General features: G+C 36.7%; 3 protein-coding genes and 1 pseudogene across 15 annotated transcripts; 2 read left to right on the top strand and 2 right to left on the bottom strand.

Moving 5' to 3' along the window:
* Positions 1-66,048: 66,048 nt before the first annotated feature.
* Positions 66,049-66,796, top strand: LOC308658358 (translationally-controlled tumor protein-like; annotated as a pseudogene). Its single transcript has one exon. The product of its transcript is annotated as a translationally-controlled tumor protein-like (transcript).
* A 48,963-nt stretch (positions 66,797-115,759) lies between these two features.
* Positions 115,760-248,839, bottom strand: DERA (deoxyribose-phosphate aldolase). 3 transcript variants are annotated; one of them, XM_081311150.1, is made up of 10 exons: positions 248,686-248,839; positions 209,053-209,150; positions 207,792-207,939; positions 206,173-206,268; positions 203,420-203,554; positions 170,671-170,799; positions 135,215-135,262; positions 122,373-122,485; positions 116,608-116,757; positions 115,760-116,361 (listed from the first exon to the last, which is right to left on the bottom strand). In XM_081311150.1, the coding sequence occupies exons 1-10, from the start codon at positions 248,714-248,716 to the stop codon at positions 116,305-116,307; spliced, it is 1,005 nt and encodes a 334-aa protein (XP_081167276.1). In that variant the 5' UTR covers positions 248,717-248,839; the 3' UTR covers positions 115,760-116,304. The 3 variants fall into 3 exon arrangements, with proteins under 3 accessions (XP_081167276.1, XP_081167278.1, XP_081167277.1); XM_081311152.1 differs by lacking the exon at positions 209,053-209,150 and adding an exon at positions 229,871-229,934 and having other exon boundaries at positions 248,686-248,760; XM_081311151.1 differs by lacking the exon at positions 135,215-135,262.
* A 15,051-nt stretch (positions 248,840-263,890) lies between these two features.
* STRAP (serine/threonine kinase receptor associated protein) lies at positions 263,891-284,995 on the bottom strand. Its single transcript, XM_081311019.1, has 10 exons — positions 284,567-284,995; positions 283,741-283,876; positions 275,700-275,781; positions 274,979-275,051; positions 272,192-272,288; positions 271,384-271,521; positions 268,341-268,477; positions 266,305-266,454; positions 265,687-265,752; positions 263,891-264,468 (listed from the first exon to the last, which is right to left on the bottom strand). Exons 1-10 carry the CDS (start codon positions 284,676-284,678, stop codon positions 264,407-264,409), a joined length of 1,053 nt encoding a protein of 350 aa, XP_081167145.1. The 5' UTR covers positions 284,679-284,995; the 3' UTR covers positions 263,891-264,406.
* A 20,643-nt stretch (positions 284,996-305,638) lies between these two features.
* Positions 305,639-551,770, top strand: EPS8 (EGFR pathway substrate 8, signaling adaptor). 10 transcript variants are annotated; one of them, XM_081309610.1, is made up of 26 exons: positions 380,825-381,460; positions 420,564-420,745; positions 437,298-437,365; positions 441,855-441,919; positions 454,801-454,911; positions 455,042-455,295; positions 489,498-489,577; positions 491,046-491,122; positions 500,479-500,546; positions 501,803-501,964; positions 502,092-502,241; positions 505,701-505,783; positions 506,335-506,471; positions 509,229-509,302; positions 510,718-510,844; positions 512,540-512,628; positions 512,968-513,042; positions 518,019-518,167; positions 520,894-521,077; positions 524,495-524,628; positions 529,646-529,754; positions 530,614-530,757; positions 540,316-540,538; positions 548,055-548,235; positions 549,178-549,307; positions 550,589-551,770. In XM_081309610.1, the coding sequence occupies exons 7-26, from the start codon at positions 489,519-489,521 to the stop codon at positions 550,700-550,702; spliced, it is 2,469 nt and encodes an 822-aa protein (XP_081165736.1). In that variant the 5' UTR covers positions 380,825-381,460; positions 420,564-420,745; positions 437,298-437,365; positions 441,855-441,919; positions 454,801-454,911; positions 455,042-455,295; positions 489,498-489,518; the 3' UTR covers positions 550,703-551,770. The 10 variants fall into 10 exon arrangements, with proteins under 10 accessions (XP_081165731.1, XP_081165736.1, XP_081165737.1 ...); XM_081309611.1 differs by lacking the exon at positions 441,855-441,919 and having other exon boundaries at positions 380,827-381,460; XM_081309607.1 differs by lacking the exon at positions 420,564-420,745 and having other exon boundaries at positions 380,831-381,460; positions 455,042-455,291.
* Positions 551,771-566,261: the final 14,491 nt, after the last annotated feature.

Genomic DNA, 566,261 nt, shown 5'->3' with positions numbered 1-566,261 from the left:
GTTAGATAAGCAATCTCTTAAAAGGAGGTCAGCTCCCTAACATTTGGACACTATAAAGAATGTTTACTTGGGAATTGTAACCTTTTGGTCTTAACCCACTTTGTAAACTTTAAGAGGTTTACAAAGATGCAGCTAATCCTAAAACAATATTTTCATTCTTCTGGGATAACTAACAAAGTCTAGAAAACACCAGAAATACTCAGAAATGTCAAAATAGCATGTTTCAAAATAGTTCAACTATGAATGTGAATCATCATATAAAAAAATCACCATATAAAAAAATTACACTAACTACTTATCTGCATTGTGTGCCTGATATGCCAAGTACAGTACCTAATAACACAAAAGGATGAGGACAGAGCATCTCGTCTTGACAGGAATCCAGAAGTGGGTCTCATCTAACACCTCAAAGAAGAGTATCACTTAACCAAACAAGGTGGGGCACTTGGCAACAACTTCTTGGGTGATCATGCTTCCATAAGGTGTCCTTAGAGACTTGGAATTATTCTTGCAGAGTCTCTCAGAAGAGGTCTCATCTTCTTGTCCCCACTCTCATCCAGGAGTAGTTTGAAGGAGAGTGGAAAAGAGAAAAGAATGCTTGCATAATTTGGGGAATCCCCCAAAAAGAGAAAACATACACTCCACTTCTCTTCTGGAATTCTCGGAAACAGCATCTGATTCATTCAATCAGCCAATGGCTAAATCTTCATAGAAACCCTGCTGTGTGCCAGGTAGACCCTGACAGGGTTGAGTTTTTCTTCCTTACCACAACAGCAAGGCAGCAATAGAGCCAGATGACTTCATGAGATGTCATGTAACAGAGGACCCAAGACCCAGTCTCCAGCACCTCCATGTTCAGGACATGGAGGCTGTCTTGAAAGAGGGGAGACTGAGAGTAAGAGCAAAGACAAAGAACAAGTGTCCCTGTATGGGCCTTGTGGTCACAGTGGAGATCAGGGCAGTAGGAAGCAGCATGAGGACCAAAGGGAGAACAGTAAGCTCAGGAGAGAACAGGGCAGGCAGGTGAACATTAAGGATGGATTCTCTCTTCTCTTCATTACGGCGGTGACATGTGAAAACCTCACAGCTTAGATTAACTCCAGGAAAAAGGAGAAAAATTATGACTTGACGGAACTTAGCACAGAAAGAAAACTCAGAATTGACTTAGACTGTGTTGTTTATAGCCATGGAATAATAGTAGCTCTGAATGTACATTTAGTTGAACTATATAAAATAAAGTTATACTTTGTAACTAACCAAGATACTTGAAAATATCACAACCTGTATCCAAGCTGTGTGTTTTACAAGAATCTGAATGTACCTGGATGTAGCAGCCTCCAGAACAACCACCCATTATGATGTTTCCATTGTTGAAACTCTTTAGTCTTCAGCATCATTTTATAAACCATGTGAGAAAATCAATTCCATTAATTTATGTTGAGTCTCAATTTTTATTACAAATTGTGAAAAGAAGGGAGGAGAAAAAAAGAAGAGATAAAGGAAAGGAGGAGGGAAGGAAGAAGGAAGGGAGAGAGGGAAGAAGGGAGGGAAAACAGTGGGGGCTGCATGACCCAGTCTTGTGCCTTCAAGAAGTTGCTTTCTATTGATTACCTCGTACTTATTGTAACTGAAGTCACATCTACAAAGCTCTCAGTTTGGATGTAACATTTGTGAAGGAGGAAGAAAGGAAGGGAGGAGTGAATGGTAGGATTTACTTAAATCATGGCTTTATCCACCAAACTTGGCACTTGCTGACTTCTGGCAATTTCTGAAATTCAACAAATGTTCATTAGCTCTGAATCTATTAAAAGAATAAAGGCAATCTCCCAAAATGTTTTAAGTATTGGCTACTGTGTTATAACATGTGGATTGTCAAGGTGACTATTTTGAATGAAAACACCCATTTGGATGCATTAGTATATTTGTGGGAAACAGTAAACAACTCAAAAGACAGCCACATTACTTTGCAGTCATGTGTATTTAGGGCAGTGACAAACACCTCATCTCTAACTGAACAGTCGTTTCCCTGGGAGTCCCATGCTATCTATCACTGCCTCTGTCTCCTCAGTGCCTTATATTTCTCCACAGTTTGGAAAGAACCTTTTCCAAGGAGCCACAGCATTGGCCTGTCATGCAAGAAAAAAGGAGAGCTTAAGAGAGCCTGGGTCATGCAGCCCCCACTGTGTCTCCAGCAGGTATCTTTGCATTTTTACAAGCATTACTCTTAATCTCATTTTTCATTCCCATCTTACAACTTTATGCCTTTCTATTGATCTTAGTTCTGCTGCTTAGAGACACCAATGAGAAATGCTGAGAACATCCAATAAATAAAAAATATCCATCCACCCTGTACGTGATTCCTCTTTAGAAAATTGTGCAAGTAAAATAGTATTTCTGCTCCCTGTTAGTTCTTAAGACCAAAAGTCTATGCCCTGCATGTGGAATTAACTCCAGAGGATGGGTGGAGTGTATTCTAAATTTTAAATTTCAATTCTGATTCTGAGGCCCATTATTGTGTCAGAGAAGTTGCTTTCTATAATTATTATTTTATACATACTGCCATTAAAGTCACATCTGTAAAAATCTCAGCTTAGATTGTGGCATTTGCGATTTTTCCTGAATGAGAAATGCCTTTATTTGCATAACTTCTGTTTTTTAAAAGTTATTTTAATGAGGAAAAAAAACCCTCTGCAGTTCTTGTTTTGCTGGCTTGAACTTAGCCAGAGATTTTAATATATTGGTAAATATTTTATTCAGATGATCCTTTGTTTAAAAAATACACAAAGACAACCTGGGAAATGAGTTTTTATCAAACAAGTGAACTAACTCAGGGATCAAAATTCTGCCCTTCATCTCTACTATGGAAAATTGGGGTAAGTACCACCATGTAGAATGGAAAGAATTCTGACCCAGTCTTCATGGGACTGTGGGTTCTGGTATTTGATTCCTGAGCTATGTGGATTTAATTTGAATTCTCCAATTTTTCCCTCATTCTACTATCTGTGAAATGAAGGAGCTAATACTTTATCTTCACTAAAACCAGTATTTTCTGAGTTTCCTGAATGAAGTATAAAGATATATTTTCACAAGGATTTGTTTCCATTTCATGACAACTTTAGCTGTCTCTTTTCCCTCATTTCCAAGTTGCTAAAGAACAATATATATATATATATATATATTCTGACCATTGGTAGTAGAATACCGAGTAGATGCTGAGAGGTTGTACTGGGAAACTGTCTTCAAACCTTTCAAATTCAGATTGATTAAAATAAAAAGACTAACTTGATATAAAGAAAAAGGAAATTTATTGGATCATTCCATTGAAAAGTTTTATTATGGACTAAATTTTACCCACCCTCATGTATATAATATTCTCCCCTCTCCAGAGTTTTACTTTACATGGTTTCAGTTATCCACAGTCAACCATGTTCCAAAATAGTGAATGGAAAAATCACAGAAATAAACAATTCATAAGTTTTAAATCAGGTGCTGTATGAGCAGTGTGATAAAATTTTGGACCATCCCACTGTGTCCTTACCAGGACAGGATTCATCCTTTTGTCCGAAGTGTCCTCACTCTATATGCTACCTGTTTGTCGGTCACTAGCCTTACAGATGGACAGTTGTAATGTCTCCATGATTATCTTTAAATGCCTTTATTTTACTTAAAAATGGCTCAAAGCATAAAAGTATTGAAGCTGGCAATTATGATATATGAAAAGAACTCAGAGTTCTTTCTTTAGGCAAAAAGGTAGACGTTCTCAACTTGAACTTCTACCTTTTCACCTAAAGAAAGGAAACAAAAAGAAGTCATCTGCTAAGGTTACTAACAAAGTCTTCTGTCTGTAAAATGGTGAAGAAGGGAAAAAAATCTATGCTAGTTTTGTTGACTTACCTCCAACTGCAAAGAATAGTACATAATAAGTGCTTAATTAAGATTTCAAAAAGCTTTAAATTACAGGATTCAGTGTTATTCGTGGCTTCAGGGTTTCTGGAACCCTAGGGATAAGGTAAAACTACTCTATGTTGAATCCTTAACCCTCATTACCTAAGAACATGACTATATTGGAGTTGGGGCATTTAGAAAGACAAAGTTCAAGGAGTCCTAATCCAGTCTGACTGATATCCCTAAGAAGAGCAAATTTGGCCACACAAAGAGACATTGGGGTCCTGCATGCATAGAGGAAGGAGAAAGCAAGAGGTTGGCTACCTGCAAGCTGAGGAAAGAGGTCTCAGAGGAAACCAATCCTTGCCAGCACCTAGATCTTGGACTTCCAGCCTCTAAAACTGTGAAAATATTAATTTCCATTGTTTAAGCCATCTAGTCTGTGGTATGTTGTTATCCTAGCAAACTCTCAGAAATTCTTTGCAGAGCTGGCTACATAGTTCCAAAAACCATTAATGGTCCTAAAACATAAGTTTTCTTTCCCCAGTACTATGGTCTCTTTCTGATTTGTAATGGTGATTTTGTTTTTTTGTTTGTTTGTTTGTTTTGGTTTGATTTTGGTTTTGTGTCTGTTTCTGCTATTTAAGTGATTCTAAGTAAAGAAAAATTAAAATTTTAAATTACTAGCATGAATTTTACCATTCTTCTCTGTGTCACGTACTGCCAGTTTTTTTTTTAATTTTTTATTGATTATTTAAAGCATTACATAGCTCATGATATATCATCTTTCATACATTAGACTCAAATTGTGTTTTGAACTCCCATTTTCACCCCAAATATAGATTGCAGAATCACATCTGTTACATATTCACATTTTTACATAATGCCATATTAGTGTCTGTTGTATTCTGCTACCTTTCCTAACCCCTACTATCCCCCCTCCCCTCCCCTCCCCTCCCATCTTCCCTCTCTATCTCCCCTGCTGTTGTTCAATTCTCTCCCTTTTTTTTCCCTCCCCCTTGCCCCTCATAGCCTCTTATAATTTTATGTATCCTTGAAGGTCTCCTACCATTTCCATATGCTTTCCCTTCTCTCTCCGTTTCTCTCCCCCCATTCATCTTTGTTTACTGTAGTCTTTTCCACATGCTCTTCCTTCCTGTTCTGTTCTTAGTTGTTCTCTTTATATCAAAGCAGACATTTGGCATTTGTTTTTTAGGGCTTGGCTAGCTTCACTTAGCATAATCTGCTCTAATGCCATCCATTTCCCTGCAAATTCTATGATTTTGTCATTTCTTAGTGCTGCATAATATTCCATTGTGTATAGATGCCACATTTTTTTTATCCATTCATCTATTGAAGGGCATCTAGGTTGGTTCCACAGTCTAGCTATTGTGAATTGTGCCGCTGTAATCATTGATGCAGCCGTATCCCTATAGAGCGCTCTTTTAAGGTCCTCAGGGAATAGTCCGAGAAGTGCAATAGCTGGGTCAAATGGTGGTTCCATTCCCAGCTTTCCCAGGAATCTCCATACTGCTTTCCAAATTGGCCTCACCATTTTGCAGCCCCACCAGCAGTGTACAAGTGTACCTTTTTCCCCACATCCCCGCCAACACTTGTTGTTGTTTGACTTCATAATGGCTGCCAATCTTACTGGAGTGAGATGGTATCTTAGGGTGGTTTTGATTTGCATTTCTCTGATTGCTAGAGATGGTGAGCATTTTTTCATGAACTTGTTGATTGATTGTATGTCCTCCTCTGAGAAGTGTCTGTTGAGGTCCTTGGCCCATTTGTTAATTGGGTTATTTGTTATCTTATTGTTTAATTTTTTGAGTTCTTTGTACATTCTGGATATTAGGGCTCTATCGGAGGTGTGGGGGGTAAAGATTTGTTCCCAGGATGTAGGCTCTCTATTTACCTCTTTTATTGTTTCTCTTGCTGAGAAAAACTAGAACTCATGTTGACTGTTATTCCATTCTAAGGTAGATCCACCAGGCAATGTGGGTGGGTGTAGGGTTACACCTTAAGCTCCTAGGGTAGGTATAAAATTGCTGCTTCAAGATATTCCACTTGAATGCTTCTTGGGGCATTTCTCCTGCAGTCTAGCTACCATCATCCCAAATTTACCATCAAATTATCCTGTCGTACCCTCTAAATCATTTCTAACTTTTATATAGGAGTGGCTTCCAAACATTGCAGTACCCAGCACTGCAAGTGGTTTCTTTCTATTCTATTCAGACTTCCCAGGAGATTCCCCCTTTAACTGTGTAATTTTTAGGATACCATCTTGGCATCAGGAATAATTATCAGAAGGAGGTTGAAGGGAGCATTACAGGTGTGAGAACTGAAAACGGGGGTGGGGGGCCACATTTACATTATACAACATGTTGATCCAGTTCTTCCTTGGACCTTTTATTATGAGATTTTTTTTTCCCTACTCAGCTCTCACCCAGGATGCTTCACAATTTCTCACAGGGAAGCCTTCCTCATTCCTGATGGAGCACATCATTGTTGTGTTAGTTCCCTGCCCTCACCAACACATACACTTTCGAAAAAGCCACTCAAGAAGAACCCACTAGCACAGCTGCAGCAGGTACCTACAATGAGACCCTAAATCATAAGGATTCTGCTTCCCAGGTCTCCCAAAATCACTCAAGCACCATCATCACCAGATATCCTTGAAAGAGTTTGCTCATTATCTTGACTGTTCTAGTCATTGTTACTCTGCTAGAGCATTTTGGTGTTCTTTTGTTTTTGATTTGTTTTGTTTTGTATTCTGAAGCCCTCAGTTTGCTAATGCCACATTAGAGTTGCCTCATTCTGTGCTCCACTCTGCCACACCAATACCAAAGCAGAGTAGCCAAGAACTCTCAGGTCTTATGGAGGTATTAGTGTAAACAGGAAAGTAGAAAAAAATGGACACTACTATGTATTCAACTTTCTCTTAACCACCCACAGGTGGTTAAGAGAGGGCTGTGTCTATCCCTCTCTAAGAATTTCTTCCCTGGACAAATAATACATAGAGTTTGCAGGGCTCTTGTGTAAATAGTCTCCTGGTAGGTGACCTCACTGGCTTGGTTTTGCCAAAATAAGAAAGGCATTCAGTTGTCTGGGGTGACAGCAGCTTACACTCAAGCTTGGAACTCATAAGCAGTAATTAAGTGTGGTGATGAATTTGTCCAGGGTAAGATCTGAGCTTCAGATCTCATTCAGGATTGAGGAACTTCCAGGTTATAGATCACAGAAATGTCACTCTCCTTCTCACAGACACTTCTTTCATAGAATGTTGTTTTGGACCGAACTTAGTCCTCTTGAACATCACGGAGTTCAGAAACATCTTTGGGAACTTAAATGTTATCTAGTTCAATCTCTTCACTTTGGCATGTGGAGGATCTTTTCTTCCTTCTCTCTCTCTCTCTCTCTCTCTCTCTCTCTCTCTCTCTCTCTCTCTCTCTTTCTCTCTCTCTCTCTCTCCTCTCCTTTCTTTTTTCTAGTTCAAAGCTAGAACTAGAATCTAGATAATTCTTTTCTCTTCTTATGGAAAAATCCAAAGAACAAGCAAGAGTATAAAGATTACTGCCACTCTTATAGCTTGGCATCTGACACATTTTTCCTGGATTATTAAAAATTTACCCTCATATAACCCAAACCACTTTTTATTCTGTACTCTAAAAAAAAGAGATTAGAGAGAAGCTGTCAAAATCCAGTGAACTTTGAATGGCATCTATTCACTGGGTCTATACAACAAAGCCAGAGTCTTACCAATGCACATCTTATTTTCTATGGTAGGTATGATTTTCTCTCTCACTGCCACACTGTTTCACCCACAAGCTAGGATATAACTCTAGAAAGCTAATGAACTCCCATCTCTTTAAATTTCATAGTTCTCTCTGATGTTGGCCTCACCTCCAATGTAGTTCTCTAGAGGTATAGAAGGACTTTCACAGAAGAGAAAACAATAAAGGTTTAGGTCACTTTAATAATGGAGAAACGGAAGAAAAGTTAAGTGAGAGTCACACAAAGACACTCCAGGGACATGACTGGGATGCATGTGATCTTGTCCCCAGGCTACCAGACAGACCTATATATTATTCAAAGAATAATTTTGCTGGCCCTATGAGCTCTATTATTGTTAGGTAGAGATTAGATACTCCTTGAGGGAAGAGTGTGTGTGTGTGTGTGTGTGTGTGTGTGTGTGTGTGTGTTTGGCACGTGGCATTTAGCCCAAAGAAATATTTGGCTGATTATTTGTAACAAATAATAATGCTTTCTGTAAACTAACTTACTAATGTCATTAAATTCTCCTTCTTCATTTGTGTGACTAAATGAGGACCTGTGAGACTAGTCCCATAGGTCACCACCATGAGTGATTTAGTTATCAGCCTTTCTACTTAAGCTGCCTACCTGGATCTCAATTAGTGCTAATTATTATAGGGACTCCATTGCCCAAGTGAGAAAATGCCTCCCCTGATAGAGTCTATGCTACAGGAAAAGAAATTTTAAATTGGATGCTTTTAAATCAAGCATACAAATTTTAAGTGAACCTAATATCTGACCTACAAGGGGGATAAGTGGTATGACTCAACACGGTAGAAGGGTATCCCATGGAACCAAGTCATAAGACCCATAGAGAGTTTGGCAGGAGTGTCCTCTACACAAATCAACATTAGGAGCCTAAAGTCCACACAATTGCTAAAGAACAGCCCAGAAAGAAAAGAATGAATGCCCATCTCCCTTGGCCCCAGCTCTGCTACCTCTCCCCAGAAAGTTCCCAGCTTCCCTAGAACTCTACCTGGACTTCTGCTGTTGCAAACATCTAGACAACAAGGGGACATGGAAAAGAATTCTGGGTAGAGGAAGTTGAGCTTATGATTAGAACTAGAAAACTAATTTCAATGGCATTGTTTTTCTTCCCAGTGGGCAATATTATTTCCACTGGCAGTTATTGCTCTAAGGCAGGGTTTCTCGAATTCGACCCTGTTGACATTCAGACTTGATAATTCTTTGTTGTAGATGGCTGCCCTGTGCATTATGGAATGTTTTGTGGCATTCCTGACCTCTACCAGGTAAATGCCATTAGCACCACCTACTTGTGATCACCAAAAATATTTCAAGACATTGCCAACTTCTCCCACAGGAGGCTGGAACAAACTGCACTTGGCTGAACACTACTCATCTGAGGGGGTCACAGAAAATAGATTCAAGAGAAAGCCCCAAATAAGCTCAGAATTTCTAATCTTCTGGGGTCTCTGTACTCTTCCAGAATTTGGTGGGGAAAAATTTTCACCTGGGATCTGCTAATGTAACTTCAATATCTATAGGCAAATATTTACCTCAAAGATCCTCTGAAGCCAAAGAGTGAGTGCTGGGGGGCAGTGGTGGGGGAGCATTGGTTCTTTTACATAGATGCTAAAAAATTTCATACTGGCTTTCCAAATAACTAAAGGAAACACAAAACCTAAAACAAAATCTGAAAATGTAGAAGTTCAAATACAGACAAGTTTATAAGATAGAGATATCTTAAAATAATTGAGTCTATCTACAAAAATGGGCTGGCACAATTTAAGGGCTCACAAGCTCTACATTTTTTTTTTCTTCTACTCTGAGTGGCTCTATCCCAGTGTTTTGTATTCTAGTATCACCTGTGTCATCATCCTTCCCAAAAAGCACGGAACTAAAAATGAGAGTAGACATATCTCACCTTTATCTAGTACTAAAACAGGCACCATTCTGAGCACTTTTGCTTATAATCATTTATTTAATTTTTACAACATCACTAAGGAGTCAGACTTACAAAGTCCATATTATTGGTCCCTCTAACTTTCCAACCATGTGGTGATTCAAGGGCAAATGGACAATGGGTAGTCATTATCCAATGATGAAATAAAATGTTCATGTATTTCCCAAGATGTAGTATAGACTACAGGTATTTAGCTGACTTTGTTTCCTCCACACCTCCCTCTACCCTCAATTTTCCTGCCCTTTTTCACTTCTCCTCCTCAATGAGGAAGGTAAAGCTTTGTTTTTTCATAGCATCCTGATTGATTTCCTCTATGAATCAAAATGACTCCCATATCATTGACCAATATTTCTCAAAGTTTGGTCCAAGAATCATCTGAGTATGAATCACCAGTAATATCTGTAAAAATATAGATTTTATTCCAACTCAAAGAAATGATAAATATCTGAGGTGATAGTTACACCATTGCCCTGATCTAATCATTAAACCTTGTATACATATATTGAAATGGCACAACATAGATATGTGCCAGTACTACATGTCAATTAAAAATAAAAATGTTTTTAAAAATATAGATATTTGGGTCCTATTTTTTGATCCACTGATTCAAAATATCTAGGAGGGAGACCCAAATTTCTATGCTTTAAACAAACTTCTTGAGTGACTCCAGAACACACAAAAGTTTGAGTTCAGTTTAGACTTCTGTGATTGGTAACTCAGCTGTTTAGAACTAATTAGGTTTACAGTTCAGTTCTCAGACAGAAGGGCCAACTTCACTTGGCAGTTTCACTCCTACCCTTCTCCTTATTTGTTCGGTTATCTTCCAAACTAGGAACAGCGAGACAACATGGGGACATAGGGAGACAGTCTGGACAAATAAAGTCAGGCTTATTACCCAAATGGGAAAGTGAATTTCAACTGCATCATTTTTATTCCCAATAGGAATTTTTTCCCCCATTGACATTATTAAAAGTGCTTGACTTACAATCAATATATAGGACTGGTTTCCAAAAATGGGAAACATCTGTGAGACCTTACCCCAGTTCTTGATAAATTCAAATCGATGCCTTAGGTCCACAGATCTTAAAAGGCAGCAGAGACTATAATTTGCTACATACAGTCTCTTGCATGGTTGCACTGTGGGCATTCTTTTTACAAAATATGGTCAATAAAAGCTTTCATATACCAATTTACAAAGATTTATGCCCTGGCCATGGGCTCCAATTACATGACTTCTTCATCCACCCTACCCCTGAACTACCAAACCTCCAGCAGTTTAGAATCAACCAAGCCAATGCTAATATGAGCCTTTGAATCTTACTGATAGTCATTCTAAACAGACAGCATCTGACTTAACTTTTATTTAAGCTGCCAATGCCAGAAGTACCACTGGGTTTTTATTTATTTACTTACTTATGTAACAGAATATAGAGACATGGATGCTATTGTAAAGAATGCATAACCAAAAAGCGAAGTCAGCCTCTTCCTTTGAGAAATACTAATTAGTAGCCTGGTAGTTGGTGCTTAGGAGTAAGGAAGCACGCTCTCCCAGTAGATGAGCTCCAATACTGTTTTCCCAGCAGGAACTGTGTGCAGGGACTGCTCCTTAGTTACAAGCAAGTTTTATTGTTTTCCCTAAATGGAAATAAAATAGTCGAGTGGTAGAATGGAATTAGAGGGATGAGACTTCATTCAGGAGGCTGATCAGAACTATTCAGGAAGGGAAATCCTCAGTTTTCCATATTCTCTGAAGAACAAATGACAAAATCTACTGCACTGTGTCCTCTCAATTTGACTTCTGCCCTGAAATGTGATTGATGGCACAAAGGCTCTTTGCTTTGACTTTTCACGGTGCTCTGCGCTCATGCTTCTCACCAGTAAAGAAATTCACTTATTTGCGCTTCCTTTGTTTCTCTATAAATTCTAAGAATTAATTATCTAGAGTGGTTTTCTTTTGAGAAGACTCCACTTTCCTAAGCTTTGGGGCTCTCTTAGGTAAGGCATTTACTAGCTGTGTGTAATTCTCTCTTCTGGACATTTGAAAAGTGGAGGCTGATATAGTTAAACAATTTTTACTAACACTTAGTAGATAATGAAATACATTATAAGTAATACTAAATCCTTCCATTTAACTAGATCAAAAATCTTTTGAAGGGACTGCCGTTGTAGCAAAGTGGTAGAGCACTTGCCTACCATGTGTGGGGCACTGGGTTTGATCCTCAACACCACATAAAAATAAATAAAATAAAGGTATTGTGTCCATCTACAACTTGAAAAAAAATCTTTTGAAGAAATTGAAAATCCTTTCTAATTTTTTAGTTTCTCCCAAATTCTTAAAAAAATTGGCATGTTTTTTCTCTGTAACCACTAGGTCCTAGGCTTTTTCATATATAAAATAGCATATATATGCTTCTCAGCAAATCTGAGGAAAGTTGTGTTATGCCATTTTGCAGACAAGGGCTTGAGGTTCAGAGACACAAAGTATGCTTGTTCCATCATTACTTAATAGAAATAAGGCTTAAATCTTAGTTTCCTGACTCTAAGTCTATAAGTCCAACATTCTCTCCTGTGTTACAAAATTACTACCTTCTTAGGCATAACTGCTGAGAACAAATGAGTTGTCCAAATTCAGACCTTTTTTCATGCTAAAGAATGCCATATATTTTATATCCCATACTTCCATGAGGCAATTTTCCACGTATTTTACAAGGTTTCCCTTGTCATTTTCCCACATTCTCACCCTTCCCAATGCATACTTGTTTCATTCCAGTAATTCTAATAGCAATGTACTAAGACTTACTTCCTTCTTAGAGCACTTTAGAAAAACAGCGCTAGAGAGATTCATGAAAGTAAAGATGCAATGACACAGAGTGGCAGGACCCAAAGAATTCCTCCCACCAAACTCGGTCTCTTAAATCACCCATTTCTAATCCCTCCTGCTATTACCAGGGGCAGTGATGCTGCCACACGCACCCAGAACTCTTGTAGGATCTTTCCGAAGGTTCCCTGCAAATGCATTGTTTTTATAACTGCCAGTTAAGTGATACCTCAGCTGCATTTGAGGAAGAGTGGGGACATCCAGTGGCCACGTAGGTTGATAACAACTGAATTATCAATACAAAGATGTGCTAGGATTTTGATACAGACTTTTTTGTTGAAAAGGTCTTAAAAGGTTTCTGGTTCCAATTTTGTAAATTATTGCAACAGTGATCCTTTGGTAGCCAACATATTTGTGTCCTGTTGGCCAGTATATTTTCCCAAATAATTCTATTTGTAAACACCCGAGTCATGCATGGTCCACTGCTCAAAATGATGCACTGTATTAAAGCAAAGTACATAATAATTTTAACTTCCTCCCCACAAAAAAAAAATCTAAACATAACTAAAAAATAGACTGTTGGCTCAATCTTTTTTACATAGGTAACCTTCTACACCAATATTTAAAAGGAGTCATCCTGATAGCAGTATAAAGAAAAACAAAAATATTGAAAAGCCAAGAAGTCTCAATAACTGGCTAGTGCAATTTGGATTTGGAAATATTTGAGTAAAGAAAGAACACACATGTTTTTAAGCCTCCCTTGAATGAAATTATTGAAAGTTGTTTGGTAGTGCTGTGAAATGAGATGAAATAATATGCAAATGTTCTTCACCTGTACTTTGTTATGATTACAATTTTTCTTCCCATCACGTGGAAAATTTTTAGGGCAGATAAATGTAAAGGACAACCTAAACAGATTAAAGGCGAGGGGACTCCAAAAATAAAACCTTTGGAACACTCATTGGTGTATCTGCTCTCCAAGCCACTTAACCCGGGGGCAGCCACCTTCTAACAAGTGATAAATACATGCATCTGGCTTTGAAGCTTTCTCCCGAGAGGCCCATCCACTTGCTTTTCACAATCCTTTTTGCAGAACCTGTGGGCCCTTCTCCAACCTTCTTTAACCTTTCCACCAATCATCAAATCTTAACAGTAGTGTCCAATCCAGGACCTTGCTCCCAATGACTTGTTCTTAATCAGAAAGAAAATTGATGAGACTTCTGAAATTAAAGGGTAAAGGACAGATGCTGATTCAGTGTTACTGCTCCAGAGGAATTTTCCCCTAATAGATAACAACACCTTACCATGTAAAAATAACTTGCAATCTTGGAATTTCAGGCATAATGGCAGGTGTTCAAGCTGTTAGAGTTTTGCAAATCCCATCTCAGCTATAAATAAAACCAATCCCAATTCTTATCCATTAAATGTAATTAGAAGAAATAAAATCCCACATTCTGGCACCTACCTAAATCCCTAGATTTTTGCTTGAGAACAATATTTTGAGGTGCACATATCACATCCAACAGTGTTGTCATTACTCACCTTGAATAACACAAAGCTTACACAGACAGCTAATCAGCTAACAATTCTTATGGAATATATTTCTTTTTGGAGGTCTGCCAACTCTGTTTTGCAGTAACAAATGTTTTATTTTCATGTTGCTTTGCAAAGACTGAGGATCACTCTGACTCTCCCATTCACTGACCATCTGACCTCATGTTAGTCCATGCACATTTTGTGCTTGACTTTCTCATCTGGAAACAAGCCAATTACACCATCTATAAGGGCCTACCATTATAAATAGTCTCTTATCTCTTTTCCTTGTTTGCAATTGATCTATCTGAACAGCATATGACTGTATAAAAGTCATCTAATAAATTGAGATCTTCTTTCTTCCCCCCCCCCAAAAAAAAAAAACTCACGGAAGTTTCACTTGGGAAATTATATACCAATATTTAGGCTACGTATTTCTAGCACAGAAATACCTCAGGGCACATACCCCATAAAGTCCCCAAGTACCATATCATACCTGCTATTTTCTGTGACATACAGAGAAGGGGAGTATGAGAACCAGGAATCCTGCATCCTCGCTTCCTACTAAACACTAACTATAGTTATTTATGAAGAAAGTGGGAAAAGAAATGAGTGGTAATACTGTTCATGCCATAGTTTTCAATAGTTTGCCATAATAAGCATTTGAAAATCTGTCTTCTTCCTTTTCTACCAATCCAGGATGGGAGGCAGATCAGCAATGAGGAATATCACAAGAATCTGCTTTCCCTTTCTTAAGAAGAGCCATTCCATTTCTTGCCTGAAGTTTAACTTGATTATGCATTCATTAAAGAGGAGTGATGGCGATGATTAAACAAAAACATCTTTAAAATGCAGAGTTCATTTCAGCCCATTTGGTTTTGTTACACACAAATTGGATTTGCATTGCATCCTGCACAGCAGGTACTCCACTTGAAATCAAAGACAGATGCTTTTATGGGATTAAAAAGAAAACCTAGGGGGAGGGGGAAAGGGCTAGAGATTGAGATATTTTGCATTTCGGTAATAATGGCTCCAAAATGAAATAGTGATCATATTGCTGCTTTATCCATATAAGTGTTTGGGCTATAATTAAAAGGAAACAAGAACCCCCATCATAACTTGAATAATTGTCAAAGAAGAACATTTAATTTGCAGGGGGAAAAATGATTTTTCCCATAAATGTCTAATAATACCTTAGCATATTTGAAATTTAATCATAAGTGGCTTAGAATTAAACCGTTTGAATTATTACTGAAACATTTCAAGTGGTGACATTAAATGCTTTGTTTGAAATTAGCCATTAATTCAAAGTCTTCTCTAGAGCTGCTGTGAGAATTTAACTCCTTGTCTGTAAACAGAAGTCCCTGGTTCTCACACTATATAATTAATCTTCATACCTCTAGAACATTCATTTGGCTGGCTATTTTCTCTGCTACCTTTGGTTAAATTACTCTGGACACTATAGTTTTATAATTGATATCATCATCTATTTTAAAATTTTTTCACCTTTGTTAACTTATTGTATGTCTGCTGGGAACACTGCCTAAATGAAACAAATGGGTGAGAAGTGACAGAGGCCCATTTTGACTCCCCTTTTCATTATTTTCAAGAAGTTTATACACTGAATATGGTTCTTCTCTTACAGGGTCTTGCAGAGTCTGAGGAGGTTATATTAACATTTCTCATCTATTTGATGATTGCATCTTATGGTATATGGTAACACTGGTGGCCCCAGTTATTAGCCTCCCAGTATCTATGCTCTTCACAACAAGAGCCTGCAGGGCATCCCAGAAAGAAGTGGGAATTTAGGCTTGACTTGTGACTTGCTTTGGTCAGTGGAGTTTGGTGAAAAGGATGATGTGCAGATTTTAAGCCTAACCTCTAGAGGCCTTGTACATTCAACTCCTCTTGAATTTTTGACTGCAATGAGAACATGTCCAGGCTAGCCTGATGACAAATGAAGGTAGGTCGCCCAGTCACACCACAATCAATATCCTACCTTTCCACAGAAGCAAGGCTGTCCAGCCAAGGTGCCATGACCATAACTCAGTCCAGAAGAACTGCTTGGCTGATCCCAACACACACAAAAACCATTAATTTCGGAGGTGCTTTGTTACATGTGAGTGTATAATAATATATTCTTGGGCCAGATATTTTTTAAGTAGTACATGATTTGGACTTTAAATGAATATGATTTCCAGAGCTCAGCACAGTGCTATGTCATAATATATATTCAGTAAATACATATTGATGTAGTTTATTGGGTAGAGATTTATCTACCTATTTTAGACTATTATTCAATATTGCCTAATAAATTCCCAAAGAACATTACTGGGCCCTCAAACTTTAGTATAATTCTTAAAGAAAGAAAAAAAAAACAGAAAAGAACATTGTGTCCTACTCTTTTTCTCACTTCAAAAAGCATATCTCACATGAAAGGTGACCCAGGAACATGGATGAAGGACTTTTTGGAAAGAAAAGTCAGCTCATCTTCAATTCTTTTAACTGGCCTGAAAAATTCAGGTGAAATTATACCTAGATGACATTTACCGTTTCAAAATATGCATGGAAAATAATTCCACAATCAATACTCAATATCGCCTTCCAATGATTTCTAAGAAGTGTTTCTCAACATACTATAACATAAAAATGGATGAAGTTAGAGACTGTCTTGAACAACACCTCACTTCACACAGAAATCTCTACCTCAATGCCTCTGAAAGGTAAAAATTATAATAAGTAGCTAACACTGAATATACTCTTACTAATTCCTAGGTTGCTCTAGATATCATCTATACATTAGTTCTTCATAAAAAAAAAATGACCTTCAGGTAAATACCAATTCTAAAGATTTGGGAAATTAACTCACAGAGTTTAAGCAGCATATCCAAAGTCATGTAGCAAGAAAATGGCAGAGAGAGAATTCAAACTCTCCAGAATCTAACCTAACTATGGTATGATTTCTCATGATTAACCATTAAAGCCATTTATTGAAGAGTGAGCTACCCTTTGGTGAGGTGGGTTCTCTTCCTTCCTCAGAAATACTCCTGCAAAGGTGAGACATCTGAAAACCTATATGATTCAAGCCCAAAGATCTCACATTGTAATTTCTACCCAGTGGGTTTTTCTCCAGTCTTTAGAACTGCAAAGCAAAATTTTGTTCTGACTTAAACAGATAGAACTTCAAAACATTGACCTTTCCCTTTTCATCCATTCTTCATCTAACATGATCTTCTTGTTCTTCACTAACCTGAGGAGATTTCTACAGCCTCCTAGCTATTTATCTTACCATCCCAGTGCAGAGACTAGCCATCTTTTCAGTCGAAGCTAGCATCTGGTTTTTATGTGTGGCTAGCTGGTTGATTGATTAGATTATTTTAAATAAGAAAAAGTAAATCAGAAAACTTATATCAAACTTTGAATTAAAAAAATGACAAATCTTTTTCAAGCTACCCTATATACACAGTTTTATATTCATTTTCTTCACCTCAGTGTAAGGACCCAGTTCATGCCTGAGAGGCACATAAGTAAGCTTCATGACCAGATTCAAAGCATTTTTATATAAACCATCTCAATAAATGGTGCAAATCCTCATATTTCCAGAAGGGTTGTTTTTCATGTTGGTTCAGAATCTTCCAGGTGTCCAGCATTGTTTCTCATGATGACCCTTCCCAGGTCTACATCCTCAAGTCATGATACTTATACTGTTATATGCATATGACATCCCCCACCATAGTGCAGCTTTCTCCCAGATTCTTCATAAGGAGGCATCTGAAGGACCAGCAAGACTTTCTCTTACTAATATTGACCCATTTTCATTTGAGAAGCTTAAATAATTGTTATTCTAGCCAAATGTCTGCTTCTTCATTTGTGTTTTTTTTATTTTTTTGAACAACAACTTTGTCTACAAATTACTGTCAGTACTTAACAATCATGTTTACATGTCCATACTTAATTCATTTATATTTCATTTCATGTCTTATATTTTATTCTTATATTTCATATACACAATTTTAGATACTGATGATCTATCAAATGAGTCCAATATATTTTCAATTTTGTATTTTTTTAAAGTTGGAATTTAAGAGTTTTTTTGAATTTTAGGAAGTCTGACCAAAATTTAATTGCTGAGGCTACATACTTCCATATATCCTACCATTAAACTCAAAGTTTTCTGATGCCAAAAATAACAGTGCATAAAATGTACTGAACTTGTACTATGTGCAAGATACTTGACAAGGAATACATGCATGTATATTCCTAGCAAATATTTTGGAAAGATTTTTTACTTAGGTGGTAATTACATGATGTATTTGCTTTTCAAAACTCATCAAACTCTACACACGAGTACATTTTATCATTTAAAATTAGACCACAGGGCTGGAGTTATAGCTCAGTGGTAAAGCACTTGCCTAGCATTTGTGAGGCACTGGGTTCAATTCTCAGCACCGCATATAAATAAATAAAATAAAGGTCATTGACAACTAAAAAAACATTTTTTAAAATAAAATTAGACCTCAACATAGTTAACTGTTGCTATGAAAACTTCATATGCACATGCACACATGTGCATAATATGTACATATATTGCATTTTAGTTGCTCCACATCCTCCCCAGCTCTGGATATTGTCAGGTTTTTTTCATCTGAATTATTCTAATGAGTTTGAAATAGAATTTAATTTTTGTTAGAATTTGAATTTCCTGAATGACTAATGACGTTAAGAAACTTTTCATGTCTTTTCATGTGTTTATCAGCCTGTCTTCTTGTTTTTTAAGTATCTGTTCAAATCTTTTACTCACTTTGGGAGGTGGTTTGTCTTCTTATTCTTATTAAGTTATAGGATTTATTAATCTAGTTGTAGGATTCAGGTTCTTTATTAGATATCACAAATACATTTCATCAGTGTATTTATTTTTGTTTACTCAATGGTATCTGTAAAAAGGCAGAAGGTTTTAATTTTGATCCAGTTTAATTTATCAACTATTTCTTTTATGTTTAGTACTTTTATGTCCTAAAAACCTTTTTGTACACCAACGTTAAAATTTTTTCCCATCTTCTCTTCAGTTTTATAAGTTGCCTTTAGGTATATGATCCATCTCCAGCTTATTTTAATATATGTTGTATCATAGGGTTGAGATTAATATTTTTCCCATTCGATCAGGCCTTTCAATTCCATTTTTTAAAAGGACTATTCTTTCTCCCATTGAGTAATCTTTCCACCTTTGTCAAAAATCAAGGGAGAATTTATGTCTGGGGGATGTCTCTTCCATTCCTTCTACCTATATGTCTATCTTTATGGCAATATTACACTATATTGATTACTATGACAGTACATGTATTGATTACCATGGTAGCTGAGGTGGTTTAAGTTTTTTTTTCTTTTTTTATTGGTTGTTCTAAGCATTACAAAGCTCTTGACATATCATATTTCATACATTAGATTCAAGTGGGTTATGAACTCCCATTTTTACCCCAAATACAGATTGCACAATCACATCGGTTACACATCCACATTTTTACATAATGCCCTATTAGTAACTGTTGTATTCTGCTACCTTTCCTATCCTCTACTATCCTCCCTCCCCTCCCCTCCCATCTTCTCTCTCTACCCCATCTACTGTAATTCATTTCTCTCCTTGTTTATTTTCCCATTCCCCTCACAACCTCTTATATGTAATTTTGTATAACAATGAGGGTCTCCCTCCATTTCCATGCAATTTACCTTTTCTCTCCCTTTCCCTCCCACCTCATGTCTCTGTTTAATGTTAATCTTTTCTTCCTGCTCTTCCTCCCTGCTCTGTTCTTAGTTGCTCTCATTATATCAAAGAAGACATTTGGTATTTGTTTTTTAGGGATTGGCTCGTTTCACTAAGCATAATCTGCTCTAGTGCCATCCATTTCCCTGCAAATTCCATGATTTTGTCATTTTTTAGTGCTACGTAATACTCCATGGTGTATAAATGCCACATTTTTTTAATCCATTCATCTATTGAAGGGCATCTGGGTTGGTTCCACAGTCTAGCAATTGTGAATTGTGCTGCTATGAACATCGATGTGGCAGTATCCCTGTAGTACGCTCTTTTAAGGTCTTCAGGGAATATCACTATTTGCGGATGACATGATTCTATACCTAGAAGACCCAAAAGGGTCTACAAAAAAACTACTAGAACTAATAAATGAATTCAGCAAAGTGGCAGGATATAAAATCAACACGCATAAATCAAAGGCATTTCTGTATATAGGCGACAAAACTTCTGAAATGGAAATGAGGAAAAACACTCCATTCACAATATCCTCAAAAAAAATAATAAAATACTTGGGAATCAACCTAACAAAAGAGGTGAAAGATTTATACAATGAAAACTACAGAACCCTAAAAAGAGAAGTAGAAGAAGATCTTAGAAGATGGAAAAATATACCCTGTTCATGGATAGGCAGAACTAACATCATCAAAATGGCGATATTACCAAAAGCTCTCTATAGGTTTAATGCAATGCCAATCAAAATCCCAACGGCATTTCTTGTAGAAATAGATAAAGCAATCATGAAATTCATATGGAAAAATAAAAGACCCAGAATAGCAAAAGCAATTCTAAGCAGGAAGTGTGAATCAGGTGGTATAGCGATACCAGATTTCAAACTATACTACAGAGCAATAGTAACAAAAAAAGCAAGGTCCTGGTACCAAAACAGGCAGGTGGACCAATGGTACAGAATAGAGGACACAGAGACTAATCCACAAAGCTACAACTATCTTATATTTGATAAAGGAGCTAAAAGCATGCAATGGAGGAAGGATAGCATCTTCAACAAATGGTGTTGGGAAAACTGGAAATCCATATGCAACAAAATGAAACTGAATCCCTTTCTCTCGCCATGCACAAAAGTTAACTCAAAGTGGATCAAAGAGCTAGATATCAAATCAGAGACTCTGCGTCTGATAGAAGAAAAAGTTGGCTCCGATCTACATATTGTGGGGTCGGGCTCCAAATTCCTTAATAGGACACCCATAGCACAAGAGTTAATAACAAGAATCAACAAATGGGACTTACTTAAACTGAAAAGTTTTTTCTCAGCAAGAGAAACAATAAGAGAGGTAAATAGGGAGCCTACATCCTGGGAACAAATTTTTACTCCTCACACTTCAGATAGAGCCCTAATATCCAGAGTATACAAAGAACTCAAAAAATTAGACAATAAGACAACAAATAACCCAATCAACAAATGGGCCAAGGACCTGCTCAATCAATCAATAAGTACATGAAAAAATGCTCACCATCTCTAGCAGTCAGAGAAATGCAAATCAAAACCACCCTAAGATATCATCTCACTCCAGTAAGATTGGCAGCCATTCTGAAGTCAAACAACAACAAGTGCTGGCGAGGATGTGGGGAAAAGGGTACTCTTGTACATTGCTGGTGGGACTGCAAACGGGTGCAGCCAATTTGGAAAGCAGTATGGAGATTCCTGGGAAAGCTGGGAATGGAACCACCATTTGACCCAGCTATTACCCTTCTCGGACTATTCCCTGAGGACCTTAAAAGAGCGTACTACAGGGTTTAAGTTTTCTGTATGCATTTCTCTTTTTCAAAATTGTTTTTGTCTCTTCCAAATCCTTTGTGTCTCTCTTATAACTTTTAGAATCACCTTGTCATTTTCTATGAAAATCACACTTGCACTAAGATTTTCATTGACACTAGACTGTCTCCCTAAATCAACTTGTAAAGAGTACTTTTAACCATATCTAGTCTTCCAATTTATGAATATTATATGTTTTCCACAGACTTCCTTAAGTCTTCCTTAATTTCTTTTATCAATGCTTGTTAGTTTTCAATATATAAGACTTATGTATGTCAATAAGCTTATGTTTTTGTCTGTATTTGAGAAATTATTAACTACACTTTTCAAATGAGAAAACAACATTAGAAAAGTTACATAATTCTTCCAAAGGCATGAAGTCCACCAATGATAGGACCAGGATATGAATCCTTAAGTGACTGAATCCAAAAACCATGTTTTTAAAATGATTCAAACCATCAATTCTTAGAGCAAAGATACAGAGAACTGAACCAAGTAGGAAGTTTTTACAAATGGCACATGCACATTGTCCTTCTAGACATTCTGATACCTTACTGGAGGGAGAATGAGTGACTCAGATAGTTCCGAGAAATTCCCAAGGTATGTCTGTTATGTCCTGCTGGTTGAGAATTACTGGGTGGAGATTTTTTGTGGTCAAAGACCTTAACAGCATGATTGATTTCAGCTGGCCACTCTTAGAAGCTCTTGCTTGCTACTCTCTAAAGAGACCAGACAAGGAGAGAAAGAGTTTGGAGTGCCAAAGAGCGTCAGACAGATCTTACACTGCCAGGAGCAGCTTTCACTCATACTTTGGTCTCAACTATGCTTCCACCCTATGAATCAGCTTAGAGTCTAATTGTTGAAGATGAAACTTACGCTGATAAATTAAGAATATAAATCATGTTTTAAAGTTCAGCATACCCCTAGCCATACTAACGAAGAGAAGAAGAGAGAGAACTCAAATTACTAACATACGGGATGAAAAAGGCAATATTACAACAGACGCTTCAGAAATACAGAAAACAATTAGAAATTATTTTGAAAACCTATATTCCAATAAAATAGAAGATAGTGAAGACATGGATAAATTCCTTAAGTCATATGATTTGCCCAGACTGAGTCAGGAGGAAACTCACAACTTAAACAGACCAATATCAATAGATGAAATAGAAGAAGCAATCAAAAGACTTCCAACCAAGAAAAGCCCAGGACCGGATGGGTATACAGCGGAGTTCTACAAAACCTTTAAAGAAGAATTAATACCAATACTTTTCAAATTATTTCAGGAAATAGAAAAAGAGGGAGCTCTTCCAAATTCATTCTATGAGGCCAACATCACCCTGATTCCGAAACCAGACAAAGACACCTCAAAGAAAAAAAACTACAGACCAATATCTCTAATGAACCTAGATGCAAAAATCCTCAATAAAATTCTGGCGAATCGGATACAAAGGCACATCAAAAAAATTGTGCACCATGATCAAGTAGGATTCATCCCTGGGATGCAAGGATGGTTCAATATACGGAAATCAATAAATGTTATTCACCACATCAATAGACTTAAAGATAAGAACCATATGATCGTCTCGATAGATGCAGAAAAAGCATTTGACAAAGTACAGCATCCCTTTATGTTCAAAACATTAGAAAAACTAGGGATAACAGGAACTTACCTCGACATTGTAAAAGCTATCTATGCTAAGCCTCAGGCTAGCATCATTCTGAATGGAGAAAAATTGAAGGCATTCCCTCTAAAATCTGGAACAAGACAGGGATGCCCTCTATCACCACTTCTATTCAATATAATTCTCGAAACACTGGCCAGAGCAATTAGACAGACGAAAGAAATTAAAGGCATAAAAGTAGGAAAAGAAGAACTTAAATTATCACTATTTGCAGATGACATGATTCTATACCTAGAAGACCCAAAAGGGTCTACAAAAAAACTACTAGAACTAATAAATGAATTCAGCAAAGTGGCAGGATATAAAATCAACACACATAAATCAAAGGCATTTCTGTATATCAGTGACAAAACTTCTGAAATGGAAATGAGGAAAAACACTCCATTCACAATATCCTCAAAAAAAATAAAATACTTGGGAATCAACCTAACAAAAGAGGTGAAAGACCTATACAATGAAAACTACAGAACCCTAAAGAAAGAAATAGAAGAGGATCTTAGAAGATGGAAAAATATACCCTGTTCATGGATAGGCAGAACTAACATCATCAAAATGGCGATATTACCAAAAGTTCTCTATAGGTTCAATGCAATGCCAATCAAAATCCCAATGGCATTTCTTGTAGAAATAGATAAAGCAATCATGAAATTCATATGGAAAAATAAAAGACCCAGAATAGCAAAAGCAATTCTAAGCAGGAAGTGTGAATCAGGTGGTATAGCGATACCAGATTTCAAACTATACTACAGAGCAATAGTAACAAAAAAAGCAAGGTCCTGGTACCAAAACAGGCAGGTGGACCAATGGTACAGAATAGAGGACACAGAGACTAATCCACAAAGCTACAACTATCTTATATTTGATAAAGGAGCTAAAAACATGCAATGGAGAAAGGATAGCATCTTCAACTAATGGTGTTGGGAAAACTGGAAATCCATATGCAACAAAATGAAACTGAATCCCCTACTCTCACCATGTACAAAAGTCAACTCAAAGTGGATAAAGGAGCTAGATATCAAATCAGAGACTCTCCGTCTGATAGAAGAAAAAGTTGGCTCCAATCTACATATTGTGGGGACGGTCTCAAAATTCCTTAACAGGACACCCATAGCACAAGAGTTAATAACAAGAATCAACAAATGGGACTTTCTTAAACTGAAAAGTTTTTTCTCAGCAAGAGAAACAATAAGAGAGGTAAATAGGGAGCCCACATCATGGGAACAAATTTTTACTCCTCACACTTCAGATAGAGCCCTAATATCCAGAGTATACAAAGAACTCAAAAAATTAGACAATAAGAAAACAAACAACCCAATCAACAAATGGGCCAAGGACATGAACAAACACTTCACAGAGGAGGACATACAATCAATCAACAAGTACATGAAAAAATGCTCACCATCTCTAGCAGTCAAGGAAATGCAAATCAAAACCACCCTAAGATACCACCTCACCCCAGTAAGATTGGCAGCCATGAAGAAGTCAAACAACAACGAGTGCTGGCGAGGATGTGGGGAAAAGGGTACTCTTGTACACTGCTGGTGGGACTGCAAACGGGTGCGGCCAATTTGGAAAGCAGTATGGAGATTCCTGGGAAAGCTGGGAATGGAACCACCATTTGACCCAGCTATTGCCCTTCTCGGACTATTTCCTGAAAACCTTAAAAGAGCACACTACAGGGATACTGCCACATGGATGTTCATAGCAGCACAATTCACAATTGCTAGACTGTGGAATCAACCCAGATGCCCTTCAATAGATGAATGGATAAAAAAAAATGTGGCATTTATACACCATGGAGTATTACGCAGCACTAAAAAATGACAAAATCACGGAATTTGCAGGGAAATGGATGGCACTAGAGCAGATTATGCTTAGTGAAGCTAGCCAATCCCTAAAAAACAAATACCAAATGTCTTCTTTGATATAATGAGAGCAACTAAGAACAGAACAGGGAGGAAGAGCAGGAAGAAAAGTTTAACATTAAACAGAGACATGAGGTGGGAGGGAAAGGGAGAAAAAAAAGGAAATCACATGGAAATGGAGGGAGACCCTCATTGTTATACAAAATTATATATAAGAGGTTATGAGGGGAATGGGATAACAAACATGGAGGGAAATGAATTACAGTAGATGGGGTAGAGAGAGAAGATGGGAGGGGAGGGGAGGGGGGATAGTAGAGGATAGGAAAGGTAGCAGAATACAACAGTCACTAATATGGCAGTATGTAAAAATGTGATGTGTAACCGATGTGATTCTGCAATCTGTATTTGGGGTAAAAATGGGAGTTCATAACCCACTTGATTCTAATGTATGAAATATGATTGGTCAAGAGCTTTGTAATGTTGTGAACATCCAATAAATAAAAAAAATAAAAATAAAGTTCAGCATATATTTAGTTTTTTTTTCATTAATTCATTCCACTCCAACCTACTTTGTTCTCCCTTCTGTCACCCCTTCCTTCAATAAACTGAATCAAATATTGAAGTCTGGAGAATGAAGAAACAAACAAGAAGGGGGAAAAAATGAAGAAACATATTACAGATTGAAAGTGTCTCGGGGCTGGGAATGTGGCTCAGGCGGTAGCGCGCTTGCCTGGCATGCGTGCGACCCGGGTTCGATCCTCAGCACCACATACCAACAAAGATGTTGTGTCCGCAGAGAACTAAAAAATAAATCAGAGAACTAAAAAATAAATATTAAAAATTCTCTGTCTCTCTCTCCTCTCTCACTCTCTCTCTAAAAAAAAAAAAAAAAAACAAAAACAAAACAAAAAGAAAGTGTCTCATGCTACATTTAAAGGATCACAGTCCTACGAAACAGGTCCACAAGGGGGCATGCTCAGATATGCCCCTGCCTGCATAGGCCTGCCATGCTGTGCTTGTTGTGCTAGTTTTCTGGATATGGAAATAAGACAGGCTTAGCAGTGAAAGCTCTCTGTGTGTAACAATCTGTATAAGAGTGGGAAGGAGGGCTAACAGATCATGATAAAGATATTTGAATAGAAAGAAATTTTAATAGACATAACAATATTAATAATTGCTAAAATGTATTTATCCAGTCTACTTGATATATCTACAGCCATTTGAGCTGTCTAGAATGAAAAGGGAGAATAAGACTATATTTACTCCTTTTGAGTTTTCACTTCATAATGGAGAAAATATGCATATGTAAAAAAAATCCAAAGCATCCTATAAAAAAATACTGTTAGCTGCTGGGAACAATTTTTTCCCTTAGTCCATGCTGCATGACTCCCCAGCATCCTGGCTTTTAGAGGATAAAGAGGTAGGCATCTCACATGGAACAGCAGTGGATCTGAATTCACAAGAGCTGAGTCAATTGACTTAAAATATGGCCTTAGACAAGTCACCAGATGCATCTGAATATGTCCTTTTATTTGTAAAATGAAGTGAGAATAAGTGCTCTACAAGTTTTTCATGAGTTTTTACAGAGATAATGGATCATGTTTGCTAAACTGTCAACACATAGTTGTTCGTGGTGGTGGCAGCATGATATAACCCATGTCATTAGCCCACTGCTTATAAATCCCACCTCATTTCAATTATTTCTGTCTTCACATATTTTTAGCAGCATCCATGATACCCCTTATCATAAAAACCATCCAATTCTTAACTCCCACTCATGGAAGTTCTAAATGTCAGAATGCCAGAACCAGAATTCAGATGCTTGAGTGGTGACTGCTGGGACTATTAATTGCCCATGTTGCAAGCTTGCCTTGCTGCAGTCAGACTTAGAATGCTGGACCCTCAGTAACAACCTCACAGGATCTTAGCTACCTCCAAGTCAGAGCACTTCCAGTCCCCCCAAGTAGGTTTATCTATGGAGAGTCTTCTGTCTTGGCTTTTGATTCTTATCACTGAAGCAATTTCCTCCAAGGTAACTGGCATCCTGCCAAGACTAACATTCTTGATTTATCCGTTCTGGAACGAAGATACTGCTGTGCTACTAAACAGGCCACTTCCCTCTAAAACATGCTACTATATTGTAGAATATTGGAATCTTATTTGTAATAATGACTAACATGTAAGTAGTACTTTAGAAATCATTTTCACGTTCACCCTTACAACCACCTCATAAAGCAAATATTATTTTATCCTTGAGATAAGGAAAATGAGACTGGGAAAAAGTTAAGTGAATTTTCTAGTATCATACTAGTATACCCAAGCTAATACTTAAAACCAGGGTTTCTGATATCAGGACCTATGATCTTATCATGCCCGAGCTTCTATTTTGTGAAAGAATCCTTTATTTGACAATTTGATCAAAACATGAGTTTAAACATCCACTCAGGGGACAGACAGTGAGTATCTATATGCTACCAGGAACTTTGCCCTCAAAGATGTTCACAGACTAGCAAGAATACAGTACTATAAACATAGGAGCAATGTCATTTATCTTTGAATTTCCAACACTGAGAGTATCTGGCACAGAACATATTTGTTGAGTGAATGAATGTTAAATGAATGAATATATTAAAATCAAAATTACCTTTTAAGGCAATGCTAAAGCAATGAGAAATTACTCTGGAAAACACAAGGTGTTGCATATATTTTAAGCATTAAAACCGTACTTGATTTTAGGTGCAATTTTAATTTCAATTACAATACCACAGTAAGTTGTTGAATAATCTTAATAATGTCCTTTCTTTATCCTATTTCACATTATCTCCTTCCTAATCAACCTATCATCAGTAGGAATACTATTTTAAGTTCTTTCTTCAAAAGTTCTTTAATCCTCTAACCTGATCGCAATCACTTCAGCAAATTCACCAACACCCTGATTCTGTCATTGCCAAAATTCCCATATGGAAAGAGAAGAGCCTTTTTGGAAGACTTGGCACAAATCTCATTTTATTGCAATTATCCACTGACTTCTCTTTTTCCCTCCTCAAATCAATGCCAATTGATAATTTACCTACTAAAAGTTTTCAAGACCTCAAAACACAACTCACAATTTCCTCTCTAAAAGATAAACCCCAAATAAAGTTCCTAATTATATTTATCAAAATATTTAACGATGCTTTCACTGTTTGATTCTGTTTCCTTAATACATGTCTTTCACTGAAGTCCTAAATCAACACATAAAATCCTAAGATGAATACTTGGTTTTGGAAAACACTCACAAGCTAATTTGACAGAACAGTTTTGAATTAGAAGATCCTCTGCTTTTGGTTGATATCCAGGCTAATCCATTTCATTTTAAAAGGTCACTCTATTCAACCATTGCTGAATTGTTAGCTAAAAACTGTATTGTGAGGCTAAGAATTCCATGAAGCACTTTCAAATGAAAGTCATGGGCCTTCTACTGATTTTTTATATAACATGAAGTAGCTTCTTTTAGTTTAAGAAAACATCTAAAGATTACATAACATCACTCTTTTAATAACAGATGGTCATTGCCTCAACTTTATTTTTTTATGTATTGAATTTGCTTATCATTTTATGTGACATTTAGGTACACACATTTTGTTAGGATGTGGTCACCACCAATTCCTCAGAGAAGTAGCCATGTTTGGAAGCTTTATATCTGCCCCAAGGAGATATTAGAGTTTATGCTATGTATTAGCAGTGCTAGACAATTGAATTTGCCTCAAGTGTGAGGAGGACAAGACCAGAAACTGTATTTGATTCTCAAAATTAAGCTAAATAAGAGTAGGTGGCAGAGCTGGGGTCGTAGCTCAATGATATTGTGCTTGCCCGGTAGGTGTGAGGGTTTGATTCTCAACACCACATAAAAATAAATAAATAACATAAAGGTATTATGTACACTTATAACTAAAAATTTTTTAATTATGAAATGGTCAAGCATATTTTTAAGAAAAGAGTAGGTGGCAAATGTCAATTGACACTTAGAACTAAATATTATATAAATAGGATAGGAAGTAACATACATTATTTAATTATGTACTATATATGCACAAAATTAAATATTTCTTTAAACAAATTCTAAAGCTCATCTTTTCAATTTATTACCTCTAAAAGTCTTATTTTTTCCAAAAAGTAATTCCAGGCTTTGATGTTCAGAAAGTTAATTTTAACAGTAAATACAATCAAAGAGGAAAAGTTTCACAAACAAGTTAAGCAAAATTTAGAGGAAAAATGTTCTGTCAAAAGAAATCCAACCACATTGGCAATAGCTCTGTGACAGTGGTTACTCCCGATAGCCTACTAGTAGTCGAAGGCAGAGTTGCTGGAAAATGACTGACACATTTCATCAAAGCCTCGACTCAGCTTCCTTAGCCAACTGTCTCGGGTAAATGACTTAATCTTTGCTAAACTTTCATGCAAGAAAAGCAGAATAGTTGAAATGTACCCACAGATAGACCTGAAACTCTAATGAGATCATTTGACATTCTGATTGATATGAAATCTACATGGTGTTTTGACTTGCCTGCCACCATTGATATGGTGTATTCCCAGTTTGAAAGGTTCAAAAGTGATAATTATTTTACAATACACCCTAACTATAACTGAGAATGTAGAAATGTGGAAATGAATGAGTTAATTGCGAGTTATTTGTTACAAGGTAAATTTTTAATCACGTTTTTTGTACTTTTTTTTTTCCTTTAGGAAAGTAATTGGTTAAGAGGACAGAGGGACATAAATATTTTATGTGATCTCCTAAAAATAAGAGTCATGCGGGTTCTTTCATGAATGTATATTCATATGCCTTCAGTTGAGAGAATTTATTCATGAATGTGGAAATGCAAGATAACACCACTTACAACATCTGCCCAAGTCAATTGTGGAGAAGCCACTGCCACCCTCAGACACCCATAACTTTCTTACGAGGCTTTCAGACGGGTTGAATTTTATGGTAAACCACACTGCCCAAAAGTGTCAGTGTGGCTGTGATTTTTTTCTGCTTAACGCCCATCTTTTCTACAAGCCCCTATAGCCTTTGTGAACAGGAGTAGGAATCAGAATGAATTCAGGAGCTTCCACTGTGTTGTGCTGGTAAGTCAAGTAAATCCTGTAACATTTGCATATGAGGTGGGCAGAGAGTCCAGCATGTGCATTCATGTGCATTGCTCCATTTCCACCACAGCTTGAAAAACAGAGACAGCCATTACCAAGAGAACTAACAGTGAAATGTTTGGCCTCTGTCATCAACGCCTTCTTCACCAGGGAAAATCAGCCTAAGCTTGTTTGTCACCAAGGTGCTGAGGCTCTGTGATCAAAGGCAACAACTCCCAACCTGTACTCTGCCACTCATTGTTTTCCCTTTGTCCTCCCTTCCACCTCTTAAGAAGACATCAGTCCATCCAATCTGTTTATGATTCTTTACAATTAACTGTACACATTGGGTCATTAAATCTCTCTCTCTCTCTCTCTCTCTCTCTCTCTCTCTCTCTCTCTCTCTCTCATAGGCTTAAGAAATAATTTTCTTTTAACTAGGAAATTTTATCTTGCAGTAATCAGAGCTCAAATACAGACACGTACAAGTTTCAGTCAAAATTCTTAATATGTAGCATTTGAATTACTTCTAAATTTGGCAAAATGCCTTGCTTTCTCCAAATTCATAAGACAGATGAGACACAGAAGTGAGATAAATGATGGCATCCTGCTATTTCAAATGCCATATTGATATAGTCATTATTTGTGCCAATAAGGCTCACTGTCATCTAATTTTAATCTGTTTCTCTGTTAATTATGCTTAATATTTTTCTTTCCTCTCTTTTGATATCTCATGTTCTTCATTTTGTATAGCCTAAGTTTGTGAACTGACTCTTCCAAATAATCTACTGAGGACCTATAATGTGAAAAGCACTATACTGTTTCTCTTGGCTGGAGTTTGGGCAGCATAAAGATATAAACCAGGTATACCTGGTACATAATATGGGCTCAATAAAATGTGTGAAGGAAGAAAAGGAAGAATAAAAGACAGCAGCAGAAGAGGGAGGAAAGACAGAAGAGTCTAATGATTTCATTCCATGTAAGAAAATGCATATTTCTTCCCTCCTTTCTACTGCAATTTCTTCAAAGAAGATGTTATTAAATGATATTTACCTGTGTGTTTATTGTCTTTCTCCTTAGCTAAAATGAAAGGTAAAAATGTGTTCATCTTGCTTGTAACTGTAAAAAAAAAAAAAAAAAAGTGGTTTTGCCTGGGATCCAGGACACGTCAAATGTTTAATTACAAAGAAGTGCATGAGTGGATCGGGGAGGTGGGTAGGTGGGTGGACGGATGGATGAAGAGTAAATTCTCTAAACTCAAGGGTGAGAACACTTTTCCCCTATTCACACTGACCCCACCAGCTTCCTCTTAGAATCCTTCCTCTCTGTAATGGGGAGGGCACCCATTCTCAGGGTCCCTTGCTTACCCAGTCACCAACAGCCACGTGAAAAGAAATTGTATGCTGATCTTGTCCCTATTCCATAAGGAATTTCCCAGTAAAGTCAGGGCCAGAAGTGTTTGCTTTTGGTTGACCTTCCCTTGGTGGGTTAGATACATGATTCATATTCTACCTTCTTAACTGTGTTTCTCTATTTGTCCTTCAAGTCAATGTAGGTCTTTCTTTTATATTTAATTCTTCTCCACTTTGTTCCCTGAAGTTCTCTTACACCTTCCTGACTCAATGATTCCTCAGCTACTTTTCTGCAGTCCTCTCTCTCTCTTATTTACTACTTTATTATATGCCCTCTATTTTCCATACACATTTGACTTGCTGCAAACAGTAATCTATTTCCTCTGGGAAAAGTTTTGTTGCCTCAGAGAGCACACTGCTAAAATAATGGAAGGTTCATACTTGATTATTTGTATTTAATTATAGTTCAGATACTCATGAAAAATTCTTTACTGCTCTTTGCAATTAGGTGTAGTGATTAGGAAACCTTGTATATCACTCTCCAGTTATCCTTTAAAAGCCCTTCTCTATTTGATGGTGGTGTAATTGGCTCTTAATTTTATATTGCATAGGTAGATTAAAAAGAGGCAGCTTACCCTTGAGAGATCTGGATGAGTAGGTTAAAATGGTAAATTTTATGTTATGTCTATCTTACTGCAATAAAAAAAATAGTTTCAGGAAGAAAAAAAAGCAGATAAAGGAAGACCATCCTACCTGTTACCCCAGATGACTCTGGGGGTCTTCTACTGACTAGTAAATAAACAGCTCAAAACCAAACTTGTGCTAATTGCTTTAGCTATGTTGCTGACTCTGCAAATTCATTAATTACTGCCCTACTTGTAGTCCTATGGTGAAGAATCACTATTATTATTATTATTTATTTTTTCACTTAAATAAGATCCCATACCTTCCTGAAAACTGTCATTTTGTAAAAATGTTGCTGTAGGGCGGGCCCCTACTAAGAAATATAAGACGTGCAATTCACACATCCATGTGAAATGCAAGTGTCTGTGAACTCTGACAGGCTATAATTACTGGCAGGCAGAGCTGACAGTTACTAGTATGATTGTAGTGGGGTAAAACGCTTCCCGCCTGAGATATCTTCTTCCTGGCCTCCAGCTGATACCTAAAGTTCCCCTATTAGACAGTTATGTGTTTGAGTCAAAGGTTCTCAAGAGGGTGAGAGGAAGGAGAGATGGAGGCCATGAATATGAGTATCTTATGTAATTTGGAAAACATAGTTAATACATTGTTTTATCAAACAAATTAATGGAATTAAACCTCTTATTTCTGGAAAATAAAGTGGAGAAGCATGAAAGATGCTTGAGTTTCGTACTGCTTAATAATCATAGTTGGGCTGGGAGTGTAGTTCAGTGGTGGAGCACTCACCTAGTGCATGTGAAGCACTGGGTTCAATTCTAGCACTACATATAAATAAATAAAATAAAGGTCCATCAACAACTAAAATAATAATAATAACAATCATAGCTTAGGGGAAATTTTGCTTTCTCCATGGTTTTTATAATAAAAGAAAATGCCTTGATGAGAATTAGTTTGTTTGCTTCCTTTCTTCACCAGAATCAGTCTGGAAGACCTTTCTGATGATTTTTAACAGTGGCAGAGTAAATCAGATTTTTTCATGCCTGGAGCCCTCCAAACTTATCTTGGATCCCACTGGGTCCTTCAGTGGATTCCAGAGCGTTGACCAACAGGTGTGCAAGTCGTACTGCCACTACAGGGTGGCCCTGAATTCTACTTCTGTTAACTGCCTCTCACCTCCTTTTTCTCCCCCCACCCATTCTTATCCAGATTAGATTATAGTATTCCTTACTAAAAATCACTCTCTAGTTCCACTTTTCACGTGCCCTCTGCATACGTTGTGTTCTCTAGTTGTAGCAGATATTAAGTTTTTGTCTTTCAACTCCAAACACATCCTTCTACGTCCTGCTTTGAAATACTGGAGCTGTATTCCAGAGAAATTCCTCTAGGTCAGGTGTGCCCATAGAGAGGATTGGAGGATGACCACAAGGCTATAAGGAAAGGAAGAGACTTTCTTCTTTTGGTGTTCTACTTACAACTTTGCCCAGAGTGCCTTGGGATGTAGGCATGTAGCCTCTCTCTGCAGTTGCCACCTTTGTGTGAAGTTCTCTTTTACCATCTAGAGTAGCTAGCCATCTTTCATCTAGGTACTGTTGTTTATGTTAAATGTTCCCTGTCCTAGTTACCAGCCTGGTTCCTATCTTTGAATGAGTCACCTGGTTAACCTAAATGTGGGTTAAGCCAACACTGTCTTCTCTCCACCTCTTCAAAGCTAACGAGGCTGGATAAAATTGTTCAGTTCTGCATGCCTCACCCTAAACCCATTATCATGGATATCAAGCAACAACACCACATTTATTTACTACATTCACTCCCCCTTCTTCTAGACCACAATTCCACATCTTCTCATCTCTCCTCAACCCTCCAACAACCCTCTCCTGGTCCTCACTCTGAACTGAACTGATCACCCTGCATCCTACACCACTGATAAGCAGATGTCCTCAGAGGAGAATGCCCACTTGCTTCACTGTTGAGTCTGTCAACTATAAGACGAAGATCCACACTAAGCACTAGATCTCACCTCTAAGGGCATCTCTAACAACTCTTCCCCTTATAGAACATAATTTCCTCTCTACTGGATTTTTTCCCATAAATATAAGGCTTGTTTTCATATCTCACAGTAGAGACCCTCTCCAGTTCCCATAGTCTTCCTCAAGTCACTACTCATTCCTATACTCCTCTTTCTATGCAAATTATTCTAAAAAGTGTTCATGTTAGGTCTTTACTTCTTCATCTTCCATCATCTCTTCAATTCACTCCAGTTTAATAAAACCACTAGATCAAGGGCACCCTGGTCTCAGCATTGTTGCTTGGTTGTCAGTTTCAAGTACAATCGACATAATCTGCCATTTCATCCTTCCTAAAACATTCTTCTCTTTATATTCAGAGAAACTATCTCTCTGCTTTCCCTCTATATCCCTGGGCACCCCTTTTCAATCTTTTTTGTTGGTCTCTCCTCATCTCCTTGACCTCTAAGTACTGAAGTGCAGTAAGCCTCAACTCTTCTAGATAGTTCAACCAGATGTATGGCTTTAAATATCACCTATACACAGAACTCGACATCTATAATAATATTCTTGAACTTTAAATTCATATATTTATCTCCTTTTATGACCTGTTTACTTTACTTAGATGTCTAATCAACCCAACACTTGATTTTTCCAATCCTACTTTTCTTACAATCTTGCCATCTTAGTACCTGTCTCTACTCAGGTGCACCAGCCAAAAATCTTAGAGTTATCTTCTCTCATGGTCAAATCTAACCCATCAGCAAATTCCTCTTCTTAGCTTTCAAAATATTTCAAACTCCAGCTCCTTCTCAATATTTTTACTACAAAGATCTGATCATCGTCTTGATCATCACAGTAACCTCTTAGCAGGTCTCCCTAATTCTATCCTACCCCCCTACAACTCAGTCAGGAGGATTACAAGTTCAAGGCAAATTTCAGCAACTTAGTGAGATCCTGTCTCAAATTAAGAAAAAAAAACTACAGGATATGTAGTTCAGTGGTAAAGTGCCCATGAGTTTAATCCTCAATATTTAAAAAAAAGAAAAGAAAAATTAAGAGTTTACAAAAGCTTTGCCAGGGAATACTATCTAAAATCTTAGACGTGGATGGTCTCCTACAAAGAAAGCATGACAAGAAGACCACTAAAAGTCTTAAGAAACTCAAATGTTTACTAATGTTAGTGACAAATTAATGGTATTCATTGTGTCTGAAAATATCTTTATAGGAGCATCACATTTACTTAGATCCAACTCTGGCTCTGAAACCTTGATTAATTCCCTCCACAGACAACCTCCCAGTAAGCTGATATCAGATTGTTAACTTTTATGCTAGCTACAAAACAAAAAAGAAAGTCATGTTACAAGAAACAATCAAGTTTCACAGATGTATTTCTTTGTAGGTCAGAATGCAATTTCCCAGAGGTGAACTTTCTCTTCTCCAAGAGGATGGAAAGAGAGGTGACCGTCCTCCAGTTGCTTTCATGAGGCATAGAGCACAGGTCTTCCACTGAAAGCTCGGTGTGCTAATTCCTATTCCAACTGGATCTGTGTTTAGTCTTTGGAAGGAGTCTTCATGTTTGCTTAGTAAACCTACAGAATTATGGACCAGACTTTTTGTCTTTTGGCCATACACCATTGTGTTACCAGCTTTCTGCCATTGTGACAAGATAACTGAGACAATAAACTTGTAAGAAAGAAAGGTTTATTTTGGCTTATTGTTTCAGAGGTTTCAGTTGATGGTTTATTGGTCCCTTGCTTTGGGCCTTCAGTGAAGCAGTACACCATGGAGGAAACATGTGGCAGAGGAGTCCTGTTCCTCATGGTGGCCAGGAAGCAGAGAGGGAGACAAGAAGGAGTCAAGATCCCAATATCTCTGTCAGTGACATACCCCCAATAATCACACTTCCTTCTACTAGACCCCACCTCCTAAAGATTCTTCCCAATAGTGCCACTGGCTAGAACCAAGCTTTAAACACATGGGCCTTTGGGCGATATTTCCGGTCCAAACTATGGCAACCTTCCACTGCCATGGTATCAGGGCCTCTCTTATTTTCTTTGTTCACCCACCCTCCTCCACTCCTACCATGGAACTCTGGAGTAGTTGGATACCACCTCCAGCTCCAGAAATGAGCATATGACTCAGAGTTACATAAGAAGAAAATTTCATCCTTCTGGCCACAGTGATTCATTCACTATCACGTGACAATTAATCCCCCCAAACCATGCCTTAACAATTTAGGAGTGGTGTTCTATTTCCCTATAAGACACGAGCCTTAGAGAATGTGAGACTATGGCTACAAGCTCCCTACTTGCCTCCAAAAAGAGCAGTGAATGAAACCAGTGAAGGTGGCAGAGTGAAGAGATGAAGACAGAATTGGTCCTGGTTGCATCATTTTAACTTCTAGAACAAGACCCAGTGAAAGGTAGTTCTAGCTTGACATTTTGCAATTTCCCAAATTCATGAACTATTTTTTTTAATGCCAAAGCAATTAGAGTTGTGTTTCTGTCATTTGCCAAAGAGCCTAACTAATACAGAGAAGATTGTCTGAGTTGAGATAGTCTTAAGAAGAACATTCCAGAACACAAATGCCAATGAACTGTGGGAAGACAAAAACCCCTGCAACCTGTCCTCAGCTCCCTGTGTGTCATGGCTACCCAGGAACTCTGAATCTGGTTCTGTTTCTTTGGAGAAAGTTGGTAGACAAAGTTCATTTTATTGTTTTCAAGGGAAATTGGTACTTTTAAATCTTTTCCCATCTAGTAAAGGTAATATTTGTCTAGGTCTCACAATCCCAGGGTGTACATAATCAGGGTTTCCCTGGAGATTGCTATACTCTTTGAATCAGTTTGTCCAGTTCAGTCCTGCTCCTTAGAATAAGTTTTAGCTACAAGTAATGCCACTGCCATTCCAAGTCCTATGTTTATTTAAGTAAACCTAATAAACTTGTCCCCAAGGTTTCTGTTCTTCAGCTTGGGGGTCTGACTAGTGTCATAAACCAATTTGTCAATGACCTGGGGCTAAAGTACTCTAATCTCAATATTTTCCTCCTTCAGCCTCTTCCCATTTCAGCAGAATCTTAATGAAATATGTTGATCAAATAAGCCTTTAAAATAATTCTTTTTACGTGGGTTAGTGAATAGCCGGGTCAGCTGAAATTGTACACAGCAAACTACTATAAGAGTAACATTTTTGTTGATTATTTGTTTGGGGTTTTTTTGTTTTTGTTTTCTTTTTTTTTTTTTTTTTTTTTGAAGGAAGTAGGAGCTGGCACTGCCTACATAAACCTTGTTCTTTTCATCCTCTGACAAGGATTCCCAAAGGAAGATCCTGTGGGACACTATCTGTCCCAGCAGGAATATAAACAAAAGCCCATTCTGCTTTTGAAGTTTATCACTTTTAAAATATTGCTATTATGATGATAAGCCCTTTTGAGATTGGCCTTTTTTTAAGGATATTCTGATAGCGTTCAAATGGGAAACAAAACAAAGTCACCTTTGAATTTCTTTTTTTGTGAAGTGTACTCCACTGAAAACTGAACATCTCATTACCATGGAGAGAAGAGACCAACCTAGTGGGCTGGCACTTAGCTCCAAAGTCTGGTATGACTGGGCTGACTCCCATGAGCTTCCTGAAGCCACCTTCCACACTTCAGCATGATGTGAGCCACAGTCCTGGGATACTTCCTGTGCTTCCTCATCCACTTCTTCTCTCTAGAAAAAAAAAATAGATATTATAGCTCAGCCTGCAGAGAAAAATGTTCATTTTATCTCTTAACCCGTGTGGCCAGTTTGGAGCTAAGAGATAACACTGCTGGAGTGTGATGGTCCGTTTTAAGTGTGAATTTGACTGGATTAAGGAATACCTAGAGAACTGGTAAAGCCCTTTCTTATAGGTGTGTCTATGGGCATGCTTACAGAGAAGATTGGCAAGTGAGTTGGAGACTGAGTGGGGAAGATCGGCTCTCACCGTGGGTGGGCACCATCCAATCGGGTATGGGCCAGAAAGAATAAAAAAAGGAAAGAAAAATTCTCTCACTCTTTTTCTCCCTCTCCCCTACCCCACCCATCTCTCTTGGAGCTAGGACATTATTGTCCTCCTGATCTGGACATCAGAACCCCAGGTTCTCCGACCTTGGCATTTCAGGACCCCCAGCAGCCCCTTGGCTTCTCAGGTCTTTGGCCTTGTACTGAGAATTACCCCCATCAGTTTCCCTGGTTCTGAGACTTTGGGAATGGGACTAAGCCACATCCCAGAGTGTCCAGCTTTCAGATGGACTATTGTGAGACTTTCCAGCCTCCATAACCACATGAGTCAATTACCCTGATTAATTCCCTCCCATCTATCCATCTATTTATCTGCCCATCTAGCTCTTGACATATACTATTGGTTTGCTCTCTGGAGAATCCTAAAACATACAGTTGGTAGAGAAGGAATTTCATGTTGCTCTTGAAATATAAGTGAAATAATCCTAGATTTTTCCTAGAAAGAGAAATTCAGCAGAAACAAATAGTATTTTTACTCAAGAAATAATGTTGGAGACTTTCAGTGATAGAGGTATTCCTCAAGGAAGACCATCTAGAATTTCATTATTAACTGAATATTATTTGCCATTATAAAGGCTATTTAGATCTTGATGTAAAAGAAATTGTTTTGTCCCATTCTGTATAGCTCAGATACATCTTTTCATGTAAGTTATGGATGCCAGTCGCAAAAGATCTGAATAGTCAATTCACAGAAGAAAAATTGAACAAGCAAAAAAATTTAAAACCATATGAGAAAGATGTTCATCCTCATAACTAATTTAAAAATCCAACTTTAAATATCCGTGAAATATAACCTAATTTTGTCTTCACAGTGGAAAGTCTAAATCCTTCCTAATGCCTTTGGAGTTCTTCAGCATCACTCACAATTCTTTCTAAACCTTACTCCACTTTGGGTCCATGAGTTCAGCACATGGATGGAGCATCTTACCATTTCTTTTCACAAGCCATATGCCACAATGTAGAATACATCCTTTTCTTAGTATTCATAGATAAAACAGACTTACTCAAGGCTGAAGGTAACAAGAAGGTTTTGAGCTACTTTTTCCCCAAGTCCTATTTCCTTAGAGACTGGTCCTCCCTGTCATAATACCTCTCTCAGACATATCTTCACCACCACCATCTCCCCCCGAGTCTCCCACTTGTATCAAAACTCAACTCTGTCATTTGATGCTACAGTTTCTACCCCCTAAATGGCCAAAAGAATCCTGAGTCTCTGATATTTCCCCCTGAATAATACATCTCTATTCTGTGTTCCACCTCCAGAAAAACTGAACTGACAGAAACTGAAATTTCCTGTTCTGTTGTTGTATCAACTCCAAAAGTCCCCAAAATAAAAATAGAATAGATATTTGTTTTCTCATTATTTTAAATTATCCTACCTCCTTAAAAATCAAAGGCTGGTGCAATCATTTCTTTGTGTTAAGTAACATTTCTTCTCCTTTATACTGTTAGCTAAGAGTTTCACAATAATAATAATAATAATACTTATTGCTAGTAAGGGTATGAGACAGTCACATTCACACATTGCTACCAGGAGTGAAAACTGGTAAGAATCTGTTGGAAAGAAATATAAAAGTAGCATTAAAATCAAGATATTTTAAAGTACCTACACTTTGGGGCCTAGTAATTCCACTTTTACAAATTTTAAAGTAGGAATAGCAAGTTATGAATGAAGTTTTTCATGTGAGGATGTTCCTGTTACAATAAGGAATTAAAAGACCAATGATAAGAGAAAAATAGAACAAATCGTGGTCTATTCACACAACTTGCAACCATTAGAAATTATAAAAAATAAATTGTGGGCTGGGGATGTGGCTCAAGCGGTAGCGCACTCGCCTGGCATGCGTGCGGCCCGGGTTCGATCCACAGCACCACATACCAACCAAGATGTTGTGTCCGCCAAGAACTAAAAAATAAATATTAAAAATTCTCTCTCTCTCTCTCTCTCTCTCCCTCCTCTCTCACTCTCTCTTTAAAAAAAATAAAAATAAAAATAATAAAAAAAAAATAAAAAATAAAAAAAAATAAATTGTAAGGCATGCAAAAATGTGTTGCTTTAAGCTCTCTCAAGTCATGATTAACTAATGATGAATTTATATCTGAATTTCCCAAAGTTGTAGCATAATGCCTGCCATGTAATAAATATACAGTAAATAGGTGTGGAATGATGAATGTATGAATGATCTAAGAAGTGAAATTTTGGCTTTGGAGAATGAGTTCCCTTCTTTTTCCTGTAATATTCCATGGTTCTATATGATCTCTTTCAGAGTACACAATTTAGATGATAAGACAAGATAAACATGTATAGATAGCCTCCGTGAACAAAACAAGGCACTTAATAATGAACCACAGAGTGATGTTCATTCTATGGGAAGAGGAGAAACCTTAAATGTTCTGGTAAGAACTCATATACCCATCTCCACTGCTTGTATAAACAGACCCAAGGATTTTAGTTACTACAGGTCAGCAGTTATACAGTATAGTATTCATAATCAGAGGACAGCATGTCTTTCCAAAATGCCAATAAACATCTTCCACCCACATTCTCAGTCTCTCCAATAGTTTGAGGAAACTAACAGGTGAATAATCCATGAAGAATTAGGACTTACACCTGCAAGTCTACACTTATTGTTTTCTGTTTGGTTGGTTGGTTTTTGTTGTTCAGCTGTTCAACTTGAAATCAAGTTTCACAGAAAGCAAAATCTTTGTAAAATTTCCTGGTTAAATATCTTCAAAATAACACATTCAGTGAAGAAAAAAATTTCAGTAGTGAAAGCTGCCCATTACAAGGTGGAGATGAAGTAAAAGACAGATACTGTGTATCTATTTATGTACTATGGCCCATTGGAGGGTCATAAACCATAATGATATCTAACAATTTTGCACACACACCCTAAGAACAAATTTTTGCTCCCTTGGTGGCAATATTGTCCCTATTGAGAATGAATGGTCTACACTATTCTGCACAGGAGAGGAGACAATTTGAAGTAAAATGTTCTTAAAGTAGGGTTATCTTTGTACATACGATTCACAGCATATACAAAAGGCAGCACTGTGTTCTCTTAAGCATTTGATTCAAATTCTTCTCTAATTGTGCTTATTTCTTTGAATCTTTGGGGGTGGAGAGGAGAAATTAGAATATAAAATGAAACAAAACTTTGGTAACAGAAAAACAACAAATGATTAAATTAGAGATAAAATTCAACATTCAGTCTAGTACTCCTGCCATTCCTTTGATAGATGCTATTGGCAATTCTATACATAGTGGCTGGCATCTCTCTCTTGGCCCCCCTCCCCACTCTCTCTCAATCATTCATTCTGCATATAACATATACAGCCACATATCTATATCACTGAGAAAGGATCGATCATTTTTTTCCCTATGCTGCTGAGACATACAATATTTATCACAGGTTATAGAAAAGAAGAAAAGAAAATCTAAGCATATTCCCTTCAGCTGTATTTCTGTTGTGGAACCAGGAGCATCCCCGTCCTCCTCAGTTCTGCCTGGTTGTCAGCTCTGTCCTGCACAATTGGTGGAGCAACAAGGCTAATACAGTTAGGTACCCACTGGCCATTGTGAAGAAAAACAGACCTGGCTATTGGTGATCTTCCTCACTATATTAAACACAACTCCCATTAGGCAAACTCCCTTCCATTTCTTTAAACCTCTCCATACCTTGTAAATCAAATATTTATCAACTGAGAACCTCTTTCTAGCTGTCTGATGTTTCAGCTCTGACAAAGTTGGCCACTAGCCAGTGGTGAAGAAACCTGTGAAAGGAAATCAGCCACAAGAAAAAGAAAACTCTATTTCATTTTTATTTCACAGGAACAAACTGCCAACAAACCTTCTCCCCTTCCCACTCTCTCCTTTTTTTTTTTTTTAACTTGCCCTTGTGAAAAGAATTGCATGGAATGAGCAGGCCTGGTCACTGGTTTAATCAACAAATGGACAGTCATTGGTTGGGTCCATATGTCTGCAGGCCCTTGCAATCCATATTAAAAGTTGTTGAACTGCTTTTAAGAGCCGTTGTGACTAATGTGCGCCTCAGAGTAGGATGTGCGCAAAACACTGTGCTCTATAAAGGCGAACCGGGAGTAGCTGGACAAGCCTTGAGCTCAAGAAGAGCACATGGGGCTGTTTATGGAAACCTTGCTGAAGGGGACAAGCCTTGAACCCTGACTTCAAGCATGAGAAGTAATCCATATGGTGAGTGGGTGGAGGGAGGTGACAAATCTACAGGAAGGCTCAGCTGGCATATTTCCAGGAACACTGATGACTCCAACAGAATTTAAAACTATGTAGATAGACCACATTTAAAACAAGTTAGAACTATTTTCATAACTGTTCTGTAACCAAATATGCAGACAATAGCCTAAAGTAACACTAATGATTAGCTGTAAAATATCTTCAGTCAAGAAAATGAAGTATTACACATAATGTTGCAGCTTCTGTAGTAACTGGCTTATTGGTTTCTATTTAAAAAAAAAAAACAGTCAACACATAACACAAATTTGGTTACCCTGGACCTACCTCTACTTTGTTCTAATCTCTGACACACAACAGAACAACCAATGAGAATTTTGAAACATACACACACCCAGTTTTGGATTCAGTGGATCAGGTGGTAAATATAGGGCATCGGTGTTTTTCCAAAATGCTACAGGTGATCCTAACTTGTGCTACAGTTACAAACAGCACAGTGTCCTATTGCAGCCAAGTCCTCAAAATTACTGGCATCAGCTTATTACATAAGCGTGTCTAGCTAGTGTTTAGAAAAATGGTTCTTTAGCTCACCATGCATTTTCCATTTTCAGAAACTATATTTCCATTGTGGAAATTAAAAAAAAAAAAGACTAGTGACCACTCCACTTCCAGATCCTACAGCTAAATAATTTTTGCATGATATATTCGCCCCTTCCACATAACAGAAACCAAGAAATCTATGTGGATTCAGGGTGCAAAATTATTTGCAAAAGCCTAATAGCACCAGGTGCAGTGGCACATCCTTGTAATCCCAGCAACTCAGGAGGCTGAGGCAGGAGGATCCCGAGTTCAAAGCCAGCTTCAGCAAAAGTGAGGTGCTAAGCAACTCAGTGAGACCCTGTCTCTAAACAAAATACAAAATAGGGCTGGGGGTGTGGCTCAGTGGTCAAGCGCCCCTGAGTTCCATCCCCAGTAAAAACCCCACTTCCCAGGGGGGAAAAAAAACCTAATGGCAGTCACAAGATCAGGTATTGGGGCAAACAATGGTGCTGGTTTGTATTAGGGTTGTGTGTGTGTGTGTGTGTGTGTGCGCGCACGCGCGCGCAAAACAAAACAAGAAAACAGAGAAGTTGAAGTTGTGTTCCCAGTCCTCATATGAAGGGCCTGCACAGTATCAAGCATCTTGCTGAGCCACTGGGGACATAATGGAAAGCAGCATGACACCAACCTCGTCTTCATGAATCTCATAGTGTAGCAGAAAAAGCAGAAAGTGGACAAGTGATAATGCAACACACTGTGACTGGTGTGGTTAGTTCTGGGAAGAAAATTTTAAAAAAGCACAGTGATAGGGAAAGGACAAAGAGGCTTTCCAGAAAGGAAAGCAGAAGAGGTCTCTTTAGAGTCATGACATCTAACATTGAAGATTTCCGCTAAGACCTGAAAGGTAAGAGGTTGATGGCCACATAAAGAACAAGGAGAAAGACATTTCAAGCATGGGAGAAAACTCACCTGGAAAGAACCTAATGATCCTAGGCCATCTGTGAGATAGGAAATGAGGCTACATGGCTTCAAATTATACTTCCTGCTCTAAAATTCTACAAAGAACAAACCCAAGTAATAAGTGAGTAAGAAGGTAAATGAATAGCATTAAGCAGAGCATTTTATCCCAGTTTGATAGACATTCTAAAGTCAAAGATGGAAAAAAATACTGTTTGTCTAATTCCAGTTCTACCCAATTAGTTTAATGACCCAGAAATAAGGTAACTCCCCTCTTAGGTTAGTATAGCCTGCAACTTCTACTCAGAGTTCATCTATCTGGCATTTCTTAAAAACATCACTTTAAAGGGAAAAGCTTAATGGACAAAAATACATGAATAGGTAATGTAAAAAGAAGACAGGAATCAATTATTCTCATTAGTCAAGAACACAGAATAAGAACTAATGGCTTTTAAGCTGTATTCAGAAAAACTCAGGTTAAATAGAGCAGAACCTCACTAAGTCCCACTTCCGTCATTTCCAAACCCTATGATTTCCAGAAAGAAAACTGGCAGTCACAGTCAGGTTTAAATAAGCATTTTCTGGCACAAAGCAGGTGGGGAGCTCTTGTGAACTGGGTTCCAGTGCTCCTTGAGATAGGCTGCAAGGATGTTGGCTATGCCGAATTCCATAGAATAAAACAAGCCCAGCAAAAGAGTCCTTTGTCAAAATTAATCAGCAAGATTCAAATGTGGTTATGGCAGTCTTCATCTTCTGTTCTTATAGAACTTTCCCTTTCAATTGAGCTCTTACTCTCAAAAATCGATAAATCATCAGGGGAGGGGTGGTCTCCACATAGCAGTATGAATTAAACATCAGACATCAAAGTATCCCCTTTCCACCAGGAAGAATAAGGGTTGTTTCATAACACTTTCTATTATATTTATTTTAAACTGATGCATGTATCACACAGAAATATGAAAATTGTCCTACAATAGGATCTTTTCTATATGCAAAATACAAAGAAAAGCACTACTTAAACAAACAAAAAGCAAACAATGTCATTTCTGTTTTAACATTTAAGGGGCTGACCATTTGTCCTCTTGAGCTTAGAAAGCTGATGCTTGTCACTGGGCAGGAGTTATTCAACACTGAATTCATGAGTCTTAAACAGTCTACCACATATGGATGGACTGCAAACCCACCTAGTTACCTTAGCAATTTCTGGTCCAAGTGTGAAATGTACCTGTGTCAACGTGGAAGAACTGCTGTGTGATAGGCAGTGTCTTGTCAAAATAAAAAAAAAAAAATGCCAAAGAAAGAGTACAGCAATTTGCTGGATGAAAAAAAGGAAGTGCATAGTTATGATAACATAAAGTAGATAATGCCAAATAAATAGTCTAGTAACACTGGTCAGTGTTCACTGAGCACTCACTCTATGTTAGGCATTTTGGGAAGACATTATAACTTCTTTCAATCGTCACAACAAACCTCAAGGGAGGCATTGTTACTATTCCTGTTTTCAAAACCAGGAAACAGAGACTCACAAAGATTAAGTAACTTCTCCAATTTCAAACAGTGATGGAATTGGGATCTAACCCAGACAGTATCACCAGGAAGCCCAGTATTTTAACTAATACACTATAGCGAATTATATATGTTATATATTATATAACAATGTAATCCGGTTTATTAATGTGTAAGATAATTTCTTTGATACTAGTTTTTTTAGGATTATCTGCTTATTCCTAATTTATAAGCTTAAGATTCCCATATTGAAACCCATATGTATAGGATTCCAGTTCCTTGCAAACTGAAAAAGGCCTTCCCCTTCTTTCAGGATGATCTGGCAGGAAGGTTTGTCGTCCTGAGGTAGAAGGCTCATTTGACACGAAGAGGAAAAAAAAAAAAACACCTGTTTTGATCAGCTTTTTTGCTGCTGTGACTAAAAAACTGACTAGAACAATTTTAGGGAAGAAAAGTTTATTTGAGGGCTCATGTGGTTTCAAAGGTCCTAGTCCATGGAAGACCAGCTCCATTCCTTGGGGCTGGAAGTGAGGCAGAGCATCATGGCAAAAGAGTGTGGTGGAGGGAAGCAGCTCACATGATGATCAGGAAGCAGAGAAAGACTCCACTCACCAGATACAAACATATACCCCATAGCCACACCCCCAGTGAACCACTTCCTCCAGCTACACCACCCCTTCCTCCAGTTACCACTTAGGTTAAGGCTAAAACTCAACCATTTTTCCTCCAAACCTTCTTGCATTTTCTCACTCATGAGATGTGGGGGACACCACATCTAAACCATAACACCACCTCTTTCAGTCCGAGAGGTTGTGAAAAGAAGATGGGAGACAGAGGTAGAAAAAGAAGACAGACATCATAATCCTTCATTATTATTTTCTTCCCCTTCCCTCTTCTCAGGCCAACATGGAAATAGAGTTGGAAGCAGGAAAAGTTGTAGAAACCTATAGTCATAAGGAGAAGAGCCTAAAAGATGAGAGGTTTTCACTCTGCCTCCTATTTATGACTCTGGGATGGGGTAGTTTTATGCATCCTCTCTTATCTAGAAGAGGCTACAGTAATGTAATTTGACTGACTTATCACCTTCAGCAAAGGAAGCCAGATTTAGTTCTCCTGAAAGCCCTCAGTTCCTGACAGTAGGACAGAATTGAGAAATTTGAGTGGAATTTCCCACATGTTCCCAAAGGAATACTAGGCTATTCATTGAGAATTGACCAAGCAGAGAGGGAATGGACCATGGGTGAGGCAGCACATCAGCAGTGAACACTATTATAACAAAGGATGAGGGCAAGTTGCGCTTCAGCAATCAGTCTTAGGAACAACATAGAACAACCACCCCTCAGCAGAGACCAGCAGAAAGCAGTGACCCACGGTCAGGTAAGCCATACCCTCCCTCATATACCTTGATGCCATCTTTAACAAAACATAGTCACTCGTGGTTTGAATCATGTCCCCTCCCCCCAAAATATGTTGAAATCCTAGTCCACAGTGCCTCAGAATGTGACCTTAATCATAGACATAAGTAGTTAAGATGGCATCATGTTGGAGTAAAGTGGATTCCTTACCTATTGTGCCTGGTATTCTCATAAGAAGAAGATTGCATGAAGACACTGGAGGAATGCACACTGTGACAAAGGCATATTTTAGAATTATGCAGCTGCAAACCAAGGACCGCTAAAGACTACTAGCAAACCACCAAGTTCCTAGAAGCTAGGAAGAAGCAAGAAAGGACAGGACTCACTGGGCAAGGTGGCACATGCCTGTAATTCCAGCAACTCAGGAGGCTGAGGCAGGAGGATCTCGAGTTCAAAGCCCACCTCAGCAACAGCAAGGTGCTAAGCAACTCAATGAAACCCTGTCTCTAAATAAAATACAAAATAGGGCTGGTGATGTGGCTCAGTGGTCAAGTAGCCCTGAGTTCAATACCCAGTACCCCCCGCAAAAAAAAGGAAGGACTCACTGGAAGTTTCAAATGGATCAGGATCCTGCCAGAAACTTAATTTCAGACTTGTAGCCTCCAATACTGAGACAATGCATTTCTCTGTTTTAAGCCACTCAATTGTTAAAGAGGCCTTTAAAAACAAAGACAGTGAGCATGGGGTTAGAATTCCAGAAGACTGAACATTTTACTGGAGTCATCCACACAGATTCCAATTAACATAAAGAGACTATTTACACATTATAAACAAAACTATAGCTGCTTTTCCCCCTGCCACTATCCAGTAAGTAGAAACTTGCAAAAGTCAGTTTATCATTGAAAAACTTAAAATATACATTTTCCTTTCACAACTAACTATAGTTCGAGTTTACTGGGGACCTCATATTGTTGTGGTCGTAAAAATTATTGGAAATTTTCCCATAAAGAAATAAGAAGAGGGGCACAGTGGAACATGCCTATAATTCCAGTTACTCAGATGAGTCAGGAGGATCACAAGTTCAAGGCCAACTTGGGTCTTATCTGGTAAATCTGCATAGTGCCAGAGGAATCAGGAAGATTTCCTACCTATCAAGTCAGGGTACCTGGGGAGGCCTGAAAGGGCCATATGGGTGACAGAGTGGACTAGTTGCCTAGGTGTATTATAACAAAACACCACACCTAGATGGCTTAGACCAACAGAAACACATGTTCTCAGTTTAGAACAGAAGTCCAAAACCAAGGTGTTGGCAGAACCATGCTCCCTCTGAAGACTTGTGACCTTCTTTCCTGTGTCTTTTCTGTATCTTCTTCTTCTCTCTCTCTCTCCATATAAATTTAAGGCCCACTCTAATCTAATACAACCTCATCTTAACTTGGTTACATTTTCAAAGTCCCTATTTCAAAACAAGATTGCATTCACAGGCACCAGGATTAGGAGTTTAACTTTTTTTTTTTTTTTTTGCCAGGAGAGACACAATTTAACCTACAATGTAGGATAATGGATGAACAGAGCATTTTAACTTGAGAGACAACATCAAGGATCACATGTTCCCCTTCACAGACCTCCCTTGACCAAGCCCTAGCACCATGCAAGCTCCTTAAATCAACCTCTGGAAGAGGTTGACTGACATTTATTGTCAATAATATTGGGATAATGGTACCCCAAAATACAAACTGAGCCATAGCATAGTTATATATTATATAGTTATATAATTGTATGAGAAGGGCACACAAAGTATTTTGAAAGCACAACAAAGAGCAGATGTATCAGACTGAGGGGCCAGGAGGTATTTAACAGAAGTAGTAACCTTGAGCTAACTCTTTGAAGAAGGGGGAAAATTAAATGATTCAACTCTTTATATATGTGGAGTTCACATCTGTAGATCCAACAACTGCAGATGAAAAATATTCAGAAAAGAAATATATCTGTACTGAACATCTATAGACACATTTTCTTATTATTATTCCCTAAACAATACAGTGTATCAACCCTTTACATAACATTTACATTGTATTACATATTGTAAGTAATCTAGAGATGATTTAAAGTATACTGGAAAATGTGGGTAGGTTAGGTGCAAAGACTACATACACCAATGTATATAAGGGAACTGGTATCTATTAGGGGCCCTAGAACCACTCCCTCTCAGATCCCAGAAAGAACTGTACATAGCAACAAGGGATAAGAAAGATACAAAGGACTTCCATTCAGGCAGAGAGAAAAACATGGGTTTTGGAAGAAGTAAGAAGTCCAAGGCATAGAAATTCTTTTAGTATGACTTATGTAAGAGCAGTTGAGGGATGGTGGAAGGAGATTGGGCTAGTTGGTAGGCTCAAAAAGCAGATCTTGCATATTTCAGAGGATGGCTTCTGCAGCTAAGTGCAGGAGAGTGTGAGAAAGGCACTACTGAAAACTCAGCAGTTAAGAGGTTGGTGAAATAAATCTCACTGAGACACCGAAGACTTGAAGGAAGGCAACAGAGGACAAGCTGGAAATGAGACATATTTAACGAGAAGTAGAAAGCAAATGTCATCCCTGGTTTCTCAGCTAGATGACAGAGAGCAACATCTTCCAAAAAAATTTGACCATAATCAACACTAAGGAATATTTTACATGAAGATCCTATGTACACACATGCACACCCCACACAGATACACACGCACACGCCTATATGTAACTGAGATTAAAGTTTAATTAAAAAAAATTCAGCCTTACTACGTGCAACGCACTCTGATATTTTCTATTCTACTTTTGTTTTTAAATGGTGGTCACAGCCCATTACATTGGTTTTACAACTCATTAATGGGTCACAGTTTAGAAAGCACTTAGGAAGACACTTACTGAGGAGATGATGATGCTGTCCCAAGAGAATTAAATGCAGAAAGAGAAGTTGCAGGGAAAAAGGGACGATGAAGAATTGAGTTTTAAACACATTACTTCTCAATTGTGGTGCGACTAACACTTGTCCAGCTGCTTTTCTTCGGGCTATTCTGTGACCAAAACATCAAGGTTCTTGCTGTGGTTTACGCTTGAGTGTGAAACCCGAAGTCTCACACATGGGAAGCTCTGTCCCCTGCATGACAGTGTTGAAGTAATGGAAACTTTAAGAGGCCTCATAGTAGGTACCTGGGTCATGGGGACACCTCTTTGGAAGGGATTAATGCTGGTCACATGGAGTGAGTTCTCTGGAGAGCAGACTATTAGAAAGTGAGGCCACTGCTTGTGCTTAGCCTTTCTGCACATGGCCAGTTCCTTTTCTGCTTCTCCATGATGCTGTGATGCCACCAGGGGACCTGGCACCTGCTGTTTGGACCTATCAACAGCCATCAACACTGTGAGCCAAATTAACCTCTTTTAAAGCACCTAGCTTCCAGTACTTTGTTATAGGAACACGAACAGACAGTGGCAGTACCTCTTACTCCTAGAGCAACCTTCCTGAGGAGGTCTCTGAAGAGAGCCACGCTGGATTCAAGACAGGCCCCACCCTACTTCTCTTGAAGTTACCACTTTGCTCTGTGACTCTGTTGCCCAGCAAGAGGAGAAATCATTTTCCCTGAACCTATATCTGTTTAAATAGTGTTTGACACAGAAAGAAGACAACACATTTGCTGAACAAATTTAAAAATTAATAAATGAACTCAAGGAAGGCTAGGTTCCCTCACATCTTGGATTTTTTTTTTTTTTGCAATTTTAAATGCACATTGTCGACAGGAATGTTGGAAATAGAATCTTAAATTCCATACTAAAGTTTTTACGGGGTTGATGAAGCATGTACGGAAAAAAGTCAAGTAAATATTAGTTATTTCTGGAGTATATTTCTATTGTTTGTTTCATAAATTTCTGTTAAATACAAAGGGGTACTCTGAATATTCTGCAGCTCAAACTTTACACACACACACACACACACACACACACACACACACACACACCTTTCCCCTCATTTTAAGCATGAAATTTCTACCTCTCGCATTCTCCCACACACTGGTCCCCTATACAAACAAATCTTTGTGTAATCTTGCACTCTGAAAGATTCCCTGTTTTGTGCTCACCCACCACTAATTGGACCATCTATTTCAAAGTGCAATTTGTAAAGATGTTTCTCATCATGGTTTAGACTGCCAGAGGTTTCCTTTTCAACCTCAGTTGGGTAACATGTATCCTGGTGGTAATTTTCTTTTTCTGACTGTCTTTTGCTATCAATGCCACAGAGCTTGGTATCTGGTCAACACCCCTACCCAAAATTTATTTCCCACTGTATGCACCCCTGTCCCTGGGAATTTTTTTTAATAATACATCATTATGTCTAGATAAACCAAATCTCAACCTCCCGCCCATATCTCTCTTCTGAGTTTAAGGACAATCTCTAATTCTATCTGTTAGGTACCTCTGCTAATCGCTATCTAATAGTCAATATGTCCAAACAGAATTCATTGTTCATGGCCCTCCTTCAACTCATTCCTTACCTGACCCATTCCATCTTTTGCCTTCTTGATTTTAGTTAACAGAGAGCAGGGGCCTTTTAAAGTTAGAGAGTCAAAGTGATTACTGCTTCAGATTATACTCTTGAACAGAAGCTCTTCATCTTCATACAAGAAGAGGAGAGGTAGGAGATTTTAGTCTAGAGAGAGTGGGTCTTAGTAGATACTTTTAATAACAGACCAGGTGGATCAATATGCAAAGCACCACACCATGCTTATTGGAAAAATTTCTTTAGACCAACATATTCAGCTTGATCCCTCCTCATCTCTCCCTTATTTTTCCCCCTTGGTCTATGAATTCCAGCAGGCTAACAGAGTCAAGTTAAAGTCTGTCTCAGTTCTGGAAAAAACAAAGCAAAAAAAAAGAGTAAGATTTCACTGAACACTTCAAATCCCTTAGTCCAAAGACAGGATTCTTTAAAACAGGGCGGGGGGGAGGAAGGAAGGAAGGAAGGAAGGAAGGAAGGAAGGAAGGAAGGGAGGGAGGGAGGGAGGGAGGGAGGGAGGGAGGGAGGGAGGGAGGGAGGGAGGGAGGATTTTATCAACTCAGGAAAAATCAGATCTATAATCCCAATGTGTTCACCTAAAAAGCAGGTGCTTATTTTAAGTATCTGTGTTCTCCACAAAATTCCTTCTAGGCAGCCACTCAAGGAAAGCTTTTGTGAGAATGTCACAGTCTGATTAGATAAGGTACATCTAGCCTGTTAATTGGTCTCTAGGCTTTATTCATCTATCTCTTATCACTAAACTTGCTGCTCCTCAGGAAACACAGAAAAACCCTCAGCAGATGTGAGTAGCTTCATCAGGACTTTTAGCATACTGTCAGAGCCCAGGGGATCTGTAGAATACAAAACTCTTGTTTCTGAGTATGGGCTTATGCATGATGTATTTAGTAAGGAAAAGAGCCTTTCTCTTTCCCCATCCATAGATGCCACCTGGCTCAGGGAAATAGAAAGTAATTGTTAAGTTATTACTACTTGATCTGAAAACAGTAAGTGAATCTCACATACCCAGCAGCCTTTGGAATGAGTAAAGAGAGTACCAGATAAACGGTTTAACTTTTTAACATGTAAAATGCCTGATGCTGTGGTTGACACATTATAGGTGTTTAATGAAGGTCTTGTTCTTTCCCTCTGTCTTTCCCCTTCCTGCTCTCACCCTGTCCTTTACTTTTTCCATTTCTCCACTCCTACCTTCTCGGATGTGACTACAAGGCATAGCATAGGCAGAAGAGCATCTTAGGAGCATGATTACTTTACATTAGCTCAACAAGTGAGAGAGATGAAAAATCCCATTCAAGACACCATTACTTCCAACTTCTTTCAAAGGGGTGCTGGGAAGCTAAAGGGATGGACATGGTTTTCTGATTAAGTAGATTTTAGTGCATACTGTAGGATAAAATAGTTGTGGATCTCATGTTGGTGCCACTCTGAAAATCTGAACACTCCAAAATTTCTGTTTTTCTTTCAGTAAATGGTTAAGAGGAATGATGAAATGCTAAATGAAGACTGAGCAAAATTTGAAGGGAAAATATATATGTCACCTTTCAGCCTTCCTTGGATAGGGCCCCTTGCCTGATCTCTAGAATTTCACCCTACACTCTTTCCTCTTCACAAAATGACAACGACCCTTTCTTCATTCTTCTTGAAACTACTGGTGTTTGTCATCTTACACTGCCTTGTATCAGTGTGAAGTTTTGGTGATTCAACAGGGTTATAATTGGTCTTTACCACATTTGGGCCTTAGGAATATGGGAAGCAAATAAAGCAGTGCTGTCTCCATTTTATGAACAGATAAAATAAAGTTCAGTAATGTAAACTGTGGACTTCAGATAATAACAATGTGTCTAAGTTAGTACATCAATTGTAACAAATATCCCACTAATGCAAGATGTTAACAACAAGGGATATAGGGATAGGAGGATGTGGAAAATTTATTCTTTTGTTCAATTTTTCTGCCAACCTAAACTGCTCTGAATAATAAAACCTATTCACTAACTTAAAAAAAAGAAGTTCACTACTTTTCCGAGAAGATATGGCCCCAAAGTAAAAATAATGCAAGGCAGCCTTCCTATTGGCCTTCTTAAGCTGGCAACATGAGACAGGCTCTGGTAGGAAGTGTCTCTGTTGAACCACAGGGAATGAGCAAGACAATTCCAAGATGAATCTTCTTCTCTCTTGACATCTGGACCTTCCTACTAACATATGCAGCATTCTTACAGTGAACCTCAAAAATTAAATGAATACTCAAAGTAGGCTAGCCTTTGATTTGAGTTGGGTTCTTGGACTTGTTTCTCCAAAATGTCTTCTCAGCCTTTTCCTGAGGCTGCTCATGCTCAGACTCTACTACTTGAACACAGTAATAGACTAGATAAAATAATTTCAGCAGCTATTCAAAATGAAATAACTTACACATACCAATCACCATCATTTGGTGGTTGACCTCTAACAAACTCACAAATACTGATGCACAAATTTCTTTAATATGGAAGATTTTAAATTATTCAAAAATGATTACCAGTTGCTAAAATGCAGGTTGTTGCCATTTGAAACCTTGGAGCTAAGGGAACATGAGGAACCTCTATCCATACATAAATTGCATTCCCCACATGGCTTCCTACCTGGTGATAGCAGGCTGTCATTCACAGCATGTGTTATAAATTGAAAGAAAAGAAGGAAGGAAGGGGAAAAGAAGGAAAGAAAAAAGAAAGAGGGAAGGAAGGAAGGAAGGAAGGAAGGAAGGAAGGGCAGTAAGGAGGGAGGGAGGTATTTTTAGTTTTTATCTAAATACTCAGTATTGAATAAGTCATTTTGAGAACTAGACAGCAGAGTCAAATCGCCTTTTTGAGTCTTGAAGTAAATTATCAGCCCAGTACAGACCCAGGCTAAGACAGATATAGCATTTAACTTCATGGGTGACTATAATTTCTAGATTTGTGAAAGAGTGATTCCTGCTTAGTACATTCCAAAAAGGACATGAAGTTTCTTAAAGGCCCTATATAAATCAATTCATAATCATACTGAGGTAGTTTGACTGTGACTCCAAAATGTCTGAGTTTCATTTTCTCCCTGTTAAAGATGAAACCACTGACATTCATTTTTTATGGACATTTCCAGCTAAAGACTTTTTTTGGTAAGTTAAAATTTGAAGAGCATGAAAGAGAAATTATTCTGATTTATGATGACTTCCAATCAGGACCAATTAAGAGAAAATGAACCAGGGAAATTGGAGTGGGGAAGGGAAATAAGACCCTGCAAAGGGAGAGTATTTAAAGGGAAGTTTTCTTTCACTTGGGATCCCCAGGGTAGAATCAAGCAGAGGCAGCTGCCAGAGTAGGCCCCTGAGCCCAGGACTCACCCACATCCAGCTTCTTCACCTATGAACTTGCTCTAAGCACATACACTGCCCTTTACTGAAAGTTTATAGCCAATAGAAATGCTTGTCCTTTATTGCAGTATTCAAGTATAACTGTAAAGTGAATTCTAATATTAACATATGCTTCACTTATTCCTGACTTGATTCTCAGCTAAATACTTTTCTGGTTTCAAATTGAAAATCCAAGGCCTCAAGATTCACACAATTTTTTAAAATATTTATGTCATTATTGTCTGCACATCTGTGCACATGAGGCCTCTGTATTAGGTTGGTGCTGTAGCCATGGGGTTTATGTAGTGTGTGTGCGCGCGCACACACACACACACACACACACACACACTAAAGTCTACATGTACATTACATTTGTGCCTCGGTCCCTCAGGAACAGAGGTAGCAAAACACAACTGCAAACATCCACCCTCATGAGGAACACTGGGAAGACCCAGAGAAACACTCTCCAGGGCTTGTCCTATATCCCCCATACAACTTCACTTCATTGTAAAAGTTTGTGGGCTGTGCTGCTCCTGAATGGGCACTACTTTAGAGTAGGAAGATCTTGGGCAGAGGCATTTAAGAGATGAGACAAATTAATTAACTTGTCAAAACTTTCTTCAGAGATAACATGAACACAGTAGATTATTGCAAAGCCAAGTATTGCTTCCCAGTGATGCTGCATGTTTTCTTTCTTTTCCTTGTGTTTCAATTTGTGGTTCCAGAGGTACTCACAAATTAGTACAATATATGCAACCATGGCATATGGTAGCCGAAGATGGGATAATTCTTTGTTGGGGGTAACCTTGCAATCTTAAACTACTCATATAACACATCTATGTACGTGTGTGTGTGTGTGTGTGTCCTAAATTCTCAACTTTTACATTTAGAGGAGGACAATTCTTTATTGGGGGGAGTTTTGTCATGTGTATTATAAGATATGAAGCAGTATCCATTAGATGCTATAGAACCTCTCCCCTCATTTTCCTTTTTCCTACCACTTTTGACAACCAAAAATATCTCTAGACATATTCCCACTGGTCCACTGGTTGAGAACCATTAAACTAGACAACTAGGCATAACATTCACAAAGCAGCTTATTATTTCGTTGCACTCTCAACCTGATGGGTATTGAACACTAGAACTTTCAGCAATTTTATCTTTATAAAAATATTTAACAAGATTTAATTCAATATTTTAAAATAAATTTAAAATGTCAGCTCTATTTAAATAACATTTAAAATTTACATTCATTATAATTCGTATTTTGCCTTTTAATTTTGATAGATTATTTTTAATAGGAAGAAACAACTAGTTGCAAACACATACAAAAAGATTTACTTTTATTTTTTGCATTTACTACATCCCTCCATTAGCTAACAGATTCTTTTCACTTTATGATTTCCCTTCACTGGCACCAAGGCTAAAGTTGTTCTCACTGAAGCTTACTGTCAGCACTACCCAGACTTCCCAGGTGGTTTCACTGAGGGTGGGGAGCTGGACTCTGGAAGGCAGGGATATGAATGCAGTCACTAATGGGCAGGAATGTACCTCAGCCAGCACCATGGCCCAGGTACCAGGAGATTTCCCTAGCAAGAATGCACCGACCTTTCTCTGTCTTCCCCCAGGGTCTGGGCAGAGAAAACAACATCTGTACTACTTCTGGATACAACAGGCATCTTACCACTGAATAAATGATGCTATAGTCAAAAGTTAGAGGGGGAGCCATTTCAAGTCATTCATTTGTGCGCCATAAAACTAAACGCTTCTATGATCTCAACAGCCATCATAATAAAACTGCAAACTCAATGGTAGAGGAAAGGAGTGCATTATATTGTGCAAAAAAAAAAAAAAAAGTTCACCATCTTACAACCAATTAAACTCATTGCAGTTGAATATTCTAACAATACTCACCAATGCACCTTTGAAGTTACCACTTCAGTACAATTTGTTTACAATTACCATGGTTATAAATGACCTTCCAAATCAGTTCCTGGGGAAACCTGACAAAGTTTTCTGGCAAGCACATACTAACCCAGCAAGGCAATTTCCAGGCTTCCCCAGAACACCACATGAAGTCAATTTCTAAGTTACAACAAGTATCTGACCTATATATGTCTTTTATGTGAAATGTAAGCTGTCCTGGCCATACCAGACCACCTAATCTAAGGCTATTTACTGTAACTCTTGTCTCCCCCCCCCCCATTATCAATTCTTTTAAAAAGGCAATCATTGACTTTTGATAAATTTGGGGAAAATCTTCCCATTCTAAAACTAATAAACAAACCAAAAAATAAAAATCTGTTTCTAAAGGCTTGATACTACACAGAATGTATTTTCATGAAGTCTATAATCTTCCATCTACTTCCCCTAAGGCCCAATTCCTTTACTGTTTTGTTTATTTACTTGTTTAACAGCTATTCATATTTAGTGAATAATTATTATTTCTTTTTTATTGATTTTATTTTTTTAAATACACGACAGTGGAATGCATTACAATTCTTATTACACATATAGAGCACAATTTTTCACATCTTTGTATATAAAGTACGTTCACGCCAATTATTTCTAAGAACTTCCTCAAGCGCTTTGTTTCAAGTGATTTTTCCTGCTCAGAACAACCCTATGAAGTTATTCTCATTTTACAGATAAGGAAACTAAAACTTGAAGGTGCTAAATAATTTTCCCACAGAAATCCCAGAAAATACAAAGACCTAGTATTCAAATTCAGGTCTGTCTAAACAGAGATCTGACGTCTTCATGCACCTTAACAACTATGTGATAGTGCAGCTGTGTGATTTACTGCTTTAATTAAAGTACACATGCATATACACACACACAAACACACACATCCACATACTGTATTTTGGGTACACCATGGATTGAATAAATTTTGAAAACTAGCCAAAGTAACTTTTGGCCATCCTTTCATTTTTAAAATAAAATATATTGGTTATTTCATTTCAAAGTTAATATCTATTCATTAGAAAATTTTGAGAATGTGCACAAGAGAAAAGGAAAAAAACAAGCAAAGATGAAAATTTTCTAATATTTTCTTAACTAGAAATTACAACATTTTGGAAAGAAAACATTCTGTTGTAATATATATTTTGAAGAGCTGATTTAACCAATATTTTTGACATAAAGATTAGCAGATTTAGTGATCAATCAGACACAGGTACAAATTCTCTATCACTTAAAAAACTATTTGGCCTCTTGAACCCAAGATTGCTTCTGTGTAAAATAAGAATAATAATTATTACTATCCCCACTGAGATGTTATAAAAATTGAACAAGAAAAAAATATAGAGAGTGCCTAGCAAATTCTTTGTGCTCAAGAGAAGATGGTAGCAGTGGACATGGTATGTGTATAGACATTTACATTTATATCTATCTCTGTCTTGTAATCTCTATAGCAAACCAAAAACCTATGGCTGGCATTTACAGTTAAAGATTTTTTTTGTAAACCCAGAACATGAGCTGGTGAGAACAATCCACTAATAGCCCCAAGACCAGAGAGGTGTCTATGTCTGTGCGGGAGAAAATGGAGACAAAGCATCCTGAGCCAATTTGGGAGTAGACCCAAGATGAAAAGGGTTTTACCCAGTCCATGTGGACAAGTGCTAGGGGCTGGGGTGGGCCTGGAGGCACTGTAGAAATGGGGTTCTATGAGCTTTCTTCCAGAACAGGCCTCCCTTTCAGGAAAGGTCCCTGCCCTGAGGAGAAGCTACTGGAGTGGCATTGAGATCTATCAGCATATCCCAATAGAGACAAAGGAAAGAAAAGCTGGAATTCAGGTAAGAGTGGAGGTGAAGAACAGAACTAGGAAGGTTTGGGAAACAACAGAAGAGGGAATTCTCCAAAACGACTTCAAACCAGCTTCTGACATCTCAGAGAACTGACTTCACCTAAAAATGAGCAACAAGAAAGTATTGACGTCAAATGCTCTGCAAAGTTGTTAGAAGATAAAAGAGAAGAAAGAGCAGAGTAACTTCACTATAGATAATAAAGCATATCATAAAGAGACAGATCAAAACTGTAACTTATTTCAAAACGAGCTAAAAGACATTATGAAAATGATACAAAATGTAAAAGAACAGCATACATCAGAATTAGGAAAACTCATAAACCAGGTGACAGAACACAGGAAAGAATTATAAATAAATGAAAAAGTCACTTTGGAAAGGAAGAGTAAACTAGAAGGAACCCAAAAGCAAATAAGCCCAGAATATGTCTTAAGAGGATACAAGGTGAAATTGAGGAAACTTTTTAAAATCAAAAAAGAAATAAGAAGTATTAAAGAGAAACTGACAAAGAAAATTTGCACTACATAATATAAAGAATCCCCGAGGAAGAAGAAAATACAGAAAAGAGCAAATTCTAAAAACAACAAAGCGAAGATACTTTCCTGAATTTAAAAAGGAACTGAAACCATATACTAAAATATATCTGCGAAAATCAATTCAAAATGTCCAGCACCAAGGCATATGCTAACAAAAATTTTTGGAACATGTCAGAAACAAAAAGCAAATGACTTACAAAGGGAAAAAAATAGGTTACTATGAGACTTTACAGCAGCCCTGCTCTATGACAGAAGAAAATAGAGTAACCTAATTAATATACTCAAGGAAAGAAATGTCTAAAGGAAATATAAAGTTTTTTTATCCAGTAAAACTGACTTTTAGATACAAAGAGCATAAACAAACAGTTATCAACATGCAAGAACTCAAAGAACATGATTCCCATGTGCCCCTCCTAGGGAATATACTAAAAATGAGCTTCAGAGAAACAAAGTCACTAGAGAGATACAGACACAAGGACTGATGACAAGAGCTAAATATATACAACATGCAGTGATTATAGAATAGAGATCAAACAAGCATTAACAGGAGAAAGTATAATATTGGTGGCTATATGCTTAGAAAATGTATAGCAGCTATAAAAACAAATGGGAGAATGAGGGAAGTATATGCAAAAAATGTAGTTATTTTTCACGAATGAATTGCTGGTGGTGTTAGTGTTGTTTGAATATATAACATCGGAATTGGGTAAATAAGTAATTAGGTGGTGTTCTGATTCTATCACTATATCCTTGAGAACTAAGATTTTGGTATTCAAGAAAGGAAATACAGCTGCAACACAAAAGTTAAAAACCCTGCGTTCCCAAATTTAAATTAGAACTACCAGTATGATCTCATGAAGTAATTTTGTTACTCGATTCTATAATAACTGCACCAAAGACACCTAGGAACAATGATCATCTCCAGCATACAGATAGATGCTGTATTGAAACATCGGGGTGGGGGGGGGGACGGTTCTTCCCTCCAAAACTACCCAGGGATTCTTGGAGAAGTGACTATGACCACGTCTGAGGCAAGAAATATACAAGATGAGCCTGCAAACCCTGGTCATGCCAACTAATGAAAAGGTGATCAAAGGTGGTGTTAAAAGACCCAGAAGCCAACTTGAAGAGGTTCGCTAGCCAACTACAGGACAATCCGGGCTTTCACTGAGATGTCTGAAAGGGTGGGATGGGAATTGACATCCCTTCATCTTGCAAGAGGAAGCATACAGGAGTTTGGTTGACTGACTGGATCCAGTTGCCAATTTGTAGGGAATGCAGAAGTCAGAAAAAAAGTGTTAATGAACAATCCAGACCATGGGAAACTATGGGTCAAATCCCTTAAGTTCTTCAACAGATAATCTGTAAGGAAAAGAAAAGGAAGGAGGAAAATTGGAAGACTAAAAGAAATGTAAAAGATTTAAAATAGGCAAGACAAAATTACAGCCAGTAGGTATACACATTTTTTTATTTTACTATTTTTTTAGTTATACATGATAGTAGAGTCCATTTTGATACAATTGTACAAGCATGGAACATATCTTATTCTAATTAGGCCCCCAGTCTTGTGGCTGTACACCATGGTGGGATTCACTGTGGTGTATTCATATATGTACATAGGAAAGTTATGTAAGATTCATTCCCCTGTCTTTCCTTTTCCTATCCCCACTTTCTTCCCTTTATTGTCCTTTGTCTAGCCCACTGAACTTCTATTCTTCCCTTCCTCCCCTCTACTATCAGATAGTGTGATAGTCTCCAGAGCTATCCATGTACCGGCAAATATCATAAAGTCATTCTTCTTTGTGGCTGAGTAATACTCCATTGAGGATACCCATTTTTTTATGAAACTGTGAAAAAAAATTCCAGAAAGTGGTTATTATAAATTAGGATAGAGGTTGCTCCAAGGGAAGGAGTGTGAAGTTTGGGATGAAGTGCCAGGAGGAGCTTCTGCGATACTGAAAAAATTCTATTTCTTTCCAGGTAGTGATTACCACAAATGCTAGTTAATTAATCTACATGATTCTGTGTGATTGAGTGTATCTGCATTTTATTTTACAATAAAAGTATCAAATGAATAGATGCTAAATAAATATTAATCATACTTAAGAATTAAATTGAAAATATTTTCCAATATCACAACATCATAATAAGCAGTCATGGTAGAAAACAGATTCAAAATTAAGACATTCTAAGAAAATTTCAGGAAATACCTCCATTTGGCATTCATCTTGAGGACTGACTATAGTTGAAGATATAGAATGAAAAAGTTTTGATACTTTGTTTTGATACTTTCCTGGGTCCAAACAAACAGTTACCTATCCTATCAGAAATACAACTGTTCAAAGAAGGAAAGAATAAAATGTAAGTTCTATTGAAAAAAATATCAAAAGGAATAAACTTTGGAACACTGGGTAAAGAAAATCAAAACTCTAGCAAAGTATGTTTTGGTATTAAAAAGTATGGACATGTAGCACTCAGCAGACATTCAGTGTAAAGGAGATGCATCTCTGTGTAAGTAAACAAAGTTAAGTTTTATTTTAACTCTTGTAACCCAATCCAGTCATTTCTGATTTCTCTGATGATCATTTTTAAATTTTGGAGATACATGGTTGCCTAGCCTTGAGTTTAAACCAAGGCACTAAGCCCAAATCTCCCTGAGATATTTTAACTTTAGAGTGTCTCCTCTCTGTTTAGAAATCATAGGTACATGGAATGTCTTGCCAGACACCCTAGCAAGCCGCTCTGAAACAGACCTGCATGTGTGGCATTTTCTACAGAGTGCCTATGAGAACTAAGACCTGTGAGCAAGGGGAAGAAGACAGATCCTGTGGACAGAAGAATGGAACTCTGATGCAGGCAAAATATAGATCTCAAACAATCCCACGGAAGGCGCTGGAGCTGAGATAGTTTTTTCAAGTAGTTCCACCATGAGGCAAAGAGCATGGGACTCACTTATACACACTCCACCCTGCCCTTCACTAGCCAGTCACACGTTTGGCCTGCTCTAGGGGAAGCAGTGTAATCTCAAGCTAAGGAACTCTCCCTGAGGGCAATTCCCGGAGACCCATTCAGCTGAAAATTGTCAACTTCTGGCATTAACAGACATCATGGAATGAGGAGGGACTGCTCAGCTTGCCAAAGCATCCACTACTGAGAGCAATTCAACCATTCCACTTTTCAGTCAATCTATGCAGCAAGCTTACTTAGTCTCTGCAAGCTTGCATTTCACCTTGCCACTTCAGAGTCTTTTGAGTTCATGTTCTGAAGAAGAATTTTGCTTCAAAGTTTCAAAGATGTCTAGGAGTTTGGCCTTTAAAAGATTTTCTACATATATTGAAGTTCAATTTGAGTGAAAGCTTGCAACAGATTGCTAGTATCACAACATTCTTGTTCACTCATTCCACCAGTATTTACTAAATGCTTTCTAGGTCTGAACACTAGAACCAAAGCAGTGGAAACATGGTGTTGAACAGATAGAATCCCTTTCTGCCTAAAGTGTACTGTCTTCTCTTATCATTCAATGTTGTTCAATTCTGCATAATGACATTCTGCCCATGTTCAGAGTCATCCGTTCACCTCCATTCTGGTGATGAATGCCATAGGAGATAATTATGCCATCTTTGAAAAATCTATAACATATCAGCATTTTTCTGTGACATTTCTTCTCTGTGCTATGTGGCTTCATTAACTTGATATCTATTTGAGATTTTTGCCTAAAGAAGAATTAAGCAGGGACTTTAGATAGCAATTCAAGATACTGTTCAGGATGCCTTTGTAGTGTTTTGAGTTTCACACTCTGGGACAGTTGAAATATATAACACCTCCTGTTATGTTTTGGATGTGAGGTGTCCCCCAAAATCTCATGTGAGACAATGCATAAGGTGAAATGACTGGGATATGAGAGCCTTAACCCAATTAGTGAATTAATCCCATGATAGGGATTAACTGAGTGGTAACTGAAGGCAGGTAGGGTGTGGCTAGGGGAGGTAGGTCATTGGGGGTGTGTCTTTGGAGAATATATTTTGTATCTGATGAGAGTCAGTCTCTCTCTCTCTCTCTCTCCCTCCCTCCCTCCCTCCCTCCCTCCTTCTTGGTGGCCATGTCCTGACCTGCATTCCTCTACCACTCTACTGCCCTGATGCCCTGCCTCACATTGAACCCTGAGGAATGGAGCTGGCTGGCTGTGGACTGAGACCACTGAAATCATGAGCCCCCAAGTAAGCCCCCCTTTCATCACTTTTCCTCCTCTAAAATTGTTCTTGTCCGGTCTTTTAGTCAGAGTTGCCAAAAAGCTGACTGAAACACCACCTGTTTTTGTAATCATTTTGTGTCGTTTATTATTTTACATCAATAAATGGTCATGTGCTGGGGTTTGATTCTCCATGGGTTTTTCACATTTCTGCCTGTTTAGAGCCTAAACATGGCACTTGAACAAAGGAACATACTCCTCTCTTTAAAATGTTGCTTATTATCATTATTGCCATTCTCTAGCTCTCTTGTCATAATTTGCATGCTGGGACTCACAGGCTGTTAGGAATTCTTTCAGAGTAGCGTCCCACATGATATATACATTTTTGTTACCAGCCATAATGCAGTCCCTTGAACTTAGGAGAGACACAATCAATTAAGCATGCTAAACAAGTGTCTTAAGATTAATTAAACTTGAGGACATGAGCTGCTATATGATATGTGCATGAAATTAAAAAATTGCCCTCGTTAATATTAAAGTAGCTGTTTTGCATTTCTATCAAAATTGAGTAGAAGAAGTGAGTTCAAAATTTCAAAATTAAATTTCACTGGCTTCAAATAATTTTCCTGTAGTAACATCTAGTAATAATGAAAATGAGACCCGATATAAATTGTTTTCACCTTTCATGAGAGCAATCTGATAATATCTACAAAATTTGTATACACTTGAATACAAACATTCACATCTAAGAATTTATCCCTCCAAAAATTTTTAATGTTTCATTCTACTATTTTTCTATCTCCTTTTCCCTCCCCTCCCCTTTCATCACTTCCCTCTACCTAATCTAAGGTAATGCTATTCTTCCCTAGTGCCCCCCTCCTTATTGTGAATTATCATCAGCATATTAGAGAAAACATTCAGCCTTTGGTTTTGTAGGATTGGCTTATTTTGCTTAGCATGATATTCTCCAACTCCAACCATTTACAGGCAGATGCCATAATTTCTCTCTTCATTAAAGCTGAGTAATATTCCATTGAGTATTCATACCATATTTTCTTTATCCATTCATCAATTGAGGGACACCTACGTTGGTTCCATAGTCCAGCTATTGCAAATTGAGCTGCTATAAACATTGATGTGGCTGCACCACTATAGTATGCTGATTTTAAGTCCTTTGGGTATAAACCAAGGAGTGAGATAGCTGGATCAAATTGTGGTTCCATTCCAAATTTTCTAAGGAATCTCCATACAGCTTTCCACAGTGGTTTCACCAATTTTCAGTCCCACCAGCAATATATGAGTATACCTTTTTCACCACATCCTCACCAACATTTATTGTTGCCTATATTCTTGATGACTGCCATTCTGACAGGAGTGAGATCAAAACTACTCTAGTAGTTTTGATTTGCATTTATCTAATTGCTAGAGATGTTGAACACTTTTTCATAAATTAATTGGTCAATTGTATTTCTTCCTCTGTGAAGTGTCTGTTCAGTTCCTTAGCCCATTTATTGACTAGGTTATTTGGTTTTTTGGTGTTACGTTTTTTGTGTTCTTTACATATCCTAGAGATTAATGCTTTATCAGAGGTGCATGTGGTAAAGATTTTCTCCTAATCTGTAGGTTCTCTCCTCTCCTCACATTATTAATTGTTTCCTTTGCTGAGAAGAAGCTTTTTAATTTTAATCCATCCCATTTATTGATTCTGGATTTTACTTCTTGCACTTTCAGAGTCTTATCAAGGAAGTCAGATCCTAGGCTGATACAGTAAAGATTTGGGCCTATTTTTTCTTCTATTAAGTGCAGGATCTCTGTTATAGTGTCTAAGCCTTTGATCCACTTTGGATTGATTTTTGTGCAGAATGAGAGATAGAGGTATAATTTCATTTTGCTATACATGGATTTCCAGCTTTGCCAGCACCATTTGTTGAATAAGCTATCTTTTCTCCAGTGAATATTTTTGGCATCTTTGTCTAGTATGAGATAATCATATTTATGTGGGTTTGTCTCTGTATACTCTATTCTGTACATTTGTCTACAAGTCTATTTTGGTGCCAATATCATGCCATTTTTGTTACTATAACTCTGTAGTATAGTTTAGGTCTGGTATTGTGATGCCTCCTGCTTCACTTTTCTTGCTAAGGCTTGCTTCAGCTATTCTGGGTCTCTTATTTTTCCAAATAAATTTCATGATTGCTTTTTATATTTCTATGAAGAATGTCATTGGGATTTTAATAGGAATTGCATTAAATCTGTATAACACTTTTGGTAGTATGGCCATTTTGACAAATTTAATTCTGCCTACCCAGGAGCATGGGAGATCTTTCCATCTTCTGAGGTTTTCTTCAATTTCTAGAAACAAATGACCTACCTAAACTGAATGAGGAGGTCATACATGATTTAAACAGATCAATTTCAAGTAATGAAATAGAAAATGCCATCAAAATCCTACCAGCCAAGAAAAGCCCAAGACCAGATGGATTCTCAGCTGAGTTCTATAAGACTTTCAAAGAAAAATTAACACCAATACTCCTCAAAGTATTCTATGAAATAGAAAAGGAGGGAACCCTTCCAAACTTATATTCTATGAGGCTATGATACCTATGATACCAAAAACCAGACAAAGATACATCAAGGAAAGAAAACTTCAGACCAATATCCCTGATGAACATAGATGCAAAAATTCTCAATAAAATTCTGTCAAATCACATACAAAAACATATTAAAGCTTTTCCGCCTACTCCCCCTACCCCCAAGCACCATCATGCTCACTCCGAGCTCCAGTCGCCATCATGATTATCTACCAGGACCTTATCAGCCACAGTGAGATGTTCTCTGACATTTACAACATCCGGGAGATCACCGACGGGCTCTGCCTGGAGGTGGAGGGCAAGATGGTCAGCAGGACCTAGGACCGAGGGTAACATTGATGACTCGCTCATTGGTGAAAATGCCTCCACTGAAGGACAGGAGGGCGAAGATACTGAAAGCACCCTAATCACTGGTGTTGGTATTGTCATGAACCATCACTTGCAGGAAACCAGCTTCACAAAAGAAGCATACAAGAAGTACATCAAAGATTACATGAAATCAATTAAAGGCAAACTTGAAGAACAGAGACCAGAGAGAGTAAAACGTTTTATGACAGGCGCTGCAGAACAAATTGAGCACATCCTTGCTAATTTCAAAACTTACCAGTTCTTTATTGGTGAAAACATGAATCCAGATGGCATGGTTGCTCTCCTGGACTACCATGAGGATGGTGTGACCCCATATATGATTTTCTTTAAGGATGGTTTAGAAATGGAGAAATGTTAACAAACTTGGCAGTTACTTTGGACCTATCATCTGTCATCATAACTGGCTGCTGCTTGTCGTCCACACAATACCAGGACTTAAGACAAATGGAACTGATGTCATCCTGAGCACATTGATTTTGACTGTGATTTATTTGGAGTGGAGGCATTGTTTTTTAAGAAAACGTGTCATGTAGGTTGTCTAAAAATAAAGTGCATTTAAACTAAAAAAAAAAAAAAAACATATTAAAAAGATAGCAAACCACAATCAAGTGGGATTCACCCCAAGGATACAGGGTTGGTTCAACACATGGAAATCCATAAATGTAATTCATCATATTAATAGACTTAAAAACAAGAATAATATGATCATCTCAATAGATGCAGTAAAAGCATTTGACAAAATTCAGCCCCCCCGACATGTTCAAAACACTAGAAAAACTAGGGATAGTAGGAACACACCTTAACATTGTAAAAGCTATTTATGCTAAACCCAAGACCAACAGAATTCTGAATGGAGAAAAACTGAAAAAATTTCCTCTAAAAACTGGAACAAGACAAGGATGTCCTCTTTCACCTCATCCTTGAAACTTCAGCCAGAGCAATTAGACAAAAGAAAGAAATTAAAGGGATACAAATAGGAAAAGAAGAACTCAAACTATCACTATTTGCTGATGACATGATTCTATATCTAGAAGATCCAAAAACTTCCACCAGAAAGCTTCTAGAACTCTTAAATGAATTCAGCAAAGTAGAGAATATAAAATCAACACCCATAATCAAATGCATTCTTATACATCGGTGATGAATCCACACTGAAAGAGAAATTGGGGAAACTACTCCATTCACAAAAGCCTCAAAAAAAGAAATACGTGGGAATCAATCTAATGAAAGAGGTGAAAGACCTCCACAATGAAAACTACAGAACACAAAAGAAAGAAATTGAAGGGTTTTTCTTTTTATTTCTTCGATGCTTCCTGGAAACTTGGGCAGCCAGTATTATATTTAGTCAGTGTACTTCCTTTAGCTTAGGGAACACATTCTACAGAGGAAAACCGCTTCCAGGATCCCTAAATTTTCATTTTCAAAACTCAAGAAGAAACGAAATTTGACCCTTTAACAAAGATTGGAAATTTGTATGGCTTTTAGTGGTTATCAATGCATAGATATTTTAGGACTATGCCTAGATTTTTAGCAACTGCATAAATGAACACCTAAAGATGTAATTTTGACCTGTGATTTAATTTCCCACCCTAATTTCATCTTGTACCTGACATTTGTTCTCTTTAATAAGCAAGACAAATTTTATCAGATTTTGGAAGAAGTAATGAAATGCAAGAAGGCACAGACCAATGTTCTGTGATACTACTTTATCAGAGCAAGTTGACAGAAAAGTGAAGGTTAAGATCCCTCAGGGAGTTGCTGAGCACACATGGGGGAGAGAGTCTGATGATGGAGGAGAAGTGAACAAGCTGGGACCCCTGCTTACTGGACAAGGGGTGCAGTTGTGATTGTTTCAGCTCTTCCACCTGCAGTCTAACTGTAGAGAAGGGGAGTAGCAAAGATCTCCTAAGAGCTCCTAGAACAATCCTCCTTTTCCTGCTGGTGAATTACAGAGCTGTCTCTAAATATGTTTGAACTTAAGTTAGGCTAAACTGTGCATAAATCCCTATCTCCATGGCCATTTAACTCCAGGCCCAGTTGTACCAAGGATCACACTTACTCATATTTTGCACCCAGGCCCTATAGGTAAGGCCTGGCCACCATGGGAGGAAGGGTAGTATATAGTTTTGGAGACATCAGCAGCATACAGATTAAAAGGGATACACAAGAAGACCATCGTTAGTCTCATTTAATAATTGCAAAATGATCTAAATTTGAAAATAGCTTTCTGTTGCAGAGAAGTAAAATTCTCTAAAGGATTTATATTAGAGCAGTGCTAATTAACCCCCAGAGCTAGTTGAGAGTGTTGTTTCATGCTGTTCCTGAGAAAGAACCTCTCTCGGGGCACCAACATTTTCTTTCCAGTCTCTGAGATTCCAAAGTTCTCTGGAGGTGGCCTATGCAGTTACTCTCTGGTTGCCACCCCAGGACAAAGTCCATAGAAAATTTCTCTGTATTCCTCTCCAGCAGCTTAGCATACAGCTCTGAAATGAATAGAAAGCAAGTAGAAGCAGAACAAGATTCAGGGGAAACAGTTCAGGAATTTCACGACTTGATAAAACTAAAGAATTATATGGACTCTGAATGGATCAGTATACATGTATGCATAACTTCAATTTCCCTTTTTTCTTTATCCCACGGGATAAGGGGAGAAGTTTCAATAGTTACAGAAGGTACAAAATTTCAAAGCCATAGCCTTGGGGACAAGTACCTACATTTCCCTTGTGTTTCACAATATTGAAGTAGAGAAGGCTACATGTAACTGTAGAAATATTAAACTGCCCTTTGGCTGAGGGCCTTTTTTGGGAAGGAAAAAGAAGACAAAAAATCCATTAGCATAGCTGTTTGGGGAAAAGAGAAGATAATTTGATGGAGCCCCAGGAAGACAAAAGATCAATTTATGCAACCAATGTTATTTACAAGTGAGGAAAAGAGGAAGTAACTGTGGAGTTAAATTTAAAAAGGTGAATAGGTGCCCAAAAGAGAAAGGGCACTAGAGACATAAGAATAGGAAGAAAGAAGGCCAAAAGGGTAAATGAGCAAGCATAGGTCAGGAAAAACAGAGCGTGGATATTGGTGAATGGGAATAGTTAGATGAGAATGAGGCTGAAGAGAGGAAGCAGGGCCAGGTCTTGCAAGGCCTTTTTACCACACTGAAGACTTTTGACTTAATGTCTTAGGCAGGTAGAATCTAGGAACCACCACAACCATGTACTGAGATATAACTAGAAGTCACAGGAGTATAAAAGTACAGAAACACAATGTGCTGCCATCAAGCTAGAGCCAGCCATTTCCTTGCAAGGAAGTATCTGAAACAATCTTCACTGTCCCAAACCCAGCATGGAGCCCAGAGCTTCCAGTCTGAACACTGACATTTACTCCTTATGTGTGCAAGTTGTCTAATCGCCCTAAAACTCCCTATTATGGTTTGGGTATGAGGTGTCCCTCCAAACCTCCTGTGTTAATGCAGGAATATTCAGAAGTAAGAAGGATTAGATTGTGAGGGCTGTTAACTCAGTCAGTCCATCCAAGTTTAAATGGACTGACTGGGTGGTAACTATAGACAGGTGGTGCATGGCTAGAGGAAGTGGGTCACTGCAGGCATGTATTGGAAGGGTTCATCTGCTCTGTGGCCCCTTTCCCCACTTCTGTCTCTATTTCCTGACCCTACCATGAGCTGAGCAGATTTTCTCCACTGGGTCCTTCCGCCATGATGAGTTGCCTCCCCTTGGTCCCAGAGGAATGAGATCTCTGAAACTGTGAGACCCAAACAAACTTTTACTCCTCTAAATTGTTCTTGTCAGGTATTTTGGTGAGAGTGATGCAAAAACTGACTAAAACTTGGAGTGTTTTTATTTTTTTGTTGCTGTTGTTTTTATTTTTAAACAGGACCTCACATACACTAGGTAGGTCAGTACTCTACCACTGAGTGACATCCCCAGCACTTTGCTTATTTCTAATTTGAGACACATCTCACTAAGTTACTGAGGTTGGCCTCAAACTGTGGCCTTCCTACTTTAGTTTCCCATATGGTTGGAATTACAGGCATCCTCCGCTGTTCTTACCACGTTTGCATCCTCTAAAGTAGGAATATTTAGATCTATTTCAGAGGGTTGTTGTAACAATTAATGAATTGTTAATGTAGGTGAAAACGCGTAACCCATTGCCCAGAATATACATACTCAGTGAAAACTATTTTCTTTTCTCCCTTCTTCTATATTTTTATATATGACCATAATCCTACTGGAATGAAATTCTATCCCTTCCACCTATTCAAGTCTGACTTGATTTGTTTATTCACTTATTCATTAGTCCATTTAATCAGTGATGGTTACTAAGTGCATGTCACATACCAGGAAGTATGATAGGGGTTGAAGATGAATATGGCAGTGCCTATCCTACTGGAAAGGAGAAATAAATAAACACACAAAGGCAATGTAAAAATAATATGAAATCTTCCTTGACTGCTCCAGTTGTAAGTGATTAATCATCTCTCTGATTCTTTATGCTATTTTCATCACTTATGGCAAAATTACCTTGAAATGTAGTTAACTTTTCAAGTGGCTATGATTCATCTCCCGAACAGAATGTAAGTTCCATCAGGCTGGGTACCAGCTCTCATCATTTTTGCATTGTCCTCAGTGTCTTGATCATGTGAATTCAACAAATACCTGTTAAGGATTGTGACAAGATGGAGAAGCAGGACCTTATTTACTCACACAGTTAAACAGGCAAAGTCCTATCATTAATACACCAGTACTCTGCTTCCTCCCCACACCCATTGTAGCTTATTATGGAATTACTGCCAAAAGAAGCAAGGCACACATTGTAACACATTGTAAATTTGCATCCATAAAGCCCATGTGTCCTTTCCCTTTCCCTACTCCTAAACTTCAACCTCTCTCAATTCTACAGTCTCACCTGTACCCAACTTATATTCTGCAGATGGATGACCAAGCTTTTTTTTTTTTCTTTTTACAGGAAAGTAAAAGCATTGGAGAAACATTTCTCAGACTCTCTTTCTGAATGTCACTATACACTCATTTGTATGTCTATCTTTCTTCTTCCCCATATTTTTTTGAAGTGTGTAATTAATATTACTTCTATGGATCTGATTTTCTTCTCATTCAGATAAATCCTAATTTTTCACTTATTCTTCCCTATTCCAGGCCCAACACTCAGTATTTTAAACCCTTTGCTTTATCAGCTACTTCCTCGGAACAAATAAGTATGTTCAAGATTGTCTAAATAATTAAAGATAAAGAAAGATAATGAAGGAAGGGGAGGAAGAAGAAAAAAAATCTGTTATTGATTGAGTCTCCTCCACTAACTACCTTTTCTCTGCTTTCTATGCATAATGCAGCTTAGGCCTTTATTTTGTGTGTGTGTGTGTGTGTGTGTGTGTGTGTGTGTGGTGCTGGGGATTGAACCATGGCCTTGTGCATGCCAGGCAAGCACTCTTATAACTGAGCTAAATCCCCAGCCCAGCAGGTGGCCTTTCTAACCACTTTCTCTAAAATTAAAAAATGACTACAGTTTCCATGCAAAAGTCTTCGAAAACATGTTTCACAGGCATTTTTTATGTCGGAATTTTTCTTCATCATAATTTTAAAGGTGATTTTTTTTTCATCATAGAACTGAATCATCAATTACTTAATACCTTAAGTTGAACATTAAGGTTGTTTCCAATTTCTTTTAAATCATTTTTTTAAAAAATGCCATGTTGAGTACCTATATATGTACTCTTTTGTGCCTTTCTTTGATACTGTCTTTAATAACCAAAGCTATTCTTGACCAGAGACCTCATTGTGGATAGGCTTAATATATTCACAGCTAACCTGCTTTGGAAAAGTTCACTCAACATCTATACCTCTTTCCCTGACATTTACTCTTCAGCTCACTGAAGACTGGCTTCCATTCTCAAGGTGCTACTGAATAGATTTGCAGTGTCCTCCAGTGTCAGGTTTCTAGATTGGTCTCACCAATTCCTCTAAAACATGTGGCACCATCAACAATTCCTTCTTACCCCAATGACACTTTCTCTGCTTTTTTTTTCCTATCGTATTACCATCCCTTAGATTCATCCTGGTCTTTGTATGCCTCCACCTTCCAAATCGGTTTTTTCCACATTGCTTGTGCCTCTTGTACAAGTTTTTAAGCTATCCTTAACCTATTTTTCAGTGGATTTTATCTTTGGGTAATCTCATCAATGACATATTAAACACTTCAAAACAAATAACTCCTCTATCTGCCTCTAGTCTAAACATGATTTCCTTTGTCCAGGCCACTACATTAAAACACCAGTGGACATTGCCTTCAAACTCTTTATTTCCAAAACCAAATTCATTATCTTCTCCCAAAATTTGTTCTTTTCCCTGCATTTGATACCTCAGCTATGATGACTCTATGATAGTTCCTTGTTGTCCAGGCTAGAAATCTTAGTGCCATCTCTACTTCTAGTTATCCATCAAGTCCTACCCTTTTTTTCCTTAGAGTTCTTCTTCCCTCTGAGCTGTGAATGTCATAACTTGCACGATGTTAATTATGTAGCACTTTATGCTTTGAACTGTGATTGGCTTCTCATACTCTCATACTTTCTATTTCTTTCTATAACCTATGATCCTATGATCTTTTAGTCTATGTCATGTCCACAGTGGGAACTGGGTTTCTATTCCCAATCCATAACACAAAAATCCTATTTGATAAGATGAAAGAGATAAATTACTTAATTTGTTTATACATTATAAAAATTTGTTGAATTGAATAAATGATTGAATGAATGATGGCATCATACTCCTTGGCCAAATTCTGAAGTAGGAAGTATATCTTTGGTCTCCACCTTCCTTTTCCACATTTCTTCTATTATTCCTTCCTCCAAAATACTCAGATCTTTCATGTGGGCCCTTCTCTCTTGTGACATGAAGAAATGACCTAATTAAACACTTTCACTGTGAGATGGGTAACAGCTCTTCTAAAAATATTTTTTCTGTTGAGGAACCAATGGGAGAGCATAATTTAATCAAAACAAATGAGTGACAAGTGAAAGGCATTATGGGATTTATCAAAGGATTTTGCACCCATCTCATGTTGCCTGTGTATAGCAGAGATAGAATCCCTACCTGATATAACAATAACTAAACTTATTTTGGTTTGAAAAAAGACTAGGGTAAATTCCAACTCCATCATGGACTATAGGGAAACCATGGTGTTAGCTCATCCTCTGGTTTGCCCTCTCAGTAACATGGGCTGTGTGAGCTAATCAGTGGAAAGGTGGCCACTCCCTGAGAGGGGAAAACAAGACTGCATTCCCCTGGACTAAAATGGCCTTTCAGATTTGGGTATGTCAATAAGCCATATATCTCAACCTCAGAAACTCTCATGTCCTTTATTCAGTAGTTTAAAAGGAGAGGGAAAAGTTTCAGACACACCAAATCTACACACAGTTTTTGCATTAAGTCATTAAAATCCCTCTTCAAGGCTTTGCAGGTACTTAAGTGGATTTAAAAGAAAAGCGAAGGACAGTTTGTATTTCAAGAATTACATAATTCTCAGACAGCTTAGTGCATGTTTTTTCTTTTCAAATTCCCAGTGGCCCCTGGCTTTATGTGGAGAATAATGTGCTCACAGTAATGCTGGTAGGCACAGCAGTCTCCCATTTTTTCAGGCCGCAGGACTCCTCATTACACACAGCTAGGATAATGTTCTACATTGACACACTGGGCTCTCCCCAAATATCACTACATTCATGCAACACATTGTTTCACTGGTGAAGAAAGAAGAAATTTCAGAGTGGGATCAAGGCAGCAAGAGACTGGTCTTTTGAAGTGCTGTGACTTCATTTTATAAACTGGATATCTCAATCCAAAGATATTTTATACTGTAGATGCTGTATTTTTCATCCACTTTTTTAAAGAATCTGTTGAAATGTATTTTCTTTTATTTCTGTGAAGACATTAGCACGAAAAATTGAAGTGTTTCCATCCTGCCAAAGAGTAATGCTTCTTTTCCCTGGCATCTACACTTGCCACTGTGGCTTTGTAGAAAGAAGTACCTGGCCAATGGCATCTTGAAGACCCTCTTTCTGTCATCCAGTGAGATATGGTTTAAAGAGGGGCCATATGCAAACCTGCTTGATCTCCCCCTCTGCTTTTTCCTCTCAAAACTATCTCCTCCCAACATAGTACTTTGCTTATTAATCTGTGTAACTAACCTTTGTTATCCATTTCATCCAAAGAATTTAGATTTTTTCACCAGTATTCTTAACACTTTATTTCATAGAATTCTCTGTTAGGGCCTCACAAATGACAGAGACGTCCACTTCTAGCCAAAAAAAAAAAAAAAAAAAAAATTGAAACAAGATTTACCCCCTGGCTAAAACAAAACAAAATTTAAAAAAACAGAAAAACAAAACAATATATATGGGAAAAAATGGTTTTCAAGAATTTGAACACCAGAAAATTAAGAGCAATGTCACTGAAATTCAGGGGAAAAAAATTAGGTGAGCCTAATAAATGCCCCATCTTATTAACTGGAGAGAATTCCCAGTCTGTAGGACAGGAAAGGAAAAACTTAGAGATGTACTCCTATAGAGGAAGCAGAGTTGGAAATCTGACTAGATCAAGGCAGTTGGAATTCTGGGTGTACCAGAAAGAAGGCTTCAGAGAAAGCTCTGTGGGGCTCTTCATTGGATCTCCCTAGAATGTAAAGGAATCATATTCCATCATATAATTCTGCCCACACATGATGAAATTAGCAGTCAAGAACACTGAAAAGTTTTTAAGTTATAGTGGTTTTTAAAATGAAGACAAATGGCATAAAATAGAAACACTATGTGTCAGAGATTTTTTTTATGCAATCTACCGTAACAAAATTTTGAAAACTTTTAAAACTCAGAAAAGTTGAAGGAATAATGTAAAATAATTTGTGTATTTTTAAACCTAGATTTACGAAGATTTACCTAGATTGTATTGGTTTACACTTGCTTAATCTATGTCTTTCTTGACAGAGAGATGATACATGGCTGAATCATTAGAGAGTAAATTACAGATTTTTGATATGACATCCATTTTTAAATACTTCACCATCCATATCTTAAGAATAAAGCCATTTTGCTATATATCCATAATATTATCTATCATACCTAAGAAAATTAGCAATATATCTGTTATTTGAATATTCAATCCATATTCAATTTTCTTCAATTATGTCCCAAATGACTTTTATACACTTTTTTTTTCATACAATATTCAAACTCATTCAATTTAGGACATTAACCCTACTTCTTTTTTTCTTCATGACATTTTCTTTCTGGGAAATGCCAACCAACTTGTCTTTTAGTATCTTTCACACTTTGTATTTGTCCACCTCTTTATGGTGGTACTTTACTTTTGCCTCTGTCACCTGTATTTCCTCTCTAGGTGTTAGGTCCAGAGGTTTGGTGAATTTAAGTCAAATATTTGGAACAAGAATTACTTCATAGGACACTCTGTCTGTACATCTGATCAATAAACTTTCATACCCATTCTTTTCATAAAACTTATTCTCCATTCTCCATGAACATATCCAGCAGTGGTCCAGCAAGGGTTCCAGCAGGAACCCTTCAGTATGATTGAGAAGGTTGACAGGAAACGAGGAAGAAAAGATTGTCCAATGTATACCACATCAGTTGGCCACAGCACCATTTTCATTGAGGTCCCAGTTCTCTGAACCTCTTTTTTTTTTTTTTTGGTTGGCTGCTATGGTCTGAATGTTTGTGACTCTCAAATGTTATGTTCTAATCCTAAGCCCCAAGGGATGGTCCTGGAAAGTGATTTAGGTCATGAGAGTGAAGCCCTTAGGAATGGGATCAGTACCTTCATTAAAGAGATCCCAGAGAACCCCACACACACCCCTTCCATGTATCGGCTCACAGTGAGAAGTCATCTGTCTCTGAGAAAGTGGTCCCTCATAAACACTGACCCCCAGGGCCTTGATCTTGAACTTCCCAGGCTCCAGGACTGAGAAATAAATTTCTGTTTTTGATAAAACACCCAACAGAAGGTGTTTGGCTACAACAGTCAGAATGGACTACGACAATGACAACAGAATTTTAATTTTATGTAAGAAGGACAGTATACTTATTATTATTATTATTGAGAAAGAGATATCCAAGTCTGTTTTTACAGTCACCATTTATTAAACACAAGCATGTCCCAGTGTATTTCATGTCTATTGGCATTAAAAAAAAAAAAAACAGAAAAGAGAAGTGAAATGAAATTAGAGAATCAAATGAGAGTCAATAACTGTGTCAGAGAGGTGGCTTTCAAACTTTGTAGATTATAAATTATAACCAAGTGTACCCAAGTATATATAAAAAGAAATAAACATCTCATAAAACCATACTTGTCTTTACTATGTGTGAAGAAACTCAGATATTTTATATCCTAGTCTGTGTCATTTTTTTAAAAAAAGAAAAGAATCTGTGTTTTAAGCATAAAATTTTCATAACTTCCAAAGGTTCATTACCTGAAGCTAGGAGATAAAATGATTTGTCTAGCTAGGCTAAGAGTATAGCAAGGAAATGAGAAGGAAATAAAGTAATAGTAATAGCATTCCTCAGTAGAGAATTATCTACTATGTTTTAATTATTCAAACTGGTTTTTTCTTTCAGCTATAGCATCCTGTAAAGATCTGTTGGAATAAAAAGACTGGAGCCGAATTAGCACTTAACTACTTCCAGCTGGATGACCTTGGATGTGTCCTTTACACTCTTCAGGGATTGCATTCTTTCACTGTGGGGTAGGGATAATGCCAACAAGTTCACAGAGTTGTTGAGAGAACAGTTAGAAGAGAAAAGAAATGGGAGAGCCCTGGAAAAAGACAAGTGTTTTGTGGTTCCAGGCAGTGAGCTCTACAGTGTTGTACAATGGGCCCTACTTACTGCAAGAAATTGAGGTGTACCTAAGTGAGCTTTCTCAATCACTTCAGAGTGCACCATCACCCTGAAAAACCATTGCTTCTTGGAGAAGAGTTGGTTGGACAGTGAGACACAGTAGGCAAAAGAGACCACAGTCTGTATCAAAATCTCCTTGAGTAGCATCATCCTCAGTTATAGAAGCGGTGGGAATTGTACAAATGCCCATCTCAGTTTATATGAATTTCCTGCCAAGAAAATAGAAACTGAAGACCAGTAAAACGGCTTGAGCTTGTGCTGGTTTCTTCAACTACGTGGGTGCGTCTCGCTTATCATTTGTTTTAATTATTCCTGATGTGTTGCCTATCACATCACAAGCTTCTTCAAAGGGAAGGAATAAGCAGTTGTCATAACAACAAAGCTCTTCATTACCCTGGGAACCTTCGACAGCTTTATTTAAAATGAAGGAGAAAAAAGAACCCTAACCAATTAGTTTTATCAGTCTGATTCATGTTCTTCTTAAACTGATAACAGTGTTTCCTGAAGAACTTACAATTTGATGGGGAATGTGTCATGAATATTTATGCTAACATAAAACTCGGAGAAAAATTGGCAAGCTAATTATCACTTGGAAGGTGTTTCTGGTCAAATTCCTGCCCGGTGATCCATTTGATTTTTTAAAATGACTTTTATTAAGCAAATCAAAGAATTAGTGGGTCTATTGCCAACATCTATCCATCTATTGGTACAAGAATGGCAATGAGACTTATTTAGATTTAAACTTTAAAGCCAACACTTTACCCTTCTCCTTTGATTTTCCTCAACTTTTCATTTGGTTAAACCGGAAATGTTCTTGCCTGCCTTCCACCCTTCCTTCTCTATTCAGAGATACAGCGGAAGTCCCTAGACAGTTTTAATTCTGCCCTTCTCTGCAGAATTAAAAAAGCAGATGTTTTCTTCTGGCTGCAGGAGATAAGACTGAGAAGTAATTATTGTCTTGGTCCCAAATCCCACAGGTGTTTTCATTCCTGCCCTGTGACCACAGGAAAAATAAATAGTAAGCCTGAGAAGGTCTTGTTGGGGGCACTCTTCAAGTTCACACTTGCAGCCAAATGTTTGAATATTTCCTGTGAGTGAAAAACTGTGCCCAAGTCAGCAGACTCTAAAGAGCTAGATATTAAATATTTTTAATTTTTCAGGATATAAGCTCTCTGTTGAAACTACTTGACTCTTGATTGTCAAGTGAAGCAGCCATAGACAAGATGCAAACCAGTGGGCTTGGTCAGATTTGGCCTAGCCATATGTACGACACAAGGCAGAATTTGGTCTAGGAAAGGATTCAGTAATCCATAGATACAGCCATAGTTTGCTGACTCCAAAGGGTTCCCAAGAAACTAAACATCTCCCGCCAAGGAGAAAGTGCAAAAAGTTGTTTAAATAAACAATAGCACTAGAAAAGCATGTTCACAAAGGGCTTTCAAATATATTATTTCATTTAATCCGTAGATAGGGATTATTCTGAGATGTAGGCATTCTCATTTTCTGATCTTATACATAAGAAAATAAGACTTGAGGTGCTCAGGTGTGGGACAGACCCAAGATGACTAGATTTGGGCTCCCTCCCTGAGACTTCTGACCCGCTATGGTTTAGTATGTAGTCAAGGTCATAAATACCCTGATTCAGCATATATACTCAAGGTAATAAATATCTGCTTATGAGCATGAGCTCACTTATGTAACTTGTTGGCACCAGGTCTTCTTTGTTTGGTTTGCACATAGAAAAAAGCCTGTTGGAAAGACTCAGGCACCTGCTGCTGCTTCAAATAAAGCATGTCTGCAATCCCAACTGCACCTCACTACTTTTTCAGCTGCTCCAATTCCAAACATTTTTCCCATGGTCAACCCCTGCAGGACATCAGGTGACTACTTTGCTCTTCAAGGTCAAGCAGCTGGTTTCTTATTACAGTTTAAACATTCTTCCTACCACACACCCAGCTGGCATGTAAACAATACATTATTTATACAGATCAAACAGAAAGGGATGAATGATAATTTCTATAGAAGTAGTGAGTACTCAGTAGAGTGGGAGGAAAATCCATCAACACTCTCCAGCCCTATTAAAACCTCCATGGTATTAACTCAAGCATCAGTCCAAGCTGTGAATAACCCAAAAACAAACAAACAAAAAATTCTGTGTCCTGAATTCCAGGATCATTTTATAAATAAACCATATAGGCCTAGTTCACCACCTTCTCAAACTAAAACCAACAAGGACTTCAATAACTGTTTGAGATCAAAAAAGAAAATTCACCCAGAAACAGTTCACACTGAGCCAAATTCAAGAGTAGCTACACATCAAGCTTGGAACACACAGAGCTGACACATAGGAAAGTCTTCAGTTACCAAAGATTGTGCAGGCAGCTATTACTTAATTATGACAACTCTACACAGTCAGGATATTGCATTAAGGAAACAAATGCACCATCTGTTAAGGAACATGATTTAACAGATTTTTTTTCACTAGACTTTAGCCGTGTAAATATTAACTCTGTATGTTCAACTCAGATGAAAATCTCCATGAAAAAAATACTGCTGATGAGACATCTGTAAGTGATATCCTCCATATCCCATTCCATCCAATTCTACAAGCCTTCATTGAGTGACTCTTAAGTATCAGGTATAGTAAAACAATCTCTGCCTCCAGATAGTTTATATTTTTACAGTACAAATAAAACACCTAGAACAAATGAGTATGATACAGGCAGAATCTGGCTTAGAAAATGTATTCAATAAGCCATAGATACAGAAAATCAGATGTCTGTTTATGTTTATTTATTTACTTGTTTATTTTGTTCCTCTCCAGGCCTCTTTTATAAGTGCACTAATCCCATTCATGAGGGCCCCACTCTCTGGACCTAATTACCTCTGAAGGCCCCACCTCCCAATTCCATAACCTTGAGGTTTAGCATTTCAATATAGGAACTCAAGGGAAGACAAAAACATTTGGGCCACAGCAAAGAGATGAGAATTTTCAGAAAGAGTGAATTGACAGGAAAAAAGAAGAAAGACAGCTGTCCTGGCCCAGGAATTTGAATGTATTAGGAGAGCTGGGTAGAAAACTGAACTATAGCCCAAAGGTTTAATTGGTTTGTAGTTTGCCATAGAGATTAAAACTAGAAGTCCAAGGACAATATTGAGCCTAAAAACTTTATTTTCTTTTTTGGTTTACACAGTTTTTTGTTTTGTTTTGTTTTGATTTGTTTTGGTTTGGTATATTTAAATCATGGGCTGAGGATGTGGCTCCATGATAGAACACTTGCCTAGTATATGTGCAAAGCCCTGGATTCGACCCTCAGCACCTAAAAAAATTACAATAAATCAATTTCAATCAGTTGACAATGTCCAAAAGTTAGAAGATTAAAAATGAAAGTTACATATTTGACTTCTCTTAAAGAATTGGAAGAGCTAGCAACCAGAGGTGCCATTACTGCACATCAATTCTTAGGGCTGTATAGTGACTAACACATAAACAGAAGGTAAGGGCTCCCATTTATCTGGTCTCCTTCAGACCCACTGTACCCATTTTGTTACCTACGTGGCCTCCATAGGCTTTGAGTTTGCAATAATTCTCTCAAAAGAAACACATAAGACATCTTCTAAGATAATTTGAAAATTTGAAACAATTTCAATATGATTAGAAAAATACTTTAAATTATCTATACTGTTTGCTTCACAAATAAGTGACTGGCTGTTAGGTTTATAAAACCATGAATTAATGAAATAGGAAACGCAGATTGAATCACTTACAGTGTGGAGAAAATAATTGAGTTGCCTATAAGCTTTAAGTTGTGAATTTGAGTCAGTAAACAATAGCAGGCAATGGAAATTTTTTGTATGGAGGAGTGATGAACTGGAGTTAATTTGGCTTTTTCAAAAGATGTTAATTCTGACTAAAATAAATTTCAAATTTATATGCTTTGTTTCAGCAAGTAAACAGGTTATTTTATGAACTATGTTGGAACTAAATGTACTGTGAAGTACATTTATGCTTTGATTTATAACTTGGTTGACCTCAATTTGAATCATTTGTCTTATAATTTTTTTCAGTGCTCTTCATGAATTTCAAAATACTTCCCATAAACTCAAGCATAAATATATATGGAACCACAATCATTAAAATACTTTAGTTTTATAAGTTGTGTGTTTGCTATAACTTTTTTAATACCACTTATAGGCAATTATTTCCAAATGGAAAATAATTCATGCTGAATATATTCCAAAGTCCATTTTGCAATCATTTTTGAGACATATATATTCTAAAATTCTTTACATTTTCTGTTGAATCTTCTGAAGATCACTGTAAAATGCCAAAATGTCAATTGATCACAATAAAGAATTTAAAGTTATTTCTTTCATTGCATTTATAAATGCATAGTCAGCCTTTTTGAGCCAATAGTGTCTCTAACAAGGACTATTTTATCCTATACTTAAAACATTAATGTTTTCTTCATATATTCATTTAAGAATTTTAGTAATTTATGGCTTATAATAGTTATCATTTTTTAACATAAACAAGGTAATTTGAAGCACCTTCCTGATGAAAATTAAATTAGTTCAAACTCTCTCACTGTTTCTAAGGTGTCACTGAGTGGACACATTCCATCCTTTAGCCATTTAAAAACAATTTTTTTCATCTATTACCTTTCCTCTCCTGAAGTTGTCAGTCACCTCTCCCCTTACAATGTTAGCATAGTTATAAAATATAATTTCAAGCTCTGCACTTGGGCTATTGGCCAAAACACAAGTCCAGCAACAACTACTAGTTATCTTTTAGCTAAGGTTGTTTTTTAATTCTATTACCATTATATTGCCTCTAGAACCATCTGTTTATAGAACTATGGTCTCCTTAGTTTATTACAAATGAGCTTGAATTTCAGTGTCTGATAACTGCATCTAGTTTTATTTCCTGGTTAGAGACTGCCTGGTGACACATTTTTAAATTATTTCTGCAAGGCAAAGAATTGTACTTAAGCCAACAAAGACTTGTCCCTCACAATAGAGCTACAAAGAAAACTGTAATTATTTTGATAATCATTTGGTATCTGTGAGAGATATCCACGTATATGCACCTATTTAGGTGGTGGCTGTGCCATTCAGACCTCATAAATCAATCTGGCAGGTCCTTATAATCACTTGTGCTTTTCATGTCTGAATCTTCATTTCCATGTGTATTATTCCAAAAGTGTCTTCACTAAGGAGATAGATTCAGACTTGCCTATAGTTTGATTTCTAATGTGATTTCTTTGCTTAGTTTAAAGTCATGTTGCCTTTTTTTTTTCCTGCACCCACTACAGTTACATGCTCACGTTAATTTGCTACCAGTGATCACCCCAATTATTTTGGCTTTGCTACTTTCCAAGTTTTACCTTTTTTAAAAGTATCTGTGTTTCATATTATATTTTCCCCTCCTCCCTCAACCCTGATTCCCTAATTCTATTTTACTGGTCTCCCTTGTATTTGTTTTCTTAATTGGTAAATTATAATTATATATAAAAGTGGGGTTCATTATGATATATCCATACATACAAATTGCATAATTTCATTCCCCAGTACCTCCCCTGTACCACCTTCTTCCTTGCCCATTGCCTATGCTCACCCAATATGATTTGGTGATGATTTTCACGTTCCTCTAATAAATAATTGAGTCAAATTCCAAATATGTTATTGATAATGAGTACCCCTTGAATAGTCATTTGTATCTCTAACTTATTCTTGATTGAGGTAGTAAGTTCATCTAACAACTTGGAATTGGGTAATATTTACACTGCAATCTATAAAGTTATCTCTTTGTGAAAGAAAAAAACCCTACATTATTCACTGCAGAAGTTGATAGTGTGATATGCTAGGTTGGTAAGGAAAACCACTGATTGTATACCGTCAACTTTCATGTCTCACAACAGGGTCTTATGTTGTCATTCAACTATTATATTTAGGTTTTAATGCTTTGTCTACTAAGATTCTAAATGCTTGAGAATATGGATAAAGAGAGACAGAGACAGAGACTGTATGTGTTACACCTCTTGAGATTTCCACAACTTTTAGCACTATACAATAAACATACTAGGGTCTTTAAAATATTCAAAGAAGGAGAAAGGGGAGGGGAAATGGGGAAATTGGCAATAGGAATAAGATCCCTTAAGGAACACAAGATGGTAAAAGCAGAGATCCAGGGCTTTCTGATCACCTCACCAACTTATTGTCACTGAAGTTCCTGCAGCAAAGAGGAAGATAGTGGGAATGGTAATTCACTTATATACTGTTTATGCTTTTTGGAAGAAAAAACATCAGTGTTGAAAATTCTCATCTTTCAGAAACTGAGAATAAAGATGAAATATAAAGTACGGTTAGATAACTGTCATAGGATATTTAGCACATTTTTGACAGTCAGTACACAGCAGGAACTCAATACATGCTTGCAGGATCTGTTAATAGCAATATCTTACTATGTGCATGAACTTGATCATATGCCAGTCACAGTGTAAAGGGCTTTATATGGATTGCCCATTTTGAAAAACATTAAATTTATATAAATGGGTAATTGATTCATTTTTACATACATATTTACTTAATACATATGACTCACCTTCTCAAATTCTTGCTACAGCTCTATGTGATAAGTACTGGCCTAATCCTCATCTGTACCTTTGTACAAAGAAGAAACTTAGGCTAAAAATGACAAATAACTCAAACCAAAGTTTTTTCAATAGATATCTGAATGGCGAGGTAGAGTTCAAACCCGGGCACTCCAATCCCAAAGCCTATACTTAGGAACTACTGCAGAACTCCAGGGCCCCTGATGCTTACATAATATGCCTTATTAAGGCAAAATAATGCTCTTCTGTTTGCAGATTCTGACCAATGCTAGGCGCCATGGTGTTCACTCTAATAGTTGTGTCTTAAATATAACAATAGCCAGAAGAAGGATGTAGCTTTGAGATTTCCTTAAGAGGTTTCTGGAAAATTGAATTCCACACACAGAATGAGAGCAATATACATCATCTTCTCATCATTTGGGGGGTCCCTGGGACAAATTCTTGCTCTTTTCAACTACACATGTCCATGGTTGTCCTTAGGCACCTGACTTAAGAATTTCCCCTGGGACTTTTCCCGTCCAACATGTAGATGCTTGTTCTCCTCATGGAGTTCCCCTTGCCAATGACTGTCTCTTTAGCAGACAGAATCACAGTGTGGATTTTAGAGACCATACTCATTAGTGACAAGAGTGGCTTCACATTTGGAAAACGTGTTTCCCAGCATCTCGTGGCATAATGTCCTCTGTCAGTCTACATGTTCTGTTGGAAGCAGTTTCAGATTGTTTCATAGATAGTACTCACTGGGCTCCAAATCTACTTTGGGATCCACCGTTCACATCCTCGGATCCTTTTCCTGTGTTCCTGAGGATTTTACTACTGGCCTGTGTCCGTTTCTTTGTTCCTTTTCTAATCTCTTGAGATTTTTCAGTACATGGTCCTGGGCAAAAATCAAGCCTTCAGTAATCCCACATAGCAGGCTGAGGCACATCACACTGTCAATCTCTGATGTGAATAATTCAGGGACTCTGAAGCGATTCTGTTCCTTTCATTCACATTGAGATCATCTTTCATTAATCTCTTGGGCGTTACAAAAAACTTGAAGTACTCCCAAAGCTTTATTCTGAAATGGGAGTGAGAATATTTGTGATCTGAACTGTGTGGTTTTTTTTTTAAACAACTTTTATGTGCTAGAGAAATGTCAGTGAATGAGATAAGCAAAGGCTTTGCTCTCAAGGAATTTATATTCTATGACTTTGTCATTAGTTAATATTTATCGACTACATTTGATATGGAAAACATATGTTAGGTGTTCGGGAACAGCCAGTAAATAACATCACTCTGTCCCAATTGAATTCAGAACCAATTTAGAGATAGAAAAGATAGACAGATGGAGATCAAACCAACAGCTTTATTACTGCTAAAGCTGATTGGAGAATGTGGCTTTAGATCTGCCTTTATCGCTGAATTTAAAATACTTTTTTCCTTGTTCACGGGTGTAGTTTGACAGCTGCAGGCCATCCCCCCTAGAAACAAACCCCTTACCACATGGCAGAGGGCTGACAAGAATGCACGAATCCTGTGGACATGTTCACTCGGAGAAAGAAATGTCTAGGAAGGGCCTGAACATGTCCAGCTTGTGCAGTTTCTTCTCTTGAACAAATCAAATAGGTCACAGGAGGGGTTAGGAATCTTATTCTAGCAGAAATACCATCATATGGAAACCAAGACCAGAGTGATTATGCAAATAATAAATGAATCTCTGAAAACAAATATAGTTGAATCAGGGAAAATCTATTTGTCCTTGGAACACTAAAGATTTACTGCAACTTGTGAAAACTCTCTGGGAGTCATGGGTCTATGGGCTAATTAACAGGGATTTTGAGAGTTTGTAACTTGCAATGGTTTCCGAAATGGTCATAATGCTAATGGGGATTTTCATTATGGAAGCAAAAATTACAGGTGAGGCAAAGATAGGGAGATCAGGAGTTATAAGCTTTCCATTCACATATGAATTAAAATAAACAGCATTTTAAAATACAGTCTATTATAAAAGTGAAGAGTGATTATAGCAGTAATTGGGGAAAATATTTTTAATGAAACATTACATATAGAGACAAGTTGTTCGAATAAGTCTATCCTTGAAAATTCAGTATCACCTTCTTGCAGATTTGGATTTATTAAGCTATTTTCCAATATAATATGAAAGGAAACAAATGCTTTTCAATCATAACAACTAGAGTAATCACCAGTAAGACCTTAGTAACGTTGGATGATGACTCTCTCCCTCTGGAGATTGCTGCAAATGTAAGAATCAGTTCTATTCCAAAGCTGTTGCTTGTTCCTAAGAGATCAGGTCACACTGTTGAGTCCCCCAATTTATTTGAATCTGTTATTTTATTTCAAGTGCTAATTGTCTCTCACAACAAACAGAGACTCCTCTCAGCTGCAATTATTGGCATTACAATAGATAATCAACAGGAAAGCCTGAATGCAGAGCAGGAAGAGTTGCCTTGGTTACAAACCTGAGATGCTGCAGTATTTCAGTTTTAGCCATGTTTCTAAATTTCCTAAAATCCCCCAAGAGCAAAGTGTTGCGTTCTTTTATTTTCTTCTCTGTGGCCCATCCAAGTTAGTTTAAACCAACAGAGAGATCTGGTCTTATATGGATAGTTTTGTGAGGTCTTTTCAATAAATAAGCCTGCGAGAGAGGGCTTTCATTTAGAACACGTGTATGCACATGTTCATGGACTTTTAGAACAATGAGAATGAATCAGTTGTTGTTTTGTGCTAGAATAGCACATTATTATATTCGATTTACCTATAATCATAGGGTACAGCCATTACTCCATATTATACTCTCATCTCCCTTTTCTTAAAAGCAAATGGAAAAACCAGTCACCTTATGACCCATCTCTATTTCAGTCCCCAAAATGGTATTTTTTCCTTCTTGAGTGCAGATTGAGCAGGCTAATGGGGCAGGCCAAAAGGTACAGAGCGATGCTGGTAATGGTTTTTTGTCGTTATTGTTGTTGCTTCTTCATCGACTGAGTAAATTTGAGCTTTAAAAATTAAGATGATTATTCAGATAATGATTTATTAATATAAACAGTTTTGAAAGAAGATAAGAAAATCCATACTGTTCTTCACAGAACATCTTACTCTTTATCACGCTGAATTTGTGACCAATATGATCTCATCCTTCAGTTATTAATATTGGTTACAGATTTGCTTGTTTTACTCCCCAGACAACTGACATTTTGCCTAATTCAGTGAAGATAATCAGAATTTTAAATAGCTGTCATTAATTAAGGGCTTCATACATTAACAAACACTGTATTAGAACTTTCAACAAATATTGTATCATCTACAATGTAATAACTACAATATACAACAATCTTATGATGCAAGCATTATTATCCCTCCTAACAGATAAGGAAACTAAGGTTTATAATATGATTTGAAGGGATTTTTTTTAATCCAGATGTTTTTATGAACAATGTAGAGGGGAGTTTAAGAACCATAACATCTGAATTCAAATCCTAGCTCTGCCTCTTAGAACTGTGTGATTATTGGCAAGTTACTTAATGTCTCTCTGTCATAATCTCTACCTATAAAATGAGAGAAGTAGGATTTCAGATAACTGCATGGATTGAAATAGGTAAAACACTTAAAACAATGCCAGACCATAATCCAGTGTTAATTCTTTAAACACTTGGAATATTGCATAATTTCCCAAAGTAATTGTGTTTTAATGTTACAATTATATTGCTATAATTATTTCTTGTATCTATAAGTTTGATGTGTATTATGACTTTTTTATACTTACTCACAGTTTTTCAACTAGCTTTAGGTTTTCTTTGTTAACATTGTTATCTAGAGGCATCAAATAGCACAGTAAAAGTTAAAGCTCTGCAAACTAAGACAAGAATACCTTCCTATTCTATCCACTCTCAAAATTTCATTCACATGCTTCTCAGTTACATTAGAATTTATATCCCTAGGATTTTTTCTGTATCAAAAACAAGTTTTCAAGTTTTCCCATTAATAATAAGTGTGTTGATTAAGCTTTCAGATGGAGATCCATCCCTCTTTACTAATATTAGGGTGAAGATTTTGAAAAAAAAAAGTTCTTCTTGATCTGTTAGGTAAGAGCAACAGAAAGTAGAATATTAATTGTGTGGTAACTGTAGACAGATTAACTGTGTAGTAACTGCAGGCAGGTAGGGGGTGGTCACTGGAGTGTGACTTTGGGGTTTATATTTTGCTCCTGGTAAGTGAAATTCTCTCTGTGTTTCCTTATTGCCCGGTCCTGTGATGCTTTCCTCAGTCATACCCCTTTACTCTGATGTCTGCCTCACCTTGGGCCCAGAGCAATGGAGTTAGCCATCTATGCACTGAGATTTCTGAAACCCTGAGCCCCAAATAAGCTCTTCCTCTTCTGAAGTGTTTTTTTTTTTTAAATCAGGTCTTTGGGTGAAAGTGGTAAAAAATTGACTAATATAATCTCTCAGTTCATGCCAGCCGTGCCCCTCAAATGTGCTTAAGGAGAAGTGAAAAGAAGAAGGAAAAGTGAAGAAGGCAGGAGATGCCCTCTAAAGGCATTCCACTCTACTTCTAAGAGTTGGAAATTAACATAGCACCAAGTATACTGAACTCTTTGGCTGCCTTTTGAAATGCAAGTATTAAGAATCATGGATACTCATATCGTATAAAAATAAATGCTAACCTTTATGGCTTCACCTTGGGTGATTTATTCAGCCTTACATTATTATTTTGCACTGTATTTGCTCAGCACCATTCCTATCTCAAAACTCTGAGTCCTACAAGAGTGTGATCTGTAACTTCTTCCCCCTCCCTTTCCACATACTGATGTCTTGCTGGGAAACTTCTTCTGCTGCATTTGGCTTGTTGACTTGGACTTCCAGACTCACTTCCAACTCTCTCCGCTACAGAGAGCTTGCCTCCCTCCAACTTGTTCTAGGGGATCTACAGCAGCCCACTTTTACAATGGCCATGATTCTTGCCTCCTGATATTCACACTCTGAATAAACTATGGGAAACTGTCAAATGTGTGACTTTTGAGACTAGGCCATAAAAGGAAATTAGTCTACCTTGTTCTTTCTTTAACAACCTACTCTGGTGGGAACCACCTGCCATTTACCAGCCCTATGGAGAGGTCAATGAGGAGGCCTTCTGCCAACAACCAGCATCAACTTGCCTGCTGTGTAAGTGAACCAGCTTAGAAGCAAATTGTCCAGCTCCAGTTAAGCCTTCAGATGATAGCAGTCCTGGTTGACATCCTAACTAGAAGATTATGAGAGATCCCAAGCCAGATCACTCAGCTGAGCGGTTCCCGATTTTCTGACTCACAGAAACTGTGAAAGACAACAAATATTGTTGCAAGCTTGTATGTTGTGGAGTAATTTGGTAGGTAACAATAGATACAGGGTCTATTCTTCATTCTCCCTATTTCTTTCCATCAAAACTATTCCAATTGTCTACTTACTCATCTCCTCCACCAGCATGAGATAATCTTAAGATCAGAAACACAGCGACAAAACTTTGAGTTTACAGAGCTTCAGAGGTCTGGACAAGGACTATTCCTAATGGTTGGACATGATATGCACTTCTTCACAGGTGCCTGCCCAATGTGCTGGAGCAAATAGAGACGGAAGTCCAGTTGTCACCAAATAAGCCTTGGTGAGGGATGCTGCCTCTGGGAAAGAAAGGCCTTTTTTCCTTTGCACAAAGGCACTTTTATTCATTAAATCTTGTCAAAGGGCCACCTTTCTAATGCATTCATTGTGTCAGTCAGGGTTCATGCAGGAGGCAAAATCCACACATAATTTGAATAGGGAAAATGTAGTAGAAAAAATAGCTACAAGGAGAGATAGAGGTAGTCGAGGGTCACCCAGTAAGGGAGAGGGAACTCCAAACAAACAATACAAAGACATAGGAGAGAGCCACCACCCATAGGATGGAGGCAAAGTATCCAAATAAGAAGTAAGTCTATAAAAAGATCCCTGCTACCACGCTGAGGGACAGAACACAATGGGGTCCACTGAATGTCAGAGACAACATGCAGCAAGAGCATGACCTGCTGGGAAGCCTTTGTTTGCAGAGCTGGGGGAAGAGGCCAACTGAGTCTTCCCCATAACTGCCACAAATTTCAAAAGAGAATGCACGTTGCAATCACGAGGAAGAGCCCCTTCTCCTCCACTGTCCCTGCCAGCACCCCCTATTGACAAACCTGGCTTAGTGGCATTTGGCAAGGAAGAAGTATTCAGAAACAATTATCAGGGTCACAAAGTATTGATCTGTGGCAGAGAAGCAATTGTTTGATAGTTGCCACATCCAGCTAGAAAGTGGCCTTCTTCTCCTTTGTCCATCCAGAGGGACACCTTTCTCAGACTCACACAGAGGCATTCTATGGCCCTGGTGGTTGTTTAAAGAGCCATGAGATGGAGTATGGGGCACCTGGTGTTCAAAGCTTGTCTTGGTCTGGTTTGTTCTTGGCAGCTGCTCTGCTTAGATGGCTGCTTCTCAGAGATGGTTTGTGCAGGTGTCATCTCAGTTAGTTCCTTGACCATGTGGTCAATCTGAACTCATTAGCCAGTTGGCACTCCTTCTTGGCTCACATCTGAGTTCACGCACCGGCGACTCCTAGAGGCTTCCTTTCCCACAACGACACAGCAGCCTATATTTTCTGAGCACTGACATCCACAGAACACCTGGAAATCTTGTTATTACAAAGGTGGTCCTAGCAACATATGTTATGTATGCTCCCCCAATGCTGCATCTGATAACGACCCTGGACTTCTGTCATTTTTAGGATGAGTGGCTCATCCAAGCAGCTTGGTCTAATACCTGTCAGGGGTAACATTTTGTGATACAAAGTTACAACAGTATCTTCACTAAAAGGGATATAATAGTAATAGATACTTGCATAGAGATACACAGCATAAAACTACAGCTTCTCCTCTCTTCCTATATGTATTATTTTTCTATAAATGAAATGATAGTATTGCCGTAAACACCAAGCTGTTTATTCTGCCGCTCTGAAGAAATACACTAACTTATGATGGATGAAAACATTCTACTTCCAGTGTACTAAAGGCAGAATTAAAAATCAGTTAGTGGGCTGGGGATGTGGCTCAAGTGGTAGCGCGCTCACCTGGCATGCATGCGGCCCGGATTCGATCCTCAGCACCACATACAAACAAAAGATGTTGTGTCTGCCGAGAACTAAAAAATAAATATTAAAAATTCTCTCTCTCTCTCTCTCTCTCTCTCTCTCTCTCTCTCTCTCTCTTAAAAAAATCAGTTAGTTTAGTCGACATTGATTGAGAGTGAAGCTATAAGCAGAAGATATATCCTAAAGTAACTTACAACCTACTATTTTCTGTCATGGCTTCTTGTTTGATTCTCTGCACTAAACTCTTTCTTACACTATTTCCCTTATATTTTGATATTAAATAAAAGCATAAGACTGGAAGAGCTGCATCAAAATCCATGTTCTAGATTTTGTTGGTTATCACTACAAACCACCCTTGAGATGTACATCCTCAATTACTAAAGAACCATAGACAAAGGAAAGAGTTGGAAAGTACATTTAATTTGGTTCTGGTAAGACATCTCTGATCAGTAGTTTCTTATATCCTATTTTTTTAAAAAATAAAGAAGGAAAGAAGGGAAGGAGGGAGGAAGGGAGAGGTGGAGGGGAGGAGGGAGGGAGTGAGGGAGGGAAGGAAGGAAGGAAGGAAGGAAGGAAGGAACAATTTTTACATTCTATAAAACTATAACACAAACTAAAAATCTACAGAGAATCTTTGAGTGTTTTTCTATATTTCTTGGAGACATACTGAAAAAAAATAGATTCACAAGCAAATAAGATACAGAAAGCTAATGACCATTACTTTTAAGAAAGGAAAAACAGTTACTATAAATCAAATTTACTCATCATGTCTTGCACTGAATTTAAAGAACAATATTGGTTAGTACCAATCAAAAGAGTGTAGGAATGATGCAGTTGAAAAAGGAAAGAGACCAAAAGTGTAATGATGATACCAAAATGATAATTAATGCTAGTTAGCATTCTCCGAACTCTTTTGGTGACTCATGCACTCTTCTGAGCCTACAAAGTAGCTATAGCTATTATGGGCCAGCCTGACTACACTTTTAATGTACTGTGCCACTTACATGTCCCCAATTGAAAATAGAGACATCCACTTTAATGTGTGTTAACATATTTATGGAAGAACAGATTTCCAGAGGCATAACCTATAAATTATAAAACCCATACTTGCTATATTTTACTGAATAAATGGAATTGAGGAAAACAAACATTTTTAAAGAGACCAATATGTCTCTTTAAATGAAAGAGACATATAGTGGGTTACTTGACAAACTATATTGTTAAAACTCATTCATAGTCTTCATGACAATAAGAGGTACTTAGCATCTTTATTTTCATTCTGTCAGTCCTATCTTCTGATAACAGTATCAATACTGGGAAGAAGGGCATTTTTGAAGTCCATAAATGAATACCTGGTCTGGAGTTTATTCAGAGTGGTTGGAGTTAGATAGAACATAAGCTCCTCCAAGAAGAGTCATAATTTTCTTAAGAAACATGTTATAGTTTAGATAACCATAGGTATCTAAAAAGCTTCTATGCAAGAAAATATCAGAAGGCTTAGAGGAGAAATGATTGGGTCATGAGAGCTTTAACCCAATCAGTGAATTAATCCCCTGACAGAATTAATTGAGTGGTAACTGAAAACAGGTAGAGCTGGGCATGTTGGCACATGCCTATAATCCCAGAAGTTTGGGAGACCAAGAAAGGAGGATCACAAGTTCAAAGCCAGCCTCAGCAACAACAAGGTGCTAAGCAACTCAGTGAGACTCTGTCTCTAAATAAACTATAAAATAGGGCTGGGGATATGGCTCACTGGCCAAGTGCCCCTGAGTTCAATCCCCAGTACCGCCTCCTCACAAAAAAAAAAAAAAAAAAAAGACAGGTAGAGTGTGTCTGGAGGAGGTTAGGCACTGAGGCCTTTCTTTTGGGGTATATATTTTGTGTGTGGTAAAGGCAGTCTCTCTCTGCTTCCTGATCATTATATGAGTGGCTTTTCTCTGCCACACCCTTCTGCCATGATGTTCTGCCTTACCTTGAGCCCTGAGGAATAGAGCCAGCTATCTATGGACTGAGACCTCTGAAACTGTGAGCTCTCAAATAAACTTTTCCTCCTCTACAATTGTTCTGGTCAGATTTTTTAGTCACAGCAGTGAAAAACCTGACTATAACAAATCATTTGGATATATATATATATATATATATATATATATATATGTATATATATATATATACATATATATATATATATATATATATATATATATATATATATAAAACAAAAACTCACTCAAACATGGTTAATAAAAAATAAATAAAGGGTTTCAGCAGATCAGAGGGATTTACCACAAAACTCAATTGTAAGAAGTCCATCAAATCTGCAGCTAAGAATGGGGAGGAAAGCACCAACAACAGAGTTTGCTCTTTCCTTCTCTCCAAGGTTAACACGGTCCCTCATGCCCACTGCTCCCTACAGGGATTCTTGTTTGTGTCAGCCTGCTAGCCTCTTCTTCCTGCTCAGGTGCCTCTGTGCTACCCCAATCCCAAGATAAGTCCAGCAGCCTTGACAAAAAGAAATGATGGACCCAGTGCAGCCTATATATGATCTACTCTTAGATCCAATGACTTATATAGCCTGAGAAGAAAAGTCAGAATCATAAAACACAAATGTGGGTCTGTAATGACTCAGCGTAGGGCTGGTGAGTGTGTGGGAGTTTGGGGGGCCTGAAGGTTTTAAAGGAAAACTAATCAAATTTTCCTGTACATCAATACTACAGAGAAGTAAATGCTACACTACTTCCCAAGGAAACTTGAGTAGGATGCTTGGCCTCCCTGTCCTCAATTTCCTCATCTGTGAAATGGCGATAGTAAGTTTATGTGTGACTGTGAGGATTATGTGATATAATTCACATGTCATACTTAGAATGGAATGCATTTTATTTATTAATTGTTGTTATTATCTGAGATCTACTCCTAATACCTGAAGGTTTAAGAATACCTGAAGAGATTCAAGGCCAGTCAGCACACTTGCATAGTTTTCTAAAGATTCTGCATTTCCCACATGAAAAATCTAGGGTTCCATTAATTTGGGGGTAAAATTACTTTCAACTTTTAGAGAAATGTCATCATTTTAGGTCACTCACATCTCTTCTGTACCCTTTAGGCATAAATTAAAAACAAAACAAAACAAAACAAAACAAAACAAAAAAAACGTGTGTATGGTGGAAGACCAGTGGAAAGTTTTGGATTCCAAGGAGGAATACACAAGAAAACACGAGCCTTGGACAGTGTCCTGAGGACAGCTGGCAAACTACTGCAGTGGAACTGGCTGATCAATTAGTCCCAGCAACCAATTTCACTGGCTTTTCCATTTAATTGACTGGTTGCTTGACCACTGCAGAAGTGCTCTTGAAGGCAGGCATTATTGAACAAAACAAAGTGCCCCATTAAAATAGACGCAATGAAAGAAATGAGGCTCTGCTGGGAACTAGATTTAAATAAACTTCCCCAGCTTGAATGGCAAGAGGCTTTCTTTTCAAGTCTTCATTATTTGGAGTTGTTTTGTGATTTCAGGGAGAGATATAATTTTGTCACCATTCTCTACTGCTTGAAACGATGCTTTCCTCCTTTTTCTAAGCTTTTGTTAGGTTTTTTGACAATACCTCTAATTCTAGTCATTGCTTAAATCTTTATTCTTTCTCTGAAATCTGATATTAAACACTGTTTTAAGAATTTAGATGATTTCCTAGTTTGTCCTATAAAAGGAGAAACTGCTTCTTTTTCTCTTGCTAGATTAGTACTTCTACCCCTCCACCTCCCTGAATTAACTTATCATTCACTTTGTACTGCCTTCTCCTTGTCAAAAAAAAAAAAAAAAAGGGTAAAAAGCTATGTATTTTTTTTTTGTCCCTTCTCTCTGTACTGTCACTTCAGATTCACAGTTGCTAAGTATTCCAGGAGCCCACCAGAGGGACTTTCTCATGGTGTGATTTGCAAACTTTGAAATAACACCCACCAGCAGAAGCACCATATGCTCTGGAGTTACACAGTAAACTGACAGGAGCATTTCATTTGTCATCTGAAATTCAGAAAATGTCAGCAATTTTCATACCCAGTGATTGCCTAAATGCCTCTCTGGTTAGCAAGGAGTAACATTTACTCTAAATGCACATGAAAATATGAAACTTTATATTGTGATCATAGAGGAATAAAAATAGCAAAGCCAGTATTAAGATCTACACAACTCAGTGAGCATATGGACAGACAGATCAAGTTTCTAAACTTACTTATACCCTGTGTGTGCATATCTAGGTGAAAGGTTTTATGCATAAGGTTTATGGCATTTGGACTATTCACATTTTGTAACATTGATGATTCAAATGTACCTTTTTATGATAAAATATAATACCAACGAATATTTTAATTCATTAAAGGCAAATATAACATAAAACACAAGCTGTTTTCTTTGTGATTAAATTTCATCCAGCTGCACTAGCTACAACAGAGCCAAGAGAGAAAACTACTTGGCAATTCCTCCTAATTAAAGGATGTTAATTACTCCTAAATACTATACACTTTCTATGTTATAAAGGTTCATCTGAATCAATGTTATTGTGGTACTAAAAAAATTAATAATGATTTCAAATCTAATGAGTACAGCCAAACTACCCATTAGTTCATCCTTTAAAATGATTTCACAATGAAATCTCTCAACTAGTATTGCAGGAAGACTGGAATGTTCACAGCCCAGCACATTTTGCACATCTTTATGTATTAATCACAGTACCTGATGGTGTTTCTTCTTCAAAACCAAATGCTGATGACATGATAGAAGCAGAAGCAGAGACTGGGAGGATGAAGAATCAATGCAAGACCCTCGGAGCTTTCCTTCACCAAGTTCATGTCTGGCAGAGAGCTTCCCTACAGTAGAGGATGCTGAGCTCTCCACTGCGGGAATGACCTGTAGATCATGATCCACAGGACAGGGAAACTCACTGTTATGGGCCCCAGCTGTTTTCTCATCTGATGCAATAGTCCTTCAAGGTAAATACTAATGTTTCTTTTAGCATATGAAGACTTTGAGGCTCAGAAATGAAAGTAGCCAAGTTTTCCCAATGAAGGGGCAGAGCTGTACTTGGACCCAGTCTGAGACCTCAGCTCACAGATTCCTTCCACTAACCATGCTCTCTGTCACATAAAGGGAATTATATAAAAAACCTCATTTTGCTTTATGACCCAGTGTTCTTCCTTTCCTATCACTTGTGTACAAGTCCTACGGTATTTATTTTAGTTCCGACTCAAGAGGTGGTTTGTTGTCTAGTCTGTTTGTGCTGGATGTAGTTTGTTTCCCAAGGGTTCAGGTGCTGGAGGCTTGTTCTCCTGTGTTCTGATGCTGAGCTGGTAAAATGTGTAAAAGATGGGATGTAGTAGGAGATGGTTAGGTCTTGAGGGCACCATCCTCAGAGAGATTAATGATGGTCCCACAGGGCAAGTTCTCAGGAGAGTGGGCTATTTTAAAACGAGTTTACCCTACACACTTCAGCACACAATTGGTTCCCTTTCTGCTTCTCTATCATGTTGTGATGCAGCCACAAGGCCCGCACCAGAGTACGAACAGATGGAGCCACCTAATCTTGGACTTTCAACCTCATATAGTCTCTTAAATCAACACAAAATGGACTAATACATAGGACCATAACAAAATATTTAAAACTAGATAATTTATAAATAATGAAAATATATTTCTCACAGTTCTAGAGGCTGGGAAGTCCAAGATCAAGAAACTAGCAGATTTTGCATCTGGTAAGGGCTGGTTTTCTCTCCTTTAGAGAAAACTGCTCTGTTGCTGCATGCTACCTGGAGGAGTCACTTTCTGCCTCTGAGCCTCAATTTCTTCACCTACAAAATGAATAACAGCTTCTGGTTCTCTTAAGATTGTGTTGGTTACCAAATGAAATAATGTATTGGTAAAGTATTTATAAAAATATAAACTGCAATACAAGGCATGGTGCGTTAGTTAAATGCTACATGGAGAATGACTACAAAGGAAGAAAAATTTGAACTTTCTATAACTCACATTTTAATGCTTATTTTTAGATAACTAAAATCAATCAAAATTTAGACAATTGCATAACTGAGTTACTGTACTAAATAGTTATGGGTGTGAACTTTGGGTTCAGATAGACAGACCTAGGTTCAAATCCAGACTTTTGCAATTTCCATTTATTGGACTTAAGTTACCTGTTGAGAGCCACAGCCGAGTCAGAATAGCCCCTGGCATTTTGCCAGAAGTAATGTGAGAGGCGAGCCATTAAGATGATGCTGGATTGAAACAGGCTGTGTATTCAATTCTATATAGACCCCTGCTGTCTGCCTCGGGCGCCCGCTACTTTGGAGTTCTCGCGGGGATTCCTGGGGAGTTCACGTTGGTTGGTGAAGTTCCGGTGGAGGGAGTTCCGGTTGGTGTGTGGTGTGCCTGGAAGGGCCACGTGGGTGGCGTTCATGGGAGTTCGGAAATAAAGTTTGTTCCTGCTTGAGTGGCTCGTGATTTTTGCCCAGCCAGACTGTGGCAGTTACCAAGTCCATTTCTGAAAAATGAAAATTAAAGTAACTAATTCCTTTGTCGCCAGGTGGCTTCATGTACATGCAACCTGTGTGTAAGTCACATAAAGCTGTGTTCAGAGGGCCCTGCACTTGGCTGGATGCTCTGTTGTCACTTTCACAATAATTTTTTTTTGAACTTGTATTTTGTAAGTAAAGTCCAATGAGAGCCTGGAGCATGCACTGAGCAGAGGCAATAGCACAGGTAGCGAGTCTGCCTCAGTCCATTACCACTGCATTACTGCAGAGCACTAGAGATACCTCATGCCCACACAATTCCAGTGGACCTGACACAGATGGAAGGTCAGAGAGATTGAAAGCAAACACTAGGTGCATTACATCTATGACTAGTAGATGGGGCAAGGACTGACAGCCCAAGAGGCCACTCTTTCCCTTTGAACCAGAACTATTCAAAATAGAGAAAGAAGAGAATTGCATTCCAAGAAATATGAACAACTAAGGAAGCCTGTTAGATCCTCTCCTACTTTTCTGCTTCTTATGCTGAAAATGATGGCATTGAAGGAAAGGCAAAGACAGGGCAACACTTGGTTTCGCTTCTTTTCTATCCTTCTTTACTCATCAGTAATCCAAAAGTAGAGAGCATGAACAGAATATTCACATCTCACTAAGTCAAATGAAAACACTGAAGTTAGCTTTGCACAGCATTTGGAAAATGATGGCTACTGGGGTTCTAATTGTTCCTGAAGTTTTGTGCCATTAAGAATTTAAAACAGAGCCCACAGAAAAAAAGTTAAGAATGCAGGTTCTGGAGTCATCTGCCTATTTCTAGGTTAAAGTCCACTTTCTTGTTGTCACTGAACTATGCTGGGCTTCAGAAAATCACCGTAAAGTCATTTTAGGATTGTTGAAGAGAACTGGTGAGTCTGTGTACCTAGACTAAGGTCAAGAGAACATGTAGATGACCATCAAATTTTTATAACTATGAATTTTGCTATTAATTTTTGTTGTTGAGAGGGAGAAGACATTAATGATCTGGAGGAATCAAGGGAGGCTTTTTAGAGGAGGGCTTTACAATTGGGCTGCCCCTTCTGAACTTCACATTCATAAGTGAAGCAATTGGAAAGGGTCGGGGAGGGAGTCAGGCTTGAAGAGGCCTGCACCATTAACTGACCTTAATGACCAAGCCAAACTCATCAGAGCCAACTCCAAATTTTCAAACAACTTTTGTAGAACTATTTAGGCTAGTGTGTTATACTCTTTACATGTTGACTTATGCTCTTAGGAAGACCATAAGAAAAAATAAAACTCCTTAAAAACACATAGTTGTCAGAAACAATCCAAGATTCCCCCACTGGAAGACTGCATAAGGGAACCTCTTAGCAGAATAAGATTGCTCCTAATGGTGCAGGTGCACGCTGGAATCAATCAGCTCTGTGCAGCAGCTCTTGTCTGTTCATTTTATATAGTTGCCCAGTTTGACAAGAAATCCAGAGAAGGGCTGAGAAGTGTTGTCAGCATAAAGATGGGAGAGAGGTGATGTACTAGGCTAATAAAAGGACTCACAAAGGTCCCTGAAGTCATAAATCCTTCTTGCAGCTTTTAAAATCTGTTTCCTTTGTAGGATTGTATGATGAAGCATTGACAGAGCACCCTTTCTATCCTCTCCCTGCACGTCGGAAACCCCGAGCTAAAGGCATGGAGGGAAGACAAAATGAGATATAACTTCCTGCCTGCATGTGTCTCCTCTTCCCTCCATGAAGTTAGGTTCCAGCCTTCCCAGTGGAGAAAAGGGCCTTGCTGCCTGGGCCTCCCAATTCCTCCTGCCTGGCCTGACCTGCCCTCAGCGCCAATTCTGATGATTCCCTCCTTCCCACATGGGCTTGGAGAACTACCAGCTTCTCTTACTCATTCCTGTGAATCCTGGCACTAATCTTTAGCATTTTTATTCCATGAGTTTCTTTTGTTTTTAAATGAAATTCTTCAGGTAAATCCAACCTGAGCCTTGCAAATGATGCACCAGACTTTTTAACTTAAGCTGACACATAAACACTATCCAGAGATTCCACAAGTAGGTCATCTTCCAGCATGAGGGATGACCATAGCCAAATAGTCGGCTTGCCTATTTCTGTTTGGGGTAATCTATTTTCCCATGCTTGGGAAATATAAGTTAATTTTTATATTAACTCAGGCAAAATGCAATTAGGAAAATTAAATCGAAAATGCCAATATAAAAGTGCACTACCCCCAAAATAATACTAATGTATATTTATTATTGTCGTTTTTATTTAACCATACATTACTGATAAATGAATATTTCAAAGTTTTTGGAGACATATCAAACATGAGTGCTCTCCCCTAATAAAGATATATAAAACTAAACCAAAAACACTTTTAAAAACACCTTAATTAGCTTTCCCTTTAACCATCTATGCTTATTCCTAGTCTACCATCAGTATCCCCAAATGTTTGTGTGGTTCACTGTGTGTCATTTTCCCCTCTTGGGAGATGAGTCCCATTGGTATGGGATGCAGAATGAAGTCAGCAGGAAGCAGAGGCCAGCTGACCTGCAGGTAGTGAGAGCAAATATGAATCTTGGCTGCAGGTGGAAGCAGCATTCCCTTGTCCACAGCAAGTGATTCAATGCAGCACTTAGAGCCATAGGGTACTCCAGCCTCATGGCTTTGTAGCCACTATTTTATACTTTATTTTCCTTATAGAGTTCAAATCTTCATGCTATTCACCAGGTTTGGTACTAAATGTTTGGGCTGTTTTGAAAAATTATTATTGCTCTTGGATGATCATCAGACACCAGGTCACTAGCCACAGCTCATGGAGATGATGTGTGCAGTAGGTGTGTCCTAATATGTCTAGGGTGAGACCAGTTAAGAACTCTAGGTGTCAGGCTCAGGCTGCACCAAGATTTTTACCTAAAGTAGCCTATAGTACATTGGGCAGAAGAAAAATCAGGATTATGGTCAATAAAAGAAGTAAAAATTGTGGGGTTAATTATTGTCTGAATTATGAGATGTTAGCAGGACATTAAGTAATAGATTCAAAAAACAGGAAAATATGGGCTGGGGATGTACCTCAGCATGCGTGAGACCCTAGGAACAATTCCCAGTGCCAATGAAAAAAAAAGGTGGGGCAGGGGATCAGGAATGGATACCAAAACACAGGGAGGTAGAGTAAGTATTAGTGTTCTACAGCCAAGAAGGGTGACATAGTTTCAACAAGGTATCACATGTTTTATAAAAACTAGAAGAGTTTGAGGTTTTCCAAAACAATGAAAACTGTCTAAGCAGATGAAATGCAAATTATCCTGATTCTATCATTTACATGTTATATACATGTAACAAATGGTCACACTGTACCCCATAAATGTATGATTATTATGTGTCAATAAAAATTTTTAAACTGGGGATCAGAATCAATTGGGTGGAGCTCTAGAGTAAGAAGAAACCAAGAATAAGGAGCCTAAGACTTAAGGGAATAAAATTGTGAGAGAATATTTGAAGCATCTTTTTTATGGAACTACAGAATCCTGAAGATATTCACGTGTTCCTAAGGCTCTGAAGGCAATTCCAAAGCAGCAATTCCAAAAATGCTTTTATCAGTGACAAAGTGACATTGAAGTAGGTGTATAACATCCCCAGATGCCTCCTTTGAGGGAAAAAAAGTACCTATTTGGGTGTGTGGATTCTGACATGTTTGTTAAACATCAGACATATTACTTTTGAGTGAATCTTTAAATATGCAATATGTTCAGATACAGGAAAAGCAAACCTGGAACACTGGTGTGTTTTATTTCTTTGTTGCTAGAGGTCTTATGCCTGCCTTTGTTGTTTTTTTCCCTCAAAACCCAGACTCTTCTTATTTGAAAATATTTATGTGTGCATGAGAGGATAGATTTTGTGCATTGTTCTCTCAATCTTGCTTTTTGCATTACTGCATTCTCACACATCTTTTTCTGTGGGCAGAATGACTCTGGTTTTCTTTATAACCATCGTGAACAAATCCACAGGGACTCTGCGTGGCACAGATCATGAACACTTTCTTGTTCTGAAAGATTTGGGGGGAACTATATTAACTTCACATCAGCAGATGAAGCTTCTTGACTTTATTTGAAACTTTTATTGCCCTATAAGGAGAGGTAACTTGGTTTGCTAGGTTGGAGTCTGACACATCCAGTGACTGTGATACGAGTGACAGTCTGAATCTCGCTGGTTTACTCTGAGATGTGGGCTAAGTTGCTTCACCTTCTGGAATTTCAGTTTCTTCTCCCAGTGCTTCCTACCCACTTCACAAAGATGTTGTAAATATTAACTTCAAAGGGCTTAGAGCACTCCTGAAGAAAGACATGCTCCAAATACAAGGCATTAAGTAATCTGAAAGGCTCCACTTCATGATTATCATATAAATTATCAAGAGGATTTTACCTAGAAAGTAGTTACTTCACGTTAAATCCAACTAAATAATGGAACAAAAAAATGCATGGAAGAGATAGAAACTAACACAATGTCCTAAAGGTGTAGGTACAATTATACTTCAACCAGGTGGTAATAAAGTAAATCAATAAGCAAACTGTACCAAGTAGTTTCCACAGTTGATGTGGATTTTAAATTGTAACATCCCTATGTGATCATGGACATCAAGTTCAGCACAAAGGACTAGAAATGAGGGCAAATTGCTCAACATCCTGAGTCATCAAAGAAATGCAAATAAAATCAAAATGAGACAACTACATACCGAGTCAAATGGACAAAACTAAAAGATTGATATTCCCAGTCTCTTGGGGAAGAGATGAAGTAATCAGAACACAGAAAAACTGCTGGTGGGAACCTGAAGTAGCATATCTACCTTGGGAGCTTCTTTTGAAGCTTAACAGAGCCCACCCAATGACTCCACAATTCCATTTTCAGGTGCTTACCCAAGAAAAATTAAAAATGTGTTTTTGAAAAGGCTTATACAGGGAATTAGCTAGCCACTTTAGTCATAAAAATCCTGGACTGGAAGTAATCCAAATACGCATCCCCAAGTGAATGGATAAACCTCTTGATATACAATGCAATACTATTCAACAATAAAAGGAGCAAATTCTTGATACAGCAACCATATGGATACATCTCATAGACATTGTCTTAAATGAAAGAAACTCAAGATAATAAATAGGTCAAAAGAAAATTTTTAAATATATCTGTAATTGTTCAACCTAAAGATAACTGTTGCTGGTGAAACTTCAGAAAGTAATCTCCCAGAATTTTTTCTACACTGAAATACACAGGTAAGTATATTTTTTACTGATCAGGGCAAGGCTCATCATGTTATACCATGCCCATGCCTTTCTTCTAAGGCACTGTATCTTCATCCTCTTGTTGAGGAAAGTAGCTCCAAGTCCTTCCTTATAAGTAGGTCCCCATTCTCTACACCATGTAACTCTGCTTCCTTAAATGTGACTGATAGTGTTGGGTAAAGTAGCCAACCAGGCAACCCAGTCAAAGGCATGGTTCAAATGAAGAAAACAAATATTAACTTGCATGATCAGATCTTCTCTAAAGAATTTAAATTAGAAAGATAAAAAGAGAGCAATGCAGTTGGGAAAAGAACAAGTATTGGAAGATACAGAGCTAAGGCAGATGGCAAATACCAGGAAGGGCAGAAACTGAATTCTGCTAAGAGCACAAGAGGAATGACCAACACTGCAGCCATGATGGCTTGGAGAGGCTCCTTGAATCCCAGCAGAACCATAGTTCCTTGCTTTCCTGTGAAGCCTGATTGCATGGCTTTGGTTGCTCTTCTAGTCTTACCAGTTAGTAATAATAAAGTCCCACATTAGCCTGATTTCTGCTGTCTATAACCAGAAGAATACACTGTGATAGATTGATATAATCATTTTATAATCATACTATGTTATTATTATTATAAGAAATTTTCCTATATTGAACATATAATAAACTTCTTCCCACATCTTAAAAATCACCTCTATATCTTCATTCTTGAGGTTAGTAGAAGTTCATTTTACTCACACACCACTATTTTACCAATGCCCTGTTATTGTATTATTGTTAGGGACTCTTGGGGAAATTCCAAGAGGGCTTAAAAATTCTGGTCAACTAAGCAATTTTTTTCTTCTTTTGGGAAAAAATCTAATATTGTTGGGAAAAAATCTAATATTGTTAAGATTTACCATACTGTTAACACCTTGAGGAATCTAAACATTTGCACTATTGGAAATGAGTCACACCTGTGAATCTTTTGATTAGACCCTATTAGTTTATGAACCATGTTACTTTGTAATTTTCAATATGTCTTCGTAAGTTTTGTGAAAACCTCATTTTTTATATCCCAAATATGGTAATAGGAAGATATAATAGAGTTTTATTGTAGACAATTTTGTCTCAGGAAAGGTAGTCCAGTCAAATCTGCAGACTTCTGCATCCCTGCAGCCTCCTGGGTCCTTGAGAAAACAAAACCAACTCTAGAAATCTGAACCTTTTTAGACTTTAAATACTTTCACCTTGATGCAAATAGCCAGTGATAGAGTGGGTAAGTTTGGAGTATTATTTGGGTGCTGAATTTGATAAAGAATAAAGGGCACATGGATCTTTTGACCAGCCTGTTTCTTGAAATGCTGAATTCTCCATCTTATTATAATTAAAAATATCAAGTCACAGCCTGTCCCAGGCAGTGGAATGAATTCCACAATGAACAAAACTTAAAACATGGGCATTAAAGTTGTTTTCTAGTTTTAATTATTATAAGCACTATTATCATAATATTTATATATGATATTTGTATCTTTAACATCTGTCCAGCAATTTCCTTAGGATAATTCCTAAATGTGCAAATCTTTAAGTCAGAGTATGCACTTCCAGTGCCTTGGTCCACATTGCCAAAAGACCCTTCTTAAAGGCTGTTTCAATTCCTACTCCTGCAGTGGAACAGAGTAACACTCACTTTCCACACCACTGCCAACACCAGACACAGCCAGTCTCTCTGACTTTTGAAGAATTAAGTATCAATATGAATTTTGTTGATTCTATGAAGCCCCAAATGTCTCCCCACTGTCTGTGCTATCCATCCTCAAACTTTTTAGTATCAGGACCTCTTAACAAGAGCTTTTGTTCATGTGGGTTACATTTGCTAATATTTAATTTATGATATATTAATATTTTAATGTATGTTAATGTATACAATTCAAAGAAATCATTTATCTATTCTGTGTTAAGACAAATAACTTTTTTTAGAGAGAGAGAGAAAGATAATTTTTTTAATATTTTATTTTTTAGTTTTTGTTGGACACACATCCTTCTTTCTTTCTTTCTTTATTTATTTTTAATGTGGTGCTGAGGATCGAACCCAGCACCCGGTGCATGCCAGGCAAGTGCGCTACGGCTTGAGCCACATCCCAAGCTCAACAAATAATTTTTTTAATGAAAGATACCTATTCGAAGAAAAAAGAACTACTAGTGAGGCATGTGGCATTGCATTATACCTTTAGTAACAGGCTTAAAAGAAGACATTCTGTTATGAAAGAAGCTGAAAGGTCTTATCTACTTCTGCATTCAATCTCCTGTAATTGTGTAGCTTCTAGGCCCCCCCTCATATATTCATTAGAGCAAGAATAAATTAACAATAATAATATCTTGGTATTATTTGGATATAGTTTTGGCTTTATGAATCTCTTGGAAAGTTACTGTATCCCCTAGAGGTGTCTGGACTTTAGGAACAATAAAATCCAAGAGTGACATCTAATTCTTAGACATGTCATATATAAATTCCTTCATGATTCAACCCTAAATCTTCCTCAGTTATCCTCTCTGGCATATTTCTTCTTAAAGCCATTCTGAATTCTGATTCCTTCTGAAATACATTATGAATTTTCAGTTCTAGATGCTTTTACACATATTATTCTGTCTTCCAAAAATGCCTGCCCTATAGAGATTGGGTCTTTAGGGGTTACCCAATTAAAAAAACAAAAATAAAAACAACCTTCAACTTCTTAATAAACAGAGGCAGAACAAAAGAAACACACAGGGAGAGAACCCTGTATTACTCTAATTGCCTAAGAGTTGATTCTGAAGAATGGAGCTTACTGTATGGCAACAATGGGCTTCTTAATATTCTACCCCTAGATCTGCAGGCAGCACTAGACTTCCCAGATATAGTCGCCTACCCCACAATTACATTTTGATAATGGAGAAAGGGCTCATTCCTAAGGGGAGGAACAAGGAAAGACTGGAGCCACATACAAATACCCAGTTCCTCATCCTTCTCATCCCATATCCCAAACAAGGTAAAAACATTCCATCTTTCTGGACAGGGAGGATTGAGAGAAAAAAAGAAACCAGGAGTGGTACACTAAGGACTTCTCTTCATAGAAAACAGGGAAAGGGATAAAGTCTATCTTCCATTCAACAATCTCCCACAACCCAGCCCACATTCTCCACTGCAAAATCTCTACTCATTCTCAAGCATCACCTCCTGCGTGAAACTTCACTTAACTTCCTAATGTAGTCTCCCCTCTGCCACGTGGCATTGTTTTACATAAAACAAATTTCAGTGATATTAAGATATTTTATACAGGGTTCCAAGGATAAAAATACAAATAAGATGCTATATCCACCTTCAAAAAATAGGGGAAAAGATATCTGACAGCATCTCTGATACAGTTCCGAATTTTTATTCCTGACATTTTTTTCTTTCAACAAATTTAGAAGCACCATGCACACAGACATCCTTATTTCACTACATAATAACTTACACATGTCACTGCATCATTTGAAATCTGTCTGCATCATTTGACCCTCACAGATCTATCCAACTTTTACCCTCGCCCTGAAATCTTTACAAATTACCCTTATTTCCTATCTAGATCTAGCCAGACCAATGCTATATAATTATCCTCTAAACCTAAAAATGTGTGTTTTATTCTTCTTATTTTCCTCTTAGCTTATTCTTGGGTGGATGCCTTTGTGTGTTTCATATTTATAGCTATAATAACAGAAAACTGTAGTGTCACAGTTCATCGTTTAAGGATTTGGAAATAACATGGGCTGAATCCCAGAACTTAAGACCACTGGTAAATATAATAGAGCCTCATATAACATGTTTAACCTAATGGAGGGCACTGTTTTGTCCCTAAGCGGCTCATTACAGAGGTTCCACTGCACTGCTATTTCCCCCTATCTCTACAGCAGCCCACAAACTGCATGAGAACATGGTCACTGGCTAGATGGCTAGATTAAATGACTTTGGGGTGTATTCTTACCCACCTGAAATTCTTGAAAGGATAGCATGAAGGCATCATTTTCCCAGAGTGTCTAGCCCACAGTCTGTGATATTTATTAAAAGCACAGGCACTGGAGCCGGAGCAGTTAATTGGCCTCAAATCCTGGCTCTGTGTAGCCTTAAGACGAATCACTAATTTCTCCGTGACTTCATCTGTCAACACATCTGTAAAATGATGATAACAATCATACCTATTTCATAGGCTTGTTGTAAGATCAAACATTTAATATAGATTAGGCATATAGCACAGTGCCCACCACACACTAAATGTATAATAAATTATCAATTACTACTTACCTAACATGGGCACAAGGAATTCTGAATGCACCATAACTTGAGATACACCTTTAGTAGGCACACAAGAAACACTGGAGACTGTTCTTAGGTTTGAGTTTAACGGACCTTATCCAAACCTTTTTAACACAGACTCATCAAAACAAAAGGTTTTTCAAATTATAAAGGCAGTTAGTCTTTTTTGAAAACTAATTCCCAGCATAAATATTGAGTCTACCAACTGAAATCCTATTATAAGGCCATGTTTACATAATTCTATTCTATTATATCCAAAAATATTCATATGCACTTTTAAAGCTCAAATCAAGCATTCATACAACTATAATCTTTCTTCCTTTGCAAAACCTTGCTCCAGGTGTGCCAAATGTTTGAATCAGTCTACCAGATACAGTGACTGCAGTTTAAAGGACATAATATAATAACATATTAAGTAGTTCCATAGTTTGGAAAGTGAAACTGACTTTCAACCATGGAATGGCTTATACAGTAAGTAAATTTGGCACATTAGCTCTCAAGTCATTTTAAAAGCATTAAAACAGATTTCAAAGATTTCAAACATTCAATTATTTTTTGCTGCCACTCAAAACACGAAATAAACATCATTTAAAAAAGATATGTGCTTTTTTTGTCTATCAAAACAAACAGCTTAATGAATAAAAATTGTTTTCCCAAACCCTCTTTCATACATTTGCAACTTATCCAGCAAGTTTCAGCATCCAAAATTAGAAAAGTCAGTGGAAAATATACCATTTCCGTATCACAGCCCTAAAGTTAAAATATATCAAAGTTGAGCTGGTTATTTTATGAAAAATTACTATTGGAACTTAGGTCCCTAGCAATGCTGTATTTGCTCTATCTGTATTTTGGTCTGTATGCTTAACTTATGGACTGGTCTCATTTTATAAACATCTGTATTTATCTAAATCAATACTTATCTTGTAAATTAACAAGTAAAACTGGAGCATTCCTTCACTGTAAGGTGCTGCACAGGATATTATAATGGGCTCAGAGCTGGTTACAAGGTTACCCTTCAGAATTCCCACTCAAAGGACAAACCAAACATAAGACTGCCCCTATGCAAGTTCCAAGTATAGTGTGCTATTGTGATGAAGGAAGCAAACTCTGGCCAATCAGATCTCTGACCTAGACCATCCCTGTTTCACTTGTTTGCCACCGGCCCCCATGTCCTTAGTTTGCAATCTCCTAGTTTAAAGTCTGGATCCCTATATCCATCCCAGAATTATGTCTTTGCTGATGCACTGAGAGCCTTTTACTGACACATTTCTCTCCACTTGATTCTTTGAGTCCCAGACTTGCAAAGCTACAGGTTAGAGATCCTTCTACTAGCACTGCTTTGTAATGCTGACACTACATAGCATACCCCTCCCCACACTTTGCTTCCTCCTATTCCTGCAACCTGCCTGCCACAGAAAGAGACTCAGAAAAAGACAAAATGCAATAATTTTATTGTAAGAATGATGCACAGAAGAATAGAAACCAGTTGTTACGGTAAGTCAAAAAAGTGAGAAATGGCTTCTGATTTGAACCTTCTTTTCTGATGTTGCTTAGTGACGAATGAGCTTAAAGGGTGCCCAGTAGGTAGAACTGGAACAGAAAGCACATGTTCATGCATATAAAAAGATTAGACTTGTATTGCTCAAATAAGTCTATTTTTAAACGTCTGATTTTCCACCTTTTTTGTAGAAAAAAACTGGAATTTTAGCACAATTTCTACATGCCAGGCACTTCTCGGAATCAGTTTTATTTATTATTCCCCTCCACATTCCAGTGGGGAAGATGAATTTTATCTGAGGGTGAGATACTGAATAGTAACAGATGCCTCAGGCATTGCAGCTTCAGCCCCAATTTCTTAGCACTTTCGGTTTTAGAGTTGCTGTTGCTTCTACTATTTCAAAGTGAATTAGAATTTATATTCATTCCAAACATAACAATTCTTCCTATTCAAATGTAACACTTAATACAAATTCCAACTCCTTAGCTTCAGACCAAGGCAACAGATCAAAGTAGGTGGCACAAACCAGGAAGATGAACCTAGATCTCCTACGAATAGTTCATGGGCTGGCACCAGACATTGCTCACGACCCAGTCTGGCATCAAAGAGGAGGAGGAGAGGTAAAATTAAAAGAAAAATCATACAGCAAACTATATTTGCCAGAAGCATCCTGTTGTTGAGGAAGGGCCAAAGAAAAGAATAGCATAGTGAGTGGCCCTAAAACCTGTTGATCACTAGTGGCTAGGGAGAATGAAGACCCAAATAAAAAACAAATGCTCAAGTGTGGAGATTATGGTCACAGAACAGAACATAAGGAACTTAAGTGTCTGCAAATAACATGAATTTCCACTAAGCATGGGTATGACATATCTCCATACAACTTTTTGTCTGTAGCAGGCCCAGAAAAAACTGACTTCATTAAGAAATGAGCACCTATACAAAACTACTGTGAAAAAATAAGAAATAAATGAGAAAAAAATGGAAAAAAAAAAAAGATTACTCACCAGGAAAGACATTTCCATGGAATAGATAAAAATTTGAACCAAAGGTATTGCCATCAATTTAAAAACAAACAAAAACCTAAACAAAGCTACCTTATCTATAAAGCAAGAGTTTATATCAAATATACAAGGGCTCAGGGAAGATACTGCAAGACAATAGGAAATGAAACATGATTTGATAGAGCCCAGGACATAAACATTATATTGGCAGCAACCAGACTGTGGGGGGAAATATGGAAATAACAAGGATGACAGGAATGGAAAAGAGTGCAAAATGAAGTAGAAAAAAAATAATTCAAAAGAACTGGAGAAAATAATAGCTAGAAAGGACAGATAAAAAAGACTTTGTATTTAACAACCAGCATCCTGAAGAAGAGGTTAAAAAATCCTTAGAAAACAGGAAAAAGATCAAAGGTATACTTCAAAGTAACTTTTCAGAAATATAAGTCATGAATCTATAGACTTGAGAGGGCATGCTGAAACCCAGGAAAAATTGACACAAAACATTCAACTTTGATTCATGTTTTAGTAAAGTTACTGGAATTAAGAGAAAAATCAGTTATGAAATGAGGCACAAAGTTGAATGCTACTCTTCACAGCAAAGTTCAAAACTCAAAGACAATGGGATGAAATCCTTAGGGAAATAAAGGGTGTGATCTAAGAACTGTACAAAGCTAAATAGTCATTAAAGTGTAGGGACAAGAAACATTTTGAACTTGCAAAAACTGAGGGAGTGTAGTCCCGAAACCCTTCTTGAAGAAACCACTAGAGGCCAAACTCTGAAAATCAAAGAGATAAATGGGGAGAACAGGTCCTGAGTATTGACTCCACCTAACTTTAGGACTAAAAATAAACAAGTGTGGGGTTGGGGTTGTGGCTCAGTGGTAGAGTGCTTGCCTAGCATGTGTGATGCCCTGGGTTTGATTCTCAGCACCATGTACAAATAAATAAATAAATAAAATTCATCAACAACGAATAAAAATATTTTTAAAAAGAATAAACAAGTATGGAGATTATGGTCACAGAACAGAATTTAAATGTTATAATCTCCAACATTATAGAAATAACACAGAAAAGGTTTGGAGACAAAAAGGACAAGGTGTGGCTGGGTAGGCTGAATTTCTCATCTAGTAGAACAGAGAACAGAAAGATTATTAAAGCTAATAAACCATATGGTAGAGCTGTAAGTGTACTTCAAAGTCTAAAAGATATGTCATAAAAATTACATAATCATTGAGTCAGATGAGTTTAGGTGGAAGAGGAGGGAAAGAATTAGAAAAAAAAAGCAGTCATTACTCTTGGTAGAAAGTCAACAAACAGCTATCTAAACAGAACTTTTAAGTATTTAGTGGAAAGGCCACTAAATATTGCTGGTAGAGCATAAAGCTCCATAATACTTCTCTGCACCTATTTGTATGAGACCAAGAGGTGAGGGGAGACTTTGCAGAGGTCATCTTTGGAGACTAACTGAAAATGAAAATACAGCTAAAGGGCAGAGTCCTTTCCTACCAAAAAGTATAAGCCTTCTCTCCAGCTCCACTTTGTTATATTGTAGTTGACAACTGTCATGATTCCTTGACCATCCAGCATCTTTTGAATAATATATGCTCTACCCAAGGCAGACTTGTTTTCTTAGCTGACTCCAAGGCCCTACACTCAGACATACTGCCCAGGAATTTGATACCCAACAGAGCAATGTGAAGAATCCTCCTATCACTGCTGTGATAAATCCAGCTTTCAAGGGTGACAAAGGCTCCAGTAACAAATGAGTCTTCACTGCTTTGCACATGTCAGAGTTGGCTGCACCTGTGTCCAACTATCTGGTCTTTCCTGGTATCCTATAAAATACTCAACAAGCTTTGAAAAATAAGTATCTTTTCTGCTTATCCCAAAAAGAGTTATGTTGTCTACAACTAAGAACTGAGCTTAACTATGTATAATACTGGCAGAGTACATACTGAAAAGACAAAAGACAATTTCAAACATTTACAATGCTGAAAATGCCAAGGAAATAATATTTTCATTAGCTCTAGAGATTATCTACTCAGAACCTTCAGACTAAGAAGCCAAGTATCTGCAACATGTCTTTTCCTAGAACATCTGACCCATTCCAGATCAAAGTTAAACCTGATCAAAGTTAAACCCATTCCAGATCAAAGTAAAACTCTGTTAAACTAGGTCTTGATTTCAAGTACATTATTATACTTGAATCACCAAAAGTGGTAAAATCAAATACACTTGAATCTTACTATGTTGGTTAGCTGAAATCCTTTGGAGATTTTATGGATGATCTAAATTTGTCTAAGGCATTTATTCTAGGCTCCAATGCTTGCTTTTAAGCTCAAAGTGAAATCAAATTCATTGCCTACTGTGAAAGGATTATTAAGGGGTAATGTCATTTCCTTTACTCCTTTTCCTATTCTTGGTTAGGAAAAGCAGCAAAATATACATATTTATCCTGGAGTTTCATGGTAAAGAAGTACTACAGATGGTGGGTTTTACTGCTTAATGAATGCATTATTCTAGAAAGTAGAACTGAGTAAAAGGCTTTCATGTCAAGTGTGGCTCTTGTGGACAGCATTGATACTATTGGGGCACTTGGAAATAGATTCTCAGGCCCCAGCCAAACTACTGATTAGAAATTCTTCAGACGGGACCCAGAATGTTGTTTTATAAAGTTTTCCCTTAATTCTAATGTATATTGAAGTTTGAGGACCACTTTCTTTGACAGAAAATCAAAACTACTGCAAACAAAGAATCAACTTTGGAGAAGCTAACAGCAAGATATACCCTCTTAATAACGTATTTCAGAGCACTAAAGGAGTTTTTCCCTAAAATTAAACTTTGTGTGTGGCCTGACCTTATTTCTTCTACTAAGGAAATATGGGTCTCTTGCTCACTAAAATCCCAGGCATAACTTCCTGGGAGGGTGGGTCAGATATTAAGTAATTTCCAACCTCCTAAGGCTAAATAATCCGTTTCTTTTATCTTTAATCACCTTTTAAAACTCAACATCCTTATCTACTTCCAGAATAAAATATACTTATTTTTAAATAAACTGAAAACATTCCCTGTGATTAATGCCACAAAACCTAGGTTTCCAATATTCTCTCCATATTTTATAATACAAGTTGTACTTCTTAAATAAAAAACAAATTTTCCGTCTGTCCTTTCTAGATCTTCTGATTCCTTCTTCTCATTGCTGGTTTTTCTTCCCCCCCCCCACCTTAAAAAGTTTCAGTTCATTATAAGGTCACTGAGTATTTCACCATATATTGGATTGAACATTCTGATCCTCCTTTGCCCTATTAAATAAGAATTGACCAGATGGATATTCCTCTACTCTCTCTCCTGAGCAGGTTTTAGTTAATTAAAAATGATTATTTTTACTACATATTTTATATATCAGCCAGATGTTACCTGTGGTCATTTCTGGAAAGGATCACTTGGTGGTGGTTATAAAACACATATTTTCCTTTGGGAGATAAGACTCCTGAGCACCATCAGGAAAATAAATGTAGAAATTGATTTCACCTCATACACTTTTCCTAGTGCCAAAAATAGGCAAAATATTTCATACTCTTTAAGATCTATTTAAATTCTTCCTTATTCTTTACATCTCTGCACTCTGACCCTGTTGTTTTGTCAAAAAAAATTGTCAGGTTGATGCAAGAAAAATCAGTGTTGGCCTCCCTCTGCACAGTAAAAGTAAGCTGATTTTTCTAAAGAACCTGATTTGGTTTCTCTAAGGTATCTCTGTATAACACAGCAAAGTGTTCTGCTTGATAAGGACAGGGAACGTGCCATGCTACTGTGTGGACACACTGATATATGTGACAGTTCTCACTTTTGCATAGGTCTCCTTCGAAGCTGTTTCACATGTGCATTAGCTCATCTCATATTCTCATTCATGTTGAAATACTTCAGAATGAGAAAAGGAATATGTCATTTAAAAATTGTCCTGTGATTACACAAGTCATTTTTTCCCTGTGTATATACAAATGAGAATCCAAACGAGTCTCCCTTTTTTTCCCTCAACTAAAAACTCAACTTTAAAAAAAAATACAGAATGAGAGACCACCCCAAATTACAAAATTCTAATGGATGAAATCAACCACATTATAACTTGGGTAAGGGTGACACAATTGATCTTCTCATTCCTACAGGCAAAAGTAGGTCTCAGACTGAATTTCACATGCTAACGAAAGAATATATGGCATGTTATAAAAAAACAAGCAAGAAATTTTCAATTGCAAAGATCTGGCTATGTCTTGTAAAATATTTCAGCCTGTGGTGGGGATATGGGTTCTAGCCTCAGCTCTGAACTTCTATAGGACCTGATCTAAATGGCTTCTTGACTGAGTTTCTCTACCCATGTATGGCAGGGTTGAACTAGATATTCTCTACAGTCCATTTAAGGCCCCAAATTATGTGATTGATTTAAAAAATAACTTTAGGACCTAATATGTTTTATTGAACAATTCCATCAATGGGAAGGTTGCTTGCATTAACTTAGAATCTGTAAATACAGAACACAGCAATTTATTTTCTGATTGCATAAAGCATCTGCTACCAATGTTCTGAAGTACACAAATCTGCTTGCAGTAAATCACAGTCACCTCAAAAATGACCTCTTCCTCTTATGTTTTCATAGCAATCAACATTAAATATGGTGTTCCCATTAAAGTCATCTGTGCTACATCTGATTTCAAGAGCCAGGTAAGAAGGGGCAGACATTCCTGATGAAGAGCCCCACAGTCCTTGGAATAAATTGTCCCTCAAAATGTAACATTACTTACCATTACAGGCCACGCTCATCAGCCTCTAATAGGTTTGAGGGATTCACCAGTCTTAATTTCCTACGTGCATCTATAATTGTCCGCAGAGGTCAATTTCAGTGGATGCCTCATATAAATTAAAATTGAAGATAATGATGCCTGTTCACTTGATCAACTAAAATGACCAGCTGGGTTTAATGGGAGGAAAAGAGAAACCTCAGTGAAATTAGAACAGCTTCAAAGGTGATAGAATGTAATTATTTTTCTGTAATGTTTCTTCTCCAAAGGTGACTGGCCATTGCACTGGTGGGCACCTGGGCCAGCATATTATGAAGCTGGAGATGGCATTCAGAGCCACGGACCATGTCCAAAGGCACAAGTCAAGAGTCAGCATTCTGCTAAGGCACTGGAGGAAAGCAGGATTTCTTTTCCATTCTTATTTTAGTCATTTCCTTTCCAGTTAGAGAGGTGCTTTGAGGGACTTGCTTAATTGACTCCCAAGAGGCAAATTCTAATTTAGATTGGTACAAAGTGTTTTCTCTTTCTAGCCATAAAATGTTTTCTTGCATTTGTTCTAATTATCCTTGGGGTGGTATAATTTTAGGTCTGATATCACAGCCCTAAACCCTTGATTTTACAGATGAAGAAGCAGAGGTGAAGAGATGTGAACAGACTGGACCAAAGTCCCAAAGCAAGACAGGCAGGGGTTGTGCTGGAACCTGGCAGATGAGAGGAGACCAAAGCTGACTCCCAGTCTGGGATTTTTGCTTAAGAGTAACTGGAACACTATTCAGAGAAGGAAAAAGACTTGATGAAAAATCACCATTTAAGGAACTTGGGTTCTATAATGTGGTAGAGATGCTAGCAAGCAACAAAGCTGGAAATGGGAGGAAGGGAGAGACAGAGGGTAATGCAGCCAGTGCAGCGTGAGGCAGATCACCACTCTCTGGAGCTGATGGTGAGCTCAGTTCCTGTGCATCCAGCTGTACAATGGTCACACATGGAGGTGACTGCACAGACTAGCAGCCCGCATGCGTACCTGGGCTCGATATCTTGACTCTGCTAACTCTTAGCAACTTTCAGCAGGTTGCTTAAGTTCTGATCTCAGTCCCTTATCTGCCTAAAAGGATGATAACATCAGTACTTACTACTGAAAGGATTAAAAATTTTTGCTGTACTTACCTTAGCATTATGATTAAATGAGGATTAAATAAATTGATATAGGTAAAGAGCTTAGTACACAGTAGGTGCTATGTTAGCGTTTGCCGCTTTCTAAACCTCATTCACTATACCAGAAAATCTTAAGAGTTACATTCATTCACAATATACTAAGGTGCTTTATCTGATACATATACTCAAGGAATCTATTAGAGAGATTCAGAAAGTCATTGATGAAACCTCTTTATATGTTGAATGGATTAATTTTTCAATACATAGTGCTGTAATTTAAACTGGTTTAAAAAAAAAGAAACAACTACAGGGACTTTTTATTTTTAAAAATTCAATGATATTCATAATTCCATAAAACAGTATCAGAAATTTCATTAGTAAAACAGTTAATAAAAGAGCACATCCATTGCAAAAACTGAAGACGGGTTTTCGTGGCGGGAAGTTAGTGCTGAATCAGTAGTCACTCCTGGAGTCTTTACAGCAGCAACTCAGGGATGTTGCTTTTTTTTTCTTTTCTTTTTTCTGGAGCACATGTGGACAGTTTAACCCCCCCCTCCCCCTTAGAATTTGATGTTGTCCAAGCTATCATTAACATTTTACTCAGAGTTTTTACTGTAAAACACTCACAAAATTAATAGTGTAGATCATCTGGTAATTAAGACCATTTCAGACATGCCTGAAACGAGTACCACATGTGGATTAGTTTGCTTTTTCATTTGTCCTCTAAGATCAGTGGACATTTTAAGGGAAAAAAGTTAGTTACCTATTTCCCTGTTTTTCAATTACATAATTTTAGCAATTAGGCAGAATAAAAATTTAAACATTGTTGCAAATAACTTTTCTGGGTCAGGTCGCCAATTTAAGACATTGGGAGATCATGATATGCCGCATATCTGCCAGTCACATGATGGTAAATCTGTGAAGAAAATCAGAGTTCAGTTCATTAGTAATCATTATATAATTATAACTACGTAATAATTATACTATCACATAATGAATACGTTTCAGCAGACTCTGCCCAACCTACTTCAGATGGAGGTCTGCTTGGAGGAAGGTAGAGGTTTGGGTATGATGAGGTAAATCAGATAAGTATTCATCTCGAGTCCTCAGTTTCTCAAAAGCACTTGTCAATTCATCCCAAGGACAATGCATTACTGCTCACCTGTCTCTCAATGTCTGTAAGCAGGGAACTGGCACCTATGCGGAAGAGTTCTGGCTTCAGCCACTCATCCCCAAGCTCCTCCTTTATAAGAGAGAGCCAAGCAAGGGAGTCTTTGGCAGTGCGAATACCTCCTGCTGGCTTAAAGCCCACCTAAAAGGGAAGATGACTGTTGTTACTGGGTGGATTTAAAAGATGGTATTGGGTTTATAGAAATCTTGATATTCTCTCTCTCTCACTTTAGTTCTTTTTACTTCATCCAGAAAAACAAAACAAAACATGCATCACTTACTCACATCCACTCACCTACAAAGAAATTTCCAAAATTATATCAGGAGGAATGCCCAGCTTCTAAGGAGACACAAATAAGGGCTAATAACCCTCCTTAGCATTTCACTTCTTGGAAAGTCATAAACCTTAACCACCTAGATTATAACTGAGCTTGGAAGGGAAAAGAAAGGTGTCAATAAACAGGATAACCTACCACAAAAGCCCATTCATTCCATATTTCCTTTTTAAAATTTTTTCTTTTTAGACATACATGAAAGTAGAGTGTATTTTTACATATTTTACATACATGGGGTAAAACCTATTACAATTTTGATCCCATTCCTGTGGTTGACATGATGTGGAGTTACACTGGTCATGTATTCATATATGAGCATAGGAAAGTTACGTCTGATTCATTCTACTGCCTTTCTATTCCCATCCTCCCTCCCTTCCCTTCATTCCCTTTTGTCTAATCCAATGAATTTCTATTCTTCTCCTTCCAACCCTCCCTTGTTATGGGTTAGCATCCACATATCAGAGAGAACATTTGGCTTTTGTTTTTTTGGGGACTGGCTTATTTCACTTAGCATGATATTCTCCAGTTCTATCCATTTATTGGCAAATGCCATAATTTCATTCTTATTGTGGCTTAATAATATTCCAGTGTGTATATATACCACATGTTCTTTATCCATTCATCTGTTGAAGGGCATCTAGGTTGGTCCCATAGCTTAGCTATTGTGAATTGAGCTGCTATAAACATTGATGTGGCTGCAGCACTGCAGTATGCTGATTTTAGGTCCTCTGGGTATAGATCACGAGTGGGATAGATGGGTCAAATGGTGGTTCTATTCCAAAATTATATCAGGAGGAATGCCCCAGCTTCTAAGGACTCTCTATACTGCTTTCAAAAGTGGTTGCACCGATTTGCAGTCTCACCAGCAATGTAGGAGTGAAGCTTTTCCCCTACATCCTCACCAACATTTATTGTTATTTACCTGTATTCTTGATAACTGCCACTCTGACTGGAGTGAGATGAAATCTTAGAGTAGTTTTGATTTGCATTTCTCTAATTGCTAGAGATGTTGAACATTTTTTTCATATATTTGTTGACAGATCATATTTCTTGTTCTGTGAAGTGCCTGTTCAGTTCCTTTGCCCATTTATTGATTGGGTTATTTGAGGGTTTGTTTTATTTGTGGTGGTGGTGTTAAGTTTTTTTTTAGTTCATTTATATCCTGGAGATTAATGCTCTAACGTGCAGGTAGCAAAGATTTTCTCCCATTCTGTATTCTCTCTGTTCATTCCTTGTTTCCTTTGCTGTGAAAATGCTTTTTAATTTGATGCCATCTCATTTATTGATTCTTGATTGTGCAAAAGCCCAAGAAGACTCCTAAAGGAGTCTTACTAAGGAAATCTGTTCCTGAGCTGATATGATGGAGAGTTGGGCCTACTTTTGCTTCTAGGAGGCACAGGGTCTCTGGTCTAATACCAAGGTCCTTGTCCACTTTGAGTTTTGTATAGGATGAGATATAGGGGTTCAATTTTATGCAGATTTCTAATTTTCCCAAAACCATTTGTTGAAGAGGCTATCTTTTCTCCAATGTATGTTTATGGCACCTTTGTCTAGTATAACTATGTTTATGTGGGTATGTCTCTGTGTCTTCTATTATGTTCCATTGGTCTTCAATTCTATTTTTGTGCCAATATCATGCCATTTGTCACTACAGCTCTGTAGTATAATTTAAGACATAGTATAGTGATGCCTCCTGTATTACTTTTCTTGCTAATGATTGCTTTGGCTATTCTGGGCCTCTTATTTTTCCAAATGAATTTCATGACTGCTTTTTCTATTTCTATGAAGAAGGTCATTGGAATTTTAATGGGAATTGCATTAAATCTGTATAATGCATTTGGTAGTATGGCCATTTTGACAATGTTAATTCTGCCTATTCAATAACACGGGAGATCTTTCTACCGTCTAAGGTCTTCTTCAATTTCTTTCTTCCATGTGTTCTGTAGTCTTCATTGTAGAGGTTTTTTACCCCTTTTGTTAGATTGATTCCCAAGTACTTTTTTTTTTTTAGGCTGTTGTGAATGGGATAGTTTTCCTGATTTCTTTTTCAGCTGATTTGTTATTGGTATATAGGAATGCAATTGATTTATGGGTGTTAATTTAAACAAGACTTCACAAGGTTCAAAAGCAGATGTGTACTTAAAAAAAAAAAAAAGGACAGAATCAGTGAGGCCACATGGTCACCCTAACCAAATAGGCAGATTCCAAGGAGAAGAATTGACAGTTGTTTTAATCAACTTAATTGCAGGGACTTTTTCTCAGAAGTGGTAGGTACACAAAGTTCTATCATCCAGAAAGACCAATTACATAAGGACAAAAGAAAGGCAGTGTAGGGGATCTTCATATTTCATAAATTTTTAAGGACTGACTATAAAACAGCCCAATTCAACCCAAACTGTTGTTTATAAATAATGTTCCATATCCATTAGGAAATGAAAAATATGCTCCACATACAGTAAGAGCCTCATCATCTTGGTTTACTTTGTCCAGAAGCTTGAACATCCAGCAGAGTAGAGAATCTACAGATGGAATCAAACAATCAAACAATACCCCTGATAGCCTAGATATAAAATTCTTGCATTTTAACACTCAGAGGTGTTCTTTGAAAGGCAGCACCAGCAGGAAATAATTGCTAACAGAATGTTGAAGAAGAGAGACAATAAACAAATGGTCCTATCATCAACCCAAGCAGGAAACATGGTGAACCTGAACTCCATCCCTGACTAGGAAATATCTACTCAACAGACAAGTCCTGCCAATCCTACTTACATAACTTCTGGTCATGCACACCTTCCTCTATCCACATGTCTACATTTCAGACTAGACCCTCATCAGTCTTCATATGGAATATTAGTGAGTCTCTTCCCTGGTTTCCCTACCTCTGCCATACAACCTCAAACAGCAGCATTTCTAACCAAATTTGCTGTTACTCCCCTGCCCAAACCAGGACTTGGTAAGGCAGAGGGGTGGGGGCTGCAGGATGAGGTTATTTGTTGAGGAAAGAAGAAAAAAAATCAATTAGCTGATATTAGCATACATGTTTATCACAGAGGTCTTTCTGTCAATTAGGCAGTATTTCATACAGATTTTCTATATAGTTCAATTTGTGTCAGCAAGTCTGTTTGGCAATGTTTCCAAAGGAAGGTTCTTATATAAGTTAATCTTTTTTTTTTTTTTGAGGGAGAGAATATGGGAAACATAAATCTGTAATGAAATCAGTTATGAAATATTAAACCTCTGCTTCTCAGGAGTGACACTAATCATGGTCTGGAAGGCGGCTGATGACATTGTAAAACACCGCTTAAATCAATGAAGTAGAAACTTTACCATCTAAGGGCTGCTAGTGCAACTTGTCAGCAACCCAAAAGCTGTACCATGATTTGCAAACACATATACAGATCCTCCTTGTTTGAAGTCAAACATGATTAATGAGAATGGTTTGACTTGTACCTGTGTCCTTTTCTTAAAACCAGCTGGACTTAGTTTATTAAACTGAGGGGGAAATGCAATGCAATTAAGAGAGGACTGAAATAGCAAAATGTCCCCCTCTCTGAAACCTGGTCTAGAACACTGAGGACTTAAAAACTTTTCTTTGAAATATTCTGCATGTTGGCTAAGAGCTTTTCTGGGAAGAAACGTGTTCATTTTTGCATTCCAAGATAGGTTAACATGGCACACGGTTAACTACTCAATAGCTGCTCACTGAGAGCAAAACAGAATTGGGTTCTAAATGCCATGTTTAAACCCTGACAATGGAGTTTATGAAATGCATATGCCTGAAGAATACCCCAGAATATCCAGGGATGGCAGTCCAGGCATCAATATGCATAAAAAAAAATCTCACATTTGATTTTGTGTATGGTGGAGGGCGGAGGGGGGGGGTGAGCTGGGGATGGAACCCAGGGCCTTGTGCATGCGAGGCAAGCACTCTACTAACTGAGCTATATCCCCAGCTCTTCACATTTGATTTTGATGTTCTTTGGCTGAAACTGAGAACTACTGGTCTAATGAGTAGTGGTAGTTTCTACTGAGGGACCAAAGACAGATTTTTCATTTTTATAGCTTTCTTTCTTTACACATGTTTTTCTTTAACTTATTTGCAGATAACTTTAACTTATTTTCTTTAACTTATCATTGCAGAAAGACTTTCAAGTACAGGTTACTCAAATTGGAAGTGCTGTTATATGCAGGTCACAATAAATATTTCTTCTATTTGTACTTCAGATGTGAGGTTATTCTGAGGGAGAAAAGGGGGTTTATTTCCCCTTACAACCAGTATATTCCAAAAAAAAAAATCCAATTCCAAAATAATCTAGTCACATATACCCTCATAGTATCCAGTTGGTGAAGGATTAAAGGTCTTTTGGGGGGGTCCTACTTGGCAGAAATCAAGAGGCTGTTTTTAAAAGATGCCCCTCAGGAAGGGAAAGTCACATTAAACAAACACACACACACACACACACACATACACACACACTCACATACACACACATTCTCTCTTCATCTTTTTCTCCAATGATATAAAAAATCGTTTGAGATAATATGCAGCTAGACAAGTAATTTGAAGTGAAAAGGAAAATCCAAATTCATTTTTAAAAAACACCTCATACACATTTTCCCTTTTAACTTCATATGTTTCAAAAAATATGTATTATTTTTCGAAAAGCTGACAAAAGCTAGCATATACCCTCCTCAGCTTAACAGTCTTCCAAAGAGCACATCCAACTGCCATAAAACGCAAAAATGGATATTTAATTCAAGAGCTATATAACGTCTAGCTACCTTTTCCCTGCTGTTTCACAGCATTTCATTATTTTGTTTAATAAGTTCATCTCCTCGAGAATTTTCTCTTCACCTCATATTATTAAAAGTAATAAGTTTTTCTGGACCGGGGGTTTCCCAACAGAAAAACCAATTTATGTGTGTCCTTCAATAATGACAGGAAAAGATTATTTCCCATTATATTGCATACTTTTCATATCACCACCACAGCTTATCATTCAATAAATGTTACTCTGCAATTCTTTCCATTCCTCAAGGAAGTTTAATTTCTGCATTAACCTGTTTTCACTGGCCAACGCCTTGCCAGAAAGCTCTGTGTTGCAGCAGAATTAGTTCGTTAAAGAACCCATTTAGGAATCTCTTGTCAGTGATAAAATTGTCTTCGGTTAATAAAAGGACACGCAGCAAGTTTACATCTTGATCACACATACTTACTCCCACACTCACACTACTTTCGTTAATCGCACATTTTCCCCATAAATGTGTTCTTTCATAATGAAAGGTAAATTAAACATTTATCTTAATAAAGGTAACTCATTCACACCTTCTGCATAAAAAGACAGTTATCGTGGTAGCTGTAACAAGTATTATAAATAACATTATCTTTACTCTGAAGAAAGATTTGCTGGCAATAATATACCTTGTTTCCAGTTTTCCAGAAGAAATCTCTAATGGCCCGTAGCATTACTATAGCTACCGGGAAGGTGGCATTTACTGTTTCTTTTCCAGTAGAGGTCTTAATAAAATCTGATCCTAAAACAAAAGAAAAACTCCCATGTTAATTAAAAACTTATTTTTTATTTTAAGTCAGTGAAAGAAATGAATTGTGTAAATTTTTTCCCCTGAGGAACACAACTTTACTTTTCATTAATTATCTGAAAAACTATAACTAAAATCTACCTTTAAAATACTTTTGTCTGTATTTTTTTCCCTTCTTACCGTCAAATGAATTACTCTAGTTGCCAAATAAATTCTCAGGGACCTCTGGAACTCTTGCCTCCATATTTCTACACCACAATTAAAATTAGTATGGTCTGGGGCTGGGGATGTGGCTCAAGCGGTAGCGCGCTCGCCTAGCGTGCGTGCGGCCCGGGTTCGATCCTCAGCACCACATACAAACTAAGATGTTGTGTCTGCCGAGAACTAAAAATAAATAAATAAATAAATAAATAAACTTGATTTTTAAAAAAAATTAGTATGGTCTGTTTAATGTATGAGATGAATAAAAACAATTTATGCCCTGTGTTTAAGATCACATATCATGATCACATAAAGCTGAGGTACTTCACTTTCCCATGCTTGATATACACAGCACAGTTATGATAATAATCACCATGAGCTGATTTCTACTGCATTGTTCATTAATGAAAGCATGGTGTCTTCCAACCAGATTAGGATTTTCATTAATGAAACCATGCTATTGCATACTTTGCAAATATTTTAACAACTTCCTTCTTTCAAATATATCTTAAATCTATTTAAGATATATTTAATAGCACAAGGACAGAAGGAAATGATAACAATAGCTAAGATGCATTGAGTGCTGTATGCTATGCATTATAAATCTGGTACTTTACAATTATTAGCTCAGTCAATCCTTACAACCACTGTTGCTCACTAAGTACTAATATCATCTCCATCTTTTTTTCTATTTTTTTAAAATGTTTAAATTGGTGCATGACAACTATAAATAATAGTGGGATTCACTGTTATATATTCATACATGCACGCAATATAATTTGGTCAATTTCATTGCCCAGTATCTCACCTAGGAGCTCCATCTTTAAAGAGAAAAAGAAGGCACAGGAAAGTGAAGTAACTCACATGAGGTCACATAGTAAGAATATGTGCACATGTAGAATTTTAGATCCATACAATGTGTCTAAGAAACTTCCTCATTTATGAAGGTCACCCAAATAAATAATCCATCTTTCATATGGATACCTACCCCTGAAATACTCAAAATGTGAGTGATGTGCAGGCACCATGGGACCACTAGAGAAGTAGGGAAGAAGGGGACAGGGAAAGGTCAACAGACATTAAGTTAGAGAAATATGACCTGGTGTTCAACCAGGTGACTGTAGATCATGGAAGTATACTGTATATTAAACAAACAAACAAAGCTAATGGTTAGGTTTTTTAATGTTTTCACTACAAAGAAAAGATAAGTGTTTCAGGAGATAGACATGTTTATCTAGACTTGAACATTAACCAATGTATACATGTACTGAAAAAAAAATCACACAGTACCCCATAAATATGTATAATTTTATATGTAAATTTAAATCAACCAGACCAACTGATTCAGACTCTAACATAAAGAAGGTTCCCAAGTGATTCATGTACAAATTCACAGCCCTAGTCCACCAAATCTGTGAAACCACACTAAAACTAATATGAGAGTCTTTTTGAAGGTCCATGAAAGACAGAATCTACAGGAAAAAGCAGCCAAAACTTTCCCCTCTGGTTTCATTTGAACAAAATTACTTCCACAACAGTTCTGTGTACTAAAAGTCTCAGGCAGATACCCCTTTATAAAACATACTGTGAACAGGCACATGGAAAATATAAAACAAATAATTCAGGCTCTTTTCTTAAAATCATATTTTCAAGATACAGGTAGAGGAAAAACACAGATCAATCGGTGAGCTAGAAGTCACCTTGCAAATTCAATCTCCTTACCTTCCTCGTTTATAAAATAGATCTAAAAAATTCCTACTTGCTTCAGAGTATTATACAAGACTATCAAAAGATACAATCTGTATGAAAAAAACTGTCAAGTATTATACAAATATAAATGAAGCAAAGACCTGAGGTAGGTATGCAATCTGTGTAGATACCAGGGAAACTCTTGACATATCACAAGAGGTCACAGGAAGCCTTCTTTTCTTTGGGTCTGTAGGTTACTATGAAGAATGGAGACATGCCTACCATACAGTCAGTCATTCAACAAATACTTGCTGAGTGCTTATTAAGTGTTGAACTCATTCTAAATGCTTGGAATAGACCAAAAAAACAAACAAACAAAAAAAAAACAAAACAAAAAAACCTGTCCTTGTGAAGAGATGTTCTAGAAGAGAAAGGCAATAAACAAATATATAATAAATGTCAAATGGAAATAGTTGCTCTGTAGAAACGTAACACAATGCAATGAGTCAGAGTGATGAAGTTGAGGAGAGGCAGTTTTGTTTAAAGAGTCATCATGATAGCATCTCTGATCAATGGAACTCAAATAGATACTGAATGAAGGAAATCTAGGGAAAGAGCATGACAACCAGGGATAAAGAAAGTGCAAAGGCCTTGCAGTAGTCATGTGTTACTAGGATAGTTACCTCATGAGTTCATCGTATCTGTCCATTGATACATGAATGGGTGAGTGCCTAAAGCCTGGCCCTTAAAACATAAAAATAAGATAAGCAAAGGGAAGAACTAAAGCCAGGCACAGTGGTGCATACCTGTAACCTCAGCAACTCAAAAGGCTGAGATAGGAGAATCAGAAGTTCAAAGCTAGCCTCAACAACTTAGCAAGGCCCTAAGCAACTTAGCAAGATCCTATGTCTAAATAAAAAAAATAAAATGGGCTGGGCTGGGGGTGTAGCTCAGGGTTAAGCACCCAAAAAAAAAAAAAAAAAGAAAAAAGAAAGAAAAAGGAAGAGACTAAAGCCTCCATATAAGCAGTTAAGGGAAACATCCCAAAAGAATTCACAATGAGACCCAAATATATTTTCCTAATATTGACATCATCTTTTGATTTACTAGAAGCCATTGAAGTACAACACTGAATAGCATCAAAATACTAAGCATCCTAGAAGAGAGGTTTTTAAGATAAAAGACCAAGGCCATATTTGAAGGGCTATTTAAAAAGAGGGGTGGGACATGGTCATTAAAAAATCACACTACCCGGCAGTTTTTCAAAAGAGCCAACTTCCTTTGGCAGGGTAAGTTTGGAAAAACTCTTCCTAATTTATTGGGAGGGCCAAAGCATCTACTTAGGTAGCAACAGTTGCCCAGAATGGCAACAGTGGCTTCAAGTGTTTATTTGTCTGCTCCATTTTCTTGACTGTACTGTATGCAAGTCTGGTTCATATGCTACAACCTTCCTATACACTTCTATGTCCCAGAGGGTGGCGCACAGGAGGGACTCTAGATGGATGGACGGATGGCCAGCCACAGGGACCAATAAAAAGGAAACTACAATATTTTCTAACTTTAAATGATTAATGAGGAAGGAAAAACAATTTTGTGTTTCATTCCAGTCCCAGTAATAAAACTGGGCAGGGGGCTCAGAATAAAATATTATTTATTTATCTTTAAGTTTAGAACCCACTTAGGATTACAGAAAAATTACAGAGGTAATACAGAGTTTACCCCACATGCAGTTTCCCCTCTTACTACCTTCTTACATTAGTGTGGTAGATTTATTACAATTAAGGAATTATTATTACTTGAAGCCCATACTTTATTTAGATTTCTTTTGTTTTACTCACTATTCCATCCCATCCAGAATACTACATTTTTTATTTCTCTATAGATTCTTCTTGACTACGATAGTTCCTTAGATTTTCCTGATTCTGAAGATTTGGTCAGTTTTGAAAGTACTGGTCAGGTATTCTGTATAATGTCTCTTGACTGATGTTTGGTGTTTTTCTCATGACTAAAGTGGGGTTGATTTTTCTTCTTAAGCTTACTTTTTTTTTTCCTCTTAAGCTTATTGATATGGTGGATTAAACTATGTTGAACCAGAATTGCATACCTGGAGTAGATCACATTTGGTCATATTGTATAATTCTTTTTCATACATTGTCAGTCTCATTTTGCTAACATTTCGTAAATTATATGTATATTTATAAAAGATATTATTCAATAACTTTTTGTTCTTGTAGTGTCTTTTTTCAGGTTTTGGTATTAGAGTAATAATGGTCTCATAAAATAGGTATTCTCTCTTTTATTTTCTGAAAGAGATTGCAAAGAGGTACTATTTCTTAAATTTTAGCTGCATTCATCAGTTAAACTATATAGGTGCTTTCTCTGGGAAGCTTATAATTACTACTCTTTAATGAGGTTAAATTATTAATAATATGAAACCACTTTATATTTATTAACTAAACATTTTATAAAACATTTACATAAACACATGATGTTCACATGACTTATATAAACAACTTATATAATTCATATAAACATTCACATAAAATACATTATGTAAATATAAAATTAATAAATTTAAATAATTTCTTTAATAGATATAGGCCAACAAGACTCTTAGTCCTTGTGAGTTTTGGTTGCTTGTGTCTTTCAAGGAATTAATGCATTTCATCTACATTATCAAATTTGTGGGTGTAATGTTTTTCATATAATCGTTTTTATCCTTTAAATGTTCATGGGAACAGTAGTGATGGCCCCTCTTTCTTTTCTGGTATGGGTAATTTGTATTTTATCTCTTTTATTCTTGATCAGCCTAGCTAGAGAGTCACCAAACTTATTAACTTTTCAAAGCAGCAGCATTTAAGGGTTTTTTTGTTTTGTTTGCTTGTTTTTTTACTTTTTTCCTTCTATTGTTTTTGCTTTTCATTTCATTAATTCGTGTTCTAATTTCTATTTTTTTCTTCCATTTGCTTTAGGCTTAACTGCTCTTCTTTCTCTACTTAATGTAAAATAATGTAAAAGCTTACATTATTCATTTAAAACAATTTTCCTTTTCTAATATATGCATCCAATAAGTTTTCCTCTAAGCAATTGCTTTTGAGTCATCCCATAAATAATGATAATTCTCATTTTTATTTAGTCCGAATTTTTAAAAAATTTCAAGCTTCTTCTTTGACCCATTTGTTATTTAGAATTATGTTGTTTAATTTCCAAACACTTAAGTATTTTTCACCCATCTTTTGGCTATTGGTTTCTAAGTCCATTCCTTGTGCTCTTAGAAAACACTTATATGATTTGTATTCTTTAAGTTTGTCAGGGTATGGTCTATGGGCGTGAATATGGCCTGCCATAATTAATGTCCCATGTCAACTTGAATATGTATTCTGCTGATGTTGGACGGAGCTTTCTCTGAGTGTCAATTTGATCATGTTGAAGGACTTTCCCAAAATACTGGACACTAGACCAGTGGTCCTGGAAGCTCAGAGAATGTCAAGTAGGATATATATGCCTATATATTCTATAGGTATATATATCCTACTTTTTGCTCTTCAGGTCAAACATATCCTTGCTGTTATTCTGCCTGCTTGAGTTACCATTTACTGAAACAGGGGTTTTGAAGTCTCCAGCTATGATAGACTTATATATACTTTTTTTCAGTTGCATTGAATTTTGCCTCATATATTTTGATGCTCTTGCTAGGCACAGACAGACTTATGATTGTTCTGTTTTCTTGAAGAAATGACTTCTTTCTCAGCAAGTAATATCATTTTATTATACTTGATAATGTACCTTTTCTAAAGTCTTCTTTGTCTGAAACTAATTATAAGTTGGCTTGGTGTATCTTTCTCCAACCTTTACTTGTAATCTTCTACATTTAAGGTGAATTTCTTATGGACACCATATAGTAGCAGCTTGCTTTTTTAATAATCTCTTAATTGGCATATTTAGCCATTAATATCTACAGTGTCTATAACTTTTGCATTTTTTCTTGAACTTTTATACCTATTTTTTTTCTGCCTTCTCTGGCTTTGAGCATTTTATATGATTCCATTTCATCTACCCTCATCATATCAATTATACTTCTTTGGTAAATTTTTTAGTGATTGCCCTAGAGTTTTCAACTTATATTTCTAACTAATGTAGGTTCACCTTCAAATAATACCATACTATCACATGGGTACTGCATACATCTTTTAACAAAATATTCCTAATTTCATTCTCTTATATCTCATAATACTGATGTCATTCATTTCAGTTACTTATATGATAAATCACTCAACAGTTATATTATTACTTTAAATAGTTATCTTTAAAGTCAATTAAGAAAAATTAATTTTAATCTTCATTTTTTTCTTCCCTGATGTTCTTCTTCCCTTATTTTTTTTTAAAGAGAGAGAGAGAGAGAGAGAGAGAGAGAGAGAGAGAGAGAGAGAGAATTTTTTTTTAATATTTATTTTTCAGTTTTCGGCAGACACAACATCTTTGTTTGTATGTGGTGCTGAGGATCGAACCCAGGCCGCACGCATGCCAGGTGAGCGTGCTACCGCTTGAGCCACATCCCCAGCCCCCTTCTTCCCTTTTTTAATGGACCAGACTTTCTGATTTATATTGTTTTCTTCCTCCCTGAAGAACTTCTTTAAACATTTCTTACAGAAAGGTCTAGTAGGGAAGTCCCTTTGCTTTTGTTTGAGCTCAATTTTGAATGATAATTTCACTGGGTATAGAACTATAGGTTGTTATATTTTTGCTTTAAACACTGGTAGTGGGCTGGGGTTGTGGCTCAGTGGTAGAGCGCTTACTTAGCATGTGTGGGGCTCTTGGTTCATTCCCCAGCACCACATAAAATAAAGGTATTGTGTCCAACTACAACTAAAAAATAAATATTAAAAAAAATTGCATTCCACTCCTTGCTGACATGGTTTCTGATGAGAAGACTGTTAGAATTATTTTCTTTTTCTTCTATAAGTGTTTTCTTTCTGTAGCTTTTTTTCCCCAAGATTTTCTATTTGTCTTTGATTTTTTTTTTCAATTTAAGTATGATATTTCTAGATGCAGGTAGGTATAGGTGTAGGTGTTGTGTGTGTGTGTAGAGAGAGAGAAAGTTAGAATATATAGGCATATATATCCTACTTGACATTCTCTGAGCTTCTAAGACCACTGGTTTAGTGTCCAGTATTTTGGGAAAGTTCTTAACTATTATTACTTCCAGTATATTGTTGCTCTATTTATACTTTCTTCGTATTCCAATTATATATAACTTTCTAATTTATCCCAAAGATTTTGGATGTTTTATTTTTTGCTCACCCCACCCCCATCATTTTTTTTTTTTGCTTACATTTTAGTTTAGGAAGTTTCTATTGACTTATATTCATGAGCATTCATTCTTTTTCTCAGCTGTGTTCTGTCTACTAATGGGCCCATTAAAGAAATTCTTCATTTTTGTTCCAATATTTTTAACTTCTAGAATTTCCTTTTGATTCTTTCTTAGCATTTCCATCTTGATTATATTACCTGTATTTTTTCATGTTGTCTATTTTTCCAGTAAACCCATTACTAATAGTCAGTTATTTTAGATTCTTTATCATATAATTTCAACATCTATGTTATATCTAAATCTGTTCTGATACTTATTTTGTCTTGTTGAAAGCCACATATGATGTATTGGGTAAGAGGAACAAAACAGGCCTCTCTGTGAGATTTTATGTTAATCTAGCTAGGAGTTGGGCTATGTTTAATTTTGCTATAACTATAGATGCCACAGTATTCAAATTCCCATTTTTGGGAATTTGTTTTTGCCTCCCCTGTTTGCTTTGGGATTCCCTAAATCTCTTCCTCAGTTGTAGTGTATCAGCTCTAACAGGTGTAATTTGCCATTATTACACTGGGGTCATGTTGGTGTGGTGATAATAAAGAGGAAGGGCAAGTATTACTAAATCACATAAGAGATGGGCCTACATCTCTGTACTATGATTTCACACACCTTTTAAACTTCTCCCCCTACATTGGTGGGACAAGAGGACTACAAGGGATAAGGATCTCAAGTGGGAAAAGACTCTGGTAAAGTCTTTTTTTTTTAATTTTGTTAGACTGGCTTTTTTTTTTAATTCTAATTTGCTATACACAATGGCAGAATACAATTCATTTCATATTACACATACAGAGCACAATTTTTCAAATCACTGTACACAAAGAATTTTCATACCATTAGTGTCTTCATACGTGTACTTAGGGTAATGATGTCTAACTCATTGCACCATCATTCCTACCCCCTTGCACCCTCCCTCTCCTTTGCCCTATCTAAAGTTCCTCCATTCCTCCCATGCTCCCCTTCCATCACTATTATGAGTCAGCATCCTCATATCAAAGAAAACATTCCACCTTTGGTTTTTGGGGATTGGCTTGCTTCACTTAACATTATATTCTCCAACTCCTTCCATTTACCTGCAAATGCCATGATTTTATTCTCTTTTAATGCTGAGTAATGTTCCATTATGTATATATACCAAAGTTTCCTTATCCATTCATCTACTGAAGGGCATCTGGGCTGGTTCACAATTTAGCTATTGTTAAATTGTGCTGCTATAAACATTGATATGGCTGTGTCCCTATAGTATGCTGTTTTTAAGTCCTTTGGGTATAAGCCAAGGAGTGGGATAACTGGGTCAAATGGTGGTTCCATTCCAAGTTTTCCAAGGAATCTCCATACTGCTTCCAGATTAGCTGTACCAATTTGCATTCCCACCAGCAACTTATGAGTGTGCCTTTTTTCCCACATCCTCGCCAACACTTATTGTTGTTTGTATTCTTGATAGGTGCCATTCTGACTGGAGTGAGATGAAATCTCAGAGTAGTTTTGATTTGCATTTCTCTAATTGGTAGAGATGTTGACCATTTTTTCATATGTTTGTTGATTGATTGTATATCCTTTTCTGAATAGTGTCTTGAGTTCAGTTCCTTGGCCCATTTATTGATTGGGTCATTTGGTTTTTTGGTGTTAAGGTTTCTGAGTGCTTTAATTAGTGCTGTATCTGATGTGCTTGTGGTAAAGACTTGCTCCCATTCTGTAGGCTCTCTATTCACCTCACTGGTTGTTTCTTTTGCTGAGAAGAAGCTTTTTACTTTGAATCTATCCCATTTATTGATTTTTGGTTTATATATTCTTGCACTATAGTAATCTTTTTAAGAAAGTTGGGGCCTAATCTGATATGATGGAGATTTGGGCCTACTTTTTCTTCCATTAGGTGCAAGGTCTCTGGTTTAATTCCTAGATCCTTGATCCACTTTGAGTTAAATTTTGTACATGGTAAGAGTTAGAGGTTTAATTTCATTTTGTTACACGTGGACTTCCAGTTTTCCCAGCACCATTTGTTGGAGAGGCTATCTTTTCTCCAATGTACATTTTTGGTACCTTTGTCTAATATAAGATAACTGTGTAGTTATATGGATTAGTCTCTGTGTCCTCTATTCTGCACCATTAGTGTATAAGTCTATTTTGGTGCCAATACCATGCTGTTTTTGTTACTGTTGCTCTGTAGTATAGTTTAAGGTCTGAATAGTAATTCCACCAATGACATTCCTCATAGAAGTAGAAAGGCAATCATGAAATTCATCTGGAAAAATAAGAGACTCAAAATAGCCAAAGCAATCCTTGGCAAGAAGAGTTAATCTGGTAAAGTCTTTTCCCTGGAAAGTGGGCTTTGTTATGTGGAACACTCTGGTCATATCTCATAATAATTATCTTCCCCTTTCTCCTAACCCTAACCCTTTATCCTTCCATAGCCAAGAAAGGACCTTACTTAACTCTTCACTCGGAAAACTTGGTAGAATACCCAGAGGTAAACCACACAACAGTGTAAGGGCCACACTTAACCTCCAAAAACTGTCAAAATTGCCATTTCAGCTTTCCTACTAGTTTTTGGCTCTAGCAGCTTCCATTTCAGTTAAGCAGATTTACATTGTGACTCTCAGGATTCATGTGCCTCCACTGACGGAAAAGTGGTAGTTTACCTTGCAAACTTAATTCTTTGTGGCTTCTGAGAAAAGTGATTGATTTTCGGTTTATTTAGCTGTTTCTCCCTCTGAGAATAGGAGTAGAACTTCCAAGTTCTTCACACATCAAAGTTGGAATTAGAAGTCATTAAATACCAAGCCAAGCCTTAATCATCCAGAGATCAGATATGGGTTGAAATAAGAATACACATGGTGTGTATGGTATTTTGGACATACGCCAAGTATGATCAGTAAGACTAGAAAGGTTCAAAGAGATCCACATAAGCCAGAATAATACAAGAAGACTTCTGGAACAGGTAAGATTTGCCATAGACCTTGAAGAAAAGATAAATGTTAAAAATCAGAGGGGCACATGAAGAATCTCTCCCTTAGAAAAATTCCAAAGCACAAAAGAATAAGGAATATCCAAACAGTAAAGAATGTATACCCCTAAGGAATCTGTTGGGGGAGGCAATACATGAATGCATGTTTCATAATATGTTTACTATAAATGTCCCTTATGTAAAACATCATATAGAAGGCTCTGAACCTGCAAACATAAATTGCACTCTGTTCTTTAGGCAACATGAGGTCTTATAACATAAAACCCATATTTTGGAATGTTAACTTTACTGACTATATTGGATACATTGAGGAAAGACAATAAAGTCACACATAATTCAGGTATACACTCACTGGCTATTTCTTTAAATCCAGAAAAAAAAATCTAAGTTTAGAAAGTACACTGGTACTTCACCACTGTCAAAAGAACAATGATTTTCCAATGAGACCAAGTAGGCATGCTCTTTTGTTTCACTTCTCATTTTAATATTGCTGCCCTTGCCCCTCTGCTAAAATAAAATTACCTTAAAGAAATAAATGCTATCTTCTAAATTACCACTACCACAGAGCACTGAAGACCCTCCTCAGAGCTCATGCAAATCCAACATTAGCCAAGCCTACCTGTGCTCAGCTTGGGGGAAAAACTTTATGAGAAAATATCTCACAACTAAAACATGCTATCCATTCAAATGTTTTTTCATCATGCTCACAATCAACAAAATGACTAAACTAGGAGATGAGAATCCTTAAAAAAAAAAAAAACACTGAATAGACCAGAATTCAACTATGATTAGTTGAAATAAAATTAATAATAGTTATAATATTATATTAAATTGTACTTTTTATTTTCCTTATTTGAAATCTTTAGCTTAATACTGTTTTTTTGTGGTCTAAAGCTACTCAAAGCTTTTCTAAGGCCTATAATTACAAGTCTCCATGGTACAGTTTCATTAAAAACTTTCATTAAACAACAGCTGCCCTTGTATATGGTCTTCTAATCAATTTGGTCAAACAGAATGACTTCTAATCAGCTGTTGATAAAAATAGAAGATGAAATTTTAATTCTAATAGATTAACCACAAACTCAAGACAGTCTTCAAAATCCATCTAGCTCTATTCTCCAGTGGATTTAATGACTATTCAGCAACTCATTACTAAATAGAACAAGATGAACATTTTCCAGTTCATTAAAGAAATGTACTATGTATTTTTGCATTGTCCTCATGATTCGTTACAGGGAGTCTTAATTACAAGATAATGGATAATGGTTATTAAATGCAGACTGCAGTAATGAAGCTCTATTCATTTGCGAACCTCAGAGACTGCAAAGAGAGGAAAATAAAATTACTAGCTTCAAAAGATTAACGGATCAAATTATTATTCAATTTTGAAAATCTCATTCAGACTTCATAGAAACAAGAAGAGATTAAAAACTAGTATTAAGACCAAAGTAGTACATTTAAAAAAAATAATATCTTAAGGCTATTACTGCATAATAAGCTTCAGATGTGATTATTAGAAAAACATATAGCTAACAATGGGAAAACATACATTTTTATTTCCTGAACAAATCTTATTTATGACATAGGAAGTTACTAGTAAGATCTTAAAAAGAGTCTTGGTGAACATGGAAGATATGTGCTACTATGCTACAAAAGAACAGCACAATGGAAGGTATTATTAACATTTTATACTTTACTAATGAAAAATAGGATTTAAAATCAACTGCTGCTTGAGAAAGCTTGTCATTAGTGGAATTCATGCCAACCCTATAATAAGAGCTTCTGGGCACATTATTCATTAGCCCCATGTTTTCTAGCACTCCGTAAGAAATTACCGATCAAAGTTAGCAAGAGAGTTTTGTATGGTAATTCTGACACTAATTTATACTTGCAATCTGCAATGAGATGCTTTTTAGAGAAATAAACAACATATACAAGAATATGAAGCCCCAAATTAAAACATAGCCTTCAAGTATGTATTCTTTTGCTCAACATAGGTTTGAACATAATTTGGGGTAGTGTTGAGAGCCACAGCCAAAGGGGCCCCAGCAAACTTCCAGCTGCCAGCTGATGATTGGCTCACAGCGCCCCAGCAACATCTAGCTGATTGGCTCCTCCACCGGAGCTGCTCATTAGGGGACTTCTTTGGCTCCGCCCACGCGACCCAGCCAATCAGCCTCAAGAGCAGGAGGATTGTGGGAGGTGGTGAGGTTTGTGTGGGGGTGAGAGGCTTGGGGAAGCCGGTGGTGGCAGTTGGGCTCTGAGGGTTTTTTCCTGAGGAGCGGTTTTGTTTGGTGTTTGTAATTCTAAAAATAAAGTTAGTTTCTTTTGACAAGTGGCTCCTGAATTGTGCCCAGCCAGACTGCAGCAGGGTAGGATATAAAATCCAGTTTCATGACTGAAGAATTGACCAGAGTAAAGCAGGAAGCCAAAAGTTCCTATGGGGTCCCAATAGGGTACCATACTCAATCTGTAGACAATTACTCCACAAAGGTCCGCTTACCTGGTCCAGAGATAACAGCTACCCATGTGAGAAAGGGGGAAATATTTTCTAAGAGAAAGAAGAGAAGTATAAGTAGGAAAGAAAAATAAAAACCAATTGCTCTCTCCAGTTCTTTCCTTCAATCTGAATAGTGAGCTAAGGAAATACTTCTCTGTGGGTCCAGTCCATCATGTGAGCAGGGAAACACAGCATTATAATTAAGCAGTAAGGCATATTCAAGGAGACTGGCAATCAAAAAGCAATTGCAATTTCAGGGTGAGAAAACATCTCCAATACCCTAAGGGTAAGATTAGCTCATGATAACCACATTCCTTGCAGTTCCCTTCCCCTCAGTAAAAGTAAAGAGGTGACCATTTCAAAGAATGCAAACTAGTATGATTCAACTGGACTACAAGATTTATAATCCTTGGTAATTGATAGTAATGTTGCTGGAAGAACATTCTAAACAATAATGCTAACCATTCGAAGACGTGGTGAACTCTTGATACAAATAAGAGTCGTTGAGTTATGTCATATATGCCAGAAGTTTTATTTCACTTTTAAATTTTAGGTTATTGTTTGGTACTTAGAAGCTGCCAGAGAATGATTTGATTGGTCTAGGTTTCCTTCTGAACCAATGGGATCCTGAATAATTCATTGCATTACCTTGGTGTGGGAATGACAGATAGTCCTTAGAGTACAGAGGATAAAGATGTTTAGACCCTCATCCCTCTTCCTTTGATTTTGCATCTCAAAACAAAGTGAAATAAAATGAATAATAAAATTTAAAAATCAAAAAAGAAAATAAAATTTAGGTGACCAAACATGAATTTCAGAACTGTAGTAATTCTGGAAATGAGCTACTGATCAAATACAAATACCTTCAATTTTATAATGCATCTAAACGTAATTTGTAAACTCTAAGGGTGTTTTTTTCTTTAAATTTGGAAAAAAATATATTAATTCATGTGTTTATAAGGTTACTTGGTCAGCATTTTGGATCAACAATCAAACTGGGAAATATGAAGATATTTCCAAACTTCAGCTTTATACCTTCTGTAATTTTTAATACGTATTAGTTCTTCAGAAAATACTCGTAAAAATCTGTAAATGGTCAATTGTTCAAATATGGACTCTAAAAAAAGTTGCTATCTTCCCCACTGTCCTCTTCTGAGTACATTGTCAAAGGAGAATTAGGGGTAAGTGTGTCCTAGAAGATTTATAATAAAAACAAAGGGCCCTGGAACTAGATAGATGGCTGCAGGACTTTGTGAATACACTAAAACCCCTTGCAGTGAACACTTTAAAGGGTGAACTTTATTGTACGTGAATTATGTCTCAATATAAAAAAAAAAAAAACAGAAACAAAAAAAGAGGGAGTGAGCTCACAAGGGAGAAAGAAGACAAAGAAAAATTATCTAGTAAAATAAACTTTAAGTAAAATTATCCATTATCTGACAACGGCAAGCACACATAATCACCTGTACCTTTACCCTTTTCCTAAACATCAAGGTTCTTTCTAGTCTCCTCGGTAAGTAGTTTCCTCTTAGCTCCCATATTTGACATCCATAATCCAGGCCTCTTCTGATCATCCAAATGTAGCCCATCATTTATTTAAACAGATGTGGCTATCCACAAATGATGTTTTACTCAGTAGGTAAGTTTAGCCGAATGAATAGCATTCATATTCAAGCACTAAACTACTAAAGAATTATTTTTAAAGAAAAATACTTCAACAAACTTATATTTACTGTTCCTGACAAAAACTTTAACAAAGTAGTGTCAACATTAGGAACTTCCTGCTGGCCACTTTGGGTAAAGGGCTTTTCAGGAGTGGTACAGTGATGTCAGCTTGGAGTCCCTGACTCGTCTCTGTCATTGAAGGGCTACACTGTCTCATACAGTGGCCACACACCATTTAGGGCTACTTAAGCACGTGAAATGTGGTTGAGTCCAAGCTGAGGTGTGTTCTAAGTGTGAAATATGCACAGGACTTTGAATATTTAGTACAAAAAATACACTGTAAAATATCACAGTAATTTTTAAATCAATTACACTCTGAAATGATAGATTGTGGATTTATTAGGTTAAATAAAATATATTACTATAATTACTATTTCATCTGTTTCTTTTTAAGTGATTAATGTAACTACTAAAAAAATGAAATTGCATATCTCTATTAGACAGCACTGGTCTAGGGCTTCAGTGAGACAGCTAAACATGTAATCAATCTGCATAGGCTAATGATCTGACACCTTCTTAGGCCAATATTCTTTAAAAGTTGATTTAAAACATATTGAGGGAAAAAATAGACATAAAATAGAATAAGAAGATATCAGTTGACAGTCCCTGGCTATTCTCTCTTGTCCAAACAATTCGGCTCTGCCCCCAAATTTGAATACTTCACTTAGCAAACCAAAGCTCTGAACTACTCAATCCACCCTGCAAAGAAAGCAAAATCATCTGTTCAGGAAACAGGTGAGCATGTCCCTAGAATGCCACTGTCTAATCCCAATTCACAAATAGTAGAGGAATTCTAGTAAATACATTTTCTCTGCTTTGAACATTTTCAATGCCTATTATAGATTAGCACCCTAGAAAAGTGCTAATTGGCTGGCCCCTTAATCCTGTTCTGAAAAAGGTCTTCTTTGGTTTTCAGACCCATAGGGGTAACTCTAAAATTACACTTAAAGACTCAGGAGCAGGTATGACATGTGCTCACATCTCGGTGCCCACTCTTTCCCAATCCTTCAAAGTACATTTTAATATTTTCTGAGCACCTAGTATGTGCTTGTATTCTTCTAGAAACTGGAGACACAGAAATAGGAACACATGAGGCTGTTCTTTATGGAATTGTGCCCCATGAGGAGACATTAACTCAGTTATATAAATTATGTGTTTTCTCTTGGACTGACCACTTAAAATTAGGAAAAAATCTTTATCCATCTCTACCACATTGCTCCCTGTTTTTCAGAGAGCTGGTGTCATTGGCTGAAAAGGAAAAAAAATAATAATAAAATAAGATTCATGGCAATTAGATTAGTTCCCTAGGATCAAAAGAAAATGCCAAAAAGCCAGAAATACCCAGAGGCATTGTTATTCTACAGGTATAATATTCTGGATAAAACATTAAAGTGTTTCAGACTCACTATAAAGCAAAATCTATCTATAAATCAAATTATTGATACCAAATGCCTCAAAATCAAAAGCTTTTCCTTTTGGCCAGATCCTACAGCTGAACTAATTTACAGAGGGATTTATTACATTGTTAGGCAAATGTCCTCTATTGATATGCTAGTCTTAAAGTCACCCCATCTTAAAAATGACACAACCCTTTATAACACATTCTTGTTTCCTTCATTTTTGTGATGAGGGAAGAAGGAAATAGAACCTCAATGCAAGGTAAAATATGATTTGGTATCACTATACTTTGGCAAAGAAGAGTAAAATGAAGAAATATTTTAACAAAATAACAAGCAAGATATGCTTTAAACAACTGAATTTCATTTTGATTGTGCTTTCTATTGTCAGTAGCAAGTTTGGAATATATAGCATATATTAACATTAAAAGTCAGGTATGCTTGTGTGCAATCTATTAACTTGAGAGAAAATTACTCAAATTGAAGAAATAGCTGCTTAAAATGGATTTAGAAATACATTTTACTGAACAAAGCAAGCTAGAAAATTAGGCTACTTTATCAGGATTAGAAAGTGCTCTGAATTTTAAACACAAAGCTTTTAAAAACAATGCAGAACATATTTGAGATTATCATACCTCAATGTCATCATAAATCTTTTTTCCTCAACAACCAATGATAACCATGTAGAGTTACTTTTTACTGTGACCTGTCCTTTCATAAAAGGAGCTGTGTTAATTTTTCTGCAGGGAGTTTTATCTCGAGGCGATTGTTCTGCTGTACCTGGAGAACTCCTGTTTCCCATTAGCGGACCTACAGATGGGTGGACCTTGAAAGGCTCTGAGTGGAAAGCATTCATCACGAGGGGCTCTCCGGTTGGCCATCTGGGCTCCTGCAGCTCCCACTTACCAACCACTTACAGAGAACAATACTGCCTCATACCTTCTGTTCACAAACAATTTATGTTAAAATTCTATCCCTATTTTTCAACTAGTCACATCTTCATTTTTATCTTTCTTCATTTTCACTCAGTTACTACCAAGAGACCTTGATTCCTCAACAAAAGAGGTATCAGCTGGCTAAGGAGAGAGCTTCTTCCTGTATCTAATCCTATGGGGATTAGATACAGGAAGAAAAAAAGCCACCAACTCTTGCCAGGTCATGTTATGTATCACTGGAATGAAATCAGTCACAAACCCCTAAAGACACATGAGACAAGTTGAAAGAGGGAGAAAGAAGACAAGGAGAAAAAGGGGTAAGGACCAGGCAGGAAGAGAGGCCCTGACCTGATGCTACGGCAGTCGTGGGTTAATACTGAACAGGCCACAAGCTGGAGCTAATTTACAGGTTAACTAGAACTAACCAAGGATCTCCCTGGATGGCACCTGCTTTCCCCACCCCCACCCCCAAGGCACTGTCTTGCCCATGAATATATAGGCTCATTCTTATATTTCCCTCATAGCAGAAGGGCCATCAGTTTCTTTTCTAAAACTTAAATAGAAATGATACACGACCATATAGTAATCACATATATTTCAGGCAAATAACTTAAACCACATACTTAACATAGAGGTTTTTATCTGTCTCTCACAGAACTTTCTATTACAAAACTAATAGGTTTGATTAAAAGGCCATGTATTTTTAGGCAACTTGCTCCCAGCAGAAAACAGAGTATAGTTTCTTAACATGTATACTGTCAAGGTTTTTAATCGACCTTCCTTTGGAATCTGCATTTTAACTTTCTGATACATTTTTAATGTTTTGAATACTCCCTGTGTAACTCCTCTGAGTAGGCATTTATTCCTTGCCTTGAAGTACATGTTAGAGTCCTCTATGTCATAAGATGTAATTTCTCCATGCACTTCAGGAGTTATTAAATGTCAAAATCCGAAGTGAACGCATGGATAACTAAAAATATAAAACTTGGTGAAGAAAAAAATTCAGCTGTTAAGTTTATCACCAAAATGGGAAATGAGATTCATAGAGATAACCTATAAAGTGAAGAGGCATTTAGAAAACCGGGAGAGACAGCTGACAGTACCAGCATATACCAGAGGCCCACTGATCTGTGCTTCTATCACAAATATCTTAAGTTTACTCGAGAAGAAGGCTTTCTGGCCCAGCTTTTTATCCTAAATACATGGAAACTAAAAATTACAAAAATGTTTAAATATGAGGATCTGAAAAATTAAGAGTAAGATGGGCAGATGAGATTGACTGTGGCTTTTTCTTCACAAAGCTCTAGCTACTTAAAGAATAGGAACTAGGATTTCCCCCTACCCAGGATTTGAACTTAACCTAAGTTCTACTATTCTGTTCGGCTGCTCGTGAAAGCAAATTAGACTCTAGCTGTTCTGATGATGGCCATGACATGACACAATAGGTTAGTAGCAGCATGAGTAGTAGTGGTAGCCATAGAGTAAATCTCTTCTCTTTCTGAGATCACTCCATGCTTGGCTCCACCTACACACTTCACATATCTGCTCTCACTTCATCTTCGTCTTAACAGAACCTCAAAAGACAGGTACTCTCACTGTCCCCACTGAAGGCAACAAACAAGAAGAGGAAGAAATGAAGACACCAAGGCTCTTAGACATTAGGTAGCTCCTGTGAGACAACACCACATTGGTTTTATCAACAGAATTTGAATCCAGGTTTATTTAACTCACAAAGCCAAGGCTTTTAGTTGCTATGTATTCCATCTCCTAAACCAGCCTATTTATTGTTTTTGCAGAAATACCTTGTACCCTGCATCCTCTCTCTCCCTGTCAAAATCTTATCTGGCCCAATTCTACTGTTCTAGATTTTTGTTTTGTTTTTGTTTTTTATATGTATAAAATGGCATTGCCATTTCTTTCTTCCCACAAAATACAAATAGATTAAAAAAAAAAAAACACCAAAAGATCAAAAAGGGACCAATCCAAACACCATGAGGAACGAAAGGTAGTAGCTGCCTACATTTCCAGACTTCTTGTTATACGTGGGGAGAAAAAAATTCCTTATTTAGTTAATTTTGATATTTAATAACTCCTGAAGTGCATGGAGAAATTACATCTATGACACAGAGGACTCTCATGTACTTCAAGGCAAGGAATAAATGCCCTACTCAGAGCAGTTATACAGGGAGTATTCAAAACACTGTCAGGTCCAGTGCTATTTGCAGCTACACTCAAACCTAACTGACACACAGTCCCTGAACTGTTTACTTTAGCTTTGCTGACCTAGAAAGTCAGTACTACACTACATGTGTCCATTTCCAGTGATACTGCCCCCACAGTTAGCCATGCCCTAACTCCCCATTCCATTTACATGGGTAAATCAGATAGGAGTTGAATCCAGCTGCATGAAATGTAGAAGGAAAAAGCAGGAGAAAGCGGACTTGAGAAAACTGTTAAGACTTATTAGGAATAGCTGCAAGTTAGAAGCCAGCAGCAGATTTCTTACTGGAGAACCACCATCTGAAGAGACCAGAGATCCGTGTGAACAAGTTATTGAGGAAACAGGGACAAAGGAACTATGTTATCAAAGAAAGAAGAACATAAGGAGCTGTAGCAGTAGCAGCAAATGGAGGAAGAAACTACGTACTAGTCTAATTAGAAAAGCTAATTAGAAAGGATTGGGGCCTGAGTGACCTGAGCAATTTCTCTTTATGGCTGCCCCTGAACTCCCTAACCCCAGTAACTATAGTCTCTGAAGGCTGTGGCTGCCTAGGTCAAGATATTGGTAGCCTGTGGTAGTCACTTCACCCCAATTGGAGTAGGGGCAGAGCAGAGCCGCCGCCCGCACCCGGAACAGTCCCAGCGACCCGCCGGCGTGGTAGTCACATCACCCCAATTGGAGTAGGGGCAGAGCAGAGCCGCCGCCCGCGCCCGCAAGGTAGGCAGACCTACAACTGACTGGCGAAACAGGCCCAGCGGCCTTCCGGCAAGGTAGACACATCACCCCAATTGGAGTAGGGGCAGAGCAGAGCCGCCGCCCACGCCCGGAACAGGCCCAGGGGCCCGCCGGCATGGTAGTCACATCACCCCAATTGGAGGAGGGGCAGAGCAGAGCCGCCGCCCGCGCCCGCAAGGTAGGCAGACCTGCGACCTACCGGCGGAACAGGCCCAGCGGCCTGCCGGCAAGGTAGATACGTCACCCCAATTGGAGTAGGGGCAGAACAGGGCCGCCACCCGCGCCCGGAACAGGCCCAGCGGCCCGCCAGCGTGGTAGTCACGTCACCCCAATTGGAGTAGGGGCAGAGTAGAGCCGCCTCCTGCACCTGGAACAGGCCCAGCAACACGCTGGCGTGGTAGACACGTCCCCCCAATTGGAGGAGGGGCAGAGCAGAGCCGCCGCCCGCGCCTGCAAGGTAGGCAGACCTGCGACTGACCCGCAGAACAGGCCCAGTGGCCTGTCAGCGTGGTACACAGATCACCCCAATTGGAGGAGGAGCACAGCTGCCGCCCGCCCCTGCAAGGGAGACTTTGCAACTATACAAGAGCAATATAAATATATAGGGGGAAAATTCAATAACACAACAGTTTTACCAAGCAAAAAGAAACGCGAGCAGTATGAAAAGACAAGGAAAGAAAGGACCACAAGCAATGCAGGTCAACTCAACTTTAGAAGAGGTAATAGCTGCAGCAGATGGAATGTCAGATAAAGATTTCATGATATACACGCTTCAGATGATCTGGAGTCTCAAGGAAGACATGAGACAGCAAAATGAGACAATGAAAAATCACTTTGACAAGGAACTACATAAACAAATCCAGGAAGTAAAAGATCAATTACACAGGGAGATAGAGGTAATAAAAAACAAACAAATAGAAATCCTAGAAATGCAGGAAGCAATAAACCAACTTAAAAACTCAATTGAGAATACTACCAGCAGAGTAGATCACTTAGAAGATAGAACATCAGACAATGAAGACAAAGTATTTCAACTTGAAAAGAACATAGACAGCTCAGCAAGACTGCTAAGAAACCATGAGCAGAACATCCAAGAAATATGGGATAACATAAAGACACCAAACTTAAGAGTCATTGGGATACAGGAAGGTATAGAGGTCCAAACCAAAGGAATGAGCAATCTATTCAACGAAATAATACGAGAAAACTTCCCAGACTTCAAGAATGAGACAGAATCCCAAATCCTAAAACCCTACAGGACGCCAAATGTGCAAAATCATAAGAGATCCACACCTAGACACATTATAATGAAGATGCCCAATATACAGAATAAGGAGAGAATTTTAAAAGCTACAAGAGAAAGGAAGCAAATTACATTTAGGGGTAAACCAATCAGGACAACAGCTGATCTTTCAACACAGACTCTGAAAGCTAGAAGATCCTGGAATAACATATTTCAAACTCTGAAAGAAAATGGGTTACAACCAAGAATCGTGAATCCAGCGAAATTAAGCTTCAGGATGGAAGATAAAATTAAAACCTTCCACTATAAACAAAAGTTAAAAGAATTTGCAGCTAGAAAACCATCTCTTCAAAAAATCCTCGGCAAAATATTATAGGAAGAGGAAATGGAAAATATCAATGAAAACCAACAGCGGGAGGTAGTACAGTAAAGGGGGGAAAATAATCAAAGAGGAAAACAAACCATGCTTAGTAACATAAATAAACAAATATGGCTGGAAGAACAACCCATATCTCAATAATAACCCTAAATGTTAATGGCTTAAACTCACCAATTAAGAGACACAGGCTAGTAGAATGGATCACAAAACAAGACCCAACAATATGCTGCCTTCATGAGACGCATTTGATAGGAAAAGACATACATAGACTGAAGGTGAAAGGTTGGGAAAAATCATATCACTCATATGGACTTCGGAAACAAGCAGGAGTGTCCATACTCATATCAAATAAAATAGATTTCAAGACAAAGTTAATCAAAAGGGATAAAGAGGGACACTATAAACTGCTCAAGGGAACCATACACCAACAAGACATAACAATCATAAATATATATGCCCCAAACAACGGTGCAGCTATGTTCATCAAACAAACTCTTCTCAAGTTCAAGAGTCTAATAGACCACCATACAATAATCATGGGAGACTTCAACACACCTCTCTCACCACTGGACAGATCTTCCAAACAAAAGTTGAATAAGGAAACTATAGAACTCAATAACACAATTAATAACCTAGACTTAATTGACATTTATAGAATATACCACCCAACATCAAGCAGTTACACTTTTTTCTCAGCAGCACATGGATCCTTCTCAAAAATAGATCATATATTATGTCACAGGGCAACTCTTAGACAATATAAAGGAGTAGAGATAATACCACGCAACTTATCTGATCATAATGGAATGAAACTGAAAATCAAAGATAAAAGAAGGAAGGAAAAATCATGCATCACTTGGAGAATGAACAATAGGTTACTGAATGATCAATGGGTTATAGAAGACATCAAGGAGGAAATTAAAAAATTCTTAGAGATAAATGAAAACACAGACACAACATATCGGAATCTATGGGACACATTGAAAGCAGTTCTAAGAGGAAAATTCATTTCTTGGAGTTCATTCCTTAAAAAAAGAAAAAAACAACAAATAAATGATCTCATACTTCATCTCAAAATCCTAGAAAAAGAAGAGCAAAACAACAGCAAAAGAAGCAGAAGGCAAGAAATAATTAAAATCAGAGCTGAAATTAATGAAATAGAAACAAAAGAAACAATTAAAAAATTGACAAAACTAAAAGTTGGTTCTTTAAAAAAATAAATAAAATCGACAGACCCTTAGCCATGCTAACAAAGAGAAGAGAGAGAACTCAAATTACTAGCATACGGGATGAAAAAGGCAACATCACAACACACACTTCAGAAATACAGAAGATAATCAGAAATTATTTTGAATCCTTATACTCCAATAAAATAGAAGATAGTGAAGGCATCGATAAATTTCTTAAGACATATGATCTGCCCAGGTTGAGTCAGGAGGATATAGACAACCTAAATAGACCAATATCAATTGAGGAAATAGAAGAAACCATCAAAAGACAACCAACTAAGAAAAGCCCAGGACCGGATGGGTATACAGCAGAGTTTTACAAAACCTTTAAAGAGGAACTAATACCAATACTTTTCAAGCTATTTCAGGAAATAGAAAAAGGAGAACTTCTAAATTCATTCTACGAGGCCAACATCACCCTGATTCCTAAACCAGACAAAGACACTTCAAAGAAAGAAAACTACAGACCAATATCTCTAATGAACCTAGATGCAAAAATCCTCAATAAAATTCTGGCGAATCGGATAGAAAAACATATCAAAAAAATTGTGCACCATAATCAAGTAGGATTCATCCCTGGGATGCAAGGTTGGTTCAATATATGGAAATCAATAAATGTTATTCACCACATCAATAGACTTAAAAATAAGAACCATATGATCATCTTGATAGATGCAGAAAAAGCATTCAACAAAGTACAGCATCTCTTTATGTTCAAAACTCTAGAAAAACTAGGGATAACAGGAACATACCTCAATATTGTCAAAGCAATCTATGCTAAGCCTCAGGCTAGCATCATTCTGAATGGAGAAAAATTAAAGGCATTCCCTCTAAAATCTGGAACAAGACAGGAATGCCCTCTCTCACCACTTCTGTTCAACATAGTTCTCGAAACACTGGCCAGAGCAATTACACAGACGAAAGAAATTAAAGGCATAAAAATAGGAAAAGAACTCAAATTATCACTATTTGCAGATGACATGATTCTATACCTAGCAGACCCAAAAGGGTCTACAAAGAAACTATTAGAGCTAATAAATGAATTCAGCAAAGTGGCAGGATATAAAATCAACACGCATAAATCAAAGGCATTCTTGTATATCAGGGACAAATCCTCTGAAATGGAAATGAGGACAACCACTCCATTCACAATATCCTCAAAAAAAATAAAATACTTGGGAATCAACCTAACAAAAGAGGTGAAAGACTTATACAATGAAAACTACAGAACCCTAAAGAGAGAAATAGAAGAAGATCTTAGAAGATGGAAAAATATACCCTGTTCATGGATAGGCAGAACTAACATCATCAAAATGGCGATATTACCAAAAGTTCTCTATAGGTTTAATGCAATGCCAATCAAAATCCCAACGGCATTTCTTGTAGAAATAGAGAAAGCAATCATGAAATTCATATGGAAAAACAAAAGACCCAGAATAGCAAAAACAATGCTAAGCAGGAAGTGTGAATCAGGCGGGATAGCAATACCAGACTTCAAACTATACTACAGAGCAATAGTAACAAAAACAGCATGGTACTGGTACCAAAACAGGCAGGTGGACCAATGGTACAGAATAGAGGACACAGAAACCTTAATCCACAAAACTAAAACTATCTTATATTTGATAAAGGGGCTAAAAGCATGCAATGGAGGAAGGATAGCATCTTCAACAAATGGTGCTGGGAAAACTGGAAATCCATATGCAACAAAATGAAACTGAATTCCTTTCTCTCGCCATGCACAAAAGTTAACTCAAAATGGATCAAGGAGCTTGATATCAAATCAGAGACACGGCGTCTGATTGAAGAAAAAGTTGGCTACGATCTACATGCTGTGGGGTCGGGCTCCAAATTCCTCAATAGGACACCCATAGCACAAGAGTTAATAACTAGAATCAACAAATGGGACTTACTCAAACTAAAAAGTTTTTTCTCAGCAAAAGAAACAATAAGAGAGGTAAATAGGGAGCCTACATCCTGGGAACAAATCTTTACTCCTCACACTTCAGATAGAGCCCTAATATCCAGAGTATACAAAGAACTCAAGAAATTAGACAATAAGATAACAAATAACCCAATCAACAAATGGGCCAAGGACCTGAACAGACACTTCTCAGAGGAGGACATACAATCAATCAACAAGTACATGAAAAAATGCTCACCATCTCTAGCAGTCAGAGAAATGCAAATCAAAACCACCCTAAGATACCATCTCCCTCCAGTAAGATTGGCAGCCATTAGGAAGTCAAACAACAACAAGTGCTGGCGAGGATGTGGGGAAAAGGGTACACTTGTACATTGCTGGTGGGACTGCAAATTGGTGTGGCCAATTTGGAAAGCAGTATGGAGATTTCTTGGAAAGCTGGGAATGGAACCACCATTTGACCCAGCTATTCCCCTTCTCTGTCTATTCCCTAAAGACCTAAAAAGAGCATACTACAGGGACACTGCTACATCAATGTTCATAGCAGCACAATTCACAATAGCAAGACTGTGGAACCAACCTAGATGCCCTTCAGTAGACGAATGGATAAAAAAAAATGTGGCATTTATACACAATGGATTATTACTCTGCATTAAAAAATGACAAAATCATAGAATTTGCAGGGAAATGGATGGCATTACAGCAGATTATGCTAAGTGAAGCTAGCCAATCCATAAAAAACAAATGCCAAATGTCTTCTTTGATATAAGGAGAGTAACTAAGAACAGAGTAGGGAAGAAGAGCATGAGAAGAAGATTAACATTAAACAGGGATAAGAGGTGGGAGGGAAAGCGAGAGGGAAGGGAAATTGCATGGAAATGGAAGGAGACCCTCAGGGTTATACAAAATTACATACAAGAGGAAGTGAGGGGAAAGGGGAAAATAATACAAGGGGGAGAAATGAATTACAGTAGAGGGGGTAGAGAGAGAAGAGGGGAGAGGAGGGGAGGGGAGGGGGGATAGTAGAGGATAGGAAAGGCAGCAGAATACAACAGTTACTAATATGGCAATATTTAAATCAATGGATGTGTAACCCATGTGATTCTGCAATCTATATATGGGGTAAAAATGGGAGTTCATAACCCACTTGAATCAAAGTGTGAAATATGATATATCAAGAACTATGTAATGTTTTGAACAACCAACAATAAAAATTTAAAAAAAAAGATATTGGTAGCCAACACAGTGTCCTGTTGATCGTATAAACCTAACAAACACGTACAAAATACAAATGAATTCAGTACTAGGCAAGCTGTAATAAAGAGTAGTAGCTATAATGGATATTACTGTTTTTAATGATTTTATACATGCAACTGCCTATTACAAAAATTATTTTTATTTAATTATTCTTGTTAATACTTATACAGCACTTAGCAAGTGCCAGGCACTGTTTTAAGAGTTTTATAAATAACCTGATATATCTTGAAAAATAAAGTAGTCACATACACTTCAGAATCTGGCTGAAATCATCTTGCTGAGAAAGTGTGACGTACCACTGGAATATGACATATTTTAAAGCTAAAGTACCCAAGAAGGAATCTCCAGAACTCCTTGATGACATACAGGCTTATATACTTTCTGGCTCCCACATGTTTTCCTTGACCTCTTGGTCCTGTCCGAGACATTTGTAAAAACTACTACGTGTGCTTAGTAATGATAAATAAGCCTCTCTCCCTGACAAGACATACTCTATGTTGAATGGGGCAGAAAGATGGGCTAAGAGATGTGGACAAATTGTTGTACAGGATGGGGACAGTCAGGAGGCCCCATCAGAATGCCAAGACAGGCATGGAATCCACAGCACACGGATGAGGAAGGAAGGACAGATTTCTGACTTCAGATGGTGGAGCTGGAGGAGCAGAGTGTGGATGGACAAAGGCCAGTGTGGTTCCAGCACACTCTAAATTAGGCCTGCTAATGGGTAAAGTTCTGATTTTGTTTTCTCAATTTTAGTCCTACTTTCAGTCAGTTTAATTGAACAAATTTGTTTTAAATTTCTTCTGCTGTCTTTTATCTCAGCTACTTATTTAAAGCATGAATACAAAATATCTTCATTTGCAACAGTTTTCAGCCTGAAGAAAAATTTTCTCCCTCTCTCTCTTTTATTTTTTTTTTCATTTTTTCTTTCTTTTTTCTTTTTTGGTGTGTGTGCACACACGAAGTTTGTGGTTCTGGCTGCAAACTTCCTGACTTCTTTTTGTTGAGAGGAAGCAACTGTAACCTAGCCTCAACTCTTACTGGATTTTTTTTTTTAATTGACTATTTTCACAAAGTCCACATCTAGTTCTCTTCATCTATCAACTAATTTTCCACAAGTAATGTGGCAAATTTGCTGAACATATTACCTCCTCCAAATAGATTTAAATTTTAACAGACTTAAACTAAAGCATGAGGATCTAATAGTGGAATTTCAGACATTAGCCACAGGAATGAGGAGGGAGTAGTATTTTAAAAGGTTGTAAAGGAGGTTTTCTAAAATTGTCCATTTATGCTTGCATGCTTATGCTCCTTTAGTTATATGTTCATTATAATCCTTTTTGCTTAAAAATTTAAACTTCCACAGAGCATAATCTTCTGTGTCTACAGGACCTGCCAGAACCTAGTAAGTATTCACTTGCTCTGTTGTTTGGTTCAATACTAATGCATGAGAAAACTGTCAAACTTAAAATAAGTTTGATGTGATAGGCTTAAACTAAAGTATACAGATATCCTTTTTGTAAGCTTGCAAGTTCTTTTTTTTTAGCATGTATGTGCACAATGGCTTATAGGGGTATAACTTAGGGAAACAGTGTTCCCCTAAGTTTAAGTTAATGACTATGAGACCCCTTTGTCAAGGTGTTCACTGAAATATTGTTAAAAAAAGAAAAAACAACAATAGTCAGAAATCACAGTTTTAACTGAAAATAGTACCAAAATACAAAATCTTTCTTCACTTGGTTGGAGGCAAGTTGGTCTTCAGAGTAACCTTTTCAATTCTGACACTATTTGTCCTGTGCTACAGATCATCCCAGGGCATGTGCTGTTGAGCTCACTGGGATGACTAGCTAATGAAAATGTATTTGAAGTACACTGCATGAAAAGAAGGAAACCCTAATCTTTTAAACTTCTAAACTCTCTTTTAGCAAAATTCAATTTGAACTCTATAGGGCAAGAAACCAAATCCTCAGCTGCTATTTCTTCTTTATCTAGTTATTCACAGACTCTAATTTTTAAAGTAGGTTCATGAATCCCATTAAATTACCAAAAATTATTTAACCCCCTGCACTAAGAAAAACACATACACAGATGATTTTTATAAATCAGTGGTTCCTAACCTTGATTTTAGATACTCCCAAGATATCTCTTAACTATCTTTTTTTTTTAATTTTTTTAATATTTATTTTTAGTTTTCGGCGGACACAACATCTTTGTTTGTATGTGGTGCTGAGGATCGAACCCGGGCCGCACGCATGCCAGGCGAGCGCGCTACCGCTTGAGCCACATCCCCAGCCCCAACTATCTTAATTTACAGAATTTTCTTTAGTTCTTAAAAAAATGAATAAACATAATCCACCTTAATTTTTGAAATAAGAACATGAACAAAGGAACGGCCCACTGAGTCACTTGTCTTTGTAGGAAAGATGCATGTGCAAACACCTTATTTTTAAGAAGAGAGTATATCACTTCATAAAATGAGAATTGATAAAAATTTAGAAAGTTGGCAAGTCTCCCTTTTTAAATTTTTTTAAGTTATACATGAATACAATACTTTATTTTGTTTTATTTATCTTTTTATGTGGTGCTGAGGATCGAACCCTGTGCCTCACATGCATAAGGAAAGCGCTTTGCCACTGAGCCACAACCCCAGCCCGCAAGTCTCTTTTTATATCAGAAAATACTAGAAGGAGTTCCCCTTTTCCTCATCAACTTTCTTTCTTTTTTTTTTTATGGCATTCACAAAAATTGAGAGTTGCAGCATTTACAAGTAACCTTTTATTAAAGATTTCAAGAAACACAATTCTAGATTTATAAATTAAAATAAATACTAAATTGGGTAGGGGGCAAAGTTTAGACAGTGATAAAAGCTTCCATTATTCTGTTTTGTTTTCTACAGAGGCTTCCTTTGCCTTATGCAGAGACTCTGGGGGAATTATATGTGCTGTTTATTTTTTTATCTATTTGTATTTTGAATACTTGGTTTTAGACTCAGATTCAAATGATCTGCATATATTAAACTGCTAGTTGACTACTCAGATAAACCAATTATATTTCCCTACCTTTAATTATTAAATTGAAACGGTTTAATAATGCATTTCTCCAACCAAGAAATGAATTGTATTCCAAAAGTTTGTAAATCATGGTTGGCTGGAAATCAAAATGTATTTCTCCAGATTTCTCAAAGTAGGAAATCCCAGGCTGGGCCAGAAGAGCATATTTTACCCTTAGTGAACCTAATGTATAATCCTACTAGCCTTCCTAAGCACTCTGCATAACAATTTTTTCTTAGGACACAGGAAGGCCAGTGCACATGTGACTGACCATCTCTACAATCCATCACACCACTATCATCTACCAGGTTGAGAATGGGTTGCTCCAATCATTAAATATTGGTACCAAGGATTTAAAATTTGGATAAGGAATGTTAAGCCCCAGGAATGAGGAGGGAGTAGTATTTTAAAAGATTGTAAAGGAAGTTTTCTAAAATTGTCCACTTTTGTAAAATTGTACAAAAGCTGGGACTTCTTGGGTACAAATAACTAGAAACACTTCTCACTGTGAGTCAGGTCTTGTTACTATTGCTTTCTGGTATTTCCCCAAAAACCACACTCACCTGCTTTTCATTCATCAGTCCCATAGTCTACTTCCGGTTCCACGGCCGCTTTAAGGTTGTTTTTGATTGGTGTGAAGCCCACAATAATAGAGACATACAATTTTGAAGTTTCTTTCATTCCTAAGACAAGCCTCTTCCCTTAAGTATTGGAACAAAAGGTTCTGCCTAAATTCCTGATTTACTCTCCTCATTTTGAACTCATTTGTTCTGAATGAATGGTATCCAACCCAAATTAGGGCAAAGTCCTAAACGTCAGCCATGTATGAAGGTGACCTTATTTGAAAATAGAGTCACTGTTAGGTGTGGTGGCACACATTTATAATTCCAGCAGCTTGGGAGGCTGACGCAGGAGGATCACAAGTTCAAAACCAGACTCAGCAACTTATTGAGGCCTTAAGAAACTTATCAAGACCCGATCTCAAAAAAGAAAAGAAGGGACTGGGGGGTATGGCTCAATATTAAATTGTCCCTGGGTAAAGTCCCCAGTACCAAAATAAAAAAATAAAATTTTAAAAATTAAAAAAAAAAAGTTGGTGGAGTTCAGAATCCCACATGTCTAGAGTTACTAAAACACTGATCACTCTTAAAAATCATAAAACAGGAATGGAATCACTTTCTGGTGTCGGTCAGAGTTACACTTTTCTAATTACCTGTCTTGAATTAAAAAACTGAACTTTCCCCACTCCAGTCTTGAAGGAGCCTAATAAAAACAGTTAATGGAAAGGGGTAGGGTTAAAGAAAAAGTAAATTCAATTATAAGGAAGCACTCCACTTCATGGGAATCTGGATTTTAAAAAGCAAGGCAGGATGAAGCAGAATCAGCCATGCCTGGGTATGTGCTCACAGAGAAAAAATGAAATGAGAAATACAATTCAAAAATAATTCCAGAAGGAAAATATATTTAATAAGCACACAATTTAGGAAATATCAACTGTAAGGAAAATACCTCAAAGCAGTTATGAGGATTTTTATTTTATATTTTTGAAAGCATTATAATAGTGAGTACTGAAAAGTAAGAATGAAAAGAGAGGCAAAAGAACATCTTCTTTGGAATTTTCTAAATTACCTAATACACAATCCTGGTAAAAACCTCAACAGCTGATAGATGCAACTATAGGTACCACTGCAAACTCTGAGATAACTTATATGCTTTTTCTTTTTATTAAAAAATAAACAGGCTTATTTTAATTATTCACTAGAATGTTAATATCAAACCAGTGTGATAACAGCTAACACTCTACAAACAGCCTTTTGCTGGCTTTGTGTGACATGGGTGATCAAAATTCTTTCCAATTTCATTGACTATTCAGTGCCTCCTCTGTTGTCCCTGCCCAATTTAGCAGCTTCTTAACATAGGAAACTTACTTTCAATGCCCCAGTTGGTGATAAATTTTTTACAAAAAGCATACTAGTACACTTATTCTTGGGTCACCAGCAAGTAAAACATCATCCTGATAATTCAAGTAAAAGCATGAATTCCTTTTTCCTTCTAAATCACTGAAATGACTCTACTAGTTCTTCATTTTTATTTACATGCTTTGTCTTGCTAATGCTTTCTAAACAGAAAAATTGCCTCTTTTTCACCTTCATAGCCTTAATCAGATTTCCTTAAAAATGTTAATTTTTTCCTTGTTACAAGAAATAAAAGAAGAGGGAAATGGAGAGACTATGCTGCACTCTGCAATAAACCAGGAATAGAATGAACAGGTGAACGTCTTATAAAGGGAAGCAGAGGCTCTGATTCTTGGGCTGGTGGATGGGGTGTGGGGACTTTGCTTCTCTTAAATTCCCTATCCTGAGAAATGGTATCATTATGAGCTTGCAGCCTATTAGTTCCCCTGCTCAGCATGAGGTCATTCTCAAGTACTTTTTCCCTATTCTTTTTTTTGTGGGGGGAGGGGGTGCCCCAGATTGAACCTAGGGGTGCTCCACTACTCAGCTACATGCCCAGCTCTTTTGGAGACAGGTCTTACTAAATTTCACAGGTTGGCCTCAAACTTGCAATTCTCCTGCCTCAGCCTGCCTCAGCCTCCTGAGTAGCCAGGATTACAGGCATTACCATCATCTTGCCTGACCCAGGCAGTATCAGCTCTGTGGCTGTGCTCCCTAGCATGTCCCACAGCCACCCACACATCTCCCTCCCACTGTACTGCCTCATTCAGCTCTCTTCGTGGCCAGCAACATGGTTATCCCACAGGTTCCTCATGGGTTTCCCATTTCTAGCTGACACTCTGCCCAAAGATGAAAATCTAATCTTTGTTTCACTACTGCAAAGTGTCTGGAGAAAGGGTGACATAGCAATCTTTCTTCCTTGTTATGATGAAGATAGGAGGTGTCCCCCAAAAGCTCATGTATGAGATAATGCAAGAAATTTCAGAGGTGAAATGATAGGGCTATGAGCCTTAACCTTATCAGTGCTTCACTTCACTGATAGGGATTAACGACATGCTAACTATAGGTGGATAAGGTATGACTGAAGCAGGGGGTCATTGGAGGCAGGCCTTTGGGGTTTATATTTTGTCCTTGTGAGTGGACAAGTGACCCTGCTTCTTGGTGTGATGTCTTGAGCTGTTTTTCTCCATCACACCCTTCCACCATGATGTTTGCCTCATCTTAGGCCCAATGCAATGGAGTCAGCCATTTTTGGATTGAGAACTCTGAAACTGTAAGCCCCCAAACAAACTTTTCCTCCTCCGATTGTTCTTGTCAGGTTCTTTGGTCACAGCAGTGAAAAAGCTGACTAAATCACTGGTGTCTGACATGCAGCAAATATCCCATAAACAGTAATGAATGAATGAGTAAATGGATGGAGCAAATACTCATTCAGTCTATTTATTGCTCCTTCCTCAGGCTGAAAAGTTTTCATACTCCCAAACAAGAAAACGCATTCCTTAAGAGGGCACTATGCTCCAAATTACTTACCCGCTTCATCCCCCATCCTCTTAGGCCACTTCTGCATTTATTCTCCCAACCAGAGCAGTTTTCTCATCATGACATGTTCTTACACAATGCTGTGAAAAAGAACCAGTGATTTCTCCCAAAAGTTTTCTTTACATCTACACCTAGCATCTCTCTCATAAATCATTTGCTTCATGAATTCTTCTAATGTTCCTCCAGAGACAGTTACCTGTGTTTCTGTAGTGCTTGGAAAAGGTGTTCCTACAGTTCCTCTATTCACAACAGGGCAAATCATATAATCTGTTCTTTATATCCTCACAAGACTAAGTGATAATGTCACTTTTAAAATTTCAGGGGCTAGGGCTGGGGATGTGGCTCAAGCGGTAGCTCGCTCGCCTGGCATGCGTGCGGCCCGGGTTCGATCCTCAGCACCACATACCAACAAAGATGTTGTGTCCGCCGAGAACTAAAAAATAAATATTAAAAATTCTCTTCTCTCTCTCTCTCTCTCTCCTCTCTCACTCTCTCTTTAAAAAAAAAAAAATTTCAGGGGCTATGTTGTACTTATTTTTCTCTCTCATAATCCTTCTCCAATGCCTAGAATAACGTCCGATAAAGACAATATATTCATTAAATACTTGATGGATGAGCTATTGAAGGGAAAGAAATATTCCTAGAATTTGGATGGCAGAAACCCTATCCTTTTCTTCTTAACTAGCCTTCTTTCCTATCTCCCACTCTGCAATCTTCACGTCAGCCCTTCATCCCTCATTTCCTTCCACTCACCAATAAAACTTAGAATTGGGCAGTCTGAAGAGAGAAGGAGAAACCTTGGTGCTCTTTTAATGGCACTGAAGGATAATGTTCTTAGAGACCTAAATTAAAAATATAAATTCATGGGCTGTGTGGAGTGGCACACATCTGTAATCCCAGTGGCTCAGGAAACTGAGGAAAGAGGATCGTGAGTTTAAAGCCAGCCTCAGCAAAAAGTAAGGCACCAAGCAACTCAGTGACACCCTCTCTCTAAATAAAACACAAAATAGGACTGGGGATGTGGCTCAGTTGCCAAGTGCCCCTGAGTTCAATCCCCGGTACTCCCTCCACCCCCAAAAATATGTGTGTGTGTGTGTGTGTGTGTGTGTGTGTGTGTGTGTGTATAAAAATTCATGTGCTTACAAAAGTACTGTTAATTGTGTTGGCTAACACCTATAGAACAATTGATGCCCACCTGGCCTAGAGACCAAATTTTCATGTGTGTTCTTGTTTTTCCAGGAATACAGGTGCAGCACACTGAACAAGAAACTTGTAAAATAACTACTAGAACAATTGGCTTGCTAATTGTGGACTGCTTATGCTTAAGGATTCCCTCAGAATTTGAAGCAATTTTTCTAAATAATTTCTAAATTATAAATAGTATAAATAGAAAGACTTCTATTTTCTAAGACTACTATTTCCAGCTTTAAGCTGGATTCTACAGCAGAGGTTCTCATTCCTGCCCACATAACAGAAGTACCTGGAGAATTTTACAAAGTATTGTTTAGGAAATACTAATTCCCTGGGATCCATGAAAGACCATTTAAAATCAGAATTTCTGGTGGCTGAATCTTGGATCTTTCCAACAGCTCATTTAAGAAATCCTTGAGAAAACTCTAATGTGAAGTCCAGATAGAGAACCTTATTCTAGATTATGCTTTTGACTTCAGTTATTTGTTTTAGTTTGTGTTTATTTTAGTTCCTTATAAATTTAATCTTTCTGGATTTGGTTTTCTCATCTATAAAATGAATGATTTGAAGTTAATGAACTTTTTAAATACTTCATAACCCTTATAATTTTTCAAGCATTTTACCTTTTACAAGTTAACTTTTGAGTGTTTATTTGGTCTATTTTTTCTCCGAATTTTTATCAGTACACTATAACTGTACATAATGATAGGATGTGTTGTTACATATTCGTACGTGTACACAATATAACAATATAACTTGGCCAGCATCACTCCCAGCACTTCCCCCTTCCCTCTCTGCCTCCCACACTGTGATCCCTTTCCTCTACTGATCTCCCTTTGATTTTTATGACATCTGCCCCCACCTTTCTTTTCCTTTGTCCTCTCTAGCTTCCACATATGAGAGAAAATATACAGCCCTTGACCTCATGAGCTGACTTATTTCTCTTAACATAATGGTCTCTAGGTCCATCCATTTTCCTGCAAATAATATAATTTCATTTTCTTTACACCCAAATAAAACTCCATTGTGTATATATACCATATTTTCTTATCCATTCATCTGGTGGTGGGCACCTAGGCTGATTCCATAGTTTGGCTATCGTGAATTGTGCTGCTCTAAACATCGATACCTGCTATAATATGATGGCTTTTACTATTTAAAATAAATATCAAGGACTAATATAGCTGAATCATATGGTGGTTCCATGCCTAGTCTTTTGAGGGATGTCCTTACTCATTTCCATAGTGGTTGTGCTACTTTACTATCCCATATTTGGTCCACTTCTTTTGGCAAATAATGGGAAACATAGATGAATTTGTAAAGACCTTTTAGTGACTTAACAAAGTTGCAGGCTAAATTCCAATTTGAAAAGTATATTTCCCACATACTTAACCAGTTCCTAGGAAGAAAAAAAATTACACATACAATCACTGAATATTATGGATTTTTTAGAGCAATGTTAAAATTTAAAAAGGAAAGGAAAAAGTTCCAAGCTATATTTCACTCCCTCGAATATGTGGTTTCATCATTCCAACAATGGCTTTTTTGTATATGCTTCCATTAAAGTCATGACTACAGAAGAAGCTGATGATTTCAATAACGCCCCCTCACTTCGTAAGTCTTTTCACTGAATAGCTTTCTGAGCAATTTAACACACAGGACCCTTCATTTCTTTATTCTAGCAATGGCAATATAACCTTTGTCTTGTTTCAACCAATTTTTCCTTCAGTTAATATATCTTTCCAAATTTAAAAAAATATATTTTTTCATTTATTTGGTTTATAAAGTAAACCTAGAAAACTGCAAATATTTTTTAAAAAGAAAATAAAGAAATATTCACCCATGCAGAAGAAAAGAGAACACAAGAGAATTGCTTGCTCCATTTTATAATATTATGGTACATTGTGTAGTCTTGTGTCAGTATTTATTATCAGTCATTTACTTTATGATAGAGAATAACTTTTGATTACTGATGCTTGTAGTATTACTCACTCTGTCTTGGGCTGTTTGAAGATCTGTATTTTTATTACAAAGTTCAATAAAAATAAAGTGAAAAACCCATAGGTCCCAAAACTGATTCCTGGCTTGTGCTGTATGTCACTCCTTTCCAATCTAAAAAGTATTTCCTTCCACCGTTAGTCTCTGTCTCTTGCTCATAAGCAAATTTATCTCCTAATGCCTCATTCTTTATTTTAGCCATTAATCTCCCATTGAGAACCTTACCAAATGCTTTTTGCAGATAAAAATATTTAATATCTACTAGATTTCCCCAATCCACAAACCCATACAACATTGCTTAGAGGGAAAAATCAATCTTTTGTACCTGAATTCAAGTTTGCTGGTTTGACTCAAAATATTTTTTTTTTCTCTAACTTCTTTAGGTCTTTATAGAAAATAATAGAACCAGAGAGCAAGAAACCTATTTCTTCCAGCTATGGGTTGAATAGTGACCCACAAAGTATGTCAAAATCCCAACCTCCAATACTTCAGAAAGTGACTTATTTTAAAATAGGGTCACTGCAGATTCAATCAGTTAAGATGAGGTCACACTGAGTAAGATTGGCCATTATATTATTAGTATCCTTAGAAGAAGAAAAGAGAAGGAGGCCATGCAATGAGGGAAAAACTGGAGAAATGCATCTCCAGGCCAAGGGATGTCAAGTATTGCCAGAAAACACCAGAAGATAAAGAGATAAGGAAGGATCCTCCCTTACAACACTCTGTGTGGGTAGGGCCCTGACCATACTTGACTTTGGGTGGCTCCCCTCCAGAAACATGAAAATGAACTTCCCTTGTTCTAAGACACCCAGTTTGTGGTATCTTGATAGAGCATCCCCAGATATCTAATATACTTCCCTTCCCATTACACACATACTTTGGGGTCCAGATTACTGAACTATGATCTATGCTAAAATTTTACACACAGAGCTCACGTGTCTGTGTGTGTGTGTGTGTGTACACAAATGCTTTTCTCTTCTACAACAGAGGCTCACATTGACTCTGAAACCAAAGGTGTTTGTAGTGGTTGCTGTGTATTGTGTGTCTGACAGTAATTCCATCCTGTTGTCATCTAGCCAGTGCTTATAACATATCTTATCTCTTGATGGGGCCCATTCAATTTCTGGATGAATTGGACTTTCACAATTCTTTCTCATAACAACTAGGCCTAAGTCTATCTTTCCTTAACTTCTAAAAGCTGGTCCCAGTGCTATCTCCTTGGGGTAAGAGAGAAAAGACTTCCCTGAAAGAGGAAGATTTGTAAGTATTTGAACATAATACCATAACTGTGAGTTTTCTTTTCCTACACTAGACATCTACTTCCTTGTCAATGGCTCTTCATTGGAAGGTTTCTATTTCCCTCATCCTATACTATGATTTCCCTCTAAATGTATTCCTGTGTCATTTCCACTATCCCAGACTCTTCATCAGACCCACTCTTCCTTTAGTTTCACACTGCCAAGAGCTCTAACCATCTTTCCTGCACCTCATCAGGTGGAAATGAGAAAGGACCACTTGCACTGTCCCTCCCTAGCTGTACTCTCAGGACCCTGTTAAGGGAATCTGAAAATAAAGATGAACTTCAGTACAGAATTCAAGTGGCAATTTAGGCAGGACTCTGCTAATTTTCTAGGTGCATCATTACAGGGCCATCAATGGAGTAAGGTAAATACAAAAAAAAATTGAGTGATCCTTGCCCTCTGAGCCCCCTTTCTTTTTATTTCAATAGTATTTACTGTAGACTTATCAGCTATAGGGCCTGGGATGGGCTTACTTTCATTTTTTCTTTTCATGTTGACTTCATATCCACCACCCACTAAGCTTTTTCTCCAAATACTGTGCCTCTCTTGTCTCACGTCTTTTGTCTCAAGTAGAAGAGTACAGGGCAACACAGAATCTCATTCAGGGACTCTAGAAACAAGTCTGCATTCCAAAGGTTCAACAGAGTTTACAGGTAATATCCTTGTGCAGCAAGCAGGACTGTGAGATAGTAAACCATGAGTCCTTCAGGACTCTCCTACTTACTTACATTCCATTTGTGGCCTTGGTCTAGTCACCTAACTTCTGTGCTTCAGGTTTTCATCTACTCAAAGATAAGATACCTCTTTAACCTCCTTCTTGGGATTATTATGAAAAGAATGTGTAAAGTACCAATTTCACTTCGTTTAATTAATTAATTAATTCATTCATTCAACAAATTGTGTGTACTAATTATCTGCTTAATGTAATATACTGAGATCTATTCAAGGATTCTAATTTCCTAGCATTTTAAGTTTGTGAATAGATCTGCAACTACATGGCACAGTTAGGAAAGAATGAGTAACTAGAAACTTAAGTGTTAGGAATTACAGACATATAAATTTATAATAGAACCTCAGACACATAAGCAGGGTCCAACCATTGTATCATAACCAGAATTTCACTTAAAGAAGAAAATTTCTTCATATTTCTTTTAATAGGAAAATATCGCCTTATTAAAAATTGATTTTTATATGTTGTTTACAAATAACATCTGTCACTGCCCCTATACATATAGCTGGCACCTAACTCTATCAATAAGCTAGCCTTGGTGCCTGTAAATTCCTCTGGGAAAGTTAGGCTCAGAAGAGGCGGTGATGTGATTCTGGAATGAGTTGGGTTATATTTTTAAAGTTTCATACAGTAAAATTTTACACAAACAAGTATGCACCACACAAAAAAACTAAGCTTATGAGCTTTTGCTCTTCTCTCCCCCAACTCCAGCTACCAAGAAGCAAAGAAAACACTTTATGTTTAAATGTATGTCATATACTTAACCTTTCCATTAAAGTAATAATGCACACACCAAAATGCACCGTCAGTAGATGCTGCACTGCTGGGAGGCCAGAAAATTGATAACTTCTTTCCTTTCCACAGCTCTTTATTTTGCATTCAACAAAGGAAAGCAAAGGGACAAGTGGGGGTAAAATTTTTGCTTAGGGGCCTGATTTAAATTTCTTCCATGGATGAGATGGCAAGTTAATTAGTTTTCACCCTATAAATGGTTTAATTTCCAGGACTAGTTTAAGGAACTGTAAATAAAGTCATACTTTAAATCCTTTAACGCCTTATCTAATATACATCTCTATTCTTAAAATTTCTCCAAAGATGAACTTTCAATTATGGCACATCTTTTCACAAATTAAATACCTTTTTAAATCAAAGGCAAGATCTTATTAAAAAAAAAAAAACAGGCTGGAACACCACAGGGGTCTAGATATGCCATCTGGATCAATATTCCTTGAGTACACAAAGCTTTACAGCCTAAGACAAAGAACTCAGTGTGACTTGTGTCAAACTTTAGAAAAATAAATCTACAGTGACATTTACTATTTGGTTCACATTTACATTTTAAAACCTCAGTTATTAATTTGCTACTAATCACTATACATTTTTCGTGTTTCTGTTTCCCACAGTGGTAGCAAGTTTCTCACTATTTCCCCCCTTATTTTATCATTTAATGAATTTCCTTACATTTTCTCCTATTTCTCTGTTTCATCTCATTGTTTTTGCATTACTTTGATCTTATTGGATTGAATTTAGAATATTCCCTCCCCTGGTTCCTATTTTTGTTATTTTAATTTCCCATACATTGCAAAATTCTAGCCAAGTTCAAAACTCATTTTGCATTCCTTCAAGGTCTGCTTTTTTCAAGCCCCATATTTTTGTGTTAGTACTCTTTCCACAGATCTTCATCAGCAATTCAAACCTGATGACATTATGATTGCATCTTTAGTGCTTTTCTACTCCAACCTTATTTATCATGCCTGTATTATTTCCAAAGATAAGGTCTAGAATAACTTCAGAGCAGTGCTTGTTAGCTGTTGCGTATGTGTGAACAGTCCACCGCTACTGAAAGATAAACCCACTTTTCTTCTTTCTGGCATTATTCTTAATGTGTGCATTTGCTAGGCGGAAATTCCTTAGCAGTAGATTGGCCTGCTTTAGACTTCTCTTTTCTGTAAGCATGTTTCCCTATCTTGCTTCCTATCACCTTGTTTTTGGATTGCTTCATGGGGACAAAAAAAAAAAAAATAGGCTTTGGTTTTGCTCACCTGATTATATTCCCTTCAAACTGTTTACTCCTACCTTACCTCCTCCTCCTTTACTTGAATTTCTCTCACCGTTATTTCCACTAAAGTAAATAGAAGCTCCATTTTCCTTTAACTCAAAAGTCAAAGCAAAAAGTTCTTCCTAGATCTTCCTTGCCTCTAAAGCTTTTTCCTCAGAATTCTTACACACACTTAATATTGTCATGCCACTGCCTTGCATTGACAAAAATGCCTTGGAAATATAATCTCATTGTCAGAGGTATAAATTATCCAATTTTTTTGGTCCAATTAAAAAAAAGTTTATTCTCTAAAATAACATGTTCAAACCTTACAAGACTGTGGCATATCTGGAAAGATGCATTTAGATTTTCAAATTTCACTTTTCCTTATCTCTTTTTCCTCTCTCATTCATTCATTTGTATATTTGAAAATATTTTCCTAGGTTCTACTAGATGCCAGACATGATAGTAACCACAGAAGAATAAAGGTAAGTCCTTGGCCTCAGAGAAGTTCATAGTTTTGCAAACAATCTAACCAGGTAAAACAACTGATGGACATATTACTTGGGAAATGCTACTGGTATTTACAATGGTCCTAGAAGTATAACAGCATTGTCAGTTAATTAATTCTGCCTCTAGATAATCAAGGGAGGCTTGAGAGAATATGGTAGTTTTATTAAATATTTAAAAATGGTAAGGAAAGGGAATAAATTATAGACAAAAGAAATGATATAACAAAGACAGAAATACCTGGAAATTTCCAATTATCAACAATGACCATGTCCTACAGGAGCAAGAAGATTCTTTTAGCTGATTTTATTTTGTCATATAAGAGTTCCTACCTCATAAGGTAATTATGAAGATTAACTATAAATACGCACAAAGCCCTTAAAAGGGTCCCTGTTACATAATTAACATTCAAGAAATTTTTGCTATTACTCTTGTATTATAGATTATATCACATATTTTTCATCCATTGAAAATATTTTCATTTCTTTTTGGGTTCTTGACTTGGTTCTAGATATAATTTAACTGTATAGCAAGCAGCTAAAGCTATTTTATTTTGCTAAGTGTCTAAAGAGCTCATGTGGCTTTATAGATTCCAGAGTGCAAAAATTAGGAGTGATGCTGGGCACAGTGGTGCACACTTGTAATACCAGTGGCTCAGAAGGCTGAGGCAGGAGGATCAGGAGTTCAAAGTCAACCTCAGCAACTTAGTGGGGCCCTAAGCAATTCAGTGAGACTCAGTCTCTGCTGATGTAACTGAACACCACAGATTGGATAAATCACAGACAAGAAAAGTTAATTTGCCTCATAATTCTAGAGACTGGTAAATCCAAGAACGAGTTGTTGCCATGTGGTAAGAGTCTCCATACTGTATTATAATATGGCAGAAGGGTAAGCAAGAATACAAGAAGCAGAGAGAGAGGGAAAGAGGAAGCCAAATATATAACAAACCCACTCTCGCGATAACCAACCCACTCCTGCTATAATATCATTAATCCATTCATGAAGGTAGATCTAAGTAGACACCTCTTAAAAATACCATCTCTTTTTTTTTTAAAAGCTTTTTTTTTTTTAAAGAGAGAGTGAGAGAGGAGAGAGAGAGAGAGTGAATGAGAGAATTTTTTTAATATTTATTTTTTAGTTCTCGGCGGACACAACATCTTTGTTTGTATGTGGTGCTGAGGATCGAACCTGGGCCGCACGCATGCGAGGCGAGCGCGCTACCGCTTGAGCCACATCCCTAGCCCTCTTTTTTTTTTTTTTAATATTTATTTTTTAGTTTTCGGTGGACACAACATCTTTGTTTTGTATGTGGTGCTGAGGATCAAACCCGGGCCGCACACATGCCAGGCGAGCGCGCTACCGCTTGAGCCACATCCCCAGCCCAAAAAATACCATCTCTTGATACTATTTTACTGGTGGTTGTTTCAAAATGAGTTTGAGGGGATATTCAAACCATAGGATTGACCAAAAATGAAAATGCCTTAACTAAATAAGTTTTTACTTAAAATGATGTGTAATACCAGACTAACATAATTATATATCTCTACTCACTCTCTCCAGAATTTTTTTTTGCAATAATCAAAATGGCTACCAAAATTACAAAATATTTTATCATGAATGAAAAACCACATCTTTTTCTCCTTTTGAGACTCTGATTTTAAGTTAATGGAAAAACAAAAAGTGATGGATGTAGAATTCCAGACATTAAGAAAGTTTCCAGTCTTGCCCTCCAGGTATACCTAGATATACCTAGAGGTATATTTATAAAACCGAATGAAATATTTGCAGGTACTAGAAAATTGGTAGATCAAGATATGGACCATGAGAAAATTTAGATGTACAAAGAAGCAGAAAAGAAATTAAAATCATCTATTATAAATCTGCTCAGATTTATAGGAAAACATGATCTCAATGAGTGAAAAAATGGGGGCTCTCAGTAGAAAATGAAAAATTTTAAAAATCAAACAAAAAAAAAAAGCTAAAAACATACAGTATAAATTTCATTGTGTGGCCTTAAAGCACACTTCAGATACAAAATAAGATGAAGAAAGATTTGAAAAAAGGAGAGGGATTAAAACAAACAAGATTTTAGTAACCTATGGGACAATATCAAGCAGTCTAGCACAATATATTGGGGTCCTAGAAGGAAGACAGAATGAGCCAGAAAATATATTTGAAAAAAATAGTTTTGGTAATGTCTTAAATTGTTGGAAAACATTAACGAACAAATCCAATAAATTCAGCAAACTCCAAGCAGCTTAAATACTAAGAAAACCATATTTAGGCACATCATGCTGACATTAGTTAAAAAATAAAGACAAGGAGAAAATATTGTTTGACCATAGTCAGTGTAAGGCGTGACATTTATATAGAGAATGTAGTAACATATTTAAAGGTCAAAATAAGAATAAACCTTAACCCAGATTTCTATAACCAGCAAACTATCCTTGAAATATAGCAGTGAAATAAAGAGACCTCCATGAAGATGAACAAAAACTGAAAGATTTCATTACCAAAAACTTGCACTGCAAATTTCCCAGGCTGAATTATATGAGATGGAAACTTTAGGGTGGGGACAGGGGGATTTGCTGGGGATTGAACCCAGGGATTAATGCATACTCAGCTATCACTCTATCCCCAGTCACATCCCGAGTTCTACAAGATGGAAACTGACATTTACAAGAGAAAACAATGATGGAAGTAATATATGCATAGAAAATATGAAACAATAACTTAGTTCAGTTTTCTCTTCATTTAATTTCCTTAAAAAATGTAACTTAAAATTGCCTCATTATAATGTGGGGTTTATAATACATGTGTAAGAAAATAAAAATAATTCAAAGGACCAATGAAGATGGATACAAATGAAACTATAATAAAGTTCTTATATTTATGATGTAAGTGTACAGTAAAACAATGTTAATTCTAAGCAGACTAGGCTAAATTAAGAATGTAAATTCTAATTGCTAGAGCAACCATTTTAAAGATATAAAGAGACTGTAGATAAGAATAAAACAGAAGAAATGAAACTAGACAAGATGAACAAAAAGGAGATAGAAAATAAATTGCAAGATGACAGACAATCCTACCACATAAATAATTATACAGAATGTAAATGGACAAAACTCTTTGATTAAAAAGTACAGATTATCACAATAAATTTTTAAAAAGCTATCCACAAGAAATGTACTTTCATTTTTCTTTTTAAAATTAATTTTAACTGATACATAAAAGCATAAAAGTACAATACGTGTATACACTATATAATATTTAAATCTGGCTAAACATATCTAACATGAAAATTTTCAAACTTCTTGTAGCTCTTTGAAATGTATAGTACATTGCTGTTCATAGTTACTCTACTATGTAACAGAACAACAGAACTTCTTGTTCCTAGTTAACTATAACTTAGCAGCTATTGAGCAACCCTTTCCTACCTGTCCCTGGCCTCTAGAACCATCATTCCTCTCTCAGTGTCTACGAGATCAACACTTTTAAATCCAACCTGAGTGAGATCATGTGGTTCTTCTTGTCTTTCTGTGCCTGGCCAATTTCACTTAACATAATGATCTCCAGATCCATCCATGTTGTCAAAAATGATAGGATTTCCTTCTTTTAAGAGATATATACTTAAAATATATAACTATAGATGGGTTGAAAATAAAAGGATGGGGGAAAAGAGGTATGCAAATGGTAAATACAAGAAAACTGGTGTGGCTGGATTAATATTAGACAACATAGACATTTAAACAAGGACTAGTAATAGAGATAAAGACAGACATCTCATAATGAATTTGATGATTCAAAAGGTAAACATAACAACCCTAAAAGTATATATACCTAATAACAGAGCTCCAAAATACACAAAGGAAAAAATGACATTCTAAAGGAACATGAATATGGAGACATATCCACAATCATGTATGAGATTTTAAATAACCTCTTGGTAATAAATAGAATCAATAGACAAAAAACAAAACAAAAAAGATCTGAAAAAGCTATCAACCAACTTTATCTGACATTTGCACCAACATCTGCGAACACCAATTCTTTTAAGTGAATTGAACCATTTACCTAAAGATACCATAAAATAAACTATAAAATCAAAACCTCATTAATTTTAAAAAAACAAAAGGACTTACAACAGATACTCTAAAAAATTTTCAAATTATAAAATAACAATAAAACACCCAGAAAAGTACTAAATGTTTGGAAATTATACATCTCAATCAAAATAACATTCCACTCTATATGACAAGAGTAGTCACAAAGGGAATTAGAAAATACCTTAACATCATCAAAAAAACAAGGCTGTTTCTTAAGAAGGATTAATAAAATTGGAAAATTCCTTATAAGACTTGAAAAACAGAAGAGGAAGAAAGTAAAGAAGAAGAAGGGGAGGAGAAGAACAAAAGCAACAGGAAAAAAAACAAAAATAATCCATATCATGAATGAAGAATGAGATATAACTACAGATCCTACAGACACCAGACTGAGGGGAAAAATATTCAACTTTTTACCAATAATTTTAGAAATTTAGTGTATTTGTTCAGTTTAATACTTCTAAGTAAACTTCTTAGTATCTCAGCTATTATCTTGAGCAAGAGGAGCAAACAGACGCACTAAAAGAGTACATACATATTATATGATTATATAATATCCTAAAATTGAAAAAGCTGACACATGGTGATAAAATCAGATCAGGGAGTGCACCCCAGAACAGCAGGAGAGAAGTATGAAAATGACTATAAAGAGATGTGTAAGTGGGCTGGGGTTGTAGCTCAGTGGCAGAGTGATTGCCTAGCATGTGCGAGGCACTGAGTTCTATTCTCAGCACCCATAAAAATAAAGAAATAAAATAAAGGCATTCTGCCCATCAACAACTATAATTAAATAAATAGATAGATAGATAGATGGATGGATGTGTAAGTATTTCTGGGATGATATAAATATTCTACTTCTTGACTGGAGTAATGGCTATACATGTATACAAATTGTCAAAAATCCTCACACTATATATTTATCATCTGAATTAAAGAGAATGCAAGTTTACTGAAATAAAATTGATTTTTAAAAATAACTCAGTGAAAGAAAAAAAATAGTAGAAAACAATGTAAATTTAGTCAGTCTTAAATAGAGAGGATTATTTGGTGAGTTACATATAAAGTTAAAATAATATAAAAATTTTTAAATTTAGAAAGGTCTTCAAAAAACATTTAACTCTATTATATATCTCAACAGGATAAAACATGGACCAGGAAATGGGCTAGATGCTTTCATACATTATACCTCACAAAGACTGTATCTTTCATTCATGCCAAGCTCTAGCATGATAGTTTGGGAAACAGCTATGAAAGTGAAAAAAACAATAAATCTGGAGCAGGAGGACCTGGGTCAAATAAGAACTCTATAGAAGATGTATTAGCTTTGTGACCTTAAGTTACTTTTATCTCAAGTTTTTTCATCAACTCCAAGGCTGATGTGAAGATTAAGAAATATTATTTAGGGCTGGGGTCATGGCTCAGTGGTAGAGCACTTGCCTAGCATGTGTGAGGCACTGGGTTCAACTCTCAGCACCACATATAAATAAATAAAGGTCCATTGAAAACTAAAAAAAAAAAAATATATATATATATATATATATATATATATATATATATATATATATATATATAAAATTTAAAAGTATCTGGTAGGACTGGAGTGTAGCTCAGTGCTAGAGTGCTTGCCTGACATGCACAAAGCCCTGGGTTCACCCGGTACCACAGAAACAAGAAAAGGAAGGAGAAAGAAAATGTACCTGGTAAAGCATATAACAACTGGTCATTACTCATAGTGCATTAACAACAGACACTGGTTGAATGAAAAAAATTGAAGCGGATAAACAACATGGATAGTAAAATAAGCAGAAAGGGAGGTGGTGAGGGGGAGAGGGAGGGAGTGGGAGAGAGGGGGAGAGGGAGAGAGAGGGTGGGAAGGGAGAGTTTCTAATCAAATTTTCCCTATGGTTAGAAGGATACAGAGTGGAACAAAGGCTTCCAAAGCATGATGACCTAATACCATGTTCCTACTGTAAGTAGTATGTTCAGTGGGTAGAATAGACTTAGGATCACCTCTCAAAATGAATAAACTATATGAGGGTAACAGATGCTTCAAGAGTGCCTCAGATGTGACCTGTTGAGTATATCAGTCTCATGTATACACCAATAGTGAAGGCACCACAAAATGGGTAGTGCAAATGGATGGCTACTGTTGTTCATTTCTAAACTTTTGCTTTGTTGCCTGAGCTAACAATCCCTTGTGCTGGCACAGAGCATGAAAGGGAAACTATAAGTCTACCTAAGATTCTAAGGGATTTTTCCCAGGTTCCAAAGAATTGCAGCAGCCTTTCACTATGGACCGCTGAAATGTGAATGCCACTAAACAACCCACTGTTCAGTGTTCTGTTCTTTCTTATTCTTAGATTTTCAGAAATTTGCTCTAAATTGAACAGTAAGAGCAGATATTTTCTGGTCCAGTAGCAGTGATGAGGGCAATAGCACCGTTAATGCCTAGCAGGCTGGTTTTCATTAGTGTTCCAGAGATGATCTACCAGGTCTAACAAAACTTTCAAGAAATACAGAGTATAAAATTCAAAAGGGTAACTACAGTGTATGGCCCACATTTTTTTTTAAAGAGAGAGAGAGAGAGAGAGAGAGAGAGAGAGAGAGAGAGAGAGAGAGAGAGAATTTTTAATATTTATTTTTTAGTTCTCGGCGGACACAACATCTTTGTTTGTATGTGGTGCCGAGGATCGAACCTGGGCCGCATGCAAGCCAGGTGAGTGCGCTACCACTTGAGCCACATCCCCAGCCCTGGCCCACATTTAAGACCAGGGAAGCCAGGTATCTTCATCTAAATGTGAGGCCCCTAGTAGGGTTGACCCCTAGAATTTAGCCCTTAATCACAGTGCAGTATGATAAGCTAACATTAAGAAGTTTAAAGAGAATGATATGGGGGCACACAGGAGAAAATGGGCCAAGTGGTAGAGGAAGAAGTGGTTTCAGGAAAATATTCCTGAAAAGGGTGATGCCTGTGAATACAAAGACACCAAGGAGTTATTCAAGTCATTTTAGGCAGGTGCACAGCACATACAAAGATACAAAAGTTTGGATGGTATCAGCCATAGGACTATATATCATTCATATTACTAGAGCCTGTGGGGTGAAAGAAAAAGAATATGGTAGAGGGCTGGGGATATAGCTCCATTAGTAGACTGCTTGTGTTGCATGCACAAGACCTTGGGTTCAATCCCCAGCACCACAAAAAAAAAAAAAAAAAAAAAAAAAAAAAGATGATGATGATGGTAGAGACACGGGAAGGGTCTTCGGAAGGACTTTTTGGAAGTCTTAGGAAGGATGATTGAGGAATTGAAGAATTTATACTTTATCTGGAAGAAAAAGAGAAGCAACTAAAAGATTTTTAAGCAAGCAGCACCATAATCAAATTAACATTTTTAAAAGTTAGTTTTGCAACAATGTGGAGGACAGATACAGTAAAGAAAAGAACTCTCAAGACTGAAGGTAAGAAAAATCTCAAGCACAACTCTGAGGTTTCAAGCTTGCATGTCTAAATGGACAGATCTGCTATTTGTAAAAATAAAGAATAAGTCAATCTACATTTGAAAGTATGAAAAACAATACCACACTGATTTTTTTTTAATTGACACAAAAGCAGAAGCTGCCTTAAATAGTATGGGTACACATCTCTGAGAAAAATCCAAAGCTTAAATAAGTCAGAGAAATAAGTCCTGTCTAATATATGTTGATGAATGAATAATCAAATAACACAAAAGGCAATTCACTAACAAGAGAGCCATCTACTGCCTTATAAGAATAGTGCAACAATGAAACGCCACAGGAAATGTGGAAGAAAGCCAAGAGTTTTTGACTAGTTTGCACTGTACATGTATTCACAGAATATCTCACACCTCCCACAAAAAAAAAAAAAAAAAAAAATTAAGTGGTTAGAACTTCTAATAATAGACAAATGCTTTCATTTATTTATTCTTCCTAAATAACATCAATCTAATACAAAACATCATTTAAATATAAAACACTTACCTGCCATCATTGCTATCATACTGGCTTTATAGACATTAGTGAGAGAGCCGAGTTCTCCTGTTGCTAAGATAGTTTTGAGATGAGCCTCCCCACAGGCCTTGCGAAACTGACGGATCTCATCATACAGGGCTGGGGAAGAAAATAATTGAGGCAGTTACAAAGCAGGCAAGTGATAACATAACTTGGCAGCCGTTTAGAGCTGGTAGAACCCATTTCAGATTTAGGAAACATAAAACATTTGTCACTTTCTAAAAATCACCCCAATTTAATATTGCCTAGAGCATTCTGTTGCAGTTCACATCTTGTTACAAGGAATGCTTAGTTTGCCACTAGGAAACCATTTCTCAGCCCTGGCCCCAGGTCCAGAGTCATGGAGCTTTTTAAATATTGTTATAATGCCATGCAGATTATAAATAATTTCCACCTCTTCCATACGATAGTTGACTTATCAGAAAAAAAATTTAACATACATAAAGTTGTACACCAAACTGCAAACTAAAAATAAAACAAAACACAAGAATCCGTAAGTCTCTATTAATTCTTTCATTCACATATAATAGGTTCTTTTGTTGGAGTACAAAGCAGACCTTTCCTAAGAGTCCTGCTAATAATAACAAAGATAGAACCTTTTGATCCACTATCTACAAGGGTTTATATCTATATATCTGACTAAAAAGTGTTGAGCCTGAACATGTATTACTAGATGTATATGCATAAGATGTATATGCATATATATGCACAGAGGCATTCGATGATGCAGCCTTGAATCTATTTGTCTATTGCCACACCACATCTGGCTTTCTAAAGCTCCATATAGTACCCAGAAAGCATCTTGATTTTTAAAAATTATACACACACACACACACACACAAACACATACACACACACACCAAAAAACTATGTATATAACAAGATAAAACTGAATTAAAACAATTCATATTCAAAGTAACAGAATTTTAGTAAACAAATAAGATGTAATGAGTATTAAATTTTTGAAGAATTATTTTACAGGCTTTTGTCAATGACATCAGTGGATCTGGGCTTTTACCCTACATCAGTGAGCCACCTTCATTTATAGAACTTAGACTAATGTCACACTGTCAAGACTAAGATGGGCTTTTTCTTTCCCATATGTATGTGTATGTCATACATAGAAAGCAGTTTTGTAAGCTCATGGACTAAACTGAGCAAGAGAGAAACATTTCACAACAAGGGTTAGGATTAGTATTTTTAATGCCATGATGAGAATTCTATAATTTAGATATTTACCCTAATACAAAAGATTATATTTTAGCTTCAAATCACCAAATTCAGTCAAAACCATAAAAGTTAAAATAAAATAAACAAAACTTGCCTTCCCAATCCTAGAAAGCCTGAACTTAATTTGAAGCTTGAAAGTGAAAACTCAATTTTAAAAAAAAAGATATTTTATACAAGGAGATATTTTATACAAGGAGATATCTTATACAAGATGCTTGGTAAATTTAGAGATTTGTTACCAAGAGATGGTAACCATTCAGTCCTTTTCTTCAAATATTCAGTCCTTAAAAATGAGTAGTTTCAAGTCCTAGAGATGATCTGAGATGCCACATAGCCTGCCTGACCCTGTCAGTTTTCATCCTAACCCGAGAGAAAGTTGTGTGATCCACACATCCAGTATGACAACTTGTCCAGGAATGTTATAAACAGTAACGGCCTATGCAGCAATAACAATTTACATTATTTTAACTCAGAAAATGAATCTTGGATGGAATGGCATTTCTTGAGCCACTGACTCTAAAAAGAGAAAATTGTTCTCTAAGAACAAGTGACAAGGCAATCTCCTGATCTAAAAATTCAAGAGTGCTAATCCATAGAAGACTTGTGATTTAATGGTTTTCTTTCAAAATACAGTATTAACATTAAAAGTAGGCTTTAGAGTCAAATAAATGTGCACTTAAAACCCAGCTCCACCATTTCTTGCAGGACCTCAAGCAAGTTACTTCTCAGCCTCAGTTTCATCCTTACAGTATCAATAATAATAATATGTAGTTTAAAGGGTTACTATGAAAATGAAAAAAAGAAGATATATGTAAAGTACTTTATTGTCTGACATACTATAAGCAATCAAAACTTTAATCACTAAAAGTTCAGAATTCTAATAAAATTAGTTTCCATTAAGTGGTGTGTGATAAAAGTCATATCTTATTTCGTGGCCTGATCCAACTCATTGTACCAAACAGAAATTCTGTTGTATGGATTAGTACTTACAAATCAGTGAGTCATCAGATAAGGCTTGAAAATATTTTATTACAGCATTGGCTACAGTGAACTCTGGCCTGAATAACAAATTCTTAAAACACTGATAATAATCATATTTATGAACAAAACTATCATCCTTTTTCTAAAGAGTACTATCAATGAATTTCTTTACCTACTATTAATATTAGACAGAAAATCTAGATGTATTTATGATTTGTCCAGTTATTAGTCATTTGGAAGTTAGGCTATTTTATCTCTGACCCAGAGTGAACCAAAAAGTGGTCACTTAGAGCTTAACTGGATTTAACAAATAGACAACCAGTGCCCTCTCATTCTTTAGCTGCCAATTTCCCAGTGATTTTTCTCAAATCGATTTAGTGACTTATTTCACCCACATAACAAGATCAAGTTTCCCTCAGAAAATATCTTTTTTTTTTAAGATTCAACATTTGGAAAGTTATCATTTCCTTCTGTTACCATCCTGTCCAGACTATATGGGAAGAATTAAATCAAAACATCTACAAATCTGGCCTTTCTTAAATGTGATATTGTCTCCCTTGAGTGACTGCTTCTACCAGGGCCTTTGAATCTTACTAAAAGATGCAAAGATGAAAGAAGACATAGATTTCCTTTTTTACTACAGCATCAGCCTAGCAGCAGACCCATGGGTCCTGTGGCCCAGTGGCTGGCCACTAGCCAGCTCTCTGGAACAGTGCTGGCCATAGCAACAGCACCATCAGTGGTACTACAAACTTCCTATGGTACAGTTGAGCTGCATTCTCTGCCAACTGGTCTTCCATGGTCCTTTTTTCAATGCCTAGTTCTCCAGGCTTCTTGCTTATTCAGTGAGCCACTCCAGGACTTCCTAATAAATCTCTCTTCATCTTAACTTAATCAGAACGGGATCCAGTCATTTTCAACCCGTAATTCTAGTATGACAAATATTTACTGAGGAAAGATGGTATAATGGACAATAGTGTACATTTTATACCCCAGCTCTACCACAAATTTGTTGTTTGATTTGAGCAAGTTACTTAACTCTTAGGCTTTGTTCTAGGTTGTTCATCTATAAAATAGGGATAATCAAAATCTGTACCCTCATAGAGGTATTATGAGCACCAAAGAAGTTAAAACAGATAAAGAGGGAAGGAAAATCTCTAGTGTCACCCAGAGTTAATAGTAATCTAGGAAAGTCAGCTACTTGTGTTCCTATTGCTGGTAGTGAGTGTTACTGTTACCAGAACTACTGACCTTATTAAGTTTGAATAGCAAGGAACTTAGAAAAGCAGAGACCACCACCTAGGCTTCTTTAAGAATATATAATGCAACCTCTTTGCAACACTAGAAAAGCAATCTGGAAGAAGGTTACTATTTATGATAAATATTAATTAATTAATTAAACTCAGAGCCCATAGTCCTCTGATTGGCACAGACTCTCAGAATAACAGTTATTGCTACTTACTAGTTATGCAAGCAAGCAGCAAGAATTACTCCATTTCTCTATGCCTCTTTATTTAGGGGGCTTAGTTTACACACATATTTAAGAGAAGATTAAATAAAATAATACATGTGACTAGACAGAACTATGCATTTAGTAGGCTTCATTTCATCATACTAGTTGTCCATACTTTTCTTATATACCTCCAGAAATGCAAAAATTTCAAGAATGACACAAAGCAAATATTTATGAAATATTACAGTAATACTAAAACGTAAGAAAGCTCAATTGAATCTGCAGATCTTACATATAAGAAAAAAAGGACCCTTGGCTTCAAAACAAGCCAAGGAAGCCACTAAGAAGAATTATTAGTGTTGAGTACCTTGACTTTATGGACAGACACCTTGAAAAATACAAACGTGATATATGCAAACCAAAGTGACTTGAAACCCGAAATATAACACAACCCAGCTCAAATGATGTTCTTTACAACACTCAACTGGTACCTTCTTTTCAACCTTAAAGAGTGAAACAATGGATAAACTAATGGATAGATTAGCAGGAGAGGACAGCAATAGAGTGTGAATTTACTATAACTACTACTGGAATATACATATAAAGGAAATTACATTTCAAGTAATAAGTTCAAGAGATCCCCTTTCCAAACATTCTTCATGACAAATGATTACTCCAAAGAATAAAAAAGCCCCTAAGTTTTCAAAGCATCTTCCTTTAAAATTGCTCAAAGTGTTTTTTTTTTAACACATTTAAACATCTCTTTTGAGGTAATTGGCAGTTACCACCACACTTCAAATATGAAAAGTGAAATGTGGAAAGATGGATGACCTGCCCCAAATCTTAACACTAGTCTGTGGTAAGAGAGAGATCAGAATTCATGTCTTCAGGTGAGGAATAAAATTTTATTTCCTCAAACTTTTTTGCCTCAGTCCCTGTGTTCACACGCACGCGCACGCGCACACACACACACACACACAAACACACACATATACACATTCTCAAGAAATATGTTGAAGTACTTGGAATAATAGAGTAATAAAAGCCTAGAATCTAAAGGGATGTCAATTCTCATCTAGTTCAAACTATTCACTTTACCATTAGGTGTTATAATCCTAAACCATGGTTTTCACTCTTCTAAAGAAAAAAGGTGGGGGAAGATGGCGGCGAAGGGAGTGCATCACTCCCGTGTACCACGTCACTGTTCGGAAGAATGATGAGTTAGAACAGCTAAAAACTATCTTGTTTCTAGCAAAACTGGGGTGCTCCAAAACCTAGTGGAAGGATTTTCATCGCACGAGGATCAGCTACAGGGGCTCAAACGTGAGCAATTTGTCCTCATGGAGGGTCACGCCACTTATTCAGCAAATCGCCCCATGGCTAGAATCTGCGGCACGCGCTGGGAAGCAAGAGATAGCAACGCAAAGATACAGCGCTGTGGATTCTGTGGGCTCCTGCCAGCTGTGCAATCACGGTACACAGTGCTGAATTCTGGGTTTGAGACGGAGGAAGGAAGTGGTCCAGTTCGGTTCTCCACCGGTCAGACCACAGAGGAAGCCAGCGGCCACCATCTTGGAGAGTTGACGTCATCATCCCTGTTTTCGACTGATTCAGCTCATTCAACTATAGAACAGGTAATTTCAGGCTGCCATTCGCCTGCGTCTCGCAGACAAATTACTCAGGCGCAGTGCTAAAGAACCCGCGGAAACTGCTTCTTGGGGCCTGCTCCTATCAAAACATACACGGAGCCCGGGGCAGCCGAATTCTGGCTCCCGGAACTGCTCTGGCCCAGGGCTAAGGAGCCCACGGAGGCTGTTTCTTGGAGCCTGCTCCTATCAGAGCATGCACGGAGCCCAGAGCGGCCGGGTTCTGGCTCCCGGAACTGCTCTGGCACAGGGCTGAAGAACCCGCGGAAACTGCTTCTTGGGGCCTGCTCCTATCAGAACATACACGGAGCCCGGGGCGGCCGAATTCTGGCTCCCGGAGCTGCTCTGACCCAGGGCTGAGGAACCCGCGAAGACTGCTTCTCGGTCTGGATCCTGCTGAGTGCTGTGGGGGCCAGAGGGGCAGAGCAGAGCTGCAGCCCGCGTCCGGAACAGCCCCAGCGACCCACCAGCGTGGTATCACTTCACCCCAACTGCGGTGGGGGCCGAGCAGAGGTGCCGCCCGAGCCCGCAAGATAGGTAGACCACCGGCTGATCGGCAGAACGGGCCCAGCGGCCTGCCAGCGTGGTAGACACGTCACACCAATGGGAGTAAGGGCAGAGCAGGGCCGCCGCCCACGCCCGGAGTGGGCCTAGTGACCCGCCGGCGTGGTATCGCTTCACCCCAACTGCAGTGGGGGCCAAGCAGAGCTGCCGCCCGAGCCCGCAAGGTAGGCAGAACTGCGACCGACCAGCGGGACAGGCCCAGCGGCCTGCCGGCGTGGTAGACACGTCACACCAATTGGAGTAGGGGCAGAGCAGAGCTGCCGCCTGTGCCCGGAACAAGCCTAGTGACCCGCCGTCGTGGTATCACTTCACCCCAACTGCAGTAGGGTCCGAGCAGAGCCGCCGCCCGAGCCCGCAAGGTACGCAGACCTGCGACCGACCGGTGGGACAGGACCAGTGGCCTGCTGGCGTGGTAGACACGTCACACCAATTGGACTAGGGGCATAGCAGAGCTGCCGCCCAAGCCCGGAACAGGCCTAGTGACCCGCCGGCGTGGTATCACTTCACCCCAACTGCAGTAGGGGCCGAGCAGAGCCGCCGCCCAAGCCCGCAAGGTAGGCAGACCTGCGACCGACTGGCGGGACAGGCCCAGCGGCCTGCCGGCGTGGTAGACACGTCACACCAATTGGAGTAGGGGCAGAGCGGAGCCGCCGCCCGCATCCGGAACAGACCCAACGACCCGCGGGCGTGGTAGTCACGTCACCCCAATTGGAGAAGGGGCAGAGCAGAGCGGCCACCCGCGCCCGCAAGGTAGGAGGACCTGCGATCGACAGGCACAACAGGCCCAGCGGTCCGCAGGTGTCGTAGACAAGTCACACCAATTGGAGTAGGGGCAGAGAAGAGCCGCAGCCCGCACCCTGAACAGGCCCAGCGACCCCCCGGCGTGGTAGACACGTCACCCCAATTGGTGTAAGGGCAGAGCAGAGCCGCCGCCTGTGCCTGCGAGGTAGGCAGACCTGCGACCGACCGGCGGAACAGCCCCAGGGGTCCGCGGGCGTGGCAGACACGTCACACCAACTGGAGGAGGAGCACAGCTGCTGCCCGCCCTGCAAGGGAGACTTTTCAATTATACAAGAGCAATATAAATATATAGGGGGAAAGTTTCAAAAACACAACAGTTTCACCAAACAGAAAGAAACGCGAGCAGTATGAAATGACAAGGAAAGAAAGGACCACAAGCAATGCAGGTCAACTCAACTTTAGAAGAGGTAATAGCTGCAGCAGATGGAATGTCAGATAAAGAATTCAGGATATACACGCTTCAGATGATCTGGAGTCTCAAGGAAGACATTAGACAGCAAAATCAGTCAATGAAACATCACTTCGACAATGAATTACATAAACAAATCCAAGAAGCAAAAGATCAACTATACAGGAAGATAGAGGTAATAAAAAACAAACAAATAGAAATCCTAGAAAGACAGGAAACAATAAACCAACTTAAAAACTCAATTGAGAATACTACCAGCAGAGTAGAACACTTAGAAGATAGAACATCAGACAATGAAGACAAAGTATTTCAACTTGAAAAGAACATAGACAGCTCAGCAAGAATGTTAAGAAACCATGAGCAGAACATCAAAGAAATATGGGATAACATTAAAAGACCAAACTTAAGAGTCATTGGGATACAGGAAGGTATAGAGGTCCAAACCAAAGGAATGAGCAATCTATTCAATGAAATAATACAAGAAAATTTCCCAGACTTGAAAAATGAGACAGAATCCCAAATCCTAGAAGCCTACAGGACGCCAAATGTGCAAAATCATAAGAGATCCACACCTAGACACATTATAATGAAGATGCCCAGCATACAGAATAAGGAGAGAATTTTAAAAGCTACAAGAGAAAGGAAGCAGATTACATTTAGGGGTAAACCAATCAGGATAACAGATGATCTTTCAACACAGACTCTGAAAGCTAGAAGATCCTAGAATAACATATTTCAAACTCTGAAAGAAAATGGGTTACAACCAAGAATCGTGAATCCAGCGAAATTAAGCTTCAGGATGGAAGATAAAATTAAAACCTTCCACTATAAACAAAAGTTAAAAGAATTTGCAGCTAGAAAACCATCTCTTCAAAAAATCCTTGGCAAAACATTTCAGGAAGAGGAAATGGAAAACAACAATGAAAACCAACAGTGGGAGATAGGACAGTAAAGGGGGGAAAATAATCAAAGAGGAAAACAAACCATGCTTAGTAACATAAATAAACAAATATGGCTGGAAGAACAAACCATACCTCAATAATAACCCTAAATGTTAATGGCTTAAACTCACGAATTAAGAGACACAGGCTAGTAGAATGGATCACAAAACAAGACCCAACAATATGCTGCCTACAGGAGACGCACTTGATAGGAAAAGATATACATAGACTGAAGGTGAAAGGTTGGGAAAAATCATATCACTCATATGGACTTCGGAAACAAGCAGGAGTGTCCATACTCATATCAAATAAAATAGATTTCAAGCCAAAGTTAATCAAAAGGGATAAAGAGGGACACTACATACTGCTCAAGGGAACCATACACCAACAAGACATAACAATCATAAATATATATGCCCTAAACAATGGTGCAGCTATGTTCATCAAGCAAACTCTTCTCAAGTTCAAGAGTCTAACAGACCACCATACAATAATCATGGGAGACTTCAACACACCTCTCTCACCACTGGACAGATCTTCCAACAGAAGTTGAATAAGGAAACTATAGAACTCAATAACACAATTAATAACCTAGACTTAACTGACATATATAGAATATACCACCCAACATCAAGCAGTTACACTTTTTTCTCAGCAGCACATGGATCCTTCTCAAAAATAGATCGTATATTATGTCACAGGGCAACTCTTAGACAATATAAAGGAGTAGAGATAATACCACGCATCTTATCTGATCATAATGGAATGAAACTGAAAATCAAAGATAAAAGGAAGAAAAAATCATGCATCACTTGGAGAATGAACAATAGGTTACTGAATGATCAATGGGTTATAGAAGACATCAAGGAGGAAATTAAAAAATTCTTAGAGATAAATGAAAACACAGACACAACATATCGGAATCTATGGGACACATTGAAAGCAGTTCTAAGAGGAAAATTCATTTCTTGGAGTTCATTCCTTAAAAAAAAGAAAAAACCAACAAATAAATGATCTCATACTTCATCTCAAAATCCTAGAAAAAGAAGAGCAAAACAACAGCAAAATTAGTAGAAGGCAAGAAATAATTAAAATCAGAGCTGAAATTAATGAAATCGAAACAAAAGAAACAATTGAAAAAATTGACAAAACTAAAAGTTGGTTCTTTGAAATAATAAATAAAATCGACAGACGCTTGGCCATGCTAACAAAGAGAAGAAGAGAGAGAACTCAAATTACTAGCATACGGGATGAATAAGGCAATATCACAACACACACTTCAGAAATACAGAAGATAATCAGAAATTATTTTGAGTCCTTATACTCCAATAAAATAGAAGATAGTGAAGGCATCGATAAATTTCTTAAGACATATGATCTGCCCAGATTGAGTCAGGAGGATATAGACAACCTAAACAGACCAATATCAATTGAGGAAATAGAAGAAACCATCAAAAGACTACCAACTAAGAAAAGCCCAGGACCGGATGGGTATACAGCAGAGTTTTAGAAAACCTTTAAAGAGGAACTAATACCAATACTTTTCAAGCTATTTCTGGAAATAGAAAAAGAGGGAGAACTTCAAAATTCATTCTATGAGGCCAACATCACCCTGATTCCTAAACCAGACAAAGACACTTCAAAGAAAGAAAACTACAGACCAATATCTCTAATGAACCTAGATGCAAAAATCCTCAATAAAATTCTGGCGAATCGGATAGAAAAACATATCAAAAAAATTGTGCACCATAATCAAGTAGGATTCATCCCTGGGATGCAAGGTTGGTTCAATATACGGAAATCAATAAATGTTATTCACCACATCAATAGACTTAAAAATAAGAACCATATGATCATCTTGATAGATGCAGAAAAAGCATTCAACAAAGTACAGCATCCCTTTATGTTCAAAACTCTAGAAAAACTAGGGATAACAGGAACATACCTCAATATTGTCAAAGCAATCTATGCTAAGCCTCAGGCTAGCATCATTCTGAATGGAGAAAAATTAAAGGCATTACCTCTAAAATCTGGAACAAGACAGGAATGCCCTCTCTCACCACTTCTGTTCAACATAGTTCTCGAAACACTGGCCAGAGCAATTACACAGACGAAAGAAATTAAAGGCATAAAAATAGGAAAAGAACTCAAATTATCACTATTTGCAGATGACATGATTCTATACCTAGCAGACCCAAAAGGGTCTACAAAGAAACTATTAGAGCTAATAAATGAATTCAGCAAAGTGGCAGGATATAAAATCAACACGCATAAATCAAAGGCATTCCTGTATATCAGGGACAAATCCTCTGAAATGGAAATGAGGACAACCACTCCATTCACAATATCCTCAAAAAAAATAAAATACTTGGGAATCAACCTAACAAAAGAGGTGAAAGACTTATACAATGAAAACTACAGAACCCTAAAGAGAGAAATAGAAGATCTTAGAAGATGGAAAAATATACCCTGTTCATGGATAGGCAGAACTAACATCATCAAAATGGCGATATTACCAAAAGTTCTCTATAGGTTTAATGCAATGCCAATCAAAATCCCAACGGCATTTCTTGTAGAAATAGAGAAAGCAATCATGAAATTCATATGGAAAAACAAAAGACCCAGAATAGCAAAAACAATGCTAAGCAGGAAGTGTGAATCAGGCGGTATAGCAATACCAGACTTCAAACTATACTACAGAGCAATAGTAACAAAAACAGCATGGTACTGGTACCAAAACAGGCAGGTGGACCAATGGTACAGAATAGAGGACACAGAAACCAATCCACAAAACTACAACTATCTTATACTTGATAAAGGGGCTAAAAGCATACAATGGAGGAAGGATAGCATCTTCAACAAATGGTGCTGGGAAAACTGGAAATCCATATGCATCAAAATGAAACTGAATCCCTTTCCTCTCGCCATGCACAAAATTTAACTCAAAATGGATCAAGGAGCTTGATATCAAATCAGAGACACAGCGTCTGATAGAAGAAAAAGTTGGCTATGATCTACATGCTGTGGGGTCGGGCCCCAAATTCCTCAATAGGACACCCATAGCACAAGAGTTAATAACTAGAATCAACAAATGGGACTTACTCAAACTAAAAAGTTTTTTCTCAGCAAAAGAAACAATAAGAGAGGTAAATAGGGAGCCTACGTCCTGGGAACACATCTTTACTCCTCACACTTCAGATAGAGCCCTAATATCCAGAGTATACAAAGAACTCAAAAAGTTAGACAATAAGATAACAAATAACCCAATCGACAGATGGGCCAAGGACCTGAACAGACAATTCTCAGAGGAGGACATACTGTCAATCAACAAGCACATGAAAAAATGCTCACCATCGCTAGCAGTCAGAGAAATGCAAATCAAAACCACCCTAAGATACCATCTCACTCCAGTAAGATTGGCAGCCATTAGGAAGTCAAACAACAACAAGTGCTGGCGAGGATGTGGGGAAAAGGGTACACTTGCTCATTGTTGGTGGGACTGCAAATTGGTGCAGCCAATTTGGAAAGCAGTATGGAGATTTCTTGGAAAGCTTGGAATGCAACCACCATTTGACCCAGCTATTCCCCTTCTCGGTCTATTCCCTAAAGACCTAAAAAGAGCATGCTACAGGGACACTGCTACATTGATGTTCATAGCAGCACAATTCACAATAGCAAGACTGTGGAAGCAACCTAGATGCCCTTCAATAGATGAATGGATAAAAAAAATGTGGCATCTATACACAATGGAGTATTACTCTGCATTAAAAAATGACAAAATCATAGAATTTGGAGGGAAATGGATGGCATTAGAGCAGATTATGCTAAGTGAAGCCAGCCAATCCCTAAAAAACAAATGCCAAATGTCTTCTTTGATATAAGGAGAGTAACTAAGAACAGAGTAGGGAAGAAGAGCATGAGAAGATGACTAACATTAAACAGGGATGAGAGGTGGGAGGGACAGGGAGAGAGAAGGGAAATTGCTTGGAAATGGAAGGAGACCCTTAGGGTTATACAAAATTACATACAAGAGGAAGTGAGGGGAAAGGGAAAAATAATACAAGGGGGAGAAATGAATTACAGTAGAGGGGCTAGAGAGAGAAGAGGGGAAGGGAGGGGAGGGGAGGGGAGGGGGGATAGTAGAGGATAGGAAAGGCAGCAGAATACAACAGACACTAGTATGGCAATATGTAAATCAATGGAAGTGTAACTGATGTGATTCTGCAATCTGTATATGGGGTAAAAATGGGAGTTCATAACCCACTTGAATCAAAATGTGAAATATGATATGTCAAGAACTATGTAATGTTTTGAACAACCAACAATAAAAAAAAAAGAAAAAGAAAAAAAGTTGCATAGATTGAAAAGTTCCAAAGTTATTCAGCAACATAAAATAATTTTGCATAATTTAATTACTAACAACAATTTAAAATTGTTCTGTGAGCCTTCTGGATAAAAACAGGACCGGCATATCATGCTGCAATAGAGTTCACAGGTTTGATTCAGAATTTTCCAGTATTTTACTTGGCTCCTAATTAGATGTGTTCCTTGGGAAAGTTACTAAACTTCTCCAAGCTTCATTTTTCTCCTCAAGATTACACAAGGGCCTGGGGATGTGGCTCAACGGTAAAGTGCTCGTCTAGCACGTGGAAGGCCCTGGGTTCGAGCTTCAGCACCACCACATAAAAAAAATAAATAAAATAAAAAGGTTTAAAAAATTTAAAAAAGTAAAGTTAAACCTTAAAAAAAAAAAAAGATTACACAAAACAGCCCTACCTTTATAGCTCAAACACTTCTAAAATTCTAGGAATAAATGTAATTATTCAAATGATTATGAAGGTGATCAATAAATTATGTTTCCCACAGGTCCACCTTTATAATAAGTACATGTAAAATAAAGAGAAAGATTGATTTACTCTAAATACTTAGGCTGCATACCTAATACCAAACAGCCTCTAGTTACTGACTTAAAGACAATTCTGACAACTGTGGCAGCTTTCAGCTGGAGGGAGGCAGAAGTAATAAGTTCTTTATAGCTACTCACTGCTATAAAGGTTGAGGGAATGACATATCACTGGGGCCTAGGGAAACTCTTTGCTCATATGCTGCCCGATCAGGGGTTGGGGTAGGGCGAGGAAGAAGGTACAGTCCACTGTGTCAGAGAAAGTGAAGGACATCCTAACCAGTGAGGATTGGGAATTCTGGGATTAGGGAGGACTTGCTGAACACCACAACCCGTGCTGGGCCAGGGAGAGAGCCTGCAGGGTCTTGACATTGTCATATATAAGACAACTGATCAAATAGACAAATATTGACCAAATAGATGAATACATTGAGGTAAGAAAAGTAAAATTTCTCACTGGCAATAAAGAAGGGCATAAATACAGAAAAGGAAAAGGGAAGACTAATCCTTGTGATATTGGATTGTAATAGAGGTTGTCAGTAACGAGGTTATAGGTACTAATATAAACCCATAGGGAGAGAGACTGATAGATGAAAGAAGGATAGAAGGATGGATGGATGAATGGATAAATAGATAAATAGATGTATATATGTTTACATGTGTGTATATGTGTGTGTGTGTGTGTTGCATGTGGATTTCCTAGATCTATCCTCTAAGAAAATCTAGAAATAAGAACATCTCAATAACTTAGCATCCAGATCCTGGTTTTTAAATCCACTCTTCAATAAAAGGAAAAAGAGCTCCTTGGAGAAATGGCCAACTCCAAGACTGTTGTTTTAGTCAGCTTTTTCACAGCTCTGACTAAAGGACCCAATCAGCACAATTGTAGAGAAAGAATTATTTGAGAGCTCATGAATTCAGAGGTCTTAGTTCATAGAAGGCTGTCTCTATTCCTCAGGACTTGAGGTGAGGCTGAGCATCATGGTGGAAGAGTATGGCAGAGGGAAACAGCTTAGATGATGATCAGAAAGCAGAGGGAGACTCCGCTCTCCAGATACAAAATATATACCCCATGGCTACGACCCCAATATACCACTTCCTCCAGCCACACTTCACCTGCCTCCAGTTACCACTCACTTAATCCCAGCAGGGATTAATTCACTGATTAGGTTAAGGATATAACCAATCATTTCTCCTCCAAACCTTCTTGCATTGTCTCACGTATGGGCTTTTGGGGGACCCGACATCTAAACCATAACAGAGGTACAAAAAGACAAAGATAAGCCTGAAACATCTTTTACAATAAAGCAAGAAGGTTCTCAAAGAATGATGGAAACATCAAAAGCATACAGGAGCCAGTTTGAAGCAGCTCCTACTGGCCATATCTGGGACAATCTGAGTATCAAAATAAGTAACAATCATAAGAATTATAACCAATTAAGTAAAATAGAAATATGTGAATCCTTACAAATGGAAGGAAGAGAGGGAAGAAAAGAGGGAGTCAGGAAGACAGGGAGGACGGGAGGCAGGAAGGAAGAAGGAAAAAATGAAGAGAGACAAGGAAATGCCAACTAAGTATAGATGAAGTAATGAAATTCGAAAATCACCATATGGTAACTATCAAAGTAATAACTGAAGAATTATCAATGGATGATAAAATAGTGAATAAAAGCTAGGTGAGTAACAAGATAGTAACATAGTCTCAAAATATCTCCATTTATAATGTGTATTAACTATTTATTAAAATGCAAAATACTTATTAATTTTACATTTAAAAACTTGGCAAAAATCATCCTAGCCAAATAAAAAAGTAATATTATTAAGAACTGGAAAAATTAACATTTTGTGACTCTTGAAATAATGCACTGAGAAAAACAGAGCAAAACTTCTGTGTGATTCCTGTCAAAAATGTATAATTTGAATCTAATAATGAGAAAAACCCCAAACAAATCCAAACTGAGGTATATTTTACAAAATAACAGGCCTTTAATCTTCAATGACAAGGAAAGACAGAGAACTGTTTCAGACTGAAGAATAAAGAGACATTTAACAACTGATCCTAGACCTAATAAAGAACACCACAGGAACAATCTGCAAAATCTGAGCAAAGACTTTGTACTTAATGGTGTGCTGTGGCTTGGTACAAGTTCTTTTAGGAAATACAAGTATTTTAAGGGTAAGGGTCAACAGGTCTGAAACTAACAGTTCAGAAAAAACTGTGTGTGTATGTGTTTGCACATAAAGAGAAAAAGCAAAGGACAGAAATGGTAAATGAGGTTGATTTCTACAATAAAGGACTGCATAAAGAGCAAACTGGAGTCTCATATACAACTTTTGCATCTTTCCCGTAAGTTTAAAATTACTCAAAAATAAAAATTAAAAATACATGTTTGAAGCCGGGGGCAGTGGCACACACATGTAATCCCAGGAGGCTGAGATTAGGAGGATTGCAGGCTCAAAGCCAGCCTCAGCTACAGCGAGGTGCTAAGCAACTCAGCGATACCCTGTCTCTAAATTAAAAAAAAAAAAAAAAATAGGGCTGGGGATGTGGCTCAGTGGTGAGTGTCCCAGTACCCCCTGTCCCGCACCAAAATATACATGTTTGACATATTTATTATAATTTGTTTAGCATCTAAGCATTTTTTTTAAATGGAAAGGCTATTGAGACTATCAACCACTCTACAGTTTTTAAGGTTTCAAAGCATGTGATTATATATGGGAGATATTATTTTGTAACCTGTTTTTTTTTTCATTCACTATATCATAGGTACTTTCCATATTTATAAATATAGGTCTATAGCACAATTTTTATCAGTTATACAATCTGATATCACATTGACATAAAAATTAATTCAAGCATTTTCCTATTATTAAATACTTCAGATTCAAGATTTTTGCTATTATAAATAATACTTCAAGAAAGTCCTTTCAGTTAAGTCTTTGCATATATCATGGCCCTATTCCATAGAGTCTTTATTACTATTTTCTGCTCACATACTCATGTAATATATGTTCGTTGTTAAAAATTCAAACATTACAAAACTGAAAATTCTCCATTAAAAAAAAAAAAGAAAAGAAAGAACAATTCTTGCCACATACCAGAAAAATATTAATTTGGAATATAAAAGATGGCTGACAAATGAAAATGAAATTCAAATACCTCAACTGTAAATTAGTCAGAATAATGCAAAATTTAACAAAACATGTACACCAGAGAAGTGGCTGGCATAGTGATGTTATATTAAAAACCTGATAATAAATGTTTTGACTTATAAAGAGGTTTTCAGGAGTAGTGAAAAGTGGGTGTCCTAGAAATCCAGGATATATTACATTGCAGATGCTTAATCAATATCATGGCAAAACTTGCAGAGGCCTCGTCTCCTGCCTGTCCCCCCACATCCCTCCTACTACTGTCACACTGATGAGAAGTGGATGTCATTACATGACCTCTGTTCAGCATTCCCAGTTGAAAAAAAAGTAAGGCTGCCTTGGTGGAGCATTTGCTGACAGGAGTCAAGGGAACTTGGCCTCACTGGGAAAGGCCTGTGTGCATCAGAATATAGATCCAAGCAGTGGATAGGAGCAAAGGAGGTCATAGTGCATCTGTTTTGTTTCTTCAATTTAACTTTTAACTGATAAATAAAAACATAACAATTATACATATTAATGCTGTACCATGTGTTGTTTTGATACATTTTCAATACATTATACATTGAGTAGCTTTTAAATCAGGGTAAATGTATTTACTCAAACATTTGTCATTTCTTTATAGTGAAACATTTAAAAAGATGTACACACACACACACACACAAAGAGTTATAATCATCCTACTATGCAGTGAACACCAGAACTTTTTGCTGCTATCTAACTTAGCACCCACTGATAACCTTTCCCTCAGCTTCCACAATAGTTTAGCAACTGGCTCTAGCTTCTGCAACACTGCCCCCAGCTGCCAACAGGACCTATAGCATTTTACTTCCCTCTAAAATTACCCTGTTTCTCTCCATGTTCCATCTAAAAGGAAAGTCTATTCTTAATCTTGAAGTAGCTGAGAATACGTTAAGTTTTTTGGAAAAGCACTACTCCAGATGTAGACAACCTAGTAACCATAGTAAATAAAGCCTGCATGTGTAGAATGGCATATTATGCAAGAATCTCTATGCTTAGAAACCATGTATCCATCTAAAAGCCAGAAAGCGGAATTCTTTTTATATTTCATGCTATTCAAAAGCGGTTAAAAAAATAATTGCTAATGAACATATCTAAGCAATTATTTTTGAGTACCAGAAAGATGTTCAACACTGCACAAAAATGGCTTTAAAATAACTCTTAAGATAATTATATGTACAGTAAAACACTTAATATAAAATTGTACAGCCACCTTTAGTACTAAAAAAGTCACAAAATATTCAAGAACATAGCTTCATCCATCAAAGCAACTAATTAAACTTGTAAGATGAAAATAGAGATGGGCTAAAATACCAGGTAGTAAAAAAAACCTACAAGAAATAAAACACACACACTTTTATCAATAGTATTTGAAGTTTTGAAGAATCATAGCATAAAAACAAAAACCATAAAAGCACAGAGCTGCCATAAGTATCTACAGAATTTCTCTGTTATAAACAACCCTCAATACCAAGAAACCACAGATTATAGATTATGTGATTCCTCCCTAAAAAGTGTATTAGATTTAGAAATGCTTTTCTGATGAAATAATATAATTAACAGCTCTATAAAAGAAAGAAAATAATTTCTTTTCAGAGATGTTCTATCATTCTTCTTGTGTAAAAATAAGCAAATAAGAAAAATAGATTATTGATCAGATTCAACATTTTTAGGATCCACTTCAAGTAAGAAAATGAAAGACATCATAGCCTTGGCCATGAAATTTCATTCTCTCACCCTGAAACTCTTGAGAGCTGTGAGGTTTATACTCCACAAATCAAGTTTAAGAGAACAACTCAGGGAAGAGCAACTGAAAGAGACGAAAAGCACAGGAGGCTGTGGGTACAGGAGACAGACAATACTTTCAATTGCTACGCTAATTGTACTTTGGGGGAAAATATCACAGATGGTCTCACAGAAATTATTAACAAAGTTGGGAAATATAAATACTTAAATAGATTTCTTTCTAAAAGAGATTCTTAACAGAATTCACTAATTTTGGATGTATACATCTGTATCACAGATGGTCTTAAACAGGTCTGCTGGTGCTCCAGTGTGGAATGGGTATGCCAAATCGAGGTTAGGTCCTGAGCTCAAAGAACAAGATTCCTGAGTAAGGTCTGAATTAATAGCATTTCCATGTTATTGGTAAATATATTAGGTACATATATGCAGTACAGAAAGGTCATTTTAAAAAGTGGAAAACCACCTCTATGTATTTACACACTAGAGAATGTAGGTAATTTTCAAAACCTACTCAATAAGGTTTATGTGATGACAAATCTTTCTGGCAAATGCTCTCTTCAAAGAATGTTCGAGAAATGTAACATAGATGTCAACTTCAACATTACCATAAAGACACATGGTATTACACATACCAGTCATAGGAATAACACTCACTGAAATTAACAGTCAATGAAAGTGAGTAACATTCAATGAAAATGCCACAAATCAGTCTGCACAGTCTAGCCTGTTCCTCGCTCACATCCAACTCTTAATTCTGATTTTGCAGATGCACCCAGCAGTGGGAGAGATTCTGTGAGAGGAAGAGCTGGGTAAGTACTCAGAAAATGTTTGTCTAATGATTCTGAGAACCAACAATACACCCCACAGTGTATCCAGGTAAAATCACCGTCCAAATTATATGTGTACATGTCTACCTTCAGATGGAGAGAAGTGAGGGAAGTACTGTCAGAAAAGGAAGCATGTGACAGCAAGCTTAATATGACCCACCAGGAAAAAGCTGAATAGCAAATGACCAGACTAAAAGGACCAGAACAATATCAACTAAAAAGGTCTATATATCGAAAAACAGCAGATCTGGACTGTCAGCTGTGTGGCAAATCATCTCCGGGATTTCAGTAGTTCCTGAAAGCATCATTATAATCCCAGATAATATGAAAATTACTGACAAACTAATTCTAAATAATCAGAAAACTTTCAACTTTATTGAATAGAAATCATTAACAAAGTAGGGAGGGGCTGGGGAAGTGGCTCAAGCAGTAGTGCGCTTGCCTGGCATGCACGCGGCACTGGGTTCGATCCTCAGCACCACATACAAATAAAGATGTTGTGTCTGCCGAAAACTAAAAAATAAATATTAAAAAATTCTCTCTCTCTCTCTAAAAAAAAAAAAAAAAAAAAAAAAAAACAAAGTAGGGTAATATAAATACTGTTGAGAGCCACAGCCAAAGGGGCCCCAGCAAACTTCCAGCTGCCAGCTGATTGGCTCCTCTGTAGTGATGCTCATTGGGCTGTTTCCCCGCCCTTTCAGACCATGGAGCTGCTCACTGGGGGACTTTTTGGCTCTGCCCACATGACCCAGCCAATCGGCCTCAAGAGCAGGAGGAGTGGGGCAGGTTGAGAGGCTTGTGGGAAGTCAGTGGTGGCCGTTGGGCTCTGAAGGTTTTCCTCAAGAGCTGTGTGGTTTGGTGTGTGTGTGTTCTAAAAATAAAGTTTGTTTCTTTTGACAAGTGGCCAGCCAGACTGCGGCAAATACTTTAATAGATTTCTCTCTAAAAGAGATTCTTAACAGGATTCACTAATCTTGAATGTGTACATTTATAGCAACAATGGATGAAAAGCACCATGGTTTAGTGAAAAACTGGAATATGAGTTCGAAGTCAGACGGACCCAGATTCTAGTGCTCAGAGGTCTATCAGCCTTTGTTGTAGGGAACACAACTCAAATCAGCTTTCTAAGAGAGTGTGCAGAGTCTAAGAAGAGGTTGTGCTGGGACAGAACACTGCAGGGATGATAGAGGAAGTGGAGGAGCTTTCAACCCAGATACAAGAGTAGTGAGAAACATAAAGGAGAATCTCAGGAATGTAAAGTCACAAAGCCATGATAGTGTTTCCAGAAGGAAGAGAGAGTCCACTGTTGCAAAATGCTGAATAAAGCTAAGTCAACAACCAAGGAAAATTCACTGGGCACAGTTAAATGAAAGGTCATTATTATCTTGATTAGAAGTTGTCAAAACAAAGAAATAGGACTCGTTCAACAATTTCAGTCCTAAAGATTAGGCTGTAGCTCAGTGGTAGAGTGCTTGCCTAACAGGCACAGGCCCTGGGTTTGAGCCCAGCACCACAAAAAGAGAAAAGAAAAAAGATTTTCAGTTCTAAAGACAAGAAAATGAAAGTCAAGTTTAGCTGAGGATAAAGAGGATGTTGGCATGTGAAGGTTTTTGTTTGTTTGTTTTGTTTTGTTTTTTAAATGTGTAAGAAAACCTTAAGTGTGCTTAAATGTTTGAGAGAATGAGCTAGAATAGAAAGGTTAAAGATACAGAAAAGAAATGATGTATAATACATGGAGTAAGGCCTCTGCAGAAGGACACAAGAGCCACAGCACTGTGAAAGTACTGGCTTAGGAGGAAAGAGGAAAAAAGGAAGCAAAGGAAAGGAAACCAGAAGCAAGAGCCCTAAGAAGATGCTGTCTGAAGATGTCTGTGGCCTCGGAGAAGCAGCGGGGAGGTTGTATGCTAACAATGAAGAAGCTGCAAGGTCATAGAAGAGCAAAGTAGAGATGTTGAATGGTTGCCAAGCAGAATGCAAAAAGAGGAATACAAGCCCCTCTCCAGTCTCCTCTCTCAGCTCACATCCTCCACTGGAATGGGCCTAACCATGAGAAATGGTCAGGATGCACTCTGAATGGCTAGATCTAAAAAGTGGATTCTTTTTATTGCACTTTACAAAGTATCCTACAAATCTCAGTGCACCTAGATTTGAAAATATAATAGATAAGCATTTCCATCAGCACATTCCAAAACATTAACTCTAGTAAACATGTGATATTAAAACATGGCAGTAAAAAATATACTATGTAATCAAGTTGAGAATCAAAATTAAAACAAAATACAGAAGTAAAAAAAAGTCCTAAGTCACTGCAGGTTTCTATTTAGAAATAAATTTCTAGTACTAAATGTTTCTTTTCAATTTGTTTTGGGTCAAGAAGTTATTAGCACCATAAGAAAAAGTTAATAGAAAAGTATGGTCTAGGACACAGATGTGTTATTATATTTTGCCTGAATGTCTATTATTGGGAAATTATCAGTTCTTTAAAAACAACCACCCTAGTTCGTTAAGTAATAGCCAGTTAAATCAAAACCCATCTCCTATTGTATTTTTATATTCCAATTAGTAGTATTTGAGAGAGAACAGCACTAGTTATAATATAAGCTGTACATCTATATCTACACCTGCTGAAGAAAAAGACATAAAGGACATAGACGTTTTTATCCAACTAATTCATGTAGTTTATTTCCAGATTTGTTTTAAATATTACATGTACTCACTTTTTCCTCTTACTTAAGCCTTAAATCTTAACTGAAATCTGTGACTAAAAGCAGATAAGCAGAATTAATACGTAAGGACAGAAATATACTTAAAATTGATCTTTTCAGGATAATTACAATTGCCCAAAACGCACATGAACAATAATAAACAAAGGAACATGAGTTAAAAGAGCATAAAGTTATTTGTGAACTGTGGAAAATTTAAAGCTGGCAAGGGTTAAAATTGTTGACAAGGAGATTCCAACATGGCGGTGGGCGCGGAGAGATTAAGTCTCTGACCTCTTCAGCTGTGCGAGCATAGGGAGTCGAGAACAACCGAAATCTGTTTGCTCAGGATCACTAGGCAATGCTGAGCTGACGTGGATCTGGGGCGAACAGTCTGGGCCTCTCAGAACACACACTGAGCCCGGATCGGCTGAATTCAAGCTCCCGTTTGCCTGCTTCCCGCAGACAAACAGCTGTGACTCAGCACTAATCCATCCAGCTGAAACAACTGGTCAGCCCTTCTGTTCCTATGGAGGTAAATGCCTACCAAGCCTTCATAGGTAGTGGCCACAGGTTTGAAACGGGGCTTGGGAGAGACAGTAAGGACCCACCCGTTGCACTGGTCACCCAGCAAAGGGAAACGAACTGTCACCATTTGCAAGAGATACCACCATGGCAGAGAACTGACGTCAACAGACTGCAGCGGAGGAGATAACTTCATTAAAACCTGCGGCTACAAGTGTGTAATTCCCTAGCCTTCCCTCTCCACACATCGGGGAAACCTTAAGGGCCCCTCCCAGCTCTCCCGAGAGCGTGATAGCCAGCCCGAGGGAATCAGAGGTGGCGCGGGACCCGCGGCACGGAACTACGGCTCCCACCAGGGCTGACTGCTGACGCCTCTTGCACCAGCTACCGGGGGCGTGGCTACCGGAGGGCAAGTAAAATTCGCTGAAGATTCTCAGCCCCAAGCTCTACAAACTTAGGGTCTGAGGGAATGGCAAACTGGAAGAGTGTGCCCAGTCGTTCATGAAAACAGGGCTCCCGGGAGCAGCAGACCTGGCGTGTAGCCAGTATTGTGGTGAGCGGCACCCGTGAGAGGGGCCTGGCTAGAGGAAAAGTGGGAACTGACTAGACACAAGAGGAGGCCCTAGGCACTCAGGATTGGAGACTTGCCCAGTCTGGGAGGAGCTGCTGCACAGTGATTGGTTCCGGCGTATTGACAGGAGAAACTTGGCCTGGTGGGCACAGCGCCACCTACTGGAAGAGAAGTTAATCAAACTCTAAGACTGCATTTATTAGTTTTTTTTTCTTTTTTCTTTTCTCTCTCATTTTTGTTGGTTTGGGTTTTTCTTTCATTTTCATTTTTCTTTCTTGTTTTTCTAAATTTTTTTTACAATTTTTTTAATTTAATTTTTTTTCCTTCTAACTTTAATTTTAATTTTTTTATTTTTTTTAATTTTTTTTTATTTCCTATTTTTTTCTTCTTTTGTCTTTTCATTTCTCTTATCCACCCTTCCTTGAATTCTACCTGCTTACTCTCATTCTCTTTAGTGACTTCTTCCCTTCCCTTCTAATACCTTTCCTCCCAAGCATCAAATAAATTTATAGGAGTAAACAGTAACTCAGCAGTCAAACAGAACAAGAAGTAACATGAGCAGCTTCAAAAAGCAAGGAAGAAAAGGAGTACAAACAATGCAGGACAGCCTAAATATTCAGGAGGACCTAGAGTCATCAGAAAAATGGTCATATAAAGAACTCAAGGAACACCTTAAACAGATGGACTGGAACCTTGAAGAGGATACAAGACAGCAAATTCAAGCAGTGAAAGAACACATTGAGAATGAATTACATAAACAGATAAAAGAAGAAGTTAAGCATCTTTATCAGGAGATAGAGATTATAAAAAATAATCAAACAATAATTCTAGAAATGAAGGAAACGATAAACCAAATTAAAACCTCAATTGAGAGTATCACTAACAGAGTGGAGCAAGTAGAAGCCAGAACGTCGGATAATGAAGACAAAATATATCATCTTGAAAAGAGTCTAGCCAACTCAGAAAGGCTGGTAAAAAATCACGAGAAAAACATCCAAGAGTTGTGGGATAACATAAAAAAACCAAACTTACGAGTCATCGGGATAGAAGAAGATACAGAGATTCAAACCAAGGGAATGAGTAACCTGCTGAATGAAGTAATTACAGAAAACTTTCCAGAAATAAAAAAGGAAACAGATATACAAATTGAAGATGCATACAGGACACCGAGCACACAAAATCACAGTAGACCAACGCCAAGACACATTGTTATGAAGATATCCAATATACAGAACAAAGAGAAAATATTAAAAGCTACAAGAGAAAGGAGACAGATTACTTTCAGGGGTAAACCAATAAGGTTAACAATGGATTTTTCATCACAGACACTGAAAGCAAGAAGGTCATGGAACAATATATTTCAAACACTGAAAGACAATGGATGCCAACCAAGAATTCTGTATCCAGCAAAATTAAGCTTCAGGTATGACAACGAAATAAAAATCTTTCATGATAAACAAAAGTTAAAAGAATTTGCAGCCAGAAAACCAGCATTGCAAAGCATTTTGAGCAAAACACTACACGAGGAAGAAATGAAAAACAATAACCAAAACCATCAGTGGGAAGTGCCTCAGTAAAGGCAGAGGGCGAGGGGAAAGATAATCATGAAGAAACAAACTAAATTTTTTAAAAAAAGGATAAATAATCAAACATGGATTGAAGTATAAACCATATATCAATAGTAACTCTGAATGTTAATGGCTTAAACTCTCCAATAAAGCAACATAGGCTGGTATCATGGATTAAAAAAACAAATCCAACAATATGCTGCCTCCAGGAGACACATCTGATTGGAAAAGACATACACAGGCTGAAGGTGAAAGGATGGGAAAAAATATACCACGCACACGGTCCTCGTAAGCAAGCAGGGGTGGCCATCCTCATATCGAATAAAATCGACTTCAAGACTAAGTTAATCAAAAGGGATAAAGAAGGTCATTATATACTGTTAAAAGGAATCATTCACCAACAAGACATAACAATTATCAATATTTATGTACCAAATAATGGTGCTGCGACATTCATAAAACAAATTCTCCTCAAGTTCAAGAATCAAATAGACCACAACACAATAATTATAGGTGACTTCAACACACCTCTCTCACCATTGGACAGATCCTCCAAACAAAAGTTGAATAAAGAAACTATAGAACTCAATATCACAATCAATAACCTAGACTTAACTGACATATATAGAATATATTCAAATGGATATACTTTTTTCTCAGCAGCACATGGATCCTTCTCAAAAATAGACCATATATTATGCCATAGGGCAACCCTCAGTAAATATAAAGGGGAGGAGATAATACCATGCATTTTATCTGATCATAATGGAATGAAACTGGAAATCAATGATAAAAGAAGGAAGGAAAAATCCAACATCACATGGAAAATGAACAATATGTTACTGAATGACCAATGGGTTACAGAAGACATAAAGGAGGAAATCAAAAAATTCTTAGAGATAAATGAAAATACAGACACAACATATCGGAATCTATGGGACACAATGAAAACAGTTTTAAGAGGAAAATTCATCGCCTGGTGGTCATTCCTCAAAAACAGAAAAAACCAACAAATAAATGAGCTCACACTTCATCTCAAAGCCCTAGAAAAGGAAGAGCAAAACAACAGCAAATGTAGCAGAAGGCAAGAAATACTTAAAATCAGAGCGGAAATCAATGAAATCGAAACAAAAGAAACTATTGAAAAAATTAACAAAACTAAAAGTTGGTTCTTCAAAAAAATAAATAAGATCGACAGACCTTTAGCCATGCTAACGAAGAGAAGAAGAGAGAGAACTCAAATTACTAACATACGGGATGAAAAAGGCAATATCACAACAGATGCTACAGAAATACAGAAGACAATTAGAAATTATTTTGAAAACCTATATTCCAATAAAATAGAAGATAGTGAAGACATCGATAAATTCCTTAAGTCATATGATTTGCCCAGACTGAGTCAGGAGGATACACACAATTTGAACAGACCAATATCAATGGATGAAATTGAAGAAGCCATCAAAAGACTACCAACCAAGAAAAGCCCAGGACCGGATGGGTATACAGCAGAGTTTTACAAAACCTTTAAAGAAGAATTAATACCAATACTTTTCAAGTTATTTCAGGAAACAGAAAAAGAGGGAGCTCTTCCAAATTCATTCTATGAGGCCAACATCACCCTGATTCCAAAACCAGACAAAGACACCTCAAAGAAAGAAAACTACAGACCAATATCTCTAATGAACCTAGATGCAAAAATCCTCAATAAAATTCTGGCGAATCGAATACAAAAACACATCAAAAAATTGTGCACCATGATCAAGTAGGATTCATCCCTGGGATGCAAGGATGGTTCAATATACGGAAATCAATAAATGTTATTCACCACATTAATAGACTTAAAGATAAGAACCATATGATCATCTCGATAGATGCAGAGAAAGCATTCGACAAAGTACAGCATCCCTTTATGTTCAAAACATTAGAAAAACTAGGGATAACAGGAACTTACCTTGACATTGTAAAAGCTATCTATGCTAAGCCTCAGGCTAGCATCATTCTGAATGGACAAAAGTTAAAGGCATTCCCTCTAAAATCCGGAACAAGACAGGGATGCCCTCTATCACCACTTCTATTCAATATAGTTCTCGAAACACTGGCCAGAGCAATTAGACAGACGAAAGAAATTAAAGGCACAAAAATTGGAAAAAAAGAACTTAAATTATCACTATTTGCAGATGACATGATTCTATACCTAGAAGACCCAAAAGGGTCTACAAAGAAACTACTAGAACTAATAAATGAATTCAGCAAAGTGGCAGGATATAAAATCAACACGCATAAATCAAAGGCATTTCTGTATATCAGCGACAAAACTTCTGAAACGGAAATGAGGAAAAACACTCCATTCAAAATATCCTCAAAAAAAAATAAAATACTTGGGAATCAACCTAACAAAAGAGGTGAAAGATTTATACAATGAAAACTACAGAACCCTAAAGAGAGAAGTAGAAGAAGATCTTAGAAGATGGAAAAATACACCCTGTTCATGGATAGGCAGAACTAACATTATCAAAATGGCGATATTACCAAAAGTTCTCTATAGATTTAACACAATGCCAATCAAAATCCCAATGGCATTTCTTGTAGAAATAGATAAAGCAATCATGAAATTCATATGTTAAAATAAAAGACCCAGAATAGCAAAAGCAATTCTAAGCAGGAAGTGTGAATCAGGCGGTATAGCGATACCAGACTTCAAACTATACTACAGAGCAATAGTGACAAAAACAGCATGGTACTGGTACCAAAACAGGTGGGTGGACCAATGGTATAGAATAGAGGACACAGAGACTAATCCACAAAGTTACAACTACCTTATATTTGATAAAGGGGCTAAAAGCATGCAATGGAGGAAGGATAACATCTTCAACAAATGGTGTTGGGAAAACTGGAAATCCATATGCAACAAAATGAAACTGAATCCCTTTCTCTCGCCATGCACAAAAGTTAACTCAAAATGGATCAAGGAGCTTGATATCAAATCAGAGACTCTGCGTCTGATAGAAGAAAAAGTTGGCTCCGATCTACATATTGTGGGGTCGGGCTCCAAATTCCTTAATAGGACACCCATAGCACAAGAGTTAATAACAAGAATCAACAAATGGGACTTAATTAAACTTAAAAGTTTTTTCTCAGCTAGAGAAACAATAAGAGAGGTAAATAGGGAGCCTACATCCTGGGAACAAATTTTTACTCCTCACACTTCAGATAGAGCCCTAATATCCAGAGTATACAAAGAACTCAAAAAATTAGACAATAAGATAACAAATAACCCAATCAACAAATGGGCCAAGGACCTGAACAGACACTTCTCAGTTGAGGATATACAATCAATCAACAAGTACATGAAAAAATGCTCACCATCTCTAGCAGTCAGAGAAATGCAAATCAAAACCACCCTAAGATACCATCTCACTCCAGTAAGATTGGCAGCCACTATGAAGTCAAACAACAACAAGTGCTGGTGAGGATGTGGAGAAAAGGGTACACTTGTACATTGCTGGTGGGACTGCAAATTGGTGCAGCCAATTTGGAAAGCAGTTTGGAGATTCCTGGGAAAGCTGGGAATGGAACCACCATTTGACCCTGCTATTGCCCTTCTCGGACTATTCCCTGAAGACCTTAAAAGAGCATGCTACAGGGATACTGCCACATCGATGTTCATAGCAGCACAATTCATAATAGCTAGACTGTGGAACCAACCCAGATGCCCTTCAATAGATGAATGGATAAAAAAAATGTGGCATCTATACACAATGGATTACTATGCAGCAATAAAAAATGACAAAATCATAGAATTTGCAGGGAAATGGATGGCACTAGAACAGATTATGCTTAGTGAAGCTAGCCAATCCCTAAAAAACAAATACAAAACGTCTTCTTTGATATAATGAGAGCAACTATGAACAGAGCAGGGAGGAAGAGTAGGAAGAAAAGATTAACATTAAACAGAGACATGAGATGGGAGGGAAAGGGAGAGAAAAGGGAAATTGCATGGAAATGAAGGGAGACCCTCATTGCTATACAAAATTACATATAAGAGGTTGTGAGGGAAATGGGAAAATAAACAAGGAGAGAAATGAATTACAATAGATGGGGTAGAGAGAGAAGATGGGAGGGGAGGGGAGGGGGATAGTAGGGGATAGGAAAGGTAGCAGAATACAACAATTACTAATAGGGCATTATGTAAAATTGTGGATGTGTAACCGACGTGATTCTGCAATCTGCATTTGGGGTAAAATTGGGGGTTCATAACCCACTTCAATCTAATGTATGAAATATGATTGGTCAAGAGCTTTGTAATGTTGTGAACAATCAATAAAAAAAAGAATGAAAAAAAATCAGCATACTACAAAAAAAAATTGTTGACAAGTATAGATAGGGGAGAGGTAGGAAATGGAAATATATGGGATTGCTGCTAATAGTCCAAGCTAAAACCCCATCTCCCAGCTTCAACTGCAGACAATCATTGTGGCCACTTAACTCAGTTTCAAGCCAAGAGGATATAATAAGCAAGAGTTGTATAAGACTTTTAGAAGGAACAAGACTTCTTTCCTGCCATCTAAGAAGGGAGTGTAAATAACTTCAGAGACCATCTAAGACAATGAAGTGTCCTTGGTAAGACAGCAGACATCAGGTACTTTGGAACCAGAAGATGAAAGTAGCCTGGGTCTCCAAGAAATTTGTGTGGCTGCCACAACACCCTGGAACTACCTCCCCTCTGAACTTCATATAAGAGAATAAATACTTGAGCAATTAAACTTCTACCTAAATCTTTGCTGCATCCTAATCAAAAGCAATTCCTAATTGATAAAAGATGAAATTAGGCTTAACAGAAAGATAAAGAGTTTGAAGATAAATACTGTAGTCCCCCTTGGGTTAGTCAGCTTTTTCACAGCTGTGACTAAAGGATCTGACCAGCACAACTTTAGGGGAGGAAAAGTTTATTTGAGGACTTAAGGTTTCAGAGGTCTTAGTTCAGAAGAAGGCTAGCTCCATTCCTCAGGGCTCGAGGTGGGGAAGAAGATTGTGGTAGAATTGTGTGGCAAAGGGAAACATCGTGATCGTGAAACAGAGACTCCAGCTCCATATACAAAATATTGCCACACCCCCAATTAATCACTTCCTCCAGCCACACCCCACCTGCCTCCAGCTAACAATCCCATCAGGGATTAATTCACTGATTGGGTTAAGACTCTCACCATCCAATCATTTCTCCTCTGAACCTTGTTGCATTGTCTCACATGTGAGCTTTTGGGGGAATACCTCACATCCAAACTGTAATACTCTTCTAATCAGTTGTCTTATTTTCTTCAGTTTCTATTACCTGGAGTCAACTGTGGTACAAAAATACTAAAAGGAAAAGTCCAGAAAAAACAATTCTTAAGTTATAAATTGCACCCCATTCTGAGTAGGGTAATAAAATCTTATGCTGTCCCACGCTGTCCTGCCTGGAATGTGGATCATCCTTTTTTACAGCATATTCATACTATATATGCCACCTTCTCCTAGTCACTTAGCATTTCAGTCATCATTTCAGTTAACTCTTGCTATACTGAAGTACTTGTGTTCAGGGAGTCTTTAGCCCTAATACTACACTACAATGCCTACATCTTATCTCATCTCATGGGTGTATTTTCATCTCAAATCACCACAAAAAGAAGGGTGAATACAGCACAATGAGATATATTAAGAGAAAGACAACATTCACACAATTTTTATTGCAGTATATTGTTATAATTGTGCTATTTCATTATTACTGCTATTAATCTCTTACTGTGCATAATTTATAAATTAAAGGTAATCATAGTTGTGTATGTAGAGGAAAAAACATCATATGTATAGGGCTCAGTACCATCTGTGATTTCGGGCATCCACTGCAGGTCTTGGAAGATATACCCCATGAATAAAGGAGGCCTACTACAGAGCTGGAGAGAAAAAGTCACAAGAAGATATCCAAGAAATGCTGGCAAGTTCAATAAGTAGGTTAAGAAGATAAACATTATAGGTATCATTTAAACTTTTTTAAAGGGGTGGGGGTAGCACATGTGTTCATATAAAGAGAAAAAGGTGTTGAAAATCACACTGCAGTACTGTCAGGATGATTTCCAGGGAGTGAGAGTATGGACAACTTCCATGTCCTTTTCTACAATCTGGAATTTCTGTTCATTACAGTGAGTGGGTAGAACTTCCATAATTAGAACAAAACTTAGCTTTAACCTTACGTATACACATCTACACAAAAAATCTCTTCCTGGCTTTTGTGTATGTGTGCAGTACTGGGGATTAAAACCAGTGGTGCTCTGAGTTACATTACTAGTCCTTTTAATTTTTTAAAAGGAGAGACAGGTCTTGCTAAGTTGCCAAAGCTGGCCTTGAACTTGCAACACCTGTCTCAGCCTCCCAAGTCGCTGGGATAACAGGAATGTGCCACCATACCTGGCCTCATTCTGGCTTTAATTTGTGGTTTCATTAAAGGATTTTGGTTAAATTACTTGTTATGATGACTTTTTCAGGAAGAATTGTACTTTAGTTACTGATGTCTCCTTTTAGTATACAAATATATTTAAGATAGTTAAAATCTATTTGATTATTTAATGTCTAATTATAAAAATAGTATCTTGTTACTAAAATGGACAATGTCTTATTGCAATCTGAGAGTGAATCCTTAAAGATAAATATGAAACTATATTCATTCCATGTGTAAGAAGAATGAAATTATGGCATGTGCCAGGAAATGGATAGAACTGGAGACTATCATGCTAAGTGAAATATGCTAATCCCAAAAAACCAAAGGCCTAATGTTCTCTGTCATATGCAGATGCTAACACACAATAAATGGTAGGGGCGGGAAGAAAAGAAGTACTTTGGATTAGACCAGGCAAATGAAGGGAAGTGGGGGAATGGGAATAGGAAAGACAGTAGAATGAATTGGACATAACTTTCCTATGTTCATATATGAATATACCACCAGTGTAACTCCACATCATGTATAAAACCACAAGAATGAGAAGTTATGCTCTATGTATGTGTAATATATCAAAATACACTCTACTGTCATGTATAACTAAAAAGAACAAATTAAAAGTTTTTAAAAGGGCTGGGGAGGTGGCTCAAGTGGTAGCACGCTCACCTAGCGTGCGTGCGGCCCGGGTTCGATCCTCAGCACCACATACAAACAAAGATGTTGTGTCCGCCGATAAATAAAAAATAAATATTAAAATCTCTCTCTCTGTCTCTGTCTCTCTCTCTCTCTCTCTCTCTCTCTCTCTCTAAAAAAAAAAAAAAAATAAGTCCAGTTTAAAAAAAAAGTTTTTAAAAAACAGAATATTAGGAGTAAAAACAGATTTAGAACACTTATTCATAATCCCACATCCTCAAAGTCCACAAAGATTAGGATAAAAAATGAGATTTCCACCAACATATTAAATAAATTTTCATAAAAAACCTGCCTGAAGTGATTCATGTACTGAGCAACAAAACAGTACAGAATAGTAGTAACTACTCTTTCTACAAGAAAAACATATTAGTAAAATAAAATTTTTTAAAGTGCATTAATCTACTATGTGAAAATAACTATTAATCTAATTATAATATTCCAAACGAATATAAAAAGTTCATGCAGATTGGCATCTACCTAGATTTATAAATGACACAAGCACAAGCAATCTTAGCCATGTTTTCTCCTAAATTTACCCTCTAATCTAGTGACTTATAACTAAGAACAATGTTCTGCAAAACATGCTGTCTTACCAGATCCCTACCTTGTTTTTTCCCAAAGGGAAGAACTAGGACACCCCCTGCACTTTTTTTTTTTTTTATTGGTTGTTCAAAACATTACATAGTTCTTGATATATCATATTTCACACTTTGATTCAAGTGGGTTATGAACTCCCATTTTTACCCCGTATACAGATTGCAGAGTCACATCAGTTACACATCCATTGATTTACATATTGCCATACTAGTGTCTGTTGTATTCTGCTGCCTTTCCTATCCTCTACTATCCCCCCTCCCCTCCCCTCCCCTCCCCTCTTCTCTGTCTACCCCCTCTACTGTAATTCATTTCTCCCCCTTGTATTATTTTTCCCTTTCCCCTCACTTCCTCTTGTATGTAATTTTGTATAACCCTAAGGGTCTCCTTCCATTTCCAAGCAATTTCCCTTCTCTCTCCCTGTCCCTCCCACCTCTCATCCCTGTTTAATGTTAGTCATCTTCTCATGCTCTTCTTCCCTACTCTGTTCTTAGTTACTCTCCTTATATCAAAGAAGACATTTGGCATTTGTTTTTTAGGGATTGGCTGGCTTCACTTAGCATAATCTGCTCTAATGCCATCCATTTTCCTCCAAATTCTATAATTTTGTCATTTTTTAATGCAGAGTAATACTCCATTGTGTATAAATGCCACATTTTTTTTATCCATTCGTCTATTGAAGGGTTTTTTTTTTTTTTTGGTACTATGGATTGAACCCAGGAGTGCTTTACCTCTGAGCCACAATCCCAGCCCTTTGTATTTTTTATTTTGAGACAGGGTCTCACTAAGTTACTTAGGGCCTCACTAAGTTGTTGTGGTGGACCTCAAACTTGCAATCCTCCTGTCTCAGTCTCCCAAGTCACTGGGGTTACAGGCATGCACCAGCACACTGGTTTAGGACTCCTTTTAGGCAAGAACATACACCTACCTTCCCATTGGCCTGTCAGCACCAAACTCCTGTCAATTACCACATCAATTTCTGAAGCTCCATCTTCCACAGCTAATCGGATCTCTTCTAATCGTGTCTTTAAATGAGTCTGCCCAGCTGGAAAGCCAGTAGCCACTAATAATAATTAAAAATAAAGGAAGGAAAAAAGAGAGGGAAGAAAAACAATTTCAGTTGGTAAGAGGCTCAACAAAAAGTTTCATGTCCCCCCCCCAAAAATAATCAGCATTAAGAAAACAAAGTATAAATGACACTTAAGAACAACCTATATTATACATAAGGATGAAGAAATAACATTATTTCATGTTGTATTGGTGTCAGGACAAATATTAACATCATACTCTCTAACAGACCTAAAATTAAGCTGTTGCAGAGATGTGTATGAGGGTGCACACTAAGTAACAAGCAATTGAGAAAATATGTTATCATTGTGCACCAGGCATGGTACACAACTGAGAGTGAGTCCTTAAAAATAAATCCCAGCAACCCAGGCTGAGGCAGAAGGAACAAAAGTTCAAGGTCAGCCTAGCAACTTTGCAAGAAGACCCTCTCAAAGTAAAGGGCTGGTCCAGACATCATGGTGGATGTAAGCCCAGTGGCTCAGGAGACTGAGACAGGAGGATCGAGAGTTCAAAGCCAGCCTTAGAACTAAGCAACTCAGTGAGACCTTGTCTTAAAAAATGGGGATGTGGCTCAGTGGCTGAGTGCCCTTGAGTTCAATCCTAGTATCCCCACCAAAAAAAAGTAAAAGGGCTGGGACCAAGGCAATGACCCAGTGGTAAAACCCCCCTGAGTTTAACACTCAATACAAAAGGAAAGAAAGGAGAGAAGGAAAACATGTTATCACAGTGATCATCATAATATACTAGGTGTAGCCTTGTTTTAACCAACACTAGTTAATTCTGGATCCTACTCTGGATCAAGTTGTCTATCTCTATTTACTCTTGATTTACTCACTTACAAATGAACATCTTTAGCTGTAATAACCAGATTGTAACACAGGTTCCTCCCACTGAAAAGAAAAAGAGGCAGGGAGGGAGGGAGGAAATAGCCAAATGAGAAAAAAAGGAAAAGGGATACAGGAGAGAAAAATACCTAACCAGTCCACAGAATTGGGGCAGGACAGAGCTGGTGAGAGGAGGGTCAAGAATGAGTAAGAGGAAAATGAAAATACATCTATACTTTTGAAAACCTTTTTTATATGCTCATCATTTACTCCGTCCCTGTTTATAAAGATGACCTATTGTCTTCCCTTGGTGTTAATAAATTCCTTGGGTCAGCTACCTTACAGGGAAGCACATCTCCCTGTTGAATAAAGGAAAAAACTGGACTGAGATTGATGAAAAAATAAGGTATATAAAGGTATAGCTTCCAAATACTTTGGGAATCCTCATAAACACGTTGTACATAAATATAGTACAGTGTTTCTTTTGATGCTTTTCTCCTAAAATAAATTAATGATCTTTATAGACTGCTAGGTTTTTGTTTTTATTTTTTGGTACCAGAAACTGAACCCAGGGGTGCTTTACCATTGAGCTACATCCCCAGCCCTTTATATTTTTTATTCTGAGAGAAGGACTCCCTAAGTTGCTAAGGGTCTTGCTAAATTGCGAGACTAGCCTCTAACTTGCAGTTTATAGACTGCTTTTTTAAAGCACCAGGATATTTTTCTGATGTCTTTTAAAACTAGAATCTAATTTTATATCTTCCTATCCATCCATCCATCCCATGCAGTCAACTGTACAGACACACAGACACAGACATACAGACACACACACTTAACTGAAGCTTTTAAGAATTTCCTCTTCCTGGTACCTGCTTAATCCTGCTAAGTCTACTTTAAATCAGTTAATTGCTGCATGTGCCCTCTTTTCTGTATCCTCTGGGTTTCGGAAGGTTCTCATCCTCTCCCACATTGACTGTGGTGAGTCTCTCTAACTTCATTTTGGCCCTTTCTAGCTTACCCCTACCATCAGCTAACTCATTACACCATGAAGCTAATCATGCCACTCCTCTGCTTAAAACTTTTCATGGCCATCCCATCATCAGAGTGTAGCCGCAACAAGGTCCAATTTATAAGCCCAGTGCCATCTGACCCTGAATTGCTCCTACAGCTTCCACTTCCACAGCACCTTCTCTGTCCTACTTTTGGACCCAACATTGCAAACCCCTTTCAGTCCTCTGATGACGCTTTTGTGACTTTATAAATATGAGTTCTCTAAGAGCCATTCTCTACCTTATCAACACTGTTGTCTCCTCTGCACCCTTTGAGACCCAATGCAATTACATCACTGTGATGATGCATACAGCTGAGTGTCACTGACTTTCACAAAATAAATAATTCACTTCTCAGAGTTACAACAGTACCTTCTACACTTTTACTTCTATATTTTCCATATATATATATATATATATATATATATATATATATATATATATATCAGAATACATACACATACATTTGTATTTATAAAATTGTATTGCACATTATGATTTTTTTTTTACCTGACCACAACTTAGTTTTCTTAAGCGTGGTGATGTTGGTCCTTATTTGTAGACCTTAATGTCTGCTCTTTAATAAATAACTAAAAATACCAAAATCATGAATCAATATAATTAATTATATATATATGAAATTAATTTAAATTAAGATAATATATAATACTCCATGGTATCAACATTGTAGAAGTGGAAACATGTTGAAAAATAACAACAAAAGCCGCAATAAATCTTACCTGATGCCACAGGGATATCACAGCCTGCAGCCTTCAGTGCTTTTACAGCATCACATACCCGAGCAGGATAAACACAAATGGCAGCTGTAGTAATGCCTTTGAAGAAAGAAATCATAGCAGTCTTCTTTATATGAAGTTCAACTCACACAATATGCTAATATATTTATCCTACAACATTGGCAGAAAACAAAATGAGAAGAAAAACTATACTCCAATGATGCTGCAACAAACTTAAAAGATTTTTACTTTCTGCAGTCCCTTCTAGTTCTTGAAAACATGGATCATGTTCTGATTATAGTCATAGAAATAATTCTGATACACTGTTCTTTAAGGTTAACATAACATCATTTTTTAAATTCTTAAACAGTAGACTTGTTCATCATGACTCAGTTAAAATATTTTGTGTAGATAAAAAAATGCAGGTTTGCACAGCATTGAAACAGGAGAGTTAATGGAGAAAAGTATAAGTGAAATAAATACACAGAGTGGAACAGCAAAATGTCATTTAACTAAATTCACTCCTTCTTTTGCAAGAAATAATAAAATTTAAACCTGGAGACTTCATTTTAAGGTATAAGCTCTGAAATTTTAAAAATAAATAATTAAAATGATCAAATAGCCACTATTAAAACAAGCAGTGTCTATACCTCAAAGATGTTCCTTTTAAGTGCTATTAATAAGATGGAGTCTGGTGGGGTTGTTTGCTTTGTTTTGTTTTGGTACTGAGAACTGAAACTTCTGCATGCTAACCATGAGCTCTACCAAGAGCTCTCCCAGCCCCAGTGAAGTAGAATTTTTATTGTCAACTCAAGAGAAATATAATACTTTTTAAAAACTACAGAGATATTTAGGTCTATAAATTATTTGCACATTATCTGTGATATCTGCATTGGGCTATCTCTCTAGCACTGAGGCATGCCAAAGCCATAAAGGATACCCCACGAAGAGGAGAGCTGGCTCCTAAAACCAGCCCAGCAGGTAATAAGACATAGTATCTTGGAAATGCCTTAGATCCTTCCAGGTCTTAGTTTCTTCACTTAGAAAATAAGAGGACCAACTCTCAAGTCTCCTCCATTACTAAAATGTTAAAATTCTAAACTAACGGCAACTGCAGAAAGGTCTTTCTCTCATGTACACTAAAGAAGTGAGAATGACTTTTTCTGAAAGATCTAACCTAAAATACAAGCATGCAATATTCCCCATTTGCATTTTATTCTCAAAAGTATTTCACTGACTCACAGAAAATACTTTTATGTATGAGATGTCATTATTAAATAATGAGACTGACTTTTTCATATGTGGCTAGGGAATCAGAATTAGTATTTTAGAGTCACTAGATAGAAAATTTCTGAACTTAAGAATTGAGAAAAAATATAAGAAAACTTTCAACCAGAAATTTCAATCTGTGGACAGAAAGAAGTGACCTAAAAACAGGATTCAGATTGTCTTCTTGCCATTTTTAAAAGAACATTTCAATTATTTGTCCATACATATGATCAGAGCTTCCATCATGGATTTCACAACTACCATCTTGTTAGCAGGTGAATCTTAAGTCCTCTTAGATCTCATAATTGGTATCACAAGCAGGTAAACACCAGATATATTATATACAACATTACCTTTATCATGCATATTCAAAGCTTTTAAGAGATCTTCCCGGATTGGATATTTGGCTTTATAACAGAGCCTTTGAATGTTGGAAAACGTATCATCACCTGAAAGTGTAGTAAGATCTATAAAGGTAACAGCTTTCAGGAGCCAAGCAGCCTAGTAGAAAGAAAAGGCAAAGCAAATTAAAATTAATCTCCAATTTGTACTCATTCGACAAACACAGATACTAATACCTGAAGTCTACACTATTCTAAAGCATATGATGATACAAGTGTAAACGAGATTCACTGACAAGATGAACATTACTCAGAATAAAGTGAAAAGGAAGAAGAAGAACCTTAATATTTTTTCTCCTATTGATATCCCAAACAGAAACCCCCAGTAGACGAAGTCTCCACACTTCTAACTTTTCCATCTCATCCACAAAGAATCTTCGATGGCTACCCTGATGTAGGAGATCTCAGGAAGAAGGTTTCTATTTCAATTTTCCTTTCCACTCTAGGATTAGAAATGAGACACTGTTTCTTAAAATCTGTCAGTTCCATTTTGTTTTTCTCCAATTTAATCCAATTCCTTTTTAAAAACAATATTCCTGTTTCACAATTCATTCTGATGAACTTCTTTTTGTCTTTTCAATCAGAATATTTCCAAAGATGAGCAAAATGTGGAATATTACTCTAAAGGATTCAATCACAGTATTCCAAGTCCCTTGTGAAATGAACTCTGAATTCCTTTTAGAACTGCATAGCACGTCTTTGGTTGGTAAACACTGAAGAATATGCTGACCATAAGTACTCTGCAAAACATCACCTTTGGAATTTTGAAAAGTGATTTATGAAAAGTAATAGTAAGATAAGCATGATGGTCAAAGAAGGTCAACTCTTACCCCTCAGGGCCTCAACAGTGGACACACCAGGTTTAGACATTATGGTTTTAAAATTAAACCAGAAGACAACCAAAGAAGGCACATCTAAGAAACTGAATAAATTCGTTGAGAAAATATGCCATTTAATTCACTCATGAATAAAGATGCCTCAAATTCATTTGCGGTTTTGCCACTCAAGAGTGATAAGATTTTTAACTTGTTTGGATAAATGTGTTATCTTTCTCCAACCCATCATCATCATATATGAATTATTAAAATAAGTCTTGGACAGCTGCAATCTTTTAAGTTTAGATGCATCTTGAGCGAAATTCAATATTGTAGCCTTGAGGGAAGAGACCATGCATTGTGAAACACAGGGACAGAATGCTCAAGAAGAACCTTACTTGCCACTCCTTTTTCACGGTTCTTCGAGCCTGAATTTGTTGTGCCCGCCTCAGAACTGCTGGCTGATTCACCTGTACTTTGGAAATCCAGCTAAGGTCTAAAGGGGAGAGAACAACACTTTTGAAACTGAAAAGTTTTATTAATATAGTCACCTATAGACACAGGGCTCTGGAAAGGATACATTCACCATTTGATGCTTTTTTCCTTACAACAACAAATATATAACCTTGTTGAAGGAAGCTCAGCTATCACAAGGCATACTTCATGTAAAATCAAGTACATATGGAATTAAAGGAACTAGTATTGATTTACTGCATAGATCATAATGACCATGGTGGAGGGGGTGGGATTGTGTTCTGGGATTGTGTTCCCAGTCGTACATGCCTCACTTCTGACAGCAAAAACTTATTTGTAAGTGTCTAGTCCAAGGGAGCAAACAAGATTAATAAATGCTTAAGTGAATTAATGCTGGGGCTTAAAGCAATGCTTGGTTATACCCCCTTCCTGACAAGATTAATATCTACTAGATACTGATATGATACATCCCATCAAAGGAGAATTTTTCAAAATGTATCAGAGATAACAACAATGATATAACAGAAGTTTTAAAAGGGAAATTAAAAAAACTACTAAAAGTTCCAGAAGATATCTGTGTTGCTTCTGTTCTCAAGTGATTTCTCCTACTTTGATCTGCTCTCTTTGCTTCCAAATGGCTCATGTTTTAGCCCTGGGGAAGACATGGCTCTCTCAGACAAAGCTAACATTTAATTGTGCCTCTACCACAGAACTTGTATTTCATTCACCGAGAACCCATGGTGAAACTGCTTCTTGTACTTACTGTATTGTGAGTCATTACCTTATTTGCCTTTGAGAGTCTAACAACAGTGTCATGCATTGTATTTCAATGTCTTCCACTGATATTCATAACAGGTAGCCCCACAGTAAATTGGGCATGTGTCTGTTTACCTTCTGTAACTAACATCATTTCTATATCCCTGTAGGAACTCCATGTTTTTGAAGAATGATCCCAGAAGAAAATTCTTCTACTATGGAAAAGGTTATTCATTAGGAAACACATCTCAATTACACAGCTCTATAACATGACAAAGAAAACTGCCAATTGCATACTGTACTATGCAACAACACAAATAATAATAAAGTATTTGCATCTACCACAAAAGCTGGGTACAGTGGTGCATGCCTTTTATCCCAGCAATTCGGGAGGCTGAGACAGGAAGATTGCAATTTCAAGGCCAGCCTCAGCAATTTAGCAAGGCCCTAAGCAACTTAGTGAGATTCTGTTTTAAAATGAAAAACAAAAAGGGCCAGGGATATAACTCAGTGGTAAATCACCCCTGAGTTTATTTTTTAAAAAAACAGCAAAAAAAAAACCTTTACCACAAAGATTAGATCACCAGAAAACCAATATTTATAAAAGACTTCTCCCATTTCCATTTGCCTCTTCTTGAGTATCAATATTAATCATGCAAAAATTCTCAAAGATTAATGATATTCCACTTAAATATTACTACAGAAGGAACAGTTTGTGTGCTTTCCCTTTTTTTCCTAATTAAATTATTTTGTTAGCTGAAATCATTTAATAAAACAGATTTTTAACATTTCAATCCATCTGCTTCTGCTCCTCAAAGATACTGTACATCTTCCTGCTTGTTTCTTGAGCCAACTTCAGAGAGAAAGCAAAAGCTAGGGTCAGGCCACCTTCTGCCTCTTCTTTCCCACCAAAGACTGAGCTGGCTCTAGGCAGAGTCCAAGGGAATAAGACCGGACAGTCACACTGGGCTCATCCTAATTTACCTAAGGCCTAGAAGAACCTCCCTCTTCTCAAACACAGGGGAGGATCTCTTTTATTTATTTTTTAACACTAACAATGGTGATTAGGTTCTAGATAAAGATCATTCCAGGCAGAGAGTAACAGTGAAGCAAAGTTATGTGACCTACAAGACTCACTGCCAAATAACTACTGACAGTGGTCAAAAGAGGGAAGCGGATCACTCCTAGGCAGCTGGACTGGCTGTCCTTAATGAGTCCTGAAACACTTCCTCAAAGTTCTTCCCCTCCTCTACCCTACTCCCCACACCCTACTAAGGCCCCCACTGGAAGCTCTTCTGTAGAAAAGAAGTCTCAGGCAAACCCAGGACATGTGCTCATCTGGCTTGCTCCTTGTGGTCTCTTCTGCATCTGCCAGTATTGCTAAATGGCAAGCAATCTCCTGACACAGCAAGTCATGTTCCATCTCTGAACCCTGTGTTCAGTTTGTTCCTTTTAACCAGACTGCCCTTCCTTACTTTGCAGGCAGATTAACTCCTACTCATACACTGAGGTTCAGTTCAAAAGTCACCTGCTCTGAGTCTTCCCTAAACCGCACAGGTTCAATATTCCTTTGCTGCTTTGTACTTCCATGCAAATTTACAGTCTGCTTTTAGCCCAATGCCATCACTTGAAATGGTACTGATGTAAAAAAATTGTTTACATCCCCAAAAGATTTTTAAAACTCCAAGAGAATACATGACATGTGAATAGCATGGCATTCAATAAATAAGTAAGTTGAGTGGTTCCCCAAAATCATTTTTTTGGGGGGGGAGGAAGCACCTGTGGTACTGGGGATTGAACCCAGTAGTCTACCACAGAGCTATACCCCAGCCATTTTTATTTATTTATTTTTTTTTTTTTTGAGACAGGGTCTCATTAAATTGTTGCAGCTGGCCTCAAACTTGCAATCCCTTGACCTGAGATTCCAGAAATTTTCTTAATTCTGGGCAATGTCTTTCTCAATTGATCCTGATTGGAAAAGAGTTCTGGACCTCCGTAAGATGGGACAAAAGTATGAAGGGGTTGCTTGGGATCATTTGCTTTAAGACGGATTTTTTTGTTACAATTCCCACCTAAAGTTATAGCCCACAAGGCCTCTGCTCACATTTCTCAGACACCACCTGCCTGAGGTCTCTGCAAACCATCTATTGGGGAATGTAATAAGATCACTTCCTTCACAGTATCAGCCTTGACTGCTAAAAATATCATTAGTGGTTATAAAATTATTCAACTTCATATTAAATCTGGCCACAGAATTTGCCTCTGTGACCTCCCATGGCAATGAATTATATAAGTGACTATCTCATTTTATTAGCACTTAATTTGCTACTCTTTAATTTCATCAAATAACCCTTGTTCTCATCTTAGGGGGTCTAGGGAAAAGAAAAGACTGATTGGCCTTTGTTATGTCCTTCATAATTTTTAATATTTCATTCGAGTACCCTTTAGCATCTCCTTTCCAACAGAAGTGACTCTAATGCACACAATTTCATCAGAACCACAGAATCTTCTTTCAGAGCCAAGAGGGGTTTCAAGTACACCTGCCTTTGGGAAGAACAGACATGAAACCATAATTGGAAGTCAATAAATACTCTTAAAACTTTCTGATTAAAAAAAAAACTCCCACTGTTTCCCTTAGTGTGTCCATTGTGTTGACTTCCAGGCCCTTCGTCAGCTGTAAACTTGTTCTCAAATACTTGTTTCACAATTTTATCTTTTTTTTTTTTTTCCTGTTCAAGACTCAGTAGAAACAAAGATGATTTTCCCAGCAAATCTACTTTCTAGCCTTGCCATCTTTTCCATTTGTGTTTCTTCAGATGTGATTGTGTTCTTCAAAATACTCCTAAAACACACATCAAAAGGAGATGCATTTTGTATTTTGATTTTAACTCTGTTCCTTATATACAAAAATAAATTATGATATTTTATTAGACTTTTCTCCCAAAATGCATTGAGCAAATAAGGGAGATTAATTTTTCTACTTTCTCTTCTATATTTTTATATCCAACTGTACTACCCAAATCTTTTTCCCAGTGTTGTCTCTAAGCAGTCATTTCCAGGTATACACAAGTATACATTTTATTACCAGAAAATAATACTCAGTACCCTTCTTAATTGTATTCATTTGTCTATTATTTCTAAATTATATTTGTTTTCAATTCAAATTTGCATCCTCCCAGGAAACCGTTATATACCCTCCTATATATACAAATGCCTAGCACAAAACTAGTTGATCAATAAATTCTGTGCCCCTTCCATCATGGTAAACTTATTTTTTATATCAAATATTGAAACTAAAGAAAAAAATCACTCGATTATGTCTAATCTTTCACCCGTAGGCTGACAAAAAAAAAAAAATACCTAAATGTCACTGCATGTTTGATCCAATCAGGCTCATTAGATGTTCAATTTATACAGTAAATGAACAGACAGACTTGCCCAGTTTCTAACCCATAAATGCAGAGAACTAAAACTGTCCTGAGAGCCCCATTCCTACCAGCAGGTAGGGTCTACAAACAATCTTCTTCTCAAAATCCAGCATCCAATAAACCCTGGATGAGTGTTCTAGGACATCTATACACCTGCAGGGCATTCGCCAGCTCTCCTCACATTCTACTGATTAAGCCAGTCTGTGGAATCCAAACAGGTATCTATCTGTCTGTTCTAGAAACAAAGATACTGGCAACCTGACAGTACATACTGCCATAGCCCAGACGGCATTGCTATAATGCCACTTACCCCTAATCTCTAATTCCCATCTCACAGACTTTCACCTGCCCATTCTTTAGGGCATCAATCCAAGTCCAGGTTAATAATGAATTCAGCACCAAGCCAAAGACCAACTTGATCTCCCAATATCTCACCTCAGTACCAATGTTATCTGTTTTCTGCTTATACTTTTCTTCCATCTAGCTTTCATTTCCAGTGTGTCTTGCATCTACAAGCAAATGGGTTATAACACTTCATCACGTAACACTCCTTCATCACATTGGAAGATAGTTCAGGTTCACATTACCAGATATCCCCATTTTTGTACCCTGAATTACAGTAGAATCACATCATGATTACATGGTTTTACCACCTTCCTTTATCCTTCAAGTATCCTTGAGATATTAGCCAATTATCCTTGAGATATTAATCAATTCCAACTATTGATGCTCTTTAGTAATCAATTTCCCATTTCTGCAAATTATACTTCTCAACTCATCGACTACTGACAGTAGGTTAATCTTGTCCTTAAAAGAACCTAGTCACTTATTCTGGCATCTAAATTTTTTCTATTTAGCACAATCTTTGGGCTGAACCCAAGGTCTCAATTATTCCCAGGATGCTCAGGATAGCCCCCTAAGTTTCCAGCAGCAGTTGGTGGATAGTCATGGAGCTAGACAGCCAGAGCTCCTTAGCAAAATGAAGCAGATTAAATCCAAATGCCCATGTGCAAGTCCAACAACCTCTCCATTCAGCATTCTAGGATGCAAGCAACGTGCTAAATGATGTGAGAAAAGTTACAGCTCCCCCATGAAAAACCTTAAGGAGAAAACTGGGGAGAAAAGCCACAGACCTGGGAGTTGGAAAAATCAAAATAAAAAACAACATATAAGGGCAAAAATCAATGCTTGGAACCAGCAATTCCCAAATGGTTCCACAGGCTTTATTAGTTAGGAATCTTTCAGTTGAAAATAATGAAAACTGACTTGGGTGATTGGAACAAAAATGGAAGGATATTAAGGGCTCATAAATTGAGACAAGATTGGAAGACCAAGCTCAGAAAACAGATGGGAACCAAAGACAACAATGGAGAGCCAAAAACTAGAAGCACAATGCCAGCATTTAACAGGAATGGTCTGGCCAAGATGCCACAGCAGCTGTCACCTGACACCATCACTGCCATCTTCCTTCACTCACTCAGGGCCTCAAGTTCTGCATGAACAAATCTGATGCCTGAACCTAGGGAGTGTGCTATGCATGACTGTGGGGTCAGGAAGGAAGAACAACTTCTCCTTCCTCTGTCATGTCTCCAACTAACTCTGCAGACAAGAGGTTTTCCCAGCAATGATGGATTGGGATTTGGTTACTGAAGAACCAAAAAATCGTAAGTTTCTGTTACAAAGATCAATAAAACTTCCACCTTAAAAAAAAAAAAAGACTTGAAATTTCTTTAATCCACATTTCTCAAACTTTTCTGACTGAAAATAAACATTTTTCCATACTGGCTAGATAATAAGTCAGGTTCAGAAGAAAGACAGGTCACAGATGTAGACTTGTCCAGTTGGATATGAAAACCCTTCGTGGATAAATAAGAGATTTGAGACTGATCTTAAAGCCCCCGATCTCTGGAGACATTTCTGATTGTCACAGCTGGCAGTCTGAAGGGTCCTGGTTAATGGGTAGAGACCAAGGATGCTGCTAAACATTATAATGCATAATTCACTCTTCCTCAACAAAGAATTACCTCTTCCAAAAGTCAATAGTGCCAAGGTTGAAAAATCCCAACTGAAGTATGGTAGGATTCAGAAGAAACAAAGAGGAAGTGCTCCAGATTTGTGGAATATGGGGGTTTCAGGAGCAAGAGCAGATTGGCTGGCTTATTTGTACAGCAGCTTAAGAAATCTCAACCTGTGCTATTGCATCACTGGCCACTGGCCACATATGCCTGTATGAGCTTCTAAAGTATAAACAATTCAAACTAAGATGTGTTTAAAGTGTAAAACACATAGATTTCTAAAATTTAGTACCCCCAAAGAATGTAAAATATAAGAGCATAACATTTCTTATTGAGCAGAAAAAACAAACACACTTAACTCTGGCTAGTCAGCAGTGTGCACAACCGGTAAGAGGCAGACTACAGGAGATACCAGTCAGACAGCTTCACTATAGCCCAGGCAACAATAATGCCTCTCACCCAGGCATTTTCACATTTCATGACCCATACTCAGCCACTAAGCTCTGCCATGAAGCCAGCCCAGCCAAAATGACGACATCAGACTGTCCCTATTACTACTCCCAAAGGATGACCAAAATGTCAGCACTGCGGACCTGCAGACAGAACCCAATTTTTATATTGCTCCTATATGACACCAACACTACACCTGAATGAGAGCCTGCTATAGCCCACCCACAGCCCTGCTTTCCCCCATAGATAGAGAGCCTGTGGGGCTGGACCACATTTTCCTTCCAGTTCATATTCAAGGTACACACGACTCCAGCATTCTTAGACCTAATGACTCCAAGCTTGCTTACAGAGACTACAGGGATCTTTGCCCAAAGTCAACAGCTTAAATTTAAGACACAAGAAAGAAAAGGGAGAGAAAGCCTCCCGGGAAGTTAGATAAATGCAATCCTAACTATGAATTTCATTTATTCATTTAACTAATATAAAAAAGTACCCACATTGGTGCTGGGCATGGCTGCAGGCTCTAGGGATTGAGTGATGAATGAAAAAACAAAATCCTTACTCTCATAGAGCTTCTTCTAATAAAAGATTATAAACATCTAATGAATACATCATATACTATATATGGGCTACAGTGAAAAGTTACATAAGATAAGAGAATGGAGAATGCAGGGATGGTGAGGACAGGAAAAATCTGATAAAACCTTTGAGCAAAGGTCCAACTGAAATGGAAAGTGAGGAATAATATTGTCTAGGAAACCAGTCTTCTAGGCAGAGAGAAGTACAAAGTCCTTAAGGTCATATCTGAAGCAAAGTAGGGACACAGGTGTAGATGGAGGGCCTGAGCAAGGCCAGGTGAGGGGAGTGGTTCAGATACAGTCTAAGAGGAAGGCATGGATCAAATCATATGTAGTGTTTTCTACAAAATGAGGGTCATAACCCTGGAACATGTCATGAAATCAACTCTTCTAGTTGCGACCAGTATATTACAAGAAGAAACAAAGGAAAATAGAAAATATCAGGATGTGCTGCATGTGATACAGGTAAATCATCTACCATTATATGTGAGGAAGCAGGTACTCTGGGGCAATATAAAACACACCACATACTGTGAGGCATGGCCAACGGAGTTTGAAAGGCCCTTGGGAAGGACTTTTTCAGCATGGAAAGATCACTGGATGTAGACAGGAAGAACTGTGAGTAGAACACTGAAATGATCTAATTTATACTTCCAAAAAATCCCTCTGGCTGCTGTGGAAAGGCTAACAAGAGGCTCAGACAGGATAGGGAACAGATTGACCTGCAGCACTCCCTGTAGCAGTGGAGACAGGACAAAATCCTACCTGCCCGCTGCCTACAGCATTTCTCATATTTAAAATCTGTACCCAAACAAATAAGAAAGATGGGATAGGGACATGAACTGGGCAAATTTTGGGTGAACCAGGAGGGTGTCATTTCCCTTGTAAGGACCAAAAGCTCAGCAGATGGACTGTACTGGAAAGAGTTGTTGAATTTCACTCCAGTTTTCTCCTGGAGCATGGAAGTAAGCAGGCAGGCAGAGAGATTAGCCGTGACAGTCTAACCTGTGAACTCTTCCACATAGAGATTTACCTGAGGGTAGTTAATAAACTTCCACAGTCTAACAAAGTACAAACTATAGTGGTCAAACTTTAAATACTTTATATATATATAGAATAAGTAAAACACCTAATTTTCTTGAGAAAGCTGATATTGAATTAAAATACAGTAGTGCCTCTTATCCCTAGGGGATATTTTACGACCCCCCACAGTGGATGCCTGAAACCATGAACATTAAGAATTCCTGTATATACATGTTCTTTTCTATGATAGAGTTTAATATATAAATTATTCAAAGAGATTGTCAAAAATAACAATAAAATGGAACAATTATACAATACACTGTAATAAAAGTTATATGAATATGTTGCATTCTTTTGAGTCAAGACAAATAGAAATACTTTGGGACTACTATTGACTGCAGTTAATCGAAATTAAAGAAAGGAAACAACGAATTAAAGAGATCGCTGTAATTACTTCTTCATGGCAAGAACTCCATTTGCTGGTCATCACCACTGTCAAAAACATTTGATCTTTGAAGAGGAAGAAATATTTAGTCAGTGAATCTAAGCTGATCTACATAGGGCCTAATCTAGTGTCTAAAGACCTTTGAATGTTGGCTTTGTATTTTTTCAAAATCAGAAAAAACATTTTTTTAAGGCAGACAAGGGGTTATTTTATTCCATTTTTCTTCCCATACATCAAAATGTAATTATTTAGCACTCCACCAGTACAAATGTGTTAATCAAATTACACTGAAATTCACAGATATGTAAAAACTATATAATGAATATTAAAATATTGTATATATAACTTAATTACATTTATTTTTAAAATTACAGTAAAACTGGGACATATCATAGTAATAAATGCCCATGTTTGTAAATTCAACTCAATTTTTTGACAAAGCTAATAGTTTCAGCTTTTCTAAATATCTTTAATTTGATGTTCATCAACTGTTTTTCTAAACTTTCCTCCAAAGATTTTTGCTAGCATTGAAAATATTTTCTTGTCATAATAAAACTGCAGTCAACCAAGGACAGACTGTTCTACAGTGTAAATGGCAGCTTTTTACTTGTACTCATCTGTTTTTTCTTTTTGCTATTATTTAAATATGTTTGAATCTCTGAAAATAGCAGTATTCTTTTTATTCTATTGGCCTTTTCCTTTAAACTTTTAGGGGAAGCATTATCAAAGATTTTTTAGAAACTAAGTAAATTACTTCTACCAGGTTCCTAGTACGAAGCACTTTATTAAGTATTTCAAGGAACTAACCTGCCAGGTTGGGACTACTCAGCATCCACAAATCAAAGCTGCTCAAGAAATGTATATCTTGTCTTGAATCAAGGAGTCAAGGAAAGGAAGTTGAAAAATCAATAGGCAAAACATCATGTAGCACACCATATAGGTATAATATGCAGCTTTTATATGATAATAAACAAATAATAAGAGAATGAGGGCAAGTCCACCAAAAAAAAGTCTAAAAAAGAGGCACTTAAAATATCCAATAGTTTCCCACCTCTTCATTGTTACTTTGTTAGAGTTCCGAGTAAACTTACCTAAAACAGCACTCATTGTGACACATCCCTACCCACAGGCCATCTATCAAGACCTAGTACTGAACTGCCACAGGTGGAGATTCACAGGACCATGTGAGGCCCCAGCACCAGGTACACAGTGCTGACATGCAACAAAGATGTTCTAGGTTGGAGTACTGTGATGCGGGTCATCCGTGGAGCTGGAAGACATAGCAATCATTCGTGGAACACTGACTCTGACCAGGTACTATATTGGCTATCCAGCCACACTGTATCCTGAAATTGGTGATTTGGCACTACTGGTTTGATAACTTAACCACAGAGTTAGAAGGCCATCACTGACTAGGAGAAAAGAACCAGCCAACAGGTTTGAGGGTCATCCTTTAATTGATCTGGGCAATACTGCTAAAGTGATAGTGCAGAGCAAGGCAGGAGTTTGGGTTCTATCTCTAATTCTTACCACTATGACAAGCCTAGGCTGGCCAGAGAAGGTTCAACAAGCTGACCTGCTCTAACAGACAAAGAGAAATTAACTAGCAGTCAAGAAGAGGAAAGACACTTCAAACACTGAGTATAATCTGTGTGTGAAGACCAATTCAGAAACAATTATGGCCTATTTCCAGAACAATAACCATGGCAGAAAGTTATGTTTGGGAGTAAAGATAGGGTTTCACAGGTAAGTAGTATCAAGTCAGAATCCTGAAGTTCAGACAAAGGACTCTATATTTGAACTATTAGGGGAAGGGGGAGGAAGTAGCCACTAAGCAATCAATTTGACCAGATTAATGTATAAGGCAGGATAAAAAGAGGGAGAAACTATTGTAACATTTCTGCCAATTTTGTGTCATGAACATACACTTACTTGAAAATCTGGGAAGAAAAATTGTAAAGATTAACTGAAAATGGTTAAAAGAATAAGGTAAACAGGTGGAAAAAATAAGCCCAAATAGGAGTCTTTTGTCTGTGATATTAAATTATAATGTTAAATGAAGGTATAAATAAAATAGGAATATTCTGAAAGGATATTTAGAACCAGGCTAACTTAAAATAATTATATATATTCTTGAGGGTGGGACACAGACACTAACCCACAAAATTACAATTATCTTATATTAGACAAAGGTACCAAAAACATGCACTGGACAGAAGATAACATCTTCAACAAATGATGCTGGGAAAACTGGAAATCCATATGCAACCAAATGAAATTAAACCCCTATCTCTCACCATGCACAAAACTTAACTCAAAATGGATCAAGGACCTAGGAATTATAAACCAGAGACTCTGTGTCTAATAGAAGAAAAAATAGGCCCTAATCTTCATCATGTGGGATTAGGCCCCAACTTCCTTAATAAGACTCCTATAGCGCAAAGATTAAAACCAAGAATCAATAAATGGGATGGAATCAAACTAAAAAGTTTCTTCTCAGCAAAAGAAACAATCTGTGAGGTGAATAGAGAGCCCACATCCTGGGAACAAATTTTTACCCCTCACATATCAGATAGAGCACTAATCTCTAGAGTATATAAAGAACTCAAAAACCTAAGCACCAAAAAATAATAATAATAATAATAATCCAATCAACAAATGAAATATGAAAATATGTTCATCATCACTAGCAATTAGGGAAATACAAATCAAAACCACTCTTAAGTTTTCATCTCACTCCAGTCAGAATGGCAACTATTAAGAAGAAAAACAGGGCTGGGGATGTGGCTCAAGCGGTAGCGCGCTCGTCTGGCATGCGTGCGGCCCGGGTTCGATCCTCAGCACCACATACCAACAAAGATGTTGTGTCCGCCGAGAACTAAGAAATAAATATTAAAAAAAAATTCTCTCTCTCTCTCTCTCTCTCTCTCTCTCTCTCTCTCTCTCTCTCACTCTCTCTTTAAAAAAAAAAAAGAAGAAAAACAACAGTAAGTGTTGGTGAAGATGTGGGGGAAAGGCACACTCATACATTGTTGGTGGGACTGCAAATTGGTGCAGCCAATATGGAAAGCAGTATGGAGATTCCTTGGAAATCTGGGAATGGAACAACCATTTGACCCAGCTATCCTTCTCCCCGGACTATACCCAAAGGACTTAAAAACAGCAGACTACAGGGACACAGCCACATCAATGTTTATAGCAGCACAATTTATAAGAGCTAAACTGTGGAGCCAACCTAGATGCCCCTCAGTGGATGAATGGATAAAAAAAAATGTGGCATATATACACAATGGAATTTTACTCAGCAATAAAAGAGAATAAAATCATAACATTTGCAGGTATATGGATAACAATGGAGAAAATAATGCTAAGTGAGGTTAGCCAATCCCAAAAAAAAATGCAGAAATATTTGCTCCGATATAAGGAGGCTGACTCATAATGGAGTAGGGAGGGGAGCAGTATGGGAGGAATAGATGAATTCTAGATAGGGTGGAGGGGTGGGAGGGAAAGGGAGGGTGCAGGGGATTAGCAAGGATGGTGGAATGTGACAGACATCATTATCAAAAGTACATGTATGAAGACATGAACTGGGTGTCAACATACTTTATATACAACCAAAGATATGAAAAATTGTGGTATATATGTGTAATAAAAATTGTAATGCAAAAAAGTACACGTATGAAGACATGAATTAGTGTGAACATACTTTATATACAAAGATATGAAAAATTGTGCTCTATAAGTGTAATGAGAATTGTAATGCATTCCGATATCATGTATTTAAAAAATAAATAAAATCAAGAGTTGCTGAGAAAGAAGACCTCAGGATTTAGATTGAAAGGAAAAAAAAAAAACAGTATGGAGGTTCAAAAAAAAAAACAACTAAAAATAGAACTAATTCAATAATTCCACTACTGGGTATATATCCAAAGAAATGCAATCAGTATATTGAAAAGATATCTGCCCTCCTATGTTCAATGCAGCATTATTTATAAAAAGTCAAGATACAGAATCAACCTAATTATCATCCAATGGATAAAGAAAGTGGCATACACCTATAAAAAGAGCTACTTAGGAGGTTGAGGCAGAAAGAGTATAAGCTCAAAGCCAGCCTCTGCAATTTAATAAGACCCTGTCTCAAAATAAAAAATAAAAAGGACTGGGGATGTAGCTCAATAGGAAAGCACTCCTGGGTTCAATCCCCAGCACCACACACACAAAAAAAAAAAGGGAAATAAAGAAACAAAGAAAATGTGGTACATATAATGGAATATAATTCAGCCTCGGAAAAGAAAATCTTATCATTTGTGACAACAGGGATGCACCTGGATGACATTATGCTAAGAGAAATAAACAGGCACAGAACAGGAAGAACCTCACAATACTAACTCATATGTAGAATCTAAAACACTCAAAAGCAAAGAATAGAAGGCTAGTTACTAGGAGCTGAAGGGATTGGAGAGATGTTGGTTTAAGGATACAAAATTTCAGTTAGAGAGGAAGAATATGTTCAAGAGCTCTAGTGTACTACATGGTAACTACAGTTAATAATAATGTATTGTAGTCTTGGAAACCACTAAAAAAGTAGACTTTAAAGTGTTCTCACCAAGAAAAATATACACGTTAGGTAGTATATGTGTGAATTAGCTCAATTCAACCATTCTACAATGTACATACACTTCAAACATCATAATATACACTATAAATGTAATCTTAGCCAATTAAAAATAAATTATTTAAAAAGAAAAGCAGGGCTGGGTTGTGGCTCAGCGGTAGAGTGCTCGCCTAGCATGTGCGAGGCCCTGGATTCAATCCTCAGCACCACATAAAAATAAATAAATAAAATAAAGATGATATTGTGTCCAACTAAAAAAATATTTAAAAATAAATAAATAAAAAAGAAAAGAAAAAGTAAGAAATTAGATAAATCATTTAAGAAAAGAAACTTATGTTCCCAGAACTAAAGGACTATTAGGTTTACAAACTGAAAAAGTATAGGCAATTAGAAAAGGGAAACCAAGACAGCTCTGGTCAGATTTAGTTATATGTTCCTACCCAGCTACAGGGGAACCAGAAGCCCAATCCTTTCATATGTTTAGAAAGTAAAAAAATGAAAAAAAAAATAGCAAAAGTATTCATCACTACATAACACATAAGATTTTGGTTTTCTGGTCAACCTCATTATGTTCAAAACAAACCAATTTTGTTTACAAAACCACATCCAAAAATATAGTAGCTACTGATGGGCTTGTGCCGATTTAATTGAGTAGGTAAAGCAAACATTTTATTGTCTTCTACAAAATTCACTCTTCTTTGAAAAGAAAAGAAAGAAGGAAGAAAGGAAGGAAAGGAAAGGAGAAATATACCAAAGCATAACACTATGAAATTTCAGAACTCTAAAGATAAGGAAATTTTCAAATGTGGTCAAGAGATCACATTACAAAAAGCAGATAAAAATAATATCAAGTCAGGTGCAGCGGTACATACCTATAATCCCAGCAACTTGGAAGGCTGTAGCAGGAGGATTACAAGTTCTAGGCCAGCCTCAGCAATTTAGAGAGAGAGCTTAAGCAATTTAGTGAGACCCTGTCTCAAAAATAAAAAGGGCTGGGTATTTAGCTCAGTGGTGAAGTGCTTGCCTAGCATGAGCGAGCCCCTAGGTTCAATCCCTAGCATTCAAAAAAAAAAAAAAAAAAAAGAAGAAGAAGAAAGAAAGAAGAGCATCAAATCTGTCCATAGGAACAATAACTAAACAATGTAAGAACACCTTCTAAATCCTAAGAAAACATGTTTCAGCACAGAATTCTATACTTACCCAAACTATAAATTAATGTGACAGAAGAATTAAAGCATTTTTTAATATTTGAAGCTTTCACTTCCAAGGATTTACTGATGACTGTGCCCCACCAAAATCAGAAAGAGAAACAAGAGGAAGATGTGGTAATAAGAGAGCCAAAACAGTAGTCTGAAAGACGCCCAACATGCTGGCAAAGGGAATGTCCAGTAACACCAGAGAGCAGCAGGCACAGGGAACAGCTGGATTTGAAGAGAGTGGAGGGGGGCTGGGAATATAGCTCGGTTAGTAGAGTGCTTGCCTTGCATGCACAAGGCCCTGGGTTCAGTCCCCAGCACCATTAAAAAAAAAAAACAAACAAACAAAAAAACTTCATGAGCTTGTATTTGGCAAAGGATTCTTAGTTCTTAGTTGAAGAGAGTAGAGGACCTGAGGAAGGATGTCTCCAAGAAAAACAGAAAACTGATCTGTTATCTGGTCTTTCTCAATGCACCAAAAAGAGTTTCACTGAATTAGACATAACTACACAGAAAACCAAGCAAATGAGACCATTCTCAGGAAAGAAAAAATTTGTATATGCAATGCAATCACATACGATATGGCTTAAATATGAATTGATACTGATATAGTCCTAATTATAAAACAATGAAAATTTATCTAACTGAAATTATATAAAAATTAATTACTATGATGACAGAATAGGAAGGAGAGCAAGGGGGACGGAGAAGAAGTATCAGAGAGCTAAATATCTTCCACAACAGAAAGTCAATAGGTAACACTGAAAAGTTAAGAATACCAGTAAAGGATATAAAACTAGAAAAAATAGCTGCTAATGGAGAAAAGGAGTTGTGTATATAGAAAGGTGGAGCTAAGGCTTGCTGTACTTGCTGTACATAAGTCTTACAGACTTATGTCTTTTTAAAAGATATAAATGTATATTGTCAATAAAAATTAAAATAATTTCAAAGAGAAGAGGGAAGCAAGCCTCGTGTTCTTCCATAAAAGGGGGAGGCCACCTGTTCACACTTTTTTTTTCTCAAAAGGATATTCTCAGATCAGCTGACCAAAACCAATTAGGAATGAAGAGTTTAAACTCATAGACTGTAACTAAAAACCCAACTTCACCTTGTGTTCTTATTTGCACAATACTTCCTCACTCTACTACTTCCCCCAAAAGATTTGATGCCGGGCATACATTTAAAATTAAGGATCCATGATATCTCCTAAAAATTCTTCAAACTCCATCCTGCCATTTCATATTTTCCCTCCATTTCAAAAGTTCCCTTAGAATATATACTATTAAGAGTATATAGTATATGAGAATATACTAGAATATTCCTAAAGAATGGAACGCCTCCTCTTGTAGACAATAAGGACTTATATATTGGGTTTAGATCATGGCTGTGATCTCACTGTGTCCAGATGCTTTACTCTGTGAGGATTGAAGAGAGCATCTTAGAAGCCAGAAGACAAAAAGTCCTTTGCAATTTCTTTCACACTCTACCTAGGTTTCCTTTGCCTTTATGAAATGACTCATTTTATCAGCCCAAGTCAAATAAAATTTCTTCAGCCTCTATGTCTGTACTGTGCCAGACACATCGTTAGGATCCATATGGGTTCATACATGTTTGTGAAATCTAGAAAAGACATATACACAAACGTACTTAAATAACCAACAATGTTGTGAGTCAATCCCTGATCTGATCATACTTCTAAAAAACTGTCATCTAAAAATCAGTCTATTTCATGCTTTTCAGCAAAATTAATATGTTTAATAAAATTAGTAACAAAAAAAGTTTCCATCACAAGACATTCATTTCACTCTCAAGATCTTGTTTTGTTACTCTATGCTCTCTGGAAGACACACCAGAGAATTCCCAAACCACATTCAGATTTCCAAACATGAAGTCTTTCAACTTAATGGACTCTAGGAAACTTCTGATGAGCATTTCTCCAAGCCCCTAAATGTGCCTAGTATTCAGAAAGAGTCATGAGACCACAGATAAATTCATCAGTGCTGGAAGACTCTGGCCCCCTGTCGGGTAAAGATTCAATTTTCAACCCTTTGAAAACTTTGATCAATTACCCTAGGAGCCCAGAGCTTCAGAGAAATCCTATGTAACTCCTCCCTCTTAATGAAAAACTTCTCTCTCAGTGAAAATCTAGGATGAAGGACTTTCCTAAATTAAAATTTTAGAATGTCCAAAAATGCTGTCTTACTGAATTCATAATATCAGTCAATAGATATTATTCATAAAGCTGCTACTTCTGCTGAATGTTGTACTAGCCACGTAAGTCAGAGTCTGCAAGGATACTTATATGCTAAAAGAGAATTGCCCAAAATTAATCCTGTGAAAACATCATAAATATTATTGAAATGCTCAAAAATGGAACAAACTAAATATTAATAATAAAATTATTTTATTTAAACTTAAGTAAAAATGGTAAGCTCCAAAAAATGGTTAAGTACGATATTAGAAATTTAAGATTATATAATATCTATGCCTATTTTTCTTGAAACTTATTCCCCCATTACCACTACTTTAGTGGTATGTCCTACTATCACCATACATTATCTCATTTAAATATCATTTCAGGGAAAAGTTATTATATTTACTATGAACTTAATATAATACCTGCTCTCTCCCAGGAACAATTCCTTCTAAATGTTACCTATAAGGTAAGATATAGTAAATTATGAATAACATTTTATAAGGTTGTTAACTTTCATTTCCTAAAATTTGTTACGTTCACAATATCCTAATACCTAATCTTTTCATTTTTTAAATGACCTGAGAATTGCAATTTTTCTATTAAAATTTATATATTTGAATTTTGAAGCCAATTTTTAGTTAAAAAATGAGTTTATTTTAGTAAAAAAAAAGAAATTCTACTATTCTCAAGAAATCACATATGGGGCCCAGCTGGACAGCACATACCCACAATCCCAGCAATCCAGAAGAAGTTTGAGGCAGAAGTTTCACTTCATTACAAGTTCAAGGCCAGCCTAGGCCACATAGCAAGACCCTTTCTCAAAAATAAAAATAAAAAGGGCTAGAGATCCAGCTCCATGGTAGAGCACTCCTGAATTCAACCCCTAGTACCTCAAAGGGAGAATGGAAGGAACAAAAGAAAGAAGAAAGAAAAAAGAGTCCTGTAGGAGCCCCTGCCTCTGATAATTTAAAAGTCATAATATGGCACTAACAAGACTTACTAAATGAACACCTATGCTATGGTCTGGCTATGGACTAATTCAAAGATGTTGATCATAAAAAATATCAGAAAAAAAAACAGAATTTGGGATTGAAAAATTCCTACAGTAGAAAATGATGGACAGCAACTCAATGTAAAGGTATTGAATACAATTCCTACAGTATCCCAGCATACAATGGGGCTTTAACTGTCCCAGACCCTTTGAATTTCTCCCTCAAGACCCATGTTACATTCCAATCTGCAAATACCGTTGTTCACAAGCAGTTACTCTTTAGCTTACAGGTCAGAATTCTCCAAGATTGTGGGTAAAGAGAAGGATAAGAAATTCTCATCGTGGCTTACTGCCTTCTAGGTACCATGCCAGTTGTTCCACACATAACACTTCATTTAATATTTGCAATTACTCCATGACCTAGCTTTCATTAATCATATTTTAAAATATGAAAACTCAAAACTCGTACTTAGAAGAAATAGGATTTGAATCCCAGGTATTAACTTGAAAGTCCAATTTCCTTTAAAAAAAAAAAAAAAAGAGCTACATTTAAACAAATGAATAACCATGCCACCATATAGATTTATTTGCAGAAAATTTTAATCAAGGTATCCTACAACTACATAACTTCATTCTCAAACTGGGATAAGAGCACACCCTTTGAAACTAAAGTGAGCTAATTTTGAAAGAAAAAGAGAAAAAAAAACGTATTGTGCAGCTATTGTACATATTATACTTGCCTATATCATCGTCTCACTAACCTTTGATTTGCAGAAAAAAATTAAATGCTCTCTAGATCCCTCCTTACCAGTCTCATGCTCTCCAGCAACACCTTTACTATGCTTAAATATATATTTAAGCACACACATAGGCAGAAGGAGCCTGAGATGTAGGTGTACCCCTTAAACAGCAGGCATCTAACATGTGCTAAAATTCTCTAACTGTAAGCAGACAGGGCTTGAGTTGATATTGTCTCCAAAAACAAACAGACCCCCGCTACCTTATGGAGCACAGTGACTGCCAACACTGTCTGGGAATATCTGTTCTGAACTGAATGAGAGTGGCAATCGCCACCTGCTGGGTACTGATTCAAAACATTGCTTTCCCACAGCACCTGATCTCCTGCAATTTCTCCTCAGGAAGTTCTTTTGTGGCACAGGTTTTGACAAGGTGGCTGGTTTTCCCATTGCTTTCAGATGTTCTGTGACAAGTTATCAAAAACATTTAAGCACCATCCTTCTTCCAAAGAGAAGTCATTAGATGTGCCCACTCAGAAGTTAGTCTGAGTTGGTTCTACAATAACTCTGTGGCATTCTCCCTTGTGTAGCACCACAGGGACACAAGCATGCCACTGTTGCTCCAATGACCCAAGTGAACCCAAGCAGAGGCGAAGTCATATGACCAGGGTAGTTCTCTAAAGAAGCTGGATCTTGTCCAATTTTCACAAAGAAGCCTGTTCCTGTCTTCAGGGCAGAATTTAACAGCTACAGAACCAGAAAGCTGAGAAAGGTACTTAAAGTCAGATGTACAAAGAAACAGTGGACACAAATCAAAATGGCAAGATTGCAGGGATAGCAAGTAGGCTCCCCACAACCAAATATTCCCTTTGGTTAAATAGTTTAAATAGTTAAAGTATCATTCCCCTCTTAAAGTTTTCTTTTCCAAGAAAAGTAGCTCTTTATACCATCAGTTTTTCCTACCTTAAGAGGAAGTAAATTTTCTATTCTCCAGCATTTAATAGACAGTATTTAACAGAGAAAAGCACCCTGGAAGTTGACTCCTAGAGGTGGGGAAAGCCTACAGCAAGAAGCTGGTGACCCAGAGACAGAATTCCCCCTACTTCCTAAGGGCTCTCCCTAACATCAGCTGACACTCAACTATTCAGGGGTTAAGGATCCACATTCCTAGCCATTTCCTGTTCTTCTCACTCTACACCCATATCATGTATACCACACAAACCAAAAGGTAAATATATAAACACTTGAATTTTAAACACTTTGTATATAAACACTTTGTATTTTTGTTTCTTGTTTTTAAATGTAAGGATCTAGGGGTGTAGCTCAGTAATACAGGACTTGCCTAGCATGTGTGAGGCCCTAGGTTCAATCCCCACAACTGCAATTTTTAAAACAAGACAAGAGAAATTGGAGAAAGTTTCAAAAAAGTGGAAGGATGTAAGCTTGACTTCCAAGGTCAGAGATAATCTCAAACAGCAGAGAAGATAATGTCCATCGGCATTCCAAACAGAGCAACAGCCCCCACAGAATAAAACCAAAGACCAAGCCAGCCTAACAAAAGCTGAGTACCTGAGAGTACATATGTGGAGGAGAGACAGAGGTGGTAACAGGAATGGGGTCAAAATGCCAGGATCTTCAGAGAGTGAGCAAAGTATGTGGGCTTGATTCATCAGGTAGTTATAAGGCCATATTAAGTTCCTAGAAAAGGCAGCATGAGACTGGTAAACAGGGATCTGAAGAGGATTTTTTTTTTTCTGCAAATCACAAGGTACCAAGACAATGATGAAAGTCATATATAATATGTAACAGTAGCTATTCAATACATCCTTTTTCCTTTCTTGAAATTGAACTTTAAAGTCAAATCTTCATGCTTCTACCTATGATCTGTGACTTTTTATACTTTAAAATGTGACAAATAGCCAGGCAAACTGGCACAGGACTGTAATCCCAGCAGCTTAGAGGCTGGGGCAAGAGGATTACAAGTTCAAAGTCACCTCAGCAACTGAGCAAGACCTTCTTAAAATACAAAATAAAAATGAGCTGGGGATGTGGCTCAGTGGTTAAGTACTCCTAGGTTCAATTCCTGGTACCAAAAAACAAGTGATAAATAAAGCTAAAGAATTTAACCTTTATTTATTTTGTTTTTTATTGGTGCTGAGGATCAACCCAGTGCTTTACCCATGCTAGGCAAGCGTTCTACCACTGAGCTACAATTCCAGCCCAGCAATTGTGAATATTAAATGAGGTATGGAACAAGTGGCATGGTACCTAGAAGGTAGGGAGCCACAATAAGACCAAAATAAGTAGGTACCATAGAAGAAGTCAAGGTATCTTAGGAGACCAATGGTAGAAAATCCAGCAGAGAACAAGCAGACCTACAAGGAAAAGGTGAAATAATGAGAGTAATTATTTCAAGAAGACAATATAAAAGCAATTGGAATTATAAATAAGACTACCATCTATTTATTGCTCAAGAATTATTTAACTCTGTTTCTCATATAATATTCACACTATATTCTTCCTGGTTGAGACTAGGTCCATTCTATAGCTCAGAGACTAAATTAAGTATTCAAGATCACACAGTACCCGTCAGAGTTATAACAGAAACACAAGTATCTATGATTCCAAGACCCAAGTTATTTCTAGAATGCTGTATAAATGTTCTTGAGAGTAAAAAATATACTACACAATCTGCTAGGAGCCACAAGCAAATATACGATGTATGGCACCTTTGGTTGTAAAGTGACGCCAGCTAGCCACTGAGATGATTATGTTAAGATTTACATTCATATGGAAATTGGACTCCCGCTGTTCACCTTGGCCTGCTACCGGACTCATGTTACGGGACTCATGGAGAGTTCCCATTGGTTGGGGAAGGATAGTAGGAGGGAATTCCGGGGGAGGTCCGGGGGACCCCCGGTTCCGGGGAATGCGCGGTTCCGGTGGAGGCCCGCGTGGGAGGACCGGGTTTGGCTTGCCAGCGCCTACAGAGTATTGGCGGCTTTTTCAAAATAAAGTTTTGTTCCTGCTTGAGTGGCTCGTGATTCTGTGCCCAGCCAAGACTGCGGCATTTGGCGGCCCGTGCGGGGAGCGCCTGAAGCTTAGAGGTGAGTAAAATTGCTCGCCCCTGAGGGAAGGCGACAGGATGGGTGACCATCTCAAAAAACAGTGTGTTCTTGTTTTGATTTATTTTGTTTTTATTTCGAGCTCCCTAGCCCTAGAATTTTCTCAGGCGAACTGGGGAAAATGGTTGGCTCAAGGTTTGAAGTTATTCGGCCCTGAGAAAGAGAAAATCGATACAACCATTCTCTGCTCCGTTTTTGTTTCATTCTGTTTCGGCTTTGTTTTATCCTATCTTATTGGGTTACGTTACCTTTATAGTAGATTAGAATCCAGTAAAAAACAAACCAAAAAACTGTTAAGTAAATTGTTAGAGGTCCAGACTATGGTAGAAAAAACGCTAGGTCAAGCAAAAGAGAAGGTCTCTCAAGCTAGTCAGACAGAGGAAAATTTAAAGAAAGCAAGATTAGAGGAAAAGCAGCCATCAGGTGGAGAATTACAACAGGAGGTTGCTACCAACTCCGTTCTATCACCAGAGGGCGTAATTCAACCAACAGCTCCATCTACCGCTGAGCGGCCCTCAACTCCCGTAGTTGATGGACGGAATTCTGAGACAGAACCCCAAAGATTAGCATGCCCTGTACTTGAGCAGGCAGGAGGGCAACGAATTCACCGTACTTTAGATTTCAAAACAATAAAGCAATTAAAGGAGGCTGTAACAACCTATGGGCCGCAAGCTCCCTTCACAATAAGCATGGTCGAATCTGTTACCAACTTGGACATGACACCAGCAGATTGGGCTAACATGTGTCGATCTGTGCTAAACGGAGGACAATATTTGTTATGGAAGGTTGCCAATGAGGAATTTTGCATGGAGACAGCTAGGCGAAATGCAGAAGCTGGTTACCCTCAAAGAAATATAGAGATGCTTTTGGGAAAGGGACCTTATGAGGGTCAAAGACAGCAAATTGAATATGACCCTGGCGTATACGCACAAATTGCTGTAGATGCAGTTAGGGCATGGAAAACTTTACAGGGGCATGGAGACTTACAAGGTCAATTATCTAAGGTAATACAAGGAACTAATGAACCTTATGCTGAATTTGTAGATAGACTTATTCAGTCAGCCTCTAGGATATTTGGTAATACAGAACAGGTAATGCCATTTATAAAACAACTGGCTTATGACCAAGCAAATCGTTGCTGCAGAGAGGTCATTAGACCATGGAGACATGAAGATTTAAACACATATATTAAATTATGTAGAGACATTAATGAACAAGGGCAAGTCTTAGCAGCAGTACAACAGGCTTTAGATGCCAGGCCAAAAACATGCTATAATTGTAATCAAACAGGACATTTTAAAAGGAGTTGCCCCATAAGAGGAGGGTTTAACAAAGCTGGGTATCAAAGGAATAGAATACCGGGTATTTGCCCACGATGCCATAGAGGGAAACATTGGGCTAATGAATGCTGTTCTCAAACCACCATAGAGGGTATTCCATTATCAAAAAACGGACAAGGACCAAATGTTTACCCACGATATCGTGGAGAAAGGTATCAGGCTCCATTGCCAAAAAACGGACTAGAGGGCCCAATGCCCCGGGGCCCAAAACCACAAATATATGGGGCAATGGAGGAACCCAACAGCACCATCAAGGTAGTGCCCAGGACGCATTATCCATTAAATCCCTCATCAGACAAACTAGAGGGAACGCAGGGCTGGACATCTGTGCCTCTGCCAGAGCAGTACTAACTCCAGAGATGGGAGTTCAAATCATTCCCACAGGAGTAAAAGGACCTCTTCCCCAGGGAACAGTAGGCTTATTATTGGGACGCAGTTCTTCTACACTAAAAGGACTTATGATAAGTCCTGGGGTAATTGATCCCGATTATGAGGGTGAAATAAAAATTATAGCTAGTTCTCCAAGAGGTATATCAGTAATTTCACCAGGAGATAGAATAGCACAGTTATTAATAATACCCAGCCTGCATGATAAATTTTCCAGTTGTAATGTAGAAAGAGGTTCCAAGGGATTAGGCTCCACAGGTGTAGATTGGGCTATGCTGTCTTTAAATTTAGATTCTCGCCCAATGCTAAAATTAAATATTCAAGGACATGACTTTAATGGGCTGCTGGACACAGGTGCTGACCTCAGCATCATATCTCGTCAAGAATGGCCAAAACATTGGCCATTACAACAAGCCACTCAAACGCTTCGAGGCCTAGGAGTGGCGACTAATCCCGATAGAAGCGCAATGGTATTAGATTGGAGGGATCCTGAAGGATGTGAAGGAACTATACAGCCCTATGTATTAGATCATCTTCCTGTAAATTTATGGGGACGAGATGTCCTAGATCAATTAGGATTGACATTAACAAATAACATCAATCCTAACGCGCCCACTACTAGGGCTAAACAAGGCTTTAGGAAAGAAAAAAGATTAAGAGAACAAGAACAAGGTATGACAGCACCTATTCAAATAGATCAAGAAATAAATAGACATGAATTGGGTTTTCAGAAAGGGCCACTGAGACAATCAAAATTACTTGGAAATCAGAAAGACCAATGTGGGTTCCTCAGTGGCCCCTGACTAAAGAAAAGATACAAGTAGCCCATGACTTGGTCAGACAACAATTAGCGGAAGGACATATACAACCTTCCGTATCCCCCCATAATACTCCCATTTTTGTCATTAAAAAGAAATCTGGTAAATGGAGATTATTACAAGATTTAAGAGCCATTAATAATGAGATGGTTATTATGGGACCTGCTCAATCAGGGATTCCTCAATTGTCTGCTTTACCAAAAACCTGGCATGTTTTAGCTATAGATATTAAAGATTGTTTCTTTTCAATTCCAATTCATCCCGAGGATAGTCCACATTTTGCCATTACTATCCCTGCACTAAATCATGAAGGTCCTGATCAGAGATATGAATGGAAAGTACTCCCTCAAGGGATGGCTAACAGCCCAACTATGTGTCAAATTTATGTTAACAAAGCAATCCAGCCACTTAGAAATCAAAATCCTGAACTACAAATATTTCACTATATGGATGATGTGTTATTGGCACATAAAGATAAAAACACATTACTAGAATGTTATGCCACACTTACAAACTTATTGAAAAATTATAATCTAGAGATAGCAATAGATAAAGTACAATTAAATCTTCCAATTAATTATTTAGGAGTTCTATTATCCTCAACCATGGTCCGTCCACCAAAAATTCAAATACAAGTAGATCAACTCAGATCACTTAATGACTTTCAAAAGTTATTGGGAGACATAAATTGGATAAGGCCTTATCTAGGCATACCAACAGGAGAGTTAGGACCTTTATTTGATATTCTAAAAGGTCCATCAGATCCAAATTCACCCCGCATGTTAACGCCTGAAGCAAGAAAGACATTAAAAATCATTGAAACATATATGGAAAATATGCATTTGGATAGAATTGATATAAGTTTGCCTTTATTATTTATTATACTACCAACAAAAAATATTCCTATAGGAGTATTTTGGCAGGAAGGTCCATTATTGTGGATACATTTATCTTATTCTCCTAACACTATTCTTACTAGATATCCTGAGGCTGTAGGACCATTGATACTCAAAGGAATAAAAGCAGCTAAGGGAGTATTTGGGATTTCTCCCAATAAAATTATTACTCCATATACTATGGATCAAATTGATGAGTTAGCTAATGAGTTAAATACTTGGGCAATAATCATGTGTAAAACTAGTGTTTCATTTGATAATCACTTACCATCTAATCCTTTGTTGTCTTTTTGGTCTAAGCATCCTGTAGTTTTTCCAAAAATGACAAGAAAAACCCCTATCATAAATGCTCCAAATATATTCATTGATGGGTCAAACAATGGTACAGCAGCAGTAGTTACTCCTGATCAAACTTTTACATTTTTAGTACCCAAGCAATCAGCTCAAAAGGTAGAGCTTAATGCAGTATTACAAGCTTTTATGATGTTTAAAGATTCTGTATTTAATTTATTTTCTGATAGTCAATATGTAGTTAATGCTATAGTATCCCTTGAAGATGCTGGTAGGATTTCACCTTCTTCTACTGTTTTCTCTTTGTTTTCCGCTATACAAAGTCTAATCTGGGACCGAAAAGATCCATTCTTTATAGGTCATATCAGGGCACATACAGGATTGCCTGGAGCCCTTAGTATGGGCAATGAACTAGCAGATAAATCTACACATGACATACATATTTTCTCCACAATAGAAGAAGCTATAAATTTTCATAAAAGGTTCCATGTCAATGCTAATACTTTACAAAAACGTTTTAAAATAACTAAAGAACAAGCCAGACATATAATAAAACAATGTCAAAATTGTGTGACATTTTTACCACAAGTTAATCTTGGAGTCAATCCTAGAGGACTGATACCTAACCATATTTGACAGATGGACGTCACACACTTGCCAGAATTTGGAAAATTAAAATATTTACATGTTACAGTTGATACCTCTTCCGGATTTTTGATGGGCTCCCTTCATGCCGGAGAAAAAACTAAAGATGTTATAGCTCATTGCTTACAAAATTTTGCCACTGTGGGCGTTCCAAAACAGTTAAAAACGGACAATGGTCCTGGTTATACTTCCACCTCTTTTAAACAATTTTGTTCATCATTTGGCATTACTCACATAACAGGAATTCCATACAATCCACAAGGACAAGGCATAGTTGAAAGAGCTCATCAAACTATTAAAATGTACTTATTAAAACAAAAGGAGGGAATTGGAAAGGGGTATATATCCCCCAAAGATAAACTTAAAATAACCCTTGTTACTCTAAACTTTTTAAATTTGGATTCATCGGGACTTAGTGCTGCGGAAAGACATTTGTACCCAAAAAATGTACATAAGCCTAAGGTACTTTGGAAAGATATTCTAACAGGACAATGGAAAGGCCCAGATCCAGTGATAGTCTGGAATCGGGGCGCTGTCTGTGTTTTCCCACAGGATGAACAGCAACCGATTTGGATTCCAGAGAGATTAACTAAAACAATTTCTACAGAAAAAGAAGATGATTTGACTCAAATCCATAACAGCTGACATCCAGAGCTCCAACTTGGCTATTCTTACATCTGCGACAGTGATTAACCAAGGTGTTTTTTTTTCAATATCTATTTTATTATTGCATTTTTCCCACATCATAAAGTTCTATTTTAATTTTGAGCTCATACAAACCTAGGTTAATGTTTTTCTGATCAGTTTTATTTTTTGACTGTGTTTTATTTTTTTGACTGTGGAGTTTTTAAACATTGCAATGGAGATTTCACCTAGGTATAGTTACAAGGCCTTTATTTACTATTGTCTTATGTGTTGTATGTTGTGTACACACTTCTGTTTTGTGTTGTATGTCTGTATGTGTGTATGTCCATATTTCTTATATGAGGAGTGCTCATGAAAAAATGGATCCGAATTTTTTCTTTATTCACGTGATTTATATGGTTTAATTTAAATTAGGTAAACAGCTGTTAAGGATTGTTTTTAAAGGAGTTTAACAGATCTGTTTGTTTACTTTCACCTTTCCTTTTCATTATATTTAATAATTCTGTTCAGGATAATGTCTCTTTAGCATCATTGCCAGAATTTCCATCTCCATCCCAATTCCGGTGAAGACTGAGATAAAACCAAACTACAGCTTCTATGATAGCTATCACAGTAAACTGTATAAACTGATGCATCAATGAATATAACTCAACAAGTAATGCTCAATCAAGGACTTGATTTACTTTGGGAGGAAATGGACATATTGATAGACTCCTCCAATTTGAACTGCTTGCAGAACTTGCCTGGACTATATATCAGTTGCATACATTGTGAAATATCATCTGGTGCACCGAATTGTGGTACCGCTGGCATATCTTTGCTGATGGTGTCACCAGTGATGCAATTTCCTTGCCAGCTCACCCCATGTTTATTGTGGTAATACTGGCATATCTTTGCTGATGGTGTCACCAGTGACGCAATTTTTCCAAAGGAGCCATCAATTGGCTTGGTGTCGTGGCATTTCTGTATCCTCCTCCCTTCTACTAGTGATGGTCTAAAATTTGGGGGCCAACAGAGGTGAGGCAAAGAACCTCACCCCCCCACTGGCACCAAGGCTAAATTTGGGGGCCAACAGAGGTGAGGCAAGAACCTCACCCCCCCACTGGTGCATAGGCCTATCCACAAGCATGGCTGAATGCTGGACCGGTAGTCAGTGACGGGTTGATCTGATTACAGTGGATTCAACCTAAGACAGGAAGCTGACGCCTAAATGTCAGTTCTCCCATGACGGGTAAGAACCATATGTTAAATTGGACAACCTACCAGGCACGGTCCCTAGCCACATTGCTTGTTGCTTAATTAAACAGAAGGGGGCAGATGCTAGGAGCTACAAGCAAATATACGATGTATGGCACCTTTGGTTGTAAAGTGACGCCAGCTAGCCACTGAGATGATTATGTTAAGATTTACATTCATATGGAAATTGGACTCCCGCTGTTCACCTTGGCCTGCTACCGGACTCATGTTACGGGACTCATGGAGAGTTCCCATTGGTTGGGGAAGGATAGTAGGAGGGAATTCCGGGGGAGGTCCGGGGGACCCCCGGTTCCGGGGAACGTGCGGTTCCGGTGGAGGCCCACGTGGGAGGACCGGGTTTGGCTTGCCAGCGCCTACAGAGTATTGGCGGCTTTTTCAAAATAAAGTTTTGTTCCTGCTTGAGTGGCTCGTGATTCTGTGCCCAGCCAAGACTGCAGCAACAATCTGATTACTTGACTCACAATTTTACCAGAACTTATCAAACATTTCTATTTCCAGTCTTGAGAATTCCCACCTGGTTAACTTAATTTATATACTTGCTGACATTATTTGGCTACTCCCACCAACTAATTCATTTCCTTTGGCTAAAAACAGACTATAATAATAAGTAAAAATACATATTTTTAATAAATAAGAAGATAAATAAAATTTGTTCTATTTGAAAACAACAATAAATTAAAATTTAACAAAACCCAGATGTAAAAAAACTAGCTATGATGCTACCATTGTGATTTACGTGTGTGACAGAATGAGCCTTCCTAGGAATAGGAGGAAGAGGTGCATCAACGACATATTTTTATGGAAGAAACATTAAGATTTAATCAATACTCTGCCAGGCAGATGAACAAATACAAAATAAAGGCTCTACTCACATAAAGATTTATGATACATTCATGAAACAAGAGAAGGAAAACATAGCAAAGTGTTCAGTCACATTCAATCAATAAAAAATGGGGGTAGGATATAAATTGACCACTGGAACTTTGAGTCTTAAAATCCAGAGGACTGCACTGGCCAGAGAAGGAAGAAAAAGATCTGAACTCCAAGACCAGGTAACACCCCTGATTTACAATTCTACTGGATGACCATTCTAAGTAATATGAAGACTCAAAGAAATTCAGAAACTAGAGGGATTCTCAAGATCATCTGTCTGGTTTTTGTTTTGAGGACACTGATTTACAGCAGTTTTAGATTTATAGCAAAACTAAGCAGAGGTACAGAATTTCTACATATGCCTTGTCTCCACACACGAACTGCCATTATCAACATCTGCCATCATAGTGGAACTGATGAACTTGTGTCTGTTTGACAAATTTGGAAAATACAAGCCATTGGACTGAGGTCTTCTGTGTAATGTCAATGGCCAGGTACCACCAAAAACTAGGACTCCTGTACCTGGGTACCAGTCCTGCATTGGTCCTAATCCTGTATCTCTCCCAGTTAAACCACAATGCATTCAGACTCTCTGGCATTCCTTCCACAAGATGTCTAATTTCAACTTGATTTGTTAAAGTAACTATTGTCAAGCAATAAAATGATTTAACTTTAGGACATAGAAAGAACTTTACTTTGAGATGTTCTTGAGCATTATCAGCAACAATGCCTATTTTCTGGACTTCACATGCTACTCACATGACCCACAAGTTCACTATATTATGTAATTACTAGCATAACACTACACACAGTCAACCACAGTATTCATCTGCAGACTAAAATTATAATTTTTTTCTTCCTGGAGGCAGAAATATGGAGGTGTTTTCCCTGATAAAACTCCTATTATATGCCTAAGACATGAATCATGCCTTTTTGTTTAGTGTATCCACATTGTATATGCTACTTGCCCTTTAGTCATTTAGTAGCAGTCTTAGTTATCAGATCAACTGTTGCTGTACTGAATGCTTGTGTGCAAGTAACCCATACTTTAAAGTAGCCTCAAAACACAGGAATAGTGATGTTGGCAATTCAGAAATGCTCAAGACAAGCAATAAAGTGCTTCCTTTAACTAATATCTCATATCATCATAAGAGTAAGTATAATACAATATTTAGAGAGAAAGACTGCTTTCATATAACATATGGCATATTGTTATAATTGCTCTATTTGTTATTCTTAATCTCCTTCTGAGCCTAATTTTTAAATTAAACTTTATTATAGGTATGTATTTAGGTACTGGAAAAAAGGTTTCAGACATGACACTTGGGGTCAGGCATCCCATAGATAAGGGAGGACTACTGTACTTTTAAATGAGTATCCAAGAGTTGCAAAGTTGACTAGTCAATCATTTCAAATAGGGCAACCACATATCCTGTTGGTGGGAAAGTTTGCTTTCCTTAAAAAAGAGCTCTCTTTCCAAAAATATTTTAAAACTTGATGAGAGAAATAAAGCATCTCAAGGTTTCCCCAACTCCAGTAGTTCTTATATGCTTGATGAAGACACAGAGGGTAGTAGTTGTTCTCTATATATGTGTTCAATGAGTGAGTTTGAGGATATGTAATACAGATAAGGTAACTGTATCCAAAATGTTTGATACAAAAAGTGTTTCAGATTTTGAATTTTGGGGGTTTTCAAATATGTGCATATACACACATACATAATGACATATTTGGGGGATGGGATCCATGTCTATGTATAAAATTCATTCATGTTTCTATAGTTTTGGGGTTTTTATTGTTTTGGGGTTTGTTTGTAGTACTAGGGAGTGAACCTAGGGCTTTACACATGCTAGGCAAATGTTCTACCATTCAGCTACATCCCAGTCCTTATTGTGTTTCATATATGCAAAGCGTGAGGGTAATTTTATACAATATTTTTTAGTGCACCTCAGTGTAGACTACAAGTAATCACATGAAGTCAGTTATGGAATTTTCCACTTCTGGCATCATGTCAGTACTCAGAAAGTTCTGAATTTTGGAATATTATGAATTTTGGATTTTTGGATTAGGGATGCTAAATTGGTAATGACTGCTTAAAGACAAGTCCAAAATTTTTTTGAAGGTAAGGAGAGGGTCAGGGAAACTAAACTTTGTAGAGATACAAAACTAAAATAAATGGGATTCTTCCTTGGAAAATTAACAGAAGCACTGAAGTTTCTCCATACATACTGAAAGAAATAATCTCCCTCAAAACTGCAATACATACAGCACAACTGAGCTCCTTCATCCATTGCAGTGAAGATCATTACAACTTCTTTCCCTCCCCAGAGTCCACAACACAAACTTAATTCACAATATTCAGAGAAAATAAAAATATTTTCCCTCCCAGAAAACTAATTACTTTTTGCTGGTAAACAATCTCATATCTACAGCTAATTGGAGATCCTTAAATACTCCCATGTCAATTTCCAAAATGATCATAAAGAACACCGTATTTCCATCAGTCATTGGCATCTTTGAATAAAGCATGCTTCTTGTTGGATACTGTGCACCTCTCAATAGGTACTTACATAACTGCCTCACCTCCTGATCCTTCTGATATGCTTTCATATCCATTTTATCAAAATTTTCTCACTTACTTCAATCAGAAAATAAAAGATTAACTTCTCCCCATATTTGCTTACAGAAATTTTGCTTACTAAATAGAAAAATGATATACATAGATATAAAGATAAGAATGACAGAATTTGTCAAAATGATATAAAGTAAAGAGTCTCTGAATCTCTAATTAATCTATGACTACAGCTTACATCAGAATTCTGAATCTGCAGTGTTCATGACAGAGTTGTAGAATGCAGGTTCCTGGCCTTCTCCCCACAATGCAAACAATTAAAGCTATTTGGGGGCTCAGGAATCTTCATGTTTAACAGGACTCTCAGATGATTCTGATATAGAAACACAGAAGGATGGTAGAGAAGGAGGTAATGCAACAGATTAAAGTCAATCAGAGAGAGCCTGAGTTTCAAATTCAGTATTGTCTCCAGTCATGTGATCATAGATTTAACTTCCCTAGGTTTCAGTTTACTCTGTTAACAGAAGGATGTAGGACTAATAAATAAGATGCCTTCCTGCTACAAAATTCTGTAATATGTTTTTTTTAAGGTAGCATTATAAATGTGACACTCTTAAATTTTCTTACAAAATAGCATTTGAAATGTTTATAAGAAGCAATATTTACTAAAGGATTTCTACATTAGAATTTAGGGGTCTTGCAGTGCATGGCGGCCTGTACCTGTAATCCCAACAACTTGGGAAGCTAAGGCAGGAGGATCTCAAGTTCAAGGGCAGCTTCAGCAATTTATCAAGGTCCTAAGCAACCCAGTGAGATCATGTTTCTCAAAATAAAGAATAAGAGACGGGGATGTCAGTCAGTGGTTAAGTACCCCTAGGTTCAGTCCCTGGTACCAAGAAAAAAATAATAGTAATTTAGGAGTCTCTGTACCTTAAGCATGCCAGATACCTAGTTCAAAGTCAAATTGTACATACTTGCGCGCGCGCGCGCGCGCACACACACACACACACACACCTATCTATCTTGAATGTTAGGGCAGGTGTCCACAAAGTGTTCAGCTGAAAAGCTTATCCGAATCAGGGATAAGAGCAGTTAATTAGGATATTTTTCCAGATTTTAAAGACAACAATTTGACATCATTAACCACATTCTAAAAGAACCTGGCACCAGCTAAGTGGCACCTTTTTAGGAAGTAATTACCAGCAGCTACTTTTATCTCAGGCATTGCTTTGGGGGAGAAAGGCCTGACTATACAGAGAGCTAGAAGTTGCAACCCGAATGTCTCAACATTTTAAAAAATCTGTACAGTTTGCCGGAGCTGAGATTAAACATTTATCCTTCTCTTGCAACCACTTTGGTTTCCAGGGAACTGACTGTTACAGCTCAGGCAGGCTGAGGAGCGGTACATCCGTAGACACACAACACACAGCAAAGTTGACTGAAAATTTTCAAAGTGTCTTTTTATGCCTTTAACTCAAAGATGAACACATTTCAAGGTGACCCAATCCTCAAGTGACAGACAGTGTTTTAAAAGGGCCAGAACTCTCCACTTAAACAATTTCTAGTGACATGTTTAAATCACATCCTCAAGGGCTCTGTCTGCTGTCTCATTTACTAGTCTTTCTTTCCTGGCAGAGACATCCCATTTTAAATGAGTGCTTGAAGTTTGCCTTCCTTCCTAATAATTAAAATCCACAGAGCTCAGCTACTTTTAAAAAATGTTTTTTAACTTAGCAGGCACCATGGAGGACTTTTAATTATTTAATTATACAACAAATTCAAATTATTTCTTCATAGTTTTTCTATTTATCAAAGCAATATCAGAATAACAAAAGATAGCTTACAATCAAAAGGTAAAAGACTTCAAAGTAGAATGAAAGTAAGCTTTCATAAAAGGATGTACCATTTAAAATCTAAAAATGTACACAGCCACTATGTTGACTCTGTATGTATTTCATACATAGGATTTTTCTTCACTAAAATATTCTTAGCCACTATAATATAATGAGAAGATTACATCAAAAATCTGAAAATTGGGTTTCCTATATTTAATGAAACATGCCAGGCTGCTTTTGCTTAGTGTCCTTGTACAAGCTATTCCCTGCCAGAAATATCCTTTCCAAAAAAAAACACCTCCCCTGGACTGTCAGTGACTTCATCTTTATCTTTCCTACCATGTTTCTATTGTCAGCTTTATCATAGTGTATAATATGATTTACAAGAATGAGCTCAGGGATAGCAGAAACCAGGTTAGTCTCTCCTTGGTATCCATTACCAAGTGCCAGAACACCAGGCACTCCACATAGAATGTTCCTATGTGTATAAAAGTAAAATTTTAAATTTTATTCTGGCCCCTTTCTCCCTCCCTTCCTAAGCAAATACCCTAAACCAGTGGGATAAAAATGAGGGAGGTGAACAAGACAGGCATTTGAACCAGGTTGGAATGGGGACACCCCACACCCAGAGTGGGTTTATAGGAACCCAAACGGTTGAAGAGGACACCCACACATGGGGCAGCTCAGAGTCTAGTCATAAGGAGAGATTCTGCATGAAGGGGCTGCCAGATAAGGAAAGCAAAGCCTAGGCAGGCCCTTGAGATCATCCACATGGAAAGGCAGCCTGGAACAGAGGGCCACAGACAATGACTAGGGTAAGTGGGATGGAAATCCACGCAGACAGCAGCCTGTTGCAAGGGGGTGGAGGGCAAGCAAGATGAGGAGAGCTGGCCAACTCAGGTGTCAGAGTCTGAGACAGTTAAGAAGAAACTTGACTGGGGGTAGAAGAAGTGTGGCCCTGCATGAGGAGAGTTTCAAATATGAAAAGGGAGAACGATAGAATAAATCCTATAGTGTTGGACCAGAACTAGACATATCTCTTAGTGAACTCTTGGCTTTCCTGATATAGAGAGATACTGATAGAATAATAATAGGTAGATACAGAAGTAAATTTGTGTTGCTGAACATGTGCACACACATCACATGTGTACATACACATACATTTTTCAATTCTGCTAACTGAGGGGCTTAGGAACAGGGACATCCCAGTTACTGCAGCATACCTAGTATTCAGAACTTAGCTTCTTAATATCATTATCCACTGAAAAAATGTTCCTTGGCGAACAGGCTCCAGTATGGGAACAGAAAATTTAAGATATGCTCGAAACACCTTGAGACAGAAATGAAGAAATGTAGCAGTTGGGGGAAGGGACAGCTACGGAAGAACAGAGGTACTTTACAATTAGACAGAGGGGAGTGGAAGGAGAGGTGGGTGTATGGAAAAAGGAATGATAGTAGAATGAATCAAACATTATTATCCTATGTGCACATATGATTACACAACCAGTGTGATTGTACATCATGTACAACTAGAAAAAAGAGAAATTACACTCCATCAATGTATAATATGTCAAAATGCATTCTACTGTCATATATAATAATATTTTTTTTTTTAAAAAAAGAGGGGGCTGGGGATATAGCTCAGTTTGTAGAGTGCTTGCCTCACATGCACAAGGCCCTGGGTTCAAGCCCCAGCACCACTAAAAACAAAAAAAGAAGAAGAAATGTAGCAATTGGACATGATAGCACACAACTATAATCCCAACTACTCTGGAGGCTAAGGCAGAAGGATCACAAGTTCAAGGCCAGTTTGAGCAACTTAGTGAGATCCTGTCTCAAAACAAAAATAAAATTAAAAGGGCCAGTGATGTAGCTCAGTGGTTTCAATCCCCAGTACTAACAAAAAAAAAAAAAATTGTTTTAATTAAATTATTAAAGAAAGAGAAAGTGGGACATGGTGGTATATGTCTGTAATTCCAGCAACTTGGGAGGCTGAGACAGGAGGATCACAAGCTTAAAGCCAACCCTAGCAAATTCAGCAAAGTCCTAAGCAACTTAATGAGATTTTGTCTCAAAATTTAAAAAATGAGCTGGGGACGTGAGTCAGTGATTAAGTACTCCTAGGTTCAATTCCTGGCACCAAAAAAAAAAAGGAAGAGAAGTCAGCTAGAAGGAGCTACTACTATCAAAATCTGAAAAGACTTGAGTATTAAAGTAAATAATAATAGTTAACAATTATAATTAATTGGGAAGATAAGAAACCTCAAATACATAATAACATAAATAAATAACTGGGCTGGGTTTGTAACTCAGTTGGTAGAGTGCTTGCCTAGCATATGTGAGGCACTGGGTTGAGTCCTCAGCACCACATTAAAAAAAATAAAATAAAATGAAAGTATTGTGTCAATCTACTATAAAAAAATACTTTTTAAAAAACTGTAATTGAATAAATAACTATTAATTAAAGTTGGCAGAGGAAAAAGATACCTAACTAGTTTCAAAGTACCTACCATAAAATACATATTAATTACAAAGGCTAAAACTTAACTTTACAGTGGAGTAACATGGCAGATACCATCTTATTCAAGTGATCAAAATATCACCAATTATGAGACCAATCAAAATCATGTGCTACCACCAAGATGCAATGAGAAAACAGCATAATTTCTGTGGTATTCCTGGGAAAGAGGCATAACTTATATCTAACCACAAAAAAAATATTAGCTTATAAGCAGGAAATACTAAAGTATCCAGGGTTGGTGGAATCCAATGTCAATCACGCATTTTCCTCAAATGGTTCAGAGGGAAAAATTCTTTGTATGGTATATGAAACTCTGCTAAAGGTTTGAGATTGTTTCAAAGTTAAAAAAAAATTATTATTATGGCTTATAATCACTACTCCATGAGAGAAAAATAAATCCATCAAGATAAATATCACAGGGTAGATCACATAAAAATAAGGATATTTTCCTCATTAGGAATAATGTACTTTGACTCTGTCAAAGTGATAATATTGGCATTGGTATCTTACTACTGTCTAATCTGCTTACTCCAAGTGTAGCCAGTTGTCCAGTTTTGGATCTTTCAGAAAGATCTAGTTCAGAATTGCACATTGCCTTTAATTGGCCTGTCTCTTTACAAAGTTGATGTTATTTTATTTGGACCTTTATTCCTTATTTTGTTCACTTACATGCGGTGCTGAGAATTGAACCCAGTGCCTCACACACGCTAGGCAAGCATTCTACCACTGAGCCACAACCCCAGCCCCCCCCAACTCCTTTTATTTTTTATTTTATGACAGGGTCTTGCTAAATTGATTAGAGACTCACTAAATTGCCGAGGCTAGCTTTGAACTTACAATCCTCCTGCCTTAGCCTCTTGAATCACTTGGATTACAGGTGTGCACCACCACATCCACGAATATATATTATAAGTATTAAGAAGAAAAAACATTGACATAAACACAAATTAATCAATTGCATTGTTTTAAAAAAAACTCAAGTTAACTGCACTTGAGAAATTCCTTGTAGAAATCTAAAAATTTTCAATTCTACTTGACCACATGAATGAAGAGTTTTCACACACTTAGTAAAGAATATGCTACCTTATTCTTTTAATTTTAAGTAGAGATTGGTTTTTTTAACTCAAACTTTTTTTTGGTATCAAGGGATTGAAGCCAGGAATCTTTAACCACTGAGCCATATCCCCAGCCCTTTTGTGATTTTATTTAGAGACAGGGTCTCCTGGAGTTGCTGAGACTGGCTCAGAACTTGGATCCTCCTGCTTCAAACTCCCAAGCTGCTGGGATTATAGGCATGCACCACCACACCCAGCTAAAGATAAACTTTAATGTCCTCTATCTCAATAATTATGATAATGAATATTCTGGAAAGATGATATTAGTCATTTCTCACTTGAAATTCACAGATTCCTTAAACTGTTTACATTTTGTGTACAACTGAAGAGATATTCCACTTTCCTCAGAAAACTATTAAGAATACATTTGAAAAGAAGCAACACTAGGTCCATCTTTTAAAAGACACACCTTTAAGACAAAAGTCACAAAACTGAATTTTAAAAACATTCAGAAAGAGGAAGAAGGTACAGTACTTTACTGAACCTGTCCCCATGTTGGGGCCCAGGTGGATACCCAAGGTCCCCAAGCAGGAAGTAATTCTAAATTTATTCCTTCATTCAAGGATATTTCTGAGGGTCATCTGTGTTACAGAAACTATTTTAACCAAGTGCCTGGGATACATAAACAAACAAAAGGAAGATCACCGCCCCTGTGATACCTACATTTTAGGCAAAATTAAAAGAAGTCTAGGAAAAGAGAGAAGATATCCATTAATTTTAATAGACCACAGAAGGTGTAATAGGAATAGGGGGGCCACAGAGATATGATAGACTGGTTCTCAAAACTGAACTTAGAATCACTCAGATGACTTGGTAAATCTCAGAATGCTGGGCTCCACTTTCTAACATCAAGATTAGAGGGTCTATTCCCCATTTGGAAAACCTCTTGGTATGTCCAAATGCCATGCTAAAAATTTTTTCATTGCAGGGTTTTTATCATGAGGGTCAGATTTCATCTCAAATCTTTTTTTTTTAAGTCCATGAACTAGAAGTATATATAGTCCACTAAAATAAACATTACAATAATTAGATCACGAATAATTCTAGTCTTTCTTGTGCCAACTGTATTTTCTAAAATTTTTACAATAAACATCAATTTCTTTTTATAAGAAAATTAATTCATCTAAAATATTAGTTGCACTGTTCATTAAAAGGACTTTCAATTACAAAACACTATAAAACTCATCAATCAATACTATGAATAAATTAATACTGAATGATTTTCCCCTAGTAAATAAATAATTCAAATAGCTTACTTTAGTATTTGAGGCCAAATCTCTCTGAATTAAAGGTAAATACCAGTTAAGGAAAAACTCCCTTGCAATATATCTGATTTTAATGAAGAAAATAATAAAAACAAAGCTATGATCATTTAAAAAGGGGCATGAAAATCACATTTATTCTAAAAAGCAATTGTTTTGGTCTATACTATTATTGTTCAACAAATAAATGAAAGTGATTCTAATTCTTGCAAACTAAAAGTAACAATACTTTAATTGTATTACTTGAAAGAAAAATCTTAAAACTTAAGTTTTGGGGAAATTATGGCATATCCTCATTGTGACCTAGTCACATAGCTAGTATCCTCGGAAATACCAAAACACTACAACTCTAGCCCCCATCCATCTTTCAAGATCTTCCAATCTAGCAAATACTCATTTGTTGTTAAAGTTTACTTTCCAGAGATAGAACTTCTTCTTCTGGAGAGGAGTGACTAAAACAGAATGTAGTTCATGAAGAAATTAACTGTCTATAAAAGCAGATTTAGACTCTAACACTCAACAAAAATTCCACTCTTAAACTTACAATTGTTTAATAAGAATCATCATTTTTAAAGTACCTGTATGAATTTTCGAAAAATAAGTCCCTGAAAACAGAACTTTCTTACACACTATTATTTATTTAGCTCTTACTATGCACCCACGATGTAACACTTTACATGTATCTTCTTATTTATTCTCCAGATCATGAGGTAAATACCTTTGTAATAACTATTTTACAGATAAAGAAACTTGGAATGCTGTAAAAAAAAAAAAATCATATAGCTAATAAGTTAAAGATTCAGAATATTAAAGCTAGCCAAGTTATATATTTAAACCACTAACCTTATGTGAATTACAAATTTTTCGTTTAGGAAATATGAAATAAGCTTTCTAACCAGTAATATCTGAACTAATACCAATAAGAGGAAAGACGAAAACTGGAGGTGTACCTCAGTGGTAGAATGCTTGCATAGCACATGCTAGGCAGGGCCTTGGGTTTGGACCAGCAAACAATAAGTGAAAAATGGTAAAATACAGGCCCTTTTACAATTTTGATAAACAGCTAAGATCATACACAATTTACGATGCTATATTTTTTTGCACAGAGCCATGACTACTTTTCCAACCAGCATGGCACCTGGGGGGAAAGGCCATTTTAGAGAGAGTTATGTTAAAAATTATTTTTAGAAATCCAGCATTAAATCGCATACGTATTGAATTAAAAGGGGGAAAGCAGAGTTTTTGTCTGGTTTTATTTGGGGTTTTGCTGTTGTTTGCAACCAGAGAGTTAAGAGGTGAACTGCTAGGGCGAAAGATGCAAACCAATCCTTCCCCACTCCTCCCGCTCACAGGAACCAGGCGAGGGCGCCCAGGCCACAGAGCTCAGCGGGGCTCAGCCTCTGCCTAGGGTCGCCGCCGCCGCCGGCGCCACCGCTTCCCGGCCGCCGGGAACCTCTGCGGACGCTCGGCCGGCGCGGGCCCCTGGCGAAACACCGCGGAACAGGAAGCGCGGAAAAGTAAGGAGGCGACCCGGGGGCCCTTACCGAGCTCGGTGCCCCGAGTGTGAGCAGCCATGACGCTGGCGGCCACCGCGCTGCCGGCCACTGCGCTCCCGCCGCACTTCGCCTTCAGCCCTTCCGCCTTCGGCCCCTCTCGCGCCGCCTAGCCCCGCCCCCGCCGCTCCCGCGACTCCAGCCTCGGCAGCACTGTCTGGCCTCTGCCCTTCCCTGCCCCAGGTCCTACCTTCCCTGGTGCCCTACTACCCCGCCCCGGGTGCGCGCCCCCTATCTCCCGGAAGCAATGCTCCCAAAACCGGTTTAAAATGCTAAGCTGGACTCGATGGGGTAGACCTGTAAATTCCAGGAAATCGGGAGGCTGGGGAAGGAGAATCTCAAGTTCGAGGTCAGCCTCTGCAATTTATCAAGCCCCGGTCTCAAATTAAAAAGGGCTGGAGATGTGGCCCAGTGGTAGAGCACCCCTGGGAACCTAGAATACCCCAAGAAAAATAAATTAGCTGAAGTTGCCCAACTGCGCTGAAATATATGTATATAAAGGAACTTTTAACTGTAAGATTACATGACAATAGGGAAGAGGAAACCCCTACCCCACCCACACACTTAGCCCTCAAATTCTGTCCAAGCCCCTGAGCTCTAATCTGAAATGTCATCAGTGATCCTTTAGATATGTGAGAGCAACCGAGGAGCAATCCAGAGCACCAAAGCACACTGTGACTTCTGAAATCCGTGAAAGAACAGCTATGTGGCCTGAAAAACCAAGGGCCTAAGACTGAGACCTGGTTCTCAGCCTAGCTCCAACGATAATTAAATATGTGACATGGCACAGATCAAGCACACTGCTGACCTTCCTTTTCCTCATCTGTAAGAGATAATCTTGACAATTTTTTTGATCTCTAAACTTCTTCAATCTCTAAAATTCTATGATTCTGTGATACTAAGGTTGTCTGGTGGCACTCAACAACTTCATCTTAAGTTACTAGCCAATTTATCTGCCCTCATAATCAGAGGCATCGAGTTCTATGGAAAGAGGAGGAAAAAAAAAAAAACTCTTATCTGTGGCCTGTTTACCATGAGGCAATTATTTTTCTAGATCCTTTTAGATGTATGAAAGCATTTGAGTTTCAAGAAAATCCTGCCAGTTCTATATTATATTGCCACACTTACAGACAGCAAGTTCTGTAGAGAAAGGCATGCTAATACAGTGGAAAAATGGTGGACTCCAAAAAGGCCCAAACTTATTAAAATGCCAGGTATTCTACTTAATGATTAGAAGATTCTAGGAATACTTATCTGCAAAATGGAGATGATCAAAAGTATTTGATTTGCAAAACTATACACCTGTAAAGCACCTGTAAAGTATAACCTGTAAAGTATAACCTGTAAAACTATACACCTGTAAAGTACATAGCATGGCACATAGTAAGTGTTCAATAAATGGAAGCCATTAATGTTAGCTATAATCGAGCTAAAAGGAAAATAATCCTGCTTTTACTCCCTTACATTGAGCTGCCTTTCAGACTTATTCACGTACAGCAACTGCTGAATATTTTGGATTCATATATGTAATAGCTTTTACCTTTATTTTTATTTAATCCTGGGAGAAAAGCAGACCCTGAAAAGCCTGGAGCTAGGCTAGAAATTACAACCAGACCATTGTTCCCTAGATGAACATAATAAGCACTTTTACAAAATACCAACATCAGCCAAGGCCACTGTGACCAACATGAATCAAAAACAAGGCAACTTGTGATCCTATCTGAACACGGAAAACCTGTGAATATTGTACAATCCACAAAAAAATGACCAAATAGCTCTTATCCCAGCTAATACAGATGATTGCCACTTATTTTCCCATGAGTTTAGCCTCACTCCATTCTTCCTATGTTTTGGATAAATATGAAACCCTATCATACAATTATCACCATTTTCTGCCAAATCCAATCCATGAGAAAACCTGGCTCCCTTAACCTTCCCTAAACCTCCCACACAAACCCAAATCCTGTTTGTAACACCATCTTACAGAGACCCCTAATGGTTCTCTATGGTGAACAAGTCACACTTTGTCAATCCACAGGTATATTCCTGGTGGATTTTAGCTCTTGAGACCACTGACACTCCTAAAAGAATCAAAAACAAGAAATGGAATTCCATTATCAGGGGTAGATACAACTCCAAGCCAGATTCCAAGCCATTTGTTATGAATCCATGTATAACATGAATTTATTATTTAAACTGTGATATCCTAGCTTAACAGGGGGAAAAAAAACCTAAACTAAAATCAGTAAAGTCACCTGAAATTAGTATTTTGGGAGGGTTTCAAGATGGCAGATTAGAGATGGTTGCTTTCCTGGCTACTATGTGGCCTGAAACCAAGAAAGCAGACAGGCAGATTCTCAGCAAGGTGGGTGAAAAAAAAAAAAATGAGGGACCTTTTTGGAATTTAATACTGGACATTCAAATCAGATTGGGGACTTGGGAGTTTGGATATAATAAGAAATCCCCAGTGGCATAGCCACTGCCACAGCCAGAGACACCAGCCAGAGCAGTCCCTTAGTGAGCAAAGTGGAGGGACAAGGGAACTAAAGGAACACATATTTTTAAGAGGCCTTAGGCATGTCTGGGTACAGAGAGTTTAGAGATCAAAGACATGGCCTGACTAAACTGAAACGTGTGCTGCACAATATCGTTGTGTTGGAAAGAAGGCAAATCTCTCCTGGTTGCATGTGGAGGTGCAGGGATAGTTCACTGAGGGAGCTAAGTACTAGCAAACCCGAGTCTGGCCAGAAATACAGAGCTGGCAAACCCACATTGTGTGACATAGAGTGTGTTTAAGTGATGAGGAGAAAATTGAACATGGAGAGAGGTTTACATAGGGGACTGACTACCTGGTCATAGAAACCCACACAGCTCCACTCCTCCCCCTCCAATCTGGCTGTTTACAGGCCCAGCTGGGAGAGGCACTAGTCTCTTGAATTGCAGGTCTCTCAAATTCCTGGTTGGGAATTCAAAAGGGTGAAGGTGGGATAGATTGAGTTGGGAGGCTGAACCCAAGACCAGGAAACATGGGGTCACAGAAGACATAGTGGACTAAGAAGTGGCTCCTCTACCACATAAGTGGAACCCAGGGAAGATCCCTGGGGTGCAGTCTTGCAATGTGGACCCACAATCTCTGGGCCCTGGAGGTGCTGATTTAAATCTCCTGAACAACCGGCATTCAGCAAAAAGCCTGGGGTTATATTTCTCACACTAGCAACTCCACCCTGAGCGTGGAGCAAGTATCATGCTCCAGATGACCCTACCTAACACTGCTGAGAAGGGAAGCTGAGAATCTTTTGAATTCCAATAGAAATAATTCTTTAAATTTTCATTGAGATTTTTTTCTTTTCTCCTATTTTCTTTTCTCTGTTTAATTGTGACCTTAATGGTTCATGGACATTTATACATATTCACTTTTTTTTCTCATTTCTAGAATTTTTTAAGCCAGTCATTTTTCAAGGATCAGTTTTTTGAGGACTAAGATGTTTGCTTAGTGTATTTCAATTTCTTTAATTACTTTTTTTTTAAGTTTTACTTTATAAATTTTTTCTTTCACTTATGTTTCCCTTTATTCTCTTTCTCTGTTTTCTTTTGCTAATAGCCAATCTTGACTGTTCTCTTTTTCACCCTTCCTTTAATTTTTTACTTATATCTTCTCTACTCTTCCTTCATATTCATCACATCCTACATCACTTCTGTTCTCTCCCTGCTCACCATTCAACATTGTAAACCCTTTTGAAAACATATTGTGTTTTATTGTAGGCAATAACTGATCATATCATTTCTGTTAATTATGACAATTAACATTGTAGACGTCTATTATGGTTTGGATGTGAGGTGCCCCCAAAAGCTCACTTGTGAGACAATGCAAGAGGTTCAGAGGAAAAATGATTGGGTTGTGAGAGTCTTAACACAATCAGTGTTTAATCCCCTAATAGGTAAATAGAAAATAAAAGTGAAAACAGCAAAGGGAAATACTACACTAGAAGAACATCCAATCAAAGGAGAAACTAATACAAATTTAAAACCAGAAATAAATCAAAATTACAGGGAATAAAAATCATATCTCAATAATAACACTGAATGTAAATGGCCTAATCTGATCAATCAAAAGACATAAACTGGCAGACTGAATTTAAAAACAAGACCCAACAATATGCTGTCTCCAAGAGACTCACCTCATAGGCAAAGACATCCACAGAATGAAGGTAAAAAAATGGGAAAAAAAAAAACATATCATTCACATGGATCTCATAAATAAGTAGAGGTTTCTATCCTCATATCAGATAAAGTGGACTTCAAGTCAAAGTTAATCAGAAAGAACAAAGAAGGATGTTTCATACTGCTTATGAAATTACACATCGGCAAGACATAACAATTGTAAATACTTATGCCCCCAAGCAATGGAGCTTTGTGTACATTGGATAAGCCCTTCTCAATTTCAAGAATCAAATAGACCACAACACAATATTACTGGGTGACTTTAAAACACCTCTCTCACCACTGGATAGAACCTCCAAAAAACTAAATAAAGAAGGTATGGAACTAAGAAATAAAATTAGTAGTTTAACAAACATATATAAAATATTTCATCCATCAATAACTGAATACACTTTCTTCTCAGCATATCTTAGACCACAAAGCAACTCTTAGCAAATACAAAAAAAATAGAGAAAATATCTTGCATTCCATCAGATCATAATGGAATGAAATTATAAATCAACAATAAAATGAAAAATAGAAGGTACTCTAACACCCGTAGATTAAATTATACACTATTGCATGACCAATGGATAGCAAAAGAGATCAGGGATGAAATTTTTAAAAATACTCAGAGGCAAATGAGAATAGAAATACAACATATCAAAACCTCTGGAGCACTAAGAGGGCAGTTTGTTCTAAGAGGGAAGCTCATTGCACTGAGTTCATTCATTAAAAATTAGAAAGTTACCAAGTAAATAACCTAACATTACATCTCAAAGCCCTAGAAAAAGAAGAAGAAATCAACACTAAAAGCAGTAGAAGATAGGAAATAATTAAAATCAACACTAAAAACAATGAAATTGAAACAAACAAAAATAATGAAATCAATGAAACATTAGTTGGTTCTTTGAAAAATAAAATAAAATTGATAAGCCCTTTGCCAAGCTAACAAAGAAAAAGCGAAAACTCAAATTACTAAAATTGTGATGAAATGGATACTATTGAACTACAGATAATAATCAGAAAACTATTTTGAAAATTTATACTCTTATAAAATAGAAAATCTTGATGCCATTAACAAATTTCTATAGACTTATGACATACCCAAATTGAATCAGAAGGACATAGAAAGAAATGTTTTTTGGGGGAGTACTAAGGACAAACTCAGGGATAATAGACCACTGAGCCACATGCCCAGCCCTGTTTTGTATTTTCTTTAGAGACAGGGTCTCACTGAGTTACTTAGCACCTTGCTTTTGCTGAGGCTGGCTTTAAACTCGCCATCCTCCTGTCTCTGCCTCCTGAGCTGCTGGGATTTCAGGCGTGCACCACTGTGCCTGGCAGAAAATTTAAACAGATCAATTTCAAGCAGTGAAATTGAAGATGCCATGAAAAGCCTACCAACAAAGAAAAGTCCAGGACCAGAGGGATTTTCAGCTGAGTTCTACAAGACCTTCAAAGAAAAATTAATACCAATTCTCCTCAAATTATGCCATGAAATAGAAAAGGGGGAATCCTTCCAAACTCATTCCATGAAGCTAGTATCACCCTGATACCATAACCAGACAAAGACACATCAAGGAAAGAAAACTTCAGACCAATATCCCTGATGAACATAGACAAAAAAAAATGCTTAACAAAATGCTGGCAAATAGCATACAAAAAGATATTAAAAAGATAGCGCACCACAATCAAGTGGGGTTCATACCAGGCATGCAAGTTTGGTTCAACATATGGAAACCAACAAATGTAATTCCTCACATCAATAGACTTAAAGACAAGAATTACATAATTATATCAATAGATGCAGAAAAAGCATTTGACAAAATACAGCATACATTCATGTTCAAAACCCTAGAAAAACTAGGGATAGTAGGAACATACCTCAAAATTGTAAAAGCTATACATGTTAAACCCAAGGCTGACACAATTCAAACTAGAGAAAAATTGAAAGCATTCCCTCTAAAAACTGGAAGAATACAAGGATGTCCTCTTTCAGTACTTCTGTTCAACAGCCTTTGAAACTCTAACCAGAGCAATTAGAAGAAAGAAATTAAAGTAATACAAATAGGAAAAGAAGAACTCAAACTATCCATATTTACCAACAACATGATTCTATATTTAGAAGACCCAAAAACCTTCATAAAAAAACTTCTAGAACTCATAAATGAATTTATCAAAATAGCAGAATATAAAATTAATACCCCATAAATCAACTGTGGTCCTGTACATCCGTGATGAATCAAGTGAAAGAGAAATTAGGAAAACTAACTCATTCACAGTAGCCTCAAAAAAAAAATTTTTTTTTTTTTTGGAGTGCTCGCTTCAGCAGTACATGTACTAAAATTGAACGACCCTTCACCTACTAGAAGTAAGTAGGCCCAACTCTTCATCATATTGGCTTAGGAACAAAATTCTTCAACAAGACTCTAAAAGTGCAAGAAATAAAATCATGAATCAATAAATTGGATGGTATCAAATTCAAAAGCTTCTTCACAGCAAAGGAAACAATCAAGAAAGTGAAAAGAGAGCTTACAGAACGGGAGAAAATCTTTGCCACCTGCTCCTCAGATAGAGTGTTAATCTCTAAGATATATAAAGAACTCAAAAATCTCAACACCAAAAAACAAATAACCCAATTAATAAGTAGGCAAAGGACCTAGATACTTCACAAAAGAAGAAACATGATCAGTCAATAGATATATGGAAAAATGTTCAATATCACTAGCAATTAGAAAAATGCGAATTAAAACTACACTGAAATTTCATCTCACTCTAGTCAGAATGGCAATTAGCAAGAATACAAGTAATAATAAATGTTAGCAAGGACATGAGGAAAAAGGCACACTCATACATTGCTCTATCCAGAGCAATTAGAAGAAAAAAATTAAAGGAATACAAATAGTGGGACTGCAAATTGGTGCAATCATTATGGAAATCAGTATGGAGATTCCTCAGAAAACTTGGAATGTTACCACAATTTTACCCAGTTAACTCACTCCTTGGTGTATACCTAAAGATACAGTGACTCAGTCACACCAAATTTATAGCAGCTCAATTCACAATAGCTAAGCTATGGAACCAACCTAGGTGCCTTTCAACAGATGAATGGATAAAGAAAATGTGGTATATATCCAACATGGAATATTACTCAACCATAAAGAATAATGAAATTATGGCATTTGCTGGTAAATGGATATAACTGGAGACTATCCTGTTAAGTAAAATAAGCAATCCCCAAACACCAAAGGCTAAATGTTCTCTCTAATGTGTGGATGCTAACACACAGTAAGGCTTGGGGGTAAGAATAGAAGTTCATTGGGTTAGACAAAGAGGAATGAAGAGAAGGGAGGGGTGATGGGAATAGGAAAGACAGTAGAATGTATCAAACATAACTTTCCTGTGTTCATATAGGAATACATGACCAGTGTAACTCCATATCATATATAACCACAAGAATGGGAAGTTATACTCCATATAGAAATAATGTGTTAAAAATATACTCTATTGTCTATATCTAAAAGAAACATATAAAAAACTAGCATTTTGTCAATAAATCTAATAAGAATTTCTTTTCTTTTTTGATACTAGAGATTGAAGCACCCAGGAGAGCTTTACCACTGAGCCCTTTTTTATTCTTTGTTTGAGCAGGGTCTTGCTAAATTGCCCAGGTTGGCCTCAAACTTTCAATTTCTCTGCCTCAGCTTCCAGAGTTGCTTGGATTACGAGCATATACCACTGCACCGGTTCTGATGAGAATTTCTGAAGGACATTTTTGAAATTGATCTGTAGACACTGCCAATCTGGGATTAATCTCTATAGTTTTAAGAGTATGTTAACTCGACAAAATTAAGAATGGGTAGACTGTAAAAAGGCTTTTAAAAAATATATTATTGGAGAATCATTCTCAAATTTCATTTTATAAAGACCCCATTTAAATATTGCCTCCTGCAGGGTGTGGTGGTGCATGGCTATAATCTCAGTGACTCAGGTTGAGGCAAGAGAATTGCAAATTCGAGAAGCAGCTTCAGCAACTCTAATAAAGTCTTAAAAGCAACTCAAAATAAATAAAAAGGGCTGGGGAGTAGCTCAGTGGTAAAGTGCCCCTGGGTTCAATCCCCAGTACCTAAACAAATAAATAAATAAATAAATACTTTCCGAAACTTCCCAAGTATCCCTAAGGCAAAGCGTCTCAAAGAAAGTCTACAGGGGCTGAGGTTGTGGCTCTGTGGTAGAGCGCTTGCCTGGCATGGGTGAGGCACTGGGTTCGATTCTCAACACCACATATTAATTAATAAATAAATAAAGGTCCATCGACAACTAAAAAAAATTTTAAAAAAAGAAGCAATGCAATTGCTTAATGCTTTAAAAAAAAAAAAAGAAAGAAAGAAAGAAAGTCTACAGACTGCTACACTGGAATTACCAAAAACTTTATTCTATTTTTTTTTCTTTCTCAACATTTTTTTCTATTGGCACATTGTAGCTGTATGTAATGATGGGTTTTGTTGAACTATTTTTCTGAAGCAGATTCTAGGCTTCACTGTAGCCCTCTGAATCAGAATCTTTAGATACTGCAATCAGTATTTTTAACAAGTTCATTCAATGATGATTATGTGAACAAATTCTAAAGAGGCACCAACCTAGGGAATAAGAGATGAATTGTGTATGTCAATTTGGATCCACAGTCCTAACTGGTTCTTAAAAAGTAAAATTATCTTTAAAGTATTAAGTACTTTTTAACCACATAAATTTTGCATGCTGTTCCTGTTTATGTTTTATTATAAATGTTAAATTGCCAAATTGTCTTCCTACCCCCACTCTTCTTTTCAATAAAAATTGAAGCTCTCAGTGCATGTCTGTAATTCCAGCAGCTTGAGCAGCTGAGGTAGGAAGATTGCAGAGCCCCAGCAACTTAGGGAGACCCTGTCTCAAAATGAAAAAAAATAATTAAAAAGGGCCAGGGATATGATTAAACACCCCTGGGTTTATCCCAGCCTCATACCAAAAGCAAAACAAAAGAAACTTAAAGCTTTAGGAATGTGTAATATATTTTATCTTGAAGCTTCTAAGAATCTACTTGGTTAAAAAATGACAAAATCATAGAATTTGGAGGGAAATGGATGGCATTAGAGCAGATTATGCTACGTGAAGCCAGCCAATCCCTAAAAAACAAATGCCAAATGTCTTCTTTGATATAAGGAGAGTAACTAAGAACAGAGTAGGGATGAAGAGCATGAGAAGATTAACATTAAACAGGGATGAGAGGTGGGAGGGAAAGCGAGAGAAGGGAAATTGCATGGAAATGGAAGGAGACCCTCAGGGTTATACAAAATTACATACAAGAGGAAGTGAGGGGAAAGGGAAAAATAATACAAGGGGGAGAAATGAATTACAGTAGAGGGGCTAGAGAGAGAAGAGAGGAGGGGAGGGGAGGGGAGGGGGGATAGTGGAGGATAGGAAAGGCAGCAGAATACAACAGACTCTAGTATGGCAATATGTAAATCAATGGAAGTGTAACTGATGTGATTCTGCAATCTGTATACGGGGTAAAAATGGGAGTTCATAACCCACTTGAATCAAAGCGTGAAATATGATATGTCAAGAACTATGTAATGTTTTGAACAACCAACAATAAAAAAATAAAAGAAAAAGAATCTACTTGGCTTGGGAGTTAGAAGTACTTCACATTTTAAGCTCAGAAGGAAGTGAACTTATTTGTGCTTTATTTGTTATATGCTTAGAGTCTAAAAGAGAACTTGGTAATGTACTAAGCTATGAATATTTGCTAGATGAATGAATGCATGTATGTTGCTGTATGTGCTACTTATAGTAACAATTGTTTTATCCAGTTCACTTTCATTTGATAGAGTCCCTATCCTACAGTTTACAAGAGCAGTAGTTGGTAGATTCCTTGGATAACTAACCACGTAAGGCAGTGGATTGTCAGCCAGAATTTCTAGGGCTGATGGAGAAAAGTGTAAAAGCAGGGAGGAGTAGGAAGGGCATGAATATTAGAGTCAAAATATTTCAAAACTGGAGGGAGACTATAGAACATCTAATTTCATGGTAAAATTAGAAAAATAAGAGTTATATTGGCCTTTTACAAAGCTAAATTGGTTCAATTTAAAGAACAGTTCTTCATTCCAAGACTTTTGTTAACCACCAACTTGGATTTTAAAATGTCCTTTCTTTATGAAGACTGAGATAATAACTTTTTTTTTCTTTTTTAATAGCCTCACTTGGGAAGATATGAAGCAGACCATTCGATCTTGTCCCTCTTCTTATTAATTTATTAGCCATGAAATCCTAAAGTTTGGGAATCACTAATAGAATATATAATACTAGCTAATATTAGGTGCTTCCTGTGAGTTAACTTTATGTAATTTGATACTTCAAAAAATTTATATTTCCCTCAAAAAAAATCTGTGAGAATAATTATGTTCTTGTACAGATAAAGAAACTGAGACATAGGGAATAGTTTATAAGTCTAGAGATAGTTTAAAACCCAGGCAATATAACCCTATAGATGATATGCTTACTGTTCCCTATCATCTCTTTGAATCCAAACTTCTTCTTTTTTTTTTTTTTTAAGAGAGAGAGAAAGGGAGAATTTTTAGTATTTATTTTTTATTTTTTGGCGGACACAACATCTTTGTATGAGGTGCTGAGGATGGAACCCAGGCCGCACGCATGCCAGGCTAGCGCGCTACCGCTTGAGCCACATCCCCAGCCCCTGAATCCAAACTTCTTAAATAAGCTGTTTATCATCACTGAAATTTGGGTTTCCCATAAAATGGGAATCTACAAACCTACCTCACTGGCTTATTGAGAGATATTGAAGAGTAAGAAATATCTTAACATACAAATATACTTAATATTATTTCCATACTCATCATTAAGCTAAAATCAGTTATTTTCCACTTGACCAACTTCCTTTACCTCATTAAAATGATTACACATATTAAATATTATTAACAATTAGCTATAATTTAGATGCAATCTTAGGCCTTATTTCTATAGGTAAATTTGTCAGATGCCTCATTTGTTTCTCTGGGAACTTGACTGGTCTTAAAGTCACATGCGTAATTGAAGATTTCTATAGACAGCAAAGAAAGCTAAATCTCCTTCTGAGAACGTTCTTGTCCAAACAATTCTTGTTCAGATATCCCCCTGTGTAAAAGACCAACATGCACAGTAATTTATATAGTAACCAACTAGAAATCAATTCTTGTTTTAAAATATTAATCACTCATGTATAAAATAAGGTGCCTGCTTGAGAAATACTTTCCCTTGGTCTATGCAATGGTTTGAAGGTGTCCACTCCAAAATTCAAGTTGCCAGTGTGATAGCATTAAAAGGTTGATCCTTTTAAGGTTTCCCTCATGGGAAAACCAATCCTGTAAGCACCTTGTTCTTGGACTTTTCAGCCTCTAGTCACAGGTATTTTGTTACAGCAGAACAGAGACTGCGTTTTCAATGCCTCTCCAAACTTGGTCTCAAAGAAGAAATGCAGCTATATTATTACTTCATTGAGTTTGAAATGCTACCAAAAATATAAACCTATAAATTATTATACATTATGGTACATCGGGGTTTTGTTTTTTGTTTTGTGTATCAGAGATTGAACTCAGGGGCACTTAACTACTGAGCCACATCCTCAGCCCTTTTTTTGTATTTTTTATTTAGAAACAGGATTTTGCTGAGTTGCTGAGAGCTTTGCTAAACTGCTGCAGCTGGCTTTGAACTCATGATTCTCCTGCCTCAGCTTCCCGCACCACTGGGATTATAGGTGTGTGCCACCATGCCCACCATTTTGGTACATCTTTATTAAGCTATTACAAAGTATAAGGGGCTGGGGGCATAGCTCAGTGGTAGAGCACTTACCTAGCAAGTACAAGGACCTGGGTTCAATCACAAGCAAAACAAACAAAAAATAGGGATGAAGGTGTTACTAAGTGATAAAAGTGATTGCCTGTCATGTGCAAGGACCAGCAGTAAATCCCAGCACCACCCAAAAGTGTTGAACTTTGTTTACTGACATGCAAAATATGCTCAAGAGAACTAACCACATTCAATTCTTGTAGAAATCCCTAAAAGAAACCTGTAGATATCATTAAAACTGAGAATGTACATTACTAAACTAGGCAGGAAGTTGGGATACACATGACTTCCTGTACATTAGGACCTAGAATGGGCTACAGAGAAAGAATGGAATTAGAGGCAGAGTGGGTAGGGATGAAGAGATTGCATCATCCAAGGCTCCCTTCTGTGGTGCGACAGCCTCATAGTCATAAGCTATGTATTGGTTCACTGGAGAGGCAGTTGACTCCAGCAGAAATGCTTGTCTGCTGCAGATGGGATAACTGGAAAACAGTCTTCCTGGTCTAATACAATTTAGTGTTAATATAGTAACTTGGTTTAACCTACATTATCAGCCACCTTTCTAAGCAAAGGGAATAGTACTGAAGATGAAAAATATACAAGATTCTTTAATAAAGTTTAAAACTATGACTAAAATAGTAAGTGATGAGAAGAGATATATATAAGGGTTTTAGAGCTGAATTTAGGCAAAAGTAGACCAAATGGCAGAAATAGTGAAAATGAATTAAAAAAGAAATGAGTCCAACATGGCTAGAGCAGTTCAAGCAAGAAAAAAAAAATGAAAAGGTCAACAGAAGGCAGGAGCCAGATAATAATATAAATTTGTTGTAATGGAAAGCTGCTGTGGATTTAAACTAGGCAGTCTCTTCAAGTCCTAAATGAATGACCCTATTGTGTAGATAGGATAAGAGCCAGATAAGGAGCAAGAGGGAGCAGCATGGAAGACAATGCAAAGGGTTCAAGTGAGAAAGGTAGCTTGACCTCTAGTGGCAGCAATGGAGATGAGACAAAGCATATATTCACAAAAACCCATAGGATTTACATATTGATTAAATATAGGAATGATAGCGAATAGAGTCAGACTTCTACATCATTTAGTTCGAACAAATGAGTTTTAAGTAATATACTAGTTACTAGAGAACAAACTAGGGGAAAAACATGTTGGGTTGAAATATCAAGATTCATGTTATATTGGTTACTTTTGATTGTTAGACCAATTAACTATTGCACAAACTCTGGTCATGAAGAGGGGCAGGCTAGATATACAACTTGGAAGGTATCAAAAGATAATGTAATGCTAGATGATGACCCAACCCCCTGTCCCCTGTGGCCCCTTTGGAGGCAGAAGAACTACAAATTATAGCTCAGCCCTGAGGTAGGGAAGAAAAGAAGAAATTGGCAAATGCAACAGTAGTCAGTAAGTGTAAAAAAAAAAACCAGGAATGTTGTTTCATAGAAGCAAAGAAACAAGAGGACAATTGTTAAATGCTGCTGAAGGTTCAGTGAGGACAAAAAAAAAAAAAAAAAAAAAAAAACATGAAATACAAGTTTGATGCTCAAACTTTTTGTTATGGTAAATTCTGTAAATGTGTCACCTTATATAGCAACAGGAATTTTGCAAATATGACTAAGGATCCTGAACTAAGATCATCCAGGTGGATTCCATGTAATAAAACATGTCTAAATATAGTAAAGTAAGAGTTCAGAGATACCAGATGCTATGCTGCTGGCTTTAAAGATACAGGAAAAGACCATGAGTCAAGGAATACAGCTGGTTTCTAGAAGCTAGAAAAGGCAGGGAAACAGGTTCTCTCTTGGAGCTTCCAAAATACCATCAACATCTTGACTTTATCATCTTATTTTTGTTACTAGGGATTGAACTCAGGTCTCAAACTCAAGATACTTCTGCCAAAGCCTTCCAAGTCACTGGGATTACAGGCATGGGCCACGGTATCAAAAGTCCAGTTCCTTGATTTTAGCATAGTAAAGATTTATTTCAGGATTATTAAATGAACTAGAAAAAAATTGTTTTAAGTCATAAATCTGTAGTAACTTAGCAATAGGAAACCAATACACAAAGGATTACATCTATATAGGGCCTTTTATGAAAACTAAGAAGAAATTTCACTGGTTCATTCATTTCATAAATACCAAGCAACTCTGATTTCAATTTGATACACATAAATCTTGACTTTATTTAGGGTAAAGACTTTGATTAGTCTGACTAACTCTTTGATACATTGACAATACTGCTACAAAGCAGAATCAGGCATGTCATGAGCTGACACAAAAACACTACCACCCTGTGAGACCTTATATGGATCATCAGTTCGGCTCATAACACAATTCTCTTGGCTCTCAAAGACTATCATGGACTACAGTGCTTTCTTTCTTCTGGTTATCACAAGTCCTCAAAAATTAACCTATTCTTTGGTTGGCTTTTATTTCTTCTAGAAAAGTCTTCAAAGGTCATTCAAAAGACCTTTGAATTAGGAAAGAAAATGCAAACTGGCACATGTTATTAGTCTGAAACATTTCTAAATTACTAGTTTAATATCCTCCTCCACATTTTATAAAATAAAATCTAAACTCAGTTGATCCAATTTATTAGAAATTTAATAAAAATATTTCTTGAATACTACCCAAATTTCATGAGGTAAAATAAAATGGAACATCTTAAGCATTATACTTACTCTGCTTTCATGAAGTCATTTATATCTATTTATACATACACATAGCAATGCAGTGTTGTGCAATGATGGTTACTCTTTAATTAATTTTTGGGGGGAAGAGGTGGGATTTTAAGTGATTTTTCTATCTGTAATTGCTTTTCTATTCTTCTTATCATTAGCATGCATCATTTAAGTAAGTTATCATTTATAATGGCAGGTCAAACATTTCTATCCACTCAGGAAGGTGGGGAGAGTAAATTCAACTCAAACAAAGGACATGAAAATTTCTAAAATTTTGTATAAGCAAACGTATTTCAGAAACTAATACTATAGATTCTATAACTGTCTTTTACTATGGGCATGATGTAGAAAAACTTCTCATTTTCATTTACAAAATTCAATTTTATTAGTTTTTTTTTTTCCAAAGAAAGAAAACACTGTTTTGTTTTAGAGGCATTTTATTTAGACAACTAAAAATAATTAGATGTTCAGAAGCAGTGTACAATGAAAGAGAAATCAAACCAGTTACTTTATCATATTTTCCCTCTTCTTTACAACTAAAGCAAAAAAAAAAAAAAAAAAAAAGGCATCCTGCTTTAAGGGAAAAAGTCAGAAAAATAGGGCAATATATTTTTCTTTTCCATAATAACATAAACAGCTACAAGAACTTTAATTATAATAAGAGAAATTGGATGTTGGCTTGCACATATTCATTAAAAAGACAACAGACTGTCATGCTACAAGAGCATAACACCACCTGCCTTCATCTGATACTCCGAGTTTTCACTCACAGGTAACACCAAGTAAGTTGTTCCAGCACTGGAGCTAATTCGTATTCCCCATTATTTACTGCTGTGTTTGCTGTAAGCAGAGAGTAACTCTGGAAGGCTGATGCTTTTCTCTGCTTGGTCACTTAGTTCATAAATTATATACTATCTGTGGCATATGCTTGATGCTCAGGCCTTAACTTCAGGAGTTGAAGAATAGATGGAATCTGAATTCTCTGAAGCAATTTCCTCTACAAATAAAAACAATGTCACATTAGTTAATTTAATAAAAAAAAAAGAAGCAAATCTACATTTCTGTATAATGAATGAAGAAAAAAAATTTAAACATGCAATAGTGTGTGCGTGTATGTGTGTTGGGGGAAAGAGCAACTGCACATGCCATTAATAACTGGACTCTGGCCACTGAAATAGCAACCAAGTAAGAGTTCATGTATTATCCATTAACTCTTTTATACCATGCTTTAACCAAAACTTTTCTCCTTCCAAGCTGAATTTCCTTTAAAACTCCAGCTATCCAATAAACACTAAAGTCATATATTTCAAAGAAATGGTTCTCTCCTTTAGTGATTCAAATTCTAATACTTAATGTTATTAATATAAGAACACTAACTACGAAACATTAAGTTTTCAGCAAAAAGATGCTTAACAGGAAAAAATTAAATTTAAAGAAAACTGAGTAAATGGCAAATCCCTTCCCAACTGCCCCCAAATCATAATACCCAGCTTCACATGCCAACAATCTGAAATTTGACTTAATACACCTCCACCTTCCAACTTAATAAAATTATGACTTATCAGTTCTACCACAAAAGACTATTCCATGTAACCTTCTCTGTTCTTATTGACATTCTCTCATTCAAAACCACATAATTGCTCATCCACTTAATTGGTTCACTTTTTTTCCCTAATTTTCTTTCCATACTATAGTCAAGGGAATCTTTAGAAACTTAAAATCTAAATTTAGTATTCCTCTGCTTGAAATTCAAAGGTTTCTCATTACCTTCATCTAAAACTCTCCAAGTTCTAAAAAAGCAAATGAGGTCCTAACCTGTCCAGTCTCTTTTGCCTTGGGTTTTAACTGGGACACATACTGAAGTTCTTCTAGTTCCTCATATGCTGTGCTTCTTTTTGTTTCTGAGTGTTATGACTCTTCTTATAATTTTAGCAATTTGTTTAACTAATTTGCTAAAACATCTAAGTCAGACTCTTACATTCTATAAGACTAACCACATTGGTCATGTCCACACTGTATCTCAGTGCCCACCATTATGCAGTAGGTATTTAAATATTTAGTTTATAAAAATTTAAGCTTCCAATTATTAAATATGTTCATATTAAATATGTTCATTTTAAAATTTCTTTTATCAGTGAGCAAAACTCATCTATAGTACTTCAGTTTCAAATCCGCCAGGACTCTTGTAAAAATAAGTCAATTAATTTGCTCTTACCTAATTCCTCTTCAGTTGTCTCTGGAAAACTGATTTTTGGCTTTGCCAGCTCACCACTATCTTCTTCTACAAAAGAGCAAATGTTTTTGAGAATTAGGATAACACAAATAATTTCTACAATTTAATATTCAAGAACAGCAAAATAAACCTATTTTAAGCAATGTTTAATAGAATTCTTATTTTAGTAACTGATTCTAAAATAATGTCTTCCTTTAAAAATTACATTTAGGTATATACTATCACTGTAATGGGATAAATAACTAGTTTTTTTGTTTTTTGTTTTTAATTAAAAACATGTCTACCTTATGGGTAAAGATTAAGTAATATTATCTAGCGATTAGATACATTTACTTATAAATTCTTTATATTGCCTTCTAACAAATTTTGAATTAAGTTCATTCCACTTACCAAATGAGCTAAAAATTTAGGAGTAAAATACATTTTACAACAAAAAACTCTTTAACAGAAGAACACAGTGGCCAATTATAATCATGCCTTCTTTTGGCTTAAACTGTACTGGATAATTTAAATCTACTGAGACAGAAACACTGAAACAGAATTAATAAATGACACAAAACCATGCATTTTAATTTGAAAGCTCTGAATAAAAATTCTTACCAGGAAGCACACATTTCCAAAGGCCATAGGTTTTTCCTACCACAGTTTGCCATAGTCTCAATGTTCCATCTTCAGAACCACTGGCATAGAGTTCTCCATCAGGACTAAATCTCACACAGTGAATGGGACCAAAGTGTCCTTTGTAGGATTCTGAAAAATAAGATAAGGATTATTAGACAATTTAATAATTATTAGGTTAAGTACTGATATACTAAAGATGATTCTCTATTACTGGAGATATGCAAAAATTCATAAGGGCAAATACAAAGAACTGTACATAATTGAAAATAAAGTAATTCTCATCATAAAGTGCTATATCATACCATCTCTTCTTAAGAGATATCTAACATATACCAGTTTTATGTTGTCTTTCAAAAAAGAAAATGTATATTTTTTGTCGTATTAAGGATGGCAGAAGGATTGATTAAAAAAAAAAAAAACATAAATTCTACAGAAAGTAGACCTAAAGTCTATCAGTGTAATCCCAATTTCCACAACCTAAACTCTGCCTATTACTAAGGAACTAATTCATATGACTGTGAAGAGCCACCAGATGGAGCTCTTTTACACATTTTGCCTCTTAATTTCCTACCAGGCTCTATGCAGAATCCACTAATGATATCACCACACGAAACATTCAGATACACGATCAATACTGATCCTTAAATATTTTAATCTATAAAATAATAACCAATATTCCTGTTTTTTTCTTCTATCTTTGTCCAACAAGAGAATAAAAAAATTTTAAGAGTAGAGGAGCTGGGGGTATAGCTTAGTGATATAACAGTTACCTGGCATGTGCAAGGGACTGGTTCAATCCCTAGTACTGGAAAAAAAAATAATAATTATGGGAGTAGAAAGAACATGAAATTGTGGAATGAGAATGGCTGGGTCCAAGGTCTAAAATTCATTAATAGTGGCCTCAGATCTCAGAAGATATTTCAGTTCAGCTTTTTCTCTCTCACTCTATACATATGTGTGTGTGTACGTACATGCACATGCACGCAGTAGGGATTGAACCCATAGTCTCCTCACTAATACTAAGCACATATTCAACCACTGGGCTTCAACTCCAGCCTGAGTTCTCTCATCTACAAAGAATGTAACATGTGATCAAAACATTTAAAAATGTATACAACCTAAAACCATGAGTTTTCCCAAGAAACAAAACGTGAAGTTGTCTTTTGTTCTTTCTTAGGTCTTTAGGTGGTAAAGCAGAACAGACAAAAACAGGAACAACAACAATAAAAAAGACAACTTACAGACTACATACATAAATACATACCTACATATATACGTGTGTGTGTGTGTGTGTGTGTGTGTAGAGAGATTTTTTGAACTAAAAGCAAAAACTATTTGGGAAGACTCAATATATCACGTGTACCTTTTTTGAACTATCTGGTTCATCAGTTAAGTATAAAGTTAGACTGTACATATCTTCAAATTAACCCTACTTGTTTCCCTTATTAAAAACTATTGGCATGAAAAGCAGCAAAACTCAAGACCCCAAAAAAGAATAAAAATGAACAGAATAACTCTCCAAGTCAGATTCCTGAGGTACCTTTATAATAAGCCATAGTGACTCTGCCCACATTACCCTCTACAGAATCTCTACAATTAATTAAGTTGGCAGAAAGAAAAGGAGGTCAGATAAATGGAGCTACACACATGCACTACATCTCAGAAAAAATAAATCTCCTTATGTCTGCTTAATATGACTTTGACATAAAGTTGTCACCCCCAATGAAGTCTGAAAACTACTACACAATAGTATCAACATTAGCATAAGGATGAATATAAGTTAAAAGGGAAAAGAAAAAATTGAGTTCAGCATATTTTGTTCACAGGCCTATAACAATTTCTATCCAAAAATGGATAAAACAACTTAAAATTTGCACTTATAAGCACAAAGCTTTAGTTAGCTGAAAAATTTACTTTCAACATGTTATATACATAAATGAGAGTTAATTGGTGGAACTCAATATCTAGTAAAGGTAACAACATTATATTAAGGGAGGAGAAAAAGGACAACTTACCTAATTCTTCTCCACTATTATAATCATACTTATAAAGTTTAAAATCTTCACCTCCTGCAACAAGGAATTGTTTCTCAGGATGAAGAGATGCAGAATTGATAGTTGCAGGAGCTTCAAAGGATTTAATTGGATCCAAACTGGAAAAAAAAAAAAGGCAGTTTACAAAGTTTTAATATTGTATAAATAATACAAGGAAATAAGTTACATTTAAACTGCTCTCAAATTCTGAAACCCACAGGACAAATATTCATTTGGTCAAACATGAATTGTGACATAAAAAAACCCCAAACAAATCTTCATATCTCCACATTACATAAACAAAGAAAAGTTTAGATGGATGCTATGTCCAAGTGGAGTTCATCTCAGGAATATGAAGACCCTTCAATGAAGAGATATCTACATTTTTAGCAATAAAGTTTCTGGAAATCACTGTGTTGGCTAATTAAAGTAGTATGGATAATATTTTGAGCATTTTAAATTAAAAAAAATTTTTTTTTCTTGTGGTTCTAGGGATTGAACCCATGGTCTCAAACACGGAAGACAAGCACTCTATCCCTGAGCTATACTTTTAGTCCTTAGAATTTCTCCTTAAAATGTTTTTCTTTTAGTACTTTTAGATTTTTCTACAAAAAACAGGTATTATCTCAGTAGACAGAAAAAAGGCTTGACAGTAGGCATTTAATTACTTTAATATAAAGGACTGTAGGTTATTCTCAATTGTCGAGGGTTTAAGCTTCTATAACAAGAAAGATCATAAAATATAAACCAGCTATAAACAGCTGTTTTTATTACCAGACAATAAAAGAATAACTAGATTTGAGATTATAATTATATAGTTTAAAAAAAATCAATGTATGATAGTATCACTGAAAATTAATTAGTTTAGACATTGGCTCCTTTTCAGTTTAACCCTGAAATCATGAAATGCCTTAAATACAGAACATAACCTTCGATCTCCTAAAGGTCACTCTCCTATTCCCAAGAACACATAGTAGAAAGCATGAAAATTAAAGTTAGTCATGATTTATGCAGTATCACTAAATAGCAACCTGCTGGCTGAAATGTTCGCATCACTGCCACCAAAATGGGATTTGATGTTAACAGTCTACAACAGTGTTATATGTTGCCAAAGAAGCAGTAATGTAGCTTACAATTTGATGATTGTAGACAAAAGTATCCTGTGATTATAATTTTACTCTGTGTGTGTGTGTGTATATATATATATATATATATGAACTCCTTTACATTATTAAAATTTCCAATTTTACTGGCTTTTCTTTTTCTCATTAAGTAATTAGCTATGAAAGTAGCTTTTTATTTGTTATTTAGTTATTTTTTAGTTTTCTTTTCTTTTTTTAGTTGTAGTTGGACACAGTATCTTTATTTTTATGTGGTGCTGAGGCTCGAACCCAGCACTTTGCATGTGCTAGGCAAGCGCTAGGAGAGCGGTCTACCGCTGGGCCACAACCCCAGCCCTGAAAGTAGCTTTTTAGACAAAAAGGTAGCACTGCAGTCAGAGTGCAATGTGGAATGGAAATCAATCAAGCACCATGAATAAATAAGAACTTTTTTTTCTTAAAAAAATTAAGAGACAGAGAATTAAAATATTTATTTAGTTAGTTAGTTTTCAGCAGACACAACATCTTTGTTTATAAGTGGTGCTGAGGATTGAACCCGGGCTGCACGCATGCCAGGCGAGTGCGCTACCGCTTGAGCACATCTCCAGCCAGATAAATAAGAACTTTAAACTCATTCTATCCTTTGAATAAATCATTCTACTCACATTCTACTCACAGGATTCTATCATAAGGAAACAGATATATACCATAACACACACTGAAGTGCTAAAACAGAACTGATTCATAATTTAGTACAACTTATAATGCAATACAGCTAATGAAGATGTTTTCAAGGACATTCTGATGACTAAGAATATTTTTCAAAAATAAAACATCATAATAATATTCACTATGGTCCTAGTAATTAAACAAAAAGCACATAAATGTTTTATGCATGTGTTTAACAGGAAATTAAAAAAAAAAGACTGGCAGAAAAAACAATAACCATTCTGGAATTTATGGTTATAAGACTGGATACATGTTTTTCAATTGTTATATTTTCCAAATTTCCTACAATAGCATTTACTCTAATATATTCTAATCACAAATGATTCTGTTTAAAAGAATCATTAGGTGTGCACATATTTAGAAATGGGAAAAAAACATTACCATTTCTCTAAAACAAAAGAAAACAAAAAATTTCAGTACTTGGGATTGAACCCAGGGATACTTAACCACTGATCTGCATCCTCAGCATCTTTTTATTTTGAGACAGGGTCTCACTAAAGTTGCTTAAGGCCTTGGTAAGTTGCTTTGTTGTTTTGGTGGTGCTGGGGTTTGAACCCAGGGCCTTGTGCATACTAGGCAAGCAATCTACCAACTGAGCTATATCCCTATCCCAGCTAAGTTGCTTAGGCTGGTTTGAACTTGTGGTCCTCTCATTGCAGGGATTACACGTGTGTATCACCACACCTGGCTCTCTTTGAAATGACAAATAAAAAAGAGGCTTGAGATCCCAATGGTCTTAGAACATTAAGTGTAATATAAAAAAGTGCTGAATTTACCAATAAATATCCTAAATACCATGAATTTGCTTATTTTCTTTGATTAAGGTATGTCAAATTCTTATAAAATGCATTATTAATGGAAGAAATATTTCTTTTCATATCATATAAGTCATAATTTACCCTTTTTTTTTTTAAAATGTCTGTGTGGTACTGGGAATATAACCCAGGAGCTTTCTGTCTCTAAGCTATATCCCTAGGCCTCCAATTTAATCTTGAGACAGGGACTTGCTGCCTAGAAAGGCCTCCAATTTGTCATACTCCTGCCTCAGGCTTGGGCATAAACGTGTGCACCACTGTGCCTGGCTCATATTCACTTTAAAAGAATTAAATATCTTCCACAAGTGCTTTACAATTTTTAAGTAAGCTAATTGTCCTCTGTCACTCAAAAAATAAAATTAAGAGATTCCTTGGACATACCTTACTGCACTATGAAAAGCGATAGAACGTCCATAAGTAATAACCAGGATCTCTCCCTCAGGAATATATTCCATACTGCTAACAGACATATTAAAATTTAGAGATTTCACTTCTGTCATTGTAGCATGATCCCAAAGGCTGCAAAAAAAAGGGAAAATATGGCAATATTTATTCACAAGGGGGGAAAAAGCTTAAATTCTAATTACATCTGCAGATAAACTAATGATAATCATAATTATAATAAAAACAACTTTCATTCCAAACAATAAATTTCAAATTAGAGAAATTTTGAGTTCCTATAAAATGTCAAAGTCTTTAGTAGCTTGTTGATAGTTCAAATACCTAAATACACCTTCGAAATAACTCAGGAACACTATGCCACTAATCTAATCAATTTCAGCACTGTTTTAAATTGCTTATTAGTACTGTTTTTTTTGTCAATCTGATGACAGCTATATATCTTTTCACAGAAGAATATATCAAGCGTTAACATAAAACTTTGAACAGAATTTTAGGGGTTTCATGAACTCCCTTTAAGCAGCCTGTCCATAGACCTATGTTAAGAACATCTCCTTATATAGGTGTCAGTAATTTTAATTAAATATTATTTAATAATTTAAATTATTTCTTCTGAACTCTATGTATCTAATAGTAAATGGATAGCTCCAAATAAATGTGACCTATGTGCAATTTAAATTTAATGTTCAGACAATTTTTCCTACATGCTGGTCACAAAAAAATATTTAAAATACAAGCTTTAAGGTAGAATAATTTTTCAAACTTTAAATTATTAAAGAAAATTACTTACCGAACGGTTTTATCATCAGCTGAAAGAATCTGTTTATCCTCACTGCACCAAAGAGCCTTTTTAATACCAGAAGTGTGACCACTGATTTCCTTAGGTTCTTAAGATGAAACAATTTAAAATTATTTAATATTTGACTTTTTAAACTGAACACTATAGGAACAATTAAAAAAATGTAATGAGAAGACTAGAACATTTGAAATTGAACTGCAACTTTTTAAAGCCCAGCAAAATTAAAACTTGATGTTTACCAGAACACATTGGCTTTTCTGTACTGGAAAAAAACCCTATTTAACTGTAAGACAAGGAACCCCAAAATGATAATCTTTGCTATATATAACTGAGTGTATGTACTACTCATTTCCTCAAGCTCACTTTCTATACAACTAATAATATTCAAAAGCATTATTATACCACAATGCTAAAATAGGTAGTAAGAATTACTAATGAGGCATAATTTAATAACATGGACCCAGGAAACAGGTAGTCTGATCTAAGACTAGTGCTATCATTAACTTTGGGACTCTTATTCAAACCACTGTTGTTAGGAAGCAGAAATTAGAAGCAAACTGAAAAAAAATAAGACAAGTAATTCAGGAAAGCATCCAAAAAAAAAAAAAAAAAAAAAGGGAACCTGGCTCGGTAGGAGACTTTCCCTTCCACAGATTAAAACAAGCAAGCAAGCAAGCAAGCAAACAAACAAATAAAAAAAAAAACCCTTCATTATCATCTCTGGGCAAAAACAAATGGAAACAACAATGCCATTCAACACTACTTGAACTTTGAGCACATTACTTAACTTTTCTGAAAAGTACATTTCTTTACCTGTAAAATAAGATAACAATAGACAGAATATCTCAGTTTTTGAGAATCAGATAAGAATATGCATCTAAAGTGATATGGCATTGATATGGCATCTGGCATATGATAAAAACTCCACCAATTGCTATAATTTCTATTTCTGGTATAGTACAGCAACTTCCAAAAAGCAGTAAGAGAGGATGAAAAATGTCCATTCAAGCCCTGAATTTGTTTCACTGAACAAAACTCATTGACTGAGGTTAATGTACTTTGTTGTGTTTTAGTGTAAGTCTACCAAAAAGAATGTAGAATGTATGAATATTTAACAATGTATAAATAATGTATAATTCCAATGCAATGATAAAATAAATAAAACTCCTAGGTGCAAATGGAGAATAAGAAATCTCTAAAAGCGGTTTGTTTCCTCACTTTAGAAATGCTTCTTCAAAGAGAAGGTATCATAAGAAAATAAGTGCTTAATTTTCAAATTACCTTTTTACTAAACTTTTCTACTTTTAAAAAATTTTATAGACTTATGGATAATAACCATGCTACGCTGAGCATTGTGGTTGGTGCATGCCTGTAATTCCAGCTACCTGGGAGATTGGGGAGGAAGGATTGCCAAGTTAGAGCCCAGGCTGGGCAACATAAGCCAGATGCTCATCTCATTAAAAAAAAAATAAATAAAGGGGCTGGGGATGTGGCTCAAGTGGTAACGTGCTCACCTGGCATGCACAGGGCACTGGGTTCGATCCTCAGCACCACATAAAAAAATGAATGAATAAATAAATAAAAAGCCCCTGATTATGTTTGAAAGACACAAATTATGGGTTCAATACCAGCAACACACACACACAGCCAACTAATAAGCAATCAATTTCTAAAATTATCATGTTTTGATAGCTTTGTGTGCATAGGAAATCATTAAAGTACTACAAAATACAGGTAAATATGTGGACTAGAAAAGATGTACACATTTGTGTACAATGAGAGAATTCACCAAGGTAATGACAGAATAATGTTTTAAAGTCTGTATCAAACTGGGCATGGTGGCATATGCCTATAATTGTAGCCATTCAAGAGGCTGAGGCAGGAGGACTGCAAAAATTAAGGCCAGCCTTAGCAATTTAAAGAGACCCTCAGCAACTTAGCAAGGTACTATTGCAGAATAAAAAATAAAAAGAACTGGGTAGAATACCCGAGTTCAATACCCAGTACCAAAACAAAAATAAAAACAAGTCCATACTACTGCAACAGAAACATTTCCTTCTATTAAATTGCCAAAGATAAATTTAGGTGTCAGTGCACACTAAAACAGATTAACTATATATATTTTGCTGAAATCTACCAATGGTTTCCAATAAGTCTGCTCTTCTTTGTTCCAACAATTATATTTTTGCTCAGTTACTTATGGAAAATACTGGCAAATATAAGAATATTTAACGTAATATTGTTTTCAAAATTTAAAACATATGGCCCAAATAGGCCATAATAAGAAATTGGCTAATTCACTTATGGATATTCCACAGGAAAGAAAACATAGTCATTAAAAACATCTCAGAGAACACCTAGTGACATTAAAAATAAAACTGTTACTATGGATTTTAAAAGATTCTTTTGAATAGTTAACATATTCCCATGGTTCATAAACCTAAAGACTAACATGCAACAACTGAGAATTTACACCATCCTTACTCTCTACAGATTACCAAAAGGTAGTAATATTCTGCACCTTGATAAATACTTAACATCATGAAAAAACTGCCTGTAATAAAATTTTTAAATTGCAAGGCTCTCCAATAGTAATCTAGAAGGGTTTGGGATGTTATATAAAAAAAATTAAGAGATATTAACAATGATTAATACTGGATAACTGTGTTTTAATTGTGACTATATTTTCCAAATTGGAGTACTCATCTAGAAATCAGTAATGTTATTTAAAAAAAAAAGAAAAAAAAAAGCCACAAACTGGACATAAATTATGCTTACCTGCTTCAGGTTTGTTCAAGTCATATATGCGTAACAGTTTATCCTGTCCCCCAGTTAACAAGTAATTACTATCCTAAAGACAAACAAAAAAGTAAAATGTTAATAATAAACCACTTCAATAGTTACTTCTCTTGGAAACTTCTTCAATACCAAATAATATCCAAATATAGCTACAGACATCACAAAAAAATGCAATACACAACCAATTACTTGAGAAGATGCTGTGGAACAATGCCCATCTCATAAATGTCAAGCCCTTTAAGTTTCCCAGTTCAAATGTGTTACACTATACCACATAAATTCTTATCCTGTTTCCCTCCCTCCCATAGCATTTCTTTGATGATTACAATTTATCCTCTCACTACTGAATACTAAGAAACATTACTTGAGCTTTTTAGATATTTACTGCTTTTGTTGGAAGACTAAAGATAACAGTGGTATCTAAAAACCTCACAGATTAACTTAAGAAAAAACTAGTTTCTACAGCTTAATGTATAACCAAATCAAATACAAATTAATACATACCAAATATTCCATATAATCCAATCAAACCTAAAATCATTATCACGCTGTGCTATAACAACAATTTAACTATCTAAAATAAATGTTATCGTCCTTCCTTTTTTGCACTGCTGGGTTTTGAACCCAGAGCCTTATACATACTAAGTAAGCACTGTACCACTGACATATATCCCCAACCCAAATTTCCATTTTCTAATACCTGTGTGAAATCCACAGTTTTGACAATGTGTTTATGAGCCAGGGTCATCAATTCATCTCCTGAGACAGCATCCCACACTTTGCTAAAAAAAAAAGTTGGGGGGAAAAAGACATTATGAAACATTAACATATTGGAAGGATAAGTATATTGATTATTACCAAATAAATATATCAAAAACTATATAAATGCCTTACAAGTCTCCTTTGTAATATCCCTCACTGTTAGACTTCATTTGAGAAAATATCAACTTAAGTCTCAAGGAAATTTCTCCATAAAAGTCTTATAATCCTAAATTTTCTTTGACAATAAAAAAGATTTGAAAAGTAAATAAGATTTATTAATCAACCCATTCTACTTACTTTTATTGTAACCTATACTAGACTTTTAGTACGTCTGCAAAACATTTCAACCAATTTTTAGTTTCACCATGCCAATTTGTTCTTCAGTTTTTTACTCGCGTGTACACAAAACCAACCAACCAAAAAAACCCAAGAGATTCTTTAAAGTTTTATAAGAATGAAAGACCTTGATATAGTTTACATAAAATGTAAAATCAAGATAGTGGAGAAAATATTCTCCCCATAACTTCCTCAAAGTTGACCTAAATCTTCAAATGTCAATCCAATTAACTGCTCCCAAAGTAATACCCTTTTATTGTACAATGCTAAACTGAGGATTTAAATCTCTAAATTATATTTGTTTTCCCTAACTTACTCAACCCAAATATATGATATATGCTACAAATGTGTGTATATATCAAGGGAGGGTCATGTTTGAACAATACTTGATAAAACTATTCTAAGGAGTTTCCTCAAAAAAGACTAAAGGGAAAAAAGGAAGAGGAAAATTTTTATTTATTTATGTTTTGGGGTACCTGGGATTGAATCCAAAGGGCTTAATCACTGAGCTACAAACCCCAGCCCATTTTTATACTGAGGCAGGGTCTTGCTGAGTTGCTTTGTGCCTCACTAAGTTGCTGAGACTAGTTTTGAACTCTCAATCCTATTACTTTACTGGGATTACAGGTGTGCGCTACCGCGCCTAGCTAGGAAAAGGGATTTTTTTTTTTTAAAAAAAGAGTTAATTTTAGATTAGAAGTCAGTGAAAAATAAACCAGGAATCTATGTATACAGGGAAAAGAACTGCTAAAAATGCTTCAGAGATTTTCGTTTTAATACAATTGACATTAATTTTTAGGAAGTGGGCAATGAAAAGCAAGGATATCTTTACTTTTGTTTACTTAACAAACACACTATAAATATACCAAACAAATTATGCCTTTCTAAGCTCAGTGTTAGAGCATAAATGGGAGGGAAAAATATCCCACAAAGTTCCTGCTTTAGTACAGTGTTAGCTAAGGAGAAAAATATGTATTTTAAATAACACATTAAACACAATTAAAAAACAAGTATATATACCTATAAAAACACTGAAAAAAAAATGCACTTCTCATTATGCCAGAAAAATCAAAGCAACAGAGCTAGTGGTCTTAAAGAGCATGCAGAAATGCAACAGAGGGAAAAGAAGGAAAAAACTATTCTAGACAAATATTCACAGTATGTACATTAGCTAAGAAATACGGAATAGCTGATATATGAAAACTGATGATACAATATCAAACATTGTGTACTGTACACGTAAATCATATGAATGGCTGAAAAATATATTCTGAGAGAAATAAAAATGTCAACTCTGAGTAGGACTAGTACAAAACGCCCAGGTATTCATTTCTCTATACAGGAAACCTGCTCAAGTATCCCATTCCAATTCAACTCCCTGACCCCAACATACTTTCCCAACCTCATTTTGCATTATCTCTGTGAATCTAGCCATACTGAATGATAAACCATCCCTCACACAGGCCAAGCATTTTCTTTCAGGCTTCTATGTTCTTGTTTACATTATTCTCTTAAGTCTGTTATTTCCTCACCTCCAAGAATTAACCATTTCCTCCTTCCATAGAACTCAGCTTCCACTGATCACTGTGCTTAATTTGGCTTTTAAAAAATTTGTTTACATGTTTATTCTTAATCACAGCAGAACTGATTAAACATTTATGGTAACAATGCATACAAAAGCATCAAAAGTGAAGAAAATGTCAATGCATCTGATATTCCTATCCTAGTTATTCAGGATAGAAATAGAGTTCTCAATAGAATTTTCAGCAATGTCCTTTGAAATGTTAATTTCAAATACATTAAATCATCTTCTAAAAACTTCTTAAATTCTTAATTCTTAATCTTAAGATATTCCACAGATCACATGGATTTACCAGTGAGGAAAGAGAACTGGAGTGACCAAACAAGAAAGCTAATGTACCACAATAGTCTTTTTCCTCCTATTTAGAAATCCTGACAGAGGCATGCCATTCTGACAGATCACATTCTAATCACTTATATACTAACTCTTGACATATTTCCGTTACAATGAAAGTTCTAAAAGGAATGTTTGGTAAATGGTAATTCAGACTTACTCCTTCATTTCTTTATTTCTTTTGTCTGTTCAGTGTGCCCTGTAAATTACCTAAATAAATTTATGAATGTTCTAAGAAATATAAGAATGGGGCTGGGATTGCAGCTCAGTGGTAGAACACTTGCATCCCATGCATGAGGCACTGGTTCAATCCTCAACACCACACATGCAAATTACTAATATAAATACTTTTCAATGTATTATTTAATCATCAGGAAAGAAACTGACATCAATGAAGTAAGCTGTTCAACTCAAATCAAGACAGCAAACCATCATTAAACAGTATCTTTTCAACAGCTATGAACATACCTACCATACATGTCTCAAAAGAGGGGGTGTTTAACTCACTTATTTAAAGTTCTATTGAAACAATTAAAATATTTTAGAGGGAAAATAGTGCCTAATTACCATAATATGTTAACCAAGTCATTAAAGAGAATACTATTTTTTATTTATCAAGGTCCTCATTCAGAGAAAAGTCAGATCTTTTTACTAGTTTTATAGGAAAAAGTGACTGGGGGGATATAGCTCAATGAGGGAGCATATATTTACAAGGGTCTAAGTTCAATCCCCAGCACAAGGGAAAAGAAAAAAGAAAAAAGATCAGAGCCTTATTGTCATAGTTCATTTTCTGTGGTATAACATACAACAAATATAGACTGGGTACTATACTTTGGATCTGGAATAGTCCCAAAGGCCCATGTGTTAAAAATTTGGTCCCCAGCTTGGTGCTACGGGGAAGTGGTAGAAATGTTGAAGAGGTAGAACACAGTAGTAGGAAGTCTTTAGATCATTAGGTGCATGCCCTTGAAGTAGACCCCAAGATCCTAGACTCTTCCTCTCTTTCACTTCCCAATCATGCTGTGTTATCCAGCCCAAAGCAATAGGGCCAATAGATCATAGATGGAAACCTCTAAAACTGTGCGCCAAAATAAACCTTTTCTGTGTATAAGTTGATTAAGTATATATAATATAGTATTGCATTTCAGGTATTTGTTACAGTGTTAGAAAGCTAATTTATTCACTGGGTAATTTATAAGGAAAAAGGCTCATAGTTCTGAATAGCAGGATGCCAGCATGTATTTGGCTTCTGGTGAGAGCCTCATGCTGTTTCATACCATGGCAGAGAGCAGAAATGGAAAATGGATGCATACTGAAGGAGCATATGTACAAAAGAGACGGCAGGAAGGTGCCAGGCTTGCTTTATAACACCCCATTCTTGCAGAAAACTAATCAAGTCTCTTGAGAAAGAAGACATCAACTCATTTGTGAAGGTAGTGCCCTCATTTCTAATTACCCCTTATATGTCCCAACCATCTCAACACCATAGCTTCAACCTGAATTTTGGTGGGGACAAACTATAGTAATTATGTATAGATTCCTGGATCTATTACAGAACTCCAGATCTATTTTAAGCACTCCTTGGGATAGAACATAGAAATCTTCTCTATTTTGGCACTCTACAAAGACAATTTTGATAAGACGAAAAGTAGAAGTACACAGAAGAGTAAGCATATGAAGGAAGGCTGAAATTAGCTTTTATGAATGAAAACGTGAAAAAAGAGGATGGCGTTTCAGAAACTGACCCACAGACATACCCTGAATATAATTTATCAATAAGAAATAGAACAAAATTTATGAATTTTCTAAGAAATATAAGAACAGGGGCTGGGATTAGAGCTCAGTGGTAGAGCACTTGCATCGCATGCATGAGGCACTGGTTCAATCCTCAGCACCACACATGCAAAAAAACATAATAAAGTAAATTAAATAAAGGTATTATGTCCATGTATAACTAAAAATATATTTTTTAAAATATAAGAATGGGGCAAAAGGTTTTTCTTAAAATGATTTAGATCAATTAGGACAAATTGGGTAAGCTGATTGGGGAGCTACTCTTTAGCTAGATAAAGTTCAAGTTCTATCAACACAAGCCTCACACAAGTCATTAAATGGGCAGACTAAACACAAATGAACACACATACTCCCACACCAAATAGACCCAAAAAAATGAAGGAGTAAGTCTGAATTACCATTTTCCAAGCACCTACTTTGTCATAGGCATGATGCTAGACTTTGGGGATATAGTGGAGAAAGATGTCCCTGTCTCTCCACTAACCTCATCAGTCTTAGTCACATTTTACCAAAATAAAAACTAAAGTTTAAAAAAAGAATTCTATGATCAAACTGGAAATACACAGCATAGCTAGCACATAAGCATATATCTACTTAAGTCAATGCTTGTTAGATTTTTTCCCCACTTTATCATAGCACCCAAAGTCTTAATGAAGAAAAAGGCTTAAAAAACAAACAACAACAAAAACTTCCTATTCGATATTTAAATCTACTTGAAGTTACTTTCATGAAGCCAAATGGTTTTATGGCTTTAGCCATGAAGTTTCAAAATAACATGTATGGTCCTGGTCTATGGGGATGATAATATCATTGTTACCTTATAATATGTAACTATCATTGTTACCTTACAGATGTAACACTTACATAGAAAGTCAAGCAATGTTCTAAATATTTGAAACATATTAACTTATTTAGTATTCACAACCAATCTAAGAAGTAAGTAGCATGTTATTTTAATTTTTACAGATGATAAAACTCAGAAAAAGAGGCCAAATGGCCTAAGATCAGAGACGTTAAATGATAGAGCCAGGATTCAACTCAGCCCACCTTCCTACCACCAGTGTTTGTGCTCTTAATATTGCTTATAAACACAAACACTGAGACCTGAAATGTTAAGTACATTTAGTGTTACAAAATAACACTATTCACAGGCATGCTTTCAAATGTGTAATTCTTTTTAGTTAACAATGCCCTGTAAATGACCTAAATAAATATAACTGTTCTTCTGGCTGCAAGATAAAATCTGGATGCTTTTCAAGATTCTGTCAAGTATTTAAAGTGCCACATTTTTCTGCACTCCCTTTCTCTCTTCATTTCAAGTTATTCCATGAATGGTAATTCTTATCTATTGTCCTTTATTTCTTTTCCTAGGGGGTGACAAATATAATTTGGTCAAATGCATAAAAAGTCTTCATGGATCTTATCAAGAGACAGGCATCTTTCCTAACAAGCTTTGCATAAAAAAATCAGAATAAGACCATGAAGCAGGTAACAAAACATTCTGCTAATGTAATTAGGGCCAAAAAGTAGAATTGAGGTCAACAAAAATATATCTTGGCAGAACTAGAATCCAAAAGCTCACCTCTTTTAATGCTAATTTCTGCATGCAGCGCCCACTCCTATAACCTAATTATATTTTATATAAGATATCACTATTCTCTATTAGTTTATCACCATCAGTCTGGGACCTAATCACCATTATGAAAAATTTTAAATCTGCTTACCAGATCTGAAATTGTTGTGTATATGAATTCAACTTTCTACATTCATTATAAAATCAAGAAAATTCATTCCAGTGATGTTCTTATTTAACTCAGTTAAAAACAAACTTTGAAGAAGAAAACTAAACCTATAGCAATCAAAGACACAAATATTCTATAAGTAAAATCAAGATCTATAATTCACTAAACCATTTGATTGCTTTAGAAAACTTTTTCAAGTTACTTACTTGGCAATTAAAAAGTAGTGAACAAACCGGGGATACTGAATATGGTCCCTGACCTTAAAATGACACTTAAAAAAAAAAAAAAATGCTATAACAGTACCTGAAGTTTACTATAACCTACTATATAGTATAAACTATATGCTATATTCTAGATATAGTATGAGTACAAAAGCTGAAAGGGACACCTTCATTTGAACCTTCCAATCCTCTATAAGTCATCTTTCTTGTGTGAGAATCACTTTTACTTCCTATTTTCACCTCCCATAATCAACAAAGTGTTTTGACATATGATAAGTTAGTATGCATACTAACATTAAACGAAACTTTTGACATGAAAATATTGACATGGAAGTACTTATATAAAACCAGGCAGTTTCTTTTACCAGGATTATATATTCTAGAGGGCAGAGCATAAAGCATTACAATTGTTATATGTAGTGATATAATAGCAATTTATTCATTGGAGAGTAGAAAAAAAGTTCAGAATTGCATTTAAAAAAAAAAAACTTTTCTTACTGATCTTTCTTCATCATCTTCAATTTACTGCTGTGTGGCGCTACTACCTTTCTCACCCACTCTCCATTTTGAAACTTTATTTTAAAATTTACATATGATAAAATTGTATGTCCTGAGTTTTAACCAAGTACACAGTCACGTATCTACCAAAATCTTTTGTTTTTCATGCTAAACTTATTATGTTTAATTTGCTTAAAACAAAGGAGTAAACTCATTCACAATTACGCCTTAGTGTGAAATTCTGTTTAAAGAGAGGGGAAAAAAAAAAAAAAAAGAAAGAAAGATCACCAGATCACTTTTACTCTCCAGGTTTTCACACCTAATGAAGTTTATGTATGTCAATTGCTTTTGATATTGCCTTCATTAGCAAACACTAAAGCGTTCACGCACACAGGCAGCAACTAAAGATACCAAATTATAAAAATATAACATGTGTCCAAAAGAAAGGAAGGTCATGCAAGTCAGTTTAATAATATGTGCAAAACAAAAAGTAATAACAAAGTGCATTACAGTAACAGTACATTTAGTATAGCTAGACTGCAGAGTTTACAGTTGCAATGCCTGGAAATGATGGTAATGTATTAGGATAAGACCAAAACATAAAGTGCTAACTAAAATTTGTCCCTTATGCTGATGGTTCTAAGGCTGCATACATATAACCTAGAGGAAGTTATGAAAGGAAAAAGAACCAAATGGTGACTCCATCCTCAGATCAACTGAATCAAAATTTCAGGGACACATGCATTTGATATTTTAAAAACTCTCCAAGTTATGTTAATATATACCCAAAGTCACAAACTGCTAAAATGGCAAAGGGAAAGCAAGATCATCTGGTAGACAAGTGATGTGATGAAGTTTGTTCTTAGGAAGTCAACTGCAAGGGATATGGAAGATGAATAGAAGGTTAAGAGACTAGTGGTGGCAAGTAAAAAATAAAACTAGAACAAAAGTAATGAGAGACAAGGAGAAACACTATAGTCAGCAGATATTCAACTGGTAAAATAAAAAAAATAGATGATAATCTGAAAGAAAGGAAAATTAAGAATTCTATCTTTAAAAAACCTTAGAAAACAAAAAAGTAGTTAAATTTGGGACATAGTATGTCTAAATCTAGTTAACGAAGCAAGTGAAATAAAAATCTGAGACCATTAATATATATTACTAAAAAGGACATGTAGAGATATATTTGTCAAGGAGATCAACATTTCTCATCTGGGGTGCTTAGTAATTATGCAGAATCCTGCTTCAAAGACATAAAGAGCAAGTCATCTAAGCCTATGAAGCTTTTGAGAACCAATGAAGACAAAGAAATACATAGAAACAGGATGGAATCTTGGTAAAATTTAATATCATGTACTCTATGTGGTAGGTAACGAGTCAGAATTACATGAATAACTGAGGTTGAAGATTTTGATTTTTTTTTTCAGGACACAATCCACAGGGAACAAAGCTAGCCATTTTGGTTACACTTACGCTGTGAAATCTGCAGCTGCTGTAGCAGCTTTGGTGGCATCCTTATTCAACGTTGCACCCCAAACAGCACCTTTATGACCCAAAAATGTTCCAATCCAGTCTCCTGTGTCTCCCTGGCGTAACATAGGTTTACCATCTAGAAAATGTTTAAAAAGAAATGTGATTTTAGAAATTCAGACTACTTGAAATCTGATTCGAACGTCAAATTATTATATTGAATAGCAAGTGAAAAACCTGTTTGTTTTGTTGTTGTTCATTCCAACTCATTGGGGTCACTAAAAAATATCTAAAAATAAATAAACTTAAAGAGTTGAACCATTCTCTTTGGGAAACGTGATTGAGTGAGAATACGGATCTGAGTAAAAACAATCTAGACCTGAGTCTTTTATTTTGGACAAACGAACTTAACCTCTCATCTCGCATTTGAAAAAATGAGGCTAATACCACGAAAAAATATTCAGAGAAAGAGCTAACATCTTTGTAAGGAATCGTTCGTTCTGGCCTAATTTCTCCCTTTCCCTAAATCCTTGAAATGTATTTACAGTGGTTCTTGTCCAGAGAGCCTAGAAAGGTGCAGCCCAGCTTCCCCAGAAACAGCAATAAAAACGAGGAGGGGCTTAGTTGGCGGGTAATACTAGTCAGAGGCGTCAAAAAGAAGGCCTCTGGGCTACAACTGCGGATTCCAGAACACAACTCTTTTCCCTATCAGACCAGCGTTGGCTCCCACTTCAAACGTTAATATCCCCACCAATCATTAGGCCCTGGGGAATGCCAGCCCCACTCACTTACTGCCCAGCCCTAGGCGTCTGCTAGTGGCCTTGCTTACCTTTGCAAGCACTGATTAAAAAATACCCATAAGGCGTGATGCCACTGAAGGCCAAATCAACCACCGGCCGCGTGTGGCCAGAGCAGGTGAGCGGCGTCTGTCGCATTGCCATGGCGGCGGCGCACCCGGCGATCCGGCTGGTGAGTGGAGGGTCGTATTCCTCTTCTCCTCAGCCGCAGCGCCTCCGGCTCCAAAAGGCCCCCCGCCCTGACACTGGGGTTGGGCCAGGGAACAAGAAAGGGAGGCCAATCCGGTGGCCACGAGGTCAGGAAGGGGTTAGGGAGGGGTCAGGGAGTCAAACACCAGCTACAACAGTGGCCGAGGAAGGGAAAGGGAGGGAGGGAGGAAAGTAGGGGAGGGAGAGAACCGGAACACCGGCCCAGCCACGATCTTCACCGTCCACACCGGTATCGGCAGGAAGTGACGATACCAATGACGCACAGCGTCCACCGGAAGTGACGATCTGGCGAGACGGCGGGTTTGCCAAGTAAAAAGCTTAAAGGAGCAAAGAGGGAATACGCAGGCGCGAGTTCTGCGCTGGGCGGCACTTGATGCTGGCCGTCTGCCAACCGCGGAGGCGCCTGGAGGGGTTCTGAGCAGTGGACCCCAGTCTGTGCTGCGAAGCTCCAGTGAGAGAACGTTCGTGCTGTCCTGGAGCGGAATTCGCGGTGTCCAGGAGTGTTCCCACCCACGTCTCCTGGACTTGGCTGCCGCTGTGGACTCTGCGCAGAGCGGTCCCACTGTGACCGGCTTCCTAACTGCTCTACAGAAATCGGAGCAGTACCTAGAAACGGCCCAGACCAGCGCACATTGTCTTAACTTGTTTGATTTTTCTTATTAAAAGAAATAGGGCCAGCTCCTCTGGGATTGTCTACAACTTAACGACCCTTAAGGAAAATAATTTCCCTAGCCATCCCTTCTGAAACTTTCCGTTTTTGTTAGTGTTAAACATGAATGCTAGTGGTTTTAAATACAGTTCAATACTTTTGTTCCCCTCCCAGAGAACTATAGTAGTGGACCCTCAGTTTTTTTGATGAAATTCTCGCATCAATAAATTTTGAACCCTCACTCCAATGTTTGGATGATAATTTGCAAATTATATATACACTATAATACATAAACCAAAAACAGAAACTAAAGGACTCTAAAATAAAGTAAACAGAAACTCTGGTGTTGTTTGCCTGCAGGCAGCCCACTGAGGGGATCACTCTTTTGTATAACCAGAACTGTGCATTGATAGCTCAAAGTTTTCCTTAGCAGGGAAGACACTCTGGGCAAGTTGTTTCTTTCTTGCCTTAATGTTTAAAAGTAAGCACAAAACAGAGGTTATTGTGTTTGTTCACTATTTTATTCCCAAGACCATAACATTTCGTGTGTATGCACCAATATTTAACACAAATAACTGAATATTTCTTTTATCTTTTTGAGATGAACATGTATTGCTACTGATTAACATCTGTCCTTCAAGATTCAAGTCAAGGGCTGGGGATGTGGCTCAAGCGGTAGCGCGCTCGCCTGGCATACGTGCAGCCCGGGTTCGATCCTCAGCACCACATGCAAAGATGTTGTGTCCGCCGAGAACTGAAAAATAAATATAAAAAAAAAAAAAATGAAAATACTTAAAAAAGATTCAAGTCAAACAACTTGAATGGGAATTTGGAATATGTCTCCATTCTATTTCCTTATCACTTTCTATTTCCTTATTCACTTACAGTACAGAATTATGTTTTTCATTATCATTTGTTCTTTTTTGAGCCAATCTCACTCCATTCTCCCCCCCCACCCTCCATACACACTCACCACTTACACATTTAAGTAATGAACTCCACAATGTCAATGATTTACTTCATTTATACCCTGGTGTGAGGAAGAATTAATGACATTTAGTAAATATTCAACAAATGATTGTTTACTGATTAAATAAAATTGCTATATTACTGAGGGAGGTAAATTAATAAAAGGCACATTCAAGTTAAAACAAAAACTGAACAGTTAGACATCAGTGTATATTCATTTAGTGCTCATTGTCTATAGATAAAAATATAACCTATAATTATATTTCCTACTTTGGCTCTAAAGACTGTATTATTTCTCCCCTATTTAGATTTGAGTGCTAAGAGTGTTAGGTATCATGACCAATTGTGTGTCCTTCAAGGTCAGTTTAATATTAGGAGATGTTAAATGCAATTAATATAATAAACCATGTTAAAAATGGAAGCAAAAAATAATCAGATCGATAGATGTGTAAAAAAGTTTTTGGTAAAAATTAGCATTCATTCATGATAAGAACTCTTAGGAACTAGAAATAGCAGAGAGTTTCCTTATCCTAAAAGAATATTTGAAAGAAACACCACACCCTATAGTGAAACACTGAAAATATTCTCTCCTAGGGTTAGTACAAAATGAATGATTACTGCTACTACTTCAATACAAAACAGTATTAGACATCTAGATAACCCAGAAAGGCATAAATGTTGAAAGAAATTTATAAATCTGGGATTATAGAGATTATAAAATGGGTTAAAAGATGGAATACAGAAACAAAGAAAATGGGGGAAAGTTTAGTAGAAAGTACTAGAATTCATTAAAGTTAGCAAGGTTACTGGATTTAAAAAAATAATGAAAATATCTCTGTACCTTAATAACAAACACAAAATGAATTTGGGGGACAGTGCTGGGGCTTGAACTCAGGACCTCAGGCATGTTCTACCTCTTGAGCTATAAAAAAAATGGAATTTAAAAATTTGCCATGTAAGTCAGGTATGATGGTGTATGCCTGTAACTCTAGCTACTCAGGAGGCTGAGTCAGGAGGATCACAAGTTTGAGGCTAGCCTGGGAAACTGAGTAAGACCTTGTCTCAAAAAAAAAAAAAAGAGCTAGGTTTTTGGCATAGAGGTAGAGCATTTGCCTACCATGCATAAGTCCCTGAATTCAATCTCATGTACCACATAAAAGAAAGAAAGAAAAATGACACCGTGAAATGCAGAAATGAAAACCAACCACAAAGAACTCCAGGGAGAAAATGAGCTACTAACCATAGATATGAATGGCTAGCTGAAAGGGACAAGGCTATCTGAACTTGAATTCACAGAAAAGAGCCATAGTTGCAGAAGTAGGCTGCTCCTTGACAAAAGCTGAGATAATGAGTTATGAAGACAATATCTGTTTACCATCATCATCCCAGCAGTGGGGTAGAAGCGGGAAATGAATATCTGTAAATCTGCCCATGCTTCCTGTTGTTAAACCTATTCACAGACTGAATGGCAAGGGAGCCTTTTGATGGAGTCCATATATATCAACCTTACAGGACGCGCACCTCAGTGCAGAAAGGAGGACAGGGTGTTCAGAGCCCTTTGGCTAAGGCCCCACTCCAGTGGTGCCAACAGATCAGGCTAAGCCATCTCTCCCAATATGGGGGATTTGCATTGCTGGCAGAGTAAGTCATCTTGGTCAGGCCATGGTTTGGTTGATCATTATCTCAGGACTGGTGCTGTGAAGCTCTGAGAAGGTCATCATTGCTTGAGGTGAGAAGGTCATTATTGCTTAAGGGGATGATTTGTTTCCATCATGAGATGATAGACTCCTGATTAGGCAGTAGCTTAGTTCTATCTTGAGGTAATTGCTCCCACTTAGGGGGACATTCTCATCAAGGTAATCCATTCTTTGAGGCTCTTTGTTATCTGGAAATAGTTTTGGTACTTTGTGATAAAGATGCTAATCAACTAGACCGGTAATTTCTGAGTACCAAAGTAACTGCAGAAGAAAGTGGTTCAGAAGAATGAAAAGAAAAAAAGAAAAAAGTTAAAAAAGACATGGATTCAGAGAGGGACAAAATAGAGTTGGTTATGTCAGTGACTGGGCCCTCCTTCAAGGAGACTTGGTAAAGTATATGGAGAATACTCAACATAATATTTTTAAGATCTTTATGTAGAATGATAAACTTAGTTGAAAGGCATTGAAAATATATAAATAAATAGAAATAAAAATTGGAAGATTCAGTACTGAAAAATGTGAATGCTCCCCTGTTATGGGCTGAATTGTGTCTCCCTCACCCCCAAATTCAAATGAGGAAGCCCTTGTTATGCCAGATTCGTGGAACCCCAATAGACCTCCAGGAGCCGAATCCGATGCAATCACACAAGAGTCTTTATTGCAAGCTCAAGCCTGGACTCACAACTGTTCCCGATGCAGCGGTCCCAGGGAGTGAGTCCTGGTCCTTTGTTCAGTGAGATTTTATAGGTTTGGGGGCGATACTCTATGCGTCACAACATCACACAGCAAATCATTTCATACAGCGGGGAAAGTCAAACAACAACTCTTATCATTGATTAGCACATTCAATGGTGGGAACAAGTTGGGTAGGGGTGATTGGTTAGTACAAGAGGGGGATTCCTTTGAACTGATTGGTTTAGGCCACAAGGGGTATACATGCTAAACTACATGGTTTCCCAACATTTTATCAACCACTATAAACTACTTGGGGGTCATCTGGCATTCCAGGTATTTCCCTGTCTCATGCTGATTGGAGGTGCTAGGGGGTTGCTATGGGTCCTCACCTAGCCTGAGTCAGGGACACCTGGTGCCACAGATCTCTCCTGTTACTTGTAGACAAACAACTCAGCAGAGTGGTATGTTCCTAGGAGTGCTCTGTGGGTTTTTCCAAGGACAAGGGTGGTCACGCCCCCTTCCTTTAGGACAGGCCTTGAGGTAGAAGCTGCTGTTATTTATTTATTTTTAAAAATGGAGTCACATCAGTTTCTCACCCTAAATTCCACTATCCTGTGATGTGACTATATTTGGAGATAGCACCTTTAAGGAGATTATCAAGGTAAAATGAGGTTGAATGTGTAGGCCCTGATTTAACACGATAGTGGTTCTGATGAAAAGAGGAGGTTAGGAGAAGCAGACTAAGGAATAGCCAGGTGAGGACACATGAGAAGGCTAACATCTGCAAGCAAAGGAGAGAGGCCTCAGAAGAAACCAGTCTGCTGACATCTTGATCTTGGATTTCTAGAACTATAAAAAAATAAATTTCTTTTGTTTAAGCTACCCAGTCTGTAGTATTTTGTTTTGGCAGCTATAGAAAACCAATACATCCCCAAATTGTTTTATAGATTTAATACAATTCCAAACAAAAGATCCAATCATTTTAATTTTTAGTTTTTATTTATTTATTTTGGTACTGTAGATTTAACCCATGGGTGCTTGACAACTGAGATACATCCCTAGTCCTTTTCAGTTCTTTTTTTGGCACCAGGGATTGAACCATGGGATGCTTAACCATTGAGCCTCATCCCCAGCCCTTTTTTATATTTTATTGAGAGACAGGGTCTCCCTGAACTGCTTAGGGTCTGGCTAAATTGCTGAGACTGGCTTTGAACTTAGGATCCTCCTGCCTCAGCCTCCCAACCCGCTGGTATTACAGGCATGTGCCACCATGTCCAGCCTCCAGTTATTTTTTAATAAAACTTTTCCCACAGATGTTAATGGTGATATAGGAAAGCAAAAGGCCAAGAATAGCTAAGACATATTTGTTTTTAAATTAAATTATTTTTAATAATGTCTTTTTTGTTATAGAGAGATAGAGAGACCATGTTCTTTTTTTTTTTTTTTTTTTTTTTTTTTTTTTTTAACAGAGAGGTTAGGGACATTTTTGCCTAAACATTTCATGTATTTTTTTTCAGTAGTTCATATCTGTCTTTTGCATTTATGTTTATTTTAAAACAACATTTTTCAGTACAAAGATCACATTTTACTCACCTTTAAATGGTGGCTGTTCTATTCATTAAGATATTTGCACAAGAATAGTATAAATATATTCTTTGTGTTTCTCTTCTGGCTTTTATTGGGAATTGTTTTGGTTATAGCCTTACAATTTTAGCTCAAAGAATAAATATTAGTCATTATATTGGGGTTAAATAATGCCTTCATCATGGGAAATCCCATTATATGTCAAGTGAAGAGGAGGGAGAGACCTAATATAAACATTTTTGATATTGCTTCTATCTGAGTGTTTCAGATGAAATGATCAGCTTTAATGGTTTTGTCGATGGAGATAAAGATAGAGATAAAGCTAGAGATGGTTTGATGAAATAGAATGAGATTCTCTGCTACCACCCTTACCCATGCTTTTCTGAAAGGAAAGACTACATTATGAGAAAGAAACTATTTGAAACCTGCACCAAAGTCCCTGAATAATTCACAAAAGAGAAATTTCAAATTAAAATAATGGTTCTAGTAATGTGGACATGTTCAGGAAAAAGCTAGAAGATCCTTATCCAAGAATTTTAGAGTTATTATTTTCTAAGGAGTAGGAAGTCACATTAATATGAAAATTACATCACCCACATAAGATGCCAAATCATGTTGTTTTGGAAAGAAAAGTAATACTCATAGTGGTAAGTTGCTCTTGTCCTTAGAAAAATCAGATGTAAAATAGCAGCAACCCTCACTGAATGAAGAGACCAGCCTGGAAGCAGGGCACTTACATACTCCATCTATGAAACCAGAACCCACAGGGCCCCTTGGCAAACTTCTGGGTTCCTCTGGAAATCCCAGGCCAAGGAAAACCCCATCACCATCTATGCAAAGTCTATGTAATTTAACCACAAACCATGATGTAGCTTTTTTCTCATATGGAAAGAAACTGAATTTGACTAAGAAGATAGGTAGGGACCCTCGGCAGTAGAGGTTTGAGCAGGTTTTCCAAAGAAGTTGGGGTTTAAGAGGATAGAGTTCAGAAAGGATGGATCATCTAAAGGTCTAGGTGCTGAGGGTTTGCCCTGCTCCTGTCTCCCTTGTGTATTCTAAGAGAAAGGACCAGATAAAGTCACAACTCATAGATTCTTCTATTTTGCACTGATTGAGAATATTTATTTAACTCTTCTATAAAATAGCCCCTCTGATTGCCTTTGTAGCTCAATGATTATTTTGTTTGGAGACATACAGTAGTGGTCTTTCAGAAGTGGTCAGGCCAAATTAGTGCTGAAAGGGCACTTTTCCACCCCTGTGGCCCTCTGGGTTCTCATCAAGAGATGGAAATCACACTAGTCAAATTTGAGTAGAGAGAATTTCAGACATATAATAGTGTTTTACATATCAATACTACTACATGTGGAAAAGGAACTCAAAGGAAACATGGAAATAACTTCAGGAAGCAGATACCACCTCAGTCAAGAGACAACAGACAGAACAAAGAAGAAAGTCTTAGAAATGTGGGGAAGAGATCTGTGATGCTGAAACCCAGACCTCTGAGGAGCAGACAGCAGACAGCTAATGTTGTCTGCCCCAGATGGTGATGAGGCTGTTTCTGCAAGTGTTAAAAAAAAACTGGAAATTGGATTCAGCTGCTGCTATAGAAAAACAAGACTGGTACAGGGGTGAAAAACTATGGCCAGAGTGGTTTTTAAAGTAGAACCAAAAGCAAACAGGAAGCCATCAAGAAGCAAACCAGAGGAGCAAGTCCCTCTTCCTCACCAGCATCCTTCTCTCCACCCCCTGCTAGAAGACCCTAACATGGAACCACCCGGGGAGGCAAAAATGTTGTTACAGAGTCCTGGCCACACCATCATAGAGTAGAGAACAGAAGGGTGGGGTGGAGCTGAGATACATTATGTGGTACAAGGACCTACAGTAGAATAGCACATGTTTAAATGTGTTGGTGCCAGTGGTGACAGATCAAAAAGAAAATGGTAGTTTCTTAATTAACATATATCCCTGTCTTCCTCCTAATGAGAAGTCTTTCCTGTGGATACCATTTACTATTCTGTGCTTCTTCATACCTGTGTTCAATTAATTATCAACTCATGCCAATTATACCACCAAATAACTTCTCCAAATATACTGACTAAACCAGTTTAGGCACACATTATATTTTCACATGATCTAAAGCAACACCCATCTAAGTGGTATTTACATCTTCAGCTTTATCTCCCTTTAGTCTAGTGATTCTCACACCAAACAACATAATAACATAAACTGTGTAGTTCTTTAAAACATCTCATTCCCAAGAATCCCGATTGAATTTGTTCAAACTGGTCTAGGAACCAGCATTTTTAAACTTCCTAGGTAGTTCTAAAGTGCAATCAGCTTTGACACCTATTATTTCACTCTGATTTTACAGTCATATCAAATTATTTTGTTATTATTTTCTGGTGTATAAATGCGATAATGTCAGTCCATTACCCCAATTTCTCTATGGTTATCCATATCAACAGACAACTAACTAGCTGGCATGCCCATGGTTCTTGATCTGGTTTCCACAGACTTTTCCTGGTCTGGTTAACTCTTGTCTCAACCACTATCACTGAGCCATACATTTTTAACTTCATTTCCCAAATTAATTAAGCTACTATCAGTCTGCTGAACAAAGTATATTTTCACCTATTCATTCATATGCATATTTATTCCCTCCTAGTTTTTTATAAAAGCCTCACTCAAGCTACAGAGAACTTTAACCACTTATTAAAAACACACAATGTAACTTTAATGTTTTCAAAACACTACTTAAAATTGAATCTTTCCATGTATGCATAATATGTCAAAATATACTTTACTGTCATGTATATCTAAGAAGAACAAATTAAAAAAAGAACAAAATTGAATCCTTTTTATGATATCAATTTAATGAAAAAACATGAACATGAATGTATTTCCATATGGATTGAAGAAAATTCATTAAAATGTTAACTGTGGTTGTCTCTAGGTGGCATTATATATATATTTTTCTTCTCTATATTGTTCTAGAGTTTAGAAATTTTCTACAATGGCATATGTTACACTTCTAAATAGAAAAAAAAATTTATAACTTATTTGAAATATTATTTACACATTTAAAACCAATATGTATATTTATATCTGAATTTACTTGGTTGATAAATTATGATAAAAATGTTTGTATAATTAGTAGCTTAAGTGAGGGATACTAATATTTGTCTAGACATATTTTTAGCCCCAGGCTTACACAAAAATGTATTTTGCCTTGAGCCACTAGATGGCAATCCCTTCACATGTATTATACAATTTGCAATTTGCTGAAACACCTTCATAGGGATTGTGCATTATTTACATATTATTTTATTTTTCAAATAACAAATTAAAATATAATTGTATGTCTAAGCTATCTCAACACACATTTTAAAAATTGTAGATTTGTCTAGAATTCAAATCAAATTTCTTATGAATATTTCTTATTTATTGTTATCTTAACCAGTTCTATTCCAGTTAGCCCTAAATGCCTCTTAAAAGGTCTTTGAATTTCCCTTTGATTTTTTTCTTGATGTAGACCTTGAGACTTGCTGATTAAATCCACAGGAATCATTATATAGTCCAACTGGTGTTATTCAAGGTTTAGGAGACTGCCAGGCCCCTATGTATACCAACTCCATGTTAGGAGAGACCTCATAATTGGCACTCATGGGGGTCAAGTTAAATTGAACTTTCTGAGGTCAGAGGGTGATAGGAGAAGAGACAGTCCTGTATTAAATGTCCTGATGGCACAGATAGGAATGATTCCAAATCTTGTCCGAAACAATATATTCAGTGGTATTAGTGAATATTCCTAAAATATTAGAGGATAACAGCTCATTTGGCATGATTTTAAAAAATTACTATTGCCATTTTCACCAGTATTTGCATTTAGGGTATATAGACATAAAAAGAAATCTCAAATCCCTTGCAGAGTGGTTTTCTTTCTCTGTTCCTTTCTTTCCAAAGTGTAATAGCTTGTCAAAACTGATTCTTTTTTATGTTTCACTTTAGTTGGATGATGACATATCCACCTGGCATTACATTTCTGGTCTACAATAAACAGTACTCGGAATGAGTCAAATCTGGTAGACTCAGAGCTGTTTTTCTGCCAGATCAACTGGGCCTTTCAGAAATTTGAACACGTGAGTTGCATTTCTAACGTCTAAATTTTACAGCTGAATATTATATTCAAGGGTAATTACTGCAGATGAAGAATATATAAGCAATACTAATTTTTCATTATTCTGATTACAAAATGCACATTCTTTATAAAATTTTTTGAATGCTCTAAAAACTCAAAGAAGAAAAGCTAACATCATTCATAATTTCCCCACCCAAGGAAAGTGTTCTTATAGATGGTTATAAAACCAGTTTGAAGATGTGTCCTTGTTGGTTTGTTTTATGTACTGGGGATTGAACCCAGGGCCTCATGCCTAAGCAGGCAGGTACTCTATGTCTGAGCTATACCCCCACTCCAAATTTTAAAAGTTAATGTTAAATAAGTAAGTCTAGTGTCTCTGCATTCTCATCTTTATCCCTAGTGAATTTTTATTAGAGTCTTGTTGCTATTGGGAATAATTTTAAAGATAGTACAAAAATTCCAGTGTGTTTTGATCTTAAACTAGATGTCAACCTATATTTAAGAACAGACCAGGTTTGTAATTTATTAACAGTTAACTTTTTGTGTGTTGATGTTTAGGGTTTACTATTTCTTAAATTTATGTGAACATGCAGAGCTATAAATGAACTCAAGCACGAATATGTAGCTATTTGGCTAAATTCCGTCTTTCTCAGGATAACAGAAACTGAATGCTATTCTTCCTCTTCCACAATTTTCTATGGGGCCTTAGCAAGTTAACTATCTTCTTTGTGTGCTTAATCCTCTTAGAGTGCAGCCCTCATCACTTCTGCATGCTACGCCATTCTGTGAGGATGAATGTTTCTCTTTATCCTCTGAATGTAGAAATCGAAAACATAAAATTAAAGTAAGAAAATGAGAAGACTAAGTTTTGCATCAGGCTAAGAAATATGGGTTCAATATCTAGAGAATTAAATGTCTGCTTCATCCATTAATAAATTTCAGAGCATAATTTTAATTTTAAAATAAGATTAGAAGTCAATATTCAATGTGAATACTGTTTGCTTTATAATTATAATTATTTTCTTCATCTATTCAAACAAACTTAAAAATAACACCATCTGTGCCAATAATTGCAACTTGACATGAGTACAACATGAATTTTAAAATAACAAATAGAACTATAGATTTCTTTTCAAAACATTTCAATTAATTCATTCAGAGAATATTACTAGAGTACTGAGATAGATGGTAAGATAAAACCTTTCCTTAGAGTCTGGTGAAGGAGTCAAAGAAATATATAATTATGCTCTTTGAAAAATCATTTGAGTGCTACTGTGTTCCAGGAAGTGTTTTGGAAACTGGGGACACAGCTGTGAACAAAACACAAAAATTTCTCCTTTCGGGAAACTTATATATCCTAGTGGGGGCAGACAGCAATAAACAATCAAATAATAATAAATACATTGTGATATATGGTGATGAGACCTGTGGAGAAAAGGTACAGTGAGCAGCATTGATAAAATCACATTTTAGAAAGGTCTTGAAGCAAGTAAAGGAGCAAGCCATGTGGATATTTGTGTAAAGAACATTTCAGGGAAAGACAAGTGTAAGAAGGCCCCCAAGGCTTAGTTAATTGTAAGATCAAGGTTGAGACTGGTAGGAGATGAAATGAGAGTAGTAATGGGAGCCGGCTCAGCAGGTCTTTGTGAATATTCTGACTTTTACTTAGAGTGAGATGAGAAGCCAACTGGAGAGTTTTGAACAACAGAGTGAGATGATCTGGGGTTAACACAAGGACATTGGAGGATATTAATTACTTGCAGGAGGAGGATGGAAATTTGGATCACAGTGGTAGCAGGGGAGGTGGTAAGAAATGGTCAGGTTTTGAAGGAAAAGCTGACAGAATATGCTAATTAATTGAACATAGGCTGTGAGAGAAAACGTCAAGATATTTTGGTCTAAGTAATAATATTTTTAACAAGATACTGAGTCGGTGTGTTTATAATATGATATAACCCATGTAATTTCTTTTAACACTGAGCTTACAGATTTACTCTCTGTCCAAGCCCTGATATATACCATAGTCCATATCATGGGTGGGGACTCCTATAATCTTCAAACTGAAAAAGAGTAAGAAACTTTTGTTCTGTAATGATTATCAGGATCTCTCTACTACAGACCCTGCCAGATCTGTTGGATTTGTTCTGGACACCAGGTCGTATTGGAGAATGAGCCAAGTGGAAGGCCATCTCCATAAATGTAAGTCAAATGTTTGTTTGTATCATTCAGATGGTACAACAAACTTGCTGTTTTCTAGTGAGCCAGAAAGAATCTTTCATTGTGTGTAGTAAGAGGCAATGCTTTCCTGAGGCACATGACTTGACAGACACTTCCCTGTGAGCTAGACCTTGTTTAAACCATCCAGGTAGACTGAGGCCTCACTAGCTCTCTTTGAATCATGCCTCTAGCAGTTGCCTGAAGCTTTCCTTCCTCATGCCATGATTAGTTTGGTAATTCATTTGGACTTAAGTCTGCAGGCCCAGGCCTTCATGGGCAAGTATGGCTGGGATGGCAAAGGAAGCCAGGCAGGACAGACACTTTTTTATAGTACTTCCTGAATGTCACGTTTTTAAATGCTCAGAAACCATCACCTACTTTACTTGTTGTTTAAACAAGGTGCCCCAGGACATGTTATTTCTCATACCTGGGCACTAGGAGGTACGTTTCATTTAAGAACTACTTCTTGGCCAAGTGCAATGTGCACACCTGTGATCTTAGTAGCTAGGGAAACTAGATGGATTCAAAGCCACCCTCAGCAACTTAGTGAAGTCCTGTGCAACTTAGTGAAATCCCATCTCAAAATAAAAAGGACTGGGGGGCGTAGCTAAGTGGTTAAGTGCCTCTAGGTTTAAATCCCAATACCAAAAAAGGAAAAGCAAGAAATACTTATTGAGTAATTAAATGGATACTTACCTTCTTGGGACTAAGGATTTGGTGATGAACAAGAGCTCTGCTGCCACAGCGCTCCTGTCCTGTCAGGAGAGACAAAGAACAAACAAGTACATGTATTAATTAAATCATTGCCAAAAGTGGTAAGGATTGTAAACAAAATAACAAGATGATGTGATAGAGTTACTTTGTGGGAGGGATAAAAAAAAGCTTTTGAGACTGAATTAGCAGAGGAGTGACATTTGACATCAAATTAGAAGGATGAGAAGGAGCCTGTCATCTTAATGAGCATTCATTTCAAGGTCAGCATGAATAAACCTGGTGTTAAATATTAGAAAGAGTATGCTGAGAGAAAAACACAAAATGCAAAAAAACGTGGTACAAGCCTACTGGAATCTAATCTCCAATGAGGAATGCATATTTCTATACACACACACACACACACACACACACACACACACACTCTCAGTGAATATATAAGTAAGAAACTTTTGTTCTGTATATACTGAAATTCACAGAAGTATTATAAAAGAAGGAAAATGAAGTGTTGAAGTTATACTGAAAGAGTAGGACAACTCATTTTCATCAAGGTGCTCAGAAAGATTTGGAAGATGGACTTCATAGAGGAGGTAACAGCTGGGCTTGGCAATAACAATGGGTCATAGTCATCTAGTCTGTTTAATGCCAGCCACTGCTCAAACAGGACTTAAAAGAATTCTTTCATTTAATTCTGCCAATACTAAAAGTAAATACTATTAATCATTCTTGTTCTGTTAAAGATTGAGTTAAAACTTGAACCCATTTATCTAAATATGGAACTCATTCTTAGGAAGATACATGCACCTAAATGAGATAATCAGGTAGTTGGCTGTGTTTTTTCTCTGTTCAACTCACTCTTTTGGGTTACATATAAACTAAAGTACTCTTATTACATAATTCTTGTTCATAGTATTATTCCCCAAATATATGCATATAATAAAATATTTAATAAAACCATGAGGGAAATCCTAGCTCACCAAATTTAAGAATGTGCAAGTTTTAAGGATCTATCACATGTATCTTGATTTATTGTTTAGAGGATTTTATTTTATCTTAAATTGATATCATGAAATAAGTATGTGTAAAAGGGAAAGCAGATCACTTTTTAAATTATTTCTCTAGGCCAGGCACACTGTCACATGCCTGTAATCCCAGTGGCTCTGGAGGCTGAGGCAGGAAGATTGCAAATTCAAAGCCAGCCTCAGCATTTTAGCGAGGCTCTAAGCAACTTAGCAAGGCCCTGTCTCAAAGTAAAATATGAAATAAAGGGCTGGGGATGTGGTTCAGTGGTTAAGCACTCTTGAGTTCAATCCCTGGTATATTAAAAATATATATATTTCTCTAGAGCTGGGGATGTAGCTCAGTGGTAGAGCACTTGCCTAGCTTGCATAGGACCTGAGTCTGATCCTAGACTATGAAGCTGAGAACAGCAAGTCTCTAAACCCATAGAGCCAACAAAAGATCCACAATCTGGGCAGTTGGGTCTCTTAGGGGCAGTCTAATATATGAGATTTAATTATGAAAAAATGCTTTCTTAGGAAAACAAGATAATAGTTTTTGTATATTTGATATTTTTTGATAACTTATTTTTGGGGAGAAATAACAAAATAACATTTCTTTCTCTTGTCTTTTGTGAAACAGCAAAAGTTTTGACCCTAGAAATGTAAGAATGTCACATGCTGATTTGTTTGTTATTTTCTGCCTGTGATAGATGATCCTAAATGCTACATTCTGTTTTTATTTTAGGTAGTCATGCTGAGTTCAAAATAAAACTACATCAAGTTTTGAAAATCAGACATTGAGTATTAATTTTAAGGGTCACTGGTTTAAGTTTCCTAAGGCACTGATTGTAATTCTTTCCAATGCTTAAAAATGTAAGTTTTAACAGAAATCAATTGAAGAACACAGTTCATACTCTAGGAAATTGATGTTCACTTTTAAAAATTGGTCATCTCAGGAAAAAACAACAGAAAATTAATAGGATTATCTATTTGACAGTCGCATTTATGTAATATTTATTCTTTGAAGTCGTGTTGGGGAATTTTTGTTTGCTTGCTTTACTTTCATCAAAATTTGGGGGAAGATGCTTAACTGACTAAAAGGGGTATAAATTTGACTGTCATTGAGGATTTGTCATAGATGCTGCTATGTGAATTCATATATATTTAAGGGTGTGTGGTGTTTTTTTTTTTTGTGTGTGTGTGCATGCGTACACATCGATACAGTACAAAAATAAAGCATTTTTTCTACTATCCTTACACATCTGAGGAGAGATGGACAAAAAGTTGCACCAATTAGAATAGGAAAGGCATATTGGTTGTCTTTGGATTATGTGGATGATCCAGAATTAACCTACAGATTGTGACTTGGTATTTTAGTCACAGTAGCAGATTGTGATTTTTTTTATTTCTTTTTTTTTCTCTTTTATTTTTTATTTTTATTTTTTTATTGGTTGTTCACAACATTACAAAGCTCTTGACATATCACATTTCATACATTAGATTGAAGTGGGTTATGAACCCCCAATTTTACCCCAAATGCAGATTGCACATCCACAATTTTACATAATGCCCTATTAGTAATTGTTGTATTCTGCTACCTTTCCTATCCCCTACTATCCCCCCTCCCCTCCCCTCCCATCTTCTCTCTCTACCCCATCTACTGTAATTCATTTCTCTCCTTGTTTATTTTCCATTCCCCTCACAACCTCTTATATGTAATTTTGTATAGCAATAAGGGTCTCCCTTCATTTCCATGCAATTTCCCTTTTCTCTCCCTTTCCCTCCCATCTCATGTCTCTGTTTAAAGTTAATCTTTTCTTCCTGCTCTTCCTCCCTGCTCTGTTCATAGTTGCTCTCATTATATCAAAGAAGACATTTGGTATTTGTTTTTTAGGGATTGGCTAGCTTCACTAAGCATAATCTGCTCTAGTGCCATCCATTTCCCTGCAAATTCTATGATTTTGTCATTTTTTATTGCTGCATAGTACTCCATTGTGTATAGATGTCACTTTTTTTTATCCATTCATCTATTGAAGGGCATCTGGGTTGGTTCCACAGTCTAGCTATTGTGAATTGTGCTGCTATGAACATCGATGTGGCAGTATCCCTGTAGCATGCTCTTTTAAGGTCTTCAGGGAATAGTCCGAGAAGGGCAATAGCAGGGTCAAATGGTGGTTCCATTCCCAGCTTTCCCAGGAATCTCCAAACTGCTTTCCAAATTGGCTGCACCAATTTGCAATCCCACCAGCAATGTACAAGTGTACCCTTTTCTCCACATCCTCGCCAGCACTTGTTGTTGTTTGACTTCATATTGGCTGCCATTCTTACTGGAGTAAGATGGTATCTTAGGGTGGTTTTGATTTGCATTTCTCTGACTGCTAGAGATGGTGAGCATTTTTTCATGTACTTGTTGATTGATTGTATACCCTCCTCTGAGAAGTGTCTGTTCAGGTCCTTGGCCCATTTGTTGATTGGGTTATTTGTTATCTTATTGTCTAATTTTTTGAGTTCTTTGTATACTCTGGATATTAGGGCTTTATCTGAAGTGTGAGGAGTAAAAATTTGTTCCCAGGATGTAGGCTCCCTATTTACCTCTCTTATTGTTTCTCTTGCTGAGAAAAAACTTTTTAGTTTAATTAAGTCCCATTTGTTGATTCTTGTTATTGACTCTTGTGCTATGGGTGTCCTATTAAGGAATTTGGAGCCCGACCCCACAATATGTAGATCGGAGCCAACTTTTTCTTCTATCAGACGCAGAGTCTCTGATTTGATATCAAGCTCCTTGATCCATTTTGAGTTAACTTTTGTGCATGGCGAGAGAAAGGGATTCAGTTTCATTTTGTTGCATATGGATTTCCAGTTTTCCCAACACCATTTGTTGAAGATGCTATCCTTCCTCCATTGCATGCTTTTAGCCCCTTTATCAAATATAAGATAGTTGTAACTTTGTGGATTAGTCTCTGTGTCCTCTATTCTATACCATTGGTCCACCCGCCTGTTTTGGTACCAGTACCATGCTGTTTTTGTCACTATTGCTCCGTAATATAGTTTGAAATCTGGTATCACAATGCCACATGATTCACACTTCCTGTTTAGAATTGCTTTTGCTATTCTGGGTCTTTTATTTTTCCATATGAATTTCATGATTGCTTTATCTATTTCTACAAGAAATGCCATTGGGATTTTGATTGGCATTGCATTAAACCTATAGGGAACTTTTGGTAATATCGCCATTTGGATGATGTTAGTTCTGCCTATCCATGAACAGGGTATATTTTTCCATCTTCTAAGATCTTCTTCTACTGCAGATTGTGATTTTTAAAAGACAATTGCTTTATCCCCATGCTTTCTGTAACCTTGCCCCTACTCAGAGGTGAAGTTTATGTCCCTTTCCCTTGAATCTAGGTAAGCCATTATAACCGCTCAAATAAGATTATGTTCATAAAAGCAGCATGCTTATCTGTTTGTTTTCTTGGAGTAATCACTATTGGAGCAGTGACTTCTATGTGAAGAAACCCAAAAAGTCCATGGAGGAACCTATGTAAAGAGGAACTGAGTCCCCTGCCCACATTCATGACTGAGTTCCCAGTTGACAGGCATATGAATGAACCATATTGAAGGTGAACCCTCCAGGCTCCAGACAAACCACCCTAGCTGGTGGATCAGAGATGAGCCATCTAGCCAAGCCCTGCCTAGATTGCCAATTAATGGACAAAATAAATGACTGCTATTTTTGAAGTATTTATGTCATAGCATGGTTTTTATAAGGCCATAAAATATGTGACACAGTGTCCTGCAAAAGCTACATCAGAATATGACTTTGAAAAAGAGTGTTTTAGTCAGATTTTGCATTGCTGTGACCAAAATGCATGGTAAGAACAACCTAGAGGACAGAAAATTTATTGGGGGCTCATGGTTTCAGAGGTCTCAGTCCATAGATGGCCAACTCCATTGCCCTGGGCCCAAGATGAGGCAGCACATCATGGGAGAGGAGCTCAGCAGAGGAAAAGTGTTCAGCTCTTGGCAGGGTCAGGAAGTAGAGAGAGAAGGAGAGGCAGGATTAGGGTGGTGAAGAGGCTACTGGAAGAAGGGTGTCCACAGCACATCCCCAGTGACTCACCTCTTCTAGAGCTTTGCCCCACCTGCCTACAGTTACCACCCAGTCATTCCATTCTTACTAGGATGAACTGATTAGGTTATGATACTCATAATCTAATCATTTACCTCTAATATTCCTGCATTAATAGAAGCTTTTGAGGGACACCTCACATCCAAACCATAAGAATAGTTCTCTTTTTAGTCCCTGAAAATGGTAGCCAGAGAATGTAAAGAAATCAAGTTTTTCCTATGCATATAATCTTATCAGAATTTGACAATGTTAAAGAATTTTCACAAAGGGGAGGGTGGGGAGGAGTTATGAGGATAGGAAAGATGGTGGAATGAGATGGACATCATTACCGAAGGTACATGTATGATTGCATGAATGATGCGTCTCTACACCATGTACAACCAGACCATTGAAACATTGCACTCCATTTGTGTACGATGAATTGAAATGCATTCTGCTGTCATGTACAACTAAGTAGAACAAATAAAAATTTAAAAAAAAATTTTCAGCAATATTTTAAAATTTCCGTAATTGTATAAAAGGTAATGATAGCTACAGAAGAAGAGGAACAACCTTACATGAAGGGGTTTATTGTCTCCTCACCTGAGGAACCTGGTGTCTGAGGGCCACAACAGTAAAGATGGCACCAAAGAAACTGTAAAATAGCAAAATGAGCAGTTTGTTGTTCTAAGAATGCAAGGGGTATGTTAAAGATGAGCATTTTTCTGAGTTGATAAAATTTCATTTTTGTGAAGTTAGAATTTAAAAAAGAGTTGTATAAATTATATTATGTATTACTAGGATAAAAATAAAATCCAATTGACTTTATATATGAAGGATATAAAAATTAGCACACATACTTGCCTTTTAAAAGTTTACAAACATACTTGAGAAACAAGTTTTATGCACAATAGCAGAGCAGTAATACAGAGGAGACTATAATTAGATTTGGGAATATTAGATAGCTTAAAGACAATTAAGACTTTTTAAAAGTAAGCTCTCCTTGGCAGCAGTCTGTGGATTACTCAAGTACCCTTTGGCTTGGAGTTTTCAGTGGCATTGCCACTAATAAGCATAAATCTTTGACACATAATCTAACCTAGGGACATCAGTTTACTCATGTGTAAAGTGGGGATAATAATACCCATCTCAGGGTTGCTGTAAGGATTACATGAAAAAAATGTGTAAACAATTAAAAAAAAAGAATTATTTAATTAAGGTGGTTCGAGGTGGGACTTATGATGAAGTAGTTAGAGGGCAGAGATCAGGATAGGACAGAAGAATGGTTGTTATATAAATGCAATGCGTACTAATAGCAATGGAAGCCACAGAGGCTATTATCACTAAGGTCAATATAATAAAGGAATAAATATTTGCAGGGAATAGATCCTCTGGGAGATAACTTAATGGAAGATTTTTGAAGACATGGTGGACTTCTGGTTAAATAGCTACAGGTTAAAGAAATACCTGGAAAGAATTGAAACTTGAAATGTTACAAAGAGGGGCTGGAGTTGTGGCTCAGCAGTAGAGTGCTTGCCTAGCACATGTGAGGCCCTGCGTTTGATCCTCAGCACCACATGAATATAAAAAAATAAAATAAATGTATTGTGTCCATCTACAACTAAAAAATAAATATTAAAAAAAGAAATGTTACAAAGAGGTAATTCACAATATCCAAGTACACTAAATCAGTGAGAGTTGCATTATTTCTACAAATAGTTTTAGCATTTCAATATCAAATATGTTTATTAGTAATTCTGTATCTGGTTAAACATAAAGTTTGGGTAGTACCAGATCAAGTATTTGTTTTTCTTTCATAGCCAAATTCCATATGATTCAAACATTCCACAAAATAATATAGCTTTTTAAAATTTTAATTATGCATACAGAAGTTTTCAGGACTTTTCTAAGCTATCCCTAATACTCACTTTCATTCACTTTATCTGTGAGAAAAATTGGAGAATAATATTTTTTCTAAGTCTAGCATTTCTTCATGTGTTCAATTCTTTTTTCTAGATGTCAGAACTAATCTCATTGTTCTTAACTTTAGCTCTAGACTGGGCTCCAATCCTGTGACTTGTCTGGCCAAGGAAACTCCACATCATTGGCTTCTTTTCAAAAGATCAGCAGATGTTCCTGCTACATTGTTTATTAGTCTCCTGAGTCAAAAGTCATCCAATGGAGCCAGAGTTAGCAACATATTAAATTTCTAAACTACAGCCTAATGCAAAAGAGAAAGTAAACTATTGCTAAGAATATAAAGAAACACAAATCTTTTGAATAGTCTTTTCCATAAATATTTTCTTTAAAGTTCTACCCTCTAAAGAGATACACTTACATACTCTAGCAAACAAAGCAATAATTCTCATGTTACATTGGTTTTTAGAAAATATACATCAATAAAATTGAAAGCCATAATTGGTTGAATGATTCAGACAATAGTCTCATGGATTAAGACCTTTTGTTCTGATTGATTCTAAGCGGTTCCTTTTTAGAAAGCATGACATTTCTTTTGAAACCTAGGGTTTTGCATTGCCTTATGGGTCACTTTTATGTGTGACTCCAGCTTAGTTTTTCTCAACTCTGGGATATTTATTGGATGTTAAATATAGCTACCCACTGGAATTTATTTATAACTTTCCAACTTTTCCATGATAAATAATCTTTTAAATTATAAATGCATAATATTTTCACTTAAAGATATATCCTACTAAATGTAGTTACCTATTTTCAAATAAGTATTGTGGGCTGTGGGTATAGCTCAGCTGTGGATCACTTACCTAGCTTGTTCTAGGCCATGGGTTTTTATCTTAGCACCACTCGAACACACTAAAAAACCCCAAATAACTATTTTGTTAATTCAGGTCTGAAAGTCAGAATTAAATGGGAAAGGATTTTATGGTAAGTATAGAATGGCTTTACCAAATTTAAAAAAAAATGAGGGGAGCTAGAGATAGGTCAGATTATGTAAGTTTGATCCCAATCAGAGGAGAGAGAAAGAGAAGACTGGATAGAAGGAGATTGGGTGGAGTCTTCTAGCAAAACAGTCAACAGGAAATTCAGCAAAAATATTGGTGAGTCCTGGAGTCAAAGTTGACTGGCAAAGGACTTCTTTTCTCAGGAGTTCATCAGCCTTAGCATTTTCACTGCAACTAATCATTGGCAAGAAATTTCCTGTGAGATGCACATCCTCAGCTCCAATGCTAAGGTGAGTTTAAAGTCCAATGTCTGGGGCCCTTAGCCAATTACTTTCTGGGGAGTAGGAAGCTTGTTAAACACATTCTTATGGCTGCAACAGCTACTAAATCAGCATCTCCAAACTGGATCTCCTTCATGATTTCTGCCCCTAACCTGTGAACTCCTTCTTGGAGTTCTCAATCTGAACATCTGCTGACTCCTCACTTGCAGTGATTAAGTGCAACAAAATGAGTGCATTAGTTCTGTGCGAATGCATATAACCATTCTCTCAAACACAAGAGCAAGGTTACCTCTTTCCTCCTTTGTCTTCCAGATCCAAATAATAATGAATTCTGTTGATTCAGTCCCTACCCCATCTTTTCCTTCTACTCCTCCTGTGGCTTTCAATGTTACTGTTCTAGTTTAGATTCTCATTACCTTTATTGTACATTATCTGCACTGTTGGCCTCTCTACAGGAGTCTTCCACCTCCAGTTCTTCTCTTTAATTCACTTAAAATGCTGTTGCCAGGTTAATCTTTTTTGAAGGGCAGCTCTGATTATATTATTTCTGTTCTTAAAAAAAAAATAAAACCTCCAGTGGCTCCCAATACTTTACAAAATAGACTTCTATATCCACAGCCTGGCATTGAAGGACCTCTGTGACCTGACTCCAATCTAGCTTTTCAATTGTATGTCCTAAAATTCCTTTTTATATGCTGATTGAAGTCTTTCTGAGTTACAGCAGGTACACAATGATGCTCTGAACTTTTCTACCTTCATGAAATTTCCTCATAGACCTGCTTTTATTTTGTCAGTCAGTCCTTTGTGTTGCTTCCAAATTATCATCATATCCCAGCTCAAACGTTGCTTTGGAATCTTTTCCTAAGCCCCTTACTGGAAGTACTCTATTAATTGACATTTGCTGGCATATAAATTATGCCTCCTATTTTTAATAAAATTTGTGTTATGGAGGTACAGGTGAGTGTACATTACCAAACATGTATTAAAATTGGTTTATGAGGAAAAAATGTGTTCATTCATGTAAATACTGAATGCTTATAATGCAGTAGGAGGACATATGTTTTGAATATGCAAAAGTTTTAACCTTTAATCGTGAGTATGAAAATCAAAAATTTCAAAATAAATGTTCTATTGTTATTGGTGAGTCCTGATAGATAGCAGACAGCTATCCAGAAAATTCACTAGCAATTAGAGATCATATATGACATTAAAGCAAAAATGCCCCTATAGTACTTAAGTGAGTACTTTAACTAAATACTGAGTCACAATAAAATAAGTGTGGCTGAAGTATTGTACAGATAGCTGAAGTACATGGAGAAGAAAACATTTCAGTAAAACTCAAGACAAAATATGTAGCACAATAATAAAGGTGAATAAATTTTAACATCATGTTTATACATTAAGCAAGTGTTTGCTGAATATTAGTGTCTAGAAAAAAACAGTAAAGAAGTAAATAAACACATTAGCTTGAACGTGCTAATACATTTAGTTGATATGTGCTATTATAGCAATGCAGTTGTTACCCTTAGCAATGTTTGTGTTAGTACTGAAATATGAAATGTTGCAGGAATAACATAAACACTGTATTGGATTAGCTTTAGTGGTCTGTGATAGGATTCAAATACAAAAGCTATAATTTTGTTTCCCTCCTTTGTATTCCCACAGTACAGTCCCATATATCTCTTGCTTGCTGGATGTATAACCTGCTTTTTCAACGTGCTATTGTATCACCACTGAACTCCACTGGGCTACAGAATTCTTGAGGGTAGACTGTACATTGATACAGCTTTATATCTACACAGTTATTTGCAGATTGATGAATAAAAGAAATGGGATCAACATAATCAGCAATCAGGGAAAAAAAGACAAAAAATTGAGGTTCATTGAGAAGGCTCTAAAGGAAAGGTAGGCTGGGAGAAGAGCATTTAGATAAGCCATCAAAATGTGAGAAGTATGTTCTGTGTGTGGAGGAACTATGGGGCAAGAAGCTAGTAAAGTTTGCAGAAGCCAAATCAAAGAAACTTTAGCCTGGCACAGTGGCATATGCCTTTAATATCAGGCACTTGGGAGGCTGAGGTAGTTGGATCCCAAATTCAAGGCCAGCCTTGGCAACTTAAGAACATCCTCTTTGAAAACTAAAAAAAGAGCTGGGGCTGTAGCTCAGTGGTAAAGAGCCCCTGGGTTCAATCCCCAGATCTGGGGGGCAGAGAGGCAAGACTTTTACATGTCATGCTAACAAATTCCGATTTTATTTTTAGGTAATCGGAAAGCACTTAAGAAAATGAAAGGATAAGACTTGTAGTTTAGGTCATCTGGCAGAACAGAGATTAGCTAGGAGTATGGGGAGGGAATGATATTTTGATGGTGGATGCAGGGAGACCAATTAGAAGGAGGCTGTTTAGTGTATCAGACAAGACATGATTAGGGTTTGTCCTAAAGCCAAAACAATGGAATGAAAACTGGGGATGGATCTGATAAATATCTGGAAGTTTTCAGGAACGGGGCTTGGTGATTGACTCTACTCAGGCAGGGAAAGAGAGGGAGCTGAGGCTCACTCTAAAGTATCTGACAGAGGTGCTTTAGGGGTGATAATAAATTCTGTTTGGGGACCTGAGTAGTAGGAAAATAATGAGGCTCACAAAACAAATAGAATAAATTTGATTTAAGAGATAACTGGAGAACCAAGAGAGAGTTGTTTATGATACTATACTTTGTCCTTTATCTTTCCCTGGCTTGAGCTATCATTTTCTCTTCCAATCATTTTTTCAAGCTTTTAGAATATCTTAATAGTCATGCTAAATGTGGGGGAGAGTGAATTCCAAAATTCACTGTTTTCCACTATAAATAGCCTCTTGATCTCAAGTATGTTCCATGTGTTTTACTGATTCTACAGAGCCCATCCCTGTCCTCTACCCCAGGTATTAGGGAGTAATCTTATGAGTTAGTGGGTCATCCCGACAGGAAATGATTTTTCAAAATTCAATAATAATAGCATATTGGACATACCAGAAACCTCAAAAGACAACATTTTTCTATATTCTCTGTATTATATTATGAACTATGCAGGCAGGCATTAGTATATTACAAAATTCAATTTACAAATTCTAAAGTACCAGTCAGAACCTGAAAATAATATTTTTATAAGCCAAGGGTGCTCTGCCTTTTAAAAAATGAAGAATCTTCACTTTGCTAAAGTTGTAGCTTATCTTTCAGAACAAAGAGTGACTTCTAAGGGCAGAACTAGAAGTTCAAATGGCAAATGTAGTTGATGTTTAAAATAATAAAAAAGTAGAGAACATTTGGCTTTAGCCAAATATTAACTGTTGCTCTATTCAAAGGCAAATGTATCTGCTTAAAAAAAGAAGTCAAGAGGCTGGGGTTGTGGCTCAGTGGTAGAGCGCTAGACTCACATGTATGAGACACTGGGTTTGATCCTCAGCACCACATAAAAAATAAATAAACCAACAAAATAAAATTTAAAAAAAGAAATCAAGCCTGGAGCAATAGCAGGCCTGTAATCCCAATGACTCTGGAGGCTGAGATAGGAGGATTGCTGATTCAAGACCATCCTCAGCAATTTAGCAAGACCCTAAGCTACTGATCAAGACCCTATCTCAAAAATAAAAATAAAAAGAACTGGGGATCTGGCTCAGAAATTAAGCACCCCTGGGTTAAATCCCTAGTATACCACCCCTCATCAAGAAAATAAAAAATCTGAATTACCGTAAACTCAAAACTAACATAAAACAGCTCACTGCCTCAAACATGTGCTTATAAAGGATAAGTTTATCTCCATAAGGATATGAACAAAATTTTTGCATGAGTAAAAATTCTGAGACATCCCACTTTATCCTGCTTCTCACCAGGGCAAAACTTGAAAATATCCCTTTGTTCATTGTTTAAACTTGTTCCTAATGAAAAAGAACTCTTTCCTATATGAGAGAAATTCTCTTTCCTATATTCTCTTTAATGTCCATATATCTATTGTAACTCTGTAGAAACTAACCAGTAGCATGTTAGATCTTTCTTTGCTCTCAAAGAGTGAGTTTAAATTCTCTCATTTTAATCATAATATTTAGGTTCCTGAAATGGTCAAGATGACTTATAAATGTTAAGAACCAATGGACCAAAATGGATATCAAACAGGCATGTGAAAATCATCTGTTTTCACTAATGATGTGAAACCATCTCCAGGGTCCTACAAAGAAATCTCAAATAGAATCAATTTGATGCATGAATTCTCTTAGAGCAGAGAGTGAGACACTTTAAACTACAGAATTTCTGAATTTCAGTCAACACTTACATTGGAATGTATCCCAAAACCTTGTAGCTGCTGTTCAAATTATCTATGATGCAGAGGCCAGAATTTAAGCATTTGAATTCTCCACCCAGAGATCATCTTATATACACGACTAACAGATTCATAGCTGCCAAGTTTTATGAGTCAGTTATGAGACAATTTGTTGAAACCTTTCCCATGATCTCAGTATCCTTGAATTTTGGTAAGTGGATGTCTGTTTGGGAAGTTGGAGAAATAATAATATAGTATAATAAAATATGAAATATTACATTTTATCATTCAAGAACCAAGTTAGTAACTTCAATTACTTTTATTTCTACTTTAAAACATGCCAATAAAGTCTGCTTTCATTTTATTTGATTCCTGGATTATTATAGATATCAAAGAGACCAGTTTGTACTATATTTAATAGATTATTATATAATATTTTTCACTTGTTCTGGATGGTTAGCATGTTTACTTGCAAATGTTACCTGATAAGTTTAACAGTGATGAAAGAAATGCTGTATTTCAGAGGCTCAGTAGCGGAAAATTCCCACAAATATTTAGCATCTTCCATATTCTAGGCTCTAAAGTGGGCAGTTTCACTTTTATTTAATTAAAATGACTCATGGCAATTACAAATATGAGATGTATATTAATTTTCTGTTGCTGTGAAACAAATTACCACAAAATTATTAACTTAAAACACCATCTACTTATTAGCTCATTTTTCTGTAGATCAAAATTCTGGGCAAGGGCTAGGGTGTTGCTTAGTTGTATACCACTTGCTTAGCATGTGTGATTGCTAACCTTGAAAAAAAAATCTGAGCACAATGTGTCAAATCTCCGGTCAGGGTCTCAGGTAGCTAAAACGAAGGTGCAAACCAGATTGTGTTTCATCTGGATCTCGAGCTCCTTTTCCATGCAGAATTTATTCTCTGTGGTTATAATAATAAGATCTGCCTTTCCTTGCTGGCTGTGAGCAGAGAGCTACCCTCAGCACCCAGAGACTTCCTGTATTCTGTGCCACACAACCTCCTTCATCTTCAAGCCAGCAATGCAGAATCTCCCTTGTGTCAAATATTCCCCATACTTCACTCTCTCAGGGAAGGTTCTAGTCTCTTTAACAATCTCACCTGGTTATGTTAGGTTAACCTAAGATTATCTCTCTATTTTAAGGGCACTCATTTGAGAACTTAATTGCATCTGTAAAATCCCTTCACAGTAGCACCTAGATTAGTATTTGATAGAATAACTGAGAGAAGATGTAAGTATATTAGTGGGTGGGAAAATGAGAATTCTCCCTATAGTCTCACAAATCTTCAAAGTGTCAGGGAGTTGTGTTCTCTTATATGGTGACTTACGGAGGAAGAATTTTCCTCCAAGCTCATTCAGGTCATTACTAGAATTCATCTCTGTTGATGTGGAACTGAAGGTCTTGGCCTTTGGTTGACTGTTGGCTGAAAGCCACTCACCTGTCCTAGAGGTCACCCACAGCGCCCTGCCACATGAAGTTCATAACATGGTTGCTTGCTCTGAAAGCCAATATGACTTCTTCCCCAGTCTGCTGACTGATTGTTATGAGATGAGATGCAACCTAATCACAAGAGTAACATCCTCTTGCCTTTGTTATATCCTATTGGTTAAGGGGAAGTTACAGTTTCCATCCCACACTAAAGGGGAAGAAATTAAAAAAGGTGCCACTCACCTGATGATGTGTCTGCCACAAAAAGTCTGTGCTCAGAACAACTGCAGAAGAATTTAGATCAAAGTGGTTTTGGGCTTATTGGAGTTCAAAGGATAGGACCCTTGTTGGGGTCAGTGTTAGGGATGCTGAGTGTTCAGGATCTGCCAATGAGATGTTCAACAAATGGTTGAGTTCCAGCTCTGTCACGGATGAACATGCAACTTTATTTCCCTGCGCCTCACTTTCCTCTTCTGTAAAATGAAGATGATTTCATTACCTTCAGTAATTGTATTGAGGCATAATTGATATTTTAAAAATCTGTACATGTTAAGTGTATACAATTTGGATGCCTATACCTGAGACACTAATACCACAAAGTAAAAAATATAGTCATCACCTCCAAAAGATTTGTGTGTGTGTGTGTGTCAAAAGTAAATAGAAGATCTACCTTCTTAACAAATATTTAAGTGCAGAATACCATCTTATGTTTCTAGAACATATTTATGCTGCATAACGAAAACTTCACACCCATTAAGCAACAGCTCCCCACTCCTCCTTCCCCCAGCCCCATGCAGCTGACTTTCCATTTTTTGCTCCTCTGAGTTTGACTATCTTCTACAGCTTTTATAAAGTGGAATCATATAGTACTTGTCCTTCTGTGACTGGCTTACTTCACAATGTCCCAGCCCAATGTCTTCAGTTTACATGTTTTCTTCATGTAAGGACTTCAGTCTTTTCAACCTTAATAACTCTCTTCCATTTCATGGACTTGGTGAGGTGGTCCACAATTATTCCATGTTCACATATCATGATGTTGATTTTATACTTTCTCAGTATAAAATTTTCAGGCTACTAATAAGTCTCTTGAGGAAATGAGTCTTAATTAAATTTCCTTTGACATAATTTAATCATGTGTCTCATTCCCTAGCTAAGGTCAAGTGGTAGACTACAGCTACAGGTAATAAGATCTGATGAGGGGCAATATGGTATATATATGGTCTGTGGAGGGGGAAGAAGGGAAACATTCTGAGGATTTCCCCAGCTCTATGTTGGAGGGAAGGTCACTCAAATTTACTACATGAAACTGAGTAGCACTAATTCTGTATGCAGCTCTACCCTAAACTCTAAACAGGAACAAAAATGAGATAATCCTCATTCCTATTCTGGGGCTTACAGAGTTGCTAGGGAAACAAGGCTCATACATATAAGAGAGACATACTATAAGATGGTGTAGTATTGCATTAAATTATTTAAATAAGAAGTATATGAGAATTCAAAGGAGGGAGGACCTATTGGAAGAGCTTGATGGAGAAGCTTGAGATAGTTTGGATTTGAGGTAGGATTTGAAGAGGTAGAGAGTACTGAGGAGACATTCCAGGAGAGGAAATATTTTGAACACGCTTTCAGGACCCAACTTAACCTGTTCACAAGATAGCCAGTAGGACAAAACAAAGGATTTGTCTTATGAAAAGAGTAGTACAGTATTTATTCCATCTAATCATTATGACATTATCATTGCTCTCATTTTGATCTTGGGGTAATAGAGTTTAAACTGTCCATTTGAAACACATTGCAAACAAAATGTGAACATGTGAGGTATGATCAATAACATAGTGTTAATGTTGGATCCAATTTCTAGGATTTCTTTGTTTGTTTTTGGTACTGGGGATTGAACCCAGGGACCCTTTACTACTGAGCTACATCCCCAGCCCTTTTTATGTATTTTACTTTGAGACAGGGTTTTGCTCAGTTGCTTAGGTCCTCACTAAGTTGCTAGGGCTAGCCTTGAACTTGCAATCCTCCTGCCTCAGCCTTCTGAGTTGCTGGGATTACAGGCATGCCCCACTGTGCCTGGCTGATCATTTGTTTTAATAGGAAAATCTACCATGATCTTTTTTTTCTCAGTCTTTTACAGTCTTAAAAACATTATGGTTAACCTTCATAAAACTGCAAATGAGTTTCAGAGACAGCAATACAGAATATTAATTTCCTATCTAAGTAAACAATGTCACAAAATATAAAGTGCTTCACCTTGTCTTATGATTATGTGTGTTGAAAACTACTTTTAACCTGGGCATGGTGACACATGCCTGTGGTCCCAGAAGCTTGGGAGGCTGAGGCAGGAGGATTGCAAGTTCAAAGCCAGCCTTAGCAATGGTGAGACACTAAACAACTTAGTGAGACCCTGTATATAAATAAAATACAAAATAGGACTGAGGATGTGTCTCAGTGGTTGAGTGCCCCTGAGTTCAATCCCGGGTACCCCCCACCTCCAAAAAAAAAAAAAAAAAAGAGAGAAAACTACCTTTGGGTCAACATTTTCTTTTGATTTCTACATCAGATCTGTGAGTAGAAAGCATGGTTTATCCATTGCTACTTCTATTTAATAATCTATCTAGAGAGTCATATTTTACTATATGTAATGAGAGATTGTATTTTAAGTGGCTACTTATAAATTGCATTAAATCATAGAAGGCAAAATTATTAGTTGAGAAAACTAGTAATTGAATGTTACAATTCAATCATTTATGACCTCATTACTTTTCAGTGTCTCTCTCTCAAAGCCAATTTTCTAAAGCCAACTCTTGGAGTGAGTTGGAAAATAGTTAGAAATTCTTATAAGCTAAAATCTACTTCTCCCAGCTATGAATCCTTTGTTTAGTAAATACAAGCTCATCTTGTGTACATAAAGTAGGGAACTTCTTTTCAGCTATTTTAGAACATCTTGAATGTGTTTCCTTTGTAACAGAAAAAAGAATTGTGCTCATAAATTCTTTCTGAACTCCTGAAAGCCCTAGTGAGCACAGCCTACAGAGAATCTATTCTGTAGATAGTCCTGGGATCAATATTGATTGTGACATTAAATAAATGGGTTTGATCTTCCTTTTTAAACACTCAAGGCTACAAGTAATGCAATCTCAAGGAAACAGGAAAAATAGGCATGGGGATAGTGAATCCAGGCTTATATCTCATTGCACCAGAAAACAGACTCATTGTCATTTGAAACCTCTATCTCTTTTCATGTTAGACAGGGGAAGGAATGGAGGTATTCTCATATTCACTTTAAATCTAGCTAGACATCCTCAACCTGAGGGCTTCCTGGCTTTTTTGGTAAAGACTGTACAGACTCCAAAGTATCCGACTAAGGGGCAGGTGGAGTAAATTCAGTTCACTGTGGGCCATCCATGTGCCTACCTGAGCCTATGTGTGAATGAAGGAGTATGGTGTTAATCAGCTTTCTGTTACTGTAAAAAATACCCAAGATAATCAACGACAGAGGAAAGTTTGATTTTATTTTGACTCACTGTCTTAGAGATTTTAGTCCATGATTAGTTGGCCCTGTTGTTTCGAGCCTGTGGGGGCACATCCTGGTGGGAGAACATGGCGGAGGAAAACCACTCTCCTCATGGCCAAGTAGTGAAAAAGAGGAAGAGGAAGGGGCTGGGGTCTCACCGTGTCCTTTAAGAACAAGCCACAAATAACTAGAAGACCCTCCATAGCTCCCAGTTCTTAAAATTTCTACCACCTTCCAATAGCACCAAAATGGGACTAAGCTTTCTAACACATGAGCTTTGGGGGAACAATTCAGATCAAACCACAGCAAGTATCTTTTTCCTTCACACAAAGGCTGTGTATGAACTGACCCTGTCTCTGCTAAGGACCACCCTGCTGGCTCCCAGAACCAATGCATTAGCTGTGCCCGGAAAAGTTTAAACTGCTGCAGGAACGTCTTTGCCTCCTCTTATTAAAAAAGTGTGCCTTCCTTTCTTCGTATGATCACCATGTGATGAAGAAAGTCTCAACTCATGTTAAAGATCACTTTCAGTTAACTCCCTTCAACAGGGAAGAGAGAGTATTCTAGCTTCATAAGAGGCTATTATCGATGCTAATTCTCCCTGTCATTAAATCTGAAAAAATATTTAGCTCCAAAACGAAACATAATGTCACTATTCCTTTAAGTGAATCTTGATCACCTGCTAAGGAGTTTTATTGTATGACTTCTAAACACATTTTGTAATTCCATAGTTAATATTTTTATTCAAACTCATAGATTTCTCCTTTATAAAATTTCTCTAGCTTTCAAAACCTACCCCCCACCCCACCCAGTACCATCATTTTTCAAAGCTAATTCAAAGAAATTCTAGCATTTCATTTTTGCTTTTTACTGCTGCAATATTTACTCCATCCTGTATATTCATCCTTATAAGACACAGCTGAGACAACACATCTCAAGGTCCAGGGGGTAGTATAAAACCATACAAGGCACAGTGGTGCACTCCTGTAATCCTAGCAACTTGGGAGGTTGAGGCAGGAGGATCACAAGTTCAAGGGCAGCCTTGAAATTTAGTAAGGCCCTAAGCAACTTAGCAAGAACCTGTTTAAAAAAAAAAAGTGAGCTGGGGATGTGACTCAGTGGTTAAGTAAGTATACCTGGGTTCAATCCCTGGTTTAAAAAAAAAAAAAGGCCATACATCAGAGCAATGTCAAGCATTTGCCATAAGGAACAGCATTGGTTCAGTCTTTGGACATCTGAAAGAGATTACCACATCAGTAGTGCCCAATATTGCTTGGAAAATGAGAGAAACTCACAGGGAGCTAGGAGAGCAGATTTCATCTTGTATGTAGTCAGAGACACTTTAGAGACTATACTGTCATGATATTCTGCTATGCATGACCTGTTGATTGTCCTACCTGAGGATGATGAGCTGAGCTGTGAATTATGTTACATACCAGCTCCACCAATAGGCTCCGATTGCCTTTGTGCAACTCTGCTATCTCCTCACGGTCTTTTCTTTCTTTGTCTTTCATTTTTTTTTATTCTTTCTTCCTGTCTTTAAACAAATTTTTTTTTAGTTGTCAATGGACCTTTATTTAATTTATTTATTTGTGGTGCTGAGAATTGAACCCAGTGCCTGAGACATGGCAGGCAAGCACTCTACCACTGAGCCACAATCCCAGTCCTCAGAGTAGTTTTTGCTTTATTTTAATATACATTTATTTTCTTCCTTACCTCCAAACTCCCATTTTCTGGTGCAATATTCTTCCTTTTTCCTAATGTCTTAATTCGTTCTTAAGGGTAAAATGATTCTTCTTGTGAATAGAGTCAGAAAGTGGGAACCAATCAGGCTCAAGCACAGCAAATCAGTCCAATATAAGGCAGCTGAATCATATTCTATCCTATTTGCCTAGAATATGCCCTTAGGTTTTCTCTAATGTCTTTGCTCTTATTTGTCCCTTTACCTGAATTTTCCCATTTATGATCTATTAAAATCAAACCCACCTTTTAATACTTAAATGCTAACCATTTCTTAAAGTATTTACTGAAATATGATTTTTTTCTTCTTCTTAACATGTATCTTACAAATTTAGAAGCCACCTGAGGTAGGATGGAAACATAGAAGGCAGCCAGGATGCTATAGACTTGGAGTAGCAAATAAGGGCTTAGAGGCTGAAGAGATGCCTGCAGTACCTCCATATGCTAAAGCCAGGAATATGGAGCAGGAGGGAAAGCAGGTCAGGGTGGCCTGCCAATCATACAAATGACAGATGCTTCATGCTAATCATCATGGCCACAATTTCAAATGTAACTAGGGCATTGAGATCAATGGTGAAAAATCAAAGCATGATTCTGGGGTAAATGTGAAGCAAAACATTTTGGAGATTTTCTGAAGTTTATGTCCAGTTCAAGATAAAACATTCATGTTTTCCAAAGAGTTAGTGCTTGTGAGATAGTTCCACAATTTTCAGTCCTTAGTTTGTACTTCCTTTACAATGCTCTTCCTGCTGTACTTTGTACATGTACATTTTCCTTACCATTGGTAAACTTCTTGAGGACAGAGATCATAATTCACTCTTGTTTGTATTACCTGTATCACCTGGTATGGTCCATTGTACTTACAGATGATCAACAAATGTGTTTGTGTGTGTGGTAATGGGGTTGAACCCTAGGATGTTTTACCATTGAACTATATCCCCACACTTATTTTTTTTTGTTTGTTTGTTTATGTATGTATTTTGGGAAAGAGTCTTATTAAGTTGAGAGACTGACACAGACCCCAAACTTGATATCCTCCTGCCTCAGCCTCTTGGGATTATAGGCAAGTTCCACCATGCATGGCCTTAACAAATGACTTTGGAATGGTAGTTTCAAAGACATGTTGAATTTGAGGATATAATTTTACACATGTTGAGATTACAAAGTTGCAGAGCATCCTACAATCAGTCGGAGTTGAAAGATTGAAGATCTGGAGGGAGTGAATGGATGATAAATGTATTTGGGTGCCTTCCATATGCACGTGAAAGCCAAGGAAGTATTTATATAGACAAAAGAGCACTAAACTGAGGATTGATTATGGGGGATATTAATTTACTTATTCAATTAATTTAATTTACAATGTTCCAAGAACTTAGGCACAATACTGATGTTTCTTGACTTATGATGGAGTTATATCCTGTAAAGCCATTGTGAGTTGAAAATATTATAAACTGGAGTGAGGAAGATGGCGGCGGGAAGTGAGTAAGCCGCTCTGTGCCCCTCGCCGCCGCGTCTGAAAAGATGAGGTAAAGATCATTAAAGGAGATCTGTCGACAAAAACCCAGCACCGTGTCAAGATAGGGGCCTAGGTGGAGTGAATCCGCCACTAATCCAGCCAAGGTGAAGGGAGTACAGCACGACTTCAGCGCGAGCAGTAAGGACGCAGCCCGAGCTGCCCGGCTCCCTCGGCCCCTTCTCCCTCTCATCTCCGCCTCTCCGCCTTGCTTCTTTCTCCCCACCTGTCTCTACTCCCAAGCTCAGTCTCTAAATTTAGATCTCAATTTCTTTCCTCCACCCCGCCCGCTCTCCTGCGTGTGGGGTACCGGACCGCGCGGCCCTGAGGCGCCGCCTCCCCTCCCCCAACCCGAACCCCCTCCCCGGGGGTCCCGAAGGCCGCCGCCGCCGCCGCCACCTCCCGCAGAGCACCATAGAGCAGACTCTTCACCGCGCGATTGAGCTGCCGAATTATATGAAACAGCTGATAAGATGAGTGACAATTTAAAATCCAAGTGATCCGAGAACACGCACTGAGCTCTGACCCGCTGAATTCAAACTCCCGGTCACCTGCTTCCCGCAAACAAACAGCTATGACTCGGCATTAATTCGTCCGGCTGAAACAACTGGTCAGCCCTTCTCAACATACAAAGGTAAATGCCTACCGAGCCTTCATAAGTAGTGGCCACAGGTTTGAAACGGGGCTTGGGAGAGAAGGACCCACCCGTTGAATTGGTCGCCCGGCAAAGGGAAACGACGTCATCAGACTGCTGCAGAGGAGATAACTTCTTTGAAACAGGGGTGTGATCCCATAGCCTTCCCTCTCCACACATCGGGAAAACTCAAGGGCCCCTCCCAGCTCTCCCATAAGGGCCCCTCCCAGCTCTCCCGTGAGTGCTACAGCCAGCCCGAGGGAATCAGAGGTGGTGCAGGTCCCGCGGAGCTAAACTACCGCTCCCACCAGGGCTGACTTCTGAGGTCTCTTGCACCAGCTACGGGGAAGTGGATACTGGAGGGCAAGTAAAATCTGCTGAGGATTCTCAGCCCCAAACGCTACAAGCTTAGGGTCTGAGGGAATGGCAAACTGGAAGAGTGTGCCCAGTCGTTCATGAAAACAGGGCTCCCGGGAGCAGCAGACTTGGCATGTAGCCAGTATTGTGGTGAGAGGGGCCTGGCTAGAGAAAAAGTGGGAAGTGAATAGACACATGAGGAGGCCCTAGACACTCAGGATTGGAGACTCGCCCAGTCTGGGAGGAGCTGCTGCACAGTGATTGGTTCCCGCGTATTGACAGGAGAAACTTGGCCTGGTGGGCACAGCGCCATCTACTGGAAGAGAAGTTAATCAAACTCTAAGACTGCATTTATTAGTTTTTTTTTTTTCTTTTTTTTTCTGATTTGGGTTTTTCTTTCATTTTCATTTTTTTTCTTTCTTGTTTTATTAATTTTTTTTACAAAATATTTTTTTTATTTTTTTCTACTAATTTCAATTTAAATTTTTTTTAAACTATTATTATTATATTATTTTTTATTTTTTTTATTTTTATTTTTTTTAATTGTTCTCTTTTTTAGTTCCTATTCTTTTTCTTCTTTAGTCTTTTCATTTTTCTTATCCCCCCTTTTTCCTTGAATTCTACCTGCCTACTCTCATTCTCTTTAGAGACTTCTTCCCTTCCCTTCAAATACCTTTCCTCCCAAGCATCAAATTAATTTATAGGAGTAAACTGTAACTCAGCAGTCAAACAGAACAAGAAGCAACATGAGCAGCTTCAAAAAACAAGGAAGAAAAGGAGTACAAACAATGCAGGACAGCCTAAATATTCAGGAGGACCTAGAGTCATCAGAAAAATGGTCATATAAAGAACTCAAGGAACACCTAAGACAGATGGAATGGAACCTTAAAGAGGATACAAGACAGCAAATTCAAGCAGCGAAAGAAAACATTGAGAATGCATTCCATAAACAGATAAAAGAAGAAGTTAAGCATCTTTATCAGGAGATAGAGATTATAAAAAATAATCAAACAATAATTCTAGAAATGAAGGAAACGATAAACCAAATTAAAATCTCAATTGAGAGTATCACTAACAGAGTGGAGCAAGTAGAAACCAGAACGTCAGATAATGAAGACAAAATATACCATCTTGAAAAGAGTCTAGCCAACTCAGAAAGGCTGGTAAAAAATCACGAGAAAAACATCCAAGAGTTATGTGATAACATGAAGAAACCAAACATACGAGTCATCGGGATAGAAAAAGGTACAGAGATTCAAACCAAGGGAATGAGAAAACTGCTGGATGAAATAATTACAGAAAACTTTCCAGAAATAAAAAAGGAAACAGATATACAAATTGAAGATGCATACAGGACACCGAGCACACAAAATCACAGTAGACCAACGCCAAGACACATTGTTATGAAGATATCCAATATACAGAACAAAGAGAAAATATTAAAAGCTACAAGAGAAAGGAGACAGATAACATTTAGGGGTAAACCAATACGGTTAACCACGGATTTTTCATCACAGACACTGAAAGCAAGAAGGTCATGGAACAATGTATTTCAAACACTGAAAGACAATGGATGCCAACAAAGAATTCTGTATCCAGCAAAATTAAGCTTCAGGTATGACAACGAAATAAAAATCTTTCATGATAAACAAAAATTAAAAGAATTTGCAGCCAGAAAACCAGCATTGCAAAGCATTTTGAGCAAAACACTACAAGAAGAAGAAATGAAAAACAACAACCAAAACCATCAGTGGGAAGTGCCTCAGTAAAGACAGAGGGCGAGGGGAAAGACAATCATGGAGAAACAAACTAAAATTTTTTTAAAAAAAGGATAAACAATCAAACATGGATGGAAGTTCAAACCACATATCAATAGTAACTCTGAATGTTAATGGCTTAAACTCTCCAATAAAGCGACATAGGCTGGTATCATGGATTAAAAAAACAAATCCAACAATATGCTGCCTCCAGGAGACACATCTGATTGGAAAAGACATACACAGGCTGAAGGTGAAAGGATTGGAAAAAATATACCACGCACACGGGTCCTCGCAAGCAAGCAGGGGTGGCCATACTCATATCGAATAAAATCGACTTCAAGACTAAGTTAATCAAAAGGGATAAAGAAGGTCATTATATACTGTTAAAAGGAACCATTCACCAACAAGACATAACAATTATCAATATTTACGCACCAAATAATGGTGCTGCGACATTCATAAAACAAATTCTCCTCAAATTCAAGAATCAAATAGACCACAACACAATAATTATGGGAGACTTCAACACACCTCTCTCACCATTGGACAGATCCTCCAAACAAAAGTTAAATAAAGAAACTATAGAACTCAATACCACAATCAATAACCTAGACTTAGCTGACTTATATAGAATATATCAACCATCATCAAATGGATATACTTTCTTCTCAGCAGCACATGGATCTTTCTCAAAAAATAGACCATATATTATGCCATAGGGCAACCCTCAGTAAATATAAAGGGGTGGAGATAATACCATGCATTTTATCTGATCATAATGGAATGAAACTGGAAATCAATGATAAAAGAAGGAAGAAAAAACCCTACATCACATGGAAAATGAACAATATGTTACTGAATGATCAATGGGTTACAGAAGACATAAAGGAGGAAATCAAAAAATTCTTAGAGATAAATGAAAATACAGACACAACATATCGGAATCTATGGGACACAATGAAAGCAGTTTTAAGAGGAAAGTTCATCGCCTGGGGGTCATTCCTCAAAAAAAGAAGAAACCAACAAATAAATGAGCTCACACTTCATCTCAAAGCCCTAGAAAAGGAAGAACAAAACAACAGCAAATGTAGCAGAAGGCAAGAAATAATTAAAATCAGAGCGGAAATCAATGAAATTGAAACAAAAGAAACTATTGAAAAAATTAACAAAACTAAAAGTTGGTTCTTCGAAAAAATAAATAAGATTGACAGACCTTTAGCCATGCTAATGAAGAGAAGAAGAGAGAGAACTCAAATTACTAACATACGGGACGAAAAAGGCAATATCACAACAGATGCTACAGAAATACAGAAGACAATTAGAAATTATTTTGAAAACCTATATTCCAATAAAATAGAAGATAGTGAAGACATCGATAAATTTCTTAAGTCATATGATTTTCCTAAACTGAGTCAGGAGGATACACACAATCTGAACAGACCAATATCAATGGATGAAATTGAAGAAGCCATCAAAAGACTACCAACCAAGAAAAGCCCAGGACCGGATGGGTATACAGCAGAGTTTTACAAAACCTTTAAAGAAGAATTAATACCAATACTTTTCAAGTTATTTCAGGAAATAGAAAAAGAGGGAGCTCTTCCAAATTCATTCTATGAGGCCAACATCACCCTGATCCCGAAACCAGACAAAGACACCTCAAAGAAAGAAAACTACAGACCAATATCTCTAATGAACCTAGATGCAAAAATCCTCAATAAAATTCTGGCGAATCAAATACAAAAACACATCAAAAAAATTGTGCACCATGATCAAGTAGGATTCATCCCTGGGATGCAAGGATGGTTCAACATACGGAAATCAATAAATGTTATTCACCACATCAATAGACTTAAAGATAAGAACCATATGATCATCTCGATAGATGCAGAGAAAGCATTCGATAAAGTACAGCATGCCTTTATGTTCAAAACATTAGAAAAACTAGGGATAACAGGATCTTACCTTGACAATGTAAAAGCTATCTATGCCAAGCCTCAGGCTAGCATCATTCTGAATGGACAAAAGTTGAAGGCATTCCCTCTAAAATCCGGAACAAGACAGGGATGCCCTCTATCTCCACTTCTATTCAATATAGTTCTCGAAACACTGGCCAGAGCAATTAGACAGACGAAAGAAATTAAAGGCATAAAAATAGGAAAAGAAGAACTTAAATTATCACTATTTGCAGATGACATGATTCTATACCTAGCAGACCCAAAAGGGTCTACAAAGAAACTACTAGAACTAATAAATGAATTCAGCAAAGTGGCAGGATATAAAATCAACACGCATAAATCAAAGGCATTTCTGTATATCAGCGACAAAACTTCTGAAATGGAAATGAGGAAAAACACTCCATTCACAATATCCTCAAAAAAAATAAAATACTTGGGAATCAACCTAACAAAAGAGGTGAAAGATCTATACAATGAAAACTACAGAACCCTAAAGAGAGAAGTAGAAGAAGATCTTAGAAGATGGAAAAATATACCCTGTTCATGGATAGGCAGAACTAACATCATCAAAATGGCTATATTACCAAAAGTTCTCTATAGATTTAATGCAATGCCAATCAAAATCCCAACGGCATTTCTTGTAGAAATAGATAAAGCAATCATGAAATTCATATGGAAAAATAAAAGACCCAGAATAGCAAAAGCAATTCTAAGCAGAAAGTGTGAATCAGGCGGTATAGCGATACCAGATTTCAAACTATATTACAGAGCAATAGTGACAAAAACAGCATGGTACTGGTACCAAAACAGGCGGGTGGATCAATGGTATAAAATAGAGGACACAGAGACTAATCCACAAAGCTACAACTATCTTATATTTGATAAAGGGGCTATAAGCATGCAATGGAGGAAGGATAGCATCTTCAACAAATGGTGTTGGGAAAACTGGAAACCCATATGCAACAAAATGAAACTGAATCCCTTTCTCTCGCCATGCACAAAAGTTAACTCAAAATGGATCAAGGAGCTTGATATCAAATCAGAAACTCTGCGCCTGATAGAAGATAAAGTTGGCTCCGATCTACAGATTGTGGGGTCAGGCTCCAAATTCCTTAATAGGACACCCATAGCACAAGAGTTAACAACTAGAATCAACAAATGGGACTTAATTAAACTTAAAAGTTTTTTCTCAGCAAAAGAAACAATAAGAGAGGTAAATAGGGAGCCTACATCCTGGGAACAAATTTTTACGCCTCACACTTCAGATAGAGCCCTAATATCCAGAGTATACAAAGAACTCAAAAAATTAGACAATAAGATAACAAATAACCCAATCAACAAATGGGCCAAGGACCTGAACAGACACTTCTCAGAGGAGGGTATACAATCAATCAACAAGTACATGAAAAAATGCTCACCATCTCTAGCAGTCAGAGAAATGCAAATCAAAACCACCCTAAGATACCATTTCACTCCAGTAAGATTGGCAGCCACTATGAAGTCAAACAACAACAAGTGCTGGCGAGGATGTGGAGAAAAGGGTACACTTGTACATTGCTGGTGGGACTGCAAATTGGTGCAGCCAATTTGGAAAGCAGTTTGGAGATTCCTGGGAAAGCTGGGAATGGAACCACCATTTGACCCTGCTATTGCCCTTCTCGGACTATTCCCTGAAGACCTTAAAAGAGCATGCTACAGGGACACTGCCACATCGATGTTCATAGCAGCACAATTCACAATAGCTAGACTGTGGAACCAACCCAGATGCCCTTCAATAGATGAATGGATAAAAAAAATGTGGCATCTATACACAATGGAGTACTATGCAGCAATAAAAAATGACAAAATCATAGAATTTTCAGGGAAATGGATGGCACTAGAGCAGATTATGCTTAGTGAAGCTAGCCAATCCCTAAAAAACAAATACCAAATGTCTTCTTTGATATAATGAGAGCAACTATAAACAGAGCAGGGAGGAAGATTAGGAAGAAAAGATTAACATTAAACAGAGACTTGAGATGGGAGGGAAAGGGAGAGAAAAGGGAAATTGCATGGAAATGAAGGGAGACCCTCATTGCTAAACAAAATTACATATAAGAGGTGTGAGGGGAATGGGAAAATAAACAAAGAGAGAAATGAATTACAGTAGATGGGGTAGAGAGAGAAGTTGGGAGGGGAGGGAGGGGGGGGATAGTAGGGGATAGGAAAGGTAGCAGAATACAAAAATTACTATTAGGGCATTATGTAAAATTGTGGATGTGTAACTGACGTGATTCTGCAATCTGCATTTGGGGTAAAATTGGGGGTTCATAACCCACTTCAATCTAATGTATGAAATATAATATGTCAAGAGCTTTGTAATGTTGTGAACAACCAATAAAAAAAAAAAGAAAATATTATAAACTGAAAGTGTATTGAATACATCTAATCTTCTGTCTTAGTTCAATTCTTGTTGCTCTAATGAATACTCAAGATTGGGTTACTTACAAGGTAAACAGGTTTATTTTGGCTCAAGATTCTGGAGGTTGGGAAGTCCAATATCAGGCAGCTGAATCTGGTGAGGACTTTATACTTCTTCAATTGGAAAATGGAAGAACAAGTGGGTATGTGCAGAAGAAAAAACCATGAAAGGTAGTCTCACTTTATTACAACCTACCCTCATAGCTAATCTAGACCAATGAGAGCTGGAATTACTCTGGTGAGAAAGACTTTAATTCATTGATGAGGGCTCCACCCTCACGACCCGGCCAGATCACTTTCCATTAGGCTCCATCTCCCAACACTGCCATTTGAGGAATTAAGGTTCCAACACATGAACTTTTGGGCACATACTCGAACCATAGCACTAGTCAACATTATAACTTAGCAACAGTTCCCTGTAGAGCATGGGTGGTTTACCCTTGTAGTCTCATGGCTGACTGGGAGCTGCAGCTTACTGCTTCAGCCTGACATCCCAAAAGAGCACTGTGACACATATTGCTCATCTGGAAAAAGATCAATATTCAAAATTCAGCCTGGCTTAGTGGCATGTGTCTGTAATCCCAGTGGCTCAGTTGGCTGAGGCAGAAGAATGGCAAGTTCAAAGCCAGCCTCAGCAACTTAGCGAGTCCCTAAGCAACTTAGTGAGACCCTGTCTCCAAAATAAACAATTAAATAAACAACAAATAATAAATAAAGGGATGGGGATGTAGCTCAGTGGTTAAGCACCTTGGGTTCAATCTCTGATTTAAAAAAAAATCAAAAATCAAAATACAGTTTCTACTGAACACATGTTGCTTTTTGCACCATCACAAAATTTAAAAAATTTTTGAGTCAAATTATTAGAGGTCAGGGATGGTCTATATAATTAAAGAATAAGAAATAGTCTCTCCCATCAAGGATCTGCTGGTCACCAGTGGCACTAGAGACAGGCTAGAAAAGACATGATCATAACACATAGTACATGCAGACAGAACATTCAAGGTAGTGGGTGTGACTAGCAATGGTAGAAATTGCTTTAAAAAATGAAGACAAAAGAAAGGAAATTTTATTTCCTGTCATAAGATCATTGATCATCTTTAAAAATTCGGTTTCAGAGCTTAAGTGAGGCAAATCTACATAATGTTTGTCATCCTGGCTGTGTGATGGCATAGGCTACAGAGGTACGTTTTAGTTAAGTCTTGCCTTGTTATGAGAAGCTAGGAAAACTCAAATATCTCTAAGTTTCTTTTTATTTCAAGGAAATTATTTTTTTTCAGTCTAATGCAATGACCCGAATAATTTAAATGATTTCTTTAACATTCATTTTAAAGATGAGATTTGAATGGCCATACCAGTCAAAATCCCAAGGCTCTAGAATCCTGTATGGGTGAATTGTTTGTGGTAAAAAGTATAATGAGGTTTTCTACAGGGTCCCATTTTACTCTCTTTATAATAAAGTACTTCTCATCTTTAATGTAGTTTGACATCTGTAGAAGATTATTCACAAGGATCATCTCCAGGCAATCACCATTTTCAAACATTTGGATGAAACACGAGGATCCATTGTGCTTGCTGAAGTTTTGTTCCAGCGCTACTTGCACCACTGCTCGAAGTTTACAGTTTTACATTGTGGGAAATGAAAAGGAAGTTCTCTAATTCAGTTAAAACAAATTCTACCAGGAAAAAGGGGTGGCTTTTCCATAAAGTATTCAGTATTTAGAAAGGTGTGGAACCCACATGCAAAAAGGATTGCAACATATTGAGAAAAATACAATTAACCAGTTACCAGGACATAACACTGGCCCTTGTTACTAAGAGATTATGCTAACTGTCTGTGTGAAAAGACATAGCACAGAGCCTGACACACACAGCATGACTTGCAAATGTGAGCTTCATGTCTAAGATGCTTTATTCTGTAGTCTATAAATAGATTAAGATTCTTTTGAAAGGTATCACAAATTCGAGGTTATTTGTTTTATTTGTAAATCAATTACAGACAGAAAAATCTCAGGTTTCACTGAAACTCAGAGGACCCAGGATCAATGCCTTTGGGTGAAGGGGAAAACTGAGTTGCTTATTTTTCGAAGCCTTCCTGTCCTAGATCCTGGTCTGGATATGCTGAAAAATTAATGGTGGTAGTTCTTTTTTCAAACCTTTATTAGTCACTATTCACTATCTTCATAAAATGGCTAGTTTTGATATCATATACATGAATTAAAACATTCTATGTAATGTAACAACATTTTGATGCTTTGTCTTAAATACTCTATGGTAGCTAATTAACATATAATTTGATGAATATTCAGAAATTATTAGAAGCATTTCTTGGTAGAAATCCCATTAACTCTATTTTATTTGAATTGGAACAGTGAACACCTAGCACAAACTTTATAGTAGTAACCCATAAACCACGTTTTTTTTTTTCACAAGCATATGTTGACTAATTTGGTGCTCAGAAATGAAGGTAATGGTAAGGTAAACCAAATTCATTTTTTTTTTTAAATAAGGGACTCATTTAACAAATTGACACCTCTCTGCTGAGCACCATCTGTATTATGGTGATAGAGCTATCAGGAACTGTGAAGGGCCTGGGATTTTACTGACTTTTAAGCTGGTGGTTACCCTGTTACTGTGTCATGGATGCTGGCAAAAGGTACGAGACTCTTGAGTCAGAGACAAAGGGCTTTATCGCTTATGACGCAGCAGGCAGCATGAGCTTGTTTGCTTGTGTTCATTTCCTACCATCACCAAATTCTATGGGGATGACACAGGCAGCCTATGTGAATGCCTACACACACTGGAGAGAGGAATGCTGTACTTTTTTTGTCCCTTTCAGAGTGAACAGTGACAAGGCTGTTCTTTGTTCAGGGGAGGATGTTACCTCATCACTCTAAGATTGATTGCTTACAAATATAACCCTGAAAAATGGCCCAGGTAAAGACCAGAAACAGCCTTACTTTCTTAACATAGGATTCTTAGGGCCTACTAGCAGATTGCCTCTCCCAGTAAGATCCCTAGGTGCTTACCCTTACAGGGCTTACATTCTGAAATTAGGAGAGTTTTTCCTGGTTGAGGTATTTCATTTTAGGTTGTTCTACTTCTTCTGAACTGCTATTGACACTACCTTGAAGTCTACATTGACCTGTTTCTCATTTCCAGTTTTTATACTCTCTGCTGCTTACAGCTTCCATTGCTGTTTAGACCTTCTTTGAGAAGTTTCAGGCACTAGTCAGACTTGCCAAGCATCCCAGCAAACTGCAGGCATAAAGGATAGACTGAGATCCTCAAAACACTCCCAGGAAATTTCCTCAAATCATGAATACCTTTCAGGGATCTCTCTAGCCTCACTGAGGCCTGAACACTTAGGCCAAGCAGTTTTACCCAGGCCACTGTTCAGCCTGAGTCACCTTGGGCTGGCCTTTAAGACTCTGGACATCTGCATCTGCTATATCCAGCTAGCTGTTACATATCTGTGGTAAGAAATCGTCTTCCTCAACTTTATTCCTAGACTCAGTTCTAGTTCTGTGCAGCATAATTATACATTGAAATTTTGCTTTGAATGATGACCAGAATTAGGAAAGAAAGGTTGACTTGTCCTATAATTGTTTTGCTTTGCAGACTGAGACATCCACATTTACTTATACGAAGGAAGGATCATCAATTCACCTTTGCTTTCTCAAGATAGAGCTAGTTTGTTACAGGGTGGAGACAACAGTGTTGAGAGAAAAGTGAGGGCTTAGAAGAATGAGGATGTGACAGCGGCCATATAAGGCTTATACTGTATCCTCAAGTAAAAGAACATGATATAAAAATAAATAAATACGTTGAACTGTTCTCTGGATTCTGGTTGTGTTCATTATGGTAAACAAGTGTATCTGCATGCTGTTCCAGACAGTCTTGGGCATACTAACCAGTTAACCAGCATGCCACCATCTTGATGGTGATGAACATAATTAAGAAATAGAAATTAGAAAGAAAGTTTGGGAGAAAATAGAACTGTAAGAGATTGTCATTATATGGCCTCCATTAGCTCATAGATACGACCATGTATGTGAAAGAGTCTGTATGTAACATATAGTTTAGAGGTGGTTATCTTATTGTATGGAAAGTTATGGATAATTACAAATATCTGATGGGAATAACTAGCTCACAGTACTTTAGGTCTAAGATACTACTATGGTTTTCAAAAACTGAAAGTCCTTTCCTTACTCATTTAATAATGTTTCATAGAAATATATGATCTGGGGGCTGGGGATGTGGCTCAAGCGGTAGCGCGCTCGCCTGGCATGCGTGCGGCCCGGGTTCGATCCTCAGCACCACATACCAACAAAGATGCTGTGTCCGCCGAGAACTAAAAAATAAAAATTAAAAAATTCTCTCTCTCTCTCTCTCTCTCTCTCTCTCTCTCTCTTTAAAAAAAAAGAAATATATGATCTGTGTGGGAAAGAAAAATGTTGAATAGACAAAGGAATTTGTCTGAGAAAGATACAAAATGTTTGAAAAAGACAAAATGTATGACTCAATGAGAGAAATGAATGGCATCGCTAATACAATGCTCTTGTCAGGTTACATTAGAGAACGTTTATATCACTGACAAGCCCAAAAAAAGGAGGCATTCATATGTGTGACAGTTGGTACAATATGTGTGTGGAAATAAATCTAAGTGTGGGGAAAAAAAGAAAAAACTGGAAGAGAGAAAACTATATAGAGAGAATAACAGATAGAAAAAAAAATTAAATGTTTAGCTACATATAACAATTCTTAAAAATTATTGTGTTACATTCTCAAGGATGGGTATGTGCTGACATAGGGTCTAGGACTTCAGACCAAGTACATAGGTTCACTTTGGATTGAAATTGTTACCTAGACTTGAGCTAAGAGCTCACATCCATCAGCTGTTAGCATCATAAAACATAGAACATAAATTGACCATACAGAAATCCTTCTGTTTTCAGAATACATGGCAAATTCTGAAGCCCATGTAGAGATAATGTTCTAGTGAGAATTGCAAATATTGGCTGAATAGATGGTTTGGACAGAGAGTTTGAAGCAAAGAACGCAACTAGGTACTATTGTGAATTAACTAAGGGAATTAAAAATTTCTTGAGAGGTTTGAGGATAGAATTAACTTTTATACTACCTCCTTTGGATGCCCAGTTTCTTAAGAAGTTGCCCCTCTTTTTGGAAAATGGGGTCTTGAATTTATTCAAGGTCTCTGCCTTGCCCGATGGGCTGAAGCTGACTGCCCCGACCAATGGTCTGTGATTATACAGCTTGCAACAAAGTAGACTTTGGACCACTAGCAGGAGGAACTCCCTCCCAGAAAACAGAGAAATTCAAGAGGGATTGGAGAACTATGAGTCATGTTTGGCAAAGTGCTGGTAGGGAGGTGGCTTAGGAGGCCAGGAAATTAGGGAGATGAAGTAAAAGTCTACATGGTCCAATACTGGGGAATACTTTGACTAACCCACACTGAGCTCAAGGAGGCTTTTAACAAATATGTGATTAATGATCTCATAGATGAAATCTTCATTAAGTATTTCATATCCTCATGAATGGTGAAGGTTAAAACTGGATTTGGTATGTTAATGTTCTTATTATTTATGTATTACAGCACTGAACAGACAAGTAACTTACGTTGGTAAGACGAAAGTTTTTCCAAATGATGGGGGATAAAAAGAAACATCAGAAATAAGGTTGTTAAGGGATCATGCCTTGGGGGACAAAATATAACCATAATGGAGAAATAATAATGCAAGTTGTGCCAGATGGGTTCTGAGCACAATTGTGCCCTACTTCCTCCATAATCTTGAAAGGCTTTATTCCTCTCCTATCATCCCTTTACTATCCTTAATCCTAAGTGTTGGAAAACTTAGATAATGTGTAGGTTCTCATTATAATTTAGTTTGAGAAACAAAGTGAAGACAGATTGCAGGGGAGAAGCAAACACAGGGAGCGGTAGGTTGCTGAGCTGCTTGCAGAAAATGCAGGGGTCTGATAACTCTACAGAAGTGGGATGTATGTTATAGGAAGGAGGAAAAGCCAGAACAGTCCAAGTTGGAAGAATGAATTTTTTAGGCCTATTTTGCTGAAATGAGGAGGAAATACTGGAAAAGAAAAAGCTTTGCAGAGATGCAAGGCATGGCAGGTTAAAAAAGTCTTTTTCTAAGCAATTAAAGTCAATGCAAGTTTCTAATTAAAAGTCAAATTTCTACTAAGTTAAATTTAAGAATAATTCTGATTTGATGTATAGGATGAATTGATATCATAAGGAAGAAGCAGACAGACTACACAATGACCCTATCAAGAGAGAAATTTAATAATCATCTTGTTCACTCCACTTCTGAGTGTGTGCGTATGCGCGTGCGCGTTCATGTGCGCACGCATTCCGGGTGAAGAATGACAAAGCTTGACATACAGATTTCCTGAGGTCATAGGTTATTTAATGGCAGGGGCATACTAGAACCCAGGTCTCCAGATTGTATTCATTGTATCACTGTTAGGAATCCATTACAGTTTCTCAGAGCTAACACATACAGACCTGAATTAGATTACTGTCATTTGAAATTGAGATGAAAAAAGCATTTGAAAGGTATTATAAAACATGAATCAATGAAGATATGATTAGTGATTGGAATGGATCTTAGCTTCCTATCGCTACGCTCACAAATTACCACAAACCTGATGGCTTAGAACGGTGCACATGTATTTATTATCTTCTGTTGTGGAAGGTCAGAAGTCTAAAATGAGCTCCCTCCATCAGGTGAAAATCAAGGTATTGCCCATAGGTGCCTTCTTTTGGGAAGTTCTGGGGAAGGATCATTTTTCCAGCTTCTTCAGGCTGCACCATTCCTTGGTTCATGAATGTCTTCCATCTTCATAGCCAGAACTATCTGGTTGAGTCTTTCTGAAGCCGAATCACTTTCACACATACTCATTATTTTTTTTTCTTTTTCTTGGTAGTAAGGTGCCAGGGGCACTTGGCATTACAGGTGTGTACCACCGCTCCCGGTGATGACTCACTCTTTTGTATCTGTCTTCTGCACACGAAGGATCCTTGTGATTATGATTAACTCACCCATAAATCTAAAAAATTTTTCTTATTTTAAGATCAGTTGATGGGCTGCGGATATAACTCAGTTGGTAGAGTGCTTGCCTCACATGCACAAGGCCCTGGGTTCAATCCCCAGCACCACCACCACCACCAAAAAAAAAAAATCAGTTGATTAGCAACCATAATTTCCCTTGCCACATAACACAGCATATTTATAAGTTCCAGGGATTAAGACACGGATGTCTTTGGGGTAGGGGGTCCTTACACTACCGATAGAGTGTACAGAGGCAAAACAAATCAAGGATTGTGCCAACCTTTTGAAACTGAGCAACTATAAAGACAATGGTACAAATAACAGAAATAAGAAATCTGAGAGGGGCAAATCATTTGACAAATGCTGAGCTTACTTACTCATGTGATATTCAAATGAAATTTCCCCATAGACAATTCAAGTACTGAGGGGTAAAATCATTGTGATTTAGCTGATGCTAATTACTACTATGATAAGATCTTTTCAATGTTCTTAACTTTTCTATTTGTATATTTAAATATATTCAGTAAGTTTTTGGAGTAACCCTTAAGAGTGGCTTTAGATGATTGCTATGCATCATAGATATTCATATTATGATTACTATGTCTTTCTATTACAGAACTTTAATTTTGCCTTTAAAAATTTTTCCCCCATGGTCACAATCATGAAAGACAGTGGAATAGAAAGAATCCAGCACTCATCAGTTCCTCCATGTGATGGAACCAAAGCAACAGGTGTGTGGCTGCATATTGAGGTGAGTGACGATGGGAGAACTCTAGAACTCAACAGAAATACAGAAACCTGGTGATGTCAAGACACCTGGGAGAGCAACATAACAAGAGAAAGAAAATATTCTAGCACCAGCTACCAGCCTCCACTGAGGCATGGGAGTCTCCCTTCTTGGTGGGGAAGGGGATAAGATGAAAGAGAATCCCAGTAAGCTGTATCAGCATGAAGCTGGCAATGTTTAGGCTTAATATAAGAAGCTTGGGGCTGTACAGCGGGCGGCCTTTGGAGAAGGAATTTACTATATTTCCCAAGGAACTTCCAGGATACTGTAGCTGGGATTCATCTTGAGAAGGGGCCTACTGTCTGAGTTAAGACTGTCCTGGGGGAGCAAAACTCTCTGTATGTCCCCATCTTTGGGACCCTCATACTCATTCCACTGCACTAACTCAGGGGATAATAGCTTCAAGAGACAGATTTGGCTTGGTGCATGCCTTGGACGCAGACCCTCTGAGAGTTCTGTATAGTGGGGACCGAGAGCTGTGATGCAGAGGGGAGTGGAAGGTTCCACTTTCTAGAAGTGGGACTCTGTGAAGCCACCCTCTGAGAGGAGGGCATGAGGGCACCGGGATGGAAGGCAGTGGTCCACACAGTTTCTGCTGTCTCTCCCCTCATGCAGAACTCTGTGGTTAGGTTACCCCCCAACATCCTGACCTGGCAGCCATCCTAAGGGAGTAAGAAGCAAGCTTCAGCAGCAGAATACAAAACTGACATACAATGATCAGCAGTTCTCCCAAAATAATAAATTTGCTGAGAAAGAAATCATGAAAGCAACCCCCCTCACAAATAGCCACAAAATAAATAAGTAAATAAAATACCTAGCAATAAAGTAGGGAAGTGGAAGACCTGCATAATGATAATCACAATATACTGAAGAAAAGAGACACTAAAAGATGGAAAGACTTCCCACATTCATGGATTAGAAGAATAAATATTGTTAAAATGTCCATACTACACATAGTGATCTAAGATTCATGCAAACCCAATTAATAGATCAATTACATTATTCACAGACTTAGAACAAACAATCTTAAAATTCACATGGAAGCAGAAAAGACCGCAAATAGCCCAAATAATCTTGAGTGAGAGAGAACAAAGATGAAAGCATCATTACCTGTTTTCAGACATATGACAGAGAAATAGTAACCAACACACCATGGTATTGACACCAAAATAGACACAGATCAATAGAACAGAAAAGAAAACCCAGAGATAAATCCATGTGTCAAAGGTACCCAACACATACATTACGGAAAGGATAGCCTCTTTAACAAATGGTACTAGGAAAACTGGGTCACCAGATGCAGAAGATTGAAACTTGACTCTTATCTCTTACCATGTGCAAAATTCAACTCAGAATGGGTCAAAAACCTTAACATAAAACCAGAAACTATGAAACTACTAGAAGAAAACATAGGGAAATGCTTGGAGGGAGATATTGGTATAGGCAAGGATTTTCTAAAAACATAGGAAACAAAAGCAAAATTTAACTAATGAGGCTACATCAAAATGAAAAATCTCACAGCAAAGGAAACATTTAAGAGACAAGAGGCAACCTACAGAATGGGGAAAAGTATTTGCCAGCTATTCATCAGGCAGAGGGGTGATATCCAGAATGTATTTTAGAAAAACAACAACAAAAATGAGTAATCCAGTTAAAAAATAGGCAAATGATATGAACAAACTATTCTCAAAAGAAGAAATGCACCCAACTGCTATGTACAACCATTAAACTCTGATAAAAAAAGAAGAAATACAAATGACTGATAAATATTTTAAAAGTTCACCATCTTTAGGCATTAGGGAAATGCAAATCAAAATTACAAGATTATATCTCACCCCCATTAGAATGGCTATTATTTTTTTAAAAATGCTGAAAAGTATGTGGGGGCAGTAAAGGTACCCAAATACAATATTGGTGGGGAAAAAAACCATAAAATTAGAACTACCATATGGTCTAGCAGGACCACTCCTGGGTATATATCCAAAGGAAATTAGGTCAACACACAAAAAAGATATCTGCAGGGCTGGGGTTGTAGCTCAGTGGAAGAGGACTTGCCTTGCACGCATGAGACCCTGGGTTCAATCCTCAGCAAAATAAACAAATAAAGATATTGTGTCCATCGTTAACTAAAAAAAGTATTTTAAAAAGATACTTCATGCCCATCTTTATTGAAGCACTTTTCATGATAGCTAAGATATGAAATCAGCCTATGTGGCCATCAACAGGTGAATGGATAAAGAAAATATACTATATGCAATGGAGTATTATTCAAACATAAAGAAGATGAAATCCTGTCATTTGCCCCAAATTGGATCGAATTGGAGGATATCAAATAAGCCAGACACGGAAGACAAGTATGGAATGTTCTTTGTCATTTGTGGAAAGTAAAAAAAGAAAAATAAATAAATAAATAAGTAGACATGAAAGTAGAAGAGGGATGAGTAGGGACTAGGAAGGATACAGGGGTGAGTAGATGAAGGCAGAGAGTGAATGGACCTGCTCAATTCGTTCTGTTGGCACATATAGAAGTATCACAGTAAATCACATTAATCTGTGCAATAAAAATAGAAATTTATTTTCCCATTGACACACCAGTTCATATTATAATATAAAAAATGGGAGGGAGGGGAGTATAGAGGGATGGAACTATACGTGTTTCTCATAGTATCAGTATTTTTAAGGAGTTCTAGGCAACTTCTGATAAAACATCCTTCTACCTAGTAGATACAGTTAAGTTCAAAATCATTTTTTTTTTGTAAACTAAAATCTTTGCAATTGACCATGATTCAAAACATTTTAAGATAGTTGCACATTTCACTAACAGGTATCACTATGAATGATTCCAAATAATATTCCAGAGCCAATGCCAACATCTTATAATTTTGAGAAATTATTTTCTCAAGCACTCTGTTTCACAGGTTTATTCAATGATTGATTGTAATGAACAAAAAAAATCACAAGATAGCAAGACTCATATGACCAAGCAATTAAAGCAGTATATTAGTGCAAGAAAAGGCAAATAGACTAAGGGTAAAGGATAATGATTCCAGAAACAGACAAAAATCTATACAAGGAAATTTATAATATAATTGTTATCAATCACTAGGGAAAGTTTTCTGGGGCAAGTGACTATCTGAAGAAAAGGAGAAAAGAATTTCTCTATTTCACACAAAACAAAAATAAATTTCAGGAGAATTAAGAGCCTTACATGATAATTAAACCTTAAATGTTTATAAAAATATTACTGAGTATGTTCATGTCACAAAGAAACCACTGACCATTGAATTTAATGTTATAAAAATTTAAAGTCTGCATCTGACAAAGATGTTATTTTAAAACTTAAAATGCAAACCAAAATTAGAAAAGACCTTTCAAATAAGTATAACTAGATTATCACTGGAATATATGAAGAGCTCTTACAAAGGATAGGTGAGAAAATCTATAGAAAGAATACCCAAAGGCAATAAACATGATGAAATGCTCAATCTCACTTGAATTCAAGAAAACAAAGTTAAAATGTTATGAGATATTATTCTACCACCCTCAGACTGACAATTTGAAATGATGGTGATGGTCAGAGGAGTAGTGTTTTCAAACACTGCCATCAAGAACATAACTTGGCACTAATATTTTGGAAATAATTTTACACTTACTTAAATTGATCATAACCTCCAACCAAAAGACTTTCAATTTCATCTGTGTAGTTCCAGATAGATACTTGTAGATGTGCCCACCAAAACATGTGCAAGGAATTTTTTTCCCCAGTATTTTTGGTAACATTCAAAGCTTGGAAACAGCATCAATTTTCACCACTAAACCAATAAGATATTCTGATATTTTAACACAGTGGAATACAACACATAATGAAAATAGATGAACTAGATCTGCATGTTTACATGGACACATTTAAAAATTTTTAAACACCAGGCAAAGTGTAAAATGTAAGCTATGAAAGCTATTTTTCATTTACCATTTATGTAAAAAAAATTCAAAATAGACATGTTTTGCTTAAAAACATACACATAAATAGTAAAAAAGAAAACTATGCATGAGAACGATGTGTACCAATTTCATACAGTGGTTATTTTAGGCAAAGTGGGCAATGTGAAGATCAGAGGTTTCATTTTATTTTGTAATTTCTTGTTTCTTAAAAAAACTCACGAAAAATTGGCAAAATAACGTATTTTTAAAACAGAGATATTTTAATGGGTGTCTGCTACATATTCTTTGTACAATATGTCAGGTTTCTAATTTTTTTTCTCATTTTAATTATTTTTTGAGAGTTTATGGAAATACAGTTCATATACCATATAAATTTCCCAATTTAAAATTATAAAATTCAATAGGTTTTAATATATTTAGAATTATGCATCTAGCTGGGTATAGTGGCACATGCCTGTTATCCCAGTGACTCGGGAAGCTGAGGCAGGAGGATCTTGGGCTCAAAGCCAGCCTCAGCAAATGTGACGCTCTCAGCAACTCAGTGAGACCCTGTCTCTAAATAAAATACAAAATATATGGCTGGGGATGTGGCTCAATGGTTGAGTGCCCCTGTTACATGCCCCTACCCCAAAAGAATTGTGCATCTACTACCACAATCAATTTAGAACATTTTAATTTCCCCCCAAAAAAAACCCACATACCCATTAACAGTCACACCCAATTTCTCCCAACATTTCACAGCCCTAGGAAACTACTAATTTACTTTCTATGTCTATAAATTTGCCTTATGCTGGCTATTTCATATTAATGTGATTGTACCATTTGTGGTCTTGTGTGATGGCTTCTTTCATTTAATGAAATGTCTTCCAGGTTCAGCCATGTTATAGCATGCATCTGTACTGCATACCTTTGTTATGGCCAAAGAATATCATACTCATTTGAGTATATCACATTTTCTTTATTCATTCATGAGTTGATGGATATTTGGATGGTTCTGATTTTGTAACATGCTGCTATTGTCAGGGGAGAGGAGAAGTCTCTGGAGAAGGATCAGAAGAGTTCCCAGAGGAGAAGAGGAACTCAACTTAGGAGCAGCGGGGTTCTTGACATACAGGATGGAAAAAAATTTCAGCAAGAACAAGACAAAGGCACAGACAGAGGTTTATTTAGGAAGGTAGATAAACATTTAAGGGAGAATGCAGGCTACCCCAAGAGAAAGAAGCCCTGACTTGGGCTTGAGGTCCGATATTTATAGAAGGGCTGTAGCGGGTTGGACTGGAGCCAAGGTGGAGCTGCACAATTTTGTGTCAGTTTTCCCTGCACTGGTGTGTGTCCCCCCTCCCCCGATTTTACAAGGGCATGGGCCAAGGGCATGTTGCTCAAGATTTACATTTGTGCTTTCTGCATCTCGATGACTTGTGGGCATTTCCTTTAGGATTCAGCATTCTCTTTCTCCTAAATCCCTATCTCACTATGAACAATTGTGTACAAGTTTGTAGGTGAACATATGTTTACATTGCCTAGGAGTGGAATAGCTAGATCATGTGGTAGAGTTATAGCTAGATCATGTGGTAACTGCGTGTGTCATTTTGATGCCCTGCCAAACTGTTTTCCAGGGCAGAAACATAATTTTAAATTCCCATAAGTAATATGGGAGGGGTCTACATTCTTCACATCCTCATTCACACACATTATTTTCTGTCTTTTTGATTACAGCCATCCTATTGAGTAGGAAGTGATAATTCATTGTGGTTTTGAGTTTCATTTCTCTGATGACTAATGATGTGCATCTTTTCATGTGCTAATTGCCTCTGTGCCTATTAGAATGTATGAAATATTTTATAATTAAAAGAAAAAAGACTCGAAACAACCCTTGCAAATTCAATATTGGTATGGAGTCTGACAGCATAAAGAGTCTGTTAACATTGATGTGTGTGAATGCTGAAAAAAAGAATAATGTTTGAAATTCCTTTTTTAGATACATATTTGGAACAAAGCTGCATAGAACATATAGAAAGAATATTTATTCAATTATTGGAAAAGAGAAAAACAGCATAAAAATATAAATCATCCATTTTGCAATTAGAAGGAACAGGCATTACAAGGTTGTAATGTCATTGATGAGTCACCCACAACCATTATTATGCACTGAAGTACTAGCAGAACAGTAGAATTGGAAACAGTGAGACAAAGAGGCGCGTGATGTTCTCCTTTGACAATTTAAAAATGGAGAGATTGTAAAATCTGGGACAGAACTTGTAAAAATGTTAAGTTTACAATGCAAATCTGATCTCTATTATAGACTGCTATAATTCAAATCTGTTTTAAAAGTTTGATGAAATTTTATTATTAGGTCAAGGATCAGATCAATATATTCTTTTACTCCATGAATGGAATAATAGTGCCAGAAAATTATATGATTGTGAAAGGAGGTCACCGTTGGTATGAATTGGAAGAATTAATAAAAGCTGTTTTTAAAGTACTTTCATTTCTTTCAAATACTATACTTTGTTTAAAGGGAAAGTATACATTTTTTTGAGCATGAGCTCAGTAATAACTTTGATGAAAGTAACTAAAGAAGGAAAATAAAATATTGTCAATGTTTTCTTCTTAAGTCCTTTTTTGCCAGTTTCACTAGTTAGTCAGATTAATTTGCAAATTAATGGAAGAACAAACTTCTGGCCTAGGTGCCTTCTCACAAAACAAAACAAAACAACAACAATAAAAACAACAAAAAACCCACAAGCAAATCTCTGAGGATCAGATCAGTTTCTTTTCATGGTGACCAAGAGGCTCAATGGTTCTTCACTAAAAACATACTATTACATTCTCCCAGGGAGCACATGATGTAGGAAGAAATTTAGTTACGAAAGCCTTTTTGGAAGAGGCAATTTAAAAAAAAAAATTTTTTTAGTTACTGATAGACTTTTTTTTTTTTTTTTTTTTTTTTAACACATGGTGCTGAGAATTGAACCCAGTGCCTCACACGTGCCAGGTGAGTGCACTACCACTGAGCCACAGACCCAGCCCCTCTGGACGAGGCAATTTTTGAGCCACATCCCAAAGAATGAGTTTCAAAGCCAGAGTCACATGAAGAGATTATTAATTACACACAGACAGAGCATCATGTATCCAAAGCAAACAAGGACAAAAACAAATTTAGAAAAATTCTCATGAATTTTTGAACTTGATGACCTGTGTGTAGCAGCAGAGGTAACAGAGGACATTAGCTATGGGGCTTTTTCAGCCTTGTTGGTGACAGGCTAAAAAAATTTGAACTTCCTTTTGAAGACATCAGGGAGGTACTAAAGATCTTAGAGCACATTAATATGATTAATGTGATTTAGTGGTCTAAGTGCAACCACCTGGGATGAAAAATAAGATCATATTTACTTACAATGATCAACTTATATTGATCATAATGATGCATTTATAAGCCATTATTTATGTGGCAGCTGCGTTCTCATACATATCACTTTTTAATTTGCTGAATCTGATATTCTTTACTCTCTCTTCAGGGCTGCTGTGTTGTCACTGACTCTTGTGACACCTGTCTTGTTGGGCACAGTTGCCTTCCCTGTTCGCTCTGTTTACCACCTCTCCTCTGCTTCCTCTTCTTTTGCTTTGCCTTAAGTTAGGCCACAGGTTTAGTTCTAATTTAACTCTTTACAATTCAGTGAGATCAGACTAGAACTTTTCTGGGGATCTCACTGAAATTTGCATAACTACAGAAAGGGTTTACAACTTTGAGAATTAATGACAACTTCTCTACAAATCCCTATTCTCATCCCCCTTCTTTGATCACGCAGACACCTTGACTAAATCTATGTGCCAGGGACAAGTTAATCAATTCCCACCAAAACTATGTTGTGTGTGTCCTTTGTTGGGCGACTACAACAACAATAACATTTTCCTAGTCCAAAACAGAGGAAATCTTCTCTCCTCTCATCTCTACCTTTTACCTGCTAACCAATTTTTAGTTGTGGACCTGAGGTTTATGTAGTGCTTTAATGATTGACCGCAGAAGCATATATTCCCTCCAGGGGAAATACTACTCCCAGCTGTTGGTTTCATGATCCCAAGAGTGTAAATACAATATTTATTTCATCCAACTGCTACAATTTTTATGGAGTTTATCTCCTATGTGATTTCTAATTTGTTGTCACTAAGGAACTGGAGAAACAAGGTCATACATGAGTAAGGAATTGTCTATTTATGTCTAACAAATAAAAGGTTGGCCTCCCAACTCATATTTTAAGGCCTGGTTCTATCACTTAAAAAGATCTTGTAAATGACCTTGTGACCTTGCCAATTTAACTTAAAGAGCTCTTTTTAAGTCATAGATTCATCATCTGTAAAATGGGATAAATAATTATTCAAGGTTATTGTGAAGATTGAATGAAGTAAGATATGCAGAGGTCCAGTACAGTGCTTGACATGTAATGAGCAATAAATAGTAGTGACTGTAATTATTGTTATTATCACTATTATTATAATTTATAATTTTGGTTCTTCCTTTTCCACTGCATTATTTTATTTGCTTCACTTAGATCTGCATTATTACTCTACAAATATCAAAACTTTTATACAATTGCAAAATTTTTTTAGTCTTTTTTTGCCTCTACAGTTGATTGGAATACCAATTATTTTAGTTTGCCTTTTTCTGATGCATGTTTTCTGCAGATTTCTAGCTTTCATCATTACATAGGAAAGCAACTGATACTAATCATTAAAACCTGACTCTCTCTCTCTCTCTCTCTCTCTCTATATATATATATATATATATATATATATACACACATATATGTATATGCATATATGTATATATATATAACTATGAATGGATTTCAAGTTGTTACTTCTAGATGTTTGAATTTTAAGTCTTTTCTTTATCAAAAAAATGCAATTCTTACTCTCTCAACATAACTCCAGAAATTAATAAGCATTTTGTATATAATGTGATAGAGTTTTAGATTTTCTTCCATTTGTTTTACACAGCTTAGGCGGTAGGTTTTTATGGAGGGTAACACAACAATAGGGTGTAGTAGATAGGTCATTGCTTTTACTTTTAAAGGACTCATGCGTTTCTACAGAAGATACACATGCAAAAGATAATAGAAATACAGTCTCATAAGTACAATAACAAAAGTTTTTGTTTTATTTAAGCACAATTTGTAGCATAATATAGTAGGTAATAAACCATCTGGCAGCAAAGGAGTAAGGGTGAGAGAAAGCTTCAAAGAGTAGTTTATGTTTACCCTAGGTCTTGGCGAACTACCAGATGAAAGAGGGGAGGCATTTGACTTAGGGGTATGTGTGTGTGTGTGTGTGTGTGTGTGTTGCAGGGTGGGGTATGGGGTATGTGTGTACACGCCCATTAGCGTGCATGCATAAAGGTATAGGGTCATGAAACGAAGTGTGGACTCTTTTAGGAGCTCTTCAGAGCTGTAAGGAATCAGTGGAAGAAGATGACAACCGAGAGGAAAGCACGAGTCATATCATGGACGACAGTTTATTACAGCTGACGATAAAGACTGGGTTCTACGTGGTAAGCAATGAATGGTGGTGTTTGTCTTTTGGTTCATTGAGGCAGGAAGCAGTTTGACTTGGAGGTGATTTGACCCATCAGAAGACCTTTATAACAACCTTGGGAGGAAATTCAGAGGAGACCCAGATGAAACAAGTATGGGTCAAGATGGAATTTAGGACCCAATGACTGGGAGCATTCATCAACCATTTAGGAAGAATAACAATTCTAATTTGGGATTGACTTTGTGGTTCCTGTAGGGGATGCAAACAGATCCTGTGGAACATGCAGGTAGTATGTTGGCTCATAGGTATGGAACTCATCGAGAAGTGTTTTTTTTTTTGGTACCAGGGACTGAACCCAGGGAACCCTAACCACCAAGCCACAACCTCAGCCGTTTTTTATATTTTATTAGAGACAGCGTCTTGCTGAGTTGCTTAGGGCCTTGATAAGTTGCTGAGACTGGCTTTGAACTCATGATTCTCCTGCCTTAGCCTCTAAGTGTGCACCACTGAGCCCAGCAGTAGATAAGTTTTGACTAGAGATACAAATATTGAGGACAATGATTAAAAAATATAGAATTATAACAGAAGAGGGACAAGTGCAACACTACAAAACACCAATACTCCCTGGGTAGAAAGAAGATAAAAGAGTTTGAGAGACTGAAGAAGCCATTGGGTAGAAAAAATAGAAGCCTAGGTGAAAAAAATTTTGCAGTGTCATCAAAACATTCAAGGAGGATGGTCCTCTGACTGATAGCCCTGGCAACTCTGAATGGCTTATCCTTGGAAGGGAAGAGATCACCAGCTGATCGTTTTTAATTTTCTCACTCCATTGCCTTGACTGCTCATGCCTAGCTTTGCACATTGTTGCTGAACAATAACTGACAAACAATATTAATGATGCCTATAAAACTAGAGAACGAAGAGTTTTCTCACAAATCAAAGAAATAAACTGGTATCCTCATTTTCAGCAGCTTAATAGTAGAGGGAGAAAACACTATAAGACATGTCATTTACTGTATCATGAAATCTTTCAATTTCTATAAAGTCCAAGCACATCATCCTCATAAAAATAAAAGTTAATTGAAAACTACTTCAGTGTACCTCACATTGAGTTAGTACCAGTGTCTCACTATGTAATAAAATTTTTCATTTGTTTGTCGTCAGAAGTTACCTTGCTATGTTCCATTTAACTCTATAAAAAAGTTCTAACTTACTTTTAAATTGAATTATCGAAGTACAATTTAAGAATATGTAATAATTTCTGCTTTTTAAAAGGGGAAAAGTATCATAAGTTATGTGAATTAGGAATACAAAGAAATACAAGAAATACCTCTTAATTAGTCTTTGATACTGTTATCAAATAGCACATCAGTATTGCTTCTTGGTGAAAATTTGTTTTGATCAGCCTCTGGGTAGAAAAGTATTAGTTGGATACTAAACTTTAGTCCTGATTTTGTTACTAATATTTTAATAGTTTTGAAAAAAAATATTCAACATACCTAGACTTCAATTTTTGTCTGTAAAAATCATAAAAATATCTCTCATGGTGTATGTTATAAGGGTAAAATAACATCACATAAAAACATTCAGAAAGACATCCAACATGGCGGCGGGCGCAGAGAGATCAAATCTCTGACCTCTTCAGCTGTGCGGGCATAGGGAGTCTTAAACCGTCTAAATGCTGTTTGCTCAGGATCACTAGGAAATGCTCAGCTGTCATGGATCTGGGGTGAACACTCTGGGTCTCTCAGAACACACATCGAGCCCAGATCGGCTGAACTCAAGCTCCCGTTCGCCTTCATCTCGCAGACAAACCGCTGTGACTCAGCACTAAACAATCCCGCTGAAACAACTGGTCGGCCTTTCTGAACCTGTGGAGGTTAATACCAACCGAGCCTTCATAGGCAGTGGCCACAGGATTGAGATGGGGCTTGGGAGAGACAGTCAGGACCCACCCGTTGCATTGGTCACCCTTTGCATGGGATACCACCATGGCAAAGAAATGATGTCACCAGAATGTGGCGGAGGAGATAACTTCATTGAAACCGGCGGCGACAGGTGTGTAACCCCCTAGCCCTCCCTCTCCACACAGTGGAGAAACCTTAAGGGCCCCTCCCAGCTCTCCCATAAGGGCCCCTCCCAGCTCTCCCGTGAGCGCGATAGTCAGACCGAGGGAATCAGGAGTGGCACGGGACCTGTGGCACGGAATGCTCCCACCAGTGCTGACAACTGAGGTCTCTTGCACCAGCTACCGGGGGCGTGGCTACCAGAGGGCAAGCAAAATACGCTGAGGGTTCTCAGCCCCAAGCTCCACAAACTTAGGGTCTGAGGGAATGGCAAACAGGGAGAGTGTGCCCAGTCGTTCTCTCTCTCTCCCGGGAGCAGCAGACCTGGCGTTTAGCCAGTATTGTGGTGAGCGTCATTGATGAGCGGGGCCTGGCTTGAGGAAGAGTGGGGAACTGACTAGACACAAGAGAAGGCCCTAGGCACTCAGGATTGTAGACTCACCCAGGCTGGGAGGAGGAGCTGCTACACAGTGATTGGTTCCTGCGTATTGAGAGGAGAAGCTTGGCCCGGTGGGCACAGCTCCACCTACTGGAAGAGAAGTTAATCAAACTCTAAGACTGCATTTATTAATTTTTTTAATTATTTGGGTGGTTTTTTTCATTTTCATTTTTAAATTTTTTTCTTTTTATTTTTTTTGATTATTTAAAAAATTTTTTTTCTTTTTTTCTTTTCTATTTTTTTCTTTTGTGTTTTCATTTCTTTTCAGTTTCCTTATTGCCCCTTCCTTGAATTCTACCTGCTTACTCTCATTCTCTTTAGTGACTTCTTCCCTTCCCTTCTAATACCTTTCCTCCCAAGCATCAAATAAATTTATAGGAGTAAACAGTAACTCAGCAGTCAAACAGAACAAGAAGTAACATGAGCAGCATGAAAAAGCAAGGAAGAAAAGGAGTACAAACAATGCAGGACACCCTAAATATTCAGGAGGACCTAGAGGCATCAGAAAAATGGTCAAATAAAGAACTCAAGGAACACCTTAGACAGATGGAATGGAATCTTAAAGAGGATAAGAGACAGCAAATTCAAACAGTGAAAGAACACATTGAAAATGAATTACATAAACAGATAAAAGAAGCAAATAAGCATCTTTATCAGGAGATAGAGATTATAAAAAAAATCAAACAATAATTCTAGAAATGAAGGAAACTATAAACCAAATTAAAAACTCAAATGAGAGTATCACTAACAGAGTGGAGCAAGTAGAAGCCAGAATGTCAGATAATGAAGACAAATATATCATCTTGAAAAGAGTCTAGCCAACTCAGAAAGGCTGGTAAAAAATCATGAGAAAAACATCCAAGAGATATGGGATAACATAAAAAAAACAAACTTAAGAGTCATCTGGATAGAGGAAGGTACAGAGGTTCAAACCAAGGGAATGAGCAACCTGCTGAGTGAAATAATTATAGAAAACTTTCCAGAAATAAAAAAAGAAATGGATGTATAAATTGTAGATGCATACAGGACACCGAGCATACAAAATCACAGTAGACCAACACCAAGACACATTGTTATGAAGATATCCAATATACAGAACAAAGAGAAAATATTAAAAGCGACAAGAGAAAGGAGGCAGATTACATTCAGGGGTAAACCAACAAGGTTAACAACGTATTTTACATCACAGATGTTGAAAGCGAGAAGATCCTGGAACAACGTATTTCAAACACTGAAAGGCAATGGATGCCAACCAAGAATTTTGTATCCAGCAAAATTAAGCTTCAGGTACGACAACGAAATAAAAATCTTTCATGATAAACAAAAGTTAAAAGAATTTGCAGCCAGAAAACCAGCATTGCAAAGCATCTTGAGCAAGACACTACACGAGGAAGAAATGAAAACAATAACCAAAACCATCAGCGGGAAGTGCCTCGGTAAAGACAGAGGACGGGGGGAAAGCTAATCATGGAGAAACAAACCAAATTAAAAAAAAAAAGATAAATAATCAAACATGGCTGGAAGTAAAAACCATATGGCAATAGTAACTCTAAACATTAATGGCTTAAACTCTCCAATAAAGCGACATAGGCTGGTAACATGGATTAAAAAAACACATCCAACAATATGCTGCCTCCAGGAGACACATCTGATTGGAAAAGACATACACAGGCTGAAGGTGAAAGGTTGGGAAAAAATATACCACGCCCACGGTCCTCATAAGCAAGCAGGGGTGGCCATCCTCATATCAAATAAAATTGACTTCAAGACTAACTTAATCAAAAGGGATAAGGAAGGACATTATATACTGTTAAAAGGAACCATTCACCAACAAGACATAACAATTATCAATGTTTATGTATCAAATAAGGGTGCTGCGACATTCATAAAACAAACTCTCCTCAAGTTCAAGAATCAAATAGACCACAACACAATAATTATGGGTGACTTCAACACACCTGCCTCACCATTGGACAGATCCTCCAAACAAAAGTTGAATAAAGAAACTATAGAACTCAATATCACAATCAATAACCTAGACTTAACTGACATATATAGAATATATCAACCATCATCCAGTGGATATACTTTTTTCTCAGTAGCACATGGATCTTCTCAAAAATAGACCATATATTATGCCATAGGGCAACCCTCAGTAAATATAAAGGGGTGGAGATAATACCATGCATTTTATCTGATCATAATGGAATGAAACTGGAAATCAATGATAAAAGAACAAAGGGAAAATCCTACATCACATGGAAAATGAACAATATGTTACTGAATGATCAATGGGTTACAGAAGACATAAAGGAGGAAATCAAAAAATTCATAGAGATAAATGAAAATACAGACACAATATATCGGGATCTATGGGACACAATGAAAGCAGCTTTAAGAGGGAAATTCATCGCCTGGAGGTCATTCCTCAAAAAAAGAAAAATTCCAACAAATAAATGCGGTCACACTTCATTTCAAAGCCCTAGAAAAGGAAGAGCAAAACAACAACAAATGTAGCAGAAGGCAAGAAATAATTAAAATCAGAGCAGAAATCAATGAAATTGAGACAAAAGAAACTATTGAAAAAATTGACAAAACTAAAAGTTGGTTCTTTGAAAAAATAAATAAGATCGACAGACCTTTAGCCATGCTAATGAAGAGAAGAAGAGAGAGAACTCAAATTACTAACATACGGGATGAAAAAGGCAATATCACAACAGATGCTACAGAAATACAGAAGACAATTAGAAATTATTTTGAAACCCTATATTCCGATAAATTAGAAGATAGTGAAGACATCGATAAATTTCTTAAGTCATATGATTTGCCCAGACTGAGTCAGGAGGATACACACAATTTGAACAGACCAATATCAATGGATGAAATACAAGAAGCAATCAAAAGACTACCAACCAAGAAAAGCTCAGGACTGGATGGGTATACAGCAGAGTTTTACAAAACCTTTAAAGAAGAATTAATACCAATACTTTTCAAGTTATTTCAGGAAATAGAAAAAGAGGGAGCTCTTCCAAATTCATTCTATGAGGCCAACATCACCCTGATTCCGAAACCAGACAAAGACACCTCAAAGAAAGAAAACTATAGACCAATATCTCTAATGAACCTAGATGCAAAAATCCTCAATAAAATTCTGGCGAATCGAATACAAAAACACATCAAAAAAATTGTGCACCATGATCAAGTAGGATTCATCCCTGGGATGCAAGGATGGTTCAATATATGGAAATAAATAAATGTTATTCACCACATCAATAGACTTAAAGATAAGAACCATATGATCATCTCGATAGACGCAGAAAAAGCATTCGACAAAGTACAGCATCCCTTTATGTTCAAAACACTAGAAAAACTAGGGATAACAGGAACTTACCTTAACATTGTAAAAGCTATCTATGCTAAGCCTCAGGCTAGCATCATTCTCAATGGAGAAAAATTGAAGGCATTCCCTCTAAAATCTGGAACAATACAGGGATGCCCCCTATCACCACTTCTATTCAATATAGTTCTCGAAACACTGGCCAGAGCAATTAGACAGACGAAAGAAATTAAAGGCATAAAATAGGAAAAGAAGAACTTAAATTATCACTATTTGCGGAAAACATGATTCTATACCTAGAAGACCCAAAAGGGTCTACAAAGAAACTACTAGAACTGATAAATGAATTCAGCAAAGTGGCAGGATATAAAATCAACATGCATAAATCAAAGGCATTTCTGTATATCAGTGACAAAACTTCTGAAATGGAAATGAGGAAAAATTCCCCATTCACAATATCCTCAAAAAAAAAAAATACTTGGGAATCAACCTAACAAAAGAGGTGAAAGATTTATACAATTAAAACTACAGAACCCTAAAGAGAGAAATAGAAAAAAATCTTAGAAGATGGAAAAATATACCCTGTTCATGGATAGGCAGAACTAACATCATCCAAATGGCGATATTACCAAAAGTTCTCTATAGGTTTAATGCAATGCCAATCAAAATCCCAATGGCATTTCTTGTAGAAATAGATAAAGCAATCATGAAATTCATATGGAAAAATAAAAGACCCAGAATAGCAATAGCAACTCTAAGCAGGAAGTGTGAATCAGGCGGCATAGTGATACCAGATTTCAAACTATACTACGGAGTAATAGTAACAAAAACAGCATGGTACTGGTATCAAAACAGGCGGGTGGACCAATGGTACAGAATAGAGGACACAGAGACTAATCCACAAAGTTACAACTATCTTATATTTGATAAAGGCGCTAAAAGCATACAATGGAGGAAGGATAGCATCTTCAACAAATGGTGCTGGGAAAACTGGAAATCCATATGCAACAAAATGAAACTGAATCTCCTTCTCTCGCCATGCACAAAAGTTAACTCAAAATGGATCAAGGAGCTTGATATCAAATCATAGACTCTGCGTCTGATAGAAGAAAAAGTTGGCTCTGATCTACATATTGTGGGGTCGGGCTCCAAATTCCTTAATAGGACACCCATAGCACAAGAGTTAATAACAAGAATCAACAAATGGACTTACTTAAACTAAAAAGTTTTTTCTCAGCAAGAGAAACAATAAGAGAGGTAAATAGGGAGCCTACATCCTGGGAACAAATTTTTACTCCTTACACTCCAGATAGAGCCCTAATATCCAGAGTATACAAAGAACTCAAAAAATTAGACAATAAGATAACAAATAACCCAATCAACAAATGGGCCAAGGACCCGAACAGACACTTCTCAGAGGAGGATATACAATCAATCAACAAGTACATGAAAAAACGCTCACCATCTCTAGCAATCAGAGAAATGCAAATCAAAACCACTCTAAGATACCATCTCACTCCAGTAAGATTGGCAGCCATTCTGAAGTCAAACAACAACAAGTGCTGGCGAGGATGTGGGGAAAAGGGTACACTTGTACATTGCTGGTGGGACTGCAAATTGGTGCGGCCAATTTGGAAAGCAGTATGGACATTCCTGGGAAAGCTGGGAATGGAACCACTATTTGACCAAGCTATTGCCCTACTCGGACTATTCCCTGAAGACCTTAAAAGAGCGTACTATAGGGATACTGCTACATTGATGTTCATAGCAGCACAATTCACAATAGCTAGACTGTGGAAACAACCTAGATGCCCTTCAATAGATGAATGGAATAAAAAATGTGGCATTTATACACAATGGAGTACTACTCTGCACTAAAAAATGACAAAATCATGGAATTTGCAGGGAAATGGATGGGTCTAGAGCAGATTATGCTAAGTGAAGCTAGCCAATCCCTAAAATAGAAATGCCAAATGTCATCTTTGATATAAGGAGAGTAACTAAGAACAGAATAGGGAGGAAGAGCATGAGAAGAAGATCACCATTAAACAGGGTCGAGAGGGGGCAGGGAAAGAGAGAGAGAAGGGAAATTGCATGATAAAGGAAGGAGACCCTCATTGTTATACAAAATTACATACAAGAGGAAGTGAGGGGAAAGGGGAAAAAATAAGAGAGAGAAATGAATTACAGTAGATGGGGTAGAGAGAGAAGATGGGAAGAGAGGGGAGGGGAGGGGAGGTTGGATAGTAGAGGATAGGAAGGGCAGCAGAATACAACAGTCACTAGTACGGCAGTATGTAAAAACGTGGATGTGTAACCGATGTGAATCTGCAATATGTATACGTGGTAAAAATTGGAGTTCATAATCTGCTTGAATCAAATGTATGAAATATGATATGTCAAGAGCTTTGTAATGTTTTGAACAACTAATAATAAAAAAAGAATTAAAAATTTAAAAAAACATTCAGAAAAAAATTGGGGTTTTATAATTAGAGGTTCCTATTAATCTTGTTTCCAAAGTACAACATTTTCCATATAACTTTGAAATCAGTCAAGTTTTGATTTTCTAATACTTCAAGCCCAAATTAAACAAATATGTAAAATAATATGCAACATTAGCATATAAAATATAAAGTATACAATTTAATTTTAGAGAATACTGTCTCCAGTTAAGGCTTATAAGGTCCCCAAACTAGAGTAAAATCTATCATTAAACTCTGATAGATTTTCATTATGATTTTTACTTACAAAATTGGTAATCTTTCAAGGCCAATATCATTCTAAATGGAGAAAATTGAAAGCATCCCATCTAAAAACTGGAACAAGACAGGGATGCCCTCTTTCACCACTTCTATTCAACATAGTTCTTGAAACTCTAGCCAGAGCAATTAGACAGATAAAAGAAAATAAAGAGATAACCATAGGAAATAATAACTCAAACTATCACTATTTGCCTATGAAATAATTCTATATCAAGAAGATTGAAAAAATTACACATGAAAACTACTAGAACTAATGAATTAATTCAGCAAAGTAGCAGGATATAAAATCAATACCCATGAATCAAATGTATTTCTATACATAAGTGATGAATCCACTACAAGAGAAATTAGGAAAACCACCCCATTCACAATCACCTAAAAAAATATACTAACAAAAGAGGTGAAAGACCTCTACAATGAAAACTATAGAACACTAAAAAAAGAAATTGAAGAATATCTTAGAAGATGGAAAGATCTCCCATGTTCTTGGATAGAAAGAATTAATTTAGTCAAAATGGCCATACTACCAAAACTGTTATACAGATTTAATGCAATTCCTATTAAAATCCCAATGACATTCTTCATAGAACTAGAAAAAGCAATCATGAAATTCACTTGGAAAAATAAGAGACCCAGAATAGCCAAAGCAGGGCTGGGGAGATATAACTGAATTGGTAGAATGTTTGTCTCACATGCACGAGGCCTTGGGTTCAATCCCCAACACCACACACACACACACACACACACACACACACACACACACACAAGAATAGCCAAAGCAATCCTTAGCTAGAAGAATGAAGCAGGAGGCATCACAACCCCAGACCTTAAACTATACTACAGAGCTAGAGTAACAAAAATGGCATTGTATTGGCACCAAAATAGACTTGTAGACCAATGATACATAATGGAAGACACAGAGACAAACCCACATAAATATGGTTATTTCATACTAGACAAAGGTGCCAAAAACAAACATTGGAGAAAAGATAGCCTGTTCAACAAATGGTGCTGGGAAAACTGGAAATCCATACATAGCAAAATGAAATTAAACCTCTATCTCTCACCCTGCACCAAAATTAACTCAAAGTGGATCAAAACTTAGACACTAGAACAGAGACCCTGAGCTTAATAGAAGAAAAAGTAGGCCCAAATCTTCATCAAGTAGGCTTAGGACCTGACTTCCTTAGCAGGACTCCAAAAGTGCAAGAAGTAAAATTAAGAATCAATAAATGGGATGGATTCAAACTAAAAAGCTTCTTCTCAGCAAAGAAAACAATCAATAATGTGATGAGAGAGTCTACAGAATGTGAAAAAATCTTTACCATACACATCTCAGACAGGCCACTAATCTCCAGGATATACAAAGAACTCAAAAAACTTAACACCAAAAAAAAAAACAAACAACCCAATAAGTGGGCTAAGGAACTGAACAGACACTTCACAGAAGAAGAAATACAATTGATCAACAAACATACAAAACTTCTCTAAGATTTCATCTCACTTCAGTCAGAATGGCAATTATCAAGAATACAAACAATAATAAGTGTTGGTGAGGATGTGGGGAAGAAGGTACACTCACACATTGCAGCTGGCATTGCAAATTGGTGCGACTACTATGGAGAGAAGAATGGAGATACCTCAGAAAACTTGGAAAGGAACCACCATTTGACCCAGCTATCCCACTCCTTGGTCTGTACCCAAAGGACTTAAAATCAGCATACTACAGGTATGCAGCCACATTAATGTTTATAGCAGCTCAATTCACAATATCTAAACTATATCAGCCTAGAGGCCCTTCAATAGATGAATGGATACAGAGAATATGGTACACATACACAATGTAATATTACTCACCCTTAAAGAAGAATGAAATTATGGCATTTGCAAGTAAATGGATGGAACTAGAGAATATCATTCTAAGTGAAAAAAGTGAATCCAAAAAACCAAAAGCTGAATGTTTTCTTTGATAAGCAGATGCTCATCCATGGTCCAGTAGGAAGGGTAGAGAAGAATGAAGGAATTTTGGTTTGTGTAGAGGGGAGTGAGGGCAGGGATGCGGCTCTGAGGATGGGAAGGACGGTAGAAAGAGACAGACATTATTACGCTATATACAAGTATGATTATATTACTGGAGTGACTCTGCACCATGTACAGCCTGAGGAATGAGAAGTTGTGCTCCATTTGTGTACAATATGTCAAAATGCATTCTACTGTAAATAATAATAATAAATCGGTAATCTTTGGGTTCAACTGTACTATATTATAAAGAATAAAGAATTTTCATGGGGATAACCTTGAAAATAGACTCAAGTATTTTTTCCATCTCTGGGGCTGGGATTGTGGCTTGGAGGTAGAGTGCTCGTCTCGTACGGGCGGGACCCGGGTTTGATCCTCAGCACCACATAAAAATAAAGGTATTGTGTTGTGTCTATCTACACCTAAAAAATAAATATTAAAAAAAAGATGGCCACAACTTTTTTTACACTACTCTCATACAAACTAGAAATGTATTTCTACTTTTTTTTTTTTAAGTCTAGGCAGGGTCTGCATGAGTGTTTAACTAATGAAATAAAACAGGATTGATTCTGTGACAATGTCTGGGCCAAGCCTTAAGATACTTACAATTTCAACCTCCTGTTAGAATATTCACTTATGGAACCCAACTGCCATGCTGTGAGGAAGCCTGAGGATCTATGGAGAGGTCCACAGGGAGAAGCTCATGTGCAAAGGAACCAACTTCCCAGCCCATACCCTGGTAGAGTTTGCAGCATAGGTACTACAACTTGCTAGCTGCTATGGACTGAAACTTTTTGTCCCCTCCCTCAATTCCTTTGTGAAATTCTAATTACCAATATGATGGTTTTTGGGGACAGAGTCTTTGAAATATTAGGTCATGAGCATGGAGCCCTAATGATGGGGTCAGGGCCATCATAAGAGAAAAGAATTTATTGTCTCTCTCTCTCCTACTCCTTTTCCTGTCCCTCTCCCTCCAGCATGTGAAGATATAAGAAAACAGTCATCTGTTAATTAGGAAGAGGGCCTTCATCAAGAACCCAATCATTCTGGCACACAGACCTCACCCAGTCTGTGATGTTTTCATCTTAGTAGTCCCAAGTGAGTAAGACATTAGCTATGCAAGTGAACCATCTTGGAAGTGCATTCTGCCCCAATCAGGCTACCTCAACTGATGCCATGGGAGATTTGCGGCTTTTCATCCCTACCAACCCCTGTCCAGATTTATGGAGGCATTTGGAAACTATTTCATTCCTAGATAAGAGAGGCCATTGAAGAGAATAGCTCTTTTGAAGTTTTTGTGTAAATAATGGATTCTAGAAAAAGTGCTCTAGCCATCTTGTAATCACAAAACTGTTGTAGGGAAACGATTTCCCTGATGACATTGTTGAACACCCTCTCTTATTCTTGAAATGTCTGCCTCCAAACTTCTTTTTGAGTGAAATAACCATGTCTCAATAACCACATTTAATAATAGCCATGTTTAAATAACCATGTTTAAATAAGTAGCAATAGAGTATTTTGATACGTTCGAAAGCAATCTTACCTGATTTAATTATGTTATAAACTGCCTACCCAGTGCCTGAAAAATAGCATGTGTTTGATTATTATTCTTGGCAAAATATAAGGTAAAATATAAAAATTAATATGTCAAAATCACCACGGATCCCCCTACTTATTCACACTTCTTCTCACTTGGGTATCTTCAGATATTTTTATCCTTTTCTTTGACAATAATCTCATATGCTTTAACTTTTAATCATTTGTGTACATGATTCATATTGTCTACTGGATTGTAATCTCTTTTTTTGTACTGCAAATAGCCTTCTATTCTGTAGATAATAACAATTCATTGAATGAATTAATGATTAAGTCCATGTATTTAAATTACATAACTATACAAAATGCAACCATAATCATTTCAAATCATTTAGCTTTGTAAATAAATACTTTACAGACTTCTACCTCTGTAAAATTTTCTAAATTACTTCTCTACTTCTCTGAGTTTCTGTTTTGTCAATTGTAAAATGGAGAAAATAATTTCGCACAGATTTCTTGAGGAAAATTTCCAAGGAAGACTGTACCTTTGTGGTGTGTGTGAAAATACATTAACTAATTTGCTGGTAGTTTTATTACTTTTTTCACTTTTGGATCCTACCATCGAATACAGTTCTGATTCTGATGTTAACACAGAAATTTATATAAGAAATTGAAAAAGGCCATTTGTGTATCTCAACTAAGATACCTCTTAGGAAATAGAATAGAGGCTGGTGTAGTGCAGGGAAGTCTGATTGGAGACAAATGATCAGGCTCCTGACAATATGCTACCCTAAGTATCTATTCAGTCCAATTTAAGTTTGATTCTTTAAATTTTTTTTAATTGTAGTTGGACACAATACCTTTATTTATTTATTTATTTTTATGTGGTGCTGAAGATCGAACACCGATGTTTTGCCCATAAAATTATGACCTGATAACTCTTTAAACTCTTCTAGCTATTCAATGTTAGGGAAGAAAATCAGCTATAAAGCAAGTTTCCAAAGTCAAAAAATCAAATATTTTGAAGCAACAGGACATAATATTTGATGGAGGGAGAATAAGAACTTTTAAATATTTTTTTGTAGTTGTAGATGGACAGCATAACTTTATTTTATTTTTCACTGTTTTTAATGTGGTACTGAGGATGGAACCCAGTGTCTCACACATGCTGGGCAAGCACTCTGCCACTGAGTTATAGTCCCAGCTCCAAGAATAAGAATATGGTATAACTGAGGATAGCTGCAAATGAATCCTGGATGAGGGAGGTGGCCATAGTAGAAGCTTCTGGGGTTGGTTGGGATGGATAAGTCAAAGGGTGGGGCACCCAAAGTTAGGTTTTTGAGGGAGAAAGAGAAATTTAGCAAATATCAATTCTATTTCAAGAATTAGTCCTAGCCACAATAGAGAAAAATGAGAGAGAAAAGAGTTTGGGTGGCTCATGTTTATCTTTCCTGTTACCCATTTATTTATCTTTGTAGATAAATAATTTACACACTTCTACTTGTGTACATTTGTCTAAATTACTTCTCTACCTCTCTGAGTTTCTGTTTTATCAGGTGTAAAATGGAAATAATAATACTGTACAATTTCTTGAGATTACATAAAATAAACATAAATGTCTACCTATTTTATGTATACAGATACATTAGCTTAGCACAGTCTCTGGGGTGTAACACCACCCTGCAAACAAATATTAGATTTATTCAAAAATGGATATTTGAATGCATACCAGTTTCTCTGCTTTAGACACTGATAATACAAAGGTAAGCATGATGTAGCCTACATTCTAGGGGAAAAATGAAAAAAGTGTGTTTATTAGAAAGGACAAACCAACTTTAGCATCTAAAACAACAGATTAACAGATTCTTAAAGTTTGGAAACTTATGTGAAACGAAAAAAGATACACAAAAGGTTGGCAAATATTTACAAAGGAAAAATACATCTGAACTTCAATACACAATAGGTTTGCTTTGTTCAGTTCAGAATTTCCTTTTCAAACACTTGCCTTTCTGGACCAGAGTGGATCTGGGAACATGATCTGCTAAACGACTCTGTAAAAAAATAAATAAATAAAGAGGAAAAAGTTGAGTAGATAACATGGGGTCAGGTATGTAGCTCAGTGGCAGAATACTTGTCTAGCATGTGCAAGGCCCTAGGTTCTGTCTTCAACAAAAAGGAAAACAGAAAAATAAAATATAAATGAAACAAAAAACATAGGTTTTGATCTGAACGCGATTAGAATAAGACAGTGCAATCAGTAGCTATAGTGAGGCAGAAAAAAGAAATACTATGTTGTTTGGCAATTGAACAAAATAAAAAGAATTTCTAAATTATAAATAAACAATAACAAAAACAAAACAGCAACAAAAGCTAGCTGGGAATAGCTCTAATTAAAGCTAAAAATGCCAACATGAATGGAAAAAAAATGTGTAATATACTTTTCGTGCTGTTTTGGAATCCTTAAAGAGGATCTAATATGGACTGGGCGTTCTTATATAGGTGTTTCTTTTTTTTTTTTTTTTTGAACTAGGGATTGAATCCAGCCCTTTTAATATTTTATTTAGAGACAGGGTCTCCCTAAGTTGCTTAGGGCCTTGCTAAATTGCTGAGGCTGGCTTTGAACTCATGATCTTCTTGCCTTAGCCTCCTGAGCCACTGGGATTACAGGTGTGTGCCACCATGCCAAGCTTGGGGGTATCATTTAATTTAAGCCACTGAAAAAGCTGGGTAGGGGCTGGGGATATAGCTCAGTTGGTAGAGTGCTTACCTCAAATGCACAAGGCCCTGGGTTCAATCCCCAGCACCATAAAAATAAATAAACAAACAAACAAACAAATAAATAAATAAAAAGAAAAAGCTGGGGAAATGACAAGAAGCAGGAAGTGTCTACCAGTAGCAGTTATTTACATTGAGAAGATTGGGAATAATTTTCTACTCACACTATTATCCCTCCCAAGAAACTATGTGTATACATACATGTCTGTATGCATATTTTAGAAAGAAAAACAACCTCGGAATGGCATTGATTCAAGGCCATGTCTAAAATATTTAGATATTATGGACATGTTAAGATAAATAGTATTGTTTTTATTTATGTCACAGACTTACATGTTTTCTTAGCAAATCAACTTTTGAGCCAGAGCAGATCAGAAAGGATTCAGTTGTTTAGAGCTTTCAAAACATCTGGAAAGTTATTCTGGCAAGTAGAACCCAATCCATTAGCAAAACAGATGTTTTCCACTGTGGCGGGAAAACATGTATTGCATATGGTCCAAATCCTTTTCAGAAATAACACTCCATCTCTTCACCGGCCTTGGGACCACAGTGCTCTTGGGGACTCTGCCAGTAAAAGCATGGCAGAGGCCATGAAGGTGTTTGAAAGTCAATATTTTATAATAATCTTTTTATCTTCTGTTTTATAAAGCAAGAAAGAAAAATTTTAAAAGTCTAGGTTGCCCTTACAAACCCTCACTTAAAAAGTTGGAGTTGGATTAAAACCAATCAGTAATCTTTGGCAAGATTCCTGAGAGCTAAGAGTGGGGAAGGACAGGAGGTCAGGAGAGGGTAGAGCAGCCTGAGAGTCTTTCTAGCTTTTTTGTTCAGAATAAGTAAACGGAATATTCTTGCTCCTGATGATTTGGAAAGGGGCTCAGAAGCTCTAGGAAACAAGTCTTGTCAAAAAACTATTGTGCCCCAGGATTACAGAAAATAGATCCATTCAAAATTCATTTAGTGAAAAATTTCCTTTTACAGATGGATTATTCTCAAATGCAGACAATTTTAACTTTTAAATAGGAAAAATCACATATTTCAGGGTCTTTTTTGTCTCTGTACAAACAGAGAAATTTTGTTGCTGCTATTAAGACAGGGTCTTGCTGTCTGGAACTGGTCTGGAACTCCTGGGCTCAGTGATCTTCCTGCAGTAGCTGGTATAATAGGCACACACTCCAGTGCCTGGCTTAAATACAAAATTTTAAGAAATGTAAAGTGTTTACATTGGATATTTGTTAATTAATTAATTAATTATTATTATTATTATTATTTTGGTACTAGTGATTGAACCCAGGGTACTTAACCACTGTCACATCCCCAACCCATTTCTCTTTTTTTTGAGACAGGGTCTCACTAAAGTTGCTTAGCGCCTGCTAAGTTTCTGAGGCTGACTTTGAACTTGCAATCTTCCTACCTCAGCCTCCCAAGGCCCTCAGGTTACAGATGAGTGCCACCATGCCTAGCTTAATTGTTTTAATCTATAACCTAAATTATCCCATATTTGACAGAACAAATTTCCTGGAAATTGGAAACTTTTCCAATGGAACATTTTCCTGGTTTAAAAATTAGAATTTCAGCATTTTTAAACCAAGAAAAAAAAAAACCAGAAATAAGGGGGAAAAAAAGAACATGAGAATGACTTTTTTAAAACAATTAACATAAAAAATAATTTTTTCCCAAGAGTGAAATGGAGGGACACTTACTTGATTATGTTGATTAATTTGGTTTAGAATAATCAACGTTGTCCGTATTTGAGAATGTTGCTCAACTAAATAGAAAAGTAGTTAGGTTGTTCCAAATCACTGCTGAGAAATAGTTTACAGTTTCAGAAGCACAACCTGTAAAGATAAAGGGTGCAATCCTTATTTGGATTTAAAGATATTGAGACTTCTTCTATTTCGAGATAAGTGTTGCCTGCTGGCACATGATGTTTTAGTTCTCTTAATAATGAGGTGCTATCCTGGTATAGACTACAGCATTGACAGATTCTCTATTTGTGCTCTGTTCATCTCAGCTTGGTACATATGCCTGCCAAAATAACTACCAATATGAATCTGGGGTTTGGATTCACATGTGTCAGGGAAAATGTGAATAGAGTCAATTATTGATACTAAACAGATGATACATCTTATTTTCAACTTCTTATTAGCTTTATAACCTGATCCAATTATGATATCATTGCCACTTCTGTTTACTCTCATTCTTGTCTAAAACTAGCTCATCAGGAATTTTAGAGAGGATGCCTTTGAATCTGAAACACTTTAATTATCACCCTGCTCCAGGGAATTGTGAGAAAGAAAGATAGCATACTTTAGAGAGGAAAATAAAGATCTCTCTATGAAGATTATTTGCATTTGTCTAAGAGATAATGCTATTCATCCATTGCATGGAGAACTGCCCAGAATAGAAATGAGCAAGGAGCAAAGATTTGCTAAGTGGATAGCTTTCTAATTCCTTTTGAGACATGACTATAACTTTATTTTGAAGTGTTGTGAATTTCCAAAATTGGGTATATACCAGTTTTGGTAAGTATGAAAATAAATCCTCAACACGGGAAAAAAAAATGAATTCTACATTTTGCAGCCCATCTTGCCCCATTTTTCAGCCCTACTAAAGAATAGTGGCAAACTGACATTTTGCAGATAGGAAAAGGAACAGCTGGAAATATAAAAGAGCAAAAGAATACCCAAAAAATAGGAATAGATGCAACTGAAGAAAATGTGCTGGGAGAAAATTTTGTGTTGTGGTGTAGAGGTAAAACAAAGTCGTGGTATAATTTCTGGGACTGATATACATCCATTTCACATGTTTCCAGAAGGAAGAGGAAAGAAGTTTGGCATAATTATAGAAAAGATTCCAGGTTGGAAGAAAAGCTAATGTATTTCAAGAGACAGTAGAGAGAGAATTGCAAGAAACCCTAGTGATTATATTAGTGTAGGACACTTTGTGAGAGTTGAAACCTTATGGCTTTTCTTTTAATGTCTGTACTGCTTCCCTGACCCCTCCTTGAGGAAGGTGGGGCAGAGTACAAATGGGAAAAGACAATGGAGAAAAAGAATATAAATCCAGATGCCTTCCTTCTTTACTGACTTTGGAAAGTAATTAGGCCAAATCTAAAGATATTAAACTTTAGATTTTTTTGTTCTTTTGGTGATGCTGAGGATTGAAACCAGAGCCTTGTGCTAGTGAGGCAAGCACTGTACCAACTGAGCTAGATCTCCAGCCCTAGATTTAAAAAAAATTAAATTTATTTATTTATTCGAATTTGTTATACAGGACAGAAGAATGAATTTCAATTCATAGTACACATATACAGCACAATTTTTCACTTCTCTGGTTGTACACAAAGTAGAGTCACACCATTCGTGTCTTCATACACGTACTTAGGGTAATGATGTCCATCTCATTCCACCATCTTTCCTATCCCCCATTTTGGAGCATCATGGCTGAACTTGGAGTCTCACTTCTCTCATTGACTTCCTGGGTAACTGTGGAGGTGGGAGGAGCTGCCTCCTTTTCCCCTCCCTCCTCTTTTTCCTATCTGAAGTTCCTCCATTCCTCCCATGCTCCCCCCAACCTCCTTTATGGATCATCATCCACTTATCAGAGAAAACCTTTGGTTTTTTGGGATTGGCTTACTTCACTTAGCATTCCAATTCTATCCATTTATCTGCAAATGCCATGACTTCATTCTCTTTTAATGCTGAGTAACATTCCATTGTGTATATATACCACAGTTTCTTTATCCATTCATCTACTGAAGGGCGTTTAGGTTGGTTTCACAATTAACTATTGTGAATTGTGCTACTATAAACATTGATGTGACTGCGTCACTATAGTTTGCTATTTGCTGTTTTAAGTCCTTTGGGTATAAACCACGGAGTGGGATAGCTGGGTCAAATGATGGTTCCATTCCAAGTTTTCCAAGGAATCTCTATACTGCTTTCCAGATTGGTTGCACCATTTTGTAGTCTCACCAGCAAAAAAAAAAAGACCTCAGAAGATGGAAAGATCTCCCTTGTTCTTGGATAGGCAGAATTAATATTGTCAGAATGACCAGACTAGATTTTTTTTTTTAAGGATTAAAAAATGCTACCAGGCGCAGTGGTGCATGCCTGTAATCCCAGCGGCTCGAGAGGTTGAGGCAGGAGGATTGTGAGTTCAAAGCCAGCCTCAGCAATAGTGAGGTGCTAAGCAACTCAGTGAGACCCTTTCTCTAAATAAAATACAAAGAAAATAGGGCTGGGGATGTGGCTCAGTAGTCGAACGCCCCTGAGTTCAATTCCCAGGAACTTGCCCCCCAAATGCCACAAACAAAAAATGGTAAATCATTAAAAGTTCATGAGCTATAGGAAATTAGAATCGATAGGCTCTTAGGTTTCTATTTAAATGCCTCTTTGAAAGTGTATTAAATAATTTTTTTCAACTCATTTTATCAGGCAAAATCTTCCATCTGGCTTCACTGAGAAAAAAAAATCAAAGTTGTGGAATACTAGAATCAGAGCTGGAAGGAACCCACATGTCTTTTTATCCAACCCCCTCGTTTTTTCCTTAGCAATTCTAGAGTGTGATGTAAACAGAACCTATGAGTCCACATGCTCCAGACTTGCTCATTAGAAATACAAAACGGCTTCTGTCACTCCTCTGCTCCCTTCCAGCTACTACTCCCTTTTTCTCTTCCAGCCACACTTTCTGTGGCTGCAGCCTGCCTTGCGCCTCTGTACTTCCTCACCTTCCCTTGCATCTTCCCAGGCCACAGAGCTGCCACTCCTGCCCATTACCCTCCCTGTAGTCCCTGGCAAAGTGGCTCTTCCTTCTGTGCACACATGGTTTTGGAGCATCATGGCTGGACTTTGAATCTTGCTTCTTTCATTGACTTCCTGGGTAACTGTGGGCAAAAATCCCTTTCTGTGCCTCATTTTGTCATTTATAAAGTGAGAATGGTATAATAAGCATCCCTACTTTACAGGGCTATTTTTTGAATTTAGTAAGTGAAGCCATGTAAACAGCTTCTAACAGTGTCTGATGTGTTATAATTCCCCAATAAAATACATTTTGAATTCGTAGCTATTTTTATCTTTCTTGATGCTGTTGTAGTATTACTGTTGACCAATTCCAACCTTTCTTCGATCCCTCTCTTTCCTTCTTCCCTTAGGTTTTGTCCCCAACCCCCGCAAAATTTGAGTCTCTACTATGAGCTATCAGGACACTGGTGTTACCATAGCAAGCGAGATAGCACAGACGTGTTCTCACGGGTTCTTACACTTTGTTTTCCTCTTATCAACCTCTCAGTTGATTCTCAGTTTTCCATGTAGACTCCTCTTCCTCTCTCTGCCTCTTGGTCTCTTAAATAGTTCTTACATTTTGTCTTCTTATTTTACCGTCTAATCCTGAAGATGAAGGCATCTGTGTGATTCTGGCAGATCTGAGTTTTGTCTTGACTGTACTCCTAGGTCTATACTTCTGACTATCTATAAATTGTCTCCAGTTATTACAAACTTCCATCCCCAAATGTCCCACATGGGTGGATTATCTCCCCACTGCAGCCTTGAGTCACCAAACCTGATCTGACTCTGCAGTCCATGGCACTGCCACCCACCCAGGATCCCTGATCAGGATCTCTTCCCTCATCCACTGCTGCACATTCCACAGTTGGCAATTCTGCTTCTTCTTTACAGGTGCTTTCTCTATTCCCACCTTCCCAGGTCATGCCTTGGTAGTTTTTCTCTTTATAGAAGACCAGCCTTCAAAGTTGTCTCCACTCTATCTTCCATTCCTTCAGTCTATCTTCATACACTTTCTCAAGAACAACCCTGATCATTAATTCAATCATTTTTTTCACTTGCTTATCTACTTAATAACATTTCATGTAAATCAGCCACGGGCCAGGCACAGATCATTTTATTTCTCTCTCTAAATTCCTTCCAAGGTACCTTGACTCCCTTTGATTATCCTGGTGCCTAGTTATCTTCTGTGTCCGTCCCTACCCACTCCCCACTCCCTTGACAAACTGCTACGTGTGTTTTTTATAACTCAGCTCAAATTTCTACTCATTCATTCCTTCTTTCATTCAATTCTGCTCAACAATGTAGATACAGCAATAAACAAAACTGAAAAATCCTTATTCTCACAGAAAACAGAATAAATTATTAAACCAGATGTTCAGATTGTGATAAGTGTTGTGGGAAAAAAAAGACAATGTGATATAATAGGGAGATAGAAAGGCAGAGAGTGGGGGAAGAGAAAGAGAGAGAGAGAGAGAGAGAGAGAGAGAGAGAGAGAGAGAGAGAGAGAGAATATGTAGGTGGATGGAAATACAGTTTAAATAGGGCAGTTGGTCAGAGAAATCTTTTCTGATGATGTAGTGTTACATCTGAAATCTGAATGAAATGAGGGAATGAGCTCTAGCTCTCTGGAAGAGGAAGGGCAAACCAAGACAAGGGAGCTTCAAGTGCTAAGGCTGTGCTGTGGAAGGTACCAGAGAACTCTAGAAACAGCATGGAAGTTGGAAGGCACTCGGTTGGAAGGTAGCAGAGCGAGTCCCTGTGAGGTCACTCCTGGTTTTGCACAGCAGAGACTGGTACCTATTTCTTAGTGCTCAAATGGTGCCTGATGTTACACAGTACTGTTGCAACATGGTATATGGTTGCTATTGTTTATGTCTAATTGGGAAACTCAAGCCCTGAAGGGTGAGGATCATCTTGTTCTCTTTTTTTGTATCCTTAAGGTCTATCCCTGCGCTTGGCAGGTGCCTGGACCTTTGCTGAATGGGTGAGTCAGAGGTCTTAAGATGCATAAGAAAATACTTGTGTCAACTGATTGGGTCACTGAGTTCTCACTGCTCTCAGAATTCCGGGTTAGGCCTTCCGTGTGTTGCACTCAGCACTGTGTATTCATGTTTTACCAGCTTCGGCTACTGCCATTGGATCAATGGACACACCTGTGCTGACTTCCCGTCCTGACTCTCTAATCCTTTCAGATTTCTTCTTTGTGGCACTGGTCAATGTGACCTGTGTGAGCAGTGCCACCCAAGGGTGCTACATATTGGAGCTCTGGGAAGGTTCATGCTGAGAGCACAAATAAGTGGGGACAAAGGCAAGTGTGGAGTCAGAACTTGCAGGTTGAGCAGAGAAGAAAAATATTGTCAATTGACCATGTGCGTTTACAAATGCCACCCTGAGATTGAACTTTTAAAGTTTTATAAATACTTCCTTATTGACGTAACCCCTTTTTGTGTAAGGATGAATAAGCTTTAGATCTTAGTTTATTTTCATATGACCAAATGTCATATGTGCATATATTAAAACAACATGGCTTCAATTCCTTGAAATTAGCAGGCATTAGTAAAACAATGTATTTTTCTCTCTCTCTTTTAGAGCAGAAATTTGGAGCTATTTTTTTCAAAGAATCTCAAAACTGTGAATACAAGCTAGAGTCATTAGCAAACAAACAGAAAGACTCTGAAGTTGTTGAATAATATATTATCATGAATGTGAACAGAATTTACATAGCTTAACGTATAAAACTTTTGGGCTCTTTATGTAAACCCTACATATTCTAACTTCATACATGATTATGATGATTTTGTCATCTCAATTTTTTAAGCCACAGAAGATTAGAAGTAAAAAGTTATCAGTGCAGAAAAGTTGGTAAAGGAATTCTCGGCAACAAAATGGATGGAAGGGTTCCTGATGGCACCAAAGAAGCAGAAAGATTTCAAGAAGCAGGTGTTGAACATTTTTTTTTTAATTATTTTATTGTTGGTTGTTCAAAACATTACATAGTTCTTATTATACCATATTTCACAGATTGATTCAAGTGGGTTATGAACTCCCATTTTTACCCCGTATACAGATTGCTGTGTCACATCAGTTACATTTCCATTGAATTACAAATTGCCTTTCTAGTGACTGATGTATTCTGCTGTCTATCCCATTCTCCACTGTCCCCTCTCCCCTCCCCTCCCCTCCCCTCCCCTACTCTCTCTCCATCCCCTATATTATAAATTGTTTCTTCCACTTATATAATTTTTCTCCTACTCCTCCTTTCCTCTTATATGTAATTGTGTATAACCCTGAGGCTCACCTTCCAGTTCCATGCAATTTCCCTTAACTCTCACTTTCCCTCCCGCCTATCATCCCTGTTTAATGTTATTCTTCTTCTCCAGCTCTTCGTCTCTACCCTGTCCTTGGTTACTCCCCTTATATCAAAGAAGACATTTGACATTTGTTTTTTAAGGATTGGCTAGCTTCACTTAGCATAATCTGCTCTAATGCCATCCATTTTCCTCCAAATTCTATGATTTTGTCATTTCTTATTGCAGAGTAATACTCCATTGTGTATAAATGCCACATTTTTTAATCCATTCATCTATTGAAGGGCTTCTAGGTTGGTTCCACAATCTTGCTATCGTGAATTGTGCTGCTATGAACATCGATATAGCAGTGTCCCTGTAGCATGCTCTTGTTAGGTCTTTAGGGAATAGACCGAGGAGGGGAATAGCTGGGTCAAATGGTGGTTCCATTCCCAACTTTCCAAGAAATCTCCATACTGCTTTCCAAATTGGCTGCACCATTTTGCAGTCCCACCAACAATGAACAAGTGTACCCATTTCCCCGCATCCTCGCCAGCACTTGTTGTTGTTGGATTTCTTAATGGCTGCCAATCTTACTGGAGTGAGATGGTATCTTAGGGTGGTTTTGATTTGCATTTCTCTGACTGCTAGAGATGGTGAGCATTTTTTCATATACTTGTTGATTGATTGTATGTCCTCCTCTGAGAAGTGTCTGTTCAGGTCCTTGGCCCATTTGTTGATTGGGTTATTTGTTATCTTATTGTCTAATTTTTTGAGTTCTTTGTATACTCTGGATATTAGGGCTCTATCTGAAGTGTGTGGGGTAAAGATTTGTTCCCAGGATGTAGGCTCCCTGTTTATCTCTCTTATTGTTTCTTTTGTTGAGAGAAAACTTCTTAGTTTGAGTAAGTCCCATTTGTTGATTCTGGTTGTTAACTCTTGCGCTATGGGTGTCCTATTGAGGAATTTGGGGCCTGACCCCACAGTATGTAGATCATAGCCGAATTTTTCTTCTATCAGACGCCGTGTCTCTGATTTAATATCGAGCTCCTTGATCCATTTTGAGTTAACTTTTGTGCATGGCAAGAGAAAGGGATTCAGTTTCATTTTGTTGCATATGGATTTCCAGTTTTCCCAGCACCATTTGTTGAAGATGCTATCCTTCCTCCATTGCATGCTTTTAGCCCCTTCATCAAATATAAGATAGTTGTAGTTTTGCGGATTGGTTACTGTGTCTTCTATTCTGTACCATTGGTCCACTCGCCTGTTTTGGTACCAGTACCATGCTGTTTTTGTTACTATTGCTCTGTAGTATAGTTTGAAGTCTGGTATCGCTATACCGCCTGATTCACACTTCCTGCTTAGCATTGTTTTTGCTATTCTGGGTCTTTTATTATTCCATATGAATTTCCTGATTGTTTTATCTATTTCTACAAGAAATGCTGTTGGGATTTTGATTGGGATAGCATTGAACTTATAGAGAACTTTTGGTAATATCGCCATTTTGATGATGTTAGTTCTGCCTATCCATGAGCAGGGTATATTTTTCCATCTTCTGAGGTCTTCTTCTATGTCTCTTTTTAGGGTTCTGTAGTTTTCATTGTATAGGTCTTTCACCTCTTTTGTTAGATTGATTCCCAGGTATTTTATTTTTTGGGGGGATATTGTGAATGGAGTAGTTGTCCTCATTTCCGTTTCAGAGGATTTGTTGCTGATATACAGGAATGCATTTGATTTATGCGTGTTGATTTTATATCCCGCCACTTTGCTGAATTCATTTATTAACTCTAATAGTTTCTTTGTAGACCCTTTTGGGTCTGTTAGGTATAGAATCATATCGTCTGCAAATAGTGATAATTTAAGTTCTTCTTTTCCTATTTTTATGCCTTTAATTTCTTTCGTCTGTCTAATTGCTCTGGCCAGTGTTTCGAGGACTATGTTGAACAGAAGTGGTGAGAGAGGGCATCCCTGTCTTGTACCAGATCTTAGAGGGAATGCCTTCAATTTTTCTCCATTCAGGATGATGCTGGCCTGTGGCTTATCATAGATTGCTTTAACAATGTTGAGGAATGATCCTGTTATCCCTAATTTTTCTAGAGTTTTGAACATAAAGGGATGCTGTACTTTGTCGAATGCCTTTTCTGCATCTATCGAGATGATCATATGGTTCTTATTTTTAAGTCTATTGATGTGGTGAATAACATTTATTGATTTCCGTATATTGAACCAGCCTTGCATCCCAGGGATGAATCCTACTTGATCATGGTGTATAATTTTTTTGATATGTTTTTGAATCCGATTCGCCAGAATTTTATTGAGTATTATTTCTACTCCTTTATATTGTCTAAGAGTTGCCCTGTGACATAATATATGATCTGTTTTTGTGAAGGATCCATGTGCTGCTGAGAAAAATGTGTAACTACTTGATGTTGGGTGGTATATTCTATATATGTCAATTAAGTCTAGGTTGTTAATTGTGTTGTTGAGTTCTATAGTTTCCTTATTTAACTTTTGTTTGGAAGATCTGTCCAGTGGTGAGAGAGGTGTGTTGAAGTCTCCCATGATTATTGTATGGTGGTCTATTAGACTCTTGTACTTGAGAAGAGTTTGCTTGATGAACGTAGGTGCACCATTGTTTGGGGCATATATATTTATGATTGTTATGTCTTGTTGGTGGTTCCCTTGAGCAGTATGCAGTGTCCCTCTTTATCCTTTTTGATTAATTTTGGCTTGAAATCTATTTTGTTTGATATGAGTATGGACACTCCTGCTTGTTTCCGCAGTCCATATGAGTGGAATGATTTTTCCCAGCCTTTCACCTTCAGTCTATGTATATCTTTTCCTATCAAATACGTCTCCTGTAGGCAACATATTGTTGGATCTTGTTTTGTGATCCATTCGACTAGCCTGTGTCTCTTAATTGGTGAGTTTAAGCCATTAACATTTAGGGTTATTATTGAGATTAGGTTTGTTCCTCCAGTCATATTTGTTTATTTATGTTACTAAACCTGATTAGTTTTCCTCTTTAGTTACTTTCCCCCCTTTACTGTCCTACCTCCCACTGATGGTTTTCAATGTTATTTTCAGTTTCCTCTTCCTGTAATGTTTTGCCAAGGATTTTTTGAAGAGATGGTTTTCTAGCTGCGAATTCTTTTAACTTTTGTTTATCGTGAAAGGTTTTAATTTCATCTTCCATCCTGAAGCTTAATTTCGCCGGATACACGATTCTTGGTTGGAGCCCATTTTCTTTCAGTGTTTGAAATATGTTATTCCAGGATCTTCTAGCTTTCAGAGTCTGTGTTGAGAGATCAGCTGTTATCCTGATTGGTTTGCCCCTAAATGTAATCTGCTTTCTTTCTCTTGTAGCTTTTAAAATTCTCTCCTTATTCTGTATGTTTGGCATCTTCATTATAATGTGTCTAGGTGTGGATCTCTTATGATTTTGCACTTTTGGCGTCCTGTAGGCTTCTAGGATATGGGATTCTGTTTCATTCTTCAAGTCTGGGAAGTTTTCTCGTATTATTTCATTGAATAGATTGTTCATTCCTCTGGTTTGGAGCTCTGTGCCCTCTTGTATCCCAATGACTCTTAAGTTTGGCCTTTTAATGTTATCCCATATCTCTTGGATGTTCTGCTCATGGTTTCTTAGCAGTCTTGCTGAACTGTCTATGTTCTTCTCAAGTTGAAATACTTTGTCTTCATTGTCTGATGTTCTATCTTCTAAGTGATCTATTCTGCTGGTAGTATTGTCAATTGAGGTTTTAAGTTGGTTTATTGCTTCCTGCATTTCTAGGATTTCTATTTGTTTGTTCTTTATTACTTCTAGCTCCCTGTGAAATTGATCTTTTACTTCCTGGATTTGTTTCTGTAGTTCCTTGTCAATGTGATCTTTCATTGTCTGATTTTGCTGTCTCATGTCTTCCTTGAGAGTCCAGATCATCTGAAGTATGTATATCCTGAACTCTTTATCTGACATTCCATCTGTTGCAGCTATTACCTCTTCTAGGGTTGAGTTGACCTGCATTGCTTGTGGTCCTTTCTTTCCTTGTCTTTTCATGTTGCTTGCGTTTCTTTCTGCTTCGTGAAACTGTTGTGTTTTTGAAATTTTTCCCCCTGTTTATTTTTGTTGTTCTTGTATATTTGGGATATCTCTCTTGTAGGGCGGGTAGTGGCTGTGATCCTCCTCTAATCAGGGTGATCTATATACTACGCTGGTTGGTCGTAGGTCTGCCCGCCCTGCGGGCACGGGTGGCTGCTCTACTCTGCCCCCACTCCAATTGCGGTGACGTTCCTACCACGTCCTCGGATCGTTGGTCCTGATCCGGACGTGGGCAGCAGCTCTTCTCCACCCCTACTCCAATTGATGTGACGTGTCTACCACGCTGGTCGGCCTCCAAGCCTGTTCCGCCGGTGGGTCTCAGATCTGCCCACCCTGCGGGCCTGGGCTGCAGTTCTGCTCAACCCCCACTCCCAGTGGGGATACCTAACTGCCTCTCCAACGGGTCTCTGGGCTCCTTCCGGATGCTGGCGGCGGCTCTGTTCAACCCCCACTCCAACCAGTGTGACGTGACTGCCTCGATGCTACTCGTCCACTACAGTGGCCGGCTGCCGAGCCTGTCCTGCCAGTGGGACGCAGGACTGCCTACCTTGCAGGGTCAGACAGCAGCTCTTCACGGCCTCTACTCCAAGTGGGTTGACTTGGCTACCCTGCCGTCGGGTCGCTGGTCCTGTTCCAGGCGTGGGCAGCTACTCTCCTCGGCCCCAGCTGCAGTTGGGGTGTCGCGATACCACACCGGCGGGACCCTTAGCCTGCTCTGGGCACAGGAGGCAGCTCCACTCTGCCCTCCAGGCCCCCGCAGTACCCAGCAGGACCCGGACCAAGAAGCAGTCCCTGTAGGATCCCTAACCCTGAGCCAGAGCCGCTTCGGGAGCCAGGAGCCGGTCTCTCCGATCCCCGCCACTTTCTGCTAGGAGCAGGCTCCTCAGGGCAACCGCCGCGTGTTCCCCAAACCCAGGCCAGAGCCGCCCCGGGAGCCCAAGCCTGGCCGCACCAGACTCTCCCTGCTAGGTGCCCAAGCCTGGCCGCACCAAACTCTCCCTGCTCGGTGTACGCTCCCCTTGGAGCAGAGTCTAAGACGCACTTCCCGCGGGCTCTCCAGCTCCGGGTCAAAACTGTTCCAGGAGACAGAGTCCCGCTGCCCCTCGTCGCAAGTTTCACTTGTGGCTGGCCTCAGCTCGCGGTCCCCGCAGGCTCCGCGGCCCTGGGCTCAAGCAGCCACGAGGGCCAGAACCCAGCCTCTCCGATCCCTGCCACACTCTGCTCGGAGCAGGCTCCACAGAGGTACCCCAGCCTCAGGCCCAGGCGGCCCCCGCCCGGGCCTGGCAGCTCAGACCTCTCCCAGCTCAGTGTACGCTCAGACAGGGGCAGGGTCAAAGACACAGTTGCCGCGGGATCCGTAGCCCCGGGCCAAGAAGGATCTCCCGCCCTGGGCCAAAGCAACCCGGGGAACTAGAATCTGGCCGCTCAAAGCCCGGCGCCCGCCTTGCCAGGGGTGAGGCCTGAAGAGTATTCTCCTCAGAGTTTCCAATCCCGAGCCTGAGCGATCTGTCTGCGCGACCAGGCAAATACCAGCCTGGAATCACCTGTTCTGTAGTTGAATGAGCTGAGATCAGTAGAAAACAGGGATGATTGCGTCAGCTCTCCATGATGGCGGCTGCAGTTCTCCTGTGTGTTCCGACCGGTGTCGGGAAACGAACTGGACCGATTCTCTCCTCTATTTCAAAGCTGGAATTCAGCACTCAGCGCGGCTAGTGTGCCACTGGCAGGAGCCTGCAGAATCCGCTTCGCTGTAATCCCGCTCTGGTACCTCGCGGCTAATTAACTCGGGCGCGTCCCAGACTCCAACCACGGGGCGGTCCGCCGACCAAGTACTGCTTCGCTCCGTGCGGAGAAATCGCCCGCTACCAAGCCCCTGCAGCCGAATCCCACGCGCTGGAATTTTGACCTCTAGATTCTGGAGCACTTCAATTTCACTGGGGATTCCCACCAAGGTAGCCTTCAGCCATTTCACCTCGTGTTTCTCCCACACAGTGGCGCAGCGTACTGGTGTGTTGCACTCCCTTGGCTGCCATCTTCCGGTCCCCCGGTGTTGAACATTTTAAAAGTGACAGAGTTGAGGGCTTCTAGATCTAGGCAAACAATTAAATTGTCCACTTAGATTCTACTACACAGCGGCACAGACTTTTCTGAAATGTCAAATCAAAAGACTCATAAGTTTTTAAAATGTTATTGTTGTTTTGTTTGTTTACTTTCAAATTCCATCTGATGGCAAAACTAATTTCACTTGCACTAGTTTGTCAGCAAATCTGATCTGAACTGATGTGAGGCTGCCTGTGAACTTCATTCTAATTTGTGGGGATGTGTTTTGCTGTAGAAATAATGTGTTCATTACAGACCCTGCTGGAGATGTGATGAATATATGTTCTAAGCAACACATTGCCTTTACAAAATTAAAGCAGTTTGGATGGAAAGTCTGTGTACCTATGCAGTACAGTCATGAATGCCCCAAACATGAATGTGGTTAAGAAGATAAGTAAGTATGGAAAATGCTTTAAAAGTGTTGCATTTTAAAAGTGCTCATTAAAGGAGCTGGAGTTGTGGCTCAGTGGTAGAACACTTGCCTGGCATGTGTGAGGCCCTGGGTTTGATCCTCAGTACCGCACATAAATAAATAAATTAAATAAAAGATCCATTTACAACTAAAAAGAAAAAGTGCTCATTAAAGGGATGAGAAATGTTTAGTATATTTGGAAAGTCAACAAGTGTTTTCAGTATCCTTTGGAGATTTTGGTTGTCTGTGTGTATGATATATTTGCTTTTGCCCTGCCAAAATTTAGGCTTCTACACTTTGATCAGGAAAATTACTTTTAAGGTTGTTGAAGCTACCTGAGTGAGGTTAGCTACTCAAAGATTGAATTTACATTTTAAAATGTTCCAAATTTGTAATAGAAGTTTCATTTTGTTTTGTTTTATTTCCTCCCCTTGAGGATTCTGCTGTCAAGAAGAAGAAAGTTTGGGTGCCAACTAAAGGAAGCAGAGTTTGTGTTTGCAATACCAATGTGTGTTACCCAAGGGGAATTGTTAAATAGCTTAAAAGTTACTCTAGCTTAGCAAACCTAAAGATACAAAAAAAAAAAAAAACAATTTTAGGTATTAGGAATATAAATTTTAAGAATCTAGAAACCAGCAGGAGTAAAGAATGAAATATGCAGAATGCACAATGGTTAATAAAATATTACTATGCTAAATTTTCTCTGCTACAAAAAATTGTCTGTTATAGTCGCAAACTCAAATATTATAGAAATATATTATTAACTGAAATAATGAAAGTAGCTCCCAATTTACACTTGCATCCTTTCCCCACCAAAGAATACTTCTAAAATGTTGGCTTATGTTTTTCTAGCTGTTACTCTTTTTTACATAAGTAATTTATGCCACACATGTTATTGCAACATGCCTATATTTTCCTCACTTCACAACTATATATCTTGCTCTTCATCCAAATAGGCAGTTAATGGTTCCATGTCATTCTTTTAAATTGTGAGGTAGAATTCCATTTTATGGTCATACTATCACTTAAAATACAAAAATGTTTTAAGTTCCTTTCTTCACTGTTACTATTATTGATGCTCACCTGCTTTCTTGCTCAGAGACAAGGTGGATCTAGATTTGATTAGAAAAAGATGTAAATAATGAGATAAGTGCTGTTTTCAAGTGGTAACTTTGCAGTTCTGTGGATTAAGCAGCACCTTTATCTCAAAAAGATAAAACAGATGCTGTCTCTTTTGCATTTTAAAGAACATTCTGATATTGCTATTTTGTGAATCAATGACTCTTAGATTCAAAAATTAAATTTCCTTCAATTATACAGAAGCATTCAAATTTCCAGTGTAAATAAACCTTGTCATAAAAGTAAACTTCCACATTTAAGGTTAGAAACAGATTACCTGTGGTCCAGTTGAGAAAGCCTGGAGGATATATTTTATCTTATCAGTTATTCAAAGGTCACAGATAAGGCAAAGAGGCATTCTGATGACCCCAGTCCAGATAAATAAGAGGATATAATGGATCACTTTCACACAAATCAGAGCAGCAATTACCTGTCTGTGTTCTGTAATTTGTCTCATTTTTTCCATCCCTTCCCTAGCAAGTAACTGTCTCCCTGCATTATGTTCCTCCCTACTGTATGCAATTTCACAACCTTTTCCTCTGCAGGAACAAGGATAGTAATTAAGATGAACACCCCACAAATAACTTCAACTCACCTTACACTACAACTACAAATTATACATGTTTGTCTCCTTATTCCACCCCTCTTTGCAACACAGAAGTAACCACTACTCTCAGTTTTATGATAAACATTCTTTTATTTACAAGCAAATTATTAACAAATATTCATGCTCCTAAATAACATGCCATTTAGTTTTGAGCTTTGTAAAAGGCATATCTGATTGTACATAATCTTCTGTGACTTTTCTCATATAAGAGTAATTTATGCAGACGAACAGAGTGGTTGCTACCTTGTGTTCACTGCAATAGAATATTTCATTATCTGAATATGCCAAAATATATTTCTCTTTCTTGAAATTCTAAGTATTATTTAAATTTTAATTATGTTTTATTTTTTGATTCATGATTTATTTGAAGGTCTTTGTAGATCCCTATTTAAATTAATCTTTAGAAATTAATTAAATCAATCTTTAGAAATGTACTGTCATTTAAAATTTAAGTTAATTTTAAACTTAAACCTTTAAAAAATTATTCTGCTATTGATTTCTAACTCTATTGCCTTGAAAACAGAGATGAGTCTAAATTAGAGGTCAGTGAACTACTTACTGCCTATGAGCTGAACTCAGCCTACTACCTGGTTTTTCATAGCTGGCAAGCTAAGAATAGTTGGCACATTTTAAATGGACGAAAAGCACAAAAGAAGCATAATACTTTTAGGTATGTGGGAATTATGTAAAATTCAAATTTGCACATCTAAACAAAGTTTTATTGGACCACAGCCGTGTGGTATTTGCTTATGCATTGTCTGTATGTGCTTTTGAGCTATAGAGTGACAGCGTTGAGGGTTGCAATGGAGACCATTGACCTGCAAAGCTATTTACTATTTGACCCTTTACAGAAGAAGTTTCTTAACCCCTGGTCCAGATGACATAAATTCTTTGAAATGTGTTAAAATATGCTTATTTTATAAATATTTCTCATGGGTTTGATGAAAAATGTATATTCTGTAATTGCTATATACCTTATCTTCACACATACTTAAATATACATACATACTTACATATACATGTGGAGACAGGGATGTATATATATATGTATATATATATATACATATATATATATATACACACACACACTCTTATTTAGAGACAAGGTCTTTCTGAGTTTCTTAGGGCCTCACTGAGTTGCTGACATTGGCTTTGAACTCCTGTCTCAGCCTCCTGAGTCACTGGGATTATAGGCGTTCCCCACCATGCTGGCTCTACATTCTTTTATTAATAAATGTTGTATATTGTATTATGTATGTATTTGAGTGCTTTTCCCTTCAATTATTATTTTTAATCTTTTTATATGCCCCCCTCGCTTTTTTCTGGTTGTTTTTATTTTTGCACAGGATGGAAAGAAGGATTGACTGTTTTGCTTTTTTTTTTTTTTAATAGTTTTTTAAAAATTTTAGGCTGATTATGCTAAGTGAAGCTAGCCAAACCCTAAAAAACAAATGCCAAATGTCATCTTTGATATAAGGAGAGCAACTAAGAACAGAGCAGGGAGGAAGAGCAGGAGAAGAAGATTAACATTAAACAGAGACATGAGGTGGGAGGGAAAGGGAGAGAGAAGGGAAATTGCATGGAAATGGAAGGAGACCCTCATTGTTATACAAAATTACATATAAGAGGAAGTGAGGGGAAAGTGGAAAAAAAACAAGGGAGAGAAAGGAAGTATAGTAGATGGGGTAGAGAGAGAAGAGGGGAGGGGAGGGGAGGGGGGATAGTAGAGGATAGGAAAGGCAGCAGAATACAACAGATATTAGTATGGCAGTATGTAAAAACATGGATGTGTAACTGATGTGATTCTGCAATCTATATATGGGGGGGAAAATTGGGAGTTCATAACCCACTTGAATCAAATGTAAGAAATATGATATGTCAAGAGCTTTGTAATGTTTTGAACAACTAATAATAAAAAAATAAAAATAATAAATTTTTTTTTTAGTTGTTGAAGGAACTTTATTGTTTATTTATTTATTTGTGATGCTGAGAATGGAACCCAGTGCCTAACACATGCTAGACATGTACTTTACCACTGAGCCACAACCCTGGCCCTGTTTTGCTTTTTTATTATTTGGTGCTGGGTTTTGAACCCAGGACAGCACACACTCTACCACTGAGCTATACTTGTCAGTGTTTGTTCATTCATTTCTTCCTCCCTTTCCCTCCCTCTATAGTTTTGGAATTTCTATGTACTGTTTCTATTCTTTTAGAGTCTTTAGGATACTGTAGAGCATATTGGTCAAAATCATGGCCTTTGAAACCAAGCTTTTTCAAGTCACACCTCAATTTCATCATATTTTAGCTCCATGAGTTGTGGTGTGCATATGTGTGTACCTAAGAAGTGGAGTTTATTAAAATTATTTTGAGAATTTAAATGAGTTAATTAATATTAAGCATTTAGGTACTGTAAGTACCTTATGGTTAGTTTTATTGTGAGTGTTTTGCTTGAGGACATTTGAAATTAGTATCTTAGCCTCCTTAGAACAATAGAAGAGTCTCAGAAATTTAACTCTGACCATCTCCTTCCTGATTTATATGTAAATTAAATTATGTTTATTATTTTTATATGTAAATTATTTACATGTATTATTTATATGTAAATTAAAAAACTAAAATATGTATTTTAGTTGTGTCCTTTTTTAACTCCACAAAGTTCATATTATTTATTATTATTCTATTCAGACTAAGTTTCTTTAGATTAACCCAAATGCTTATCAATTTTTTTGCACAAATTGCACAATTTGTTTGCACAATTTGTTTCTTGCCTTCCAGTATTTCCTACTGGATCACTTTTCTGCCTTTGTAAATGTGCTTTTGAAGTTCATCTAGTGAAAGTGGTAAAAAGGACAGATTTGCTTATCTAAAAATATCTTAATTCCGTTTTTGTTTTAGAAATACAACTTTCCTGAACATATTTTTTTTCCCTAGGACTTTTATAGGCTAACAGTTACTTTCATTCAACATTGGTGGATATATTCCTTTGTCTTCTGGATGCCATTAGTATTGTTGAGAATTCCTCACATGGTTTTTCCTTTGTAGATAGTTTTATTTTCCTTTCTCAATGCTTTTAAGATTGCATTTCCTCTGGTGTTTGCCAGTTCCACTTATGGTATATTTGTTTACTTTTGTTCTCACTTATGTGATATCTATGTTGTGCTTCCTCTATCTGGTTTTTCCAGGTATCCTATGTGATACAAGTATATACTAGTCCTTCCTCTTTGTAGAGTCATATTTTACATTAACCTTGAAACATTACTACCTATTGTCTCTTCACTTCTGGCCTCTATTGCATTCTTTCTACTGTCTCATTTCAGGATTCTGAGTAGCTATGTAACATATCTACCATATCTCTTAATCTTTATTTTTCATCTCTTTTTACCCACTTCATGCTGCATGCTGGAAAAAATTTTCACATCTAGCTTACATTGTTCTTTTTGACTATATTTAATGTACTTTAACTCATGCATCCTAACTTATCCATGGAGTGTCAGATTTCAACAATTATTACTTTTTCTTTCCTAAAGTTCTGCTGCGTTCTTTTTCATATATGCCTAGTCCATTTTTATCAGTGTTTTATTTATGCTTTTATTTTTTATTTCTTCTGGCAGCTAGATAAATGCTAATTAGGTTTTTTGTCTCATATATCTAATTATCTTTGTTTAATCTGCTGACACTCATGGTGACTAATTTTCTTATCTATCTTGTGATCTTTGATTATGAATTACACTTGGTTGATGTTAATTCATGGGAAATTCTGGGATGATAACTTGATCTTATCATTTTTCTCTAGAGAGGATTTGTGTATAGCATTGTTGGATTTTCATCTTTTTTTGTGGGAAATTAACTCTTTTTTAAAAAAATATTTATGTTTTAGTTGTAGTTGGACACAATACCTTTGTTTTGTTTATTTATTTTTATGTGGGCTGAGGACTAGGCAAGTGCTCTACCGCTGAGCCACAACCCCAGCCCTGCAAAATAACTCTTGATTATTAAAAAAAAAAGATAAATGCAAATAGTTTCATCCATTGTAAGCAGTTGTGTATATTCATTTATTTATTTGTAAATAGTAAAGTTTCTTGTAAGTGAAATAGAGGTTACCTAAGGAAAAAAACCTTTTTGTCAGTGATATTTCACTTCTTATCATGCTTTGCAATTTCCACACATTTGTATTCATATGGTATATAATAAAGCATTTTAAAGTTCTAGCTTTAAAGCATTTGAAGGCTAAACAAAACTGTGTTTATTAACCCAAATGAATGTAAAGAACCATAACAAAGGAAAAATATAAACATCAATTACAAAGTAGGAAGCAAGTCTAAGCACCTTATGAAGTGAGAGCATATGAAATAATCCAAACAATTTGGTTTGTTCTTTCAAATGAGAAATAACAATGATGGTGGCAGTCAAAGAGAAATTACTAGTCTACCAAGTTATATGTGGAATACTGAGATTGGTTATTATAATATACTATACTACAGTATACCTTTTCTACACTTACCTATAGGTCTGTTTTGCATTATATGGCTTTAAGACTGCAAGTCCTTAAATGACATTCATATATCTGATTGTAGGTGAGAGTAAAGAGGGATTTTTGAGAAATACATCCCTTTCGGTAGTATTTGGGGAGTTTCTAAACGCCACATATATAATTCTGCCATTATAATTTCTCCACATTTACAAATTCTCTGCTTTTTATATTATTTCATTTTTAATGTCTTTTAAAAAATTTCAGGGTGTCGTGTGATGTTTGATACATGTATACAAAATGAAATAATTAAATCAGGGTATTTAACATATTTGTAATCTCATACATCTATCATTTCTTTGTGAGAAGATTCAAAATCCTTTCTTCTAGTTATTTTGAAATATTCAATACTATTTTCTGTGTGTAGCCTTTATATTCAGCTGTAGACTCTGTCCATTCCTGAATTTTGCTACTTGAATCCACATTTTGGATGCCTTATTCTTTCCGTGTCCCCCATCTATTCCATTCATTCTGTCCTACATCATTTTTGTCCCACATGTCAACATTAACAAATGAGATTTTTGAAAGGGAAAAACTTGTATACTTGTATAATGGTGATGAAAAACTTGTATAATGGTGATGCTGTAGATAGGTAAGCTTAACATGTATTTTAAACAAAAGCATAAGCAAGATTTCAATGTTATTAAGAACTTTTTATAGTACTTAAACGGAGACAAAGACGGCATATTCATTAAACCTGAAGTGATCACTAATATTTCTTTATCTGAAATGGTGTATGAAAACAAATACGTTTAATAAGGATAAAAGGGGAAAGCTTTAAACATGTAGAATTTTAGAAATATAGATGATGGAAAGTGAAAGATACAGCTTAATTTTAATTGGGTGTTCTATTTGACTCTAAGTAGTATGTTTGCTAACAGAAACACCCAAAACAGTTTAGGATGCTTTACTTACTGGAAGGGCAGCTTGGATGAAAGGGGCCAGTGATCTCTTCCTGACTCAGTTATCTGCCCACTGCATTTGAAAGTAGTGTTCCATTCTGAGCGTACAATTTGGTGTTGGGGAGAATGAAAAAACAAAGCACATCCAAAGCAGGGTAAGGATTGTAGTTAGGGCTCACTATGTCTTCTGCGGAAAGGGAAAGGAAAAGAATTTTGAAGAAAAGTGTTAGATGTTCTGGCTGTTAATTAGTAGTTTTGTTCTACTATTTCATGGCTTGTAATGCCTAATGGAATAAAAATAATTTTGTATGAATTTTAAGGGTAGAACCAGGACTAGTGGTATTATTTAAGGAAAGTTGATTAGGGCTTATAAATCAAATGACACAGGATTTTAATTCTGATGTCAGAATTGGCTTTGGCCAAAAGAAAGAAATTCCTGCTCTTCATTTGCCTAATGTGCTAAATAGGTATAATAAGGCCCATTTTAAGGGTTAGAGTTAATGCATGTAAATTGCTTAGCTCCTGGCATAGGTAAATATTCAACAGATAATCATGGTTATACATAATATTGGTAAAAATAGAGGGTTTTAACACTGGAAATGTTCAAGTGGATGGTGACCTATTGGAATTATTGGAGAGAGGATTCATGAGTAAGGTAGGAACTGGGAACCTGACAGTGCACATGAGTTCTTTTGCAACTTTCTTCACTTCCTTGGCCTGATATCTCAGTTCCCCCTGACTGTGCTTTTATATGCTTCACAAAGCAGGCAGGTTCAGGCTATTTTAACCAAGTTTAATTTATAGTCTTTCGTTGACTATTGGAAGTCAATTGAGTTGGAAGTTAGAACACCAGGGTGTGTGGGGGCGTAGCTATGTCAACTAAGATGCTAAAACAGTAAGAAAGCACAATGTTCACAAGACTTCTCTTTTTGAGGATCTACCTCAGCGAGGAGGTGAAGTTTATGAAGGTTGGTTAAGGTACAAGAGACAAAAAGTAAAAAGTTAAAAAAAAAAAAAAGTCTTCACTACTTCAAACTACATCAGGCTCTTGCGATCTTGGCAAGAGCTACAATGAAAAATGGGATCCGAGGCAGCGCTGCGGGAGGCGGGTCTGGGCTTGTTGGATGAAGCACGGGACAGGCAGTTTGGAGATCTCAGGAACCCCTGGAGGACCCTGGGTACCACAGGTTTACCGCATAGGGAGACGAAAAAGAGGAAAGCGACAAAAAGGGGGAAATAGGCCAGGGGTCCAGAGAAGGAAGACAAAAGGTTGTTTTGGTCACTGGGTGCGGCAGGTTTACTGCCACAGGAGAAAGGCCACGATCTGTGCAGCAGGACCCGAGGCGCTGCAACTGAAGAGCTCCCTCTGCCCGGGCCATCCACTCTTGCCCAGGTCGAACCTCTCCACAAGCTCTATTGCCCATCCCGTGTCTTCCTACTGCTAGTCGGTCTCGCTGGGGCACTTCTGGAAATCCGCCTGCGGCTCGGAACCCCGATTTGACTTTGATCGCGGCCTTGATAACTTGGCGCGGCGCCCCGCCTCCTTCCCTCCGGCCGCCGGGGGCCCTTAGTCTTGGGCACTGGGGTGGACCGGAGACTCCGCACCTCGGCTGCAGTCAAGACCCGGAGAGCGGAGCCAGCTCCCGGCCACGCGCGCGCTCGCCCGCTCGCTCCTCGCGCGGGCACTGGGCATGCGCGGCGCGGCAGGCTCTGGCCGCGAGCGGGCGGGCAGCTCCAGACTTCACAGGCAGCGGCGAGCAAGGCGGTCTCGCCGGGCGCGAGGCGGGCGCGGTGCTCGCCCTGAGAGCCCTTCTTTTCAGCCGGGCGCGGAAGGCGACTCTGCGGCTCAAGAGGGATCGGGAGGGCGCTCTCCAAGTTAGGGTCTTTCTCCCGTTCGCCTCCCACCTCGTCTGGGTTCGTGGAGCTTCGGGAAGAGCCTTGGCTTCGAGGGCGGTTCCGAGGTAAGAGCCCCTCGGCAAAAGGCGCCCGCCCGGGGGCTCGGCGGCTTTGACTACCCCTTGACTTTAAAAACCCGCCTTTGTGTGCTTGGATCTGAGCGGTGCCAGGCATCGTGTCCGCCCTCATTCACTTTGACTGCTTTCAACTGGTGTTGGCAGCCAGGTGTGCGCGGACGCTGCCGCTGGAGCGCGTCCGCGCGCCTCATCGTGGCGCGCCGCGGAGTGGGTGCCCACCCGCGTCCCTCCACTCGCGGCTACCTGGTTTTGGGAAGGCAGGGAAGGGAAGATTCCGTGTAATACTCCTTGTAACGTGGGCTTCTGCAGATACACCTGTGCTTATCTGCTAGGTGGGTCAGCTACTGACCGAGTATTCCCATTAGGGCTTTCAAAACTACTCTCCCCCACCCCAAGTTGGGCGGGTCTTTTCAAAGTGATCCGTAGGGTTAGGGTCTCACCCTTTCAAATTAAGATGGCTCATTGTTTTGGGATGGTTGTCAATCTCTGATTGTTGTTGACTTTCCTTTCTCAGCTTGTTCCACTTTACTTGCACCATTTTACTTTGGGGATGATGGCCTTTCTTCTGTTGTTGTCAGTTAAAGCGTTTGGGGTAGATTTCCCACCCATAAAGACCCTGCTCTCTCCTTTTTAATTTCAGTAATACCTGTATGAACAATCTTTGCATCGATTGTTTTCATGCTGTTTCTTAAATCCTTCTTTTCCTGTAGTACTCACATAGGATTGCCGGATTCTTCCTGGGGACAGGTCTCTTTGGTAGTAGGATTTGAATCGGTAGGTAGACATCTAGAACAGTAAAGCATTAATTGGAATCCTTCTTTACTAAATATGTTTCAGTGAAATATATGATTGTTTTTCTTTAAAAGGTTTCAGTTTTTACCTCTAATTATAATGGGAGTAGGTAAAATAGCTAATATCTTAGGATGCATTTAGATAAAACTTGGTTTCACATGTGTGTGAACAGTTTGATATTTGGCTTTGTCATCTCTGGAGGGCAGAATTGGGATTCCTGGAAGGCTTCCTTATGTTAAAAACAAACCCGGAAAGCTTGAAATATCTTTGTTGTGTATTGTTCCTACTTTATTGCCATTGGAAAGATGCCATTCTATAGCTCTTTGAGTTTTGGAAAGTGTGTATAAATGTAGATAACGTGGCAGTGAGTCTATTGAAGTTAAAATCATTTTCATTCTCTCTCGCCTAGTGTATATTTTCTTTTTGGAAGTGGAGCTTTCTGAACATGTTGCTGTAGTTCTTAAGGTGCTGGTGTGGAAATTTTTTTTTTTGTCATGGATTCACATTTAAAAATTGAAAGTTAAAACACTTTATAGACTTGCCAATATATCACAAATGTAATATGTTCATAGAATGCTTATAGTGCAGAATACATAGATTAAGACAGTAAAATTCCACAAATCATTCATTTCAAAGGAGGGAAAAGAAAGAAAATTTGCGTTTAATTCTTACTCTGAGAAAACCATAGTTCACAATACTTGGTGCATTCACTCTATAATTTATTTTCACTTGCTAATATCACTGAGTGTCATTATATAGCGGTTTTAATGGGGAATTAATAGTGGAGAGTACTTTAAGTCAAATTGTATTTAAGATGTTTCTTTTGTTAATTTTGAACAATTTGTGACTAAAGACGTCATTTTTTTTTTGTCTCTAGCTTCTTCCTTCTTTCAAGTTTTTGACCTATGCTAATTCTTTGGAGGTATCTTTTCTGTCATGACATAGGCTTGCTACTCTCTCTGCTTCTACTGTTCTTATTTGATCCATTTCCAAACCTAGTCTTTTTCTTATGTTATACTACACACCATCTCCCCCACTGCTTTTTATTTCCTCTTTTCTTCATTTATCTGTTTTCTGCAGCAGCTCACTTCAATCAGGTTTAAATAATAATAATAATAATAATAATAATAATAATAAAAATAGTATCCAGAAGAGAAAAATGATACTTTTTAAAAAGTTCTTTTGCTTGCTTAAAGTTTTAGTGGAATGAGTATTAGCATTAATCTGATTTATTTAAAATTTAGGTTAGCTTTTCTGAGTCATATTAAACATATTTGGTAGGTATTTGGATCAGAACAAAACAACATAAGTTAATAATAGGTTACAAACTTTCAGACATCTGCAGAGGTGTGTAAGGGGAAAAGTGGAACTTTAAAGTACTCTGGCTATAGTACATCCCTGCTGGGAATTACTGCATGAAATTGTTTGCAGCTGTTAGTGATTGAAAATACTTTCTTGAGAAAAATTCTGTAGTGAAGCAGTATTAAACATTTTAAATTAAATATATATAAGAAAGTGGAAGGTTCTTCAGTGCTGCAATAAAACCTCTTCAGTGTTTTCCAGACACATTTCTAAATGGGATCCAAAAAATGCATTTTTTAAAGAATAGTTTTATGGAAAAAGTACAGAAATAGTACAGTTACTTCCTATATAAGCCCATATCAGTTTCCCCTCTCATTAACAACTTATATTGATATTTGTTACAATTAACAAACTAGTATCAGTTTGTTATTACTAATTGAACTTCATACTTTATATTCTCTGTGTGTGTGTGTGTGTGTTGTGTGTGTTGTTAGAGATTAGACCCAGGGCCTCCTGCATGCTAGGCAGGTGCTCTACTGCTGAGTATACTCTCAACCCTCCTTAGTTTTTATCTAATGTCTTCTATTACAAGATCTTGTTGTCCAGGATGTTACATTACATTTAGTAATCAAATGTTTTAGGTGCTTCTTAGTTGGGGTGGTTTCTCAGCCTTCTCTCTCTCTCTTTTTTTTTAAAAATTGATTTTATTTTTTTAAATATATGACAGCAGAATGAATTACAATTCTTATTACACATATAGAGCACGGTTTTTCATATCTTTGTATATAAAATATGTTCACGCCAATTCATGTCTTTATATGTGTACTTCTCTTGTTTTTGATGATGTTGACAGTTTTGAGGAGTACTGGTCAGGTATTTTGTAGAATTCCCCTCCTTTGGAATTTGTCTAATGTTTTTCTCACAATTAGACTGTGAGCATGAGTTTGGGGAAGGAATATGACAGAGGTAAATTGCCATTTTTATCACATCGTATTCAAGGGTACATATTGTCAGTGTGATTTATCATGGTTGATACTTATCTTGATTGCCTGACTGAGGCAGTATAAGGTTTATCCACTGTGAAATTCCTCATTTCCCCCCCTTTTTATCCTGTACTCTTGGAAGGAAGTCTCTGTGTACAGCTCATACTTAAGAACTAGCGAGTTATGCTCATGCCTTACCCCCAGCCTCATGGTTAAGAGTATCTGTGTTCATTATTTGGAATTCTCCTTCATGGGGAGTTTTCTTTTTTTCTCCACTTTATTTACTCATTGTTTACTCTTATTGGTCATAATTTACTTATGTTATCATGGATGTATGTTTTATACTTTGGGTTATAATCCAGTCTGTTTTGATACCCCAATTCTTACAGTTTGGCCCTGGTGTCCCTTTGACATACCACCATCAATGTGAGTTTTTTTTCTTTTTGGAAGCATTTTTCTTTACTTTCTGGTACTATAAGATATTACAGGCTCTTCTTTTTTTTTTATTGGTTGTTCAAAACATTACATAGTTCTTTTTTTTAAAATATATATATATATATATTTTAGAGAGAGTGAGAGAGGGGGGAGAGAGAGAGAGAGAGGGAGAATTTTTAATATTTATTTTTTAGTTCTCGGCGGACACAATATCTTTGTTTGTCTGTGGTGCTGAGGATCGAACCCGGGCCGCACGCATGCCAGGCGAGCGCGCTACCGCTTGAGCCACATCCCCAGCCCCCATTACATAGTTCTTGATATATCATATTTCACACTTTGATTCAAGTGGGTTATGAACTCCCATTTTTACAGGCTCTTCTTGTATATATATCCTGTACCAGTTTGAGAATTAGCCATTTATCTAAGGAATCTGGTTCCTTTTGTTTGGAAATTGTATTAGAAATCAAGGTTGGGTGCCAGGTGTACTTGTTGCTACTGGGATGTCATTGCTTCCAGGCTTTTTTATGTGAAAAAGGCAGGGAGTGTATGTATGTATGCAAACCCGTGTATAGGAACCTGACTATACATATTTGTACATATGTGTATATGTATGCATATATATTTCTGTGGGACTCTCTAGCTGTATTAAGCTAAATATGAATTCATATTTATATCTTTAACTGTAATCTATTCATTATGTATCATTCTGGTCTTAACCCATTTATCTATAAATGTACTCCAAACAGTTGGAAGAAACCTGGCTCCTACCATCTGCCTAATTGTTCATTTCTATTATACAAAGATAGCAATATTGGAATTATTAACCTGTGCTCTCATGGGAAACAACTTTATCAACTACAGTACAGTGCTTATGTGTAGTTCCTTTTGCATTTACTTATCTATTTATTTATTATGGGGATTGAACCTTGGGGCACTTTATCACTGAGCTACATTCCCATTCTTTTTTAAAATTATTTTTGAGGCACTGAGGACTCAAAGTTGGGTTTCACTACGTTGCTGAGGCTGGCCTCAAACTTGTGATCCTCTTGCCTCAGTCTCCTGAGTGTTTGGGATTTCGGGTGTGTGTGGTAGCACCTGGCTTCCTTTTGCTTTTTAGTGTTTTTGTCTTCACTCATTTCCAGAGTTATCTAACACCTTTTTCCTTGTGTGCACTTTAGTGAGATTGTTGCACACATTTATAATACAATTAACAGTCTTTTTGTCACAATCTGCATTCTATCTTGGAATCCTTTGACCTCACAATGATTTTCTTACATTTGTATATGCTAAGGTTCACTCTTTGTCCTATAAAGTTCTATGTTTTGATATCTCTATCATCATAATGTCACAGTATCAGGAATAATTCCAACACATTAATATTCTCCGTGCTTCACCTATCACCTACTACCCCAACGGTCACTGATCTTTTTGCTGTATCTGTAGGTTTGTCTTTTCCAGAATTCATACAATTAGAATCATGCAGCCTTACCACATAGGCTTCTTCTATTTAACAATATATATTTAAGGTTAATCCATGCCTTCTGAAGTTTAATAGCTCATTTCTTTTTATTGCTTAACAGTATCACATAGAATCTTGGTTGCTTCCAGGTTTTGGCAACTATGAATAAAGCTATTATGAGCCTTCATATGCAGGATTTTGTGTGGACACAAGTTTTGAAATAACTTGGATACATACCTAGGAGTATGATCACCAGATCATATGGTAAGATTACAGTTAGCTTTGTAAGACATTGCCAGACTGCTTTCCAAAATGACTACCATTTTACATTCATACTAGCAATGCATGAGAGTCCCTGTTGTTCTACATCCTTGGTAGCATTTAATTCTGTAAATTTGGGGGGTTTTATTTATTCTTATGGGTGCATAGTAATGTCTCATTGTTGCTTTAACTTGCCATTCCCTAACGACATAGGATGTTACTTCTTTATGCTTGCTATTTTCTATCCACATATGTTTTGTGGTGAGGTATGTGTTCAGGCTTTGTGCTTACTTTTTAATGGGGTTGTTTGTTTTCTTACTGTTGAGTTTCAAGAGTTTTAAAAATTACATGTTTTTTTCTTTTGTAATTCTGGAGATTGAACCTATGGCCTTGTACATACAAATAAAATGTGCTCTACCACTGAAGTTTACCCCCACCTCTGAAAGTTAAAATATATATATATGTATATGTATATATATCATATTTATATCTTTATACATATATATGTATATATATACATATATATAGTATATAAGCATATTTTTAAGATACGTGTTAAAAAAGACTGGCTTGTCTTTTTATTCTCTTAGCAGTGTATTGTCAGAGCAGATACTTTTAATTTTAATAAAGCCAATTTACCAATTTCGTCATGGTTTGGTGTCATTTTAAGAACTCACTGCTAAGCCCAAGGCCACCTGTATTTTATACTGGTTTTTATTTTTTATTTTTCAGTTAAGACAATAGAAGATGTGATTCATTGTATACATGGCATACTCTGCCACTCTGAGAACAACTAGTTCAGAATGCCACAGGTCCAAGGCAAAGTGTTAACAGGGACTATTTTGACACGAGCAAGGTGGATGTCTCAGAGGTGGTCTTGATGATTGCATAGTCTAGATGCATTGAGAAACAAACTCTAGACTATAACATACAGTACAACACTTGTGCCAGTGTCCCCGGCCTCCAGCATTCTTTATTTCTGTTCTTCTGACCTCCATGGTGCAGAAGCTAGAAGTTAACTTGAATTTCTCCTTTATCTTTTGTGCTTTCACTTCTTTCTCCCCTTTCTTTGTCATGGTGCAGAGGTTTCTGAGAGAATGGTGCTAAAGTCCAGAGCCATTTTTTCCCCCTTAAAGTTTAATAGTTTTGTATTTTACATTTAGGTCTGTGATCCATCTTGAGTTAATTTTTGTGAAAGGCTTAATATATGTGATTAACTTCTTTTTGCATATGAATGTTCACTTGTAACAATACCAGTAAATGTGTTGTTTAAGTCAATAGATTATAAATTAGATTTAGAATATACTGGAAACTTTTTATGTGTTCTGCAAAATTGCTTAATAGAAATAGTTGAGAAATGACTTGGAAAGTAAAATATAATACCACGTATGCTCTGTGCCGAGATTGGTTCCTGGGCACTATACATGATTTATTTCTCTCTTCTTTACTCCAAGATTTGTTGTGAAAATGGTTTTCTTAGTACAGAGTAACATCTTTTTGCTCTTTTAGATCTTAACATAGAAAATAATTACTAAGTTTGATTTTTCCATGCAGAGAATCTGGAATAAGGGATTTGCAGAGTATGTGTTGGGAAGAGGCAAATGATCTAGAAACCTGAGGCTTAACTACATTTTATGGGTCTTGAATCTTAACCAAGACACCTTTTCCTATCACAAGTAGCTTTTTTCAAGTACCTCTCTTTTGGTAAACATTATGTGTTATTGACATTGGGGCAGAAGTACTTATATTGTTACGTGAAAGTTAGAACCAATACCTTTCAAGATGCATCAAGAGAGGCTGACACGTGTGGCTCTTTATAAGAAGTCTTTCTAGAAGGTCTTTATCTCCATATTATTATTATTTTTTGTGGTGCTGGGGATTGAACCCAGGGGTCTTGTACATGCAAGGTAAGCACTCTACCAACTGAGCTATATCCCCATCCCCTCAATCTCCATATTATATAAATTAAGAATAGATTCAGAAAAACAGGGACTTATGTCTGGTTCACATGGGGAGAATAGGACAGAGTTGGAATGAGAATCCTGATCTTCAAAACCCATGCTCTTTCCACTTGGCTATGCTGCCACTCACAAAAGAAAAAGCAAGGGTAGTTGCAGAGTATCCTTGATTTTATTATCTTCTTTAATAATATATTATACTTAAATGACTATTGAGCTAAGTGAGAATGGTTCAAAAGATTGTATATTTAAACTGTTTTTTACCTGTTGATTGATTTAAACTGTTTTTTACCTGTTGATTGATCTATATCTCAACAATCCAGAAGTATGTAGTGTTGGAACAAATTTATGAAGAATGAGATTCTTTTATCTTTTAAAGAGGCAGTTGTAGCATGGTACTGGTACCAAAACAGGTGGGTGGACCAATGGTATAGAATAGAGGACACAGAAACCAATCCACAAAATTACAACTATCTTATATTCGATAAAGGGGCTAAAAGCATGCAATGGAGGAAGGATAGCATCTTCAATAAATGGTGCTGGGAAAACTGGAAATCCATATGCAACAAAATGAAACTGAATCCCTTTCTGTCACCATGCACAAAAGTTAACTCAAAATGGATCAGGGATCTTGATATCAAATCAGAGACTCTGCATCTAATAGAGGAAAAAGTTGGCTCTGATCTACATATTGTGGGGTTGGGCTCCAAATTCCTTAATAGGACACCCATAGCACAAGAATTAAAAACAAGAATCAACAAATGGGACTTACTCAAACTAAAAAGTTTTTTCTCAGCAAGAGAAACAATAAGAGAGGTAAATAGGGAGCCTACATCCTGGGAACAAATCTTTACTCCTCATACTTCAGATAGAGCCCTAATATCCAGAGTATACAAAGAACTCAAAAAATTAGACAATAAGATAACAAATAACCCAATCAACAAATGGGCCAAGGACCTGAACAGACACTTCTCAGAGGAGGATATACAATCAATCAACAAGTACATGAAAAAATGCTCATCATCTCTAGCAGTCAGAGAAATGCAAATCAAAACCACCCTAAGATACCATCTCACTCCAGTAAGATTGGCAGCCATTCTGAAGTCAAACAACAACAAGTGCTGGTGAGGATGTGGGGAAAAGGGTACACTTGTACATTGCTGGTGGGACTGCAAATTGGTGCGGCCAATTTGGAAAGCAGTATGGACATTCCTGGGAAAGCTGGGAATGGAACCACCATTTGACCCAGCTATTGCCCTTCTCGGACTATTCCCTGAAGTCCTTAAAAGAGCGTACTATAGGGATACTGCTACATTGATGTTCATAGCAGCACAATTCACAATAGCTAGACTGTGGAACCAACTTAGATGCCCTTCAATAGATGAATGGATAAAAAAATGTGGCATTTATACACAATGGAGTATTACTCAGCACTAAAAAATGACAAAATCATGGAATTTGCGAGGAAATGGATGGCATTAGAGCAGATTATGCTAAGTGAAGCTAGCCAATCCCTAAAAAACAAATGCCAAATGTCTTCTTTGATATAAGGAGAGCAACTAAAAACAGAGCAGGGAGGAAGAGCATGAGAAAAAGATTAACATTAAACTGACGAGAGGTGGGAGGGAAAGGAAGAGAAGGGAAATTGCATGGAAATGGAAGGTGACCCTCATTGTTATACAAAATTACATATAAGAGGATGTGAGGGGAAAGGGAAAAAAAAACAAGGGAAAGAAATGAATTACAGTACATGGGGTAGAGAGGGAAGATGGGAGGGGAGGGGAGGGGGATAGTAGAGGATAGGAAAGGTAGCAGAATACAACAGTCACTATGTGGCAATATGTAAAAATGTGGATGTGTAACCCATGTGATTCTGCAATCTGTATATGGGGTAAAAATGGGAATTCATAACCCACTTGAATCAAAATGTATGAAATATGATATGTCAAGAGCTTTGTAATGTTTTGAACAACCAATAAAAAAATAACCACAAAAAACAAACAAACAAACAAAAAATAAAGAAGCAGTTGTGGGGATTAAGAAAAATAAAACAAGTACAGGTAGCATTATCTAGTCATTTACCCCTTTTCCCCACTGAATTTTAAGTTTCTTGAGGACAGTTATCTTTAAATTCCCTGTGGTATTTAAACACAACACATCACAGAGGGTATACACTCACAAAATTCTTGTTGAGTGAAATTTGCACTTGTGATCATACTTTTTGCCGAATAAGAGTTTAGAAGGGGGGCTGGGGCTGTAGCTCAGTGGTAGAGCACTTACCTAGCATGTGTGAGGCACGGGTCTGATCCTCAGCATGACATATAAATTAATAAAATAAAGGTATTGTGTCCATCTACAGCTTAAACAAATTTAAAAGAAAGTTTAGAAGGGAATGAGGTTTTCCTCACAGAGGAAGTTGAACATTACCGAATTTCATTTGTTTATTCATTCCTCACTTGTTGAGCATTTGTTGAGTGTCTGCTCTGTGCCAGGCACTAGGAATACAGAGGTGGAGACAGGGCCTCTGCTTTCTGTCTTCAGGAGATCCAGAGAACAGAGGCAGGTAGAGGACCATTTCAGTGCTGCAGAGCTGAAGGAAGTGTGTATTAAAAGACAGACAATGGACTCTGAAATCAGAGAAACCTTATCTACCTTAGTTTTCCTATTTAAGAAATTGAAAGAATAGTAGTACTCACTGGTCACAGTTGTAGGTGAAAGAGAGGTTAAATGAAGAAAAAAGAAGTGTGTGTGAATGTGTGTGTGTGTGTGTGTGTAAATACACACAAATAAATACTTGTTTATATTCTAGAACATAGTAAAGGAGAGGCTCATTGTTGCTGAGGAAGCCAGAAAAGTATTGGGGGAATCTCAGGATGAATTTTTGAAGCTGAGAAGGAGAGAATGAGGTGAGACATGAAGGCATTCCAGGCAAGGAGATGGGTGTGTATGACAAGTGTGAAATGGATCCTCAGGATGGGAGTGGTGGGAAATCTGCACATTCCCACATTCAGAGCTCATGGAGAATTGAATAACCAGTAATTTTTCATTTTTATAAGTAACAGTACAGTATACTATTCGTTGCATAGTGATAGAGAGAATAAAGATACCAAACCTGAGAATTGTGTGAATTTCTGCTTGTAATCATATGGCTTTCTGAATATAGCCTTTTATGTGTTCTTTTTCAGTCCTGTGATACTCAAATGATTATATACGACTTAAGAAAGGCGACTTGCATGTCTTTGGGTGAAAACAGAGGTCCTGTGTTAAACCATTCTTCTATTTTGTGGCATAGCAATTTACGAATATAATATTCTTTGCAGACACAGTCTGGTCCTGTTTGAGCTATCTACAATTCTGAGCCATAAACAGTTTCTGAACAGAACCTCAATCATAGAACTTAAGAATGTGCTAAAATTGTTTGTTAAATAAATTTTGTGTTTGATAAGAGGAAAGTTGAAAACTCGTGTTCATAATATAGGGGAGATTAAAAAGAAAAGGGGAAAATAGTAAAAAAAATCAATAGAAGAAGGGAAGTTTGTACTTAAAAATATTTTTAAAAGTCCATTATTGAAGGCTTTTGATTTCATTTTATTTGGAAAATCTTATATTAATATCATAAGATTATTACCTCTCTAAGTTAATCCTTATTCTCCAAGTTCATGTATGTTATTGGGATATTTACTGGTCACATGCTCTTTTCCTACTAATTATAATGTTCGTAATATAATTTTTAAGAATAATTTTCATTAGAAATTTAAAAGTTGAATAAAGTACAAGTGGCAAAATAAAGCATAAAGAAAAATAAGTATGAAATTCATCCTTTTTGAATATGTCAAATACAATTTATCTAATTTTCTACAGTTTTGACAATTGAGATTAATGGTGATTTTAGACATGAATGAACAATGAGACAGTTTTTGTCATGATGACTTTCAAAATATAAAGAAAGATATACTTGTGAGGGTAAAGAAGATTCACTAAACAGCTAGTGGAAGTCAGTCACATTTAAAAATCTTGCTTTGCTTTGTTTTTGAGGGGGCCTAGATTTCTTGAAATTCAGTCCGTAAGTAACTTAGAATATTAATGACTTGTTTTCTGTCAGAACATGCAAATTGCACTTGATTATTTCTTTGATATACAGAAGAAAATAGAATATTACTATGTCTATGTGGATTTTTTCTTCTAACAAAATATTCTCAGCTTATTTGTATGTATGTATAAGTAACCTCTAATTTCTCTTTCTAGTGTGTTTTAAAAATTTTAACTGTTTTTTTGACAACATATATGTATTTGGGAGTTTAAAATATATTTTGTTAATCTAAAGACATTTATTTTGAAACCAGATCTTAGATTGAGTTTTGTTATTTTACTGCATTTCTCTGTTATTAGAACTTCTCCCATATAGCCTCTTTTTGGTACAAAAAAATTACAGTGTTTTAATTCATCAAGATCCTTTTAGTCAAGAGAGAATGTTTATTTTATTGGTAGTTCTTTCATTCAGCTCTTTTGTGGAGCCTTGTTGGATTTTGAATAATTTAAAAGCAATGGAATTCTTTCTGTGATAAAAATCTGGTCATTGGGCCAATTCTTGTAACATTATTTACATGATACTCACCTATATAAAGGTGTGGGATTAATGTGTATGACCGAAAGAATATGTGTTAGATTGTTTTTAATAATTGAGAAAAATAATTCCCTAATGACATTAATGTGCATTAATTCATAGATTTACTTAAAGTATTATCACTTGTATTTTAAAATGAATAGTGTGTGATGGCCAAACCTAAACAGTAATTTGTAAAGGGTAATAAAAAATCATTTTACTTAAATTTAGGAATAATTTTATATATTAGTGTATTTGTTATTTTTGTATAATTGCAGAATCAATTGTTTAAAGCATCAGCTTTTTGTTTTACTATTTTCATTTTCATATTTTTCTTTCTCAACAAAAAGTCTCAGCACAAGTTACTACAGCATTCATGTGCTTGGCTACATTTCACATTTTTCAACTTTATCTTAAGCCTTGCTACTTTCCATGGTTTCATGAAGAAAATAGTCGGATAAAAGATCTTGAAGCAGATAAATGATCCTGTGGGTTTTTCCCTCACCGCCCCTTCTCCAACCTTCTTCCCTCCTCCCTGCTTTTCCCCATCCTTTAGCCCCAATATCTGGCAGCCTTTTTCAACCCTCATATGACATTAGTTAAAAAGTATACTTTTTATAACTTTGATATCTTTCCATTTAGTATCCTAACTCACTGTCTGGTGAGATCTCAGTCATGGAGAGGGAAGTCAGAATAAGAGAGACATTCACAGTGGTTAGGACAGTAAAGGTCAAGTTTAGGCAGTTAGAGGGTTTGAAACAAAGGAATGTTTGAAGCCCTCATCACCTTCCCATTTATTTGGGTAGTAAGTAAATTATTTTAAAAATAGTAAAATTTCATTATGAAGAGACTAAAATATTGTCCAGATAAGATTAAATATGTCAACAGTGGTTTACTTTAGACAGAATGCATCTTAATAATATTGAGTTTTTATACTAGTTAGAAAGATAGTTTCCATGGGCTGGGATTGTGGCTCAGCGGTAGAACCCTCGCCTAGGATATGTGAAGCCCTGGGTTCGATCCTCAGAACCACATAAAAATAAAATAAGGATACTGTGACCACCTACAACTAAAAAAAAAGAAAGATAGTTTCCATAGTTTTATTTATATATTAAAACACATATATTCTACTGATTTTCTTTTATATTTTGTAGAAGTCCCTTATCACTATAGCGAATTTCAGAATTTGATTTAAACTGTATCTCAAGTGAAGTTACATAAAAATTTTAATTTTTGTATAGGACATGCCATCACATTTTCTTTTTTCTTGTCTTTCTTTAAAAAAAAAAATTTGGTGGGGAGTACCAGGGATTGAATCCAGAGGCACTTAACCACTGAGCCTCATCCCCAACCCTTTTTTTTTAAATTTTGAGACAAAATCTCCCTAAGTTGTTTCGGACCTCACTAAGTTGCCGAGACTAGCTTTGAACTCGTGATCCTCCTGTTTCACCCTGTAAGCCTCTGGGATTACAGGTGTGCACCACTATGCCCAGCCATGCCATAGCATTTAATGGGTCTTCAAACAGTAATAAAAGTCTTCCAGAGCTTCCCTCTTCCACCTATATGTATTAATTATACAGTATAGAAGACTAATGGAGGAAAATTACATTTTGGGTAATATTTATGGTTTTCAGAGGTGCTGGTATCATTAAGCTATTGTTATCTAGAAATATGAAAAATTTAAATGAGATTCTAAACTAATCAATAAGTGCTAAAATTATTGGGAAAGCAAGTGGTGGTAGAATTTGGTAGATGTAGAAATAGTTCGGTGGTAGTAAAAGTGGAAACTAAAATTTCTCAAGAACCAATGAACCATTACTGCCACTATATTGTTCATGTGCATTGTCTAAAGCACTATGATTATATGTTGTTAAGAAACAATATATTATTTGATGTAAGAATATAATAAATATGTATTCACTAGGCTATGAGTTCCTAATGTGGGAATTCCTATTTTTGCAAGATTTAACAGCTAAGTGTTTCTTGCTGACCTTGACTTTATTAGGCTAATGTGAACATTAACTGTATTTTGGGCATTAAGTTGATAGGATCCTTCCTGATCTGTAGAGGGAACTACTTCTCTTGTTAGTTCCTGAGAGAGAGAGTAGATGTGAATCTGGATTGTTTTTCAGATTAGGCAGCTAATCCAAGCCTGCCAGCTTTTTCTTTCTTCCAAAGAAGTTTAAGAGTCTGTAGAGTTTTGCAGGGATTGATCTGAGAACATGGCTTAACTTTGACAGAGCAACTAATTCAGCCAGAAGTATGTTTTTCCCCAAAAAAGATTTTTTCAAAGCTTCTAGCTGTGATCATTTCAGCTTCCTCTTCCTCCTTCTTTACTCTCACTGTTTTTGAGTTCTTCTTATTTTTTTAAAATTTTTTTTAGTTGTAGATGGACACAATACCTTTATTTTATTTGTTTTTATTTTTATGTGGTGCTGGGGATTGAACCCAGTGCCTTGTGCATGCTAGGCAAGCACTCTACCACTGAGCCACAACCTTGGCCCTGCTCTTCCTGTTTTTATTACTTCTGTCAACTATAACAGTCGTTGGAGAGGGACAAAACTTTTGGGACACAAAAAGGACAAAACTTTATTTTAGAGGAAAAAGTGTAGAAGGTAATTATGTACACAAATGCATAATGAAAGGAGATACACAGTGAGCATTCCTTTATGAAGCTGTTTTGTTTTTTGTGGTGTTAGATCTTGTTTGATCTGTTTCAGCTTTCTCCAGTGGTCTTTTTTGTGATGTACTTAGATATGAGATAGTCATGCAAGATTAAAGTTTGGGTAAGTTGTTAGTAGGCCCATTGGCTAATATAACCCATAATCATGCAAGATTAAAGTTTGGGTAAGTTGTTAGTAGGCCCATTGGCTAATATAACCCAGTTTACTTTCTTGATCTTACAGTCCTGGACATGTGCAGCTTTATTGAATAGAAAATAATTTTTTTTTCAGATAGTGAAATTTATCTGTCAGTAAATAAATATTAAATTCTTATTAAGTGCTTGTTATGTTACTAAATAATGAAGATACTGTAATTGACAAGACAGACTTGATTCTTGTCATTTCTGAGTGTCCGTTGTTAGAAGCTTAAATTAAAAGAAGCAATAAAATTCTAGGTAAATGGTCAAAAATATAGAAAATAAAGGATAACCTTTGTGGCTTTTCTCTTTCTCTTGAATTGCTCCCATGTTTCTGTTCAAATATTTAGACTTTATACTTTCCTATTCAAATGTAGGAGATCACATTTCAGATTATGTTTTTATATATAATGTTATTCTGGGTTATAAAATAAGTCTGTGTCTAAATTACATATTATTTTACAATAATTCCATAGTGGAACATTTGTTATTTATGAGCTTTGGGAAAAATGACAGTATACCAGTACTCCCTTTGCAGGATTTTTAACTATTAAGGTCAATTTCAGATTAGATTAGACAAGTATGGTTTGTGTTATTTTATATGTACTATTCAATATTTTTTCCTTGGAAATTCTGGGAATGAAGAAACCATTATTTATAAAATGAAGTCATACTAAAGATTTCAGCCTTAAATGTTAAACACTAGAGATAGGAAAAAAATCTATTATCTTGAACTTAATTGTTGACAGCTTTAAGATCACCATATGAATTGCAAAGTTGTAAAATTGCTTTTGCGTTTCACTTGCAAGAAAGAAAGATGTGGACTCCTCCTCCTTTAGTGGAGCCAAGTCTTTCTAACATACCTCTCAAATTACACATCATTGAACTGATCCTCACAATGTGTTTGGCTCATGTGTTTCTAGTTAGCTACTATGAATGAAAGATTCATAACTATCTGTTTCAAAACTTATTTATTTGCATTGCCGAGAGCTTAATTGGTAGCAGAATCAAAAATTTCTTTTAAATTCTGTCAATTTATATAGGTTGGACCATAATTGGTACCGAATTTAAAATAAATGATTTTTGTTTACAAAGAAAATTCTAGATAAATAGTCATAAAATCATTGATTATTTTGTTGGCTGTGGAAGGATTGAGGTACCTGAATTTGACCACATTCTAGGAGATTGGATGAAAATGTTTTTGTCTCTGTTATAGAAAGTGCTGCTAACCTTTTCCTTATCTTGCCTACTGGGCATTGTACCACAGGATCACAGGGAGGAGGAAGCCATACACACTTGCCAGACAGATGGTTGGAGTCCCTGTAGCAACCTCATGACCTAATTTTCCAAGCTTTGTCTACCTAACTGGAGAGTTATAATTGTACGCTGTTAGGTTCAGTAACCTGAGATTTGTACGGAGTTGAGGGTGGAGTGGAGAGAAGAAGGAAGGGATACATATATAAATCTATCTCTGCAGTTTTGCCAAGTTCATAACATATGAGCACTTTTGTTCTGAAAGAAAACTTAGTTAATTATTTTCTCATTCCAGTTAGTCTTTCTGTTTGTGTCTCAAACAAATCATTACTAGAGGATCTTTTTCCATTTTTTTCCAAAAGTTGATAGTATACTAAAATGTTGTTATTTTTGAAGACTTTTTTAAAAAAGAAATGCAGTGTTTGAATGTATTGGGGGGAGATGGTGGAATCATTTCTGTGCTTTTCTTCTATAGTAAATTATTTTGACAATTGTTCAACTATCCAAATAACATCTTTCATTTAATAAACAGTCGTGAGTACATGCAATTGATTATTTTATTAAAGTCATGTAAGATTTCCAGGCTTTGTTATAACTTTTATAAATGATAACTGCAAAAATAAAGTTGAATTATTGACATCAATATGAATTACTATCTTTGTTTGGTTAGATATTGACTTCTCCTAATTGCCTCCTTGACTCTCAATAGCCTGGTTAGAGATAGATAGGATTTTTTTTCTTCTTCCCATGTATATGGTTATGTCCTATGTTACATCAGAATAATATCATACTGAGATTATTTGCTGGAGTGATGAAATGGATGCAGACTCTGTCAGACTAATTTAAATCCCATTGTCCTTAAGTACTTAGAGTACTTGTTTGCTTCTGTCACTTTGTGTCTCTCTTCCCATCATGTCTTTCTTATCCCTCTCCAGCATCTTTTGAAGGAGCTAGTAAACCGGGTTCTAAAATGTTTCATGTATTTCTCTTTAACAGGGAGCTGGTCCCACGCCTATCTTTAATACCAACTACATTCATGTATCGACATTCATTTTCCTCTTCCTCTAAGGGTAACTGAATTTTGTGACCTCAGGATTGCCTTCTAATTTTCAACTTGACTTAGTCCCAAGTGTACTAAGAGCATCATTAATAATTAAAATTAATAACGTTGGATTGTAATTTTAATAATTCAGGCCTCTGTCTATTGTAAAATGACAGTGGGTTTAAAATGTTGTTCTTCTCTGTCATATGTGTGTATTTAACTGCTTATGTCGTAGGTTCCTGGAGCTTAGATGTCTCTTGCTGTGATATCGTGCACATCTGTAAAATATTCTCTTAACTGCCTCTTGTTGCTGCCTTATTTCTGTCTCTTCCCAGCTGAGATTCTTACAGAGAAGCTTGTACCTGTTGTTCCCTCGTCTCACTTCTACGATTAGTCAGCACACGGAGGTCTGGTGCCTGAGCTCAGTCTCTGGGTCATCTGCAATCTTCAAAGAGCCAAACCAAGAGGAACATGTTTAGTTTTTTCTTACTTGATTTTGCTCTAATTTTATCCATCACCTCTTCAAGGACATGCATTGTGTTTTGATCACTGTGAATGTTTATTACCTGGAGTTTCTTGCGCTTCATTGATTTGTCTGTTTGCTGAGAGAATGTGTGTTTGTAATGGTCTTTTCCTTGATTCAAGAAGGCCCTCTTCCTTTGGCTGCCATGGTGCTGTTGGTTGGTGGTGTGCACCTTCCTCTCCTCTGGTATCCGTCTGCACTTAGATGTTATTTCAGAAGCTCTACTCCTTGGATGGAATAGTAATCTAAAAGCTGTTTGAGGTATAAGGCTGCTCAAGTAAGTTCCAGTACCAACAGATGGTGATAGTGAGACACCCCCACCCCCCGCTTTTTTTTTTGGACTCAGTTCATGGTTTTGTTCATTATCTGAACACTCAAAAGTTGGAAAGTTTCTGAGTTTTCTGGAATTGTTTTCTTGGCCCTCATCTCATTTCGTGTTACAATCTTTGTCTCAGAACCTTTAAAGTGACCTCAGTTGCTTACATTATTTCATTTAGAACATGACTCTCAGTTCTTTTTCTTCAGCCCATGCCTTTCCCCTGAGCTCTGACCTTTCCTTCCTGACTGTACTAGAATGTCATACAGGCCTCTTAGACTTCTCATTTCCCAAATTAAATTTGTTGCCTTTTACTCAACCCCATTCTTTGCCCCTCTTTTCTTGTCCCACTAAGTGGAGCCGCTGTCAGCACAGTGACAGAAGTCTCCGTTTTTCTAGACTCTTCTCCTGTGCCATACTCATCCTTCTGCCCCACCTTTAAGTGAGCAGTCACTAAATCCTATTGATTTTTATTCAAAATGGCCCAGAGTATCACGTTCTCCTAGTCTCACTACTAATCTTTACCAACTTGCTTGACATTCTTTAGTGGTTCTCCATTTATGATATGCTCATTATAAAGTCCAGCTCTTCTTTATAACAGTTCCCCCAACACACAGTTCCTGTTTACTTTTGAGCCTTATTTTTCACTATTTATTCCACAAATGCCATCATAATTGCAATATATTTTTTTTCCTACTGGGAATTGAACCCAGGGGCACATAACCACCAAGCCACACTCCCCTTTTTATATTTTATTTAGAGACAGGGTCTTGCTAAATTGCTTCGGGCCTAGCTAAGTTGCTGAGGCTGGCCTTAAACTTGTGATCCTTTTGCCTCTGCCTCCCAAGCTGCTGGCATTGTGGGCATGGGCCACGACTTCTGGCATAATTACAATTTCTTGAACATGCTTAGCTTCACTTCTTATTACTTCATGTGACGTTCCCTCTACCTTGAATTTTTTTCTTTGTCAATTCCATCATCTGATGTGCATGGAAAACTACTCATAATTGTTGGAATCTGCTTAAAGATCACTTTCCAAAGGGGGAAAATGCCATTTCTTTTTTTGTGCCCAAATGGTATCTCATTACTTACTTTTCATTAGTAACTATGCTCCAATTTATGGATTATTTTCTTATTTTTCTCTCTAATCAGTCTATGAATAAGTGCCAGTGTCTGAATAATCTTTTGTCTCTGCTGTGCCTTAGCACAATGTTTCTGATGTACCATATGCATTCTGTTTTTGTTGGAATATGTTTTCAATGAATGAATGCTAAAATTTTTTTTTAAGCTAGTGATTCTATTCCCTGCTTTTCATGTAAACAAAAATATGGAAGATAAGCTGAGCAGACATCACTTGTTCCCCGTTTGACTATTTCACCTGCTTTGTTTCCTAGAATATCTGGAGGCGATATTGTGAGAAGATAGAGTTTGTATACAGGGTCCTTCATTCCCCTATCTCTTGTCATCCATGGATTGAACTTTACTTTTGGGCAAAGCTTACTCTTACATTCAGTGCTTAATGCCTGGAGTTCAAAAGGCAAGTTATGATCAGATGACACTTGAGTTTCATGTTTCCTTTCTCACTTGGCTGATTTCCAGCCATGTTTTTGCCAACTCATTTTTAAAGGTAAAAACAAAATGGGAAAAAAAGATAAAAGAGTGAAGGAAATGTGGGGTAATATTTCTAGGTGTCTCATTTGAATTCAGGATTAGATTATACAGAATATTTCCCCCCTTTTTTATTTTGAAATTAGCTCTCAGTTTGGCCTCAAATAGTCCCATTTAATTATGAGTTAGCTTTAGAAATAATTCAGTTTTAAGGAAACTTTCTAGCCCATTAGGATAACATATCTTTGACCCCTTTTCTTTACCTGCTGCATTCAGTTGGCTGCCAAATCTGCTCCTTTCACCTTTGCCCCTTCTCAATTTTTCACTATTTTAGGGCCCTGTGACCATTTTCTTAAACTATTGTCCCCTTAAAGATCACTTTCTCACACTTGTCTCTAGATCAGCTTCAGTCTGTTTCAATTAATTTTAATTACTACTTTCAGGTCAGTTCTGCTAAAGTTCAGTTCAGATGGTGTCAGTCCTGAATCACTGTATACTTCTCCCATAGTAGTTTCCACATATGATTTGTACTTTTAGAGAAACCACAAAGCATAGAGGGCTGCTTTGGTTGATGGTAGAAGCTCAACACTTCTGTTAAATGGTGAAGTAAATGATATTTTGTCTCATGTATTCCATCATGAGATTTGTGCCAGTAACTCCCCAAGTCTCAATCTGAAAAGGAAAACATAATTCTGAGCACAATTTTTACTGAGACTAAATTGATATACCTTGCAAAATCTTCATCCTGGTGACAGTCAGAATGCACTGTGTTATTTAGAACACAACCTTCTGGCAAGCATGCCTGTTTTTCAAGTTCTCATTCTTTTAAATGTGGGCTACTATTATTCTCTTGTGCATTTCACAGAGTTTATAAGTAAAGCATTGTTTTTTTTTCATGTTTAATTTTATTTATTTATTTTTATTGTTTATTTTTTTATTTTTTTAAATTTTTTTACAAGACAGTCTGTTTTTTATTGGTTGTTCACAACATTACAAAGCTCTTGACATATCATATTTCATACATTAGATTGAAGTGGGTTATGAACTCCCAATTTTTACCCCAAATGCAGATTGCAGAATCACGTCGGTTACACATCCACAATTTTACATAATGCCCTATTAGTAACTGTTGTATTCTGCTACCTTTCCTATCCCCTACTATCCCCCCTCCCCTTCCCTCACATCTTCTCTCTCTACCCCATCTACTGTAATTCATTTTTCTCCTTGTTTATTTTCCCATTCCCCTCACAACCTCTTATATGTAATTTTGTATAGCAATGAGGGTCTCCCTTAATTTCCATGCAATTTCCCTTTTCTCTCCCTTTTTTATTGGTTGTTCACAACATTACAAAGCTCTTGACATATCATATTTCGTACATTAGATTGAAGTGGGTTATGAACTCCCAATTTTTACCCCAAATGCAGATTGCAGAATCTCCCATCTCATGTCTCTGTTTAATGTTAATCTTTTCTTCCTGCTCTTCCTCCCTACTCTGTTCATAGTTGCTCTCATTATATCAAAGAAGACATTTGGTATTTGTTTTTTAGGGATTGGCTAGCTTCACTAAGCATAATCTGCTCTAGTGCCATCCATTTCCCTGCAAATTCTATGATTTTGTCATTTTTTATAGCTGCGTAGTACTCCATTGTGTATAGATGCCACATTTTTTTTTATCCGTTCATCTATTGAAGGGCATTTGGGTTGGTTCCACAGTCTAGCTATTGTGAATTGTGCTGCTATGAACATCGATGTGGCAGTATCCCTGTAGTATGCTCTTTTAAGGTCTTCAGGGAATAGTCCGAGAAGGGCAATAGCAGGGTCAAATGGTGGTTCCATTCCCAGCTTTCCCAGGAATCTCCATACTGCTTTCCAAATTGGCCGCACCAATTTGCAGTCCCACCAGCAATGTACAAGTGTACCCTTTTCTCCGCATCCTCGCCAGCACTTGTTGTTGTTTGACTTCATAGTGGCTGCCAGTCTTTGAACAGACCATTATAAATGGATGAAATTGAAGAAGCAATCAAAAGACTACCAACCAAGAAAAGCCCAGGACCGGATGGGTATACAGCGGAGTTTTACAAAACCTTTAAAGAAGAATTAATACCAATACTTTTCAAGTTATTTCAGGAAATAGAAAAAGAGGGAGCTCTTCCAAATTCATTCTATGAGGCCAACATCACCCTGATTCCGAAACCAGACAAAGACACCTCAAAGAAAGAAAACTACAGACCAATATCTCTAATGAACCTAGATGCAAAAATCCTCAATAAAATTCTGGCGATCGAATACAAAAACACATCAAAAAAATTGTGCACCATGATCAAGTAGGATTCATCCCTGGGATGCAAGGATGGTTCAATATACGGAAATCAATAAATGTTATTCACCACATCAATAGACTTAAAGATAAGAACCATATGATCATCTCGATAGACGCAGAAAAAGCATTCGACAAAGTACAGCATCCCTTTATGTTCAAAACATTAGAAAAACTAGGGATAACAGGAACTTATCTTAACATTGTAAAAGCTATCTATGCTAAGTCTCAGGCTAGCATCATTCTGAATGGAGAATAGTTGAAGGCATTCCCTCTAAAATCTGGAACAAGACAGGGATGCCCTCTATCACCACTTCTATTCAATGTAGTTCTCGAAACACTGGCCAGAGCAATTAGACAGACGAAAGAAATTAAAGGCATAAAAATTGGAAAAGAAGAACTTAAATTATCACTATTTGCAGAAAACATGATTCTATACCTAGAAGACCCAAAAGGGTCTACAAAGAAACTACTAGAACTAATAAATGAATTCAGCAAAGTGGCAGGATATAAAATCAACATGCATAAATCAAAGGCATTTCTGTATATCAGCGACAAAACTTCTGAAATGGAAATGAGGAAAAACACTCCATTCACAATATCCTCAAAAAAAAAAAAAAACTTGGGAATCAACCTAACAAAAGAGGTGAAAGATTTATACAATGAAAACTACAGAACCCTAAAGAGAGAAGTAGAAGAAGATCTTAGAAGATGGAAAAATATACCCTGTTCATGGATAGGCAGAACTAACATTATCAAAATGGCGATATTACCAAAAGTTCTCTATAGGTTTAATGCAATGCCAATCAAAATCCCAATGGCATTTCTTGTAGAAATAGATAAATCAATCATGAAATTCATATGGAAAAATAAAAGACCCAGAATAGCAAAAGCAATTCTAAGCAGGAAGTGTGAATCAGGCGGTATAGCGATACTAGATTTCAAACTATATTACAGAGCAATAGTGACAAAAACAGCATGGTACTGGTACCAAAACAGGCGGGTGGACCAATGGTATAGAATAGAGGACACAGAGATTAATCCACAAAGTTACAACTATCTTATATTTGATAAAGGGGCTAAAAGCATGCAATGGAGGAAGGATAGCATCTTAAAGCATTGTTTTTAAGTGTGTTATAACTTATTCCTTGAAGAAACTGAACTCTTGATAAAAAGCCAACAAAGATGAAGTATTTCAGTCTCACACTTGCCTTTTCTGTTCATTCCTGTCATTAGAGGACAATTTTCAGGTGTGTATTTAAAAAAACAAAACAAAACTAAAATGGACAATGAGCCATTCTGATTCTCTCTTTAACCAACTCTTGTGACAAGGGCCTTAAAAGCCATGCTTTGGTACTTTATTTCTTACCAAGTTTCACTGTAATTATGAATAGTTTTAATAGTATGAATAATGTTATCTATTCTGTTCCCAGCTTTATGAAACCTATTTTGCACTATTTTCTTTGATAAAGTGACTTGAGTTCACCCTTATTTCCTTGGGAATTATTTATTAGGTAATTCTTAATCCTGGTTTTTATAATGAATAAAAATCAATTAAATATGAAAATTATAAGTAACTATGGCATTGGAACTATTTTGGGTATTATTCAGTTGCTAAAAATAAAATAAGCATAATGGCAAAGAACTGAAAAATAGGGAAACATGTCTTTAGTCAGAAAGTCCAGGACATTTTTATACTGTGTTCAATTTATTTTGCTCTGTAATCATATTCTTGGGGATGCTAGTGTTAGACAACAGACTGAAAATATGGTTACTATTTAGAGATGTTTATTGTTTGGGGAGAAATTCAGTGGAATCTTGAGTATTCTCATGACATATGGAATAATTTTATAGCAATGATTATAAATCATAAATATATCTTACATTTTACTGTCTTAAAATGTTTTGCTTTTTAGATATGATACTTGAAATATTTCTATGAAATGTTTTATCCTAACATATGCCAGTATCATTGTCTTACTCCATATTTGTGTAACCTTTTGAAAGTTAATTAATTATCCTAATGCTAGTTTGCTTATTTTACTTAAAACTCAAAAAAGATTCTTCTAAAAAGTCTCCTTAAATGCATTTTTAAATTTCTTTCTTTTTCTTGTTATATTATTTATCAAATGTGGCATTTGTTTTCATGAGAATCTGTTGATAAAATTGACAGAAGTACTACTTTGTAGTAAGAATGGAGAAAAGACTTACAACATTTGCCTGATTGTGTCGCTTTTTGTGTGTGCTTTTGGTTAAACACACATCAATTTATTTTGCCAAGATTATTCTATGGAAAGAGAACTCCTGTCCTTTCCTTTGGGGTTGATTTCATGCAATCTTGAGTAATAGAACAATAAAGTGAGATTGTATAGGTGGCTGGGAGAGAGAGTAGGTTTGACTTGAAGGCACATGAAAAGGGAAGGGGAATATTTCTACAGAGAATTTAAATATTTTTTTTAAGAGAACTATTTGCCTATGCAATTATAAACAACTGTGGCTATGCATAATTTTTATTTTATATTTTACATGCCCATGTGATTTCAATTTCATTTATAAATTGTTGAAAATAGAGTCTGATTAACATAGTCTATGTTTAGGAAATGGTTTTGGATCTTTTAGTTTTTTTCTTTTCCTTTTCTGACTGAATCGATAGATATGTAAACCTGGAAAATCTTGAGAGTGCCAGAACCTCTTCATTGTCTTTTTACTTCCGGGTCATATTTTCCCTGATAACATTGTTAAGATGACTGCTGAGACAAATATCAGTAGGGCTTACCATTAGCTATCTGCCTGTATCAGCTAGGAATAAAAGTTTTTTCTATGCATAAGTTTGTAGATAGCCAAATCATTACTATGATGAAAAAAGATTTTATTTGCCAGATGTTAATATTGAAAAATTCATTTTTTCCTCCCTTTAAAAAAATGGTTTCTGGAAATATATGACAAAGTATTTTGAACTCAAATATAAGGTGGTATTCTCATTAATTAATAATTTGTAACTAATACATATCAAAATTTGTGTAACTTGTTAGGCAAGTCTCATTATTTCTGCTTTTAATGTTCTTAAATCTCAATTATCTTTGTCTTTTCCTAGGATTTTTATTCAGTAGTTAATTATATAATTCAAGACAGTTTTTTTGATTGAATATCTTCAAAACTCTTTACAACTCCAGTAGTGTATAAGACCTTGATTTTCATTTAGGTCAGTCATCAGCTACAATGGAAGGATAGCATGATTCTAATTTCTAAGGTAAAAATGACTATTTCTTTACATTGCCCTAAATTGAGTAGAAAATTTATTAGTAAAGTAGCAACCAAAGAATTATCTTGCTTTTGTTCTCTTTTTTATAATAAAAAATTATTATAATCTTTTTCCCACATGAATTGTTTCTACTTTGGGAAATCCTAGTGTAAAAACAGATTTCCGGATAGCTTAAAACTGAGAAATGAGTATTTTGACAGTTATTCATGGAAGGAGAGCTGTGCCTACAACTATTTCAGTCTTCTTGTTGTAACACCCACATGTACAGAGGAGGAGATATCACAGTTTGAAGCAAGTGCTTGGTGTTAGAGGAGATGGATGACTATGAACCTTTTTAAATATATTGGAAAATAGGGCATTTAGTTCACTGTTATGGAGAACAGAATAACAGTGTTGGTAATAAAGTACTTTTTTATGGCTTGAGAGTGACCTGATACTGGGAACTTTTGTGTCTTTCATCCAGTAAGAATATTCCTAGAGGATTTCATTTTATACCATTCTGTCATTTAATGTCTTTGTTCTGGTGCAAGTTATTGTGTCTTTAGAACAGAAAGCTTCAAAGTAAATTTTATAGCAGAAACAATATTTTTTGGCATAAAATGAAATTAGTGAGCAGTATTCATCAGACTTCTAGAACTAGCCTATTGCTCTAAAATTTAATTTTTGAAAAAGGTAGGGGCTGAACTTTAAGGTTCTCCAATATCTGATTCTCCTCTCATTTTATGCATTTCTTGTTAGCATGAATTTGTTTAAAAAATTTCTTAATTTCTCCATAGCCATATAAACAGTTATTTTTTGAATAGAATATTGGAAGAAATCATGCATCCTCCTGTTCTTCACCGTGTTTGTAAGGGCCATTAGCTATGGTCATCATTTTTCTCCATTATCATCGTTGTTACCACTACCATTGCCATTATCATCAATATGTGTTTAAGCTCCAGAGATGCTATACTGGTTTGTAGAATTTGTGAGAAATATACAACTGAGATTCTTAAAATGTTAGACCTGGTGTTTAGGGTGAACAAATTTAAGACTGATTCCTTTTGGTAGTAATGACTGAATGATTTTGGTTCATTTCAGAGAATCAAGTCAGATGTTCAAAGAATCCCATCTTACATGCTGAAGCCTGAATGAAAAGCAGTTTCATTTATTTAGATTTATAAGGGGTATGTGTGTGTGTGTGTGTGTGTGTGTGTGTGTATGTGTATGTGTATATATATATATTATTTAGATCAGTCATCAGCTGTCTCTCTCTCTCTCTCTCTCTCTCTCTCTCTATATATATATATATATATATATATATATATATAATTTTTTTTTCTTAAGCTGTTTTTTAACACTGAAATAAATCACGGTGAAGAGTGTTCATTTCTCTATTAGAACTGTATCTAAAACCAAAATACTATTGCCAAAATACTTCAACTTTCTACAGATGATTTAAAAATCATTCTTTGGTAATATCAATTTACTACCCAATTTACTTTTCTGAAGAAGGGTTTTTACAGTTTTCATTGGATTTTTGTTATCCTTCTCCTCCAAGTAATTTCATTGTCTCATACTTTTGTTCTAAAAATTAAAAACAGAACATCTTTTTTTCCTTACTGAAAGCTCCAGAGGAGAGCAGTTTATTAATCCTTTCTTCTTTCTTTTTTGGGGGCTTTTGTTTTAGTTTTACTTATTTATTTTTTTCCATTTTTTTTCTTATTGCACTTCACTCTATAACACTTCAGAGATATGGCATTTTTTCCAAATTGAAGGTCTGTGGCAACCATGTGTCATGCAAGCCTACAGGCATCATTTTTCTAACAGCTCAGATGATCCTTAGCATTTCTTCACAATAATTTTTAAATTAAAGTATGTGCTTTTTAAAACACAATTTTATTACATGCTTAATAGAGTACAGTCTAGCATAAATATAAATTTTATGTCCACAGAAACAAAAAAATTCCTGTGACTCATTTTATTGTGATACTTGCTTTATTGCAACCATATGGAACCAAAAACCCTCTATATCTCCAAGGTACGCATGTACTCAACTTTTATCACCTTTTGACAAAATGATGACGTCAAATATAAGTTGAAGAAGAAAATCAAACAGCAACATCCTTGAAGGCAGAGAGTGGAAGACCCATTTTCAGGAACCTGAAAAATAAAATTTTCTTCTCCTCCACCATGCAGTTACCAACCTGCACTAGGTTGCCAGATAAGGATCTTTTTAAAATTATTTTAAAATTTTTTTATTAGTTGCTCAAGACAATACAATGATGTTGACATATTATACATTTGATTCCAATAGGGAAAGGGAAGAAAAAAAAAGAGAGAGATAAGTTTCCATTTTGTTTTTGTCCCCCTAGCAAGGGACTTCTTTTCAAATTCCTTTTAACGCCTGACTGCACTGAGATCTGTTTGAGCAGCATGTGAAGATCACCAGCTAATATGGGGTTGAGCACAAGTGTGGAATCACCCACCCATGTCCCTTGAAGTGTGTATGAATGAGGCTTTCACTTGTAGTCCTGTTTATTGTGTTCCAGTCACTTAGAATGAAGCAACACCTCACGAGGCATTAATCTTTGGGAGAAATGCTTGTTTTATTCATCAAGATGCTCTTTCCAGATTCTTCTGATAAAGAAAGTCTAGCACACAAAGTTTTAATTTGCAAGTTAAAAATGCTTCAGAATGCTAAATATTGGCTGTTTCTTTCTTTCTGATTTCTTTGGGATTTCTAAGTTGATTGTGACCCCATAACTTGAAGTGCTTGTAAATTTAATTATAACCTGGTGGGTATCATTAAATGTAGCTTAATTTCAGTTTGTAGAAAAGGATGTTTCCTGACTTATGATATAATTTTGGGCTGGAGATGTAGATCAGTGGTAGAGTACTTGCCTAGCATGTGTGAGGCACTGGGGATTGAATTAAATAAAATATAATTTAATGAAAAATGATTAATGGTCTACTGGTTTTAGAGACTGACATCATACTTGATATCTGTGGTGCTTAATTGTAATGGTTGTAGCTATTACTTGATTTTTATTGATTTGATTATGTTAGTACCTCATTTCTCCAGTAAATGTGAAATCTTATGTTCTTACCTCAAGATGAGAGCTTAAAGGAAGAAAAGGTCAGGTTTTTAGTCAGATCATCTAAACAGAACCCCTTCTTCCAGAATTTAGCTCCATATAAACGCTGTCATCAAACTCAGACTTGACTTAGGAGATAAATTGACAAAGTACAATTTCTCACTTCTGAGATTTGAGTATTGTTTTATCTCACTGAAGTTCTACCAACTCCAGGATTTATAGTTATAAATCCAGAGGGAAAAAGGTCTTAAGAGAACTATTTAACAGTTTACATAAAATCAGTCTTTGGTTCTGATAGTTTAAATCTGATATTTTGCCCTCTCCTGTTGATCCTGGGCTATTTTTAAATTTGCTTTTGAACTGTAACAGATTGTCTCTTCTAACTTTTCTGATATATTATTTTTGTATTCCAGGTTTGTACAGGTATTGTGCTGAGCAGGCTATGAATAAAAAGTACATTATGGTTTTCACAGTAGCAAGAAATATCCTTGGGATATAATTATTTTTTGTAGACACTTAAAAAAGTTATGAGAGCAAAAATGAGTGGAAGAGGGATGGGATGGAATTTCCTGTGTGCAAAGTGATTCCAGAATTTTTTACCTTGATCTCTAAACTAGAACACTATCTTATAGTATAGAAGAGTTTCATGAAATTTTCATACCAGGTTGAAATGGGACAGAGAAAGGAAAGTAGCCATGTAGCATGTGCATACAGACCTGTGAGGCCCCCCCCCCCAATTTATCATCTAGTTGAAGCAACCTCATTCCCTTTATAAATGCCATTTAAAGTTGAGAATCTCTGAGTGCTTTATTTCTAGGAATAGAATCCCCTGTTGTGAAGCCAGCATAGTCACTGTGGTACAGGACTCCGCTCTTCTCCTGCCCCAAAGATCTATGTTGGAAGACTGAATAATGGTGAGACTATTTCTGCATTCTGTAGTCACTGTAGTCTCTCCATTTAGTTTGGAATTGACCTAGATGTATCATTCTTAACTATTATATTTCTTTGCTTTTTTTTTTTTGATGCCAACTTGGAAAGTTAAGTGTTTGAACCTAGTTAGATATCACTAATAATCGTTAGCATTACATATATGCTTTATCTTCTATCCAGGTTTGATTATGAACTGTCTTAGAAAAAAAGAAAAAACCCTTTTCTGTATCTATAGGTCTATAAATGAGAGAGATGTCTCTGATGTATGTATGTATATGGTTTCGTTTCTTTTCCTTTCCTTTCCTTTCCTTTCCTTCCTTCCTTCCTTCCTTCCTTCCTTCCTTCCTTCCTTCCTTCCTTCCTTCCTTCCTTCCTTCCTTCTTTCTTTCTTTCTTTCTTTCTTTCTTTCGTGGTGCTGGGGATCAAATCTGGGTCCTGGCCACTGAAATATTCCCCCATCCTTAACCAAAATGTTATAAAAAGACGTATTTGGAAATCTGTTTTCTCACCTAAAATTTAAAGACAACTTTAATTATAGTTTTTAGTATATAAAAATTTAATTTGTAGATGCTGGTATCTTTATTAAGGGAAAATATTAAATACAATAGACGGACATTGTAGAATATCTTTATTTTACAAAATAAGTTGTGTTAAATTAGATAAAAATTTATATAAACTTTATTTGACCAGAAGTAGTTCTGCTTCCCAGTGGAATTAGCAGGTATTCCTTTTAAAATTAACCAGTTAAAACGTGCTCATGAGACTTACATGTTTTATCCAAATTAACTAATTATTAGCATTTCCTCACATTTGTGTTTGTCCCCCCAATAAGCATGTACACGTTTCTTTTCCCCTCTCATCACTTTATAGTAAATTACAGACAATAAGGTACTTCACTGATATATATATCTTGTAAGAACAAGGACATAACCACTGTTCAACTTTCACACTTGAAAATTTTAACACTGTTCAATACTATCATCCATCATTTAATCATATGAAAACTTATAGCTTTTTTTGTTTGAGCCAGAATCTAATTAAGGCAAATGCATTTGCATTTGATTATCATATCTCTTTAGGACAGGCATCATTTAATCTATACCAGGAAATGTGGTAGCCACCAGCCAAATCTGACTCTTTAATGGAAATATGATAAAACATTATTTTCAGCAGTCACATTAGCCACATTTCAAGTGCTCACTGGCCCTTTATGACTAATGGCTACTCTGTTGGATAGCACAAACATAATATTTCCATTATCACAGAAAATTATTATTATTTATTTTTGGTACTGAGGATTGAACCCAGGGGTGCTCAACCACTGAGCCACATCCCCAGCCCTTTTAAATATTTTATTTAGAGACAGGGTCTTGCTGCGTTATTAAGTGCCTCGCTAAGTTGCAGAGGCTGGCTTTGAACTTGCAATCCTCCTGCCTCAGCCTCCTGAGCCACTGGGATTACAAGCGTGTGCCACTGTGCCTGGCTATCACAGAAAATTCTATTGGACAGATCTAGAATATTTTCCACTTCTTTTTGTCTTTCCTGAAATTGATGTTTTGAAGAGTTCAGGCCAGTTGTCTTGTTGAATGTTCCTCATATAGATTTGTCTTGTTTTTTCAGGATTAGATTCAGGTTGTGGAAGATTGTTCTTCCAAAAGATAGCTGCATGAATGTATTTAGTTTATCTCACTTTCTTTTAAAAATGTGACTGGCACTTCCTCACCTAAAAGGAGAGATCATTGTTCCCTCCTGCATGTAGGCAAGGACTTGTGAAAGATGACCAGTGAAGTAAGGAGGTCATGTGATGTAATGTCATGTAATGGAACCTAGCCATTATGTAGTGAGGCAAGTTCAGTGATATAAAGATACTATCCAGCACCAGTGAGGGTCTCTGCTGCAAGGCAGACATGTAAGTGCTTCCAGTTTAGGCCTAAGACACAGTATAACAGATTAATGGTACCTGGCGAGGGCTGTCTGAATTCCTGACACATGGAAACTATTAGAGCTAATAAATTATTGTTCTTCTAAACTTATAAATTTTTGGGGAATTTGTTATGTAGCAGTATATAATTATTAGGTTAAATGCTTGTGGCAAGAGTGCTATGTAAGTGATGGTGTGCATTTTCCATTGTATCATGGTAAGAGGTATGCAATGTCACTATAACTGTTATTGGTGAAATCTGTATACTTGGTTAAGGTGGTGGCACCAGAAAGAATGTTTGATTTTGTATAGGACAATATTCTGCCAAGTTACTTGTCAACATTTCACTCCACACAATTAAAAAATGTTTTGTTGTTTTTCATTGATTATAGTAACTGTGCTTGTTTATGGTGTATGGTTTGATATCTCAGTACATCTGTACTATGTGTAATGATTAGATCATATAATTGGCATATCTATCTCCTAAGATTTCTTTGCATCGGGAACATTCAAAATATTCTTTCCTAGCTATTTTGATATATACAATTAATTGTTGTCAACCACAGTTATCATACTGTGGTTATTTAGTCTACCCATCTGTGCCCCTGTACCTATTAACCATTCTCTCGCCATGCCTCCTCCCCATATCCTTCCCAGGCTTCTATATCATTGTTTTGAGTGAATTTAAAAATTGAAACAATCATAGAAATAATTTTATTAATCTCTTTATATTGTAGCCTAATTTAATAAACATTGCTAGTTTTCCATTATGGTTACTGCTTTGAAACTGGGAACATAGATATACATAAGGGCACTGTCTTCAAGTTATTGTTTCCTTTGCTGAGAAGGAGCTTTTTAGTTTGAATCTATCCCACTTATTCTTTTTTTTTAGAGAGAGAGAGAGAGAGAGAGAGAGAATTTTTTTAATATTTATTTGTTAGTTCTCGGCGGACACAACATCTTTGTTGGTATGTGGTGCTGAGGATCGAACCTGGGCCGCACGCATGCCAGGCGAGCGCGCTACCGCTTGAGCCACATCCCCAGCCCCGATTCTTGATTAATAAATAAAAATATATATACATATATATGTGTGTATGTGTATGTATATATGTATGCATATGTGTGTGTATATATTTATTTAATTATTTTTTTACAGTACTGGGACATTCTAGTTGTAGTTTATGGATGGAGACTGTTAACATGACTAGAATTCAAAGGGTTGATTGGGTCATATATAATTTGTGTTTCAACATGATTTTGCTGAGATCTGTATTTTCTAAATGTGCCTTTGAGGTTTATATTTTTTCCATGGTAAATGTAGACTCTTGTCTTTCTAAGACTGATTAGCACTACTTTCTGAACTATGTTTTTATACAGAATTAAAAGATAAAGATTTTTTTAAAAGCCTACTTCTGTGTTAGAAGTTCTATTGGTCCTGTGTTTTAGGGATTAAAATGTATCTTTTTTTGCGTATATAAATTTATATATTTTAAAATATACATCTGCCAAGTCCAAAGTTTCTTTTAATATAAATAAGATATACTTTGAGCTAAATGAATGTTTATTAATTAAAGATTTTATGGATACCATTTGTTGATTTTTTTAAAAAAGAATACAGGGTACATTTGATTTAGGAACTATGTAGCACCTTATATAGTTAGCACCCTAAATAGTTGTTGATTGGGTAAGTTCTATAACAATGTGCTTTATAATTCCCGTTACTTTATTAATAAAATGTATTAACTAGTGCTTTTAAAGTTTGTTCTTCCAATAAAAACCCATAGTTTTCTTGTTTGTTTATTTGGTCTGGGATAAAAAAGTAAGGAAGCATTTGTTTGTTTTTATTTTCATAGTGGAAAATTTACTTAGCCTTTTCTGTACCAAATGGCAGATGTATATTCTAAGTTCTCGGTAAAATGTATAATTTAAAACAAACAAGAAGGAATTAGTCCCCTGCGTATTTATTTGTTGTCTCTTTGTGGTGAAACCCTGTTGGTTAGACCAATTTGCTAATGTTACCAGGCTCCTGATATTTAATTCCTTTGTGGGGTATACAGTTTCCTTTGTTACTTTCTCTCTGATTGAATATTTAGGGACACTTTCTTCCAAGTAAGTTGCTTATAGGAAGAATCTCAGGAAAGAATGAATGAATCAATTAACAATTTAGTAAAACAAATCAGAACACAATTCTTGCTAAGTACAACAATGTTACATTTTTATACCTGGGAAGTATGTTCAGTACTGCTTCATAATTTTGGGGTGATAGAGGAGAAGAGCCCTATAGCTGGGGAAAGCACAGCCCAACTATAAGTGAGTTCTGGAAAGTGTCAGATTCTAAGAGGCATGCAGGAATAGGAAGACTTGTTTCACTCTGGGAGGGTGAGGTGAATGTGAAGGAATGTGGATTGTTGTAGGAGCCCCTGCAGATACCACAGTCCACAACGGTCAGGTCTCTTATATAAAATTATATACACACAACCTTTGTATCTTTAAATCAATCTAGATTACTTATAATATCCACCCCCCCCCATTATGGGTCAGCATCCACTGTATAAAAGTTGTTATGCTATATTGTTTAGGGAATAATGATAAGAAAAAATTCAATAATGTTCAGTATACATACAGAATTTTCTCCAAATGTATCTATATATACATGCACAAATATATGTACACATGCACATATATATTTGAGTACATACATGTACATACATATGTACACATACATATATGTGTATGTATATATAGGTATAGATGTATGTATATTCCTTTTTGTTATTTATTCTAATTAGTTATAAATGATAGAAAAATGCATTTTGATTCATTGTACACAAACAGAGCACAACTTTTCATTTCTCTGGTTGTACATGATGTAGGGTCACATGACATGTGCAGTCATACGTGTAACTATGATGTTCATCTGATTCTACCATCTTTCCTATCCCCATGCTCCTCCCCTCCCTTCCCTCTCCTCCTTCCCCTCCCTCCCCTTTGTTCAATCAAAGTTCCTCCATTCTCCCCAAGTGCGTCCCCACCCCCCCTCCCCCCCAGTATGGGTCCGCATCCACTTATTAGAGAGAAACATTTGGCCTTTGGCTTTTTGGGATTGGCTAAACTCACTTAGCATGATATTCTCCAACTCCATCCATTTACTGGCAAATGCCATAATTTCATTCTTTTTTAAGGCGGAGTAATATTCCATTGTGTATGTATACCACAGTTTCTTTATCCATTCATCTGTTGAAGGGCATCTTCTGTGAACATTGATATGGCTATGTCACTACAGTATGCTGATTTTAAGTTCTTTGGGTATAGCCCGAGAAGTGGGATAGCTGGGCCAAATGGTGGTTCCAGTCCAAGTTTCCTAAGGAATCTCCATACTGCTTCCTGTAGTGGTTGCACCAATTTGCCATGCCACCAGCAGTGTACCTTTTCCTCCACATCCTCGCCAACACTTATTATTGCATGATTCTTAATAATTGCCATTCTGACTGAAGTGAGGTGAAATCTTAGAGTAGTTTTGATTTGCATTTCTCTAATTACTAGACAAGTGGAACATTTTTTCATATATTTTTTGATCGATTGTATATCTTCTGAGAAGTGCGTGTTCAGTTCCTTAGCTCATTTATTGGCTGGGTTATTTATTTTTTTGGTGTTAAGTTTTTTGAGTTCCTTATAGATCCTGAAGATGAGTGCTCTATCTGAAGAATGTGTAGTAAAGATGTTCTCCTACTCTATGGGTACTCTCTTCAAGTTATTATTTGTTTCCTTTGCTGAGAAGAAGCTTTTTAGTTTGAATCCATCCACTTATTAATTCTTGATTAATAAATAAATAAATACACACATATACATATATATATATATATATACATCTGTATGTATATATATGTATACATGTATATATATATTTCTTTATTTTTTGCAGTACTGGGGATTGATCCCGGGACATTCTACCACTGAACTACATCTCCAGCCCGTTTTATTTTTTATTTCAAGACAGGATCTCGTTAAGTTGCCCAAGGCTGGCCTTGAACTTTCCGTCCTCCTGCCTCAGCCTCCCAAATCGCTGGGATTACATGCTTGTGCTGCTGTTCCTGGCTTCCCCAAATATTTTTGATCTAAGTTTGGTTGAATCTGTACACGTGGAACCTGCGGATAAATAGGGCTGACTGCCTAAGAAATGGAATAACATTGCAGAGTAAAGAGTTGAGAGAGACAGGAAGGGATCAATGGGAAAGACATCAGTGCTGGTAGACAGGAAAGAAGGGGAGGAGAATAGGTTTGTGTTATGGTTTAAAATCGAGGTGTCTCCCAAAAGCTCATGCATGAGACAACACAAGAATCTTCAACACTGAAGTGATTGGATTATGGGAGGCGTAACATAATCAGTGGGTTAATTCACTGATGTGGATTGGTAGGTAGGGTGTGACTGAAGGAAGTAGGTTGGGGGTGTGTGTGTGGGGGGGCGTGCCTTTGAGGTTTATATTTTTTCCATGGTGAATAGAGCTCTCTCTGCTTCCTGGTTGCCATGTCCTGAGCTTCTTTCCTTTTCCACGCCCTTCTGCCATGATGTTCTGCCTCACCTCAGGCCCAGAACTATGGAGTCAGTGGACCACAGGCTGATCCTCTGAAATCATGAACCAAAATAAGCTTTTCTTCTCTTAAGTTGTTCTTGTCAGGTCTTTTAGTCCCAGGAATATAGAGCTAATTAAAATAGCTTGTTAAATTTTGGAGTGGAGTTGTGGATTTGGATGCTTAGGAAAGAGAGACCAGTTTATGGATTTGCTGAGCAGGGAACCCAGCAGAATCGATGTCATTGCAGGTGGTTTCTAGATGACTACTGCCAAGTGTCAAGGAGGAAGGCCTGATTTCTCAGAAACCTGAAAACAAAAGAAATGGGCTGTTCGTCTCTGAAAATTCTCTGAAAGTGTGCATCCATGTGAATGTTATCAACTATATATACCTTTGATAAATGTAATTTTTTTTTCTTTTGAGACAGGATCTCACCAAATTGCCCAGGCTGGCCTTGAACTTGCAATTCTTCTCTCTCAGACTTTCAAGTAACTGGGATTCCAGGCTCATGCCAAAGTTCCCAGTGATGGATGTAATTTTGATACAGCTTCTCTCCTGACATTCTTCACAGAAGATCCAGTTGACCTGACCTCTGCATGGCTTTCTGAGTGTGGGTTCATCAGGCCAGGGTGATATTGTGGTGGAGAGTAGTGATAGGGAGGAACTGTAGTTCCAAGGGCTTAGTCTTCAGAGAAGGAGCAACATTCCTTCCGTTTGTGCCTTGAAGAGGTGGACGAGAATATACTCAAGTGGCAGAACCGCCCAGAGAGCTTTATGATCGCTTTGGCCTTGTCATATCACATCACATCACGTCACATCACATGTGACTCAGCCAGCTTACAGTCCTGTTTCTAACACTTCAGAAAAAAAAGAAAGCTAATATTGTTGCAATTTTTGGTTTCTTTCATTTATTTCACTTAACATTTTTAGCTAGATTGTGTAGGCAGTTTGCTGAGAAAACACAGAGTTGGGTGTTACGGGAAAGGAGAAAAAACTTCCCATTACAGAAAAAGGGTTTGAGCTATTTGGATGTCTTTATGCTGGCAGTATACGTGACTATTAGTATTTTCCTAGGATCTAAGGATGAATGAATGTCTGTTCACTTACTCCTCATTTACTACCAAGCCATGTCAACTAGTATGTCCTTAGATCAGAGCTGAATAAAACCAGAGTATGTTATTATGTGACTCACCTTCTTGAGTTTCCCTCTGTATTTCAGATTTATAATGATGTGGTATGAAGAAATTCAGGATTTCCATCCCAGCTCTTCCCTTCCCTGCCAAGCTTCTGACTTCTGCCAACTTAATCTTTCCCTTCATCTGTCTACAGTTTGGGTTTAGCTCCTTGGGCTCTCTGGGAGTTTATAGAATAGGAGTCATTTAAACTCCTTTTTTTTCCCAAATGGAACAAGTGTCTTAATTGAGGTCAGGCAAACACCTAGTGTGACAGAATCTTCCCCCTCATCCTCCCTGGCACAGAGAGAGCATTCACACAGTAGAAGAATGGTGTGAAACTGTGTACCCGAACAGTGTCCACAGGGATAAAGCTAATGTCCAGTTGGATGCACAAAACAGTGACTCATTTGCCAAGCTCTGTTCTTCGGTTTGGTTCCACGCCAGATGGCAACCTAGCAGGTGACCCTTGGCTCTAGCCTTTCTTCAGCCTCCTCAGGTCTAGGATAAAATGCCCAGCTGTCCCTTACCTTGCAGGAGTGAGCCTGTGGAAACAGTAATTGCCCTCACTGTTACTTAATATTTACATAGTTTTGTTTAAGTTTGTAGTTGTAGTACTATCAGTATGATTTTACTGGTATTATGAAAGCTGTAAGTTACTTGGTGAAATTCAGGAATGAAATCTATTTAACACCAACTCGTCAAGAGTAAGAGCTTCTGGACTGAACACAGAGAAGAAGTGGGAAGATTTGAATTAGACTGAACTAGTGTAGTCCATGGAGTGTATATATTTTGGTTGCTAAAGGACTTTCATTGAGATTTGCATGAATTAAATAGATTAGTACCTTTTACCTTTTGGCTACTTCTTGACATCTATAAAGATAGAAATGAACATCCAAGGTCTCCTTCAGGTGGAAGTATATCCATTTGGTGATTGTTGTGCTTTTGCACCTGGATTATACTATGATGTTAGGTATGCCTCATCTAAATAAGGGTCATAGTATTTATAGTTGATGTGATTCGTTTCACAATCTCAAATATAGCTGGAGATACATGAAGGAATCAAGGAGGAATTTGGAAAAGGAAAAAAAGACCTCGTCATTTCCCAGGGCTTCCTGTGGGCAGATCTGTTTCAACACTGACTTTGCTGTCTATGATTATGATACATAATTATTAATTATTAATTTATTAATTAAGTATTCATACAATTGCATTTTATTTAATTTTGCTTAAACATTTTTTTGGGTAAAGTAACAGGAAAAGACCAACAACTTTATTGAGAATGTTTCTGAAACACATAAATGTTTCTAAACAAAGCTAAATTACTTTGGCATTTTGAGGGGAAATCATATTTCTGGTATGGCCTAGACTGGGTCCTTGTATACCACTGGATTTGTAGCTCAAGGATGTATTCTGATTTCTTAAGGGTCTAGTTTCTGCCTGAGTCATATATCTGCAAGATGAAGTGCTATAAATAAGTGAGGTTTGGCCTACAAATGCCTCTTTTTCCATAATGTAACTAAAATGATGCAACTAGTATTATGAATGTCATTGGAAAAATAATGATTCTTGTTTATGGTAGTGAAATGAGATGGTGGATTCAAAAGTATTTTAAAGGTGCTAAGTAATCAATAAGTAGAAAGGGGCAATACAGTTATAAATTTTAACAACTTTCTTATTAATCACTATCAGCATCACCATTGTTAACATCCTCACTGTTGGAGTTTAACTTCTCAGACCTATCTCTTCTACCTTCTGACCACAAAAGAGAAAGAAAATCCAAAGGAAATCATACTCAGTGGTTTTTTTGGGGGGTGGGTGGGTACCGGGGATCGAACTCAGGGGGCACTCGACCACTGAGCCACATCCCCAGCTCTATTTTGTATTTTATTTAGAGAAGAGTCTCACTGAGTTGCTTAGCGCCTCACTTTTGCTGAGGCTGGCTTTGACTTCAGGATCCTCCTTGCCAGCCTCCTGTCATGCTGGCATTACAGGCATGCACCACAGCGCCTGGCCCTCCAATGGTTGTTTTTAATTAGAAACTTTTTTTTTTTTTCCCTCAGAGAATCTGTGGCCTCAGCATGATAGCATCTCTGACTGTGGGCTTCTGACTTTCTTTCAACTCATTGTTAGGAATACTTGACTCATACTAGAAGTTCAGACCTGCTGGAGGGGCCAGCTCTGCCTGTGGGGAAAATAAGAACCTTGATTAGGAGCTTCTGTCTTGATGCCAAGGACCATTACTGCTGATTCTGTATTAATTTTGTGTCCCCGTCTGGTCACTGGGTGTCTATCTTGCTTGTACAATGAAATCCTCAACTGTACTGTAGATCCAGATATTGATTTCTTGTGTTGACTCTGTCTTAGCCTTAAAAACCTGCCCAGAATCCCTTAAATCTCTTTGATTTCCTAAACTTTATTGGACTCTTGCTTCTCTCTTCCCCAGATTTCAGCCGTGCTTGAGTCTTGGGTTTTTCATCAGCAGTCAGCTTCATATTTCTGAGTTATCGGAACTATGGTGTATGAAGAATTTGGTAGGGACTGGCACTAAGGAGAAAGAAAAGTATGGAGGAATTGTGGAGGAGAGAGAGGAAGTGACATGTGAAGCATAAAAGTATAAAGGGACTGGTAGGTGTCTTTATTCACAAGGAATCTTGTCCTATTGCTCACTGCTACATAACTAGTGTGGGAAATGGTTCCTGCATTTAGCTTGTCTAGTAAATACCTGTCGAATGTGTGTTTGGGGACACAGTGAATTGACTAGTTTTACTGGAGATCACTTTAACTTGAGCTTTTAAAGACTGGGGTCATTGCAAACTCATTTTTTGCTGTAGCTTTGTATATATATATATATTTTTTTTTTCTAAATAAATGAATAAGTTTTGCGATTAGTGGAGTTGATGCTAGAATGCTGAAATTGATAAAGTGAAATTTTGAGTGCTGAGGTGAGCATTGTCTTTCATGTGACAAGGAGAGAAGCAAAGGTCTGTACCTTCTCATTTATTGTCAAATGAGAGTTTTGTACTCAGTGTACTCCCATTTAAACTGAAGGATTCAGAGAGACTGTTATTTTGATACTAAAAAAGAAGGGAAATTTTTTGTATATAAGATGCTCTTTAAAAAAATTGTTCTAATTAGTTAAACATGATAGTAGAATGCATTTTGACATATTGTACACAAATGGAGCACAGCCTCTCATTCTTCTGGCTGTACATGGTGCAGAGTCACAGACTGGTCATATAATCATAATGTATATAGGGTCATAATGTCCATCTCATTCCACCATCCTTCCCACCCCATCACTCTCTCCCCTCCCCTCACTCCCCTCTGCCCAATCCAAAGTACCTCATTCTGCCTCCCATTATGGATCTGCTTATCAGAGAAAACATTTGGCCTTCGTTTTTTTTTTTTTTTTTTTTGGTGTTTGGCTTGTTTCTTTTAGCATGTTATTCTCTTGTTTCTAAGAGTCTCCTTTTTGAGTTAAATTCAGCATCTAAATTGGTGGATATGTTTCTGAAACATTCTTTAAAAATTGCTTATGTTAGTCAACATGTTTATATTAGCAACATCAGAAGAATTTTTAAAATTCAAAATCCTGTAAAAAAAAAAAAGCCATGAACAAAGTGATAAAAGGCAACCACAGTTAAGCAAGTAATCACTGGAGTCAGTGTTTCTAGGTGTCAGATTCACTTCTTTATGTACTCATACTTCTGGACTTCAGGTGGTCCATTTTAGACCATAATGATATACACTTTTCAAACACGACTACTTTAGGGAAGTGGAACTTGTCTAGAGTATAATCCAGATAATCAAATTTGTGATGGTAGGGAGTTATCTTGATAGATACAAGTAAAGAAATTTTTTCATTAGTTTTTATCTTCATCGAGTACATTATGGTATCAAATCACCTCAAACTGCAGTAAACATTGTTTCATATGAAAATATAACATTTTTTGTGCATGTGCATATATGTCTGTCATAGGACAGAGTATATAGCCAGTTTTGCCAATTAGGGACTTTGCTTCTGCTAGCTTTGAACTGTAACTGGAGTTAGAATTAGGGCAGGACCATGACAAATGCACACAGAGCACCAGAGTGGCAGGTGTATCCTCTACAGGGTGGGAGATCATTGTTACTCTCAGTTCCCTGCTTTCTCTTTATCTTTATCTAAATACCCTGCAGGTTCAGAAAGAGCCTACTTCTCAAAGCAGTTGTCCTGCAGCAGGAAGAAATAGAGGAAAGTTTTCTGAAATCTTAGACCTAGGGGACAAAAGACAGGAGGTTTGAGGTTTCCAAAAGGTAAATATCTTAAGGAAGGAGATTCACTTTTCTTAGATGAATTACTATAGTCTACTAGATTTTGTTTACAAAAGGAACTAAGTGTTTTTTTTTTTTTTTTTAGCTCAAAACTAAGAAACTAACCCATATGGAAAAACAGAAAAGAAGAAAATAGTCATTATCTCAAGATGTAATCACTTAATAATTTTGTTTGATTTTGAAGATGAACAATATTCTGTATATTGTTTTGATGAGATTAATTTATCTTCTTTACTACTACCACTACCATCCTCATCATTATTGACATCAAATGTTTATTGAGTCCTTGCTATTAGCAAGGCACAATTCCAGGAAGTGTAAAGAAGATAAATAAGTGGAAGATGTGGTTTCTTCTTTTAAGAAGATTATTTTCTATTTAGGACTGAACATATGACCTGGAAGAAATTATAGTAAATGATTTATTCATTCAACAAATGATTATTGAGCTCTATTATGTACCAGGAACTATGCTCAACATTTCAGAAAAAACATTGAACAAGATGTAGTTTTGGCTCTTGAAGTTCCTGCCCAGGGGAAGTGATAGACAAGCAAATAAAAATTTCATTAAATTATAATGTGTGAATTGTCATTGAAATGCTACAAACAGTAAGTGCAGTAGGAAGATATTATATTAAAAGTATATTGAAAAACATGTTGGATGTTGTTGGAACCCAGAACAAAAATATTCTTTTTAAGTATTCATTTCTTAAGTTGATCTTCAATGAGAGCCTAAGGCATAATCTTTTTTGTTGTTGTGGTGGTGGTGGTGGTGGTGGTCTTGCTGGGAATTGAACCCACAGCCTTGTGCAGGCAATACAAGCACTCTACCAACTGAGCTATATCTCCAGCCCCTAAGGTATGATCTTTAATAGTCAAGTAATCAATACATTCTGTGAGCAATGAAAGTAATATTGTTCAGTTATATTAAATTTAGTTCTTCTAAGAGAGAACACTGTTATAGATCTTGAAAAATTTACATGGGCCTTAGGTTTTCTTTCTTTTTTTTTTTTTTAATTAGTTGCTCAAAACATTACCATGATCTTGACATATCATACATTTGATTCAAATGGGGCATGAATTCTTATTTTTCCATGTGTACAGATTGCAGGATCACATTGGTTATACAGCCACGTTTATACATACAGCCATACTAGTGTCTGTTGTATTCTACTGCCCTTCCTATCCCCCCTCCCCTCCCATCACCTCTCTCTACCCCATCTACTGTAACACATTTCTCTCTCTCTTTTTTTTCTTCCTCCTCACACCATCTTATATGTTATTTTGTATAACAATGAGGGTCTCCTTCCATCTTCCGTGCAATTCCCCTTCTCTCTCCCATTCCCTCCCACCTCTCGTCCCTGTTTAATGGTAATCTTCTTAGGTTTTTTTACTTTATCTGAAATGCCTGGGCCAGAAGTGTTTCAGATTTCAGAATTTTTAGACTTTGAAATATTTGCATAAACTTTACAGGTAAAGCATCCCAGTCTGAAAATCTGAATTCTAAAATGTACTCAAATCTGAAGCTGCTCTCATCCAAAATATCTATCAACTGTCTTAGTATTTGCTTTTGTCAAGAGTTGAAACATAACAGTGCTATTGGAACTAATCTGCTCCTCATAAAATAATGTGTTTTGACATTTAAAAATAAGCTGAGCCTTTAGGAAATGGGGAATGAGGTTGTTAACATACTAAGATACTTATTTTGTATTTGTAAGTGCATGAGGTGCTGATCTTTTGTGGTATGGAAGGAAGAGAAGAACATATCTTTTTGGATTAGCGAGTGTCAAGGTTAGCATTCCATTATGAAAACTGGGAAACTGGATTAGTTTTTTTTTTCTTGTGGGAGGTGGGTGAGGCAATGGATGTTCTCACTTCTACAAGGAGGAAATGTAAATGAAAGAGAAAAAGCATAGGTCATTTATTCCTTGGATATTTTGTGTTTTTTTCCCTGCCATAAAACTTGTTATAGAATTGTATATCTAGTGTTTTAACCCAAATGGGTATATTTTTTTGACTTTTATCAGATGAAAGAAGTGAGAACTTACTTGTTTATTCCTTATTGGAGTTGTTCAGTTCCAGAGTGAAAAATACTAAGGGATGGGTGGAATTTCTCTCCCTAGAGATCTTTAAGAAAAGGTGTTCAGACACTTAACTACCTGAAATTGTTTGTATAGAGCTTTGCATGTCCTACTTAAAAAAAAAAAAAGCAAGGTGTATAGAAACCCAGATTTAGAAAATGGATGTTATTGAGCATAATTCTTCCCTGTTTAATCCTATTTACTTTAATCTTCCCACTAGGTGGATTTATTTGATAATAGACAATTACTTAACATTTCGTGACTTAGGAATATTTCCTACAGACTGTTTTAATTTATATTTTTGAAACATTTTGCAGTTTTCAAACACTTACATGTTGTTATATCATTTGATCCTTGATGATATTATAATAGCCTCCATTTTCCTGATAAGGAATTTGATGATTAGAAGAAATGAGACTTGACTGTAACAATAAGTTATTAGGTGGTGGGATTTGGAACAGTCCCTTTGATAAAATTTTGTGCTTTCTTTAGTTTATATGAGACACTTTTTTTTTTTTGTGGGAGGGTACTGGGGATTGAACTCAGGGGCACTTTACCACTGAGCCACATCCCCAGCCTTATTTTGTATTTTATTTAGAGATGGGGTCTCATTGAGTTGCTTAGCATCTCGCTTTTGCTGGCGCTGGCTTTGAACTCACAGTCCTTCTGTATCAGCCTCCCAAGTGGCTGGGATTACAGGCAAGCCCGGCATAAGACACTATTTTTGTTCTTAAATATAACTATTTGTCCTTCTTAATATCAAAGTTACTGCAGATTCTGGAGAGATGGATGTTGTCTGTATACTACTGATTTTTCTTCTTGTAAGCTGATTGACCTCTGGAGAGGAGGAAAATGTCTTGGGGGCTCCTCCCGAGTTCTTATTTCTTGCCACTTTCTTACTAATACAGCTTTGAAAATGTGGACTGGGGGGTTCTTAGAGCAGTTCACAAAAATAATTTAACTTATAAAATTACTGCATTGGTGCTATTGGAACTAATCTGCTCCTCATAAAATAATGTGTTTTGACATTTAAAAATAAGCTGAGCCTTTAGGAAATGGGGAATGAGGTTGTTAACGTACTAAGACTAAGTACTTTTGCATAACCACATTAACTATATACAATATCCACTTCAATTAGGCATTAACAAATTAGACTGCACACTTCAGAGAACCAAAATAAAATCAGTTCATTAGCTACTGAGTTCTTACTTTGGAGCCACTGCTTACACAGGTTAAGCTTTAAAGTTAATGGGGCCAAATATGCATAGCAAATAAAATCTCTAGGAAGAAAGAGGATATGTTATTGAAGTTTACTAGGTTAGGCATTGTTTATTGAGATAAGTTTGCTTTGTAGTTCTCATTTGGGAAATTTCATTTTTTCCCCCTGAATTGCATTCAATTGTGGAGAGTTTGAAAATGCCAGAAAAGGGTGAAGACGACTGTCCCTTGTTTACTCTTCTGTTGGAGGACTTTTCGGTTAAGAGGGGTGGGTTAAATCATTTTAGAAGGAGGAATTAGTGAGACAAACAGTAGCTGAGAGTAGGAAAATATGATTTGGGGGATGATTTGAGGTGACTTTCACTAGACAGATCTTGAAGGACCATGAATTCCAGATAGGAGACGTATTGTTCATTAAGTAGGAGATTCCCAGAGCTCTGGTAATGCAGGACTCTTGTTTTTCAGGAAGCTACATTGAGTTGCTTAGATTTGTTAGTGGAGTAATTGGGCCTGGAACTCAGTAAGCTAATGCTGCTTCCGATTATGTGACCTCCTACGTTGCCATTATCGACTCCCAGAGAGGCAGCAAGGGAAAAGTTGGGCCTTAGAAAAAGAGGATTGGTTAAAAGTGGAAGTTATTTGAAGTAGGAAGATCTGATGTACTTATTTTAATAATCTAGGCATGAGGTGATGGGGAGTGAGATAAGGAGGAGGGGGAGGCAATGCTAGGATGACAAGGAGAAAGGAAGCCCCATGAGAAACTTTGAAGGGTCAACTTGGGAAGATCAGATTCTATTTGGAATAAACTAGAACATCAAAAAGAAATGTTTTTTTTTTTTTAGGCAGATGGCAGCCTGGGTCTGACATTCTACTTTTCACTTATACATGTGGTTGGGATAGACTAGAAGGAAAGCAAGCAGTAAAGGACCAATCCCTCCACCTGCTACTATTGAGGGCAGCTGAACTCCAGAGAATCTCTGCACAGCTGCTGCTTCAAGAAAGAATTAATTATTTATTATATGTGTCACCAAATGAGACATCTGGTTAAGAGAGTGGTGTAGACAGGTTCACCTCAAAAAGACCTTTACTGACCCTATTGTATAACTGTGTGATGCTTCTTTTTCTCCAATAAAAAGTATTAGTTGAAGGTGAAACATCAGGTAAAACATATGTGTTACAGCAAATGGTGTCACCCTTGAGTCATTACCACAGTGGCTTGGTGAGGCTTTATGGCATGACAGCATTTATTGCGTGATGGTAATTCAACTTAATAATGAAACCAGTTTCATTGGGCAATGTATTTGCCCTGGTCATTCACCGTTTGTTGTTTTAAACTTCTATGTATGGGGGAAACCAAATATAAAAGCTGTGGATGTTTCTATCAGAGGTGGAGAACCTAAACTATTCTCTTTATGGTCTATGACAATTCAAAAATTGGGGACAGTGATGTTACTTACCCTCTCTTTGTGTATTTGTAAAAATTTGAAGGAGGATAATGAGAGCTTTGTATTTTGCTAGCTCACCTGACAGAAGTGATCTCTTTTTCTATGGGTTACAGGATCTTTTTGGGGGGTGGGGTACATAGAGCTTTTCTAATGCAGAGGTAATACATGGTTTCCCTGTCAAAGCCCACTTTATAAATTAGTAGTTGTTGTTTGGAGCATTGTTGAGGATTTCCACACTTGAGGTTCAGCATTAAAGAGTGTAACAATCAGTATTGATGTTCTTTATGGCTCTGGGAATGGGGAGTGGCCGTGCAAATGCCAGGTATTTGATGACCTGACTTGATCTTTTCTGTCCTTTTGTTTCTCAGATGAGGAAACTGAAGTTTGTTGAATGATTAACTTAGCTTGTAATGAGCAGTGAGGTAGGTTTAAAGCTGTTCATTTAAAACCAGTTCTCTGAAACAGGAAGAGTTTTCCCTCTATAAATAATGTTTGAAACAGTGGATAGTTGAGTATTCAGTTGAGTCCACAAAATAATTTTTAAAATATTTACTTATACTCTCCATTACTGCCCAGTGTACTTATATGTGTGGTTGTCGACCTTCCCCTATCCTAAATATCTCTATTTACAAATGGAGTATGACAACAGCATTTGTCATACTGTTGTAATTATCTGCCCCAATTTGAAAACAGCCTTCATCACTGAGTAGCCATATGCGAATTAGCAAGTGGTTAAAATCTCCATGTTTCAGTTTTCTCACCGCTAAAATAAGATGGTATTATTATTAACCTCCAAGAATTTGTTGTAAGAACTAAATGATTAAGCATGTAAAACACTTTAAAAAAAGAGCCTCTCATTTAAGAGTCTACCACTTAAAAAGAGACAAGTGAACCCTTTTGAAGGTGCAAACCCTTTTGAACAGCATTCTAAGCAGCAAATATCTGCTACCAACTTGTCAAATATTAGCTGTTGTTGTTATGGTCAGTTTTACTCACTAGTCTATTTCTGGTTTGTCATAGTATGCATGCACTTAGAACAGTGTCTGCACTCAATTGATTACTTTCAGGACTAGTTAAACGAGGAGGAAGCAGAAGATTTTATCTATTTATTTATTTTTATGTGGTGTTAAGGATCGAACCCGGTGCCTCACACATGCTAGGCAAGCACTCTACCACATCTCCAGCTCCCATCATCTTTTTTTTTTTTTTTAAACACAATACCTTTATTTATTTATTTATTTTATGTGGTGCTGAGGATCGAACTCGGTGCCTTGCGCATGCTAGGCGAGCACTCTACCACTGAGCCATAACTCCAGCCCCCCCACACCATTTTTTTTTTTTTAAATGTTAACTTTTCCTTTTTTGTTACCGGTCCACATTAATGTGTTTTACCTAATGCTTGTGGACAAAATCATGCACTAACTGTGAATCTTTTAATTTTCCTTCAGAGGAGGTATTATTATTTTTATTTTACAGACATGGAAATTGAAGTTCAGAATAGTTAATAAGTACCTTTCTTAAAGTCACGAAGTAATCTACAGAGCTGAGATTTAATGGGGAAAACCAATCTTATTCCTTAGCTCATCCTGTTTCCACCGTCATTAATGAAAGTTTCAATGTCATGACATCTGTGTTCTGGTAGCAGCTTAGTACTTCAGGAACTTCCCATTCAGTGTATTTAGCACGTGTACTTCTGTGTGTTCTGTAGTTTTTAAGCTTTCTATAAATTTTAGCCATAGGCTGTATTCTTATCCTTTATGCAATAACATTGTGTATCTACCAGTTTGAAGTTTTTCTGAGTCTTTGTTTATAAGTTTTTTAAACTACTCAGGTTTCTTTCTTTGAGCATGATTTTCATCCTCAACTCTGTCTGCTGCCATATCAGAGTAACTTCTCTTGGTTACTGTTCTCTGTGTATTAGAGAACAGAAGAGGAAAAACTGATGAACTCCATAAGGATACCAACATTACTTTTTAAAAGCTCATTAAAACATCTAAAGTGACCTCAAGGTACCTTTAAAGCCTTCTTTGAAAAGCTTTGTTTACTAGTAGCCTTCTATATTAGGGAAAGAGAGAGAGAGGTGGAGGGGGAGAGAACCAACAAGATGTACAGAGAAAGAGATAGATGAAAGGGAATTTATGTGGGGAACTGGTTCAAGAGATTATGGAGGCTGACCAGTCTCTATTTACAAATGAAGATCCAAAGTTCAGTCCAATCTAGAAACCTCAGGACCAGCGAAGCCAACAGTCAGTTTAAGGATAAAGGCCCAAGAGCCCTGAGAGCTGCTGGTGCAAGGCCCACTGGCCAAGAGCAAGAGAACCTGGAGTTCCGACATCCAAGGCAGGAGAAAATGGGTGTTGTGGCTCTGCCAGAGGTAGCAAGAATTTGCTTTTCCTCCATCTTTTTGTTCCATGTGGGTTCCCAGATTATTGGATGGTGCCCACCCATAGGCAGGGTAGGATTTCCTCATCCAGTCCACTAACTCACATACCTTTCTCTTCTGGAAATACCCTCACAGACACACCCAGAAATAGTGCTTTACTAACTCTCTAGATAGCCCTAGTACAGTACAATTTGACACCTAGAATTAATAATGATACCTTCTGTTCAAGAGACCTGGTGATGGAGTGGACTCAACTGCTGCTTTTTCTCTATGAATTGAGACTTTGAACATGTTTCATTACCTCCTTAAACCTCAGCATCTTCTCTTGTAAAAAGGGAATGATGTATACTCACAGGTTATTGTAAACATCACATGAACTAAGATATATAATGTGTTTAGTATAGTACCTGTCATGTAAAGTGCTATCTGTAGTGTTAGCTGTTGTTGATGGAAGGTTCTAGGCTTTGAAGAGTAGTCCAGGGATATAGTCTGTGCTAGGTAAGAGTGATCTGCAGAAGATGTGTCTTATATGGAGTAAGGGAAAATGATAAGACCAAAGTATAAGTCTCTTCAGATTTTAGTCCCAGATTTGTTAGAACTAAATCCATCACTGAGTGTTTAACTATAGAATACTTAATTTTGTATGACTCCATTTTCTAATACTGTAACCAAGAACCTGAGGCTGGATACTTTATAAAATAAAGTGGTTTATTTATCTCATAATTTTGGAAGCTGAAATTTCAATACCAGGCAGCACTTAGAGTCAGCCTCTGGAGAGGGCCTCAAGGTAGATGATATCACAATGATGATAGTACCTGCATAAGTGATTATTTGATGAGACAGGAAACCTGAGATTCAGGGGACAGACTTATTCTTTTAGAACAGCTCAATTTCTTGAGAACAACCAACTCATTTCATTAGAGCATTAATCCTCTAAGGGCGGTATCCCCAGTGACCTAATTACTTTTCAGTGAACTCCACCTTTTAAAGGTACACCACTTCTCAGAACCATCACACTAGGGATCAAATTTCCAATACATGAACTTCTGTGGGACACACTCAAACCATGACCAAATAGCTGACTTGATTCAGAAGTCCTTGGAATAAAGGTGTATGCTCTACCTGGGTTCAGCAAAGTCCCACCACCATCTGCCACTTTGCAGGTGTTGATATTATTATTATTATTATTATTATTATTAGAAAGAAAGAAAGAAAGAAAGAAAGAAAGAAAGAAAAAGAAAGAAAAGCAAACAAAAAAGGCTCTCTCTTTTTGGAGTTTATATTCCAACTGTGAGACAAATATGTAAACAAATGACTGATACAACATGATAAATGCTTTAAGATACATACAAAATGCCCTTGAGCATCAGGTGAGTTGGAAGGAAGCCTCTGGAGAGGGCCTCATGGTAGATGATATCACAATGATGATATCACTTTGGGTATTTAACTGAAAGAAGCTGAGTTTTAAACTTTTCTTATGGTATTTATCTGCAAGATTTACAACTTAGGTGAATAGGAGTTACAAGCAGAAACCTTGGTGATTATATAAACACTACTTGCTGAAATGCTCAGAAGGCCTTATTAACCATGAGAGTGGATATGTTTCTGAATGACAGTTTACATCCTCAGGAAGTGTTGGCATTTGAGAAGCAAGTCTAATATTGGCAAGCATAAAAATAATGCTAACTACCAGAGCAATGATTGGATGTTGACAATGAGAGCATTTAATATTATGTACTAAACATTACCAGGAACAATGTTGGGAAATATGTATTTATATATATATATATATATATATATATATATATATATATATATAAACATTTATATATGTAATATATATAACTATAATTTATATAAAGGATTAAAACATGAAATTTACTGTGTACATAATTATCCACATTTAAGTATTTAGAACATTGGATGTAAGCAGTTATTTTCATTATTTTGCAGATGAGGAAGAAAAAATTTTCTTGAAATAATATTAAGTAATAAGTGGTAGAGTCAAAATTGAACTTCAAACCTTTGTTCTTTTTGCCCTTTTATGCTGTATTCAATTTTCTCACTTAGCAGGCTTCATAATATAATAAATTATAAATGACGTTTTCCAAACTTGAGGAATATAAGGTATAATTTACCATTTAACTCATCATAATGTGTTTTTGATGTTAGTAGCAATGAATAAAATACTTTGTAAGTTAAAAACAACCCTAAAGTCTAGCAATTTGCTAATAGTTTTAAACAGCCAGTACTTTTCAAACAAATTGCTGTTTTCACTGTACTGGCATTATTTAATAAAGAGATCTGCTATTACTTAAAAAATATAACATTTTAGGTAAGCTACTGAGAAAAGTAATCGAGTTGAAACTTTGGTTAGTATTATTATTTAGTTAAAATATTTTTTTTCTTATGGGAACATGCTGTTGTATTTTAAATTGTTCTTTAAAAACATTTCTATTATAATACTTGAGGTACCATTTTTTTGTTGTATCATATTTCTTAGTTTTTAAAAAAATTTATTATGTGGAAAATTTTACATATATAAAGTAAACAGAAACAGGTGTGGTGGTGTACTCATGTAATCCCAGAAGCTCAGAAGGCTGAGGCAGGAAGACCATAAATTCAAAACCAGCCTCAACAACTTAGTGAGGCTCTAAGCAACTTAGTGAGACCCTATCTCTAAATAAAAAATAAAAAGGGCTGGAGATGTGGCTCAGTGGTTGAGCAGCTTGGGTTCAATTCTTAGTATGTATGTATGAATGAATAAGTCAGTAAATAAATAAGTCAGAAAAAAACAATATAACAAATCTTTATGTAGCCATATCTAGCTTCAACAGATGTTAATTCTTGACTAAATTTTTTTCATCATATTTCCCTATTTTCTTTCCTTTCTTGTGAAGCCAAGCAAATCTCAGACATACTATTTCCTTATAATATATCAGTATGTTATTCTAAAAGATAAAAAATATTTTTAAAAGACTTAATTTCATTGTTATACCCCAAACTAAAAGTTAATAATTCCTTAATATTATTGAACATTTAGTGAATGTTCAGTTTGCCAGTAGTTTCATAAAAGTCCTCTTTTCACATTTTGTTTGAATCAAGGTCCAGAAAATACTCTTTATGATTCCTTAATATGTTTTTTAATGACTCTTAACATATAAGTATTCCTCTTTAGTCAGCTTTTCACATATTTACAGTTACAACTTAGAGGAGGAAAGATTCATTTTGGCCCCTGGTTTCAGAGGATTTCATTCCTGGTAGGCTGGCCTCGTGGAAGACACACACATCATGGTGGAAGAGTATTGAAGAGGAAAGCTTCTCAGCTCAGGGCAGCTGGACAGATATAGTCCCTAAGGCCAGACCCCCAGGAGGCTGCATCCTTCAAACATGCTCTGTATGCCCACAGTGACCACCCTGTAGGCCAAAGTATTAATCTATCAAATGAATTAATCCACTGATAATACTACAATTCTCAAGATCAAATCATTTCCTGAAAGCCCCACCTCTGACCCTTGTGGCATTTGAAGGCTGTGTTTTCAACATCTGAGCTTTGGGGGCATTCCACATCCAAACTGTAACACCTTTATATTCTTGAGGTTTATTTATTGAAGAAACTGGTTTGGCCTGTGGAATTTCCTACAGCAAGGTCATGCTGATCACCTCTGTAGTAATTTAACATGTCCTTCTGTCCTGTGTTTTGTGTGTGTGTGTGTGTGTGTGTGTGTGTGTGTGTGTGTGTGTTTGAAACAAAGTTAGAAAGATGTAGAGGTGTAACCAAATTTGGGTACATCTTCTTCCTTTTTCTTTCTTCCCTCTCCCTGCCCCTTTCTTCCTCTTCTTTGTTTTGTTTCATTCTTCGCTTCCCTTCTCCTTACTTCCTGCCACAGGGTGGTATTTCTTCTTCACAGAGGAGACATACAATATGTAGTTGTTTTTCTTTGTTTGATGCTAGTTGTTAAGCCTAGATACCTTCATTCATTAGGATTGAAAACTATGATATATTGTTAATTTTATCTTTGGTTATTTTCTGAAATATTTTCCTGAAAACCTACTTTCTTTTAATGTTTGTTTACAAAATTGTGTGGTTTGCAAAAAAGAAAATTGGGTGTCCTTGATTCTTTTGCAGATTCTGAGTTTCTTATTCTTCTTCTTCTTATTATTATTAATGTATGGGTGGAATGCATTACAAATTCTTATTACACATCTAGAGTACAATTTTTTATATCTCTGGTTGTATACAAAGTATATTCACAAAAATTTGTGTTTTCATACACATTCTTTGGATAAAAATGACCATCACATTCCATCATCATTTCTTTCTTTTTTTTGTTCTTAAAACTGCCTTTTTATTGGAAATATAATATCAAAAATACATAGCAGAGATAGTGGTGCAGATGAAACACTACTAATAATCATTATTACTGTTATTAATATTAAGACTAGCACTAAAACTTGTTTCTACTACTACCACATCAAATGTTTATATAATAATTACTACACATCAACAATTTTACAGAAGTTAACTCAAGGCTCTGAATAAAAAATCAGAAAGCATTAGTTTATATAGCTTATATCTTGAGTTGGTACTGTATTAAATCCTAGTAAGGAAGTTATTTGAAATAATTTGAGAAAAATCTTTCTTGTCAGTAAAATATCAGAAGTTTTTGTACAATTAAATGAAATGTCCATTATCATTTCTAACCCCTTGCCCTCTCCCTTTCCCTCCAACCCCTCTGCCCTATCTAGAGTTAAATTCTGAGTTTTTAATGGCAGGAGACATTGGAAAATTTTTTTCATAAAATTATATTTATGAAAAATATTTGTAGAATATGGAGGAATTTTTTTATGGGGCCAAATCCTAAACATGAGTGAAATTTGAAAATAATTGGTTTTGAAGGAATAAGAAACATTTTAAATAATAGCTTAAAAATTATGTGATGTGCTTTGAGAAATACTATAAAGACAATGACATCATTAATTATTTGGTTAATCCTTAGGAACAAGGACTAACTTCAAGTAAGTTAAGAATGTGAACTCTGGAGCCAAACTTCCTATTTTTTGTTTTGATTTTTCACTTACCATTGCCACTTTGGACAAGTTACTTAATATCTGTGTGCCTTAATTTTCTTACCTGTTATTATTATTTATTTATTTATATATGACAGGTATTAATGGAGGGTATTAATCAGGGTATTAATGGAGCCTGATTTCCAAGGTTGTTGGGATGGAGTGAGTTCATACATCAGGTACCTAGAGCAGAATCCAGCATAGTAAGCTCTCTGTGTTTGTTGACAGGGAAGCGGGTACCTCTGATGTTTATTTTCATCCATGTTACAGAGCTTTGCCTTTGTTATACATGTTATTGCCTCTGTTTCATATGTTCCTGCCTCCTTTAAAATTTTTTTAAAATATATATTTTTAGTGGACCTTTATTTTATTTTTAGATGGACCTTTATTTTATTCAGTTATTTATATGTGGTGCTGAGATTCAAACCCAGTGCCTCAGACATGCCAGGCAAACACTGTACCACTGAGCCATAACCCCAATCATATTTTGTATTTTATTTAGAGACAGGGTCTCACTGAGTTGCTTAGCACCTCACCATTGCTGAAGTTGGCTTTGAACTCAAGTTCCTCCTGCCTCAGCCTCCTGAGCCATTTTTCCAGCCTTCTTCATGTCACATTTTGTAACTCCACTGAATTAAAGTGTCTAGGCATTGTGTATCAGTAGCTTGTAATGTAATGAGAGAGGCAACCAAACATCTAATGTCTCTCACTGATTCCTCTGTTATAGAACAAAATGACATTAACATTTATTTTTGTATATTGTAGTGTTTTCTGTTAAGTTGCAGACTTTTGGAGGGAAGAGACTTACTTTATACTATCATGTTTAATACTTTCTTGATATTAGTTGAGGGACCTAAGCCCTTAAAATTTTAGCTCCATTAACTACACTTAATATGTCATTTTTCAGATTACCTGGTAATATACTATTCAAATTACAAGTAAGTGAATTTCCTAGAGCTATCAGTAAAGTACATTCCTTTACACATGAGGATTTAATTTATTTTTTAACTATTTAGAGTGATAATTTCTTCTTTTTAGGGGGGATGCTGGTGGTGTTGATAGTACTGGACATCAAACCCAGGGCCTCTTGCATATTAACCAAATACTCTATCATTCAGCTACCACCCCATCCCGGATGATAGGCATCAAGCCTTTCCCAGAATCTTAAAACAAAATATAGCTTTCTCATTACGTATGCGGTTTTCTGGGTTGTGATGTTTCTGGGTTGTGATGTTTCTGAGTTGTGTACTCATGGAGACTGTTGACCTATGCTTGGTTGTATGGTTTCCTATCACGTGTTCTCAGGATGCCTTCTGAAGTTTTTCTTTGCATCTTAGGCTTTATTTTTTTCATGTAGTTATGACCTACTACTTTCTTTTTTCTCTCTGATAACACTAGTTTCTAAATTTCTCTCCTCCCTCCCCGCTTCCTCCCTCCTCCCTCCTCTCCTTCTCCCCTACCCTCTCTCCCTCTCTCTCTCACTCCCCCCTCTCTTTGGGGTGCTTAACCATTGAGCCCATCCCCAGCATTTTTATATTATATTTAGAGACAGGGTTTTGCAAAGTTGCTTAGCCTCACTAAGTTGCTGAGGTTGGCTTTGAACTTGCAGAGTCCTCTTACCTCAGCCTTCTGAGTGGCTGGGATTATAGGTGTGCGCTACCACACAGGCCTGAACTTCAAATTTAGTGTACTTAACTTTCTATGGATTGATTTGATTATTAACACATCAGAACTTTTATACATTAAAGAATATATAAACTATAAACTAAAATTGGGGGTATTTTCTGTGAGCACAGTGAAGATGTTTAACACATAAACTATGTGACACTTACCTGGCTATATCACTTTTAAATTTACTTTATGACATTGCTAAAGTTTTTATATATGTGTGACCTTTAGGCAGGTGAGATTTTATTAGCATCTACAGAAGAATGAAATACTCATCCTTATTATTTTCATACTGTCAACTGTAAAGAATTGGGATTCAATTCTAGATCTCCCCAGTCCAAAGTCCATTTTCATTGCTGCTAGACTTGAAAAAGAAGCTAGCACTGTTAATTATACATTTCTTTAAAATGTTATGATATCAGTTTTGGTTTAAAACTCAGGTTCTTTGTCCTTGTTCTATTATTGACATTTTCTTCTATCCTAGCTTTTAAAAATTATCCTAATTATGGATTCTTTAAATACCCGATGGTCAACATGTACCTGATAACATTACAAATAACATAGATGTATGCAGTATTTAATAACATATACATTTAAAAGGCTGTATGACTTAAATAACCTGGTTACTATGTTTATTTGAAGTCTTGGATTTGAGAATATTTAAAGCTATGTATAAGAAGAGTGAATACATCTGTTTTTCTTACAGTTGTTAAGATGCAAAATAAAGCGCATGGCTTCAAATGCTACTTAAGCTCCTAGAATCTATTTGTTCAGTACTTCTCAGGGTTTCTGCAAGAATTAAATTAGATGCCATTACCATATTATTATTTCATTTTCATGATTTTTTTTTTCTTCTTGCCCTTTTCCATCTATATCATTTTGAATCTAGGGAAAAAGTATAAGTATAGGAGAATGAAATATATATTATGCAAAAGCAATTGTTACTTTCATATTTGTCTCAAAATGAGTATTTTACTTTTATTGTTTATTTTGATGTGCAGGCCACCTACAATACGACCTTCATTGGATTGAAGTAGAAACATAAGAAGGGAAACATTTTCATTTTAAGGTGAGTCCATTTGTAGAAAAATTAGTATATATTTAAAGTAGTCTCTTGTTTCTTGGAAAACTTTTTATTTGCATGTGCTTGGGAAATACTACAGTTATCCACAAAATACTGTTCACAGGAGTGCAGGTGAGAGCATGGGGTGAGTTGAGAACTGCCTTTTCCATGCTGGCCTTACTGCAGATGTGCTTTGGTTGTCTTGGCCCTAATTCCTTGACATCTTTGTTAGTGAGTCTGTTTTTAAAATGAGAATGAAAAGGCTGTTTGTTCTGCTTGCCTTCCAGGTTACGTATTATGAGAATAAATTGAAATCACCAATATGAAAGTATTTTATAAAGAAAACATAAGTTAGCTATATTAGTATTATGAACTGTCATAGTAAATTAAATAGAAATTAGCACTTACATGCAAAAAGTCTTTATAAACATGAAAATTTTGCAGGTTATTATAGTCTAGTTCCGTTGGGACAGGGCTGTCTTAGGTGTTGTTTCTTAATAAAGTGGTAAATACAAAGAAGAAGAAGATGATGAGGAAGAGGGAGAAGCAGCAGCAGAAGAAAAAATCCAAATCATTTATGTAATTTTGAAAGCATTGTTACTTTTAGAATTACATATTATTTACTAGAAAATATTTGAAGAGAAATTTAATCTATGGATTTTTAAAAATGATCTGTTAAAAACCTGCTTGCATAATTTTCAGTGCTTTTTCATTCTTAACTGTGGAAAAAAAGACTGTTTCTGATTTTTCCCTTCTCTAGTGTTTGAGCCATTCATCTGGACACCTTAATGTATTCGGAATGAAGCTTAGTAAAACGGAAAGGATGCTGGGCATGGCAGTACATGCCTATAATCCTAGTGATTTAGAAGGTTGAGTTGGGAGGATTTCAAGTCAGAACCTTGGCAATTTAGTAAGACCTTGTCACAAAGTAAGAAATAAAAAGGTTTGGTGATGTAGCTTAGTGGTAGAGTACCCTTGGGTTCAATTCCTAGTACAAACCAATCAACCTAAGAAACAAACAACATCAAAAACAAAAACAAAAGCAACAAACAAAGCAAAAACAAAAACCATGAAATGGGTGTTGGGTATTTCTTCTATCTTCATCAATATTTTTGTTTGTTTGGTTTTCTTTTGAACTTCCTTTGTTTTTGTTATCGTATTCGTCTTCTATCCACCCACTAAGCCAATCTGTTTAGGCTGAGGTTTTTTTCATGTATTCTAAGGTGCCAGGATACTATTTAGTGAAAGGGATTCACCCATTGGACCCTATTATCCAATATATAAAAACTGTAGGAGGATGGAATATAATGGGTTAGTGTATTTTTCTCCAGTATCTGTGTTTTGGGAGTAAATACTGGTTAGCTGCTAGTGAAATTATCATTATGTACTATGCTATTTGGTTATCTTCAATTCTATATGGAAGTCATTACTTTGTAGCTAGATGGTTTGGTTATTTTTTTTTCTAATATTGCAGCTCCTATTTCTGTTTTTTAATCTGGAAGAGAATGTTACATTTTTCTTATATAGTTTACTTAGTGTTATTCTTAGTTGCCGGGGGTGGGGAGGTGGGTGGCGAGGTTGTGTTCAGACCTGTTAACAGTGACTGACAACATGTACTTTAATCTTTAGAACCAGATCAACTGTTTTCATTTTGTGGCCACTTGGATTTCTAAATTGTTGCTTGGCTGCTTCATCTGATAACTTTTGTGTTCTTATATTGTTGCAAATTAGATACCTTGGTACCTTTAAGAAATGTTTTTTGGAAGTAATTTTTTTTTGACTTCCTGAAAAAGCAACTCATCAACCCAGAAAGACAGTTCTAGGGGACATTCACCATTATTTTTATTATTTATTTATTTAGTTAAATTTAGGTAGTATAGTAAGTAGGAGAAATGTTTGATTTTATAGTATTCATCATCTAATACTTGTGAAATTTTAGTCATGCACCTTTTTGAGCCTCCATCTTCATAGTTGTAGGATGGCATAGTGTTACTTATATATAAAATTGTTAGGCTTGAATGAAAAAGCAAGAGAAGTGCATCCTACAGAACCCAGTTCAAGTGCCCAGGGGATTATGTCATTGCTGAGCTCCCTCCCTCCTCATTATCATCATCCCCCTGATTATGTGGGAAGGCCCTGAAGGGCGCTCTGTACAGATGGCCTGGATCAGAATGGATTCTGGTATTGATAAAGATCTCTTGTTACAGTAGATCAGCTCGAGAAGTTGTAGGTCTTTATAGGTTCTATGATACTTCATTCATATTCATTAAGATGAGAAAGTCCAGGCCTAGAGATGAGTCAGTTCATCTGACTGAGATTACTATGGACTTAGGAAATGGGATAATTGGTTACTAATGAGCTGCATTTTGGGGAATAGTGTTAAAATATTATGAAATATATACAATTTAATTTTAGATTTACCTCCTGTCAGGAGCTGACAGTTATATTTAAACCATTTACCTTTGGGAAAAAAAAGAGTAATTATCAAGTTAAAAGACAAAAATCTGTTCTTTCAGTTTGTGTTTCCTCTTTATTGGCAAGATAAAATTTTCCACCTTAAAATCAGATTTTAAAAACCAGACATATTGGGCTGAGGATGTTTCATGGTGGAACATTTTTCTTAGCATGTGTGATGCCTTGAGTTCAAACTCCAGCAACTCTAAAAAGCAAAACTAAAACAAAAAATTCATACATATATAGTAATTAATTATCCACCTTCCTTTTGCTTACACACACACACACACACACACACACACACACTAATCTTCTTTCATTTCAGAGTATGAGTGTACAAGCCCTAGGGTTAGATAACAGTACACAGAATAGCTTTTGCAGCCAATTTGAGGGATAATTGAAATTCCCAATGCTTACATGAAAATTAAAAGAAATCTTTTAATGAAAGAATACTGAAAAATATACTTTATCCATTCAGAAAATGTGTTACTCTTTGAATCTTTAGTATGGAATTCATGGGAAGTGAAAAATGCCCATATCACTTAAGAACAGCATACTACAGGGACACAGCCACATCAATGTTTATAGCAGCACAATAGCTAAACTGTGGAACCAACCTAGATGCCCTTCAATAGATAAAGGGATTTAAAAAAATGTGGCATATATACACAATGGAATATTACTCAGCAATAAAAGAGAATAAAATCATGGCATTTGCAGGTAAATGGATGGAGTTAGAGAAGATAATGCTAAGTGAAATTAGCCAATCCCAAAAAACCAAATGCTGAATGTTTTCTTTGATATAAGGAGGCTGTTTCATAATGGGGTTGGGAGGGAGAGCATGGCAGGAATAGATGAACTCTAAATAGGGCAGAGGGGTGGGAGGGGAATGGAGTGGGTGTGGGGTTAGAAATGATGGTGGAATGTGATGATCATTATTATCCAAAGTACATGTATGAAGACATGAATTGGTGTGAATATACTTTGCATACAACCAGAGATGAAAAATTGCGCTCTAGATGTGTAATAAGAATTGTAAAGCATTCCGCTGTCATATATAAATAAAAATTTTAAAAAAAGTAAAGAAAAATCCCCATATTAGTGAAATGTTTTTAATGATGGAAAACTGAAAGTTTCACATCCTGAATTTAACTCTTCCAAATTCTTTGAAAAGAAAATAGTTATTTCAATTTACAAGGGTTCTGTTTTGGGGGTTTGGTTTATAAACACAGCTAAAAAAATCTGTGAAATAGTTTTCTGGAACATTTTGATTATTCTAGCCAAGATAGGTTAGTTTCCATGTCACATAAGGACAAGCCTTCACGTTCCTGTAATATATTTTGTTGATTTTATTTTTTGTCTGAGATTCATTTCTGAAATGACTAAATGGAATATTTTAAGTGTCATAAGGAAGGATATTATTACTCAGTTCATTTTTTAAAGCAACATTCAATACCTAATAGATCTTTTGGTCTGTTGGAGATTTTCTTATTATATATAGATAAAGGAGGTCATGCAGTTTGTCTCCATTGTTTTAGGTATAGGGGAGGGGATAAAGCGGGGTATAAAGGATAAGGGAAACTGTATTATAGCTTGAATACATGGTTAATATGGGGAATATATTATGGAACTAACAAGAAATGAAGTATTAATGAGTAGCAGCCAGGAACCAGAGGGTGCTGATGTAAAGGTGTGTCTGATTGCCAAGTCTGTAATTCTCTTTAGTGACACAGGAAGCTAATATAGAGAAGGAAGAGTTGTAATATGCTAGAGCATAGGTAAGGTTCTTGCCTTCGAAGTATTCATAGTTTTGTTTACAAATTAGAATAGCATTATCGAATTTAAAGCCCTTCAATTTTAAGCTGCTCCAAGCTAAGAGTCGTCTAATTTCAGTGTAACTTGTTGAATTTTTATTTTTCAAATTGTCTTAAAGTACCTAGCATCGTGCTTGTAATATATTCTGAAATACAGGTTAAATTAAACTGGTAGAATGGAATCAAGTGCCAAAAGAAAAAAAGTGTTGCTTTTATTTTCCTCATAGGGTGAAGAGCAGAAATTTTAGAGTTACCAAGATCTGAATTTGAAAGTTAAGTTAGGCGACCTCAGGCAAGTGCTCAGCTTTCTGAGCTTTTATTTCCTCAGTTTATTTATCTCATAAGGTTGTGAAATGGATAAATGACAATGTGTATGCATTATGAAAGTATTAAATGATAACTATTGTTAGTATGATTAACAATAGAAAACAACAGCCGAGATGACCAGAAAATCTTTAATTATCTCATGAATACACCACAATATTAAAGACGGGCTTTTACTTTAAAAATCTATCCTATGTTAGCTTATACATTCTTTTGTATTCAGAGTAAAGCCACAAAGCATAAACACTGGATGGAATGTAAACAGCAAAATAAAAATAACAGTGCTGGCTGGGGAGTGTGTTCCACAATTTGCTGTTGCTTTGTGAATAACACCCTGTAAGACTCTTTTGTAGTGAGAAGCAGATTGCACTTCAATGCATCAGGACCCAGTATGGATAAAGGGCACTGCTGTAGTTTCTTTAAGCTTCCTCTCTTGAATTGTTATGAGTTTGGCATAGGACACTGTGTAAATTATACATATGCATCCCCCACCCCCCACTCACCCCCTGGTTTCAAAGTGTTATCTGTGAATTTGCCTGTATCTGTTTTGAGAGTTAATACCATGGTGATGAATAATAGTCTGCTTAGTTTAGGATTGGAGTGATTCTTCTGCCTCTAGTCACCTGTGTTTTCTTATTATCAGTTGACCATACTTTGGGCATCAGGTAAATTTCCATCCCTGAAAAGCAAATAGGTAGTATACAAACCTAGGGAATTTACTGGAATTAGCTACATCAATGCTTTTAATTTGTTGATTTTTTTCCTTTCAGTGTTAACTAACAGGAGCTTAGTCATTTCACATGGCTTTAAACCTTTCTATTGCAATCAGAGCTGTTAGGGAATTACTATCCTATGCTACAGTTATAAATTTGTCATTATTTGTTAAAGAATTATGGGAGAGGCAGAAGCAAACTGACAAAAGCATCTTTATAAAGGAAATTAGACTTATCCATTCTTTATTTTAATGAGTCAGTACTTGAAATATTTTGCTTAATTGTATTTACATAAACTGTAAGAATGGTGAGTTTCCTTAAAGTTAAATCTGCTAATATCTACAAACATTAAAAGAAATGTTAAAGTGTTTCATTTGGGTTTAAAATTTAACACAAGAAAGAGCAAAGATGAACACAAGTAAAACTAAGAGTTTGCAGGAATAAAGTTGAGTTACTGACAGGGGTATGTAGATTCTTGTTGCCAGATGTTGAAACTGGATGTAGTGAGTGACCTACCATGTAGTCATTGCTCCTAAAGCAAATCTAGCTGAGTACAATTCCTAGATCTTCAGGTAGATACAAGTCTGCTTGACAGTGAATTAGAACCCTAGGTGCCACAGGCATTGTGAGAAACTTAAATAGTAAAACTACAGTACTTTGTGTGTAACTTATATTTTTTATATAAAATTAATAAGATTTCTTAGTAGAATGATGATTTAAGAGAACAAATTGTACACCCTGAAAAAAGTACTGCTGACTGAATTTCAATCATTCTTGTTTAACTGTAGCAATCAAATCTTAATTAGCCACACACAACAGAATTTGGTCCAGATCTTTGAAAGTGGTTTTCCAGTTTTAGGATGAATTAAGGAGATTTCCCTGCCCCCCTCTTCTTTGCATCTTTGGTAAAACTGGAGCCATCATTTCTGCTTCTAGGATGACTGTATGATTTCAGTTATATGTAATAGTACACAGCACAGAGTGGGCTGTTATTAAATATTTCTTCATTTTTTTTTCTTCAGGAGGTGAAGAAGGTGGGTATAATAACTAATTACCAATTCACATTAAATTAAAGAAAAGATAAAAAGATCATCACTTCAAAATTTGCCTCTTCACGCTATCGTATTTTGAGGAATGCCTACTAAATTTTGCTTGTATCTCTGGGAAGAAATCATTCTGTTTGTGTGCATGTTATATTTTCATTTGGTGCTGTTACCATGTAGACTCCTCGCCCCTCCCTTTTGACCAATTTTATTAACTCAACTTTTGTCCGAGTTCTTGTACTTGAACTTTGGCACATATTTGAACTCCACTGAGTCATTGCTACCTATTCCAGGGATTTGGTTTTTAGATTTTCTTCCTTGACAACTACGGGGACTGCATTTTGTGTCCACAGAGGATCCTCCGTACCCTCCCCAGATCCCATCACCTAGTCATTCTGGACAGTTGTCCCACTGGTTTATTGCTGTCTTCCTGCTTCATTCCTCAACCCACCCTTCATATGAAATAAGCTCCCAATCCTTCTTGCTTTATCAGCCTTTTAGTTTCTATTGTGAAATAATCCTCCGTTATCAGCCCTCCACAAAGCCTTTTTGACCTACTGCCACAGAAGTGACATTTTGCTTCCTGAAACCTCCTGTGTATTCAGTTTTTATGACTGGCTGCTCACTGGCCTTCATATTAACATCTTTTGATTTTTCATTTACTCTTAAATATGATTTTATTAGATTTATGCTTTGTTCACTGTTTATGATGTTCAGAATATCTGTGCTGCTTTCATGATTTTAGTATGTGCATTTCAATCTGAATTTATAGTACAGATTATCCTTTTAGTGAAGATTCTATATCTTATTTGTAAAGCAATCAACCTGCTGATATGAGACAAATTTTAACAAATGATTAAGACACACATACAGCATATAGATAATAAGTATTTATTTATTGACAGAGCTTGTGAATTTGAAAAATTCCCCTTTTCCCCTTAATCATTTATTTTTCCTCATGCATCTCTCTTTTGTTTGGTGGTGAATCAGGGCTGTTGTAATAAAATCTTTACAGGTCTGATGTCCAGAGTGGCACTGTAAGTGAATGAATCACCCACTGTATGACTAAGAGTCATTGCCTGACCTTCTTTTGTAACCTTTGATAAGGTAACAAAAGTATGAGAATTAAGAATAATGTAAGTCAGTATGCTGTATACACTACAAAATGTGTGCACACACAGTTTTCCTTGATAAATGTGAGAGTGGTTTCAGACAATGCAAAGTTCATCGTTTGTGTATTTCAGTATAAAGTATAAAGTAATTCACTGCTAAAATTCCTGACAGTCTCCATAAGTGAGTAGAAGTTGGTTTAGATATCTGTTGACTTTTTGTAACTTATTGGCATGGATCCGTGGACTAAAGGTATCCTAATGGAATACATGATAATATTTTCTTAAAGTTAATATAAAAAAAACCAGTGTTTCTGAACAGAATACCTGGGAGTGAATGATCCTCCAAGGATGTTGAATTTTATTTCATTGTCAAATTAATCAAGATGACAGAAAGTGAACTGAAGACTCATTTTAATGCGTTGTGTGCTATTTTAAACTTTTGAGGAAAAGTTTGAAGATTGATAGGTTTTTAAAAATAAAACATATCTATACTTGCAGATATTGAGATGTCTGTAAACATACCTCTTACAAAATGGATTATTGTCAGGAGAATTTGTGGGGGAGTTATGAATATGTATGTCTTTTTAAAAGACTCATGTAAAAAAACTGCCAAAAATCCACACACAGTATCTGTTTAATAAATACTTATACTACAGCAGTCAGCAACCAAATTTTAAAATAGAAATGTAACCAATTTAAATTAATTTATATAATATTATTTAAGATACAGAAAATTTAATATCAGTTTATTCATATTCTGAAACACTTATTCTTTATGAATTGAGGGGTTTTTGTTTTTATTTTTTATCTAAGTCTTTAAAAATTATTTTTTAGTTGTTGATGGACCTTTATTTTATTCATTTATTTATATGCAGTGCTGAGAATCAAACCCACTGCCTCACACATGTGAGGCAAGTGTTCTGCCCCTGAGCCCCAGCCCCAGCCCCTGATCTAAGTCTAATATTTACCTAACTAAGGAGATTTTTTGGGTGGATAGAATTCGAAACATACCATTTACATAACGTATACTGTTTATCTTGGTAGTCTGAGATGAAGAGTGAATATTGACATCAAACCATGTAATTTCATAGACCTTAGATTGACTTACTGTCTCATTAGTGATATTTTTATATTGTCTTAAGAAGCCATAGAACTTTTTACTTAAGCCAGAAGACCAGAATACTCTAAGTTAATGAGAAATAAAGACATTAACAGGCGTCCTTATAGAAATAAAGTATTGCTTTAGTATAGGATATTTTAAAACTTAATTCTGGGGCTGGGATTGTGCCTCAGTGGTAGAGTGCTTGCCTAGCATGTGCGAGGCACTGGGTTTGATCCTCGGCATCACACTAAAAATAAATAAAAAAAATAAAGGTATTGTGTCCAACTACAACTAAAAAAATATATTAAAAAGCCCCCAAAACTTAATTCTGTATTTGCAGTAAAAATTAAGGTGTAACCTCTTTGGGATTGGAGTGATAGCATTAACTTAATGTGCAAAACTTCATTTCCTTATACATAAAATGACCTTAATTGGGAGTTGATCAAAAAGGAAATTTTGTTTTGTATTTAACATAGTTAGAATAATCTGAGGAGATATATAGAAAAGATGGACCACTTAAACTGAATTTTTTAAAAGGTAAATAGATGTAATTTTAAATTTGGGTGTCTGATCTTGTTACTGAGTTTACAGAAGGATCTATCTATGTTTTTAAAAAATGTAGATGTAGAATAAGTTTATATTATATTTTTTAAGGTGAAACTTAACACTAAATACATAAATCCAAGATGTGTGTTTATTTTGGTCTAGAGGGAAAAAATTTATGCCTTGGACATATATAATGAAAAATCCATGCAGATAACTGATAGAATGTTTCCTGTAGATCCAACAGAAAAAGCAAAGGTGAAAAAAAGTTGGAAAGAAAGCATTGAAACAATTAGGGAAAATGGTTTTAAAGAGAGATTAACAATCACAAATAAACCAAGAAATGTATACTTTCCTCACCCAGATTGGAAAAATATTTCAAATATTCTTTTTAGTTGTAGATGGACACGAAATCTTTATTTATTTATGTTTCTGTGGTACTAAGATTCGAACCTAGTGCCTCACACATGCAAGGTAAGTGATCTACCACTGAGCTACAATCCCAGTCCCTGGAAAAGATTTTTAAAAGAAGTGATATCTAATGTTTGGGTCAGAGCGTAAGATAACAGAAATAAATCTCATAAACTATGAGTGAAAATATGCTATGGTCTGAATATGACTACTCAAAAATGATAAGTTGGAATCTAGTCACCAATGTGATAGTATAAAGAGGTGGGGACTTTAAGAGGGGATTAAATAGGATTTGTACTCTTAAAAAGAAGTTAAAGAGAGCTATTCATCTCTTTGGCTGTGAATGATACAGCTAGAGGACTCCATCCATCATTGAAGCAGAGAGCCCTTATCAGGCACCAAATCTGCCAGTGCTTCCATACTGTGGGTAAAAAGTTTCTGTTGCTTATAAATTATTTTTGTTATAGCAGCCCAAATGGACTAAGACAGTGCAAGTTGGTATAACATCTTTGGAGGGCAATTTTGACTGTGTAGAAATAATTTTAGAGATGGACATATTCTTTCACATAGCATTTCCTTCTCTAGAATTCCATTCTAAGAAAACAAGCTTATGTATAAAGATTTTGGTGCAAGGATGATAGTTACAGATTTTCGTGACAAAGAAATATACACTTTTTAAAAGTAACCTTTTAAATTAATACTAAGAAGACTTTAATGAGAAATCATTCAATTCATGAATTTGAATTCATTTGAATTCATCATAGCAGTAAAAATTTGCTTTTTTAAATTTTGGGGAAAATCCTTTTATATTGATGCATATACAAATACAGCCCTCTCCCATTATTATGCATAAAAGGAAAGTTCCAAAAGTGGAAAACCAGTAGGCTAGTGTTTGAAGCATCATGCCTCAGACTAGAGAGACTGTTTTGGGTTTGTAGACGAAATTTTATGTTCATTGGTTCACAGAGCTGGCTGCTTCCAAGTAATTACTTTTTGTTGAGCACTGCAAACTTTGTTTTTTTCTGTTGAGTTTTATATAATTTTCAAAAATATTGGCTTGTTTCTATCTAGAAAAACAGTTTGGAGAAAACTGTTTTTTTGTCTGTCTAGAAAAACTACTGGAGTTAAAAATTCATTTGGTTTTGTTAGTTAAAAATAATACCTGTTTGGTTTGTGGTGGGTTTAAATTGTGAGTGTTGGGAATAACAGACTGCTGTCTGATTGCAGATATGTAGTTGGGTAAGTTTTGCAAGGGAAGAATATGAGTTCTGCTCTGGCATATGAGTTGTATCATTTTCTTGCATTCTTCTCACTCTGAGTGAATATTGGTTCCCTTTACCTGCTGGAGCCAGCCATTGTGCCCAGTGCTGGGGATATTGTGGTAAATAACAAAGGCTAGTCCTTGCCCTCAAAAAGCACATGTCCTACTGGAAAACACAGGCCAAAACCAAGTAATGTACAGAATCACCAATTGCATTAAGTAATGGGAAGAAAATGAGAGTATCTTCCTATAGAGAATAATGCAGTGGGGTGGGTTAGGTAGGGGGATGGATAAGTATGCATCCTTCTCTGAGCAAGTGATAAGCTGAAGCTTAGAGGATGAGAAGTACTAAGAGATGGATAGATTTACTTCTAGGCAAAGAGAGCATCTTGCCCAAGGAGGCCTAGGCTGGGCAAAGTAGGTGAGGGGGCAATGGAAAGACCCAAATTTGGGAAGTGTGACAGGCATCTGATTCCAATCTATCTATCTATTTTATTTATTTCTTTCTCTTTCTGCATTCAGACAGGATGGAAAGGTTCTAACTAAGTAAATGATATGATCAGATTTGCTTTAAGGAGTGGCCAATTTTAGGAGCATTATGAATATGACTGTTGGTCACAATTTCCAGAATGTGACTGCCAATGTACAACTTTTACAATATGATCTGGTTATGTCATAGTATGACCAATATGTTCTCTGTCACCCTGGAGTAATGAAGCATTATAATTTATGTTACCTCATTTGAACCTACGCCTCTCCTAGCAAGGAGAAAATATTTGAATTATTCAGAGGAGGAAACTCTGAGGAGTTGTTATGTTTTGAAATCTGCTGCTTGTTTTGTACAGTTACTCAGGCACGGCTGTGCCCTTTAGGTGCATTATTCCAATCAGTCACTGTGAAAAAGACACTATTTCCATTTCACAGACCCAGAGTTAGTGAGATAATGTGGCCAAAGTCATATAGCTATAAAAGACAGAGTTGGGATTTGATCTGTTTTGTGTCCGAGTCCAAGTTCTTACACCTGCTTTTTGCCTATTTTTATCATCTTTTTAAAGGCATGTAATACTAAAATTGTTAGCCATGGGAAATAGTAAGGTTTAGATTTCAAATCCATGGCTTCTTTGACAATAACATGTGGCCTTTTGATATGTTTGTTTTCTGTAGCTCCATGTCAGGAATAGGAGGGAATTAGGTACTGCAGTCTGAATTAGCATTACAAATCTCAAATCTGCAAACTAAACCCAGATTGGGAATTGGGTTGGAGAATCAACATTTTATCAACTGAAGATAAACTTGAAAGTAACCTTTAGTATTTTACCCAACCAGGATAAACCTTCACTATGGTAAAAATTTTCAGCCAAAGGCAATAATTGAATTTTTCTGCCTTGGTAGACTATGGTCCAGTGATATTAACAGAAGTTAAAGCACTTTTAAAATGGTGTGTCTCCTGGCAGCTTAGTATCAGCACCTCAATGGCATCAGCCTCAGGATGTGTTTGAAGTGATGCTGTGGTGTTTTCTTTTATGTAACTCCTCTTCTGTGTGCCACTGACAGGGCTTGTCTGATTTAAGCCCCCTCTGTTGTCCCTATTTATTGGTAACATACAAGCTTCAAGGATCATTTGATGTGCAAATTTAATTGCAGGTTTTATTTTCAAAGGATGACATAGGCTATATCATGCTAGCAAAGATTTATACAGCTTTTTCTAAACGGCTCTTCAGAAAGCTGGCATTTCATTCTGTTTATTGTAATGCTTCCTGATTTAATTTTTCCAAGGTTGCTTGCTTGTTATTAGCTAGTGATACCTTACAATGTTTTGAGATTCAGAATTCAAGTTGGGCACTTCACCTGATATTTTGCTTAGATGATATCTTATCAGCAGGTACAGTTCTCTTTTTCTATTTGCTGGTTGGCCTCTCCCTTTATTCTTCTCTCACTTCCTGTACAGTACTATAGCTCATGATTATGGATAGGAGAGGGTAAGCCTCATTATCTAGCCAATGTGATAACTTCCTGACTGTGTTACAGAGTTGAGGTAAAAATACTCTAGGAAGAATTGGTACTTCTGTATGAAATGCCATTTGCTTGCCAAATGGCACTTGAGAACTCCAGTGCACTCATGATTTTAATAAGCTGAAATAGTTCCATCATCATCATTATTATTGTTGTTCTTATTATTTGTATTTATATTTAGAGCTTAACTTTTTGTGGAAAGGACAGATTTAGAGGATGACATTAAAAGTTTCAAAATGCTACCTGATAAGGAACATTCTGTAAGTTCTTTTGATATGCATTCTCTATCATTTGGACCAGGTGAAATGAGGAAATTTTAAGTGACATCTTAATGATGGGAAATATTGGCACTACCTTCCTCTCAGAAATTCTTTGTATATATTGTGTTTCAGTACATGCTATTTAAATGGGATTTTTAAAAAGCAGAAATGGGAGATTCTGCAAAAAGTGTTATTTGATCATTTGTCAAGAGAATTTACAGATATCCTCATAGCATCTCATTCATCTCTAGGTTTTCTGAATATTGGGTTATTTCAGTTTTCTGAAATTTATCATTGTAGGTTGAAAAGACTAAAACTGCTACTTACTGTGTTTTAGCCAAAATCTAATTTAGCAAATATTTCTCCTTTTAAATTTGTATTAGGAAAATGTTCTAGCAAATTATATCTGAATGAGGCCTTACAAACTGGTCTCATTTTATAGTGAACAAGTGAAAGGTAAGAGGTTACCTTACTTATGAATGTTACAGAGCTCCTAAGTGGCATATATGGTACATAAACCTAAACCTGTGGTTTTTCTAGTGCTGAGGGCTTTATGTTTTATACCTTGTCTTTGGTTATAGGGATGAATGGGCATGAGAAATCACTTTTCCCCCTTTGGTTTTCACTCCCCCCCCCAAAAAAAAAAATTTGTTGAAATTTTTAATTGACATTGCCAAATAAGATCTTGATTTATTGGAACTGTACAGTGATTTTTAGATTAAAGATATTTAAATCCTTAATCAGATAATTTTTATATGGTGTTGCCTTTAGTTTATTTCTAAATTTAGCAAGTTTAAGGTAAAATTGTCATTTTGTTCACTTACATACTCTGTTACATGATTTTGTAGTTCGTCCTTTTCAAATCAGTATTTCACTAACTTAAAAAAGACTCATGCCATCTGTATACTTGAAGATTTAATCATGATTTCATTCTTCTAAATAACTGATGGGAAGAAGGAATTATATTGGTGCTGCTGTTTGTATCTAGTTACCTAACCAAGTGTTTATTTATATATACTTTTCTGTTTTCTACCTTTAATCTAGGTTTTATGACCAAACAATAACTCCAAACCCATAGTGAGCCATTTAGTCTTTTTTCTTTGTATGAATAAATTGGTTTTTCCTCTCACTTACATACTATGCATGTTTGTCCTTTTACCTGTGGTATGTTAGTAGTTAGATATGATTCTCTCCAAATGTAAATTACATTTCCTATACCTTCTTCAGATATATTGTTAAAGAATTTAAATGGTCATTCTACCAATAAGAATTTAGATATCTTGTTTATAATTGAAATTTGAGGATGTATTTTAGACTTTTACCTAGCAAAAATCTCTTTTAGATTATCTCATTATTAATACATTAGTTTCTTACTCTCTTCAAGAAAGTAAAAGAAATGTTGATTTTGGGAAGACAAAGCATATTGTCTTAGGAGAGGAAGGAATGAAGGACAGATGATGAGCTGGGGCTAACCTGTACAGGAACTGTACTTCCAAGATGAAAGGGGTTGTGACATTGTTGATCCATTCTGCTTGATTCTTCTAACACTGTATGTAAGTGACCCTTTATCATTTCAAGATGTGATGATCTTAGTTCACAGGTTATTGCTATTGCCTATCTTGTCTGCCTCTATGTGTGCTTACAAGGTATGGGATGTTGGACAAGGTTACCAGTAAAGAGGTATATATGCAATTTCCAGCATCCTGAAAAGGCTATGGAAAAATGCATAGTAACCAATTTTGTCATATTTCAATATATGATATTTTATCTGATCCCTTCTGGTAAACTGCCTTATGCTAAGGGAATAAGCCAATACCCAAGGATCTGCATCCTTGTTTAGGTCCATGGGTAATGGCTTATTCCCTTAGGTCATAGCATCCTAAGTGCACATATGCATAGATATAGATGATTTCATTTTTTTGTTTTATACTGGACAATGATTTGTCATACACCATCCTATATTGGATTAGCCTTTCTTAAAACTTTATTAGCACCTTTACCAATGATTCAGAAGCAAAAAGTATATCAAAATATTGTTACTTTATTAGCACTATTAACTTATTACTGGAAAACTCTTTCTGAGTGATAATGTTTTTCTTGGGGAGGAGCCGGGGAGTGGGGGAGGGCGGCGGGGAACTTGTGGGTTTATGAGAAATTATCTTAAGAATGACAGGGGTTAGAATTGGAACACCCTCTCAGATCTCTTTTAGATCTCAACTACAGGAATACCTTGAAATGTTAGCTTGGAATTTTATGATTGTATTGTTACTTTTGATTATATTATTCATTTTAAAGTCTCTCCTTTATGCTACATTTAATATTGATCTTCACACTGAAGAGATTGTGCTTTCTACTGTTCTCCCTATTGGTTTCAAGAAATCAGTATTCCTTTATTCTCATTCTCTTGAGTATCTGAACTCTGCCGTTTTTTCCTGATGCCGTTCTGCCCAGTTTGGGTTCCCTAGGAAGCAGACTTTGAAATGGATATTATTAATATATCCATTGTGGATATACTAATAGTGGCAAGTGGCAAGTACACTAAAAAGTACTCTTGGCATCAATCCCTGTGGAAAGGAAGGAAAGAACTGGTATTGGGCAGAGTGATAATTTGGGCTGCTAATGCAGTCTCGAGGAAGATCTGACCCATGGGGAACTCCAAAGCTGGAATGGCTTCTCACTGTCCTCCTCAGTTGGGGAGAGAGAACCAACTCTTTATATTCTACATGCCAACCAGTCTTTGGATGTCTGAAAAACCATCCTGGGAGGAAGGTATGATGTTGGGTGAGGAGTACAAGAGCAATTGGGGAATAACCCATCAGTTCTGAAGGGAGATCTGGGTGCACATTAGTTTTTACTTCACCTGGCTGCTGGAGATGATAAAGGACAGCATGGGGATGGGTCAGAAATTCCAGGAATAAGGAAACGCAGAGCAGAGTGGTCAGGAGCTTAAGAGATGGCAGAAAACGAAAGTTGGAGAGAAATTGGTCCTGCTAGACTGTTGAATATCAGTGTTGACTTTTTGAAGTAAATCTTAAACATTCTATCCACAGTTGCTGCTATTCCTTTTTCAAGTTATAAGAAATCTGGTGGAAAACCTGGGTGCTCTGTGTACAATATATTTGCATATATTTATATATATGCATATATTCGAATTGGGTTTGGTAAAACCTACCTAATCTTTTGGTTTTCTATTCTATTTTTTTTCTTTATTTGCACTTTATTAACTTAAATATACTCTTTTTGAGTCTTCATATTAAAAACTCAAAGGAGTTCTAAATTTTCTGTTTAGTATTTATGTTAACGATCATAAATACTTATGTTAATGAATAATTTTCTCACATATTTTGCAATTTAATTATAAATTCACTTTTAGTGGCTATATTTTGTTTGGTTTGTTTTTTCTGTCTGCTGATGTTACCTTGTTTATGGAGTATTACTTTAAAGTGGTTTTATGTTTGCTTCTTCTAGATACTCTAGGGGTATCACTGACCCATGATCAAATTTCTTAGCTTGGATAGTCTCACACAAATAAGATTCAAACTTTAAGTTCCTTCCCTTCCCTTCCCTTCCCTTCCCTTCCCTTCCCTTCCCTTCCCTTCCCTTCCCTTCCCTTCCCTTCCCTTCCCTTCCCTTCCCTTCCTCCTTCCTTTCCTCCTTCCCTTCCTCCTTCCCTTCCTTCTTCCCTTCCTCCTTCTTCCTTCCCTTCCCTTCTTCCTTTCTTCCTTCCTTTCCTTTTTTGATAGAGTCTCACTAAGTTGCTCAGACACAACTTGAACTTGTGATCTTCCTGCCTCAGCCTCCTAAATTGCTGGGATTACAGGTGTGAGGCATCATGCCTGGTAGGATTCTAAGTTTTTATTGCAATATTTTCCCTACCTTCTCCCCCATATTCTCAGAGACAAGCTCCCTTAAAATATTACTAAGGTAATGGATGAATTTCATCTGTGCCCCCACCACTTTTTTAACTGCAGTGGAAGCACTTTGAAAATGGCTCTGGTTTTATGGAAGGGCCTTCCTACAACTTTATACCTTATGTACCCAAGACTTCTTCTGTCCACATGTGGACATCAGGACTGCTATATACAACTGTGCAGATTTTATTCTGTTTTGAGGAATAGTGGAGCTGAAATCTACCACAGTTCTGCTCTCTTGAGCAAATGCTTTTCTTCTGCTCTTGTCTGCTTAGGGGGACATGCTATCAATTTGAATCTAGACTGAAGCACTCAGGAGACTCCAGTGAGCATTCTTCAGGGCCTCCGCTGGCTGTATTTGTATTTGCGCTTGCCACTTTGGCCTCTGGATCTAGCTTTGGTTTGGCATCAGGGAATTTTCTTTATTGTGAGTAAAGCTATATATTTGATTTCATTCCACTCATTTTTTGTCTTTTCAAGGCATTTGTAGTGATGACTTCTCCATTAATTCTTTGAAACATATTGCTGTGCCCACAATTCCCTGAAGTTATTTATTAACACTCTATTCCTCAGATTCTGCCTCTTCAGCATGTAAGTAATGAGTTATAGTAACTATCCTTATAGTGTTAATTTAGAGCACATAGTAAGTTCTCAATCAATGTTAGCCATTGTTTTTGACCATGTAACCGCCCCCCCCCCCAACTTTTTTTTACCACCTTAGGCAAGAATTGGAAGCTCTTAATAGTAACTGTGTTTACTCACTTAACAAGAAGAGGAAGTCTTAGTTAACGCCCTAGAGAAGCCAAAGGAGAAACTTTGTTCAGTCTGGTACAATACCGAAACTTAAGCTTGAAGTTCCACCCTTTCTGTGGATGTGCCAGAGGTCACTTGGCACATAAGTGAGCTGAGAGGAATGCCCTCTCAGTATTACCTTGAGGATTGCTTGGAGGAGTTTTGCCTGAATTGTGTGGGTAGGTAAGTTTGAGCTTGTGAATATTTTCTTTGCTAAGGAGGGCTCTCAAGGGCGTAATTATTAGAGAAGGTGTTTGTGGACCTTGAAACTTGCAGTAATATTTTTAGTCCAAGTAAGCCCTTTGACAATTTTTTAAATTCCCTTTTGATATTCTAAGTGGATTTTGAACTTGGTGAAATTGGTGTTACCCCAGGCTTTACAGAATCCTGCCTCCTGTCTTCTTGCTTACAGTGATGGGGATTTAAAGGACTTTCTTCCTTTGGGTCATGGTGGTTAAGAGAATAATTTCCCCCTCATTTTAGAGCTAAAAGAGATCTGTTGACAGTTAACAGTTGGGAAATACACAGAGAACAAGACATCAATTTTTCTTAAAATTACTTTGAACTTATATACAAAACACTGTGATTATCCTATAAATATTAACTGCTTTGAATTGTTTATACAATGTTAGTTGTATTATGAGAATTTGCTTATTAACCAGGTTTAGCCTTCTTAGGTTATTATTGGCTTTGAGTCCCACAGACTTGACCTTGCCAGATTTCTGGGTAAACATTTTCACTTGGGACCTAAAATGTAGTTGAATATGTGTATTTAAAGTTTTCTTTTTAAAAATCTATGTGTATTAATGGAACTTGTAAATGTTTAATTAATGGAATCTTTAAAGAACATCTGTTTCAAAATCCAAGTTTATAATTATGTGTTTTAAACATCAAATTTGAGTTTAGTTACAAACATGATTCTTAATATATAGATGTCTTATTTTCCAGGTTCTTATTGGTTTCTTACATTTAATCATATTCAGAAGCAACCTTTTTGTTATTGTTCTATTACTAGTAACTACATTCAAGGCTAAGACTGATACTATTTAAAACCAACCAGGAACTGATAACATTGTGTCTGAACATACTAGATAACAAAAGTAAATAACTGGTTAAGTCACTGTTTTGGTGCTGGGAGATGTGTATTTTTCAGTTCGAGTGCCATGATTTATGGTTTATTGAACCTTTTTGAAATATATTCTCATATATGTTGATTTTCCTGTAATGTGTCTGTTATTTTTAAAGATTTTTCTATACCATAAGGGATATTATCAATGCACACAAAATTTACCTATCATATGAGTTATGCAGCTTTTAGTAGAATAGATAGTTGAGCGTCCTTGAGATGTTTATAGTTCAATTTATCCTTACCTTGCCAATAAAGTTTCAGTGAGCTTTACTGGTCAAATTCCAAGGCAACTGTCAGTATCATGTGGAATATAAACTTCATGTATTCTCTGGGAATTGTATGTAAAATAGTTTGTTCTTTGACCCAGTTGTCCCCGCTTTAAGGGTGCCTTTGTATATACTGTACCTGGAATGGTTTAAAAGAGGTTTTGGCTTCTCAACAGCTAGACTTGAAAACTTTTTTCAATTTAACTTAAGTAAATTGTATATAAGAAGAGACGACTAGAGAGAGGATCCGTGTTTAGTCTTCTTTCTATATAAATAATTCTGAAATAAATTGTATAGAGAAGTCTGCTTTTTAGTTTGTTTTTCAGGGACATCATTTGCCATTAATTCACAAAAGTAGGTATGAAGTTTAATGGAGGGAACTGTCTGGAGTTTTAAGGTACATAGTCAGCTCATTGAATTTTAGGCTTAAATAATTGTTAGTTGAAATCATAAAATTTTTGTGCAGAGGGGCTGGGGATGTGGCTCAAGCAGTAGCGCGCTCAACAGCTCAACTGGCATGCGTGCAGCCTGGGTTCGATCCTCAGCACCACATACAAAGATGTTGTGTCCGCCAAAAACAAAAAAAAATTCTCTCTCTCTCTCTCTCTCTCTCTCTCAAAAAAAAAAAAAAGATTTTGTGCATAGGATGTAATGAAGTAAATTATCATATACTCTTTTGATTATTTACCCTATAGGATTTTCAAATTTAATTAAACAAGTATTTTAAAATTCCTTTAGAGTTTAGTTCATGTATAGGTTTTCAGTTATTTAATTTGACACGTAAATACTTAAAAATTGACTTGTCAGTTATTTGACGAAATTATAATTCTTATTTTGTCTAAAATTTGTAGCATTTGCATATAGAAACTTGTGTACAGAATTGTATTAACTAGATTTAAGAATTTTATTAGAAGAAACTTTTATTCTTAATTATTAAATTATTTTCTCAAATGTTAAAACAATTTGTGAAGTAATGTACTTGGTAATGTAAGATCCCAGCAAAGTGGTATGTGTTTCTTAAGCTTGCCTTGGATCACATATCGCCCTTCTGCAGGAAGGCTTTGGTTTTAAGAAGGTTGTTCTTTTCTTAATTAAAAATACATTGTGTCAGATATTTATATATAATTCAGAATAGTACTGTTTAACTTTGTTAAGTACATAATCCAAACCACCAGATTTAAAGCTCTGGTAACAATTTCCTACTCTTCAATTTTTCTTTTTAAAAAAAAAAAGCTTTTCCTCATTATGCAGGTAACTTTTCTTTAGTTTACCATTTCGTACAATTTGCCAGACCAAATGACACAGTTAGTATCCATTAAATAGAGCCATGAATATCAATCTTGGACACAAAGCCCGGAATTGTGGTAGGGGAAAGCTGTCCTGCTGCTCTGGGCTGGCATTCCAAAGACTGTGAATGAATTCTCTTTACTTATTCAAAGCCTAGCCTCCTGAAAGCCAGCTCCCTTTTGCCCATTCTTAACCCATGCCACATTCTTCTGGCTAGAAGTTGTCAGTGGACTTCTCATTTCCCATCAAATAAAAACCATTGTCTAGTGTGTAATTTATCACCTGTAATCCTGTATCTTAGTTTACAGCCTAAGTTTCTGAATGTTCTATATATATTGTAGTTCCCATTTCCTCCCTATTTTTCTTTACTCATACTTCAACTGGAAAGCCTCTCTTTATAACTAAAATTTAACTCTCCCCTAAGGTTCACTGACCAGCACCATTAAATTTCTCCTGGTCCTCTCTCCCAACTGTAAAAATAATGTTTTGTTTTCTGCATTTTCTTACGGTGCTTCACATTCTATCTTTTGTTTCTTTTTATATGCTGTGATATTTTAACTCTTCCTGTGATGTTGACTGAGTTTAAATGATTGACTAAGTCACTCTGAGTTTACAGTAGTTTGGTCTAGTTTCTCCTGTGTTGTATTACATTCAGTATATGCTTAGTACAAATATTTGAGGACTTAATAAATGGAATGACATGGCAATGGATTCACCAGAAGGCATTTTACTCCTCTATTAAAATGCACATTGAGGGACAAGTCTAAAGAAATAAGGCCTTATTTCTGAATTAGAGCTGTTTCTAGAAGGGAAAGCTGAAGAAATGATCAAAGTTGAAGTTTATAAACATTTTAGATCGTGTTGTGTGGTGGCTTGGATACTGGTAGAATTAGAACAGCTCTTCCTAGGTAAAGACTTGAGGCCGATAGGAAATGGAAGACAAACTGGCTTTGTAGATACTGACTACAGTTCTGTCTTAAGAGAATAAATAGTTTTGCTTTAATGCTGGTTTTAAAAATGGGAATTTGTTACTAAGTGGTTGACATTAGGGAACAATTTGAGCACAATTAAAATTTTACATCCCTTATGCTTGATTGCATGTAAGAAATATTTTCTTTACCTTCCTTCATTGTCTCTTTAAAACAATGAGTTGCATGGAGACACTCAGAATGCAAATGTACACACCTTAGATACCCTGATACCTTATGTCACATGTATCATGAACCACACCCACACACATTTTATGTTATAACTTTCCGTCTGATTTCAGGTAATCCTTCTTTTACCACTTTCCAATCACAGGCTGCAGCCTTTGACAGCCAATTCCACACACTAGCTTCAGATCTTTTACAAGGTGAAGTGCCATATTATTGCAGTGTTGTTGTTTTTAAAATAACCATTTAACAAATGTAAGACTGTGGTATGGTCTTATGGTCTTCATTAGATTCTTATTTTTTCTTTTTTTTAAAATATGTTATTAAAAATGTTTTTGATCATTTACCTCTAACTTTATTTTTCTCATAAGCTCTGTGGTTTTAATTAAGTGTCTTTGCATACATGCTTTTATATATATAGATTTTACATTAAAACAGCACTTAACTTTGCTAATTGGCAACCCTCAGAGTGTGAACTGATTCTTCTTTCCATGCCCCCGACCCCCCACAGTGGTGAAAGACACTAACTGGTCCCTGTAAGAAAGAAGACCATGCAACAGAGAAAGCCTGAGAACTTGTTTCACCAATATACTGTTTGAAAAGGCGGGAGGGAGGCATAAACTTACTGGTGGGACTAAATGAATTGTCTTAAAAGTGAATAGGAACTCAAAAGTAAACATGCAATGCTGTGGCCCCCTGTAGTAAAAATATATTTTATCCTTAAGTAATAAGAATTATGTTCAACATTTTTAAGCCTCTATTATGTGCTAGCCTTACTGTGATCAGTGCTTGACATGGATTATGTCATGTAATCTTCAAAAAAAAAACCTAGGAATAGTTATTATACTGTCTTCATTTTATAGATGAAGAAAATGAAGGCTTCCAAGGGTTAATTAACCTGCTTAAGGTCAATAACTCATAAATGGTAGAAAAGAATTGAATTTGATTTCTGTGCTTTAGATCTCAGTGGTCCCTTAGAATACATTGTAGATTATAAACTAATAACTACCACATGTGTTATTTCCTTTGCACTTAATAGCTGTCATTGGCATCACAGGCTGTTTTGATTCCTGTGATAGATGAAGAAACAAAGGTACTTAGGCTAAGAACGCACAGACCATCAGAGGCAGACAACAGCTGAAACTGATTCTGTCTTTCCTGGCACTTATACATAAAGAGTAGTGGGGAAAAAAATAGAGAATAGGGATAAGATGGTGAGCTGAACTGTAAAAAAAAAAAGTAAGAAATGATTGTGTTGGAAATTTGGAGGGAGAAGGTGAGTTTGCATCAGTACCTTCACATGGAAAGGATAGAGCCAGGTGGAGGTGGAGCTGTAGGACCTCCAGTGCGTCCAAAGCCTAACTAGTTCTCACAGAGGGACTGACAGCACTAATTTCAATACAAGACTATGGTAAGAGAAATATAAGGGTCACAAGCATAAACTGTTTATGCTATAAATGCTGATTATAGTAGAATCAGAAAAATCAGAGGTGGCACTAGAGGAAGCCCTCAAAAGGCTTTATTTGTGTAGTCAGGCTCTGCAAACAGGACAGTGGTCCCATGAAATGTAATGGAGCTGCAAAATGCCTCCTGTCTAGAACACCATGGTGTGGTGCTCTCTCACATGATGATGTTGGTCTAAACAAACCTGCTGTGCTGCCAGCCAAGTGGAAGTGTAGCGCCTATGATTGTGTATAACGCATAGTACTTGATAATAAATATGTTAACTGGTTTATGTATCTGCTACACTATGCCTTTTATCATCATTTTAGAGTTTACGTGTGTGTGAAAGCCAGCTATAAAACAGCCTCGTAAGTCCCTCAGGAGTGGTTCCAGAAGGCACTGTGTCATAGGAGATGGTGGCTCCATGCATGTTACTGCCTTGGAGATCTGCCAGTGGGACAGGATGTGGAGATGGAAGATAGTGATGGTGACCTTTCTGACCCTGTGTGGGCCTAGGCTAATGTGTGTACTTGTGCTTCAGTTTTTAACAAAAAGTTTAAAAAGCGAAAACAATAAAATTATAAAGTGGAAAAAGGCTTATAATGAAAGAATGTTTTTATGCAACTCTACGATGTGTTAGTGTTTTAAGCTAAAGCTAAATATTATTAACAAGTTGAAAAGCTTTATAAAAAGCTTTAAGAGTAGGCTAAGATTAATTTATTGAAGAAATGTGTGTGTGTGTGTGTGTGTGTGTGTATTTTTTTAACAAATGTCGCGTAACCTGAGTATACAGCGTTTCTAAGTTAGTCAGGTGCAGTAATGTCCATTCCATACTCACTCACTCACTCCCCCAGAGCCACTCCCAGCCTGCATGCTGCCTTCGTGCTAAGTGTCCTTTCCAGGTGTACCCTTTGAATAATCTTTTATGTAAGATTTCATTGTATGATTTCTATGTTTAAATACACAAATACTATTTTGTTACAGTTGCCCATAGTGGTCAGTACAGTAGCATGCTATCTAGGTTTGAACCCTGGAAGCAACAGGTTGTCAACCATACCATTCAGCTCAGGAGTGGTAAGTGCGTTCTGTGATCCCACAGTGACAAAATCCAGGTACCAAATTTGTCAGAGCATACCCCTCTGCTTAGGCAATGCATGGCTGGGCTTCTTTTGTAGTGTGTGAAGTGTCTTTTTCCCCTTAGGTAGTGAGTTACCTCACAAGGCCTTTACATAAGACCAAGCATTTAATTACTGTTTGTCAAACTAGAAGTTCAATAGTGTTCAGCTGGGCATTGATCAAGATGAAGTCATAGGGTAAGCCAGGGTAGAAATAATGAGTATGTGTGAACTTAAAGCTGAGGGTCAGCAAACTACAGCCAGAGGCCTGTTTTCTTTCTATGAGCCAAGGATAATGTTTACGTTTTTAGTAGGTTATTAAGTATAAAAACAAAAATGAAGAATATTGATAAAGATACAATGTGACATACAAAGCCTAAAATATTTTGAACTTGGGCTTTTTCAAAAAGTTTTGTTGTCTGACCTGTTGTGTAACTTGTGAAGCAAAAAGACTTTAGGCTTGTTCTTGTTAGGAAATCAGATTAGGTGTGTAAAGTGTTGTTATATTTTGTAAGGGGTTACATTTTTAAACATGTGACCCTTTTTCCAAATGTAGGAAAGAATTGATATTTATTTAGCATGATGTTTTGCTGGGGGCTTTTTATCTTTTTTACTTTTCATATCCTTGAGAGACTTTATAACCATTTTACAAATGAAGAAACTAGATTCATGGAGTTTAAGAAAGCCTCAACTTTGACTTTTAACAAGTAGTAGGATTTCATGTGTATCTGGCTTGTTCCAGATAACAGAGTGGTAAAGAAAACTTGTAACAGTGAGCATAGACTTCATAATTCTGACTTGAAAATAAGTAGATATTAGGCTGGGGATGTGGTTCAATCCTTACTACCAAAAAAAATAAAAAATAAAAAAAAGAAAAGAAAAAGAAAAAAGAAAGAAAGAAAGAAAATAAGTAGATATCAAATATGGACATTGTAGTTAAGTTTAGCTAGTGACTCAAAAAAACCAAGGTGTGTAATCATAAAACAAGATAGGTTTGAGAATTGTCAAATTTATTATAAAATTTGTACATTAGGGAATATCTTTGGATGCATTTATAAAGAGTTTTAAAGAAAGTCTAAAGGACAGAAACTTCAAGTTTCATACTTAAAAATAATAATATAGTATTCACCCAGAAGAAAGATGAAACTTAAATATTTTTAATATAAAGTACAAAATAGGAAAATGTGTTCTGCTTCAAAAAAAGTGTAGAGGGTAGTAGTTTATTTTTGCAAAGCAGATATAAAACATATATCAGACACTCCATTCATGGTAAGTGTCCTTTCCAGGTGCACCCTTTTAGAAAAATCTGTTCATGTATGAGGCATCTGAGACAAATTGGTCAGTCAGGGAATGACTTCCTGACAGGGGCCATTTTTAGGCAGAGTTGCAGGAGTTAGGCAAAAACAAAGAGGATAATTATTCCAGACAGAGTGTGTTAGGCAGGAAAGGGCTTGGCATACATATCCAAGGAAGTATCAAAGAAGGCCATTGTATCTCCTAACAAGTCTGAGGACAGAAATTATACCTGTTTTGCATATATAGTACCTGCTGGCAGGTAGTACACCTTCAGCAAGATTTATTGAATGGATAAATAATAAATGGATATTTTGCTGGGAAATTACTGGTATAATTGTGAGCCCAGGGATTGCTTGGTGAAGACCACTACCCTCCTCTCTGAAGTCAATCTGATTACTTGAAGATACTGAGGTTGTTAGTAATCCCAAAGGTTGCTTAGGCTACTGCCTGCCCAGCTTTCTCAAATCTTAACTGCTGTTTGAGAGTCTGAATGGAGCTTAACCTGAAGTCATGCTGCACAGAAAAGAGGAAAAAAATGAATGTAGATTGCTCCAATTGGGTCTGCATATGAGTATGAAAAGTAAGTTTGCATTATTAAAATGTCAAGAAAGAATTTGAGATAGGATGCATGTAGCCTCTTTTCTAAAACAACCAATTGAGGAAGGATGTTCTGTACTAGAATCTGGGGAGGGAGGGGTCGAAGTGATCCCTAGCAACCAACTAACACATGATAATCATACTTAGGGATTTACTAAGGAAGTTATATACTCAACTACTTCCTATTAATAGAACTTATTTCTTCATAAGCAAATTGGAATTCTTAATTGAGATACTCTCATTTACAGGTTTGAGTTTGTTGAGGAATTCATCAAGTCGAAAGAGAAAAAGGAGAGGGTTGCCCATTTCCTGAATATATGAGATAAAATTGCAGTAACCATGTAAGATATTTGCCATAAAATAGAGATGAACTATGGATTTACAGAATTAAAAAAAGAGAGAGGTAATCTTAGGTAAGAAGATGAATGGAAACTGGAGACAGAAAGAAAATGTATTCATGGTTATTTGTGGAGGTTAGACTTTTAGGTTAAAAAATAGCTATGGTAGTAACAGCATATGTATGTTTCATTATACAAGATTTTAACGATACTTGTGTATATTTTATTTAAGTTTAAACTTCAGTGTAATGATAGCAGACTGTTGGGGTTTAATGTGAAGTTTGAAGATGTTTTATTAGATATCATAAGTCTGTTTTCTTACAAAAAAATAATAGTTGGCTAGCAGATGTAGTAAGTGCTAAGAGTTGAAATTTTGTTTTGATCAGCGAGAAAGAAGATACCCATCTACCCAAATAGTGAGATAATTTACTCATATTAATCATATTTCTAATTTTTCTTCCCCTTTGGTACTGGGATTGAACCCAGAGGTGCTTAACCAATGAATCACATACCCAGCCCTTTTTATTTTTTTATTTTGAGGCAGGGTCTTACTAAGTTGCTTAGGGCCTTGCTAAATTGCTGAGGCTAGTGTCAAACTTGTCATATGATCCTCTTGCCTCTGCCTCCAGAGTTGCTGGGATTATAGTTGTGTGCCACCATGCCCAGATTCATATTTCTGATGTTTAAGAGAATAACTACGGGGCTATTTTCCAGTTTTGTTTTGATACTGGGGATTGAACCCAGGAGCACTTTACCACTGAGCTACATTCCCAGGCCTTTTTATTTTCTATACTGAGACAGGGTCTAGCTAAGTTGCTGAGAGTCTCTAAATTGTTGAGGCTTCAGAAACATAAAATACTTGAGAATCAATCTAACAAAAGAGATAATAGACCTCTACAATAAAAACTATAGAACACTAAAGAGGGAAATAGAAGAAGACCTTAGAAGACCACCCATGTTCTTAGATTGGAAGAATCAGTATTGTGAAAATAGCCATACTACCAAAAGTGCTATACAGATTCAATGCAATTCCCATCAAAATTCCAATGATGTTCTTCACAGAACTAGAGAATGCAGTTATATCCAAAGAATTTAAAATCAGAAATTCATTTAGAAAAACAAGAGGCCCAGAATAGCCAAATAAATCCTTAGTGAGGAAAGCAAAGCAGGAGGCATCATAATACCAGACCTTAAATTATATTACAGAGCCATATTAATAAAAACAGTCTGGTATCGGTACCAAAATAGGTATGAAGTCCAATGGAATAGAATAGAAGACACAGAGATCAAACCACATAGATATGGTTATCTCAGACAAAGGTGCCAAAAACATACACTGGAGAAGAGCTAGACTTCATAACAAATGGTGTTGAGAAAACTGGAAATCCATATGTAGTAGAATGAAATTTAACCCTTATCTCTCACCCTGAACAATATTTACAGTGGATCAAAGACCTAGGAGTTAGATAGAAACACTGCATCAGCTAGAAAAAAGTGTAGGCCCAACACTCCAACATGTTGGCCCAGGAACTGACATCCTTAATAAGACGCCTAAAGTACAGGAAGTAAAATGAAAAATCAATAAATGAGATGGCCTCAAATTTAAAGCTTCTTCACAGCAAAGGAAACAATCAGAAGTGTGAAGAGAGAGCCTACAGAATGGGAGAAAATCTTTGCCCTCTGCTCCTCAGGGCATTAATATTTAGGATATGCAAAGAAATAAAAAAACTTAACACCAAATAATAATAATAACAACAACTCCTCCTCCTCCTCCTCCTCCTCCTCCTCAATCCATAAATGGGCAAAAGAACTAAATATCAACTTCTCCAAAGAAGAAATACAAATGGTCAACAAATATATGAAAAAAATTCATCATCTCTAGCAATTAGAGAAATGCAAATTAAAACTACACTGAGAGTTCATTTCACTCCACTCAGAATGGCAATTATCAAAAATACAAGTAACAATAAATGTTGGTGAGGAGTGGGGAAGGGGGTACACTTATACATTGTTGGTGAGCTGCAAATTAGTGCAACCACTCTGGAAAGCAGTATGGAGATGTCTGAAAAAAATAGAAATGGAACTACCATTTGACCCAGTTATCTCACTTCTTAACATATATCCAAAGAATTTAAAATCAGCTTACTACAGTGATGCAGCCACATCAATGTTTATAACAGCACAGTTCAAAATAGCTAAACTATGGAGCCAATCTAGATACCCTTAAACAGATGAATGGATAAAAGAATGTGGTATATGTACACCATGGAATATTACTCAACCATAAAGAAGAATGGCTTTATAGATTTGCTGGTAGATGGATGAAACTAGAGACTATCATGCTAAGTAAAATAAGCCAGTTCTAGGAAAAGGCTGAATGCTTTCTATGATATGTGGAAGCTAATCCAAAATAAGGGGGAGGGGTGATTAAAAAATAGATCAGTGGAATGGACAAAGGGAATGAAGGGAAGGGAGGAGGAATGGGATAGGAAAAAGACAGCAGAATGAATCTGACTTAACTTTCCTGTGTAGTACAGTAGAGGAAAGAGAACAGGGACTGGAAGGAAGGGAGGGGAAGGGGAAGTACTGGGGACTGAATTAGAACAAATTATATTCTATGCTTTTTTAATTATGTCAAAATGAACCCTGTTGTCATGTGTAACTAAAAATAACCACCACCACCAACAACAAAAGATTAAATTATTTCATTTGAAAAAAAATTGCTGGGGCTGGCCTTGAATTGATCTTCCCACCTTAGCTATAATTACAGACTTGTACCACCACACTCAGCTTCTGAATAGAATTTTTAAAGTACCCCCTTTTGAGTACTAATATATTCTATTTTGTTCAATTGACATTTTCTTCAAAGTTTGCATGTTTTTAACATGGTTTAAAGTCTTAATTAAAAAGTGGAATGTAGAAACCTTAAAAAATTCTTCAAACCATTTTGTAAGTAGTGATCTATATGTATAATAACACATCTATTTTAAATCATTGTCTATATTTAAAGTAGCTTTGCATTTACATTATTTCATAACTTCTATATAGATTTGTGTGCAAGGGGGGCCCTACTCCATCTGACTAAAGTGAAAATTAAGGTTCAGGATCAGTGAGAAAATTTGCATTTGTAAAAGGCACAGTCGGATAATCTTAGAGCAGAACCAGGAGTTGATCTAACTGGTCCAGTGCCCCTCCCCCCACTAAGACAGTTCAGTTTGTAGATAATTTAGAAATTGTGTTTGTTGATTTTTATTAAGGTGATGTATAATGATAATATAGTTTGTTTAAATTAAAATCTATACATTCCTGTGCATTCTAAAATAGGATGAATATAATAGTTTCATATGTGACTGAAAACTCTAAAAAATATGGGCTGTGTTCTTTTAGCTTATTTAAGTACATTCTACATGAGTTAAAATATTTGTTTCTCTTTGAAGAACTATGGAATTTGAAGAAATTGTGGGAATGATATAAGCAAGTCTTAGTTTTTTTAAAGTACATAGAATGCAATTAAGGGTATTCTCAAAGGAATGAAAGAAACGGACAAAATTATATCAAAATCAGTAAACTTTGCTTCCTGTTCTAGTCTGCCTTCTAAAGTTCCCCTGCAAGGGATGGGGATATAGCTAGTAGTGATATAGCATGTGCTTAATATGCATGAGGCTGGGTTCAATCCCCAGCACCAAAACTAAAACAAAACTAGAAAAATGCTGCATAGTTATATTCCTAAACACTAGTAGTATGATTAACATGAATAGCATATCTAACTATCCTCTGAAACTCATGTTTTTTTTTTTTTTTTTTTTGGTACTGGGGATTGCTTAACCACTGAGCCATATTCCACCCTCCCCACCTTTTTAATTTTTGATTTTGAGACAGCATCTTGCTAAGTATCTTAGGGCCTTGCTAAATTGCTGAATTGGCTTTGAACTTGCGATCCTCCTGCCTCAGCCTCTTGTGCACTAGGATTAAAGGCATGTGCTACCACACCCAGCTCATGTCCTTCTGTATACCATGTTGTTTTTTTTTTTTTTTGGGGGGGTTACTGGGGATTGAACTCAGGGGCACTCAATCACCTAGCCACATTCCCAGCCCTATTTTGTATTTTATTTAGAGATAGGGTCTCACTGAATTGCTTAGAGGCTTGTCATTGCTGAGACTGGCTTTGAACTCGTGATCCTCCTGCCTCAGCCTCCAGAGATACTGGGATTACAGGTATGCACCACTATACCCATCTGCACCTTGTTTTGCATGTATCTGGGATGCCCTCTAACTCCCTATTCATATACAATTGATATATTCTCTTATCTTTCAACACCTGGTTCTATGGTCTCCTCCTACATAAAACCTACCAACAGTTGCCCTAGGTAGACGCTTTCATAGTACATTGTTCATTCTATGGTAATAGCATTTAGTAAAATGTATTCTAATGATCCATTTGCTTGTCTGCCTTGCTAATGAAGAGGCCCCAGATATCAACCACATTTATGCAAAGCACATCTTATAGGTAATAAATTTCCCCCAAATAATGAATTTGTTACATGCTTTTGCTCACCCTATAGGATGTTTGCCCCTAATAAATAATTATTCCATGCGCAGGCTGGAATTCCCTTCACAATTTCAGTAATTATTAATATATTGGATGTAGGCATTGGATATAGGTGAGTGTGTCAAGCAGGCAAATTTCTCCAGTAACTTGCTATTGCTCCAGTTCTATGCAGATTTCTTACATTTCTGGGTACAGAATTTTATGACTCCATAGGCATTTTCACATCACTGAAAGTCCTCCTGTTGTAGGAGAAAAGTACCTGTAAATTCATTCATCAATGTTCATGGCATAACGAGTTTCTACTCTCAGATGTGTTTATACTTTGAATGGTTCCTAGGGGGTGAAAATGGTTAACGCAAAGGAATAAATTTCCAGTGGTAGATTTTCATTCACTGCATGACGTGGATAAATGGTATATTTTAAGGAAACAGCAAGGTTCTGTGGTCCTAAAATCTTAGGCATACAGGCCTCCAAGAGCACCTCCAATGGGAATATTTTGTTTCCTTAGGCTGTAGCTCCGAGGGCTATCCCTCCCTGGGATAAATCTGTGCTATTCCACTGCTCCCTTGTAATCTGCAGGTCAGAGTGGTCTGGTTTATTTCAGAGTGCTTAGTCGGCCTCACTAGCTACCAAGGAATTTCTTTTTCATGTTTCAAACTAGAAATGTGTAATCATTTAATATTCAAGTCAGTTCCCATGAACCAGTAATAGATACGAGTGAATTCTTATTAGCTGACTTGACATACAAAAAGATGGTTTTCCTACTGAAAGCAAAATACTGCAGGAGTCAGATGTTTGAACTCTTTCCAGGCTAGATTACTCAAGAGGAAACAAACAGCCAGATTCCGTTTAATTGCTTGTTATTTTGAAGATGGAAATGTTATATGTATTTTTCTCCCCTGAGGGCTGTGTTGAGGCAGTATCATTTTGGTGTTTTTTAGAGGTCTGTGAGATACTTCCAGCGTTTTAGAAAACAAGTGAGACTTGACATAAATGTAGTAGGACAGTGGAATGATTCAAGCTTATCTAAGTGGTTGTTGTTCTAGAAGAAGACTTGCTATTAATTGTACCCAAATCCTATAAGTATCATATTTACATCAGAATTTGTAGATTAATGAAGGACAAGGACAATCCTGAATTTAGGCACAGATTATATAAATGTGACACGTTAATACATATCTGTGTATGTGGATTGTACGTGTGTTTATATATTAACAAATCTTCTGAAGCAGGGAGGGTTCACACCCATGACTGAGTGTGGAAACTGAGAGATTGGGCTTTTGCACTGGCCTCCAGTGTTGGAGGCTTTACCATGTACTCACTGTGGGAGAGATGCTTTCTTGTCCTGTGCCTCAGTTTCCTCATCTGTAAGATATACCTGCTTCTTAGAGGAGTTTTGTTTGTCCATCAAATTAATGCAGGCAAAGAGTTTGTAAAAATGTTTGGCACATATATGGACATAATAATTGTATAAATTATTCAACATTGACTACACAGTTAATTCAAAGAGGGGGAAAAATTACCTTGAAAATAAAAGTGACTGAAGCTGAAGACAGTTAAATTTCATAGATCCAAATTAGGAAGTTGTTTATCATTAAGAGATTCTAGTATAAAGAGGAATATGCATAGTTAGTGGCTGATCATCTATAATACACTTTGGATTATCAAATTTGACTATTTTTAAAGTCTTCCTCTTATGATCCCCTGTATTTATGGAAAGCTCTGTACTTTGAAACCTGGGTAACTTTGGAAAATGTTTCTTTTTGTCCATTTTGTGTTAAAGTTCAATTTTGCCTAATCAGTGTTCTAGAGAAATGGCATTTGTATGGACTTCCTTCCAAGAAAAATACTGGGTGTTTCAGGAAGTGGTCTTGGTGAGTCAGAGGATAATACTTTTTCCTCTGAGTCAGTTTGAACCTCCTTGATGTAAATAGCAAACTTTACTGAAAGTTCTGCTTTCCAGCTCAGATGTTACAATCATGGTTGACAGATGACTACGCTAACAATAGTGCCTCATTAGTATTTCCACTCAATTAATGTGGAGGGTTTTATATTATTGTGACTACAGAAAGTCTGATCTTTAATTTTCTTTATAAAAATTTAATTCTCTACTTCTAAATTAGTTTGTTTCATACCAGTTTTGCTTCTGACAGGAGTGGTGTTAGGTGGTCATTGGTGTAAATTTTAAGGGATTTTTTTTCTTTTTTTCTTTCTTTTCTTTTTTAAGCTTAGGGTCCCACTAAATTGCTGAGGCTGGCCTCAAACTTGTTATGCTCCTGCTTCAGCCTTCCGAATTGCTGGTATTACAGGTCTACACCACTGCACTTGGCAAGCAATTTGTATTGGCAGTAATGCTCACCTTGGACACTAAGATTCTCTGACTCTTATTTTATATCCATATTATACACCTTAACACAACTCTAGTACAGGGATTATTTTGCAAAAGTCTATACAAGTTTGCCACACCAAGAGTTGTATAAGGAGATAGAAAAGAATAGAGTGCATCTTCATAGCTTTATTTGAAAATGTTAACATGATAAATAATTACCAAGGACTGTGTATCATTATTGTTGAGTCAGGAAAGACTTGAAAACAGGGATGGGAACTGAGGGATTGAGAAATTGCTAGATGGGTGGTATAAGGCAGTGGAAACTATATTTGGGGTAAGAGCAGGTACCTGAAAGTAATTTAGTGCAAACATATATTGAGGATAGAACCTGGTGGTAGTGAGGGTTTATACATGGGAAAGAATAAGGATGACTGGAGAAGAAAGGCAAATTTTGATAGACTGTAAATGATTAGTGAAATATTTTTTTCTTTTTTAGGTATAACTGCAACTAGTAACATTGTTTACTCTATCATATACTTTTTCCAAGTAGTATTTGCTTGAATCAACTGCTTTTTACTTCAATGAATTTGATTTTAGAAGTAGTATTTAAAGGAAATGGCTTTATTTCTATTTCTCTCTAATGTTTAACTCTTCAGGAAAATAAAGGCATTGATAAGTATGTAGGTAGTTATTGAAATATCTCTGAAGTGTTCTATGTATCCTTTTACACGTAGTCCTCACAACAAAGTATCCTCATTTTAAAGATGAGTAAATTGAGGCCCAGAGAGGATAATGATTTGTCTGAAGTTGTAGCAAGATATTTGAGTCAGGATTTACATACAGGGATGAGGATCTTCATAGTATGTTCTTCTTACTCTAGCACAATGCCACAATGAAAACATTGGAATATATTCTGTAAGTGGATTTTTTTTTCTTCCAGTAGTTCTGAAAAAGCAAGCCGTAAGTAGTGTCCATATTTTCTTTTAGGAATAAGAAAGTGGGCTTTGAATACAGGGGACTGCTGTGTGGGTGAGCTTGCTTTCCGTCCTCTATGGGAGGAGCTTGCTCATTCCTCCTCTCAGGAAGCCACAGCAGGGCCATATATGTCTTCTAGAGTGAATTACTGTCATTTGAGCCTTTGCAGTTAGATAGGTTTGGGGGTCATTTACAGATACTGTCATTATGACAGTTAGTCTGTCAAGGCAGGTATGTCCTGTTCTTAGCTCATTTCATTTATATTGTTAGATGATTAGTGGATTGATAGTTTGTCAATTTTTCTTGTGTTTTTTTAATTCTTCTTTTTAAATCTAAGTCATTTGGGCTTTGATAGGTCGGGATTATTGCTTTCTGTGTGGCTCACCGAGTTCTTACAAGAATATGCTGTTTTGTCTTATCCGATTTCCTTCATGGCAGGGAAGCAGCTGTGTGGCTTTTGGCAAAACTGGCCTTCCCTGACGTTCAGCAGTTGCAGCTGAGATTGAACACTGTTCTTGTAAACACTGATTCTTGTATCTCATGAAATTCAAACACTTGTTTCTTAGAAGAATTTCTGTTTCATCATTGTGGAATGGAGCATCTCAGTTCTTAAGAGAGCAGGAACGTCTTCCCACCTAGCTAGTTTGAGGGTGCTACTGTGTGCTGCTATGTGCCATTCCCAAAGCTGCTTAGCAGGGGCCGGGGCTGGCAGGTGGTGGTGGGGGCATGAGAGAGCAAAAATCAGTCCTCATGTTACACACTTTTCTTTGTAGGCAAGCTTGGAGTTCGTTGGGGGTAGAGAACAGTCATTTATGTAATACCCCCATCCATACACAAGTAAGATAACAGTATATTCATTTTTTCCCCTCTGCTTTGCTCTCTCAGGTGGTCTCTATGGCAATTTCATATGCAAAAAGCAGGTTGCCAAGCTAAGGTGCTGGCTTTTGTCCCCGACATCACTGGACTAATGCACTGGATTTTGCAGCTGCAAAAATCACAAGTTTTCCACCTTAATTCGTACCAATTGGGAATCTGTGAGTTTAAGTGACACATCCAAGAGCACAGTGCTAGGAACAGTATTGGAAAACCAGATTGGTATTGGCTTTGGAATTCAGTGTTTTTTTTTTTTTTTCTAATCTCATTACTAACCTACATAAAATTGACATCTGAGATGTTCACCATGACAAGTTCAAAAATGGTATTTACTTCCACTCACAGAAAAATGTTTGGATTCTGGGAGGACCGATGCACATCATCAGAGAGTGGGCACAACTGAGGAGGCAAGAAGACTCAGATTTGCTTTTCCACTCCATTTGGAGAAAAGAAGGAAAACAGCAATAAAAATGATAGGGTTGGAGAGGCAGGAGGGCAGAGATGCCATTCACTGTGTGGACGAGGATGAGCTAGAGAAGGGGATGGGGAGCACCGTTGATACCACTCATTGCTTGTGCGGTTTTTGTTAAGCTACAGAGAGGCCAACTATTTTCTGTTTTTAGCTCAGCTAATTAAAATATTTTCCACTATGCTTTTTTGTTTTTAGAATGTTGTTTCATTCCATCTTTTCTTACAAGAAGATTTGAAATAAACATCTTCATTCAGTTAAGTAGTGAGATATTCATAGGAATAATTTTTTTAAAAAGGCTTTTTGAAACTGCAAAGCTACACCATGTTGTCTCATTTATACAGTTTCATAAAGTCCTTAAAGCACATATTATTCATGATCATTCATGTGTCCCCATGCTTTGTATAATGTGTTGCCTTAAAGGTGGGTATGAGTCAACTCTAGTTTTATTGATAGCTGTTATACAATTGAAAATATGTTCCTGTAGAGAAGTGTCTGTAATAGGCAGGAACTTTGCTCAACAAGTCAATATGACACCATGTCCTTTTGAAACTCTGGGTCTGTTGTCTTTGCCCTGGTGCCACTTTAGCCTTTATCTTGATTGTTTCTAGTCATCCTGGTTATCTATTGCCTTTACTTCATAAACTTCCAGAGTCCATTTTTTTTGTTTATTTGTTTGTTTATTGGTGAAGCTAGATCATCAGTTCTTTTCTATGCAAATGTGTGGGCTATCATTTGTAATTAAAGTGTAGGAAAAGAGAAACATCCCTTTAGTTGATTCTAGATGTTATGTGACAAGGTGCTTTTGTTAATCCAAAACAAGGTAAAATTATGTGGCAAAGTGGTTGAATTTTATTCTATATTTAATACTTCTTATTAGCTCTACGACATGGGATGTGTTGTTAAATTTTGTACCTGTCTTATCTCTGAAAGGGGAGATAATGATGCTCCTCCTTCATGAGGTTATTGTGACAGTTAGATAGTCTGTCAAAGCAGGTTACATTGTGCCTGGCTCAGCAGCCACGGCTCCCCTTCTCAACTCCCACTACTTCCTCCAGAACTAGTAGTCTAGTTCTCTTAATGCATTGATTTTATATACTCATTTGGCTTAAAATAGAGACCACAGTTATGCTAGTTAAATGATAACCAGATTATTTAATAAAGAGCTAGAGTTAATTTGGGGTGTTATTTGTAAAATTAAAATAAACCTCTTTTTATGAGCATCACATTTTCATTAAATCAGATTTTGCTTCTCCCCAAGTTTTCCCTTTTTCAGTCTAAAGCCATTTATTTTACCAGTTGCTTAGAGATGGGAACTTTGGGAATGAAAAGAAAGAAATGCAAATGTGGCATTACCAGCCCTAGTGATAATTCCCTTTTCAAATTTCCTTTTCCTTCTGACCTCAAATAGCCCATTTTCCCAAACAAATTCATCTTAAATTGCAAAACAAAAATCCACAATATAATCCAGGAGCATGAAATTTTTGCTGATTTCCCTTCACCTGCAGATCCAAATGCTTTTTTTCCGACACTTATTAATCCACTCTAAACGGTTGTGTTTTTGTTCTGTTTCAATTCCAGGTGCTCAATGTGTAATTCCTAGCAAACTTTTTTTGGGGGGTTTATAAATTGACACTGGCTCTTAAATGGACATGTACTATAAAAAAAGTCCCATTTCTGCCCAAGAGGAACAGTAGTTTAGTTGTTTTTCCCACACTTATTAATCCACTCTAAACGGTTGTGTTTTTGTTCTGTTTCAATTCCAGGTGCTCAATGTGTAATTCCTAGCAAACTTTTTTTGGGGGGTTTATAAATTGACACTGGCTCTTAAATGGACATGTACTATAAAAAAAGTCCCATTTCTGCCCAAGAGGAACAGTAGTTTAGTTGTTTTTCCCTGACTTCCCAGCTCAGCAGATTCAGGCTCTTAAAACTCAAAGTACCCAAAGTACTGTGAATGTTTTCTGCTTTTTTTTTTTTTTTTTTTTTTTTTTTTGTGCTGCTTAATTTCTACTCAGCTTTACTGTGGTGTTTATTTAGAATTTTAACCTGACGTATAATGACCAACAGCATTTTTGTTGACAATTAGTTTTGCATACATTTCCTTATCAAGAAAGTGCTGTTTCTGTGCACCAGCACTTTTAGCAAATGCATATATATTTTTTTTAATTTTTAATATTTATTTTTCAGTTTTCGGCGGACACAACATTTTTGTATGTGGTGCTGAGGATCGAACCTGGGCCGCACGCATGCCAGGCGAGCGCACTACCGCTTGAGCAACATCCCCAGCCCAATACATTTTTTATTTCAATGGTTCGCTAATTGTCCTGGATTTTATATGGGGAATCCCGAGATAGCATTTTTAGAATCAGTCAGTCAGTCCCATACATTTTAGAACTCATAGCTAAGTTTGGCACAGTCTGAGTTTATAGCCTTATGAATACAGTTTTTTCTATATTTTTCTTCTAAGCAATGAACACAATTTGTAATTTTCTTTGTGAGTTTACTTATCTCATGCTGCTCTCACACTAGAGCTTAAGCTCTGTTAAGATAGGAACTGTGTTAGTGAGTTTTCCATCACTATAACAAAATACATGAGATAAACAAATTATCAGGTTTATAGTTTCAGAGAGTTCAGTTCATGATTGGTTGGCTCCATTGCTTTTGGGCCTGTGGGAGCATGTGGCAGGGGAAACAGCTCACTTCCTGGCAGCTAGGGGGCAAAGAGAGAGGAAGAGGTTGGGGTCCTGATTAACCCCAGTGACCTTTCTTTAACTAGGCTCTACCCCACCTAGAGGTTTTTCCACCTCCCACTAGTACCATAGGCTGGCAACCAAGCCTGTAATGTGGACCTTTGGGGACCACTTATCCAAATCATGACAGGAACTCTGCCTGTTTTTTGAACTGTGTATTCAATATCTTGAGCTGTGCTGTCCAGGAGGGTAGCTGTTAGCCATATGTGACTACTTAGATTTAAATGTAAACTAATTTAAATTTAGAAAAATTTAAAATTCATTTTTTCCTTGACAATAGTCACATCTCAAGTGCCTGGCACTTGTGCTGAGCTGTGTTGAGCAGTGCTGATACAGCACATCGACGTTGTTGAAGTTATACTGGACAGTGCTCTTGTAGAGGGCTGGTGGGCATATAGTGCTTAAGTGAGTGAGTGGATGACTGAGTTAGTACTCAGATTGGCTGGTGCCAATTGATGTTGAATCAATTTTGTTTGAATAATGATTTATAAAGGCCATTTTGACTTTGAATTTTTCACTCTTGACATTTCTTCAATCAACATCAAAATACTGGATTTATCATTAGCAAAAAGAAAACATTTATATATAAGAGCACTTAAAAGCATGACTTGGGGTCAAGGCTTAGTCATGGTATATCTTAGCCATTGATGTCATGGCCAGCTTTACCTTCACTTAAAACTTTTGTAAGCCTCAGGTTCCTCATGAAAACAGAAATAAGAGGTTCTGGTTACCTCTTAAAAGTGTTAAGAATTAAGTAAAATGAGCATTATTGTTTTTGTAATAGTGAAATGGTGAGATATGTGCACATTTCCCCCAGTTCATGTGTGGGGAACTTTAATGCCCCCCCCTTTTTAAATTTTTAAATTTTTTAATTTTTATAATTAAGCAGAGATTCTTCAGAGGTAGTACTATCCACAATCAAAGTGTGTATTCACTGCCTTTTAAATCTGAATTTAGAGACCTTAGTTAATGTTTTCCCATTGAATTTAACTTTTTTTTTTTCTTTAATTTTTTGACTATATAGAACTCAAGAAAAGAAATTTTCATGCTACCTTTTAGGCAGTGTGGATCTTCAGAGTAATATACAACTATTTTTGCCTTTCTTTGGGGGCAGATCAGAAAGAATTTGTTCCCACCTCTACTCATTTAATGGGCCTCTCTTTTAAAAAATCTGATTATAACTCAATAAAGCCATTTTAAAACTTTCTAAACAATAACAACAACAAACCTGAAAAAACACCCCCTCCAACTCCAAACTATTGTGCATTCAAAGCTATGATCTAATCCCTAGAAAAGCACTTAAGGCCTGAGTTTCTCATAAATAGCAATGCCTGGTTGGGTTGTGGATATTGCCTCGTTTTCATGCATTATCATGTCATTTCTTTTCTGGGATTCAGAATCAGCATTTGTTGTTATACTAACAAAAGGTAGTTAAGCATATACTACCAAAATATCAGCTGACTTTATCTAAAGTAAATTTTCCTCCTTTTTGTGTTGTTATATTCACTCTGGCTAGTAGGGTACCTTTATTTTTAGTATAAACTTGGGCTCATATTTCATAGTTCACCTGAAGCTCTCATGTTCATATTAGAGGTGACTTGGATATTCCTTCTGAGTTGTTCATTAACAGATAGTTATTAATGTTTAGACAATCAAAATATGCTACAGAAAAATGACAGACTAAGCATATATGTATTTATTCCTAAAATAACAGTAAAGAATCTTAAAAACCCAGTGAGAAAAAGGGACTCTGGAAAGCCTTTGGGTAACTGTGACTAACCTAGAAATCCCAGGAGGCTGAAACCCAAGCTGCTAGTGAGAGATACCAAGAAGCAACCCGATTCTCACTTTAGAACCTCCCGGAGGCTCAACAGTGAGGGTGAGGCTGAAATTAGAAGGGTTAAGTAGGAAGAGTTAAGTTTGAAGAACTGAGACCCAGCTGCCTCCCCACACCCAGTAAGAATGGCCCTTTACTTCCAGAAGAAGGTGAACTGGAGAACTCAGCTGGGGATATCAAGGCACAGATGGAGGATGAAGTGACATACTGACCAGTGTGACATCCCTCTCCCCTGCCCACTTCTTTCACTTACTGTTGAAAAATTTTCAGTCAGCTTTATAATCTCCAGGAGAGAAATTGGGAGGCATTTCTTTGAAGAATCTGATCAATCTGTGGGGAAGACTCATGGATACTTACAGTTGGGATCTCCCTGCAGGAGGCCTCTGCAGCAAAGACTACCTGATCACAAGCCTTACCCGTGGACACTGACTTTTTTTTTCAGCTTTTTAGGGCTCTAATTTCGATAAGAATAGTGACTGTTCAAAACCAGATACTTGAAACAATTCAGAAACTAAAAGAAGGGCTGGGGTTGTGGCTCAGTTGGTAGAATGCTTGTCTAACACATGTGAGGTACTGGGTTTGAGTCTCAGCACCACATTAAAAAATTAATAAATAAAATAAAGGTATCATGTCTATATATAACTAAAAATGTTAAACTAAAAGAAACCTGGAAAAAGAAGGGAATTGGCAAAAACTGAGACAGTGAAGGGAGAAGAAAACTTCAAAATATTATTATTGATGGGCAATATGCTACAATCATAAATAGGAACAGGTATTAATAATAGAAGGAACATTTAGAGACTAAAAAGTATATTCCCAGAAATTGAAGACTGATAGGAGAAATGAAAAACTTAAAATGTTTTTGAGGATAAATTAAAGGAAGCCATCTAGAAAGTAGAACAAAAATACTAGTAAATGAAAAACCAAAGAGAAAAGACAAGAGAAATAGAGATAGTCTGGAAATTCCTATTCTTTTTTTTAAATTTTAATTTATTTTTAGTAATTAAAAGTTATACATGCCAGTAGAATGTATTTTGACATATCATACATGCATGGAGTATAACTTTCCATTTTTGTGGTTGTACATGTTGGGGAGTTCCACTGGTCATGTATTCATATATGAACATAGAAAAGTTATGTCTGATTCATTCTACTGTCTTTCGTATTCCCATTCTCCACCATTCCCTTCATTCCCCTTTATCTAACCCAGTGAATTTCTGTTTTTCCCCCACCCCCCATACCCATGCTTATTGTGAGTTAGCATCTGTATATCAGAGAGAACATTTATTTTTTGGAATTGGCTTATTTCACTTATCATGATCGTTTCAGTTCCATCCATTTACCAGCAAATGCCATAAAGCCATTCTTTATGGCTGAGTAATGTTCCATACGTACATATATATGTATACAATATTTATACAATTTTTTATACATTCATCTGTTGAAGGGTACCTAGGTTGGTTGGTGCTTAGCTATTGTGAATTGAGCTGCTGTAAACATTGATGTGTCATTATAGTATGCTGATTTTAAGTCCTTTGGGTATATGCTGAGGAGTGGGAAAACTGGGTCAGATGGTAGTTCCATTCCAAGTTTTCTGAGGAATCTCCACACTGCTTTCTAGAGTGGTTGTACCAATTTGTAGTTCCACCAGCAATGTATGAGTGTGGGAGTTTCTATTCTGAACAACTGAAATTTTTAGATAAAGGGAAAAAATTTAATGAGGAAGGTGTCAAAGAAATAAGGCAAGAAAAATTTCCATATTTTAAGGACAATGATTTTTAAGTTTGAAAAGACCTCACGAATTACCAATATATTGAAGTGTATATATTAAAAGAGCACCTGTACTGATCTATATCACCATGAAATGTTAAGGATTTCAGGAGAAAAACAATAAAGTTCACAAAACTTCAGAAAGAAGAAGCTACCCTGTACAAAATCGAGAATCACAGCAGCACCTGACATTTAGCAGCAACACTGGCCACAGAAGAACACTGGCTTCAAAATTGTGTGGCAAAAATAATTTCCAGTCTACGGTTTGAAACCAAGCAAAATATTGATCATGTATAAAGGCAGAACAAATGCCGCAGTCTGGCTGGGCACAATTCAGGAGCCACTTGTCAAAAGAAACGAACTTTATTTTTAGAACCACACACGCCAAACAAAACAGCTCCTCAGGAAAACCTTCAGAGCCCAACTGCCACCACCAGCTTCCCACAAGCCTCTCAACCTCCCCCACTCCTCCTGCTCTTGAGGCCGATTGGCTGGGTCGCGTGGGTGGAGCCAAAAAAGTCCCTCAATGAGCAGCTCCATGGTCTGAAAGGGCGGGAAACAGCCCAATGAGCATCACCACAGAGGAGCCAATCAGTTGGCAGCTAGAAGTTGCTGGGGCCGCTGTGAGCCAATCATCAGCTGGCAGTCTGAAAGTTTGCTGGGGCCCCTTCAGCTGTGGCTCTCAATATCTCCCCCTCTCTGTTTAAACAACAAGCGTGTGGCTTAGGGACCGTGCCTGCCTTAGGTTGTCCAATAGTACATATGGTCCTTACCCGTTATCGGATGAGCTGACCTCAAGGCGTCAGCCTCCTGTCTTAGGTTGGTACCATTGCAATTGGATCTTACCTGTCACTGACTACCGTTCCAGTATACAGCCACACCTGTGGATAGGTCTTTGTACCAGTGCGGGGGGGTGAGGTTCTTTGCCTCACCTCTGTTGGCCCCCAAATTTTAGCTGAACAATCATGACAAGCAGAAGGGAGGAAGATACACCAAGCCAATTGATGGCTCCTTTTGGAAAAATTGTACCACCGATGACATCATCAGCAAAAATACCCCAACACTACCACAAGTCGCTGCACCAACAGATAGTTCACAATGCATACAGGTGAGTTCACAATGCATACAAGTGATACATAGTCCAGGCAAGTTCTGCAAGCAGTTCAGTGATGGCTCCTTTTGGAAAAATTGTACCACCGATGTCACCATCAGCAAAAATACCCCAACACTGTGACTAGAGATCCTACCGTGATGTTGTTGCTATCTTCATCATCCAATACCTGTGATTTTATATCCATTGTCACAAAGGGAAAACTCCCAAGGACAGCCATGACCTCTTCATATTTTTCATCTTCAAGAAAGTGTAGTAGACTGTGACGATCTGATTCTTTTAAACTCACCAAATCCTGTATAGTTTTAATTTTATACTTTTTATGATTAGAAACTCTTCTAAGATTGTCCTCTTCAATGTGAGGGAGCTGCAGAAGAGGAGATTTAAATTGTTGAAGGCCTTGAACAGTCATCTGTGGCTCTCAACAAACAAATCCCTTTTTAGTCATGTAAAACTTCAGAAGTCTGCCATTCTTACATTCTTCCTCAGGAAGTTCTAGAAGTACTTGATATATCAAAATACGAACAAGTACAGGCATGAACGAGGGAGACTTGGGATCCTGGAAGCAAGGGTTCAAGGCAGTGGAAAGACAAGGGGATGATGGTGGGTCTGGATCCCTCAGCGAGAGCTTGCAGGAGGCCTCAGAGCAGTCAGTTAAGCTGCAGCAGGAATGTGTGGGGGTCTGGGAGAGGTCTGCAGCAGCGAAAAAAATGATAGACTAGTGGTAGAACAGGTAGGGTGTGAGAGCATGAAAGGGGACGTCCAGGTCTGGTGGAGAGTAAAAGTACAAAAGTAAGGGGACATAGAACTAGAGCTGGGGAGGACACAATCGTTGCAGACAGAGGCTGTACATAGTCGGAAAGGTATTATTCTTAGTGTGTTGTGAATGACATTTCCACATCATAAGTAAACTGAATTTTGGTGTAACAAAAGTTTGACATTAGGGGGCTGGGATTGTGGCTCAGTGGTAGAGTGCTTGCCTCAAATGCATGAGGCACTAGGTTCAATCCTCAGCACCATATAAATGTAAAATAGAAATATTGTGTCCACCTAGAACTAAAAAATAAAAAAAAAAAATTAAAAAAAGTTTGACTTCAGAATTTGCCCTCTGGTAAGGATTCTCACTTGGTCTCCGTCTTCATCACCCCTCCTTACTTCCCAGAGCTTCACGTGGTTCCTCAGTAACTCCACGCTCGGGGTGGGCTCCTTAACCACCAGGCCCTGGCTTGTCTTTGCCCGTCTCCTTTCTCTATGGCCTCAGCTCTGGCCCCAGCCTGTAAAGGGAGGCTTTGGTGGCCAGGATGCCCTCCCCACCCATCCCGAGGTGCCACCTGGCACTCCGCCTTCTCCTTGCCTGCGCTGTAAGCGATCCCTCTCACACTGTATCTCTCCCCACTGTATCGAATTTTCTAAAAGCTGCTTCTTGCCTTCTTTGGTTCAGTCATGTTTTGAGGGGCATTTTGTTTTCTCTAATTCCACCTTACTGCTTCCCTGGAGCTCTGTGTTCTGCTGTCCCTGCATTGCTTACAATGTGGTCTTTTCTTAAATGAGCTTCCTCTTCCCCCTCCCCAAAAAAGTTTCTTCATAAGAGTAGGAAAATTTTCAAGGAAGGTTTTTCTTTGTCCTAGGTTCTTCTGTGTGTTGGATAAGGTACCAGATATTTGTCTTCTTAATTGTGTTACCTATTAATAATCTGGATTATTTTTATATTCAGGCAATTAAAGGAATTGATTTCTTGTTTTGTCTTGTCTTTAACACATCACTTTCTAATAGCATATTAGAATTGCCTTGTTTCTTGAAGAGAAACAAAAAAATTGTATTTTGAAAGGAGAGTATTTCTATGTTTCTGTGGAACATGTTCTGTATTTATATGTGATTGAAATATTAAAAGGTACAGAGCAATATGAATAAGCAGTTAAGATTGATTCGGGTATTTAACTTATCTACCCAATCATGAATGTCTCATAGATTTATTTATTTATTTTTAAAAATATTTTCTTAGTCGTAGATGGACACAGTACTTTTGTTTTATTTACTTATTTTATATGGTGCTGAGGATTGGACCTGGTGCCTTACACGTGCTAGGCAAGCGTTCTGCTACTGAGCTATAGTCCTAGCCCCTGTCCTATAGATTTATAAAGGCATACTTGTTGAACTTGATACACTCTTGATACTTAAAGAAGTACATAAAGCAAATACCTGCCCCCATATAACCATTATGCTGGTGATTGGATCAGTGAAGACTTGCAAAAATAGAACTGACAGATTGCAACAGTAAAAAATCCTTTGATGAGTTGTGAGGCTTCCTTGTTCTTCTACCAAAATAATCAATATTGGAGTAGTAGGGCAGGCAGGAAAAGATGACATTGAGATACTAAATAGAATCTTTTTATACAGTATATGAGAGGTAATTTGGGGGACATATAAGCATCTACATTATAGTATACTAGGAAGCTCTATTTAACCTTTTAAAAACTAACAATCCATTACTTAAAAAAAATCATCTGCAGTTAAATAGTTAAGTTAACCTTAGAGGGACATTTGTATGATTTAGAAAAGTGAAAAAGAATCCAGTTACTTAAGGGTGACTCTTCCCACTTTCTAGATTGTAACTATTTCCAAACATGTTCATTTTGTAAAACATTGGTCTTCCTAAGGACCTGTGCTGAAAACGCAAAGTAAATCACCTGTAGTATTTTGTTTATTGTTAATGTCAATAAACATGATCATGTAGTAACAGGTGGTTAAATATTAAAATATCTCATCTGTGGGTGAGAACTCTTCCCACTGTAATGTTTTGTGATATACTATTTTTAGAGGCCATTTAATACATCACAATGAAAGTTGAATTCAGAAGTTTTAATTTCATTAAAGATAGTTATAGCATGTTTTTCTGTCTTCCCACCCAGCTGGGTAACATCAGGATCTGGTAGCTCTTTATTTGTTTGCCTTTGTTGAGCAAATATGTTGAACTCTCCTAATTTAGCATATGGCACCACCATGTGAAAAGGATATCCAGCAATAAAATGTATCTCATGTGATCTTCATTTCCCCCCCCAGTGGCTTTTGTTGTACACTGCTCAGTGGCACAGAGTTTAATTTAGGAGACTTTCCACTAAGGATCGTAGAATATCAGAGATTACTAGCACTTGAGGCCGATTTTTGAAAAGCAGAGACTTGAAAAATTTGAGCGGGGCTAGCCAGGTGGGATAGATTTCTCTACTTCTCACTCCAATGTGTTACTCCCTGAAATGTGGTCAACTAAAAATGGAATTGGAGGAAATGTTCTAGTTTTACTCTTTTCCTGGGAGAAAATGCCCACAGTGATGATTCTGCCTCTTCTGAGAATCCATACTCAACCACTTTGGACTCCTGGGAAGATTTGAACTTGTTAGACCATGTTCTAAATTTTGACACTCTTTGGGTGGTGTTAGCCAAAGGTTTTCATTAAGGTGGGGTCTCGCTCCTGTCCCCATTTCCCTTGCTGCTGGTCCCTTCCCCGCCCCCCCCCCCCCCGAACTGAAATGTAGCTCAATTCTTTTCTGAATTACCTGAAATAGGAAATTTATAGAAAACACTTGAGTTGCTACTGGATATATCTAAACCATTTTAATGCTTTCCCATGATTTCAGTTTAATTTTTAAAATGCAGAATAAATGAGTAAATGGGGGGAAATAGTCAGATTTCCTATACTGAAGAATTCCAAATAACTCTGTAGCACTCCCTCCTCAGGGAGCTAGAGTTCTTGGGCCCTGGAGTGTGGCTGTGGGGCGGGAGAGAGGGGCCCCTGACAGTGGGAACACCAGACACACCGCAGGCAGGACTGAGGTGGGCATGAGCCGTGACAAGCCACGCTTAAAGTATGGAATCTTGGTAACTGTGTGATGGGAGGGACACAGGCCTCTGTGGTTCTCCTCCTTGGACTGAGTTGGACCCCTAATTCAGTGGCTATTGCCCCTAAAAGAGGACGGCAATTTGTACATAGACACACCCGTGGCAGTAGGCCAAATGAAGATGGAGGCAGAGACGTCTACAAGCCAAGGCTTTCAGACGTCTATCTTCCAGAGCGGCGAAAGAATAAATTTCTGTTGTTTTAAGCCAGCTTGTCATAAGTTGTTATGGCAGCCTAGGAAACTAATACAGTCACCAAAAGCAAGGTGAGTCTGAGAAATGCCCACAGCCTGGAGGAGCATAGTGAGATGTCAGGACTAAATATAATAGAGCCTTGTGGACCCTGGAACAGAAAAAGGCATCAGGTTAAAAAAAAAATAGAGTATCAACTGCAGTGAATAATAATAATGGGGGATATAGGACCTCTCTGTGCTAGCATCATAAATTCTGTAAATCTAAAATCATTAAAAAATTTAAAAGTTTTGAAAATAAAAAAACAATTTAGCTAAACATTTAATTGGATCTCAAATGCATTTGATAGGCTAACAAAAACAGTGGCGTCTTTATTGAAATTGCTTACAAAAGGTATTGAAAAGTACTTAATCTAAAACATTTGTAGGAGGTAGAATGTATAATGATTTTGGAAGTTTAAAGTGGATTTTTTTTAATGTATTAGGCAAAATTACTGGGAGATTATTTTACAAAGTTTTCTTAGAAACTAAGTTTCAGTGGTCTTTTAGCCAAAATCTAAATGCTAATAGTAACCTCCCTTCTTAATTATAGCTTAGATTGAGACATAAACTGAAGTCTAGATATAGATACTTAAAGATACTCTGCCAAACCCAACAAGTCCATCAGTGAACAAAACAAGTCGATGGCATGTTCTGAGAGAACAGGCATTTGAAGGACAGCTTAGTATGCTGAGAGCTGTTAGCTATGTGGTAACAAGACTAGGTAGGTAGTATTCTCATTCATCAGTTTAAAAACTAATACCAGATGCATGTAAGAATAAAGAAAAGGGAATTTAAACTTCATTTATTTATATTTAGTAATCTTAGAACTTTCTGATACAAATTTAACTTGCTATTTAGCTTCATTTATTCTTCCAGTGATCTTTATATATTCTATTTACTTCTTTTTTTATTGCAGGGTTTAATATTTTTGGTGTGATTAATTTAGATCTTAAATTTTATCATTTTTTTATTTTGGTAATTGCCAAAGAATGTTATTTTATGTGCAGAATAATAAAAATCATAGTAACTGTGACTTATAAAAAAGTATTTTCATAAGGAAGTTGAGACTCTAAATCAAATAGCTGGAAGTTTTTATGATGGTTTTAATATATCATTTGAGTACAATCAGGTAGTACATTTGGTAAAATTAACTGCATTTGTGTGACTTTAGAGTGATAAAGTTTTTTACAACTAATATCTTAGTAACAGTTTGCTTTTAAAATTGTGTATATGGTCGATCTACCTGTAAGTTGGATGTATATATTAAAAAAAAAAAACAAGGAGAGAAATGAATTACAGTAGATGGGGTAGAAAGAGAAGATGGGAGGGGAGGGAAGGGGGGATAGTAGAGGATAGGAAAGGTAGCAGAATACAACAGTTACTAATATGGCATTATGTAAAAATGTGGATGTGTAACCGATGTGATTCTGCAATCTGTATTTGGGGTAAAAATGGGAGTTCATAACCCACTTGAATCTAATGTATGAAATATGATATGTCAAGAGCTTTGTAATGTTTTGAACAACCAATTAAAAAAAAAAAGAAAAAAAAGCCTACAGGAAAAAAAAAAAAGGAAACATTTGTAATCATTTCCTTTGCAAGGTGTGCATTGTAACTTCTCTGTTTAAATATTTGCAAGCCACCATATTGCCACTTAAGCAGCTGTGCCAAATGAAACTATAATGAATGGCCCAACAAGATGTTTCTATATTTAAAATTCAATTTAGCAAATTGACATTTTCTATTCCCTTTTCCAATGTTCTCTATTCAGACAAATCACTATCTTAAAACAAAACACAAACCAGGCATTTATTTGACTGTCATGAAGAATTAAACACCAAAAAGAAGGGATGCTGTGGCTATCACTTTTCATTAAAACCAGCTGCCATGCTTTTAAAATGCAAACCAGATCAAAATCAGCACAAACCCTGAGGGCTTAATTTGTATACTCAAAGAACCAACTTGTTTTGAAAGAACTTTTCTTGTTCCTTTTTTTTTTTTTTTTTTACTTTTGATCTTTACAATGGCCCTGTGAGCTAGGAAGATCAAGAATTATCTCTATTTTATCATTTTAGTGATAAGAAAGTTGAGGCAGAAGGTTTAGCTCACTTGCAAAGGTCAGTAAGTGCCAAAGGTAGTGTTAGAATTCCAGGCTTCTAACTGAATGCTTGTGTCTTAACATATTAGCTCTAGATCCATAATGTTATTACAGGCCTCTGTCCTGGTACCAATTCCAGAATGTACTAATGATGGGCTGTAGTTGGATCCTATAGTTTCTGATAGTCCACTATGAAATATGTTGGAATTTTTTAAGACGGTAATAAACCATTGATATCTTGAAATTGGCCATGGTGGGAATATTTATGCCATGGAAATAAGTAAATGTTTCCTCCTTTAAGAATTGGTTTACCTCTGATTGTTTCTAAGTATAAATCAAGGAAGGAAACAAAACAACAACAAAAAAGAAAACAGTATTGTAAGCCACATGTAATTTTATGCATACTGCATATGTAGAGCAGAGGTCACTGTTTCTTTGCTCTGTAGGAGAGACAGATCCCATCTATCCACTTCAGTTCTTATATGGGCTGTGTGACTGTGTCTAGGAACCCAACTAATGTAAGAGTGGATGAATAAGAGAAGAGCACAACAGTTTTATTAATTTAATCTACATAAGGATCTTCACAAGAGTGAATCTGAAGAAATTACAAAAACTATACCTTTTAGACAAGAGGACAATAATCTGTGGAGGAATGACAGGACAAATGAACATCTAATTCTAGGGATGTTACTAAGAGATATGGGGGAGTGTGTAGAAGCTGGGGGAAGATAAGGGTTACATCAGAATTTCTTCAGATTAACTATAACCCCAGTTACCAGTCTGTCATGATCAAGTCTTATTTTCTAGTCTCGATATGTGAAGAGCATCTCTCCCAAAAGACTCTTTGTGGCTTGCTGCATGTAGGAGAGTAAAGGTCAAATGACCCTTGACGTATCTTGGAATGCTCAATATTCTAGTCCAGCATATTTTGAGATAGCATAGCTTTTAATATCTTGGGCCAGTTAACCAGAAATTTGCTTTTAAACACTGGATATATATGGAAACACTCCCAGGAAAGCTTGAATTAAACTTGAGTGTTTTGAGGCTCTTTACAAATCTTAACCATTCTTTATGAGCTGCTTTAAAAGGTGAGGGCAATCTGCATGGCTTTTTTTCTTCTTTGAACCTCTGGTGGGTTTAATATAGAGGCCTATACATTGGGACTTAATTATTTATTATTTGTTTCTTATGAATTTATTTTGACTCCCTAGACTACAATATCCTCTTTTTTTTTATTGGTTGTTCAAAACATTACAAAGCTCTTGACATATCATATTTCATACATTAGATACAATATCCTCTTTGAAGAGAGGGACATCAACTTCTCTTTCTTCTTACTTTGCATAAATATTTAATGAACACCTATTCTATGTAAACAAAAGTGCCTGCCCTTTCAGAGCTAATGGTCTAGTGAAGTCAGGAATTAATTTAAGCAAATGAAAAATTATACCTGTGGTAAATGCTTTGAAAAATTATTTATAGTGACTGACACTATTAACAATAAAGTGATCGGCAGTGAAATTTCATTTATTCAGGAGGGTCAGTAAAAGCTTCTCTGAGGATATTGTGATTGAACTGAGATCTGAAGAATGAGAATTAACTTGGAGTTCCCAGGTCTTGGATATCATTTCTTTAATTCCCTTTCAATCTGGATCAAGCTTCCTTATTATATGCCTTCATATCACCCTGAAATTTTCCATCAAATAGTAACTACAATTTATAACTTCCCATTTGTTCCTTAGGTGTTTGTTTTCCCCACTAGCCTGTTGGCCATGTAGCTGGGAGGCACCTATTTTGCTCACCATAGTAGTCCTAGTTATCTGTCTTAGAACCTGCCACATGGCAGTCACTCAGTAATTGTTGTTTCCACCATCTTTGCCCTTGTCTGAAGGCAGGTGTTTTGCCTCTCAGTTATTGAGGACATATAATATATATGAAAAGACAAAAGTCAGAGAAGTAAGACAAGATCCAGATAGTTTAGTGACAGAATTGAGAGACGACCAAATACCTAAGAGTGCATACACATAAGTCAGATATAGCAATGCTGTCTAGATGAAAGAAAGGAAGGCCATTCTATTTGGTGATAAGAAAGTTTTACTTATTCTTACTCATTTGTCTTGTTTGAAGTAAATTTGTTCCATTTGTAAAATAGTTTTTCAAGATAAATATTTAATGTTAATTTTTAAAATATTTTCTTGTGAAAAGTGACAGGAATGTATAAAGGAAAACTTTCTTGAAAAAAGATGTTTCAGATTATGTATGTATAGGATATGTTGTCAGATGTGCTTTGAAGTAAGGAAGAGAGAAAAGAGAAATACAGGGAAAAAAGGAAGGCAATTGACAAGGATGTTAAATGACTATCTTTATTTGTATTTTATTTTTTAGCAGCAGAGATCAAACCCAGGGCCTCATACAGCCTAGTGTTTTCATGTTTATCTTTCTGCATGATATTTTTCCATTTGTTTTTTTCTATATTTTGCAAGTTTTTTTAGTTTAATGAGTCTATATCATCTTTACAATGAAGTAATAAAATAACATCTTACAAAGTTGAGAATTTATTGTTTGGGCAGAATATAGCGTTATGCCTATGTACTTAGAAGACTCAGGACTATATTTTAGATTTTTCTTTTCCTTGCTTAAATTTGTTGATAATGTTAGTATGTCAGTATTAAATGACAGTTGCATCTTAGTTTATGTCCATCTATTCCTCTGGAACCTGAGTTCCTTAAGGGTGGAGATCTTTATGTCTGCATTTCTAGCATCGTTCCTGGCAGTAACACATATTTGTTGAATGAGTAACTTTTGAAAACTGAAATGTACTGACCACTTTTATTGCTTCTAATTTATGTGTGCTTTTTTTTTTTTTTTTAAGCACACGGAAGTGAGAGCCACCATGAATGGTCATATTTCTAATCATCCCAGTGGTTTTGGAATGTACCCATCTCAAATGAAGTAAGTTGAAAAGTCTATTTTTAATTTGTTTTTGGGGGAATTTGATTTTATGGTTTCAATTTTTTTGTATTTTTAATGAAAGGATTAGTTGCATTTTTAATGCAGCTCATTCCTCATTGACATATGCTATCCTTTCATTACTAACAAATGTTATCATTAAAATTTTATTTTGTCTGTTGTGAATAAAACAGTTAATATCAGCCCCAATGATGGTCGGAAGGTGTTTCAGTCTAGTATTTTATATATTATTGCATTTATAGACTCTAGTTTAGAGCTTCAAAAATCTTTGGAGCATTTTTTTAACATTATTTGTAAAATATTGGCATTTGAGGAGGATTAAATCTTGTTTAGTCCATGCTGGCAAGATATTTACCATTGTGTAAAACAAAACAAAATAAAACAGAGGAAATAATTCCAGTGGCTCCAGGTATAATTTGAAATCACAACCCTGGCTTGAGTGGCTACATTGTGCATAGTTTTGTTATTTGATACTGGCCATTGTGAGATATATTTCACATGTCATTCTTCAGGATAGATAATATTTACCATATCTAGGGAATAACAATTTAATTCTTTAGCATGATGTAAAAAGCCCTCAATCTGGCTCACTTCTCCAACCACTCATCCTTCCAGGCACATCACATTAAATCCCACTCCCCATATATGCCATGCTGTTTCTTGATTCAGCTCCATGAGCCTGTCTTCGCAATGTTACTCTCTCCCTACCCTTGGAGCTTCTTTTCATTCTTTTAGATTCTGCTTAAATGTCAACTTTTTGGATATCCTGATAAAGTTAATCTTTTCCTTGATCTTACGCGTTATAGTTTCACCCTGATGTATTGTTCTTTTGCAACTATTTTTGCTTGTATTATTGGCAGTACCCTCCCATTCTCCCTACTCTTCTAGATTGTAGAGCTTAATAAATTTTTTTACTGAGCAAATGAATAAAATACTAATAAATCAGTATTTACTTCATATAGCATATTGGTAATGAGGCCAGATATAGGGTTGAAACGCAGGTGAAATTTAGTGATAAAGGGTTATTTGTAGGTTAATTATGTTTTGAGTATTGGAGAATAGCATCTATTTCATTATAGTTTAAGTCTCTGGGAACTTGTTATAACTGTACTACCACTCAGAACTTGATTAAATATGGCAAATTTATGCTCTTCCAAGATAGTCCCAACCTTGGAGAATCTCCAGGCTACAGTTTGACTTGGCACTTGAGAGGAGGCTGGGACTTGCACCCACTTCAGTCCTCATTTGGGGTCATGTGGTTTGTATTGTACTTATTCAACACTTACCAGAGCAGGATCTTGCCTGTGTTGGCAAACAGTATAGATACAGTATGCCTTTTTTAAACACATGGTGATAATGACACATTGGAATTTTTATTTTCTATTTCTGTATTTTTATGACCTACTTTGGACTTTAACCCAACACAGTGACCATTTTTTTTTTATTACAGTGGCTATGGATCATCACCCCCCTTTTCCCAAATGGACAGAGATCACAGTTCAAAAACAAGTGCAAAGGCTCTATATGGTATGTTTGTTTATTCAATGGGGATATAATTTTGCTTCTAACCACTCTTTATAAATTTAAAATTTCTAAGTCATAGATTGAATCCATACCCTGTTTCTGTTATTTGAAATGAAATATTGATGGCTACATAAGAATTATTTTAAAGAAGAGTTTTTTAAAAAGCTGCTGAAGTTATAAACTGTGCTTGCTGTCATAAGATTTAGAACTATAAATTGAATGTATTGCAGCACTTTCAGAGTCTTTCACATGGCATCAGTGCCTGAAGTGGGCTTTCCCACTTGTTACTTGTAAAATGTTTGTTGATCTCTGTGATGGAGCCAGTTGTGATTGTGAGCTGACAGGTGACGGCTTTTTCATATAGCTCTTGAACTTTTTGAGGAGTAGGTTAGTATGATTAGCAATCCTTTTATTTCTTTCTGCACTGCAAAATAGTCGAACTTTCTTTCCCAGTCTATAATTTCTGATGCCCTCTCTAGTTTGTCTTACATATACGTATATTTTCTAAACTTTAAGTATAAAAAAAAGGTAAAAAGAAGAAAGAAGAAAAAAATGCACATCTTGAAGTGCATTTAATTGTGTAGGATCTGTGTGACCTTTTATTAATGTATAACAGTAAAGAATCAGGATAGTATTATGGTTAAGAGCAGAGACTCTGGAATCATACTTCCTAGGTTCAAATCCAGTTCTACCATTCACCAGTGACCTTAGGCAAATTACTTTACCTGTCTGTACCTAACTTTATTTGTGTAGTGGTGATATGTGGTAGCATTGATAAGAGTATTAAGCAAGTTAGTAAATGTAAAATGCTTAGAACAGTGCCTGGAAAGCAGAGAATGCATTATATATTTGCTATTGTCAATATTGTCATTGTTATTATGTACGATGAGAACCAACAGCATTTTCTGTTTTGGAATTCTTTTTATATCATCCAGATTTACAATTTTGTGTCTATGGTTTGAATGAACAATTCTGAAGTCTCATGATTCATTTCTGCCTATATTTTTAGTAAATTGGCTTTACAACTCAAACCATATATTCATGGAATGGATTTAATTCTATATATGTATACTTTAAAAAAAATGACCCTGTCAGTCTGATTGGTATTGATTTCCATTTTCTTAAGTGTCACACTGAGACTGTCTTAACATGACATAAATGGTTGTGCTTTGTAGATCTAGAGAATTTATTCAGCAAATTTCATAGTCAATATGTTTTCAGAACTGGACCAATAATATCTGATCCTCGGCTTTAAGGGGGGTGTAGTCTAGAGAGGGACTTGAGGAAAACTAAAAATGAAAAAGAAATTTTGAGAGAATAAAATAATTCCTTTCCTCGTTTCTTTCTAGACATATTTATTAAGTGTGTCAGTGTGCTAGGCTACGATCGTCATAGTCTATTTTCATTATCTTTATTTCAAAGATGAATAGGATATTGTCATTGCTTATTTGCCATTTTGGTGAGATAGACTAATAAATTCATTTTTATAATAAAGGGTTAAATGTGTTTTCATAGCTGTGTGTCCCATATTCTTCTAAGTGGGGAATGGTGAGCAGGGATCTCTCAGGAGCCTTGAGCTGATCTCTGAGTGGTCAGCATTTCGTGGGCAAGAGGATGCTGTAGACTGCAGCATGAAACTTTTCTATACTATACTCTTAGCTCTATGAAGGTGGCCCATACTTGTCTTCTTCACTTGAGGATACCCCATGCTTGTTAGCACAGAGTCTAATGTATAATTTATGCTCGGGAACTACTTGTAGAATGAATATCAAGAATTAATGAACCACAGCAGTTTGGTGCTACTTTGAGAGCACCGGGTAGTGAGTGCATGGGGTAATAATAAAACTGGAAAAATGCAAACAGATCATATTAGGAAGAATTCTACCAAAGAATTTGCACACTATTTGTAAATATTGAGCAGACTTTGATGTGTTTTTATCAGAGGATAATAAGAGAAATTTGTCTTGGGTCATTCTGTTAACAAAATTGAGAATGGATTTGATAAGTATGAATCAGAACAGGTGAATCAGATTTAAGTAATATAGATAAATTAATTATCTAATAACCACCCTAAGACTTTTTTTTTTAAATAGGAAAAGTATTCAATCCTCTCACATGTTACCACAGATCCAAAAGTCTGTTTTCGGAGTACTAAGAAAGGAATAATGATAAAAAGTAGGACTCACCTGTAAATTTTAATGTTTATTTTGTGTTAGGACAGCTTTATAAAATCTTAGATCCAAGGACTGAAAGTCTTTAACTGTTAAACAGTAAATTTTATTTCCCCTCCTTTTACATATAAAGCAAATTGAAGATGATTTGTCAGATCACATAACTTTAAAAAACTTCACTATGAGAAAGCATGACAATTCTGTGCAGTGTGATGAAAATGAACAGGATGAAGGTAATTCAGAGAATATGGCCTGGGATAAAAAAGGGCAAATCCAGGAGGCATTATGAGGAAGAAAGATGACTTAGCCATGTAGGGGGCCTGGAATAAGACAGGCTTAAATTCCTTGAAGTTGCACATATTTTTTTCATTCTTATTTATGTCTAATAATCACTACTTCCTCTGAACACATAGTGTACACACACACACACACACACACACACACACACACACATGCACACAATGCTTTCCCTCTTAGAGATTATAAATTCTCAGTAAATGTCAGTGGAAAGAATAGCTAGAGAATGACATGGAGAAAGATATTCTTGTTTTGAACAAATCTTTGCAATAAACAAATTCTTATTAAAATATTTTTAGTTATCTTTGGGAGTGTTTAGCCTCCCAATCTACATGCTTTTAACCTTTGTAAACTGAAAATTTGGTGATTTATAATATAGTTTATTTCCTTGAAATGTATGCATTTTAAAAAAATTTCTCCTTATACAATTATAAAAATAATTGAATAATCTTCCCAGGATTAATTACTCTTGTAATTAATACAGTATCCTTACATTGCATGAACTTTTGTGGAGCATGAGAGTACTATTTAGTGCACTGGAATATGAGTTTTCACAGTGATACACTGTTTATCACACACTGACCACAGGCTAGATACTGTATCAGAGGTTTCTTTTCTTCCTTGCTTTCTTTTTCCATCTTGTCTTTCTCATGAGAACACATTTCAGAACTGACACACAATGTCACTCAGATGGCTCCTGATAAATGTGCTCAGAAAGGCAGACTGGGTTAGAAAGCCAGGGGATCTCACTTCTACCAGTTGACTACTGTTTTGAGCAAATTATTTAACCTATTACTTCCAGTTTCTTCATCTGTGAAATAGTAATGATAATAACATTGTAGCAAGGATTTTCAAGCTTGAGTTTCAGACACTACTCTTGATAGCACTCTACAGAAATTTTTACATAAATCCCCTAAAATGTATTGTGTTTTATGTAACTATACATCTCTTTATTGGTATGTGTTGATTGTTCTAGGAAAACAGTTAACATATGCTGCAGTTTTAATATCTCTCTTTGCCATTTCTTCATTATGATACTAGAAAATTCCAAGCCAACATGTTAAAGGCTGTGCATCATTTACATCCCTGACAAAGTGTAACTCTTGCTTACCAAAAGTAATATCCATGTTTTTCTCCTTCACTTATTTCATGACAATAACATTTCATTTAGCCACTGGTATTAGGGAATTAGAGATTTCACATATTTTTTTCCAGTTAACCTATTTGTCAGTTTTTTTTTTTCCTTAAGGAAAATGTTTGTAAAGTGTATTAAATACTCCCTTCCCTCCAGGTATGTGGCATCTTTGCTCCTTGGTGATTTGGAAGTTCACTTGAATGGCCATTGCTTGTCTCTGTGATGTTACCAGAGTCTCCATTTCTTATCTTTGCTCCAAATCATTCATTTATTTTCTCTTTTTGAATATTTGGGCCTGCTTTTCCCATGTTGCTGAATCCCAAGCCTGTGACTTGTTCGTGTTATCAACATGCCTTCTTATGGCATTGCTTCTGATGTCTGTGGCCTGGGAAACTAGGTAGAAATTATGGTTAGTAAATAGGTTCTGAGTGGGAATTGAGATGCTTTTTCATTATGTTTATATGTTGCAGCATCTCCAGTGGACTTTTTTTTGAGGGGGGGGTTTGCTGGGGATTGAATCCAGGGCCTTGTGTAAGTGAGGCAAACACTGTACCAGCTGAGCTATATCCCTAGGCAAAGAGGGCTTATTTAAGTATGGGTTTTCTGCTGTTCTTAAGAGCTAAACTTCCTAGAAAAATAACTTCCCTTTAAATTAGATATTGCAAAATTTGAAATGTAGCCATTTCTTGATTCTTATGCTTTTCTCCTGAGTCCCCTGCAGGCTATGAATTTTGGGTTTCCCTTATGTGAAATATGCTGGCTGAGAAATACAGTGAAAAATCATATGACACAGAAATAATTTTGAAATATGGGGGTGGGATGGCTCTGTAACCTTAGGGGCCCTGCTTCCACACTGAAAGGAGAGAGAGCAAGAACCCACATTTTCTTTATTTATACAGGGGGCTTCAAAAGGATTTTGATGGAATGTTCTTTTGCCAAATAAGGTAGGTAGTGGGCTGTCCAAGCCAAATGGGTAGTGCCCAATTCCGGAGCTTTGAGAGCTATCTCATTGGTAGAATGAGTGCAAAGATCTCATGCCTTGGGCAGTCTACACATAGAAATGCCAGGGATCATTCTCAAGGGGAGACCTAAGTCCCCATGGCTCAGTACCAAGTAAAAGACTACTTAAGTAGTATCATGGGTGGCGTACCACAGCTATTTACTATAAATAATCAGCTGTTTAAAGCCATCTAATCTCCAGAAGAACTCAAGTTTCAAGGAATTACCAGTCAGTAATACTTTATTGTCATTTCATTGCCAACATTTATAGTCACTCTGAGATTCCTGTTATCAGAAGTCCTAATAATATTGGATAAATGTGATAGACGCACATTCTCTCAAGTCTCATTTTAGCTGTGAGTTAAAAATTTTGTGATATAACAAGTGAAAAAATACATTTGTGTTTTTCCTGGCTGGTAAGAATTGAGTGCAGGAAACCTGTAACCATGAATCACATAATTTCTGTGTAAATGAATTTATTGTAGACTTATTTCTCCACAGTGCTTGATCACTTTCTCATGGCAGTGTTCCTGAATGTGCCACTTTTCTTAGCAAATATCTGTCTCACATATTTTTATTTTTGTACCTATCTTCCTTTCTTTTTCTGTTCCAGTCTCTCCTGATCTTGTTTTGAAACTTGTCTCTCTAATTATAATAATGGAAACCAAAACGACCTCTTACATGTTCTAGTGGCCACTTAAAAGTTAAAACCCATTTCTTCTTTCCCCATCGTCTTTAGTGTGTATTTTACTAACAGAAAACATTTAACACTTTTTTGAAACAGCAAAAGAAGGTTTTTTTATTTATTTTTTAATTCTTAAGAAGTAAATGACTCACAATTACACAGCATGATGAAATCGGGCATTATTAGAGTCAAAACACAGTAGAGTGTGCCAGAGCAGGTGACTCAAAAAGACAGTTTGGCAATTTTCCCAAACGATCTGAAAAATGTAAAGCTGATTTTCTCCTCGTGATGCAAGCCATTCTAATGATTTGTTGAACAGGCCAGTAAAGTTAATTCTTAAATAATGTAGGTTTGTGAAAATGAGCTTGTTTGTTTCCTAAAGTGGTCTCTTGCTTCAGATACTGATTTGTCAAACTGTGATTGTAGTTGCCTGATGGTGAAAGTTCCTAATTATTGCTCATTGCTTCTTACTGTTCCCACCAAGTGCCTCACCTTCATGGAAATTACACACTGTACACTGAACTATTGGGAAAGGAATTCTCCTTCACTATGGCTGAAGCTTTCTCTGTGTAAAAAGTGATATGAGCTGTAGTCCATTGCTTTTATTTAGAGCAAGAAATACTCAGCAGCTGCTTTCAAGTTACATTTTTCTTTTTAATGGTCAAAACCTTGGTTTCTAAGCAATATCATGGTTTTTAAAAAAATAAATATTTTCTAAATATTAACTGTATCTTTGACTATCTACTGTTTCAAATGTTGTTATGCACAAACAATAATGCAGTAAAACAAAGTTGAGTATAAATACTGAGTTCTGCATACTTGTTAGAGTTGCAGTTATACTAATTGGAGAGTTAAATGAAGCTAAATATAATAATTCTGATCTGAGTATTGGCCAGCAGCTTGTGTAATAGCATAACAACTCAATAATGCTAAGATGACATGTAAAGAATTGTTATGCTTGGTTACCAAATACATCTTAATTTGTTGAGATGGGTTTGCGTATTCTGGCCTGTGATATAAAGTTGATAGAAAAAGCAATGAAATAAAACCAGGGTTACTATAAACAAATAAAGTTTGTTTCAAGCTCTAACTGTTAAAGAAAGAGAGACAGAAGAGGGAAAGGTGGGGAGATACTGACTTGTTACTCTTACATTGAGAGCTGAGAAGCTTTTAATGCAACAAACTCAAACTCTACTACGAGATTTATTCATTTATTATTTGACATGCCCATTTGATCATAACTTACAGTTTTGATTTGGATAGGACATTTTTCTGCTTAAAAGAGTTAGCATATAGTACATGAATTGGCATTTATACAAATTGTTGGAGTAGTGGTTTTCAACCATGGATGCACCTTAGATTCACATGGGGGAGCCTCTACAAATGAGTGCCCAGGGTGGGACTCACAAAGTGCTTTTCAAAGTTCATTTTCATGGGCAGCCAAGAATGAGAACCATTGTTTGAGAATGGTGAGCTTCATTAGAGGCTTTATCTTGAGTGTAACTGAAAGACTTCATTTAGGCTTTTTATACCGTTTTAAGGCTTGGGTGAGATTTTTCAGCTTAGGAGCATAATTACTCTCTGCAACTAGTAAGTACATATGATTCTCATAAAAAGGAAATATACTGCAATTGCCTTTTAGGGAACTTTTTTCAAAATGGCCTATTAAAATGTTAACATTAGCCTTTATTTATTCAAATTGGCTTATCAGAACTACTAGTTTATTTGTAAATCCATTTTATGGCATTTATACATTTTTAGGATCTTTAAAAGCTAATTTCCTATAACATGCTACTTATTTATTATATAATATGGGAGAGCAAGCAAAGTGGGAAGCCCTAAATGGGTCCTTGGAATATTAGAAATTACACTTACCCTCTGGGCAATCAGAGTGATCAGTCGATATCATACTATTTACAAATTCTATCAAATCGTCTTTTGGTTTCTGTAAATTATGTTTCTGTGGGCTGAGAAAATGTATTAGGAAATCTGAGGGGATGAATTCTTACTACTTTGTATGAGAAAATCCAAGTGTGAATATTCAGTATTTTGGATATTCAGCTATTTGGGTCTTCAGCTATGTTTTCTATTCACTATCTAAAAGACCCAGTCAACATTCGAACTTCTGGAGCCACCATATCATAACTGGATGCCATGGCAACCACTGCCATTTTTCTGCTGTCCTCAGTCAAACTGAAGGAAGCAGAACCACACTCATGGTCTGAGTCTGTCATGGAGACTTGAATAAGAATATGATGGACCGGTGCTTTTGAATACTGATTATTCCTAGAAGTGCTTTTGTCAGATGTATTCCTGAATTGTATATTGTCTTTCAGAAATCATAATGGTCTTCCCAAGAATAACTCTCCATGTGTTAAAATCTTATGTTTACTAATCCTCCACTAATAATCAGAAAAGTTGTGGCTGTTTACTTTTTTTCTTTCTTTTTTTATTAATTTTTCTTTATGTATGACAGCATTACAATTCATATTACACATTTAGAGCACAAATTTTTTATATCTCTGGTTGTAAAGACAGTAATGTAAGTGAATGTTTATGTTTTGTTATATTAGAATAGCAAATTCAAGGTGAAACCAGGTCTTTCTTTTTGACCACATTGTTTTGGTAGGACCAGATGGATCATACTTCTTCAGGTCGTCATCCAAACAGAAAAAGAAAGGTAGCAGAGGCTGAATTTTTAAGTGTGTCTGTTTTTATTAAGGAATTTTTATGCTGCAAAATCAAAAATGAAGTATATTGAAATAATATCAGAGTAAAATCAATATAAGGAATATGGAGATTTTTGCTTACATTTAAAAACTAAAAATAAAGTAATATGATTACTTTCATGTGTTAAGAAACAAATATTGATCAAGTTTTTGAAAGAATTCTGTTAACATTTTGAATCTGCATACATTCATTATATTTTTGTACTTTCTTTTCCTTTAATGTTGAGCAGAAATTTTCAACTTCTCCATAGACATATCTGCATGTTTCTATATTAACTAAAAGACACATATTTGTATTTAGAAGATATTGGTTGCCAGGAAAGGTGAGTTACACATACACACACACAGTATATATATGTTGGAATTTGAAGGCTTTCAGGGTCTTTTTTACCTTGTTTAATCTTTTTATTTTCCACTAAGGCTGCTGAGGCCCAGACCATTAAGTATTTTGCCCAAATTTAATTTCCTACTTAGTGAAAGAGCCAAAAACTAGAATTAGAATTTAAAAATCTTCTGATTTTCTTTTACAGTTCCCTTTCATCTTAGCATTCCTCTTTACAAGGCATAGTACAGCTTTGAACTTGCATGATAAGATAGTGACAAATGACAAACACAGCCAATGAGTACTTTATATTTTAATTTTATTTTTTGGTTTTGCAGCATTTTAGAAAACAAAATTAAAGATTTATTTTGCTTTTTAAGTAGTTTGATGCAGTAACTCTCTACCTAAATCTCCTTTTTCCTAACTGCTATTTCCACAATCCTGAGTATCACATTTTGTGTTCTATTGATGTGGAAATTATTAATGTTTAATGGCAGTGGGCGTGATTGACTCACGTTTTGAATCTTCTTTAACATTGTCCAGTTTGGATGTTGTAAAAGGAGATGTTCCATGTAGTGCCTATTATCTTAATAATTTAGTCTAACTCATATAATACAGTATCTATGACAAACTTTTGTAATTGTGTTTTGATCTTCCTACATCAACAGATGAAATTTACAAAATAGTTTTTATCTTTTTTTTTTGCCAAACAGTAGGTCCCTCATTAATAAAACCTTTGGATGGAATAACATTTTTTTCCTTAGAAAATTATAATATCGTTAATGTTTGGAATTATGAAAATTTTTATTGGGTTAAAGAATTCTTGCTATCATTTATGCTTTTTTGTGGCTTTTGGATTTACTCTGAACAGTGAGTGTTTTCATATTACCACACAATGGTGACTTGTCAACTACTGTATTTATATGAGAGATAGACTAATTTTAGAGATGTCATATGATACCAATACATGAACTTCAGCCTATTAGTGGGTAAATAATGGCTTTTAAAATTTATTTTTCAGAACAAAGGAAGAATTATGCAAGAGACAGTGTCAGCAGTGTGTCAGATATATCCCAGTACCGAGTTGAAGTAAGATGCTTTGGTGTTTGCTAATATTTACAGTGACTCTTGAAGGACACTAGAAGTAAAATTGGAAGTAAAATCAGGATTCTGTTTTATTTCATTCACACAATGTATTTTAATTCATGTAGATTTTTCCTGTATATTTTCATCAAATACATGTTACATATAAATGTCTTTTTGCTGGTCTGTGTTCCCTTTTCATAACAATAAAATCTTAACAAATAGTTATTGATCAAAACAAATACATTCTTATGGTTTCCAGGCCCTATAATAAGACAAAGGCTTCTTCTATTTTGTACCCTAGAATCTTCTTGAAATTTGATACAGTTAGCATTTTGGTTTTATTTTTAGTTTTAACTAAGATCTTTATTGGTTCTATTTAAACAATGGTTTCTTTTTAGTTTTTTCCCCCTTGTTATCTTTTAAGATATTTGCTTTTAATTGGAATCCAGGTGACCCCTACTTATCATGGGAAATATTTAAGCAAGGATAGATTTTTATATTGCTCTTATTTTCATTTTCTACTTTTCTGAAGCATGCTTAATTAAATTTAAACCATTTTGTTTCAGAAAGTGGTTTCAGTGGAATGAAAAGCTTGACAGTTGTTAGAGTAGAATTGCTTTGCTTCTCTGAGGTATCAGTGTCCAGAGTATTGTACTTGCCAAAATAAATTGTCTGCTATTGTGTGGCATTTAAATAACTATAATAGAGCAAAACTGGGAACATTTATTTAAGAGAATGCTATTTAAACTTCCGAAGTTTTTTTTTTTTTTTTGAGTACTAGGAATTGAATTCCGAGGCATTGAACCACTGAGCCACACCCCCAACCCTATTTTGTATTTTATTTAGAGATCTCACTGAGTTCTCACTGAGTTCCTTAGTGCCTTGCCTTTGCTGAGGCTGGCTTTGAACTCTAGATCCTCCTGCCTCAGCCTCCAGAGCCACTGGGGATTACAGGCATGTGCCACTGTACCTGGCAAGAATTGGTTTCTATATCATGTTATTGTAGTTAAGCATGGCTCAGTATCAAACAGTTTTAGCTATCTTATAAATCAAGACATCATTTTCTGTATTCAATAAAAACCCACTTGACTTCATTCTCTGAGATAACCTTGAAGTTATCAAGTGCTTTGTGTTTATCCTTCTCTTCTCTGCTAACTGACCTCAATTACCTTAAATCGACTTTTCTTTAAAAATATAACATTAAGAGTTTGTGTGTATGTATTATAAATATTTAACCTTTTTTTTTGGTCAATCATAAGCACCTGACTACCTTTATTCTGGATCGGAAAGATGCTATGATAACCGTAGATGATGGAATAAGGAAGCTGAAATTGCTTGACGCTAAGGGCAAAGTATGGACTCAAGATATGATCCTTCAGGTGGATGACCGAGCTGTGAGCCTGATTGATTTAGAATCAAAGGCAAGTTTGTGAAATTTATATAATTTTGTTTTCAAGAAAGTGCCACAAGTATTAATGTATGCTGTCACATCAGATTATTTGAAAATGGGTAGAAGTTTGAAAAACTAAAATGTTTACTGTATTTTAGAATGAATTGGAGAATTTTCCTTTGAACACCATCCAACACTGCCAAGCTGTCATGCATTCATGCAACTATGATTCGATTCTTGCCCTTGTATGCAAGGAACCAACCCAGAACAAGCCAGATCTTCATCTTTTTCAATGTGATGAGATTAAGGTAAAAGAATGATGAATTTTTTTCCCTTTCAAGTAGTGGGTTCTGGCAGCTTTTGAACTACCTGTTTCAATCATACAGATTGTAGGTACTAGAATTTTAGTGTCTGAGAATTTTGTAAGGAAAACAAATACATTAGTAGCTTTCTTAAAGTTTCCATGCCAAGTAAATGAAGAAGTTAATGTCAAAAATCAGATGATTGGGGCTGGGGACGTGGCTCAAGCGGTAGCGCGCTCACCTGGCATGTGTGCAGCCCGGGTTCGATCCTCAGCACCACATACAAACAAAGATGTTGTGTCCGCCTAAAACTAAAAAATAAATATTAAAAAAAAAATTCTCTCTCACTTTCTCTCTCTCTCTCTCCCTCCCCCTCTCCTCTCTCTTTAAAAAAAATCAGATGATTCTTTTTATTTTGATTAAAAAGCATAGATATTATATTAAATTCTCATCAAAAACCTTGCATTTAAAATTAAAAATTAGATCTGCAAGAACCACGCTTCATAGACAATAAATAATCATGTGTCTCTCCCATTTTATTCTGCACTAATCACATAGCCTGGATTATTATAGGGAAGCACTGAGACATTTTTCAGGATATTGATTTAAAGTTCACCATTTAATTATGTGACTTGAATAATTGCTCAGATCGGTAATCCCTAAGTGACTTGTGGGCATAGTTGCCAGTAATAATAGGCTATCTCCTGAAATTTTATGTAATTGTTTTTATACTGTAATTTTTGAATGAATATAATTTGTGATTCTTTATTAGACCTTAGAAGTTATCTTCAACCTTGACTGTCTTTATTTAGTTGATTTCTCTAAAAGGGAAATAAGTTTGTGTTGATTGGTACTTTGTTAAGGCAGGGATTTATTTTGATTATAAAATATACTTGTAACTTTTGTAAAAAAATCTGGAAGACTAGCATAAACACTTGATATTTTCTGTGTTTCTTTGACATTAAAATGCTATGGCTAAATTAAGACTAAGTACAAACAGTATATTTTACAATTTTTTCTAATTTCAGTTTATGTCACAGATGATTGACTGAAAATCTTATTTGAAAGGAACTGTGTCATTTAGTTAATTTGAATATTTTATGTTCGTGAGATTTGTATATACTGTGGTGCATTTCAACATTCACAAATTATATTAAGAATATATTTATTTTAAGAATATATTTTGTAAGGTTATAGTCTTTTAATGTTACCTTCCTGTGGACCATTTGGGTCCCAAGCAGCCTGCTCTTCTGACCTCTGTATCTCCGGCCAGTCTTGCTAGGTTTGACCACACACTGACCCATCTCAGGGGCCTTTCTCTTGATTCTTCTTCCAGGAATGTTGACTGCTCTGTGCAGCAGGAGAATCATGCCATTCTCTGTCCCCTACCTTGCTTTATTTTACTCCACAGCATTATTATCATCTGCTTTTTATATTCTACATTTACTTTTTAGTTATTCATTTATTTTTCTCTTGTGCTACAGTAAGAGCCCAATGTAGACAGGACATTTGTCTGTTTTGTTCATATCCTGGGATATAGAAATGTGATTTTATTTATTATTTTTATTTGACAAACACATATATAATAGCAGGTGCTAAATAAATACTTGTTGAATAAACAACAAAAAAAGAACTTTGTAAGGTTAGATGTTTTTAAATCAATACATGTTAGAATGAATATTTTGCTCTGAAAATGTAGTAAACTTTTTTTTATTAGTTGCACATAACAATACAATGATCTTGACATATCATACATTTGAATCAAATGGGGTACAATTTCTCATTTCTCTGAGTGTACAGGTTGCAGAATCACATTGGTTATACAGACACATATATACATACAGCAATACTAGTGTCTCTTTTATTAATTCAATGGTTTTAAGTGAAAAAGCACTTCAGATTTATTGTTTGCATCTGTGCTCTCCTTGGGGGCTGAGATATACTCTACTGAGGAAATTTCTGGATTTCAGTTTGAGAATAAAGGGCTTTCCTTCTTTGATATGGGATGGCTTCAAACAAGATATACCAAATACTATTTTATCATATATATGATATACAATGGGTTCAAACAGGATTTACCAAATACTGTTTTATCCTAAATAAAGTTCACATGCCACTAAGTGACTAAACATTCATTGGTGCTATTCTTCCTGTGTGAGACATGTTTTTCTTTTGACTAATTTCAAAATAAATAAATAATAAATATATGTGTGTATACACACACACCCACAATATTTATAAATGGAAACAAGATGCAGTTTCTTTTATGTGGATCATATTGCAGTATGATTTTTGTCTTGAATTTTAATGTTTATTATGGGACTTCGTATAGTGGTCCTGTCCATCATAGTGGTAAATTTTTTCTTAGCAATATAATAGTCTTCCTGTAGAAGGTCAGCATTTCTGGGCATTATCAGTTTTTCTGTCCTGCACAGTAGCCACCTTTGACATGTTTATAATAATTTATTGGAATTGGACATTGTTGCAGATGTGACACTACCCTGGGAAGCACTGTATTCTCATTCCACTAATGGTATGACCTTGGACAGGCATACCATGCAAGTGTTCCTATATCATTAACTAGAAAAGAAGTAGAACAGTTTAGATGATCTTAAGTGTCTGTTTAGTGCTAAAATTTTATGATTATCAGTGCTTACTCTAAAATAATATGCAATATACATATTTAAGAAAAACATACATAATTATGAAGAACAAGCAGGCATAAAAATAGGAGATGAATACATCAGCAGTAATCTTTTATACAGTAATAATCACTGGCTATAAATAAACTTCAAAACCAGATTAAATAAATTTTTTAGCTGCTTATCTCACATTGGTTTCTAAGAAAATGTACTTACTGATTAATCTTTCTGGAAAGATATTAGAAAGATTGCAGAAAGTTAACTTTTACCTGAAATGACAAAATAAGACTGGTTGTCAGAAAAGGTACAACCTAGTGTGGAGTTTCATTCCATGAGCACAGTGATATGTGAATCAGCTAGCCACTATGACAAAATGCCTGAGATAATCAACTTATAAAGAGGAAAGGTTTATTGTAGGTCACAGTTTTAGAGGTTTCAGTCTATAGTTGCCTAACCACTTGCTTTTCGGTCTATGGTAGCACAGTATCTCATGGCAGGGTGTTTGTGGTAGAGGAGCTGCTCTTCTTATGGCAGCCAGGAAGCAAAAACAGTGAGAAAGAAAAGGCTTGGGGTTCCAATATCTCCAGAGACCTGCTCTTTTTCCAGTAGGCCCCACCTCCTCAAGGATCATAACCTCCTGCAGCTCCACTGTCGGGGACCAAGCGTGTGATACCGGGTTTTTGGGGGACAGTCAAGATCCAAACCGTAGCATCAAGACACATACCGATTCAGACAATGGATGTAATCGTGTATTCCGTTTTAATCTACATATGAAATCTAAGAAAAATCTACAGCCTTCCAGATGACTGGTCTCTCTTTGCAGGCGAATCTGATAAGTGAAGATATTGAAAGTGCAATCAGTGACAGCAAAGGAGGGAAACAGAAGAGGCGCCCCGAGGTCCTGAGGTAAAAGCATTAAAATGTATGAAGGGGTAGAATTGGCTTTTTATCTTTTTTTTCCCCTCTCCTAAAGGTTTCTAGGACTCATTTTCAGTGGAGGCTCCCTGTTCTCCATTACAGATGGCAGCCTGTGGTCCGACTCCTCTGCTCTCGCAGGCTGTCAGCATGTGTCTGCTCCTGCCTTTCTCTCCCTGTGTCTGGCCTTCCTCTGACATGCTTTTCCTACTTGTGTGGGAGTCATGAGAGTCAGGACAGATGAGTGGTGTTTTCAGAAAAGATAGCCTCAGGCCATACAAACTGGACACGTCATTGGTCCTAGCCTTCCAAATCCCATGAGACCCAGGGGAAAAGGAAATTCAGCCTCATTTTCAGCTGAATTTTAATTTTTCTGTATTTTTTCTATCTCATTCATATTGATAAATAGATCCAGTGTGAAGTGGTTAGGAAGTCCTCATTGCCCCTTGGCACAGTTCTATTTGAAGGTAAAAAACTAACACTAATGGAGAGAATTGACCCATTATAGAAATAGGGTGAGAAGGCAATTTTTTCTTTTTTAGGATGATTTCCAAAGCAGATCCTGGCATACCACCTCCACCTAGAGCTCCTGCACCTGTGCCGCCAGGGACTGTCACCCAGGTGGATGTTAGAAGTCGAGTAGCAGCCTGGTCGGCATGGGCAGCTGACCAAGGGGACTGTGAGTAACTCTAGAATTAAGTCTCATTGAGCACTTATTTTGGATTTCAATGTAGTACTTGCTTTCAAATTTTGATTTCTGAACTGAAGTTCAAGTCAGTATTTTAAACAAGTTAAGTCTTAGAAAAGGAAAATCATTGACTATTGTTAAAATTATTATCTATGAGCATTCACATCAATCATTTAATAAATATGATGTTAGGATCAAGTCTTTTTTTTTTCATACAAAGAAAGTTTTACTTGATTAACCATTAAAATAATGGAAATAAAATATATGTCAAACAAAAGACCATCCAATTTCTTCTTCTTATGACTATTGTACAGATTCTTTGTGTTTTTTATGATCTTAGCTCTATCCCTCTCTGGACAGATTTGGTGTGACTGTTGGGAGGAACATGGAGAAGGGGCAGAGGCTTCATCCTTGGGCTTATCTTGTCAGATGGAGGTCTATGTATATATCCATTTGGCATTGTTTGTAAAAAAAAAAAAAAAAACTAGAGCATAGAACTTAGTGATACTTTTTATGTCACAATATTTTATAAGAATCTGAATTTTTATGATTGCAAAACACCTTATTAAAGAGGAATAAATTGTAATGTAGCAATTTCGAATTTGATGCAAAGGACCTTACTCTTTTGCCTCCTATCAGTGGGTCTCCTTCAATCACTCGTCCTTTATTGGGTAAATTCTTATTCAGACAGGATAACTAGTAGTGTAGTTAAATAATGTAACTCAGTTGCCAGCATGAGTGACATTGAATTCTACTTGGAATCTGCGGGTCAGAAGTTGGGTTCTGAAGCGAGACCCGGATCTGCCTGCCTGGAACTGTGGAACGTTTTATTCTCTGTGCTGTAGCCTTATTCTTAAAATGGGGATGATAATTCATGGGTTGCTGTGAGTAGGAAAGAAAATAATACCTAACCATTACGTAACAGAATTGTAAATGTAATTTTCTTTTCTCATTTTGCCAAATTGTATAGATTATTTTTTTCTGAATTATTTGCTATTTTATTAAGCTTCTTGTATTCTCCAAAGTATTTTTAGAAGTTTACATGTAAACCTAAGTTTACAGACATTCTGAGCAAACTTGTAAGAACATATGTCCAATCTAATGTAATTTAGAGAACTTACTCCTAGGTGTTTCTAAGCTCTTATTACATTTATTTTTAATTATTTATTGGCTCTTTTTAGTTATACGTGACAGTAAAATGTATTTTGACATATAATACATACATGGAGTATAACTTCTCCTTTTTGTGGTCGCACATAATGTGGAGTTACACTAGTTGTATATTCATTATGAACACAGGAAAGTTATGTCTGATTCATTCTACAGTCTTTCCTATTTCCACCCCACCCCCAACTTCTCATTATATTTTTTTCTGAAGTATTCTCTACAGTGTCATCTGTTAAAATTTCAGTGAGGCAAGGTTTTCAGAACTTCCAGGCCAAGCAGAACATGACTCTTAGTGCACGTGGTTCTGTCTGGATCCAGGCCAGTTTTAGTTAGAACCCCCGAACTCCCAGCAGAGGAGAATCTTTCTGGTCTCTCTGAGACTGTGGCCGACACAGTCCATGCAGCTTCTTGGAACCCCTGAGGCAAAACTACCCTGACTTCCCAAAGTGACCTGTGAAGAATAGCAGCAGTGGTACCTCAGACCTGCCAGAGTCCTAGAGATACCACACCTCCCACTTCTTCTGCCCTCTAGATGATATTTTGGGACCTCCCTGGGGTTCCTGCTTTTTGTAGCAGCTGTAGCCAAGATAGCAGCTGTATGTAAAGCTGCAGCTAACTGGCAGGATTTCATACAGATAAATGCTAATGATCTTAAAGTAGTTACAGCTACTAATTAAGTTTCATAAGGCTCAGCAAGTTTTTCCTTTTTTTTGGGGGGGGCAGTATTCCACTTATGGGTAATGTTAACATAGAGGAGGCATAGAGATACAGAGTTTTCAATATTTGTTAGCAGCTCTCTGTATTGAACATCAGGAGTCATCATGTTGTATCACGAGTTATATTTCCTTTCATTGTGATTTGCTGCTCTTGTTCTATCCATATATTTTTAAATTCAATCTACTATGAAATATTTGTACCAACGATCTGTGTCTGGTGGGAGTGCTAACTGACTCACACCAGGAAGGAGCTCATGATAGCCACCTCATGACTAACATCATGCTCCCATCAACTGAGCTGCCTTAGCATTTCAAATGCTCTTGAGAAATTTATTCTTGAATTTGCAAATTCCTGAAGGTATTTCTGACTTAGGGAATATGGCTCAAAATTAATGAGCCCAACATTGTAGGTTTTAAGCTTAATTACAACAATAACTCCCAAAGTTTTATTGTAGCCGCAGTGTTGGAATGCATAGAAATTAGTGGCTTTGCTATGTTAGAATTTAGTTGGCTGCTTTTTGAGAAATAGATGCTTAATTGCTAGCTTATATTTCTTCCTCATGTAGGAATTAAAGCATGCCAAGTTAGGATTGATTCCATAGGTTACTGACAGGGAGGAGGGAGAACAGAGGGGCATTACAGGGCAAATAAACATCATCCAGATGGGAAGGCCAGGACTCCACCTCTGCTCAAGTGCTTCTGATAGCTGTGGCAAGGAGGCCTTTTGGATCATGAGCACATTTGATTTGTGCATTCTGTGGATGTGGTCCCTTTGCACCTGGCATTATTTTCTATTCTGTTTTTATCAGCTGTATTGGTATTACCTTAGTAAAAGTTTACAGACTTGTGATTCTCCTTTCTTCAGTTGAGAGACCACGGCAGTATCACGAGCAGGAAGAAACACCAGAGATGACAGCGGCCCGAATTGACAGGGATGTGGTAAGTACACCATTCACCTTAGACCATTACTTTTTTTTTTTTAAAAGAGGAAAAATAATACACTTCGATGAGGTGATTTAAATAAAGGTGTTTTATGGAAATTATGATTTATTTTTCCAGTGGTGGTTATGGTGTTTGAAATACTTTCTTTTTCCCTTTAGCTATTTTACTTTTCTTCTAGTACTTAGTAGTTGTGATAGAACTAGGGTATTAACTAGTTTACAAAGGAATTGAGACTCAATTATCAGCTATGAAGGATATTTCAGTTTTTCTTTTCTCATAGTTTATAAAACATACCTGAGATATCTTTTCAATATGTCTTGGGGTTTATTAAGACTTCATTTTAGAATACCACAATAACAGTTTAGTGGCATTTTAAAGGACAAATATGTAAATTTTAATGGGACCTCTATAAATATGTAAATGTTAATACATTGTAAAGGGTAGTGCTTTTTATTTCCCTGTAATAATTTACTTGCAGGGTGACAGTGTCCTGTGATATAGAATATAATATCACCATAATTACTTTTTGTACTATATACATGTTTCTGTTTATTTAGAAATAAATACTTAAAGGAATTTGAAGTTTGGAACTTAAGTTTTACATCACACAATTACATGTTAAGCATTTATCCAACCCCAAATTCTAGTCTGTAAGAAACGTATAAACTGGAGAAAGTCAATGACTACAATATATAAGATATATAGATATACAATATATAAGTAATTAATTATCCAGTGATCCCTGAAAGTACATGTATTATTATCTCTATTTTATCATGTAGAAACTTTGGTTAATGATTTTCTTTCTTTTCTTTTCTTTCTTTCTCTTTATTTTTTCTTTGCTGGGCCTCATGTGGTGCATGCTAGGCAAGTTCTCTACCACTGATCTACACCACCAGCCCACAAAGCCTGTTATTTTTCCTATCAGCTATTTGTTTGTTAGATTATCACAGTATTCCAAAAGCCTTTAATTCCATGAAATACTATTGTCAGTTCTTTATTAGGACATTTATTAGCAAAACAAAATGCTCAGTGCTGTTCTAAAAAACATTTCTTAGAATGTCCCCCCTCACTTTGTGTGGGAGAACACTATGAGAAAATTAGAGTAATTGAAAATAATTAATAATCTGTGTAGATATTGTGAATGCTTTCCTGATGGTATTGAAAATACAACAAAATTAAATTAAAGAAAAATGCAGAGGTCAGACTTTAGCCACAGGTATATTCAATTCTTTTTCTTAGAATTAGTGATTAACTTAAAACCTGCCTTTAGGCATTGTTTATTACTTTTCTTTTCTTTCTTTCTTTCTTTTTTTTTAAAACTTTCTATTCTTCACTGACTAGCATTGTACAGCTAAAGCAAGAATTGTTTTGCATTGTTTTATATTTTATTTGGCAATTTCTAATTCCAGCAAATCTTAAATCATATTTTGGATGACATTGAATTTTTTATCACAAAACTCCAAAAAGCAGCTGAAGCATACTCTGAACTTTCTAAAAGGAAAAAAACTAAGAAAAGTAAAAAAAAAGGACCAGGAGGTAAGTTGGGTTTTCTTAATCTTCCAAAGAGCATTCAAAACTCCAGTTCTAAGTAGAATTTCTGCCCTTGGAACTGCTTAGCAAAACTCATTGACTGTGAACCAAGGTGCCTTATCTAGTTTGGGGATAGCACCAGAGATTTAGGCAGTGATGTTGAGCCCAGAAAAGAGCTTATTTTGGTTCAGGCTGGCTATAGTGAAGAAAAATCTTAGGATGCACTGTATGAATCACAGACTCTGTGATTCAGGTAGTGACCATGTATCTATAGTTTTCATTATAGTGATTTTAAAATTGGTGTCTAGTAAGGAAATCTGTAGCTCTGTTCTTTTATGTGGATTAATTTTATTGTAAATATAGAACCTCATTATTTTTAAAATAAAAGTTGACTTCTCATTAAAATGCTTAAAAATATTAATGGATTTGAATTTATCATCACAAAATTCCAAACGTGCACATTCAAAGTCACATACAATTTTGAAGTATACTCCATTTCGGCTATTTCAAATGCCTCAAAAATATGTAAATTATAAATATGAAAGTATTATTTATACTTCCTTTGGCAAGTGGTATAACTTGAAATGTATAAAAGAATAGTAAATAAATGTCCCTTCCATTATGGGTGACTTCCAGATCTTTGTCTACCAATATAATAGGCACTTGGCACTTAGTATTGCCTTTCAGATGTATATATCTGCCATATACCTCACCTCCACATATTTGGAAACTTAAGTATTGTTTCATGGTGCTCAACCAACCACTTCCTTCTGTATTTTTTTTATAAAGGACAAATTATCCTCTTGCTCTACCTGATTCAGAGCCACAGATTCTTTCATGACTTTATTCTCTAGCTTGTAGCCAACATTGGTTTATTTTTTCAGTGTCTCTTGTATCCATTTTTCCCCCTTTTCCTTTTCATAAGTAGCATCCAGTTCAAATGATTATAGTTTCTTAACCCAGCTTTCTAAGCAATCTTTAGCCCTTTTATGCTGTGAGAACACTTTTCCTAAATCTCTGGTCAATCACTTTATCCTTCTGCTATAAAGCATGTTAGTTCCATGTTTTATTGATCTAATCAAATCCCTCACCCTGGCGGTCAAGATCATCCACAGCTTAACCTAATGTATCTGTCTATTCTCATGTTTCTCTGGTTTAATGTTTGTTATTGTGTGTACTTGCAAATTATTTCTCCATAAGCTATTTTCATCCAACCATGATTATTTCTACAAATTGCCCTAAAAATTAAAAACAAAAAACTTTCACATCTCATTTTAAAAGTTGCTATCCTCCAGAAACATTTTTTAGATCTACATTTCCAACTCCCAATCAAGTGTAGTTTCTTCTACAGTGTTTTAACCTTGAGTTCTGATTCATGTCTCCCATTATATTTTAAGACCCTTCAGAACAGGGTTTATAACTTACTCATTTTTAATCTTTGCAATGAGCAGCACAGTGACTGGTGCATAGAGGCTTCAATACATCTATGTGGAATCAAATGAGTCCTTGGTAATGTGGAAGTTAGAGGACTCCACTCAAACTTTGGATCATCTTAACTAGTTACAATGATACTATGAGATATGACAGAGTAGAAAGGTAGCATGATTGGTATTATAAAACTATGAAGACATGAATATTTTTTTTTATTATTTAAAACGTTTTCTTGGAACTTTGTTCTCATTTTCCCCTTATGTTTCGTAGAGGGTGTTTTAACACTGAGGGCAAAACCTCCACCTCCTGATGAATTTGTGGACTGTTTCCAGAAGTTTAAACATGGATTTAACCTTCTGGTAAGTGCAAATTATTTATATATAATTTGAAGGAATAATTGAAAAAGATCAAATCTAGCCAGGAGAGTCCTAAAAATTAAGAGAGAATATCTAATCTGTTTTTTATATTCGTGTTTTAATTGACTGTAAACCAACAAATTATAAAACTTGTATATCTAAGAAACTTAATAAAAAAAAGACCCCTTATTTTTTAAATCGAATTTATTTTATTCTCATTTTCTCCAGGCTGGTAAACATACTAAAAGTAAGACCAATGAATCTACATCAGACCTCCTTAAGTGTCTATTTTTTGCTTGATTACATCTTAATAATATATATGTTTATTTTCTTCTGTTGCAGGCCAAACTGAAGTCTCATATCCAGAACCCTAGTGCTGCTGATTTGGTTCATTTTTTGTTTACTCCATTAAATATGGTGAGATTTTATTAATTTAATAAATTAATCATTCTTGGTATGTTTTTCAGCCCCAAGAGTCAACACTATTTATCTAGTCAGTTTTTCTTCATTATCTTGCTGTTTCTCTTACCATTTCATTAAAAATTGAGAAAGTGAAATTTGAGAGTTTAAAAGAACCTTAGAAATCAGCAATTCATGCACTTTATTTAGAGCTGTGGATGTAGGTCAGTGGTAGAGTGCTTGCCTACAAGATACAAAGTTCTGGATTCAAATCTCCAGAACTATAAAAACAAAAACAAACAAAAAAACCTCCACCTTATTTTAGAAATTAAGAAACTGGCATTTTTAGGTAAGTGAAAAATAAATAAAAGTTTATTGGATACTATTGTTTCAGAACCCACTGGTATATATTATAGAGTAGCTTAAATGAGATAGACGTGTTTTTTTTTTCCTTTTTCTTTTGTACCAGGAATTAAACCGAGGGGCATTTAACCACTGAGCCACATCCCCATGCCTTTTTTTGTATTTTACTTAAAGACAGGGTCTCACCAAGTTGCATGGATCCTTAATAAGTTGCTGAAGCTGACTTTTAACTCCTCATCTTTCTGCCCCAGTGTCCCAAGCTGCTGGGCTTATGAACATGTGCCTCTGTTCCCAGTGATAGAGGCATTTTTATCTCTCTCAAACTAGGCTAATCATGGGAAGTCAAGTGTTGGATGGTGGCTTTCCTCTATGAAGTTATATAGGACCCAAATTCTTCACATTAAAATGTTCATCCAACAAACATCAGTTGAGAGCCTCCTAGGTAATTGACAGGACAGTAGCTCATCAGGAAGAGATGTACAAAAATTCTTACTCTCTTGAAACTTATATTGTATTGTTAGAGGGGCAAACAATATAGTAAATAAAACTTGTAGTAAATAAGTTTTCTATAAATTAGATGTTTGTGAGAAAATAGGGCCAGGAATATCAGCAGGGAGTGCCATGGGTGGCTACATATGTGTTTGTGAGTGTGTCATGGAATGTCACCCTTTATGAAGAGGGTTGGTTAGAGAGACCTCACAAAGAAGATGCCACTGGAGTAACGGAAGTAAGGAATGAGTCATGTTGATTTCTGAAGGAAGGAGATAGAATTAGAAGGCAATAAGATAACCTGAGGATATATCTCATTGGTCCATACATGAATGGTGAGACCTTTGATTCATGGGCAGTTTTCAGCAGAATAGGACTGCTCTGGCTGCATTTTTAGAAATTTGAGTGAAGAATGGACCAGGGTGGCTGTTAACATAATCCAGATGGGAGATTAATGGTGCCTGGACCAGGTGGCATTGGAGGTGGCAAGGGGAAAACCAGTTATTAATTTTCTGGTGGATTGCACGTGCTATGCAAGATCTACCAATCTCTCCTTTGGCCTAAGACCGGCAGGATGGAGTGGTTATTGACTCAGAAGGGGAGGCTATGGGCAGAACAGATTTTTGGAGAAAGATTTAGGGCTTCAGGTTTACACATGTCAAAATTGAGTTGTATCTAGATGGGGAAATTTGAATCAATAGTTGAATATATGGATTTGAAGTTCAATGGAGAAATCAGGCCTAGAGATGTACAATTGAGGATCATCTGTGTGTCAAGAGCATTGGATGATGTCAATAAGATTGTGTTTGTTAATAAAGATTGTATTTGTTAATAAAGAAAACCAACAAGGACTGGTTGAACCTGATGGTGCTCCATACAGAGTTTCAGATTTCTACTTATCTAGTTATAGTTCAGTAATTCTTGTTGTGTAACAAATACTAGCTTATTAGCAAAATTTGTATTCTTTGGCATACCTTTGATCCTATCTTATTTTGGGTTATTAGGAAGTATTATTTATAATGCAGTTTCTGTTCACCCTGTTTAACTATTCACAACTTGTAAATAGAAATCTAGTCATTGCAGAGTAGAACTATACAACAGTGAGACTGGTTTTCCTAATCTGCAGCTCATCTTTGTGATCAGGCTTAATTTCTAAGAACATTGGTTCATTTAATCTCTGCCTTTCTCAAAAATGACTCCTTATTAACAGTAGCTACTTCGTAGCTACATTAAATGTTCTTCCTGTGGGACCAGGCTTATTACCTGGACAGTTGGGAAAAGACCAACTGTGATGGGAAGCTGTGTTGAGGGTTAAGCTGTGGTGTTAAGAAAGTCTTCCTAGGAAAGGCAGTGCCTGGGAGCATCTGAGTGGTGGAGGAAGGGCCTTCTGCGGTACAGAGAATAGCATGTACAAATACAAAGAGGCATAGAACAGCAGAGTACACTCATAACTGGAGGCTGGAAGAGAAATTGACTCTTGGTCTGAAGCCATTTGAAAAACAATCTTCTTTCTTCTTATGCCACATCTTTGAGAGGTGAGATTTTTCTTTATAAAAGGGTTCTGATTTCTGCTTTAGGAGATAACTGCTCTTTAGCCAGGAAGTCGCTCTTGAGGAGCAAGTGCGGAGCAGTGTTTGGACTTCCACTTCTCTTCGTTCTGCTTATCAGAGCATTGCACCTGTTTGAGCAGTGTTTGGACTTCCACTTCTCTTCGTTCTGCTTATCAGAGCATTGCACCTGTTTGTTTCTGCTGGTCATTAAATTATCCATACTAAATCAGGGAATTTTTTTTTATTGTTGGTTGTTCAAAACATTACATAGTTCTTGACATATCATATTTCACATTTTGATTCAAGTGGGTTATGAACTCCCATTTTTACCCCGTATACAGATTGCAGAATCACATCAGTTACACTTCCATTGATTTACATATTGCCATACTAGTGTCTGTTGTATTCTGCTGCCTTTCCTATCCTCTACTATCCCCCCTCCCCTCCCCTCCCCTCTTCTCTCTCTACCCCCTCTACTGTAATTCATTTCTCCCCCTTGTATTATTTTTCCCTTTCCCCTCACTTCCTCTTGTATGTAATTTTGTATAACCATGAGGGTCTCCTTCCATTTCCATGCAATTTCCCTTCCCCCTCGCTTTCCCTCCCACCTCTTATCCCTGTTTAATGTTAATCTTCTTCTCATGCTCTTCGTCCCTACTCTGTTCTTAGTTACTCTCCTTATATCAAAGAAGACATTTGGCATTTGTTTTTTAGGGATTGGCTGGCTTCACTAAGCATAATCTGCTCTAATGCCATCCATTTCCCTCCAAATTCTATGATTTTGTCATTTTTTAATGCAGAGTACTACTCCATTGTGTATAGATGCCACATTTTTTTTATCCATTCATCTATTGAAGGGCATCTAGGTTGGTTCCACAGTCTTCCTATTGTGAATTGTGCTGCTATGAACATCGATGTAGCAGTGTCCCTGTAGCATGCTCTTTTTAGGTCTTTAGGGAATAGACCGAGAAGGGGAATAGCTGGGTCAAATGGTGGTTCCATTCCCAGCTTTCCAAGAAATCTCCATACTGCTTTCCAAATTGGCTGCACCAATTTGCAGTCCCACCAACAATGAGCAAGTGTACCCTTTTCCCCACATCCTCGCCAGCACTTGTTGTTGTTTGACTTCCTAATGGCTGCCAATCTTGCTGGAGTGAGATGGTATCTTAGGGTGGTTTTGATTTGCATTTCTCTGACTGCTAGCGATGCTGAGCATTTTTTCATGTGCTTGTTGATTGATAGTATGTCCTCCTCTGAGAATTGTCTGTTCAGGTCCTTGGCCCATCTGTCGATTGGGTTATTTGTTATCTTATTGTCTAACTTTTTGAGTTCTTTGTATACTCCTGATATTAGGGCTCTATCTGAAGTGTGAGGAGTAAAGATTTGTTCCCAGGACGTAGGCTCCCTATTTACCACTCTTATTGTTTCTTTTGCTGAGAAAAAACTTTTTAGTTTGAGTAAGTCCCATTTCTTGATTCTAGTTATTAACTCTTGTGCTATGGGTGTCCTATTGAGGAATTTGGGGCCTGACCCCACAGTATGTAGATCGTAGCCAACTTTTTCTTCTATCAGACGCTGTGTCTCTGATTTGATATCAAGCTCCTTGATCCATTTTGAGTTAACTTTTGTGCATGACGAGAGAAAGGGATTCAGTTTCATTTTGATGCATATGGATTTCCAGTTTTCCCAGCACCATTTGTTGAAGATGCTATCCTTCCTCCATTGCATGCTTTTAGCCCCTTTATCAAATATAAGATAGTTGTAGTTTTGTGGATTGGTTTCTGTGTCTTCTATTCTGTACCATTGGTCAAATTCTGGGGGAAATTCTGTAGATTAGAGTACCTGTTTTCAATTTTCTGTCACCTTTCTCCCAGATCCTTTTATTTTTATACATCTGAATAGGCACAGCCATGGACTAATAATTCAAGATTCATTTCTCTCAACAATTTTCATTTCTAGAACCGTATTTTTCAAGTTTAGGGTAATAGATTTTCCAGTAGAAATAAATATATTTAAAATAACAAAAATATATTTAAAATATATTTAAAATAACAAAAATATAGTGAAATCAAAGGATGAAGAATTTTCTGCATAGCCATTAATATTTACCAGGAAAAATACAGTCATATAGTCAATATGTGGATACTGTTCATGTTTAAACTGTTAACTTTCATTTTAGATTTTAAGGCACCATTGGACTGGACAGGTTGATAATTTATTTATTTACTTTTGGTAACAGGAGTTGAACCCAGGCACTCTCAACCACTGAACCACATCCCAGCCCTGTTTATTTATTAATTTAGAGACAAGGTCTCACTTCATTGCTAAGGGCCTCGATAAGGTACTGAGGCTGGCTTTGAACTTGCGAACCTCCTGTTTCAGACTCCCAAGTCACTGGGATTCTAGTGCCACAATGGCCAGCGACAAGTTGATTTATTAAGCTGTTTTTTTATTCAGTAGTGTGTTGAACAAATTAAAAATTTAATGTGAATACATAAAAACAGTGCTTGTTTTTGACATGGGTTTTTGTCTACACAATTGGAAAATACAGAAGTAATCATCATTTTGCTAAAATATACTTTATCATTCTAGGTGGTTCAGGCAACAGGGGGTCCTGAACTAGCCAGTTCAGTACTCAGCCCCCTCTTGACTAAGGACACAATTGATTTCTTAAATTATACTGTCAATACTGATGAACGGCAGCTGTGGATGTCACTGGGCGAAACTTGGATGAAAGCCAGGTGAGATATATGAATTTAGCATTCATACCTGTACTGCTGTAAGTATTGTGTTTCACTTATTGCATTCATCTAATGAGACATTTATCTAACTTTCTATGTATAAAGGACTAGGTGTTATAGGATGGAAAAGCCTAAAACCTTAAAAAGCTTTAAGTCTAGTGAAGGAGGTTGAAGTATAAACAGTGTAAGGCTTGGTGAGTGCCAGGAGCAAGGCGGAAGCAGAATGTGGTTGGTTGGCAAGATGGATCAGGACGAGGACTGAGAGAGGATGATAATTAGCTTTTGTGAAAAATCTGCCATTTCAAACAACAGATAATAATTCTAGTAGGTACAGGTATGTACACACAATATATACACACACATATGTGGTGTTCACACCCAGAATGTTTGCTATGTCCTTCCACACACTTTACATGGAGGCTGTTATTATCTCTGTTTTACAGATGAAGAAAGTGAGGACCAAAGATGTTAAGTGATTTGCCCAGAGTCACACTACTTGTGACAGAGCAAGGATGTGAACCTGTAGTCAATGTTTATGTTTCCTTTGCTAAACTGCCTTTCAGTAGGATAAGTAGGATCTTCCTGCCATGTATCAGGGAAGGGCCTTCCCATTAGAAAGAAAGATACAAGGGAAAGCAGGAAGCAGGGAAGTCCAGAGCGCGGAGTGTGCCGGGTTTATCTGGAGAGTGACTGTAGGTGGTGGATGACTGTGAAGAAGGGATGGAGGAGGAGGGCATTAAGTTAGGCATTCAGAGGTAAGTGGGGCTAGATTACAAGGTTTCCAAGGTCATGAGGGAACCTAGGTCTGGTTCTGAAGGCTGTGGAGAAACTAGTAACTGAACAGGAGTATGATGTGACTGCATCTCTGTTTCTAAAAGATCAGTGTGGTAGTTGTGTCCAGTGACTGCAGACAAAGCAGCATCCTGGGAAATGCACACTGTAGAAGAGAGGTTCCTTAGCATCAGCGTCCTCCAGGGCCAGAACAGTTGCAGTGGAACTGTAAGGGAAGAGTGGATAATTTTTGAAATTGTGTGTTTTTCAGTAAAGTGATTGAGAAAGACAAATCATTAACAAGTGCAAGACTAATGCTTGCCAAGTAAACCAAGTTATAAAAACATTTCTAATTTCACGTGTGAATAGTTTTTGCTTGCTCATTTATCTAAATCTCTGCATTCTGTTAGAGTCAGTCATTCAGTATAGTCACTTGGTTGCTTTGAACTTTGTCTTAATGTTTTTGGGTGGGCTTAAAGGTATGGACCTAGTGCACACCTTATTTTCTTTTTTTAAAAGTTGATTGAATTAATTTAATAGATCAGTTACAAGTTACTTTTAAAGCATTTTATTTTCATAAATTTGTTTTCGTTTTTCTTCTATTGAAACACATACTAACCTTTCCCACTTATTTTCTGAATTTTGGCTACTGCTTGTATTGGAGTATAACTTATACTTTGAATGATTTACAAAAATTTATTAAAGCACTAAAATTGCTGCTTTTATAGTGAAATTATTATTAGATTTATTTATGTATCTATATATTATATATTTGCTTATCTATTATTCATGTATCAACATGTCATACTGTATACCATAATACAGTTTTTATGTCATACTATATAAACCTGCTTCAATAGATTTCTTAAATCTGTTAACTATATGCAGGCTATAATTTTATATGAAGCCTTGGTGGGATTTAATTTTTTCCCCATAAAGCTTATTAAATTTATCAGTTCTCATACAATAAAAGTAGCCCAGGCTTTTTAGTTATTTTGTTTTGGGTTCTACCTTAAAATGAGAAAATTAATGAACCTTTGAAAATCTACATCTAAAGGAAATATATTGTTAGTTCTTAACATGAGAAAAGGGTCATTTCAGATCCTGATTAAGAGTATTACAAAATGAATATGCTGATTTAAAAACTCATAAAAAGAAAAGAATCATGAAGGTACATAGTAATCTGAATAAAATAACTCATTTCATCATACTAGAAATACAATGTGAAGAATTAAATCACTTATTAAAGATGAAGCAACATATTGTAGCAAAAGTGAAGCTGTAATCCTGTCCTGGTTCTTTAGTGGTTCATGAGTGATCAGGAGCTCGTAGGAATAAGTCTCTCTCATAGTCATTGGACGATGAATGGGTAGTGATTATAATTATAGATAGTGGACTTTGCCGATTAAAACTGAGCTGATACATTTAATTTGTAAAATTGGTCATCTGTTTCATTTTAGTGAACTTTATAATTTAAAAAGTCATGAAACTTAATAACAGGCTTGACTGTTTTTTCTCTTTTGAAAGATCTCTCTTATCATGTGTTTCATGGTGATATAAGGGGAGCAAAGGGAAAGGTGAGAGTCAGAAACTACTTTAGATTAGGAGAAGTTTATGCTGTAAATACTTATCACACTTCTGGCTTCACACTCCTTCCCACACAGATTTTTTAAAAACCTGTATCCATGTTGAAAAGTTGAGTTTAATGAAGACTTTAGGCAAAGTAGTAAAAACACATCATGCCACAGAACTGAATCTTTCTTTCGTTTAATTGGTGTGAATATGAGAAACATATTTACTTTCCTTGTTGGGTGAATGGAGGCCAATGAGGAATGTGTTGTTTTTTTGAGTGTGCGTTATTTATTTTGTTTTGTGGATAACTGTACTGAAGATCATTATCAACATGGATACATTTCTTAATTTTGTTGTTTATATGACTTAATGCCCTCCTGCAGAGCAGAGTGGCCAAAAGAACAATTTATTCCACCATATGTTCCACGGTTCCGCAATGGCTGGGAGCCCCCCATGCTGAACTTCATGGGGGCACCAATGGAACAAGATATGTACCACTTGGCTGAATCTGTGGCAAATGTAGCAGAACATCAGCGCAAGCAAGACATGAAAAGATTGTCCAATGAGGTAAACATTTTTAACCATGATCTTTTTGTAGATGGAGTACCAATGATCTGTGCATTGTGATCGTAAGTTCTCATTCATCTGAAGATTGTTCTAGAATCAGTTACTGTTAGTTTCTCTGCCCCAGTCTGTCTGCTATTTGTACATAAAGTGCAATATTCTGTCCCTGCTGCCACTGCTTCCCCAGCCCTGGTAACCCTGAGTCTTTCTTATCCCTCCCATCCTGTTCTCCCCTCCCTCCCTCCCTCCCTCCCTTCTTTCCTCCCTCCCTCCCTCCCTTCCTTCCTTCCTTCCTTCCTTCCTTCCTTCCTTCCTTCCTTCCTTCCTTGTGCTATGAAGGGACCCAGGGCCTTGCACATATTAAGCAAGCACTGTACCACTGAGTCACATCCCCAGCCCTTTCTTTTTGTCTAGTTCAAAACTTCTGGAGTCCTGTGGGCATGGCTGGAGGACCAAATCCTTTTCTGGACTTCAGTTTTCAGGTTCAAATGATCACTTAAAACACAGTCATATCCTCAGGATATCATAAAATGTATGTGTCTTTAATGTGTTTATTAAGCTTTATATTATAACCTATTTTGGGAGCAAATTAAGGGGAAATAGCAAATGATAACTAGATGCTCCTGAAGTCCTATTTTCCTCCTTTATTTAATTCCTTAGGTTAATTTTCTCATACTACACAGGTATTTATAATATGGAAAACCTGATATGAGGAAATGAATTAGCAAATCATAGTAAATTAAAGCCTGTGGCCACTTAAGGAGAAACATGTATAAATTAGATTTCTCAAAACCATTCCCCCAGGGGACTATTCTTAGGCAATAATAATATTATAGAAAGTTGGTTAAACTCTTGAATTTTTAAAAATAAAGCAAACACAATACTCAATATCTTTTTTTCCCAATTGTTTTTTTCCTCCAGCTGCATATGAGGAGAGTGCAGGCTCCATACTTGCCCTTCCCTCTAAATGCATAATTGAGGAGATGACCTTTCACTGAGCATTGGTTGGCAAGCATATGTCCCTGCCTCTACTTTTTAATTCAGAGCTCATCACTGTGAATTTTCTATTTAGAAAGGAGTATTTGTAGAGAAAAAGAAATAACCCAACATGAAAGTATGATACACTTGCTGTTGCTATAGTTATAGTTGTTTTCAAATAAAAAATTTCTAGTTTATAGTATTCATATCTTAAATAAGAATATGCTCACTGTAAATGTATGCCTCAGAAATTCACTTTGGGGAATTCTTTTCAATTTGTGTATTTAAAGAGATAGTACTGTGTTCTGGGATTCCAGGATGTAAGTTTCTCTACTCTCTGTGAGTAATTTTAAAAGAGAAATTATTGAGAATCCTTCCTTGTATGAGTTATTTTCCTGTTGTAAACTTTTTCCTGTTTTATCACTTAAGTGGACATCCAGAGGTTTGAAAAAATGAAATGAAAAGTGCCTGCTGGCCATTCCAGGGGATTTTTTTTCTTGAGATTTTGTTGAAAAAGAGGCCAAGTAATGGTGATTTAAAATGCATGAAAAATGTAATCATACATAGAAGGGAGACTTTATTATATTTTATTGCTACTATAATAAATACATTTACAACAAGACTTGGGTCATACAGGATCTGGTGATGTTGTCTGGAATTGAAAGGCAGAGGTGATGTGGAGGGACAGATGTGCAGTTCTCGCTTCCTGACTTCCACTGACCCAGCCGCAGCCCTCAACCACACTGAGTAGCCATCATAGTTCGTCATTTACTCTCATTTCTCACCTCCTTTCCAGCACTCCCAAGTTCTCTCAGGACCCAGTGATTTCACACTAGCCAATTCCATACTCTCTAGGTCAGAACTAGGCAAAAGGTGGGGATGACTCTGTTTCTTGCCTCTCTATAGCACAGTCTTAATAAAAACAAATTACTAATCAAATTTAGAGTCTCTGCCTTTCCTAGGGAAATGATAAACTGAATTGATTGAGCTTATATGTTTAAATGGCTGAAAATAGGGCTGGGGATGTGGCTCAAGCGGTAGCGCGCTCGCCTGGCATGCGTGCGGCCCGGGTTCGATTCTCAGCACCACATACCAACAAAGATGTTGTGTCCACCGAGAACTAAAAAATAAATATTAAAAAAAAAATTCTCTCTCTCTTTCTCTCTCTCTCTCCCTCTCTCACTCTATCTTTAAAATAAAATAAAATAAAATAAAATAAATGGCTGAAAATCGTCTGCTGTTTGTACACAAAGTGCAATATATTACCTGATATAATATAACATGGGTATTTTGACATCAACACACCATGGATTAACTCAGCCCCATTTCTGCCAGCCTTTTCTTTAGGATTAGCTATAGTAACCATCTATTGAAGACTTTCCTGAAACATCCCCAGTTTTAAATATCTCAAAAATTTGCCCCCGTGAATCCATAAACAATTAAATACTGAGGAATTAAAATGCTTCAGTGTCTGTCATTCTTTCCTCATACTTCTTTGTACATAAGGAAACCATATGAAATCTTTAGAGGGTAATGTTGTTTGTTTTTCTCCCAGTCTCAGATGTATCCTCTGCAGCTTTAAAACCATAGTAATCACAGGGACCCATGGGCCTCAGCTTTCCCTCTTTGTAGCACCCAGTAGTTTCATGTCTGAATTATGTTAATTGCAGAAAAGAAATAACTCCAACATTGTCTTTTCCCAGACTCTTGACTATCAAGATGAATATATTTGTGCCTTTCTGTGCTTCCTTATCAGTACATCTGATAATAGTACTGCCATTTGTAAAAAAAAAAAAAAAAAATTAAAAACAAAAATAAAATAAAATGGTGATCTGTGTATAATTTTAAAAACAAGTTGCTATTAATTTAAGAGTTCAGAGTGTTTTAATGCTACAATATTGGCTTTGCTAAAGTGGAGGAGGTTTATTTCTTAAACTCAGAGAGCAAAGGTTGAAGAGATTTTTTCCCCCTACCAATTTTGTTTTATACAGGAGTTAAAATCTAATGTTATCTATTACTAAAATCTAATATCATCTATTACTAAAATTTAAGCCAACTCCTAATTTCCATGCAGATAGGTAACATTTAATGGGTACCATCGGGGAGCTTTTATACCTGATTATTTTCAGAAGTAAGATTGAGACTTTGTGGGCTGGGGATATAGCTCAGTTGGTAGAGTGCCTGCCTTGCATGCACCAGGCCCTTAGTTCAATCCCCAGCACCACCGATAAATAAATAAAATAAAGTAAAAATTAGTCTTTGAACTAATAAATTTTCTTATCCTAAGCAGATCTTTGACAAAAATGTATCATCCCAATTTCATAACTTAATAACATAATGGATAATCACTTGAAAATAGAAACTGATCATAATATGGTGGATGTTAGTGGTCATTTGAATGGTATTTGATGATTCTTTAACTTATCCTGCTCTGTCTTTCAGCACTCCACTATCTCTGAGTATCCTCCAGCTGATGGATATGCATTCCACAACAACATGTATACAAGAGGGCCCCATCTGGACCATGGGGAAGCTGCTGGTGCTTTTAAGCCAACTCCTAATCGCCATGCAGATAGGTAACATTTAATGGGCACCATCTGGGGAGCCATGAAATACTGTCTCTGATTTAGTGCTAACCAGTGACAATATCTCTATTGTCTACTTTTCATCTGCTAATGATTTGAAAAGTTTCAGGTGTTTCTTTATAGGACTGGCTTTGAGGTGCAGAAGATACCTAAACCTCCAGTCTGTAATTCTCACCTACTTCAAATACCTTTGGTTGGTTGATCTTCTCTTTTTGAAAAGATACTTCTGTCAAACATGCGTACAATAAGAAGAAAGAATTATCTTGAAGGTTTTCAATTAGTTTGTACCAGATGTTGTCTAAAAGACTTTCCGGCTCCATAACTTTTAAAGGGAAAAATTTCTACCTTTTCCTTCACGCAACAAATCTTCCTTTAGATGGAAATATTTAAACTAGGATATAACTAAATATTTAAGTCAGTGCCTTGCCATTTTTGCCATTTTGTGTAATCATATTTTATCTTTACTTTCCAGTTTTTTTACATTTCACTTATTTTCCTATATTTTTACCATTAAAAATATAATTAGAGATGGAGAATTAAGATGAAAAAATAAAGGAATAGGTTTACTTTTTTTTTTTCGATCTTGTTTTCTAGCAAGTGAGATTTACATAGAGATCATGCTAAAAGGGAAAGATAGGAGGTAGAACTCTGGTAATAGAGGTATAGGAAGATGGTCATTCAGATGAAGGGGTAGAGAGCTGGTCCCAGTACTGTCCTATGTTGAAGCCTCTCTGGTCATGAGTGTTGCATGCCTTTATTTTTAATATATCCTTTTCTTATAGAATCTGAAGAAGGTAAGAGTCACAATTTTTGTTCTTTGTCAGGGATGGTGACAGAGGTATTAATTAATTGGCATTGAAGTTATATAGAGATATTGTTCTAAGGGTGCCAGTAACATTAAATTTAAAAAAGCCATTGATGAATAATGTATTTTAAAAATGCCAGCATATGAATCTAAGTTTTAAATATTTAATTATTGTTTTAGTAGATAGAGGTGAAAGTTTTGAAGAATTTCATTGAGATTCTTGACTGAGTCACTATTCAATCCTGTATTCCTTTTTTTCTTTCCTTTTGTCATAGACTATCTAGGAATTATTTCAGATTAGTGATTTTCTTTTTGTTCTGTCACTCTAATAAATCAGGATAGTTTTCCACAGCCAAGTATCCAGAAAAAACACTTAAGTATATTTCTCATGTGAGTTCAGCCTTATGATGAATATAGATAGTAGAAAACTTTTATCATGTTCCATTTTATGACCACCTCTAGCACATTGTGGCCACTCAGTAAGTATGTATTTATTTGATTGATTGAATGACTGGATAAGTACATGATATTATATCCAACATTTTAGTCACTACCTCCTTGACCTCCCCCTGCAGATCTACAAGGTTTGGTATCCCTGATAGAATAACCTCTACCATTCATATGGGCAGCTGAATACAATGTCTTTTAAAACTTTATGATCTTTATGATTATTATATATTATCAGGGAAGTATATACCTTTGTATATTGACTTTTAATTTATTGATTTATTAACCTTGGTACATTATCAAATTCTAAAGTAGATTTAGGCAGTTCACATAAATTTAATGCAATTAATGTTTTTAGTAAAACTTAAATAATGACGTAAAATATAAAATTAAGAAATTTAGAGAGAATGATGATTAGAATCTTTGTAGTCTAAGGGTTGACATTATGATTGAATTTCAAATTTGTCATTGAGATTCATGGTTATCAAAGAAAACAGAAAAATGTAATCATTCATTACCCTTAGGGGGAAAAAGTATAGATTGGCTCATTAGGATAATCAATGCTCTTCGTATTACTAAATTTTCAAAATTATTTGTCTCATAGAATTTTATATGGGACAGGATAGCTGATGTAAAGGCCACTATTTAAAATATTTTTTTTCCTCATTCAAAGAAGATTGTTTTGGATTTCATAAGGTGTCTTTATGTAACCTTTGGTCAATAGGAAATTTAAATAGGAGATTCCATAAAGGGATAATAGCTTTAACTGATTGAAAATGGGAAGCTAGAGGAAAAAAATCTTAATTAATCTAGTCAGTGGTGGGTAAATTGTAGATGTCAGGTGTCCTTACAGATCACATACCCAGTGGAGCAGTGTAGGAGCTGGGACAGTTGATAGATACTTGGATAATTGATATTCTTTGTTGCTAAGAAAAGTTGGCATTGCTGAAAAAGGTAAGTGAAAGTTATAGTATGACATGAAGTACAAAAGGTTTGGAATTTGTATTTATAATTGTTATTGTTGATTTTAGTTTCTATTACATGCCAGAAGTGCAGAAGGTGCCAAGGATTAAACCCAGTGTCTCATGCATGCTAGGCAAGCGCTCTACCACTGAGCTACAACTCCAGCCCGAAGTTTTTACCTTATTTAGTGAAATTATCATATCATTAGATAGATAATTTGATGAATTTAGAAACCTTACCTTTTTTTTATTTGGGCAATTTCTGTGCTTTAATTGATATATTTAGGCTATATTTAAAGTGATAACTGATATGGTATTATTCATCATATTTAGTTTTTTTTCCCACAATTTACTCTGTAATTTTTTCCCTAAGTTATAGATTTTATTTTATTTTTTCCACATTTTTATTGGTGCATTACAGTTGTACATTTTGATGGAATTTATTGGTACATATCCATACATGCATACAATGTAAAATATAATTTGACAGTATCACTCCCAGCACTTCTCTGCTCCCTCCCAACCCTTAGTCCCTTTCCTCTACTGATCGCTCTTTGATTTTTAGGACATCCATCCATTTGTTTTCTTTTTTCCTCTCTAGCTTCTGCATATGAGAGAAAACATGACCCTTAACCTGCTGAATTTGACTTATTTAGCTTAACATGATGGTTTCTAGTTCCATCCATTTTTCTACAAATGCCATATTTTCATTTTTCTTTTTTTTAAAGAGAGAGAGAGAAAGAATTTTAATATTTATTTTTTAGTTTTCGGCGGACACAACATCTTTGTATGTGGTGCTGAGGATCGAACCCGGGCCGCAGGCATGACAGGCGAGCGTGCTACCATTTGAGCTACATCCCCAGCCCCAATTTCATTTTTCTCCAGCCCCAATTTCATTTTTCTTTATGGTTGAATAAAATTCCATTGTGGATATATACAACATTTTCTTTATCCCATCTTTTATCTATTGCTGACTACTTAGGCTGGTTTCATAGTATGTAGAATCCTTACCTTTGAGAGATTGCATTTTATTGATATTCAGATACAATTCGTGTTTTGGAAATGTTCCCAAATTATTGCCTTCTCTACATCTACTCTATACCAAGTGGAATAGCTATTATTCCAAATCAGAAATGGAGGCAAAACATTTTGATACATTCTAAATTTCTTAAGAAACTCTCTAGTACATTTAAAGATCACAAACTGTGATTTTCCAATCAATAACTATAATCACTGTCATGTCTAGGTTTACTCTATAGAGGACAAAAAACTGTAAACCATTAAGATCTGTAAATTCTGTAGCAGTTAATAGGTGCATTCTAGGTAAATACTTCTGAGGCATACAAGATAGCAGAGTCTTCAAATACAACTGCCACAGATTTTTCTTTGTAATGTAACAATTCAGATAGCCAGTGGCAGAGTTATTCTGCTTTTTGTTATAATAAAATCAATTCTCTATTGTCTATAGTGATTATTTTATAGAACATATGAGAAAGAACACGGGGAGCAGAGAAAGAGAACTGACATTTCTGTTTAACTAAAATTTGGAATCTCCTTTATTCCTCAGATGAGATCTTAATATAATATAATGTGAATATATAAAGTAGGTGAAAACAGAGCTATTCCTAAAGAGATAGGGATAGGGAATCTATGGAACACAGGTTTTTACTTGTTAACAATATATAATAGTGGCTATAATTTCACTTTTTCTCAAATCTATATTTTTTAACATACCAAAAATAATAAGTTGTGCAGGTTATAGGTCATCATTTCTTCTTGTCCCAGTTGCCTTTCTCAAATGGAGTTCCCACCAAAGAGGTAGCAAATATATGTGATGACAGGATACCTTATATTATAGCTGTCCTCCTGAGACCTTGGTATTTAGCCTTCCAGAGAACGTGGGTAGGTAGTAAGAAGAATGACCAGTTGGCTGGGCAAGAATGACTAAACATCTTATCGCTTTCTGTTTTCTCTCTTGAGGAGATGTGTGAGGAAATGTGGGAATATAAATGGAGGAGATTAGAGAGTAAAATTAGTAAAGAGTTAAATTTTATTGAAATTTATGAAGAAAATATAGATATATCTTAATACATTAGGTTTTTATGTGTAAAATAATTTTACATTTTATATTTTTAATCTGTTAATGCTAATTAGAAGACATATTTAGTTTTTGAAGAAAGTTTTTTAAAAAAATCTTTGTTTTCTGTGTTCTTAATGTTTATAAAAGTTTATAATGAATTAACATATTTATTTCTTTCAAAATGTTAGTGATCCTGTGCCTAATGCATACCTTCCCTTGCAATTTAGATAACCTAACAAAACTTTCCTAAAAATTAACAACTAGTCAAAATTTTTAATATTTTTTTAGTTGACTAAGAGATGAATTAGCAAAATCAACATATAACTTATATTACCACTGTTATCTTTAGTCTCTTTTAATTTTATGAAAAATAAGTAATAGCATTTACTCTTATTTAGCTCTTTCATGGTAGAGATAATGACTAATAAAACAATATGCAATATGTGTATTTATTAGACTAAGAATTCATAGGTTTGGATTCTACAATTGGCTCTGTACCAACTAGCCTTATGATTTTACATCACTTATTTTTGCCTTACCCATAGTTTGCTTTTATTCCCTGTATTCTGGAAAATATAATAAAACTAAACTGCCATCTAAATAATTTGTCAGAAAGCTTTCTGGTAAGATTTAGCTTGTCTTAATGTTTTGCTTTTGCTTTTGGCCTTTAAGAAGAGCTAGTAGAATGATAGTCTTTTATCTTCCTCTTTATAGAAATTATGACCCACTCAAAACACAACCGAAGAAATATGCCAAATCCAAGTATGACTTCGTAGCAAGGAACAACAGTGAGCTCTCAGTTCTGAAGGATGATATATTAGAGGTAACAGAATTTTACCTTTTTATGCTCTGAATAAAGTGGATTTATTGCATTCCTCTTTTGATGTGTTTTTAAGCCTTCCTGAAAGAAATGCCAAGGTCAAGAAATTATTCTTCATGTTATATGACTAAGGATACAGCATATGATAGATATTTATATCTATTTAGATGGGGTGGCTACTTTATCTATTATCTGACCCCATAATAATGTCATAGGTTCAAGTAGAAGCTATTTGGAATAAGGGTGGGGTGAAAGAGGATGAATGTCTTGACTTACATTATTGTCTTCCTTCTTCTGGACATTATTCATTTTGGAATCAAGGCAAATTAACCTTCATATTTAGATGTGAACATTTTAATAGTGCTGCATTTTAATAAGAGAAAACATTCCCTTCTTTCTCTCCCAGTGTCCTTGTGCGAGTGTACTCGGCAGTAGTACTGAGCAGTAGTACTGCCAACACCCAAATTATTCCTAGGTTGTAACAGAGTTCATCTTCTTGAATATGTAAAATGAATGATCACAATAAATTTTGTCAAAAAATGGTTTTCATACTTTACCTTTCTATTCTACAAATGAAGACAATAGGACTTTCTAAGATGTTCATTTTAGTGCTCTGTAAGTACCTCAAATAATGTAGATGCATTCTGGGGTGGTAATATAGATTTTGGATGGATTCACCATAGAAAATCCATACCTATTCTATACTATTACACTGTCTTGGAGTAATCCCTGAGTAAATCAACAATAGATTGATCTGAGTTTGTTTATCAGAAGTGAAAAAAATTTGGTTTAAGTCTAGGAATGAAATTTGAACTTCATTAATTTTTTTAATGGTAATTATGCCTTTCTTTCATGATGACAGATACTTGATGATAGGAAACAATGGTGGAAGGTTCGAAATGCAAGTGGAGATGCTGGGTTTGTGCCAAATAATATTCTGGATATTGTGAGACCTCCAGAGTCTGGATTAGGACGTGCTGATCCACCCTACACACATACCATACAGGTAAGTATGATTTTTAAACAAAATTAACAAAATTTCAAATTCATCATTTGGAAAGTATTTAAATACCTTTTGTGTAATACTCATTTTGAGATTTAATTGGCTTCACAGTTTTTTAAACAGCAATTACTGGGCTAATGGTGAGGACATAGTGAAGAGGTACATATTTTTTGATTTTTTTCCCTAAGGAAATTGCTTAAAATGTTTAACACTAAATGACTTTCTCTTCAGTATGCTTTCCTCCAGCCAACCTATAGTTTTTCTGATATTGGAACAAAACAGTACTTATCTCTTTACCCAGAGTACTCACATCCATCAATGGCTTCCCTTTGATTGAGAGTTGCACAAAGACAGTGGCTAGAGTGTCCAGCAGTTCATTTTTAACAGCCTTTGCCTTTGGAGTCTCTTAAATATTCTGCTCTTGTCCAGCCTTGAATTTGCACTCATCTCACTTTAGACTAATACATGAATATTTTATTCAATTGGATTATAATATTTTTTCCTATTGATTTTAAAGTTAAAACATGTTTATGATATATAGGTTAGATAGGTTGGAATTTCTCATCTCAATCATTGAATTCTTCTTGAGGCCCATGGTAAGTTTTCAAGGTTTCAATAACCTTGATCATTTCATTCATCGTAACAGCTGAATTCACACCCTGTTAAACTCCTGAGATTTTAGTCCTCTGTTGGACTCTCTAGAGTGAAGTCTGCTAATAGAGCCAGAGTAGATGAACTCTCACATGCACATAATCTCTGAACCTAGGGTAGCTTCTCACCCCTTCCCTCCAGGAATAATTACTTTTAACATTCAGAGTCTTGAGAAAAGGATCGTGTCTAACCCCATAATCATATCATGGATTCATGTTGAAGCTTCATAGATATTTCATAGGTTTATTTTTATCCCAGGAGCAGGCTTGATAAACTACGGATTATCCAGGCCTAGAATTGTGGTCATTGTCCTGCTGCCATGATGAGTTACTTGCACATGTGGCTCCTCATGATGCTCAGGCCTAGTGCAGATCCTGAACTTGTCCAGAAGGACTGACTTTATTAGAATCTCTGCATCAAGAAAAATTTAAAATAAAGAATTATTGCATTGTTTCTATAGCTCTATAACCTAAAGTGATGGCAGTTGGAAATTCTATTTCTTGTACTTAAGTTTTGCCTGGCCTAACATGCATATATATTATGTACTTAATTTATGTTCATCGTTTGTCATTAGCTGTTGATGCCAAAGAAGGAGTTTGAGTTATTCAAGGTATGATCTGCTCCATTCCTGTGGATTTTTGAAGTGACTTTTCTACTTAGTTTTTATGTGTTTCTTTTCTAAGTTTGTACTTTTCTTATTTTAAGATGTGGTTACCTGGTATAATATAGGCTTCTGTCTGGTTTATGAATGTCAGCTTTTCATTTCTTTCCTATTAAGGTTTTTGCCTTTTCTGTAACCCAGTTAAGTCTCAATATTTCCATTCAGTGAATATTTCAATGATATTGACCCAGGTGCTGTAAAATTGATTAGAAATCATAATTTAGAGCTTATATATGTGATATTAATATTGTTATATTATGATTGTATTATAATGTAATTATTCTTACATAATTATACTACATATTACATGATTATGTACTATTAAATACATTATTATATTTAGGTTCTTATAGGTGCTCCACATCTGGATCAATGGGACAAAATGTGTTAAATAGTGATAGAAAGTATGCTTGAAATTAAGACTAGACTAGAACACTGCTATTTATCCTTGAAATGTATGGGATTTTTCAAATATTTAACTCATGAGAAGCCATAAGAAGGACCAGTGACAAAGGGTATCCCTAATTCCATGTGTGAGAAGCCAAGACTTTATATTAGATGTTAAAAATAATTATTCAAGTTCATTTTTACTTTTGTGCAGGGTAGTTAGGAATAGGCAGACTTCAAAAAAGAAAAAAAGGTATCTAATTTTGCAAATAATATAAATTCAAAGTATTTTCCCCATTTGAGATTTCCTAAGAAAGAGTCTAATGTCTATTGCCTTTTCCTGTTTGCTATCCATTCTTGTTTTGTTCTTTGGTTCTGATTCCTGGCTTGAGCCATAAGTTGACTTTTCTGTTTAAAGCTTGCTTCTGTCTAAAACCAAACCAAAATGGTTAGTACATATTATGGGCAGAGAGAGAGAGAGTACTTTTGGAAAACATAAAATCTATTCCTCTTTTCTTTAACAGAACCTCATCTTACATTTTTGTCAACTTTGGCACAACCAAGAATTTTTTTTAAGTGCTCACAAGTTTCAGGAGTGTGTTTTGCTACTTTGTGTAAATAGAAACTTGTGATCCTTCTAGGGATTGACTGCTTTGACTATTTCCTGTAAAACTTCTCAACACTGTCTTGCTGTCTTCTGAATATTTCTGAATGCCACGAATACAGTGATGTGTGTAGAAGCTTTGTGTGTGTGTGTGTGTGTGTGTGTGTGTGTAAGAATTGTTTATGTTGGGGCCCTACTTTTAGAAACTATTAAAAACAATCTGCTTTTTAACACTTACTGGAAATTTTGGGCTCAACAAAAGCACAAAGATCTTGTGTAAATTTTTAATAAGTAAGCTTGACAGTCTGCTATCTGGCACAAATCCTGCTCTGAAATGATTCCTATTCTAGAAGCATTTTATAACATATCTTAAAAAGTGAATAGAATAAGATGGAAAAGAATACATTCTTAGAAATATATACTAGTCATTTTTATATCTTTACAACAATGTTACAGATATACCTTTACTAAAATATATAAAGAAAAATACTGCTGCTTATTTCAGAATGACAGTGAAGATATCATATTTATGTAGATTCCAGTAATGTTAATGCCTTCACTTTATAAACTAGATTACAGTTTATATCATGCTAACTTTTTCATTTATTAATTTCATAAATATTTATTGAGTGCCATCATCTTGCACTAGGTAGAAGGAATAATAGGAAGTCCAGCACTGAGTAGATCTTCCCTGCAAACCTGTTTTGTACGTCTTCAGGTCCTGGATCATATGTCAGGGCTCTTCCCTTTCCTTGGTGCTGCCATATTAGGAGCAGCAACCATTCCTCCCTCCTCACATATAGCCTATACACTTTCCCCTTCCATCTGTCTCTTCCATCCAATGGTAGAAAAACTTTGAAGGAATGTAAAGATGTTTCCTCTAACAGAAACATTTAGATCCTGTCCTGTACTGCAGCAGGACCTCTGTGACTCATTCCTGAAGCAGGCTTTCACACCCACAAGCAGCAATGATGTTACACCCCAAGGAGATAATGCCAGTGGTCTGTGCTCATGCTGCACCAGGCATTCTTTTAGCATTTCAAAAATATTAATTCGTGTAATTCCCAAAATAGTCTTGTGAAGTCGGCGCATTTGACATGGGGAACTCAGTTACAGGAGGAACAACTTGCCCATGATTACACAGCTGCAAGGAGCAAGGATGAGGACCCAGCCCCCAGGATTCAGACCCTATGCTCTGATGCACTCTGCTGTACCAGGGAATAGAGCTGCCATAAGGCTGTTATAATTTTTCACTGCATGAGTGCTTAAAGTGACATTTTCTCAGAAGAGCTTTACCATGCACTATACTGTGATTAATAGTTGATTTGATCAGTCATAATTCTTAGAATTAGATTTTTACCTTATGTATCCATTTCTTGGATTTTGCCCATTCTTTCACTTAAAAATTAGGAGCGGGGGGTAGTGGCGCACACCTGTAATCCTAGCAGCTCGGAAGGCTGAGACAGGAGAATGGGGAGTTCAAAGCTAGTCTCAGCAAAAGTGAGGCACTAAGCAACTCAGTGAGACCCTGTCTCTAAATAAAATAGAAAAAAGGGCTAGGGTTGTGGCTCAGTGGTCAAGTGCCCCTGAATTCAATCCCTGGTACCCCCCCCCTCCCAAAAATTTAGAAAATAACCCAAATAGTATGATTCACTTAGAAAGTGGACATCTTGTGAGTGATGGAAATAAGGGAATTAGATGTAAACTATTTCCATGTAATGTCTGTATTTTTAAAGTATACACATTTATGTCTCTTATTTTCATCCATAATTTTACATTTCTGCTAAAGAAGAAGTGTATGTGGATTGCAGAACTTTTGGGGGTAAAAGGCTAATTGTTCATGCACTTTCTGTCAGAAATTCTGTTCCGATGGCAGGATGTTCCTACCTGGCACTGGCAGTGAATAGGTGTTGAATTGTCACCTGAGTTCCCTGAGAGTCCAGGCTATTTAATATCCTCACATTTGGAGTGATCTTTTACAGCTCTCTGAAGACAGCCATTCCCACCTAATGTGTTTTCCCTGTGGCTTCAATGGTGTTAAAAATAAAGAGGAAGATAATAAAGAATTTACAAAAGATACAGAAAAATTTAAAAATTGAACAAAACCACAGGGAAGAGAAGTAAATGCTTATGAGAAATTATGGAGAAATGACATGGCTTTTGATGTTTTTAAAGTTTGTTACAGCACACTCTAGGGTTTTGTGGTAGTTTGGCTGGGTAGCAGATGGACATCCTGGGTTCTTTCTCTCCACTTGGAATCTACCTACCATACAGTTTCCTAATATTTCTTCTGACTTGATTCCCAGAATTCTAGTGACTGTGCATCTACTACCCTTTGTCATAGAGATTCTTGTGCTGTGTGTCAGGAGCAGAAATCACCTCCTCCCCTGCTCTTATTTCTAATACACCCAATGATAAAAAAGTCTTTTATTAAGTATTTAGCCTTGTTATCACTATTACAGATATGCTTACTCTACTAACATTCAGCTGATTGTGAATGTCCAGTCTTTGTGGTCTTGTGAATTCAACACAGTTTCCCTTCTTCTCTCTTTCCTTGCTATTATGATACTGTGGGAAAAGTCCAAATCTGTGTGTTGTTAGTTGAGGGTTCTGCTACGATGCAGCTGTGGAACCTTAAAGAGAGAATTTTATTTTTCTGTTTCAGCTTGTTTGGCTGTAAAATAGGAGTCATGTCATATGGCCTCCACAATCTATTATGGATACAGAATTTGTTTTTCTTATGTGCGTGTTTAAATATCCCTAAATTAAGGGTGGAAATAATTTCTAAAGGGAATTAATGAGCAACCAACACTACTAATCAGCACATTGTACATACTTTGTGTTTTAAAGTCAATCCTGATAGTCAGAAAATATTGGACAGAGAGTGATCATTTTTTTAGTGATGCCTTCATGTTCTTCCAGCCATTCCTATTTCCTGATAATATGCAGTTCTTTGAAGTTTCTTTTTTTTTTTTTAAATTCATCTAGAAGACTAAGCTCAGTAATTAGAGACAGGGTTTACTTTTTTGTTGGTTAAGCAAACTTTATTGTGTATATTTAAAGTATGCAACATAATGTTATAAGAGGAAAAATATATATTCAGTCGTACCGTATAGCAAAATAGTTATAGTAGTAAAACAAATTAATACATCCCTGATATCATATAGTTTCACATTTCCTCCAAGAACAGCAATAGTCTACCCAGTCAGGAAAAATGCTGAATATGCTATGATTAATTAACTAGGGCCCTCGCATTGCACATTAGATCTTCCTACATGTTCATCCTTCATACTCACCACTATGCATCACATGTCCTGAATCTCCCTAGTTCCTCCCTCCCCAGCTACCCTGGTAACCACTGTTTATTCTCTATTTATATATATTTTACCTTAAGGATGGTTACTTTTTATTCTGCCTCATGTATTGACATTTCCCCATATATTTTTTGTGACAGTTTGAATAATACCCACTCTAAAATATATAATTACTGTCCAACATACACATGCACACAATTATATGCTTTCAAGTTCAAAACTAAAATTATGCCATGATGTATATTTCCTTTTATAAAGTCAACTATTAGATAAGAATTTATCTTACATTTAATGTATTCTAATTGTATACTTTATAAGCTATTAGAATAAAATTAATATATATTTTAATATTTAACAGATTAATGCACAAATAGTTACTACTGAAATACTACTCTAAACTGTTTATCTTATGGTATAATTTATATGATTAGTTTTACATGGCTAGATAAGAGTAATATAAATTTAAAACCTCCTTCATTGGTTGATTCGTGGGCAAGTAATTTTACTGTCAAAAACCAATTTGCTCCTGTTTTCTGATATTTTATGTAAATTATAATTGATATTATTTTAGTTCCATCTCCTGTGTTAATTTTCTCATTTAATGTGATTTGCTCCGTTTTCCTAATAGCAATTACTTGGCGAGCTCTCAGAGGTAACCCACACTCATTCCCTCCTGGCAATTCTTTTAGTATAATTTTTTGGATTCAATCTCTGGACTTAACACCCTCCAAATGTTCCAGCTGTGCTTAGTTTTCATTGCAGAGTTCCAGAGAGACCAAGTTTAGAGAAAAATGTGTAATTCAGAGAAGGTTAAAATTTCAAAAACAGTTCAATTTTAATGGCTTTTTGGGGCTTGTTACTTGCATAATTTCCCTCCTGAAGTAGTGTCTTGCATGAATCAGGAGTTCATCTCTCAATAACTTTAACCCTTGAGAATTCTCACTCAGCTTTCATTGCTAAATCAAAGTGACTCATTCCAACTTAATTATGAATAAGAAAGTAAATTTCCTATGAGGTCTAGTAATTCCAACTTCTTCCAGAGAAAGACAAAAGGAGAGATTTTTGTCTTGAACAGAACTCTATATTTGTGAGAAAAAATGGGTAAGAGTTGGGAAATGACTGTTCATGGTACAAACATGGGTCCACCCCAGGCTGCCAAGCTGACAGCTTTGTCTGAAGCTGAGGGGTTTGTGGGAATGCGAGACTTTCAGTGCTAATTACTAAGAAAGTCCCAGGCAACTAGAAGGAGTTGGTCAAGATTTCATCTGTATTTGGAGCTTCAGAACCTTTGGCACAGAAGGAAACAGCTCAGAGTGCTTTTTCCCTCTAAGACTTTCCATAAATTGATGGCGGGCGCATTGAAGTCATCAGTTCTGTAACCTTCAAGCAGAAACAGCCAAGAGGCAGAAATTGAACAGTAGGTAAAGTGAAAAAGATAGGGAGGGAAACAAAACTGATGTCAGCAATCAATACTGATTCTGCTTCCTCTATGTCATGGCTTACGAACCAGTTCACAGAATGGCTGTCTTGGTTGCCTTCTTAGCACAAGGAAGACACTTTTTCTTGTTTTTCATGTCAGAAGTTGTAAGCATGAGGCAGGAGGAGAAAAAGGAAAATATGCAAGTAAATATGATATAAATCATGAAAAATTTTCACATGGGCTTGGATATTTTTATATTGGTTTTATTTTTTAAAAAATCTCTTGTTCTGTTAGATCATACCAATAAAGTTGTGTTATATAGCAGTGACAGATAATGACGTGAGGCACAGAACATTTGGTGAGCCTGTCTTTAGGCTTGATTGTGTCAATAACATACAGTGTATTCAGTTTCTCATAGCATTATTTGATGGATAGCAAAACACTGGCTGTTCTTGTTTTTTATGAAAGCAGAAAATATGAATCATATCGTGCAATGCAGAACTATCGCTTTTTGGTTTATTTAAGCTTTATAAACAATAAACTCTGACACTTTTGAAACATTAATGTGAGAATTCATTAACCCTTTATGAAATTACATGCAAAGAATATTCTGGTCAAGGGAACATTGAATATATTTTGGGGTGACTTTGGTGTGTGCTAAGTATTGAGTTTTGGTGATGTTTGCGGTATTTTGGTTGCTTTAAATATATTATTGGCCCAAATATAGGAAGAATATTTTGTGGAGTATAGTAGTATTAATAATAATGCATTCTAATATATTATTTCTATATTAGAAATGCTTCAGGTCTTGAATGCTGGGGGAATTAGCAATCTGTTTCTGTCCCATCTAACTTCATGGCAGAATCTTGCCCCTCTTTGCTTTTTCTTCTTCCCTTGCTGCCTGTGTCCTCCCTGCCCTCTGACTCCCCCAGTACTTGGCAGCATTATAATGGCCTCTTTCAGTTCTGCTTCCATCCTTGCTTTACTCCCTTCCCACCTTCCCCACCCTGTTGGTTGGCAAGTGTTGGCTTTTAAGAGATGGCTCAGGAGAACGCAGGCTCCTCCCCGTGCAGTTCCACAGGTGCTGTTCATTTGCTGTGAAGGCAGTCATGATGAAGGCCAGCATGTTTTTTCTGAGTAATTTTAATTTTGAAATGTGGTGTGTGTGTTTGTTTTTTATTTCTGTGGAAGTTGGGGAGGAGGAATCACTTGAAATCAATGTTACCTTATATTTGGGCCAATTTAAAATGTAGAAATAAATACTGTTCTAATCAAAGGACCAGATTGCCAAAAGGTCTTATTGCATTTTATGTATTAATCCTAAACTTTAGGATGATTAAATTGTACCACCGCAGCATTTAAATCATACCTCAATTACAAGGCATCACTCTCTTTGATTCTAAAAAGAAGATGTGCCTTTTGAGAATTTGGAGCCTCTTACAAGTGCAGTTATTTATTAGTTAAAAGTATTTTGTTTAGATTTAAAGTTTTAACTGTTGTGTTTTTTAGTGAGGAATATATATACTGTTTTATAATAGCCAATATTTATGGTTTAAAAATTATTGAGAAGCATTGTTTATTTTTAATCACACTGCCTTTTTAAATACAAATCCTCACATACCTTTTTTTTTTTTATAGTTTGTGAGTTGCAGTCATCCACATTAACCAAAGACCATAACTTTTTTCTCCCTCAGTATTTCTTGTTGGTACATTGTAGTTGTACATAATGGTGAAATTTATTGTCAAATAGTCATACATGCACACAATATAACAATATAGTTTGGAAATATATATTTTGTGTGTGTGGTGCTGTGGATCAAACCCTTGACCTTGAGTATCCTAGGCAAGAACTTACCTCTGAGCTGCACCCCAGCCCTGAAGACCATGTCTGTATCCTCACACCATCCACCCTACAACATACCCATTTTAACAAGGAAAATTTCTGATTTTAATAAATTAGCATGGAGATTGTGGCAGAAAGTGTTATATCTTGAAATAATTGAGATGAATGTTTTAAAAATTATTTATTTTAGAGCATAGTCCTTAGGAGAACATTGCTCCTCTCCTTAATAAATTACTTATAGTATATATTTAAAATAAGGAGCAAGTGATGCTTAATGCTATTGACATTGACTTCCAGTGCCATTGAAATCACTAGTAATTATTTTCTGTAAAACCAGAAGTCATTTGATCTACCCTGGTCTTATATGAGTCCAAGACCAAATTTAGTTTTCTTGACATTTATTATTATAATACTATTTGCTCTTGGTGTATCATTGCTACTTGTTACACTTACATGGTGACCTTGAACAAATATGTAGAATGTTTAAAAGATTATTTTTAATTATTATTCACTATATAGTATCAGAAGTGTGTTTATGTATGCATACACATATGCAAAATTATTATAGACTTGCAAATAAGCTTAAAATAAATAGCAAATGATGTCCTGTCAATGTATAATTTATTTCCTAAATATAGGTACTTTTCAAAAATTTCAAGTTAATTATTTGTCATTTTATAGAAACAAAGGATGGAGTATGGTCCAAGACCAGCTGATACTCCTTCTGCCCCATCACCTCCTCCAACGCCAGCTCCTGTTCCTGTCCCCCTTCCACCTTCTGTACCAGCACCTGTTCCTGTGTCAAAGGTCCCAGCAAATGTAACACGTCAGAACAGCAGCTCCAGTGACAGTGGTGGTAGCATTGTGCGGGACAGCCAGAGACACAAACAACTGCCCGTGGACCGTAAGTTTCCAGGGAGGCAAAAAAGTTTCTTCTGTGAATTAAAAGCACTGTTAAGTAAAATATTGTTTATTCTTGATTCTGTTGTTACTAGATATTATTAAATATGAACTGTACTCCTTTATACTTGCATGGTCTTCATAGATTAAGGAGATTTTTCACCTCGTTTCTTGTTGTTTAAAAACTCTGATTAGCAGGAAGTTCCCTCCATTCTCTCCTCCTGTAAGTATTTCTACACATATTCCAATGTTGTAGCAGTTGAATGCTTGCTCAGGAGTTCCATATACTAGAATTTTTATACCAAAGCATCACTTACTGGCCCTGTGACCTTCAACAATTGAATAATCCTCTTTGTATTTTAGTGTCTGAACAGTGGGGACAAAAATAATGGTGTCTGCTTTCATAGAATGAGTGTGCAAATTCAATGATAATGCATGTTCAGTGTTTAGACCAGTGCTTCTCAGCCAGAGGTGACTTTACCTTTCCCTCCCTTCCCCTGGGAACATTTGATATCATCTGGGGCATGTTTACTGACATCAGTGAGCACAGGCCAGAGATGTTTAGCAGCATTCTGTAATGCACAGGACAGCTGCATTCAACAGGATTACTTGGTCCAAAATATCACCCGTGCTGAGGCTGAAAGTCTGGTTGATTTGACCACCATGTGATATATTATAAGTAGTTGGTAGATATATTCTGCTGTCATTGTTTTTCTCTTTCTGCTTCTCATATCTGTTATTCTCAAATGCACAATCTCAATAGCTTACTATAATTGTCTGCCAAAAATTATCTCAAACATACCCTTCAAATTCAGATTTCATGTAATTTAGACAGCAGGTTTGGTTCATATTTTCATAAATGTAAATTTGATTTTTTTATAGAATGGTTTCTATGAAAACCAATTTAAACAAACTGACAAAAAAGACACAAAAGACAATCTGGCCAACTTTTAATTATCTTTGTTAGTATTGGAAAGAACAGGAAGTTTTGAAAACTGAGGTAAATCTTAGGTAGTTTTTATTTTACTTTGTAGTATACCATTTTTTCTTTTTTAAAATATTTTTTATCCAAATTGTTTTTAAAGAATTGTAATATTACTTTGCTTTACCTATACTTGTCATATACTACTCTTGGAAAACTAGAGGCCAGGAAGACATTTCATATAGAAAGATGAGTGTGTGCATGTGAGTGTGTGTGTGAAAATGGATATATCTAGTTCTGTCAATTTAGGACTCTGAAGGTTTTGTATTCTTTTCTCCATATGAATATATAAATATACTTTTACTATAAATGTTCAATCTGTTTCCATTTTTTTGAATACTTTATGTTGTGGAAAAAGAACAATTCCCAGCTTATTCTTCAAACCAGATCTCATTTCTGACTTCTAGACACACATATTCAAATATTAACTTTATTGCTGAGATCAGACACCTGATTCATATTAAAAACTAAAATCTCAAATCCTTTTCACCCTACTGTTTTTTCATTTAGTAAGTTTTAGCCATATCTATTTTGTTATGATTTTTTTTTATACTGGGGATTGAATTCAGGGGTGCTTAATCTCTGAGCCACATCCCCAGCTTCATGCCTCCACCTTTTTTTTTTTTTTTTTTTTTTTTTTTTGAGGCAGGGCCTCATTAAGTTACTGAGTGAGGCTGGCTTCAAATATGTAATCCGTCAGCCTCAGCCTGACGAGTTCCTAGGATTACAGGCATGCACACTGTGTCCGGCTCCATTGTGATCATTCTTGATAGAAACAATTTTAAAAAGAACTAAAACTAATACTATTTAACTTCTGGAAATTAAGCACAGGCCTACTTTTATACATTACTTTCTCTCCCAGAGTGTAGCTGATTTAAATACCTTCTTATTCATATCTTGACCTTACCAGAAAACTAAAGGAAAAATGAAATTTTAAAAAAGCATTTAGCTCTTTCTGTTCAGCAAAAATGACTATGTGTATGACTATGTGTAAGTGTGAATAACCATAATAAAATATAATGTGCTACATGTGGATTTTTCAAAAAGATGGTTTTTACAAAGACACTAATAATTTTAAGATGAAAAAGTTCTTGTTTTTTTTAAATATTTTTTAGTTGCTTTATTATTTTATATTATTTTAGATCTTTATTATTTTCATTTATTTATTTATATGCAGTGCTGAGAATCGAACCCAGTGCCTCACACATGCCAGGCAGGTGCACTACCACGGAGCTACAGCCTTGGCCTCGAGATGAGAAAGTTCTATAAATATTTTATTGATTTCCCTAAGGAAAACTTTCCTCTTAAGGAAATGACTGTTCCTTTCTTCATTCTTCCCACAAGTTTGTGACATTTCCCTCCTTTGTTAGGTCAGCACAATAATCTTTGACACCGTGGTCCTCTTTTTTTTCCAGGCCTATGGTCATAGTTCATAAGCATCCAGTCCCCATTTGGAACAGTATGTGGATTGGAACAGTTTGTTCTTTGTCCAACTCTAAGAAGCTAAGAATAACCTAATGGGAAAGAGGCATAGTTAGAATACTTTAAAGATAGAGAACTCTCTTGATAATTGTAACTCATCATTTTCAAGTCTGTTTTTCTTAAGTAAAAGGATGACATTGACATATAAAATATAAACATCTCTCCCCAAATTAATAATACACTTATTTCCTTAAAATAATAAAATTTGTAATTACTTTTGTGAAGTTCTTTTTAAAAATATCTCAAAGGTATAGTTTAACATTAAACAAAAGTAATTTTTTATAAAACTTATTTATTTCTTAATAGCACTCCTTCAAGGACATTTTTTTCTCTCAATGAATGTTAGAACTTGGTAACAATCATTTAGAATCAAACAGACATGTTTAGTTGTGTGTATATTGGAGAGCCAGATTTGTCTCAAAAATGCCCATTTATGCTATGTACATTCTCTGTTTTTTGCCTAAACCTCTCATAAAAATAAAATAGGAGGAACTAGAAAGTGAATACCCATAAAAATGTTAACGAATAGCCATGGTGGACAAGAACCATCATGCCTATTTTTAAAATATAACAAATGGCCACAGTTAAGATCCCCTTTGCTGCTGTGTGACTGTGTGTTACCTATTTAGAGTAGCTGCTGGGAGCCATGTGTCATAAGCTGTTTAAATTGGTTTATCGCAGAATCCACAAAGATTCTACACTTATCACTATTGAAGATACTAACACCATAGTGCTTTGCGTTTCTTCCATTTCCTTTGAAATGTTAGTCCTTCTATTTGAGTTTAATCTGTTGTAATCAGAACTGTTATTTTAGAAAGAGGTGTGAAGTTAGTCTGATTTGTTGTGTTTTTGAACATTGAAAATGGAAACCAAAAGTCAGGAGCATGTTAGAAAGAGGCTTTTTGTATTTCCTGGAAGAGACTATGCCACAGATTGGTGATCCTCGGTGTGGTGGCTAAGTCAGTGTGTGAGAAAATAAATCCTTTGGTGTGGTGATACTTTTTAAAAATTCCTTTGAGACAGACTCATACGCTGTATAATGTAGTAATTTAAGAATCACCTAATGAAATGCAGGTCATGTGATACTTAATTGCAATAATCAATATTTTTTTCTCACTTGTACTTCTTCCTTTTTTTCTTTTTGTCTCTTCCCTCCCTCTTTTCTTCTTCTTTTGACTTCTAAAAAAGGTTTTCTAAATACTCAAGGTATTAAAAAATTAGACTGAAATAATGCTATGTGATTATTTCACACTTTTCCCTTATTTTACAGGGATACCAAACACTTTCTAAAACATTTTACCTGAAAAGAAAAGAAAAAGGTGTAGAACAACAATGTAATAATGGTCACAAAAATCTCCCTGAGGGAGCAGATCATAATTGGATTACTGTATCAGTAATTTTGTTTTTAACATTTTGAAAACAATATACAGATATTGTTTTTAATTCTTGAAAACAATATACATATAACTTAATGGTACTGATGTATGTATACACACACTTTAAAAATGCACATGCAAACACATTATTCACATTCTTTTTATTATTATTTTTTTATTATTAGTTGTTCAAAACATTACAAAGCTCTTGACATATCATATTTCATACATTTGATTCAAGCAGATTATGAATTCCCATTTTTACCCCGTATACATATTCCAGATTCACATTCTTATACTTGCTTTTTTCCCTGGCTTCCTCAAAGTGGTAGTTCAACCATGCATCTTCCCCAGAAGCATAAATGGCTGGGGAAGAAGGACAGTAGTGAAAGTAATCAAAGGTAGTCTCAATAACTCAGACCATAAAACAGGTCTGAGCTGAAAGTCAGAACATGTAGTTCTAGCTAAATTCTATTTCTAATTAACAATGTGACTTAGACAGATCATTTCTCTGTTTGGCCTCCATGTTTTCATCTGGTTATTTAAGGGGTTTGTATATGATGATTTGCAAGGTCTCTCACAGTGAAAAATTCAGGAGAATGCCTCCTTCATTAATTTGTTCAGTAAGCATTTATGGAATCACTACATTTCCCAAGTACTGGGGATATAGAATTAAACAAAACAGGGAAAATCTCTTTTTGTCCTCAGGCTTGCATTTTAATGAAAGGAGATAGATATACAGTGACATATCAAGAGAATATTAGAGTGTTAGTTTGGAGAATAATATAAGCTCTGTAAATGGAGAATGCTGTTGGGGGAGGGAGTGACTATAGTTTAAATAGCTCAGGGGATATCTGAAGGAGAAGAAGGAGGAACCCTCTGGATATTTAGGGGACAACATTTCAGGCTAAGGAGGCTGGAATGGCCTTTAAATTTGAAAGCACCAGGGAAGCCATTGAGAACTAGAGTAGGGGGTTCAGGAAAATTATTTGGATTTGGGAGATTATCCATATTTCTTGTCTATCTAGATAGATACAATTATTTTTATTTTGGCAATACTAGAAATTGAACCCAGGGCCTTACACATGCTAGACAAGTGTTCTACCACTAAGGTACGTCTCCATCACTGGATTTTAAGTGTGTGTGTGTGTGTGTGTGTGTGTGTGTGTTTAATTCTTTTTAGTTGTTGATGGACCTTTATTTTATTTATTTATATGTGGTGCTGAGGATCGAACCCAGTACCTCACATGTGCGAGGCAAGTGCTCTACCACTGAGCCACAACCCCAGCTCTGGATTTAGAATATATTTTGATGGTGGTACTAACAGGATATTCCTACCATTAAGTGAGATCATGAGGATGAGGATCAGGGAATGGAGTAGATTAGACTTGATTCTAATAGGCAGAATTTAGGATGGATTAGGTGTAGTGTAGTTCCATGGTATTTTTAACTAGAGAAACTGGAAAGATAGAATTCACTAAGCTGGGAAGTCTAAAAAAGTCCAGAATCTTAGTAAAAGAAAACTTCAGGAAGAAAATTAAGAATTTAGGTATGAAAAGTTATATTTGAGGTATATTTCAGAGAGTTAATAGATATCCAATGAATATATTAAGTAGGCAAGTTAACATGTGAATCTAGACTTCTGAGTAGTAGTTAGGACTGGTGTTTTAGTCAGCTTTTTCACTACCATGGCAAAAAGAACTGACAAGAACAATTTTAGAGAAGGAAAAATTTATTTGGTGTTCTCAATGTCAGAGGTCTTACAGAAGATCATGGCAGAAGAGTGTGAGGGAGGAAGGTAGCTCAGGAAATGGAAAACATAAAGCAAAGAGAGAATGCTCTGCTCACCAGGGACAAAATATGAACCTCAAAGGCACTCCCCCAGTGACATACTGCCAGCCATACCCTACCTGTCTACAGTTAGCACCTAATTAATCCATATCCGTGGATTAATTCATTGATTAGATTAAGGCTCTCATAACAGTTATTTCACCTCTGAAAGTCCTTGCATTGTCTGACAAATGAGCTTTGGTGGAGGCTCATATTTAAACCCTAACAACTGGAGCAATAGTTTGGTAGTCATCAGCCTTTAAATGAGATGAGGCACAGTGATCATTGATGGAGTATGTATAGACAGAGAAGAGGTGCACTGTTTTTTTCCTGGTGTACTTTAACATTACTAAGTTTCAGAGATGAGACCATTCAGAGGAAGATACTGGAAAGGAGTTACCAGGAAGGCAGGAGGAAAATCAAGAGAGTGTGGAGTCCTGGAGACCCCAAGATGAAAGTGTTTCAAGGAGGAATCTCTGACTTCAAACTTTGCTGACAGGTTAAATGAGATTATGGCTAGGAAGGAATTGGCCACGAGTTTAACAAAGTGTAGTAGAGAGAGGAATTGAATTGCAATGAATCTAAGAAAATGGAAAAATAGGAATGGATTCAGCTAAAGGAGGTGATGCTTCGTGGAATTTTGCTTACAAGGGAGCAGAGAAACAGATGGCAGTTGGGAGGTGACCTAGTAAAGACTTATCTAAAGGTAAGAGAAATAATAGGTAAATTGTATATTTAAATGAGCTGATGATTTAGTAAAGGGGGAAATTGATGCCAAAGTATTTGAATAGGCAGAGAATTTGGTGCCTGGTGTACATAGATGGGCTGGCCTTGGAGCATGGACACAGTTCATCTGTAATATAATGGGCAAAGGTATGTGGGGAGGAAGAAGAACCACTAGGGGAGCATGTGGATGTTCTCTTCTAACTCCATTATTTCATTCAGAAATTAGGATGTGAGCCAGGTATGGTGGCGCATGCCTGTAATTCCAGCAGCTTGGGAGGCTGAGGCAAGAGGATCTTGAGTTCAAAGCCAGCCTCAGCAAAAGTGAGGCGCTAAGCAACTCAGTGAGACCCTATCTCTAAATAAAATAAAATACAAAATAGGGCTGAGGATATGGCTCAGTGTCTGAGTGCCCCTGAGTTCAATCCCTGGTGTCTCCACAGCCCCCCACCCTCCGCAAAAGAAATTAGGATGTGAGATTTTGAGGGTGAGGATTAGGGAATAGAGCTGGATGTTTACAGAGAAAGTAGAAGTTATTAAATAATTGGGTCAGATATTAATAATTGGGTCAGTGTGTAGCTATATGTGGTCTAGGTGAGGTTTCTCAACCTGGGCTCTGTGGTGGGAGGCTGGCTTATGCCCTGGAGGATGTTTTGCATATTGCAGGCCTCCAGCCACTGTGTGGCTGTGGCAGCCTTCCCTCTTTACTACCCTCGGCTGTGACAACCAAAAATATTTCTAGGCATTGCCGAATGTCCCTGGCATTGAAACTGTCCCTAATTGAGAAACTCTAAGGAAGTGTACTGTCACTGTTAGGGATTTGAGCAGATCCTTCAGGGTCACCACTGTAATAGTGGTGAATTTAACATGGGACCATTTGACAGCTGTGCAGGCCTAGAGTATGCAGGATGGTGGATTCACTGGGGCTGAGGCTTTACCAGATGAGTACAATGAAGAGAGGAGAGGAGCCAAGGAGTTATTTTGGTAATTGAGCTTATACTGGGAAGATGGTCGGAGCCCTAGATTTTGAACCTATTGGGGTCAAAGGATCATTGGGATTGAGGTCTAGAAAGAGGGACATAATATAAGGGATTTTCAAACATACCCTGCTTCCTATTGGTGTCTAGGAAGGAAGTCTCAGATGGAGGAAGTACAGGATGAGCTCATCCACAGGCTGACCATTGGTCGCAGTGCTGCTCAGAAGAAGTTCCACGTGCCACGGCAGAATGTGCCCGTTGTCAACATCACCTATGATTCCACACCCGAGGAGGTGAAGACATGGTTACAGTCAAAAGGGTTTAACCCTGTGTAAGTCTGTCTCTGGATCCTTTGTAGTTCTTTGTGTGAAGCATGCTTTATTTTCAATTGAGTCATTTACATTTCACAAATGGCTAAAAAATATAAAAGCCCAGACTGTATTCTTTGTTCCATACTCAGGAAGTGACTATACATAGCTAAAAAGGAAAAAAACATGGGAGACACAGTAGAAATAACTATGAGTTGATGCTACCTTTTTCTTGTTGGTAGAATCTGTTCATCATTGGTCCCTTACACAGCTGTCAGCCCCTGGGAACTCTGGTAGTAGCTCTCTTTCTCTCTCATCAAGTTACACTAGGGTAGGACTGTGATCTTAAGGAAACTCCTCAGATCATGTAGACATGACATGTAGCATAGGTTTTCTCCTTCTGCAGGGTATAGTGTCTCAGGAAAATAATAAAGCAGTTGACTACCTGTCATCAATTAAAATCTTAATAGTGCTTTTCTTTTAGTTAAGCCCATAATAAAGGTCCTTTGTATCTAAAAATCTAAAAGTCTATAGACCTTTTATGTCTATTTGATACAATGAAATCTTTGAATAATACATGTTCTAAGAAGCCTGACATTTTATAAACTCATTCAGCACAACTGAAAGGTGCAATAATGGTTAGTCAGTTGCCTCATAACTTGAAAGCTGTCTATTCCTGCTATGAAACACCCAATTTTAAGGAATTTATGTTAAACAATAGTAAAACTAAACCCAATTGGCTCCTTTTTGATGTTTCACAATCGGTCATCTTGTATAGCCTCTGGGTCTTGATCATGAAAGTCCCTTGTCATTGCCTTTAAGCAAGCACTAAAGTGACATTTCGTAAGAGTTTCCATGTATGAAACCCTTACGAAAACATTACTAGCAGAAACAGAAAATTTTGTCTCTTATTTCTATCTAGGCAATATTTTTAATGCTCTGATTTTAAAATTTTTGTATTTCAGGACCGTCAATAGTCTTGGAGTATTAAATGGTGCGCAACTTTTCTCTCTCAACAAAGATGAACTGAGAACAGTGTGCCCTGAAGGGGCCAGAGTCTTTAGCCAAATCACTGTACAAAAAGCTGCATTAGAGGTAAGACTTGACAACTCAAAAGTGTTTTTTTTTTTTTTTTCCTGGCATTAGTCAAGAGTATGGACTGCAAATTGAAAGCTCTGGAAACAACTATCCTGGTCCACATTGGCCAATTTTCCTTTCTTACAAAGCTGAGTTAAATTTGATTCAGCTTTTGTAAATTTTACAGGAGATCATCAATGACCATTTTTAAGCAGATTAGTTTATTATCAATATTCACATAACAAAGCTTGAGCATATACTTTTGGATATTGAACAAAAAGCATAATCTCGTTTTATTGCATTAACTACTGCTATAGAAATTTTAATTTTTGCCAAAATAAAAAAAAAATCACATCTGAGTTCATAAATGCTTTAAGAGGCCAGAACTCTTTTGCCTGTTCTTAATATTTAGTTTGGAGGTCTTAGTAGGTTATAAAGTCTTAAAACACTAGCTATGTGTCTTAAACCTGATTTTACTTCTAAATAATTGGGGTAGAATATTAACTAGAGATCATTGAAAACAGTGAGCCCTGAGTAGTAATTATTTAGTCATAGTTGTCTGTATGAAAGGAGAGTACATGTTTTCTAGACTGGATTTACTTAAGATTCTCATATCCTCCTCTACTTAAAATAGGCTATGTAAAGGTACTGGTTTCCAATGGTTACATCTCATAGCTCTTACACTTGGTGTGTTCTGGGCCCACTCTGGCCTGTTTTAAAATCCAGAGGAGCTGGGCACAGTGGTACATACCTGTAATCCTAGCACCTCGGGAGGCTAAGGCAGGAGGATCCAAATTTGAGGCCAATTTCAGCAACTTAGCAAGACGCTGTCTCCAAAAATAAAAAGGACTGGGGATATAGCTCAGTGGTAAAGCTACCCTCAGTTCAGTTTCCAGTACTACAATAACAACAACAATAATCTCTCCTTAAAGGAAGATGCAACCGTGTCTTGTTTGACTCAGAAAGGGTTCTTTGATAATTTACCCTGTTATTGTACTTATTATACACATATCTCCTCCCCTCCCTCCCACCCCCCAGAGTCAGAGCACTTGATGTGCACTATTGGTCCTTCTCTACCATGTTGAAATGAAACATGGGGACAGAATTCCATCGACAGGCAGTGTTAATGTGATATTGGTGGGCTCCAGAAGCTTCACCTATGTGCAGGGAAGCCTTTAGTTTTCCTGAAGAAACACTACAAGAAACCACAGTTGACTTTCACCCTGAGGTGCTTTGTTACACGCCCCACAGCTGAGACAAACCAGTAACCATCTTGTCTGAACCATGTTTGTTTTTCAGGATAGCAATGGCAGCTCTGAGTTGCAAGAAATCATGCGAAGACGACAGGAAAAGATCAGTGCTGCTGCTAGTGATTCGGGAGTGGAATCTTTTGATGAAGGAAGCAGTCACTAATTTGTTGTTTGTTTTTAAACTCCATCTTTCTTGGCATTACTACAACATGCTTTGTTTTAAGAAGCCTTGAAGGGAATGTCAGATCTGTTTTTCTTGGTATACATAATTTATTGCCATAAAAAATAATACCTGAGTAAGCAGAGGAATTGCTTTTGGGCCCATTATTTTTATTAAAACTGACACATTTTAGACTGATTTTTTTTTTACCTTTGGGAATATTTTTCCTACTTTAACAATTAATTATTTCACCCCATCTTATTGTATAAGTAGGAATTTATTGTCCGTGATTCAAAATCTAAACAATTCATTTTTTTGTACATGTGGTGTCAGGCATGGTGTAGCTCACTGAGGCTGGCCTCTGCATTCTTGGGTCTCTCCTCTGACATGCTTAATGATAGAATATTTAGATTTATTTTAAGTTCTTAATGCCAACTGTTTAAAAATTAAAGCATCAAATGAACTGTATAGTCAGCCCTCAGACATGCAAATAACAACCTCTGGAGCATTCTCAAAACATTTTATTTGTCATGGCTCTGTTGATTGCAATTCCTTGCATAGCTTGTATTTTGATTTAGTTTATATTCTGCTTATTATGTATACTGTGTTCTTATATATAAGAAAGCACAAGTGGAAAGAGGTCATATACATTCAAAATCTATCACAGGAAGTAGCCTGCATTGGTGTGCATTACAGTATTTTGCCTAATGAAGGCCTCAGTTATGAATATTGATATAAGTAGTTCAAGGATATTGGGGCCATTTCATGTGATTGTCTGTGTCAAGTTTTTCTGGTGATAAGAAACATATAATTTACACATACTTTAATCTTATGAAAGATTCTAGATAAAGAAAAGATACCTAACCTTCAACAAATGTTATTTTTGGAAACACGATTTTTGTCATTAAATGTTATATTATTTCACATATATAAAGCAGATGTTATGTAAGAATGTTGTATATTTTAACATAAATTCATTTAGAGAGATTATCTAGATTCATTAATTTTTCATAGTGCCTTTTTCACATGAGTCAGCTGGAAAGTCTACAATAAACAGTATTTGCTGTATGTTAACAAATGGCTTCTGTCTTACTGGCAAAAATGATCTTTGCTCTGTAGACTGAGAATAAGATAGAATGGAATGGGAAAAAGTACTGGTCACTTGAAAACCAACAACTAAGTTCTAGTCAATTTCTGAGTGGGTATAAATTGCTCCAGAATATTTTCTTCCATTGTTTCTCCTCTTTCACCTCTTTTACCCATCATCTTTACCTTTTACCATCTAGTCACATTTGGTAACAGTGGTGAAAATTTATTTACACTGTTCTTACAATTGATAAATGCGTCCACGTAAATTCTTCACTCAATATCTACAATAACCCTGTGAGTTGTATTTTTATAAATGAGAAGCTATAGCTTCTTAGAGGCTGGACTTCCCCAGGACATGAAGGACGTGGGGGGTCTTTCATCTCCCATCTTTGCCTCTCTATCCTACTGACCCTTATAGTAAGTAGAGCAAACATGAGGATGACAAAGTAAAATTAGTTCAGGCCTTTTACATTTCTTAAGCACCGCTTAAGAAATACCTTAGGCTTATTGAAATTATCTGAGGGCTGGGGATGTGGCTCAAGCGGTAGCGCGCTCGCCTGGCATGCGTGCGGCCCGGGTTCGATCCTCAGCACCACATACCAACAAAGATGTTGTGTCTGCCGAGAACTAAAAAATAAATATTAAAAATTCTCTCTCTCTCTCTCTCCTCTCTCACTCTCTCTTTAAAAAAAAAAAAGAAATTATCTGAAAACATGAAGACAGAAGATAATAAGATTAAAATATTAGGATAACTTGAGTGAAAAGTAACATACTTGACAGTAAAATAATTGGTGCAACGTATGCCTTTATGTTATAAAATACCAAAGGAGTGCATCAAAGAGGTAATACTTACAGGAAGCAGTTACCTCACTTAGAGTTGTGGGGACAAAGAGGAGAGATTGATGGAATTTGAAAGTTTGGGGGAGAGGCACTGTATAGTTTTTATCTAGACATCTGAGGAATTTGATCACCAGTACTTGAAAAGTTTGGGTAAAGAGCCCACAAAGCTGGCAAAAAGCAAACAAAACAAAACAAAATAAAAAAAACCTAAAACATCAAAAACCTGAAAGGAGGCACAGCATAAATGCTCTTGCCTCAGGAATTCAAAAGAATTCCCACATTGAGGAAATAGTTTAGGAAAGCCATGATTCAGGATGTGGACTTCTGAGGAGAGCATACCACCAGGCTTCTGCTTGGCTCTCTATTGAAGCTATTTCTGGAGCAGGGGGAAAGACAAACTGGAAGCCTGAACCAACTACTTCTGCTGAAAATCATTTGCCACTTATTGAGTGAAGACCTAATGTGAGGGTGATGTTGGTAAAAAAGAGGAATTAAAACAGGAATGAGAAGTCCCTTGTTCCCCTTCCTGCCTTCTCTCTCCCTGTAGCGTATTCTTTGAGCAGAACATCAGGCATTCACCTGGTAAAGCCCCAAATCATGAAGATGATAATAAAGGTATGGATTTGAAGCTGAGAGAATAACTCAGTTCCAACTCATTCCGACTTCTGGCTGCTTGGCCTCTGTACCTACTCTTCTATGTGTGTTTGAAGTTCCATACAACAACAATTAAGAAGTTTATGACTTTTTCTAATGTGATACAATCATCCTTTGTAATTTGAAAATATGTAACAGGGCATTTAATATGAAGAATTGTTTAAATAGGTAAAAACAGAACATAGAGATATCACAGAAGGCTTAAATAAGAAGCAGATCCCACTCCTAGGGATTGGGAGCAAAGGGAAGGGGTTATTTTTACCAGCATTTAGAAGAAGGGAGGCATGAGAAGAAGCTTAAACTTGGATCCATGAAGAGGAGGCGCTGTGTGGTAGGTGCTGGTATCTCAGGAGCATGGAGAAGAGCCTCCCTGTGCAGCTCAGAGAAACCTGTGAGGAGGGAATTCTGGCCGGTTGATGCTGGCTATCTCTGAGGGGTAATCATGCTGTTGGAACCCAAAATGTGGGAGTAAAAACCAAATCACCCATGCTGACAACAACTGTTGGTGCCAAAGTAAATATCAGCAGGCTGATTTTCAACCATTTGATTATGGTATGCCGTTATGTCATTTTCTGCTTGTTCTTGGTTTCTTGGAACTGCGAGATTATAGTGTTTACTACATTTGGAAAATAATCAGCCATTATCTTTTTTTTTTCCTGTTCTTCCTGCTGCTTCTCTTCAGGAGACTAGAATTTTGTATATTGTAGGACATATGAAGTTCCCAGGCTCAATGATGCTATTAATTTTTTATCCAGTTGTTCCCCGTTCTGTGTTTCATTCCGGACAGTTTCTATTCACAAACCTTTTTCAGTTCACTAATCTTTTTATTCCCTGCAACTTCTAATCTGATTTTATTACTTCCATTGTAATTTTTCATCTCAGATATTATAGTTTCTGTCTGTAAATAATGTATATATAAAAAATCTTCCAGGTCTCTACTTAATTTGCTCAATATTCCTTCAACTTTATCAGCCATACAAATATAGTTAAAATATTAGTCATCAATTCTTCACAGAACTAGAAAATATAGTCCTAAAATTTATTTGAAAGAATAAAAGACACAGAATAGCCAAAGCAATTTTCAGTCAAAAAAGCAATGCTGGGAGGCATCACAATACATTACTTCAAATTATACTTCAGAGCTATAGCAACAAGAACTGGTTATCCATATGTAGAAGATTGAAACTAGACCCTTATCTCTCATCCTGCACAAAAAGCAACTCAAAATGGATTAAAGACCTCAGAATTAGATCAGAAACCATGAAACTCCTAGAAGAAAATGTAGGCTCAACACTCCAGCTTTTAGACATAGGCAATGACTTTCTCTATAGCACCCTTAAAGTTCAGGAAATGATGATGCCAAGAATTAATAAATTGGACAGCATCAAATTAAAAGGCTTCTGTATAATAAAGGAATTGCGAGTTTGAAGAGAAACCACAGAATGGGAGTAAATCTTTGCTATCTCCTCTTCTGACAGAGGATTAATATCTAGAATATATGAGACCTCAAAAATCTTTATGCTAAAAAATAACCCAATTAATAAATGGGAAAGTAAGTAGACACTTGTCAAAAGAAGAAATACAATTGGCCAATAAATACATGAAAAAGTATTCATCATCACTGGCAATTGGGGAAGTGCAAATCAATAGTACACTGAGATTTCATCTCATACCCATCATAATGGCAGTCCTTAAGAATATAAATAATAATAAATGCTATAATAATAAATGTTTAATAATAAACACTATTGGTGGGTCTGTAAATTAGTACAATCACTATGGAAATCAGTATGGAGTCTCCTCAAAAGACTAGGCGTGAAACCATTTTATGACCCATCTATACCATTTCTCAGTATTTACCCTGAAGAATAAAATCATCATACTACAGTGATATATGCATGCCCATGTTTAGAGTGGAACAATTCACAATAGCCAAATTATGGAACCAGCCAAGGTTTCCATCAATGGATGACTAGATAAAGAAAATATGGGGCCTGGGGTTGTGGCTCAGTGGTAGAGCACTTGCCTAGCATGTGTGAGGCACTGGGTTTGATCCTTAGCACCACTTAAAAATAAATAAAATAAAGGTGTCCACATGCAAGTAAAAATCTATATATAAAAAGAAAATATGGTATATATACACAATGGCATTTTATTCAACCATAAAGAAAAATGAAATTATAGCATTTGCAGGAAAATGAATGGAACTACAGAGGATCACATTAAGTGAAATAATTTGCAGGAAAATGAATGGAACTACAGAGGATCACATTAAGTGAAATAAGTCAAACTCAGAAGAAAGTTAAGGACTGTATGTTTTCTCTCATATGTTGAAGCTGGAGAGGAAAGAGGAAAACAAAGGTGGGTGTGGATCTCCTAAAAATCAAAGAGAGATCAGTAGAGGAAAGGGACCAAGGGTAGAAGACAGGGAGGGAGGGGAGAAGTGTTGAGGAATGATATTGGCCAAATTATATTGTTATATTGTATGCATGCATGGATATATAACAATAAATCCCATCAATATGTACAACGATGTGTGCCAATAAAAATTTAGAATGTTTTCCAATCTGGCTGCTAGGAATAAGTACTATTACTAGTCATGTTTGGTCTCTGAGATTTAATAATTATATAAAAAGAAAATATGGTATTTTTCAGGTGGATCCTTTCTTGGCATTTCACACTTTTCTCATATCATACACTGATGAATACTCATTTGAAAACTCCATGGGGACCTGATGCAGATCTTTGCTCTTCACCGCAGTCTGTGAACTTTAGTTTTCTTGACCTTCTCATACTGTAAGCTTTATCATCTCAACACTGCAAGTCTGTTACATTCCTCATAAGAAATGTGTTTCAGGAAGAAAGCTGAAGCAATTGTAGAGATAATCTCATGTGTTTTCCATCTTTCAGCAATCACTGTCATTCATTGTGTAGTGTCCAAATATCTTGAAAACTCTTGAATATATTTTATTTTATTATTTCAGGTTGGAGAATAAATTTAGTCCCTTTGACTTCTCCTTGGTCAAAATTGGGAGTACAGTTTTATTTTGCTTTTAAAGTATGTTTCCACTGTTTATAAATTTCTAGGTTACCACTTACCATTCTACACTTTAGAAATGTCATTCCATTGATTTCTGGCTTCCATTGTTCCTTATGACAACTCAGCCACCATTCATGTTTTCCCCTATTTTTCAAGATTCTTTTCTGTATCTTTCATTTTCAATAATTTTATTATAGAGTTGACAGATGAATATGATGAATAGAGTTGACAGATGAATATTTACTTTGTATTTATCCCATTTGCAGGTTCATTGACTTTGTGGATCTAAAGTCAATATCTTCCCATCATTGAAGACCTTGTTCTTTCTATTATTTTTTCTTCTCCATTCTCTTTCCTTTCCTTACCTTATTCTCCTCTTACCTATATATTAAGCAACTTATTAGCTTCAAAATCCTTGAATTTCCATTAATTTAAAAAGTCATTCCCACTATTCTTTTTTTTCCTGTAATCTTCTGTTTTTCAATTTTCTTTTAAGACAATCCATAGAAGTTTTGACTCAATTATTTCATCATTTCAAGAATTTGCACTTAGTTCTTTTCTATAGCTTCCATTACTTTGCTGAGGTTTTCTATCTGCTCATTCATTAAAATACTATTTCCTTTACTTCTTTAAATGCACTTTATTTTATTTCTATGACACATAAAAACAACTTTGCAGACTTCTGCTAAGTCCAATTTTGGGGCCTTCCATGCTCAGTTTTTTGTTGATTGTTTCCTATCACCATCCCATATGGGTCCTATTTTTTTGTTTCTGTGAATTAGTCATAATTTTTATTCTTGACATTGTAAAAGACATGCTTCAGATGCTCTGGAATATTTTATCTACCTTGGTGTGTGTTTAGTCCTGTTCCAGTGGGTGGGTTTCATGCTGGTTGATCACCTTGGTCTTGTTTAGGCTATTTGTGCTTTGTTAGACTGGAGCATGGAAAACTTTTTTTTTTTTCATGATCCTCTAACTTATTGGGACTTGATCTAAACACTCTCTTTCCTCTGCAAATCTTGTCAGGCTTGACTTTAGGCTTTGTTTGTACTTGAATCATTTTTACTCTACAGTGGGCTCCTGAGTTCTAAGGTGTGACCTTTCTTGGGGTTTTGCTTTAGATGATGCCCAGGATACTTGACATCTCAGCTAGATTCCCAGGTTATTAAAAGGTGCCAAATAAGTCTCCTCTTTCTTTCTGGATTGGACCGCAGTGTCCTCCAACACAGTGGCTTCTGACAGCTCTATTATATTCTTAATCCTGAAGCAGACACTCTCTGATAAACTCTGAGCTATGTTTCCCTGTGTCAAGAATTCACGGTAGACTCACCAATTTCTGCAACCACTTTTTGCCCAATCCCTCCATTCTGGTACCCCTTCCTTAGAAATTTCAGCTGCTTCTAGAATCCTGAACTCTGATCTTTGCCTCCTCAGCTCATTGGAACTAACTTGCTCTGCTTGGGTCTTAGCTTGCTGCACTGAAGTTGGGGAATATCCCTGGGCAGAGCCAGTGAGTTTCTTACTCTAAATATTGTGATCTTGGTCTGCTTATAAAAAGTAGTCGATAGAATTTTATCTCTTTTCCTTCTTTTTTAATAGGCACTAGGTCATGGGAAACTAATGTGAGAGGTCCTCTAATTACTTAAAAAACTCCTTTTTTCATATTTTTCTCTAAGAAAATTATAGGAAATTTTAAGATTTATTTTTAAAATTAAATGTATAGGGGCTATACTGAGGGTTGGGTAGAAATATCACTAGGTTGGGTTTTCTCACCTGTTTCTCAATGCTTGCATAAGGAAACTGGAACAATATTAGAGAACTGTAGAAATTCAATAAAAGAGTTTATGTGAAGGCTTTTTTTCTCAGCATAAGACAATGTTGATTTAGTAAACACTTAATATCTACTTTAAGAATGAGGTATTCAAAAAATATACAATCTAAAGAACTGCTTTACAATTTATCCCTGCAGCTTATCTCATTGATCTCCTGGGGGAAAATTATATTCTAAAACTAGCAGTACTGATTTGTGAGACTGTAATTTTATGTTTGTGACATTTAGTTTTTCCCAAAGGATACACCTTTAAGTTAATATCAGCATGAAAGATCTTTGTAGGGTTATATAAATGCCCCCTTGGGATGAATTGAAAAGGGAAAACAGTCTTTCTCGTGGATAGTCTTTTCCTTATTTAAAACAAACCAAACAAAATGCTCATAAAGCTGTGGTTGGAGGAGATGCCCAGAGAAGGGTTTGTATTCAGTTCTGGGTCCCCCACAGGAATTCCATTTTAAACCTGTGTCTCTTTTTTTCTCTCACCCCTTCTCTTTTCAATCTCTTGGTTCCCCAGTCCCTTCTCTTCTCTTACATGTTCAAGACCTGTTCCCACATCACTTCACAACCTTCTTTATTTACTTCTTTGATCTTTCCATCCTCAGAGTCGAAGACAGGAAAAAACACAGGGCTCTGAGCTTAGTTTTATGGGAAGTCCTCAGTTTGGGGGGCACAGGCAGTGGGCATGCTTAGGAAAAGCTTATCTTGTAATATCTAAATGTCCAGGTTTTTCTCATCACATTTGTGAAAGAAAGGTTCAAAATGGAAAAAAAAAAAGTGACTATGGGAAGAGGGTCCCCTCTAGCTTCTAGGGGGCAGGTGGTAAAGGACTGATTTATTTCACATAGCCAAGTTCTGATAAGATAAACAGAAATAACTATGCAATCAGATGATGAGCTAAATTGGGGAAGATGTGGCTATCAAGAGCTCTGAGATTTGAGGTCCTCGTGCTGGATTTCTGTGTATATTGAGACATTTGAACAGCTGATGCTCCTAAACAGCCTGAGGCACATTGCCTTTAGATGGGTGCTGGGAGGAGGCGGGCAATGCACCAGGACTTCTGCCAGGCCCAGATGGTCCTGTTCAGGCTGATCCCATGGGCTCTTTCCTTCCTGAATGCATCCGCAGTCACTTGGCCCAATACCTGAACCTTTTCTGGGCTGTCTTGGGTAGAAAAGGCTTGAAACAATCTTTTCTTTCTCAGATGGCTTTGGAGTGGAAAACAATTTCCTAAGCTTTGGTCATTCCTATTATCTCCAAAAAGTGAACAGATAGATTTTTTGATCTATGGAAAATCTGGGTATAATCCATATTGCACATGTACGTGCACACAAATGTTCAGACACACTCATATGCGTGAGAAATAAAAATCTATGGGTATTTCAGTGTGTCCTATTTTATAGTTTCTTACCTTGAGCTACTCATATGCTAAGGCTTTCTGCCCTCCCATTTATCCTTAAGGGAAATTAGTTGAATTCGTGTATGTTGCTAATTTAATATATATCCTCAGTTTACAAATGAGGAAATTAAAGACTCAGATAAGTGGTTTGTAAAAAAGGTCACTTGGGAACAACTAAATTTGGAGTCAGTTTTCTTGGATTTCTAAATATCATGCAAATCTTCTTTTCTCCCAGATAGCATAGGTCAGTGTTTAAAAAATATTTAAGCAAAAATGGTATATTTTTTAAATGGAATTTTATGTAGCATACCACTGTATTCATACCACAGGTAGAATCAGTTTCTCTGGATGAAGCTGAAAAGGAGACATTCTCTTTTGGAAATTGCTGATCCCATAAGTTCCCTCCTCCCTGAAGACCCTTACAGGGAATCGTGAAGGCTGACTATGTGCTTATTGTTCCCTGGCAACAGTCAGACCTGGAAATATAGCTCTTAGTCTCAACAGTCTTTTACATCTTGGGGGAATTTCAGGTAGCTGGACACCCTCTTATTGTTTAGATAGGAATATTTATTTTTGGAATCCTCTTTTAGTTCCACATTAATGTTTTGAAGTAGAAATTATTTAAGATACTAATAAATCAGGGCCAAAATTAACCAATCTTAGCGTCCCTGGAATAGCCAGACCAGAACTGGCAATATGTACACATTTAGTGCAAGTGACTATGGGGAGAGGGTCCCCTCTGTCTTCTAGGGGGCAGGTGGTAAAGGACTGATTTACTTCACATAAATGAATAGAAGCAGCAGAGTTATTGGGCCCCAGACTCAGCCAACTGCCATAGGCTGTTTTCTGTCTCAAAAAGTACTGCCCTTTGCAAGGTGAGCCGGTTGGAGCATTGATATCTTGTAGCAAGCTCTTATTGTAGTCAATAAATGTGGACATATTTTACCTTAGGAAAATGGCAAAAGAAAGGGGTTTATTTCCTCATCTACAAAACCAGTCTTATTCTAGGGCAGAATTTAGATGTAAGGCATCCCAGTTCTTTTAGCATTTGTCCAACTGGAGTTTCCTGTACCACTTGGGGACATTTTATGTGCATATAAGTCCTCCGCCTCTTATGGGGCTGTCAACTCCAAGTGTAGCAGCATTTAGCGTGGAGGGTTATTACTGCTGTTGGAGGGAGCAAACCAACCGGACCAGAGTGCTCAGAGTAAGTGTGCCCACGGGGAATGGAGAAACACAAGAGGCACACTCACCCTGTGCATGTCTTGGTGCTGGAAGGAGTAGGATGGTTTGGTGGTCTAAATGTGCTGAGAGAAAGAGAGAGACTCATGGATTTAAAGAATCATATAGAATTTATTCAATGCTTATTCTGCCAGACCCTTGGCTAGTGCTTTACACAACCAATTCTTAGATTTAACACAACTCCAAAAAGCAAATATTGTGTGTGTGTTTGTGTGTGTGTGTGTGTGTATGTGTGAACACAGGCTCAGATATAGTAGGTGACCTCTGGCTTCTGAAGGTCACCTGGCTTCTAAGCATCATAGTGCAGAGCTCTGTGACTCTAACCATACTTTTTTAATTATGCCACTCAGCATCGCCAAACCACCAGGCACCATGCCAAGGGCTTTACATTTAATCCTCAACAGAACCCTGTGGAGGAAGTGCTTGTTACTCCCATTAACAAACAAGGAAACTGGTTCACAGAGGGATTAAGTGACGTTCACCATGTGGTGCCTCTTCCTCCCAGCCTCTGTTCTTAACTCGACACAGTCACAGGTCTGTGACTCTGAGTAAAGGCATGATTGCACATTAAGGTTTATACAAATCAGCTTCCTCCTCTTAGAAGTAGTGAGATTTTTAGACACAGTTTGGGTACAGTGAACCTGCACAGATTGTCTTCAGAACTGTGATATCTTCACTGTGAACCCTGCCCCAGCATTGCTTTGTAAGGAACCCCTCCCATGTGGGTTGCATACATTGGACATAAAACACACACATTGCTCATGCATTTGCTGCTAAAGAATGAAATTCAAAGCCAGGCCTGGCAATCCAGGATTCTCATCTGGAGGAGCAGCTCCTGCTTTGGTACCACATGTCTACAACATATTTATATTTCGAGGTCTGTGACTCTGAGTATAGGGGTCAAGGGAAGGGAGTTTAGGTGTTACCCTGGGGAAACTGAGTCAGCCTGGCTTAGGTACCAGTTTCAGATGCTCTTATTAAACTTATCAAAGAACTCCAGGATGGGCATTGGAGACCATGGGAGATTGGCATGTACTGGGTGGTCATATAATATACTAAGTTATTCCAGGTACTGTTTTTTTAAACATGCTATTTACCTTTTTGAAGCCCTGTTCAATGGACTGAATGTGTCCTCCTAAAATTTGTATGTTAAAATCCTAACCCCAATTGTGATGATATTAGGAGGTGGGACTTCGGGAATTAATTGCCCTTGTGAATAGGATTAATGTTTTTATCAAAGGGACCCCAGCAGCTCTCTCACTCTTTCTGCCATGTGAAGATAAAGTGAGAAGTTAGCAGACTGGAAGCCAGAGGAGAGCCGTCAGCATGCCAATCAGGTAGGCACCCTGATCTTGAATTTCCAGCTTCCAGAATTATGAGAAATGAATTTCTGCTTTTTAAGCCACCAACTCTATAGTACTTTGTTACAGTAGCCTGAACTAAGATGCTCTGAGAAAAGTACCAACACTGTTTCATTTCATAGATTACACAGTGAAGTCACAGTTGGGAACAGGGTTTTAGCTCCAGTCTCTTTCCATTCACAGTTTCCTGTTCTAAACTGCTCTGCTCTGCTGTACTGCTGGCCCTATTCTGTTACTGCTTCTCATGTTTGCTGGCTAAGGGACAATGTGATACAGTTTTGCTTAGGACATGAAGGATTCCTTCCAAGACAAATCTGTTTTGTATTTATAGTGAAGTTAGTAGTTGCTCATAAATTTTCCTAGTTTAAAGAGCCCTTTGGATTGTTTGATGTTCTTCCATTTTATGTCAGCTGGCTTTGAACTTCAATCAACAACCCTGGAGCTCACCAGGACAGACACAGTGCAAGCCACTGGATTGCCTGGTGTTGCCCCATATGCCAAGCCTCAGGGCTCCCTGTGTGTTTGGCTTTTATTGGTGTGAAACTACTCTGAGGCCCATTGTTAGTAGGAATAGAGTCCTCTGATTCAGAACCAATAGATGCATGTAAAGCTTAACATTTTTATAGTAGGTTTCCTAAGCAATGGCCTTGTTACAGGATTTGGAAAGCAATTAAAAAAAAAGTAAACAAACAAAAACAAAACCAAACAAACCAAAAACAAGATTAGGAGACATCTAATTTGGAGGAAAACCATTTCTGGGGAAGAATGTATTTATTTCCATTAAAAAGTTATTGACAGCACCCTCATTGCTTCTGTGGCCTTTCCCTGAGCCCTTGTTTTGCATTGTGGGTTAACCTTGTATTAAACTATGTCATCTTTAACCTATCTTATGAGAATTTTATTGGGAAGTCATACACCACTGTCCTGAAAAACTCCCATTTTGGCTGAGAAGAAACATAATTATTAAGACTATATCCTTGTGCTGCCACATAAATGAAGGGCAGGTTGACTACTCGGAAAACACCAGACTACCAGTGACCACAGGTAGAGAGCTCCTCCCTGATAACATCATGAGCCAAGAAAGGAAGGTATTCCTCATTCAAGGACCCAGGATCCTTCCATTTTTTGGTACTATCATGTCTGTCAAAGTGGATGCGTGGGGTAGGGAGAAAGAGAAGAAGAGAGGGATGTTTCTGGCGATTTTCATGGTTCTTGGGCCAGAAAGCTCCCATCTCATTGGTTAGAACTCAGTCACATGGCTCCAACTGAACTGCAAAGCTCTGGAAAATGTAGTTCTCATGAGCTGTCTTACATATGTATTAACAGTGCATCCACTGGATTCTTCTGAGTGATCTCTGAGCTGGAGCCATCTATGGAGTCCTAGAAAGAAATTATCACTTTTACCAAGAAGTAAAGGTACAGAGGCAGGGTTGGATGATTGGTCAACTATCTGGACCCGAGTGAGTGATATATAGTGGGAATTTTAAGAATGTCTGCTGAATGTAGGAATGAATGTATGTCATGAGTGTGGTTTAATGTGACAGTATATTCTTTTCTGACCCCCATCCTCTCCACCAAAAAAAAAAAAAAAAATCACCTGTCTTTCCCTTGGGCTTGCATTAGAAGGCAGCAGCATGCTCACTACTATACCACCAATGTCCTCCTCCCTGGCTCCCAGACCTTCCTTGGATGTTTGATGTGTTTCTATCACAGTATCTGTAACACCTCGTGGCCGTTATTTTCACTTCTGACTTCCCATACCAGAACATTAGAACGTGAAATCCTTGAATGTGGGACCTTGTCAAATCCACCTTAGTCACAAGTCTCTTCCTCAGTGCCTGGGATGAGACGCTTTTCTTAGAGGATTAGAAAGTTACTATTTCTCAGACTGAGGATGTAGCTCAGTAAATTGCTTGCCTAGCATGCATAAACTCCTGTGTTTAATCCCTAGCAACACACACACACACACACACACACACACACACACACACACAGTACCATTTCTCAAATTGACAGGTTAAGCCAGGCACAGTGGCACACACCTGTAATCCCAGTGGCTTGGGAGGCTGAGATAGGAGGGTTGCAAGTTCAAATTTAGTAAGGCCTTGAGCAACTCAGCGAGACCCTGTCTCTAAATAAAATATAAAAAAGGGCAGAGGACATGACTCAGTGGTTAAGCACCCTTGGGTTCAGCCCCTGGTACAAAAAAATTCCTTGACATATTAAACATATAACCTGGAGATGAAGCAATTAATTCTATTCTGTTACACCTTATTAATGATAAGTATAATGAGAAGCAACATGAAGTAGTGTGGGGGGAAGGATCTGGGGGTTGGACAAAGCTTGGTCAGGAATCCTGCTTCTGTCACTATATGACCCAATAATTTTTGTAATTTAACTTAATTGGCTGGCTTGCCTTTTCCCTCCCTTCCTTCCTATCTCCCTCCCTCCCTCCCTTCCTTCCTTGTGGTGCTGAAAATCAAACCCAGTGCCTTGCAAATGCTTGGCAAGCACTCTACCCCTGAGCTATACCCTCAGCCTCTTAACCTCTCTTGTTTACCTGTTGACTGGGTATTCCTACCTCATACATTCCAAAGTTAGGAGAATATGTATATGAAGAGCCAAGCACATTAAAAAGAAATTGCCATTGCTCCCCTGAAAGTTGGTATAAATGTCACCCCTTTGCTGCCAAGAAAGAAGCCATTCCTCTATTCAAAGCAGCCATGGGCAGTGTCACACATAGCACCTGCCTTTTTACTGAGATGAAGAAGTAGACTTGGGTTTCCAGTCTGTAATATCCATGAGAACCACGATTCATACATTCTTAATGCTGTGATGTCCTTGGATGTGTAAATAGAAGAAAGAAAATGGGTTTCTAAAAAATGAAGGGATGGGCTGCTTGTTGAGGTAATGATTCCCCATGCTGGGTGTGCTCAGTAGTCGAGATTTAGCCATCTGCCAGGGATATGTGAGGCTGAGAGTCCCACTCTGAGTGGAGAGTAGGACTACCTTTTTGATGCTGATCAAGAAAGATGGACCATGTCAGAGTCTCTGGTGGTTGAAAAGTAACAAGGGCAACAGGTACCATTGTTCTGTCATATAAGCCACTAAAAAGAAAGCATATGGGCATATCCAGAAGATAAATTGACAACACTTTGGGAGATATAGGAAGAAAATGTTGGGAAAGACTTGACTAATGTTTTCTCTGTCCTTCCAACAACCGGGAAACTCTGATTCTTAATGTATTTTTAGAAGCCAGCATATGGCTCCATTTGTGCTCACCATAGTGCCTAACATATTGCAAGTGGTCAGGAAATCATTCATTAGCTGGTTGATTGACTCCTTCTACGTGATTAGATAAATGTTTGCTGAAGAAGTGATTGAATGAGCGTATGTCTCTTTACTCCAGTTTTACTAGTTCCAGTTTTCCCAGGATTTGTTACAGTGACCTCTTGTTCCCCCACATTTCTAAAGGTTCTGGTGATCCTGCCAGGACAACCTTCAGTCTGTTCATGTCTGTTACCACGCAGCTTTCAGAGCTAAACACTATACTCCATCTTTAAATAAGTGAACCATCAGGATAAGGGCTTCCGATAAGCACCAACTGAGACTGAAAACAAAAACCCTACTGTTCTGCAAGGCCTCAGAGATGCCATGGCGTTCTTTCAGATGCACCTAAGTGGGGCTATTGAGAACAAGGTGTAGAAGTCTGCAGTTGTGCCTATCATGCTTTTGCTGCTTTCTAACCCTTTTGGCCAAAGCAAATGTCATACTCAGTCATGGGCATGGCTCCTGGACTCTATCCCTGTGCCAAGTGCCAGCCTAGAGATCTGTGTGCTAGGAAACCAGCCAGCTATTTGAAGTACATTGCATCAGGCATTTCCCGAGGTGTAAAGGAAGGCATCCTTGCTAGAAAGCAGGGAGAATTTTGGCTCTTAAGAGATTGGACTTAGTAACTTTAACTCCTTGGCTAACACCCAATTCTCCTGCAAGCAGCTATCATGTGACCTGCAAAAAATTCAGATCCAAAGCCTCATTTTCATGTTAACATCAGAGCCTCCTTTGAGAGATATGTCACCCTCTGAGGACAGGGACAGCTTTAGGAAAGG

This window comes from Spermophilus citellus (genome assembly GCF_964194105.1).
Source record: "Spermophilus citellus genome assembly, chromosome: 10".
NCBI lineage: Eukaryota > Metazoa > Chordata > Mammalia > Rodentia > Sciuridae > Spermophilus > Spermophilus citellus.
The sequence above is the reverse complement of the archived record's forward strand: the minus strand, read 5'-3'. Positions and strand labels throughout refer to the sequence as shown.

Bases quoted from the DNA above. Each gene is read 5' to 3' on its own strand.
- DERA (XM_081311150.1), bottom strand. From the start codon at position 248,716: ATGGCTGCTCACACTCGGGGCACCGAGCTCG. The intron at 207,940-209,052 runs GTAAGGTTCTTC...TCTTTCTACTAG, and splicing joins CCGTGAAAAAGGAGTGGCAA to GCTGCTTGGCTCCTGAAAGC. The intron at 122,486-135,214 runs GTAAGCGGACCT...CTTTTGTTTTAG, and splicing joins AGCTGTTATCTCTGGACCAG to GATCAGATTTTATTAAGACC.
- STRAP (XM_081311019.1), bottom strand. From the start codon at position 284,678: ATGGCAATGCGACAGACGCCGCTCACCTGCTCTGGCCACACGCGGCCG. The intron at 271,522-272,191 runs GTAAGTAATTTT...TTTTTTTTGCAG, and splicing joins GCTGATGATAAAACCGTTCG to CCTTTGGGATCATGCTACAA. The intron at 268,478-271,383 runs GTATGTCCAAGG...TTTTTTTTCCAG, and splicing joins GCTTTTCATAGTGCAGTAAG to TTTGGATCCAATTAAATCCT.
- EPS8 (XM_081309605.1), top strand. From the start codon at position 489,519: ATGAATGGTCATATTTCTAATCATCCCAGTGGTTTTGGAATGTACCCA. The intron at 500,547-501,802 runs GTAAGATGCTTT...GTCAATCATAAG, and splicing joins TATCCCAGTACCGAGTTGAA to CACCTGACTACCTTTATTCT. The intron at 512,629-512,967 runs GTAAGTGCAAAT...CTTCTGTTGCAG, and splicing joins AACATGGATTTAACCTTCTG to GCCAAACTGAAGTCTCATAT.